This window comes from Bufo gargarizans, chromosome 6, assembly GCF_014858855.1.
Source record: "Bufo gargarizans isolate SCDJY-AF-19 chromosome 6, ASM1485885v1, whole genome shotgun sequence".
NCBI classification, from domain to species: Eukaryota; Metazoa; Chordata; class Amphibia; order Anura; family Bufonidae; genus Bufo; species Bufo gargarizans.
In genome coordinates this window covers 324,928,396-325,490,760 of record NC_058085.1, presented here as the reverse complement: position 1 = coordinate 325,490,760, position 562,365 = coordinate 324,928,396, and the positions used below count along the sequence as shown (strand labels likewise).

The following is a 562,365-nucleotide window of genomic DNA, read 5'->3' as shown; positions in this document are numbered from 1 at the left end:
AGCACGAGCTCTGGCTGAAAGAGCCCTCCAGACCATTTACTTCCGGTAAGGGTAGAATCTGATGGTTTGGTATTTAACCCCTTTATGACATATGGCATACAGGTACATCATAATGCCTGAAGGTTTACATGGCTTGTACACTCACATGGTGGGTGCCCACTGTTTAATACGGCTGACTCCCATAAACATCAGTGACCAGCATCTGAGATAGCATGGATCCCGGTCATTTATCCCATCAAGTGCTGAGGTCAATAGCAATGTGTCATCTGAGAGATTAGAGAAGGGGTTCCACACTGTCTTCTGATCCCCACAATACAGCCACAGAGCTCTGAGCCATCGTCCTGGTAGCTGGGGTTAGATTTTGTGAAGGCCCCCAGGCCTGCCATGTCACTGCACCTAGAAGAGATCGCTATACTCTGCAGTATGGAAGTATCTTCCATCTAATTTATCATATAGGTATAACTGCCTGCCTGCATTCAGTGCTCTGCCCATGCAGTTCATAGTGCACTCTGCAATGATGAATGGCAGGAAACGTCTAAGGCGTATTGGTACACCTTAGACTTTTTCCAGGGTGCGGGTGCCCACCGAGAGGGCTCTGAGTGCCGCCTCTGGCACCCGTGCCATAGTTCCGCAATCACTGTGCTGAAGGAAAAAAAATGAGGAAATGGCAGTTCAATAATGTATTTAATCAAATACCAAATATTAAAAACTGTTTTATAATATTTTTTAAAAATAAACAACTGGTATTGCCACATCTGGAAATATCTGAACTATTAAATATCACATTATGTTTCCTGCACAAGTGTACACCATAAAGAAAAAAAATTCCCAACGGCAGAATTGCCCTTTTTGGACACCTTGCCTTTTTCATACTAAATTTTATCTAGAAATGTACCGTATTTTTCGCCCTATAAGACGCACCGGCCCATAAGACGCACCTAGGTTTTTGGGGAGGAAAATAAGAAAAAAAATATTTTTAACCAAAAGGTGTGCTGTGTGTTTGGTGGGTTTGGAACTAATGGTGGTCTGTGGATGGCACTATTACTGGGGATCTGTGGATGACTGACACTGTTATGGGGGGATCTGTGGATGACGGACACTGTTATGGGGGGGATCTGTGGATGACGGACACTGTTATGGGGGGGATCTGTGGATGACGGACACTGTTATGGGGGGGATCTGTGGATGACGGACACTTATGGGGGGGATCTGTGGATGACGGACACTTATGGGGGGATCTGTGGATGACGGACACTGTTATGGGGGGAATCTGTGGATGACGGACACTGTTATGGGGGGAATCTGTGGATGACGGACACTGTTATGGGGGGGATCTGTGGATGACGGACACTGTTATGGGGGGGGGGGATCTGTGGATGACGGACACTGTTATATACCGTATGTGCCATCCACAGACCCCCCAGCCCATAACAGTGCCATTCACAGACCCCCCCAGCCATAACAGTGCCATCCACAGACCCCCCCATCTCATACCTGTACCATCCACAGAACTCACCCGATATGACCGACCCGCCCCCTGCCGCCATTATACAAATATGAGATGTTATATTCAATTAATAGTTATTAAACATGCCCCCTCAGTCCTATTACGGTACTACCTTACATCCTAATTGCTTGTGTAGAATTCAGGCAGGTCGGGCGGCCGGCGCGTCTCTCACTGACGTCACTTGCCTGCGCCGCCTGCTTCATTCATAAAGTAGGCGGCGCAGGCACGTGACAAGAGTTACGCTGCCGCCCGCCTGGCCTGAATACTACAGATGCGATTAGGATGTAAGTCAGCAATAGGACTGGGGGGGCATGTTTAATAACCATTAATTGAATATGAGATCTTATTTTAGTATATCGGAGCGGCGGGGCGGTGCTATAGTACAGTGACTGCACCGCCCCGCCGCTATTGCCGGCCCCAGCTCCTCCTCCCAGTCCCTCCCCGAGTCCCCGCTTGCTCCTACATCGCAGCATGCGATGTAAAACAGCAAGCATTCGCCCCATAAGACGCAGGGGCATTTCTCCCCTGTTTTGGGGGAAGAAAAAGTGCGTCTTATGGGGCGAAAAATACGGTAATTTAAAAAAAATATCACTAAGTCTTAAGCAACCTCAAAGAACAAGCCCTCATGTGGCTGTTGATGGGGGGGGGGGGGATATATGGTTATAATTCTTGGCAGGGATGAAAAATGCCCAAGATGCCAAGGGGTTAAGCAAAATAAAATGCTCTTTTTCTGTGTATTTGTCACGGGTGTAGAACGGTTTCCTTTTCTGATGTATTTTTAACCATTGCAGAGAGGAGCAAGAGAAGCTGAATGTTTGGGTTGCAATGCTGAACATGGAGAATACCTTTGGGACAGAGGAAACCCTACAGAAGGTTTTTGAACGAGCCATTCAGTACAATGACCCTTTGAAAGCCTTTCAGAATTTGGTGGACATTTACTTGAAGTCGGAGAAATTAAAGGTAACGGCGAGCTGATCCAAAGGAGTTTTCCAGCAGCCCATTATTGATCATATATCATATCAGTGGGGGCAGGTGTTGAGGCCTCCTCACAGCCTACCAAGTGCAGCCACTATACAGAGTACGGCGCTGTGATGAGGCCTCAACACTTTCCCCCACTGATATGATATTGATGACCTAGGCCCATTCAATTGAAAGTGACTGAGCTGGACACAGGCCATGTGACACTGACCTAGGAAGAGGCCACCGCGCTTAACTGAGTGCCGTGGCCTGCTTCCAACATCTGATTGATAGAGACAACAAGAGTCTGAGTCCCACTGAACTGATATTGATGTCCTATCCTGAGGAAAGGTCATCAATATTTTACTCCCAGATATTTCTGATAATGTTTATCAAGCAGATTTGCTTTACAAGTGCACGTCTAATAGAGGAAACATGGAGCAGTTATCCATGGCAGTCAGTTTCCAGCTCTGAAATTAGATCTGATCCCATCTCTGAACAGTTTTGAAGGATAGTCAATATAGGCAGTAGGTTACTTGACTGCCCAGCAGATTCTGTACACAGCGTAATGCATGCAGTAGTCTGCCGTCTGCTCGACCGTTCTCACTGGCAGATTTGCCCTTTTTCACATAAATGCAGGTAACTCAGGTTTTGTGCAGCATAGAAGTTGTAAATAGTTGTAAACGTCACCATTACTTGGCTCTACAATACAATCCATAATTTTATTTTGTTTCCAGGAAGCCGAGGACCTGTTCAACACCATGGTGAAGCGTTTCCGCCAGGAGAAGTCTGTATGGTGGAAATATGCCATGTTTCTCCTGAAACAAGGCCAGTCCGAGGCCACGCACAGGTTGCTGCAGCGAGCACTGAAGTGTGTTCCAGATAAAGAACGTGAGTTTACCCCAGTGGTACTGCTGTGCCGAGTAGAGGTTTCTCTGGATGATGAATATGGAATATGAGCTGCTAAACCGGGCATTGCTACACCTTAGCTGAGATTATAGTATTTAAAGGGGTTGTCCCATGGAGACCACTTATCCCCTATCCACGGCATAGGGAATAAGTGTCAGATCAGGGGTGGGGGGCACTGACTATCATGAGAACAGGGGGCCTAGTTTCCCCCATTTGAATGGGGCAGCGGTCATGCATGCACACGGTCACTCCGTTCAACTGTTGGGCTACCGGAGAGAGCAAAGAGCTTGTACTCGGCTATCTCCCTCAGTCCTATAAATAGCGCACTGGACACACACACTCTCACACTCACTTCTGGCGCTCCGTTCAAATAGGGAGACCCCTACCGACCACTTATCCCTTGTCCTAAGGTATCTTCATGGTACAACCTCTCTAATTTTTGTGACTGTTCCCTGGCAGGTACTCCTTTATATCAATATATAAGGCTCAGTTCACATCACGTTTTTCCCATCCATTTAACGTATACAAAAAACGGATGCCTCAGACTGATGCCATACAGTGGCATCCAATCACCAAAAGTACTGTATGTTTTTTACGTATACGGCAAATGGAGGCATAAAATGTGATGTGAATCCAGCCTAACAATATTCTAGTTTTAAAACAAAATAATCAGTCTTTTGTCAAATTGTAAAATGCTGGCGTCTGGGTAAAATGGATGGCAGCTTCTCTGCAAAGTCATTAAACATGGCCATCAGTTGTCAGGGTTGTTTTTTGTTTTGTTTTTTTTTAAAACACAAATTCTTCAGATCATCTTAAACAGAAACGTTCAAAATGTTTTCACTGGGGTGGTCGGCTGACCCCTCCTGACACTGGCCGGCCAGGCATTTCTCCTTACTAGCTCTTTGCATATAGATCTGTCCCCAAGTAGTGTGATGAATGCAACATTTTTTTTTAAGCTTTCGTAATGTTACTAGAACAGTCGAAGAATATGATCTTTCCCTGCTGATGTGCTTGCCTGACAATAGAAGAACAGTGTATCGGGTGTTTCTTCCATATCAGTGCACCATATGAGTGATCGGAGCGACGTCATGTAGGACGCACACATTACAGTACATCCGCTGTAGGTGTGCCATAGATCAGCTAAGACTGACAGCTTGACAGGACAATGAAACTGCAGATTTTCTGTACAGTACTCATTCATAATCTCTGTCTGACGCGGCTCAGTCTGGTAACGTAACAGTAAATCCTTCCTTTAAGGGTCTGCCTCATTCAGTCCTTTTCGGGGGATGCACTTTCTGTATAGTTGATAACTTGGTTATCTCAAATATCAAAGCGACTGTTGAGAATTGTGATCGCATCACAGCTGCCAGATTCCACTTGTGATGTCACCGCAGCTAACACAGCTGAAAGCCACTCCTCACAGTTCCTTGACTGATATCACAGCAAGTGAAACACACCTGTGATGTCAAAACTGCAGATGGCCGTTTACCTGGTGGATTCCATTTGTGATGTCACAGCGGCTGACCCGGCTCAGACCCTTTTGTGATGTTACAGCAGCTTACTTGACTCGGACCCTTTTGTGATGTCACAGCCCCTGACCAGATTGACCCTTTTGTGATGTCACAGCCGCTTACCCGGCTCAGACCCTTTTCTGATGTCGCACCAGCTTACTTGACTCTGACCTTTTTGTGATGTCACAGCTGCTGACCCGACTTAGACCCTTTTGTGATGTCACAGCCGCTGACCCGACTTAGACCCTTTTGTGATGTCACAGCCGCTGACCCGACTTAGACCCTTTTGTGATGTCACAGCCGCTGACCCAATCTAAATCTCTGTAGCTTACCCATGAGCAGAAACCAACAATAGAAGGCTTTTGTGTTTTCGAACTGCAGAGTACTTATTAGGAGCACACCATACAGTGTTACCAGATTATAAATCAACCAGTAATTTTGAGACCTGGATAGAAATGAGCATAAATGTGAACTCCACATAATAGTTTGCATTGGACCTTGTTACCTGCAGGGCACCTTTTGTAAGATGCAATAGTTGGAAATAAATGGCATGTCTTGTCCTGGGTGGACTATATACTAGTATGTGTTGGCAGCTTAAGGGAATGATACATGGTTTTAATGAATTTGTCTTTTATGCTATTTGACTTAATACGAACTGTTACTATTCTTTGCTTATCTTCTGGATAAGTAACATGGTTAGTACTATGACCACTACCTATTCATCATGTCAGGGGGCCGGTTGGGCTTTTTAACTAAGTTCTGAACTGTGTTAATATGGACATTTCACCTTATGTGCAATCCTTAGGTTTTCTCCATCCATATTTCAGGGAGCTGTACATGTTGGGTGAAAGTGTGATGTTCCTTTCCTTTTTCAGATGTTGATCTGATTTCAAAGTTTGCTCAGTTGGAATTCCGCATGGGCGACGCTGTACGAGCCAAGGCCTTGTTTGAGAGCACATTGAGCAGCTACCCGAAACGCACGGATCTCTGGTCTGTTTACATCGACATGATGGTGAAACATGGCAGCCAGAAGGAAGTCCGGTAAGTACAGCTTTGTTCGTATTTACTTGTTCTGAAACTATAACTCTCAACATGCAGGCCGCCGTGTTGGGAAGTTGTAGTTTTGCACAACTAAATTTTATTCCCTAGTTTGCCCTAAAAGGGGGGTTTCTGATCCTTCTTTGTAAATCAAGTACCCACAGCACGCCCCCTGAAATTGAAGAGTCATACTTGCCAGCTCCATGCATCTCTGGTCCTCTGCTGGCTCAATTTTCCAGTTTATAATCTAGCCTTGGCCATGGTCACATGCACCGCCCCAGCCAATGATTGGCTTCAACGGTGATGTGGCCACAAGTAGCCCGTCGTCACTGCTGAAGCCAGTCATTAGCTGGAGCGGTGCATATAACCATGCCCATGACCAGCATGGGGACAGCGTGGAGAACCAGAGCGGCGAGGATCAGGTAAGTACGAGTCTTCTGTTTCAGGGGAGAAGGTTGCAGGCATTTATAAAAATAAAATTATTACAGGAAAACCACTTTAATATGGGACAGCGCCTTCTTAAATAGAAGTTGCTATAAATACCGGATCCGCTGCTGATACTTTGGAACAACTGAACTGTTTGGTGTGAACTGTTCCCAATCCGGGTGGACACCTAGCAGGATTAGTGCCTCGGTTCACACCCTCCTTGTTTCCGTCTCCAGGGTCAGACTGCCGGCAATGCTGCTTCACTGTGTTGTGGTCCTAGTGTACAAGTCGTAGCACGAACAGTGAAGTTCCACAGAATAGACATTTGCGCAATCTGTGTTTGTGGAACTTCACTGTTCGTGCTACGATTGTACACTAGGACCACAACACAGAGAAGCAGCATTGCCGGCAGTCTGACCCTGGAGAAGGAAACAAGGAGGGTGTGAACCGAGGCACTAATCCTGCTAGGCGTCCAACCGGATTGGAAACTGTTCATACCAGACAGTTCAGTTGTTCGCGGATCCGGTATTTATATTTTGTTGGACAGTGGGAACTTTGGACCTTTTGCCTTTGCGGATCCAGCAGCAAAGATTATCCACGTTGCACTGATGAGAACTTTCAGAAGCCGTGCCTCCCATTTCCATGGGTTGGTTCTGGTATTGCACTTTGGCTTCATTTTCTAACCCTGTGCAGTCCCTTTTTATTGCCAGAGATGCATAAAGAAGTCTTCCCAGACATCATTATTGTGTCGGATAGTGGGATAATGTGTATTCATGTGCCTACCATTGTGTTTACAGGGATATTTTTGAGCGAGTCATTCATCTGAGTCTGGCACCAAAGAGAATAAAGTTCTTCTTCAAGCGCTACCTGGAATATGAAAAGAAACACGGCAACGAGAAGACCGTTCAGGCCGTGAAAGAGAAGGCCCTAAAATATGTAGAAACTAAAGGGTCCATCACCACAACATAGAGCCAGCACGCCTCTGGGGGACTTGTATTAGGGACTTTGTACAGATGTGGGAAAACTCCAGATCCCCTTTGCCCCCGGGACTTGTTTGTGTGGTTGTGTAAATCACATGCTCCCTTATGTAACGACTCTCCGCGGGGATTATAATTCGATTCAGATGCTCTACGCCGAGATCTTTGAAAAAAAAAAAAAAATAAGACTGAACATTGATGTCTTTCAGTTTTCAATGTGCATTTTATTGTATACAGAGGCGTTTTGTACACAGTTGATGACGTTAGGTAAAAAGATGTGATAAAGGCCGCTCTGGACATTTGTAATGTGTAGTCCTGAGAAGTAGTTCATTACCCAAGATCTTAATCCTGCCGTGGGACTTTTCACAATGACTGATGGTGGCACATTTACTACCTCTGACCAGTGATCTCCAACCTGCTCTTTAACTATGGTGAAACGATAACTCCCAGCATGCAGTCCACATTATGGTCTAATTTCAGCTTGTAATGTAAAGTAATAATGGCGGCTCGCTTCCACCTACGCCGGTCCTCCGAGTGCACAGCCTGAGCTCAGAACTGAAAATTCAACAATTAAAATAAGGTTGGCACTCAAGGTGTAGAGTATTAAAATGATTTGATTATTCCAGTGGTAAATAAAATACTAACATCAAAAGCACATCACATAGAAGAGAAGAGTAATAATAAACTAGCAGCCTGTGAACCACTGAGAATAAAATCCACATATACAAATAGTACTAATGAATGGTATAATAGTCCCATTCCGAGCAGTGCACTGCTATAGCTGAATTGTATGGTTCACGCAGTCCTCAAAAGTTAAACTGTAGTGTTAGATTTGTATTATAGAGGTCCATAGATCGTAACGCAGGCTACAACTGTATGTTGGTCAGTTAGATAATAGTGATTTTGGTTAAAGAGCCCAGCGCTTATGGGGATCCTGCGCAATCCTATAAGACTTATCTATACATTCTCAAGAGATTGTTTGGCTGTTTTTTTCCTATTATGCAAATAATAAAAAACAGAGTAAACCTAAAGAGCGCAGCGCTCCCTTCGCTAGTAAAAGGCATCTAGTAGCGTGGTCTGCGCCTGTGCTATAGCAGGGAAGATCATAGCTCCTTGTGCGCCTGCACAGGCTATTTGTTTATTAACAGCTAATTAAAACCTGGTTGCTGAGCTCTGTAGTTCCACTGTATGGTAGTTGGCAGGGAGTGACTTGACTGACAGTTACAGTTCAAGCGCTTGCTGAGCTCTGTAGTTCCACTCTGAACTGCAGGCCTTAATCTTGATCCATGCGGATGAATCAATAACTGCATCACGAGAAGCCCATACTACTGCCCAGGTACCAAACAGTGTGGAACTACAGAGCTCAGCAAGCGCTTGAACTGTGTAACTGTCGGCTGAGTCATTCTCTGCCACCTACTGTACAGTGGAACTACAGAGCTCAGCAAGCAGGAGAGTTGACTCTGCGGTTAATTAATATCCAAATGGCCTGCCTAGATGCACAATCAGCTATGCTCTTTCCTGCTATGCTGTACTATTGCACAGGAGCAGACAGCGCTACTAGACGCCATTTACTAGCGCAGGAAGCGCTGGGCTCTTTAACCATACGGGATGACAGTGAGGAAAATGACAATTATCTTTACATACATTTTATAACTAATGAACTACAGTCACTATTATCTAACTGGCCAACATACAGATGTAGCCTGCAGTATGATCCATGGACCTCTATATCAAACGTCTAAAACTACAGTTTAACTTTTGTGGACACCATTCATCTCCAGCAGTGCGCCGCTCAGAACGTGAGACTTGTATCATTCGTCATTACCATCTGTATCCCTTCAAGTGTGGATCTTACTCGGGCAATCCTATAGCCCAGGTATAAGCAACTTTCAGCACTCCAGCTGCTGTGAAACTACAACTCCCAGCATGCAAACTTACTTGGCTGTTCTTTTAACTCCCACAGAGGTAAAAGGAGGATTCTGGGAGTTGTACTTTCAGAACAGCTGGCGAGCCAGAGGTGGCTGATCCCTGCAATAGCAAGTCTCAGTGGCTTACGGGGTACTAGTTCAGTGTTTCCCAACCAGTGTGCCTCCAGCTGTTGCAAAACTACACCTCCCAGCATGCCCGCACAGCCAAAGGCTATCTGGGCATGCTGGGAGTTGTAGTTTTGCAACAGCTGGAGGCATGCTGGTTGGGAAACACCGTACTAGTTTATTATTAAGCTTCTTGTGTATGTGATATCTGTATTTTATTTACCACTGGTATAATCATGAAATCATTTTTAATACTCTCTTCACCTTTAGTGCTGCCCTTATTATTTTATTATTGATTGCAAATGTAATCCAGAAATGAAGACCCTGCTTTACTGTCCTATCGTATGGTATTTACCACGTGGAATAGGGGGTCGTTTGCTAGGTTTGCATGAAGTAGGGGATAGATAGGTGTAGGAGTAACACAATCCAGCTACATCAGACTGTGATGGCTGACCTCCGGCACTCCAGCTGTGGTAAAACTAGATGCACATTTGCTTGGCTGTTCTCAGAGCTCCATAGAAATGAATGGAGCATGCTGGGAGTTGTAGTTTCACCACAGTTGGAGTTCTGGAAGTCAGCAACCATGCAGGCACATAGGTCTGCATAGCAGATAATTGTTTATTTAATGAAGACTATTTGCCTCCTATCAGCTGTTCACAGTTCACGTTCTCCTACCATCTTTCTTGACTTTCAGATCATGGCATACCAGTACAGTTATCAGGATTACCTTTCTAGAAGCTGAGCTATGTACAACAGCAGCCGTGTTTTTCTAACAATGGCTAAATAGCCCTGCGTCTCCCTCATTTTAAGGAACCCAACATACCTCATCTCTTTCTTCTACTTTTTACATATGAGAATTAGGGCTCATGCACACGACCATATACGCTCTGAGACATACGGTTAGTGAGCGGGTCATATGCCCCAGAGCGGCGTACATTTTAGCACGGCATCGTAGGTTACTATGATACTGTGCACGTCGGGCCTATGATCATATGAGTGCAGGACAGTAGGCCCGCAGACGGCCCTATGTGCACAGTATCATAGTAATCTATGAGGCCGTGCGCACGATGTATGCCTCGGAGGGCATACGGTCATGTGCATGAGCCCTTAGGCTGGTCTCAGACACCTATAATAGGACCTCATTTTAGTGTCCAAATTATGGCTTCAGTATCTGGACTGCCCATGTTTCTACTGAAATAAACTTGGATCACTTCAGAATTCTATGGCGATGTAAGTTTTGTGCAGTATAATTGCAAAAGGGTCCTGTAATGGCATCGATCATACAGTGGCCTGACACTGGCCTTATCCATGATACTACCTTGTATACCTTCATTTATCTATACCCAATTCACCTTATACACTTCCTCCAACCCTCCATGTTTTACTTTCCTTCCCCTCCTCCAGCCAGATTACAGCATATGCCGTATAATACGTCCATGGTCTCATCTGATTAAATATCTGATCTATTTCTGAAGATGGGTTACCGCTCGCTGACTGATGTGACCAAGGGTGAGCGTGCCTGTCACCTCGCCTAACCTCAGACTGCAGAGTGTTGACAGCTGAGCCTCGATGACAAGCACATGTTGCTTTCCCATTTACACGGGCTCGGCCACTAGAGCTAGCTAAACTTAGACCAGAAGACTTCTTCACATGTGTTCCAAGGAAGGTCTGGGCAGAGGCATTGAAATGGTTTTATTGCACATTGGACAAGAGTTTCGCACTTCTAACCATTTCATCAGGCACCTAGAGAAAGAGAGGATAGTCAGTCATACTTTGCCAGAAGGTGATGTTCATGCAGTCACTTTGTGATCCATTTATTTTAAAGTGATTCTCTTCAGGATAGGCCTCAATGTTTGTACATGGGGGTTCAGTCTTGGGGTCAACATTAGCCCTTCATTGTTTATATAGGCAAATCGGCTCGCCCATACCAACAACTGTGAATGGGATAAGCTGCTGTACCTATGTGAGCAATGGAGTGCCGCAGCCCGTTAACTGCCCTAGAGGGTAAGGATAAGCTATAAATGAAGAACCCCTATTCCAACAATTACAGTGGTCATTCAAGATACAATGGTCGTCCTGAAACCAATTAATATTGTATATTGAAACCATTGTAAGTTGAGTAATCGGTTCCAGAGAAAAAAATAAGCAGATAATTAAGACAAGTCCTTACATGTAACAGCTTCTAACTAGCAATGAATACAGTGATTTTACCAGAGAAGTGGCCTTGATTGGTTGGATCTGAGTCTGAGACATTGTATGTTGAGTCTGGTTTCAACTTAGAAAAGACCATTGTATGTTGAAAATATTGTATCCTGAGGCCATTGGGACCACTGTATACAGATATTACTAATATATGTATGCTAGTCCAAATTAGTGGTTTCTTGTTCTTAGCACATGTATGTGTCACCAGTGAGGTGCTCTCCAGACAAGGACAGTGTACAAGATGCCTGTAAAGCAGTGGTCTGCAACCTTTAGGCCTCATATTTTTGGCCTGGATAAGAGGCGGGTGCGTTGTGGGAACACGCACGATTTTTACGTGCGAGTGCAAAACATTGTAATGCGTTTTGCACGCATGTGAGAAAAATCGGCATGTTTGGTACCCAGACCCGAACTTCTTCACAGAAGTTCGGGCTTGGGATCGGTGTTCTGTAGATTGTATTATTTTCCCTTGTAACATGGTTATAAGGGAAAATAATAGCATTCTTTTAAAAATAATAGCATTCAATTTTTTATTTTATTTTTTAACCCCTCCAGCGCTATTTTACTATGCATTCTGTATTCAAAATGCTATTATTTTCCCTTATAACCATGTTATAAGGGAAAATAAGAATGATCGGGTCTCCATCCCGATCGTCTCCTAGCAACCGTGCGTTAAAATCGCACCGCATCCGCACTTGCTTGCGGATGCTTGCGATTTTCACACAACCCCATTCACTTCTATGGGGCCTGCGTTGCGTGGATTATCACACCGCAACGCACAATATAGAGCTTGTTGCGATTTTCACGCAACGCATAAGTGATGCGTGAAAATCACCGTTTGTGTGCACAGCCCCATAGAAATTAATGGGTCCAGATTCAGTGCGGGTGCAATGCGTTCACATCACGCATTGCACGCGCGCGGAATACTCGCCCGTGTGAAAGGGGCCTTAAGGCCGCCTGCATCCGTTGTGGAATATGTGCTGTTTTTCCGTGCTGAAAAAACCTCACCAAAATACTGTACCAGCAAAGTGTAGATTACACAAATTTCACGTTACACTTTGCAGATTTTTTTTTTTGTGTGGAAATTCACCTGCTGTAACATTCAACATCAAGTTACCATCAGTGAAAAACACATTGTATCCGGATGCCTTCCGTTTTCCGTGCGCACCCATTAGGCCTGCACGATATATCGCGAAAGCAATTGTATCGCGATAATCGATGATTGCGATATGGCCGACCCAAAAATGCTGCGATTATCTACAATGATACACGGCCGGGAGCCGGCATCTGGATTAGGAATGACAGCGGGGGACCGGTGCAGTCCCTGTTTTCTAATGCACCGGTTTATCTAACCTGTTAACATTGTTAAAATATAATAATCATGTGTAATCCAGCTGTATTACCTACAACTAAGTTCGGTAGCAGAGAGGAGGAGGCAGGCCGGGAGGGTGACGCGTCACTCAGTACGTCACGTGCTGCCTGCTTCATTCATAAAGTGGGCGGTGCAGGTGCATGAGGTAGTGAGTGACGCGCCGCCAGCCCGCCCTGCCTCCTCCCTGCTACGGAACTTGTAAGTAATACAGCTGGATTACACATGATTATTACATTTTAACAATGCCTACAGGTTAGATAAGATTATCGGGGCCGGTGCATTAGAAAACAGGGACTGCACCGATCCCCGCTGTCATGCCCAATCCCCTGTATTGGGGGTCATTCACACTGCAGGGACACTGTTATGGGGGGGGATCTGTGGATGGTACATACCATAAGATGCTATATACAGTTGCAAGAAAAAGTATGTGAACCCTTTGGAATGATATGGATTTCCTGCACAAATTGGTCATAAAATGTGATCTGATCGTCATCTAAGTCACAACAATAGACAATCACAGTCTGCCTAAACTGATAACACACCAATAATTAAATGTTACCATGTTTTTATTGAACACACCATGTAAACATTCACAGTGCAGGTGGAAAAAGTATGTGAACCCCTAGACTAATGAAATCTCCAAGAGCTAATTGGAGTGAGGTGTCAGCCAACTGGAGTCCAATCAATGAGATGAGATTGGAGGTGTTGGTTACAGCTGCCCTGCCCTATAAAAACACACCAGTTCTGGGTTTGCTTTTTTACAAGAAGCATTGCCTGATGTGAATGATGCCTCGCACTAAAGAGCTCTCAGAAGACCTACGATTAAGAATTGTTGACTTGCATAAAGCTGGAAAGGGTTATAAAAGTATCTCCAAAAACCTTGCTGTTCATCAGTCCACAGTAAGACAGATTGTCTATAAATGGAGAAAGTTCAGCACTGCTGCTACTCTCCCTAGGAGTGGCCGTCCTGTAAAGATGACTGCAAGAGCACAGCGCAGACTGCTCAATGAGGTGAAGAAGAATCCGAGAGTGTCAGCTGAAGACTTACAAAAAGTCCCTGGCATATGCTAACATCCCTGTTAGTGAATCTACGATACGTAAAACACTAAACAAGAATGGATTTCATGGGAGGATACCACAGAGGAAGCCACTGCTGTCCAAAAAAAACATTGCTGCACGTTTTACAGTTTGCACAAGAGCACCTGGATGTTCCACAGCAGTACTGGCAAAATATTCTACAGACAGATGAAACCAAAGTTCAGTTGTTTGGAAGAAACACACAACACTATGTGTGGAGAAAGAGGCACAGCACACCAACATCAAAACCTCATCCCAACTGTGAAGTATGGTGGTGGGGGCATCATGGTTTGGGGCTGCTTTGCTGCGTCAGGGCCTGGACGGATTGCTATCATCGAAGGAAAAATGAATTCCCAAGTTTATCAAGACATTTTGCAGGAGAACTTAAGGCCATCTGTCCACCAGCTGAAGCTCAACAGAAGATGGGTGTTGCAACAGGACAACGACCCAAAGCATAGAAGTAAATCAACAGCAGAATGGCTTAAACAGAAGAAAATACGCCTTCTGGAGTGGCCCAGTCAGAGTCCTGACCTCAACCCGATTGAGATGCTGTGGCATGACCTCAAGAAAGCGATTCACACCAGACATCCCAAGAATATTGCTGAACTGAAACAGTTCTGTAAAGAGGAATAGTCAAGAATTACTCCTGACCGTTGTGCACGTCTGATCTGCAACTACAGGAAACGTTTGGTTGAAGTTATTGCTGCCAAAAGAGGTTCAACCAGTTATTAAATCCAAGGGTTCACATACTTTTTACACCTGCACTGTGAATGTTTACATGGTGTGTTCAATAAAAACATGGTAACATTTAATTCTGTGTGTGTTATTAGTTTAAGCAGACTGCGATGGTCTATTGTGACGTAGATGATCAGATCAAATTTTATGACCAATTTGTGCAGAAATCCATATCATTCCAAAGGGTTCACATACTTTTTCTTGCAACTGTATGTGTCATCCAAAATCCCCCCCCCCCCCTCCATAGCAGTGTCAAACACAGATGCCCCCATAACAGTGCCATCCAGAGATCACCTCCATAACAGTGCCATCCACAGATTTCCACCCCCAATAACAGTGCCATCCACAGATCCCCTCCATAACAGTGCCATCCACTGATCCCCTCCATAACAGTGCCATCCACAGCTCCCCCCCCCCCCATAACAGTGCCATCCAGAGATCCCTATAAGGCCTCATGCACACGGACGTTTTTTTTCACGGTCCGCAAAACGGGGTTCCGTTGGTCCGTGATCCGTGACCGTTTTTCCGTCCGTGGGTCTTCCTTGATTTTTGGAGGATCCACGGACATGAAAAAAAAGTCATTTTGGTGTCCGCCTGGCCGTGTGGAGCCAAACGGATCCGTCCTGAATTACAATGCAAGTCAATGGGGACGGATCCGTTTGATGTTGACACAATATGGTGCCATTTCAAACGGATCCGTCCCCATTGACTTTCAATGTAAAGTCTGGAGTTCTGTTATACCATCGGATTGGAGTTTTCTCCAATCCGATGGTATATTTTAACTTGTAGCGTCCCCATCACCATGGGAACGCCTCTATGTTAGAATATACTGTCGGATATGAGCTACATCGTGAAACTCATTTCCGACAGTATATTCTAACACAGAGGCGTTCCCATGGTGATGGAGACGCTTCAGGTTAGAATATACAAAAAAACTGTGTACATGACTGTCCCCTGCAGGTGCTGCCAGGCAGCAGGGGGCAGACCCCCCCCCCCCCCCTGTTTTTAACTCATTGGTGGCCAGTGGGCCCCCCCTCCCCTGTTGTTAACTCGTTGGTGGCCAGTGTGCGCACCCCCTCCCTCCCTCCCTCCCTCTATTGTAATAATAGCATTGGGGCCAGTGTGCGCGCCCCCCCAACCCCCCCCCCCCCCTCCCTCTATTGTAATAATAGCATTGGGGCCAGTGTGCGCGCCCCCCCAACCCTCCCTCCCTCTATTGTAATAATAGCATTGGGGCCAGTGTGCCCCCCCCCGATCATCGGTGGCAGCGGAGAAGAAGATTCATACTTACCTGGCTGCTGGCTGCTGCGATCTCTGTGTCCGGCCGGGAGCTCCTCCTACTGGTAAGTGACAGGTCTGTGCGGCGCATTGCTGTCACTTACCAGTAGGAGGAGCTCCCGGCCGGACGCAGACATCGCAGCAGCCAGCAGCCAGGTAAGTATGAAAATCTTCTACTCCGCTGCCACCGATGATCGGGGGGGGGGGTGCGCACACTGGCCCCAATGCTATTATTACAATAGAGGGAGGGAGGGAGGGAGGGAGGGGGGGGGGGGTTGGGGGGGTGCGCACACTGGCCCCAATGTATTAAAACAATAGAGGGGGGGTTGGGGGGGTGCGCACACTGGCCCCAATGTATTAAAACAATAGAGGGAGGGAGGAGGGGGGGGGTTGGGGGGGTGCGCACACTGGCCCCAATGTATTAAAACAATAGAGGGAGGGAGGGAGGGGGGTGCGCACACTGGCCACCAACGAGTTAACAACAGGGGAGGGGGGGGGGCCGCACAATGATATTCAAACTGGGGAGGGGGGGGGGTCTGCCCCCTGCTGCCTGGCAGCCCTGATCTCTTACAGGGGGATATGATAGTACAATTAACCCCTTCCGGTGCCGCACTATCATATCCCCCTGTAAGAGATCGGGTGCTGCCAGGCAGCAGGGGGCAGTCTTGTACACAGTTTGTAGTGTATTCTAACTAGAAGCGTCCCATCACCATGGGAACGCTTCTGTGTTAGAATATACTGTCGGATCTGAGTTTTCACAAAGTGAAAACTCAGCTCTGAAAAAGCTTTTATGCAGACGGATCTTCGGATCTGTCTGTATGAAACTAAAACCTACGGCCACGGATCACGGACACGGATGCCAATCTTGTGTGCATCCGTGTTCTTTCACGGACCCATTGACTTGAATGGGCCCGTGAACCGTTGGCCGTGAAAAAAATAGGACAGGTCATATTTTTTTCACGGCCAGGAAACACGGCTCACGGATGCGGCTGCCAAACGGTGCATTTTCCGATTTTGCCACGGACCCATTGAAAGTCAATGGGTCCGTGAAAAAAATTGGAAAACGGCACAACGGCCACGGATGCACACAACGGTCGTGTGCATGAGGCCTAACAGTGCCATCCACAGCAAATAGACCTCTAGCACAATTCCCTTAAAATATCGCATTGCATATCGTTATCGCAATTTTTAGGGCCCTAATCGCAATCGCACAAAATTCCCATATCGTGCAGCCCTAGTACCTATTGATCTTTAATGTGTCTGTTCACACGTCAGAATTTTTTTTTACTGACCGTGGGGGAGTGAAAAAGTAATGCACTAATTTGGTCCGTGATGCAGACCAAACATGCCCGTTATAGTCTATGGGTCTGTGGAAAAAAACAACAACACCACAGATGGTATCCATGCTGCGTCTGTGTTTGGTTTGTTTTTTACTGACCACTAATAGGAGATGCTCTGGAAATTTACTTTCAGCTGAGAAGTGTCCGTGGAATTCGGATGACGCACGGATTCTTCACAGATGAAACATGTACTGATCATGGATGTCAAACAGATACGGAAGCCTCAGCCTGCGATATGTTGTTAGACTACCCCACGGCTGCAGACTGGGAGCTGTGGCTTCGTGAAAAACGCAGAATATAGAACATGCTGAGTTTTTCACACAACGCAGAAGTGATGCGTGAAAAACAATGCTCATGTACACAGACCCATTGAAATGAATGGGTCGCGTTCACTTCACTCATTGCACCCCCACGGAAAACTCGCTTGTGTGAAAGGGGCCTAAATCAACCTTTAGGCCCCTTTCACACGAGCGAGTGTTCCGCGTGGGTGCAATGCGTGATGTGAACGCATAGCACCCGCACTGAATCCGACCCATTAATTTCAATGGGTCTGTGTACATGAGTGGGTTTTTTTCACGCATCAGTTCTGCGTTGTGTGAAAAACGCAGCATGTTGTATATTCTGCGCTTTTAACGCAGCCCTGGCCCCATAGAAGTGAATTGGGGCTTCAGTGAAAAACGCATTGCATCCGCAAGCAAGTGCGGGTGCAATGCGTTAATCACTGATGGTTGCTGAGAGATGTTGTTTGTAAACCTTCAGTTTTTTATCACGCGTGTTTTGCATTGCACCAGGGTGGAAAAAACAACAACTGAATGCAATCGCAGACAAAACTGACTGAACTTGCTTGCAAAATGGTGCGAGTTTCACTGAACGCATCCGGAGCCAATCTGTATTGTTCGTGTGAAAGAGGCCTAATACATGTTCTTTAATGCACAATTTCCGGCTCCCTCCTCACTTAGGCTACTTTCACATTTGCGTTCGGGGCTCCGCTTGTGAGTTCCGTTTAAAGGCTCTCACAAGCAGCCCCGAACACATCCGTCCAGCCCTAATGCATTCTCAGTGGATGCGGATCCGCTCAGAATACCTCAGTCTGGCAGCGTTTGGCCTTCGCTCCGCTCAGCAGGCGGACACCTGAACGCTGCTAAGCAGCGTTCGGGTGTCCGCCTGGCCATGCGGAGGCAAACGGATCCGTCCAGACTTACAATGTAAGTCAATGGGGACGGATCCGTTTGAATTTGACACAATATGGCTCAATTTTCAAACGGATCCGTCCCCCATTGACTTTCAATGTAAAGTCTGGACGGATCCGTCTGTGGCTACTTTCACAGAATTTTTTTTACAATATAATGCAGACGGATCCGTTCTGAACGCAAGTGTGAAAGTAGCCTTACCTCCTCTTATCCCTTTGGTATTCTTAAAAAGCAAGGCCCCAAAGGCCTCATATCTAAGATGCTGACTGTACCCATAGCGGCAGAGGCTCTGTGGTGTAGAGCTATACCGGACCTGTCTACTCCTCTGCTGGTATCTCCATCAGCTGCTAATCGCTTTATTCAATTATGCTTATTACATCAATGTTATCTTCCTCCGCTGCTGCTGTGCAGAATGGGCAGAATCCCTGCCGATCACTTGTCATAGATGTTCCTCCTCAGGTGCTGGTTTCCTGCATCTATTATGGTATTGCCCGATACTACAGTCCTTCTGGACTGCGGTGACTGAACTGCTATCTAACGTGCCTCCATGCCAATGGTCTGATGATGTCATGTCCGTGACACTTTAACGGCTGAGTTGTTAAAGTGTCAAGCAGGTCAGGAAAAAGTATGTTCACATCATATATTGCATGACCTCAATGACATCATCTGGACACATCCATAAACCTACATTTTTCTCTGGCTGTATGGTTTCATAAGGCAGCAGTTGTCCTACATCTCTAAACTGAATCATGATTAACATTAAGACTGTAAAGCAGTAACTTTCCTATAGCTGCTATTGGACAAACCTTTTTAAAACTCCCCCAAAAAAATAAATCCCAAAATCATGAACTAGGCCTAAAATATGACAAGGCTTCCTATTTGAGAGCCACAAGGACCACAGACACAATGGTCTGGAGCGGACTTCTATGGGAGAGTTTTCCAGGCATGTTCTGTGACCTGTGCAGAGGTGAGGAGGGAGTAGAGAAGCTGTGATATCACCTATTGTGAATGGTGGAACCTGTCTTATCTATACACAGGTGATATCTGTCTGTGATGAAAATGTGATGGCTACTGAAACGTTACCTGTACAGAACAGGTAGTCTCAATAGATTATTAGGCCTAGTGACCAAACTACTTGATTTTAGGAATTCAATATAAGGACATGGAGAATGAAAACAAAAATCACCAAACATTCTAACCAAAAACTGACCTAGTTGCCAATAGCAACCAATCAGATTCCACCTTTCAGTTTCAAAAAGAGAAAGATGGAATCTGATTGGTTGCTGTGGGCTACTAAGCCAGTTTTCCCTTACAGCAGTTTTGATAAATCTCCCCAAATATGTTTAACATTAAAACAGGTTATGAAACATTCCTGTTACTCATGGTAAGCCTGCCCTAGTAAGTATCATTGCAACAAATATGTCCGCCCCTAGAATCTGTAATTCTGGTTGTCAGCAGATGTATAACTCTCAGCAGCTGTTTGGCGCGACCCTGTAATAGACTCCGGTATACAGAATGCGTCCCCCTCCTCCCAGCTGGCACTTACTTTGTGTGGAAGGCATGGGTGCAAGGACACAGGCCAAGCTCTTCCTTCTCTCTAAACTCCTCCAGACACACGGCGCACACTTGCTGTGGATATATAACAGACCTCTACAATCAGGTTATATTATATAGCGCCTGGAAACTAGATCTATAGAAACCTTGTGAAAAACACTAAAAAAAATATGATATAAATAATAATGTATATTAATATATATTCCAAATTAGGAATCATGCCTCGTCATTCTGCTACATGTGAACACGGATTTAAGTAGAAATTCAGTTTCATATGTTACTATACAGTACTTTTAGTTGGTTAGCCATACTGAAAGTATCACAAAATAGTCTACAAGAAAAGAAAGGGAAAGAAATGGAACAAAGCACAATTCTGGATGATGGGCTCCAATGTGTACGCTTCTCCCTCCTTACCACAATTCAGTGTCTTCTCGGAAATATAAAGAGGGAGGTTTATAATGAGGGGAATTTATCATTTTAAAGGAGTCTGCACTGTAATAAGCACCAAATTTATAAAATGTCACAGCATGTTGGATAAATTTGGAGCATTTTACGGTGTATATATATTTTTATCATAATATAAGTACAGTGGTCCCTCAAGATACAATATTAATTGGTTCCAGGAAAATCATTGTATGATGAAACCATTGTAAGTTAAGTAATCGGTTCCAAAGCCCCAAAATGTCATCCAAGATAAGAGAAAATAAAGATTCAAGAAAAATAAGCAGATAACTAAGAGAGATAAAGACAAGTCCTTAGCATCCAATCCAGCTATTTTACCAGAGAAGTGGCCTTGATTGGTTGGCTCTGAATCTGAGAAATCGTATGTTGAGTCTGGTTTCAACTTACGATGGGTCAGAAAAGACCATTGTATGTTTAAAATATTGTATCCTGAGGCCATTGTATCTTGTATATATAAAAAATAGATTTTTTTTTTCTACTTACTAAAACTCTCCAATCCATAAACCCTCATATGCCCCCTCCCCTTAGGCATGGCAATCTTTTATTAAATGTGCCCCTTGATGTTTATATAATTTATCCCTTTGCCTGAAATGTAATCTCTCCAATGATATTATGTTAATTGAAGCTTCTTCTGTATCTTTAAGGCTGGGTTCACACCTGAGCGTTTTACAGCGCGTTCCTACGCGCTGTAAAACGCTCAACAAGGAGAAACCAATGATTCCCTATGGGAATGGTTCACACTTGGGCGTTTTACAGCGCGTACGATCGCGCTGTAAAACGCCCGACGCTCCAAAAAGTACATGAGCGACTTTTGGGGCGTTTGTGGCCATAGGACACTGTAGTGAATCACACAAACGCGCGTCAAACGCGCGTTTACTATTACAAAAACGCGCATAAAAATGCGCGTCAAAAACGCGCGTAAAACGCGCGTTTGCGCAACGCTCAAGTGTGAACCCAGCCTAAAGGAGTTGTCCAAGCACTCCTGCCGGTTCCATTCTCTGCCTGTGCGGAAGGTGTGATGTGCTGGCTCTCAGTATGTCACCACTGCCAGCCAATCAGTGGCCTCAGCGGTGACATGTACGGGCACAGCATGTGACCACTGAGGCCACTGGTTCACTGGCAGTGATGTAGGCATGCCACACTTATGGTCAGGCAGGGAACAGAAGTGACAGAGACACAGAACGGCCTGAGCAGGGGATAAATGGCTCCGCATCCGATCAGCAAAAAAAAAAAAAACACAGACCAAAACTACGGCCATGTGCATGAGACCTTACCCTGAGGGTAACCACTTGGGGAGCTTTTTTTTTTACAGTTTCCTTTGTGTTCAGTGGTAAATTCATATACACGAAGGTCAACAGTACAATCAGACTTACCCCGATCAGGTTGGTTTTCTTTGATTTGTTCTTTAGCACCACCTAGAAAGGAATACGCACCTACAGCTTATTTAAAGTCAAATACGCTGAATGTTTATTCACAGGAGGAGATTTTATGTGATTGTCCCATTCATTTGAATGGGGCTTGCAGAAATCCAGGTGTGTACCACCAAAACAAACCCATTCAGATGTATGGAACCGATTTTCAGCTGCAGAAATTTCTGCAACAAATCTGCCATGTGTGGACATAGCTTAGGCTACTTTCACACTTGCGCTTGATCGGATCCGTTCTGAACGGATCCGATCATATTAATGCAGACGGAGGCTCCGTTCAGTACGGATCCGTCTGCATTAATAACTTAGAAAAATTTCGCAAGTGCGCAAGTAGCCTGAGCGGATCCGTTCAGACTTTCAATGTAAAGTCAATGGGGGACGGATCCGCTTGAAGATTGAGCCATATGGGCTCATCTTCAAGCGGATCCGTTCCCATTGACTTACATTGTAAGTCTGAACGGATCCGCACGGCCAGGCGGACAGCTGAACGCTGCAAGCAGCGTTCAGCTGTCCGCCTGTCCGTGCGGAGGCGAGCGGAGCGGAGGCTGAACGCCGCCAGACTGATGCAGTCTGAGCAGACCCGCTCCATTCAGACTGCATCAGGGCTGGACGGAGGCGTCTGGGTCCGCTCGTGAGCTCCTTCAAACGGAGCTCACGAACGGACCCATGAACGCTAGTGTGAAAGTAGCCTTAACTGTGCAGAATACAGTGTACCCTATTGTACCCCAATATTAAGGGGATAATGTCTCTGTACGGATAGTTTTATTCAGACAAGGCAAATTTGCCATATAAATGTATGTGATTGTTCCATGTCTCTGAATTTTGACTTGCAGAAGTCCTAATGCCCCAGTAGGACAAAATACCTCCTCAGAAGCTGTCCCTTTGTGGTCGCCAGCTCCAGCTGCCACATTCTGTCCTCCTTCACCAGTGATGGCTAGCCTCCAGCACTCCAGCTGTGATAAAACTACAACTCCCAAGATGCACACTTGCTTAGCTGTTCTCAGAACTCCATAGAAATGGATGGAGCATGCTGGGAGTCGTAGTTTCACCACAGCTGGAGTTCTGGGGGTTAGCCAGCACTGTCCCTACACCAATTGCTTCAGGATGGCAATACAGCTGAATTCAGGAATCGGGACACCCCAAGCATTAATCAACTCTGAGAGTCACAGATCATTACTTACTTGGCTAGCAGCCATGAGGAGGTCTCCGGTGGCCCTGTTAGAGTCTATGGCCAATCCACCTCTGCCAGAAGCACCCAACATCTCTATGAGACATTCTCAACCCAACCCCTACTCCTTTACTCTTTGAATAGGCAATGGAAGTCATTTATGAACATTTTTGCACCAGTTTTTTTTTTAGTAAAAATGTTGCATGATCCCCTTTTTGTAACTTTTCGAACACAGGCATCTTTACACTGTGTGCGACACTGCCACACCCTATCAATTTTGATTGACAGGGCCAGCCAGTAAAAACTTCATTAATCGTGACCCTGTCAATCAAAGTGCAGAGGGTACGGCAGTTGCAGAGAGAGCAGAGCCTCTAGGTGTAACAGTAACGCCCACATCGCTCCTAGAGGCTCATTTGCATATATTAAAACATCATTTTTCTCAGCAATGTGGGCACATATAAACATGGGACTAACACAGACGCCTTCAGCTGCCAAGCACACATGTAACAAGTCAGCCAGTGTCATAGGTACAAACCTGCTGACAGATGCCCTTTAACTAAGGCCACATGCATACAGCCACATTTTTTACAGTACAGACTCTGACCCATTCTTTTCTATGGGGCTGCAAAAAATTGCGGACAGCACATGGATGTCATTAGTGCTCTGTCTACATCTGTGCGGCTGTTCCGTAAACTATAGAATATGTCCTATTCTTGTCATTTTTACGAACAAGAATAAGTATTTCTAAAATAGGGAGTGAGGAAAGTGCAGGATGCACATGGCCGGTATCTGTATTTTGCAGATCCAAGATTTGCGAACTAGCAAAATACATACGGTCCTAATCCGAGTCCTAAATGTTACTTGCAAGTACAGGCAAAGCTTGAAATAGAGAGGAAGATTTGGCATTTCAGCATTAGGGACTGTATCCATGCCGGCTGACCAGCTCTGTATCTCTGTAATATGAGCAGATACACAGAAGTAGAAAACTGTCCAGCAGGTATCAAAATCGAGAGATTCCAATTCCAGCAAATACATTTTTTTTTTGTGTATAGTGAAACAGTTGTGCAATGTTCCAATGTACTTTCCTTAGAGGATTGTCCGGGTTCAGAGCTGAGCCCGTACACAGGGCGGACTGGGAACTTAAAGTGGCCCTGGAAAAAAATAAAACTAAAAGTGGCCCCATTTTGTAGACAGGTCCAAATTAATAGAAGGCAGGGCAACACAAAGGGTCAACAATACCATGGTGCAAAATACCATCCCAGCAGAACCAAATAACACAGTGTAGCACAATATACTGGCCCAAAAGCTGGCCCTCTGTGGTGGCCATCAATAGCTACCACCTTCTGTCTTCCTTCAGTTGTCTATGGAGCAGGGGGCTTAGGAGGCGAGGTGCAGCCACAGCAGATTAATTCAGGAGGACATGTATGGTTGCTGGCCGGGTACATGCTTCTCACAGGGTTAATTACTGCTGATAGCTCCTTATGTACCCAGGCAGTGACAGAGAGCAGGGCTTGGGTGGCCCTCAGGGCATCGGCCCACCAGCAAATTTCCCTGTAGGGTCTATGGCCAATCCGCCCCTGCCTGTACATAACCCCTTCCTCACCCAGACAGCCCTTCTGAGTTGAGCATCAAAGCATTTCAGGCTTTTTCGGCAGATCCGGTCACGTACCGGGTCTTGCCATGGGAATGCTAGGCTGAGGCTTCCGCCTAGCAGTGAGCCTGGTGATGTCACCGTCACTAATGGGCAGGCTTAAGCACTGCTCTAGCCTGTAAAACAGGCTAGGACAGTGCTAAAGCCCACCCATTAGTGCCAGTAAAGTCACCGGGAACACTGCTAGGCGAAAGCCTCTGCCTAGCAGTGTAAAAATTTAAACAAAACAACATGAAATGCTCTGATGCTCTACTAGGAGGGAACCTGGACAACCCCTTTAAGTTTTCAAGACCTCTGCTTGCTGTCCTTATGTTTGACCCTTCAGTGGTCGTATGATTATTACAATTAAAGGACAGTTATCAGCACTGCAGAGTGCTGTAAGGAGCTAAGATCTTCTTCAGAAGGCAGAAATCTGAAGTGCTGCTGAGGTCTTGTTCACACAGGGCAGTTTTTATGCAGACTGTTCAAATTAGGACTGGATCCAAAAAAGGCAATGTCTTTGTATGTGCAGGCTCGGACTGGCCCACAGGGGTACAGGGGAATCCCCCGGTGGGCCCTTGAGCAAAGTGGGCCCCTAGTCTCCCACCCCCTGCACAAATGGCATATAACACAGTAGACTTACTGCACTACATACAGATATTCAATGTACAGCACCTCAACCAGCCTATGTTCATATAAAAAAAACTTGTTAGATTATTTATTATATTTAAATGTATCCGTATGGTGGGCCCCCAAAATAAATGTTACCGGTGGGCCCTAGGTACCCCAGTCCGACACTGTGTATATGTGATGTAAACCTGGCCTAACAGCAAACCGCACGTGTTGTAGAATGTAAAGTATTAGGTCTCTTTCACACGAGCGTTACGGATTGTGTCAGGATCTGTTCAGGAAAAAACGGATGGTTTTGCAGGCACGTTCAATCAGTTCTGTCTGTGAATGCGTTCAGTGTATGTCGGATTGTATCCGGATTGCATGCATTTGTCATGCACATGAAGAAACCCTGAAGAATAACCATCTACGCCTAATAGCAACCATCAGTGAAAAACGCATTGCGTCCAGATGCCTTCCGTTTTTCATGCAAGCCCCGTTCACTTCTATAGAGCCGGCGCTGCGAGAAAAACACACAATATACAACACGCTGTGATATTTCCTTAACGTAGAGCTGGTGCATGAAGAACGACGCTCATGTGCACAGACTCATTGAAATAAATGGGTCAGGATACTCGCTCATGTGAAAACACACACACCCATCACGTGATGTTCAACAGATAATAAACACCCAAAATATACCTGCATTTTTCTACATAATTAGTAAAGTGAACACACCTTCTTGTAGCCTCGTCTCCTGTACTGCTCCTGCTGCTTGAGTCTAGATAAAATTAGGTATCGTTAATGTCCCGTCTTAATCTTATTAAGGTATATATATATAAAGTACATTGAGATGGTGCGGGCAAGTTGTGTTTCTGTACACGTAATTATAACAAAACCACATCAAAATGGCAATGCAGAAAACCAGCATTTTGAGAAACTGGATTTGTTACGTGGTGATAAAAAAACACAATATGTGAATAAACCCTTGGGGCTACGCTCGGACTGTTTGTAGCTCTGCTGATTAATTTAATGAGGTATGCCCATCTGGACTCAGGACATGCCATAAAGGTTCCCTAGATGTGGGTCCCATCTCTTTAATCCTCTTCTATTTCAAGAATGGGGTCCTGTCTCGCTCCTCTGTGAATGGGGAGAGCTGCACATGCACGGTCAACTCTCCAGTCATCGTGGGCCGAGACACGGCCTCATTCTAGAGGTAGGAAAGGTCCCAGAGGTGAGGATCCACACCTTTTGGACATTTATGGCCTGGTAATCCTGAGAACAGGCCAGTTAGTTCCAAGCCAGGTTTATACCAGCTGCCACCAGCCATTGCAATATGGTTCGAATGTTAAAAGTTAAAGGGGTTGTCCGGGATCAGAGCTGAACCCGTACATACCCTTATTTTCACCCAGACAGACCCCCTGAGGCTAGCATTCGAGCATCTCATGCTCCGATGTGCTCCCTTGCCCTGCGCTAAATCGCGCAGGGCAAGGGCTCTTTTGTTTTTAATAACACACTGCCGGGCGGTAACTTCCGCCTGGCAGTGTGTTCGGTGACGTCACCGGCTGAGGGGCGGGCTTTAGCTCTGCCCTAGCCGTTTTACTGGTTAGGGAAGAGCTACATCCCGCCCATCAGTGCCGGTGATGTCACCGGGGTTCCTGGCAGCCCCATGGAAAGCCCCGGTACGTCACCGGATCTCCAAAAAATGCATTTGCCCTGCGCAATTTAGCGCAGGGCAAAGGAGAGCATCGGAGCATAAACTGCGCTGATGCTCATGTCAGGGGGGCTGCCGGGTGAAAATGGAGGGATGTCCGGGAACCCCTTTAAGAAGTTGCTGAATGCTCAGGATTAGTGTCCTGACGGTCGGACCCTCACCAGCGAGTGATCCATTATATGTAATATATTATAAAGTATCTTCTAATTGCAATAAAAAAATTTAAACAATTCATAATATTCACAGTTCTCTTTGTAAAAACTATACCCTGACTGAACACGTTCCAAAATACCAATATACGGTAATTGAATCCCACCTTTGCAATTCCAGTTATTTAGACTGGAGATCATTGTGTTTGGAAGTCTGTTTTGTACTAAAGTATCTCCCTCAAAATAACTTCAAGACTGGGGCCTCATATCAGACATGGTCTATGCAGTCTGTTCAGGGGTCTAGAGGTCCTACACAGTGCACACGATTATATGCAAAGTGCAACTGTGGCGTTGCCGCAGCATTAACTATGGATGCTTCTGAGGCTATAGGGCACTGATATTCCCATGTCTCTATAAGTTAGACACATAGGCAAACCAAATTCTTACCTGAAAAAGCAGCAGCAAAAAATAAGGCAGAATATAAGTAAGAGAAACCCAGCACCAAAGGCGAGAATGAAGAAATTCAGTGGCACTGACCGGGCTGTCTCCTTTGTCATATTAGGCCACTTTTGGATAAGGTGACCCGTGGACATTCTGTGTATGAGAGTAGAGAGAGGTTATAACACCCAAATGTTCTCAGCATCACTAAATACAGACAATAGATCAGATCAGCACTGTGTTCCCCGCCAGCAATTAAGATCAGATTAAAGGGGCAACCATCAAGTAGTCCATGTCACCAATGAACGTGATGTCACTGGCCTTAGGGAGAGAGGCAGCGCTCACCCGAGCTCCGCAGCGTCTTCAGACAGCTGATTGATTTGGTTGCTGGGAGTTGGACTCCTACCTATTCGATATTAAAGACCTATCCTGCAATTTTAAACTCCTGAAAAGCCCTTTAAACCTTTTTTTTTTTTCCAGCATGGTACAATTGCAAAATATAGGAAACAATTTGCCCATAACAGACCTTTGTCAAACCAGAAAGTAGAGGTCATGCAAGTTTAAGGGTACGTCCACACAAGTCAATTCCACTGCAGACTTCACCCTTAATGCGTACAGTGAAATCCACTGCAAATCTGCAACTAAATCCACAACAAATTGGCAGCAGAAGTTCTGCTCTTGAAAACCTGCAACATGCTGCTGTACCATAAGGGTACCTCTACCCAGGATGTAAAATGTTTTAGAAAATCTGCAACGAATCCACAGGACAATCTCCATGGGTTACATGTGGATATTGCCGTGGATTTAGCCGCAGTTTTTCTGTAGAGTCCACAATATGCATTGCAAAAGTGGTGGAAATAGACATGATAAATATTCAAAGCCTGCACCACAGTTCAGTTTATGCTAATTTGCAGTGTCGATGACATTTCTGAAAATCTCATCCACTTTCCTAGTGCTGTAAAACAATGCAGATTTGCTGCACACAGTGGTGGCACACCCACACTGCATCCATCACATGGCAAATTACCCTTAAAAGTAGCAATGGATTTCAACAAATTTAAAGAGGACCTTTCATCGGTCCTAATATTGTAAGATATCTATCAGGCTCTGTAGAGCGGCACCCCGGTATCTCACTGCACTTACTATTATGTCGGGGCTGCTCCAAGTGGTAGCTGGAGAACGAAGCGGCGCCCCGGAATAATAGTAAGTGCAGTGAGATCCCGGGACGCCGCTCTACACAGCCTGATAGTTATCTTACAATGTTTGGACCGATGAAAGGGCCTTTTTAACATACGGGACCTATTTCCAACATAAATGGACCATACGACTACTCTGAGTGCAACCTGGAAAGCTATCTCCACCGCTTTAGGAACACCAGTTGAGAACCCCTGAGGAATGCTTGTGCAGAAGACAATTAGGCCAAGTTCACACTTCAGTTATTTGGTCAGTTATTTCCATCAGTTATTGTGAGCCAAAACCAGTAGTGAAGCCTACTCAGAAATAAGGTGTAATGGAAAGACTTGCACTTGTTCTGTGGCTTTGACCCGCACCTGGTATTTGCTCAAAATGACTGATAGAAATAACTGACCAAATAACTGAAGTGTGAACTTGGCCTAACATATATATTCTTGGTTGGTATTACCAAATGAATCGGTCAAAAGGGAATAAACATCATCACACTACTGTAGAGGTAAGCATAGATGGAGTAATCATTTTCAGTGGTCAGTGACTGTTTCTAGGTGTACTGTAGGTGGATGCATTTACACACTATTGAGTCTCATCACTATATTAAAGAGAATCTGTCAGAAGTTTTGACCATGATATACTGCTGACAGCATTGAGTAGAGGCTGGGGAGGACAGTACAAACATACTTTTGTGAAAGTTTTATCAACAGGAGTACTGTGAATATGAAGTTTTATTCTGCTGGATTCTGCTCCTGAGGAGGGGCTTCACCGTGAAATGCTCTCTGCATTAAGTTGCTTCATTGCGCCACTCATCTCCGTGACAGATGAAGTGATCTTCTGATTGGATGGCACAGCTGTCACTCAGAGCAGAGTTGTGGGGCTGTGAAGCAACAATGCAGGCAGCACTTCACAGTAAAGCCCCTGGGCACTTGCAGGAGCAGAAAAGAATAAAACTTCATATTCACACTGCTCCTTATAATAAAAGTTCCATAAAAGGTTTGTTTGTAGTGCTCTCCCCATAACCGACCTAGTGCTGTCAGCAGTTTAGCATGTTCAAAACTGCTGACAGATTCCCTTTAAGTTGTGAATTACAACATCCAGTTTAAACTGGTGGCAATAATAATTAGCATTAGTTTCTCATCTTGTGTTTCCTCTTCCAATCTAAAAAAAAAAAAAGGTCCTAGGATTTGACTGTGAACTCTCCTCCTGACCATTATCCTTCAATTACACATCAATTACTTCCCCACCACCACCTTGAATGACAAGAGACAAGTAAGTCATGCAAAAAGCAGACGCATTCCCAAAAGTACTCACTAAGACATGATGTACCGGCGCTGGTTATTAGAAGACCGTTCTCTGCTTCATTCTGTTCATCAGCAGCATGGTCCAAATGAGCCGTCATTTAGGGATCAGATGACCACGTGAAGGTAACCCAGAATTGTAGAGGAAATCCTGTGCTTTGTTCTCTCATTGTTGATGGACAATGCAGTGGTTTGGATGGGTCACATGTCTGTCAGCATCGGCCAAGCTTTTATTCATAGTTTACAGTGTGAATACACTTATTCAAAGGGACAAGTCAGGCAAAGAAATGACAGAACACATCCACAAATACCAATATTGTGTTGAGATAAATTTACAAAAAGCCCAAAATAATCAAATAATCAAGTTTATAGCTTGTAAATGAGTCTTAAAAGGCTAAACTACTCTGCACTGTTTCCACCCCAAAATATACCCTTTTACTCTTTCTTGCCTTCTCTATGTCCCCCTCATTACAAAAGATAATCTGTGGGTGGGTTGGTGAGCAGTGGCACATACCTATTTTTTTGCCAACTCCCAAAACCCTCTGCATGCATTCTGTATGTCTTTTACATTCCTGCTCCACATCACCATCACCTATCTCTTTCACACTTAAACGTAGCTGCAAATATAGTCCCCAGTAAGTTCCCTACTCAGTCTCCTTCCCCCTCTGGCAGCTATAAATACTCATTACTGTACATAGAAATAATAGACTCAGAAGGATAGCAGTGTGTCTCCCAACTCATGGTCGCTAGTACTCCTGTACTGTTTTTCTCTATACATTATGATTGGTGCTGCCTATTGATGCCATTTTAGCCAAATGTTGCAGCTAGTGGAGGGAAGGGTTAGAATGGGAACTATTAGGGATTGATAGCATTCTCTGTTTAAGTATGTAAACAGAGATATCTGTCAGTCACTGATAGTTGTACATGGGATGTGTTATCAGTGATTGATTGCGTTCTCTGTGTAAGTGTGTATACAGATATAGCTGCAGTCACTGATCGTTGAACGGGGGAGGTGTTATCAGTGATTGTTAGCATTCTCTGTGTAAGTATGTATACAGAGAGATAACAGTCAGTCACTAATAGCTGTACACGGGGGAGGTGTTATCAGTGATTGATAGCATTCTCTGTGTAAGTGTGTATACATAGATAGCTGTCAGTTACTGATAGCTGTACACGGGGATGTGTTATCAGTGACTGATAGCACGCTCTGTGTAAGTGTGTATACAGAGATAGCTGTCGGTCACTGATAGCTGTACATGGGGGAGATGTTATCAGTGATTGATAGTATTCTCTGTGTAAGTGTGTATACAGAGATAGTGGTCGGTCACTGATAGCTGTACACAGGGATGTGTTATCAGTGATTGATAGTATTCTCTGTGTAAGTGTGTAGATGCAGATTGCACTTTATTTCACAGTGACAGGTTCCCTTTCATGTGCACTGATACTAACTAAGCTAAGGTGAGACCACTATATGTGCCCCTGCTATAGCCCTTGATTATATGTTAATACTCTATTATTGCTATATATTGGACCTGATCATTCCTAGTCTTCTCTCCAGGCTGGCGCTAACACAATTTGTAAGGTCAGGTAGTCAATATGGACAGTTTATGCTCATGTATTGTAGCTATCGACCTAAGGTGTTCCGGATATTCATATTTACTGAGTAACATATATGGTAAGTAGGTCTACCTAAGAGGATGTGCCTTCCTAAAAGGAAGAGCACCTTTGATCTAGATATTTTAAATAACTTGCTGATTACCTGCTCACTTCTATCTGTGCTGACTTGCCCATTAGAGGCTTAAAGAAGACCTGTCAACCAAAAATGCAATTGTTATAGAGCAGGAAGAAGCCGAGCAAATTGACATATAGTTTTGGAGGAAACGATTCAGTAAAACCTGCAATTTATACATTTCTATCTTGCTTTTTTCACTTCCTGTGAATTACTATTGGTACAAGAGGGAGGTGTTATCAGTGATTGATGGCATTGTGTGTATTAAGGCTCATGCACACGAACATATTTTCTTTTCATGACCATTCTGTTTTTGTTTTGTTTTTTGTGGACCATATGCGGAACCATTCATTTCAATGGGTCTGCAAAAAATGAAAGTTACTCCGTGTACATTCCGTTTTCCGTTCTGCAAAAAAATAGAACATGTCCTATTATTATCCGCATTACGGAGTACTGTTCTATTAGGGGCCAGCTGTTCCGTTCTGCAAAATACAGAATGCACACAGATGTCATCTGTATTTTTTGCAGATATGTGTTTGCGGACCACGAAATATATATGGCCACTGTGCATGAGCCCTTAGTGTGTATACAAAGATCCAGTCGCTGATAACACCTCCCTCCTGTACAATAGGTATTCAGAGGAAGTGAATAAAGCAAAGATATAAACTATACGTTCCACTGAACCTTTTCTCACACAACTATATATCAATCTGCTCAGCTTCTCCTGCTCTGTAACCTGCTGCCTGCAGATTGCATTGTATGTTTTTGGTGACAGGTCCTCTTTTAGTATGGTCTTTAAATGTTTGCTGGATTTCAAGCAAAGTTACTTCTGCATCTTTATACGACAGGCGGAGGAACCCAGGCTAAGGATAGACTGCTACTCTTGGGCTTGTGCCATGTGCTTGGCCCCAAGGCTAAAATTATCTGCATAGATGACATTGCAGTAGTTCTATAGCGTCAGGTAACAACCTGTTAGTACAGTGCCATGGCGTAATGCAACCCCAGCAGGGGTCCTGCAGGCAAAAGGGCCCACTGCTACCTATTCAATAACTTGTAAGGGGCTATGCTCCTTCCAGTCCATGTCTATTAGGTAAGCAACTGTGACATTGCAAGTGGGCTTTTGTCAAGGAAACTGCTGCGACATCACAAGCGGGCTCTTGTCAAGTAAACTGCTGTGACATCACAAGTGGGCTTTTGTCAAGTATACTGCTGTGACATCACAAGTGGGATCCTGTCAAGGAAACTGCTGTGACATCACAAGTGGGCTTCTGTCAAGTAAGCTACTGTGACATCACAAGTGGGCTTTTGTCAAGTACACTGCTGTGACATCACAAGTGGGATCCTGTCAAGGAAACTGCTGTGACATCACAAGTAGGCTCTTGTTAAGTAAGCTACTATGACATCACAAGTGGGATTTTGTCAAGTAAGCTACTGTGACATCACAATTGGGCTTGTCAGGTAAACTGCTGTGACATCACAAGTAGGCTCTTGTCAGGTTAGCTGCTATGACATCACAAGTGTGCTATTGTCAAGTAAACTGCTGTGACATCACAACTAAGTTTCAGTCCCTCATATTTGACATCACAACTGTGTCATCAGGTAATCTATGGTGACTTCACAAATGTGTTTTAATTAGGTAAGGCTAGGTACACATCTTTGTTTGGCATTCCGCTAGTCTGTCCTGGAAGAATAGCAGACTACAGGAGCTTCCATATTATTATTATTATTATTTATTATTATCAAAGCGCCATTCATTCCACTAGCGCTGTACATATGATAAGGGGTATACATACATAATACAGACAATTGCACTAAGCATGAACAAGATGAGTTACAAACTGGTACAGAAGGAGAGAGAGGGCCCTGCCCGTGAGGGCTTACAATCTACATGGTATGGGAGAAGGACACAGTAGGTGCGGGTGAAGTTGGTCATGGCGGTATAGAGGCAGCAGGGTCACTGGTTGTAGGTTTGTCTGAAGAGGTGGGTTTTTATCTAGTGTTGCCAGACACTGCTGGATCAACATTCACTATAATGGGATCTGGTGGGTTTCCAACATAAATGCAGACTTTCTGCTGGAAAAATACTGCTGGATCCTGTTACAGGGATCCAACGGTGCCCGGCTATGTCTGGTATGGTAATTCTAGTAGTCTACTCCTCTGCTGGAAAAGACAAACAAGAATGCTGAACGGAGATGTGAACTTAGCCTAAGCGGCTGTGACATCACAATTAGGTCTCAGTCGGGTATTCTGCTATGACGTCACAAGTGGGTTTCAGTAAGGTGAGCTGTTGTGATATCAGAGCTGTATTTCTGTCATGTGATATCATAGGTGCATTTAGGTAAACTGCTGTGACATCACTAGCAGGTGTCAAAACAGGTGATATGTTGTGATACCTGTGATGTCATAAGAGTCAGATTAGCAGTTGTGACATTACAACTCTCCATCTGGTAATCTGCTGTGAGATCACAGATGGGTTTTTGAGAAGAAAGCTGCTAGGACATGGGCATAACTACCAGGGGGCTAGGTAGAACAGCTGCTAGATGACCCAGCATCCTGTTGGTTTCTGCTTATGTTGCTCATGATGAAATGGGGCATCATTCCAAGTTTTGTTATGGAGTCCCGTGGTTCCTTGTTAAGTCCCTGTGGTGGGTTTGTCAGGTAATCTGCTCTGACATCATCAGTTTTTCAGGTACTCTGACATCATAGCTGATTCCAATCAGATAAGCTCAGGGTCGAAATAACAGATGTATCATCAAATTACCATCTGGTAATATCAGGGAGCTCATAAACTGTTCTTGCACAGGGGTCTCTGCTGTCAATGTCTGGTCCAGGGTCAGGATCTCAACTACTTCCCTCTACCATGGCAGATTTATGACCCCCTTTTGTACGTTAAGGCCCACAAGGTAGTGACCGCTGAACCGGCCATTTTTGATGGAGCCAGTCGACATTCTATTGTGTATAGGAAGTCCTCTACTCTCCCCAGACATTACCTGTAAGGCTGTGAATTTCAATGCCTGACCTTTTGTTCGTCTGGGAGATAAGATACCACCAGAGGTGTCTGGCAGCGTCTCGCTCTTCTCACTCCAGTGAAAGCACATACACACTCAGCTGAGCATGTACGAGTATGGATGGTTTGAGAGAAATAGCTATTGTATGGGAAACTTTAGGCCTATTATTTTTGCACAGAAGACGAGCCCTTTTACAGTCTAGAGCCTACTTACATGGGCCCGTGCACAGAGCAATGATGGAGACCTACCAGTTAATTCCTGATCATTACCCCAGTCATTCATTATTATTTATTTGAAAGCGCCATTAATTCCATGACGCTGTACATCAAGAGCGGGTAAATATAAAAATACGATAAACAAGAACCTATTAACAGACTGGTACAGAGGGGAAGAGGATCCATGCCCTTTCAGTATGTTTGTCGGCATCATATTCCAGCTTTCATGGGGCATAGACAACATGGTGATTTTTTTCCCACATAACAACTGGGTCGGTGGCACATTTACACAAGGCAAATATCGGGAATGAGCATTTTTCACGAATGTTTATTCACAATAATTAGTCGAAAATCTGCCCATGTAATAGGGACCTTAGGGCAGCCCTCCGGGAAACTGATAGAAACAGATTGTCGGTCCAGACCTAAAAATAAGGCTACATTCACAAGACTGCAGTGTTTTGCGGATCCGCAAAACACAGATAGCGGCCAGTGTGCGTTCCACAATTTGCGGACCGCAAATGGCCACCGCTACCATAGAAAATGCCTATCTTTTTTTGCGGGGCCGCAGAACGGAACTATGGATGCGGGCAGCACACGCTGTGCTGTCCACATCTTTTGCAGCCCCACTGAAATTAATGGGTCCGCACAATTGCAAAACAGATGCAGACTCATTCATATAGTGGTGTGAATGTAGCCTAACCCAGAAATGTTGTTCAGGATAGAAGTCATCAGTGGATGAAGAAGAAGAGATCATTAGGTCTTTGGCAGGTTGAAACAGATCCATTGCTCTTCTGTATCTCGGTACCAACAGGAAAGCAAAATATACCGTATATATAAGTCCCTTTTGTGCCGTGACATGGAGGCGCGGCACAGCCCTCCGCTAGTCTGCTTATTTTTAGGTCATGACTCAGACAGGACTTTCCTGTTGTCATGGAGAATGAAATAATAAGAATCCTTTATTTGAAGGCTGAAAAACAGCACAAGAAGCCTATTATAACTGACTAAACATGTCTGGCAAAGGAGAAATAAAGCAGAACTACAGAATGGCTTCCACTGCAATACATGGAGAATTATAAAGCTGTTTCAAATGCAGCGTCCCACGTGTGTGTAAATGGGACACTTTAAACATCTGAATATATGTGTTTACTTGCATTGTATGGCAGGGATGGCCAACCTGAGGCTCTCCAGCTGTTGCAAAACTACAACTCCCAGCATGCCCAGACTGCCTACAGCTGTCATCCTACAGCAAAGCATGGTGGGATTTGTAGTTTTACAACAGCTGGAGAGCCACAGGTTGGCCATCCCTGTTGTACGGTATCTCCTATTATCTGGCTGGCAATGTCATTACACCCATTCGCCCCTAGGTGGTGCTGGCACCACATAATATATATAGCTTTGGGTGTGTCTAGCTTAGAGGAGAATGTAGAGAACAGTGCAGTTTCTAGGTAAAATTTCTCTCAGGGAGAGTGTCAAACCCCCCCCCCCCCCCATCAAAACTGCTTGATGAAATCATATCAGAAGAGTACTTGCAGCCCTCTCACCATATTTTATTTTTATGCTTAACACAAGATTTATTGAGAGCAAAAGAAAGTCATAAATTACTGCTTAAACTGCTAAAAGTTGCAGGCAGAGTGGTGCAGGAGAACTGCAGTATAAAAGTAAGGCAATACCCTTAGAAGAGTAGTCATGAAATACAATCATCAATAATGTGCAAAACCCAAAAAACTGTCATGTTAGCATTTAATAACTAACTAAAACCCAATCACAGCAGGTCTCAACTAGCACACGCAAGTAAATGTACAAAAACCAGATCCAAAGCATAGATGGCAAGGCAGATTACTGTATATATAATGTATAGAGGTTACACCATGCTGGACAATATAACCTCTGTGCCATGCTGTACAATATACAGTATAACCCCTACACAGTGTAGAGGTATACTGTATATTGTGTGGCACAGTGTAGAGGTATACTGTATATTGTGTGGCACAGTGTAGAGGTATACTGTATATTGTGGGGCACAGTGTAGAGGTATACTGTATATTGTGCAGCACAGTCTAGGCTATATGTGTATAACAAACATATTCCACATGAAAACTTACAATTACTTGGCCCTTGGGGATCTCGGACGCCACTTCAACACTTTGGCCGGGGGCTCGGCGGAGCTGATGTGTTTTATCCTAATGCGAAAGATTTCATAATAAGGATTTGGAGAAGGGGCAGAGGGATAGCAGAGCAGGGAGAGGCTGGTGCTGCTACTAGGGGGTCATACCATGGGGGAGTAATAAAGCCCCCCCCAGTAGAAATAATTCTCCTTATAATGTGCAAAACATACCCCCTTGTAATGCCCCCAGTTGAGCTAATGTTCCCATAATGTGCCAATATAAAATACCCCTTCTCAGTGCCCCCATAGAGCTCCTCTTCCCCATAGTACCCACCATAATGTGTCCCAGTATAAAATGCCCCTATACAGAGCCCCCCCATATAAAATACCCCTTCTTTTTAGCCTCAGTAGATGCCCCTATAGTGCCACCCAATAATGTGCCAGTAATAAGTGCCCCAATAGATGCCCCCCAATCATGTGCTAGTAAGATGTGCCCCCATAGATGCCCCCTAATCATGTGCCAGTAAGATGTTCCCCCATAGATGCCCCAATCATGTGCCAGTACTAAGAGCCCCCACAATCATGTGCCAGTAGCCAGAGTGCCACCCTATCATGTGCCAGTCACCCCCCTATCATGTGCCGGTAGCCCCCCTTATGTCCCAGTAGTCCCCCATATGTGCCAGTAGCGCTCCCAATGTGCCAGTATCAAGTGCCTCTCTCCTTCCCAACCCCCCATGTGCCAGTATCATAGTGCCATCTCCCCCCCCAATGTGCCAGTATCATGTGCCTCTCTCCTTCCCCACCCCCCATGTGCCAGTATCATAGTGCCACCCCCCCCCCCATGTGCCAGTATCAAGTTCCTCTCTCCTTCCCCCCATGTGCCAGTATCAAGTTCCTCTCTCCTTCCCCCCCATGTGCCAGTATCAGGTGCCAACCCCGCTCCCCCCATGTGGCAGTAACAGTCCGGTATTTAAAAAAAAAAAAAAAAACACTTATACTTACCTCCATGTCAGCGATGCAATGCAGCCTCTTCCAGTCTTTGTCCAGCGCTGTATGTCCATATATACAGTCCGTGCTTGTGTATTTCAGAAAAGTTTCTGCTGGGACTCAAACCTATGACCTTCTGTATCAGAGGCAAGGCACTTAACCACTTAGCTATTAGAGTTGCATAGCCACTGACTGAAAAAATATGAGACTTATACTGTAGACTTGTTTATAGCTTTGATAGCCAGTGTACATCCATACACATGACATCTGCCCCAGCAGACTCAGCTCTGCTATATCTCTATATATGATAGCTGCCCCAGCACACCCAGCTCTGCTATATCTCTATATATCTATCTACTGTATAGTAATACTTAGAGATATATAGATATAGCAGAGCTGAGTGTGCAGGGGCAGCTGCCATGTGTATAGATGTAACAGAGCTGAGTGTGCTGGGACAGCTGTCATGTTTATTAGATGTAGCAGAGCTGGGTGTGCTGGGGCAGCTATCATATATAGAGATATAGCAGAACTGAGTGTACTGGGGCAGCTGCCATAGAGATATAGCAGTGCTGGGTGTGTTGGGGCAGCTGTCATGTGTATAGATCTACACTGGCTATAACAGTCTACAGTAGAAGTGTCATTTTTTCAGTTACTGGCTATGCAGCTCTTATAGCTGTGTGGGTAAGTGCTTTGCCTCTGATACAGAAGGTCGTGGGTTCAAACCCCAGCAGACACATCTCTCCCTCTCATGAGAAGTGTGAAAGTTGTGACTATAAAGTAGTAAGGGTGCTGCCGGGAGGTGAGAGAAGGCTGCCGGCCTGCATGCCATTACAGTGTTTGGTGTTTGTGGCAGTCGCTACACCGGCCAAGGAGCCTCCTTGCTGTCGGCGCCGTCCTTCTGACAGCGCCCTGGGCGGCCACCTGCCCGGTCCAAGAAATGGCCCTGGTAGAGAAGAAGTGAAGGAATTAGTGAGAGTTCATGGAGGAGAGAAACAGCCATCGTCCACCTTGTAGTCTGCTGGTCATGGCCAGGCTAAGGGAGTGCACCTAACATTTATCTACAGCAGCTTAGCACAGAGAAGTAAGTCTATGTCTGGATATAGGGAGAGACTAGTGAGGGTTACAGTTGAATCTAGCTTACAGACCTCATTAGCACAAGTGCCTGAGAGCAACTTTCCGAGTGCCGGGACACAAATGCGCAAAGTTGAATAATAATGAAGCAGAGTGTTTGCCTGCCGCGAGGGGAACACCCTTATTGGATATCTCAAAATATCAAATCCAGTACCAGAGTGCTAGAGTTGGAACGTAAAGTAAATCTTCGGTTTGCCCATAGAGTATCAGCATTAGAAGAATCCCTCCATTGACAATGGCCACTACCTGATAATAGGATTACAATTGAGCCTAATTCTGAGTCATCACTTATATCATACATATGAACTGTATCTGTACTGACTACCTGAAGACAATTGATTCAGTAAACGTTTATTACAACTGACTCCTCATCCTTCCTACTACTCTCAACATTTGCACCTAACGGTGCTGGCGTCACGAACACAGGTGCGCAGCTGCCACAAGCACCCTAAACACCACCACCATCAAGGGCACCTAAACCAACATCTGGCTGATGTTCCCTGCAACAGAGAGTGCCACAGATGATTTTGTGCTGTCTTCCCATGCACTGTACGCCAGCCCAGGGAGGCATCTGCTAACTGCGAGTACATGAACTATTACACCCATCGCTCCACTGTGAGCCTCACGTGTTTTACCCTGTGGTTTGGTACGCTACACAAAGTCCCATAAAAAAACTGAGCAGCAGCTCCAGGCTCCTATATCCACACTTCACACACCGTAGCAGATGATTTTTTTTTTTTAAAGGTCCCTCCCATGGAAAAAAAAAATACAGAGCAATGGGAAATTAAATGCAGGCCCATAAGAAGATTGTGGAATTTGTGAGTCATATTTTTCAAATGGCAGCTTTTTTTCTTGGTTTGACTTTATTATAATAATTCTGTTTTTGTACATTTGCCAATGTGTTCAACCAGCGACAAACGAGCAACAACTCTAAAGCAACCCCCCCTCTGAACATCAATATCAAATGCATCTCAGCTCTGTTGTAGAATATTACAGGCGTTATCAAGGTATTTGATATTCATGACCTATCTGAAGGATAGGTCATCAATAGAGATGAGCGTATTTCATATTTTAAAATTCGTTCATGCTTCAATTACTGGTAAAAGGTGAATTGTGTTATGAATTCCGTTACCATGGACCATAACGCAATCCTATGACGGAATGCATAACGGAATGCCTTTAGAGGCATTCTGTTATTCATTCCGTCATAATAGAAGTCTATAGGCTGCATAACGGATCCGTCCCGTTTCCGTTATGCAGAGGCATTCCGTCATAGAATTGCGTTATGGTCCATGGTAACGGAATCCATAACGCAATTCACCTTTTACCAGTAAACGATACGCAAACAAATTTCATAACCGGAAATTCGCTCATCTCTAGTCATCAGTATCAGATCAGCAGGGTTCCGACTCCCGGCATCCCTACTAATCAGCTCTACGAAGCCACTCTTCACAACTTACCAAGCACAGCACTGTACATTGTATAGCAGCTGTATTTGGCACTGCAGCTCAGCCCCTTTCACTTGAATGGGACTTGAAGAGGGAATTGGCTACTCGTTCGGTTCTTTTAATTCTTACTACCTGCTTCTTTTCTCCCCTCCCATAAATAACCACACAACGCTACTGCTTGGATTTAATCGGCCACAGCAGCCGTTTATTAAATAAATACATAACATAATTAACATAAATTAACATAACTTAACCCATGACGAGGGAGGTCCTAGAAGCCCCAATAGCCTCCTAAACACCGGGAAAAAACCCTGCGACTCCATCTTGCCCCCAGCCGTTGAACCCAGCTCGGAGGCAGCAACTGATGGACGCCTAGTTCGTTAATCCCAGCTCCTCCATGAGAGTCCAGCCCCTCCCGCGGGGCCCTCCCATCCTCAGATACCACCATCTTTTTCCACTTCCAGGACCTCCCCCGCCTCCTCGACTGCCGCGACAACCACATTTCTCTTTTCCTTCTTTTTTTTTTTTTTTTTTTTTTTTTATTAATAAACCTCCCAACTAGGGTCGGGCGGGTGGGCGTTCGTCTCGCCTGGCCGAATGCCACTAACACCGCCTCCCCCTCGCTCTGCCGCATAACCCCTCCCCCGTTCGCATGGCGACACGCGCCAACACCTAACCCCTCCTCCGGCCCTTAACCCTTTACCTGTCTGTCCCCTCACGCCAATCCTCTTCATGAGCGGCCTCCCCCTAACGCTCTGCTCCATGTCCGGCCTGACTTGAAGAGGGAATTGGCTACTCGTTCGGTTCTTTTAATTCTTACTACCTGCTTCTTTTCTCCCCTCCCATAAATAACCACACAACGCTACTGCTTGGATTTAATCGGCCACAGCAGCCGTTTATTAAATAAATACATAACATAATTAACATAAATTAACATAACTTAACCCATGACGAGGGAGGTCCTAGAAGCCCCAATAGCCTCCTAAACACCGGGAAAAAACCCTGCGACTCCATCTTGCCCCCAGCCGTTGAACCCAGCTCGGAGGCAGCAACTGATGGACGCCTAGTTCGTTAATCCCAGCTCCTCCATGAGAGTCCAGCCCCTCCCGCGGGGCCCTCCCCCGCCTCCAAGAACGCGCAGATTGACTTCCTCAAACCTGCGCGTCCCTCCACATTTGTAACGCTATCTCCACTCCATTCTGAATCCCCAATGACCACAAATCCGTCCCTACCGCGTTCAAATGCACCCCATCCATCCTCCAAAATGCACCAACACCCTTCTCCAACTCCTCATGCCGCACCGCCATAGCCCCATTCCTTGCCATAAATCGGCCCACCGCCCTATTCACCTTAATCCGAGCCTTATTAATGCTCTCCACGGACCGCGCCTCCCTCCACGACTTACGTGGCACGATGTCCGACCAAACCGTAACCACCCCAGGGAACAACGCCCAGATCCTCAACAAGTCAAATTTAACATCCCGTATCAATTCCCGAAAAGGGCGCCTACCCAAGTCATTACCCCCAACATGAAGCACCAACACATCCGGGGCCCTATCCAACCGAGCAAACCTCTGTACCTCCCGCAACACCCCCCCCCAAAGCATCCCTCTAACCCCCAACCACCTCACCGTAGCCACCTCAGCACTCAACCCCAGCTGCCGACCATGCGGCCGCACATCCGCCCGGAGCGCCCCCCAAAAGACGTAGGAATGACCTAGAATCCACACCAAAGCCGCCGGCAAACCTGCAAACAAACAAAAACACAATTAACACCAACCCCTAGCACTGTGCCCCTACTCCAAAAAACCCAGCCTAACATAAGACCGAAACCGCACCGACTCCCAGCGCCCAATCCTCATAATGACCTCATCACTGACCCCCAACCTGGCCGCCTCAGTCGCAGCGCCGATCCGAAATGAGTGCCCGGAATACTCCGTCTCCCGAACCCCCAATGCCCTCAAACATTTCCGGAAAACCGCAACAAACTGGAACCTGGACAAAAGGAACCATCCGCATGCCGGAAAAACGGCAGTGAATCCCGCACAACACCCACCCGATACTCCCCCACGCACCTAACCGGGCACATGCCACACCCTGGAACCGGAAACAACGCAAACCGCTGCCCTCTGCCTTCCTGATCAGTCTTCGACCTACGAATCCGAACCACAACCTGGTCCCCACCCCACTCCACATCCTCGCTCGCCAACCCCCCCGCCCGGTTGACACTACCACACACCAATTCCCCCAACCGGAACGCCCCAAAAAACGCTAACGCAAACGCCGCCCTAAACAACCTCAACTCCCACCCAGAACTACAGACCGCGCTCAACTCCTCGCCCAACCGCATCAGCAACTCAAAAGACACCGGCCTCCGCCAATCAGCCACTTTTCCCGCCCCCCTACGCCACCCTCTCAACACCTGTCGCACTAAGAACCCCTTCGTCAAATCCACCATGCCCCGCATCTTGAAACCGAACGCCACCCCTGCCACAAAACGACTCACCTTAGACACCGACCAACCCTCACCTTTCAAATGCCCCAGCAACATCACCATCTTAACACCCCCATCCTCCTCCCCGACTCCCCAGCCCCCAATCCACTCCTCCCAGATGCCCCACGCCTTACCATACTCCCTCCACGTACCCGGGCTCAGCGAATCCCTAAGCAACCCCATCACCTCTCCTCCAAGATCCCCCACAGCCATGCCGGACACTCCAGACCCTCCAACTCCGCTTCTGGCGCTAGAAGCCGGAACCGCTCCCACTGTGAACGAGAAAGAGAATCCGCCACAGCATTAGACACACCCGCGACATGCTCCGCCACCAACCACACATTCAATGACAAGCACCGCAATACCAAAAACTGTAAAAGCCGCACCACTGGAGGAGAAGACGCCGACAAACTGTTGATAGCCTGAACTACCCCCAAGTTATCGCAATGAAAACGCACCTTCCTATTCTCAAACTGTCCCCCCCACAACACCACCGCCACCACAATGGGAAACAACTCCAACAAAGCAACATTCCTCACCCAACCCCGCACCACCCAAGACTCCGGCCACCCGCCCGCACACCATTGCCCCTGACAATACGCGCCAAAGCCAGCACCGCCGGCCGCGTCCGTATATAACTCAAAATCCGCAGAATCGCAAACTTCCCCCATCACCAACGTCCGCCCATTATACTGTCCCAAAAACTCCGCCCAAACCCTCAAATCCCCTTTCAACTCCTTCCGCAACCGAACGAAATGATAAGGCGCAGACACCCCAGCAGTAGCCGCAGCCAACCTCCGACAAAAAATCCTACCCATCGGCATAATTTGACATGCAAAATTAAGCTTCCCCAACAACGACTGTAAATCCCTCAACCTAATCTTATCCCTCCCAATGGCCCTAGCAATCTCCTGCCGTAAATCACGCAACTTGTCCTCCGGGAGCCGACACTCCATCCCCACCGTGTCTATCACAATCCCCAGGAAGCATAATTCCGTCACCGGACCCACTGTCTTCTCCCCCGCCAACGGCACCCCAAAACGCGCAAACACAGACTGCACCGTGTGCAACAACAACGAACACACCCGAGAACCCGCCGGCCCCAGGCACAAAAAATCATCTAAGTAATGAATAACCGAGGAACAACCCGAAACCTCCCGCACAACCCACTCCAAAAAAGAGCTAAACGTCTCGAAGTACGCACACGAGAGAGAACACCCCATCGGCAAACACCGATCCACAAAATACTCCCCCTCCCAACAACAACCCAACAAACCCATGCTCTCCACATGAACCGGAAGCAGCCGAAACGCCGCCTCAACATCAACCTTCGCCAACAACGTACCCCGCCCACACCGTCGCACCCAGCCGCATCAAATGAGGTATACACCACCGAACAAAGTTCGGGATCTATACCATCATTGACCGACGCCCCCTTCGGGTAAGACAAATGATGGATGAGCCGAAACTTGTTCGGCTCTTTTTTTGGCACCACCCCGAGCGGAGACACCATAAGGTCCGGAATCGGCGGCGCCCTAAAAGGACCCGCCATTCGCCCCAACTCCACCTCCTTCCTCAACTTATCCGTCACCACCTCAGCATGATCAAGCGCAGACCTAAGATTTTTATGAACCCTAGGCCCCGCCGTTACCACCGAAGGAATGCGGAAACCAAACCTAAAACCATCCCCCAACAACCTGGCCGCCGCCCGATCCGGGTACCTATCTAGGAACCCCTGCATCTCTTCCACCCGCACCGGCGTCCGCCCCTTTTCCAGCGCCATCACCGCCCCTCTGTCTACCCCCCTTAAAGCACCGACTAACTCCATGGGCCCCCCCACACCCCGTGCATTCGTGCTTAAACTTGCACTTAGCACCGAATCTGCAGCTCCCCTCATTAAAGAGGAAACACAACCCTTTAGCTGAAGCCGCCGCCAAGGCACCCGAAGACGACCCTCCGGGCTCCCCCCGAAAGGACTGCCCCACCCTAGGTGGTGCCGTCACCTTCAACCACAATCCAATGTCCTTGTGGTCCCACCGAATATCCGACCTCACCGCCTTCCGCTGCCGAAACTGCTCGTCATAGCGAAGCCACCCCACCCCGCCATACACCCGATACGCCTCGCCTATAGCATCCTGGTAGCAAAACAACGCCGAACAACATTCCGGGGACCGCTCGCCAATCACACTTGCCAATATGGCAAACGCCTGCAGCCAATTAGCAAATGTGCGGGGAATCAACCTATGCCGCCGCTTCTCCTCCTCCTCCTTTTTCCCCTCATCCTTCTTACCCCTATCCAAATTAAACCTTTCCAACGGGAGCAGTGAAAATATCTCCACATACTCCCCTTTCCAGATTTTTTCCTTAACCTCCTGCTTCAAATGGGCCCCCAACGGCCCTTCAAAGCACACATACACTTCCCCACGCGCCCGATCATCCAACCTCTGCACCTCCTCCTCCCCCCCAGCCTGAGTCTCCACAGACACCGCACCCCCGCACGACCCCGCCACCGGTCCCGCCGGCACCCCCCACGCCGGCAACGGAGACACCCCACCCGCCCCCAACCCTGCCAACCAACCCGCCAACCCCCCCAACAACTGCCCCAATCCTTTTCCTAAATCCCCCATGGCCACCCCCCCCCCCAGCACCCCCCGCCGGGAAGCCCTGCGCTAACAAGGGACCCAAAGCAAGCTCACCAGGCACCACGGGCGCTGTGACTCCCGCTGCCGCCAATCCTGACTCCCGCCGCATGGACTCTCCCTCTGCGCTGCTCCTGGACGTCGACGGTAACTCCTCCTGGACGACTGGCACGGCCCTCTGGACAACGCTGGCAGGCCTCCGGCATGCTGACACGGCTCCCCCGTCGCCTGGAACTTCGCTGGGCCTGCACGGCTCTTCATCCACACACCGCGCAGCCCGCACCACCTGGAAGTCCTCACACAGCCGAGTAGACCGCCCGCTGGGACCTGGGCTGGGCCGGCCCACCGTTCCTGGTCCTGCATCCCCAGAACTGGCAGCAGAGAGCGGGGGAAGGGACGTCCCGCTCTGCTCCGGGTCCCGCCGTGTGGTGGGATTCCTCCCGCGACGAGAGGGCCTCGCTGCAGACCGGGCGGACCCTCTCCGCCGCGGAGGGTCCCTTGAGGGGCTCCCGACTCGGCGCCGGACCCTGGGAGTACTTTCCGGACTAAGGCGCGCCGGTGGGACGCCCCGCCGCGGCCGGACCGCCCGTACATTGGGGGTAGCTGCAGGAGCAGGCCCTAAGACACCAGCACCAACCTGCTCCAGCAACCAGCCAGGCCCCCGCACCTCCGCCTCCCTGCGCAGCCGTTCCAGCATCTCCTCTACAGACCACGCTTGTGCCGCCATGCTGCTCCGTTCGTCTCGCCTGGCCGAATGCCACTAACACCGCCTCCCCCTCGCTCTGCCGCATAACCCCTCCCCCGTTCGCATGGCGACACGCGCCAACACCTAACCCCTCCTCCGGCCCTTAACCCTTTACCTGTCTGTCCCCTCACGCCAATCCTCTTCATGAGCGGCCTCCCCCTAACGCTCTGCTCCATGTCCGGCCTGACTGAGCTGCACCTAGGCCAATGTGAACAATGTACATTGACATCGCCACCTCTTCGAATAGCTGATTGGTGGGATCCCAGGAGTCAGAACCCTGCCAATCACATATTGATGACCTATAGTGAGGATAGGTCATCAATACCAAATTCCCAGATAACCCCTTTAAAGGGGTTCTCTGACATGGGAACCCCCTTTCATATGGTACAGTGCAGACGTTAAAGAAAACAAAGTACCTGCACTGAGCTCCCTTAATCTCCACTTTCAGTCCCTGCTGGACCAGTAGTGTGATGCTACACATCACTGCTACCAGCTAAAAAAATGACCTCAGTGGTGAAATGTGACTATCGCTGAGGCCACTGATTGGTTGACAGGGGTGATGTCCATGTAGCTGGCATGTAGCATTTCCAGTACTGTGGGGACTGAAAGCGGAGGAGAAGAGCGTTCAGTGCAGGAACCAGAGTACCAGTGACAGGAGAAGCTTTTTTTTTTTTTTTTTTAAACCCTGTACCTTGCCTTCCCATAAAGGTTCCCTTTAACTAAAGCTGGCCATATATTTTAGATGTCTATCAGCCAATCCTAATGATTTAAGCTGACCATCTAATGTGTACAGGTCCTTCTAAAAAAATTAGCATATTGGTGATAAAGTTCATTATTTTCTGTAATGTACTGATAAACATTAGACTTTCATATATTTTAGATTCATTACACACCAACTGAAGTAGTTCAAGCCTTTTATTGTTTTAATATTGATGATTTTGGCATACAGCTCATGAAAACCCCAAATTCCTATCTCAAAAAATTAGCATATCATGAAAAGGTTCTCTAAACAAGCTATTAACCTAATCATCTGAATCAACTAATTAGCTCTAAACACCTGCAAAAGATTCCTGAGGCTTTTAAAAACTCCCAGCCTGGTTCATTACTCCAAACCGCAATCATGGGTAAGACTGCCGACCTGACTGCTGTCCAGAAGGCCATCATTGACACCCTCAAGCAAGAGGGGTAAGACACAGAAAGAAATTTCTGAACGAATAGGCTGTTCCCAGAGTGCTGTATCAAGGCACCTCAGTGGGAAGTCTGTGGGAAGGAAAAAGTGTGGCAGAAAACGCTGCACAACGAGAAGAGGTGACCGGACCCTGAGGAAGATTGTGGAGAAGGACCGATTCCAGACCTTGGGGGAGCTGCGGAAGCAGTGGACTGAGTCTGGAGTAGAAACATCCAGAGCCACCGTGTACAGGCATGTGCAGGAAATGGGCTACAAGTGCCGCATTCACCAGGTCAAGCCACTTTTGAACCAGAAACAGCGGCAGAAGCGCCTGAACTGGGCTACAGAGAAGCAGCACTGGACTGTTGCTCAGTGGTCCAAAGTACTTTTTTCGGATGAAAGCAAATTTTGCATGTCATTTGGAAATCAAGGTGCCAGAGTCTGGAGGAAGACTGGGGAGAGGGAAATGCCAAAATGCCTGAAGTCCAGTGTCAAGTACCCACAGTCAGTGATGGTCTGGGGTGCCATGTCAGCTGCTGGTGTTGGTCCACTGTGTTTTATCAAGGGCAGGGTCAATGCAGCTAGCTATCAGGAGATTTTGGAGCACTTCATGCTTCCATCTGCTGAAAAGCTTTATGGAGATGAAGATTTCATTTTTCAGCACGACCTGGCACCTGCTCACAGTGCCAAAACCACTGGTAAATGGTTTACTGACCATGGTATTACTGTGCTCAATTGGCCTGCCAACTCTCCTGACCTGAACCCCATAGAGAATCTGTGGGATATTGGGAAGAGAAAGTTGAGAGACGCAAGACCCAACACTCTGGATGAGCTTAAGGCCGCTATCGAAGCATCCTGGGCCTCCATAACACCTCAGCAGTGCCACAGGCTGATTGCCTCCATGCCACGCCGCATTGAAGCAGTCATTTCTGCAAAAGGATTCCCGACCAAGTATTGAGTGCAGAACTGAACATAATTATTTGAAGGTTGACTTTTTTTGTATTAAAAACACTTTTCTTTTATTGGTCGGATGAAATATGCTAATTTTTTTAGATCGGAAATTTGGGTTTTCATGAGCTGTATGCCAAAATCATCAATATTAAAACAATAAAAGGCTTGAACTACTTCAGTTGGTGTGTAATGAATCTAAAATATATGAAAGTCTAATGTTTATCAGTACATTACAGAAAACAATGAACTTTATCACAATATGCTAATTTTTTGAGAAGGACCTGTATATGGTGCCTCTTGACTCTTCCTCAGTAAATAATGTTGGGGAAGATAAGGATTTGGTAGGCTAATACCTAATTAACATTTGTTATCCGCCTTCTACCTAGTGAACTCGTTGTACGCCTTCTACCTCATTAACATTTGTTGTGCGCCTTCTCTTCCCTCTTATAATTATGCGCTCTGGAAACCAGTCTGTGTGCAACAAGCACCCCTACATTCATAACTTCTTTCGTACTCATAACCTGCTGGCCTTCACTGAAATCTGGATTCAGGAATCTGACACAGCTTTTCCTGCTGCTCTTTCCTACGGCGGTTTACACTTCTCCCATACCCCCAGACTTGAGAACAGACATGGTGGCATAGTCTGCTTACTTCTGTTCCCACAATGCACTTTCCAGTCATCCCCCTGTTCCATCACTGTCATTCCCTTCTTTTGATGTCCAGACCCTCAGGCTCCTCCATTACCTCTCCTTCAGAGTAATAGCTGTATACAGTGCTGGATCACTTTGCTGCCTGGCTGCCACACTTCCTGTCCTCCGAATTACCAACCCTTATCTTGGGAGACTTTAATATCCCCATAAATAGCCCCATCTCACTCCCAGCTATTATCTCTAAACCTCCTCTCTTGGCCTTTCACAACTTTCTAACTCTCCGACACAAAGACCGTAACACACCTAGTCTTGTTCCTGCTATGTTCAATTTCCAACTTTAATAACTCACCTCTCTCTGACCACAGCGTCCTCTCCTTCACTCTCACAAATCCGAGTCCATCCCAGAAGCACCCTGGACGAAGCTCGCTACCCTGAGAACCTCCAGACACAGACCAAAGCAGCACTGGCTTACACCACAAATTCGCTTTATCCAGCATTGCTCCAGAAGTGCCAAATGCCTATGGAGAAAAATTCACACACCAGAAAATGTTATTCCATCCTTAGCAGGGAGATAAGCCAGAGCAATCTGGAAGCAGCTCTCTCCCTTTTCCACCTTCACTACAAAGCACATGTATAGGAGGATGTATTTTTTGTATATGGCCAGCTTTTTCCTGCTCACTGCAATCTTAGGATCATGTTTTAGGGTATATGCAGCCTGGAATCCACACCTAGGTCAGCATCCCATGTATATGTATGAGATATGTTTTACAATCCTGTTTACACGCATTAGAAAATCCCACATAGATTTCTGGCCATATAGCGGAAAATGGGGCAAATAGTTGTGTAAATCTATTGTATAACGGCTGTACACCACCCCAATTTCAATCTATAGTGTGAACATGCCCTTACACACCTGGAGGCACTCTGTATGATGCTATATGGTGACATCAGGTGATATCTTATCAGTACTAGTGCAACAGCCTAAGGCACGAGGACTTGGAAGGCGATTTTGCTTTCCTTGAGAACAATAAATCCTTGCCGTTTGCAGTTGATCTTTAAGAAATATTTATTTTCAATTTTTCCTGACCCGTTTTCACCACTTAAACCAATCACCCTGGATTGTTTTTTTTGTTGTGGTATCCAACCAAACCCATGATGCGCTTCTTTCTCTGCCACAGCTCCAGCACCGCCCCTAACAACGCCCAGCTTGTTATATAGACACTCTCCTATCATCGCCCCGCCCATGGACACACAGGAAATAAGAAAGAGCTGCATGGACCTGGTCATGTGACCACAGCCCAGAACGGGAGATAGGAGCAATAAAGGTAAAAGAAATTAAATACAAAATTACAGCTACTTTCATACATGATTATTTTCAAAGAATGGTGATGCAAACTAGAAAACCTGTTTAAGATCCTTGTGTAGTTTACGACTGTGGAAGTGGCACAAATTTTCTTTACTTAAAGGGATTCTGTCACCAAGTTTTAGGCTATAGAGATACGAACATGCACGGCTAGATCGCCGCTAGCATGTCCACAATATACCGGTCCTATAGGGCTATGTGCTTTTATTTTCTTTAAAAAAGGATTTTAGATTTATGTAAATTAGTTGTAAGGAGCCCAAGGGGCTGCACGAACCTTCTTGGTGCCCAGCCACGCCCACCTGTGAAGGAGCCCAGCACCGCCTATGTCCTCCGAATCTCCTGCTTTCGTCACCGATAGATTGCCGTAATCTCGCGATGCGCAGTTCCTTCCCTGAGGCTGATGCCAGCACAGGGAGGGAACACTATACCGACACTGCGCATCGCGAGATTATGGCAATCGGTGACAAAAGGAGGAGATTCGGAGGACACACAGTCGGTGCTGGGCTCCTTCACAGGCGGGCGTGGCTGGGCACCAGGAAGGTTCGTACAGCCCCTTGGGCACCTTACAAGACTAATTTACATATCTCTAAAATCCTTTTTTAAAGAAAATAAAAGCACACAGCCCTATGGGACAGGTATATTGCGGACATGCTAGTGGCGATCTAGCCGTGCATGTCCGCATCTCTATAGCCTAAAACTTGGTGACAGAATCCCTTTAATGAACCTGCCTCCATTGTGCAGCTAATGCATTTTCTAGGAGTTTTCTCTAGAAGGCTAAGCCGAACAATGCAGATACCAAACGTGAAGAACTGAAAACCAACAACATCTGAGCTGCTATAAAGCAATAAATCTGAACATATGAACATTGCTGTGCGAATTAAAATACATAACCAAAGAAACAAGAGATTTGTGAAAATAGGTAATATTTAATTATTAAAAGAGACATGTCCCAATAAAAACAGTTCCTGAGTCTTATACAGAAATGTACATTTAAGAGAAGGCAGTACATGCTATACGGTGCTGAAATATTCATTGATGACACAAGAATGCAGCCCCAGTTGCAAATCCATCCGTTAAATAATTATGAATTATAATGATGTTCAAGGTTCCAGCAAGCAGCAGTCCTAAATGTGCCACCATGAGCCCCCAAAAAAATAAAAAAAAAGCACCAAAATTGTGGCTCATTGTTGTACTAAAGCTAGGCTTTTTGGTGTACAGACAAAATTAGGACACATGGACATATTTTTGGTGTACGGACAGAATTCTAATGTCAGTTTGCGAGAGGATTTATGATACTTGAAATGTATATAAGGTTCATGTGCCAAACGAGAGATCAATGGGTGTTCATCGTTTCAAATGGAAGCCAGCAGTCCTCTAAAACAGAGTACTAGCAGCCCCCAATCCATTACCCCCCATCAGGGTTGTCTAAACAAGGCACCTACAGTACTTATGCTTTGAAATTGAATGGCAGTACAGAATGTAAAAAAAATAAAATAAAAATAAAATGTAGTAAAATGCAGTAGATTAAAAAAAAGTGGTTACATACAAATGAATGGACACATGACCTATAACGAATTCCTCCCTGACTCATGGTCCATAGTAGCATATACCACCTTGTGCAAAAAACCGAATCCCTGTCCAAGATATGGCATTTGAGCATAGGACTGTACACAGTCAATAACCTGACCCCTTGTATAGACCTTTTTGCAGTTTGCTGATTAAAAGAGTTTTAGTACCTTTAAGTTCGACTATCTAGAGTACTTGTGCTTTGTAATGTCTTAAAGAGAACCTGTCATCAACTTTATTCTGACCTCACTGAGGTCGTGCGATTGTGATGTTGGTTCTCAGCAACCACTTTTTACTTATAAATGACAGACCGCTGAAATCAACTCACCTGTGTCTAGTTTATACTGCCGTTAGTATGGGCAGCATGGGCAGGTGATGACAGGTTCCCATTAATGCATCTTGCGAGCCAGTGGACTTCCTCTTAATGCTACGTCAAAAAATCACCATCTCACATTGCAAGCAGTGCAGTTTCTTTGATATTATCTGTGCCATTCCCGATTAACTTTTTAGCCCATTTGTGAAGACGGCTGTACAAGGGGAAGCCTTTGTTTTCCCGATACAGGTACAGCCCTGTGATTTCATTCCACTGAGGACTTGGCTGAGCCTCATCCACCGGATACTCCCTGACCATTTCTTTCTCTTCTGTATTCAAAGCCACAAAACCAAAAAATTGCTTGACGTTACTGGCCGCTAGGACCTTGGCGTGGACTTCGGCAGTGCGGTTGAAGAGCTCTTTCTCACAGTTGCGGTACTGGCTCCAATATGCTTCCTGGTGGTAACTTAAAGGAGAACAGCAATGGTGCAAGCATTTTAGAAGGAATATCATTGAAGCAACCACAGCAATCAGAATCCAGCCGAGAAACTAGAGGAGGGAGAAAATAACGTGAGGTCAGTCACCTAGCAGAATGCCTTTTGTTTCTCTATGGTTATCAGCTTTTGAACCTGAGGAATAGCAGCAGAAAATAATACTGTATTCTTTAGTTTCTAGGGAGCCCAAGGAAACTAAGACCAAGTCTTTTAACTTGAAAATTTAAGGTGACGGCAGGAAAAAAAATAAAAAAAAATAATTAATAATTATATATATATATATATATATATATATATATATATATATATATATATATATATATATATATATATATATATACACACACATACACACACACATATACACACATATACACACACACACACACATACATACAGAGGCAGAACTGTTTGCACCAAGGGCAGTACGACCATCTGGTATCTTTCTTTGTTATGTTATTCATTAGGACTCGCCTTTTATAAATGATGATTACTATGCATGCTATTCTATACCTACATACTTGGAGTTCATTGATCTGTATTGCCGGGATGGTGTTTTTTGCTCCTTATCCGCCTTTTTAATGGTAATTTATTATTTATTTTGTAACCAATAAAGTATACCTAATTTTTCATAATTAGATGTTTATGAGCGTTAGTTATTTCAGTTTTTTCTTCTATAATACATAGTAATACCATAGTTATTACTTTATGTTTGGATCATTTGGGGAATGACATTTTATTTTTTGGGGACGAATCAAGGCTTGGAAGTTTAGAAGCAAATCTTGAAAGTTTTCAGACATTTTCAAAAACCCACTTTTTAAAGGACCAGTTCCAAAAATCACCTAATTCTAGAAACTACACCCCTCAAGGTATTCAAAACTGATTTTACAAACGTCGTTAACCCTTTAGGTGTTCCACAAGAATTAATGGAAAATAGAGATACAATTTCAAAATTTCACTTTTTTGGCAGATTTTCCATTTTAATAATTTTTTTCCAGTTACAAAGCAAGGGTTAACAGCCAAACAAAGCTCAATATTTATGGCTCCGATTCTATAGTTTACAGAAACACCCCATATGTGGTCGTACACTGCTGTACGGGCACACGGCAGGACGCAGAAGGAAAGGAATGCCATACGGTTTTTGGAAGGCAGATTTTGCTGGACTGGTTCTTTGACACCATGTCCCATTTGAAGCCCCCCTGATGCACCCCTAGAGTAGAAACTCCCAAAAAAGTGACCCCATTTTAGAACCTACGGGATAGGGTGGCAGTTTTGTTGGTACTAGTTTAGGGTACATATGATTTTTGGTTGCTCTATATATTACACTTTTTGTGAGGCAAGGTAACAAGAAATAGCTGTTTTGGCACCGTTTTTGTTGTTATTTACAACATTCATCTGACAGGTTAGATCATGTGGTATTTTTATAGACCAGGTTGTCACGGACACGGAGATACCCAATATGTATACTTTTTATTTAATTATGTAAGTTTTACACAATGATTTCATTTTTGAAACAAAAAAAATAAATCATGTTTTAGTGTTTCCATAGTCTGAGAGCCATATTTTTTTCAGTTTTTGGGTGATTATCTTGGGTAGAGTATGATTTTTGCTGGATGAGATGTCGGTTTGAGTGGCACAATTTTGGGGTGCGTATGACTTTTTGATCGCTTGCTGTTACACTTTTTGTGATGTAAGGTGACAAAACTATACCTTTTTTTTTTTACACAGTTTTTATTTTATTTTTTTATGGTATTCACCTGAGGGGTTAGGTCATGTGATATTTTTATCGGCGATACCTAATATGTATACTTTTTTTAATGTAAGTTTTACACAATAACAGCTTTTTTTAAAACAAAAAAAAAATGATGTTTTAGTCTCCATATTCTGATCCATTTTTATTTATTTTTTGGGTCGATTGTTTCATGTAGGGGCTCATTTTTTGCGGGATTGGTACTATTCTGGTGGGCATACGCCTTTTTGATCGCTTGCTGTTGTACTTTTTGTGATGTAAGGTTTAAAAATGGTTTATTTAGCACAGTTTTTATTTTTTATTTTTAACAGTGTTCATCTGAGGGGTTAGGTCATGTGATATGTTTATAGAGCCGGTCGGACACAGTGATACCCAATATGTCAACTTTTATTTTTTACCAAATTTTTTTAAACTTTATTTGGGGAAAATGATGTTTTTGTTTATTTTTACTTGAAACTTAATTTTTTCGGGCGAAAACGTTATTTTTTCAACTTTTTTATTCACTTTATTTTTTGTCCCACTTTGGGACTTCAACTTTTGGGGGTCTGATCCCCTTTACAATGCATTCCAATACAATACTTCTGTATTGGAATGCATTGGCTGTATGATTAATACAGTGTGTATTACTCATACAGCTTCCGGCCTGTGAGATCCAGGGGGCTGGATCTCACAAGCTCTCCACAGGAAGGCAGCAGTGATGCCTCAGGAAGGCATCGCGCTGCTTTCCACGCCATCGGGTCCCCCCTACAGCCACATGGGGACCCAATAGCACTGCCGCCCACCGCCGCAACCTACAGTAAAAGCCACAAACCGCAGGTCTGAATTGATCCCCCCCGCCCCGCGCATTGACTCAAGGTGCCTGCTTAATGATTTGACCGGTACGTCATGTGTCCTTAACAGGTTAAGGAAGTGCTGCAGGGAACAAGCAGCAAGCATGCTGTGGCCAAGGCTGAAAGGAAACTGTGGAGCGGATCCCAGAACAACAGTACCTACACAGACAGAGCCCTGGACTGCAGTGGTGAATGGGAAGCACTGGCAGTAGATCACCGCTAAACACAGCGACAGGGACCGTGGCGGTATGCAGGGGAACAGCGGTGCACAGCAGCCGCTGTTACAAAAAGGACTCATGCACACGGCCGCTGTTTTTGTTCCCATCTGACCCGCCGTTTTGGCGGCTTGGATGCGGACCCATTGACTTTAATGGGGCCGAAAAAGATGCGGACAGCACTCCGTGTGCTGTCCGCATTCGTTGCTCCGTTCCGTGGCCCCGCTAAAAACATATAACATGTCCTATTCTTGTCCGTGCTTTGCGGACAAGAATAGGCATTTATATTAAAGGCTGTCCGTGCCGTTCCGCAAATTGCAGAACACGCATGGACGCCATCCGTGTTTTGCGGATCTGCGATTTGCGGACTGCAAAACACCCCACGGTCGTGTGCATGAGGCCGTAGGCTGTGTTCACACTTCAGTTATTTGGTCTGTTATTTCGATCAGTTATTGTGAGCCAAAACCAGTAGCGACACCTACTCAGAGATCAGGTGTAATTATTTGATTTGCACCTGTTCTGTGTTTTTGACCCACAACTGGCTTTGGCTCACAATAACTGATCACATTTTGGGGCTTTAGAACTGTTTACTCAAGTTACAATGGTTTCAACATACAATGGCTGTCCTGGAACCAATTAATATTGTAACTTGAGGGACCATTGTAGTGTACAAGCACAACCACCACTGCTGGATTGCAGGGTGGTCGTAACCCCTGGAAATGAGCAGTGTAAAGTGTGAAGGAAAAATGAATCAAGCCAGCAAAGGAAGCAATATGGACAATCACAATACATTAGTAAGTTCCTTGCATTAACTTTCTCTACATGATAAATGCCATTAGCTGAAGTGAGACCCCCCCCCCTTTAACCCTTTGATTCTCAACCAAAACTGCATTTGCAGAACTTGTGTTTTTAATCCCACTGCTATAAGTTTCTTCTATATTGTATCTGCTCTGTATTATGCACTAGGCTGTATCTGATTTTCCATCCACAAAAGAAGGATCATTGATGGCTGTGTGTGCATTCCATTTTTTTCTCGCTTCCATTAATAGATAGGGGTGCTATCATCCACAAAAATGGACAAGAATAGGAGCTGCAGTGAGTTTCTCAGATGGGGCATGTGGATCTGTGAAAGAATGGAGAGCACACTGATGAAGGATAGGATGGCGTGCATGAAGCCTAAGTGTGTGGACAAAAATAGACCAGCATTTCTTCCTCTTTAACGCTGATCCAAGTATGTGGCTGGCATACGATGGGTCACGGAAGACACATGATGGAGCCCAAGGGCAGTCATTTGCTATAAAAAAAAAGTCCCTTTGATAACATGATGGTGCATACACAATGAAAAACCGCTCAGAGGCAATGTATCCGTGGGGCATACATTGTGGGTAAGATACATATTCAGTGCTCAAGTCAGTGTAAAGGGAACCCATTTAGGGCTGCAACGATTAATCTAAGTTATCAATAATATTTGATAACGGGATTCGTTGTCGACGAGTCCAGTTATCGAATAATTGGCCGATTCGTTGCCATGCGGGCGGTCAGGCGCTATGCCTGCGGGTCCTTAACCGGCAGTAACTTTTACTTTAACTTTAAATCAGCGAATCTTTATTACCTTACAATGAAGCTCCAGTAACAGGCAGAGCGGGCAGCGGCACGTCACTTACTCACGTGACGCGCCTGCTCGGTCTGTTTCCTTCATAAAGTGGGCGGAGCAGGCGCATCACGTGAGAGTGACGTTACGCCGCCGCCCGCTCTGCCTGTTACTGGAGCTTCATTGTAAGGTAATAAAGATGCGCTGATTTAAAGTAAAAGTTACTGCCAATTATGGAATACTCTACTGCTGTGAGCAGTGGGGCTGTTATGGGGAGGGGGATCTGTGGGTGGTACTGTTATAAGGAGTGGGGGAGGGGGATCTGTGGATGGCACTGTTATGGGGAGAGGGGGGGGGATCTGTGGATGGCACTGTTATGGGGAGAAGGGGGGGGGAATCTGTGGATGGCACTGTTATGGGGAGAAGGGGGGGGGGAATCTGTGGATGGCACTGTTATGGGGAGAAGGGGGGGGGGAATCTGTGGATGGCACTGTTATGGGGAGAAGGGGGGGGATCTGTGGATGGCACTGTTATGGGGAGAAGGGGGGGGAATCTGTGGATGGCACTGTTATGGGGAGAAGGGGGGGGGGAATCTGTGGATGGCACTGTTATGGGGAGAAGGGGGGGGGGAATCTGTGGATGGCACTGTTATGGGGAGAAGGGGGGGGATCTGTGGATGGCACTGTTATGGGGAGAAGGGGGGGGGAATCTGTGGATGGCACTGTTATGGGGAGAAGGGGGGGGGGAATCTGTGGATGGCACTGTTATGGGGAGAAGGGGGGGGAATCTGTGGATGGCACTGTTATGGGGAGAAGGGGGGGGGAATCTGTGGATGGCACTGTTATGGGGAGAAGGGGGGGGATCTGTGGATGGCACTGTTATGGGGAGAAGGGGGGGGGGAATCTGTGGATGGCTGTCACAGCGGACGGGATATCAGACATATAGATAAACCAGCAAACCAGGCTCTAGGCGAGAAGCAGGGAGAAGGGTCACCTCCTAGCAAATCCCTGACTTCTCTCCCTGCTCTGCTCAGCCCACATTCAGACCTTAATGGTAGGAATGAAGTGTCCTTGTGCCTGGGCTAAAACACCCTAGATTCCCTGAGATGGTGAAAAGGGGAATAGGAGCAGCCTGCTCGCACAGAACCTGGATGGGAGAAATGACACCAACACAATCAAAACAGCAAACAAAAACTGAAACCACACTTATCTTTTCTGAGCTGGAACAGAGAACCTTCCTTCCTTGCCTCCAAGGCCAGAATGATTTCTATAACCCGCTCAGAGCACTGGGATAGAGTGCCATTTAAACTAATTACCCCACCCTGTGCACCTGATGGGAGGCGGATCCAGCACGGCTCCAAAACAAAAAACTAAACACCTTCTGCTATTCTAGCCGACCTCCGCACATAGTCAGAGCCGGGCATGACAATGGCACTGTTATGGGGGGGGGGGGGGGGGATCTGTGGATGGCACTTATGGGGAGGGGGGGGTTAGAATCTGTGGATGACACTGTAATGGGGAGGGGGGGGGATCTGTGGATGGCACTGTAATGGGGAGGGGGGGGGGGGATCTGTGGATGGCACTATAATGTGGAGGGGGGGGGGGGATCTGTGGATGGCACTGTAATGTGGAGGGGGGGGGGGATCTGTGGATGGCACTGTAATGGGGAGGGGAATCGGTGGATGACCATGCTATGGGGGGGGAATCTATGGATGACACTATATAGCATCTTATGCATAGCAGTGCCATCCACAGATCCCCCTCCCCCATAACAGTGCCATCCACAGATCCCCATAACAGTGCCATCCACAGATCCCCCCCATAACAGCGCCATCCACAGATCCCCCATAATAGTGTGTCATCCACAGATTCTCCATAACAGTGCCATCCACAATTTGTTTTAATATAGCCTTTGAACATAATTTTTCAAGTAAAATCATATAAACCCCTTTTTTTTGTCATTTTGGTGGTTTTTCCTGATTAATTTATGAAATTATTGACAACTAATCGATTATTAAAATAATAGTTAGCTGCAGCCCTAAATCCATTAGAAGCCTAATGGTGGTGAAACCACTGGCAGCATAAAACCCCAAAAGGCTTCCTAATTTTGAACAATCGTGCCTTGGTTTGATTGACAAGTTCCTCCCTAAACAAAAATAGGGAGGGACCTGTCAGCCAAACCAAGTTGGGCAGGAGAAAACATCCCCTTGATTCCAGGTCCTAGCTTGGTTTTAAACTCTGTTCTCTGAAATGTAACGGCGTTTTAGAGTAAAACATACCAGCATGCATCCAGGGTTCCTGTCGTGGTTCAGACAGCATGACGTTTCTGCCAAGTTCCCTGTAAATCGTGGCTCAATATTATGTGATGACTGCATTATATAGGGAAACACTGTGTTGTCAATTTTGCTACAACTATGTCACCATGGCCTTACAGAGTACCTCTAATTGTACTTCCATAACTTTCCACAAATCAATAGCAGTGATAAGAAACTTTGTAATATATCTCATTACAATAAAAATGTCTCTTGCCACTTATAATTTTATTTCTTTCTCCCCATCTCCTGACCCGTTTATTCACTCCGAAATCGCTGATAAAAATCTGTCTCCAGACAGGAAACAGCTTTTCGGCTTGACTGAAAGAATCTCTCCTCTCTCCTGGTACTTTGTATGGGAGACATCATAGCAGCTACTCTCCTGCTTCCTCCTCCCCTCTTCATAGGCTTCTATGTGCAACATGTAACCTGATCTTCCTGTGAAGCTGAAAATCCATCTCCCCTCTGGAGTTTAGGAGACATTGGAACAGCAAGAAATGCGACTGATATGTGGAGAAAGAGGCATTTATCTCAGAGGCATTTATCTCTTATACAATAATATTTTCTTATCTTTGTATAGTGTTCCCAAAAATAATGTCCCCATATAGTAATTTCCCCCACACTGCCCCTATATAATAATTTCCCCCACACTGCCCCTATATAGTAATTTCCCCCACACTGCCCCTATATAGTAATTTCCCCCACACTGCCCCTATATAGTAATTTCCCCAACACTGCCCCTATATAGTAATTTCCCCAACACTGCCCCTATATAGTAGTTTCCCCCACACTGCCCCATGAAGCAATTTGCCCCATATAGTAATTTCCACCACACTGCCCCATATAGTAATTTCCCCCCACACTGCCCCCACATAGTAATTTCCCCCCACACTGCCCCCACATAGTAATTTCCCCCCACACAGTAATTTTCCCAACACTGCACTCCCATGAAATATTTGCCCCCACACTACACCCCCTGAAGTAATTTGCCCCCACACTGCACCCCCTGAAGTAATTTGCCCCCACACTACCCCCCCTGAAGTAATTTGCCCCCACACTGCACCCCTGAAGTAATTTGCCCCCACACTGCACCCCCTGAAGTAATTTGCCCCCACACTGCACCCCCTGAAGTAATTTGCCCCCACACTGCACCCCCTGAAGTAATTTGCCCCCACACTGCACCCCCTGAAGTAATTTGCCCCCACACTGCACCCCCTGAAGTAATTTGCCCCCACACTGCACCCCCTGAAGTAATTTGCCCCCACACTGCACCCCCTGAAGTAATTTGGACCCCACACTGCACCCCCTGAAGTAATTTGCCCCCACACTGCACCCCCTGAAGTAATTTGCCCCCACACTGCACCCCCTGAAGTAATTTGCCCCCACACTGCACCCCCTGAAGTAATTTGCCCCCACACTGCACCCCTGAAGTAATTTGCCCCCACACTGCACCCTGAAGTAATTTGCCCCCACACTGCACCCCTGAAGTAATTTGCCCCCACACTGCACCCCCTGAAGTAATTTGGCCCCGCACTGCCCACCATGAAGAATTTGCTCCCACACTTCCCCTAATGAACTAATTTGCCCCCAAGTAATAATCTGCCCCTACATTATAACAAATAAAGGCTTGAAATATCTCGCTTTGCCTGTAATGAGTCTATCCCATATATTACTTTCACCTTTTAAGTTGCATTACTGAAATAAATGAACTTTGCACAATATTCTATGTTTCGAGTTTCACCTGTATTATTGTAATTAATCAGGCTTGCCGAAGGTTACAGTTTCCCTTTAAAGTTTATTATTAAGTAAATGGGAGAACTGGAAAATCCTTTAGCATACCAAACATGTAATATAGGCTCTATGTATCACATATTTATGGGTCATATTCCAGGGCTGTGGAAACTTACCTGCGATTCATACTTTAACCTCCGTATAACTTCTTCTTTAAAGATCAAAAGATCAGGTGGGGTGTCCTTGCATGGAAATTTAGCTATGTCTTCTCGTCCTTTGTCCAGAGGGAAATTTGGAAATGTGAATGGGTTCAAGAACTCACTGCGGGCGCACACATAGGCCTCCCCCCGGAGGAGTGAAATGACAGTCCAGGTCACAGGGGCTACCGCTGCCCTCCCGGCTATGGATCCAAATAACAAGAAAGTAGATGGAATTGAACAGTTCTTCACCGCCCTTTTCCGACACTCTGCTACGAGATTCCAGGTGTGGTTATTTAGTATGATGCCAATGAGAAACAAGACAAGGGCTGGCACTCCTATAGCTGCCAGTCCATACAAATAGTTTCTCTCCGGAGAACAAGGGCAGTGGAAAGCCACCACCGAGAACAACTCCTGGCTGCCAACCGTTCCCAACGCAACCAGTCCATTGAATATCATCACATCTCTGCTCCTGAAGAACAGAGAAAAGAACTTCAAGTTTTCAGATATTAAGGCGGCCATACTTCTGCGGGTTAAAGTCCAGTCAAGAAAAAAGTGCAAGCTTCACACTGCGGAGAAAAGAAAAGGGTTCAATTCACTTGCAGAAAAATCCTAAAACTGATGATGTATTTCTATTTGCAGTTTCTGCTGCAATTTCCCCTCATGTCCGTTTCCTTTTGAGCTCTGCTATCCCAGACCGCAGTCTACAGATTATGATCTCGTCAAAGGAAACACAAAAATAAATAAATCAACTACTTAGTTTTCCTTGCATACAAGTTGGCACTGGCCCTAATTTGAATAGGATAATGAAATACCAACATAAAATAATGAGAGTACACAAAACAAGCTACGCACAGATGTGACTACAGCCGATGCTTTGTGGGCAAATGCATGAATATTTATACAGTTTGTGTAGACATAATAGTACCATGCTCCGTGCAAGGACACTCTAGTTGTAAAAAAAAAAAAAAAAAAAAAAAAAAAAAAAAAACACACACAACACAATAAAATGCCAAAGATACATTGTAACAGAATATAACTGTGTTGTTCCCTTGAGAAAATGAAACTTGAAGAGGACCTTTCATGGGACTATGGGTTACAAAGTGGTATGCCCGTAAGATAGGGCGCCCCCTACAGATGACAGCACTTTTTTTTTTTTTTTTATAAAATACCCCTTCTGTTTAGGTACAGGGAGGAGACGGCGGGGTTTCTCAATGGGCGTCTCCTCCTCCCTGGCTGCTCCTAGAGGCTCAGTTCGCCCACCTCACTGGGCCTGCGCCGAATACTGAATGGGAAGGCGCAGGCGCGAGATTTACATGCCAGACGGGGCCAGCAGGAGAACCAACGCTGGCCTGGCCCTGTCAATCAAGACAGAAGGGCGTGGAAATGAGGTGGGGAACGGAGCCTCTAGGAACAGGTGCAAGGCCCCCCCCCCCCCGCTCATTTGCATATAATAAAAGTTCAAAATTACACGAAAACGGGGGCATACTTAAATAAAAGAAATGCCAAGTTAAATTCAGATGACATTTTCACATCTATAATGTCAGCCTGTTTAATACCCCCAAAAAAAAGGGGTGACAGAAACCCTTTAACTTGATTACTTTCGTTCCCGATTAATATTTATTTTATAGTCGCTATATGTTTCAGTGGATATACATTTACATTATAAAACAAGCAATAGTGGATAATTTTATAAATAGCTAAATACTATATGCGATCCAGGATTCCTATGAAATAACCTTTATTCTATTCGCCCGATATCCATCCCTAGGATTTACTGCACCGTATTAATGGCAAACATAACATTTGGATCTATATGTATACCTTTTTCTAGCTACAATACGTCCTTAATTTATATAGGCTGCCCATAATAGGAACATCGACGGAACAGACTCACATCTCATTTTTATTTCATTATTTTTATTGCATTTATATTAGTATTTTATATATTTTAAACGTTTGATTACTTTTATTAGTGTGTTATATACAAATAAAATCAGTTTGATATCTGAAGACCTTGAGTCCTGCATATGGTGTGTGCCTATCACTCTTTTACTATAAATTCTATAACGACTAGGTGAGTCGAATTGATTAGAGCACCTATTCCATTGCAGTGTTTGGGAGAGCCACCTTACTACTTTTTTTTAAAGAATAGGACCTGCTCTAACTTTTTTGTGGGGCCGCAGAACCGTGTGCTGCCCTCATCTTTTGCGGCCCCTTTGAAATCAACGGGTCCGCATTCGTTCCACAAAATTGCGGAATGGATGCAGACCCAGAAATACGGTCATGTGAATGGACCCTTAGGGTCCATTCACACGTCCGCAAATCGGGTCCGCATCCCTTCCGCAATTTATCGGAACAGGTGCGGACCCATTCATTTTCAATAGGGCCCGAATGTGCTGTCCGCATCCGCATTTGCAGATCCGCACTTCCGTTCCGCAAAAAAATAGAACACGTCCTATTCTTGGCCGCAATTGCGGACAAGAAAAGGCATTTTCTATGAGAGTGACGGCGATGTGCGGTCCGCAAAATACGGAACGCACATTGCCGGTGTCCGTGTTTTGCGGATCCGCATAACACATACGGACGTGTGAATGGACCCCAAACATGGATATATTGTTTAAAAAAACGCAGCACCGCCGCAACACGTGGCAGCACCCTGAGAGGTATTCCCCAGCACAAGGCTGTGTGAACATCTCTCTAGACATAGACATTTATTTCAATTTTATGCCTCTGTGTAGAAAAGTGCAACAGTCCGGGGCACATTTACTAAAGGCACATTTACCTAAAATAGTTGCAAATCTCCTTTTCTTAACCGGCCGTGCATCGAGATTTTGCGAAAAACCAACATCCGGCGCAGGGACCGCCACCACAGATGTTCCTAATTTATGATGAGGCGCACCGCACATCATAAATTTGATGAATCTTACAGCAGCGTAGGGGAGAAACTATAACCGGCGTAAAAAGCGTGCCCCACTGAGCTTTTCTTTATATAAAAAAAATAATAAATAAATAAAAAATAAGAACTAATTTGTAAAAAAAAGTTTAAAAATACAAATAACATTTTTGAATTGACTGGATCAAACACTTGTGGGAATGTTTGCTTCGTATGCCCCCAGCAAAGACAGAACACTTGTATATATATTATATATTGTATAATATATTGTAATTTATTTGACGGATGAGTGCGACTGTTGTGTGCACAACGCCTCAGGCCAAGTCTTCTCCTTCTACATCTGCAAGCAAAACTGTCTCACAGCGAACAAGAAGAGACCCGTCTGTAATACTATCCGGGATTTTACCTAGAAAGAAGAGAAAAGGGGGGGGGGGGGGCAATTATACAGAAAGGCATGAAAGCAAAGTGAAGAAAAATGCTGCAATGTGAATGGCTGCCTTCATACGCAACAGATTTTGTTGCGGGAAATTTCTCCGTTTATTTCCGCACAGGAGTTGTGTAATCTGTAGTATGCTGCGGTTTTCCTGCACGGGAATCTACGTGGAAAAACCGCACCGTGTGCAGGTGGCATAAATGAGGCAGAGCCTGCACCTGCTATATCATGACACATACACACACAAATCAGTACATCCCACTCCGCATTGCAACGCAGAGCGTGTGAGCCCCCCAACCTAATATGCTGGAAAAAAAAGCTTGATATTATAAAAATTATATACAGCAAATAGAAATAATAAAACAGCGTGGGGATTATTATGTAATTAACAGACAACTAACCGCAGCCTGGCACATTAACCGCCCTGCGGGTGGAGAACTACAGCCTGAGGTGCTTCAAAAGATCTGTCTATGAGACCAGCCCCATCAATGATATATTAGGCTATGTTCACACAGAATCAACCTAACAAAAAAGAATAGTAGCTGATCTGCCTGTTTTGGTAGTGTAAATCCCGCCAAAATGTGCAAAAAAAAAAAAAACAACGAAAAAAACAAACAAAAAAAACTTTTAGCCTTCACCATTGACTTCAATGGAGAACAGAGCTAAAATCCGCCTCAAAGTAGTAACGTGCCACTTCTGAAGGACGTCTGAAAGAGTCATGGTGGTGTTTTTCCCATTGAAGTCAAAGGGAAGCTGGTAGCGGATCACAGCTGTGTTTTCGCGGCCATGTGCTGTACACATCAGCGTTTTTCCATAGACCGTGGGCCAGTGGAATAATCATGGGAGCGTGCAAAATAACACAATACGGGTGGCATCAGTGTTCTGTCAGTGATTTTTCACGGTCCATTGCTAGGAGATGCTCTGGAAATGAATTTTCAGCCTAGGAGTGTTCCAGGAATACGGAAGACACATGGAGCGCAAAAAAAAAATTAATAAATACACGGACCAAACAGGGATTCCTCACAAAGGAAACAGGGGCGGATTTTCCACGGATGACAAGTTTACATGGAAATGTGAACGAGGTCTCGGGTCACCATGGAACGCTCAAGCATCCATTGACTTTAATAGGTGCATGCCTTATTTTTGTCCGCGATTATGGATCTCCCATGCTCATTATAGTCTACGAGTCTGAGAAAACCACGGACACAACATGGATGCCATCCGTGTTTTTCACTGATAGTTGCTAGGAGATCCTCTGGAAATTAATTTTCAGCTGAGCAATGTCCATGGAATACGGATGACATGCCGAGGGCGAAAAACACGGATCCTTCTCATAAACATAAACCACGAATCATCTTGTCACAGACGTCTCCACAGCCGTGTAAAAGAGGCCTTGGCTTCTTGCACACATCCGTGTCCGTATTTCAGTTTGCAAACAACGGAACTGCAAAATATGGATACCCTTCCGTGTTTCCTCACTCCCATTTAGGGCTTATTCACACCACTTGGAGAAGAATGATCTGATGAAAAATATGGTGGTGTGCTTGGGTGAACAAGACTTTAGGGGTCATTTATCAAACTGGCTTAGTTGCCCATAGCAACCAATCAGATTTCACCTTTCTTTTTTCAAAGGAGCTTTCCAAAATGAAAGGTGGAATCTGATTGGTTGCTATGGGCAACTAAGCCAGTTCTACTTTACACCAGTTTGATAAATGACCCTTTTTGTATTTATTCCCTTGGAATATATTGGACGGTCCATGGGTGCACCCCCAATGAGGCCAGCTGAGGCGATCGCTCCAGGAAGGGGGCAAGAGGGGGGGGGGGGGGGCAGCTGACGGGAAGAAGTTAGGTTAAGAAATTAGAGTTGGGGTGTGTGGTGGGGAAGGGGGATGGGGCACCATTTCAGTTTTCGCCTCAGGCAGCAGAAAGGCTAGGTGCACCCCTTATGGAACCTCTATGGCAGACCCTTGTAAATATGAGGAGATACATAGTTACAGCTACTAGATGGAGATGTACAGAGAAGTATCTGACTCCAGGTCTCCATAGCTGGTCATTTCCCCTCAAATCAAATGCAAAGAGCAGAAAATAACATGAGTGAAGCCAGAGAAGAGCCCCCAGTTCACATGAGCAGACACTCAGGCAGCAGAGGGATTTCCTGGAAAGTCTGCAGCAGAAGTGACTCCTGCCCCTGAGATCATGGATGGAGGAGGAGGAAGCCTCTGCAGAAGAAGAAGGATACAACTTACAGCCACTTCTGGGGGTCTTCAGCCTCTGCAGCCCGTCCGGGGACAGCTCCACAAGACGCTCCTGAAGAAGCGCACGGTCCAGAGCCCTCCCCGGGTGTGTCCTCCTGAGGGAGAAGCACGTGACCGTGAGGGTGGGGGCTCCTCCAGCCAAAGTCTGGGGGGATGTGAGTGTTCTCCTGCCGGACTGCAGTAATGTCTGCACGGGCTCCTCAGGAGGCTGAAGTTGGTGTCTTCTTTATTCACATCATTTAAAAATTTTTTTTTAAGGAAACCTTATCAACAGTAGCAGAAAAAGTTGCAGTGAGCCGTGCTTAACGTACATAGGTTAAAAGCGACATTAAAATACAAAAGATGGGCACAAAACGGGCATCAAAGTGGGCACAATTTTTATTAATGAATTTAAAATCTGATGTTTTTAAGGGGTTAAATGAATTTGGGCCACTGATCTCACACTGCCAACATACAGAGGGTGATGCCCCACATCAGATACAGTGGAGGTCAGCCTGGCCCAAACAGGTTCTGGGCATGAAATCTGGCACTGAAGTGGGCAGACGGATGCTTTTCACTGATTTGAATAAGTAACTGATGTTTTTAAGGGGTAAAATGAGTTTGTGCCACTGATCTCTCACTGCCAACATACAGAGGGTGATGCTCCACATCAGATACAGTGGAGGTCAGCCTGGCCCGAACAGGTTCTGGGCATTAAAACTGGCATCAAAGTGGTCAGATGGACACTTTTCACTGAATTGAATAAGTAACTGATGCTTTTAAGGGGTTAAATGAATTCTGGCCAGTGATCTACCACTGCCAACATACAGAGGGTGATGCCCCTCATCAGATACAGTGGAGGTCAGCCTGGCCCCAACAGGTTCTAGGCATGAAAACTGGCATCAAAGTGGGCAGACGGACACTTTTCACTAATTTGAATAAGTAACTGATGTTTTTAAGGGGTTAAATGAATTTGGGCCAGTGATCTACCACTGCCAACATACAGAGGGTGATGTCCCGCATCAGATACAGTGGAGGTCAGCCTGGCCGGAACAGGTTCTGGGCTTGAAAGCTGGCATCCAAATGGGCAGACAGGTAACTAACAGATGTTTTTAAGGGGTTAAATGAATTCTGGCCACTCATCTTGCGCTGCCAACATACAGAGGGTGATGCCCCACATCAGATACAGTGGAGGTCAGCCTGGCCCGAACAGGTTCTGGCCATGAAAACTGGCATCAAAGTGGGCAGATTGACGCTTTTCACTGATTCTAATAAGTGATGTTTTTAAGGGGTTAAATGAGTTTGGGCCACTGATCTCACACTGCCAACATACAGAGAGTGATGTCCCGCATTAGATACAGTGGAGGTCAGCCTGGCCCGAACATCAGATACAGTGGAGGTCAGCCTCACCCGAACAGGTTCTGGGCATGAAATCTGGCATCAAAGTGGGCAGACAAACACTTTCACTGATTTGAATAAGTAACTCATGTTTTTAGGGGTTAACTGAATTCGGGCCAGTGATCTACCACTGCCAACATACAGAGGGTGATTCCCCGCATCAGATACAGTAGAGGTCAGCCTGGCCTGAACAGGTTCTGGGCATGAAAACTGGCATCAAAATGGGCAGGCAGGTACTTTTCACTGAATTGAATAAGTGATGTTTTTAAGGGGTTAAATGAGTTTGGGCCACTCATCTCGCACTGCCAACATACAGAAATTCAGAATTTCACTTTTTTGGGCAGATTTTCCATTTAAATCCATTTTTTTCCCAGTAACAAAGCAAGGGTTAACTGTCATACAAAACTCAGTATTTATTGCCTTGATTCTGTAGTTTACGACCACATATTGGGGTTTTTCTGTAAACTGCTGTACAGGGCACATGGCAGGGCGCAGAAGGAAAGGAACACCATATGGTTTTTGTAGGGCAGATTTCACAGGGATAATTTTAAGTTGCCATGTCACATCACCCCTAGAGTACAAACTCCAATAAAATTACCCCATTTTGGAAACTATGGGATAAGTTAGCAGTTTTGTTGGTACTATTTTACGGTACATATGATTTGATTTTTGGTTGCTCTATATTACACTTTGTGAGGCAAGGTAACAAAAAATAGCTGTTTTGGCACTGTTTTTATTTTTTGTTATTTACAATGTTCATCTGACAGGTTAGATCATGAGGTATTTTTATATAGCATGTTGTTACGGAAGCGACAATACCAAATATGGCTTTTTTTGGTTGTTTGTTTCAGTTTTGCATAATAAAGCATTTTTGAAAAAAATTATCCTTTAGTGTCTCTTTTAGTGTCTCCTTCAGTGATATTTTTATAGAGCAGGTCGTTACAGATGTGGCAATACCTAATATGTTTACTTTTTTATTTATTTAAGTTTTACACAATGATATCATTTTTGAAAAAAAAAAAATGGTGTTTTAGTGTCTCCATATTCTGAGAGCCATAGTTTTTTTTAAATTTTTGGGCTTTTTTAATTGTCTTAGCTCAGATATCGTTTTTTTTTTTTTGCGGGATGAGATGAAAGTTTGATTGGCACTATTTTGGGGTGCATATGAATTTTTGATCGCTTGCCATTACACTTTTTGTGATGTAAATGACATAAAATGGCTTTTTGTACACCAGTTTTATTTTTTACGGTATTTACCTGAGGTCATGTGGTATTGTTATAGAGCAGGTTGTTACGGACGCGGTATTACCTAATATGTCAACTTATTTTTTTATTTTACACAATAAAATCATTTTTGAATCAAGAAAATCATGTTTTAGTGTCTCCATAGTCTGTTATAGAAGCTATAGTTTTTTATTTTTGGGTCATTGTCTTAGGTAGGGGCAGATTTTTTGCGGGATGAGGTAATGCTTAGATTGGTACTATTTTGGGGGGCATACGCCTTTTTGATCGCTTCGTGTTGCACTTTTTGTGATGTAAGGAGACAAAAAAAAATTTATCACAGTTTTTTTTTTTTTTTTGACGGTGTTCATCTGAGGGGTTAGGTCATGTCATATTTTTTTAGAGTCGGTCTATACGGACACGGCGATACCTAATGTCTACTTAAATTTTTTTCCCTTATTTTTACATTTATTTTTTTTACTTTATTTTGGGAAAAGGACGCTTTTTTTTACATGAAACTTTCTATATTTATTTGTAAAACTTTTTTTCACAACTTTTGGAGGTCTGATCCCCTTTACAATGCATGACAATACTTCTGTATTGTCATGCATTGGCTGTAAGTGTATTACCAGAGTAATACACTTACAGCCTGCTTCCTGTGAGATCCAGGGGGCTGGATCTCACAGGCTCTCCCTGAAGGCAGCCACGATGCTGGTTTGGCAAGGGTGGCAAGTTACGTCCTGCTGCGCTGTACTATTACGGCACTGGACGGGAAGGGGTTAAACAACTTGGGAACATAATTGAAACCAAGCATAATAAATTCCAGAGGGATCTCTATGACTACAGTAAAAATCAGATCTATGAATGGGGGAGACTCGATCATTTTTACTACACCCCCAAGTCCATATTAAATAAAATCACAGAGGAAACCAGTAAAACACAATGTATCATCCAAAGTAAGTTTCAACTCATCTGAATTTGAAACATCAGAGGTAACTAGTGATTCTCAGGATTCAGCTGAGGACTACACTCTGGAAACACAGGAGCAGACGGCGCTGCAAGCAAAACCCTCATATAAAAAAGCAAAGAATAAAACGAGGTTGGGCCGGACGGAAACATAAAAAGACCCCATTCTATGGCCACGCGGCTACAGAAAAAAGTTGTGTGGATCAACAATTATCGTTGGGTGTTATCAACCTGTCTGAACACTGCCTTACTGATGACCCAAAAAATGTCCCGTCTTTTTGCCTATAACAGACTTTGATTTATTTACTACTATCCTTGATATTAACAGGTTTGTTAGAAATTTAACCCTTAGGAGACATTTTCATACTTCAATTGATAGATTGGGGGATTTGGAGACAGATACAGAACCCACTGAGAATAATTAGATCAACCTTTCATTTCAGGAGCAGCTGTCTCTGGTCTGTCTTATGAATCTCCAGACAGAAAAATGTAGTCTCTCCAGAGGCAGTGGGGGCGGACAAGTTTTTAAAACCACAACCCCATACTACTACTACCCAATTAAATCTCGCACCCAAAGCATGGATACCTTCCAGGAGGTTATGGCAAAAGAACTTGCCTCAATATATAAGAAAATATATCATAATAACAATAAAAATCATAATTTAACTAGGAAACAAAGAAATGCTTTGAGGGAGCTAGAAAGTAAAACTGACATTAGAATTAAAATGGCAGACAAAGGGGGTTCGTGGTGGTTTTAAATAAGGAAACATATTACCAACAAATGATGGATTTACTGTCTGATCCTTCTACATATCAGAAATTGGATAGAAATCCTTTATCTGAATATCAGAAAGAATATACTTTAATCCTCAATAAAAGGAAGAGATTTGGGTTTTATTAACCATAGACAATAAGATTTTCTGAATGAGGAGGCACCGGTCACACCCACAATACACTCATTACCAGAAATTCACATGTGGCCTCCCCCCTTTGCGCCCTATTGTTTTGGGCATTGGCTCTCTGATGGTAGACTGGCTGGACTCTCTGTTGCAGCCACTTATTAAAAGGGTACCGGGTTATATTTGAGATACTACTGATGTACTCACAATGTAGCTGTTCTTGCACTGGAGTATCACCTCCACAGGTATAGCAAAGATTCAGTGGAGTTTATTGATTATATCTTGGAGGTGACATCCTTTCTTATAACACATAATTATTTTTCCTTTGACAATTTTTTTTTTTGTTCAAACAAGGGGTGTGTCTATGGGTGCGAAATTTTCACCTTCATTAGCGAATTTAGGCTACTTTCACACTTGCGTTTTGTGCGGATCCGTCTTGTATATGCACAGACGGATCCAAACGAATAAAGCAAACGCTTGTATCCGTTAATAATGGATTTGTTTGCATTATTTATAAAAAAAAAGTCTAAGTCAAACCGGATCCGTCTTGACTTAGTGAAATTCAATGGGGACGGATCCGTTTTCAATTGCACCATATTGTGTCAGTGAAAACGGATCTGTCCTCATTGACTTACATTGTAAGTTTAGCAGCGTTTTAGTGACCGTCTAAAAAACTTAATGGACACCAAACGCAGCCAAATTGATGCATTCTGAACGAATCCTTAGCCATTCAGAATGCATTGGGGCTGAACTGATCCGTTTTGGGCCGCTTGTGAGAGCCCTGAAACAGATCTCACAAGCGGACCCAGAAACACCAGTGGGAAAGTAGCCTTAAGGCCCCTTTCACACGGGCGAGATTTCCGCAGACCCATTCATTTCTATGGGGCTGTGCACATGAGCAGTGATTTTCACGCATCACTTGTGCGTTGCATGAAAATTGCAGCATGTTCTATATTCTGCGTTTTTCACGCAACGCAGGCCCCATAGAAGTGAATAGGGCTGCGTGAAAATTGCAAGCATCCGCAAGCAAGTGCGGAAGCGGTGTGATTTTCACGCATGGTTGCTAGGAGACGATCGGGATGGGGACCCGATCATTATTATTTTCCTTGATAACATGGTTATAAGGAAAAATAATAGCAATCTTAATACAGAATGCATAGTAAAATAGGGCTGGAGGGGTTCAAAAAAACTAAAAATACAATTTAACTCACCTTAATCCACTTGCTCGCGTAGCCCGGCTTCTCTTCTGTCTTCATCTTTGCTGTGCACAGGAAAAGGACCTTTGATGACGTCACTGCACTCATCACATGGTCCATCACATGATCCATCACCATGGTGATGGATCATGTGATGGACCATGTGATGAGCGCAGTGATGTCATCAAAGGTCCTATTGCTCAAAGAAGAAGACAGAAGAGAAGCCGGGCTGCGCGAGCAAGTGGATTAAGGTGAGTTAAAAATGTATTTCTTTTTTTTACCCCTCCAGCCCTATTGTACTATGCATTCTGTATTAGGAATGCTATTATTTTCCCTTATAACCATGTTATAAGGGAAAATAATAATATCTACACAACACCTAACCCAAACCCGAACGTCTGTGAAGAAGTCCGGGTTCGGGTTTGGGTACCAAACATGCCGATTTTTCTCATGCGTGTGCAAAACGCATTAAAATGTTTTTCACTCGTGCGGAAAAATCGCGCATTTTCCTGCAACGCATCCGGACCTTATCCGGACACGCTCGTCTGCAAGGAGCCTTAACTATGGCATATTGGGAGGAGCGATACATTTTTTCTGAAAATAACCCCTTTTCATGTGAGGTGGTCTGGTATGTCAGGTACATCGATGATCTGCTCCTATATGGGGCGGCAATGTATCTGCCATACCAGCCTTCATTGATTACACGAATAATAACCCGTACAATTTAAGGTTTACTCATTTTGTTGATTCACATATTATCAATTTTTGGGATTTAAAATTGACAGGTTATCAGAATCAGACTATCTGTACAGAAACGTTCTGTAAAAAAGTGTCAGAGAATACAATATTAAAAGCCAATAGCCATCACCCTGTTCACACACTTTGAAAGCCATTCCAGTAGGAGAATTTATCCGGGCCCGCAGAAATTGCAGTACAGATATCGCGTTTACGAGCGAAAGCCAGTCAATTCGGACGCGCTTGATACAAAGGGGTTATCCAGATTGGATGTTATCTAGGGCTTTGAATATACAAATCTAGAACTGAATTACTGTTCAAACCTAACAGGACTAACATAATTAAAAATGATACAACAGATTCAGAACAACCTACACTTGCCCTTACATGCAGCCGCCAGTTCACACAAATTCAACAAGCTATCAGGAAATGTCTTCCTATTTTGTATGAGGACAGTATTCTATATGACACCTTAAAAAGTGGATGCAAAATAGTATCAAGGCGACCCCGTACATTGGCTAGTGTTCTCTCCCCCTCGCTTTTCACATGTACTACAAACAAATTATCGGGTACCTGGATAAAATATCTAGGTTTTACCAAATGTGGAGGACATCCATGCAAAACGTGCAGATATGCTACACCAACAAGAAATGTTCATAATTCTACACATACGGAAACATTAATCCATAGAGGACCCACGCCGTACATGTACGGCGCTGATGTCCATGACTTAAGGACCAGCACAGTACATGTACGGCTCTGTGATCGGGCTGGTGCAGGAGATGCGCCCGCCCGATCAGCGGCAGGGGTCCGACTGTCACTGATAGCCGGACACTTGCTGCATGCGCCAGCATCGGTGAAGTCACCAATGTCGGCGCACTAACCCTTGATGTGCCGCGGTCAGCGCTGACCGCTGCACATGCGATGTCCTCACGGGAATCGGCGATGCTATCGGGTCCCCGTGCTGCTGTGATGGGGACCCGATGGCAAGGAAGGCAGCCCGATGCCTTCCTTAGGCATCAGGCTGCCTTCCGGTGGAGAGCCTGTGAGATCCAGCCCCCTAGATCTCACAGGCAGGAAGCTGTATGTGTAATACACACTGTATTACACATACAGCCAATGCATTCCAATACAGAAGCATTGGAATGCATTGTGAAGGGGTTCAGACCCCCAAAAGTTGAAGTCCCAAAGTGGGACAAAAAATAAAGTGAAAAAAATAAAGTGAAAAAAATAAAGTTTTCCCCCCAAAAATTAAAAGTTTCAAGTAAAAAACACACACACGTCATTTTCCCCAAATAAAGTAAAAAAAAATGACATATTAGATATCGCAGCGTCCGTATCGACAGCTCTATAAACATATCACATGACCTAACCCCTCAGATGAACACCGTCAAAAAAATTAAATAAAAACTGTGCTAAACAATTTTTTTGTCACCTTACAACACCAAGTGATCAAAATGCGTTTGCCCACCAAAATAATACCAATCTAACCGCCACCTCATCCCACAAAAAATGAGCCCCTACCTAAGACAATCACCCAAAAAATAAAAAAAATATGGCTCAGAACATCGTTTTTTTGTTTAAAAAATGCTGTTATTGTGTAAAACTTAAGTAAATAAAAAAGGTATACATATGAGGTATTGCCACGTCCGTAATAACCTGATCTATAAAAATATCACATGACCTAATCCCTCAGGTGAACACCGTAATTTTTTTTTTATAAACACAGTGTAAAAAAAAGCAATTTTTGGGTAACCTTACATCACAAAAAGTGTAATAGCAAGCGATCAAAAAGTCATACACACCCCAAATCATACCCTACCTAAGATAATTGCCCCAAAACTGAAAAAACTATGGCTCTCAGACTATGGAGACACTAAAACATGATTGTCACAACCATGGTCATGGTCGTGACTCCTGTAACTGCATGCAGTTGCCTGCGGTCTTGGTTTTGTTGTCAATCACAGGTGAGGGCTGAAGTATGTTGCCTCACCTGTGGTTGCCGCTGGCAACATTTTTATGTGGCAGCTTGCTGTTTGTGTATGCGGTTGCACCTGGCTACCTGTCTTTGTAGGTGTGCCTTTTATGTGTTTGGTGTGCATGAGGTTTAGGTGTGTGCACTGTGACACTTCCCTTCACTGGTGGCTGCCCTTTGCAACGTGTTCTATATTGTACATGTGGTGGCAGTGTCTCGGCCTTTTGGCTGACTCCCAGGACATGGTTGCCACGCATGTGGTTGCCGGCGGTAACAACTCCAGTGTGTTTGTGTGTGTATTCCCCTTTAAGTGGTTTCACTTCCCTGGTTGGTGTTGGAAGGGTTAATTCCCTTTCCCATGTGTGTCTGTGTGGGTGTGCCCACTTTGGGCTATAAAGCCTCTTTGGAGACCTGTAGCTGGGGGTACTTCAGCTATGGCTAGCTGGAGTCATCCTCCTGTGTTATACCATCTGCCAGTGGGGGCCACCCTTGTGGTCATACTGTCACAGCTGAGGATGGGGAAAACCGTCAGCCGTGCGATGCCAGAAGATGGATGGTCGATGCAAGGCCAGGACAGAAATCAGGGAGCAGGTTCATGTATGGTGTTATGAAGATGTTTCTTTGGTCTCTATTTCTTGCAGCTTATGGTTTCCTGGGTTCCCATGTGATGTGTGGTGTGTCCTTTGTGTTGTTGTGGACAGCAGCACTTGTACATGGGTTCCAGGTTGTGCGTCTGTGGCAGGTAGGTGTGGTACTAGTTTCATTTACCTGCCATTGCCATATGTCTGTTTATGTTTCCCCTTTCTTTATATAGTTTGGCCAGTGAGACTCCTGTTCGTCCGTATCTAGGAGGAACAGGTAGTCTTACCCTGCTCATAGTGGGCTGAGGGCTAGCAGGAACATTAGGTTCCGGAGTATGAGCCCTCCTACCATCAGGGTCGGCTCATACGGCTAGGAGACAGGGTCAGAATTAGGGATTGATAGGAGGTGACCTGCTCCCTGATTCCTGGCCTGGCCTTGCATCGACCATTCATCTTCTGGAATCGCACGGCTGAGGGTTTTCCCCATCCTCAGCCGTGACAATGATATTTTCTTTTTCAAAAATGAAATCATTGTGTAAAGCTTACATAACTAAAAAAACAGACATATTAGGTATCGCCGCATCAGTAATAACCTGCTCTATAAAAATATCTCATGACCTAACCCCTCAGGTGAATACCGTAAAAAAATAAAATAAAAAAGGTATAAAACAAGCCATTTTTTGTCACCTTACATCACAAAAAGTGCAATAGCAAGCGATCAAAAAGTCATATGCACCCTATAATAGTAACAATAAAACCGTCATCTCATCCTGAAAAAAAATGAGCACCTACACAAGACATTCGCCCAAAACATAAATAAAACTACGGCTTGCAGAATGTGGAGACGTTCTTTGTTATGTAAAACTGAAACAAACTTTGGTATCGTCGCGTCCGTAACAACCTGCTCTATAAAAATACCACATGATCTAACCTGTCAGATGAATGTTATAAATAACAAAAAATAAAAACGGTGCCAAAACAGCTATTTCTTGTTATCTTGCCTCACAAAAAGTGTGATACAGAGCAACCAAAAATCATATGTACCCTAATATAGTACCAACAAAACTGCCACCTTATCCCGTAGTTTCTAAAATGGGGTCACTTTTTTGGAGTTTCTACTCTATGCATCAGGGGGTCTTCAAATGTGACATGGCAGCCTAAAATTATCCCAGTAAAATCTGCCTTCCAAAAACCATATGGCGTTCCTTTACTTCTGCGTAATACCATGTGCCCGTAGAGCAGTTTACGACCACATAGGGGGTGTTTCTGTAAACTACAGAATCAGGGCCATAAATATTGAGTTTTGTTTGGCTGTTAACCCTTGCTTTGTAACTGGAAAAAATGGATTAAAATGGAAAATCTGCCAAAAAAGTGAAATTCTGAAATTTCATCTCTATTTTCCATCAATTCTTGTGGAACACCTAAAGCGCTAACAAAGTTTGTAAAATCAGTTTTTTATACATTGAGGGTTGTAGTTTCTAAAATGGGGTCACTTTTTTGAAGTTTCTACTCTAGGGGTTTATCATGGGGTCTTCAAATTTGACATGGCAGCTTAAAATTATCCCAGTGAAATCTGCTTTCCAAAAAACATATGGTGTTCCTTTCCTTCTGCACCCTGCCGTGTGCCCGTACAGCAGTTTACGACCACATAGGGGGTGTTTCTGTAAACTGCAGAATCAGGGCCATGAATGTTAAGTTTTGTTTGGCTGTTAACCCTTGCTTTGTAACAGGAAAAAATGGATTAAAATGGAAAATCTGCCAAAAAAGTGAAATTTTGAAATGTAATCTCTATTTTCCATTAATTCTTGTGGAACACCTAAAGGGTTAACAAAGTTTGTAAAATCAGTTTTGAATACCTTGAGGGGTGTAGTTTCTAAGATGGGGTCATTTTTGGGTGGTTTCTATTATGTAAGCCTCGCAAAGTGACTTCAGACCTGAACTGGTCCTTAAAAGTGGGTTTTGGAAATTTTCTGAAAAATTTCAAGATTTGCTTCTAAACTTCTAAGCCTTCTAACGTCCCCCAAAAATAAAATGGCATTCACAAAATGATCCAAACATGAAGTTGACATATGGGGAATGTAAAGTAATAACTATTTTTAGAGGTATTACTATATATTATAAAAGTAGAGAAATTGAAATTTGGACATTTTTGCAAAATTTGGAATTTTTTTATAAATACATATTTTTTTTTTTTACTAAATTTTACCACTGTCATGAAGTACAATATGTGACGGGAAAACAATCTCAGAATGGCCTGGATAAGTAAAAGCATTTTAAAGTTATCACCACATAAAGTGACACATGTCAGATTTGCAAAAAATGGCCTGGTGTCACGACTGGCGGTGGGGTTCAAACCCCCAGTTGTGCAGTACCCGGAGATGTTTGGTCGCTGCAAGACCACAGGATCAGGGAGCAGGTCACCTCCTAAAGTCTCCCTGATCTGACCCTAACTCCTAACCTGCATGGGCCGACCTTTAGGGTAGGAGGACCCATGCGCAGGAACCTCGGGTCCCTACTATCCCTCCGCAGGTCCCTAGGCTAGGAGCTGGATAGACTACCTGTTCCTCCAGAACACGGAGGAACAGGAGCCTAGAAAGGCCAAGCTGGAAATAAAGGGAATCCAATACCACTTATGGCAGTGGCAGGTATGAGGAACTTCAACCTCACCTACCTGCCACAAACACACCGCCCGGAACCCATGCAAAAGTGCTGTCTGTCTACAACAACAGAAAAGACAACAGCACACACCATACATCACACAGGGAACCAGGGAACCATAAGGTGCAACAAGCCAGCAACCACATACACATAAACATAACATCAGACAAGGTAACAAAGGTTTTACTAACAAGGTTTTATGACCAGAAGGATGGTCCTCACCAGGCAGATGGAGGAGCCAGGAGGCTGCTCCAGCCAGCATGGCTGAGAGCAACCTACTGAAGCCTGCAAGAGACTCAGGCTATATAGGCCAAAAGGCCCCACCCACCAGTCAACCACACCCAGTGACATCACACACACTGGGAAGGAAGTTAACCCTTCCAGCACACAGAAGGGAAAACACACATATAAGGGGAAGTGCACATAATACATAACCCACACCAACCCACTCACCTGTTACCGCCAGCAACGGCATGCGTGGCCACCATGTTCTGGGGAACAGCCCGCAGGCCGAAACCCTGCCACCACATGCATACAACAACAGACGTTGCCGCGGAACAACCACAGGTAAGGGAGGTGTCTACGTGCATACAACACATAACCTCGTGCACCACAAAACACAGACGAAGGACGTGCACACCAAAACACGTTGCCAAGGGCAACCGCACGCATGCCTGTTATTCGCGGCAACCGCACCTGAGGCAAACCACTAAGTGCCCCCAGCTGCGGTTGCGACAACACCAGACCGCGGATAACTGCATGCGGCTCCCAAGGAGTCACGACCATGACCAGGGGTCGTGACACCTGGTCCTTAAGGTGAAAAATGGCAGGGTCCTGAAGGGGTTAATTGTGCGGTGGTGTAAGGTGGTCTCCACATACTGTAATTTGTTACCGAAAATAAAGATGAAGCAACAAAACGATTTACAAGTGCTGGAACTTTCTTTACATTGTTTATGTCTAAAGAACTTGCCTGGTTCGTTCCGTGCACGGAATATGATGATTATATCGTGAGAGGGACTTTATGACAAGTATGCACCCGGGCTAATAGTAAAAATGAATCGGGTGATTTATCAAACTGGTGTAAAGTAGAACTGGCTTAGTTGCCCATAGCAACCAATCAGATTACACCTTTCATTTTTCACAGCTCTTTTGAAAAATGAATGGTGGATACTGATTGGTTGCTATGGGCAACTAAGCCAGTTCTACTTTACACCAGTTTGAAAGATGACCCTATATGTTTTCCGCTCGTTCATCCACTCTCCAGTTGTCAGAGCATGCCCACCATTTAGCAGAAGGCACAGTAGCATCCCTTTGTCCTTCCCCAGTTGTGAGGGCAGCATCCCTTCCACACACATTAGTCACAGCAGACCCCTTCTCCAGTAGCCCCCTACCATGGACGTAGCCCTAATTAGGGTGGCCAGAGGTCCGGTTTTAGGCCCGGACAGTCCTGCTTTCTGACCCCCCAGTTCTCCATCTGGCGCAGGACCTGGACGGATGCAGGGATGTCCTTTTTAACAGCTCACACTCAGACAGCAGCACTGTGCCTCTAAGCGTGAGCTGCAGGGTTAAAGTAACCCTCCCTTCCACCTTTCGCATCTCACCCGAAGTTCTGTATTTCACGGGGCAGGGGGAGTGGCCTAACAGAGTCAGAGCATGGCTTAGCGGAACCAGGGGGCAGGGTTGTAGTGTCTGGCTTTTAAGGGTGGTCTGAGTGGCCACCCTATCCCTAATGCAATGCAAAAATACATTCTGGCTTCTAGAGCCAAAGGAGCCCGGGTGATCTTTATACCATTGAGTCCTGTGTAGGAGGTGCAGACACAACAGTTGACCCAGGCCCTGGAGCCTAAGAGGGCTCAAATTCCTCTATATCTCATTAAACAGCATTACTATAAATAGCACATGGTGGGTATAGGCCCCTGTTACAACCTTTGCATTGGGCCTCACTAGCTTCAGACTCTAACCCAGGTAACAAGGCACCACCATGACCACTATCAATGCCACTAAACTCTGGCTGAATATTACTACCATACTATTACTGGTAGATATTAGTACACAGGAGCTCTGCAGACCGTATGTGATTTCAGTTGATATTTCTGGTTTAAATGATTCACTTTTCCTATCTTTTCCATCTGGCCCTGACCACCATGATCACTCAGTTACTTAGTTATATAGATTGAAAAAAGACACAGGTCCATGAAGTAAACCTTTCTCTGATCAGTTAGATGACAATAATTGTTAAATTGATTATGAGCTTCAATGCCATTGGCTATTAGATAAGCATCCAGAACTTAAATGCTGACATAGTATCTGCCATTACTACATGTTGGGGTTGGGCCTTCCATAGTTTAACCGCTTTCATTGCCCTTTCATCATAAATAATTCATGAACCTTCCCTGGTCCGCAATTGCGGACAAGAAAAGGCATTTTCTATGAGAGTGCCGCGATGTGTGGTCCGCAAAATGCGGAATGCACATTGCTGGTGTCCGTGTTTTGTAGATCCGCAAAACACATACGGATGTGTGAATGCACCCTTATAGGTTTACTGTTTATTTGTATACTGTGGGGATTCGCTCTGGTAGACAGGACAAGCGGACGCAGTATTGAGGCAAAAGACCAGTTTGTAACAAAAAAAAACGTGTTTTATTCACACTTATGACAACAAAACAGTACGACAGTCCATTTGCAGTTTTGGTGTTCGTTCACACCTAGACAGTTCATACAGCAACACAGTCACCTGTTATCCTGGGTGTTAGTTCACACCCGATCGGCATTGCTCAGGACAGAGCAGAGACCTCCCAAACTCAGTCCTCCAGCCTAGCACACGGCTCAGATCCCAATCCAGTGATTGCCAGAGCTCCTCAGTCAGAGAGAGAGAGAGGTAATCACACCCAGCTGACAATGCCGGCTGGGTTTTTTATAGGGCAGTCAAAACCCGGCCTGGAACGTGGGGAGTAGTCACCCAGCACTTTGACTACTCCCAGTAAGAGCCGTCCTGGATCAGCTATAGAGCTATACTAAATAGCTAGGTGTCAAACAGCAACTACTGCTGACACATGAAAACTGGCTCTTACTCCACTGAGGCCAGGAACCTCGGTGACACATACCTTCCGTCAATGACGGACCCCTGCACCCTCCTACAATACTGAATCACACAACCAAAGAAAGAACATAGTTGACTATAGCTGATCCTATAGCTATAGTAAATGAACAGCTTTTTGCACTCTAAATAAAGTGAACCCCTTATTGCACCCTAAGGTAAGTGAATCCCATTTCAATTTGTCTCCTAGCTAGGGTTTAAAAATATATTTTTGTTATGAAGGTTTCTAGTGGGTCTTGAACCCAAAAACCTTTGGTTTGCAATGCTTACCAGTGAGCTTATAGACTCTTTTACAGCTTTTTCATCAGAGAAGTAAAATGCCTATTATTGCACCTGCACATACCATAGAGCTGTAGGCTCAGCTATAGTCAGCTATGGACTTTCTTTAGCTGTATGATTCAGCATACAACTAAACAGTACATCTATAACTCATTCTGACTTTGACCCTGACCTGTGAAGAAAGTCAGACATCAAAGTCAGAGTCAGGTGTCGGAGATAGTATTTTGCCTCACGCTGACATTATTCTGATATTTGACTATGGTATCTGACCATGTCCTAAAATGAACACTGTACACAGAATAACATTAACCTGTCATGTATACTTCATGGTGAATGCTGTAAAACAAATTGGCAGAATTGCTGTTTTTCTTCACTACTCCGCCCATAACATAGTAACGATGTCATAAAAAAAATCAACTCTTTCCACAGAAAACAAGACGGCTAATTTGATGGCAGAGTTCTAGTGCATGGAATGTAGAAAATAAAATGTTGCCACGTTCTCAAGACCCAACCTTGGTAGGATAAGTAAATGTCAAAAAATTAAGTCAAAGCAAAGCAGCACATTTTGGGTGAATAGCACCATTTTCTGACCGTGCATGCATCTATAATGGCAGTTTTGCATCCGTTTTGCACCCGTATTTAATGTCTGTTAAAAATGCCCATTAAAAACAGATTAATTTTATTGGGTTTTTAGACACTCCTGCAGTGCCCTCAGTAAATAAATAATGCACGCCTTTGTGCCTCCAGTAGTTATAATGGCCCCCAGTATAGATAATGGCCCCTGTACTGCCCCCCCCCCAGTAGTTATAACAGCCCCCAAGGTTCGCCCCAGTATAGATATTAGGCCCTAGTTGTGCCCCCCATTTATATATTTATATATAATGGCCCCCATTTGTGCCCCCTATGGATCCATATATATATATAGTAAGAAGGTACCTGGAATAATTGTGGATGGAAGCAGTGGCGACTCTAGGAACAATATATAGGGGGGGCACAAAGATACCACAGTCAAAAATGGGGGTCAAAAACAAAATAAGTATATATCAATAAGATTACAAAATACGAGAGAATTGCGGTATGCAGGGATACATTTATAATAAAGCAATTTACTTACAAAATAAGCTATTCAGTCGTCTGCTGTGCCGTCCTCTGCTTGCTTCCGCGGATTCTTTCCCCTTCTTTCTATCTCTCGTCAGTGCACAGGCGCACTGTTATGGTGGATCTGTGGAAGACACACTGTTATGGGGGCATCTGTGGATGACACATTATGCCTCTCATTAGCCCTTATTATGCCTCTCATATCAGCCCTTATGCCTCATTAGCCCCCATATCAGGCCTTATGCCTCATTAGCCCCCATATCAGGCCTTATGCCTCATTAGCCCCCATTATAAGCCCTTATGCCTCATTAGCCCCATTATAAGCCCTTATGCCTCATTAGCCCCCATTATTCCTCTTATTAGCCCCATATGCCTCATTAGCCCCCATATGCCTCCAATTAGCCCCCATATGCCTCCAATTAGTCCCCATATGCCTCCAATTAGCCCCATATGCCTCCTATTAGCCCCCATATGCCTCCTATTAGCCCCCATAGCCCCCATATGCCTACAATTAGCCCCCATATGCCTCCAATTAGCCCCAATAAGCCCCCATAGCCCCCATATGCCTCCAATTAGACCCATATGCCTCCTATTAGCCCCATATGCCTTCTATTAGCCCCCATATGCCTCCTATTAGCCCCAATAGCCCCATATGCCTCCAACTAGCCCCATATGCCTCCAACTAGCCCCCATATGCCTCCAATTAGCCCCCATATGCCTCCTATTAGCCCCCTTTTCCCTACTATTAGCCCCATATGCCTCCAATTAGCCCCATATGCCTCAAATTGCCCCCATATGCCTCCAATTAGCCCCCATATACCTCCTATTAGCCCCTATATGCCTCCTATTAGCCCCCATAGCCCCCATATGCCTCCAATTAGCCCCCATATGCCTCCAATTAGCCCCCATATGCCTCAAATTAGCCCCATATGCCTTCAATTAGCCCCATATGCCTTCAATTATCCCCCATATGCCTTCAATTAGCCCCCATATGCCTCCAATTAGCCCCTATAATGCCCACAGCAGCCACATTTTTTATTTAAAAAAAAACAAAAAACCTCTCCTGCTCCTGGAAGGACGCCGCCTGCAATTTTCTCCCTCCTCAGTCGACTGTGCTCTAAACTGGCGCACACAGCGTGAGGTCACAGAGCGTCTTCACGCTGTGCGCAGCCCTGCACAGCTGACAGCCGAGGACCAGGAAGTGGTGAGTACAGAGCGTTCACCACTTCCTGGTCCTTCGGTACTAATGAGCGCTTCCATAATGGAAGCGCTCATTAGTATTCACCTGGGGGAATCAGCGGGGGGGGGGGGGGCACCCGGGGGGGCAAAGAACAACATAGGATTGCCCCCCCTCGCCCCCCTCTAGCGACGCCACTAGATGGAAGGTATGTGTCACCGAGGTTCCTGGCCTCGGTGAAGTAAAAGCCGGTATTTTATGTGTCAGTAGCAGCTATTGCTAATTGACACTGTGAGATTTAGCATGGCTGTCATAGCTGATCCGGGACGGCTGTTACTGGGAGTAGTCAAAGTGCTGGGTGGATGACTACTCCCTATGTTCCAGGCCGGATTTTGCCAGGCATAAAAACCAGCCAGCACTGCCAGGTGTGTATTTACCTCCCTCTGACAGTGGAGCTCAGGGGTCTGTGTGCTGTGAACAGACGGCTGTGCTGGGATTTGAGGTTTGAGCCGGGCTGGAGGACTCAGGACGAACAGGCGCCTATGGAATTGATGAGGCTGAACTGCTAACAGGGTGTTATTTAACACCCAGGAAAAAAAGGTGATTTTTATTGTTTATGGACTTTACTTGTGTGTGAACAAACACTAAGTCACCTGCGTTTTGTGATACACCTTATCTGCATTTTGTTATACACCAATGTGTGAATAAACACCACTGTTTGATTCAAGAACTATGTACTTTGCTTCTATACTGCATCCCCTAGTCCTAACTACCAGAGCGAATCCCCACAATATATATATATATATATATATATATATATATATATATACATACAGTTGTGTTCAAAATAATAGCAGTCAGACATCACTAACCTGATCAATCACTTTTTTTTTGTAGAAATTATATTTCTACATGGCAAATAATTTACTAGCAGGTGTAGTCGAGTAATAAAAATCCAACAGACCCAATAGTCATGCCAAGCATGCTGCTGATTCTGTGTAATTGAATCACTAATTAAAAGGGACATGTTCAAAATGATAGCAGTGTGGAGTTCAATGAGTGAGGTCATTCATTCTTTGAAAAACAGGTGGCATTTATTGCCCTTATTTAAGGAAGGAAGGCAGCAAATGTTGTACATGCTGGTTACAGTTCATTTCTCTCTGAAATTCTGAGGAAAATGGGTTGTTCCAGACATTGTTCAGAAGAACAGCGTACCTTGATAAAAAAGTTGATTGGAGAGGGGAAAACATATAATGAAGTGCAGAAAATGATAGGCTGCTCAGCTAAAATGATCGCAAATGCTTTAAAATGGCAACCAAAACCTGAAAGACATGAACGAAAGCAAAAAACTACCATTCGAATGGATAGAAGAATAGCCAAAATGGCAAGGACTTAGTCAACAATCAGCTCCAGGAAGATCAAACAAGGTCTAAAGTTACCTGTGAGTACTGTTACAATTAGAAGACGCCTATGTGAAGCCAAGCTATCTGCAAGAAGCCCCCGCAAAGTCCCACTGATGAAAAATAGACATGTGCTGAAGAGGTTACAATTTGCCAAAGAGAACATTGACTGGCCTAAAGAGACATTTTGTGGACTGATGAAAGTAAGATTGTTCTTTTTGGGTCTAGTGGCCGGAGACAGTTTGTCAGACGACCCCCAAACACTGAATTCAAGCCACAGTACATTGTGAAGACGGTAAAACATGGTGGCGCAAGCATCATGATATGGGGATGTTTCTCATACTACGGTGTTGGGCCTATTTATCGCATGCCAAGGATCACGGATCAGTTTGAATACATCAGAATACTTGAAGAGGTCATGCTGCCTTATGCTGAGGAGGAAATGCCCTTGAAATGGGTGTTCTAACAAGACTACGACCCCAAACACACCAGTAAACGTGCAACATCTTGGTTCCAGGCCAACAAGATTGACGTTATGGAGCGGCCAGCCCAATCCCCGGATCTTAATCCAATAGAAAACTTGTGGGGTGACATCAAAAATGCAGTTTCTGAGGCAAAAGCAAGAAATAGAGAAGAACTGTGGAATGTAGTCCAATCATCCTGGGCTGGAATACCTGCTCACAGGGGCCAGAAGTTGGTTGACTCCATGCAACACAGATGTACAGCAGTTCTCAGAAACAGCGGTTATACAACTAAATATTAGTGAAGTGATTCAAAGGAAAGCAAAATCTTCAAACATTTTTTAGTTTATATACAGTTAGGTCCATAAATATTGGGACATCGATACAATTCTAACATTTTTGGCTCTATACACCACCACAATGGATTTGAAATTAAACAAACTAGATGTGCCTTAGGCCTCATGCACACGACCGTATGTGTTTTGCGGTCCGCAAAAAAAACGGATGACGTTCCATATGGCATCCGTTTTTTTTTGCGGATCCATTGTAATAATGCCTATCCTTGTCCGCAAACTAGAAAAAAATAGGACATGCACAATTTTTTTTGCGGAGCAACGGAACGGACATACTGATGCGGACAGCACACAGTGTTTTCTGTGGACCCATTTTCTGCGGACCCATTGAAATGAATGGGTCTGCATCCTATGCGCAAAAAAAACTGATCGGACACGGAAACAAAATACGGTCGTGTGCATGAGGCCTGAACTGCAGACTGTCAGCTTTAATTTGAGGGTATTTACATCCAAATCAGGTGAACGGAGAAGGAATTACAACAGTTTGCATATGTGCCTCCCACTTGTTAAGGGACCAAAAGTAATGGGACAGAATAATAATTATAAATCAAACTTTCACTTTTTAATACTTGGTTGCAAATCCTTTGCAGTCAATTACAGCCTGAAAGCTGGAACGCATAGACATCACCAGACGCTGGGTTTCATCCCTGGTGATGCTCTGCCAGGCCTCTACTGCAACTATCTTCAGTTCCAGCTTGTTCTTGGTGCATTTTCCCTTCAGTTTTGTCTTCAGTAAGTGAAATGCATGCTCAATCGGATTCAGGTCAGGTGATTGACTTGGCCATTGCATAACATTCCACTTCTTTCCCTTAAAAAACTCTTTGGTTGCTTTTGCAGTATGCTTTGGGTCATTGTCCATCTGCACTGTGAAGTGCCGTCCGATGAGTTCTAAAGCATTTGGCTGAATATGAGCAGATAATATTGCCCGAAACACTTCAGAATTCATCCTGCTGCTTTTGTCAGCAGTCACATCATCACTAAATGCAAGAGAACCAGTTCCATTGGCAGCCATACATGCCCACGCCATGACACTACCACCACCATGCTTCACTGATGAGGTGGTATGCTTAGGATCATGAGCAGTTCCTTTCCTTCTCCATACTCTTCTCTTCCCATCACTCTGGTACAAGTTGATCTTGGTCTCATCTGTCCATAGGATGTTGTTCCAGAACTGTGAAGGCTTTTTTAGATGTCGTTTGGCAAACTCTAATCTGGCCTTCCTGTTTTTGAGGCTCACCAATGGTTTACATCTTGTGGTGAACCCTCTGTATTCACTCTGGTGAAAGCTTCCCTTGATTGTTGACTTATACACATTCACCTACCTCCTGGAGAGTGTTCTTGATCTGGTCAACTGTTGTGAAGGGTGTTTTCTTCACCAGGGAAAGGTTTGTTTTGTTTTTTAAGCCTAATGATGGCTTGCTTCACTGATAGTGACAGCTCTTTGGATCTCATCTTGAGAGTTGACAGCAACAGATTCCAAATGCAAATAGCACACTTGAAATGAACTCTGGACCTTTTATCTGCTCATTGTAATTGGGATGATGAGGGAATAACACAGACCTGGCCATAGAACAGCTGAGAAGCCAATTGTCCCATTACTTTTGGTCCCTTAACAAGTGGGAGGCACATATACAAACTGTTGTAATTCCTACACCGTTCACCTGATTTGGATGTAAATACCCTCAAATTATAGCTGACAGTCTGCAGTTAAAGCACATCTTGTTCATTTTATTTCAAATCCATTGTGGTGGTGTATAGAGCCAAAAAATTTAGAATTGTGTTGATGTCCCAATATTTATGGACCCGACTGTATGGGGAGGTTTAAGTTTGTAAAGAAGAATACAAACAATGCTATTTTTTTGAACAGTGTAATATTCACTTTTCTTAAAAAATTTTAGAGGAACAACACAAATTTGATATATATTCATGTTTTGATTTGGAATAGAATCTGTAGTGTTGCCAATGCATTTGTGTTTATGGAAATAAAAGCTATTAGAAGGATTTTCAGCTATATTCACTTTTTTAAACACTGCTATTATTTTTTTTCCAAAACATTTTATTTCATTTCCACATATAGAATAATTATTCAGACATACAGTTACATAAAATAAAGTATACATATCACATGTCTCAGGTATCATTCAACATCAATGGTATTTCGTCTATCCAATTTCACCATATCCCATATACAGTGACAATGGAAAAGCAATACGTCTGAAAAAAATGAGTAGTGCATAACACAAAAATAACTGCATTATAACCCCACCCCCCTGTCTCTCCCCCCAACCGACACTTTCTGGATGTACCTCTTCCCTTATTCTATTGTTATCTTATCCTTATACCTCGCAATACATTTCCTATTTCCCTTTCTCATATTTATGAAACTTTCAATTTTCCTAGAGTGCCTCTAATATCCTTCCGTAAATACCATTCAGTGTGCTTAAAATTACTCATGAGAGTTTGTGTGTCTTCCACTGACAAATGCTTTGCAATAAATTTCGACCATTTATTTAAAAAAGCTGTAGAGCTCCTATTCTTATTTGATTCTGCCTCTAATTGGTCCATTAGCAGGAAGTACCGCATTAGACTGTGAAATTCCGTACCTGTGGGAATATGTGGCTCTAGCCCTTTGTTCAATAAGCATTTCAATGCTACTAGTAATACCCCATCTATTAGTTTGGGTACTTGGATTGTGTCTGGAAAAGCATGAAATAGAACTACTTCTGGTTCACATGGTAGATCAATATGCCAAGTGTCCTTAATCCAAGACAGCAACCACTCCCAATATTGCCGTGTCTTGGGACATAACCACATCCCGTGATCTAGATCTGCCTTTAGAAGACTACATTTTGGACATTTATTTATCCAAGACTCTGCATTACGTACGTTATTGATATTAAATGCATATATTGCTCTGTGCATTAGTTTCAATTGAGTTTCCCTCCATTTTTCACTTATTACTGCTTTCCTTGTCCTAATCCACCCCTTTATTATTCTCTCTCTCCAACCTTGGTTCACCAAAAGTTTACCCCATCCTCCACAAATTGTTGCAGCCGTTTTATCATTATCACTATCCCTAAGTTGCCTATATACACTCACCTAAAGAATTATTAGGAACACCATACTAATACGGTGTTGGACCCCCTTCTGCCTTCAGAACTGCCTTAATTCTACGTGGCATTGATTCAACAAGGTGCTGATAGCATTCTTTAGAAATGTTGGCCCATATTGATAGGATAGCATCTTGCAGTTGATGGAGATTTGAGGGATGCACATCCAGGGCACGAAGCTCCCGTTCCACCACATCCCAAAGATGCTCTATTGGGTTGAGATCTGGTGACTGTGGGGGCCATTTTAGTACAGTGAACTCATTGTCATGTTCAAGAAACCAATTTGAAATGATTCGAGCTTTGTGACATGGTGCATTATCCTGCTGGAAGTAGCCATCAGGGGATGGGTACATGGTGGTCATGAAGGGATGGACATGGTCAGAAACAATGCTCAGGTAGCCCGTGGCATTTAAACGATGGCCAATTGGCACTAAGGGGCCTAAAGTGTGCCCAGAAAACATCCTCCACACCATTACACCACCACCACCAGCCTGCACAGTGGTAACAAGGCATGATGGATACATGTTCTCATTCTGTTTACGCCAAATTCGGACTCTACCATTTGAATGTCTCAAAAGAAATCGAGACTCATCAGACCAGGCAACATTTTTCCAGTCTTCAACAGTCCAATTTTGGTGAGCTCGTGCAAATTGTAGCCTCTTTTTCCTATTTGTAGTGGAGATGAGTGGTACCCGGTGGGGTCTTCTGCTGTTGTAGCCCATCCGCCTCAAGGTTGTGCGTGTTGTGGCTTCACAAATGCTTTGCTGCATACCTCGGTTGTAATGAGTGGTTATTTCAGTCAACGTTGCTCTTCTATCAGCTTGAATCAGTCGGCTCATTCTCCTCTGACCTCTAGCATCAACAAGGCATTTTCGCCCACAGGACTGCCGCATACTGGATGTTTTTCCCTTTTCACACCATTCTTTGTAAACCCTAGAAATGGTTGTGTGTGAAAATCCCAGTAATCCCAGCAGATTGTGAAATACTCAGACCGGCCGGTCTGGCACCAACAACCATGCCACGCTCAAAATTGCTTAAATCACCTTTCTTTCCCATTCTGACATTCAGTTTGGAGTTCAGGAGATTGTCTTGACCAGGACCACAACCCTACGTGCATTGAAGCAACTGCCATGTGATTGGTTGACTAGATAATCGCATTAATGAGAAATAGAACAGGTGTTCCTAATAATTCTTTAGGTGAGTGTATGTCAGATAGTGACCACTTATTTCCTATCTGCTTGAGTAGGGAATCAAAACCATTTACTCTGCACTCCGGGGCAGCCTGTTTTAATCTAGATTTGCAATAGTGCATTATTTGGTAAAATTGCATTTCTTGCCTACCAAGGAGACCATACTTGTCCCTTAGCTCTGATAGCGTGAGGTATCTTTGCTCCTGACCATGCAACAGATGCTGTACCGTTGTAATCCCCTTCAGCCTCCATTGTTGTAGCAATTTGTTAGTGTTTCCTGCCTCAAATTCTGGATGGGACCATAGAGACATATATTTAGAAATCTTGAAGGGCAGATTGTGTAGTTTTCTCACTTCTTTCCAAGTAACAATGGTGTCCCTCAGTACTATTGAACTCTTAATATCTACTGGCATCAAAGCTAAGTGTGTATGCAGGAGTGCTCCCAAATCCCACCCCTGGGCTAGTGCTTTTTCAAACAACAGATTTGAATAGTATGATGTCTTAGCCAACCAATCCCTACAATGTCGGAAAAGACTGCCAAGATTGTATCTTCTAAGGTCAGGAAAGCGGACTCCTCCCTTTTCCGCCGGCAAGTATAGCTTCCGTAGGGCTATCCTAGCCCTCCTACACACTGCTATTATTTTGAACACAACTGTACATATGTATATATTTAATGTCTCCGTCTTTCCTCCACCCCCTATGGTGCTGAGATAAAAAATATTAATAATATAATAATAAAATACTCACCACCTCATCCACTTGTACACGATGGACACTCGCTCCTTATTAGAGGCAACAGGACCTGATGCTCCCATGTGACGTCATGATGCTGGGAGCACAGATCCTGCTGAATTCAGTGTGGAGATAGTGTTCCTTTGCAAGCAAATTGAGGTATTTTCTTTTTTATTTTAACAACTTAAAGGCCCCTTTTTGACAAAGTGTCACTGTTTTTAACGGTCAAAAGACGGGCACACGCCCATTAAAAAGAAATTCATTGATTTTAGTGTGGTGCATCTCGCCGTGAAAACAGCCAAAACTAGGACATGTACTCAGTCCTGAAGACTTTAATTAATTGTAAAAATGGCCATGTGAGTTACTTAACACCTTAACCCTTAGGATACTGTTTTTTTTTTTTCGTTTTAGCGTTTTCATTTTTCTTCCCTATCTTCCTTGAGCCATAACTTTTTTTTATTTCCGTTCACATAGCTGTATGAGGGCATATTTTTTGCAGGACAAGTTGTACTTTCTAATGCCACCATTAATTATGGGAGCCGTAAAAAAAATACCAAATGGGGTAGAATTGGAAAAAAAAAACAACGCAATTCCTCCACTATTTTACGAGTTTTGTTCCCACGGCAACATCAAAACACTTATATAATGGCAACTAACCCATATATGTAGCAACGCAAAAAACAATAATAATATATGGATTAAACAAATGAAGAGTTACGTAATCACACACTTTTCATAAATAAATATGTCATTTTATTAACCAATAGAATTAAAACATGATTGGCAAGACACAATTACATTAAAAACATTAAAATTCACAAGAATGATGTTCTAGGAGTGGAAAGAAGACATGTAAAGTGCAAATGCCAAAATAAATCATAGTTGCTATTGCCAACACTAAAGGCAATTTCCACAAATTTTTCGCGAACGGGCAAACCGGGCGAACCGCCATAGACTTCAATAGGCAGGCGAATTTTAAAACCCACAGGGACTCTTTCTGGCCACAATAGTGATGGAAAAGTTGACGCAGAGTGTGGTATAACCTGCATTAATCGCATTGCGATTACAACTTAGTCAAATTTGTGACACTGCAGCTTCAGAATGAATCTAAGATGGATGCTGTCCCTAAGATGAATGCTGTCCTTGCTATTTGATAGGAGGTGGGAGGGTCTAGGAGGGAGGGTATGCTGCTGATTGGCTGGAATGTGTCTGCTGACTGTGAGGTACACGGTTAAAGTTTTCTCAATGATGACGTATAGGGGGCTGACTGAACATTGCATATGTTCGCCCGCCTGCGGCGAACACGAACGCGAACAAGCTATGTTCGCCGGGAACTATTCGCCGGCGAATAGTTCGGGACATCTCTAATGGCCAATAGGACTTGCAATGAGCAGGACACTGGTACGGTGGCCAAATATGCAGTGGGTCAGGATATATGTATATGAGTCTATGGTTTGTTCATGACGCCAATTGCAATGTGCGCAGGGTACTGTTGCAGGGCCCTTTAAGATGTTATAACTCACGTACCAGGTGAGGAATGCCAGAGGGGAATAATGTCTCTGTGTAGTGTCAACGGTGTCTCCTACCTTGGTACGGCTGGACTCCTGGATCCTGGCTCAGTTGCAATAAAATGAGTGTTGTTAATAGGAGTAACTGAGGAACTTTGGTAGGAAGTAAATGAGATCCAGACTTGTGATATAATTCAACTTGTCTTTACTGGATGCAGCATAAATCCATACAAGTAACAGCAATAGTCTTTGGTCCCAGCAGGTATTGGTATCTTCTGCTCCTATACTATATGCCTGGAGAATCTGGCAGGTATCTATCTTCTGCTCTGTCTATCTTCTGCTTGGTATGGGCCTGACTAGCTGAGGAGGGATTTGGCTTCTCCTGGATATGTACTCACAGCTATGCTCACAGGGGATGCTTCTTCCTGGAGGCTGGAGGTGGCTGCTTGCTTGTCAACCAGCTGAGGCTGAAGGCTCAGTCTGGGAATGGAGATCTTTGGCCTCAGCCGAGGCTTGATCCTGTCTTGGGATCCCTGTTTCTGGGAGCTCCTACTAACACAGCCTACCCCAAGCGGGGGTAGCTGGTACACTAAAACTAAACTTCCTTCTCCTCCCCATGAAAGAGGACATGGGACCAGCCCACTTCTGCTCACAGAGGGGGGGGGGGGGGGGGGGGGGGGGAAATAAAACTGGAATGAACTATTACAGCATAATATATGAAACAGGCCTAGAAATACACAAAATGACATTAATGACGATATAATTATATAGACGGACAATAAAATTACACTTAACATGTTGTAGCGGGGAGAAAGAGTTTGGTAACATACTCCGGGATGTTACAGACTAAATATAGTATGAAAGATATATGTATATCACAGAAGCTGCGCCCGCCCAATCAGCGGCAGCGGTGACTGACTGCCGAGCCCCTGCTGTATAAGTCTGCATTAGTGAATACACCGATGTCTTCATATTAACCCCTTGTATGCCGCAGTCAGTGCTTACTGTGACATACGCGGGCTTGTGGAGGGTACAAGCTCCTTCCAACATTTCCATCGGGTCCCCACGCTACAGTGACAGGGCCCGATGGCTGAAAAGGCAGCCTGATGCCTTGCAGAGGCATCGGGGCTTGCATTCTATGGAAGCTTAGGAGATCCAGACCCCAGGCTGGGTCTCCTAGGAAGCTATCAGTGTGACTACAGTACAATGCAGTACAATGCAGACACCTCTTTCCTATAATAAAGATGTGTAAAAAGAAAAGTAGATGTATTAGGTATCGATAACATGATCCACCCCATCAGGTAAACCTGTAAAAAAAAAATTAAAACAATGCGAAAGCAGCAGTTTTTTGTTCACCTTGCCTCACAAAAAGTGTAATACCAAGCGACCAAAAGGTCATCTGTATCCCAAAATGGTAGCAATCAAACTGTCATCTCATCCCGCAAAAAATAAGCCCCTACACAAGACGATCGTCAGAAAAATAAAAAATAAATGGCTTTCAGAAAATGGCAACACAAAAACAAGATTTTTTCTTTTCAAAAATCTTTTTACTTTGTAAAGCTTGACAAAAAAATAGACATGTTAGGTATCGCTGCATCCATAACAACCTGTTCTATAAAAATATTAGATGATCTACACCTTCAGGTGAATGCTGAAAAAAAACCTGCCATTTTTGGTCACTTTGTCCCAAAAAAGTGTAATATTGAACGATCAAAATATCATATGTACCAAAAAATAGTACCAATAAAAATGTCTACTCTTCCCCTACACAAGACAATCAGCAGAAAAATAAAAAAAATTGGCTTTCAGAAAATGGAGACACAAAAACCTGATTTCTTTTAAAAAAAATGCTTTATTATGTAAAACTAAAACAAAAAACTACAAATACACATATTTGGTATTTTCGGGTTTGTAACAACCTGCTGTCACCACCAGACATCTGAGAAGGTCTGACAGATGCCTTTCAGAACCTCCTCCTTGAGCTTCCTTTGTTTTGGTTTTCAGTTCCTCATCTCGTTAGCCTCTCTCAGCTGTCATGTAGTTGGACTGATTGCATCCCTTTAAATTCCTCCCTATAATGCATTAGTGTGCGGTTTATACAACTTCCTGGAGTGTGTGTGCATGCTGATCCTATTTCCCAGTCTTCTACAAGATAAGTGTTGTACATTCATTTGTGATTTTCTGTTTGCTGGATCCCAGGTGACCCTGACTCCCTCCGTGTCTAGTGTAGGGAGCCGGTGCCCCCTCACTATTATAGGGTGTTCAGGTGTTATACAGGTGTTATACAGTCGAGGTACGAGGATATGCGATCATCTACCATTGGGATTTTCGCATAGGCTGAGCAGTCAGGGAGAGTGCCAGGTCTGATGCAGGGGTCTCCCTTTTTGTTCCTTAGTTTTGGATCCAGTCATATATTCATTTGGTGTTGTCTTGTTTCCTGTACACCTTCCGTGACACCTGCTCTATAAAAATAACACATGACTGATCCTGTCAGGTGAACTCTGTACAAATATAAAGATAAAAACTGTGCTAGAACATCAATTTTTGGTTACAGTGTCTCACAGAAAGCATAATATTGAGTGATCAAAAATCATACGTACCCCAAAATAGTACCAATAAAACTGTCACATTATCCTGTAGTTTCCAAAACAGGGTTATGTTTTGGGAGTTTCTACTGTAGAGGTGCATCAAGGGGTCTTTCTAAAGCGACATGGCAACTTAAAATTATCCCAGCGATATCTGCTTTCCAAAATCCATATGTTGCTCCTTCCCTTCTGCGCCCTACTGTGTGCCCATATATGACCATTTTGATACTTTTTCTGTTACTCCATTCGCCGTATTGGATAAATATTTTTATATATTAATAGCACGAGAGTGGTGATAACCATGATGTTTGTATTTTTTATTTATGTATTTATGTTTTATTCTTAAGAAAGGGGGGTAATTTAAATTTTTATACTTTAATTTTTAATTTTTGTTTAAACTTTTTTCATGTTTTTGTAGCCAGTCTACAATGTTCAGTACTTTTTTTTTATAGATTATTTCTATACACCCATATACACCCTATTACATGAATTGCTGATTTTCTATGTTGGCCTGCCACCTGCTAGCCAACATAGGAAGTGCACTTTTAATACGCTGGGTCTCTTCAGAGAGACCCAGCCTATTAGAATTCATTACCAACATCCCCATTGACACACAGGGATGCCGATATTAACCTAGAAGTGCACGCTTCCAGGTTTTTGACCTTTTAGATGCCGCGATCACACTTGATCACAGCACCTAAAGGCTGTAATGACTGCGATCACCATTATTGCTGGTTGTGGTCATTAGCTGTGGGCCTGTGCTTTTTGAAACAGCAGAGACCCGCCAGCTATGGCGCCCGCTGCACTCACAAGTGGGCGCTATGTTTAAACATCTGTCCAGGGCTGTACATTTATGGTGCTGGTAGCAAAAGGGTTAAAACAGGGGGTTTGGGAAATTTTCTTAAAAATGTTAAGAATTGATTCTTAAATTCTAAGCCTTCTAGCGTCCGAAAAAAAATAAAAAAGATGACATTTTCAAATTGATGCCAAGATAAAGTAGACATATGTGAAATGTACATTTTGGATTTTTTTTTATAAAATAAATGTGAAACATATTGACTTAAATATATCACTAACATGAAGTACAACGTGTCCCAAGAAAACAATCTGAGAATGGCTTGGATAAGTAAAAGCATTCCAGAGCTATTATCACATAAAGTGACACAGGTCAGATTTGCAAAAATTGGCCTGGGACTCCAGGTGAATATTGGCTCGGTACTGAAGGGGTTAATAGAATGAGGTTTTCGCACGTGGCGATGCTACATGATGTGTATTGTTTTTTTATTAGAGCAATAAATAATGAGGGGCACTCCACGTTTGGGAAAAGAAAGCAGCAGGAAGGGGTGTATACCCTGAAACGCGTCTGGATCTGCTGGGACAGTGAGCCGTCTCCCCAATAACCAGGATCTATCGATAGAAGGAGGCTACAGTGGGATGGAATTTCTCGTATGAACTATTGCCCTTGTCTCGAATTAGAGGCAGGATCGTGAGAAGGGTCCGATATACTATAGCTGCCAAGCCGAGGAGTCACGTGAGAGAGTCACGTTTGAGACTCCATACCACGTGGGACGCCGCGTATGGTAAGATCGGCGGAATTTTCGATTGCACACGGTAAGAGATATCCCTTCCGACTTTCATATTATCGAATATCCGAATAAGCTATTGGGATCGAATCCGGACAGTGTGTGGTGTCCGATTATCTTGCACATTGAGGTCCTCTATGCGAACCATTTGGAGCCTGTCATTAGGCTGGAGATAAGAATTGACATTCCTATTTTATGAAATTTCTCCTGCGACTACTTTTGATTTCTAAGGAATTGCTCCAATGAGCATTGTGTAGACTGCCATATATTCGCCATCACGATTTTTATGGAAACCATTTCTATGAGTAACCACGTTTTTTCCTATGATTGATTGAGATCCTATTTTTAAGTGATTTAGTGTTTTATGGCTGTTTTTTATTATCTTATGAACTGGCTTCTTGTGATGTATATGTAATAAATATGTACTAATATTGACTTATTCATTGAGCATCTGCTGCTTTCTTTTCCCAAATGTGGAGTGCCCCTCATTATTTATTGCTCTAATTATTTTCTGTATACAGTCTGGGTGGACCGAGAGGTGTGCACCCTAATCCATTCGGTCGAGAGGTAGAGTCGCTGGTTTCCATTTTGTTCCAATTTTTTTTATTCTTTACATATTTTTATTGACATTTTGGGGAAAGGGGGGTGATTTGAATTTTTATATTTTTTTATTTTTAACAACTTTTAATTTTACCCTTTTTTTTTATATACGTTAGTTCCCATAGTATATGAGAAAAAAAAACATGTTCCTATGGAGCTCCATAGGAACTAATGTGCGGCAGCTTCTGTTTATTCAGGAGGACAGAAGCTGCCGCACAATGCATGCATCCGGCTCCCCTGATCTCCGCCAGGGGGGAGCCTAAGCACAAAGGAAGCACATGCTTCCTGGTTTTAGCGCATCCAAATGCTGTGGTCACATTTCACCACAGCATCTAAAGGGTTAAATGTCCGTTACCAGCATTACTCCTGGATGCGGACATAAGTGCCGGGTACCTGCTGTTTAAAATGCAAGTGGAGAGGGCGCCATTTTTAAATGTCCGGCCGCCGACGTAAATTTACGTTGGGCAGTTGGGAAAGGGTTAAACATCACACGGCCATTATTTCTGTTCATGTGCATAAGGTATTGTGCTTCAGGTAATCCATTCATTTAGCAGGTTATCAAATTGCAAATACAGCTAAACCTTCTCCTTTTACACGTATAGATGACCTGGCAGAATATTGTGAACAAAGCAGACACTCCCAATATCTGTCAGATCATCGGCGGAGATGAGGGCTGCACTCAGGCTCGGACTGGCACACAGGGGTACAGGGGAATCCCCCGGTGGGCCTCTGAGCACGGTGGGCCCCTAGTCTCCCACCCCCTGCACAAGTGGCACATAACACAGTAGGCTTACTGCACTACATACATATATTCAATGTACAGCACCTCAAGCAGCCTATGTTCATGTAAAACAATTGATAAATTATTTATTATATCAAATACTTAGTTACTTCAGTAGTGCACTTTTGTTTACTATACCTGTGTGGCTGCAGTACCGCAGCAGGACAGCACGAACTGCTGCGTTTAATAGATACACTTCAAGTAATTAGAATGGTACCGCACTCTCAAGGGGAGGGAAAGTAATGCTAAATGTTCCTGTCACATGTGCAATGGTAAGTGCTCCTATTGCATTGTGATCTCTAGATATTGCTGCTAGTTCTTATCACGCCGGTGGCGTGATGCTGGTAAGATAGGAGTTAGCAGTTTGCACTCTCACAGAGCGACTAGTGACGTCACTCCTGTTGCTACGGATTGCTACAGGTGCCAAAACTCTCCAAAGCGTTTCGGATAGACACTGTCCTTCCTCAGGGAGTAGCAATCCGTAGCTACATGAGTGACGTCACTAGTCGCTCCGCGAGAGCGCAAACCGCTAACTCCTATCTTACCAGCATCACGCCACCGGACGGGGCGTAGGCTGTACAGCACAAAAGGTAATCTGTGACAGTGCGGGATCCCAGATTCAATACAGCAGAGAACGTACCTCAATAGAGCAGCGCTGACAACAAGGCAATACAATTGATAAGAACTAGCAGCAATATCTAGAGATCACAATGCAATAGGAGCACTTACCATGTGACAGGAAGATTTAGCATTACTTTCCCTCCCCTTGAGAGTGTGCAACCATTCGAATTACTTGAAATTATTTATTATATTTGACTGTATCTGTACGGTGGGCCCCCAAAATAAATTTTACTGGTGGGCCCTAAGCACCCCAGTCCGACACTGGGTGCACTTACATGGAGCAATCACCTCTGCTGTATGGAGTCAAGTGATCAATACAGTGTGATCTGCTGCACAGGAACGATGATTTTCCATGCCGGCTAAATGACGAAGTGTTTGCTCATCGGTTGATTGCCGGCACCTTTCACACAGGCAGATTATCGGAAACGAGCTCTTATACAAGCACTCATCCCCAATAAACATCCTGATAATTGGACTGTGTAAAAGAATCTTAAAGGGAATGTGTCATCAGAAAATGACCTTTTGTTTAAATCACGTTTTTATGTATAACATATGTTTAAAGAATTTTTGATGCTGTTATTTTTAATTTTTCATGTCAGTATCTATATTTAAACAAAAACCATAAAATCCTGTAGTTTTTGCACTGGCCACTAAGCCTAATAATAGACGCCATGTCTTGGTCAGTACAGATCACTTTACTGCAGTTATCTGCTTATCTGCTTATCTGTCATTCTAATCCTGCCTGTAATGATATCACCTGTGTATAGATAAGTGTCACGGTACCTTCTGTGACAGAGGTTAGAAGAGCAGAGAGACTGACTGCACGTGAGGTTAACTGACAGTCTCTTGATTCTCAGTGTTGTTGTTTGGTAATGTCCACACATCTTGTCAGGTGCAGCTGGTGGTCATTACTTCTTCCCTATTTAGTTTGGTTTCACACTTCATACCATGCGGTTAATATTCTCTGCTTGGATTTGGAAGAGTTGGTGTGTGGACCTTACCTGTGTTCCTGCTCATCCATTTTCTATTAGATAAGTTGTACTTCTCTTTGTATTTGGTTGTTCCCTTGTGCTTGTTACTAGGCCTCAGTGAGACGCTGGTTCGTTCACCTGGGAAAGAACCAGTAGTCTCATTCCTTTTCACTACCTCTAGGGCATCTCAGGGCTCCTAGGGTTTAGGTTCCGGCATATGTATTTTCCCACCTTCAGGGTCTATACGTACTGACAGGAGTCAGGGCTAGATCTAGGGGTTTCCTAGAAGGTGACCTTTCCTTTCTCCTTAGCCTTAAGGCCTAGTTCTTTGTCTTCTCCCTTCTGTTGTCTTTCTAGTGTCCCTCCCCTCCCCATTATTCGTGACAATAAGACAGGATCCTCCATTCACAATAGGTGATTGTCAGAGCTTATCTATTCTTTCCTTGTACAATGACCTCTGCACAGGTCACAGAGCAGCCTAGAAAACTCTCCCATAGAAGTCAATGAGGTTCCCTCCTGACCATTGTGTCCATGGCAAATGTGGCTGCTGTAAAGCAATTTTTAATGCTGTGTAAATGCTGTTAAGAACAGATCAGGCAAGATGGCAGCCCCCATAACCATGTTCAGGAAATAGAATAAATACATCTGAAATCAGAAAATAAAAACAGATTAGAAAAAAGGAGATATGTTACTATCTGGTTTTAACTGGCAGATAAAATTTTAGGTGACACATTTCCTTTAACACTAGAGGTCAGTAGTGCATCATACGGTTATGTGTTACACAACCTAATCCACTTCAATCATCCTTTCATTGCTTAAACTTACGCTTGACTACATGTATTGATGCCAGTTACTATATAGCGGGGTAACACGTAGCTGTGTGCCCCATTCCACCATGACCACCTTCATCATCCAGAGCATAAAAATCATATAATTACCTCAATTATTGTGGCCCCCACTCTGAGCCAGGTGGTGTTCTGTAATGTACAGTACATTGTTAATATTCAAAGTGATTCACAGCATAAAAAAATAGCAGACACAGTACGGCTGTGAAAGCCCATGGATAACTCTTCCAAGCTCCATAATCAATACCACCAACTCCAACAGAGTGTTCAAACGTGCAGTGGTTATAAATAGGGTTGAGCGAATCGAGCTTCGGATCATAGATCTGAAGTCAATTCCTTTAAAGAGTTTGCTTGTAATGTTGTTTCCGTGTACAGCATTAAAGGGAGTCTGTCACCAGCATTTCACTTTTTTAACCCTTCCCACAGCTCCCTAGCATTCTTACAGTTATAAAACCATCAAAAACGATCTTTATAAGATATGCAAATGAGGGCTCGCAAGTGCCCAGGGGCGGCGTTACTCTCTTAGGTGCCCTGCTTGCTCAGCCTTTTCATTGTGTCCCCCCCGCCCCTTCCTACCATCCGCCCGCCCATCCTTTCCCTCTGACCGCCTTTCTACTAACTTGTTATTCTGCCGATATCCCGCGCCTGCGCACTTATACCTTTGGCCGGCGCATGCGCACTGCGATGCCCATTCCCTTGTACGGCATCACAGTAACTATTGCGCATGCGCCGGCTAACGACGCTGAAAACACAACAGAGGAGGCGGTTCATCAGCGTATGCGCAATAGTTACTGTGATGCCGTACAAGGGAATGGGCATCGCAGTGCGCATGCGCCGGCCAAAGGAATGAGTGCGCAGGCGCGGGATATCGGCAGAATAACAAGTAAGTAGAAAGTGAAATGCTGGTGACAGACTCCCTTTAACCACTTCAACCCCGCTAGCTGAAACCCCCTTAATGACCAGGCCACTTTTTACACTTCTTCACTACACTACTTTCACCGTTTATCGCTCGGTCATGCAACTTACCACCCAAATGAATTTTACCTCCATTTCTTCTCACTAATAGAGCTTTCATTTGGTAGTATTTCATTGCTGCTGACATTTTTACATTTTTTTGTTATTAATCGAAATTTAATGATTTTTTTTGCAAAAAAATGACATTTTTTACTTTCAGTTGTAAAATTTTGCAAAAAAAACGACATCCATATATAAATTTTTCACTAAATTTATTGTTCTACATGTCTTTGATAAAAAAAAATGGTTTGGGTAAAAGTTATAGCATTTACAAACTATGGTACAAAAATGTGAATTTCCGCTTTTTGAAGCAGCTCTGACTTTCTGAGCACCTGTCATGTTTCCTGAGGTTCTACAATGCCCAGACAGTACAAACACCCCACAAAGGACCCCATTTCGGAAAGTAGACACCCTAAGGTATTCGCTGATGGGCATAGTGAGTTCATAGAACTTTTAATTTTTTGTCACAAGTTAGCGGAAAATTATGATTTTTTTTTTCTTACAAAGTCTCATATTCCACTAACTTGTGACAAAAAATAAAAACTTCCATGAACTCACTATGCCCATCACAAAGTACCTTGGGGTGTCTTATTTCCAAAATGGGATCACTTGTGGCGTAGTTATACTGCCCTGGCATTTTAGGGGCCCATATGTGTGAGAAGAAGTTTGCAATCAAAATCTGTAAAAAATGACCGGGGAAATCCGAAAGGTGCACTTTGGAATGTGTGCCCCTTTGCCCACCTAGGCTGCAAAAAAGTGTCACACATCTGGTATCGCCGTACTCAGGAGAAGTTGGGGAATGTGTTTTGGGGTGTCATTTTACATATACCGATGCTGGGTGAGATAAATATATTGGTCAAATGCCAACTTTGTATAAAAAAATGGGAAAAGTTGTCTTTTGCCAAGATATTTCTCTCACCCAGCATGGGTATATGTAAAATGACACCCCAAAACACATTCCCCAACTTCTCCTGAGTACAGCGATACCAGATGTGTGACACTTTTTTTGCAGCCAAGGTGGGCAAAGGGGCACACATTCCAGAGAGCACCTTTCGGATTTCACGGGCCATTTTTTACACATTTTGATTGCAAACTACTTACCACACATTAGGGCCCCTAGAATGCCAGGGCAGTATAACTACGCCACAAGTGATCCCATTTTGGAAAGAAGACACCCCAAGGTATTCCGTGAGGGGCATGGCGAGTTCCTAGAATTTTTAATTTTTTGTCACAAGTTAGCGGAAAATTATGATTTAAAAAAAAAATAATTTTCCTTACAAAGTCTCATATTCCACTAACTTGCGACAAAAAAAAAAAATTCTAGGAACTTGCAATGCCCCCCACAGAATACCTTGGGGTGTCTTCTTTCCAAAATGAGGTCACTTGTGGCGTAGTTATACTGCCCTGGCATTTTAGGGGCCCATATGTGGGAGAAGTAGTTTGCAATCAAAATCTGTAAAAAATGACCGGTGAGATCCGAAAGGTGCACTTTGGAATGTGTGCCCCTTTGCCCACCTAGGCTGCAAAAAAGTGTCACACATCTGGTATCGCCGTACTCAGGAGAAGTTGGGGAATGTGTTTTGGGGTGTCATTTTACATATACCCATGCTGGGTGCGATAAATATATTGGTCAAATGACAACTTTGTATAAAAAAATGGGAAAAGTTGTCTTTTGCCAAGATATTTCTCTCACGCAGCATGGGTATATGTAAAATGACACCCCAAAACACATTCCCCAACTTCTCCTGAGTACAGCGATACCACATGTGTGACACTTTGTTGCAGCCTAGATGCGCAAAGCGGCCCAAATTCCTTTTAGGAGGGCAATTTTAGACATTTGGATCCCAGACTTCTTCTCACGCTTTAGGGCCCCTAAAAAGCCAGGGCAGTATAAATACCCCACATGTGACCCCACTTTGGAAAGAAGACACCCCAAGGTATTAAATGCGGGGCCTGGCGAGTTCATAGAATTTTTTTTTTTGGGCATAAGTTAGCGGAAATTTTTTTTTTTTTTTTTTTCTGACTAAGTGTCAATTTCCCCTAACTTGGGACAAAAATGTTAATCTTTCATGGACATGGACATGTGACAAAAAATAAAAAGTTCTATGAACTCAATATGCCCCTCAGAGAATACCTTGGGGTGTCTTCTTTCCAAAATGGGGTCATTTGTGGGGTGTTTGTACTGCCCTGGCATTTGAGGGTCTCCGCAATCATTACATGTATGGCCAGCATTAGGAGTTTCTGCTATTCTCCTTATATTGAGCATACAGGTAATGAGATTTTTTTTTTCGTTCAGCCTCTGGGCTGAAAGAAAAAAATGAACGGCACAGATTTCTTCATTCACATCGATCAATGTGGATGAAAAAATCTCTGCCAAAAAAAAAAGTGGAAAGGCGTCTGCCAGGACATAGGAGCTCCGCCCAACATCCATACCCACTTAGCTCGTATGCCCTGGCAAACCCGATTTCTCCATTCACATCAATCGATGTGGATGAATAAATCATTGCCGGGATTATTTTTATATACAAAGTGTTTGCCAAAGCATATGAACACCGCCACCTCCTCAGCTCATATGCCTCGGCAAATGTATCTTTTACTGCAGAGGAGAAATCTCGTCTTGCAGCGCCGCATACACCGACTTGTGTGTAATCTGACAGCAGCGCAATGCTTCTGTCAGAATACACATCAGTGCTGCAGCTAGTCGATCGGTTGGTCCACCTGGAAGGTAAAAAAAACAAAACAAAAAAGAAAAAACCAGGCCGCAACGCAATAAATTTTATTAACTTATATAATAACTTTAGAACAGAACATATAAACTTTATTTAACTTTTGAAACTGAACTTTAACTTTTTTGCTTACTGGTGTTTTTTTGTTTTTTTTACGTTTATAGGACAAACCTTTCCTTCCCCATGGGACAATGTGCAAATCGCTCAAAGATGTGGCGAAGTACATTATGCACTTTATCCCAGGTGAAAGGAGAGGTTTGCAGCAGCTGGGAGTGAAAGGGCCCTAATAGCCCTGTGTACCTGTCCTGGTGAGATGTGATCCCTATGCTAGTTGTACCTGTGTGTGGTACTTCCGAAAACACTCTCCAAAGCATAGGGCAGGGTGGTCAGGGCAGTCAGGACAGAAATAGCGGGTGTCACGCCTTATTCCACTCCTGCTACAGACACAACATTTTTTTCGGGGTGGCGGTTGGTTTGAGGTACCAGCAACGACACTGGGGAAATGTCGCTCGTGTAGACGGCTAACTACACTGGTGGATGGGGCCACGGAACCTCCTGGGTACAGGAGGTTTGCGATGATCTCTTCCTGAAATTTGAGGAAGGATCTAGTTCTCCCAGCCTTACTGTAGAGAACAAAACTATTATACAGAGCCAATTGAATTAAATATACAGACACCTTCTTATACCAGTGTCTGGTTCTGCGGGACACTAAATACGGAGCCAACATCTGTTCATTGAAGTCCACCCCTCCCATGTGAAGGTTATAGTCGTGGACTAAGAGGGGCTTTTCAATGACACGGGTTGCCCGTTCAATTTGGATTGTCGTGTCTGCGTGAATGGAGGAGAGCATGTAAACGTCACGCTTGTCTCTCCATTTCACCGCGAGCAGTTCTTCGTTACACAAGGCAGCCCTCTCCCCCCTTGCAAGACGGGTGGTAACGAGCCGTTGGGGAAGCCCGCGCGACTAGTTCGCGCGGTGCCACAGCAGCCAATCTGTTCTAGAAACAAATGCCTGAAGAGGGCCACACTTGTGTAAAAATTGTCCACATAAAGATGGTACCCCTCGCCAAATAAGGGTGACACCAAGTCCCAGACTGTCTTCCCACTGCTCCTCAGGTAGTCAGGGCAGCCGACCGTTTCCAGGGTCTGATCTGTTCCCTCATAGATCCGAAATTTGTGGGTATAGCCTGTGGCCCTTTCACAGAGCTTATACAATTTGACCCCATACCGGGCTTGCTTGGGATGTATTGTTTGAAGCCAAGGCTCCCGGTAAAATGTATAAGGGACTCGTCTACGCAGATGTTTTGCTCAGGGGTATACAAATCTGCAAATTTCTGGTTGAAGTGGTCTATAAGGGGCCGAATTTTGTGGAGCCGGTCAAAAGCTGGGTGGCCTCTGGGACGGGAGGTGGTGTTATCACTAAAGTGCAGGAAACGGAGGAAGGTCTCAAATCGTGTCCTGGACATAGCAGCAGAGAACATGGGCATGTGATGAATTGGGTTCGTGGACCAATATGACCACAATTCATGCTTTTTAGTTAGACCCATGTTGAGGAGAAGGCCCAGGAAAATTTTAAATTCGGAAACTAACTTGGACTGGTTTCCACCGGAAAGACTGGGCATAAGAGCTTCCCGGGTTGGCGGATATAAATTGAGTGGCATACCGATTTGTTTCTGCCACGACTAAGTCCAAGAGCTCCGCAGTCAAGAACAGCTCAAAAAATCCCAGGGCCGAACCGATCTGAGCTGTCTCAACCCGAACTCTAGACTGGGCGGTGAAAGGGGGAACTACAGGTGCGGCTGAAGTTGGGGACTGCCAATCAGGGTTTGCCAGCACCTCTGGGATTCTAGGGGCTCTACGGGCCCGTCTTTGCGGTGGCTTGCGACGGGGTAACTAATGCACGTGCCACCATACCAGCTTCAACTGCCCTTCTGTTGCTCGCCACTTTACCATGTTGTACGGCAGTGCTGGTACTAGGTCCAGGATGGGCTGCGCTGCTGGTGTATGCCTCACCACGTAATCCGACAGCACCAGCCCCACTCTGCTGCCCTTGAAACGGATCCTGCGCAACCTGTGGTCTAGCGACACGGGGCCGGGTACGCCTGGTGCTATCAGGGACCTCAACCTCCTCGTCCGAACTTTGGGTCAGAGTGCCACTGCTTTCTACAGGTTCATATTCTGACCCGCTAGATTCATCAGATGAGGGTTCCCATTCCTCATCCGACTGGGTCAGAAGCCTGTAGGCCTCTTCAGAAGAATACCCCTTGTTTGACATTTGGGCTACTAAATTTAGGGGTATTCCCTGAGACTACCCAAGAAAAAAAGCAAGCCTGTCTTACAAATGGGAGGCTAGCGAAGTACCGGAGGCCGCTGCGGTTGATAAAAAATATCAAAACAGATTTTTTTTATCGCCGCAGCGTGTGTAAAGTGATTGTGCAGTGATCCAAAAAAAAATTTTTTTTTGTCACTGCGGTGGGGCGGGCGTGGGTGAACGCACGTGTGGGCGACCGATCAGGCCTGATCGGGCAAACACTGCGTTTTGGGTAGAGGGCGAACTAAGGTGGCACTAATACTATTATAGATCTGACTGTGATCAGTTTTGATCACTTCCAGATACTATAAAAGTACAAATGCTGATTAGCGATACGCTAATCAGCGAATAACGGACTGCGGTGCGGTGGGCTGGGCGCTAACCGATCCCTAAACTACCTAACCAAGGGACCTAAACTATCCCTAAAACCTATCAGTCAATACCAGTGAAAAAAAAAAAGTGACAGTTTACACTGATCACTTTTTTCCTTTTCACTAGTGATTGACAGGGGCAAGAAGGGTGATCAAGGGGTTAATTGGGGTGCTGGGGGTGATCTGGGGGCTAAGTGTTGTGTTGGTGGGTACTCACAGTGATGTGTGCTCCTCTGCTCCTCTGCTGGAACCAACCGACCAAAAGAAGGAGCAGAGGAGCACAGCAGCCATATAACAGATCATATTTACTAATATGATGTGTTATCTGGCTTCTGATTAGTTTTTTTGAAAATCAACAACCTGCCAGCCGCGATCATTGGCTGGCAGGTTGATGACGAACTTGTCTTTTAAATTTTGCCGGCCCGCGATGCGAATGCGCGGGCCGGCTTTGCCCGAAATCTCGCGTCTCGCGAGAGGTGACAAAATCCCGGTGACAGGTTCCCTTTAAAATGTATGGACTCAATGTAGAAAAACTTCATCTCAGCTGAAGTTGTGTGAGACTTCGGTAAATGACTTCAGTATTTCTATCTGTGTATTTAAAAACATTGTAGAATAGGAATCCTTTTGTACCAAGGTACCGCCAGTACCGAAGCGACTTTGGATTCCTATTTTAAAATGTTTTGGAATGAACGGCAGGAATACCAAAGTCATTTACTGAAGTCTGGCACAACTTCGGCCAAGACAACGTTTTTCTACACGGAGTGCTTACATTTTACTGCTCTACACGGAAACAGCATTAGCAATGAAGTTCTTTAACAAATCGACTTTGGATCTATGATCCGATGCTTGATTCGCTCAACCCTATTTATAATCACTGTGCATACACGTATCCACTGCAGTATCTCTACCTCGCGACACAAAGTATGTTCGTCCAGGTCTCTGTTACAGGCCTGTCTCTTCCAGGATGCACGGACTAGGCTCGTTCTCTTTACCCCTCAGCTCCGGCTACAAACTCTCTGTGGTTTTCGACTTCTTCTCTGAGATGTTGTACTTTCTTTCCAGTAGCAATCACCACTGTTTCTCGAAGGAATAAACACTTGTTCTTTTTAAATTCATACATCTAATAGAATAGAATACATTTCTGTCTGTTTATTATGGAAAAACATGTTTGTTTTTTATAGAAAACTTTACTTGTTAAAAAAGACAAGAGGGGGGGGGGGGGGGGCATTTCTTAAACTTCTCCTGGTATTAAATGTAAAAAATGGTTATGTTTAAAGGGTTTGTCCCATCTCAGTCTTTCATGGCAGAGATGTTAATAACTGCAGTAAGCATCGGCTCGGGGAGGTGGAGCTATGGAGACACTCCGCTGTTTCTATAACTCCTACAGTAGTGACTGGAAGCTACGCAAACAGCATCCAAACTATGCCGAATCCATAACTCTGGAGTTAAAGAAACATCAGTGCATGCTGTCAGAAACACCCCTGGCTGGAACTTACTGAAGTTATTCCCATCTCGGCCATGAACTGTTTTAACGGATGAAAACGTACAACGCCTCTCATTGGCTGCAATGTACAATGTTTAGAATTAGGCAATCTCACTTAAACTCATTCTGATTAACCACATATAAAGTCCAGCTGTCCTAGTAGGAGTTTCCTGACATTTTCTTAGTTGCATTTTGCAGCCATGGTCCGTAAACAGCTTACAACACATGAAAGGCATCTCATTGTTGAAGGGTATCAGTCAGGAGAAGGGTACAAAAAAATTTGATAAAATTTGGCACAAAGGGTTTGATCTGAGGTCTTATATGGGGGGTCTGACCTGGGGTTTGACATGGGTATCTGATCTGTGTTCTGTTCTGAGGTCTGATATGGGGTCTGATCTGAAGTCTGACCAAGATTTGCAGTGTCCCAGGTGACGGGGTATTACTCTCCCGTACACTACAGATTGAGGGTATAGTTTGTAAGTCTGATGAAGATTTGGAGTGGGATGAGCAAATCGACTTTGGATGAAACATCCTAAGTCTATTCGCATAAAACTTAGTTTGAATACTGTACTGAGGGAGCGCTCTGTACAGTATTAGAATGTATTGGCTCAGATGACCCGAAGTTATTACTTCTCAAAGTCTCGAGACTTTGGGTAACAACTTGAAAAATAAATTTCTACTGTAAAAATCCATTTACCGAACTCAGGTTTGGTTCCAAGGTACCACTTGATAAACACTAATAGCTAAGTTATATATTCTATAAAAGCTCCCAAAGAAAACAACTATATATACCGAAAACCCCAGCTGGGGCAAAAAGGGAGGCAAAACGTAATTTTTAATACTGTTCAATGGTCCCGTCTGAAGTGCTTTTGAAATTGGTAAGAACGTTCCAATTCTCATATGATATTTTCTATATATCTATTGATGGGCCTCAGGATCCAATACATTACCATTCAGGGACCTATGCAGTGATTATGTGCGTTATGTTCCAATCGGCAGTTGGTGCAATTATGCATTTTATTGAACAGTATTAAAAGTTACGTTTTACCTTCCTTTTTGCCCCAGCTGGGGTTTTCGGTATATATACAAGGTACCACTTGGAACCGAACCCGACTTCGGGAAATGGTTTTTAGCAGTAAAAATTTATTTTTGAAGTTATTACCCGAAGTTTCACGAGACTTTGCGAAGCAATAACTTCGGCTCATTGGAGGTAATACATTATAATACTGTACGGAGCTCCTGCTCCGTACAGTATTAGAGCAAAGTTTTATGCAAATCGACTTTGGATGTTTCATTCGAAGTCAATTTGCTCATCCCTAGTGTCCTTATATCTCTGTCCATCTCACTGAGATGGTCACACCCATTCAGTTTAAATCTTCAATTGCAACTAGCCAGATCTACTGTTAGAAGTTGTGTCAGTTACAGGGAAAAGGCTACAGCAGAAAGGACACACCCTTCTGAGAAAAGACATGCCCTCTCAGTTACCAGCCTGAAATAAATCTAGCAGAGCAATTGGAACAATGAATGGGGAGATCTCTGGATCCGTGTGACGTCCTATTTTCAGTTTTAACATCAATCGTGGCATACACAACTGCAAGAAAACAGTAGCCATTGAAAAGCATGTTGTAACTTGCTGCAACATTTAATGCAGTGTCAAAATAGCAATGGCTACATCTGTAAAGGTGCATTTACATGTGCCGATCAAACAGGGAGGGATTGTTCCTTCCCAATACCTGCCTGCTCGTCATTGGAGGAAAGAACTGCATTTACATGCAGCTATCGCCTCCACTGTATGTGGACTAGTGATCACTTGCCTTCATATAGATTCACAGTTTCTGGGCAGCAAATCGCTGTTTACAGGGGTAGTCAAATGATTTAAAGGGGTAGTCACAAAAAAAATATTCTACTTTTTTTCAAACTAGCATCTGGATCTGAATACTTTTGTAATTGCATGGATTAAAAAATGTATTATAGCTGCTGGGTTATTCAATGAAATCTGTCTGTATAGCTCCACCTGCTGTTTGCGCTTTTTCTAGTTGCTCTGTCCTGCTCACTGATATGGAAGCACACGCTCAGTTCCATCCTTCAACTGCCACCAGCTGCATTAGAAAGGACATACCCCCCGTAGAAAGTGCACACCCCCTGAGCTGCCATCTTGAAATAAAATCTAACAGAGCAATTGGAGCAATGAATGGGGAGATCTCTGGATCCATGTGAGGTACAGGGGCTGGTTCTAAGTTTGTTAAAAAGAGACAGCCGAGTACTATATGGTATTGGGTTTTCATTTTTTATATTGATCATGGCTACCCCTTTAATGTGCAGAATCAATATTTAATTCACCTGATTAAGGAGCATTTTGCTTGTTGTTCAGGTGATCAGCAGCACATATATACTGACCTACTGTCGAGATCAACTGTTTGTAGTAATATTACAATTTGGTAAGGATCCCATTAAGCTAAAATATAGTCCTATTAAAAGGTTGCTAGATTGAGAAAGATGCATAAATCAGTGTCTTCCTTCTATGCGGAACTGATGTCGCAGACCTCATCCCCGCTATCTAGCTCTTTGGCAAGGTGGAAGGAGGATATCCCGCAGTTAGAGGATAGACATGAGAAAGAATTGGTGCACACTTGGAGATACTCAGTGATTAGTGCAAGAGACCAATTAATCCAGGCGAAATGGCTGCATCGCGCTTACTTAACTCCAGTCAGACTGAATCGCATGCGTAGACTAGGAAGCCTGCAGTGTACCAGATGTTGCGCAAAAAGGGGAACATTGATTCATATGATATGGAGTTGTCCAGTGATAGCTCAGTTTTGGCTAAGGATTCACAAATTCCGGAATGATTAACTGGACTTGCCGGCAATCTGTTCCCCAGAGAACAGCTTGTTGGGATTGGTGAATGACCTGATTCAAACTAAATACGCCAGAATTTTGTATAGACTATTGATGTTTTATGCCAGGAAGGTCATGTTGCTGAACTGGAAACCCCCGTCGGTCCCACAGTGGATTCAAATTATAGATGAGGCTCTACCAATGTATAGACTAACGTTTATCGCGAGAGGCAAGGAGGAGAAATTTGAGAAGGTTTGGGGGCTCTGGCTGCAAGCGAGACCAGTACCAGATCTAGCATAAGTAAGCATATCGCTTAGGGAAGAGAGGAAATAGGGTGTCCAATAATCCTAAAAATATGATTAGCAGAATTCAGCATTGAGTTACAAGGAGGGTTCTCCTCTGTGTGCCTCAATAGATGGTATTACATATGAGCGGCCTGGCCGGCCAAATTTTCTCTCCCCGGCTGGGGATCTGCAGCGCTGCGGTGTGGGTGATTGTAGAGTGAATGTGGTCTCAGCTCTAGAGCTTCTGACATGAAACAATTCAGTGGGGGGCGATATACTCAGCTTTTTGTTTCTTTGAATACCAATATGTCATGCTGTATATTCCCAAAACGTTCAAATTCTGTATTTGCCTATGACATTTTGACAGCACTAGTCTTGAGACCTGCGTGTCTGCTGGTTGATGAAATTCAATAAAAATAAAGCCTATTAAAAAAAAAAAAGGGTATCTCCCAGAGTAAAGAACCATATTGCTGGGTCCACCTTCTGGAAGTGGTTCCCTATGAGTCAAAGTTCGACTTTTTAACAAGCCTTGGAAGATCCCTTGTCATGTTTCAAGTCTTGTTGCCCATTTGTTTCCCATGGAGTATTGCCAAAAAGTCTCGAAATCAAGTAGTGTGTGATGCGCACTCGGGTGTCAGAAATATGATGTATAGGTTAAGCAGGTTTCAGACCAGTTAATTGAATTATGGTATAAAGATGATAAGATCACTGAAGAAGGCTCAGTTTAGTTCTAAAGCCTTCAAAAATAACACAAAGACTGAAAAACACACAAAAAGTAACATTTAGTTAAGTAACTCTGACTATAAGAAAAAAAAAGCATGGATTGCACATCCACACGTTATGCATTGATGCTTCTCAGCATAAATTATAAACAGTACATGAGGTACTTTGTATATATTTTTGATTAACCCCTTAAGGACACTGCCATATTTCACCTTAAGGACCAGGCCATTTTTTGCAAATCTGCTTTTACTTATCCAGGCCATTCTAAGATTCTTTTCTCGTCACTAGAGTTGAGCGAACCCAAACTGTTCGTACCGAACTTTAGGTAAAAGTTTGGGTTCGGGTTTGGTGTTTGGCGCTTTCTTGGCACTTTTTGAAAGGCTGCACAGCAGCCAATCAACAAGCGTCATGCTACTTGCCCCAAAAGGCCATCACAGCCATGCCTACTATTGGCATGGCTGTGATTGGCCAGTGCAGCATGTGACCCAGCCTCTATTTAAGCTGGAGTCACGTAGCGCCGCACGTTACTCTGATCGGATTAGTGTAGGGAGAGGCTGCAGCTGCTGTGAGAAAGAGATCAGGGAGCGATCTTATCAAGAACTGGTTTATGTACTCAGCGATCTACAGATGTTTTGTGGGTGCAGTGCACAATTTTTTTAAGCCTGCCCTGAGCCAACTACTGCTGAAGAGGAACTTTTTTTTTCTTCAGTTAGTCAATATCAATACATAATCGGCAGCCATTTTATGCAACGATAGTGCACCAGCACAGGCTATCTGCAAGTCCAGAAATACAGCTTTGGCATACTGGGGTGAAAAAACCCTCTAATATACTGCACATCTGGGATTAGACAAGCATAAGTGACTGTCACATTTAGGACAGAAATACAGCTTTTTGGTTAGGGTGAAAAAACCCTCTAATATACTGCACATCTGGGATTACACATGCATAAGTGACTGTCACATTTAGGCCAGAAATATGGCTTTTTGGTTACTGGGGTGAAAAAAGCCTCTGATATACTGCACATCTGGGATAAGACGTGCATAAGTGAGTGTCACATTTAGGCCACAAATACCGCTGTCATATAGAGTTTAATAGAGTGCAATACCCTACAGCAGGGTTTATATTGGCGGTTAATTATTTTTAACATACTTAACCACTTTTTACTTTGCTTTGTGAACGCTAACTATGAGGCAAACATCTAATAAGGAATGTGGTCATGGTCGTGGTGGTGTTGGTGGAGTCTCTGGTGCAGGGAGAGGACGTGGCCGTTCTGCCACAGCTACACGTCCTACGGAACCTACTACCTCAGGTCCCAGTAGCCGCCAGAATCTACAGCGATATTTGGTTGGGCCTAATGCCGTTCTAAGGATGGTAAGGCCTGAGCAAGTACAAGCGCTAGTAAATTGGGTGGCCGATAGTGGATCCAGCATGTTCACATTATCTCCCACCCAGTCTTCTGCAGAAAGCGCACAGATGGCGCCTGAAAACCAAGCCCATCAGTCTGTCACATCACCCCCATGCATACCAGGGAAACTGTCTGAGCCTCAAGTCATGCAGCAGTCTCTTATGCTAAATAAGGATATGAGACGCACAGGAGTGGCTAAACAACAGAAGGAGGTGCTCACAGTAAAGAGGATTCGCCCCTCCTCTGACAGAATAAAACAATGAGATAAAGAGACTGGGCACTCACTCTATAAGTGGAAACATGCGATTTATTAACATATAAGAAATAACTTAAAAACATATAGCAAATAGATCTAGTACATATAAATCGAATAAACAACCTTGGAGATAAAATTGGATATATAAAAATTTAAAATGAATAATAATACACTGAATCGTGGATAAATAGAACTGTAAGCGCAACAATGATAATGATGGCATTAGATCAGCAACATATAGCAATCAGGTCACGAATGCGAAGGCTTTGGAAAAAATAAATAATAGCCGTTTGAACGTTCACAGTGGGTATTTAAAGCGGCGTCCCGCTATTACTCACTGCTCAGAGATGTCCTGTTGAGGTTTTCAACTGCTGAAGTTGCGGTCCAATATGTTGTTGGAAACGTTGCTCCCAGGTTGCCTCTGCCGTCACCCTGAATTGCTCTGGGCACCGCTCCGTAATGCTAACGAGCCGGTGTCCTCCGAGCCTACAGCTGCCTTCTCCCACGCTAAGTTCAGTCTGCAGTCACGATACCTTGTATCCTCGTGCTGCGATCCAAATTAGTCGGCATGTTAGGTCCTTATTGCTTTCAGGGCATTCGCGGTCTTTTTCAAGAACAGCCTGGAATAGTTTCAGCATATAATCAACACAAATTCATGTGGTTAATCTGGGGGTCTTGGGCCAAACGCAATAAGCAATAAGGACCTAACATGCCGACTAATTTGGATTGCAGCACGAGGATACAAGGTATCGTGACTGCAGACTGAACTTAGCGTGGGAGAAGGCAGCTGTAGGCTCGGAGGACACCGGCTCGTTAGCATTACGGAGCGGTGCCCAGAGCAATTCAGGGTGACGGCAGAGGCAACCTGGGAGCAACGTTTCCAACAACATATTGGACCGCAACTTCAGCAGTTGAAAACCTCAACAGGACATCTCTGAGCAGTGAGTAATAGCGGGACGCCGCTTTAAATACCCACTGTGAACTATTTGTTAGAGTTTCAGCAACTTTGTTTCCAAGAGGGGATTCAGACTTACCATCTAAGTACTTATAGGGGATACATCAAGACCCCAAGCAACGTTCAAACGGCTATTATTTATTTTTTCCAAAGCCGCATTCGTGACCTGATTGCTATATGTTGCTGATCTAATGCCATCATTATCATTGTTGTGCCTACAGTTCTATTTATCCACGATTCAGTGTATTATTATTCATTTTAACTTTTTATATTTCCAATTTTATTATCTCCAAGGTTGTTTATTCGATTTATATGTACTAGATCTATTTGCTATATGTTTTTAAGTTATTTCTTATATGTTAATAAATCGCATGTTTCCACTTATAGAGTGAGTGCCCAGTCTCTTATGCTGGTAGCCCTTCTCCACAACCGCACAACCACTTATGTTTCCTGATGAGGACATGGGAAAACCACCTCATCATAGTCAGCACATCTCTGATGATGACGAAACACAGGTGCCAACTGCTGCGTCTTTCTGCAGTGTGCAGACTGAAAAGGAGGTCTGGGTGGAAGACGATGCAGGGGACGTTGAGGTCCTAGACCCCACATGGAATGAAGGTCGTGCCACTGACTTTCAGAGTTCGGAGGAAGAGGCAGTGGTGAGACCGAGCCAACAGCGTAGCAAAAGCGGGAGCAGTGGGCAAAAGCAGAACAGCCGTCGCCAAAACAGTTTGCCTGCTGATGGCCACCGTCAACAGGGACTGAGCACACCAAAGGCAGCTTCAAGGAGTTCCCTGACATGGCACTTCTTCACACAATGTGCTGACGACAAGACCCGAGTGGTTTGCACGCTGTGCCATCAGAGCCTGAAGCGAGGCATTAACGTTCTGAACCAGGCATCTACATGCGAGACACGGGCTGCAGTGGAGTAAACACCTTCAAAACCAAGAAAGGGCTCAGGCCCCTCCTGCTTCCTCTTCTGCTGCTGCCTTCGGCCTCTTCCTCCGCCTCTGGAGGAACGTTGGCACCTGTCGTCCAGCAAACAGAGGATGTGCCACCAACACCTCCACCTCCGTCACCAAGCATCTCCACCATGTCACAAGAAAGCGTTCAGCTCTCCACCTCACAAACCTTTGAGAGAAAGCGTAAATTCCCACCTAGCCACCCTCGATCCCTGGCCCTGAATGCCAGCATTTCTAAACTACTGGCCTATGAAATGCTGTCATTCAGGCTGGTGGACACAGACAGCTTCAAACAGCTCATGTCGCTTGCTGTCCCACAGTATGTTGTTCCCAGCCGCCACTACTTCTCCAAGAGAGCCGTGCCTTCCCTGCACAACCAAGTATCGGATAAAATCAAGTATGTACTGCGCAACGCCATCTGTGGCAAGGTCCAGCTAACCACAGATACGTGGACCGGTAAGCACGGCCAGGGACACTGTATCTCCCTAACTGCACACTGGGTAAATGTAGTGGCGGCTGGGCCCCAGGCGGAGAGCTGTTTGGCGCACGTCCTTCCGCCGCCAAGGATCGCAGGGCATCATTCTTTGCCTTCTGTTGCCTCCTCTTCCTACTCGGCTTCCTCCTCCTCTTCTTCCACCTGCTCATCCGGTCAGCGACAGACCTTCACCACCAACTTCAGCACAGCCCGGGGTAAACGTCAGCAGTCCATTCTGAAACTGATGTGTTTGGGGGACAGGCCCCACACCGCACAGGAGTTGTGGTGGGGTATAGAACAACAGACCGACGAGTGGTTGCTGCCAGTGGGCTTCAAGCCCGGCCTGGTGGTGTGCGATAATGGGCGAAATCTCGTTGCAGCTCTGGGACTAGCCGGTTTGACGCACATCCCTTGCCTGGTGCATGTGCTGAATTTGGTGGTGCAGAAATTCATTCACAACTACCCCGACATGTCAGAGCTGCTGCATAAAGTGCGGGCCGTCTGTTCGCGCTTCCGGCGTTTTTTCATCCTGCCGCCGGTAGGCTGTCTGCTGTACAGAGTAACTTCGGCCTTCCCGCTCACTGCCTCATATGCGACGTGCCCACCAGGTGGAACTCCACCTTGCACATGCTGGACAGACTGTGCGAGCAGCAGCAGGCCATAGTGGAGTTTCAGCTGCAGCACGCACGGGTCAGTCGCACTGCGGAACAGCACCACTTCACCACCAATGACTGGGCCTCCATGCGAGACCTGTGTGCCCTGTTGCGCTGTTTCGAGTACTCCACCAACATGGCCAGTGGCGATGACGCCGTTATCAGCGTTACAATACCACTTCTATATCTCCTTGAGAAAACACTTAGGGCGATGATGAAATAGGATGTGGCCTAGGACGAGGAGGAGAAAGAGGGGTCATCTCTAACACTTTCAAGCCAGTCTTTTAGAAGTGGCTCAGAAAGAGGATTTTTGCTACAGCAGAGGCCAGGTACAAATTTGGCCAGCCAGGGCCCACTACTGGAGGACGAGGAGGATGACGAGGATGACGAGGAGGAGGAGGATGGGGATGAAGCATGGTCACAGCGGGGTGGTATCCAACGCAGCTCGGGCCCATCACTGGTGCGTGGCTGGGGGGATATGGAGGACGCAGACGATACGCCTCCCACAGAGGACAGCTTGTCCTTACCTCTGGGCAGCCTGGCACACATGAGCGACTACATGCTGCAGTGCCTGCGCAACGACTGCAGAGTTGCCCACATTTTAACGTGTGCTAAGTACTGGGTGGCCACCCTGCTGGATCCCTGTTACAAAGACAATGTACCGTCCTTAATTCCCTCACTGGAGCGTGATCGGAAGATGCACGACTACAGGCGCACGCTGGTAGATGCGCTCCTGAGAGCATTCCCGACTAATGCAGGGGGACAAGTGGAAGCACAAGGCGAAGGCAGGGGAGGAGGAAGAGGTCGCCAACGCAGCTGTGTCAGCGCTAGCACCTCAGAAGGCAGGGTTTGCATGGCCGACATGTGGAAAAGCTTAGTCACCTCTCCGCAACAACCAGCACCAACTGCTGATATGGAGCGTGTTAGCAGGAGGCAGCATTTGAACAACATGGTGGAACAGTACCTGTGCACACGACTACACGTACTGACTGATGGTTCTGCCCCATTCAACTTCTGGGTCTCCAAATTGTCCACATGGCCAGAGCTTGCCCTGTATGCCTTGGAGGTTCTGGCCTGCCCTGCAGCCAGTGTACTCTCTGAACGTGTATTTAGCACGGCAGGAGGCATCATTACAGACAGACGCAGCCGCCTGACCACAGCCAACGTGGACAAGCTCACATTCATTAAAATGAACCAGGCATGGATCCCACCTGTACCTTGTGCAGAATAGACATTTATACCACCATAAAACATACATTCTTGTACTCAAGTCAAGTGCAATGATTCTTTGTTTTATTTTATTTTTATTTGTCCCAATATTTTGGGGGCTACCTACCCAAATAAAAAAAAAATAAAAAACATTGTGGTCTACCTCCTCCTCCTCCATTGCTGCCTCCACCTACAACACCACATTCACCGCCTCCTCAACCTCCGAGTCCATATCTACCTCCTTCTCTGAGTTGCAGGTTAATAATTTGTAATTTTTAGTTATTTTATTTCATTTTAAGTTTTTTCCCTATCCACATTTGTTTGCAGAGCAGTTGCCATGCTCTTAAGCACATTTTACTGCCTTTTACATCCCTCTAGCCTTTTCAAGGACTATTTTAGAGCCATTTTAATGCAAAAAAGTGCCAATTTTAGTGCCATAAATTGAAAAAAATTCTTATTTTCAATTGTCGGGTGACATTTTACCATTTTTGGTGTATACAAACCCCTTCTGTGCCTGGGTGACAGGGGCCTAAATCTCTCAAAATCCTCTGTTGTTTTGCTGGGTGACAAGAATCCCCTTTTGCCGTGAATGAACCCCTGCTCTGCATTGCTGACAGGGAACTAAATTTAGTGAAAACATCTGTTACTGATCGGATTACAAGCGCACGCTGCTGATGGCATTCCCACCTGACAGCGGGGGCACAGTGGAAGCACAAGGCGAAGGCAGAGGACGAGGAAGAGGTCGCCAATGCAGCTGGGGCACCGCCAGCACCTGAGAAGGCAGGGTTAGCATGGCTAAAATGTGGAAAAGCTTTGTCAGCCTTGGAGGTGCTGACCTGCCCTGCAGCCAGTGTATAGTGTGAACGTGTGTTTAGCACAGCAGAGAGCATTATCACAGGCCGCAGCCAATGTGGACAAGGTTACGTTTATTAAAATGAACCAGGCATGGACCCCACAGGACTTGTCCGTACTGTTTACTTTACTTTCCCCATATGTCTACTTCATGTTTGAAACATTTTGTGAATGCCATTTTATTTTTTGGGGACGTTACAAGGCTTAGAAGTTTAGAAGAAAATCTTGAAATTTTTTAGAAGATTTCCAAAACCCACTTTTTAAGAACCAGTTCAGGTCTGAAGTCACTTTGTTACATAATAGAAACCAACCCCAAAATGACCCCATTTTAGAAACTAAACCCCTCAAGGTATTCAAAACTGATTTTACAAACTATGTTAACCCTTTAGGTGTTCCACAAGAATTCATGGAAAATGGAGATGAAATTTCCGAATTTCACTTTTTCAGCAGATCTTTGATTTTAATCAATTTTTTTCCACTAACAAAGCAAAGATTAACAGCGAAACAAAACTCTATATTTATGCCCTGATTCTGTAGTTTACAGAGACACCCCATATGTGGTCGTAAACTGCTGTACGGGCACACGGCAGGGCGCAAAAGGAAAGGAACGCTGTATGGTTTTTGGAAGGCAGATTTTGCTGGACTGATTTTTTGACACCATGTCCCAATTGAGGCCCCCCTGATGCACCCCTAGAGTAGAAATTCAAAAAAAGTGACTCCATTTTGGAAACTACGGGATAAGGTGGCAGTTTTGTTGGTACCATTTTAGGGTACATATGATTTTTGGTTGCTCTATATTACACCTTTTGTGAGGCAAGGTAACAAAAAATAGCTGTTTTGGCACCGTTTTAATTTTTTGTTAATTACAATGTTCATCTGACAGATTAGATCATGTGCTATTTTTATAGAGCAGGTTGTTACGGATGCGACAATACCAAAGAAAACATTTTTTTATTCTAAAATCCGTAGTTTTTTTTTATGTAGGGGCTCATTTTTTTTCAGTATGAGATTATGGTTTGATTGGTACTATTTTAGGGTGCATATGACTTTTTGATCGCTTGGTATTACACTTTTTGTGATGTAAGTTGACAAAAAACGGCTTTTTTGATTTAATTTTTTTAGGTCATGTGGTCACATGAGGGGTTAGGTCATGTGATATTTTTATACAGCAGGTTCTTACGGACGTGAAGATACCTAATATGTAAACTTTTTTTATTTATATAAGTTTTACACAATAATATCATTTTTGAAACAAACAAAAATAATTTTAGTGTCCCCATAGCCAATCTGAAATTAAAGGGAATCTGTCACCGGGATTTTGTGCAAAGAGCTGAGGACATGGGTTGCTAGATGGCCGCTAGCACATCTGCAATATCCAGTCCCCATAGCTCTGTGTGCTTCTATTGTGTAAATAAACTGATTTGATACATATGCAAATTAACCTGAGATGAGTCCTGTCCCTGACTCATCTCACATACAGGACTCATCTCAGGTTAACTTGGATATGTATCAAATCGGGTTATTTACACAATAAAAGCACACAGAGCTATGGGGACTGGGTATTGCGGATGTGCTACCGGCCATCTAGCAGCCCATGTCCTCAGCTCTATACACAAAATCCTGGTGACTGGTTCCCTTTAATGACCTATTCTGAGAATAGGTCAGCAATATTAAAAGCCTGGAAAACCCATTGAAATTATTGCTCATTCTTGGCTTTGAAGTCCAGGAGGTGGTCCTATCAGTGACTGACAGCTCTCTCTCTATACACAGTCATAGAGGGAATGCTGTTAACCCCTTCCCGACATGTGATGCATTATTACGTCATGGAAGTCAGTGACTTCCCGCATTTTGATGTAATAGTACGCCATGGTGATCGGGCGGGCACCACTCGATCACCGCAGGGGTCTAGCAGTCCCTGGTAGCCGGGCCCCTGCTGTATCTGCCAGCATCGCTGTTTACAGTGGATTAATCCCCCTTCTATGCCGTGCAGAGTCTGCCCAATGCCTTCCACGGCATCTGGACCTGCCTTCTACGGGTGCCCAGGACATCCAGCCTCAGGCTAGGTCTCCTAGGCAACCTGTTAGTGTATTAGTCAGTGTCATACACTAACAGGCAATGCATTACAATACAGATGTATTATTAAGCATTGCAGAGGGGATCAGACCCCCAAAAGTTGAAGTCCCAGAGTGGGACAGAAATAAAGTGTAAAAAAAAAAGTTAAAAAAGTGTTTTTAATAAAAAAATACAGTTTTGAGTAAAAAAAAAGAAAAAACTCCCCTTCCCCAGATTTCATAAAAAGAAATAGAAAAAAAATGGGAAAAACACACATATTAGGTATCGCCGCGTCTGTAACGACCGGATCTATAAATATATCACATGATCCACCCCGTCCATACTTTATTTTAAAACAAACTGTCCAAAAAAGCAATTTTTGTCACCTTACATAACTAAAAGTGCAACACCAAGTGATCAAAAATGCGCATGCCGAACAAAATGGTACCAATAAAACCTTCACCTCATCCTGCCAAAAAAGAGACCCTGCATAAGAAAATCGCTAAAAATATAAAAAAAATGTATAGCTCTCAGAACATAGAGACACTAAAACATCATTATTTTCTTTCAAATATGCTATTATTGTGTTAAAGTGAAAAAAATAAAAAAAGTATACATATTAGGTATCGCCGCATCTGTAACAACCAGCTCTATAAAAATATCACATGACCTAACCCCTCAGATGAACACCGTAAAAAATAAAAAATTAAAACGGTGTTAAAAAAGCAATTTTTGTCACCTTACATCACAAAAGGTGCAAAACCAAGCGGTAAAAAAGCGTATGCCTCCTAAAATAGTACCAATCAAACCGTCCCTTCATCCCACAAAAAATGAGACCCTACCTAAGACAATTGGTCAAAAAATTAAAAAAGCTATGGCTCTCAGACTATGGAGATACTAAAACATAATTTTTTGTTTTAAAAAATGCTATTATTGTGTAAAACTTAAATAAATAGGAAAAAGTATACATATTAGGCTACTTTCACACTAGCGTTCGGGTTTCCGTTCGTGAGCTCCGTTTGAAGGAGCTCACGAGCGGACCCGAACGCAGCCGTCCAGCCCTGATGCAGTCTGAATGGAGGCGGATCCGCTCAGACTGCATCAGTCTGGCGGCGTTCAGCCTCCGCTCCGCTCGCCTCCGCACGGACAGGCGGACAGCTGAACGCTGCTTGCAGCGTTCGGGTGTCCGCCTGGCCGTTCGGAGGCGTGCGGATCCGTGCGGATCCGTCCAGACTTTCAATGTAAGTCAATGGGGACGGATCCGTTTGAAGATGCCACAATGTGGCTCAATCTTCAAGCGGATCCGTCCCCCATTGACTTTACATTGAAAGTCTGGACGGATCCGTCCCAGGCTATTTTCACACTTAGCTTTTTTTTGCTAATATAATGCAGACGGATCCGTTCTGAACGGAGCCTCCGTCTGCATTATTATGAGCGGATCCGTTCAGAACGGATCCGCCCGAACGCTAGTGTGAAAGTAGCCTTAGGTATTGCCACGTCCGTAATGATCTGCTCTATATAAATATCACATGACCTAACCGCTCAGGTGAACGCTGTAAAAGGAAATAAATAAAAACGGTGCCCAATTTAACAATTTTTGGGTCACCTTGCCCCATAAAGTGTAATAATTAATGATCAAAAAATTATATGTACCTAAAAATGTAACCAAATCCTTATCCCCTAGTTTTGAAAATGGAGTCACTTTTGGGGAGTTTCTACTGTAAGGGTGCATCAGGGCGGGCTTCAAATGGGAAATGGCATCTAAAAACCAGTCCAGCAAAATCTGCCTTCCAAAAACCATATGGCGTTTCTTTTCTGCTGCACCCTGCTGTGTGCCCTTACATCAGTTTACAAACACATGTGGGGTGTTTCTGTAAACCGCAGAATCAGGGTAATAAATATTGAGTTTTGTTTGGCTGTTAACCCTTGATGTGTTAAAGAAAAAAAATGGATTAAAATGGAAAGTCTGCTAAAAAAGTGAAATTTTTAAATTTCAATCTCCATTTTCCTTTAATTCTTGTGGAACACCTAAAGGATTAAAAAAGTTTGTAAAATCAGTTTTGAGTAACTTGAGGGGTGTAGTTTCTACAATGGGGTCATTTATGAGGGCTTTCTACTATGTAAGCCCCACAAAGTGACTTCAGACCTGAAATGATCCTTAAAAAGTGGGTTTTGGAAATGTTTGCGTCTAAACTTCTAAGCCTTCTAATATATATCTTATATTCAAAATTGGTTTAGTATTCTTAATCAGAACTGGAGCTCTGATTTTCTGAACCCTTTCCCCTTCACACTCTGTACCCTTTGTAGGCTAAAATGATAAAGTTCTGTCAGCAGCCATCTCTGGAGAGAGCTATATAGCTCTCAATGAACTCAATAAATTCAGTGAACTCCCTCTAGTGGTGTAGAAAGATTTTTAATCTCAAAGTGACTGTCTACTCAGGCTTTCAGAAGCCATACCTACAGAGGATGCTTACCTGCTATTTACCATACTCAAATCTTGTGACTTGTGCCCACAGGGAGTCTTAGACGCACCCCATGTCTCGTCATTGGTTCAAGCTGCTGTTTTGTCCTTCCCCTCTGTAGCTCGGCTTCCTCTGGCTGGCTGTCATGTATAAACACAAGTCTCACAGGCTCTTTAGGAAGTGTGTACAGAGCTGATTTCTGTTGAAGCAGCGGCCCCCATCAGGGGCGGATTGGCCATAGACCTTACAGGGAAATTTCCTGGTAGGCCGGTGCCCAGGGGGCCGCCTGGGCCCTCCTCACACCTGGCCAGTGGAAGTTTTTAGGCATGTATTTTGTGCTGCTGGGGGTGGGGCACTATATTTAACGAGGCCACTACTAGGGGGTCCTATATTTAGAGGCCATAACGAGGGGGGGTGTGCTATATTTAAAGAAGCCACTACTAGGGGGCGCTATATTTAAAGAGGCCACTACTGGGGGGGTGCTTATTTTAAAGCAGCCACCACTGGAGGCCACTATATTTAAAGAGCCAACAACTGGGGGGCATTAAATGCAAAGAGGCTACTACTGGATGGCATTATATCTGAAGAGGGCACTACTTAGGGGCATTATATGTAAATAGGGCTCTACTGGGGGGGAGGGGGTGCTTATATATGCTGGGGCCTAAATGGGCATGATTACTAAGTAAGGGCATAAAAGCCGGCATTATTACTAAATATGTGTGTTCAATTATGCAGAAAGAAGTTGTGTTCAGGAGATGTCATCAGAGTGATTTGTGCAGGACTGAGAAAAAAGGAAAGAGAAAGACTCTAGTCAGAGGAGACATCACCTGTAGGTCACTGGGTGGGGGCCTAAATGGGTATGGTCATGGTGAAGTGGTATTATTTGGCCTTTATATAGTGTTATTATTGGTAATGTTGGCCTCTGATACTGTAATAAGTACTTTGGGTTTTGTTATGTTTTCTGGTCTGCCAGAAAATTGTCTTGTATGAAACTGGTCTATGGTGCAAAGAAGGTTGGAGACCACTGTATCAAAAGGTAAACTGAGAATTTAAAATTCGGCCGTGATCCTTTGTTGAATCAAAGAATGTTTACCGGGGTTTTGTTGTATTAGGCAAATGTTGCATAGTCAAAACTATTGTTGGGAGCAAATATTTGGAGTATAGTCATATATTTGCAATTTCTAAAATTATAAATTTATTTTCCATCAGTAATCTCTCTTCTTGCTTGCCGGCCAATGAGAAGGCTGTAATTTCTTTGTCTGAGCTTAGCAACATCCCTAGCAACCTAATAGGAAAGTTGCCTACCCCTTACTATATAAGAACCTCCCCAGCAGCCCTTGTATGCACTAGTTTGCAGATCTGAGAGAGAGAGAGCAGTGTTAGTGCTGTGCTCTCTGCTTTCCTGTGTCATTAGTTAGTTAGTTAGTTAGTTAGCTTATATGTATAATACAGATAGTTAGTGGGAGTCAGTGTAGGTTAGATAGTGGCTGATTAGTGTTGAGTGCGAGTATTCGAATAGCGAATTTTTATCTCAAATATCGCAACTTCGAGAATTCGCAAATAATTCAAATATAGTGCTATATATTAGTTATAGCGAATATTCGTCATTTTTTCCAATCTGAACACATGATTCCTCCCTGCTTCTTGCTTATGGACCAATGAGTCATTGGCCCAAAAGCAACTTAAGCAGGGAGGATTCATGACTTTAGATGGAAAAAAATGACGAATATTCAAAAAACCGAATATATAGCACTATATCGAATATATTTGTTTTTTAGAATATTCGTCTTTTTTCGTGAAAACTCAGATCCGATGGTATATTCTAACCCCCAGGCGTTCCCATGGTGACGGGAAAGCTTGTCGGGGAGGAGTATGCCGAAGTGGAACAACTGTACATATTGAAAAAAAACAAATATATTCGATATAATGCTATATATTAGTTTTTTAGAATATTCGGAATATTCTAAAACAAGAATATATAGCTATATAAGGAATATTTAAAAAAAACTAATATAGAGCAATTTAGCTAATATGGTGCTATAATCTTTTTTTTAATAGTTGTAATTTTTTTTAAATCTGAACTTCAGATGAGAAAGAAATTACAACTATTAGACAAAGAAGATTATAGTACTATATTAGCTAAATTGCTCTACATTAGTTTTTTCGAATATTTACTATATTGCTATATATTCTTGCTTTAGAATATTACGAATATTCTAAAAAACTAATATATAGCACTATATGGAATATATTTGATTTTTTAGAATATTCGTCATTTTGCCAAGCAACTTAAGCAGGGAGGAATCATAACTTCGTATGGAAAAAAATGACGAATATTCTGAAAAAACAAATATATAGCACTATATTCTATAGTGCTATATATTAGTTTTTGACCCAAGCCTGTATTGATCGCGCAATATTCGCATATTACGCGATCATTACCTTGCTGATTTTTCGAGTAAATTTTTTTCAGAATATAACAAATATTCGAATTCGCGAATATTTAACGAATATTCTACAAAATAGTTGCGAAATATTGCGAATTCAAATATGACCTCTGTCGCTCATTACTATAGCTGACATAGTGCTGTGATGTCACAAGTTCACAACAATACTTAGTGCACCAATCACTAATAAGTAGTCAGACGTGTTAAAATGTGAAGTTGCACGTATTGCGCCAAAATATTCGCATCATTATGGCCGAATTCGCAGTCGCGTATATATTTGGACACTCTAACTGCATATAAAGCCATTTTTAATGTTCTGCCATGCCAACCATTTTCTCCAGTCTCAGGAAACTTCTAGCGGCTTGAAAAATTTAGCAACAGTGACCCACGCCTGTATTTTGCGCATTACGCAAATATTGCATTGCCGATTTTTCGCAATCAAGAAAATAATCTTAAATTCGCAAATTCGTGAATATATGATGAATATTCGGCCAAATATTCGCGAAATATCGCAAATTTGAATATTGCCCCTGCCGCTCATCACTAGTCAAAACATTTATTTTTTCAGCATCTTTTAATAAGGGGGTGTACTGGTGCTTTCAGGTACAAGTACTAGTTAACTCTTTATATACACATATATCAAAATGTAAAAGAATCTCTAAAAAATTATAGTTGAAATTTTTTTTTTTTTTTCACAACCTTTGGCCTCAAAAGGCTATAGGCAGCTTACATTGTATTCTTCTTAATCACTTTGCTCATCTTCCTTATGTTGATGATAAATGACAGGACACTGGGCAGTCATTGAACTATAGTTTCTATTGCGTTTAAGTCACACCCATGATGTAATGTCAGGTATGTGCCTGTGAGCACAAAAGGGACCACTTGCACGCAGAAATGCTGCATTCTTGTTATATTAGCTGTTAGCAATGGGAGTTAAAGAATATCCGTTAATGAAATATGCCTTCTCTTCACACATACAAAGGTTAGATGCAAGCTACTGGAAGTAATACGAAAAGTATGCACCTGAAAGTGGGCAGATAGACAACCTTGCGTGACCCACATATTGTTCTTTTTTTTTTTTTTAGGTTTCAACTTGCGCTTAGTCACAGAATTATAAAGTATTTTAAACTAATTTTAAAGGAGTTGTGCAGTGTTGAGTAGGTCATTAGTATCAGATCGTCAGGGGCTCGGCTCTCTGTATCCACCTGGATCAGTTCTTTGAAGAGGGCACATGGTTCATTCAAGCGTTGCACTCTCTTCATTGTTTTCCTGCACATCGTCTAGATTGTAGTACCAGTGCAGAGTGCTACAGCCTCTTTAAACAGCTGATTGGGGGGTTGTCGAGAGTCAGACCCCCTGCCGATCTGATATTGATGACCTATCCTGAGTACTGTAGATATAAGTGAGTCTTCCAAGATTCAGTTTGTTTCGCTGAATTTTTCAAAAAGTTCGGTTCAGGTACAAATCTATTTGTTCTGAACCAAAGTTGCTTCAATTCCTCTGGAAATTAGTATATAACCCCATCTAATCCTCTAAAAGTTTTTTTTTTTAATGAAAAGCTTCTATCTCGTTTCGTAAATTTTTTATGAATTTTTCATTTTCCGTCGCCCGTCCTCTCGGTCTGATAAACGTCAGGTGTAACTGTATCTACTTTTATCATTGCCTCCACAAACTGCGTTCATTGCTGGCCGCAACTGACAGCAATTAGCTCCTGTCTGGTTGTGACAGAACACTATTGATTGATTATGCGTTGGGCGCCATTTTACAAGATTCGTACGAATCCAACCAGAAAACACTCGGGTTCAATTCGGACATTGCACAGTCATCTAATAAACCTAATCCCTAAATTACCAAAAGGTCATAAACATTTATTTAAGCTACATTCTTATCAGTAAGATAAAAATTTAGATATAATGAGTGTTTATAAGCTCAGAGATCAGCTATAAGGAGCCGTTAGCTAAACTAAGATAATCTCAAGGCTGTACAGAGAAAAGGGCTAAAAAATTGTAATGAAGACCAATTGAAAAATATGACTTTTAGCTTAAAATTAGTACAATCCAATGATATAAAATTGCCCCAATGGTGTACATAGCCTTTAAAATATACTTTTCATTATATTTGCTAAAGCCTGGCATACAAGTGCTTTGTCAGGCTTCAGTAGAGCGTTCACAGGCAGCAGGAGTGATGTCATATCTGCTCCTGCTGCCTATGCCCACTCTACTGAAGCCTAACATAGCACCGGTATGCCAGGCTTTAACGAGCAGAGCTGGTACAGACAGGAGCAATGCTGCGCTATGGAGTTCCTGCCTGTATAGCCTCAAGGAGAGAGTCTGTACTTTCATACACAGATCTGTATGGATTCTAAAGCGCGAATAAGCACCTGAACTTCAAAGTAAAAAAAAAAAGTACATTGCAAATATTATTGTTTGACCATTTCTATAAGCCTAAATAAAGTGAATATGAAAGTTTAGGTACACTCTAAGGTCTCCTTCTCCTGCCTGCTCTCTGTAAGAATTGGGGAAACTCTTGGCCTGAAACAGTATATACAGTATTAGGCTTGAAAAAATGGAAAGAGAGACAAGCCGCCGCAGGAAGAGGCTTCTTACAGTGTCTCTGTAACTCATGCTGTGAGCATGCTGTGAGAATGGAGGGAGGAAGGGGTTTTGTCATGATCAATGTGGGTGAAAAACTCCACACTAAACACAGGAGGGAAGGGGAACAGTAACTGGGCCTGGAAACTAGGGAAGAAACAGGTCACATCCTAAACAACCCTAATCGGGGCCCTAACAACTTATCAATATGAATAGACCTTGAAGGTAGGAATATTCACATGCTGGATACCTAGGCCCTTATATCCCTATAAGACCCTGGAATGAGGTTACGACCAGAGAAAACCCATTCCTCCCCAGATGGAGAAATGGAAGTCTCTGTCTCAGACCCAGATACAAACAACAGGGAATATAACAAACACAATACAATAAGAAAAGACAAGACTGATCTGAAAGTAGAAAACTGTCAGCTCCAGAAGCACCACAGAGTACAACCGACCAGCTGGTTAGAAGGCAGGAAGAAAATCTATAAACTGCACCTCCAAGAGTGAGAAGCGGCTACTTATGGGAAAGGTAATTTACCAACAAGCAACACCTGAAGCAAGGAGTAGGGCATTCACCAAAACACAGACACAATAAGATCCACAGTGAACTTGCCAATTTAACCCAAGAGTTGACAGTCTCTCCGATCTCCTGGTACCTGCCACGGGAACGTCCGTGACAGGTTTCTATATCTGAGCATATGTGTAAAACTGTTTAATTAGGGGCAGGAGGGGATAGACATCTAATTGGTTCAGAGCATATAGTACAGCTCTGACATCACAGCAAGAAAAGACTGTTGAACATGTATGGTGGTAGAAAATGAAATGATGTAGAGAGAAGGATAGGACTCAAAATATTCTGGGTAAAGCTACTTTCACACTAGTGTTAATAATGTCAATGGGGTAAAAAACGCAACTGATCCAAAATGCATTCTGTTCCATTCTCATACCGGAGAGCAAACCACAGCATGTTGTAGTTTGCTTTCCGTCCTGGGATGCGGAGCAAGACGGATCCGTTTTCTCGGACACAATAGAAAACGGATCAGTCCCCCATTGACTTTCAAAGGTGTTCAAGACGAATCTGTCATGACTATAGAAAACATAATACAACCGGATCCGTTCACGACGGATGCATGCGGTTGTATTATTGTAACAGAAGCGTTTTTGCAGATCCATGACGGATCCGCAAAAAGCACTAATGTGAAAGTAGCCTAAACATTTCTGGAAGCATTATGTCTGATATTCATCTAACTAAAGAAGATTGTGATTGTGGTTTTGTAAGGGTAGGCACTCTTTTAATGTTTACCTATTTGCAGAAAAGATGCCTCATTGTGCAGTACCCCAGTACAGAGGGTAAGCTGCAAATGGTTTGTTATGATATGTATTGTTGTGTTATGTAATGTACACCCAGCATGACATGGTATGGTTGGCAGGGACAGCGTTAATCAGGAGTGGGCAGGTTTTGCCTTTCTGTCTACAGTTATAGACCAGTGGATGTAATGTAGAATATAGGGAGTGAGTGAGGAGAGAGGAAGCAACTATTGTGCTTCTGCTCCTTAGGCCTCAGGATCCAGACACTAATTCTCTGAGAGAGTTACTGCTTCTGCTACAGAAAGAGACAAAGAAGAAAGAGATAAGAACTTAGAAACTGCATGGCCAAGCATAGGAGTCAGCAAAGTGACCTGTAATTACAGCTATCCAGATGTTGCTGCTTATGAGGGACTAAAGTTAAGACAACCATCACACTTAACCACGCCCTGACCAGACATACCTCTAAAGACCTGCATCCCGCAGTGGACACCACAGCCACAATTCCCAGATTACAGATGTTAGTCAGAGATTCAAGAGACTTTAACAAGATAGTATATCAAGAATGCTAGCCACCATATTTCGCCATCTTGGAAAAGGATTTGCACTGTGTACAGATTATTGTTGGATATACTACAACTCCTATTTTGCACTCAAGTGAAAAGAGACATATATTTTACCTCTGGCATGGTTTCTTGACTCCTACCACATTATACGCAGGCCGTGGCACTACTACACCTCCTGCCAGGCACCCATATAACCACCAACATCAAGGGCACCCCAAACTACCATTAGACAGGAACCCCAACTACAGGTGGTGCCTTGAGGAAAAAAAGGGTGAACTCCCCTCTCACTGCAACGGCCCTAGGGAAACCACCGCAACATATCCTATAGTCAGAGCCACAATCACTCCCACCTTCTGCATCGCTCTTCAGGAGCTTGCTGCAATTGCATTTTTGTAAAGTTTTTGTCTGCCATAAAAATGTCAGATTAAGGGCACCGGCTGTGGGGCTGCCACATGCAGCTCGTGACCCCATTCACTCCATGGTGCTTCCGTAGGGTTCCGTTCTGTGGTACCTTTCCGCATCACATTTCTGGATATGCAGACCCATTCAAGTGAATGGGCCCGCATCCATGATATGGAATGCACACGGCCGGTGCCCCCTGTATTGCGGACCCGCTGTATGCGGGCCGTAATATGGCAACGGTCGTGTGAATAAGCCCTAAGGGCCCATTCACACAAACATATGGGTTCCATTGCCATATTGCGGACCGCATATGCGGATTCGCAATAAACGGACACCATTCCGTGTGCATTCCGCATCACGGATGCGGACCCATTCACTTGAATGGGTCCGCAAATCCGGAGATGCGGAATGGTGCGGAACAGAATGAAAACCGACAGAAGCACTACGGAGTGCTTCTGTGGGATTCCGTTCTGTACTTCCGTTCCGCACAAAGATATAGAACATGTCCTATCTTTTTGCGAAACAGAGGGATGCGGACCCATTCAAGTTGAATGGGTCTGGATCCATGCCGGAGGCCTCACGAACGTTCTCCGTGCATTGCGGACCGCAAATTGAGGCCCCAATGCACGGAACGGAACCCATATGTTCGTGTGAACAAGCCCTGAGAACACTAGTCAGTTCCCTGAAATTGTAGCTGAAAGGGTATTATGGCCTGGAATGTTATTAGCCCTGGAGGATTGGTTTGTTTTTCAAGATGTTCAAGTTCACAGGTGTGTTCTATTACATTTTTTTAAAATCATGTTTGGAAAACAACAAAAGTACTTTTCTTAACATTGCCGTTTGCATCATTTGAGTGCAACATCAAGTCGGTAGATTTTGGATGGTATAATATTTGGGATTTACCTATAGTTTCATTTATAACCTCCGGCACTCCAGCTGTTCCGGAACTACAACTCCCAGAATGATTAATTCACTTCCATGGGGAGCAGGAGAACAGCCAAGCATGTTTGCATGCTGAGGGTTGTAGTTTCATAGCAGCTGGAGTGGCAAAGGTTGCTGATCCCTGGTATAGTGGCTTTGCTGACATACTGCAGCTCAGCTCAAATTCCCTTTCCATCTACAACTTTAATTATGAAAAGGTAACACGGGAAGATTTGTAGATCCCTGTTGATATATGCAGGGTGAGAATAGCCATCTGCTTTGTATGGAAGAACCAAACAAAACTTTGATAAAACCCAAGTCAAGTTACTTTTCCACCACTTACACTGACAATAAACATGAGATTTGACATGAGATGTCAAATCTTTTCTTTCTGTGAGATCCGTAGACAGGCGCCGACCTCCACTTAAAGGGGTTCTGCACCTTCATTTAACTGATGATCTATCCTCTGGATAGATCATCAGCTTCTGATCGGCGGGGGTCCGACACCCGGGACCCCCGCCGATCAGCTGTTTGAGAAGGCAGCGGCGCTCCAGCAGCGCCGCGGCGTTCTCACTGTTTACCGCCGGGCCGCCCGCCCACTGACGTCACGACTTGTATCAACTAGCGTGGGCGCGGCTAAGCTCCATTCAAGTGAACAGAGCTTAGCCGCGCCCGCTCTAGTTGATACAAGTCGTGACGTCAGTGGGCGGGCGGCCCGGCGGTAAACAGTGAGAAGGCCGCGGTGCTGCTGGAGCGCCGCTGCCTTCTCAAACAGCTGATCGGCGGGGGTCCTGGGTGTCGGACCCCCACCGATCAGAAGCTGATGATCTATCCACAGGATAGATCATCAGTTAAATGAAGGTGCAGAACCCCTTTAACTTTGGCAGATCCAACGGCGCTTCTAAATGTAAGACAGCTTCATTGCTGTCTTACATTTAGACCATTTTATTTCCCTAAACCAGGCGTAGAAAATGATGAATGAGACAGGCCTGCTGGCCCTTCCTCGCTCATGCCATGCCTACTTTTTTAGACCTGGTGTGAGCAAGGTGAAGTCACAGAAAATACATAGGTGTATTTCTGTTTAATAAATGACTCCCATTGTGTCTATGATGGACCATAGATTGCTGGCAGTTCCCATGGAAATTGGCTTGATCGGTCAACAGATCTCTTGTCTATAGCTGTCCGTGTCCAGTGCTCAACCCATTCCACCATAAACAGGGATACTTGGTCCAGTCCAGCCATGTGCTCATGCTTATTTTAGTGGGGATGGGAAACATCTCTTGGCATAAGAGAATCAAGCATTTTGAAATACAACATGCTCGATCCTCATCTGTGTAGTGGGGGACAGTTTGGAGGTCCCCTATAAACATTAGACTGTTTTCAGATCAGCAAATGCTGTTTGCTGGGAGACTGCAATGAAAAAGTTCTTGCTTATGGCAACTAGAACTGTACATACATGACCAAGATTTTAAAAGTTTTCATGTTGCAGATAAAAGGTACTTCTTAAATAGCATTTGTCAGCATGATCAACCCTAGCAACGCTGAGTGCAATGACCCCCCTGTCTTCCAATATATAATTTGGGAGAAAATACTGCTATATTTTTATGCTATTAAAAGCACCAAGGGGCAGACCTAGCCCCTCGGAGCACTGATTCACCTCTACCTTTCAGTTTTTCTCCCTTAGGGCTCGTTCACACAAACATTTTTTAGCGTTCCATATACAGGCCGTTTTTTGCATTCTGTATACGGTCCGTATACGGAACCATTCATTTCAATGGTTCCGCAAAAAAAAACTAAATGTACTTCATATGCATTCCGTTTCCGTATTTCAGTTTTTTCGCTCCGTTGAAAGATAGAACATGTCCTATTATTGCCCGCAAATCACGTTCCGTGGCTCCATTGAAGTCAACTGGTCCACAAAATAAACGGAACACATACGGAAATGCATCCGTATGTCTTCCTTATCCGTTCCTTTTTTGCGGAACCATCTATTGAAAATGTTATGCCCAGCCCAATTTTTTCTATGTAATTACTGTATACTGTATATGCCATACGGAAAAACAGAACAGAAACGGAGACAAAAAAATGGAACAACGGATCTGTGAAAAACGGCCCGCAAAACACTGAAAAAGACATACGGTCAGTGTGAACGAGCCCTTACTCGCATAGATTGGCAGGGTCTAGCATCATCACTGTTCCGACGCCTGGCCCTGGAATCTAGCACATGCACTTACAAGTGTTCAATAGGCGCATGCGCAGTAGACCTCATTCACCTGTCCCCACTTCTGAGATACAAGGGTTGATCATGCTGACAGATTCTCTTTAAAGGGAACCTGTCACCAGGATTTTGTGTATAGAGCTGAGGACATGAGTTGCTAGATGACCGCTAGCACATCCGCAATACCCAGTCCCCAAAGCTCTGTGTGCTTTTATTGTGTAAAAAAACCGATTTGATACATATGAAAATTAACATAAAAGAGTTATATCTTACTTGTGTGACTAGAGAAGAGTCATATTTTCAAGCTCTGACTCATCTCAGGTTAATTTGCATATGTATCAAATCGCCTTTTTTTAACACAATAAAAGCACACAGAGCTATGGGGACTGGGTATTGCAGATGTGCTAGCGGCCATCTAGCAGCCCATGTCCTCAGCTCTATACACAAAATCCCGGTGACAGGTTCCCTTTAATAATAATTATACGGTGTAGGGAGCAAAACAACAAATGCTACTTTTTTCTTTTATTTATTTTGTGTTTCATTGTATTATATGTATCCAAAAGTCCTTCATAGTTTCAAAGTCCTTTACTTTACAGTTAAATAAAAAAAAACATGAGTTCAGGCACCAATATGAGAAAAATAAGTCACAAAACCTCATATTCCACAATATGCTCTCTCTCCGTAATACTGATGAAAATATTTTTCATATTACACTTTTTCCCATAAAAAGCTTCTACCACTGAAAGCCATTGGATATAGTGGCTTAGACATCTTAAGGATAGAGTATTACTACTATTGGAGCTGCCTGCCTCGAGTCTTCTAGGCTCCATGTGTAATTGAACGGATTTACCAATGGATGTTCTCTTTCTTGAACGTCTGTTGTTCCAAAAAACCTGTCACATAGAATTGATTGGCAGTGGTTTCCCTAGTAGAACCTCAAGGAATGTCAACTCATTGCAATATATATCAACATCCTTTAGTTTTTTGCTGTTTCTCACATAAAATGCTCTTGATGTAAGACGCACTGTAGAGATTATTCCCAGAGAACGTGCTAAGTTCTTTCCCCCTTTGTTCCTTATCTTAATTTCCAGTGGTCTTCAAAGCAGCAGTTATTTTTGCAGCTTAGTCGTTTACCTAGTATTCATCTCGTCTTCTTTTCCACTCTTTTAAACTTTGCTGTAGTAAGTTATGATTTCCTTCTTGGGTCCGTTTAAATTATTCAATTCTTCACCATTTTGAATGTATCCATTCCCGTTTTGGTGTTCATATGAATTCAGATTGAGAGGGGGTTTACATTTGTGCCAGTTCTTTAGAAGGGTGTTCATTGTCCCCTGGCTGGTGACTCCGAGGAGTTTATCTGTTTCGTCCTGCTCTGATGATCTTTCGGATTTTTCAGATTTTTCCGATTTTTCTAATATGTGGGCATGCCCCATGTTAAAATCTTTATTGATGTTCTCAAAGAACTGTTGAATGCACAATTTTGCAAAGCTTTTCGCGTGTTCTGTGCAGGTCTCATCGAAGAGTTTTCTTTCTATGTCAATATAGTGAGACCAATATTTGCTTTTTAGAAAAGCAGCTTGTGTAAAGCAGGGTCGAATGGCTCTCACAAGAAAGGCCAGGAAAGTCATCAGTAGGACGAAGGTCCAGCCAACTGCCTAGAAGAAAATAGAAAGTAGTTTCGTTAAATTTAGTTTTTCAATTAGAACTCTGTTTACTTTATAAATGAATTAAAGGGAACCTGTCACCGGGATTTTGGGTATAGAGCTGAGGACATGGGTTGCTAGATGGCCGTAAGCACATCCGCAATACCCAGTCCCCATAGCTCTGTGTGCTTTTATTGTGTAAAAAAAACAATTTGATACATATGCAAATGAACCTGAGATGAGTCCTGTATGTGAGATGAGTCAGGGACAGGACTCATCTCAGGGTAATTTGCATATGTATCAAATAGTTTTTTTTACACAATAAAAGCACACAGAGCTATGGGGACTGGGTATTGCGGATGTGCTAGCGGCCATCTAGCAACCCATGTCCTCAGCTCTATACCCAAAATCCCGGTGACAGGTTCCCTTTAAGAATGAGATTGTGGCAGCAGGAGCTTTCATGGTGGGTCAAATAATAGCTGTTGATATTTGTGAATTACATTGAGGATAGCTTTATCTACGAGGCAACCCAGGTGGCTGCTTAGATCCCTATGGTACTGCCAAAGCCTCTGCATTTTCATTTGCGATACTGACATAGAAATATTATGGAAGAATTGCCTATAATCCAGATGCGAATAGATCAAAAATGCTGATAGAACAGGTTTTTGGTATAGAGCTGCAAAATGATAAGGGGAATGTCTCAAACTGGTATGCCAAAACTGGCAAAGTCTACTTTCACACTTGCATTTTTGCCTGATCCGGCAGGGTTCAGAAAAAACGCTTCTGTTTCTGATAATACAACCGTCTGCGTCTGTTATGAACGGATCCGGTTGTATTATCTTTAAAATAGCCAAGACGGATCATTGCATGAACACCGTTGAAAGTCAATGGATGCCGGATCCGTTTTCTATTGTGTCCGAGAAAACAGATCCAGCACCATTGACTTGCATTGTATGTCATGCCGGATCTGTTTTGCTCCGCATCCCATGCCACACAGAAAACCGCAGCTTGCTCAGGCTTCCCCTCTGGCGTGGGAACGCAAGCGAACGGAATGGAAAGCATTAGGATGCATTCCGTTCTGTTCAGTTTTGTCCCCATTGACAATGAATGGGGACAAAATGGAAACGTTTTTCTCCCGTATTGAGATCCTCTGCCGGATTTAAATACCAGAAAAGTTAAACGCAGGTGTGAAAGTAGCCAAAGAAAAGTTACAAATTTTAGTGCAAGTCCAAGCACGTCCGCTATTCCGCTATACGATGTACAGCACTGTGCTTGGAAAGCTGCTGGGACCTGGTGAGCGCGGTGGCTCTCTGATACATCTGATGGCGGGGGTGAGGATTGGTCATTATTATCAATTCCTATATAATACCTTTACATATCAGATTTTGGGACTATCGGTAGGTAGAGACAGAGTACTGCTGTTTCTGGTGCACAGGAGGGCAGAGATCCTCCTAATTTATTAAGGTGTCTGCCTCTTAATAAATTAGGCGACTCTCACGCCAGTGCAGGAAGATCAAGATTGGTGTGTGGGTATGCCATTTTTGATAAATGTTCCAGAATGTGCGACATTTGATCATTTTGGTGCAAAGTAAGTCAGTACAGACTCCTACTTCATATATTACACTATATTACTGTTTCTAGAAAACATGGCCTGGCACAGGAAGAAGTGTCCCCTGGGTGGCTTCCTTTTGACGTCTCCCTGCCCAACTTGGCTTCATTGGCATTTCTCTCTCTCTGTATATAAAAATAGAGAGAGACATTAAGTTGGGCATAGAGAAGCCAAAGTAGAGCCACCCAGTGGGCACTCTTCCCCATGCCAGCCTCTTTGCAAAACTGTTTCCCCAAAAGCTCCACTATTTCACCAAATAAAACATAGGGGGAGACTTTTCCTTTAGCATTTTTGAAGTCAGTTTTGCAGGAGTCTGTCTTGTGTAATTTGTATCAGTTTTATCAAATGTTGCATTATGTTTGATAAATTTGGTCTCAAAATCTAATACTTCTGTCTTGAGATGTTACTCCACTTTCTTCGCCAACGAAAATAAGCCTAACATTTTGCAAACTTGTACCACTTTTTGAAGTAAGAATTCTGGAGTGCAGCCCCCACATAGTTTTTTGTAATGAGGCAGTGTGTGAATGGGAGTCTAACAAATACATTGTAATAACTGACCAGTAAAAAATGCTATACGTCCTCTCCACTAATTCTTTCATTTGTTTTTAGAAATAAAAAAAATAGTCAATAGCAAAAAAGGAGATTAGGAGTTAGCATGTCAGTTCTGCTCTAAGCTGTTTTTTATTTTAGACAGACTGATTTCTAGGCAGCATATACTTTCTAAGGCGACTTTCACACTAGCGTTAATATTTTCCGGTATTAAGATCCTATTACTACGCTTCCATTTTGTCCCCATTCATTGTCAATGGGGACAAAATGTAACTGAAGGAATGCATTTTGGAGCATTCCGTTCTATTCCGCTCCAAAATACATTCCTTTCCGTTCTCATACCGGAGAGCAAACCGCAGCATGCTGCGGTTTGCTTTCCGTCCTGGGATGCGGAGCAAGACGTCAATGGGGACTGATCCGTTTTCTCTGACACAATCTAAAACAATAAAAAATGACTTTCAATGGAGTTCATGACTATAGTAAAGATAATACAACCGGATCCGTTCATAACGGATGCAGATGGTTGTATTATCAGTAACGGAAGCGTTTTTGCTGAACCCTGCCGGATCCAGTAAAAACGCTGGTGTGAAAGTAGTCTTAAAGGTACAAATCTTTAAAGGGAGTTTTTCACCAAATATGACCATTACAGACCACTCAGATCAGGTTCTGCATTACTTTCCCCAGATTACTATGGTATCTTTCATATTGCAGTCCATTGCCGATTTGCGCCAAAAAAACACTTTTATACCATTTGGTAATTAGGTTCTGAAGGTGCCCAGGGGCGACGTTCATGCGGCCGGTGCCAAGGCCCCTCTGCGCTTTGCTTACCAAACCCCTCCTCTTTCACCCCTCTTGCCCGGCCTTGTTTAATCTGATTACCTCCTCCTCTCTGTCTGAAATCCCGTGCCTCCACCGGCTGGATCGGGTTGCACAGGCTGGCGCATGTGCATTGAAAGTCCCTGTTCCTCTGCCCACAATGGGCAATGCAGTGCGCACGCGCCGGGAATGTGTGGAGCGGAGGCGAGGACGTGGGACTTCAGACAGAGAGGAGGAGGTAATCAGATTAAACAAGGGCGGGCCAGAGGGGTGAAAGAGAAGGGGTTTGGTAAGCAAAGCGCAGAGGGGCCTGGGCACCGGCCGCATGAACGCCGCCCCTGGGCACCTTCAGAACCGAATTACCAAATGGTATAAAAGTGTTTTTTGGAGAAAATCGGCGATGGACTGCAATATGGAAGGTACCATAGTAATCTGGGGAAAGTAATGGAGAGCCTGATCTGAGTGGTCTGTAATGGTCATATTCGGTGAAAGACTCCCTTTAAATGTGAATTTCAGGCATCTTATTAATAACCAGTCTTTATCAGATTACTTATGTCTTCATTTCAAGTGCAGAGAAGGGCCAATAAATTTGGGAATATGCGATTAAAGCTCCACTTTGATAAGTCCAGGCAGTAAAAACATCATCACACCTGGCCTGAAAATCAAAGTGCAGAGAGAGTGGAGAGAGAGAGCAGTCTCTAGGTGTAATGACAACGCCCCCGTTGCTCCTAGAGGATAATTTCCATAAAACAAAACATAATTTTTCTCAGGAATGTGGCCACATATGAACATGGGACCCACACAGATGCCTTCAGCTTCCAAGCACACATGTAACAGGTCAGCCAGTGTCATAGGTACAAACCTGCTGACAGATGCCTTTTAAAATGGTATTACAGTATTAGATAAAACAAGACTCAGGCCTCTTTCACACGTCCATGTCTGTGATGACATCTGTGACAAGATGGTCACTGGTTCAGCTGTGATGGATCCATGTTTGGTCCATGTGTCCTTTTTTGACCTCCGTGTGCCACCTGTATTTAACGTGTACTGCTAGGCTGGGAATTAACTTCCAGAGCATCTTCTCTAGCAACGATCCGTGAACACCATAGACCAAACATGGACGACATCAGTATTGTGTCTGTGGTTTTCATGGACCCAAAGACTATAATGTGCGTGAATGATCTGCAATCACAGACAATTTAGGGCATGCTTCCGTGGTGTCACCATGTACCTACAGTCCGTGGAAAACCACTGATGTGTGACTACACATATTAAAGTTAGCAGGGACGTGTGCTGTACATGGAGAGCACAGACGGCACATGTCTGATTCACAGACGTATGAAAGAAGCCTTAGAAAGAACGAGATTAGAAAAAAAGACACTTTTTGCATACGTTTTTCTTATGTTAGGCTATGGACATATTTGGTGTATACATTACAGTGAGCAAAGCCTAAAAGTGGCCAGTATCTGCCTCCTGTAGATCACTTGACCTTAGGTAGAGATGCTCATCTATTTTCCATTTATCTACCTATGCATATATTTGCACATATCATTAGAGATGAGCGAATTTCTTAAACGTTCGATTCGGCTGATTTGCCAAATTTCACAAAAACATTTGCTTTACTTCGTCACAAAGCGCATTTTTTTGTAAGTAGCGGGTAAAATAACAGAGAACTGCGATAGCGCCGCCCCCGTCATTGTGCCACTCAGATGCCACGTTCATACATGATCGCGGCACCTGAGGGTAAAATTAACTGTAAAAAATAAAATTTAATCAAACTTACCGCCTCCATTTGCTCGCGGCAACAGGCCGGCCGCCGCCGCCATCTTGCTTGAAGATCTCGGCCAAAATCCTGTGTGGCACGAGATTACGTCATCAAGCCGGCTGGCGTGGTGACGTACGTATGACGTCATAACGACGGCCAGTGTGATGATGTAATCTCACGCCGCACAGGATTTCAGCTGAGATCTTCAAGCAAGATGGCGGTGACCGGACCGCCGCGAGCAAATGGGGGTGGTACTATTTCAGGTTAAATTGATTCGCTGACACGAAGCATGAGGAAATTCTGCTTCTATGCGAATGCAATTTATCCTTAAATTCGGATTGAATTCCACTTCGTGGGATTCGATTTGCTCATCTCTACATATCATATACTGTCATTTGATTCAGAATATGGGAACCTATATATATATATATATATATATATATTCTCCCCTTTATAGGGGCATTTTGCCCACCTTACAGAATGTGACATAGAAAATTCTATTGTATTGGGACCAGTATGTATGTTACAAACAGGTTAAGAACAGAAAATAACTCGCCACCATATTGTATAGCCTTTATGTAGCATATCTTACCTGTGAGATACATCTCAGATATCTCGATGCCACTTCTTGTGGGATAATATCATGTCCATCATAAATGTCCTTACAGGGGATCCTGGCAAGTATTCGCTTAATTTCCTTCTCAGTCAGGTCGATTCCGGTCGTGTTTCCCAGTTTGTCAATAGGTACTGAGGTGCTAAAGGCACATATAAAGCATTCGCCATGTAATAAGGTGACGGAGATCCACACGGCCGGGGCAATTAGAGCACGTTGTGTCATTGAGCAGAACATGTAACGCAGTACAGCCGCATCTTTTTGTCTCATGCCCGTTGGTCTCCTCCATTCTTCTGCCAGCATGGAGATATTATTGTTCATAACAAATCCAAGTAAAAATAATACAATAGGCGGTACACACAAAACACCCATGGCATAAGACAAGTTGTAGCTCGGAAGGCATGGGCAGTTGAAGTCAAATGTCGTGTATAGCTGGGCACTCGCAAGTGCCATAATACCACATATTCCATTCATGAAGGACTCTTGGTTGGCTTGCAGAAATTGGAAGATCATGCGAAATTTATCCATTTTGAGGCTTTTTTTATTTCTTCAAATAAGCAGACTGTTTGCCCGTTGCGTTTTAAGGCTTTCTCCAATTATCATCCACGACAGGAAGGGCTAGTTTTGGAAGATAGGATCTTTTACCTGTTCTAAAGTCTTCTGTCTTTTCTATTCTTTAAAAATCTCGCCTGCTGCTCAATCCATTCAGCTTGATGTTTTATTAAAAAATATATCTGTGGTTATAGAAAATACATTTGGTTTAGTCCCTTCTGCAGTCGGTGTACAATCTCAGCTTTTCTCTGAAATCTATTACATGTGAAGCTGTTTGCATATGCTTCTGTGACGTCCTCACTCCCACAGAGAGTGGCCCATCCTTCAACACACCTATGCAAAAGTGAGGTGGCCAGAGAGCAGAAAGCTGCCTGCAGAATAACTTGTTCTCTCCTTTCTACTGAGCTTAATCAGTTTTTACTGGGAAATAATTAGTTAACAATCATCTTCTGCAGGGTCAGACATTATAGGGTTCGGCCAAGTGCCTGTGCTATACCTTACTTTTATTACTAGGTACTTTGTATTGAATTGTCTTGAAACTTTGTTGAGATAGCACTTTTTATACATGAGGCAGAATGGATTAAAAAAGCAGCATTACCCACAGTGCCGCATCTGCCATGAGGTGAGATGGGCATCTTGCCTTAGGTGGAGGCACACCTGCCTTTGAGGGGGGGGCGGTAGTATGCAGTAGTATGCCTATGGCCCCCATCCCTGCCGTTCAGCCTCATAGGGAGGCCACTGTGTCCTGTCATTTGTGATCATGTGATTGTTCCAGCTGAGACCCACCACAGAAGGGGGGCACTACAGGGGGCACTACAGGGAAGGCATTATAATACAGGACAGAGCGTCACCGGGGGCATTATAATACGAGGTCACTACAAGGGTGGACTATAATAGATGCTGGAGCACCAAAGGGGGTATCATAATACAGGAGTCACTACAGAGGGGGCATTATAATACAGGTTCGAGCACTACAGGAGTCATTATAATACAGGGGGCACTACAGGGGGTATTATAATACAGGGGGCATCAAAATACAGGGGGCATTATAATACAGGGGGCACTACAGGGGGCATTATAATACAGGGAGCACTACAGGGGGCATTATAATACAGGGAGCACTACAGGGGGCATTATAATACAGGTTGGAGCACTACAGGGGGCATTATAATACAGGGGGCACTACAGGGGGCATTATAATACAGGTTGGAGCACTACAGGGGGCATTATAATACAGGGGTCACTACAGGGGGCATTATAATACAGGGGGCACTACAGTGCCAATGGTACATCGGACAGACAAAAAGAGAAGTGCTGGATTGCATGAATGAAGGTACTAATCTGGCAGAAAATAAACAGAAGATTGCTATTATATGAGACTAGATGGATAATAAGAATGGAGACGCTATATCCTAAAGGGTTAAACTAAGTTTGCAATTTTTAGGTATTTCTAAGATCTGTATCTCAGTAACTGGTTTTAAATGTAACATAAATATTTTATGTAAGTCCGTGAAGCTATTCATGAATATATGTAAATGTGAAATGATGATGGAAAGAGATTGTATTTAAAGCGCATGGTTACAACCCCCAGGCACGCATGATTAAGGGGGCGTGACGTCGTGCAGCACGGGGTAGCAATCAGTTCAGCGCTCTCAGGATTACTATGCATTGTAGCGATTTATTTATCGATTATTAAATAAAAGGACTGAAAAATACAAGCAAAGCTTCAAAAGAGTGAGTATTATCTATACCTCCCCAAATAACCTTTTGAATAAGGGCTCATGCACACGACCGTATGTATTTTAAGGTCCGCAAAAAACTGATCCGAATCCGCAAAAAATACGGATGATGTCCGTGTGCATTCCGTATTTTGCTGAACTGAAACAGCTGGCCCTTCGGCTACATGCACACGACTGTTGTGTGTTTTGCGGTCTGCAAATTGCAGATCCGCAAAACACGGATGGCGTCCGTGTGCGTTCCGCAATTTGCCTAATGGCGCAGACAGCCATTAATATAACTGCCTATTCTTGTCCGCAAAACTGACAAGAATAGGACAGGTTATATTCTTTTTTTGCAGACCATGGAACGAAGCAACGGATGCGGACAGCACACGGAGTGTTGTCCGCATCTTTTGCGGCCCCATCGAAGTGAATGGGTCCGCATCCAAGCCGCAAAAACTGCAGCTCGGATGTGGACCAAAACAACGGTCGTGTGCATGAGGCCTTTATAGAACAGTCCTATCCTTGTCCGTAATGCGGACAATAATACACATGTTTTAAACGGAGTAACTTCCGTTTTTTGGCGGACCCATTGAAATGAATGGTTCCGTATACGGTAAAGAAAAACAGAACGGACACGGAAAAAAAAATACGTTCGTTTGCAGGAGCCCTAAGACTAATACGACTGAGTGAATTATGCGGATATAACTGTGGCGCCTGAGTGAGGTTCGGAATCAGCTCGTGGTGTACTTACTACAGGTGGAGCAACAGTTGGTGAGTGAACAGTAATTCCAGACACACATTTTTTCTCAGCTGCAGTGGCACGTCTTCCCCCCCAGGAGCAGGAGTGACGGCGCTTGTGACACAGCAAATTCTAACAAATGTTTTAAGCAAATTACTGAGAATGTTCTGGAGCCTTTGTTCATTTTCATAAACCTCTTTGCTGTTTGCATGGGAATTATACATTTCCGATTCCCTCTTGTAGCCAGGAAGTCAAGCAAGCACTTGCTGGTATGCCAGGTTTAAGAATACATTTTAAGGCCTCCTGCACACGAACGTGTGCGCCCCGTGGCCGCAATGCACGAGCACAGTCAGTGGGGCAGCCGCAGCGGATCGCGGACCCATTCACTTTAATGGGTTCGCGATCCGGTCGTTCTGCAAAAAGATAGGACATGTTCTATCTTTTTGCGGAACGGAAGTACGGGACAAAACCCCTCGGAAGCACTCCGTAGTGCTTCCGTAGGGTTACAGTTCCGTGCTTCCGTTCCCCACCATTCCGCATCTTCGGATTTGCGGTCCCAATGAAGTGAATGGGTCCGCATCCGTGATGCGAAATGCACACGGAACGGTGCCCCTGTATTGCGGATCCGCAAATGCGGTCCGCAATACGGCAACGGGAAGCACGTGTGCAGGAGGCGTAAGAGTGGCCTAAGGGGACGCAATATTTCAAATGGCTGTTTTTATCTCGTCTTTGATTTTATGTACATTATGATAATGTGTATAAGGCAGTTCATGTATACGCCCGCATTTAGTTAGCTGGACTAATGTAAAGCTTCCTGAGGGCTGATTCACACGGCCGTGATCGGCCCAGAAAACACGAGCCGTATGTCTGGTGCATCCCCCGGGCCGTCCGTGGCTCCCCTGACTATAACTGGCTGCAGCTTAGTAATTTATGCAGCTGGTCTCAGGGACGGATTGGCCATAGACGTTACAGGGGAATTTCCTGGTGGGCCAATGCCTAGGAGGGCCACCCAAGCCCACGACTACCACCGGGTACATAATGATCTGATTCTCTCTTATGCATCTGGCCATCAGTCGCAGGTGCCCTCCTGAATTTACCTGTATCAATGTCCTCATGACAGACCAGGGCCATAAAGGGCAAAAAAAAAAAAAATACATACCACAACAGGTCAATTTCTGTGTGGGAAAATTCTGCAGTATGTGGATGACACACGTGTGGTAGTGTAATCCAGTGCAGATTTCCCATGTGCAAATCCACCTGGAAATCCACAGCACATGTGTGGACGTACCCAAAGAGTTTTGTCACTTTTTCCATGGCAAAATAGTGTTGTTTTGCCCTGATTTGAGAAATCACTGAAAAAAGTGACAATATCAGATTCCTGGAAAATCTATTTATGAACCTTGTGCATTGTTTTATTAATACATAAGTATTGTTTGCTATGACTGTATCCAGTGGTGTGCCTAGGGTGTTTGGCGACCGGGGCGGGTCTTTTCTCTGGCACCCCCCCCCCCCCACCCCCAATATTTCACCACATACCTCTTACATCCAGGGATATCTCCTGTCATGTAGACCCTCTCTTTCCTCTTCTCCTCCGTTAGACCGCCATGAGAAATTCTTTCAGCCGCATCTCGTCTCTACTGTACAGAGTTTGTAACACAGACACAGTAACAGTTAGATTTCTCAGTTTTCCCATCAACCTCCCCATCCTGGTGTCCTCACAGTGTCATCCTGCTGCCACCCCCAATATTGTGCCCCCCAATGCCCCAGGCACTATACTGCTGACAAAATAGTGACGCCAGTAGACATAATTGGGGTCATTTATCAAACTGGTGTAAAGTAGACCTGGATTTCCAAAAGATCTGTCAAATATGAAAGGTGGAATCTGATTGGTTGCTATGCGCAACTAAGCCAGTTCTACTTTACGCCAGTTTGATAAATTACCCCAAATGTCCCTATAGTGTCCACAACAGTTATAATGTCCCCTAGAGTGCCCCCCAAAGTAATCCCCCCATAGTAATTTCCCCCCCCCCCACAAAGTAATTTACCCCACACTGCCCCATGCAGTAATTTTACCCACACGGCCCACCACAGTAATTCCCCCCCCCACTGCCCCCTACAGTAATTTCCCCCACATGGCCCCCAAACAGTAATTCCCCCCACACTGCCCCATACAGTAATTTCCCCCATACTGCCCAAAAACAGTAATTTCCCCCACATTGCAACCACACAGTAATTTCCCCCACACAGTAGTTTCTCCTACACAGCCCCCACAGTAATTTCCCCCACACAGTAGTTTCCCCTACACTGCCCCCACAGTAATTTCCCCCACACAGTAGTTCCCCCACACTGCCCCCCACACAGTAGTTCCCCCACACTGCCCCCCACACAGTAGTTCCCCCACACTGCTCCCACACAGTAGTTCCCCCACACTGCTCCCACACATAAGTTTCCCCCACACTGCTCCCACACATAAGTTTCCCCCACACTGCTCCCACACAGTAGTTCCCCCACACTGCTCCCACACAGTAGTTCCCCCACACTGCTCCCACACATAAGTTTCCCCCACACTGCTCCCACACATAAGTTTCCCCCACACTGCTCCCACACATAGGTTTCCCCCACACTGCTCCCACACATAAGTTTCCCCCACACTGCTCCCACACATAAGTTTCCCCCCACACTGCCCCCACACAGTAGTTTCCCCCCACACTGCCCCCACACAGTAGTTTCCCCCCACACTGCCCCCACACAGTAGTTCCCCCACACTGCCCCCACACAGTAGATTCCCCCACACTGCCCCCACACAGTAGTTTCCCCCACACTGCCCCCACGCTGCCCCCACACAGTAGTTTCCCACAAACAGTAATTTACCCCACACTGCCCCCACACAGTAGTTTCCCCTACATTGCCCCCAAACTGCCCCCACACAGTAGTTTCCCCCACACTTTAGTTTCCCCCGCACAGTAATTACCCCCACACAACCTCCCACACAGTAGTTTCCCCCACACATAAGTTTCCCCCACACAGTAGTTTCCACCACACTGCCCCCACACAGTAATTACCCCCACATTGCAACATATAGTAATTTGCCCCCACATAGTAATCCCTCTCATAATAATTTGCCCCAACATAGTAATCCCTCCCATAATAATTTGCCCCCACATAGTAACCCCTCCCATAATAATTTGCCCCACATATTAATCCCTCCCATAATAATTTGCCCCAACACAGTGTCCCACCATAATATTATTCTTCCACATGTCCTCCTGTGTGTCCCCGCCATGTCCTCCAAAGTTGGCCTATAAAAAAAAAAACCTAAAAGCTAAATACTCACCTGCGCTTGCTCACAGAGGAAGGCGCGCACAACACTTCACTGTGCTGCTGGGTCCCCTGGGTGACGTCATCACACACGTCTGCACCATGATTTCACTACCGCATAGGCTTCAGGCCTACTAGGCCTGAAGCCTATGGCGGTGATCGGCGGTGGGGCAGAGAACTATGCACTCCTGTGCCCCGCCGCTGTGATGTGGGCGTCAGCGCTCCAGCAATAAGCGCCTCCATCTGTATTGATTGAAGCTCTCATTGCTTCTGGCACCCCCCTGAGAGCCAGCACCCTGGGCGGACCACCCCCACCCCCTCAGGCACGCCACTAACGGTATCTGACATTTTCAATTTCATACTATGGCTGCCCATTCTACATTGTGTACAAAAATGGATCATTAATTGAAAAACTGTCCCCACATAAAAGCTTCCACTGTTTACTGTGACAGTGTTTGAAGCTTTTCTGTGGGTTGTGCCCGTTCGCAGCAAACATGGGCATTAGGTTCTTTGTCCCTGATGCACAGTGATGTAAAGTCAGATCTGTATGTCAGCATCAATGTTTGCTTAGGGTGCTGCCACACATAGGGGGGAATATATCAAGCCCAGCACTCCAGAATTCAGTCTTCAATAAGACGCAGAATAGGGCTTTTGAAGCTTTTTGCAGTCAGATGCGTAAAATTTGGGGGATTAAAAAAAAATAACTTTTATACAGTATCAGTTTTGAAAGCAGGTAGAAAAGTGGGCCTGGTTATAGGGGTGGGCGGTATAGGCGATATGCGATATGAATTTGGGCCACGATATGGATTTTTGCCATATCGCCTATATCGCCGGACCGCGATATGATCGCGCGCACCATGTTCTGAGCCGGCCGGCACAGCGGAGGGAGGAGGAGGGAGTCTCTCCCTCCCCACTGTGCGCGGCTGCCGCTGAACACCAATGAGGACAGAGTAGGAGGAGGAGGGGAGGGACTGTGGCCACTGCACTACCAATGAATGTGCCGGCCATATCCCTCAGGGTCCCCCTCCTCCCCCCCATCATTGGTGGCAGTTTGCAGTTCCGATCGGAGCCCCAGCAGTCTAATGCTGGGGCTCCGATCGGTTACCATGGCAGCCAGGAGTCACGCTGCTGAAGTCCTGGCTGCCATGGTATGTTAGTGAGCAGAGAGCAGCACATTATACTCACGTGCGCTGTGGCCGGCGGTCGCTCCTTCTTCTGTCTGTGCGGCGGATAGCTAATGCTTACAGCATTAGCAATGCGCCGCACAGACCTATGAGAAGAAGGAGCGACCGGCGGCCACAGCGCACGTGAGTATAATGCGCTGCTCTCTGCTCACTAACATACCATGGCAGCTAGGACTTCAGCAGCGTGACTCCTGGCTGCCATGGTAACCGATCGGAGCACCAGCATTACACTGCTGGGGCTCCGATCGGAACTGCAAACTGCCACCAATGATGGGGGGGAGGAGGGGGACCCTGTGGCCACTGCCACCAATGATTAATACTGGGGAGGGGGGGTTTGCGTTACCAGAGGGGGCAGATCAGAGGCTGGGGAAGGGAGGCAGATCAGAGGCTGGGGAAGGGGGGCAGATCAGAGGCTGGGGAGAAGATCAGAGGCTGGGGAGAAGATCAGAGGCTGGGGAAAAGATCAGAGGCTGGGGAAGGGGGGCAGATCAGAGGCTGGGGAGAAGATCAGAGGCTGGGGAAGGGGGCAGATCAGAGGCTGGGGAGAAGATCAGAGGCTGGGGAAGGGGGGCAGATCAGAGGCTGGGAAGGGGGGCAGATCAGAGGCTGGGGAAGGGGGGCAGATCAGAGGCTGGGGGGGCAGATCAGAGGCTGGGGGGGCAAATCAGAGGCTGGGGGGGCAGATCAGAGGCTGGGGGGGGCAGATCAGAGGCTGGGGGGGCAGATCAGAGGCTGGGGGGGGGCAGATCAGAGGCTGCGGGGGAAGATCAGAGGCTGCGGGGGAAGATCAGAGGCTGCGGGGGGCAGATCAGAGGCTGCGGGGGGCAGATCAGAGGCTGCGGGGGGCAGATCAGAGGCTGCCGCCATGGTCAGCTCCCTGCTGTTGTGTGCACTATGCACAGGGCAGCAGGGAGAGTGTAAAGTCCTATTCACCCTAATAGAGCTCTATTAGGGTGAATATGACAAGGGTTCTAGCCCTTAAGGAGGCCAATAGTTAATAAATAAAAAGTAAAAAATAAATAAAATTTAAACCCCCCCCCCCAATATAGAAAACAATATATCGCAATATATATCGCATATCGCACATGCTTAAAATTATATCGCAGTATAGATTTTAGGCCATATCGCCCACCCCTACCTGGTTACCTATGTTAGAGAGAGTTCACATCTCTGTTTTATTTTCCGTTCTGATCCGTCAGAAGAAGAGAGGGAAAAAAACAGGATCCTGAAAAAAAAACGTATTCTGTTGCATCAGTTAGGGCTCGTTCACACGAACATATTTTGCGTTCCGTACACGGGCCATTTTCTGCGGTCCGCATATGGTCAGTGTGCTGTCCGCATCCGTTGCTCCGTTCCGTGGCCCCACAAAAATGATGAGTCCTGTCCTATTATTTTCTGTTTTGCGGACAAGAATAGGCATTTCTATAATAGGCCTCCTGTTCCGTTCCGCAAATTGCGAAAGGCACACTAGTGCCATCCGTGTTTTTCAGATCTGCAATTTGCGGACCGCAAAAAAACGTCACGGTCGTGTGAACGAGCCCTTATGCATAGGATCCGTTTTTTTACAGGCTCCTGTAAAAAAAAAACTGGTCCTGTTGCATCAGGTGGCATCCAATTGAGCCATTTCCATCTGAGATCCATTTTTTTTAGACGGAAAAGAAAGTACTGCATGCAGGACTTTTTTTTCCATCTAAGGCTAGTTTCACTATAATGGGGGCGGGGGTGGACATGCAATACTTTTAGTCCGGCTGCCTCTCGCCATGCGCTGCCGTGCCGCCGCCGGAACTCCGGGGGACAGAGCGGCAGTCCGGGGGGCATAGGTGAAGTAGCGTCAGGACGGATCCGACAGGCTGTTTACCCGCCGGAACAGCCTGCCAGTCTCATTAAAAAAAAGATCTCAGGCGGAAAAGGCTTAAACAGATTCCAACTGATGCAACAGGATCCGTTTTTTACAGGATGAAGAGCGGTAAATGAAACTGAGATGTGAACTCTCTCTTAATGAGTTACAGTCCAGATTTATCACTGGGACTTTACCAAACAAAGCACCCCTTTCACACGAGCGAGTTCACATCACGCATTGCACCCGCACTAAATCCTGACCTATTTATTTCAATGGGTCTGTGTACATGAGCGTTGTTTTTCACGCATTAGTTCTGCGTTGCGTGGAAATCACAGCATGTTCTATATTCTGCGTTTTTCACACAGCCCTGGCCCCATAGAAGTGAATGGGGCTTCAGTGAAAAACGCATTGCATCCGCAATTGCAATCTTTTTCATGCAGCCCCCCCCCCCACTAAGTAAGTGCTCCATGGCCGTGCTGCATACTGCAAATAGAGGTCCGCAACGCATGGGTACCGGCCATGTGCGCTCCGTTATGTGGATTTCGGACCCATTGACTTGAATAGGTCTGCGATCCACAAGATATGGCAAAAGATAGGACATGTCCTATCTTTTGTGGTACGGAGGCATGGATCAGAAGCCCACGGAAACACTACGAAGTGCTTCTGTGGGGTTTTCGTGGGCAAAAGATAAGGCATGTCCTATCTTCAGCCATATCTTACGGATCGCGGATCAAGTCAATGGGTCCGCATCCACATCTCGGCTGGCGCCCATGCATTGCGGATTGGTATTTGCGGGCACGGAGCCCTTATGTTTGTGTGCATGAGCCCTGAGAATAGTATGGGAAAAAATACATCAGTATGAAAAACACCATTAAAAACAAAAAAAAACACCACAAATAATTGCTCTAGTGTCCAAAACCTGACTAGTGTCCTGCTTTTAGTATTTCCCACAGACTTCGATGTAACATCTAGAGCAGGCTTTTGACTAAAAAGGACCTGCAAAATAAGGCACTGAAAACTGCAAAACACCTAAAAAATGAAAAAAATATAATAAAATACATGTGACACCAGTGTTAAGACATTATATCTCAGACTGCAGAAAGCTGACAATGTTACTGTGTTACACCACTGTGTTGTTTTGTAACATTACAAAATGATAATGTCATGCAGCAATGTCCCTCAGGGCACTGTATTAATACTTCACGTTACATTGACGTCAAGGTTCCCATCCTGTATATATACGGGCATAGTAATTCAACTAGTCAGAATATAGATGTTAAGGAGTCATTTGTTATGTGAAGTACGCCACTTGTTGTAATTGTTTTGCAGATTTGGTTGCAAAAGGGATTTGTGGCCAAATCTGCAACTTTTCTCTGCTCACTGCACTTTTCCTCGGTGGCGGAAAAAGAGGGTGTGGGGTGGGCGGGGAAGGGGGCCGTATGGCCACCCCTTCTCATTTATCATTTTCTATGCCTGTTTTAATAGCTCCGTGCATTCCCCATGTAATAACCATTCTGAAGCATCTATTCTTATGGCTCTGTGTTGTGCCATTCCTTTATTACTTCTTTATTACCAGTTGGGGGTGTGTCCCTGCACAGACTCACTCTATCCAATCAGTGCTTCCACTGTCAGTCTGTGCAGGTACACGCCCCCAACTGGCTACCTCCCCCTGTACCCTTACTGCAGACTGCTAGCAATTCATCCATAGCTTCTAGTGCAAATAATAAAGGAATGACACAACATAGAGACATAAGAATAGATGCTCCAGAATGGGTATTACACGGGGAATACATGTAGCTATTAAAACAGGCATGTCTGGGGAGGTGAAAGGTCCTCTTTAAATCCCTTGCTGGTGTAGATTTAGGCAAGTCGCATAGCTAGATCCTAAGTTATGTAGAGGCTGGTGCCTCTACATAACTTTGGCGCATCAAGCATCAGCGGAATGGGGACGCCATACTTGTAATTACACCTTCCCACCACTGCAATTGCAATGGCGAGCAGGTAAACAGAGCAGAGAAGACTTCTCTTCAAACAGCTGATTGGCGGGGTGCCAGGAGTCTGACCCCCATCGATCTGATACAAGAGTACTCTTTAATTGTTTTTTTATGCTGAACTCTTAGAACATCAGTAATTATTTTATTGATGGTAGTTTGACGTTCCTGTATGACCCCTGAACCGATAGCCGTGCTCATGTTTTGCATTTATCGCGGGGCTGGACAACATGTCTTACTGTGCAGAGGATGCAAACATATCATGCAAATGTACTTGCTCAGGGGAGATCTCCATAGGAGCGTTAGGCCACAACGAGAATCAGATTTTTGCATAATGTCTTGGACCCAGAGTCGCTCAAATATCTTACCTTTTGCATACGGCAGCATTCTTGACAGAATAACATCAATGTGTTTCACAGACATCTTTCCACAGTGGAATATCATGGTGTCCTATTTATAAGATCCAACTGCAACTACCAGGATGTTTTCAGTAGATAGTTTTAATCATCACTTTTCAGGCTAAATACAATGTAAAGAAATAAGCTAAAGCTTTTGCAAATTTTTTAGAGCTTGGCAGATAGAAATGCTTAACAATTTTGATCCTTGGAATATTTCATCCTGTGGAACCATTACTTCATTGTCAGCAGAGAGGTGATAATTTTCTATTGACCTAGGAGGACAGGGATGGCCAACCTACGGCCCTCCAGCTGTTGTAAAACTACAATTCCCACCATGCCCTGCTGCAGGCTGTCAGTGTATGTATCTGATAAAGCCATGTAGTGCTGTGTTTTTTATTTTAAGAAGATGTTCCTCCACAGTTGCAATTTGTATTAAACTGTACTGAGCCCCAGCTGCTGCAGGTCCTAAAAATACTTTATTATAAGGATGCAGGCGTTTCATATCATTCAGTTCATATATTAAATGAAGTAATGTACCCCTACTATAAATGATAAAGAATACCAGAAGTCACTTATCAGAGGTCCCGGGTCATATACAATCACCACCTTCTTATGGTGACATACTGTTATTATTGGGAAACCATGTTGTTACATTAGTAATACTTTCACACTTGCGGCAGAGGATTCCGGCAGGCAGTTCCGTCGCCGGATGCAAACGGATGCATTTGTGAGACGGATCTGGATGCGGATCCGTCTCACAAATGCATTGAAATACCGGATCCGTCTCTCTCCAGTGTCATTTTTTATTTTGCATTTTTAAAGGTCTGCGCATGCGCAGACCGGAAAACCAGATACGTTTTTGCCGTAACACTTAATGCCGGATCCCGCACTAAAAAATTTCAATGGAAATGAATGCCGGATCTGGCAAGTGTTTACAGGATTTTTGGCCGGAGAGAAAACTGCAGCATGCTGCGGTATTTTCTCTGGCCAAAAAACGTGAGAGGGACTGAACTGAAGACATCCTGATGCATACTGAACGGAATACCCTCCATTCAGAATGCATTAGGATAAAACTGATCAGTTATTTTCCGGTATAGAGGCCCTGTGACGGAACTCAATACCGGAAAAGAAAAACGCTAGTGTGAAAGTAGCCTTATTCATTTCTTTTTTTGCCTACATTGTAAATATTTTTTTTCTAAAACACAAATGGCAATTTACAAGAGAAAGTTACTGTGTGAAACCCAAGCATCGTATAGGCGCATGTTCTGTGTCCACCCTTGCAGATAATCTCATTGTTGCGTCTTACACTTGCTATTTATGAAATTTATAAATTTCTGTTATGTTTTTTCCACTTCTCACTTAAAATAACATGTGGTAATTAACACTTTACGACTTTACGCTTGGTGGGGAATGCGACACTTACTTGTCTAAACCGGTATGACAACCCTGAAAATACATCTTGTATGTCAGGCAATTTTCTCTCTTTAGACATTCTTAGAACTTCCATTGAAAACACTATAAAAGGTGTATGCAGTTCAATAAACTGTGCAATGTGTAAAAAGCTGGAGACCTAATGGGCTGTTTTCGGAACCTTGCAATGATAGGAAGTGGGAAAAGACAGAAAAAGTGTTTCTTTTGGGATATCAGCTCCCCCTTAACTTTTTGGAACTTAAAAATATTTTTTTTTTCAGTGACATTTGTGTGTGAAAATGTTATCCTGAATATTTTGAACTAGTGTAGCCTGTAAAACGGCTAGGGCAGCGCTAGAGCCCACCTATCAGTGCAGGTGACGCCACCAGAAACACTGCTGGGAGGAAGCCTCTGTCTAGCAGTGTGAAAATGTAAACAAACAGTCCTTGTCCTGCGCGAGACAGCGCAGGGCAAGGGAGAGCATCGAAGCATGATATGCCCCGATGCTCATATCAGGCGGGCTGCCCGGGTAAAAATGGCAATATGTCCGGGTTCAGCTCCGGACAACCCCTTTAAGCTGCAATTTACAACCACTATTATACACCTACTCTTCTCATAACTGTTTGGCTAGTTTCACACAGTCTGCCGGTTCCCTAGCGCTAGTGTGAAACTAGCCTTAGTTGATCATCTGATTAGTAGTATTTTAAAACCGCCATCCAGGTGACCAAGAGCAATACATTGTATCAATGCTTAACTGAAAATTGACAAGGGAAACCTGTCCATACATTAAAGGGGTTCTCGAGGCTACAGACATTGATGACCTATCCTCAGGGTAGGGTGGCAAACTTTCATGTGTCTTCTTTTACTGGTGAGAGGCTTCTCTCTGACCACTCTGCCATAAAGCCCAGATTGGAGGAGTGCACGGTCGACCTTACTGAAATTTTCCCACTCTGTAAATAGGATCTTTGAAGCTCAGCCAGACTGACCATTTGGTGGTCAGTCTGGAGTAACTGCATAAAATACTTTTGCTATGTGCTATACTAAAATTGTACAAATGGTCTAAGTCATGAAAGTTTTTATTATTGTCACTTGCATAGATGCCTTCTATAGAAATACATATTATGAATTCAACATCAATAGTTAATCAGGAAGTTCAAGTGCCCCCTGGACATCCAGTGGCCCCATAATGCAGCTTAGTATAAAGAATAGCCCCCATAGTGCTCCTCGGTATAAAGAATGGCCACCATAGTGCTCCTCGGTATAAAGAATGGCCCATAGTGCCCCTCAGTATAAAGAATGACCCCCATGTTGCCCCTCAGTATAAAGAATGGCCCCCCATAGTGCCCCTCAGTATAAAGAATGGCCCCCATTGTGCCCCTCAGTATAAAGAATGGCCCCCCATAGTGCCCCTCAGTATAAAGAATGGCCCCCATTGTGCCCCTCAGTATAAAGAATGGCCCCCCATAGTGCCCCTCAGTATAAAGAATGGCCCCCATTGTGCCCCTCAGTATAAAGAATGGCCCCCATAGTGCCCCTCAGTATAAAGAATGGCCCCCATTGTGCCCCTCAGTATAAAGAATGGCCCCCATTGTGCCCCTCAGTATAAAGAATGGCCCTCATAGTGCCCCTCAGTATAAAGAATGGCTGGTTTAACTGGTTGTAAATATCTCTGTAGACTATAATTTGTTCTGAATGGCTGTTTGTTGTGAAGAAGCCCATACACTTCTTCTAAGTGGAGCGAAACCAAAAGCCTCTATGCCAAGTTTCACAAAATTTGGATCACTAGGATGGAAGTGTTATGGAGCTCCTGAATCCATCTTCTGAGGTACAGACAATAGCAACAAAGACACAATTTAATTGTATGTTTACTCTTGAACATTATTTTACAGCTTAACTATAGAAACAATACATATAAAAGTTAAGCAACTCTGTAAATCTGGCTTACTTGTAATGTGTCTGAGTTATTGTCTATAATATAAATCAATCTAGGGTTGTACAGGATTTTAATGCATTTTGTTAAGAGGAGGAAAGGTGACCTGCTGCTCAGCAGTAATGCTACCATGTATGACTAAAGACCACTATAAAAGATGAGCAAATCAATTCACTTATCACTAACCAGTTTTATTTTTCTTATTTTATCTACTTTCCTGCTTTAAAAAAAATCTTGGACACCCCCTTTAACCGCTTGCTTATGCTGCCATTTTTCATTTTTGTTTTTTACTCGTAGTTATGCCATGGTTTCTGTTCTTGACATTCACTGTGTGGTAAAAAAAAAACGGCCCGCAAAACGGAAAAAAAAAAACGGTTGTGTGAAAGAGGCCTTATTCTGTGGGTCTGTGCATTTCCAGTGATACCAAATTTATATGGTTTATCTTATGTAATAATACAAAAAAAATTTTTTTGGGGGGGGGGGGGCATTTCCATATTCTGACAATCAGAACTTTGTTATTTCTGTCTTCTAAGCTGTCTGTGTATGGCATCTTTTTTGCAGGGAGACTGTAGTTTTATTGATGCCATTTTACATTTTTTATGTTATGGAGTTCAGTCTACAGGATTTTGTAAAATAGGAAAGGGGTGATTTGAATTATTTTTATATATTTTTTAAAACTTTTTATTTATTTATTTTCATTTATTATTATATCATATACTGCAATGATTCCCTATGCTATGTTTTTTGCCATGTTCTTATTAAGCCCTGCCTCAGGCAGGGTTTAAAAGGAACTAAACAGAACCATGGCCTTCTGAAGGCTCCCAGGATGCCAGCTCTTGCAATCTAATTGTGGAAGAGTTGGGAATTTTTAGCTAAATGACTGCTTAAATTAGGGCGTTACAATCGACCACAGTATTTAAAGGCTTTTAAAATCCATGATCGGAATTGTCTCCAATTATAGACTCTGTTGCCAACTGTAGCACCTGCTCAGCTCTTAAATGGGTGCCATTTTTAAAGACTACATGTGCCGTACATGTATGGTGGATGTTGCAAAGGGGTTAAGGTTGTGTCTGAATACAGGCTTGTCTCCAGTGCCGACTAGCAGATCTGTGAATGCAGCTCTGAACTGTAATACAGGCGGTAAGTCAAAATCTGTGCATGTTACTCAACCTTTGAGGAGATCTATATAAAGACTGTAAAATGGTGCTCAAAAGGTGAGCCTACCCTAAATGTGCAGAGTTTGTGCATTTCTAGATTAGCATTCACTTTATACATCTGTTTGTTTGCCATTATTGCCATCCAAATAGCCATTGCTTTTTCCTTTTACATGTTGTCGATGTGTAGGGAGATTTAGAGACAATGGAGGTCTACTTTGATACCAAGACTTCAAGAGTTTGTTCACTTGCTCATGGTCAGTGATTCCACGAAGTTTGTCCTCCTCCTCCTCCTCCTCAGTCTTTTTTATCATGTGAGCGGTCTTCATCTCATCGTGCATGCTTTGGAAGAAATGGAGGATGCATTTGTGGGCAAAGTCTCTTGCGTGTTCACAGCAAGTCTCATCAAAGATCTTCTGCTCAATGTCAATGTAGTTACTCCAATAGCGAGTTTGTAGAAAAGAGGTTTGATCAAAGCAGGGCTTGAGGGTTCGGGCAAGGAATGCCAAGATGATAAGGCACAAGAGGATACTCCATCCTAAAGCCTAGAAAGATGGTACAAGGAAATACACTGTGAAACATTTTGTGGGATACGTGGTACAAGACCTACACTAGATGGGTGGACTGAACCTTGGAACCCCAAGAATAGAGCTGAGCTAACTTACCAGGCACAGCCTCACACACTGACAAGTTACTGTAGGTAGGTAGTAGGTAATGAAAGGGCTCCTTCATTCTTCTGATTAGCAGGGGTTTCAGGGCACCCTCATCAATCACCCTGAAGAGGAGATCAATGTTCTAGTCCTGGAAACCTCCCTTTATACAGTGGAGGTTTTTCCAAGATTTTGTAAGAATTTCTGTTCATGCACATGTAGCAGCTTCAGTGAGCAAGTGACCTGATGAATAGCAAATGACTGTTGCAGGCCCAGCAAGAACGAAGTGGCAAGGAATTTAAAAGGTGAGTAAGTTTTTATTTATTTATAAAGAAATTTGGAAAACCCCTTTAAGCTGATTGCTAATAATTGTTGAAGAGAATGGGGCTGAGCTACAATACTACTCACAACCCATGGACAGGCGTGGCACTGTTTTGGAAAATACCTGCCATGTTTTTCTAATTCTGGACAACCCCTTTAAATACATTCATTAGACAGAGGAGAATTTACCTGTGACCAGCATTTTAAGTATCTTGAAACAGCTTTTCTGGAAGTGTTGTTCCTGATCATGACGTCATCCTTACAGGGCACCTTATAGAGCAAGAGTTGCAATTCTGATGAAGTGTTATTTGCAAAGCCTGGGAATTTGTCTGCGTCCACAGAACCACTAAACGCACAGACAAAACATTTTCCATCCAAGAGTGTAGTCAGAATCCAGACCACAGGAGCAACCATGGCGCGTGTGAAGACTGAGGTACACAAATATCTGAAAGCACAAAGCAGATTATCGGACATATTTACCCATAATATATTTGGCAGCATTTTTGTGACCTGTGGCCTGAAACAAATTTCACTGCTCATTTGCCAGGTCAGCTTGTTACCGGATGTCTACAAAGCGTGTGATTTAGCCTACACTGTCTTAAGTAATATCATCTCGCTGTAAACTTTATTAAGTGGCCACATGAAATAATTGATTGTTGTCCTGTGCAATTATACTGCTGCTGAGGCTCCTTATGGCGAAACCTGCTTTGTAGTTAGAGATGGGACAAGTTCTCATGGGTTTAATATCTGCCGCCACCCCAGTCCCTAAAGTTATGCATGATAAATGTTGGTTGGACAATCTTTCATGACACAGCTCTCAATCTTCAGTGGCACAGTAACATGCAAGCTTGACTTTGCTGCACATACCGTACATGTTATCGAATGTGGACAGAAACTTAAAGGCTATGGACACCTTCGGGGCAATTTGTTTAGGATAACATTTTACTCATTTTGGGCTAAATTATATTTTTTTTATTGGTCTTTATAAAAAAAAATTAAATTGTTAATGCATGCAGTTAAAAATCATTCAATTTTCAGACTGTCCCTCCTGAGTCTCTTCAGCTGACTTCTCATGTGAAACCCTGTCTATTATCTCCTGACCACAAAAAACACTAATTTAAGCCATATTCCTATAAGTTTAATGAGTGTTTGAGGTCAGGGGATCAGCGATAACCCTTCACATGAACCGTTATGTTATGGAGCTCCGGAGGGACAGTCTGCAAATAGAATGATTTTTAACCACCTGTATCATAAAAACTGCTTAACATTTTTTAAGACCAATTAAAATAAGATTTTTAGCCAAAAATGAGGAAAATGTAATCATAAAAAAAAACTAGCCCCAATGGTGTACATAGCCTATACAGGCAAATCTGTGTCCCACCCAAATTGAACCCCCTAGACCGAAGCCTACTAAGCCTACTCTTTGACCTGCATCAACCTTACCAAACTGAAAACATAAAATTCTAGTCTTGCCCTTTGCAAGAAAGAATATCCCATAAATGTCTGATAGATGTGGTTCCCACCTCTTGTACCCACACCTATCTTCAGTACAAGGGTCCCTTTGACCCCTTCCCCTGTTCCAACTGGAGAATGTAGAGGTGTCTCCAACTATTCACCTCTATGGCAATTTAACGAATGGCAAAACACGCTTGCTTGGTTATTCCAGAAACACCTCTTAATCCACTGCGGCCATGGCACAAGTTGGACCAGGGGGTCATTCTCAAAATAGGTGTGGGTCCAAGAGGTCCTGTGGATATGCCATATATGTCAGTGATGAGCATATCACTTTGAGATGCCTCCTAGCAGCCTGAGCTTTTCCACAGGTTTGTAAAGAATCTTTGGCGGGTATCATCCTGCTGATATATCTCAGGAAATGGAGTTAATTGGGAAGACCAGGTCAAACTAGATGTTACAAATTGTGGCAAAATTTTTGGTACAATTCGGCGCTTCTAGTGTTAGAAAACTCCACTGTGGCTAACTTACCAAGGGGGAGTGGCTTAATGGAATAGGTTTGTGGCCTAGTGGTAAAGGGGTATGTGTAATTTTGCGCCACAGTTCTGGAGATAAATTTTGTCGCAAAGTAAACCAGCCAATAGTTGGAATAAGGCCTCATGCACATGAATGTATTTTCTTTCCGTGTCTGTTCTATTTTTTGGCGGACTGTATACGAAACCATTCATTTAAATGGGTCAACAACAAAAAAAAACTGAAGTTACTCCATGTGCATGTCGTTTCCGTATGTCCGTTCCACAAAATAAAAATAGAACATGTCCTATTACTGTCCGCATTATGGACAAGGATAGGACTGTTCTATTAGGGACCAGCTGTTCCGTTCCAAAAAATACAGAATGCACACGGACGTCATCCGTATTTTTTGCAGATCCGTTTTTTGCAGACTGCAAAATACATACGGTCTTGTGCAGCATGAGCCCTTAAACTGTGTCCCAAGAATAGGGGGTTCACAGCTAGTCACAGCTAATGAAATATCAAACTTCAACTAGATAGAGTATGGCTGCATCTAGGTCTGCAGTCTTACTTTTGAGCATACAGAAAGTCGGAGGGATGAATGGAGTCCATGGAATGACCACACTAGTAATTATTTGAAATCATTTTGATCCAATTTAAGCATCATTGACACGTCAGTGTTCCACAGACGTGTGCTGCACGTGTTCTCCACTGACAGCACATGTACCCATTTATTTTAGGCCTCTTGCACACAAATATCTTTTGTTTCCGTTTTGTTTTTTTGTGTCCCGTATACAGACTGTATACGGAACCATTCATTTCAATGAATCCGCAAAAAAAACAGAAGGTACTCCATATGCCTTCCGTTTTCGTATTTCCGTTCAAAGATAGAACATGTCCTATTATTGTCTCCATCAGGGGCCAGCTGTTCCGTTCCGCAAAAAACGGAATGCACACGGATGTCATCCTTATTTTTTGCAGACTGCAGAATACTGAAAAAGCCATATAGTCGTGTGCAAGGGGCCTTAATGTGCTTATTTTAGCATGGTCCGTGGGTCCGTGGTTTTAGCCCAGATGCATGCTCTATTTTGTCCATGTTCACGGATCCATCCTGCCCATTATAGTCTATGGGTCTGTGAAAAACAAAACGTGGACGCAACACAGACACATTAATGTCTCACGGACCATTAGGAGGACATGCAATGAAAATTTATTTTGAATTGTACACTGTCTCTGAAACACAGATGACACACGGAGAGCAAAAAAAAAAAACGGACACACGGACCAAACACAGATCCTTCACGGACATCTTTGTGGATGAATCACTGACCATCTTATCACGGATTACGTCACAGACACGGATGTGTGAATGAGGCTTTACCATTGATACACAACATAAACGCTGAGGCTAGGGCCACATGGTCAGGTTTCTTGATGCAGTTTTGGAAGCCAAAATCAGGACTGGATCAAATAAGAAGAGAAAGTATAAAGGACAGATACAACGTCTCCTCCTTTTTTTTTTTTATTGACTCCTGGCTTTGAATTTCAAAACTGCATGCAGAAACCTGACCACATATCCATACCCTTAAGGCTCATTCACACGACCGCATTTATGTGTCTGCATCCCTTCCGCCATTTTGAAGAATGGAATGCGAACCGCAAATGATGCTGACCGTGTGCTGTCCGCCTCCGTATTTAAAAGAGAGAGCATGTCCTATTCTTATCCGCAATTGTGGACAGGAATAGGCATTTCTTATCATAGGGCTGGCTGTATGCGTCCCGCACATGGCAATTTGCAGACCGCAAAACACATACGGTCGTGCGAATGAGCCCTTAGGGTGAATTTGCATGCGGCAGATTTGTTTCAGGAATTTCGGTGACAGATTTTTCTTGTTGAAAGCTGAAACAATTGATCGCACAGTTTGACATGCACACTTACTTCACAATTGCCAGGTCTTTCTTTCTTCGGCCAGCCGGTCTCATCCACTCTTCCATCATGATAACCGATTGTCTGTTCACTATAAGACCACAAAGAAAAAGGGCAACGGGAGGCACAAACATAATCCCCATGCCATATATCATGTTGTATCTGGGAAGGCATGGGCAATTAAAATCTAGAGAACTGTAGATTTTAACACTGGCCAAAGCTAAAAGTCCACAAATCCCATTCATTACTGACTCGGAGTTGGATTGGAAGTACTGTAATACCATCTTAAACCGATCCATGGTGTCCTGATTTGTTCTCTGTTCCAAAGTAATATATCTGGAATCTGTAAACGTGCAGCTCCGTCTTGCTTTTCTATGTTGGGGTTGTATTTATTGCCTGGATTTGAAGATGTGTCCTCCTCCCGCAGAAGTTCAGGATGAAGCTTGAGTGAATGTTCTCGTAGCCTGTGGTGAGGACTGCGGAGGTTGTGTAGGTAAATGAGCTAGTCAAATGTTTGCTTTCATGAATGCATTATGGACGGATCTCATGAAAGGGAATCATCTGTTTTACAGAATGGACACACGAGAATACGAAAATCCGAAGCCATAAAAGAAACCCTGCAACTTTTTCTTTCAATTCTTTAATCCGTTTTTATTTTGTTTTTATGCTCACAACCCAAAAGACAATTAGAACAATGGCAGCAGAGGAGAAATACATATTACAAGGGAGTTTTTCACAACAGATCTCCCTATTGAACTGTTTGGTCACTTGAATATAATGTTTCTATCCGCTTCCTGATCGGAGGCTCCATTCTTGAGTAGTGTTGAGCGAACTTGTGTTTTAAGTTCCGGATCCAAAGTTCAGGTTCGGGTTATCGAAGAATCCCATTATGGATGCCGCTACCACGGACCATAAATTATAGTCCGTGGTAGCGGAATCCATAACGGAATTCTTAGATAACCCGAACCTTGTACGCCGAACTTGAAACACGAGTTAGCTCAACACTAGTATCTAATATGCAAATAAGAAGTTTGGTGAAACAAGGGCTTCACCATTGCCCTCATAGCACCAAAGCTCCGATCTTTCTAAGGGCTCGTTCACACAAACGTGTGAAGCCCTTGCGGTCCGCAATGCACGGGCACTGTCCGTGGGGCAGCCGCATGGGGATCGTGGACCCATTCACTTGAGTGGGTCAGCGATCCCTCTGTTCTGCAAAAAGATAGAGCATGTTCTATCTTTTTGCGGGGCAGAGGCACGGAACGGAACCCCAGGAAGCACTCTGTAGTGTTCCGTATCTCCAGATTTGCGGACCCATTGAAGTGAATGGGTCCGCAATACGGCAACGGACAGCACACGTTCGTGTGAACGAGCGCTAACGCTGTAAAACAGCCCTTAGGTAAGGAATTAAACTTACTAGCCACTAAAATATCCTTCCATATCTCTTCTGAGGACACGAAGACCCCTAAAGTAGCATCCTAGATGTCCGCTTTAGGAATCCCTGTATGACTGGAAGATTATCCCAGTGTATAAGGGTTGTACATGAGTTTAAGAAATTAGCCTAAAAGCAAGAATTGTTATAAAATACTCACTCAGAGATGGCATCAGGAGCGCACTGGGAACTTAAGGTGACCATGGAAAACAACCTAAACGTGGCCCCATGTTGTAGATGGATCCAAATTGACATAAGGAGGGAGCAATACAGGCAAGTAGGAACAACAGAAGTAGTTGAGGCAAGCAACACTGTAGGGCAGCACAAAATACTGCCCCTGCAGAACCAAATACCTCAGCCCAGCACACAATATTGCTGTCCCCCACTGCAGTATTTGACTTTATCACTGTCCTCAGGACCACCAGCCAGGTGCATAAGTACCTGATACTCCTACTATTAAGTAATGCTGATTGCATCAGATCGTTATGTACCTGGCCAGTTGCCTTGAAGAGGGCTCGGGTAGCCCCCTGGACATCGCCCACTGTGAAATTTCCCTGTAGGGTCCATGGCCAGTCCACCCCCGGATGGTGTTCCTTGTTTGTTTATTTTCCTGCAGTGATGACGCACTGTACGTCCACGTGACCACCACGTACGGCATGCATATCATTAACTGCAGTGGTCACGTGGATGTATCTCATGTCATTGCTGCAAGAAAAGAAACAGCTACAAATGCCCCAAATTTATTTATTTTTTTATTTTCCTTAGGAATATAAGATACCAGTTTTAGTCAATATTGGCCATTATGTTTTTTGGCTAATGATGTTAACATACTCCATAGATGTATATATCTTCTAGTTTATAGACCAATGTATATCTTCAGGTAGGTTTAGCTTGGATCTGGGAGATCTGCACCAGGTATGGGAGGGCGGTGGTTGTACCATTGGTCCACATACACCAGCGTCTCCACTGGGGCATCGGGGACTTTTCTTCTGTCATAATAAACTTCCTCTTTTCTTTCCTTTGTCGTCCCTTCAAAGTAACTCTTCACACACTTCTCAGCAACCTTATAATTGTGCAGAATACACATCTCCTCAAAACATTTATCCTCCATGTCCGAGTACTTGGTCCAGTAGCGGGACTGCAGAGCTTCATGTGTGGTGAAAAGTGGAAGCACAAAACGTGCTAAAGCACCGATCAGGATAATTGTAAGGACTGCTATATAGCCAATACCCTGTTAAGACAGAAGACAAAGTCATCTCTGCTGCATCTGCTGACACTAGAACAGTATAAGGACCAGAGATTACAGTGTTATGCAATGTGGCACTATACTTTGTGTTTCAATTCTCGGTATTGTAAGACTTGTTCTCACTGTCAGTGAATGGAATCGTCCAGACAAGGGCGCACTGCAGTGATGGGAGATGAAATGGCAGAACACTTTCTAGTGAACAGCAGTGATAAGCGGCAGGGGCAATACTCAAATTTGCGATAATTTGCGAATATTTGGGCAAATATTCATCATATATTCGCAAATTTGAGATCCCCAGTCATTATTTTCTTGATAGCGAAAATCCGCAATTGGAAAATTTGCAATAAAAATTTGCGATACAAAAATTTGTGATAAACACTACTCCTAAAGTCAAAGATATTGCAGCCTTCTCATTGGCCCACAAGCACGAAGCAGTGAGGGATCATGGGTACTGATGAAAAAAAATCTAGAATATTCGCGATTATGAAGATATAGCACTATATTCTAGATATTCGCAATAAAAATTTGCAATTATAATATTCGCGATCAACACTAGTGAACAGTGGATTCACTGAGGTCGCCCCCTGCTCATCAGACCTAGCAATATGCAATCATTATCTGTACCGAGATAAACCCTTTAAATTTAGAAACCTGTAAATATTTAATAGTTTTCACAGGTTTGTTACAAAGCATCCAGTCTACAAGGGGGGGGAGGGGGGGGCCCTATTTCTGGGGGCCTCAACGTGTCCTTTCTGCTGAAGCTCTTTGCCTGTAACTGCCACAGCTTCTAACATAAGATATGGCTTCTGGCAGTTGGAGATTTAAATTGAGCATGTGCCACCGCCTCAGTGAGGTGGTCAGAGAAATAAGGAAAAGAGCAAACAGCAGGTGGCGCTATACAGATACATTTTATTAAATAGCTCACTGGCTATACAAATTTTTTATTACTTCTAATTACAAAAGTATTCAGATCCAAGTGCTGCTTTGAAAAATCTAGATTATTTTTTGTTGCACAACCCCTTTAAGGGTTTAAAGGGTCCCTTCCAGATAATGGTAAGTGTATAAATAGGAACTCCTGCTTCATGTCCCAAGAAATATGGGAACGAGGTCCACTTTAGCATTTCTTCACACGCTGTGCAGGGAGCTATAACACAGCCCCATTTAAGTGTATGAGCCTGTAATGCAGTTTATTTCATGCACTTATATAGCAGTGCTATATTCCGCTGCGCTTTACAGACATTAGTATCAAGCTGTCCCCAATGGGGCTCACAACCTAAGTTTGTCATTGGAGTGTGGAAGGAACCCGGAGTACCTATAGGAAACCTATGCAAACACGGGGAGAACATACTAACTCCGTCCTAATACATGTCTGTTGACAGGACCATTTTTTCCGTCATGTATAACAGTACAAAACAGAACTGTTACATGTATTTGTGACCATAGACCTCTTAAAGGCTTCCGTTTTGTATTCCGTCCTAAAATTCCTTTATAACTCTGTGGCACAACCCCTTTAATGAAATTAACCTTTATGCCTGTCTGAGCCATACATGCATATATACAGTCAGGTCCATAAATATTGGGACATCGACACAATTCTAACATTTTTGGCTTTATACACCACCACAATAGATTTGAAATTAAACAAACAAGATGTGCTTTAACTGCAGACTGTCAGCTTTAGGCTACTTTCACACCTGCGTTTAGGTGCGGATCCGTCCGGTATCTGCACAGACGGATCCGCACCTATAATGCACACGCTTAGATCCGTTCAGAACGGATCCGTTTGCATTACCATGAACAAAAAAATTAAAAAAAGTTGTTGTTTTTTTGTTCATGATGATGCAAACGGATCCGTTTTGACTTACATTGAAAGTCAATGGGGGATGGATCCATTTGAAGATTGAGCCATATTGTGTCAACTTCAAACTGATCCGTCCCCATTGACTTCTATTGTAAGTCTGGATGGATCCGTTTGCCTCCGCACGGCCAGGCGGAGGACAAACGGTGCCAGACTGATGCATTCTGAGCGGATCCGCATCCACTCAGAATGCATTAGGGCTGGACGGATCCGTTCGGGGCCGCTTGTGAGAGCCTTCAAACGGAACTCACAAGCGGAGCCCCGAACGCTAGTGTGAAAGTAGCCTTAATTTGAGGGTATTTACATCCAAATCAGGTGAACGGTGCAGGAATTACAACAGTTTGCATATGTGCCCCCCACTTGTTAAGGGACCAAAAGTAATGGGACAATTGGCTTCTCAGCTGTTCTATGGCCAGGTGTGTGTTATTCCCTCATTATCCCAATTACAATGAGCAGATAAAAGGTCCAGAGTTCATTTCAAGTGTGATATTTGCATTTGGAATCTGCTGCTGTCAACTCTCAAGATGAGATCCAAAGAGCTGTCACCATCAGTGAAGCAAGCCATCATTAGGCTGAAAAAACAAAACAAACCCATTGTCACGAGGGTGTCAAGAGCCACGTCTGACTCCGTTATACCCGGGGTCAGGAAGTCGCAGCGGGTGGCTGCGCGCTCTATGTCTAAAGATCACGGTGTTTCTTAGTGATTGTTTTCTGTGTTTGCCTTGCTATCCTTTTTGTCTCACTCAGGGATCCGTAGCTTCTCCTCCTCAGCTGTTTCTTGTCTGCCACTCCCAACCTCCTTATATTCTCCTCTCACACTTCTCTAGTTGCCAGTTATAGAGCTTCCTGCCTGGACTTCTATACTGACCCACTGGAGCTGTGAATCCTGGTTGTTGTTCCAGAGTGCTACCCTCCGGATCCCTGTTGGGCTTTTTGTTGTCTCCTGTTGTCGCCCACCTGGGATTATATGTTGAGTCTGTATTGTCTGTCCTCCCCTTGGTGTTTTCCTTTAGAGCTAGTGGTGCGGACTAGTGTTCCCACCGCCCTGTTCACTATCTAGGGCTCATCTTAGGGAAAGCCAGGGTTTTAGGCACGTGATCGGCGTACGGGTGAGGAACCCGTCTAGGGACGTCAGGGCAGCCAGGTGCCAGCCGCAAGAGTCAGGAGTCACCACCTTCCCTCTCACTTGGGCAGGGCCTTCCTCTTTCCCTCCCTCTGTGTCACGTATGTGATAGTCACGCCGATCGTGATATTATAACTGGCCCTTATTTTTTGAGAGAAAAAAAAAATAATTTTTTTTTTTTTTTCTCTCTACTTAGAATCCAATATGGATCCTATTGCTGCTTTGGCAAACAGCTTCAAGGCCTGTCTTTGGAGGTGGCAGGATTGAAGGCGTCTGTCCTCCAACAACAGCAGCAAATGCAGCAGACCGCAAGCCCAGCGGTTGCTATGGGTAACCAGGTTGTTACAGAACCCAAGGTTGTTCTTCCTGACAGATTTTCTGGGGGAAGGGACAAATTTGTGACGTTCCGTGAGGCCTGCAAATTATATTTTAAGCTGCGCCCTTACTCCTCAGGTAATGAAGAACAGCGGGTGGGGATTGTTATTTCCCTGCTTCAGGGGGACCCGCAATCCTGGGCGTTCTCGTTACCCCCTGGTTCCCAGGCTCTCCGGTCAGTGGAGGGATTTTTGGGGGCTTTGGGTCTCATATATGATGACCCTGACCGAGTCGCCCTGGCTGAGTCGAAGTTACGGAGACTCCTACAGGGAGATCGGCCAGCAGAGGAATATTGCTCAGAGTTCCGTAGGTGGGCTACGGATACTCAGTGGAACGACCCGGCTCTCAGGAGTCAGTTCTGCTCTAGGTTATCTGAAAGGGTTAAGGATGTGCTGGCGCTGTATGAGACCCCCCTTTCCCTTGATGCTGTTATGTCCCTCTCTATCAGAATAGATAGACGTCTTAGGGAGAGATCGAAAATTCATGAGCAATTGGTAACCTCTCCCAAGCAGCAGTTAGTCTGTACTGACTTAGATGAGCCTATGCAGCTAGGAGGAACTTCTCGTCAGGTCCGTCCTCCTGAGGTTCGCCGTAGGTGGGGGGCTTGTTTTTTCTGTGGGGGGAAGGGTCATTTCATTAATGTCTGTCCCTCCTTTCTCAAAAACAAAAGACCGTTGGAAAACTACTAACCCCAGGCTGTGCGGAGGATGTCAGCCGGGGGGTATACGTTTCCTCCATACGAACATCTCAATTTGTGTTGCCAGCGGTTATTGTTTTTGGTGTTAAGACGGAGTCTATTTCTTTTTTTCTAGACAGTGGAGCAGGGGTAAATTTGATAGATGCCCATTTTGCCCGCACTATGGGTTTGTCTCTCTGTACGCTGCAGAGACCTATTCCCATATTCGCTATTGATTCTGCTCCTCTGTCTCAGAGAAACCTCACTCACATTGTCCATAACTTACACCTTCGGGTAGGGGACCACCATAATGAGTGTCTTTCATGTTACGTTCTGGAGGGCCTTCCCTCTCATGTGGCATTGGGTCTTCCCTGGTTGGTAGCGCACAATCCAGTGGTGGATTGGCAGGCCAGGGAGATATTGGAGTGAGCATTGCAGAGAGAATTGCTTAAATAACAATTGCTTAATCGCCTCCATAGCTTCCCTACCTACATTTATTTCGGACTTTGAGGACGTTTTTTCTGAAAAGGGTTGTCAGAAGCTACCACCTCATCGTCCTTATGATTGCCCGGTTAACCTGATTCCTGGTGCAAAATTACCCAAGTCCAGGTTGTATAATCTTTCGGGTCCCGAGAGACAAGCCATGAAAGATTATATCTCCGAGAGTCTGGCTAAGGGACACATCAGACCCTCTTCTTCACCCGTGGCTGCAGGGTTTTTCTTTGTTAAAAAGAAAGATGGGGGCCTGCGTCCTTGCCTAGATTTCCGTGAGCTAAACCGGATAACCATCCGAGACCCATACCCTCTTCCTCTCATTCCTGACCTTTTTAATCAGATTGCGGGTGCTAGCTGGTTCTCCAAACTTGATCTTAGGGGGGCCTACAATCTGATTCGTATCAAGGAAGGGGATGAGTGGAAGACAGCTTTTAACACCCCTGAGGGGCATTATGAAAATTTAGTCATGCCTTTCGGTCTGACCAATGCCCCTGCTGTCTTCCAACATTTCGTTAATGATATTTTTAGTCATCTCATCGGCAGGTTTGTAGTCATATACCTAGATGATATCTTAATTTATTCGGTGGATCTGAAAACACATGAAGTACATGTCAGGCAAGTACTGCAGGTCCTACGGACGAATAAATTATATGCGAAAATTGAAAAATGTGTCTTCGCCGTTCAGGAAATACAGTTCCTGGGATATCTATTATCTGCTTCAGGTTTCCGTATGGATCCTAGGAAGGTCCAGGCAATTTTAGATTGGGATCTTCCTGAGAACCTTAAAGCTCTACAATGGTTTTTGGGTTTCGCAAATTTCTATAGAAAGTTCATTAAAAATTATTCAGTGATTGTTAAACCCCTTACTGACATGACTAGGAAGGGGACTGATTTTTCTAAATGGTCTGACGCCGCTAAAATTGCATTTTCCTCTCTAAAAGAGAGATTTACCTCGGCACCTGTTCTAATTCAACCTGATGTCTCCCAGCCTTTTATTGTTGAAGTAGATACGTCAGAGGTGGGAGTGGGGGCTGTATTGTCTCAGGGTCCGTCTCCTGGCAAATGGCGTCCTTGCGCTTTCTTTTCGAAAAAGTTATCTACTGCAGAAAAGAACTATGATATTGGAAATAGGGAACTGTTGGCGATTAAACTGGCGTTTGAAGAGTGGTGTCACTTCTTAGAGGGAGCAATCCACCCCGTCACGGTGATTACGGATCACAAAAACCTTCTGTACCTAGAATCGGCTAAGCGTCTCACCCCTAGACAAGCTAGGTGGTCGCTATTCTTTACCAGATTTAACTTTGTAATCACCTATCGTCCTGGGGCAAAAAATACCAAGGCAGACGCATTATCTCGTAGTTTCCCTGGAGGGGGTAATGTTAGTGATCCGGTACCTATTTTACAAAGTGGAGTGGTTGTCTCTGCTGTACACTGTTCTAGAGGGAAAGGTGTTAGAGGCCCAGGGGGACGCCCCGGCCTCTTGCCCCTCAGAGAAATTGTTTGTACCGTTAAACCTGCGTCTTGAATTATTAAAGGAACATCATAATTCGGCACTTGCTGGGCACCCGGGTAGTAAAGCAACCTTGGAGCTATTGTCTCGTCGTTTTTGGTGGCCAAGGTTGCGTCAGGATGTAATGGATTTCGTGTCTACCTGTTCTACTTGTGCACGCGCGAAAGTCTCTCATACACGTCCAGCAGGGTCTTTATTGCCACTTTTCATCCCCAATAGGCCATGGACACATGTGTCAATGGATTTCATCACTGACTTACCGTTGTCTGCGGGTAAAACAGTTATCTTGGTAGTAGTAGACAGGTTTAGCAAAATGGTACACTTTATTGCGCTACCCGCACTTCCTAATGCTAAGACTCTTGCTCAGGTGTTTATCCGTGAAATCGTGAAGCTTCACGGGGTCCCTTCCGATGTGGTTTCGGATCGGGGAACCCAGTTTATTTCTACATTTTGGAAAGCTTTTTGTTCCCGTTTGGGGGTACACTTGTCCTTTTCCTCAGCTTTCCATCCTCAGTCGAATGGACAGACTGAGCGTACCAACCAAAACCTAGAAACATATTTAAGGTGTTTTGTGTCTGAAAACCAAGAGGTGTGGTCATCATATTTACCGTTAGCCGAGTTTGCCATAAATAATCGCTGTCAGGAATCCACTGGCAAGTCACCATTTCTTGGTGCATACGGTTTTCATCCCCAATTTTGTACTTTCAAAGAGGGGGGGTCTTCTGGGGTTCCCGAAGAGGAACGGTTTTCTTCATCTCTTTCATCGGTATGGCAGAAGGTGCAAGCTAACTTGAAAAATATGAGTGGTAAATATAAATGCATGGCCGATAAGAAACGGTCGCCAGGTCCGGACCTAGGAGTGAATGACTATGTGTGGTTGTCTACTAGGAATATTAAGTTGAAGGTTCCCTCTTGGAAACTGGGCCCTAGGTTCATTGGTCCTTATAAAATAGTAGCCGTCATTAACCCTGTGGCTTTTCGCCTGGAGCTACCTCAGACTTTTAAGATCCATAACGTCTTCCATAAGTCGTTACTCAAGAAGTATGTTCCACCTCTAGAACCATCACCGCTGCCACCTCCTCCTGTTATTGTGGATGGTAATCTGGAGTTTCAAATATCCAGAATTGTTGATTCTCGTCGGGTCCGCCGCTCTCTTCAGTATCTGGTGCATTGGAGGGGTTACGGTCCCGAGGAAAGAATGTGGGTTCCAGCGTCAGAGGTAAACGCCAACAGGTTAATTCAGGCTTTCCAAGCCTCTCATCCCGAGAGACCTGGTCCTGAGTGTCCGGAGGCCCCTCGTGAAAGGGGGGGGTACTGTCACGAGGGTGTCAAGAGCCACGTCTGACTCCGTTATACCCGGGGTCAGGAAGTCGCAGCGGGCGGCTGCGCGCTCTATGTCTAAAGATCACGTTGTTTCTTAGTGATTGTTTTCTGTGTTTGCCTTGCAATCCTTTTTGTCTCACTCAGGGATCCGTAGCTTCTCCTCCTCAGCTGTTTCTTGTCTGCCACTCCCAACCTCCTTATATTCTCCTCTCACACTTCTCTAGTTGCCAGTTATAGAGCTTCCTGCCTGGACTTCTATACTGACCCACTGGAGCTGTGAATCCTGGTTGTTGTTCCAGAGTGCTACCCTCCGGATCCCTGTTGGGCTTTTTGTTGTCTCCTGTTGTCGCCCACCTGGGATTATATGATGAGTCTGTATTGTCTGTCCTCCCCTTGGTGTTTTCCTTTAGAGCTAGTGGTGCGGACTAGTGCTCCCACCGCCCTGTTCACTATCTAGGGCTCATCTTAGGGAAAGCCAGGGTTTTAGGCACGTGATCGGCGTATGGGTGAGGAACCCGTCTAGGGACGTCAGGGCAGCCAGGTGCCAGCCGCAAGGTGAGTCAGGGGTCACCACCTTCCCTCTCACTTGGGCAGGGCCTTCCTCTTTCCCTCCCTCTGTGTCACGTATGTGATAGTCACGCCGATCGTGATACCCATCAGAGAGATAGCAAAAACATTAGGCGTGGCCAAAACGACTGTTTGGAACATTCTTAAAAAGAAGGAACGCACCGGTGAGCTCAGCAACACCAAAAGACCCGGAAGACCACGGAAAACAACTGTGGTGGATGACCGAAGAATTCTTTCCCTGGTGAAGAAAACACCCTTCACAACAGTTGGCCAGATCAAGAACACTCTCCAGGAGGTAGGTGTATGTGTGTCAAAGTCAACAATCAAGAGAAGACTTCAGCAGAGTGAATACAGAGGGTTCACCACAAGATGTCAACCATTGGTGAGCCTCAAAAACAGGAAGGCCAGATTAGAGTTTGCCGACATCTAAAAAAGCCTTCACAATTCTGGAACAACATCCTATGGACAGATGAGACCAATATCAACTTGTACCAGAGTGATGGGAAGAGAAGAGTATGGAGAAGAAAGGAACTGCTCATGATCCTAAGCATACCATCTCATCAGTGAAGCATGGTGGTGGTAGTGTCAAGGTGTAGGCATGTATGGCTGCCAATGGAACTGCTTCTCTTGTATTTATTGATGATGTGACTGCTGACAAAAGCAGCAGGATGAATTCTGAAGTGTTTCGGTCAATATTATCTGCTCATATTAAGAAAAATGCTTCAGAACTCATTGGACGGCGCTTCACAGTGCAGATGGACAATGACCCAAAGCATACTGCAAAAGCAACCATAGAGTTTTTTAAGGGAAAGAAGGGGAATGTTATGCAATGGCCAAGTCAATCGCCTGACCTGAATCCGATTGAGCATGCATTTCACTTGCTGAAGACAACACTGAAGGAAAAATACCCCAAGAACAAGCAGGAACTGAAGACAGTTGCAGTAGAGGCCTGGCAGAGCATCACCAGGGATGAAACCCAGCATCTGGTGATGTTTATGCGTTCCAGACTTCAGGCTATAATTGACTGCAAAGGATTTTCAACCAAATATTAAAAAGTGATAGTTTGATTTATGATTATTATTCTGTCCCATTACTTTTGGTCCCTTAACAAGTGGGAGGCACATATGCAAACTGCTGTAATTCCTACACCGTTCACCTGATTTGGATGTAAATACCCTCAAATCCATTGTGGTGGTGTGAGGAGCCAAAAATGTTAGAATTGTGTCAATGTCCCAATATTTATGGACCTGACTGTATGGGGAGGTTGGAGGAGTTTTCTTTCATTTATATGAGATAATCAGTAATAATTTAGTAATTTTACTATTGCCTACTATTAACATATGACTTCACATCTCCCTTTGTGCTTTTACCTGTGATAAAAATTTGAGAAACCTGGATATTGCTTTTCTGGTTGAGGATCTGCGGAGCAGGTCAAAGTTCTTGCAGGGCACTTTAGCCAATAGGAATGAGGCGTCAAACTCAGGGAACTCTGCAAATCCCCCATACTGGTCAGGGTCAAGGGTCTCACTGAACGCACAAACCATAAGCTGTCCATCTATTATACACATAAGGATCCAAACAATGGGCGCTGCCAGTGCTCTGGTCATCACTGCCATGAACATTTGCCTGAAACAGGAGAATACTAGTCAGTTCCTTACTAGCTGTTTCCAGTCTGTGTATATTTTCCTTATTGTCAAGTAAACTAAATATTTCTTGGGCACAAGGACAATTTGTCCTCCCATTAAGTCCATTCACAAGGATGTTTAACAATATATAGATCTATAGGCATATCAAAGACTTCTTCTCACACAGGCATGTGTTGAGAGTTGCCTCTGTGCCAACAACAGGGTAATTACAGATGTTAACTCACAAAAAGTTAAGGATATTTGGCTTGTGGGTGAAATTTCAGGATGAACCTGAACTTAGTGAACTTAATGTGATGCTCTCTAAACTATTGAATGCACATGTCCATCTGTTCAATGTTTCAGTACTTTTTGCACAACTTGCTGTTCTCTAACAAGGAGCTTAATGGCAAAATTCACAACAGGTGTTTGATCCATGAATCTCCCAATAAATTTCCTGGTTCAAGAACCTCAACCAGAACCCCAATGACCTGAGGGTTGCCCTTCAAGAACAGTGGGATGCCATGCCTCGGCAGAAAATAAGTCGACTTGTGAATAGCATGAGACGTTGTCAAGCTGTAATTGATGCGCAAGGCCACATGACAAGTTATTGAGACACTGAAATTTTTTGTGGGGGTATACCCACCACTGGTGTTGGCTTTTGTTTCAATAAATTGAGATGAGGAAATCACCATTGCAGCTTTAACCTAAATGCCCTACTTTCATGATATAATATCATTGTAGCAGGGAACTTTTTACATTTTCCATAAATTTCACCTGAAAGCCAAATATCCCTAACTTTTTGTAAATGACTTGATAAAATTACTTTAGGAGCATCACATATCCTTCTAAGTAAGAGTTCACATCTCCGTTTCATTTTCCATTCTTCTGATCTGTCAGAACAGAAAAAGAACAAAAACAGGATCCTGTAAAAAAAATGGATCCTGCAAAAAAACGGATCTGGTTGAACATTTGGCATCCGTTTGAGGCATTTTAGACTGAAAAAAAGTGGTGCATGCATTCCTTTTTTTCCATCTAAAAAACAGATCTTAGACAGAAATGGCTCAAACGGATGCCAAATGTGCAACAACATCCATTTTTTTACAGGATCCATTTTTTTGTACAGGATCCTGTTTTTTTTTTTTTTTTTCTTTTCTTCTGACAGATCAGAAGAACGGAAAATGAAATGGACATGTGAACTCTCCCTAAATATGCTCATATTTCTTAATGGAGTTGTCCTACAAGGTCATTTGTCACTTACTATAGCCACAAGATAGGTGATTAATGTCTGATCGATTAGTGTCCCACCGATCACTAGACAAGGGTTCATGACTTAACACATGTGGAATTATATACATAACAAAAAAGTGTGAAACAACAGAAAATAGGTCATATTCTAGGTTCTTCAAAGTAGCCACCTTTTGCTTTGATTACTGCTTTGCACACTCTTGGCATTCTCTTGATGAGCTTCAAGAGGTAGTCACCTGAAATGGTTTTCACTTCACAGGGGTGCCCTGTCAGGTTTAATAAGTGGGATTTCTTGCCTTATAAATGGGGTTGGGACCATCAGTTGCGTTGTGGAGAAGTCAGGTGGATACACAGCTGATAGTCCTACTGAATTGACTGTTAGAATTTGTATTATGGCAAGAAAAAAGCAGCTAAGTAAAGAAAAACAAGTGGCCATCATTACTTTAAGAAATGAAGGTCAGTCAGTCGGAAAAATTGTAAAAACTTTGAAAGTGTCCCAAGTGCAGTCACAAAAACCATCAAGCGCTACAAAGAAACTGGCTCACATGCGGACCTCCCCAGGAAAGGAAGACCAAGAGTCACCTCTGCTGCGGAGGATAAGTTCATCTGAGTCACCAGCCTCAGAAATCGCAGGTTAACAGCAGCTCAGATTAGAGACCAGGTCAATGCCACACAGAGTTCTAGCAGCAGACACATCTCTAGAACAACTGTTAAGAGGAGACTGTGTGAATCAAGCCTTCATGGTAGAATATCTGCTAGGAAACCACTGCTAAGGACAGGCAACAAGCAGAAGAGACTTGTTTGGGCTAAAGAACACAAGGAATGGACATTAGACCAGTGGAAATCTGTGCTTTGGTCTGATGAGTCCAAATTTGAGATCTTTGGTTCCAACCACCGTGTCTTTGTGCGACGCAGAAAAGGTGAACGGATGGACTCTACATGCCTTGTTCCCACCGTGAAGCATGGAGGAGGAGGTGTGATGGTGTGGGGTGCTTTGCTGGTGACACTGTTGGGGATTTATTCAAAATTGAAGGCATACTGAACCAGTATGGCTACCCCAGCATCTTGCAGCGGCATGCCATTCCATCCGGTTTGCGTTTAGTTGGACCATCGTTTATTTTTCAACAGGACAATGACCCCAAACACACCTCCAGGCTGTGTAAGGGCTATTTGACCATGAAGGAGAGTGATGGGGTGCTGCGCCAGGTGACCTGGCCTCCACAGTCACCGGACCTGAACCCAATCGAGATGGTTTGGGGTGAGCTGGACCGCAGAGTGAAGGCAAAAGGGCCAACAAGTGCTAAGCATCTCTGGGAACTCCTTCAAGACTGTTGGAAGACCATTCAGGTGACTACCTCTTGAAGCTCATCAAAAGAATGCCAAGAGTGTGCAAAGGAGTAATCAAAGCAAAAGGTGGCTACTTTGAAGAACCTAGAATATGACATATTTTCAGTTGTTTCACCCTTTTTTGTTATGTATATAATTCCACATGTGTTAATTCATAGTTTTGATGCCTTCAGTGTGAATCTACAATTTTCATAGTCATGAAAATAAAGAAAACTCTTTGAATGAGAAGGTGTGTCCAAACTTTTGGTCTGTACTGTATGTATTGATCAATTATATGCGCAAAGAGCTTCTAACTGCACTTGCAGTAAGTATGGCCACCAAGCCGCCATTTTCTTTTCATTGTTTGCTTTTATCTTTGTGCAATTGACTAGCAGTGTGCTGTTACCAGTAGTTCTACAAATCCAATTGTGTTTCAGCCAAGGTAGTGTGCACCTGCGCTCTCAAATTTACTTATTATGGAGGTGCTGGCTCGTTTGTTTTGCTTCTACATATAAGTCTGTTCCTTTGTTTAGTGTTTTCCTCTAGGCTTGATCCTAGGTGACCCTGACTCCCTCCCTATTAAGTGTAGGGAGACGGTGTTGTCGTGTCCCCTCACTATTATAGGGTGTTCAGGTGTCATACAGTTGAGGTACGAGGGCATGCTATTATCTATCATAGAGATATTTGCATAGGCTGAGAAGTCAGGGAGAGCTCTAGGGCTTTTACAGGGCTCAACCTTATGTTCCTTAGTTTGGGATCAAGTCAGTCGGATCTACATTTGTTGTCTTCTAGTTTTCTGCAACACCATCCGGATTTCAAGACCCATAGGGACCACCTACGTCAGGTCTTGCTCATTCTGTGGGAGAATAAAAATTGTACGCTAAACTGGAAAAATGTGTGTTTGCGGTTCCAGAAATCCAATTTCTGGGGTTTCTTCTCTCCGCTTCTGGTTTTCGCATGGACCCCGAGAAGGTCCGCGCTGTGCTTGATTGGGAGCTTCCTGAGAATCAGAAGGCGCTGATGTGCTTTTTGAGTTTTGCAAATTATTAAAGGAAGTTCGTTTTGAATGATTCCTCTGTTGTTAAGCCACTCACTGATATGACTAGAAAGGGGGTAGATTTTTCCTCCTGGTCGGTAGAGGCACGTAAGGCCTTTTCTAGTATCAAGGAGAGTTTTGCTTTCGCTCCCATCTTGGTACAACCTGATGTCTCTCTGCCCTTCATTGTTGAGGTGGATGCTTCTGACGTGGGTGTGGGTTCGGTCTTGTCTCAGGGTCCCTCTCCTGCCAAATGGCGTCCGTGGGCCTTTTTCTCGAAGAAACTCTCCTCCGCAGAGAGAAATTATGATGTGAGAGATAGGGAGTTGTTGGCCATCAAGTTAGCTTTTGAGGAATGGCGCCATTGGCTAGAGGGAGCCAGACACCCTATTACCGTGTTTACCGACCATAATAATCTGGCCTACTTGGAGTCAGCCAAGCGTCTGAACCCGAGACAGGCCAGATGGTCTTTGTTCTTTTCAAGGTTTAATTTTGTTGTCACGTTCCGCCCTGGGGTTAAGAATGTGAAGGCGGATGCCCTGTCACGTTGTTTTCCGGGAGGAGGGAATTTTGAAGACCCGGGTCCCATTTTGGCTGAACGGGTGGTGGTCTCTGCTCTTTATCCTGAATTGGAGGCAGAGGTTCAGGCAGCCCAGGCAGAGGCTCCTGAATCTTTGTCCTCCTGGGAGGTTGTTTGTGCCTCTCGCTTTAAGACACAAGGTTTTTAAGGAGCACCACGATACTGTCCTTGCTGGGCACCCGGGGGGTAGAGCCACAGTGGATCTCATTGCTCGGAGATTCTGGTGGCCGGCGCTTCGTAAGTCGGTTGAGGGTTTTGTGGCAGCCTGCGAGACCTGCGCTCGTGCCAAAGTCCCTCATTCACGGCCATCAGGTCCTCTCCTCCCGTTACCCATTCCTTCCTGTCCTTGGACACATCTGTCCATGGACTTAATTACGGACCTGCCTCGTTCCTCAGGGAAGACTGTGATTCTGATGGTGGTGGACCGTTTTAGCTAAATGGCGCATTTCATTCCTTTTCCTGGGTTGCCCAATGCTAAAACGCTGGCGCAGGCATTTATTGATCACATTGTCAAATTGCATGGTATTCCTTCAGATATAGTCTCTGATAGGGGCACGCAGTTTGTTTCCAGATTCTGGAAGGCTTTCTGTTCTCGCTTGGGGGTTCGGTTGTCATTCTCTTCTGCTTTCCACCTGCAGTCGAATGGCCAGACAGAGAGCATCAATCAGAATCTGGAGACATATCTGCGCTGTTTTGTGGCAGAGAATCAGGAGGATTGGTGTTCTTTTTTGTCCCTTGCTGAGTTTGCTTTAAATAACCGTAGTCAGGAGTCCTCTGATAAGTCACAATTTTTTGGTGCATATGGGTTTCATCCGCAGTTTGGGACATTCTCTGGAGAGGGGTCTTCTGGTTTACCTGATAAGGAGAGATTCTCCTCGTCTTTGTCATCTATTTGGCAAAAGATTCAGGATAATCTAAAGAACATGAGTGAGAGATATAAGCGTGTGGCGGATAAGAGACGTGTGCCTGGTCCGGAAATGAATGTTGGTGATCTGGTGTGGTTGTCTACTAAGAATATCAAATTGAAGGTTCCCTTCTGGAAGTTGGGTCCTAAGTTTATTGGGCCTTACAAAATCTTGTCCGTCATCAATCCTGTTGCCTACCGCCTGGATCTTAGACTTGGAAGATCCATAATGTTTTTCATAAGTCCCTATTAAAACCTTATGTCCAACCCCCACTGTACCTTCCTCTTTGCCTCCTCCTCCGATTGTGGTTGATGGTAATCTTGAATTTCAGGTCTCTAGGATTGTGGATTCTCGTATTGTCCGCGGTTCTCTCCAGTAGCTCGTTCATTGGGAGGGTTATGGTCTTGAGGAGAGGATGTGGGTCCCAGTGATGGACATTAAGGTCACTTGTCTCATCAGGGCTTTCCATAGGTCCCATCCTGAGAAGGTGGGCTCTGAGTGTCCGGAGTCCACTCGTAGAAGGAGGGGTACTGTCACCGCCAGATATCTGAGAAGCTCTGACAGACGTTCTTCAGAACCTCCTGCTTGAGGTTCTTTTGTTTTGATTTTGTTTTGTCATCTCGTTTCCCTCTCTCAGCTGTCATCTAGTTGCACTGATTGCATCCCTTTAAATCCCCTCCCATACTGCATCACTTTGCGGTTTATACAACTTCCTGGAGTGTGCCCATGCTGGATGCTGCAACTAATGCTTCTACAGATAAGTCTGTTCCTTTGTTTGTGTTTTCCTGTGGGCTTGATCCTAGGTGACCCTGACTCCCTCCGTATTAAGTGTAGGGAGCCGGTGGTCCTGTCCCCTCACTATTATAGGGTGTTCAGGTGTCATACAGTCGAGGCACGAGGGCATGCAATTATCTATCATAGAGATCTTTGCATGGGCTGAGAAGTCAGGGAGAGCTCTAGGGCTTTTACAGGGCTCACCCTTATGTTCCTTAGTTTGGGATCAAGTCAGTCGGATCTTCATTTGTTGTCTTCTAGTTTTCTGCAACACAATCCGTGACATTATCTCTACTCAGAGTCTATGAGGCTGACGGAAACAGTTGTCAGTCTAATGGACTTTTCTTAGGCTGGTGGTCCGTGCCACCACTGCCTCTCTTCTTCCAGCAGGTATGGTCTCCAGAATACTTACCTTACTTCCTGCGATCCATCAGTCAATGCCTGTGCTTCTTCTTGGCAGGCTTGGTCACCGGACCAGCACAACTCTATTGACTCCATGTAGGCTGAGGCCCGCTGTATGCCTGCTATCCCTGCGTGACCTCCTCTGGCTCTAAAAGGACCAGTGACCCGCACCTACTGTAAGTCTTGCCCAACCAATTGCTGTCTACCTTAGGTATATTAGGCACATTCACTTGTGGAAGATGCCTGAACAATAGGTTCTAGTTGTCAAGTTTCCTGCTAAGGTGCACTATTGCTGTTTTGCCTGTGAATTGACCTCTGCCTGTCTTTGGATTAAACTCTTCACTCCCTTACCTGACCACTGCATCTTCTCTGTATTGACCCTGTGCTTCCTGACTTGACCCTCAGACTCACTTTTGATTGCACAAACTTTGCCTGCCCTGACCTCAGCTTATCCCTCACTATGGTTTAGCTTGACATCTCTGTGTTTTGCAACAGTGTCTCTTGACTCCCGTGGTCAGCAGTCTACTGAACAGAGACTACATCAGGAGGAAGTGGTCTGGTGCTTCCCCTGCAGCGGAGTCCAAGCTGCCACGGTAACACCCTTAGGAGTAGCCCCAAGCCAAATCTGTTAAGTAGTCATAGCGGATCCTCATCTCCTAGTGAAACAACTTTGAATGGAATAGCAGGGCACATGCTTGACAACCACTCCATTCTAACTCCTTCTCACTGCAGTCATGCAGAAATGTGATCATATTCAGGAAAGTGACCAACTCAATTTGTAGAATGGGGGTCAGGGATGGAATATCCATTGGTCGTCCCATAAATGTCGAAGATAAAAGCCCTTGAAATAGCATTTTGGTGAATTAGTAGCAGCCTACTGCATACAACCTAGACATTGTACTCCATAGTCAAAAAGTATACAGTAAAGTACTTAGCTCCCCCTAGTGGGAGCTACAGGCATCCAGAATTTTATCATTGTCCAATTTTCCATATGCAAAAAACAGATCTCTGAAAAATGGATAGCACACGGATGACTGCAAAGTTGGACTAGAATAGGACATGCACTGAGTTTCTCGAATGTCTTAAATAAACTAGGATGTGTGAATAGCCCCTTTAAGGCTAGGTCTACACGATGACATTTGTCGCGCCACATTTTGTTGCACTAATATCGCGCGACAATTTTTATAATGGCAGTCTATGGTGTCGCACTGCAACATGCGACATGCTGCGACTGCGACAGTCGCAGAAAATCCATTCAAGATGGATTTTTCTGCGACTGTCGCGTCGCAGTATGTCGCATGTTGCAGTGCGACACCATAGACTGCCATTATAAAAATTGGCGCGCGACATTAGTGCAACAAAATGTCGCGCGACAACTGTTGCGCCCTGTCGTCGCGCGACAAATGTCGTCGTGTAGACCTAGCCTAATTGGTATGAGTTTAAAATCAGACAGCACACAGAAGAGGAAATGTGAAGAAAAATTAGGCACTTGTAAATAAATGAATCAGCATAAAATGTTCATTTTTATGTCCAGATGTTTAAAACTACATTGTAGAACAAGGGATTGCAGAAGGTCAGATATAGTTTTCCTATTGCTTATATAGCACCGACATATCCAGCAGCACTGTACAGAGATTGTCATTACAGACATAAGCTGTTGTTCTCATAACTTAAATCTATATCAGGGCACATTACTTGGACACAAATTATCTTTTAAGTATATTTTTTTTCACTGTGAGAGGAAATCTTTCATGAAGACCCTGTACTTAGCCAGATTTGTATCCAGGACCCTGGTGTTGCAAAACTCAAAATTGGACCACAAAATGTGAATACTACATTAAGATTCCCTGCTATCGGCTAAAATGTAAGCAGAGTAACCTCTGTAAATGCTAATGTGCATACATTTTGGGGAAACAGTCCTGTAGCTACTCATATATGGAACGGCAATGACCAGGACCACTAACAGGAATTATGTGGCCATCATGAGGCTCATTTCATAGGATTGCACTAGACTGCTATAAAGTGATTGATGGGTTTCATCAGAAAATAGCAGTAGTTTTTTTTCTGATAATTTTATTGTCCTCTATCACATGAACTGGCACCAGAGATGGCTGATTGCATAATTTTGGATATGGTAGGAGGAACCAGCAAAAAGTGAGACCACCTTAGGCACACATACTAGTGACTCGAGGACAAGTAGACAGGTTGCCAGTCATATGAGGATGCAATCAGTACGACAATGGCATAATACCATTTATTACTTTGAAGATTCACTACCTTTAAAGCACTGAGTGTACCCAGCTGTGCAAAGGAACTAGAAGAACACAAAGACAACGGTATGAAAACCATGACACATAATGTCCTTAGTGTGTGGACCTGCATGGGAGGTTTTAATGGATATGAATTTAATGCTCTGATAGATACACATAATGACTCACTGTAATTACATATCAAGCAAATCCATTCACATGAGCAGCCTTGATCTTTGAAAAAGCTTTAGACTCACTAGACGGACTCGCAAAGGTCTTTCTACCTAAGTTGTGATCTAAGGCTCCTTTCACATCAGCACTATTTATTTCCATTTTTCTACTCCACTGTAGGACTAAATCTAGGAATGAAAATAAAGGAAGACCCGGATTCGGTACTTAACTGAAGCGAACGGAGCCTAACAGATCCAATTGACTATAATGGGATCCATTAGGTTTTTGTTCACGAGAACGTTTTTCTCAGCAGAAAAAAAATGTCCTCGTGCAGGACTTTTCTCTCTGCTATTTTTGACAACCTTTTGTGATGGAAGCCCCAAACTGAGCCACCAGCGCAGATGTGAATGTAGCCTAAGTGGGTTTTATTATCTTGTAAGGAAGCAAGTATGCCACCTGCTTACAGAACCATTATATGACCTCTGCACGGTCATGGAATGGTCATGGAACTGTTACAAATTAGACATCTAAGCAAAGGAAACAAGCATTCATAAGAGGAGTATGTAACAGAGTGCGGTATAAGCAGGCCTATCTTTTTTTGGTTCTGCTAGATTAGGCACAACACTAATGTAAGCTCATAACATCTGCCGATCGCGGCCATATCCTGAAACCCTGGGTCTGGTTGCCGGCCACGTGGAATTTGCAAGTAGCTCAGCAATGCAGGAACTACAGATAGGAATGATGGATCCAAACTCAGATAGTCTAAAAGGCTGGTAGTTTTATATTAGTCTTTTCAGAACAACTGCTTTTCAGGACTCAAGGCTCCCATCTTCAAGTTACAAAAGTACTGATAACAGTTCTTTTGTAACTTAAAAAAGGAAGCCCCTGAGCCCTGAAATGCATTGTTTTTAAAACACTACAATAAAACTACCAGCCTTTTAGACTATCTGGATTTGGATCCATCATATGTATATAAGCCATTAAGTTGCTCAATTGCAGTGGCAACCCCTGGGTCACTTATAAATTCTACTAAATCACAAATCTGACCATCTTACTTATAGTTGTGCTAGCATCACGAAGGGCAGCTTTCTAATATGTTCTGAGGTTTTCCTGGAGTATTTCCTTCAAGAATTTTAATAGAATCATAAATACCTACTTACCACAGATGCAGGCCTTGAGGCCACTATGAGGCCCTTGGAGAGAGGTGGCCCTGGCCTGGTCAGTCCCATCCCCATGGGCGATGAGAACCAATATCCAACACCCCGCTCCAAAACAAATTGTTGTGGTTAGTGACCAAAGATGTGAGAAATCATGGAAAAGAACATAGAGGGGAGCACTAAAACCTGTAATGGATGGCCAGTTTTGATATTTGCTACAGATACCTCTTTCTTCTACGTACGCCATCTGGAAGCAGTATTCGCAGACATGCACAAAACAACAGATGCTCCAGACAGTACTATTTCATATGTTTAGACTTACTTTAAAACTTTCTTGTTTTTCGCTCTGCCACCTTCAGGTCTAGAATACTCTATTGTGAACAAACCACAAAACTTGTTGGCAAGAACCCCAACAAAGAAGAAGATCAGTGATGGTGCCAGCAAGACCATCAGAGCATAAGGTTTGTTGAAGCCTGGTATGCATGGGCACTTAAATTCAAAGATTTTATAAACGATTACACTCGTTAGTATAATCAACCCACAAACGCCATTCACTTTGGCTTCTGATCCCGACTTGAAGTATTTTATAGCTCTTTCCATGATGGTTTCTACAACACAAACATAAAAAAGCATTACTTTTATTGCTGCTAGCAAGGAGTGTTTTGCATGTCTGCAAGATAGACAGATAGGACGTCATGCCATTGGTACCACATAAGAGTAGCTACCACAGCATGCAGTTGGGTGGCCTATTTCCTACATCTCTGACACTGTGACTGGTTTAGAAGATGCCATTAATAAGGATATGATCCTTATTATATTCATTCTGATAAGACCATTGACCAGTATTGATGTCTTTATGAAGCCACGTGTTAACTATTCACTGTCTGACTCCAGCTAATGCAAAACTGTGTCTAAGGTTTCTAATGGCCCCAAAATGGTGCAAGCACTCTGTGGGGTATGGGGGATTTGGCAAATCGACCCCACCAGTGGCATTATCTGACATGACTATACATTTAGGCTACTTTTACACTTACGGCAGCAGAGCCTGGCAGGCTGTTCTGGTGTGGAAACAGCCTGCCGGATCTGTGCTGCCATGGAATACCCTTTTAAAGGGCATCTGTCAGCAGATTTGTACCTATGGCACTGGCTGACCTGTTACATGTGCACTTGGCAGCTGAAGACGTCTATGTTGGTCCCATGTCTATATGTGCCCGCATTGCTGAGAAAAATGAAGTTTTAATATATGCAGATGAGACTCTAGGAGCAACGGGGGCGTTACTGTTACACCTAGAGGCTCTGTTGTCTCTGAAATTGCTATGCCCTCTGCACTTTGATTGACAGGGCCAGAAAGTGAAAATGTCATCCCGCTTGTCCCATTCCGAGAATAAATGTGACCAGCCAAAAGATTCAGATGCAGAGGCCGTAGAGCAAGGATTTTTATTCAGCCAACCAACACAACACAGGCTGCACTTTCCTATGAAGTTCAAAAATAAAGATATGCCAATGTATACTGCCCGTCACTTGCCAAAATGGCACTCTTTAGTCAAACGTCCGGTGTATAATGGTCCAGTACATAGACTCAGGGCCGGCGCCACCAGTAAGGCGAATTAGGCAGTCGCCTAGGGCGCCATTTAGCAGGGTGCGCCCGTTGCGGCTTAAAAACAAAACAAAACGTTGGTTATAATATAAGTTCGGGCAGCTGCCTGAGCGGCTGAGGCTGAGCGCTTTGCCGCTCTAAAGAATGTCCGGCCGGGCCGCCTCACTGCTGACTGCTGTCGTCTGACTACTAGTGACTAACTGCGTCTGCTGCTGTGCACAGTGCTAGCTTACCTGGCTGGCTGCTGGGCTGCTGAGGGTGGAGCGGAGGCGGAGCTCTGCCGCCCTCCCAGGCTCCCTGAATGATCTTGATCTGGACTGTCTGAACCCCCTGACCCCTCCCACCCTTGAGCACGTCACGTGACGCAGAGAGAGGGGTGGAGTGAAGGAGGAAGAGAAGGCCGCACACTGAGCAGCAGCCGAGCAGCCACTGGCTGAGCCAGCCAGCCACGGCCACGGTCCAGCAGTCCCACCACCAGCAATTTGCCTCCCCCCGACCCCCAGTGCGGCAGCAGCGCCTAAATTGCCTTCTCCTAAAGTCCTAGTTCTGGGACAGAACAGAAGTGGGCTCCAGACCATCCTACGTGGATTGGAGTGCAGGACAGGTGCAGCTGCTTTCTTCTTTCCCAGGACGGACGGACCCCAGGGCGACATTGGTGAATTACTACCTACAGTGTGTTTGTCTCCAGGAGGACCAGTCCCCAGAGCCAGACCAAGAGCCAGACTGCAGACGAGACCAGCTCATCTTATTGTCCTGGACTGGTAAGTAGTCAGTACACAATGCAATATGTTTATTATTTACTGTATTTTTTGCCTTATAAGACACACTTTTTCCCCCCCAAAAGTGGGGGGGGGGGAAATGGCCGTGCGTCTTATAAAGCGGATTGCGGATACTTTGCTAGCCACTATGCTGCACAGCGCGGCCAGCGAAGTATCAGTGTGGAGGGAGGAGGCAGGGACACTCATGGCGGGGCCCGGTGCAGTGACTCTACTCTAATATACCAGGCCCCGCAGCTGTTAAGTACATTCAATCCGAATGGGTCCGCAATTACTGTACTGTACTTACTGTAGTACCTTATGTATAGCATTAAGATGGCGCTGACCGGCAGTTCCCTCCTCATGCGCCGTCTGCCTGTTCATTCATAAAGTGAGATAAGCAGGCAGGCGGCGCATGAGGAGGGAGCTGCCGGTCTGCGCCGTCTTAATGCTATACATAAGGTACTACAGTAAGTACAGTTCAGTAATTGTGGACCCATTCGGATTGAATGTACTTAACAGCTGCGGCGGGGCCCGGTGTATTAGAGTAGAATCACTGCAACGGGCCCCACCATGAGTGTCTCCGCCTCCTCACTGATGCATCTGATGGGGGATCTGTAGATGACACTTATGGGGATCTGTGGATGACATAAGTGTCATCCACAGATCCTCCCATAACAGTGTGTCATCCACAGATCCTCCCATAACAGTGTGTCATCCACAGATCCTCCCATAACAGTGCGTCATCCACAGATCCTCCCATAACAGTGCGTCATCCACAGATCCTCCCATAACAGTGCGTCATCCACAGATCCTCCCATAACTGTGCGTCATCCACAGATCCTCCCATAACTGTGCGTCATCCACAGATCCTCCCATAACTGTGCGTCATCCACAGATCCTCCCATAACTGTGCGTCATCCACAGATCCTCCCATAACTGTGCGTCATCCACAGATCCTCCCATAACTGTGCGTCATCCACAGATCCTCCCATAACTGTGCGTCATCCACAGATCCTCCCATAACTGTGCGTCATCCACAGATCCTCCCATAACAGTGCGTCATCCACAGATCCTCCCATAACAGTGCGTCATCCACAGATCCTCCCATAACAGTGCGTCATCCACTGATCCTCCCATAACAGTGATGTCATGATATGGGCAGATCATCTGATAAGGGGTGGGGGCGGGGGTCAATTTTTATCTTGCCTAGGGCGGCAAAAATCCTTGCACCGGCCCTGCATAGACTAATATGACAGAGTAACCAGTCCCTTTATCACAAAATACCTTCCATTAAAGGGGTTGTCTCATCTCACCATTACTAAGGAGAGATGGGACTAAGCCTCAACCACCAGGTGGCCGGGAAACAGCAGTCCATGGGAACTACAGAAACTGTGCAGGGACTCCAAGCTAAGGATACAGCGTAGACAGTATCGGACTGGCCCACAGGGGTACAGGTGAATCCCCCAGTGGGCCCCTGAGCAAGGTGGGCCCCTAGTCTCCCACCCCCTGTACAAGTGGCACATTACACAGTAGACTTACTGCACTACATACATATATTCAATGTACAGCACCTCAACCAGCCTATGTTCTTATAAAAACTTGTTAAAATATTTATTATATTTGAATGTATCTGTACAGTGGGCCCCCAAAATATATTTTACTGTTGGGCCCTAGGTACCCCAGTACAACACTGAGCGTAGATTGCTGTGCTATGCTGTTTCTGTATAATTACATAGTGTATACATCAGTACCGTACAATGCACTCCTCTTCTGATTACTACATGTTATATGTCTTGGAAACAAGAAGTTGAACTTACCTAGTTGTAGAAATTGATGAAAAACTTGGGAGACTTTCTTTAATCCTGTTCGACCACCCTATAAACGTGGATCTGTGGTGCATGGAAAACTAATTTTGCAAATTACGCTCTCAAAAGTTTCTCTGAATTTGCACAGGAAAAAGGACGTAGACACCTGAGAGCACACCTATAACTGCGACTGGAATAACTGGTTTTATAACATTCAAAAAGAATAGTCAGATCTGTCTTTTATATTTTATTTCTTTATGATCCATTCCAGATTTTGGCTTCAAAGTATTGCGTTATGATCAGTGGCGGTCCGAACTCTGGGACCACCCCCTGATCCTAAACCCCACCCAGTCTAGTATTGATAACCTATCCTAAGGACAGGTCATCAATATTGGTAGCCCCGAAAACCTCTTGATCTCTGCTTTGAACTGCTTCACAATCCCTCCGCTCGAAGTGACATGCAACCTCCAGTCAGGAGACTGCTATAGCTGTCACTCATAGCAGAGGGCAGGGGCTGTGAAGCAGCTAAGTGCAGAGAGGGGGGAACTTCACAGTAAAGATCCGCCTTCTGATCACTTACAGCAGCAGAATCTGGCAGAATAAAAGTTCATATTCACACTACCCCTGATAATAAAAGATTTATAAAAAATATATTTGTCCTGCTCTCCCCAGTCCCTACCTTGCGCTGACAGAAGCTTGCATTGTCAAAAGTGCGGCAGGCTCAATTTAAATGTAAATTTACTATATTTATTAAAAGGGTTGTCCAAGATATACAGTCATGTGAAAAAATTAGGACACCCTTTGAAAGCATGTGGTTTTTTGTAACATTTTTAATAAAAGGTTATTTCATCTCCGTTTCAACAATACAGAGAGATTAAAGTAATCCAACTAAACAAAGAAAACTGAAGAAAAGTCTTTTCAAGATCTTCTGTAAATTTCATTCTACAAAAATGCCTATTCTAACTGAGGAAAAAGATAGGACACCCTTGCCCCTAATAGCGAGTGTTACCTCCTTTTGGCTGAAATAACTGCAGTGAGACGGTTCTTGTAGCCATCTACCAGTCTTCGACATCGGTCTGAGGAAATTTTACCCCACTCCTCAATGCAGAACTTTTTCAGCTGTGAGATGTTTGAGGGGTTTCTTGCACGTACAGCCCTTTTCAAGTCACCCCACAGCATCTCAATGGGATTCAAATCTGGACTTTGACTTGGCCATTCCAGGACTCTCCATTTCTTCTTTTTCAGCCAATCTTTGGTTGATTTACTAGTATGTTTTGGGTCATTGTCATGTTGCATGGTCCAGTTCCGCTTCAGCTTTAATTTTCTAACTGATGGTCTCACATGTTCTTCAAGCACCTTCTGATACACAGTAGAATTCATCGTGGATTCTATGATGGTGAGCTGACCAGGTCCTGCTGCAGCAAAGCAGCCCCAAACCATGACACTTCCACCTCCATGCTTCACAGTTGGTATGAGGTTCTTTTCTTGGAATGCTGTGTTTGGTTTACGCCAAACATGTCCTCTGCTGTTGTGTCCAAATAATTCAATTTTGGACTCATCTGTCCAAAGAACATTATTCCAGAAGTCCTGGTCTTTGTCAACTTTATCTCTGGCAAATGTCAGTCTGGCCTCGATGTTTCTCTTGGAAAGCAAAGGTTTCCTCCTTGCACACCTCCCATGCAAGTTAAACTTGTACAGTCTCTTTCTGATTGTAGAGGCATGTACTTCTACATCAACAGTAGCCAGAGCCTGCTGTAGTTCTCGAGATGACACTTTAGGGTTTTTGGAGACCGCTTTTAGCATCTTGCGGTCTGCTCTTGGGGTGAACTTGCTGGGGCGACCAGTCCTGGGCATGTTGGCAGTTGTTTTGAAAGCCCTCCACTTGTAGACTATCTTCCGGACAGTGGAATGGCTGATTTCAAAATCTTTTGAGATCTTTTTAAATCCCTTCCCAGACTCATAGGCTGCTACAATCTTTTTTCTGAAGTCCTCTGACAGCTCTTTTGCTCTCACCATGGTGCTCACTCTCACTTCAACAGTCAGGAGCACACCAAACTAAATGTCTGAGGTTTAAATAGGGCAAGCCTCATTCAACATGCAGAGTAACGATCTACTAATTATGTGCACCTGGTGTGATATACCTGTGTGAGATCTGAGCCAATTTAAGAGGGAATACATGTGAGGGTGTCCTATCTTTTTCCTCAGTTAGAATAGGCATTTTTGTAGAATGACATTTACAGAAGATCTTGAAAAGACTTTTCTTCAGTTTTCTTTGTTTAGTTGGATTACTTTAATCTCTCTGTATTGTTGAAACGGAGATGAAATAACCTTTTATTAAAAATGTTACAAAAAACCACATGCTTTCAAAGGGTGTCCTAATTTTTTCACATGACTGTATCTGTATCTATCTATAATTTTTTTTTTAAACAGGCAGTGAACCAGATTATAAAAAAATGATATACTTACCTCACTGAACCTCCTCCACTCTCCGCTGCAGCCATGCCATTTTGTTTTTGATGCAGCGACGATGTGCTATATCCTGCATATATATATAACACAAGACTGCAGCCATCATGTGCGGTATACAGGCCTGTCACTGCTGCAGTCAGGATAAGACCAACAGGGAGGACAGATCAGTAGTCCTGTATTAATTTGGTTGCCTGGCAGTTTTAAGAAATATATATATATCTTGGACGGCCCCTTTAAGAAATTAATCAGCACAGTATTTTGGGCCATTTTTTTAATAGAAAATTATAGAAATTCAGCGTACAAGTGAACACAGGCACAATGTCGTATAGTAGTAACAAATCACAGTAATACTCTGGTGAAGTGATGTAAACCTCACTGACAAAGATAACTTTTATGGGAATGATGCAATGCATTGAAGGCTGCTTTCAACAATAAATCAATAAATGGAATCAAATTTTCTTCAGACTACATTATCTGTCTAGTGTAATATCTGTCTTTTGTAAATATAAAGTCTCTTACATTGCATGCTGGATTAACGAATTAAGGACAATATAAAGCTGCAAGCTGCGTAGATTAGGAGTATAAGGGCTCATGCACATGAACACTTTTTTTCGTGTCCGTTTTTTTTTGTGGCCAGTATGCAGAACCATTGACTTCAATGAAAAAAAAAAAACGTGTGCATTCCTTGTCTGTATATCTGCATGGCCGTTCCAGAAAAAATAGAACATGTCCTATTATTGTCTGCATTACGGACAAGGATAGAACTGTTCTATTATAGGCCAGTCGTTCCGTACTGTAAAATATGGGATGCACATGGCCGGTATCTGTGTTTTTTCAGATCCACAGTTTATGGACCACAAAACATCCAACGGTCGTGTGAATGAGCCCTAATACTGAAAGAAAACCATGGGCATCACTTTTACAAAATGCGTGTAGCCGCTGCCCTCTAGTGGCATGTACTGTATGTTACATAGCCAAGGATCTCTTGCTATAGGTCAGGGGTGAGGAACATTTTTTGCTGCCGAGGGCCATTTGGATATTTGTAACATTGTTCAGGGGCCATAAAAAAAATTTGAACCTTAAAAATGTGACTGCTATATTTGGTCTAACATATAATTGACTTAGGGGGTAAGATACATAGATTGTGGTTCTATAAAAAAAAAGAAAAAAAAAAAGAGAGTGCTGTAGCACAAAATGGTGCCTGCGCTATATATTACATATAGTACACGTGCCATTTTGACCACACATAGCAGTCTAATTTTTAAGTCCAGAATGTTATGTATTTAATTCTTTATTTGGCATTAATGGCAGCCAAGCTAAACCCAGGGGGGTCCAGAGAGGGGTTCACCCAGCCATCACTCTGCCACTGTCCCTGCCTCTACCTTTGCAGCTGTCCCTGCCTACCATCAGACCCTCCAGCCTACATCAGTCTCAGATCTGACTCTCATGAGACCTTGCAGCCTAGGATCAGCCCCCATCAGAACCCCAAGCCTCAGATCAGACCCCCATCAGATCTCCCAGCCTTAGATCAGAACCCCCAAACTCGGATCATACTTTATCAAACGCCCAGCCTCCCATCAGTCCCCCCCCAGCCTAAAATCAGACTCTCATCAAACTCCCCAGCCTCAGATCAGACCCCAGCCTCAGATAAGACTCTCCCCAGCCTCCCATTAGACCCTTTCCAGCCTCAGATCCGACCCTACCCAGCCTCAAATCAGACCCTCCCCACCCTCAATTAGCCTCAGATCAGCCCTTGTCAGACCAGCATCCAATCAGACATAAAAAAAAATGAAATATGGGGCATGTCTGGACACCAACTAAGATGGCCGGTTGAGCGCTTGGCTCCCGTCTGCACAGCCGCAATCTGGCCAGCGACACCCACATTACCAGCCAAATGGGGGAAAAACTGCTCCCCGTAGGTCCTCTCCTCCTCCCCGATCTCCCTCGCCGCCCAGGATGCTTGAGGAGTGCTGGACGCGGGCTCCCAGGATGGCACTCCCCGCGAAGCACTCCACCCAGCAAGGAGCCTCCTGCCATTGCTCCCTCCCACCACCCCGACAAAGTGCTTGAGCGGGAGCACGGGAAGAGCCACAGGAGTGGAGGGACGAGCTACCCACCATCACAGAGGCGGCCTCACTACCTGGAGACCTTACACCACAGAGGACTGGACCTGAGCTTTCTCCTGCAGCAAGGGAATTCCTGGTCAGCAGTGGACTTCCAGTAGTAGCAAGAGCAGCAGATGAGGAGAAGCTTGATCAAGGCTCAGGAGCTCAATAATCAGCAAGCTAGAGTGCAAGGGGCTGGACTTATATAGGGAAGTACCAGGTGTTTTGGGAATCAAGGGTGATGAGCAAGGCTTGGCAAGACTGAGGTTACATAATAGGTTTCAGGGAGGAATGTCCAGAGAGGATGGTAGCCTAGTAAGCAGGGCTACTGCCTGGGATGTGGCTGGTCACTGGTTCGAATCCCGACACTATGGTTGTTGCCTCTAGCAGGAACATACAGCTCTGGGAATCGCCATTCACTGTTGGTTATATGTCTTTGAGTTTTGTCTTGTCTGCCCCTCTCTCTTGTTCCCATTTCCCTTTGTATCGACTCCCCACTCCTCGATCGAATCTCTTACGAACAAGGAATACACAGAATTACTTTATGTGAATATTGGTGAGCTGTATTCTCCCTGCACGCCAATCCTTTCTTACATTACCATGGTGAAGTGTATGACCCTAAATGTCAAGGGACTCAACTCCAACGCCAAGAGGAGACTTTTGCTTTTGGAGTTGAAGTCCCTCAAAGCGGACACTTTGACGAAAATTACTCCTTTCGCTTTGCATCTCACCTATATCCTATTGCATAATCGTCTACCCATTCTCTCTGGAAGGCGGGAGTCGCCATTCTCATATCAGCCCACTGTCCCATCAGAATTGAATCTTCAAAACTAGATCCGCAGGGGTGCTATATTATTTTGAAAGGTAAACTTGCAGTCAATCACGCTTTGTAATTTGTATGCCCCGAACACATCCCAGATTTATTTCCTTAGCAGAGTGTTCCACAAGGTTTTTGGATTACCTGATCCATTGGTCCTACTGGGAGGAGACTTTAACACTATTTTCTCTGACTCTATGGACAGGCTGGCTTTGCTACAGCGATTAACTAGGGATTTTCGTTAATTAATCCGGTGATACTCCTTATACAACCTTTGGCGACTTAACCACCCTACTGATAGGTCCTTCTCCTTTTACTCTGGCCCCATGGTACCCACACCCGAATTGATTTGTTTTTTTGAACTATCTCTACACTCCATGTGCTGAAGGGAGATAATATGGGTCAAATCACTTGGTCCGACCATGCCCCAGTAATGGTTAGAATAGACCTCGGGTCAGGTCATACTCGCCAATGTCATTGGCGTCTTAATGACACCCTCCTTAAGAGACCACTATTACGGGACGAATTGCACGGTCACCTTAAATCCTATTTTGAGCTTAATGAAGGGTCGGTGTGGGATATATGTTCCTTATGGGAGGCCCATAAAGCAGTAATGAGAGGGCAATGTATCGCCCTGGGCACAAGACTAAAAAAGGACTCAAGAGTTACAGTACGGTCCTTGAAATCCCGTTTGCATAACCAGACAAACTAATGTTATATACCTGAAAACGGTATTATGCACTGGGGAATAAGCCACACACACTGTTAGCCAGACAACTTAGAACTCGCCCCCAAAAAACAGGCCCATGTGCAATCAAGGGAGGGGATGGGACGGTTCAATATGACCACAGGAAAGTTGCGGAGTGATTCTCAACCTACTATACCACCCTCTATAATCTGCCTAGTAACCTCCCCACAAACAAAGGGACCAGAGAGCGCTTATTGCAGTCATATTTGGCCTCATGTAACCTCCCCACCCTCTTGACTACAGATACTAATGCCCTTAATAGACCTGTGACTGTGGAAGAGATAGAGGAGGTAATTGACCACCTACCATAGGCCAAGTCCCCAGGCCCCCGACGGCTTCTCCTATAAATATTATAAAATTTTTAGGACAGAACTGATCCCCCATATGGCTAATTTCTTTAATCGATTCCTTTCTGCCGATGCGGTACCTACTCCCATGTCCCACTCGTATCTTACGTTAATCCCAAAACCCGGAAAGAACCCTCTCGACTGACAAAATTATAGGCTTATTGCATTACTTAATTCGGACCTCAAGAATTTTACTAAAATACTGGCCTCTCACTTAAACGCCTTTCTCCCCTCATTGATTAATAAAGATCAGGTAGGTTTTGTTCCATGTCGACAGAGCAGTGACAACACACGACGGAACATTGACTTGATGGAGGTGGTTGGTCGCTCGGGGGAGGAGGCATTGCTTCTTAGTTTGGACGCCGAAAAAGCAGTTGATCGCTTGAGTTGGCCGTTTCTGTTCGCGACCTTGAAGGCATATGGTGGTCTCTCTAGCCCTTTTGTTCAGGCCATCTGAGGCTTATACTCCTCCCCCGTGATGACAATCAAGCTTCCACACGCTTAGTCTCGACCAAGACACATAACCAATGGGACAAGACAGGGATGTCCCTTATCCCCCTTATTATTTGCAATGTGTATTTGTAGCATCCCGGAGTATGTTACCAAACTCTTTCTCCCCGCTACAACATGTTAAGTGTATGTATATTGTCATCTTGTGTAATCTAACATTGCATTGTCATTATGTGCATTTGCTAAGCCTGTTAAATATATATATTTGCTGTAGTTTTCCATGTACACCAGCAGGTGGCAGCAGTATATAGCAGGATCTTAGCCAGTTTAGTATATCTAAACTGGAATAGTTCATTCCAGTTTAGACCCCCTCCTCTGTGAGCAGAAGTTGGCCGGTCCCATGTCCTGTCTCATGGGGAGGAGAAGGAAGTTCTAGTTAGTGTACCAGCCACTCCCTTTTGGGGTAGGCTGTGTTAGTAGGAGCGCTCAGAAACAGGGATCCCAAGATAGGATCGTGCCTTGGCTGATTCCAAAGATCACTCTTCCCAGTCTGAGCCCTTCAGCCTCGACTGTGGACAAGCAAGCAGCACCTCCAGGACTACAGATCTCCAGGACGAACCATTCCCTGCGAGCAGTACTGTGAGTAATTTATCCAGAGTCCAGGAGAAGCCAAATTCCTCCTCAGCTAGTCAGGCCCATACCAAGCAGAAGATAGTCAGAGCAGAAGATAAATACCTGCCAGATTCTCCAGGCATATGATAAGAAGCAGAAGAGATATTGATCCCTGCCACATATTGCCAATACCTGCTGGGACCCAAGACTATTGCTGTAACTCGTATGGATTTATGCTGCATTAAGTAAATACAAGTTGGATTATATCACCAGTCTGGATCTCATTCCTTACTACCAAATATCCTCAGTTACTCCTACTAGCAACACTCATTTTATTGCAAGTGAGCCAGGATCCAGGAGTCCAGCCGTACCAAGGTAGGAGACACCGTTGACATTACACAGAGACATTATCCCCCTCTGGCATTCCTCACCTGGTACGTGAGTTATTACATCTTAAAGGGCCCTGCAACAGTACCCTGCGCACATTGATATTGGTGTCACGAACAACTCATAGACTTATATACATCTATCCTGACCCACTGCATAATTGGCCACTGTACCAGTGTCCTGCTCATTGCATATTGAGCCCCTAGCGGCTCAAATCAGGGCTTTCCCAGATGTCAGGAGTATCATGGTCAGGGATAAAGAGTTTAAGCTATCACTATATGCGGACGATGTCCTCCTCACCCTCACTAAACTTCATGTCTCCCTCCCAAACCTCCACTCCATATTACAAAAGTTTGGACTACTGTTGGGGTATAAGGTCAACACCCATAAAACTGAGGCCCTCCCCCTTAATATACCTCAGGCGGGACTCGATACTTGGGTGTGGATCTTACCTCCCGTTACACAGACCTCTACAGAATTAATTAGAGATCTCCTTGCCAAATGGCAAACACTTCCATTATCCTTCCTAGGTCGCATTGCGGCAGTAAAGATGACAATCTTACCTAAGATCCTGTAACTGTTTGAGACCTTACCCGTTCCGGTCCCCCTCAGACATTTGAGATCTGTTCAGTCCCAGCTCCTCCGATTTATATGGGCTGAGAGACACCATAGGATCCTTAGGTCTGTACTCCAGTCTAGCAGGTCTCAGGCTGGTCTGGGAGTACCTGACCTGATCAAATATTATTGGGCAGCTCAGTTACGCTTCTTCACAGCTTGGGCATCTCTGTAATCTTATTCTATCTGGATGCAGATAGAGAGACTCTGGCTGGCCCCTATACATCCTAATTCTCTGCAATGGTCTAGCCCATATAGTATGTCATCAACTAGGGAACTTTTGGGGCCTATGGCCTGCACTAAATCTGTATGGCGGACCTGTAGTAGTAGGTTCCATCTGGTCTCTTGCCACTCTTCCTTGTCCTCCTTTCTATATCATCCACTACTGCCAGCGAGTCTCACCACTTCAGCGACGAGACTATGGTTTCAGCACGGCGTCTTTCGCTATGCAGACATTGTAGACCCTAGGGACCTATTACCCTTCTCAGCTATTCAGAACAAATATAGCCTTTCCTCTTCGACTAATTACTTCTACATTTAGATTAGACATTTTGCCCAATCTATCTTATCGGGGGTTCAATGTCTCCGCTCCGACTGCATTTGAGCTCCTTTGTAGAAGAGGGGTGCATATGAAGGGGCTAATATCTGAGCTATACTGCATTTTGCTGACCCCATTCCCGGAACGGATTCATAGACATTCTTACATGGTCCGATGGGAGGAATATTTAGGGAGAGCTCTACTAGACTCACTGTGGCACATTATATTGAGGAGAGGAGCGAAATTCTCAATGTCGGTTCTCTCCCAAGAGAACCAGTATAAGATCCTGATGTACTGGTACCATACTCCTGATCTCCTCCATAGATTGAACCCGGCAGTTGCAAAGGTCTGTTGGAGATGCGGGACACTTGGGGGTACATTACATCACATTTTATGGGATTGCACCTTCTGGACCAGAGTAGGCACTCTCTTGAGTGATATTTTTGCCTGCAGTATACCACCTGACCACATATCCTTCCTACTTAATGTCACACCAGCACATATAAGGAAACATTCACTTAAACTGTTAATACAAGTATTGACTACAGCCCGCTGCCTTATTGCCCACTTCTGAAAACGATCTGACCCCCCAAAAGTCTCCAACCTATATGCCAGGGTGACGGAAATCCGGACCCTGGAATACACAACTACAATGTTCCAGGACAAAATAAATCTATTTCACCCTATTTGGGATGTTTGGGACAATTATTGGGCTACTAGGCAACTCTGAGATGAGCCCAAGAGAATAATGTAACCCTCCCCTCTTCTTAATATGTCATTGTCTTTATTGTCTATGTCTTTCTTTATTCTGTTGTTACAGTGTTGTTCAAATAGTCTTCAGCATAGATCACACCCACCCTAATAATAAGATTTATGCAGCTACTTCCTCAGGAACGTTCTTTATATGGTGGGGTGCCGTTGATAATTGTCTTTTTTTACTTTTCTTTTTTTTATATCTATTCTTTTCAAAGAAATGAGTACTACAAGACGCTGGATTTTCATGTAACCTTTATTGTTTTTTTTGTCTGATTTACATAGCACATAACACGTGATGTTATAGTATATGTTCCTTTGTTAAATATGTCGTGCATTTTGCCTTGTTCACTTTACCTTTTACAATTGTACATACAGTTGAAACAGATTTGTATTGTTGTATAAAAAAAAAAATACAATTATATAAAAAAATAATAATAAACTTACCGGGACCGGAAGAAGACCAGGGAAGGTGAGTACAGCCAGTGCAGTGCTGTTCTCACCTTCCTGTGCCTCCCACATGCTAATGACTGCTTCCATAATGGAGGCGGTCATTAGCATTTTCATTATGTGTTCTAGCCGGGGGCCACATGAGATGATCCCCTCAGGCCGTATGTGGCCTGCGGACCGGAGGTTCCCCATCCCTGTATACAGTATATATTATTGGAAGCACAACATTTTTGCACCATGTTAATCTGGGGTTTCATAGGCTAACTGAAATACATTTTAATTAGAGACCACCATCCATCTTTTTAGAACATGTATACAATATACATCTACTTCTAATTAATAATCATTTATTGTCATTGCACCCACAGCATGTATCCTCAATAATCACATTGTTTAAATTCACCTATAAAAATAAACTCTGGTGGCAGATGATTTCAAAGTCTGCTCTAAATGGATCTTTCATGTCAGAGACTGGGCGCACCAGAGCTGGGGCGGACTGGGATCCTTGAAAAAAGTGGCCCATGATGAAGGTGCGTCCCAACTGACAGAAGGCAGGGCCAACACAAGTAGGTAGGACCAGAAATGCCATATTGCCTCATAAAATAATGCCCCAGCAGCACAAATACCTCCCAAGCATCTGCTTCTCTGTGGTGGCCAGCGCCAGCTGCCATGTTCCGTCCTCCTACTCCAGTTGCCTTAGGATGGTAATATACAGTGCAGTTTCTAGGTAAAATTTCTCTCAGGGCGAGTGTCAACCCCCCCCCCCCCCTCATCAAAACTGCTTGATGAAATCATATCAGAAGAGTACTTGCAACCATCTCACTATACCGTAGCGTACATTGCTACATTTTGTCTATCTGTGAGGTGAGTTGTATCTTTAATTAGCTACATTCTCTCCTCTGTCCCTCATGGGTACACGGTAAGGTACACGGCATTATTTCCGTGTTGCACTGTCCTGTCTATCACCAGGCTATGCGCACATTAATGAGGTATTTTCTATTCCTCATTCCTTTCTTTTTTCATGATGGCTGACTAAGTGTCTTTTCCTTTCTTTTGTTTTGCGCATACTCTCGCTATCATATGTGAGGATAATACACTATATCGCATCGTTGATGCGGTTTAGTGTCTGCGCTTTTTTCCATATGAAAGTATTTGTACCTCTTTCAAGATGGCCGACGAAGCTCCTCCACATTTGCGCGCATGCTCCGGCTACGTCATTTGAGGAAGCCACATCATGATCTTTATGCAACTTGGCGCCTGCGCACTGTCTCCATCTGAACGCCGGACGTGGCGGTATATGACATGTGCGGCACGGATAGTAGCACCGGGTATGTTGTCGCTCCCCCCTCCCTTTGCCAGCATCATTTCTTCTCGCTCCTCCCACTATTTGTGCACCTGGTTTTTATTAATTGATTAATACACTTTTATGTCATATTGGATGTATTTTGCACACACCAGTGATGTATTTTGACACTGACGTGTATGACACTGTTATATATACAGTCAGATTTTTTTATATATGCACTATTTGCACTTTACTGTATATGTTTGCTAATTGATTATACTGTGATGTAATAGGGGTTGGACTATATATACCCCACTTATGCACTGTGTTCATTGCTTGAAAAAAGGCTCTTGTATGAGCTGAAACGTTGCCATCCACATGGGTGAATAAACACCATTATCTTTTACTTGGAGTGCTGTCCGTTTTTCATCTTTATCTGACAGGGTAAGCTGCTACATCCCTGGACCTAGCACCCTCCTTGTGTTTTTTTCAGTGCCGCCATTATTTTCCTTTTTTAATTTATATATATATATATATATATATAATTAATTTTTTTTTTATGCTTAACACAAGATTTATTGAGAGCAAAAGAAAATCATGAATTACTGCTTAAACTGCTAAAAGTCGCAGGCAGAGTGGTGCAGGAGAACTGCAGTATAAAGGAAGGCAATACTCTTAGAAGAATAGTCATGAAATACAATCATCAATAATGTGCAAAACCAAAAACTGTCATGTTAGCATTTAATAATTAACTAAAACCCAATCACAGCAGGTCTCAACTAGCACAAGTAAATGTACAAAAACCAAGTAACATAAAACTAGATTCAAAGCATAGATGGCAAGGCGGATTACTGTATACTGTACATAAAATGTATGGAGGTTACACCATGCCGGACAATATAACCTACACAGTGTAGAGGTATATTGTATATTGTGGGGGCACAGTGTAGCGGTATACTCAGGCATGGGATCCAGCCGGTTCTCTCCGGTTCTGCCGAACCGTTTGTTAAAATTACAGGCGGTTCACAGGACCGGTGAGAAGCAGGGATCCCGACCCGGTCCTGCAGCTGCGCCTGCACCAGTGGCGTAGCTATAGGGGTGGGGGCGGAGCGGAAGCCGAGAGGAGAGGCCCTGTGTGACGCGCACTGTGCAGGGCAGCTGGGCAGGCGAAGTGAGGAGGGGCCGGGGGAGCGGCTTCAGTTGAGGTGCGACGCAGGACTTAGTCACGTACCTCACTGTGACCTCCTGCGGCGGATCTCGTGAGATGACGCGATGACGCGGCGCGGGAAGGCACAGTGAGCGAGGCATTGGTGACCGCCTGTACCAGGATGCCACAAGCTGTGAAGGAGAGAGAGGTAAGTATTAATTATTTCTCCTAAGCAGGTGCCTACTCCACCTTCCCCTCATCCTGACCCAATGTTTAGATTCTTTTAGCCAAACAAGAGTTATGGATGGGGTTGATGACAATATTTAAGGTGGCCACACACAGGGAAACACATCTATTTTGCCCACAGAGTAAGAGCAGCTTTTTTAAGCGGTACTCCACTATGTAATGGCCCCCTCTTTATTATTAATATAATGGCCCCCTCTTTATTATTAATGTAATGGCCCCCTCTTTATTATTAATGTAATGGCCCCCTCTTTGTTATTAATGTAATGGCCCCCTCTTTATTATTAATATAATGGCCCCCTCTTTATTATTAATGTAATGGCTCCCTCTTTGTTATTAATGTAATGGCCCCCTCTTTGTTATTAAAGTGGGGGCCATTATATTAATAATAAAGAGGGGGCCATTATATTAATAAAAAAGAGGTGGTCATTATATTAATAATAAAGTGGGGGCCATTACATTAAAAATAAAGAGTGGGCCATTATAATAATAATAAAGAGGGGGCCATTATATTAATAATAAAGTGGGGGCCATTATATTAATAATAAAGAGGGGGCCATTATATTAATAATAAAGTGGGGGCCATTATATTAATAATAAAGTGGGGGCCATTATATTAATAATAAAGTGGGGGCCATTACATTAAAAATAAAGAGTGGGCCATTATAATAATAATAAAGTGGGGGCCGTTACAGTAATAACAAAGAGGGGGCCGTTACAGTAATAACAAAGAGGGGGCCGTTACAGTAATAATAAAGAGGGGGCCATTATATTAATAATAAAGAGGGGGCCATTATATTATCAATAAAGAGGGGGCCATTATATTAATAAAAAAGAGGGGGTCATTATATTAATAATAAAGTGGGGGCCATTACATTAAAAATAAAGAGTGGGCCATTATAATAATAATAAAGAGGGGGCCATTACAGTAATAACAAAGAGGGGGCCTAAGGCTTTTTAAAAGTTGAGTGGTATGTGTGTAGTGTATATATAGTGTATTTGTGTGTAGTGTATATATGGTGTATGTAAATATGTCGTGACTGTGTTGCATATATATGGTGTATGTAAATATGTGTCATGACTCGTGACGCGCTGCGTATCCACCGCTGAGTAGGGAACCTGTTGTTAAAAATTTGAATCCCACCCCTGGGTATACTGTATACTGTGTGGCACAGTGTAGAGGTATACTGTATATTGTGTGGCACAGTGTAGAAGTATACTGTATATTGTGGGGCACAGTGTAGAGGTATACTGTATACTGTGTGGCACAGTGTAGCGGTATACTGTATATTGTGTGGCACAGTATAGAGGTATACTGTATATAGTGGGGCACAGTATAGAGGTATACTGTATATTGTGTGGCACAGTGTAGAGGTATACTATATATTGTGTGGCACAGTGTAGCGGTATACTGTATATTGTGGGGCACAGTGTAGAGGTATACTGTATATTGTGTGGCACAGTGTAGCGGTATACTGTATATTGTGTGGCACAGTGTAGCGGTATACTGTATATTGTGTGGCACAGTGTAGCGGTATACTGTATATTGTGTGGCACAGTGTAGGCTATATGTGTATAACATAAACATACTCCACATGAAAACTTACAGTAACTTGGCTTGGCCCTTGGGGATCTCGGACACCACCTCAACACTTGGCCGGGGGCTCGGCGGAGCTGAAAGATTTCATAATAAGGATTTGGAGAAGGGGCAGAGGGATAGCAGAGCAGGGAGAGACTGGTGCTGCTACTAGGGGGTCATACCATGGGGGAGTATTAAAGCCCACCATAATGCCCCCCCCCTAGAAATAATTCTCCTTATAATGTGCAAAACATACCCCCTTGTAATGCCCCCAGTTGAGCTAATGTTCCCATAATGTGCCAATATAAACTACCCCTTCTCGGTGCCCCCGTAGATGACCCCATAGTGCTCCTCTCCCCCCTTCCCCATAGTACCCACCATAATGTGTCCCAGTATAAAATGCTGCTATACAGAGCCCCCCATATAAAATACCCCTTCTTTTTAACCTCAGTAGATGCCCCTATAGTGCCACCCAATAATGTGCCAGTAATAAGTGCCCCAATAGATGCCCCCTAATCATGTGCCAGTAAGATGTGCCCCCATAGATGCCCCCAATCATGTGCCATTAATAAGAGCCCCCCCACCATCATGTGCCAGTAGCCAGAGTGCCCCCCATCATGTGCCAGTAGCCCCCCATGCGCCAGTAGCCCCCCATGTGCCAGTAGCCCCCTCATGCGCCAGTAGCCCCCCTATGCGCCAGTAGCCCCCTATGCGCCAGTAGCCCCCCCTATGTGCCAGTAGCCCCCCCCCTATGTGCCAGTAGCCCTCCACTATGTGCCAGTAGCCCTCCACTATGTGCCAGTAGCCCCCCCCTTATGTGACAGTAGTCCCCCTTATCATGTGCCAGTATTGTAATTTGTACATATATATATATATAAAAAAAAACGTACTTACATCCTCCAGCGATGCAATGCAGGCCTCTTCGGGCCTGTGTCCCTCTCTGGCTCAGGCGGCGTGATGACGTCATTGCGCCGCCTGCACCGGCCTCTGATAGACTGACGGCCTAGTGCTGGCAGTCTATCAGAGGAACAGGGAGGGGGACACACCTCTCCCTCTCCTCCTGAGGATGGCGATACAGATGACTATGGAGATGAGTGAGCGCTTCCACAATGACTGAGCGCTTCTCCTGCTGTGCCCTGCCGGCACCCCCTTTCTGACAGCGCCCCAGGCGGCTACCTGGCCCGCCCGGTCCAAGAAACGGCCTTGGTAATCTAGTTCAATTCAGGTGTTCCCGCATTATGTAAAATGGGAGCGTTGACCATTACTTCTCTGGCTGGCAGGGGTGAGAAGGGCTCAAGAGACCCCCTAAGCATCAGCCCACTGGGAAGTTTTCCTGTAGATTCTATGGCCAGTCCTCCCCATATATATGGCACTATGTCTCCAGAAAGTATAGCTGCCCCTCTTTTATGGCTCATAGAGGCTGTGCTCCCCATAACCTACAATGGAAAGGTAGCCATTGCAAGCTATGGGGAGTGTTACCTTCATGAAACAATAAATCCTGGCAGAGTAATGGTCTGGGGAATGTTTTTGTGGCATTCTCTGGGCCCACTCATAGTAACATAGTTTATAAGGCTGAAAAAATACATCTGTCCATCCAGTTCGGCCTGTTATCCTGCAAGTTGATCCAGAGGAAGGAAAAAAAAAAAGCTGCGAGGTAGAAGCCAAATTTTCCTTATTTTAGGGGAAATTAATTCATTCCCGACTCCAATCAGGCAATCAGACTAACTCCCTGGATCAACGTCCCCTCTCCAGTAGCTATAGCCTGTAATATTATTACACTCCAGAAATACATCCAGGCCCCTCTTGAATTCCTTTATTGTACTCACCATCAGCACCTCCTCAGGCAGAGAGCTCCATAGTCTCATTGCTCTTACCGTAAAGAATCCTCTTCTATGTTTGTGTACAAACCTTCTTTACTCCAGACGCAGAGGATGTCCCCTCGTCACAGTCACCGTCCTGGGAATGAATAGATGATGGGATAGATCTCTGTACTGACCCCTGATATATTTATACATAGTTATTAGATCTCCTCTCAGTCGTCTATTTTCTAAAGTGAAGAACCCTAATGTTGATAATCTTTCTTGGTACTTTAGTCCACCCATTGCAGTTATTACTTTAGTTGCCCTCCTCTGGACCCTCTCCAGCTCTGCTATGTCTGCCTTGTTTACTGGAGCCCAGAACTGTACACAGTACTCCATGTGTGGTCTGACTAATGATTTGTAAAGTAATAGGACTATGTTCTCATCACATGCATCTATGCCCCTTTTGATGCAACCCATTATCTTATTGGCCTTGGCAGCAGCTGCCTGACACTGGTTTCTACAGCTTAGTTTGCTGTTCACTAAAATTCCTAGGTCCTTTTCTATGTCAGTGTTACCCAGTGTTTTACCATTTAGTATGTACGGGTGACTTGCATTATTCTCTCCAAAGTGCATAATCAGTGTTAGGCTACGTCTACACGACGACATTTGTCGCGCAACATTTTGTTGCACTAATGTCGCACGCCAATTTTTATAATGGCAGTCTATGGTGTCGCACTGCAACATGCAACATGCTGCGACTGCGATGCAACAGTCGCAGAAAATCCAGTCGAGATGGGTTTTTCTGCGACTGTTGCGTCGCAGTCGAAGCATGTTGCAGTGTGACACCATAGATTGTCATTATAAAAATTGTCACGTGACATTAGTGCAACAAAATGTTGCGCTACAAATGTTGCAATGTAGTTGTGCCCTATCTGTCAAATGTTGTCTTGTAGACGTAGCCTTAAACCTCAGCTGCCACTTCTCTGCCCAAGCCTCCAATCTATCCAGATCCCCCTGTAGTAGTATACTGTCCTCTTGTGTCAATTACTTTACACAGTCTAGTGTCATCTGCAAAAATGTATATTTTACTGTGCAAGCCTTCTACAAGATTGTTAATAAATATATTGAAGAGAATAGGCCCCAATACTGACCCCTGAGGTACCCCACTAGTGATGTTAATAACCACCCTCTGTTTTCTATCACTGAGCCAGTTACTTACCCACATACAGAAATTTTCCCCCAGTCCAATCATTCTTATTTTATATACCGTATTTTTCACTCCATAAGACGCACTTCCCCCCCCAAAAAACGAATGCTTCCATTTTACATGCAGACTGCGATGTATGAGCCGGGAGAGAAGAGGGGCTGGAGTCCGGAACTAGGGGCGGGGCCCGGTGCAGTCACTGTACTCTTACACCGGGCCCCGTCACTCACCAAAGTATTTAAAAACATGAATCCTTATCCTGTTATTAAGTTTAACTAACGCTGCGCTCTCCCATGTTCTCCTGTATCCCCTGTATCCCCCACAGCACTTATGAACAAGCTTCCATAGCAGGCAGAGCGGACGGCAGCAGTAACGTCACTTACTGATGTTGAGCGCCTGCTCCGCCCACTTTATGAATGAAGCGGGCGGAGCAGGCGCTCGACATCAGTGAGTGACGTTACTGCTGCCGTCCGCTCTGCCTGCTATGGAAGCTTGTTCATAAGTGCTGTGGGGGATACAGGGGATACAGGAGAACATGGGAGAGCGCAGCGTTAGTTAAACTTAATAACAGGATAAGGATTCATGTTCATAAATACTTCGGTGAGCGGAGGGCCGGTGTATTGGGGGACACTTATGAGGGGGATCTGTGGATGACATATAGCAGTGTCATCCACAGATCCCCCCCCCCCCCCATAACAGTTCCATCCACAGATCCCCCACCCCATAACAATGCCATCTACAGATCCCCTATAACAGTGCCATCCACAGATCCCCCATAACAGCGCTATCCACAGATCCCCCATAAGGCTCCATTCACACGTCCGCAGAATGTGTCCGCATCCGTTCCGCAATTTTGCGGAACGGGTGCGGACCCATTCATTCTCTATGGGGACGGAATGGATGCGGACAGCACACAGTGTGCTGTCCGCATCCGCATTTGCAGTGCGCGGCCCCGATCTTTAGGTCCGCAACTCCGCAAAAAGATAGAGCATGTCCTATTCTTGTCCGCAGCTTGCGGACAAGAATAGGCATTTCTATGGGGGTGATGGGCTGGTGTGTTGCGGACCCACAATTTGCAGGTCCGCAACTCACCACGGACGTGTGAATGCAGCCTAACAGTGCCATCCACAGATCCCCCATAACAGCGCCATCCACAGATCCCCCATAACAGTGCCATCCACAGGTCCCCCCATATCAGTGTGCCATCCACAGGTCACCCCATAACAGTGCCATCCACAGATCCCCCATAACAGCGCCATCCACAGATCCCCCAATGACAGTGAGTCATCCACAGATCCCCCATAATAGTGTCATGCACAGACCACCATTAATTCAAAACCCACCAAAAGCACACCTTTTGGTTAAAAATATATATTTTTTCTTATTTTCCTCCTCAAAAACCTAGGTGTGTCTTATAGGACGAAAAATACGGTACTAAATTTTTATGAGGTACAGTGTCAAATGCTTTGGAGAAGTCCAGATATACAACATCCATTGATTCGCTGCGGTCAAGTCTAGAACTTACCTCCTCATAGAAACTAAAATTAGTTTGACATGACCGATCCCTCATGAAGCCATGCTGATATGGCGTTATTTGCTTATTTTTCTTGAGGTACTCCAATATAGCATCTCTTAGAAAACCTTCAAACAGTTTACCCACGACAGATGTTAAACTTACCGGGCTCTGTTTTTGGAATCTTTTTGAATATTGGCACCACATTTCCTGTGCGCCAATCCTGTGGAACACTCCCTGTCAGTATATATCAGAAATAAGGGTCTGGCTATGACATTACTTCAATCTCTTAGGATACAGGGGTGTATGCCATCTGGGTCCGGCGATTTGTCTATTTTAATCTTTTTAAGATGCCGCTGTACTTCTTCCTGGGTCAGACAGGGCACTTTTAATGGGGAATTTACTTTTACATTCTGCATTTCATCTGACAGTTTATTTTCTTCAGTAAATACAGTGGAGAAAAAACTTCCCCCTCATTACTCTGTAGAGGGCCGACAACTTCAGATTTATACTTTTTACCATTTATATAATTGAAGAACATTTTAGGGTTAGTTTTACTCTTTTTAGCAATTAATCTCTCGGTCTCTAGTTTGACTGCTTTTATTTGTATTTTACATATTCAATTTTTTTAATGCTTTCCCGCATCCTCCTGTTTTAGTGATTTAAATGCTTTCTTTTTGTCATTTATTGCTTTCTTTACATTCATTTTTATCCACATTGTTTTTTTTCTTGTTCCTTACCCTTTTCTGGCCATAAGGTATGTACCTCTCACAATTAGATTTTAGGATGCTTTTAAAAATATCCCATTTTGTGGCTGTACTTTGTCCCAGTTAGTTAGACCTATGGCCTTTCTTAGTTGGCTAAATGTAGCTTTTTTGAAGTTTTGTATTTTTGTTCCTCCCTGAAGAACCACTCTTTTGAATGACAATTGGAAGGTTATTGCTGTATGGTCACTATTTCCCAGGTGTCCCCCAACCTGCACATCTGTTGTTCTGTCAGGTCTATAGGTTAATACTAAGTCCAGTATGGCTGTCCTTCTAGTCGGGTCCTAAACCAGTTGAGAATGGTAATTGTCTTTGGTTATTGCCAAGAACCTGTTTCCTTTATATTCACGTGGAAGGCAATCTCAACCTGTTTGGGTTGTTTCTAACATAACATTTTCTGTCATGGTTTTTAAGAGCGATAACATTTTTATTTTGTTGTTGACTGAGCTGCGTGAGGGCTTATTTTGTGCAGGACAAGCTGTAGTTTTTATTGGCACCACTTTTGGCTTTCTGGTCACTTTTTTATCTCATTTTTTTGGGAGGGGAAGTCACAAAAAAAGCAGTTTGGTGTCAATATTTTTTTTTACACCGTTCACTTGATGGGGTAGATCATGTGATATTTTTATAGATCCAGCCGTTACAGATGCAACAATACTAAATATGTCTATTTATTTTTTTACGTTTTACACAATAAGAACATTTTTAGAAAAAAAAAATGTTTGTGTTGCCATTTTCTTAGAGCCATATTTTTTACATTTTTGTGGCTATGGTCTTGTGTGAGGGCTTGTTTTTTGTGGGATGATGTGACCCTAATGTGAATGAACCCCAATCAGACTTCAGATCAGATCCCCCAATATGAATAAGGACCCCCTCCCCTCATTCAAACCTCAGATCAGACTCCCAATTTGAATGACCCCCAGACCTCAGATAAAAGCCCCAATATAAATAAGACCCCCCTCCTAATTCAGACCTCAAATTAGACCCCCAAACCTCAATCCAGGCCCCCATGCTCAGAGCAAAAAAATAAATAAACTTACCTCTCCTGCATCGAACGCTGCCACCGCTCTTTGGATCCAACTCTCTTCTCCTTCCTGCAGCGCTTCCCGGGCTCTGTACTCACCACTTCCTGGTTATCGGCCACTCACTGTGATATGACTGTGCACATCGCTTCACAGCACAACGTAACGTCATTGCTTTGATATATGTCCCTATGTGCTGGTGTACCCTGGGGCCATATGATCTTCTCTGGCCACAGTTTACGCCACACATTAACAATGATACACTCAGCAACGCTTCTGTATATGTAACTGTAACATTATCATATGTATCCTATAGAGAGCTCTCGTATTATATGCTATACCATTTGTTAGCTGTATAATTATGTATTTATGCACCTATTTACATTATCATGAGGACCTACATATGAATTTGAATTTTCCTTTCTGTATATTATAATTTTCCTTTCTGTATATTATAATTTTCCTTTCTGTACATTATGTCTTGTCAGCCTGATGAAGGGCGATTATTAAGCTTGAAACGTTGCAACTGACATACCACCTATTCCGGCTGAAATAACATGAAATAAAATCATTATCTTTCACTACCTAAGGAGTGCTGTCCTAAATATTTGTGAGATTTATAGTTCTGGAGGTGGAGCTTTAGAACACAACCTGGACGTGCACCCACCCTTGCCATTTTATGAATAGAGTGCTGTGGCCCATTTTCCTGTAAATACTCGAAATACTCCACCACTGCCCACGTGCACCACTCTTGGCATATTCTAGATGTCGTTCCTGAATGCAAACACACAACACGACACCAGTGGAGTGTTTTCATTTTCCGAGGAGGACGCGAGAAGAATCACTTCTTCAATTACAGCATCAAATGAGTTTTTAACAAACTCCAACCCAAGGGCTTCTGTGAATGCACTTGAGAAAATATATCGCAAAGCAATATCATTGGAGCTGCACATGGTAACCCTGGCAGAATATTATAAAAGGAAAATCATTCCACGAGGCCTCCGTTGCAACCTCCGACCTACCTTATTCTCAGAAGATCCAGAATTCTGTCTGCAATTCGAGAGAATTCTTAATAAAGCGTCATTCGACATTATCCTCTTAACCCTAGAGAGTGCAAATAAAGAAATAAAAAAAACCAAGGAAGAGATCGCCACATTGGAACAGAACCTCTTCCGAGAAATACCAGCAGACGAAGCAACATCTATCCGTACTAACCAGACCCAGAAAAACAATCAATTCAGACGTACCCTAGAGGAACGTAAGAAGTCCAAGTTCCAGAGAGACGTTAAGGACTACTCCACAAACCAGGTATATCGCACAGTATCAAGAGATTTTCCAGCCACAGATACTGTACCTCCCTTCACGTCGGGATCCTCAAGTACAAGTGAGGCCGATTTTTTAGACGGAGCCACTGGCCGATACAGAGGCAGAGGCCACCAAGGAGGGCGGGGAAGAAACACAGGAAGAGGAAGACCGAATTTCCGTTCCCAGTCCCGGGACCCGATCCGAACCAGGTCCACGTAAAGGAACTAGACAAAGATTCCTGTAACCCCGAGGACCTGACCATTAATTTATCCAAAAGAAACCTCTCCACAGACGAAAAATCAGCTCTCAACCTAGGCCTGGGCTTTGTCCCTACAAGTTTCTCCAACCCATATATACTGGATAAAGAGATGTCCCGCTTCTTTCGTGCCATTAGACTGAGGGCCTACCTGGAAATTGAAAAACCAAGCTGGATGCAGGAACAACCACTCCCCACCTCACCATTCCAAACACGAACCAGAGGATGTAAGCCTCCAAGCACATATATGCCTCCCAAGAAGTACGAGATGATTGAGAGATACATATCTAAAGTCCAGGACGAGATGAACAGCCTTGAAAAGAAATCGTCCATGAAAAAGGTGAGATTTAACCTATCTAGGGGCCAGAAAGGTGCATTAAAAGAACTGGCCAAAGATAGGAATATAGTGATCAAACCAGCCGATAAAGGCTCGGGTATAGTTATCATGGACCGTCTAAAATATAAAGACGAAATCCTGGGACAATTGAGGGAACATGGTACCTATCAACCACTGGATCAGGACCCCACAAGGAGGTTCCTTACAGAACTGTCTGAAATCGTGGGACTTGCCCACACTAATGGGCTCCTCACGAATAAAATGGTTGATTACCTGATCCCCCAGTATCCCCGGATTCCAGTAATCTATACACTTCCTAAGGTACACAAAGATAAGGAAAATCCCCCCGGAAGACCTATCGTCTCTGGATGTGATTCCGTTTTTCAGGCAGCAGCAAAATTACTGGACAACCTATTGCGACCCTATGCCCTAAGTGGCAGGTCGTATATCCAGGACACCACAGATTTTTTAAATAAAATCAACAAGGTCCAACTTGGAGACAATGACCCATACTTGGTAACTATGGACGTAACTAGTCTATATACCAACATCCCCACAGACGCAGGAATCGAATGCGTTAGGGCTGCCTTATCCTTAGAGGCAGAATTTTCTCCAGCCGAACAGGAATTCATACTGTCCCTACTGACATTTGTCCTCAAACGCAATTATTTTCTTTTTGAGGACCAATTTTATTTACAGACATCCGGGACAGCGATGGGGTGTAACGTAGCACCTACGTTCGCCATCATCTACATGAATTCCTTCGAAGAAAAGGTTGTATATCCCCATGCAATGTTCAAGGATCATGCACATTGCTGGGTTAGATATATTGACGATGTCTTCTGTATTTGGCAGGGTACGGAGGAAGATCTTCATACCTTCCATCGGGACATCAACACCGGCGCATCCAGCATCTCTCTTTCTCTGAGCTCCAGTCGGTCCGAAATCTCTTTCCTAGATGTCTGTCTGAAGGTAAGGGACAAAATCATCACCACTGATTTATACACCAAACCCACTGATAGAAATAGTTTACTAAGGTTCAATAGCTTCCATCCCCCAGGCCTGATCCGATCTCTACCACGATCCCAATTGATGAGGGTCAAACGGATTGTATCCGACCCATCCATATTGGACCAAAGACTTAGTGAGATGTCATCTAAATTCAAAACAAGGGGTTTCCCGTCCCACATTCTGAACGCACATACCCAAAAAGTAGCGGAGATCCCGAGGAACAACCTCTTGACCTCTAAGGCACGTTCCGAAAAGCTTAGCCTGAAACGCATTCCATGCGTAACTACATTTTCACACCAGAGCATGGAGATTAAATGAATCATTAAAAAACACTGGCACATCCTTACTAACAATTTCCCCAATGTCTTCAGAGACATGCCACTCATGTCCTATAAAAGAGCCAAAAACATTAGGGATTTACTAGTTAAATCTGATATTGGGAGTAACAAAGGCTCCGGAATCCAGACCACCATCACAGGTTCTCCCATCAATGGCACATACCCGTGCCTTTCTTGTGCCCAGTGCAGTAGTGTTACTAAAGGCCCTACCTTCACCCACCCCTCAACAGGCAAAACGTTCAAAATTCAAGGTCACTTTTCATGCCAGACGAGTTTCGTCGTATATTTGGTCAAGTGCCCCTGCGGCCTCGGCTATGTTGGTCAGACCATACAAAAAATCAAAGAACGGATCTCCCAACATAAATCAAACATCCGTACCAAAAAAATGGACGCCCCTCTTGTTGAACACTTTTTAGAACATAAACACGCCATCAGTCAACTACGTTTCCAGATAATTGACTGGATTCCTCCTCTTAGAAGAGGGGGGGACCGCCAGGCGGTACTACGGGAAAGAGAGATGTCCTGGATCCGTCGGCTATGTACCCTACAACCGGTTGGGTTGAATAAGGATTACCTTTAGGCTAATTATGTAAATGGTTCATTTCAATATAATCTATATTTGTTCTATGCATTTGTCTTTATAGGACCAGAATTGTTCAGTAGCTGATGGTGACTTCAGCAAAGCACACTTTTACGGTCCCAAGATACCTCGCGCTGAGCATCAAAGGGTGCAGTCAAGACCACCCTGTCCGTCGTTCTACCAACCCATGGTATTATGTCCGTATCTGACCTCTAGCTATACCATACTCTGGTTTAGTGGTTTCCCTCTACGTTCTCCAATGTGGACACTCCGTCCTACCCGGTCTACCTAGTTCCATGGCCACCCTTTTCTGTTGCCATGGTAACTATGTAACCTGGTCATTTGGGAATACAGACTACTTATGACAGTAGCTCTTTATGTCATTTTCTGTATTCCTATGTATATATCGATTTCTGACCTTAGACAGCTCTTGACTATATGCGATATACAGTAACTTTGCAGTGCCTTTTTGCGCCTCAGTATCGCCCCACAGCTAAGTACACTGCCGTACCCATAGATTGTGTGCTATAGTTCCAATGGGGATGGTGCGATCATGTGATCTAACCACATGGCAGCACAATCCCCGTGACACGCATGCCACTTCCGGGTGCGTGACACGCACGCCACTTCCGGTTGCGAGTCCAATAACCGGAAGTGACGCATCGGCACACTCACCAGTGCTAACCAAATGCTCCGGCTCCCAGACCTCGTTCTGGCGACTTGGCCCACCCACCACTTGGACCACATGACACCCTATCCACCGACCATTGGTCACTAAGGACTATTAAAGATGGCGCGTTCCACATGTAATCAAGCGCCGGCTGTATACACAGTGTGGTCCTCAGAGTGGTAAGTTACTTATCTTAACCGAGATGCACGGCAGTTTACTTTGCTTCCTTATCCCAGTCCCCCCATCCTACTTACCTCCAGAAGTCTCTTCTATATCTTGAAGTTTTTTTGCACTCCTAGGAGTTTCACTATTGTGTTTCTCCCATATACCGATTCATGTTGTCTCAGCCTTGTTGGATGGTGTGGCGCTTGGGGCTAACTTGTGGCGGTTTCTTGCCGCAGGTGTACCCTGACCGCCTCGCCTGCCAATATGAGCTTTTATATGTACTTATATGACTTGCTGTCTTGCAGAAAGTATGTGTATTATTGTTACAATACGTGTTGGATGGTGTGGCGCTTGGGGCCGACTTGTGGCGGTTTCTGCCGCAGGTGTGCCCTGACCGCCCTGCCTGCCAATATGAGCCTTTATATGTACCTGCTGTATTTACAGAGAGTATATGTATTATCGTCACAATGTATGTTGGATGGTGTGGTGCTTGGGACTAACTTGTGACAGCTCTCTGCCGCAGGTGTGCCCCGCCTGCCCCGCCTGCCAATATTTATATGTATTTATATCTATATTACTTGCTGCCTTATAGGTAGTTTTTACATCATTGCTTTGATATATGTCCCTATGTGCTGGTGTACCCTGGGGCCATATGATCTTCTCTGGCCATAGTTTACGCCACACATTAGCAATGATACACTCAGCAACGCTTCTGTATATGTGACTGTAACATTATCATATGTATCCTATAGAGAGCCCTCGTATTATATGCTATACCATTTGTTAGCTGTATAATTATGTATTTATGCACCTATTTACATTATCATGAGGACCTACATATGAATTTGAATTTTTCTTTCTGTATATTATAATTTTCCTTTCTGTACATTATGTCTTGTCAGCCTGATGAAGGGCGATTATTAAGCCTGAAACGTTGCAACTGACATACCACCTATTCCGGCTGAAATAACATAAAAATAAAATCATTATCTTTCACTACCTAAGGAGTGCTGTCCTAAATATTTGTGAGATTTATAGTTCTGGAGGTGGAGCTTTAGAACACAACCTGGACGTGCACCCACCCTTGCCATTTTATGAATAGAGTGCTGTGGCACATTTTCCTGTAAATACAACATAACGTCACAGCACGTGTGTGAGGTCATTTCACAATAAGCGGCCGAGGACCAGGAAGTGGCGAATACAGAGCCCAGGGAGTGCTGCATTCACTGCTTTACGGTCCTCTTGTACTAATAAGCAGTTCTAATGGAAGCGCTCATTACTATTCACCCCATAAGACGCACTGACATTTTCCCCCCATTTTGGGTGCTCTTAGGCCTTGTTCAGAGTCCCGTTTTTCACTGACGTGTGCTCTCCGCATTTTCAGCGGACAGCACATGTACCCATTGATTTAAATGTGTCTGTTCACATTTCAGTATTTTTTTACTGACCGTGGGTTATTAAAAAAATCACGGGGACATGCACTACTTTGATCCGTGATGCATACAAAGTACGCCCATTGAAGTCTATGGGTCCGTGAAAATCACTGACACACATCTGTGTTGTGTCCGTGTTGCGTCCGTTTTTCAATAAAGACTAATTAGAGATTCTTTGGAAATTCATTTTCAGCTGAGCAACATCAATAGATTGTGGATGACACACAAATGGTAAAAACTGACACACGGACCAACCACGGACATCTTTACGGATGAAACGCGTACGATTTTTTTCACAGACGTGACTCTGACACGGAAATGTGAAATAGGCCTTAGGCTAGATGCACACGACCGTATGTGTTTTGCAGTCCGCAAATTGCGGATCCGCAAAAAAAAGGATGACATCCGTATGCCATCGGCTTTATTTTGCGGATCCATTGTAACAACGCCTAAAACGGACAAGAATAGGACATGTTCTATTTTTTTTGCGGGGCTACGGAACGGACATACTGATGCGGACCCAGAAAAAAAACGGTACGGACATAGAAACAAACAACGTTCGTGTGCATGTAGCCTTATAGGGTGAAAAATACGGTATCCAATGCTACCCAAAGAGACACAGACACCAAGTTGTATCAAATCGGCCATAGCAGCCATTTTATTAAACAAAATCAATATAACTTTATATATACAGGGAGTGCAGAATTATTAGGCAAATGAGTATTTTGACCACATCATCCTCTTTATGCATGTTGTCTTACTCCAAGCTGTATAGGCTCGAAAGCCTACTACCAATTAAGCATATTAGGTGATGTGCATCTCTGTAATGAGAAGGGGTGTGGTCTAATGACATCAACACCCTATATCAGGTGTGCATAATTATTAGGCAACTTCCTTTCCTTTGGCAAAATGGGTCAAAAGAAGGACTTGACAGGCTCAGAAAAGTCAAAAATAGTGAGATATCTTGCAGAGGGATGCAGCACTCTTAAAATTGCAAAGCTTCTGAAGTGTGATCATGGAACAATCAAGCGTTTCATTCAAAATAGTCAACAGGGTCGCAAGAAGCGTGTGGAAAAACCAAGGCGCAAAATAACTGCCCATGAACTGAGAAAAGTTAAGCGTGCAGCTGCCAAGATGCCACTTGCCACCAGTTTGGCCATATTTCAGAGCTGCAACATCACTGGAGTGCCCAAAAGCACAAGGTGTGCAATACTCAGAGACATGGCCAAGGTAAGAAAGGCTGAAAGACGACCACCACTGAACAAGACACACAAGCTGAAACGTCAAGACTGGGCCAAGAAATATCTCAAGACTGATTTTTCTAAGGTTTTATGGACTGATGAAATGAGAGTGAGTCTTGATGGGCCAGGTGGATGGGCCCGTGGCTGGATTGGTAAAGGGCAGAGAGCTCCAGTCCGACTCAGACGCCAGCAAGGTGGAGGTGGAGTACTGGTTTGGGCTGGTATCATCAAAGATGAGCTTGTGGGGCCTTTTCGGGTTGAGGATGGAGTCAAGCTCAACTCCCAGTCCTACTGCCAGTGTCTGGAAGACACCTTCTTCAAGCAGTGGTACAGGAAGAAGTCTGCATCCTTCAAGAAAAACATGATTTTCATGCAGGACAATGCTCCATCACAAGCGTCCAAGTACTCCACAGTGTGGCTGGCAAGAAAGGGTATAAAAGAAGAAAAACTAATGACATGGCCTCCTTGTTCACCTGATTTGAACCCCATTGAGAACCTGTGGTCCATCATCAAATGTGAGATTTACAAGGAGGGAAAACAGTACACTTCTCTGAACAGTGTCTGGGAGGCTGTGGTTGCTGCTGCACGCAATGTTGATGGTGAACAGATCAAAACACTGACGGAATCCATGGATGGCAGGCCTTTGAGTGTCCTTGCAAAGAAAGGTGGCTATATTGGTCACTGATTTGTTTTTGTTTTGTTTTTGAATGTCAGAAATGTATATTTGTGAATGTTGAGATGTTATATTGGTTTCACTGGTAAAAATAAATAATTGAAATGGGTATATATTTGTTTTTTGTTAAGTTGCCTAATAATTATGCACAGTAATAGTCACCTGCACACACAGATATCCCCCTAAAATAGCTAAAACAAAAACTACTTCCAAAAATATTCAGCTTTGATATTAATGAGTTTTTTGGATTCATTGAGAACATGGTTGTTGTTCAATAATAAAATGAATCCTCAAAAATACAACTTGCCTAATAATTCTGCACTCCCTGTATATATATAACATTACCCCATATGCAACAGCATATGCTCAAACATATACAGTTGCAAGAAAAAGTATGTGAACCCTTTGGAATTATATGGATTTCTGCACAAATTGGTCATAAAATGTGATCTGATCTTCATCTAGGTCACAACAATAGACAATCACAGTCTGCTTAAACTAATAACACACAAAGAATTAAATGTTACCATGTTTTAATTGAGCACACCATGTAAACATTCACAGTGCACAGGGCCGGCCTTTGGGGTGTGCGGGCTGTGCGGCCGCACAGGGCGCCATAGCAACAGGGGCGCCGGGCGGCCGACAGCCCGCAATGTAATATGGGCAGGCGAGGCGGCACTTATGTTTTCCCACGGGGCGGCCCCCTCCCTCCCCCTCCCTCCCCCTCCCTCCTCCTCCCTCCTGTATTCAGCAGGGGGCGCCCGGCGCCCGTTGCGGTTTAAAAAAAAAAAAGTTCCTTATATAAGTTGGGGGCGGCTGGCGGCGCCCCTCATTCTGCGCCGCCTGAGTGGCTGAGGCTGAGCGCTTGCCGCTCTAAAGAATCCTGCGCCTGTTAATGTAGCGTGGCCGAGCTCTGTTAGGTCCGCGGTACAGGAGCTTTTGTTTCCTGTACCCGGCCGGACTGACAGGAAGTGCCCACTTAGTGTGCACTTCCTGTCAGTCCGGCCGGGTACAGGAAACAAATGCTCCTGTACCGCGGATCGAACAGAGCTCGGCCACGCTACACTAGAGGTGGAGGTGGGAGTAGAAAGAGTGACAAGGGGGGAGGGGGGAGGAATAATGAGAGTGATGGGGGGGGGGGGGGGAAATAATGAGAGTGGGGGGGGGGGGGGGGAAATAATGAGAGTGATGGGGGGGGGGGAATAATGAGAGTGATGGGGGGGGGGGGAAATAATGAGAGTGATGGGGGGGGGGGGGAATAATGAGAGTGATGGGGGGGGGGGGGAAATAATGAGAGTGATGGGGGGGGGGGGAAATAATGAGAGTGATGGGGGGGGGGGGAAATAATGAGAGTGATGGGGGGGGGGAAATAATGAGAGTGATGGGGGGGGGAAAATAATGAGAGTGATGGGGGGGGGGGGAAATAATGAGAGTGATGGGGGGGGGGGAAATAATGAGAGTGATGGGGGGGGGGAAATAATGAGAGTGATGGGGGGGGGAAATAATGAGAGTGATGGGGGGGGGAAATAATGAGAGTGATGGGGGGGGAAATAATGAGAGTGATGGGGGGGGGGAAATAATGAGAGTGATGGGGGGGGAAATAAAGAGAGTGATGGGGGGGGGAAATAATGAGAGTGATGGGGGGGGGGGAATAATGAGAGTGACAAGGGAAGGGGGGGGGGGGGGAAAGAGAGTGACAATGGAGTCCCCAGAGCCAGATTGCAGCCAGAGTCCAGATCATCTTATTGTCCTGGTGGTAAGTAGACAATGCAATATGTTTATTATTTAATTGTTTAGTTATTAATACTACATTGGAAACGAATTTTCTCAGCGGGACACCGGCCGACACTGCGCATGCGCTGGGAGCCTCACCAGCGGTTAGGGTAGGGAAAAAGCACTGGCCCGTACGTAATTTTTCCCTTCCCTAACCGCTGGTGAGGCTCCTGATGCATGCGCAGTGTCGGCCGGTGTTCAGCTGAGAACATCCATCCGATCACTGCGCCTGCGCACTGGCCCATAGTTTTTCCCTACCCTAACCGCCGGCGAGGCTCCTGGCGCATGCGCACTCTGCTGTGAAATTTCCCTAACCTGTCGTTGTGCGGTGCGACCGGAAGTGACGAGGGTAGGGAAATCTCACGAACTAGGGAAGTATAACATTACACCGGCCTTTGGGGTGTGAGGGCTGGTAACTACTTGGTTGGATAGTCAGCCAGCCTATGCCATGATGCCAGCAACAAGCAGTGTTTTTTTGTTTTTTTTGGGGGGGGGGGGGCGCCACAAGGTTATCTCGCACAGGGCGCCTGAACACCTAAGGCCGGCCCTGACAGTGCACGTGGAAAAAGTATGTGAACCCTTGGATTTATTAACTGGTTGAACCTCCTTTGGCAGCAATAACTTCAACCAAACGTTTCCTGTAGTTGCAGATCAGACGTGCACAACGGTCAGGAGTAATTCTTGACCATTCCTCTTTACAGAACTGTTTCAGTTCAGCAATATTCTTGGGATGTCTGGTGTGAATCGCTTTCTTGAGGTCATGTTACAGCATCTCAATCGGGTTGAGGTCAGGACTCTGACTGGGCCACTCCAGAAGGCATATTTTCTACTATTTAAGCCATTCTATTGTTGATTTATTTTTATGCTTTGGGTCTTTGTCCTGTTGCAACATCCATCTTCTGTTGAGCTTCAGCTGTTGGACAGATGCCTTAAGTTCTCCTGCAAAATGTCTTAATTAATAAACTTTGGAATTAATTTTTTATTCGATGATAGCAATCCGCCCAGGCCCTGACGCAACAAAGGAGCCCCAAACCATGATACCCCCACCACCATACTTCACAGTTGGGATGAGGTTTTGATGTTGGTGTGCTGTGCCTCTTTTTCTCCACACATAGTGTTGTGTGTTTCTTCCAAACAACTCAACTTTGGTTTTATCTGTCCACAGAATATTTTGCCAGTACTGCTGTGGAACATCCGGGTGCTCTTGTGCAAACTGTAAACGTGCAGCAATGTTTTTTTTGGACAGCAGTGGCTTCCTCTGTGGTATCCTCCCATGAAATCCATTCTTGTTTAGTGTTTTACGTATTGTAGATTCGCTAACAGGGATTGTTAGCATATGCCAGAGACATTTGTAGGTCTTTAGCTGACACTCTAGGATTCTTCTTCACCTCATTGAGCAGTCTGCGCTGTGCTCTTGAAGTCATCTTTACAGGACGGCCACTCCTAGGGAGAGTAGCAGCAGTGCTGAACTTTCTCCATTTATAGACAATTTGTCTTTCTCCATTTATAGACAATTTGTCTTATGAACAGCAAGGCTTTTGGAGATACTTTTATAACCCTTTCCAGCTTTATGCAAACAACATTTCTTAATCGTAGGTCTTCTGAGAGCTCTTTTGTGCGAGGCATCATTCACATCAGGCAATGCTTCATGTGAAAAAGCAAACCCAGAACTGGTGTGTGTTTTTTATAGGGCAGGGCAGCTGTAACCAACACCTCCAATCTCATCTCATTGATTGGACTCCAATTGGCTAAAACATCACTCCAATTAGCTCTTGGAGATGTCATTAGTCTAGGGGTTCACATACTTTTTCCACCTGCACTGTGAATGTTTACATGGTGTGTTCAATAAAAACACGGTAACATTTAATTCTTTGTGTGTTATTAGTTTAAGCATACTGTGATTGTCTATTTTTGTGACTTAGATGAAGATCAGATCACATTTTATGACCAATTTGTGCAGAAATCCATATAATTCCAAAGGGTTCACATACTTTTTCTTGCAACTGTATATGTTTGAGCATCGGACCCTCACAGATCATAAGAAAGATCATAAGAGATAAGAAAACACCTATAAAAGCCTCCTTGACACTTTTTCCAATGACATCACTATCTTTTGACTATCTAGATCCCCTCCCTGCAGTGGCGAAACTAGAAATGACCGGGCCCCACAGCAAATTTTTGAATGGGCTCCTCCCCACCAGCAACTTTTTCACAACTCCTGTGCAACCCCCTCTCCTGAGGCTAGTCAAAATCGCGCTTTCAGATTTGACCTGGTAGCTGCTCCGTCCATTTCCTATAGTGTCTCTGTATATAATGTTATTTTATAATACTGTTAAGGGGGCCCTGACAATAAAATCTTTTAGTCCTCCTCTGAATTCGGGCCCCAAAGCAGCTGCTTCCCCTATAGCTACGCCCCTTGCTTTGTATGAACTTTTTCTACATGATAAATGCCACTTGCTGAAGTGAGACGACCCCTTTAACTCAACATCTAACGAGTTATGCACCAATATATTTAAGCTGGAGAAATATTACAGTGATTCCTCCTTAAGCTACATAAATATATATATATATATATATATATATATATACACATACTGTATATTCAATATCATACAAGTAATTCCCCATGGACTGTACTGATACTCAGTTTATCCTTATATTAGAAACACAGGGAATACAATATTAATTTGCTTCTATGAAATATGTCTTCTTTACGCTACAAACTACACATATATGCTGCTTACTCCATGTCCCAGAAGCAATGTGATTTCCATATATACCCCTGTATACTCGGAATATGTGTTTATTAGGGCCCATTCACACGCCGTATGGCTTTGCGGACGTTGTATTTTACATTTTATATAAAGATTTAAGTGTTGAATAAAAGGTGAAAATGTTGTAAGCCTGCAAGGGGTGGGGTTGCAGCGTATGGTTCTGGACATTCACGGAGGCACAGATGATATAAAGTTCATGTCACTTTTTATTTAGGGTCCGATTTCAGGAAGTTTACATCAACACATGCTTTTTAGTGGAACCCAGGGTTTTGAGTATAGCAGTAACAAATGACAAAACAAAAGCCATCCCGTCTGGGACTAACTGAGGCTACTTTCACACTGGCGTTCGGAGCGGATCCGTCTGGTATCTGCACAGACGGATCCACACCTATAATGCAAACGCTTGTATCCGTTCAGAACGGATCCGTTTGCATTACCATGAACATCCACTCAGAATGCATTGGGGCTGTACGGATCCGTTCGGGGCCGCTTGTGAGAGCCTTCAAACGGAACTCACAAGCGGAGCCCCAAACGCAAGTGTAAAAGTAGCCTAATAACACAAAGAGTTTTTCTCACCTAGGCTACAATTGGTAGGCTGACGTTCACACAGCATGTAGTTTGCTCACTGGTCCTCAGTATTCACAGCACCGTGTGCTGTCCTTGCAGGCTTCCACCTAAGTGAGCCACAGCACTCTGTATATAGCAATCTAACGAGGTTAACTGCCTTAAGGTATTTCAGAGCATAACAACAAACTGGCCTGGAAGGAAGGGAACGGTTGCTCCCTCTACCAACCTTTACAACCGTTCCGCATAATCCAGGCCTCACGTATTTCCAAACAGAATCCTGCCTAAACAACTAAGTTTGTTCAGGCCACAGCACTCGCTGGATTACACGTACTTCTCCCAGGTGAGAAATCTTGGTGAAATATACCTTCCTTCTACCAGTATTCCACCTGCATGACCACAATGTGTATAAAATAATCCTGTCAGATTGCTTTGGCGCCATTTTGTCTGGCTTAGTGTGAAACTTGTGCTTGGTCGGCACTGGTTTTGGGCTATATTTCTTGTGTATCATGGCTAATGAACGAGAGGTTTTTCTGTACTGGCTAGTTTCTCAGAGATTTGGACAGCAGCCAGCTATGCTGTCTGAAGAACCGAGAAGGAGGAGGCGGTGGGTTCATCCCATTGTCTCCCAGCGCCTACAGAAGGGCCACTTTCTCACCTTGTACTTCGACTTGCGGCAGCACCCTGAGACATTTTAGGGTTATTGCCGTATGACAGTAGCTACTTTTAATATGTCTCTCCGTTCTGGACTGACTTTGCTGGACACTAACATGAGGCGCAGCATTTCACCTGAAGAAAGACTTCTATTCACGTTGAGGTAAGTTTATTAGTCTATCGTTAATTATAACTGTAAAATATTTAGATTTAATAAATGGGAACTTATAAGTGTATTTTTTCTCTTCACAGGTTCCTTGCAGCTGGGAACTCTTTTGCCTCCTTGCATTATGAGTATCTGCTGGGAATCTCAACTATATCTGGGATCGTCTGTCACACATGTCAACTTATCTGGCAGCGACTCAGAGATGCGGTGATGCCCCAACCCAAGGCAGAAGATTGGCTTAGAATTGCTGATGAGTTTATCAATCTGCGCAGTTTCCAAACTGCATAGGGGCATTGGATGGCAAACACATACGTGTTAAGAAATCGCCTCACTCAGGGTCCTAATATTTTAATTTCAAACAATATTTTTCTATAGGGCTGTTGGCCTTAGTTGACAGTAATTATAGATTTATTATTGTTGATATTGGGGCCTATGGAAGCACAGCAGACACCCACATCTTCTGTTCTTCTAGAATGGGTGAACGGCTTTGCGCCAACCAACTTGCCTTGCCAGAGCCCAAACGACTACCCGGATCTTCTGCTTGCGCCGCTCCATTTGTAATCGTGGCAGACGAAGGGTTTGCATTATCTCCACATGTAATGCGAGCTTTTCCTAGACGCGATTTAGATGACCGAAAGTCCGCAAAATGCCACCCTGGTGATACAGGCTTGTGTGATTTACACATTTTCACCAGGATTCATGATGCACCCTCCGAACCTAAAGTGGCCCCTTCTCCGACAATCACATCTGTTGGATTAGACCCTAATCCGCATGGAAGAGATGGATCTGCTGGACTAGCAGTTCAAGAACTCTTTGCGGATTGCTTTATTAGTAGAGAGGGTGCATTTTCATGGCAGCTGAACAGCATTCGTGGTAGTTGTAGATAAAACTTCGGTTATGGTTATCAAAATTTATTTAAATTTACATTTTTAGTTAGTTAGTTCCCATATTGTTAGATTTCATTAGGGACTCGCAAGAGAATGAGGACACTTGACGTGGGCTTGTGAGCTGAGTTTTTTTTTTAAAAACATTACATTTTTAATTTAATGTTTTTTTTTGACTAATACCTCATTAGAAAAATACATTGTATGTATTTATATATATATATATATATATATATATATATATATACAAATTGCAAACACAAAACCCACCATTTTTTTTTATTACAAGGTACTAACACGGCAATTTAAACAGAATACCAATATAGTATATCATCCATGTACTTTATCATTTAGCTACAATAGGCAGCCTACTGCTAGTACTGCTCTTCATAATGCGCCCTGTGCTAATAAATGGCAGAAAAAGTCCAAAGGCATATTGGCACACCATAGACTTTGTTTCCACGGGCGTGGGTGCCCACAAAGTGGGCTCTGAGTGCCACCTCTGGCACCCGTGCCATAGGTTTTCCACCACTGTGCTATTCTAAGGCCCCTTTCACACGGACGAGATTTCCGCGCGGGTGCAATGCGTGAGGTGAACGCATTGCACCCGCACTAAATCTGGACCCATTCATTTCTATGGGGCTGTGCACATGAGTGGTGATTTTCACGCATCACTTGTGCGTTGCGTGAAAATCGCAGCATGCTCTATTTTGTGCGTTTTTCGCGCAACGCAGGCCCCATAGAAGTGAATGGGACTGCGTAAAAATAGCAAGCATCCGCAAGCAAGTGCGGATGCAGTGCGATTTTCATGGACGGTTGCTAGGAGACGATCGGGATGGAGACCCGATCATTATTATTTTCCATTATAACATGGTTATTTTCCCTTATAACAAGACAGAAGAGGACCCGGGCTACGCGAACAAGTGGATTAAGGTGAGAGTTAAATTATTTCTTATTTTATTTTAACCCCTCCAGCCCTATTGTACTAAGAATTCAGTATTCAGAATGCTATTACTTTTCCCTTATAACCATGTTATAAGGGAAAATAATACAATCTACACAACACCTAACCCAAACCCGCACTTCTGTGAAGAAGTCCGGGTTTGGATTTTGGGTACCAAACATGACGATTTTTCTCACGCACGTGCAAAATGCATTAAAACGCTCTGCACTCGCAGGGAAAAAATTGCGCATTATCCCGCGACGCACCCGCATCTTATACGGGCCAAAAACATGACGTCCGTGTGAAAGAACACATGGTAATATAGCTTTTTTGATTACAGGTCCTTCTAAAAAAATTAGCATATTGTGATAAAGTTCATTATTTTCTGTAATGTACTGATAAACATTAGACTTTCATATATTTTAGATTCATTACACACCAACTGAAGTAGTTCAAGCCTTTTATTGTTTTAATATTGATGATTTTGGCATACAGCTCATGAAAACCCAAAATTCCTATCTCAAAAAATTAGCATATTTCATCCGACCAATAAAAGAAAAGTGTTTTTAATGCAAAAAAAGTCAACCTTCAAATAATGATGTTCAGTTATGCACTCAATACTTGGTCGGGAATCCTTTTGCAGAAATGACTGCTTCAATGCGGCGTGGCATGGAGGCAATCAGCCTGTGGCACTGCTGAGGTGTTATGGAGGCCCAGAATGCTTCGATAGCGGCCTTAAGCTCATCCAGAGTGTTAGGTCTTGCATCTCTCAACTTTCTCTTCCCAATATCCCACAGATTCTCTATGGGGTTCAGGTCAGGAGAGTTGGCAGGCCAATTGAGCACAGTAATACCATGGTCAGTAAACCATTTACCAGTGGTTTTGGCACTGTGAGCAGGTGCCAGGTCGTGCTGAAAAATGAAATCTTCATCTCCATAAAGCTTTTCAGCAGATGGAAGCATGAAGTGCTCCAAAATCTCCTGATAGCTAGCTGCATTGACCCTGCCCTTGATAAAACACAGTGGACCAACACCAGCAGCTGACATGGCACCCCAGACCATCACTCACTGTGGGTACTTGACACTGGACTTCAGGCATTTTGGCATTTCCCTCTCCCCAGTCTTCCTCCTCTGGCACCTTGATTTCCGAATGACATGCAAAATTTGCTTTCATCCGAAAAAAGTACTTTGGACCACTGAGCAACAGTCCAGTGCTGCTTCTCTGTAGCCCAGGTCAGGCGCTTCTGCCGCTGTTTCTGGGGAATGCGGCACCTGTAGCCCATTTCCTGCACACGCCTGTACACGGGGGCTCTGGATGTTTCTACTCCAGACTCAGTCCACTGCTTCCGCAGGTCCCCCAAGGTCTGGAATCGGTCCTTCTCCACAATCTTCCTCAGGGTCCGGTCACCTCTTCTCGTTGTGCAGCGTTTTCTGCCACACTTTTTCCTTCCCACAGACTTCCCACTGAGGTGCCTTGATACAGCACTCTGGGAACAGCCTATTCGTTCAGAAATTTCTTTCTGTGTCTTACCCTCTTGCTTGAGGGTGTCAATGATGGCCTTCTGGACAGCAGTCAGGTCGGCAGTCTTACCCATGATTGCGGTTTTGAGTAATGAACCAGGCTGGGAGTTTTTAAAAGCCTCAGGAATCTTTTGCAGGTGTTTAGAGTTAATTAGTTGATTCAGATGATTAGGTTAATAGCTTGTTTAGAGAACCTTTTCATGATATGCTAATTTTTTGAGATAGGAATTTGGGGTTTTCATGAGCTGTATTCCCAAATCATCAATATTAAAACAATAAAAGGCTTGAACTACTTCAGTTGGTGTGTAATGAATCTAAAATATATGAAAGTCTAATGTTTATCAGTACATTACAGAAAATAATGAACTTTATCACAATATGCTAATTTTTTGAGAAGGACCTGTATTCCTTTTCTGAATAAACCTTTTTTTTAAAGCAAAACATACAATTTTTTTAGGTAATTCCAAAAATGTTTATATAACAGAAAAAAATAAATAAATCAGTCATAAGTCATAAAGGTCCCGAGAGTACGAATACTGGTCTGAAGAGGAGGTAGTGGGCTGCGGGAAGACCTGTGTAGCACTTTGACCTTGGACTGGAGGAGGAAATGAATGATGCATCGAAGACATTGCAGGCTGATGCAATTGTTTCCCAGCATCATTGAGGAAGTCGTACACTCGCATTGGCATAGTTGGGCCTGCAAATATCTCCAGAACAGCTGTCAAGGAAGACACGCACATATGCTGTCTGGATCTGGGCACCCTTTGTAAGAAAGGCTCCAGGCCCAGAACAATGCTGTCCTCTTGAGTTTCTGGCTTGTTTTGGGATAAATACTCAAGAACCTGACAATCAATCAGGTCTCGAGTACTTGTACCTGACACAGGCTGAGGAGGATTCCTTTTACGTTTTAAACCCCTTGTGGTAATGTCTGCCTGTGGCTGCAGGACCTCGGGTGTTAGGATCTCTGGTGGTGGTGTCACAGTGGTGGAGTGTGAGCTGGAGAGGAGGGCTCCTGTGGTGACATCACTAAAGTGCTTTCTGCAGACTGTTGGCTTGCTGTGGGCTCATCTTCGAGGTTGTCGACGGTCCTTTATAAGAGAATAAAAATATAAATATATTTATGTGGATTGGCAATTAGTAAATGTATAATCCCAAAAATCGACAATATTCCAACTTACGGTCTCATCTCAAAGATCGGCTTAAAAAAATTGTAGTTGCTGTGTGTAGAAATAGGGCTTCTTTTTCTTTCCACCGCTATCACCACTTTTGCCTTTAGGTGCTGTTTCTTCACACCGGAATTGATCCAGGCAGGAATGCAATCGGGTCTTAAGATTTTTTACTGTGATTTAAAGAGGACCTTTCACTACTCTACAAACGAAAAACTAACTATACCTGTGGGCAGAGCGGCGCCCAGGGGTCCCCCTGCACTTACTAGTAAGTCTGGGCGCCGCTCCATTCGCCCGGTATAGGCTCCGGTGTCTGCGCTCCCTCTGACTGTTTTCTTGTAGGAGGCGTGTCCCTTGCTGCACTGCTGGCCAATCACAGCGCACAGCTCATAGCCATGCTATGCTTGGGGAAGGCTGTGCAAGTAGGAACTCCCAGTTATAGGGATCCCAACCCAGGATCGAGTCTCGGCTGAGACCAAAGATCACCTTTCCCAGTCTGAGCCTTCAGCCTCAGCTGGTGACAAGCAAGCAGCACCTCCGGATCTCCGGGACGAACCATTCCCTGTGAGCATAACTGTGAGTACCATCCAGAGACCAGGAGAAGCCAAATTCATTCTCAGCTAGTCAGTCCCCATACACAGCTGAAGATAGCCAGAGCAGAAGATAGATTCCTGCCATATTCTCCAGGCACATGTTAGGAGCAGAAGAGATATTGATCCCTGCCATACATTGCCAATACCTGCTGGGACCCAAGACTATTGCTGTAACTTATATGGATTGATGCTGCCTCCAGTAAAGAAAAGTTGAATTATATTTCAAGTCTGGATCTCATTCATTGCTACCAAGTTCCTCAATTACTCCTGCTAGCAACACACTCATTTATTGCAAGTGAGCCAGGATCCAGGAGTCCAGCTGTACCCAGGTAGGAGACACCGTTGACACTATACCTACTATTACACAGAGACATTACCCCACTCTGGCATTCCTAACCTGGTACGTGAGTTGCAACACCTTAAAGGGCCCTGAGACTGTACCCTGCGCACGCTGCAATTGGCGTCACGAACAAAAACTATAGACTTATATACCCATATCCGGACCCACTGCATACTTTGGCGTCCGCCTAACCGTACCATGGTCCTGCTCATTGCACACTCTTCTTCTTCCCCAGGCTTTAGCTGACCCCCTCCTCCTGTGCAGCAGGCTTTCCCAGCACAGCTCCTCCTGACACTACACCTTCTCCGTAAAAAAATGTAAAATCTGTATGATTTCTTAATCAGAAAGAAACCTGTTTTTCTAATGAATCCACTTCAATTTTTTTTTTGTCAAATATCATTTATAACTGGAAAAAAAAGCTCTTTCCCGTGGGAATCCGAAGGTGATTTATGAATGGTAATAGTGCAGTGATAACCTTGGGTGGATTTTCAGTGCTACCTCATACTTACAGGTCATATGAACTGTGTCAGGAGAGGAGATCAAGGCAGTGTTAGCAGGGCAGTTCTCCAGCGGATCGTACTCTGGGGCCCAATTATAGAGGAACTTATTAATTAAGGCAGAATAAAAAGTGAAATACGAATGTGTTATCTGCGAGAGGAGGATAGGACTTGATTTGTTAATGAAGTTTGGTATCAGTGCAGATATCAGTGCCAAGCTGGCTTAAATATAATTCTAGTTAAAAGGATAATTAAGTAAAATAACACAAAAATGAAAAATACAGTTAAAGAAGTTATCCTATGACTCATGTAAAAAATATGGGATATGAAGAAAAAGACTTGCAGATTTGTACTGGCTAATGCAGGTAATTTTTGGGGAATATCTCAGGAACGGTAAGTCCTAGAAAGCTGAGACCCGGTCTAAAACCTTCCCGGACACATGATGTACCTGTGTGCTACATTTAGTGAAGATCGGTTCAGTCATTTGGTCGCGCATAAAGAACAGACAGACATCGGGACAGACAGAAACTCATTTTTATAATATAAGAGATATATATTTATAAGGTCTCATGCACACGGCCGTTGTTTTGGTCCCATTCACTTCAACAGGGCCGCAAAAGATGCGGACAGCACTCTGTGTGCTGTCCGCATCCGTTGCTCCGTTCCGTGGTCCCGCAAAAAAAATATAACATGTCCTATTCTTGTCCACGCTTTGCCGACAAGAATAGCCAGTTATATGTAAAGGCTGTCCGTGCCGTTCCGCAAATTGCGGAACGCGCATGGACGCCACCTGTGTTTTGTAGATCCGCAATTTTTGGACCGCAAAACACACCATGGTCGTGTGCATGCGGCTTAATACAGTCATCTGTATACCAAGAAGGACAGGAGTATCATTATACATCACCAGTTTAAGAGGTGCCTACCTTCATCTCCGAGTTGATGGAGATCCAGGACAGTCACCCACTGTTTGTGATGTCAGTTGCTAAACAGCTAATTTTCAGACACTAGACAAGCCAATGAGTTAGAAAGAGAGAGAGTCTAGTTCTCCGTTAAAGGGGTTATCCCATGATTATTTAAAAAAAATGAAAATCAGGCATCATATAGTACATGACAGTATCCTTCTAACACAGCTAGACCCAGCCCTCTACCTCACATGGATCCAGAAATCTCCCCATTCATTGCTCTGCTAGATTTATATCCAGTTAGCAGCTCAAGGGTTGTTGGGGACCACAATTCTGTGCATGTGGCCTTAATGGAGCTTGCAGAAATCCATGTACTTGCCGCTCCATTCAAATGAATGGAACTGATTTTCAGTCGCAGAATTTTCTGCCACAAAATCTGCTGCGTGTGAAGGCACCCTAAGGCCTCTTTCACACGGGCGTCATGTTTTTGGCCCGGATAAGATGCAGGTGCATTGCTGGAAAATGCGCAATTATTCCGTGTGAGTGCAAAACATTGTAATGCGTAGGGGCGTGGCTAAGCAGCTGAAGCTAATGGCCGCTTGATTCCAGAGCTCCTGCACCCCAGCGACGAAATAGCCTGCACAGCCCTTCTTACAGCCTGCCACCCGGGTCTGAGCCATCCCCACACCGAATGATGACCAGGGGCAAGCGTTCCAAACAGCAGCAGGGGAAGCTGGACTTCTATTTCGACCGAGACCGGCTGCCAGAGGAGTCAGCTCCCACTTCCCCTGCGTCCCTCCATGGCTCCCAGAGTACCAACTCCCCGGCGAATCTCTCACCTCAGAGAGCGATGTCTCCCGCAGTGGAATCCAGCGCTGAACTGCACTCAGCAGCGCTGACAGGGCGCTCGGCAACTGCTGGATGGAAGCAACAGTCCCCCAGGGAAGTCCAGAGACCGGCAGAAGTCCGCGATGCTGGTCAGGCAGCAAGCCCGCACACGTGGCAGGCGCCATCTTCCCCTCTGGCAGTCAGCCCTGAGAAACAGAGCACGGACCGGTGTGAGCCCCTGGCGTCTCAGCAGCAGGAGGTGAGTGATCCACATACTCCCTCAGCCCCAGAGTTCACAGCTCCTAATCTGGAGCAATTCCAGACCTCTAACCAGCCAGCCTCTGGCACTTTGATTAAGGACATGCTGTTGGAGGTGAGCAAGGCGCTACATACGGAATTGCAGTCCTGGCTGGGTCCTAACATTGTAATGCGTTTTGCTCGCATGTGAGAAAAATCGGCATGTTTGGTACCCAGACCCGATCTTTTTCACAGAAGTTCGGGTTTGGGTTAGGTGTTGTGCAGATTGTACTATTTTCCCTTATAACATGGTTATAAGGGAAAAAATTAGCATTCTGAATACAGAATGCATAGTACAATAGGGCTGGAGGGGTTAAAAAAATAATAATAATTTAATTCACTTTAATCCACTTGCTCGCGCAGCCCGGCTTCTCTTCTGTCTTCATCTTTGAAGAATAGGACCTTTGATGACGTCACTGCGCTCATCACATGGTCCATCACATGATCTTTTTTTACCATGGTGATGGATCATGTGACGGATCATGTGATGACCGCAGTGATGTCACCACAGGTCCTTTTCCTGTGCACAGCAAAGATGAAGACAGAAGAGAAGCCGGGCTGCGCGAACAAGTGGATTAAGGTGAGTTAAATTATTTATTTTTTGAACCCCCCCAGCGCTATTGTACTATGCATTCTGTATTAAGAATGCTATTATTTTCCCTTATAACCATGTTATAAGGGAAAATAATAATGATCGGGTCCCCATCCCGATCGTCTCCTAGCAACCGTGCGTGAAAATTGCACCGCATTCGCACTTGTTTGCGGATGCTTGCGATTTTCACGCAGCCCTATTCACTTCTATGGGACCTGCGTTAGGAGCATGCTGTGATTTTCACGCGACACACAAGTGATGCGTGAAAATCACCGCTCATGTGAACAGCCCCATAGAAATGAATAGGTCTGGATTCAGTGCGGGTGCAATGCGTTCACCTCACGCATCGCACCCATGCGGAAAACCAGCCCGTGTGAAAGGGGCCTAAGGGCACTTTCACATGGACTGATGCACAGGGCAATGACTGAGAACAAATGGTTCTTTCCCAATGAAGGATTTTTGCCTTTCTTTTTTGGTATTGCATCTCAGCTCCATTGAAGTGAATGAGATTGAGCTGCAATACCAGACACAACCCATGGACAGAAGGGGTGCTGTTTTTGGACGAAAGTGACAAGTTTTTTTTACTCCTGGACAACCCCTTTAATAATTATAATAATAATCTTTATTTATATAGCATCACCACCTCCCACAGCGCTTTACAATTCAGATAATATTCCGTTTTCACTGACCTGTGTGTTAAATGCAATAAGCTGCGGAAAGCAAGGCGCCGGAAAATGTCAGCACGTCCTAATAACATAACCCAAAGGAAAAACAAACTGCTATAGAGAACAAATCTAGAATTTTATCCTGAATTTAAAAATAAACATTGTGTATGTGTGAATGTAAATGTTATAAATCAGCACCAGAGAGCCATTACCCTGAACACGTGTAGATGGATCTACTATAGCCGGCAGTCTTCGCGTTGTGTTTTAGGTATGTACAGCTTCCCTGCGCACCAAGAAGTACTACTAGTGTGGAGCGAATCTTAGGAGAAATTAAATTTGCAGCGAAGCAGAATTTCCTCGTGCTTCGTGGTAGCGAATCGATTTAATCTGAAATAGTGCAAAAAAACAACAACAAAAAAGAATCATACTAAGGGTACTTTCACACTATCGTTAAAGTTTTCTGGTATTGAGATCCGTCATAGGGGCTCAATACTGGAAAAAAACGCTTCCGTTTTGTCCCAATTCATCGTCAATGGGGACAAAACTGAACTCAACATAACGGAATTCTCCAAAATGCATTCCGTTCAATTTAGTCGAGTTCCCAGACCGGAGAGCCAACCGCAACATGTTGTAGTTTGCTTTCCGTCCTGGGACGGGACGTCCTGGCACAATCTGCCACAATAGAAAACGGACCTGTCCCCCATTGACTTTCAGTGGTGTTCATGACGGGTCCGTCTTGGCTATGTTAAAGATAATACAACTGGATCCGTTCATAACGGATGCAGACGGTTGTATTATCAGTAATGGAAGCGCTTTTGCTGAACCCTGCAGAAACGCTAGTGTGAAAGAAGCCTTACCTGCTTCAGGCTGGCCGCCACCATCTTGCTTGAAGAATCGAAATCCCGTGCGCGGTGACGTTTAATTTTACACCGTATTATGTATATCGGATGCCGCAATCGTGTATGAAAGTGGCATCTGGGGAGTACAATGACGGGACGCAATCGCCGTTCTCTGTTATTGCACCCACTACTTACAAAGAAATGCGCTTCGTAACAAAGTAATTCGTCACCAAGTCAATTTTTGTTTTGTAAAATTCATCTTTTTAGCAGCCAAATTTAATTTTCCAATACTTCGCTCATCTTTAATTACATCAAACAATTTTTATAGCCTATGGTTGATTTTAAATGGACTAAGGCCCCTTTCACACGAGCGAGTTTTCCACGCGGGTGCAATGTGTGAACACATTGCACCCGCACTGAATCCTGACCTATTCACTTCAATGGGTCTGTGCACATGAGTCGTTTTTCACGTATCATTTCAGCGTTCAGGAAAAATCGTAGTATGTTCTATATTCTGTGTTTTTAATGCAGCCCTGGTCCCATAGAAGTGATTGGGGCTTCAGTGAAAAACGCATTGGATCCGGATGCAATGCGTATTTCACTGATGGTTACTAGATGTTGTTTGTAAGGCCTCTTTCACACGAGCGCGACGGATTAGGTCCCGATGCGTTACGGGAAACTCGCACCATTTTGCAAGCAAGTTTAGTCAGTTTTGTCTGCGATTGCGTTCAGTGCGTTTGGTGCATTTTTCACGTGCGTGATAAAAAACTGAAGGTTTACAAACAACATCTCTTAGCAACCATCAGTGATTAACGCATTGCACCCGCACTTGTTTCCGGATGCAATACGTTTTTCACTGAAGCCCCATTCACTTTTATGGGGCCAGGACTGTGTGAAAAACGCAGAATATAGGACATGCTGCGTTGTTCATGCAACGCACAACTGATGCGTGAAAAAAAACGTTAATGTACACAGGCACATTGAAATTAATGGGTCAGGTTTCAGTGCGGGTGCTATGCTTTCATGTCACGCATTACACCCACGCGGAAAACTTGCTTGTGTGAAAGGGGCCTAAGGCGTTGCGGGAAAATGTGCGGGTGCGTTGCGGGAACACCCGCGATTTTTCCGCGCGAGTGCAAAACATTGTAATGCGTTTTGCACTCGTGTGAGAAAAATCACGCGTGTTTGGTACCCAAACCCTGGCTTGGGATCGGTGTTCTGTAGATTGTATTATTTTCCCTTATAACATGGGACCGTATACGGAACGCTAAAAACAGCCAGTAAACGGGAAAAAAAAAAACGGCCGTGTGCAATAGGCCTAAGGCTACTTTCACTCCTGCGGCCGGGTGTTTCAGCCGGCAAGTTTCACAGACAATGCCAGCAATCAGCCAGACAAAAATTGCTGAACACAGCAGTTTTTGTCCTGGCAATTCTCTGAATATTCGCCGGGTGGTGGCCGGATCTCTTCCAGACCCCATTATAGTCATTGGGGTGCGTCAGGAAGGCGGTAGTATCGACAGTATCAGATCCGGTTCTCTTCTGCCGGTATTAAACTAACCTAAGGGTATATTCACATGATGAATTTTAAATAAACCACCTTCAGTATTTTTTTGTATTACTTTAATAACATTTTCAGCTTGTGGTTTTTGGCGCAGATCTTTTTTCCGCATGGGAAAGACAAAACTGTTTCCCATTAAAATGAATGGGAGGCTGTTTTGGGGTCCCATTATGGGACCAGCTTCTATCTCCGGAATGGGACCCCTGTTCGCGGCACACAATTTTGCAATGAATAGACGATACTGGATAATGAGTTTTTGAAATGTCTGATTTTTGGCCAGCAGGGGGCAGCAGCCATCTTAGATTTCTCTGATATGAAGTGCGGTCCTTTATTACAAATCTTTTTTGTTACTTGTATGTTTGATATGAATGAATTGCAGAGGACATTGAAAAAAAGGAATAACATGGGAAAAAAATCTAATGCCGAGGTGACTGTGGGAAGTTATTGATGCAAAATGTCTTAGTGACTGTGATGAATGCCCTTGTAGAAGGTCTGTGAACCGGTTACACATTTACTACTGTGATAACCAAACGTGTGACTGCATTAGGTCTACAGGAGTTACCGTGGGATCATTACATTTGTAATTCGTCAGGTTGACAAGACCTAGGTGAAAATGATAAGGAATCCAATGTGATGATAAAGCCCCGATCTAACTGAAAATGCTACAAATCTGGATTATATAATCTACCCGTAAAATAACTGCTGATTCGTGCCCTGTAATTTATACGAGGTACAGTGATTTTCTATTCAGCCGCATGCAACACCATTCGTACAGTAACCCCAAATGACAGGCGGCATTGGATTTGTATTTCAGACATCAGTTTTTTTCTATAACTTTATTTGCCATGAACTAAACATGTTAGGCCTCTTTCCCACGAACGTAAGGGCTCCGTGCCTGTGCTGCGGACCACATACGGCGGTTCCACAATACACGGGTTACCAGCCGAGTGCATTCTGCATCACGGATGCGGACCCATTCACTTGAATGGGTCCGCAAATCCAGAGATGCGGTGCGGAACGGAAGCACGGAGCGGAACCCTACGGAAGCACTACGGAGCGCTTTCGTGGTTTTCCATTCAGTGCTTCCGTTGCGCAAAAAAAAGCACTTGTTCTATCTTTTTGAGGAACGGATGGATCGCGGACCCCCCAGAGCCCTTACGTTCGTGGGCAATAGGCCTTACACATCTGCATAGCCTTCTTCTAGTTCTGCTATACAGCTACTGTGACCTTAAGGCCTCTTTCAGACGGGTGTTGCGGGAAAATGTGCGGGTGCGTTGCGGGAACACGCACGATTTTTCCGTGCAAGTGCAAAACATTGTAATGCATTTTGCACTCGCGTGAGAAAAATCGCGTATGTTTGGTACCCAAACCCGAACTTCTTCACAGAAGTTCGGGCTTGGGATCGGTGTTCTGTAGATTTTATTATTTTCCCTTATAACATGGTTATAAGGGAAAATAATAGCATTCTGAATACAGAATGCATAGTAAAATAGCGCTGGAGGGGTTAAAAAAAATAAAATAAAATTTTTACTCACCTTAATCCACTTGATCGTGAAGCCCGGCATCTCCTTCTGTCTTCATCTTAGCTCTGTGCAGCAACAGGACCTGTGGTGACGTCACTCCGGTCATCACATGATCCATCACATGATCCATCACATGATCCATCACATGATCTTTTACCATAGTGATGGATCATGTGATGACCGGAGTGACGTCACCACAGGTCCTGTTGCTGCACACCGCTAAGATGAAGACAGAAGGAGATGCTGGCTTCGCGATCAAGTGGATTAAGGAGAGTTAAATTATTATTTTTTTAAATGTAACCCCTCCAGCGCTATTGTACTATGCATTCTGTATTCAGAATGCTATTATTTTCCGTTTTTTTTTGCGGATAGGATGCAGACCTATTCATTTCAATGGGTCTGCAAAAAATGCTGTCCGCATCAGTATGTCCGTTCCGTTGCCCCGCTAAAAAAATTGTGCGTGTCCTATTTTTTTCTAGTTTGTGGACAAGGATAGGCATTATTACAATGGATCCACACAAAAAAACGGATCCGCAAAAAAAACAGACCGCAAAACACGGTCATGTGCATGTAGCCTAACACTGAGGTAAATTAGGAAAGTAGAATGGGACAGAGTGATAGGATCCCGAAATTATATAGAGGGATCCGAATGGGATTATAATCATCCCATTAGCTTTTACATAGTTTTGTGGCGGGAAATTTTCCCACCTAAAGTGTGTATGGGTTAGCTAAAAATAGATGGTTGCTGGGGGTCTGGGGCAGAGGTCAGTCATTGGGTCAGTAAGTGACCTATGGGGTATTGTTACTGGGCAGGGAAGCCAGAAATGCCCAGCAACAGTTAGGTCATTGGTGGGATAGTTTCAAGCCCCCCCCCCCGGCTTAGGGCTATATAGTAGCGGTAGCGGGCAGTGTTAGGCCCCTTTCACACGGGCGAGTATTTCGTCCGGATGCGATGCATGAGTTGAACGCATTGCACCCGCACTGAATCCCGACCCATTGATTTCTATGGGGCTGTTCACATGAGCGGTGATTTTCACGCATCACTTGTGCGTTGCGTGAAAATCGTAGCATGCTCTATATTATGCGTTTTTCACATAACGCAGGCCCCATAGAAATGAATGGGGTTGCGTGAAAATCGCAAGCATCCGCAAGCAAGTGCGGATGCGGTGTGATTTTCACGCACGGTTGCTAGGAGATGATCGGGATAACATGGTTATAAGGGAAAATAATAGCATTCTGAATACAGAATGCATAGTAAAATAGCGCTGGAGGGGTTAACATTTTACATTGGTGATGGATCATGTGATGGACCATGTGATGACCGGAGTGACGTCACCACAGGTCCTGTTACTGCACACAGCTAAGATGAGGACAGAAGGAGATGCCGGCTGCGCGATCAAGTGGATTAAGGTGAGTTAAATTATTATTATTATTTTTTTAACCCGCTCGGGACCAAACAGAGGGAGCAGCAGTTGTTACTCCGGACATTTGACACTCTGGTTTTCCAACAGCACAATCGAGTGTATTTTCATTGTTCATTCCAGTGAGCATAGAGTATTTTACCTCAGAAATTTTGTCTGGGTCTGACACTATGGAGCACCCTTTTATTTCACAAAAGCTTACCTGACAGAAACCCACTTGTGATGTCATAGTAACTTACCTGACTGAAACACGCATGTGACGTCACAATAGCTTACCTGACAGAAACCCACTTGTGATGTCACAGCAGCCTCTCTGACTGAAACCCTGTTGTGAGGTCAAATTAAATTACCTGTGATGTCACAATAAGTTACCTGACTAAATCCTACTTGTGATGTCACAATAAGTTACCTGACAGAAACACACTTGTGATGTCACAGCAGCTTCCCTGACTGAAACACACATGTGATGTCACAATAACTTACCTGACAGAAAGCCAATTGTGATAATTCCCTGACTGAAACCCTGTTGTGAGGCCACAATAAATTACCTGACTAAAATCTACTTGTGATGCCATAAAAACTTGCCTAAGAAACACCCAGCTGCGGTGTCACAGGGCTTATTGCCTGCTTAACAGTATCAGGTCTCATGCACACGACCGTTGTGTGCATCCGCATCCGTTCCGTCATTTTTCACAGTTTAGCGGAGGTCCCATTCATTTCTATGGAGCTGTGAAAAAAAACTGATAGTCCTCCGTTTTTTCTCCGCGTCCGTGATCCGTGATTCCAGTCCATCAAAAAAATATGACCTGTCCTATTCTTGTCAGTGGAAAACAGAGGACGGACCCATTCAAGTCAATAGGTCAGTCAAAAAAAACGGAAGCACAAGGAAACACAACTGAAGCAAAATCAGACACGGACCACTGAAGCCAAATCACTGACAGTGAAAAAACACTGTCGTGTGCATGAGGCCTTAGGCCCCTTTCACACGGGCGAGTATTCTGCGCGGATGCGATGCGTGAGTTGAACGCATTGCACCCGCACTGAATACTGACCCATTCATTTCTATGGGGCTGTTCACATGAACGGTGATTTTCACGCATCACTTGTGCGTTGCGTGAAAATCGCAGCATGCTCTATATTCTGCGTTTTTCACGTAGCGCAGGCCCTATAGAAATGAATAGGGTTGCGTGAAAATCGCAAGCATCCGCAAGCAAGTGCGGATGCAGTGCGATTTTCACGCACGGTTGCTAGGAGACAATCGGGATGGAGACCTGATTATTATTATTTTCCCTTATAACATGGTTATAATGGAAAATAATAGCATTCTGAATACAGAATGCATAGTACAATAGCGCTGGAGGGGTTACATTTAAAAAAAAAATATTTAACTCTCCTTAATCCACTTGATCGCGAAGCCAGCATCTCCTTCTGTCTTCATCTTAGCGGTGTGCAGCAACAGGACCTGTGGTGACGTCACTCCGGTCATCACATGATCCATCACCATGGTAAAAGATCATGTGATGGATCATGTGATGACCGGAGTGACGTCACCACAGGTCCGGTTGCTGCACAGAGCTAAGATGAAGACAGAAAGAGATGCCGGGCTTCGCGATTAAGTGGATTAAGGTGAGTTAAAATTTTTTTTTATTTTTTTTAACCCCTCCAGCGCTATTTTACTACGCATTCTGTATTCAGAATGCTATTATTTTCCCTTATAACCATGTTATAAGGGAAAATAATACAATCTACAGAACACCGATCCCAAGCGTTTGGGTTTGGGTACCAAACATGCGCGATTTTTCTCACACGAGTGCAAAACGCATTACAATGTTTTGCACTCGCGCAGAAAAATCGCGCGTGTTCAAGCAAAGCACCCGCACATTTTCCCGCAACGCCCGTGTGAAAGAGGCCTTATGGCTGTCATCCCAACAGCATCTGGAGGAAGTGCAGCCCCCGCCTGCCCTTCCCTGTTGAAAGTTTGTGTTGATTGTCACGGCTGCTTTATTAGAAGGAGGCTGTAAAGTCGCTCACTGAAATGGTGAGCGGACGAGTTAAGTCTGAAGTTTAGGCCGAGCTTATGGCTGGTCTAATTATTGTTTATGAAGTTATTGGTATATATTGATACAGTTTAATTTTGGATTAAGTTCATCTTTAATAAAGCTGGCCGTGGCCTAATTTATTCCACCAAAATACTTGTGTCCACGTGTTTTATTATTTATTTATAGAGTTGGATATGTGTAAGTAATCTTATGGTACATTCATATGATTTATAATACCATGCAGGTGGCACAGGGTGTTATTGTGAACTAGCACTTATTGAGATATAGTATAAAAGAAAGGCACATGGAGAGCCGGTGTTCTGCCAGATCTCTATAGCTTGCCGAAAGTCTATAGCGGAAGTGACGTGGTGCGCTGCGCAAGCGCACAAGCGCACTTCCACAAATCATCCGAATCATCGTCTTGAAGTGACAGTCACCTCCAGTAAAATACAGCATCTACATCAATTTGTACCCTCGCGGGCTCGCTTCTCTCGCCACGCATCGGGCTCGGCCTCGCTGCGCTCGGCATTTAGTAAAGCTGACTCTATGCCGCCATTGATGGATAGTCTCTTTCTTTACCATCCATTTCCTTCTTTACTATCAATGGCGGCATAGAGTTAATTTTACTAAATGCCGAGCGCAGCGAGGCCGAGCCCAATGCGTGGCGAGCGAAGCGAGGCCGCGAGGGTACAAATTAATGTAGATTAATGGAGCTGTATTTTAATGGAGATGACTGCCACTTTAAGAAATCTATACCCTTAAGTGTGCGCACGCGCGGTGTGCGAACTACTGCAGTGGAGGCTGCAGGAATGCTTCGCTGAAGTACGCTTGTGCGCTTGCGCAGCGCGCCACGTTACTTCCGCTATAGACTTTTGGTAAACTATAGACTTTCGGCAGAACACCGGCATTCCTGCACTGATTATATACTGTATTTTCCGGTGTATAAGACGACTGGGCGTATAAGACGACCCCCAACTTTTCCAGTTGAAATATAGGGTTTGGGCTATACTCGCCGTATAAGACTACCCCTCCAACAACATTTACTTTGGCATCAAGATCTGCAGGTAATTGTTGTGCAATTTTCGTCTTTTGCCTCAGTACCATACTATGCCTTTCCAAGAATCTAGTACACCAGGATGCAGTGGCCTTAAATCTGTTGCTGTGATCTGGGTTAGATTTGGCCACTGAAGTGCAAACAAACGTATTTTATTTTGTGTCATTACATAACCGTTTTGCTGATGCTCATTCACCATGTCTGCTACATGTTTTTCGAGTTCTGGCCAATGTGGGGTGCCTCTCCTTAATGCACACTTACCCCTTGGCATACTCTTTAATGCTTTTAATTTGCTTTCCAGTCGCAAACCATCTTTTCTGTTACTCCATATTGTCTTGCAGCAGCGCAGTTATTATGTTGCATGGCAAAGTTTACAACTTTAAGTTTGAAACTGGCTTCATATTTCTTTCTTCTTGCTGGTAGAGCCATGATGGGGTCTTGACTGTTAGCCATTTGTATACTGTACTGTATGTACTGGTGCTATACTGTATGAACCGATGCAGATACTGGTGCTGTACTGTATGTACAGGTACAGATACTGGTGTTGTACTGTATTCACCACCACATCTATCTGCCCACCAGATAGACTCTGTTTTTTCACCACAGATAAGATGCACACCAAACTTCATTAGAGATCCGCCAACATTAGAATTCGCTGAAGTGCAGATGCTCCTGCTCCCCCCCTGCCTTCCCTCAGAATCGCCAATCCAACCCAGTATACAACAACCAGCCAATCACAGCAAGCGATGTACCGGTATTTTCTGTGCACACTGCATACAAAGCCTGCTTGGATTGGGTGGGTCAGCTCTCCCTGCCTGCCCAGCCCTCCCTGTCTTCAAGACGATCTGAGCGGTAGTACGCAATGTGATACTGCCGGCATGAGAAAACAACTGAGAGCAGGAAGAGGGGGCTGCTTCAGGAGCGGCTGGCCGGGATGCAGCACACGGTGGCTCAGCTAGAGGGCGCCTGTCCCTGAAGCTGGAAAAGGACAGCTTCTCCAGTCTTGCTAGGAAGTAAGTTGCAGCACGCTGTATACCGGCATATGAGACGACACCCGGCGTATAAGACGACCCCCGACTTTTGAGAAGATTTTTATGTGTTAAAAAGTAGTCTTATACGCAGGAATATACAGTACTTACACTGATGTAAGTGACAGTGACGGCACACGTGGGTTTCGGACAGGTAACATGCATTAGTTTCACAAATGTTTATCCTTTAGGTAAGATGCTGTGACATCACACCTTCCTTCTGTCAGCTGAAGTGCAGTGACAGCACAAGTGGGGCTCAGCAGGGTACAATTTTAGGTAAGACCCTGTGATACCACAATAAGTTTCAACCAGGTATTTTCAAGGGGCAGACACACCATATGTGCAGCTGGTAGGTGCCCAGAAGGCATCGGGGCCACCGCCACCTAAAACACAATTTTACTATCTATAAGATTGTGTATAACCACCTCACATCCGCCCATAGGATATAAACGTCCTATAGGTGGATGTTCATCTCTGAATGGACGTTCTGGACCGTCCATTCAGAGATCGTAGCTGCGCGCTAATCGTGTAGCTGTAGAGCGGGTAGCCCACTGTCAGTGACAGCAGGGCAACCCAGAGAGAAGGCAGGGACAGTTCCCAGGTGTCTCTGCCTTCTAGATTGTTGCATACACAGCGCTCACCGCTATGTGCTTCCTGTTCCGGCCCGGTGGTCATGTGACGGCCGGGAGAGTGTAGGAGCTGTCGGGTCTTTCACAGACCTCGATCAGCCCTGCACTGAGGCTGTACAGAGCTGTATTCTGCTGTACAGCCTCTCTGGGGGGTGTATTTTCCCAGTAACAGGGGCTACTATGTCAGCCCCAGTTACAGAAGAAATCAATAGTGAAAATAAATAAATAAAATGAATTCAAATGTCCCCCAGAGGTCTCGTATGACCTTATGGGGGACACAAAGTGTAAAACAAAAACATAAAAAATAAGTAGAAAACGGGCACTCAAGTCATAGGGTGTTGCATCGGAAAAGTTTATATAAAAATACCATCATAACATTTAAAATTTTAAATGGTATGATGGTATGTTTATATAAACTTTTCCGATGCAACACACTATGACTTGAGTGCCCGTTTTCTACTTATATTTTTTCCTTCTATTTGTTTATTGGGGTAAACATTTTCGTGAGCACCTGACTCCATTCGGTTTGGAGGTGAGCCGCCTTGTTTCTATTTTTTTTTAAACAAAAAAATGTTTTACTAAAAAAAATTTAAAAAAGGTTTCAAATGTAAAAAAAAGAAAAATCCTCCAATTAAGTAATTTAAAAAAATATATAAAAAATAGGAAAAAATAAATAAAATAGACATATTTGGTATTGCCGCGTCCGTGATGGCTGGCTCTATAAATATATCACATGATCCACCCTGTCCGATAAACACCCTAAAAAATGAAAACTGTGTAAAAAAATGCCATTTTTGTCACCTTACATCACAAAAAGTGACTATTTTTGGAGGTGTTACTATCTATTATAAAAGTAGAGAAATTAAAATTTGGAAATTTTTACCAATTTTTTTGTAAATTTAGTATTTTTTTATACTTTCACACTTGCAGCAGAGGATTCCGTCAGGCAGTTCCGCCACCGGAACTGCCTGACGGATCCGTCAAAACGTATGCAAACTGAGGGCATTTGTCAGACGGATCAGGATCCTGATCCGTCTGACAAATGCATTGAAATGCCGGATCCGCCTCTCCGGTGTCAAATTTTTTGCAGTCTGAGCATGCGCAGACCGCAAAAACGGATCCGTTTTGCTGGAACACTCGGGGCCAGATCCGGCATTAATGCATTATTTCAATTGAAAAAATGCCGGAACTTTGGACGGAGATAAAACCGTAGCATGCTGCGGTGTTATCTCCGTCCTGAAAAGGCAAAAAGACTGAACTGAAGACATCCTGATGCATCCTGAACGGATCGCTCTCCATTCAGAATGCATTAGGATAAAACTGATCAGTTCTTTTCCGGTATAGAGCCGTAGCTGCAAACTGGTCAGGGAGATCATGCTACCTCCAGTGGGCACCTGAGTATCTGAATTGGATCATTAAACAATGAAAGATGGCCTGGTCTGATGATGTTTTCTTTTAAATCATGTGTTCATTGGGGCGCACGTGTGTCATTTACCTTGGAAGATATGGCACCAGAATAAATTTTAAATAATTTAAAAAAAAACTAAAAAATTACCAGACCAGGCGGATCGGCTTCGCTGACCTCCGTGTGATGTGGGTTAAGATCACAATGAACCAGTCTTTATACGGTGGTCGCGCTGCCAGGTATACGTCTCAATTCACAAGCTCAAGAGAAGCGGCAATCTTCTTTGACACAACCAACACACTTGAGTCCCGCCTGATATGTGTCAAAGAAGATTGCCGCTTCTCTTGAGCTTGTGAATTGAGACGTATACCTGGCAGCGCGACCACCTTTTTGTATAAAGACTAATGGCACCAGAATAGTCTATGGAAAGAACGAAAACCTGTGGAGGAAGGACGAGGCTCTGGGAAATGTTCTCCTGGGAAACCTTGGGTCCTGACGTTCTTGTTGTTACTTTAACAATTACCACCTACCGAGACATTGCATGAAAGAAACGTACATTTTCCGCTCGCATGTGATATTTAAATCCATTGTATTAAATTGATCAATGAAAATACAGTTTATATATGGTTAATCATATGACTGAGTCTAAAACTTATCTATATGTCACTGGTAATAGCAACTGATATGTTCTGGATTTTCTATTCGGCAAAGGGAGCACAGAGCTAAAAGTTATCTGCTTCTTTGAGATGGTACAGTAGTCTTCACTGAATACTCCTTTTTAGACATGTATCTATCCATGTGCTGTCCTGATCTCTGCTACATTGATTAGTATATAACCAAAGAACATTGTGTGCCTATAGGCTACTGAGATGTAAGGCATGTTTCACACTGACGGCAGTAGTTCCGACAGGCTGTCCCGCCAGAGAACAGACTGTCAGCGCTCTCTGGATCCATCATGGCCAGATGTGACCGGAATACCATTGGTCCCTTTGATTCAGCCGCTACCTGGCCGGACAAAAACCATTGCATGCAACATCTGGCAACACCAGATCCAGAGAGCTCCGGTAGACTGTTCTCTGCCAGGACAGCCTGCCGTAACTTCTGCCGACAGTGTGAAAACAGGCCTAAATCCTGTACTTATGCTATGTATTGGAACGTTTCTGTTATCTTTCCTTTGTTTTCTCCTGCCCCTATAGTCCATGAAGAAGGCTTCTTATATCTTCTGTAAATTGATTACATAGCTGCAACAAGTATGTGCATCACACTGTGTGGGGATTTTCACAAGGGGACATAATCTGCAGTGGAAAAATCCACACTGGATAATGCTGTGGATCTGCATCAAAATCTGTGACAAGCTGCGCAGTTACTTGTGGAATTCTCACAGATTGTCCTGTGGATGTGACACAGATTTTACGTATTACATTGCAAAGAGTAATATCAGTGCTTTGGAAAGCTGCAGTTATGCAGTATCAATTGACATTCTGTATATTTAAAATCTGTGCAGATTTTTTAAAAGGTTTGTGGATGACATGGACACCTTTGGGGGCACTTTTATTATTATTGTATTGTACTCATTTTGAGCAAAAAATGTTTATTTAAATGTTTAGCCCCTGTCTCTGTACAGCCTTGAGATTTTCTAGTACCTGGCTCTGTGTTTATACCGTTTCCCGGCAGGCAGTTCAGCTGACAACTCCTTATCTCCGATCTCCTGACCTCATAAACACTCAATATAGCTGGATTCTTATGTTACTGATAAGAATATGGCATAATAAGTGTATGAGCTATTAGTAGTCCAAAGATAATGGAAATGCATAGACGGCAGACAACGGCTCGAAGTGAAAGTAGGATGCTCACAGCTAGTCAAGAAGTTAAAGTGGTTCAGAGCTGAACCTGGACATACCCCTGTTTTCTGCCAAGCAGCCCCCCTAATATGAGCATTGGAGCAAAGGCTTTTTTAGAAGATCCGGTGATGTACCAGGCTCTCCATAGGGACTGCTTGGAGGCTTCCGGGCAACACTGAGCCCTGTGACATCACCGGCACTAATGGGCGGGCTTTAGCGCTGCCCCAGCCTGTAAAACGGCAAGGGCAGCGCTAAAGCCCCCCCATCCGAGCCTAGTAGTGTTAAAAACATAAACAAAAAAAGCCCTTGACCTGCGCTATACAGCGCATGAAATGCTCTGATGCTCATATCAGGGGGGCCGGAGGGATGAAGATAGGGGTATATCTGGGTTGAGCTCTGAACCCAGACAAGCCCTTTAACCTTTTAGGACAAAAGTGGCTGAAAATTTAAGACCAATTGAAAAAAATAATTTGTAGCTCAAAATCTGTAAAAGAAATCCTCAGGGTATACAGTACACCCATATAGAAGTACCATAGTGCTGCAACCATCCTGCTTCCCCTTTAGTAAATAGCACAGGACAATAATATGTATGTTCCAGAAATTACCAATAAGACAAGCAGCAATTTCCCCAGCTCCCTACAGAATTTTACTTGCTCCATATCCAGCGGATGTCAGCAATAACACCACAGACACCAGTTCACTGGGTATCCATAAGACCTTGGAATGACGTCCAGGTCTCCTACAACATTCAGCTAATGGCAGTGTGATGACATGAGGGCTATTGCGGTTTTGTAATCCATTGCACATGACTTACAGAGCCTCCCGTTTGTACAGTTCCTTATTGACATGCAGCTAGTTCAACGTGCAGCTCGCTGTGTGCAAACATCAGATTCAAATTAAGATAGAATTTAAGAAAAGTCCTCTGAGCATTTGTCTAATATAATGAATGTTCATTTCCACATAATAAACCCTTTATGTTATGAGAATAAATATTGCGTATGGGAGCCATGGGTACATTCTGTAGCAATCATAGTGAGGCCACATACACTACTAGATCATTTATACAGTGTAAACATCTAAACTCTGGGGCTTTCTCGCTTCCACGGACAGATTCCTTTCTACCCACTTCTCATTCACTCTCATTAACTGTTTCACTTGTGAGTAATGTGAATGTAAACAGGTTAGTTCAGGGTCAGCGCTAATGAAGATTAGAATGAAGACTATGGGGGAGCTTTATCATGCGCAGGATTCTGCCAAATTTATACTCCATTTGAATTTTTATTTTTTTTGGGCTAGCTTTTACATTTAAAGGGGTTGTCCGAGTTATGAAAAAAAATAAAAATGATAGCACTGAAAATCTGATATATAACTGAGCTAAGCAAGTTTTATGCAAAAAATAAATAAAAATATATATATATATATATTTCCTCATTTCTCTGGTTCTTTTCTGGCCCTTTGTTTACATGCAATAAAAACAATATCTGCCCCTCCCCCTGCACTGCTAAGGGAGTGAATAAAAGAGCTGCCCTGAGTGACATGTCTGCCTGCTGGGAGACTCAGCAGCATGTTGTATGTGTACAGTAGGACTACAAGTCCAAGCTGTATAATGACACTGCTAAGGGAGTGGATACAAGAGCTGCCCTGAGTGCTGGGAGAATCAACAGAAACTTGTAAGTGTAGAACTACATGCCCCACTTGTATAATGACACTGCTAATACACACAGGATCTTCCCCCTACCTTCTTGTGCAATGCTCTCTCTAGTATGTCAACTGCAGTGCCCAGCATTGTCTCCTCACTGCCTGCAGAGCTGTGCAGCTGAAGGGGTTAAGAATCCTAGCAGAGAGGAGACGGCAGTGAAGGGGGGGGGGGGGGGGTGTGGCCAGCACAGTGACGTCTCGTTTACAGGCTTGTAAATGACCTTTATCAGAGCAGGGAGAGAAGCTGACATCACAGGTCATGTGACCCTCAGTGAAACCTGAGAAACCAGCCGCTGGAGATAAAGTGAGTGAATTGGAAAGCTGTTACATTTGCCTAGTTAGCTACATAGAACAAAAAAATTACTCGGATAACCCCTTTAACATCTAATGTCTGCATTTTTTAACCCAGTGTTGGTTGCTAGAGTTGGCCAGGGGTGGACTGAACATTCAGACACTAGGACAGTGCCCCAAGGCTTCATGCACATACTGTAGGTGTTTCCGTATTTCAGGCCTTCTATGTGCACGCCACATTTTTCTCACTCCCATAAACAGTGTCGGACTGGGGCGCCTAGTAGTAAAATTTATTTTGGGAGCCCACCGTACAGATACATTCAAATATTACCTGCTCACACCGCAGCAAGATGCTGCCAGATGATTGACTATGGGGGTCCCTGCAGCAGCTTTGAGAAGGTAGGTCCTGGGGAGAAGAGGACACTGGCAGCTTTCCTCTCTACCTAGAAGTCATCTCAGCTCTGATCGTGTCTATAATAATAAACTGGGGAGTTTCTTTAATAATTTATCAAGTTTTTATATGAACACAGGCCGGTTGAGGTGCTGTACATTGAATATCTGTATGTAGTGCAGTAAGTCTACTGTGTTATGTGCCACTTCTGCAGGGGGTGGGAGACTAGGGGCCCTGCTCAGGGGCCCATCGGGAGATTCACTTGCACCCCTGTGGGCCAGTCCGAGCTTGCCCACACATAGAAAGGACTATTCTTGTCTGCTATATAACAGCCGCATGGATCCACAAAAATTACGGATGTGTGCATGGCCCCATAGAAGAGAATAGGCCAATGTGCTATCTCCAGAAAATGCAGATAGCACACAGATAAAAAAATACGGTCATGTATATGAGGCCAAAGATTCACAGAGTAGGATACAATGAAATGTAAGTTCATGATGTGGAAAAAAAAATACAAGAATAAATGACGCTCAATAATGGCGGGGGGTGGGGAGTTGTTGGGACACCCCCATAGATTTTCGTTGCATTTGGCAGGTTTGAACAATTTTCTGCGGCAATTGGGCATATGAGCGGATGTTCCATTGAAAGTCTATGGGACTGACGGGGATAACTAAGTACAGCAGTCGGCTACTTCAGTTAGCACCAAAGAGTTTGAATGGAGCAGCACACAAACCCAATGGGCACTCTATTCAAACTCAGTACACAGAACCTCCAAAACTGTGATCAGTGGTCCCAGGAGTAGGGACCCTAACAATCAGATGCCTATCACTTATTGTGCCTTTTTTCTAATGTATGATGAGAGCAGTGCTGGTACCTTCTGTTTTAGGCTCTGCTCACATCAGTACTGTGGCTTCCGTTTATAACATAAACCACAATGCTGTGCTGGATATGTCACACTTTGAACTCTGACAGCGCCTGATGGACTCTATTACTTATGATATATAGTCATTTACTATAAATCAAGAATGGAGCTGACATGAGGGGTCTCTGATCACTTCTCAGCAGTCATCTCAACATCATCACAGGCAAGATGGAGGCAAATAACACAAAATAGACTATTATTTAAAGGCAATGGTCACAGCTTCTTTCCTCTCCCTGTACAATGACCTTTTTGCAGGTCACAGACTGTGCACTCTACATAGAAGTCAATAAGTGGAATTTTTTTTTGCGGCAGTTTTTTTGCTTTTGTTTTAGGCTACTTTCACACTCCCGTTTTGGCTTTCCGTTTGTGAGATCCGTTCAGGGCTCTCACAAGCGGTCCGAAACGGTTTTGCCCCAATGCATTCTGAATGAAAAGGATCCGCTCAGAACGCATCAGTTTGCCTCCGTTCAGTCACCATTCCGCTCTGGAGACGGACACCAATACTCTGCTGCAGCATTTTGCTGTCTGCTTGATGAAACTGAGTCAAACGGATCTGTCCTGGCACACAATGTAAGTCAATGCGGACAGATCCGTTTTCTCTGACACAATAAAAAACTGATCCGTCTCCCATTGTCTTTCAAAGGAGTTTATGACGGATCCGCCTTGGCTACGTTACAGATGATACAAACGGATCCGTTCATGACGGATGCATGCGGTTGTATTATTGTAACAGATCATTTTTTGCAGATCCAAGACCGATCCGCCCACTAGGCGAGTGCGAAAGTAGCCTTAAAAAGCTGCAATTTTGAACAGAAAAATTTGCCAAAAGTCAGAAGTTGCAAAAATGTTCACTGTTAATGCTGTGCTAAACAAAAGTTCAAAAAAGTTGGTGTAACTTATTGGGAGGAGTAAAAATATATATTTTTTAAAACATAGCACTCCAACTTCTGAATGTAATATCTGTGTTTATTCCTCACCCAACATGCAACGTTTCGACTCCAGTGAGTCCTTATCAAGCACAGTGCAATACAACAAATGACCCAAATATATACACATATCACCTAAAGCTGATTGGGTGGGTGGTCCATCCTTAGAGTGCCAACCCCTGCCCCCATTGCTGATTGGCCATCTTACCAAAAAAGGGGGTGTAACACAATAAACAGATATGTTAATACTTATTAGTACAGTGATGTAATCCTCCACTTACCTGAAACTGAAGGGGATCACACAGAGACCTGCTTGTGTGCGGCTCACAGCCGCGTCTGGCGTGCTGATCGTCTCCCTCCTAGAGGAGGCCAGATATCGACCTGTATCAGCTATATACCATCAAAGTGCTTTTTGTATACATCTCCCACTAAGTAAGAAGGAAGAAATTTGTTCATAAGAGACTCTATCACTGATGACTGATCAATTGCTGCATAACAGTAAAAATAGCTATTATTCCATAGATGGTAAATATTAGTGGTAAATATTTCCTCACACAACCTATCTTAGGGGGAGCTACAGGTCTTGGGTAAAGGGTTGACGTTTTGCCCACGATTAGAAGTGTACTGGTTTCAAAATGGGATAGACTTGATACAATCTTTTAGACGTATCAGAAAATAGCTCAAAATCCTCAGCCAGAAATGGTTTTTATCTCAAGAGTGATTTCCAACCACCGTTAAATCATAAAGCTGTTGATACATACATTTCCCCGGTCAGATCGGAAATCATGGAATTAAGGAAGATGCCAGTGGATCACTATGGCTCCAATCTGACCAAGGAAGAAAGGGAAGCTCTTAATTCATTAAAGCAGAGGAAGGAAATAACTATCAAGGCAGCGGACAAGGGGGTGCCATTGTAATAATGGACACAGATAAATATATAGCTGAGATCAATAGGCAGTTACAAGATGGGGATGTCTATGAACTACTTGAGAATGACCCCAAGTTTGATTTCATGCGCAAAATTAAGGCTACTTTCACACTCACGTTTAGTGAGGATCCGTCTTGTATCCGCACAGACGGATCCGCACCGATAAGGCAAACACTTGTATCCGTTCAGAACGGATCTGTTTGCATTATTCTTTTAGAAAAAAGTCTAAGTCAAAACGGATCCATCTTGACTTACATTTAAAGTCAATGGGGGACAGATCCGTTTTCAATTGCACCATATTGTGTCAGTGAAAACAGATCCGTCCCCATTGACTTACATTGTAAGTCAGGACGGATCCGTTTGGCTCCGCATCATCAGGCTGCAAGCAGCGTTTTGGTGTCCGCCTCAAAAGCGGAACGGAGACCAAACGCAGACAAACTGATGCATTCCTTATCCATTCAGAATGCATTGGGGCTGAACTGATCCATTTTGGGCCGCTTGTGAGAGCCCTGAAACGGATCTCACAAGCGGACCCAGAAACGCCAATGTGAAAGTAGCCTAAGCTGTTAGCTAACAATGCATATGCCAATGATGTAATTGATAAACAACTATATACATATCTTATCCAGCAACATCATGTGACCCCCCTTCTATTTCTGCCTAAGATACACAAAGATTTACAGAATCCCCCGGGACGACCTATAGTCTCAGGGATAGATTGAATATTTGCACCTGCAGCAGTCTTCCTGGATAGGATGCTTAGACCCTACGCTATAGGAGCCAACTCATACGTTAGGGATACCACTGATTTCCTTAATAAATTAGACAACGTTGAGTTTGATGACATCTTAGTATCCTTCCATGTCACTAGTCTGTATACAAGTATTGATCATGACTTGGGATTAGAGGCAATCAGGTGGGCGTTAGAACACACAGAGCACACTATGGAATCACGTGAGTTTATATTGACCCCTTTGGAAATTTATTTGACCTGCAATTATTTTAGTTTTGGAGACCACTTTTTTGTACAGTGTTGGGTGACCGCGATGGGGTCAAAAGTGGCCCCGGCGTATGCAAATATTTACATGACTTGCTTTGAAGAAGCACATGTATACCAATCCACCCTCTACAGTCTAGTAAGAGGGTAGATGAGGTATATTGATGACATTTTTCTGATCTGGAAGGGTACTGAGAGTGAGCTTGATCAGTTCCACAGTTCCCTTAATGAAGCGCATGCACAGTTGAAAATTACAAAAGTACACTCTAGGCAGTCCCTACAATTTTTGGATACACTGGTATCTTATATGTCAAACCCACGGACCATAACAATGTCTTGAAATTTGACAGCGCACACCCTAAAAACATGCTTGACACACTGTGATATAGTCAACAACTTAGAACCAAATGTATAGTGTCCGATGAGGGACGGATTGACAAAAGACTACATACCGTGGGAAAAAAAATTTATAGATAGAAAATATCCTAGGAAGGTGGTAAGCAGGCATTTGGAGAGAGCTAAACAACTGGAACGGAAGGAACTATTGACAGTCCAAGAAAAGAACAAGCAGAGAGTAGAATTCCATTTGTCTCAACGTACACTGAGATGAGTGGACGAATTACTGGAATTCTGAGACGCAATTGGCGTATCTTGACACAATTCTTTCCCGATATAGCAGAGTTTCAGTCTCCTCCACCCATGTCCTATAAGAGAGGCAGGAACCCGGGTGACAACTTGGTACATGCAGACGTGATGGACCAAGGGGCAAAATTACATAATAGGACTGGATGTTACCCTTGTGTCAATTGTAACTGCAATGCCCTCATTAAAGGTAATTCTTTCTCTCACCCGAGAATGGGCAAGCAGTAAAAGATATAGGACTTTTACACATACTCATCCGAGTATGTGATTTACACACTGCAGTGCTCTTGTGGGTTATTATATGTGGGAGAAACCACGCAACAATGTAAAAATAGGATCAATCAACATCGATACTTAATACGCAAGATTTTGACCAAAAAACAGACAGTGAGAGTGAGAATGAGCAACCAGTACCTGAACATTTTTTGAAATCCCAACACAGTGTTGCCCAGTTAAGGTTTAGGGTCATTGATGGTGTCCCTCCTTTGAAAACAGGTGAAGACCGGGAACAAGCCCTAAAGAGGTTAGAAAGGTGGATCTTTAAATTGGACACTATGGAACCCAAAGTATTGAACCGGGAATTTAAAGTGGGTTCCCTCTTTTTAAAAACGTTTCTGCCCCATGCAGGATATGCTTGGATACACTGTAACCTATGATGATGGTACCCGACAATTGTCGCGATTTTAATTCCATAGTATTTTTTTCACAGTTCACACATAAGGGGAGCACTGGGGCTGAAGGAGATGCATACATGGACCTGCTTTTTATCACACATGGATACTCACACCAACGTAGAAATCTACAATTGACTATCACTCTTTGACGACTGGACAAGTGCGGCATAAGGTTTGAGACTGTTTAGTATAGCTACCAATATGCAATGATGAAGTATTTTAAGGGCTTTTCCTTTTTTTGCTGAAGTGTCTGGGACTTTAGATTCTGCTGAGGAGTCATTCTGAACACTCCCCTGTGGGATTGTGTTGAAGGTTATGTTCATGACACCCATGCCTACGGGGCTGTGGAAATGTATCCACTAAAAACAGGGATGTGAATGGTGATAGACCTCTCTCAAGGGATGGGGATAGAGGTTTTCCCAGCCCACATTACCCTTGAATGAATGATATAGGAACTGATGGCCCCCACATCCAGGACTGAAGTCATGGTGTGATGGGGCTTGTATATACGGTTCCCTTTTGTGAATGGTAGGGTTGTCACAATGACCATGGTATCCCACTTTCTGATTGGTACCCCTCAGCAGTCTCCAGCCTGGCTTCCTTATTTAGAATTACATTATCTATGGAATAGCTATTTAGTCTATTATGAACAAATGGCTTTCTTCTTACTTAGTGGGAGATGTATACAAAAAGCACTTTGATGGTATATAGCTGATACAGGTCGATATCTGGCCTGTTCTTGCCGTACCTCCCGATAGCCAGTACGTTCTTGCAAAGGAGGATGGAATTGCCAGGCAACGGTGCACAGTATGTACCATGTGACTGGAAGTTCTTCAGCGCTGTTACTGGAAGTATCTGCAGCGCTGGTGCCGGAAAATGCAACCACGTGGATGCACGTGGAGCGCGGACGCCGATCAGCACGCCAGACGCGTCTATGAGCCGCACACAAGCAGGTCTCTGTCTGGTCCCCTTCAGTTTCATGTAAGTGGAGGATTACATCACAGTAGTAATAAGTATTAACATATATGTTTATTGTGTTACACCCCCTTTTTTGGTAAGATGTCAATGGGGGCAGGGGTTGGCACTCTAAGGATGGACCACCCACCCAAAAGGCTTTAGGTGATATGTGTATATATTTGGGTCATTTGTTGTATTGCACTGTGCTTGATAAAGACTCACTGGAGTCGAAACGTTGCATGTTGTGAGGAATAAACACAGACATTACATTGAGAAGTTGGAGTGCTATGTTTTGTTCTTCAATTTTTGTACTTTGGGGACCCAAGGTCAGGATCCGACACCACTGGCACCGCCACTGAATGGACTGAGTGAGAACATCTCAACAGGTAGTGCTGTCCTTCTTTTTTCTTTGCATTATTGGGAGGAGTGTGACTTGAGCGGCAAAGCCAATCAGACACGACTGATCCCATGTATTGCTGGGTGGCTCTTCTATTCTGGCACTGAAGTGGGAAAAATTGTGAGGTCCGTCCCCACAGGGTTCATCAGAATTGACATGTTGCCTGTGCATAGAGACTGTGTAAGAAATGTAGGAACTCCAGCTCATGTTGCCATGAGAAGAAGGAAGAAGAGAACCTGTTATAGACATTGGATGGGGCCACGGCCGGTGCAAGGATTTTTGCACACACAAGCAAAGCTACATTTTGGCGCCCGCCCTCCCCCCCACACAACTCGGTGGGGGTGATGTAAAAAGGAGGGCGTGATGTGACATGGAGGGGGATGAGAAATGTGACATGGAGGGGGATGAGAAATGTGACATGGAGGGGATGTGACATGGAGGGGGAGAAATGTGACATTTCTCCCCCTCCATGTCACATTTCTCCCCCTCAATGTCACATCACCCCCTTTGTGTCACATTTCTCCCCTCCAAGTCACATTTCAACCCCCTCCATGTCACATTTCTCCCCCTGCATGGCACATTTCTTCCCCCCATGTCACATCACCCCCCCCCCCCCCTCCATGGCACATTTCCCCCCTCTATTAATGTGTAAAAATAAACATTATGCTCCTCACCTGGGCCTGTTCCCATCTGAAGCAGCTCCCCTTCTCCTCTGTGTAGTCCTGGTATCCTCTCTCTGTGCTCCCAACAAGACTTTGAGGACCTTTCCCACCCAGCCAATCAGTGGCTGCAGCTGTGTCATGTGTCAGACCAGTGATTGGCTCAGCGGGAAATCAATGCCCTCACACGTGACACAGCTGTGGCCACTGATTGGCAGAGTGGGACTCGGGAGCCCAGAGAGAAGATATGAGGACCACCACACAGAGGAGAACAGCCGCAGGAGGCCGGCGGCATGCAAGTGATTAATGAAAAAAACAAAAAAAGTTTCATTTTTCCACCCCCCCCATCACAGCACCCTAAGGTGGCCGCTTGGTCTGCCTTATTATAGCACCGGGCCTGGATGGGGCATCATCTTGAGCAGTGTGTTGTGTGTGTCATCTCTCTGTTAGGGGTGAGCACTAGAAAAGACCTGTTGCAGCAGCTGGTAAAACATATGAACAAAAAGCAGAGTTTGCATTAGAAGGAGGAGTTTCCCGCCTGAGAAGGGTCTGCTGTTAGGGGTGGTGGTTGGAGAAGAGGGATTTTACATCCTGTTTGTGCAGTGGCTGAAGTGGTGCAGTAGCAACAGAAGAATAGCACATTTGAGCCCATCTGCCAAACGTCAAGGCGATCTCTGTAAGACGGGAACCTAACACTAAATACTACCTGTTATGTGCTATAGAGAAAAAAGACAATGCAACAAAAATGGTAAAAGGCAGAGTGGACCCAGCATACATGTGGAACCAACACTTCCTGAACTTTATGGCGGCCATTATGGAGCATAACAGGTAGTATTCAGCGTTAGGTTCCCGTCTTACTGAGATCGCCTTGACGTTTGGCAGACGGGCTTAAATGGTTTTGTACAAAATGCATTTGCCAAGCATCTCACATCATAAATAAGCGTAGCATTAGCACATGAATGTTTTTGGCGACTATGGCATTATTGTACTTTATCTGGTTTGCAGAGTGCTTTTGCATTGTCTTTTTTCTCTATGTTTCTAGCCATGGCAGCGTGCACCTGGGATGTGCTGACAAACCCCTTCTTTTTTTTTTGCAGATTTACAGTGCTGGAGGTGTGGCACTCCAGCGAGTCATTCACTCCGGATTAGCCTGTCTGCCTATACTGTCCTCATACACGTCAGCACGGTGTGTGATCTGACATGTAGCTAAACCCCCTGTCGTCTTGAGAAAAAGAGACTGTTCAGCTTTAACCTTCTCTTTATTGCTAGTAGACTGTGACAGGAAAGATGAAACTACAGAATAAAACAGTAGTATTTCAGAACATAAATATTCATAGTACATGGCATGAATAAAGAATATATGCTATACATACAGTACATGAGGTGATACAATGATAATGAGCTATCAAATACAAGAAACATACAACAAACTACAGTGTAATGTCACATAGATAGTGTCCTTACCGACTATGCTTAAAACAGGCTGTATAAGAAATCATGGAGCAGAAGAATGAGTAGCTTCTCACACAGACATAAGATGGCTACTGCTTCTAATACAAGCACAAGACTACAAAGAACCAGGAACCATCCACAATACCCTTGGACTCCCATAATGCATAGAAAAACAGGCTAGACAAAATACACTAAACCCACCAATAGATGGTGCTGTTACCATACAATATAATTGTCAGGGGGCGCCTAGGCGCTCGCTCTCCTCAGCGCTGTCGGCGTCCCGTCTCTGTGCAGGAGCGAGGACGCGCGGCCAGCGTCCTCAGTTCCCCCGGCAACCAGGGGAGGTCTGAGCACCGAGCTGGGCACTCGCTGCTCAGCTGTATTCACTAGTCACATGACCCCAGCTAGTCAGTATTTAACAGGCAGCCTGCAGGCCACAGTTTGCCTGTTAATTAGGTTCTTGGAGATTTTGTTTCCTGGCATACTTACCTGTTCCTGTGTTCCCTGACGATCTTCTTCCTGTTCCTCCTGTACTGCGCCACTCCACTGGTATTCTGACCCTGGCTTCCACCTGACAATTCTTTGCGGACTCCTGTGGTACTTCTTTACTCTCCTGGTAGTTGACCCCGGCTTCTCCTGACTATTCTCTGCTTTATCCTTTTGTATTGCATTGCTCTCTTGGTATGGACCCGGTCTGTTCACTATCCGTTATTTGTCTTGTCTGTCCTCCCAGCACGTATTCTAAGCTAGGGACTGCCGTCCAGTTGTCCCCTGTCATCAGGACTTGCGAGGCAAGTAGGCAGGGCCAGGGGTGAGGGTGGAGCGCAGTGGTCACTATCCTCCCCCCTGTGTGTGTGTGTACGTGACCATTACAATAATGAAGATAAAATACAAGTAAATTGCAATGTCAAAACTGATAAACACACAGAAACAACTGGATTTGCACCTGAGGACAGAACACTGCCCCATAGGCTGATTTTAATTAGTTTCAGTATAAAGCTGTGGCCTGCTCTCACTACATTCATTGGAAGCTGTCTAGCGCCAGGAGAGGTATGGAGTGGGCTCGGGATGCATGCTAGTACCTGCATCCCCTGGAAGTAATGGAGGCCTTTATGGCACCAAAAATGGTAAAAGGCAGATGGACCCAGCATGCATGTCGAACCAACACTTCCTGAACTTTATGGCGGCCATTATGACGCATAACAGGTAGTATTTAGTGTTAGGTTCCCATCTTACAGAGATTGCCTTGACGTTTGGCAGACGGGCTCAAATGGTTTTGTACAAAATGCATTTGCCAAGCATCTCACTTTATAAATAAGCGTAGCATTAGCACTTGAATGTTTTTTGTGACTATGGCATTATTGTACTTTATCTGGTTTGCAGAGTGCTGTTGCATTGTCTTTTTTCTCTAGGGACTAGGAGCAGTGACCAGAAGATGGCTGCATAGGGCGGTAGTGACCCAATAGAGCATGGGAGGACAGGGAGTCTCCCTTCCCAAGCATGTAATGAAGATGGACTGAAGTGGCTGGGCAGCTGTGATAAGGAAGGCTGCTGGAGATCCAGCATAGAGCTAGCTTAGAAGCTGGGTCCATAGGAAGAAGTAGCTGCCGGAGTTAGTGATGCCGGACCTGAAATGGGAACACTGGAGCAAAAAGAAGATGGATGCCCCAGGTAAATGTGAAAAGCTGCAAGGAGAGAGGAGACCCAAGCTAATTTACATGAGACATAGAAGCCTGAACATTGCCCTTGGATCAGGGGGGTGTCTTTGGTTCTAGTTACTGTAAATATGTACTGTACATATGTTGAGAAACTTAAAATGTAGTACTTTTATAATGAGAGAATAACTACCAAGTGATGTGCCTTTAACAGTAACTAGTGTTGGGAGAGCATGCTCGGCCGAACACAAATTTTACTCGAGCATCGCGATGTTCGGCAGAATACCGCGTGTGCTCGAGCGCGATGCTCGAGTCTCCTCCCCGCACGTTTGTTGGCTGCTTCACAGCCCCTGGACCTTCGCAAGCACCATCAGCTAGCAGGGATGTCAAACTCGTGGCCCTCCAGCTGTTGCAACTCACAACTCCCATCATGCCTGGGCATACTGCAGCTATCAGGGAATGCTGGGAGTTGTAGTTTTGCAACATCTGCAGGGCCATGAGTTTGACATCCATGAGCTAGCACATCCACTTCTGTGTCCCAGCGCAGCGTACAGATGTCTATACCCCAGGCCTTTGAACGAAAGCGCAAATACCCAGCCACCCACCCACAGACCATAGAACTAAATGTGCACCTTTCCAAATTGCTGGCCCTGGAAATGTTGCCATTTAGGCTTGTGGACACTGAGGCTTTCCACAGCCTGATGGCGGCGGCTGTCCCGCGGTACTCTGTCCCCAGCCGCCAATATTTTTCACGGTGAGCAGTCCCAGCCTTACATCAGCATGTGTCCCGTAACATCAGCCGTGCCCTGACCAACGCAGTTATTGGGAAGGTCCACATAACGACTGACACATGGACAAGTGCTTTTGGCCAGGGACGCTACATATTCCTGGCGGCACACTGGTTGAACGTTGTGGAGGCCGGGAGCGAGTCGTACCCTGGGATGGCACAGGTGCTACCGACACCAAGGATTGCGGGCCCTGCTTCCATCAGGGTTTCTGCCACCACCTACGTTAGTGGCTGCAACCCCTCCTTCTCCTCCGCCTCCTCCTCCACTTCCACCTCTGAATTATCCTCTTGCAGCACCAGTCAGCCATCAGTCAGTAGCTGGAAGCAGTGGGGAAGTGGCAACAGGCCAGCTTAAACTAATCTGCTTAGGTTAGAAACAGCACACCGCCGCAGAGCTGTGGCAGGAGATAAGGGACAAGACTGAGCTGTGTCTCTCGCCACTCAACCTAAAAACAAGGCATGGGTGTGTCTGATAATGCCTGTAACTTGGTGGTGGCTTTGGAGATCGGCAAGCTCACACACATACCATGCCTAGCCCACGTGCTCAACCTAGTGGTTCAGCGGTTTCTCAAAACCTACCACAATTTGCCTGAGCTACTGGTGAAGGTGCGCCGCGTGTGTGCCCATTTCCGCAAGTCATCGACAGCTAACAGCAGCGCTTGCAATTGCCAGCTCACCGACTGTTGTGCGACATGAACACGTGCTGGAACTCCACGTTCCACATGTTGTCCCGGCTTTGTGAGCAGCAGAGGGCAGTAGTAGAATACCAGCTGTAACATGGTCGTCGCCTTTCCAGTCAGCTTCCGCTCTTCACAAGCGATGAGTGGGCATTGATGTCTGATCTCTGTGAGAATTTACGCAACTTTGAGGAATCAACACAGATGGTGAGCGGCGATAACACTATTATCAGAGTAACCATCCCACTTCTGTGTCTACTCAAAAACTTGCTGCTCACAATTAAGGCGGACGCTTTGCATGTGGAAGAGGTGAAAATGGGGGAAGACATTACACAGGGTGATAACCAGACCACCCTCAGTTCGTCTTCTTAGCGCAAATTGGATGAGGAGGAGGAGGAGGAGGAGGAGCAGGAGACGGTTGCCTCCACTACAGAGGGTAGTACCCATGGAAGTTTTATTCCATCTGTTCAGCGTGGATGGGTAGAAGAGGAGGAAGAGGATGAGGAGATTGAGAGTCATACTCCTGATGAGGACAGCAAAGTCTTGTCTGTTGGGACTCTGGCACACATGGCTGACTTTGTTAGGCTGCCTTTCCCGTGATCCTCGCGTTGTACGCATTTTGGCCAACACCGATTACTGGTTGTTCACCCTTCTCGACCCCCACTACAAAGAGAACTGCTCATCTCTCATTCCTATGATGGAGAAGACGAGCAAAATGGTTCAATACCAGAAGGTCCTTGTGGAAAAATTGCTCCAAAAATGTCCAGCTGATAACGGCTGGCTGCAGAGTACGTAGTTCCTTGGCTAACCGAGGAGGGGAGACGAGTGGAACATGCAGAAGTTCCAACAGAGGCAGGGCAACACTCTCCAAGGCCTGGGACAGTTTTATGACACCCCGCCAGCACCCTCACCCTGATGCGCGGCCTAGTGTCACAAGGAGGGAAAACATTTGGAAGATGGTGAAGGAGTACGTAGCAGACCATGTCAGCGTCCTCAGTGATCCCTGTGTGCCTTACAACTATTGGGTGTCCAAGCTGGACACGTGGCATGAACTGGCACTCTACGCCTGGGAGATGCTGGCCTGCCCTGCCACCAGCGTTTTGTCAGAGCGTGTATTTAGTGCTGCTGGGGGCATAATAACTTATAAGCGCATCCGCCTGTCAACTAAAAATGCTGACCGTTTAAAGGGAACCTGTCACCTGGATTTTGGGAATAGAGCTGAGGACATGGGTTGCTAGATGGCCGCTAGCACATCCGCAATACCCAGTCCCCATAGCTCTGTGTGCCTTTTTTCTGTAAAAAAAACTATTTGATACATATGCAAATTAACTTTAGATGAGTCCTGTCCCTGACTCAGCTCACATACAGGACTCATCTCAAGTTAATTTGCATATGTATCAAATCGTTTTTTTTTACACAATAAAAGCACACAGAGCTATGGGGACTGGGTATTGCAGATTTGCTAGCGGCCATCTAGCAACCCATGTCCTCAGCTCTATTCCCAAAATACAGATGACAGGTTCCCTTTAACTCTTATAAAAATGAACAAGACCTGGAATGCCCCTGACTTCTCTACTCCACCAGAGGTAAGCGACTGAACATAAAGGCACTCTAAATGTGGCTTTTATGGTGTATTGAATACACTGTATTCCCATGCACCCCTTCCACCACTAAAAAAGGTATATGGTTCAATCTCCCTTTTCTTGTCCTCCTCCTCCTCCATCATATCAACATAGTTATTAGGCTGCTCTGGCTCCTAATGTTTTTGAGAGTCACCAGCAGGCCATCAATTATAATTTTTCAAGGGTGTGTATGATGCCCTCCTTTATGTATAATAAAGGCTGTATTGGAGTGACGGCTCCTTGTAATTTTTGGCAGCCCTTTCCCTTAGTGCATAGGCTTTATGAGTGTAGGAGTCCCACTACCTGAACAATTGTACCACAGTGTGAATGAGGCCCTCCTTAATGTGATATACAGGCTGTATCGGAGTGTCTCTTTCTTGTAATTTTTGGCATCACTTTATATAAAATATACAGGAAAGAATGTTTCCTAACAAATTTTCCTCTAAAATCGATTTTATCTTCGGTTTTGTGGGTATTATTGTCAGTCTGTAACAGTGGCGTACTACTCTGACAACATCATTCCCAGCAGCGACCTGGGAGTCCAAGATGCATCCAGACATCCTCCCCATGCTGTTTCCAAACCATTTCAGTGGTGTTTCCATCAATTTCTGACCTTTTCCTATGAACCAGACACCCTCCCCTCTTCAGAGCAGGGGCTGCCTGGTTTAATGCTCGGGTTCTCTAATTCAGTGTTTCCCAACCAGTGTGCCTCCAGCTATTGCAAAACTACAACTCCCAGCATGCCCGGACAGCCTTTGGCTGGAGGCACACTGGTTGGGAAACACTGCTCTAATTGACTTCCATAGAGCACCCTAGCATCCCGAGGTGTTCTACTCGAGCACCCGAGCACTTTGGTGCTCGACCAACACTAACAGTAACCACTGTGAGTTTGTACCCTCAGATTGAGAGACTTTTTAATATGTTTGATGCAACTTTTTGGAATACTTTGTCCTACTATAGAGAGATCAGCTTGTAATTGTTTACGGTATTTTTGTGTTCAGTGCAAAAATGTATGTGTTTATGCCCAGACTTATTTCTGTGCTATGTAAAGTTCTTGCTGGTGTGGTGGGCCTAGATCTTCCCCACTCTACATTTTGCATAGTATGAAGGATGATACACAAACACTACAGCAGCTTCAGTGGCAGCACGGACTAGGAGAAGTGCTGGACCCTTTGGCCATGATAAACAGTGATGCAGGCCAGCACATCACCACTCAGAAGGGGCGGAATGAAGGGCGCTGTGAATTCACCCCTGATGAAAGTAAGCACTAGGAAAGGCTTGCTGCAGCAAAAGCACAAAGGGCAGAGCCTGCAGGAGAAGAGGGAGTCTTCCTCTACTAATAGAAGTTCTGCTGGAAGTTGTGGTGACATGTTAAAGGGGTTGCCCCATGAAAAATATTCCACTGCTTTCAAACCAGCTCCTAGATCTGAATACTTTTTGTAATTGCATGTTATTAAAAATGTAGCATAGCCACTGAGATATTTAATAAAATATATCTGTATAGCACCACCTGCTGTTAGTTTTTTCTTATTTCTTTGTCTGGCTCACTGAGAAGGTCGCACATGCTCCGTTTCATCCCTCAACTGCTTCCTGAGTTGTGATAACATGGACTGGACACACACCCTTAGCTGCAGAAGAAAAGACAATCCCCCTGAGCTGTCAGCTTAATATAAATCTAGTAGAGCAATAGATGAGGAGATCTCTGGATCCATGAGAGGTACAGGGCTGGTTAATAAAGGTTCAGGCTTGGCCCTTTCCCACTCTTTAGCTGTTGACTTGCTATACATTTAATTTTCTATAGACTGTAAAGTAACATATGAGTGCAATTTTTTTTCCTAAGAAACATGCTGTGAAAAGCAAAAACAACATAAAAAATACTGCAAAATGCTGTGTGTGAATCTGTCCTAAGAAGTTACACAGAAGGGCAGAACAGAAGGTTCAGAAGGTCCCTGTCCAGGAACACTGAATGGGCTTCCGGATTTTCACTTGCTAATTTGATGGTACATACTGTGTAGATGTTTCCCCCTGACTTTACATTGTTAAAACTAGTTGCCACAACTGCTTATCTGAGTGATATACATCTGTGATATCACAGCACGTTACCTGTCTGGAACCCATCTGTGATATCACTGTAGTTTGCCAAATTTTGGCAGCCATTTACTTGACTTGCACACAGCTGTGAGGTCACAGCAGGATATGTGATGCCACAGTAGCTCACCTAACAAAAACACATTTGTGATGTCACATCAACCTATCAGATCAAAACATTCTTGAAAATATCACAGTAGCTTACTGAGGATCTGACAAAACACCAGAGTCCCCTTTTGGGATACATTTTACTATTATATATGTTTTTGCATTTTTGTGTGCCATGATTAAAATATATGTGCCGCGACCCCCTAAGGAGCCGGTGTAGAGAATAGGAGTGGTAGTGGCCCTAATGAAGGGCTGTGTCATGGTGTACTCCCTCAGACCATTTCTCCCTGAGGGTTGGTGCAGTGGAAATATAGGATTGAAGAATGAGGACAGAGTTAAACGTGACAAAGTCTAAGTGTAACGCAGAACTTGAAATACATAAAGTAGTAGCAGGATTTACAGGGATTCTGTCACCTCCCCTCAGCCAAAAAACGATTTTAAAGCAGCCATGCAGCACAGCTTACCTGGATTAGGCTGTGCTCTTTTATCTTGAAATCCGTCCAGCAGTTACTTCAAAAAACGACTTTGATCGATATGTAAATGTGTCCTGAAGGTGCCCAGAGGGGCGTTTTTTTCTTCTTAGAGAGCCCAGTACCGCCCCTCTTTCAGTGCCCAGCCCGCCTTCCTTGTACTTTCTAACTGCCGCCCCCAGCCTGCCACAGCCTCTCCTGCCTCTCCTCCCCCTCCCTCACGCCGAACGAAGTCTCGCACAGGCGCAGTACGCACTGAGGGCTGCGCCTGTGCGATCATCAGGAGACTAAGGGCAGCAGCTTCATCTTCGTCACTGGGCATGCGCCGAGCCCAGTGACGTCCGATGTTAGCTCTTTCCCTCAGTCAGCCTGGTAGGAAGCGCAGAGGATTGCCTATCGGCTGCTGCACCCTGCGCTTTCTCCAGTCTGCCTGCCACAGTGAAGACGGCCAGCGATTTCTTTCCCCACCCTCCCTTCAGGAAAGAAATAAGTATTTGTTGGGGCGAATTAGGTCTTATTATATTAAGTAAAGGCAGGCAGACTGGAGAAAGCGCAGGGTGCAGCAGCCGATCGGCAATCCTCTGCGCTTCCTACCAGGCTGACTGAGGGAAAGAGCTAATATCGGACGTCACTGGGCTCGGCGCATGCCCAGTGACGAAGATGAAGCTGCCGCCCTCAGTCTCCTGATGATCGCACAGGCGCAGCCCTCAGTGGGTACTGCGCCTGTGCGAGACTTCGTTCGGCGTGAGGGAGGGGGAGGAGAGGGAGGAGAGGGAGGAGAGGCTGTGGCAGGCTGGAGGCGGCGGTTAGAAAGTACAAGGAAGGCGGGCTGGGCACTGAAAGAGGGGCGGTACTGGGCTCACTAAGAAGAAAAAAACGCCCCTCTGGGCACCTTCAGGACGCATTTCCTTATTGATCAAAGTCGTTTTTTGAAGTAACTGCTGGACGGATTTCAAGATAAAAGAGCACAGCCTAATCCAGGTAAGCTGTGCTGCATGGCTGCTTTAAAATCGTTTTTTGGCTGAGGGGAGGTGACAGAATCCCTTTAAGTACAATTCTTCTCTGGCACAAGCTGAGGAGGTATGGTGGTAGGTTGGTTGGTAGCAATTCAGCACTTAGGTGATACTGGCCTAGGGGTTATTTATTTGGTAATGGGTGGCTTGGCTGTATTCCCTCACTTCACAACAGTGTCTATAGATGCTGTCTGGACTCTGAAGACTTTTTTTCAAAAATCTGATCTGTTTATTAGAGGGTTTTTTTTACATGCAAAAGCACCTTAAATACAAAAAGTACTCTGAAGACTTTACTTGAGGACAATTTGGGTTGGTTTCCAATAGAGATTAAGTAACAGGAGCACTGCAGATTACTTCCTCACCACTCTGTAGCTAGACAGGAACTCCCTCTCCTGGCAGGAAGCAGGACCAGCTCACTGTAGCTGGCCAGCTAAGACCTGTCCTAGGTTGCTAATATAGCTTATATGTTTATACAGCTAAACCTGCCAATAACCTTAATACAGTTCCTATGTTTGTGTGTTAAAGACAAAAGCAGAGTTATTTACAGTGACTTCATGTTTGGATGTCATATAACTGTTATATATTGTGTTCACAGAAGCAGAAAAGATAATATGCCTTTAAAGGGTTTCTACCACTTCGGTGTCACATATTTAGCTGTCAGACACTAGCGATCTGCTAGTGTCTGCTCTGCCCAACCATCCTAATATAATTGCTTTTGGGGCAGCCGTTTTGATAAAAAAAGAACTTTTATTAATATGCTAATGAGCCTCTAGGTGCTATGGGGGCGTCATTAGCACCTAGAGGCTCCGTCTACCTTCAGAAACTGCCGCCGCCGAGCGCGTCCCTCCAGCCCGCCCATCTCCTCCTGAATGCGATCCTCCTTGTGAGCGTATGTATTCTGCGCATGCGCAGTGAATGTCTGACCGCTTCCTTGCTCAGACATCTCCACTGCGCCTGCGCGATGACGCCATAGTGCTCCGAGGAACAGGCGCAGTGGAGATGTCTGAGCAGGGAAGCTGTCAGACATTCACTGCGCATGCGCGGAATACAGGCGCTCACAAGGAGGATCGCATTCAGGAGGAGATGGTCGGGCTGGAGGGACGCGCTGGGCGGCGGCAGTTTCTGAAGGTAGACGGAGCCTCTAGGTGCTAATGACGCCCCCATAGCACCTAGAGGCTCATTAGCATATTAATAAAAGTTCTTTTTTTTATCAAAACGGCTGCCCCAAAAGCAATTATATTAGGATGGTTGGGCAGAGCAGACACTAGCGGATCGCTAGTGTCTGACAGCTAAATATGTGACACCGAAGTGGTAGAAACCCTTTAAGATTCATTATATAATGTAAGGTAAGCTCAATGACACAGCAGAAACAACAGAAAGCATAAGGTTAAACTGTTGTTGCTGGGCAGGAGTCTTGACCAATCACAGCCAGCCTCACACACAGCCTGAGTGGGAAATTCCCCGAGCAGGAGCTGCTAGAATCATTACACCAGAGGAGAGAAGCTGAACAGACATTCACGCCACTAAGAGCTGTGTTTTATAGAAGCAGAGAGGCCAAAATAGGTATTTAAAACAGTTATATAATGTTTCTACTGATAATATAGTGATTAGAAATATATACTGAACCAGTTATATGTGTGTTTCAAATACTATACAAACAAACCATACAAATGAACCACTGAGCCATACAATCATACAATCCATACAAATTGCAAATTATTAACTGCTCATACCAGATCTTACTGAGCCATAAAAGCAAACTGCTCAAAGCAAATGTATAGAGTAAACTGCAAACCAAGTGGAGAAAGTAGAACTATTGGTTAACCTCAGATATACCTCTCAGAGAGATCATAAAGTGCTTAAATAACTTAAAGTGAGAGTACAGATACTGAAGAGAGAAATAAATCCAACATTTTATGTTGATTGACAAGATTGAACAGTTGAACCACCATCTTATGCATACCGCCATTTGTGATACTTTATTCAAAACGTGTTTTGTACATGGACTATCTGCTTCGAAAGCGGAAGTTTTATATATGAAGAAAAGTTGAAGTTAATAAAGAAGTTATTTCAAGCATTTGGTGTGCTCTTTAAACCTACTGTTTCTATAGAACGGCGCTAGAGGAATTACAGAGTAATAGACAGTCTGGTTAGACTAAAAAGTTAGAGATATCAGAATTCTTCTAATGCCACAGTGCAAAAGACACTTCATAGTGCTGCGCCTGCCACAACCACTCCTACCAAGAGGGGAGGAACAGGGTGGTTAACCCTGCTCCTGCCAACCTTTGCCATAATTTCTTGCTAGTAGTAACAGCCAGGAAACAAACTGTAAAATACATACCATAATAATACAAATTGTAGTACCCTCAGGTCTGGGGTACTACATATGCATAAGGGATAATTATTTCATTGGTGAGGGTCTAACTGCTGGGAACCCCAGTTATCCTGAGAATGAAGGTCCAGTTCCCCCTATCCTGATGAAGCAGCAGGTCAAGTGATTGGAGCTAGTACTTGTCATTAGACTGCACTGTTGAAAATTCTGAGATGACTGGCAGTGTAATGTGTTGTAGTGTTGAACCCCCACCAATTATCCTGAGCATAGGTCATCAATATATACAGCCTGCACAACTTCTTTAACCTGGCACGTCATCAGGATGGAGAACTGGATGTCACAGAAGGTGTACAGAAAACTAAAAGACACAAAATGAAGATCCGACTAACTGGATCCAAAACTAAGGAACCAAAGGGATAGCCCTGCAACAGACCTGGCTCTCTCCCTAACTGCTCAGCCTATGCAAAAATCTCAATGGTAGATGATCGCATATCCTCGTTCCTCGACTGTATAACACCTAAACACCCTATAATAGTGAGGGGACACGACCACCGGCTCCCTACACTTGATACGGAGGGAGTCAGGGTCACCTGGGATCCAGCAAACAGGAAAATACAAATGAATGAACAAAACTTATCTGTAGAAGACTCAGTAGTAGCATCCAGCATGCACACACTCCAGGAAGTTGTATAAACCGCAAAGTGATGCAGTATGGGAAGGGATTTAAAGGGATGCAATCAGTGCAACTACATGACAGCTGAGAGAGGCTAACAAGATGAGAAAATGAAAGCAAAACAAAAGGAACCTCAAGGAGGAGGTTCTGAAGGACGTCTGTCAGAGCTTCTCAGATGTCTGGTGGTGACACTGGACCCGCGGGATTGGTGGATCGGACCTGCACCTATCTGTTATTAATCCCTGTCCTGTGGGTAGGGGATAACCTGTCTGTCTTTTCTGTCCTATAGATCATGATGCAAACAGTGGTAATGTTCAAAAATAATCAGAAACAAAACGAAGTCAGATCAGTGGAAATTCTTTGTGCCTACTTAAGGCTTCACTTGCAGAACCTCTTGAATTAAAGAAAACTGTGTAATGCCTTCTGATCCATAGAAGAGCTTTACAGGGTGTCCTCCAGTATGCCGATGGGGACGATGGTTTGGTAATTGGCATGATGAAAGCATATTCAGGATTTTGGAAGCTTAAAGTTTGAAGCCAGAGAGATGGGCGGATACAAACGATGGATTGGCCAGATTACGTCTTCTTTATTCATAGGGAGCTCAGACAATGCCAGGTAGCCGGCAGAGGCAGAGATGCCAACCGTAGAAAGCCGCACTGCTAGGTGAGAGCACAGGGCAGCCAGCATGGTGGAGACGTCCCCTCAGCCCTTTTCATGAGGGACATGCAAGTGAAAAAAGACGAAGGATCTAAAGCAAATCACAGAGGAGAAACAGCAGCTAGCAATAGCAGTCAAAGGGGAGGGGGAGTGAGGTGTCAAGTCCCTCTGTGGCAGAAAAGGAGATATTAGACGATACAAGGAGCTACAAACAGATTGCCAGCAGCAGATCTGTCTTTCCCTGGGCACGTTGCTCCCTCTCTGAGCTCCTGTTCTGCATTTGGATGCCATGGGGAACAGTTTGTCCAGCAGCATCCCTACAATTCCCAGAGGAAGCCAGACCAGACTCCACAGGGTCCATCAGCCGCACCACCTTAAAGGTAGGTCATAAGACTGATGATCAAAATCCTTTGTCCTGTGATAACTGCTGGGTTTATCTATTTGATGCCACAGAGAACACTAGAATAGCACAGTGACCTGTGGTTGATGATAAACTCAGCATGTCTAAATGCACGCTTCCACACACCCTTTCGCTGCTCACATCAATGGAGCCCTACAGGTGTTCTCTCCAGATGTTTCCACCGGAGCAGCCGCTTCCCTCTTCTGCCACTATATGAATTTCTTTATCTATAAATATAGTGCGAACAGAGGCTGAAATGTGCTGAGACTTCTCGAGATACTTTGCATAATCTTGGATAAACTCGGTGTGTGTGTGTATATATATATATATATATATATTACTGTATTTACTATGCTCGCATGGACAACTTCCTGTTTGTTACATGGAGCCAATTTTATTAAGGGTACGGCCACACGGTCAGGTTTCCTGATGCAGTTTTGGAAGCCAAAGTCAGGAGTGGGTCATAAAAGGAGAGAAAGATACAGGACAGATATGACTTCTCCTCTTTTTTGAATTCTCTTTGATTTTTCCTTTCCAAAACTGTATCAGGACACCGGACCTGTACCCTAATTTTGTAATTTTTTTTGTCAAGGCTTCTGAAATGATCACATGCATGTTGGCATCATCTTGAAACAGCTGTGATCTTTTGATGGATGAGTTTTAGTATTTTTATTCTTAGTGCAAAAATTCCTTGATTCAGTGTTTTGATGTTTTGAATATATTTAGAAACGATGACCCTTTTTGGCCCAGAACATGTTTATAAATCTTACTAAATCAAAGAGCATAGGCTATGAGGTTCTGTTTTTGGCCTGTTTGTTTTTTGTTTAAAATATAACTTAAATTAAATATTCAAAAAAGAAATGTGTTATTATTTACAAAAATGCCTTACGTGATACTAAAAACCATTGTTTTGGTCCGCATTCACTTCAATAGGGCCGTAAAAGATGTGGACAGCACTCCGTGTGCTGTCCGCATCCGTTGCTCCGTTCCGTGGTCCGCAAAAAAAATATAACCTGTTCTATTCTTGTCAGTTATATTATAGGAAGTTATATTAATGGTCGTCCATGCCATTCCGCAAATTGCGGAACGCACACGGACGCCATCCGTGTTTTGCGGATCCGCGGTTTGCAGACCGCAAAATACACAACGGTCGTGTGCATGAGGCCTAAATAGCAATGTTCAAGTGTTCCTTACTACCAGATACTAAACAACTGAAATTGCCCTAAAGAGGCTCACCGCTAGATTTATTGTCCTCAGAGGGATATCATGTATTTTTCTATCTCTATAAGCAATACCTAGGGCTACCCAAAAGCGCTCCAAATAGATAAGAAGGTAGGAGGAGAGATTACTCTCGTTCGTGTACCCCTGAAGACTTATTGTCGCGCAACAAATGTCGTCGTGTAGACCTAGCCTAAATCTAGCGGCGAGCCTTTTTAGGGCAATTTCAGTTGTTTAGTATGTGGTAGTAAGGGACAGTTGAAGATTGCTATTTAGATTGTGGAAAATGATCTCTGTTAACTTATATGTAACACTCCTATAATAGATACAGTTGTTATTAACAAGGGGACTCTAGGAGGCAATTCTCTCCCTGAAACCAGGTGGCAACATTTAATGTGTGTAAATTAAACAAGCAATTTGAAAAGACAATTGGATATTTAGTATATCAGAGCAAAGATAGTGTAAAAAACACCACATCTTATTGCTCTCACATAAAATAAAGTCCAGGCCCCGCTATGGATGATATACAGCAAAATAACAAATAAAACACAGATGCTCTTTGGTTTTTAGTATCACGTAAGGCTTTCTTGTAAATAATTACACATATTTCTTTTTTGAATATTTTATATATATTTTTTAAAAAGTTATATATTAAACGAAGAACAAACAGGCCAAAAACAGAACCTTTTGATTTAGGCCTCTTTCACACTACGGTTTTTTTTTTTTTTCGTTTTGCGGGCCGTTTTTTTTACGGTCCGTATACAGAACCATTCATTTCAATGGTTCCGCAAAAATAATGCAATGTACTCCGTATGAATTCCGCTTACGCATTTCCGTTCCGCTGAAAGGTAGAACATGTCCTATTTATTGCCCGCAAATCACGTTCCGTGGCTCCATTCAAGTCATAGGGTCCGCAAAAAAAAAACGGAACACATACGTAAATGCATCCGTATTTCTTCCGTATCCGTTCCGTTTTTGCGGAACAATCTATTGAAAAGGTTATGCCCAGCCCAATTTTTTCTCAGTAAGTACTGTATACTATATATGCCATACTGAAAAACGGAACTGAAACAAAAAAAAATGGAACAACGGATCCGTGAAAAACGGTCCGCAAAACACTGAAATAGCCATACGGTAGTGTGAAAGAGGCCTTAGTAATATTGATGTTTTGAATACCACAGGTACAGTCGCACTGTTTGCAGCGTTAGCTGGAGTTATATATTTACCTCCGATGAATACCGCCACCATACAGGCTCCCATGTTAAAATAAGAACAGGGTTAGCACTCAAGCTCTTAACTCACATTTCTTAACTCATCGTGTTATCTTGAGACAAAAGCCATTGAAGGTGTTTGCTTAACGTAGGCATGCTCAACCTGCGGCTCTCCAGCTGTTGCAAAACTACAACTCCCAGCATCCCTGAACAGCCTTCAGCTATCAGCCTACAGCAGGGCATGGTGGGAGTTGTAGTTTTACAACAGCTGGAGGGCCGCAGGTTGAGCATCCCTGGCTTAACGCATTTAGTTCAGATAACACATCTCATAAATCATGAATGTTAACTCTACTACATCCGTACATGGCGTGGTGACATTCTTTTGCTGGATGTCTTTGTATAGTAATAAACGACAATTCTGGCTCAATTTGTGCCGGGATACTGCCGTACATGACTTGCGGCACATGTCTTATGTGTCTTCAATACGTTTCGCACCTTACTTGACAAGGGCCATGTCTTAGTGTAGACATGGCATAAAATGTAACAACGTGCCAAAATTTTGCCACAAAGTAAGCAAACCAAGAAGTGGTGTAAAAATAGACGAAAGTGTTGACATTTTGTAAGGTTTTATTATACAATGTGATTCATTGTGATAAGTTTAGATTTGCACTACATTCACTGTCTATTAGACATGGTCAATAAATCTATCCCATATCTTCTTGGGGGTTGTAGTTGTCTACGTGCAACATGTAGTTGAACAATTCATAAAACTGATTGCCACACGTATGTCCGGTGTTCTCCCTAGAGACATACGGAGGTATGGTTGAGGACTATTGCACCTCTATGGGAGCCCTTTACAGCGCCAGAACCATGATACAGCTGCTCCTCACAGTTTAGGCTAGCTTGACATCTGCGGCACAAAGTCCGGCAGCCTACAGCAGTTCTCTGGATCTGGCATTGCTGGATGCTACCGCAGTGCCCGCAGTGGATTTTGTCCGGCCGATTCCCGTAATTCTATGCCAGAACAGCTTGCCAGCCTAGCTTTTCACTCTTGTGGAAAGCTAATCTGGCAGAATATTCCGGCAGAAAACAGCTTGCCAGAGTTCTCTGGATCCGGCATTACCGCACACTGCCAGACCCCATTAATTATAATGGGATCCGGCAGGGATATGGCCGTTCCCCAGCACAAATGCCGGGATTAGGCCACACAAAGACTGCATTTATGCTGGGGAGCAGGCGGATCTTATTTTAGTCAAAATACCTTATTGGAGGCCCCTGACATCACAATGCTATTACACGCTGCGGCTGGGGTGCGGTATTGTACCATGTGAGGTTTTACCACCAACTGCCACAGTTTGCAAACAATGTACTTCACCTGTATACGCCAAGGGGCTGAAAACTGCATTGCAAAAGTACAGGGCGCTACTACGTGTAATAACCCCCTTAAAGGGTTTGGCTGACCATAATTACTTATTCCCTTTCCAAGGGATAGGGGACAAGTATCTGATCCGTGAGGGGTCTGACTGCTGGGACCACGCCGATCACATTAATGAGGTACCAGAGACCAATGAGTGAATGGAGCGGTGGTCACGCATACGCTGTACCGCTTCATTAACCCCTGTGGGACTGCTGAAGAGAAGCCGAGTACAGGCCTCTGCTATCTCCGTCCCCCACCGATCCTGTGGATAGAGGATAGGTTCTTATGATGGGACAACCCCTTTAAGGCATTGTCAAGTATTTATCATACAGGTCATTTAATCATTTCTTACAGACTAGAGTTCAAGTGATCCTGTCTGCGATATCCGAGAACAGGATAAAAGCACTATCTAGAGGTCCTTTCAGAGTAAGGGCTCATTTAGACGGCCCTATGTTGAATTCCGCATCTGATCTGCAATTTTACGGATTAGATTATGCCCCAAAAGATGGGGACCGATGTCCGCATCTTTTCTTCCGTTCCACGGCTCTGCAAAACAAATAAAACACGTCCTATTCTTGTCAGTCAAAATCAGGACGTGGCCCCTCGGCACGAAGTGCATTTTTTTGTAAGTAGAGGGTAAAAACTGTGTGAAATTAACATTAAAAAAAAAGAAAATCAAACTTACCGCCTCCATTTGCTCGCAACGGGCCGGCCGCCACCATCTTGCTTGAAGATCTGGAAATCCTGTGCGTCATATGTCACCATGCACGGATAATTTTTTTCGTTTTTTTACACTATCTCAGGTTAAATCGATTCGCTAACACGAAGCACAAGGAAATTCGGCTTCGAGGCGAATCAACCTCATCCTGAAATTCAGATCGAATTCCACTTTGTGGGATTCGATTCTCTCATCTCTACTTGAGACCTAATACTGAAGAGAATTGAATTTACTGTTGAATTGCTCCGATCCATGTATGATTTTTACATGAAATGACTTGTGATATGAAATGTGTATGAAGCGTTGTTTAGAAATTCCTGTCGGTCTGGGGAATGACTGCTGCATGTGTGGAATTAAAGACCCACAGGATGAAAATCCTGACGAGATTTACAGTAAGTCAAGCTTGACGGGAGCAGAAGTCGCCTCGCCAATAAAATTTTCCTTCTGAAAGACAGACGCCATGTCAGAGCTGTGATTTGGAGAATATTTATGATTTTCTCCTGTGTAGGGAATGCTAATTCTGTGTTAGCAGTAGTTCCTTCTATAGCTGACGCAACGATCCAGATTATATTCCTGTTTATGGATCTGAAACATAAATCCTGAGAACAGAGTGAAATGTGGAATGAAGAAATATACTGTCTACTGTATAAAGGGGATCTGTCCTGAGGCCGGTGTCAGTAGATACTTGTATTCTCCGTAAAATAACAGAACTGGAACATCTACATCTCTTTCTTACAGCTCTGTGTAGTGCTGTTCCTCTGATATTCCTCCTGGAAATATATGAATAAATTGACAATTGTGTGTTATCAGTTAGGGGCCTCTCACTCCATTCTCTGTCACTGTCTAGTCGGTGTAAGGGCGCCTTCACAATAAAGAAAATTCTGCGACTGAAAATCCGTTCCATGTGCTTGCCGCCCCATTTAAATAAATAGGACTGATTTTTTTAGTCGCTGCCACTGGTGAAGGCGTCCTAAGAAACACTCTCTTGAAAAGGGGAATGGTAACACGCAGTTGTCAATGTATTCATCAATTTCTAGGAGGAATAACGGAGAAAGGACACAATGCAGAGTTATAAAGGCACAATGCCAAGGTACGACTGGCTGCATGCACAGCAACCAAAGACTTGTGTCCAACTCGTGCGCCTGTGAGATGGGGAAACAGCTCTCATTGTCTGAACACTGTATAGATTCAATTAAATCCTCTGGACTGACATTCTGCTGTTTGGCCACAAGATGCCGCTGTTTCCAAAACACAGCTAACAGGCTGCATGTATTTCCATATTCATGCACTATTTTTTTGCGGTGTGGACCGTCGGATGCAGATCACGGACCCCAGGGGTAATACACAGTAGAAACCCGCTGATTTAATGTGTGTTCGGTGTCCTGTTCTTCCCTTGTGGACAAATGTCGGAGGAAAAAGGGTTGGGCATGTTGAATTTCACCGGCCAGGGGAATAAAGTACTGTCCTTAGTAACACCTGCATGCTCGGCTGGGCAGAGTGTTTATGTATATTAGGTGGTGAGTCAACAGCCATCTACGGCATATGGCCAGCTGTCCATTATTTGTACCGTTATAGTGAATGACCTGACTTTCCTTGTACAAAAGAAAAGCTGCAATGTAATCTAACAATAAGAGGAGGATTTCTGGAGACAGAAGAAAGGTTGTCAACTTAGGTTCACAAGAAGTTCTGCAGCAGTAGTTGTATTCAGTAGGTCTATGCAGTGGATACTAGGAGTGATCATTACAGTGTCACCGTCTTCCACGTTCCACCCCTTAGTTTCTGGTGCCCGCTGATGCCTGAGGTTTTACATTTACATGGGAAATAAACAAGGCTGATAAGATCTGACAGGTTTCCTTAGGTTTAGCGGCGGAATATGAAAGCATGAATTTCAAGGATAAAGGCTGCCATTTAAAAAAATAGAGTGCTGTAGTGAACCCTAATGATCCACACAAAACAGTTCTGCTTACCGTCATGGGTGCATCTACCCTGTGTAAGGGCTCATTCAGATGGCCGTATGATGTCCGCAAAAATGCGGACAGCATATCGCCGTCTGAATGAGCCCTAAGGGTCCATTCACACGTCCGTAGAATGTGTCCGCACCTGTTCCGCAATTATGCACCCGCATTTCCGGAGCGCGGCCCCGAACTTCCCGTCCGCGGCTCCGGAAAAAGATAGAACATGTCCTATTCTTGTCGGCAATTGCGGACAAGAATAGGCAGTTCTAAGGGGGTGCCGGCCGGGTGTAAATACACTACGGAGGTGTGAATGGACCCTTACAGTGAGGAAAACGCTTGTGTCTAGTGCAGAGTTTGCTCTCTTTTCTCACCTACTCTGATTTCAACCATCTACCAGACTGCTCATTTTATTGGGTTTTTGTGTTGCCGAGTCATCGGTGATGTAGAGATTATGTAGAGAGCCAGCAGCCAGTATCCCATGAACATCCATCTTTTAGGCCTCTTGCCCACGAACGTAAGGGCTCCGTGCCCGTGCTGCGGACCGCATACGGCGGTTCCGCAATACACGGGTCACCAGCTGTGTGAATGGGTCTGCAAATCCGGAGATGCGGTACGGAACGGAAGCACAGAACGGAACCCCACAGAAACACTACAGAGTGCTTCCGTGGTGTTCCGTTCCATGCTTCCGTTCTGCAAAAAGATAGAACTTGTTCTATCTTTTTGCGGAACGGATGGATCGCAGACCCCATTCAAGTGAATGGGTCTGCGATCCGCATGCGGCTGCCCCACGGTCGTGCCCGTGCATTGCGGACCACAATTTGCGGTCCGCAGCACGGGCACGGAGCCCTTACATTCATGGGCAAGCGGCCTTAGACAAATGTAGTGCCCTGGAGCAAGGGTACTTTGGACTATGACAGGGATCAGAAACCTCCGGCACTCAAGCTGTGGTGAAACTACTACTCCCAGGATGCACACTTTCTTGGCTGTTCTTAGAACTCCCATAGAAGTGAATAGAGCATGCTGGGAGTCGTAGTTTCACCACAGCTGGAGTGTCAGAGGTTGCCGACCCCTCGACTATGGACATTTGTGGACACTTGCCCTTATATTACTACTATGCAAAGCCATCAACTCCCTAATTATTGCACTTTGAAGGGTTAAAGGGGTTCTGCACCTTCATTTAACTGATGATCTATCCTCTGGATAGATCATCAGCTTCTGATCGGCGGGGGTCCGACACCCGGGACCCCCGCCGATCAGCTGTTTGAGAAGGCAGCGGCGCTCCAGCACCACCGCGGCCTTCTCACTGTTTACCGCCGGGCCGCCCGCCCGCTGACGTCACGACTAGTATCAACTAGAGTGGGCGCGGCTAAGCTCTGTTCACTTGAATGGAGCTTAGCCGCGCCCACTCTAGTTGATACAAGTCGTGACGTCAGTGGGCGGGCGGGCCGGCGGTAAACAGTGAGAAGGCCGCGGTGGTGCTGGAGCGCCGCTGCCTTCTCAAACAGCTGATCGGCGGGGGTCCCGGGTGTCGGACCCCCGCCGATCAGAAGCTGATGATCTATCCAGAGGATAGATCATCAGTTAAATGAAGGTGCAGAACCCCTTTAACTTGCCCTGTGATTTATGGTGTTGTGTGCACTTATACTTATAAATTGCATTTGTAATACCCCAGAGTGGCATTACCACCTCTTTTGGGGCCCCCAATATCTTTATTAGTGCATCATGTGTCATCATATGTATTTATTGCCATGTCCTACAAAATGTGTATGTATATTTCCTTATAAACTACTGTTAACATGCAATGTGCCTGGTTCACCAGCAGATGGCATCAATCTTGGCAGAGCTAGTTTTCCTGGAAAGGAACCTTCTAGTTCCTTCCAACCCTCTCTAGAGAGGGAGGAGTCTTAGTTAGTGAGCCAGTTCAGAGTAGCCCCTGTATGGGGAAGCAGCAGGCCCTCGTCCCTCCTGAAGGAGCCTGCAGAAGTCAGTCTAGCCTTCCCCTCCTGGGGAGAGGTTGTGTGTCTAGCTTTTCCCCTGCTGTCACGGCCATGGCTATGACCGTGACTCTCAACCGCATGCGATTGTCAGCGGTTTGGTTTTGTTGTCAATCACAGGTGAGGGCAGTGGTATTTGCCTCACCTGTGGTTGCCGCTGACAACGTATATATGTAGCAGCTTTCCTGCTGTGCATGCGGTTGCACCTAGCAACCTCTATGTTAGGTGTGAGTATTGTGTTCACTGTGTGTGATTTCTATCTATGTATGTGTGCACTTGTTTATGTATTATGTGCACTTCCCCTTTAAGTGGTAGTTTCCCTTCTGTGTGCTGGAAGGGTTAACTCCCTTCCCAGTGTGTGTGTGTGTGATGTCACTGGGTGTGTCCGACTGTGGGGGTGTGGCTTCTTGGCCTATATAGCCTGAGTGTTTTGCATGGTTCAGTAGGTTGCTTCAGCCCTGCTAGCTGGAGCAGCCTCCTGTGTATTTGACCTGCCTGTGAGAGCCACCCCTGTGGTCATAAAATAATTGTCGTTATGTTTGATGTCTTTATGCGTGTGTGGTTGTATGTTGTTCTGTTGGGACTTTCTTATGTTTGGTGCAGCTCACGGTTCTGGTTTCCTGTCTGCTCAGGGATCCAGTCAGAAAGGCTGTGGCAGGTTGGTGGAACTGGGTGTTCGCCTGCCATTCCCGTGAGGCTGTTCATGTCCCCCTTTTCCCAACAGCTTGGCCATTGAGACTCCTGCTCCTCCGTGCCAAGGAGGAGTAGGTAGTCTTACTCAGCTCCTAGCGCAGGGACCTGCGGAGGGTAAGACAGGGCTCCGAGGTTCCTGCGCATGGGTCCTCCTACCTTAAAGGTCGGCCCATGCAGGTTAGGAGTTAGGGTCAGGGTAGGGATGCGTGAGGAGGTGACCTGCTCCCTATCCTGTTCTCATGGCCGAGTAGCCACTACATCATCTGGCATCTCACGGCTGAGGGTTTCCCCCATCCTCAGCCGTGACACCTGCTTGGGGAAGCAGCAGGACTCGTCCCTGCTGGACAGGCCCTGCTTGGCGAGTTCTACACGGTGGCATGTCCACTCCTGGGCTTGCATTGCCTAAAGCCAAGCTAAGTAACCTTGAAGCCAGTAAAAAGTTCCTAGGATTACAGTCAGAGACAGACTACAGACAGCTAAGCTGAGTTCCAACAGAAGAGGAAAATTTCCTATTTAAACCAGCCGACATAACAGTGCTAAGAGAGTGAAGATATAGCAGAGCTGAGAGTATTTGAGTGGCAAAACTAATGCCAAAACCTGCTGATGACCAAGATAAAGTTGTAAGATTGTTCCTTGATGCAAGTTTATGCCAAGTAAAGCTGTGTTCAACGTTACTACAAGTCTGGACTCCATTTATTCTACTTCCTTCATCATCCAAGTTAATCACCCCTTGTATTCACTGCTTCATCAAACCACGTCTGGGATCCAAGGATATCCATGTAGGAGCACCGTGACACGTGCATACAACACCTTCAGAGAGATTGTAGGGTCACTCTGGGCAATGCTGCTTCTGGGTACCAACACCATCTACAAAGTGGACTCCATGTCCTCGTTGCTTAACTGCAACTCGCGTCACGCTTACTTGTTCTGTAAGAGGTACATATATCATAAAAACCTCCTAAGTAATACCCCAGAAGACGGTATAAGGGCGTTGTACATTTATATGTTTATTGTAATATATCCTGCTCAATTGCACTGTTATTATACTATAGCTGCACTGCACTATGGAAAGCATTCATGCACAGCCCGCCAAGGCTAGTTTCACACTAGTGGTAAATTCTTTCGACAGAAGAACAGACTGTCAGAAGACATTATATCCGGCATAGCCGGACAAGGCTGGAGTGCTTCCAGGCCCCATTGAGTATAATGGGACTCAGCCGGGATCCAGCCTGTTTCTGACATTAGTGCCGGGATTCGGTCAGACTAAGGCTACTTTCACACTAGCGTTTTGGCTTTCCGTTTCTGAGATCCGCCATGGGCTCTCACAAGTGGTCCAAAACGGATCAGTTTTGTCCTAATGGATTCTGAATGGAAAAGGATCCGCTCAGAATGCATCCATTTGCCTCCGATCAGTCACCATTCCGCTCTGGAGGCTGCCTGCAGCGTTTTGCTGTCGGACTGACGAAGCGGAGCCAAACGGATCCATCCTGGCACACAATGTAAGTCAATGGGGACGGATCGTTTTCTCTGACACAATCTGGCACAATAGATTGAATTTCAATGGTGTTCAAGACGGATCTGTCATAGCTATAGGAGACAAAATACAACTAGATCTGTTCATGACGGATGCATGCGGTTGTATTATTGCAACGGAAGCGTTTTTGCGGATCCATAACAGATCTGCAAAAAACGGTAGTGTGAAAGTAGCCTTATACTGCTGCAAATAGATTACAGATTCGTCGTATGCAGCACTGGATCATGATGTGACAGCATATCAATGTAGCATACTGTGCGGACAAGCTGCCTGCCCCCTGCCATGGAGATACTTAAAGGGGCCCTATAGCCACTAAAAAGGAGGACTTCTAGCCATCCGCCCTGGCCTTGCGCCAAACAGAGAACCAGGAGTCTGAAAACCGGACTGTCTGGCCTAAAACCGGACGCCTGGCCACCCCTACTGCCGAGTCCCATTATAGTCGATGGGCTCCGGCAGGGTCAGGTGGTATCTGGCTTTGTCGGATACAATGTCTTCCAGCAGGCTGTTCCTCTGCTGGAACAACGTACCAGAAAAATGAACTGCTAGTGTGAAACAAGCTTTATACTGAGAGACTTTATGACTTTCTACCTATGCAAAAAACAGACACACCAACCTTCTGACTGCCTTGTTTATCTCAGTTTTTTATATTTGAAGACTTGTTTATGTCTGAAAAAGCTGCTTAGGCTACTTTCACATTAGCGATTTTGCGGATCCGTCATGAATCTGCAAAAACGCTTCCGGTACAATAATACAACCGCGTGCATCTGTCATGAATGGAACCGCTTGTATTATGTCTTATATAGCCAGGATGAAAGTCAATGGGGGACGGATCCGTTTTCTATTGTGCAGCGTTTTTCTGTCCGAGATGGGGACGCAACCAAACGGAATGGAATGCATTTTGGTGCATTCCGTTTAGTTCCGCTTTGTCCCCATTGACAATGAATGGGGACAAAACTGAAGCGTTTTCTTACGCTATTGAGATCCTATGATGGATCTCAATAGCGGAATTGAAAACGCTAATGTGAAAGTAGCCTTAGTCATTCTCATATACTTGCATGGAGGCTCTATAAAGGTCTATGACAGACAAAAATTGTAACAATGTTTCTGTTTAGTCCGTGCTTCTCCATTTCACTCCTCCCACTAGAAAGTTCTAGTTTGGCTAGAAACTGTATATAAGGGGAGCAGTTAGAGTCCTTAGTTTTCTGCAGATATGGAGCAGTGTTTAGTAGGAGAGACTGCAGAAGAAGACTCAGGTTTACAGCTCATTGACTAGGTAGCCATCCAGACAACTAAGCCACAGACCCTGGGCCACCAGACTTCAGCCAGGGTACCCGTTTTCTGAGAAAGAGAGGGACAGCTAGCTCAGGCCTTTCCCCAGCATCAAACTCTTCTTCTGCCCAGGAGGAGACTGAAAAGACAGTTCAGTGCCTTGTCTGTATTGTTTTGCACTTCAGTTCCTCCAGTAAAGAAGCACACTGGTTTACTGCAAACCCTGACTATTCAGACTTACAGTATTTCCCATTGGGGTGCACCACGCCTTACCATCCCTTCCAGAGAGCAGCAACACATGTTGACACCTCAGCAGTGTACGGAGGACCCAGTGTAGCGTTGGGGTCACCCCAAACACAGGCACTGAACAAGAAAACTATGTTTGCTGGATTTCTAATGGTTACATAATTACATAGTGTAGTTGGTAGGTTGAAAAAAGACAAAGGTCCATCTTATTCATTCTGGTGTGTATGTTGATCCAGAGGAAGGCAAAAAGCCCCTATGAGGTGGTTGTGAATTGTCCATTATTTCAGGAAAAATTTTCTAACTGACTACAAATTTAACAAAATGAACACCCGTCTCCAGAAATCTGGTACCCATAGCCTGCAATTTTTATACTTTCAGGAAAGGCATTCAGGCGGCTCTTGAAGATGTTCAGTGAGCCGACCATCATGACCTTCTCTGGCAGAGACTTCCAGAGTCTCACTGCTCTCACAGTAAATAATCTCCATCTATGATGATGATGATGATGATGAAATATTATTTTCTCTAGATGTAAATGTACCCCCTTTTCATGGTCACAGATCTAGGTGTAAAAAGATGAATAGACCGATGTCTGTACTCTCCATTTATTTATTTGTACATTATAATTAGACCTAAACAGTCTTTTTTCCCCCCAAAGTTTGATAACCAATCTTGGCACTCCAGTCCATGCTTAATTACCTTGGTCACCCTCCTCTGCATCCGCTCTAGTTCAGTTATATCCATCTTGTACACCGGTGCCCGCTCCTTCACAGCCAACATTTATTATTGTCCCAATGCATGCAAAAAATTTAACAACTTTTCAATAGATAAAAATGTACTATTATTTTGTTTCTACAGCTTCTATACAGACCTATGTGTCTCCAAGGTGACAGACAACAAAAAATTCTGTGTAGTCAGATTTTGCAGTCATACTCTCTGTTCTTTACTTTATACTAAAACACATGTATGTTATCAAATATGGTGTCCTATTGAGATGGAAATCTCCCCCAGCAGTTTTTACTGTCCACTAAAGCCCTGTAAATGTGTAAAAACACAGAGATACCCCTAAGGCTGTGATGACTAACCTCCGGAACTCCAGCTGTGGTAAAACTACAACTCTCAAGATGTACACTTGCTGTTCTCAGAACTCCATAGCACTACCATGAGACATTGGGCATCTATCAGATGTCCATAAAGAGTTAAGACAAAATGCCCCCATTTACAGCTGATTGCTCCAGAGTTTTTGGGTACTGAATAGTGTTTCTACCACAGTGCAGTTAGGCTTCTTTCACGCAGGATTGCCTGGCAGGGGATCTGTACTAACGTGTGCTGCGGCAAGTCCGCTCCGGCCTCTTTCACTATAATGGGGACGGGGCCGGAGGGGCGGCCGCAGCACGGCAAACATGCGGAGAGGCGGCCGGACAAAAACTGCAGGTACTAGTAGAGCTTTAGACAGGAGATCTAACACTTCTAAAATGTATATTTATTACAACAGAGAACTCTACCACCTGTAATGAGACCACTTATGGTATTAGATATATTATTTGGATTGCTACAGATGCAATTCCCTAATGTAGCTCCAAGGTGGAACTTTACTGTATCAGATATTACAAGGCATTTACCGTATTTCTCCCCTGATTGTGTAACTGCCTTGCAGTATAAGCGGAGGAATCTTTTTTTCCCTTGCCCTAGGCTACTTCAGAGTGTACAAAGGCACCGATCATATTAAGCTCTCGCTCAATGCATGTTGGTAACTTCTTTTGAGATCTGCTAAAGGCACAATTGCTTCAATTTATCTCTGCAGCTTTTATCATGAATATAAAATCTGATAGAGAATGTAATAGGGAGATGGTCCATAGATGTAATAGAGCAATAAAACTGAGAATGAGACATTATTACTTTCTTTATCATGCTGTATTGATCTGAGATCCTAAAAATATAGCAGCATGGCAGTCCCTGACGTCTCCTGATTACAGGAATTTAAATTAGCATTATGTTATTAAAAAAAAAATTGGCATAAGCTTCAGTACTAAGCACAACCATGGAAAAGACTGGCGTTCCTTTAAAGGACACCTGTAACCTCCCCTGACCTGTGTTTTAGTAACTACTTGCACCGCCCTTGTAATGGCACCGAAGCCTCTATTCATATCACTCTATGTTGTGCCATTCCTTTATTATTCCTACTAAAAATGAACTACTAGCTTTTGCAATGAAGGTCCAAATGGGTGTTGGGGGCATGTCCCTGCACAGTCTGACACTATCCAATCAGTGCTCAATGTCAAATTGTGAAGAGACACACCTCCGACTGGTAACACCCATCTGAACCTTCATTGCAAACTGCCAGTAATGCATTCATAACTTCTAGCAGGAATAATAAAGAAAAGGCACATAGAATTATAAGACTAGATTCTCCAGAATTGCTAATGCGACGCACGGCAACACCAATGGGTCCCTTAAAGTAAATATTTTTCGTGACGCCAATTGCAGTGAATCAACAAGGGCACAGGGCCCCTTTTCAGTGATACTGTGGTAGATGGTACCCAGGTGTAGGAATGCCAGAGTAGTGTAGGGTAGCCTATAATGTCCCTTAATGTTTTGTGCACGTGTCACGGTGCTCCTACCTGGATACTCTGGATCCCAGGCGTTGTCGCCCAAAGCAGAACAAATAGGGTGAATAATTGAGGGATTTGAAGACATAAATTGAGTCCAGATCTTGTGATGAAGTTAAATAACAGCTTTACTTGAATAAATGTTTCTACAACAGTTTCAGGCTTTGTCTTGGTTCCCAGCAGGCTTTAGCATTCACTCTGGCAGGCAAACAAACTCAATCCTGCTACATCCGTTGCTCTCTGGCCCTGCTGTGCTGACAAGCCTACTGTATAACTTTGCTCCTTTCTTTATGCTGCAACTTCTCTCTGTAGTCTGTCTCTAGATTAATACAAGGGAATCTATACCTCCTGGCTTCAGAGGCTCCAAGCTGTGGCCTCCACATCCAGCAGAGCTTAGGGTGCTCTGGCTGGCTTAGGCAAGGCACGTCCAACAGGGACGTGGCCCTGCTTCCTTCCCCTAGCAGGGGGTAAGCTGGAACTGAACTCTAACTAATCTCCACCCTTCCTTAGAGGGAGAGTTAGAATGGAAAGAAGGGTTCCATTCTAACTGTAGCTCTGCCATGCTTGCTGCCACCTACTGGTGAACCAGGTACATTACATGAACAATAACAGTTACAGAATTTGAAATACACATTGCAGTGGACTGAAATAAATGCATAAGATGTTAGCCCATAGGAGACAGTAGCAGGGTGCAGAAGTGGTAATAGCACTCTGGGTCATTACATTATTACATGGAGAACACAAGTGGTTACCAAAACAGACATGTCGAGAGAAGTGACAGGTTATTTTTAAAATTCCTTTTAAAAATGTGAAGTTTGTGAAAGGAAAGGGAAACGGATGTCTTCTGTGACCCAGTGGATCACTGCAAAAGGGTTAATTTAATGCTAAGGAGTTAAATGTTGTGATTTGTTGTTATGGTACTCTTTTCTATGCACTGTGTATCCCTAATGGCTATGTATGGGCAGTAAATAGTTAACACTGGCAGTCCTAATTAGGTTTCCCGGAGACCGGCTGGACCTGTCCCTCCTGGCTTGTAGTACTGGACGTGTCTAGTCATCAGATCTAGAGGCAATACCTGCATGTGTGAGCTCCTAAGAAGTAGGCCTGAAGAGAAGCCTGGTCCAGGGAATCTTCACCCCTGAGACTGAAAACTACCAGAGAAGAGAGACTTTTTTATTGAACCAAACAGGCCTGGTCTTTGACGCTATCATCCTTCCACTGGGTCTATACCTGCCCTCCTGCCTTACACACCACCATCACACTCACCTAACATCAAGGGCACCCCAGCCACCATTAGGCCTTATGCACATGGCTGCGCTGTGTTTTGTGGTCCGCAAATTACGGAACAGAACAGGCCGCCAATAATAGAAATGCCTATTCTCATCCACAAAACGGACAAGACTAGAACATGTTCTATTTTTTTTCGGGGCCACGGAACTGAGCAATGGATGCGGACAACACACGGAGTCCACATCTGTCCACATATTTTGTGGCCCAATTAAAAATGAATGGGTCCGCATCCGAGCCACAAAAAATGCGGCTCGGATGCAGACCCAAACAGCGTTCGTGTGCATGAGGCCTTAGGCTGGAGCTCTAATACCGGGGGGGGGGGGGGGGGGATGGGGTGCCTTGAGGGAAAGAAGGGTTGCGTCCCTCAATTCACTGCTCGGACCCAGTGATCTTTGGAGACAGGACAGCCAACGTGAATCACCACCATTAGTGCCACAACTACCACTCCCCTCCTCTGGCTGTCCCCTGTGGGCTCGCTGCACATGTTGGGGGGGTTGTCCTCCAATTCAGAACCCATCTAAAATGGAAAACCACATTGTAACACTGCTGTCTTGTAGCACTAGAAGGCTATAAAGAGTTGCAATGCTGAGCCTGCCGTTACTCCGTTCTCCAGATTTCTTGCTGATAATAAGATCTCAGAGGTCTCTAAGGACTATATGGGGATTTCACATTTCACCATTGCCCTCCATATGACAGAGCAGCCACACGTTGATGCAAAGAGGCCTTTTGGGCTGGCTGGGAAGCCACATGAGATGATTCAATCTTCTCTGCTGTGTTATTAGATCACTACTGATTGTAAAAAGAACAATAATATCTAATATCTTATATATTAATGCTTTGATGGGAACCTGTCAGCAGATTCATGCTGTTCTAACCACAGGCAACATGAAATACAGACACAACTTACTCTGAAATGCTTTTGAAATAGTTATAAAAAGAGCCCGACACAAGGAAATGTTTCCTCTGGTTTCTCCATTTTCCATATAGGGAGAGATCTGTCAATCAAGCCAAGTTGGGTGTGCAGAGACTGGAGGTGAGCCACCTGGTAGATACATTTCCATGTGGACAGTTGTTCTTAAAGGGGTTAACCCACAATTTAAAGCATTTTTTTTAAACTCACTTATCTTCAGGACTTCTCTTTCTGTGGGTGGGCAGCAGCTCACACGAGAGAATACAGCTCCTGCATCTCCCAGGATGCAATTAGCTCTTGTTACCTCTTTACCACCACCGCTCCGCCCTATAGTCTCGGGAATTGGCTCTCTGACAGAGAAATTAGGCCAATGGCTAGATACAATCTTACAACCTTTAGTCAAAAGAACACCGGGGTATATAAAGGACACAGGAGATATACTGAGAGGGTTCTATGATAAAAAATGGTCCCAAAATTATACATGGTTGACAACAGATGTAGTCAGCCTCTATCCTTCCATCCCCCATCATATAGCGCTCCTAGCGTTAGAATACCACTTACATCGCTACAGTGTGCATGGTGACGTTTTCATTGACTATGTACTAAAGATAACTGATTTTCTACTCACACATAATTATTTTAGTTTTGACAACAAGTTTTATTTACAAATACAGGGTGTGAGTATGGGAGCGAAGTTTTCCCCATCACTTGCAAACGTCACCATGGTGTACTGGGAGGAGCGCTATATATATGACACCGATAATCCCTTTGGTGACTGTATAGAGTGGTATGGCAGATACATCGATGACCTGTTATTCATTTGGTCTGCCGATGTATCTGCCATACCCTCTTTCCTGCAATATCTCAATGGTAATCTTTATGGCTTGCGGTTTGTTGGAGCACATGATGGCTGCAAAATTAATTTTCTGGATGTAACTCTGACGGGTATTCCGGGACAGACAATATGCACCCGAACATACCGTAAACCCATAGCGGGAAATACAGTACTGCGAACTGACAGCCATCATCCTCTCCACACAATAAAAGCCATTCCAGTAGGGGAGATGAGCAGAGCCAGGCGCAATTGCAGCAGGGACTCTGACTTCTATGAGGAGATACAAACAATTGCCAACAGACTACAGGATAGAGGTTATCCACTGTGGATGACCGAAAGAGCATCTAATATAGCCAAGGGAAAAAAACGGCAAAATTTGTTATTTGGAACCCCCTTAAATCACAAAAAATCTAACAGAAAAGAATGTAATAGAGAAAAAACTGCTGAAAATAGACAGGAGAGTGAAAACGGAATCAAACCAGATAATGTGGATAAATCCACCAATATCCCAACACTTGTACTAACCTTCAGCAACCAATTCTCTATAATAGAAAAAGCGGTCTCCAAGTGCATTCCCATCTTGTATGAGGATCCACAATTATATAAAATACTAAGGGGAGGACACAGAGTAGTATCCAAGAGACCTGCGTCTTTGGCTGCCTCACTGTCTCCTTCTTGTTTCAGTTTAAAATCAGTGGGAAAATGACGGACATGCTGGTTGCGATATACAGGCTTTTCACGATGTGGCAGCTCCCCATGCAGAGCTTGCAATTATGTTACCCCAAAAAAACAATTCCAAGATTCTGAAGGTACCAATAAATATCATATTAAAACTTACATTAATTGTAATACATCAGAGATTATATACATCATTGAATGTGAGGAATGCCGGCTAATATATGTGGGTTGTTCAACCAGAAAATTTAAAGTGAGGCTGTTGGAGCACATTAATTATATATTAAATCCTGCATATGTTAATATCTCAAGTGCGGCAAAACACTTTACCACGGCCCATAATAGAAGTCTATCTTCATTTACAGCCTATGCTATAGAAAGAGTGTTTTTGCCCACAAGAGGCGGAGATTTCAAAAAGCTTGTATATCAAAGAGAAGCTTTCTGGATTTTAAAATTAAATTCCAGAAGCCCTGCAGGACTAAACCAGAGAAAGGAACTTATGTATATTTACTAATAGCATTAACAACTACACCATGTTGCAACTTTGAAGGATATTATTGTATAGCCTAATTGAACTGAAATGGATTGCACCCAGCAGATACAGAGGAGTGTTCAGACAGGGCGTTTCCAGATGCAGAGGAGTGTTCAGCCAGGGCGTTTTTAGATGCAGAGGAGTGTTCAGACAGAGCTTCTTTAGATGCAGAGGAGTGTTCAGACAGAGTTTTTTCAGATTTTTTCATATATTTGTTCATTTTTTATATCTCGTGACTGCACTCTTATTTCTCTCCTCCCTACCTGCTGGATGCAATAATATTATAGAATGTTTGTTCATAATGGCTCATTTTGGATTTTAATTTTTAATTCTGAATGTGTTTTTGTGCACTTAAATTTCTGTTAGCACTTTTAATTACAACACCTGAGATAACCAGCACCGCCCTGCTAGTTTAATGGGGGAGGGATTTCTGTGTTCACCTCTCTATATATACACTGTGTTGGAAATTTACTGTGGAGGTCATGATTAAGAACCATCTGGTTCGAAACATGTAGACCGTACTGGGGCTTATTTTTGGAGGTTTCTATCACCGCTGTACATTTGGTTTGTGGAATAAACGTCAAGCAAGAAAAACAAGGTGCTGGATCTTTCTTCCTTTCCGTTCAATTTTTTTTTAACTCACTTATCTTCAGGACTTCTCTTTCTGTGGGTGGGCAGCAGCTCACATGAGAGAATACAGCTCCTGCATCTCCCAGGATGCAATTAGCTCTTGTTACCTCTTTTTCTCCCGCATCGAAAATAGTACCTTTAAATATAGCCCCAAAGATGCATATGGTATGTAAGGCCCCCACAATTTTATTCTCCCCTGACTAGATAGAGATATAGTCATCCGCTTCTATGAATTTTGAAGTAGGAATGAATGAATGGTGTCTGGAACGCTTCACCTGCTTCACAATGAGATCGGTACACCAGCACTGAGGGGAGGGGAAGAGAGCAGAGAAGGTACTGAGCAGATTAGTCCACCTCTGAATGCAGAAGGTGGACAAGAAGGATAAACAGCAGGGGGCGCTACCAGACAGAAAAATGTGATGTACATCAAGAACCTACTTGAAGTAGCACTCCCAGAAAAAAAATTATTCTCTAAAGGTACATGATGTAAATTGAAGTGAATGTAATCATATTACTGGTGACTGTATTTGTGAGTTATAGCCTCCCTTCTGCTTCTCAGCTGTGTCATGTGACCAGCACTCTGATTTCCAACTGACACAGCATCTTATGTGTGGACAGGAAGTCAGTTTCTCTATGTATTCCTATGGGAGCCTCAATGTCAGTCTCATAGGAAAGAACAGAGAAGTAACTAACTTCAACTGACTTCCTGTGTCAGTTGGAGATCAGAATTCTGGTCACATGACACAGCTGAGGATCAGAAGGGAGGTTATAGCTCACAAATACAGTCACTGGTAAGAAAATGACCTTCACTAGAGATTACATTATGCACCTTTGTAACAGGTCAGAGAATAAACATTTTTGTGGGAGTGCTACTTTAATTTGAAATGCCCCTATAATGCTTTTCATGGGATAACCCCTTTAAATGCTGTAGCATTTCAGAGTAAAACAGAGTGATTTGCAGTGAGGGAGCCTTTTGCTATTTTATGCCACCTGTAGTCAGAGCGGCATGAATCTGCTGACAGCTTCCCTTTAAGGTTGAATTCTCACACAACAGATTTGTCGCAGAAATGTTTGTGACTGAAGATCAGTTCCATTCATGTGATTCTAGAAGGCACAAGGTTTTGTGTACGCGAATTCACCCTAAGGCTGCATCCACATGGAATATCATTTCAATGGAAAAAAATTGTCAAGGAATTTGCTATGCAAAATCTAAGTTGCAAATTGACAAGCTATGGGTTTAAAATCCTCTCTGCAGGTCAATTTCCATGTAGTTTTTTTTTCTTCTCACAGCAAGTGGATGAGATGCAGTAAGTGTTCTAGCTCCCCCTAGTGGTGTCTACAGACATCCAGAATTATATCATTTATCTCTACGTCTATGTAGACCTGATGATAAAAGATGGGGACTCACTTTAAATGTCTTTTTTTCCTGTGTAAGTAACATTTTCATGGGATACTAACTGTATAATTGTATCTACTGAATTTCCAAATTACTCTGTAGAAAGGGAACACAAGTGGCATATGATTTATATATTACTCAATGAGGCTGTCTGCCACTTTCCTTTATTGTCGGCGTTAGTACTGTTCTCATGGTGACTCAGTGCTGCAATCCTCAGCATCCCTATTCACTGACACTGTTCTAGCAGAATGGGGTCTGCATTATACTGAGAAGAATCTCAGCCCCTAGCAGCATCAGTGGAGTCCCAGTGAACATCCCACGGTTTCCTGCTTGTTCCCATCCTTTTATATTAGCGCATTGCTCCTGACACATGTAGCCAAACAGTCATCGATGAGTAGCCACTGTTTAGCCATCCTCTTGAAAACTGGAGCATGAATCATAGAAACTGCAAGATGATATCACCATTTTATCATCTCCTTCCCATCTTCTCATGCACACAAACGTGTGCCGGCCGTTCCGTGCATTAGGGACCGCAATTTGCGGTCCCCAATGCATGGGCACCATCCATGCTGTTTCCGCAAATGGGTGCAGACCCATTCAACTTGAATGGGTCCGAGATCTGTCCACACTGCAAAAAAATAGAATATTTTTTTTGCGGTGCAGAGGCACAGAGAGGAGCCCCACGGAGACACTCTGTACTGCTTCCGTGGGGTTCCGTGCCTCCGTTCCATACCGCACCTTCCGGATTGCAGACCCATTCATATTACTGTTTGCAGGCTGCAATACAGTCCCGGCCGGCACACATTCGTTTGCATGAGCCCTTCGTCTACCACTTGGAACCGAACCTGAGTTCTGGAAATGTTTTTTTACAGTATAAATCAATTTCTGAAGTCATTATGCGAAGTCTCGCAAGACTTCGCGAAGTTGTAACTTTGGCTCATCGGAACCAATACATTTTAATACTGTACGGAGCGCTCTCTCTGTATAGTATTGAAATGAAGTTTTATGCGAATCGACTTCGGATGTTTCATCCGAAGTTGATTCGCTCATCCCTAATCAAGATCCACCCCCACGTGACAGTGGAGACAAATAAGATTTTTTTTTGTAAGGGCGGCCGTAATTGTGTACCTACGGCTTACACAATGTACTACAGTCAGCCCTCTATATGGCAGCATGAATCCTACCCTGGTCCACTGGTAGCAGCAAACCTGTCAGACTGAAGGGAAAAACATTGCTGCCACATGTGGATTTATCCTAATCGCTTTGCCCTTATTACACCAGTGTAAATTTACAGTTGTCTGACGTTCCGTTCCATCTTTTTGTATCCCACATTTTGGGTGAATTGTCCAATGGGTGAGTGGAGTGCCGTCAGCGTGCAGCAAAAGGGGGGCACCCTGGGGATGGAACGACAATAATTCCGACACCACCGCATAGGGGCACACTGGGCCCTCTACCTTATACAAGGGGAGCCAAGTGCCCCACGCAAAAATGTCCGATTTGGAGCAGCGGATGAATATACGGAGGGAGGAATTACTGAGAACTACATCATCAAACAGTAGAGCACCCGGTCGAAGGCGCGATTGAGAAACCAGCTCCCCAATCCTAAGGGCTGCAAAAAATGTTAAGCAAAAAGTCGCACAGAACGGCACAACTTCCAACAAAGAGGAGGAAACAGAAGACAAAACGTCACATAATCTAGTTAATAGAGAATAAGATACCGGGCGCCTATGCTCACAACGAACATACTCCTTGCGCCAGCCCTTAAAGGGATTCTGTCACCTCGTTTTCGGTTCTAGAGATGCGGACATGCACGGCTAGATCGCCGCTAGCATGTCCACAATATGTCGTATTTTTCGCCCCATAAGACGCACTTTTTCCCCCCCCTGCGTCTTATGGGGCGAATGCCGCCAATTTACATCGCAGAATGCGATGTATTAGTGAGGAGGGAGGAGGACTGTAGTAGGCGGGAAGAGAGCGGCGGGGCCGTGCAGGCACTGTACTCTGGCCCCGTCGCTCAGCATGTACTGTATTATACGTAGTGTTAATCATCATATCTAAACTTAATAATGAAGGGCTCCCCCTGCTCCCCATGTGCTTACCGGTACACACGTCACGCTCCTGTAGTAAGCACTAGCAGCTAGCAGGCAGGCCGGGCGGCCGTAACTCACGGAGGTCACGTGCCTGCTCCGCCTACTTTATGAATGAAGAAGGCGGAGCAGGCACGTGACCTCCGTGAGTTAAGGCCGCCCGGCCTGCCTGCTAGTGCTTACTACAGGAGCGTGACGTGTGTACCGGTAAGTACATGGGAAGCAGGGGGAGCAGGGGGAGCGCATCATTATTCAGTTTAGATCTGATGATTAACACTACGTATAATACAGTACATACTGAGCTGTGGGGCCAGAGTACAGTGCCTGCACGGCCCCGCCGCTCTCCCCGCCTACTACAGTCCCTCCCTAGGAATCTGTGAATGGCATAATGATGGGGAGGGGCGTCTGTGATTGGCAGTATGATGGGGGGGATCTGTGTATGGGACTGTTAAGGGGAGATCTGTGGATGACACTTACAGCAGTGTCATAATAGTGCCATCCACAGATCCCCCCATCATAATGCCATCCACAGATCCCCCCCCCCCCCCACCATCATAATGCCATCCACAGATCCCCCCACCAACATAATGCCATCCACAGATCCCCCACCATCATAATGCCATCCACAGATCCCCCATCATCATAATGCCATCCACAGATCCATCCCCCCCATCATAATGCCATCCACAGATCCCCTCCATCATAATGCCATCCACAGCTCCCCCCATCATAATGCCATCCACAGCTTTCCCCATCATAATGCCATCCACAGATCCCCCATCATAATGTCATCCACAGATCCCCCCCCATCATAATGCCATTCACAGCTCCCCCATCATAATGCCATCCACAGCTCCCCCCATAACAGTGTCATTCACAGATCCCCCACATAACAGTGCCATCCACAGATCCCCCATAACAGTGCCATCCACAGACCCCCCCCCCCCTCATAATACCAGCCACAGATCCCCTCCATCATAATGCCAACCACAGCTCCCCCCATCATAATGCCATCCACAGATCCCTCCCATCATAATGCCATCCACAGCTCCCCCCATCATAATGCCATCCACAGCTCCCCCCATAACAGTGTCATTCACAGATCCCCCACATAACAGTGCCATCCACAGATCCCCCACATAACAGTGCCATCCACAGATCCCCCACATAACAGTGCCATCCACAGATCCCCCCATAATAGTGCCATCCACAGATCCCCCCATCATAATGCCATCCACAGATCCCCCCCCACCATCATAATGCCATCCACAGATCCCCCCACCATCATAATGCCATCCACAGATCCCCCCACCATCATAATGCCATCCACAGATCCCCCATCATCATACTGCCATCCACAGATCCATCCCCCCATCATAATGCCATCCACAGATCCCCTCCATCATAATGCCATCCACAGCTCCCCCCATCATAATGCCATCCACAGCTCCCCCCATCATAATGCCATCCACAGCTCCCCCCATAACAGTGCCATCCACAGATCCCACAAAATAGGGCTGTGTGCTGTTATTTTGTTTAAAAAATGATTTTAGAGATATGTAAATGAGTCCTGTAAGGAGCCCAAGGGGCTGTACTAACCTTCCTGGTGCCCAGCCATGCCCGCCTGTGAAGGAGCCCAGCACCGACTATGTCCTCCGAATCTCCTCCTTTCGACACACCAGGAAGGTTAGTACAGCCCCTTGGGCTACTTACAGGACTCATTTACATATCTCTAAAATAATTTTTTTGACAAAATAAAAGCACACAGCCCTATGGGACAGGTATATTGCGGACATGCTACGGCGATCTAGCCGTGTATGTCCGCATCTCTATAACCTAAAACGAGGAGACAGAATCCCTTTAAGGGCTTGGCGGATGATGAAATGTTTGGTGATGTCGGGCCAGCCACGCAATTTAAAATAGAAACCAAAGCCCGAAAGCCTACGCTGCGCTACGATAGCAGAAACTCATTGGTCCCTCAGCCATAATAGTTACGAAATCGTCACCTCTAACCGGGCTGCCGGAAGCTCTCCCCCTGCTGCATCACCAACCCATGCCCACCATTCAGATCACGGCTTAGGCTACTTTCACACCTGCGTTCGGTGCGTATCCGTCTTGTATCTGCACAGACGGTTCCGCACCGATAATGCAAACGCTTGTATCTGTTCAGAACGGGCCCGTTTGCATTATTCTTTAAAAAAAAATAAAAAAATGTCTAAGTCAAAACGGATCCGTCCTGACTTATATTGAAAGTCAATGGGGGACGGATCCGTTTTCAATTGCACCATATTGTGTCAGTGAAAACTGATCCGTCCCCATTGACTTACATTGTAAGTCAGGACTGGATCCGTTTGGCTCTGCATTGTCAGGCGGACACTAAAAAGCAGCGTTTTGGTGTCCGCCTCCGGAGCGGAATGGAGGCTGAACGGAGCCAAACTGATGCATTCTGAACGAATCCTTATCTATTCAGAATGCATTGGGGCTGAACTGATCCATTTTGGGCCGCTTGTGAGAGCCCTGAAACTGATCTCACAATCGGACCCAGAAACGCCGATGTGAAAGTAGCCTTACCATGTGCAGTCCAAGTCGCGGGTGTTACCGACGTTCTCACTAGTGACATCATGCGGTAATCAGCAAATCCCATAGCTACTGCGGGCATGGAAGGCCTTCCTGGTCCACCCCGGCAAGAAGTTCTGGAATTCCTGCCAATGAAAACGGGAAAGATCATCAGCAGCATTGTGTACGCCAGGGACATGGCGAGCGCGAAACCAAATGTTGAGCTCCAAACATCGAAGCTATACAGATGCTAGAGCAGTGACAACACAGGAGGCGACAAAGATGTCAACCTATTAATACATTAGACCACCGACATGTTGTCCGTCCAGAAAACACACCCGTTTGTTCCGAATGACCCCATAAATTAATAGCAATGATGATAGGAAAAAGCTCCAGGAATGTAATATTGGAGCGCCAAACATCTGGCCATGGGGCGGCACACCACTCGGAACTGAATATGGCCCCAAAATTGGTAGATCCCGCTACGTCGGTAAAGAGGGACAGATCTACAGAGGAAAAAATTCCCTCCAAACCAGTAAATCTAGATTAAGGCGTGTGGTCAAACATATGTGGTGCTCAGGTTTTTTAATGCCTCAGGTGGCCAGAGAAAGGCGGCGCGAAAAAACCCGACCCATGGGCATTATTCGACAGGCAAACACTAAAAGGTCCAGTAAACCCTGCATTTGGCGCAACGTGACTGACTTGACTGAGCAAAACCCCTCGATCAAACTTAATAATTTATTTAACTTATCCTGAGGCAGACAGAAAACCATCAGGGAGGTATCGATTTCGATACCTGAAAATGTGATGGTCGTGGTAGGGCCAAACGTCTTATCCTCTGGCAGGGAAACACCGAAATGGGGCATGAAAAAACTAAAAGGTATCCATCAGAAATTGACATTGAGGGGAATCCCCTGGGGAGACAAACAGAAAATCATCCAAATAATAACCCATTCTAGGAAAGTACTGAACAATTCGAAAAAATAGCAGAAGATGGAACACCCCATCGGCAAGCAAGTGTCATAAAAGTACAAATTGTCCACTAAACAACCCAGAAGATGATAACAATCTGGGTGCATCAGAAGCAGGCGAAAAGCAAGGCTCCTTGTCCTGCCGCTCTGACCAGGACCACCACCCTATCAAAAGGCACATAACAAACCGAAGCGTCATCCCTAGGAATGCCGTCGTTAACTGATGGGCCCCTAGAGAAAGACAAGTTGTGGATCAGTCAGAACTTGCCAGGTTCCCTTTTGGGAATAAGGCCTAATGTCGAGACGAGGATGTTATAAAAAGGGAGGGTGGGGGATGGGGAATGAAAATGGGCCTACAATCCTGCCTAAGGAAACTTCTTTATAAAAAAAATTCCCTACAAAAATCAGGGTTGTCCCTAGCGGACTTTAAATTGCTAGCGAATGTAGGGGAACGCGAAAAATAGAACGGGATGAAAAACCGAAAGAAACCCCACATCAGATTTGGCCCACGGCTTCCTTATTGGGGTACAGATCTAACCACTTGGACATCGCGGCTTACCAGAGTCTTTCCCACTAGTGGGGACTGGGGGCTTGGACACGGGGGAAGGGGTTGCGAGAGCAACGGACCGCAGCGTGAGATTAGCCGCAGATTGAACACTTATGCTTGTATTTACACAATGCTAAAAATGTGCAATGTCCCTCGTTGTAAAGCCTGCATGCTGCAGGTCTTAGAGGAGGAGCCAGCGGCCACGGAAGGAAAGGGATGCACTTTTTGTGTCATCATAAGGTGGAGCCATAGGTCAGTCGCCTTAATCCCCAGCCTATCTCCGGATGCAGCACTAAATGCCAACGTAACTCCTCATCATAAAGCCATCATGCAGAGCATCCATGAGGCTTATATGCGCTATAGATGGAATCCATATATACGAAAAGTTCCGCTGACCGTTCAGGGTGGCGGAGGGCCATAATATACCCCAATACCGAAAAGGCTTGCAACTGATTACCTATAGTATGGGCAACTTTTGGTCTGCACTCCCCAGTCTCCTGCATCCAGTGGAGGAACGCACAGGTAGGGAGGGGGGGGGGGGGGACTGAGACGAGCGGGTGGGCGGATATTATGATAAGTCCGCCTGCCACCCGCAGCATACAGAGGACCTTCAGAGGGAGCAGACGGAGAGAGGGTGGATAAGGAAGGGGCTTGTAATCCCGCCAGCAGGCAAGATAGAAAAGCCGACCCTTCATTTTGCAAGTGAGATGCGATAGCAGCCATAGTGCTCTTTCGTCGGCCATACCTGCTGCAGCCCTGATGAGCTTTCAGTGAGGTGCTGGAGAACGAGGCCATCCTCAGGCCTTGCACCTCTGTTTTTTCATATGGCCACTACCAACTCCTTTAGCCAACCAGGATTTAGGGAAAGGGAAGATTTGATGACTGGGGGATGCCTCCTTTTGACCTGAACATCCTGCCAACAAACACCCATGCTGGCTGCACTACTCTAACCTGGCTGCCAACCTCCTTCTTTAACCCTTTGCCGCTGCCGCACCTCTCTGCAGTCAAGGACGCCTTCATTTAAACACCTTGGTGTTGTCTACACAGTCAGTGTTTGGTCAATGATTTTCATCAGTGATTATGAGCCAAAACCAGATGAGAGTCTAAAATACAGAACAGGTGCAGATCTTTTCATTATACCTTATCTCTGTGTAGGCTCCACTCCTGGCTTGGGCTGGTGGAAATCACTGATCATACACTGACTGGGTGAAAGCGACATTAAGGCCTAGTTCACACTTCAGTGTTTGGTCAGTGATTTCCATCAGTGATTTGTGAGCCAAAACCAGGTGCAACTCTAAACACAGAACAGGAGCAGATCTTTCCCTTCTACCTCATGTCTGTGGAGGCTCCACTTCTGGTTTTGGCTCACAAATCACTGATGGAAATCACTGACCAAACACTGAAGTGTGAACGAGGCCTAAAGGAGTTGCCCCACGATAAATATTCTACAGTTTTTAAACCAGCACCTCGATCTGAATTCTTTTGTAAGTGCATGTAATTAAAAATTTTGCATAGCCACTGAGTTCAATAAAACATATCTGTATAGCAACACCTGTAGTTAGTTTTTTTTCTTATTTCTTTGACCTGCTCACTGAGATGGCCGCACATGTTCATTTCTATCCTTTAACTGCCTCCTGAGCTGTGATAGGGAGAGCATGGACACGCCCCCTGAGCTGTGATAGGGAGAGCATGGGCACGTCCCCTGAGCTGTGATAGGGAGAGCATAGACACGCCCCCTGAGCTGTGATAGGGAGAGCATGGACACGTCCCCTGAGCTGTGATAGGGAGAGCATGGACACGCCCCCTGAGCTGTGATAGGGAGAGCATGGACATGCCCCCTGAGCTGTGATAGAGAGAGCATGGACATGCCCCCTGAGCTGTGTTAGGGAGAGCATGGACACACCCCCTGAGCTGTGATAGGGAGAGCATGGACACACCCCCTGAGCTGTGAGAGGGAGAACATGGACACACACCCTGAGCTGTGAGAGGGAGAACATGGACACACCCCCTGAGCTGTGATAGGGAGAACATGGACACGCCTCACTTGCCTGCAGCAGAAAGGACACTCCTCTTGAGCTGTCAGCTTGATATAAATCTAGCAGAGCAATGAATGGGGAGATCTCTGGATCCATGTGAGGTACAGGGCTGGTTCTAGCTTTGTTAGAAAGGGGTTGTCATGTCCTGTATGATTTTCATTGTTTACGTTAGTCATGGGATAAGCCCTTTAACCACCTCAGGACCGCCGTACGCAGGATTGCGTCCTGCCGGCGGTCCTGCTCTTCTGGGTGGACGCATATACGCGTCCTCCCGCGAGAGCCGAGATTTCCTGTGAACAGGAACGGAAGGTAAGCGAGTGGATCTCCAGCCTGCCAGCGGCGATCGCTCGCTGGCAGGCTGGAGATCCGAATTTTTTAACCCCTAACAGGTATATTAGACGCTGTTTTCATAACAGCGTCTAATATACCTCCTACCTGGTCCTCTGGTGGTCCCTTTTGTTAGGATCGACCACCAGAGGACTCAGGTAGGTCAGTACAGTAGCACCAAACACCACACTACACTACACCCCCCCCCCGTCACTTATTAACCCCTTATAAACCCCTGATCACCCATGATCACCCCATATAAACTCCCTGATCACCCCCCTGTCATTGATCACCGCCCTGTCATTGATCACCCCCCTGTCAGGCTCCATTCAGACGTCCGTATGATTTTTACGGATCCACGGATACATGGATCGGATCCGCAAAAAGCATACGGACGTCTGAATGGAGCCTTACAGGGGGGTGATCAATGACAGGCGGGTGATCACCCATATACACTCCCTGATCACCCCCTGTCATTGATCACCCCCCTGTCATTGATCACTCCCCTGTAAGGCTCCATTCAGACGTCCGCATGATTTTTACGGATCCATGGATACATGGATCGGATCCGCAAAACACATGCGGACGTCTGAATGGAGCCTTACAGGGGGTGATCAATGACAGGCGGGTGATCACCCATATACACTCCCTGATCACCCCCCTGTCATTGATAACCCCCCTGTAAGGCTCCATTCAGACGTCCGCATGCGTTTTGTGGATCCGATCCATGTATCCATGGATCCGTAAAAAATCATGCGGATGTCTGAATGGAGCCTTACAGGGGGGGTGATCAGTGACAGGGGGGTGATCACCCTGATTACCCTGATCACCCCCTGTCATTGATAACCCCCCTGTAAGGCTCCATTCAGACGTCCGCATGCGTTCTGTGGATCCGATCCATGTATCCATGGATCCGTAAAAAATCATGCGGATGTCTGAATGGAGCCTTACAGGGGGGGTGATCAGTGACAGGGGGGTGATCACCCTGATTACCCTGATCACCCCCTGTCATTGATAACCCCCCTGTAAGGCTCCATTCAGACGTCCGCATGCGTTTTGTGGATCCGATCCATGGATCCATGGATCCGTAAAAAATCATGCGGATGTCTGAATGGAGCCTTACAGGGGGGGTGATCAGTGACAGGGGGGTGATCACCCTGATTACCCTGATCACCCCCTGTCATTGATAACCCCCCTGTAAGGCTCCATTCAGACGTCCGCATGCGTTCTGTGGATCCGATCCATGTTTCCATGGATCCGTAAAAAATCATGCGGATGTCTGAATGGAGCCTTACAGGGGGGGTGATCAATGACAGGGGGGTGATCAGGGAGTCTATATGGGTGATCACCCCCCTGTCATTGATCACCCCCCCCCCTGGTAAGGCTCCATTCAGACATTTTTTTTGGCACAAGTTAGCGGAAATTTTTTGTTTGTTTTAGTTTTTTCTTACAAAGTCTCATATTCTACTAACTTGTGTCAAAAAATAAAATCTCACATGGACGCACCATACCCCTCACGGAATCCAAATGCGTAAACATTTTTAGACATTTATATTCCAGACTTCTTCTCACGCTTTAGGGCCCCTAAAAAGCCAGGGCAGTATAAATACCCCACATGTGACCCCATTTCGGAAAGAAGACACCCCAAGGTATTCCGTGAGGGGCATATTGAGTCCATGAAAGATTGAAATTTTTGTCCTAAGTTAGCGGAAAGTGAGACTTTGAGAAAAAAACAAAAAAAAAATCAATATCTGCTAACTTATGCAAAAAAAAAAAAAAATTCTAGGAACTCGCCATGCCCCTCATTGAATACCTTGGGGTGTCTTCTTTCCAAAGTGGGGTCACATGTGGGGTATTTATACTGCCCTGGCTTTTTAGGGGCCCGAAAGTGTGAGAAGAAGTCTGGGATCCAAATGTCTAAAAATGCCCTCCTAAAAGGAATTTGGGCCCCTTTGCCCACCTTGGCTGCAAAAAAGTGTCACACATCTGGTATCGCCGTACTCAGGAGAAGTTGGGGAATGTGTTTTGGGGTGTCATTTTACATATACCCATGCTGGGTGAGAAAAATATCTTGGCAAAAGACAACTTTTCCCATTTTTTTATACAAAGTTGGCATTTGACCAAGATATTTTTCTCACCCAGCATGGGTATATGTAAAATGACACCCCAAAACACATTCCCCAACTTCTCCTGAGTACGGCGATACCACATGTGTGACACTTTTTTGCTGCCAAGGTGGGCAAAGGGGCGCATATTCCAAAGTGCACCTTTCGGATTTCACCGGTCATTTTTTACACATTTTGATTGCAAAGTTCTTCTCACACATTTGGGCCCCTAAATTGCCAGGGCAGTATAACTACGCCACAAGTGACCCCATTTTGGAAAGAAGACACCCCAAGGTATTCCGTGAGGGGCATGGCGAGTTCCTAGAATTTTTTATTTTTTGTCGCAAGTTAGTGGAATATGAGACTTTGTAAGAAAAAAATAAAAAAATAAAATCATCATCATTTTCCGCTAACTTGTGACAAAAAATAAAAAGTTCTATGAACTCACTATGCCCATCAGCGAATACCTTAGGGTGTCTACTTTCCGAAATGGGGTCATTTGTGGGGTTTTTCTACTGTTTGGGCATTGTAGAACCTCAGGAAACATGACAGGTGCTCAGAAAGTCAGAGCTGTTTCAAAAAGCGGAAATTCACATTTTTGTACCATAGTTTGTAAATGCTATAACTTTTACCCAAACCATTTTTTTTTGCCCAAACATTTTTTTTTTATCAAAGACATGTAGAACAATAAATTTGGCGAAAAATTTATATATGGATGTCGTTTTTTTTGCAAAATTTTACAGCTGAAAGTGAAAAATGTCATTTTTTTGCAAAAAAATCGTTACATTTTGATTAATAACAAAAAAAGTAAAAATGTCAGCAGCAATAAAATACCACCAAATGAAAGCTCCATTAGTGAGAAGAAAAGGAGGTAAAATTCATTTGGGTGGTAAGTTGCATGACCGAGCGATAAACGGTGAAAGTAGTGTAGTGCCGAAGTGTAAAAAGTGCTCTGGTCATAAAGGGGGTTTCACCTAGCGGGGCTGAAGTGGTTAAACTGTAGCCACTTAACCTTTTGACTAGCTAGCACTTCTATATGGCTCCTTTCTAGTAAAATATCATTTTCTTGTATTATAACACCTCCTATCAGTGAAACTCTAGTTTTATCTATCAATCTATCTATCTATCTATCTATCTATCATTCCCAGACAGATAGTGAGGCAGATGGTAGGCTTATAAACAGCAATTACTTCCAAATGCCATTTGCAGCTTAGTTTAGTTCCTTTCTAATTATCTGGGGGTGACGTCAGTTCTCCATCAGCTTACAGAATGGTTCCTCTGTCTGGAACGAAGAAACCTCACACTGACTCCTGATATTGACTGCAAGAAGCCTACCATCATATCATAACATATCAGAAAAAACACCACACTGCTACATATGGAACATAGTAAATATGCATAAACTGACAATGCGCGATCCCCATTTTATTTGTACTGCTGATTTACGTTCTAGTATCCCAAATGTTTTTAATAAAATAATTCGGCCTATTTATACTACTTATCTCACAATTGTGACAAAAAAAAATGAATGCAGAATCCACAACAAAACTGCAGCCTAAATGTGTATGGATCACTGAAGCTAAATCGTTTGTCTCGAGATGTTGTGTTTTCAAGGTTCATTTACTTTTCCATTAAAACAAAGGATTAGCATAGAGGAAATGTGTGATCGGACTGCGTCTCGTTAAAATTTTCTTTACTCAGAATTGATGATGTTTTTGTCATTTGGCCTTGAAGGCATAAAAGTTCCCGTACATATTAGTGTATTGTTGGCCCAACCTGCCGCCTCTGGCAGGTTCTTCCGAGGGTCTACTGTGTATGGGGAGCTCCCAACTCTCCCCCTAGAGATGATGAATATTCTCCTTAGGCCTCTTTCACATGAACGATACGGATTAGGCCACTTTCACAGTCGCGTTTGGTGCGGATCTGTCATGGATCTGCACAGACGGATCCGCACCACATGCATCTGTTCAGAACGGATCCATTTGTATTATGTTTAACATTGCCAAAACGGATCCGTCTTGAACACTATTGAAAGTCAATGGGGGACGGATCCGTTTTCTATTGTGCCAGATTGTGTCAGTGAAAACGGATCTGTTCCCATTGACTTATATTGTGTGTCAGGATGGATCTGTTTGCCTCCGCATCGTCAGGCGGACACTAAAGGCTGGGTTCACACCTGAGTGCATTCAATAAGCGCTTTTTACGGGCGTTTTTATCGGGCATGTTTTAGGCGTATTTTGGGGCGTTTTTGTATTTTGGAAACGCGCGTAGTACGCGCGTTTGTGTGATTAACCACAGAGGCATCCAATGAAAGACTGCCACAATACGCGCGACAATACACCCCAAAGAAGCTCCTGTACTTCTTGGGGTGTAGGGTGTTTTACAGGGCGTTCGTACGCGCTGTAAAACGCTCAGGTGAGAACCATGCCCATAGAAACATTGGTTTTTGCCTGTTGAGCGTTTTACAGCGCATAGGAACGCGCTGTAAAACGCTCCGGTGTGAACCTAGCCTAAAACACTGCAAGCAGCCCCCAGAGCGGAATGGAGAATGAACGGAGGCAAACTGATGCGTTCTGAGCGGATCCTTTTCCATTCAGAATTCATTAGGGCAAAACTGATAGCCCTGAACGGATATCACAAACGAAAACCAAAACACCAGTGGGAAAGTAGCCTTAGGCCTCTTTCACACTACAGTATGTTGAATTCAGTGTTTTGCGTTCCGTTTTTCACGGATCCGTTGTTCCGTTTTTTTCTTCCGTTGTGGTTCCGTTTCCGTTCCGTTGTTCCGTTCCGTTTTTCCGTATGGCAAATACAGTATACAGTAATTTCATATTAAAAATTGGGCTGGGCATAACATTTTCAATAGATGGTTCCGCAAAAAACGGAACGGAAACGGAAGACATACGGATGCATTTCCGTATGTGTTCCGTTTTTTTTGCGGACCCATTGACTTGAATGGAGCCACGGACTGTGATTTGCGGCCAAATATAGGACATGTTCTATCTTTTCAACGGAACGGAAAAACGGAAATACGGAAACGGAATGCATACGGAACACATTCCGTTTTTTTGCGGAACCATTGAAATGAATGGTTCCGTATACGGACCGTATACGGAACGCAAAAAACGGACCGTATACGGAACGCAAAAAACTGTAGTGTGAAAGAGGCCTTAGGTCCGGATGCGTTCAGTGAAACTCGCACCATTTTGCAAGCAAGTTCAGTCAGTTTTGTCTGTGATTGCGTTCAGTTTTTTCCGCGCGGGTGCAATGCGTTTTGATGCGTTTTTCACGCGCGTGATAAAAAAATTGAAGGTTTACAAACAACATCTCTCAGCAACCATCAGTGAAAAACGCATTACACCCGCACTTGCTTCCGGATGCGATGTGTTTTTCACTGAAGCCCCATTCACTTCTATAGAGCCAGGGCTGCGTGAAAATGCAGAATATAGAACATGCTGCGTTTTTCACGCAACGCACAACTGATGCGTGCAATCGTGCAAAAAAAATTCTCATGTACACAGACCCATTGAAATGAATGGGTCAGGATTCAGTGCGGGTGCATGCGTTCAGTGCGGGTACATGCGAGTAGGCACGCAATTGCAGTCAGTTTTGACTGCAATTGCGTTCCGATGTTCAGTTTTTTGGGCGCGAGTACAATGCGTTTTGCACGTACGTGAGAAAAAACTGAATGCGTACCCAGACCCGAACCCGGACTTCTTCACTGAAGTTCAGGTTTGGGTTAGGTGTTCTATTCATTTTATTATTTCCCCTTATAACATGGTTATAAAGGAAAATAATAGCATTCTTAATACAGAATGCTAACTAAAATGTGCTTTGAGGGGTTAAAAAAATAAATAAAAATTAACTCACCTCATCCACTTGATCACGCAGCCGGCATCATCTTCTTTATTCTTCTTTCAGGACCTGCAAAAGGACCTTTGACGTAATCGCATTCAACACTTGGTGAGCGCGGTGACGTCAGCGCAGGTCCTGCTGAATGAAGACAGAAGATCCTTCTATCTTCATTCAGCAGGACCTGCACTGACGTCACACACTTAATCCGTACAGTATTCTAACAAAGTTTTATGCGAATCGACTTTGGATGTTTCATCCCAAGTTGATTCGCTCATCCCTAATAGTAATGGTGGATAAGGGTACGACCACACGGTCGGGTTTCTACACACAGTTATGAAAACCAAAATCAGGAGTGGATCCTGAAAGGAGAAAAAATATAAAGGCCACATATGACATCTCCTCTTTTTTGAATTTACTCCTAGTTTTGGATTTCAAAACTGCATCAAGAAACCTGACCGGGTTGTCATACCTTAAGTGCCCGTTCACACAACGTTTTTGGTGCTGTTTTTTTAATGTGTTTTCCGCATGGAATCTGCGTCAAAAAAGCACCTCTAAAAAGCTTCCCATTCATTTTAATAGGAGGCGGAACTTGCTTTCTCATGGAAAAAAGAAGCAGCATGCTCTATCTTGGACCGAAATCAGCACCGATCCTCCGACTGAATGGGAAATGGAAAAAAACTGTGCCAAAAACCACACCAAAACAGCGCAGAAAATCAGTGCAAATTATTTCAGCGTTTTCAAAATCTGTCATGTGAACATCCCCTAACACTAATGCATAGTAATGGATAGCTACCACTGCATCTGTGCCCTGCAAAAAAGAACAATAGGGCTCCCTTAGTCTCTGCGCTGGGGCTATAGGTATGTCCATGCTTTGGTACCAAAAAGTGATATGCTGTCAGGGCTGTGTAATACTTTACAGAAAGCTGTCGGATGAGCAGCCCATGAACATGCATGCTTGGCTGAACGTGCATGTATTTTAAATGGGGAAGGGGATAAACATGTTACCAGACACCTCAGACGGCCGCTTATCTCCTTGAGAAAAAAGGATTGGGAATGCAGAGTGGAGAGGCCCCTGTGCCCTCTGGATGATATCATTCTAATGCGTATGCCCTGCGTAGGCCCTAATCGCAGAGGCAGACATGTTCCGTTACTGTATTGAGCAGCGTCACTAATGGTTTATTCACAGTGAGGAGTCGTAGTCTTCCACTTGTTACCTCTCAAGACGAGGAATATGTGGGATGTAAAGGTTGGTAGTGACGCGCATCCTACAGATTTAGCCCGCTGACATCATCTTCGTTAGACGCTAACTCTTCTTAAACGTTTCTGCATTTACGTCAACTCGAGGCGTCTGTCACTGTGACATGGTAATGGTAGGGCAGCAGGCCATACATCTGCACACTCATAGCAAGGATGAGACGGAACCGGCTGCATTAATTGTATTATGCCTAACGTATTCAACTGCTGCTGCGATGAAGAAAATGGGCCCCGTCCAATCCCTAGTGCTATTAGAGGGTGCGAAGCTATTTATGACTTCCCTCTCATAAAGAACTGCATTATTAGCAATTAGCAAAAGGTTAGGAAATTGTCCTAAGGGCTCATGCACACGGTTCGCAAAACATGGATCCGGAAAAATAAATGCATGACATCCGTGTGGCGTCTGTGTTGCGTGCCTGTCCTTTTCCACAAAATGGACAAGAATAGGACATAGACAGAATGCACACGGAGTCATATCCGTTTTTTTTTTTCAATGGTTCCGCATATGGACCTGAAAGAAAACAGAACGGAAAACAAATACGTTTGTGTGTATGAGCCCTTAGGGTGACAGAAAGTGGTTGAGTTTAAGTAACAAAAAACAGTGACCATAATCAAAGCCTAATTTAATCTTTGCTATAGGGCCCCTTTTCTTCTCTGTCTGCCACCGCGTGTTAAGAGGGGTTATCCCATCAATAAGACAAAAAATGACAATCAGACATCATACAGGACATGACAACCTCTTTCTAACAAAGCTAGAACCAGCCCTGGACCCTATATGGATCCAGAGATCTCCCCATTCATAGCTCCAATTGTTCTGCTAGATTTATTTCAAGCTGCCAGCTCAGGGGGCGTGCCCTTTCTCAGGGGGGTGTCCTTTCTGCCGCAGCTGGTGGCAGTTGAAAGATGGAACTGAGTATGTGCTTCCATTAGGGCTGCAACGATTAATCAAAGTTATCGCTAATATTCGATAATAGGATTCGTTGTCGACGAATCCTGTTATCGAATAATCAGCCAATTCGTTGCTATGCGGGCTGGAGCAGGCGGTCAGGCGATACACCTGGGGTTCTTAACCAGCAGTAACTTTTACATGAACTTTAAATCAGCGCATCTTTATTACCTTACAATCAGGCTCCGGTAACAGGCCGAGCGGGTGGTGGCGTAACGTCACTTACTCACGTGACGCGCCTGCTCGGCCTGCTTCATTCATAAAGTGGGCGGAGCAACGCGTCACGTGAGTAAGTGACGTTACGCCACCACCCGCTCTGCCTGTTACCGGAGCTTCATTATAAGGTAATAAAGATGCGCTGATTTAAAGTTCAAGTAAAAGTTACTGCTGGTTAAGAAATAGTCTACTGCTGTGAGCGGCGGGGCCAGGGCTGTTATGAGAGGGGGATCTGTGGATGGCACTGTTATGGGGAGGGGGATCTGTGGATGGCACTGTTATGGGGAGGGGGATCTGTGGATGGCACTGTTATGGGGAGGGGGATCTGTGGATGGCACTGTTATGGGGAGGGGGATCTGTGGATGGCACTGTTATGGGGAGGGGGATCTGTGGATGGCACTGTTATGGGGAGGGGGATCTGTGCACTGTTATGGGGAGGGGGATCTGTGGATGGCACTGTTATGGGGAGGGGAATCTGTGGATGGCACTGTTATGGGGAGGGGGATCTGTGGATGGCACTGTTATGGGGAGGGGATCTGTGGATGGCACTGTTATGGGGAGGGGGATCTGTGCACTGTTATGGGGGAGATCTGTGGATGACACATATAGCATAAGATGCGGACAGCACAACATGTGCCCTGCAAAAATGATAGAGCATGTCCTACTCTTGTCTGCAATTGCGGGCGAGAATAGGCATTTCTATCATAGGACTGGCCTTTTGCGAAAAGCACACAGGCGGGTATCCGTGTTTTGCGGATCCGCAAATTGCGAACTGCAAAAGACATACGGCCGTCTGAATGGGCCCTAATATCTACTTTGTGACATCACAGATCATTCAGCTATGGCCAGTTAGGGTGATAGCTTGTAGCAGATGGGGAAATATAATACTAAGGCTCCTTTCACACGGCCGTTGCGGTAAAAGGTGCGGGTGCGTTGCGGGAACATGCACGATTTTTTCTGCGCGAGTGCAAAACATTGTAAGGCGTTTTGCACGCGCGTGAGAAAAATCGGCATGTTTGGTACCGAAACCCGAACTGCTTGGGATCGGTGTTCTGTAGATTGTATTATTTTCCCTTATAACATGGTTATAAGGGAAAATAATAGCATTCTGAATACAGAAGGGGTTAAAAAAAATAAAAATAATAATTTAACTCACCTTAGTCCACTTGATCGCGCAGCGGGCATCTCTTCTGTCTTCTTTCTTTGCTGTATGCAGGAACAGGACCTGTGGTGACATCACTCCGGTCATCACATGATCCATCACCATGGTAAAAGATCATGTGATGACCGGAGTGACGTCACCACAGGTCCTGTTCCTGCACACAGCAAAGAAAGAAGACAGAAGAGATGCCCGCTGCGCGATCAAGTGGACTAAGGTGAGTTAAATTATTTTTTAATTTTTTTAACCCCTCCAGCCCTATTTTACTATGCATTCTGTATTCCGAATGCTATTATTTTCCCTTATAACCATGTTATAAGGGAAAATAATAATGAACGGGTCTCCTTCCCGATCGTCTCCTAGCAACCGTGCGTGAAAATCGCACCGCATCCGCACTTGCTTGCGGATGCTTGCAATTTTCACGCAACCCCATTAATTTCTATGGGGCCTGCGTTACGTGAAAAACGCACAAAATAGAGCATGCTGCGATTTTCACGCAACGCACAAGTGATGCGTGAAAATCACCGCTCATGTGAACAGCCTATAGAAATGAATGGGTCGGGATTCAGTGCGGGTGCAATGCGTTCAACTCACGCATCGCATCCGCGCGGAATACTCGCCCTGTTTGCCGACTTACACTGCGCATCTCCTTTCTTTCTGTGAATAAGCAATGGTAAAGCTAAAATGTCCTTCACTGCTTTGTCTTCTTGATGAGGTCTGAGGCCTTTACTCCTTCGAGGTACGCTTTAGGGAGATGTGTCGTGGTTGCTTATTGCTTTAATTCTTTAAAAGGGATTTTACAGTTTTACTTAATGTTTCAGTTTCCAACACAAAACATGGTCAAAGTAGCCCAATACAGATGTCATCAAATGGTAATTTGGTGTTAAAGAGCACCTGCCAGCAGGATCAACCCTAGTAAACCCGCTATACAGCCTGGAAGGGTTAATCTGGCTGATTAAAATGATACCTTGTGAAAATCAGTGTTCTTACATAAAGAACAAAAAAAGAGTTTTGTTTTTTTCAGAGCACCAAAGGGGTAAGCACTGGAAAGCTGAGGTGAACCAAGGGGCTAGGCCCGCGCCTCAATGCACTGAAGCCCTCATTTGCATAAAAAATAAAATCCTTTTTTGGGGTAGGAATGGCACAAATGATTTTCATGAGATCAATTTAATCATCAGGATCAACCATGTCTGGTTTAATAGAGTAGATCCTGCCAACAAGTATCCCTGAGAGGCTTCTGTGCAACTGGTGGGAGCCCTAGTTTGTGGACCCAAAACTAGTGTTGGATTAGGGCTTATTCACACAAGCAATGTTCACGTCTGTGCTGTCGAAGTGTAGAACAGACAGTACACAGCCTGAACATTGACACATTATAGTCAACAGCCAACTAACCCATCATCAGTCCATGCAGAGAACATCACAGGTTCAATCCTATAGGGCAGTATGCCTGTTTTAATGGGGTTGATCCCACTGACAGGTTATCTTTAAAGATTTCTGATCAATGTCCGAGAGGCTTCTGTATGTTACCATGATGGAGCTTGCATTGTGGTAACTGGTGGGAATACTAGTTTACAGACCCACTGCAAAGGGTTAATCACCAATGACAGAGTTCATGCAATGTGATTTGCTATGTACATGCACTTAATGGCATTGTATTGACAACATATGGTTAAAAACTTACAAAATTCTGCTAGGTTGCCAGGAGATGCACTAGGTTCACCCCTGACTGGTTAGTGTTGAGGGAGTCTAATCTGAAGTAGCCTGAAGGGAATTTGTGTCTGTTCAGCCTCCTGCACAACTAAGCCCAAGTTCAGAGAACCCTAATCTCTGACCCAACAACTGCCCAGAAAGCAACCATACTACTAATGTAGGAAAGACGATATAGAAAGGTGTCACCAAAATATTTATCTGAGAGTTAAAACCAGACAGTAACACATATCCTTTTTTCTAATCAGTTTAGAAAAATTGCAGACTTCTTTATTCTATTTCCTGAACATGATTACGGGGGCGGCCATCTTGCCTGAGCTGTTCTTAACAGCCTTTAGAAAGCATTAAAAAAACTGCTTTACGGCAGCCCCATGGTCCATAGACATAATGGTCAGGAGGAGACCTCAGTGACTTCTATGGGAGAGTTTTCTAGGCTGCTCTGTGACCTGTGCAGAGGTCATTGTACAAGGAAAGAATAGATAAGCTCCGACAATCACCTAATGTGAATGGAGGATCCTGTCTTATCTATACACAGAGGTGATATCATTACAGGCAGGATAGGAATGATACATAAGCAGATAACTACAGTAAAGTGATCTGTAAAGACCAAGAAGTGGTGACTATCATTAGGCTTAGTGGCCAGTGCGAAAACAGCAGGATTTTATGGTTTTTCTTTAAATATAGATACTACCATGGAAAATTAAGAGTAACATCACCAAAAATTCTTTAAAAATGTGTTAGACATAAAAACGTGATTTAAACAATAGGTCATTTTCTGATGACACATTCTCTTTAAGGCAGAAAGTCTTTGCTGCTGTGGAAGGGAATATTGCTAAAATATCCTATCTACTCAGACAGATTGGCCACCCGTATCTCAGTTCTGCACTCCTCAGTCTGGAAATTGCAGAAGGATTTAACAAGAACCTTATTGCATGTCTGTGGTTCTGCTGAGAGACTGCACGATGTACTATAACCACCATCATTGTTGCCAAGGCCTGCTGCTCCTGGGGGGTCCACTGCGTAGTGGAGTGCCAAGGGGGGGGGGGGGGTCAGTCTACCCCGGGTGCCAGCTCTCAGGGGGGTGCTGGGCCGGCTGCTATGTGCACATCTATTAATACAGATAGAAGCGCTCATTGCTGGAGGGCAGGGGAGCTGCGGATATTTCATTCACTAAGCGCAGCTCCTCCTCTTGTCCAGGCCCGGTCCGGCGGAGAGAAGGAGTGCAGTATGTGGGCTACAGGAGGTCATTATACTGTGTGGGGGTGTGGCACTGGGGGTCATTATTATGAAGTAGAGGGCCACTGGGGGGTCATTATACTGTGTGGGGGATCACTGTGTTGGCGGCATTGGGGGAGTCATGATACTGTGTGAAGGGCCACTAGTGTAGTGGTCATTATACTGTATGGGGCCACTGGGGCTCACTATACTTTCTGGGGGGCACACTAGGGGTCATCATACAGTGTGGGAGCCACAGGGGGGCATGTAAATGTAAAAAAATGCCACAAGGGGACCCACTGAGATTTTTCGCCCAAGGGCCCACATGAATCTGGAGCCGGCCCTGATTGTTGCACTCCATACACTGCTTTTAAGATAATATTGCATACTGTGGAACTGTGCCTTTTGCTGGTATCTGTACTACAATCCCTATCATCAAGTTAGTAAAGAGAGACATTATTTATTGCAAACAACGGTCCTGATCCTTGTATGGTTCACCAGTCCTGCCCTGCACCCAGCAAAACATCCAACATCAAAGGCACCCCAATCAACACCAGGCAGGAGCCCCAATACCAGGGTATGCCCCATGGAAGAAAGGGTGTGCTCTTTTCTCATTGCACGGCCCTAGGGAGCGCGAGAGTGTGAATCGCCACAGTGATCCGTGAGTACTAACACCACCTTCATAGCCACAACTACCACTCCCATTCTCCACGCACTCCCCAGTGGTCCGCTGCAACCCAACTAATGCGGGATTAGGGTCTATTCACATGAGCCATGTCCTGTCCAAGTTCAGAAAAGGGAGCACACAGCCTGGAGACTGAGACATTATTGTCACTGGGCCCATTCACGTGTCTGATTTTCCACACTATTGGTCCGTGCAGAGAACATCACAGCGTGCAAGCGTGCACTTCTCTCCTTGTTCCAATTCTTGTGCCAGATGTGCCAACCCAACTCAAAATTTGACAGCACACCATGCCATCCATGTGCGGTTCTTTTAAAAGCGTCCATTTTTGGCGAGCAGCATACAGACAAGGTTGGAAAGGTAGTTTTAAATAAGCCCCACAACTCTAAGAACCTGATTATTTTCTTTAATTTCTCAAAGAAAAAAAACACGCAAGCTATATATAAAATCCAAATGTTTTGTATTTTGAAACAGTTGGAAACCCCATGCTTACAAATCTCTTTACATCAACTTTATTATGCTCCCATTAAAGGGACTGTATGAGATTGCCGGTAAAAGAAAGGATGCCCCTGGCATCAGCTTCATTCTCATGAGCATGGGCTATGTCTGGTAGTAACAGCTCAGTCTTTAATTAGGGATCAGCTGCAATGCCCGACAAAAGCCATTGGCTGAGCCACCACATCCCATCTCATGTCGTCTTCTATGTTTCAACCCAGTCCAGTACAGTCTCTTTCTTCATCTTCTCCTAATACTATAGGTAGCTGTTGGCTCTAGAAGTTCAACCAAGAATTTCAAAAGAAAAACCTTTCCGTTGGGAATGTTTTCCTTGTTTCCTTTCCTGGGACCTGTTGTCATTTTGGGTAGAGTAAGACATAATGGACAATATACTACACTTATGTAAATGAAGACTATGGCAATATTTCTTGAGTATTTCTTTCCCTGTGATGGATCTTGGCACGTTGTGGAGTACTGCTCATGTAGAGCGTCCTCTTTCACCTTGATGGTAATTTGATACCTTTACATACAAGGGGAAAAAAGGTGACTGATTATTTCTGCTGACTGTGATCCTCTGATAATACAAGCAAATATAAAGTAATGTATAAAGCAAAATCTCCCGAACACTTTACTAGCCCCTGGTGCTCCTCGTAAGGTCGTGGTGATGCGAATTTCCTGACATAGCATTCTCAATGCTTGTAAAATTTGGAAAATGGTGAAAGCTTCCATATCACTAAAGAGCCAGTACAGTAAGTAGTATTCATGGGGAGTTGTGATGCTGTTACATTATATATTCATGGGCTTATCCTTGTAAGGGTGATCTGGATGACTGTATCCCAGCTCTTCTCACCAGTATTCATGCACAGTGTTCTCTCCCGAGCTGCCGCTGTCCTTGGCAGACATGTCTTTCTTCTAGTGACCTGGGGGCCCCTATCGGATAGTTCATACCCTCTCATGGAGGTCAAGGGTGAAGAACTCACAATCCCTTAGACTCCTGCTCCGTGGTTTAGCCTTACGCCAGATCCATTGGTGACCCAGTAGGTCCATATCTCCATCTCTGTTGGCCTGATGTTACATATGGACTTCTTACTATATTATTAATAATTTCTCTTTAAATTCTGGAGGAAAATCAGGAATCTTACAAAGCAAACAGCAGAAGAGAGTGCAAAGATAAAAATGAATGAAAAAAAAAGTGTTAGAAGGCTATATTATCTTAAACTCTAGTCTTAAAGGTACTTAGTATGAGGGTACGGCCACATGGTCAGGTTTCTGCATGGAGTTGTGGCAGCCAAAACCAGGATTGAATTTAAAAAAAAGAATAAGAAAAGAAAATAACTTGTACTGTATCTGTTCTGTATATTTTCGCTCCTTTTATGATCCACTCCTGTTTTTGAATTTCGAAGCAGAAACCTGACGTGTGGCTGTACCCTGATAATCCAGCCGCTCTGACATCCCATTCTTAATGAATGTGGAAAACTTGTATAAGGCTTCATGTACACGACTGTTCAGTTTTTTGCGGACTGCATAAAACGGATTCCGCCTGTGTGCCTTCCGCAATTTACGTAACGGAACGGGCGGCCCATTGTAGAAATGCCTATTCTTGTCCGCAAAACGGACAAGAATAGGACATGTTATATTTTTTTTTCGCGGGGCCACGGAACGGAGCAACGGATGCAGACAGCACACGGAGTGACGGATGCAGACAGCGGCTCGGATGCGCACCCGAACAACGGTCGTGTGATGAGATTGACTATATAGCTAGACTGGCAGATAGTGAAGGCAGGTATAGAAATAGTGTTAGAGAGTGCAATACAAAGGAATGCAGTACATATTCAAAGTCAAGAAATTGAAATCAGTAAAAATAAAAGTAAAAACTAAACATAGTATTTGGAGAAAACAGGGAAATGACCTCCAAAAACATAGCGACTAATGGAGATTGGACACAAGGACAAAACTTAGAAATCACTAGACGTGGACTGGTAAAATAATAGCAATGCAAATAACTTATAAAGGCCAAACAACGACTAACCAGGGACCTGCGTCAGACTGGGTATCCTTGAGCCTGCGTCCTATCCTCTCTCTATACAGAATATGTGCGCACTGCTAATTTAATTGTGATCTTTGTTATCATTGCACACACATATCATTGGCAAGGTCAAGTACTTTATTTGTTGTCTGCAGCTGGAATTTTAAGACCCCCCCTTCCACAGGGGGCCTTAGTCCTCTGATAAACCAGACAGTCCCCGACTTTACAGGGAGGTGGGGCATAGCTATAGGGGAAGCAGGGGATGCGGTTGCTTTGGGGCCTGAACTCAGAAGGGGCCCATCCAGAAGGAGGACTAAAACATTTTATTGTCAGGGCCCCCTTAACAGTATTACTAAATGACATTATATACAGAGACACTATAGGAAATGGACGGGGCATCTGCCAGGCCAAGTCTGAAAGCGCGATTTTGACTAGCCTCAGGAGAGGGGGAGTTGTGAAGAAGTTGCTGGTGGGGAGGAGCCCATTCAAAAATTTGTGGGGCCCGGTCATTTCTAGTTACGCCACTGCAGGGAGGGGATCTAGATAGTCAAAAGATAGTGATGTCATTTGAAAAGACAAGTGTCAAGGAGGCTTTTATAGGTGTTTTCTTATCTCTTATGATCTTTCTTATGATCTGTGAGGGTCCGACATCTGAGAATGGGGTTGATCCTGAGAATGAAGGAGATGTAGTGCTATAGCGCTGCATGCCCAGTTCTTCCTGGCACAGCAGTGCTCCCAGCCATAACTGCAGCCTGCCCTATCCACTGAGCAAACACTGCAGGAGACACAGAGCTACACAAGGGTTGTATCAGGAAGTGATCCTAGAGGTCAGACCTTCAGACCCCATACAGTAGATCAAAAAGGTATATGCCATCACTTTATGAGATGGATAAAACTCCCTTAGGGCGCATTCAGACAACCATAGTGTTTTGCGGATCTACACATACACGGATACCAGGCGTGTGCATTCCGCAATTTGCCATAATGGAAAATACCTATTCTTGTCCGCGATTCCGGACAAGAATAGGACATCCTTTATCCGCATCTTTTGAGGCCCCATAGAAATAAATGGGTCTGCACCCGTTCTGCAAAATTGCGGAATGGATGCGGACTCATTCATGCGGCAGTCTGAATGAGCCTTAAACTCCTTTTCTGGGATGAAGATATTGAAGGCCTATTCTCAGGATAGGTCATCAATATCAAATGAGTGGGGGTCTGACACCCCCACCCCCACCATGCAGCCTCCAGAAACTATAAAATAAATGTAACCAGAAGCACAAGGTTCTGTCCACCACATAGTGGCTGTGCTGGGGTTCTCCTATGCGTGTGAATTGGAAGCGATCTCCAGTTCGCCGGCACTGTAAACTGCATAATGGACAAAGCCTTCTGTCCACTGTATAGTTTCTGGCATCGGCGGCTGCCCAAAACAACTGTTGGACTCTCACCCATCTGATATTGATGACTTATCCTTAGGATGGGTCTTCAAAATTTTAGTTTTCGCAAACCATCTTCAGGAACTGGAAAGAAGGTACATGGTCTAGACCAGTAGGAAGAAGCCATCACAATCATGAAGACCAAGAAAGGCAAGTCAGGCATGGAGAGACCAAACTGGCACAATGAATGGGTAAGAAGAAGTGGCAGAATGTCGGCTAGGAATAAAATCATTACCAGTCGTGACTCACAGCTCATGTTCACCGGGCGCTGCCTGCCAGCTCTAATGAGTGTAAGTGAAATTCTAGAACTGACTTGTTTTAGTTGGTTGAGAATGACTAGAATCACAAATTGGGATACGCTGTGATTAGAGCGTGATGAGTGCTCAGAACGATATCCTGGATGAAGCGTTCATGGTTGACAGCACAGCCTGCAGCGGGCTTAATAGCTGAATGTATAGATGTGACAATAATGGAGTATTGCTTTAGTTCGGTATTAAAATCAGCCTAAACGGCGGTGGTAATGGAAAGCAGAGATTGTCTTATATTAAGCTGGAACCGTTACAAAGCGAGAAGGGGTTTTGTGAATGTCAAAATGTATTTCCACAAGGCAAGCAGGAAAATGCTCCCTGCTAAGAGTATATTATATGTGGTTTAATTAACATAGAGTATGTGGATTAGGATACATTGCACACATGAATTACATTATGACACGGGATAGCGGGCGGCATGATGTCACAGAGGAATGTAAACACACGTCTTCTGACCTCCACCTGCAAACTATGCACTCTGCAGGGACTTCCTAAGCGGGGGAAATCTCTTAGACATCACTTTATAGCGTAGCCCTACCCTTATACAGGCCTATCCGTGAACTTCAATTAGTATCAAAATAAAGTTCTAAATGTGACATGAGTAAAGGAGCCCGGGCTTGTTAGCATGTGTTCCCTGCTGAATAGCCAATACTGCTCTATAGACATATGTACCTGACGTTCTTCATGTATTCCACATATCCGTAATAACTGAATAATGCTTGTGCGCCTGTCATCTTATGCGGCTTACTTGTTTAAAGAGCATCTGTCAGCATGATCAACCCTAGTAAACAGGGCATGCTGCCTCATAGGGTGGATTGTGCTGAGTACAACGACCTCCTTGTAGCATTTTGATCCATTGTTTTTGGGTAAATACAACTTTTATTGTTATACTAATGAGGTACATGGAGCACCAAGGGGTCTAGCCCCTCGGAGCACCAAGTCACCTCCTCCTTTCATCTTCACTCACTCTCTCCCACTGATTGACAGGGCCAGGCATCATCACAGTTACGATGCCTGATCCCATAGTCTCATGCATGTGCAGTTTGACTATAGATATCTGATATTCATCTCACCATTGCTGTTATTGTAATAACCCCTGTAATTAAAGAGGTTGTGCACCTTTGGAGAGGATTTTAAGCAAACCCTTCTTCATGGGCAGACCTACGAAGGGAAGCCTAACTGCTTCTCCCTGCTCCTTCTCTCCCCGGCCTTGGCTGCTCTTCTCCCAGGATCTCACTTCAGCTGCAGTGACCTGCTAGACTTGCATCATGACAAAGGGTCAAGTAGCACAAGGGCAGCAGGTCACTGCTGCAGCCAACAATTGCCTGCAGCAAGAGTGTGAAAATGGGCATTGACATCCTAGGAACACAGCAGGGCAGCCAAGACCGTGGAGAAAAAGGGTGGGGAGCTAGTGCCAGGAAGCACTTCACAGTTCTGCCCAAGAGGGGCTGTTTGCCACCCCCCATCCCCCAAGTGCACAACCCCTTTAAGCTCTACACTCATGATGAAAACTGCTCTTACCATACTATAAAGCTGGTCGTACACATTAGATTAATGTTGGTTGAACCCACCATCCTTCTAATGCGTATGGGGGCCGCCCGACTATCTGCCAACAGCAAATCTTTGAGATGAAGATCGGGCTGTTGGATTCCAGCATGTCTTTTGTCCTTGCAGAAATAAGCCTCCTCCGGAGGTGTCTGGCTGCAGCTGTTTCCCCTCTTCTCATTCAGAACACATGCACACTTGGCTGAGCCCAGCATGTACGTGTATGGAAGCACCACGAGAGACAGCTGTCAGGTGAGCGCTATCTAAGATGCATGGTGAGTACTGTTGGGCGAGCATGCTCGGCCGAACACCATTTTGACTCATGGCTACAGCATTGCAGTGAGTGCCAGTACCCTCCCGCATGTTTCTTGGCTGCGTAGCAGCGAACAAACGTGCGGGGAGGAGACTCGAGCATCGCGATGCTTGGCACATAGCAGTGTTCAGCCGAACTCCGCGTGTGCTCGAGCGCGATGCTCAAGTCTCCTCCCCGCACGTTTGTTCGCTGCTACGCAGCCAAGAAACATGCGGCAGGGTACTGGCACTCATTGCAATGCTGTAGCCATGTTGGTTACTGGCATTACATTGATTGGCTGGCCGGAACGCCTCATCACGTGGTTCGGCTCAGTTTTAGTCAGGGAAAGCTGCAGCAGAAGGGACAGATAGTGTAGGGACAGGAATTTTTTTTTTTTTTTCGGGCAGGGTTTACTGTGGAAAGGTGTTAGAGACCCAAAAGTCCTTTTAAGGACTATTGTTTTAGGCTACTTTCACACTGGCGTTTCTGGGTCCGCCTGTGAGATCCGTTTCAAGGCTCTCACAAGCGGCCCAAAACAGATCAGTTTAGCCCCAATGCATTCTGAATGGATAAGGATCCGTTCAGAATGCATCAGTTTGCCTCCGTTCAGCCTCCATTCCGCTCTGGGGGCGGACACCAAAATGCTGCTTGCAGCGTTTTGGTGTCCGTCTGACAAAACTGAGCCAAATGGATCCGTCCTGACTTACAATGTCAGTCAATGGGGATGGATCCGTTTTTGCTAACACAATATGGTGCAATTGAAAACGGATCCGCCTCCCATTGACTTTCAAAGTAAGTCAAAACAGATCCGTTTGCATTATCATGAAAAAACAAACAAAAAAAACCCGGATACAAGCATTTGCATTATAGGTGCGGATCCGTCTGTGCAGATACCAGACGGATCCGCACCTAAACGCAGGTGTGAAAGTAGCCTTATCTGGCTGCAAGATATATTATTAGCTCAACCTGTGCTAAATTGCGTGCAAATGTTTGGCCGCTGCTGACAGTGACACAACATCTGCTACATCTGTTGTGTTACATTTGCGCATCCTAAATATCTGTGACATTCAGCGCAAATATTTAGCCGCTGCTAACAGCGACATTACCTGCGCTACATCTCCTGTATAATGTTTGCGCATCCTAAATATCTGTGACATTCAGTGTAATTTATTTGCGCATGCACTTACAAAACCTGCACTACTGTACGTGTGACATACTTGCAAGCATATATACCATTTAATATGCTCAAGGCGAGCAGTAAGGGACGAGGAAGTGGCTGTGCTGCTGATGGTGCACGCAGTCAGTGTCCTAATCGAAAATAACAGACACTTCAGTGCACAAACCAAAGATATAGAAACATAGAATGTGTCGGCGTTAAAAGACTACGGTATATAATTTTTGGTCTAATATAAACATTGCAACTACGTATTATTCGTAAGGAACTTTGTATTGACTTTTCAGGAATTCTTAACAAGGACATATAGATAAATACACCTTGGATGATAAATGGATGCTTGAAATTTTATTCAAATTTTATCCGAAAAATCCCATCACAATAATTCTATGCGATTTTTTTTGATCCGATTTTTACTCGATTCTATAATATTCGATATTCCTACTCCTTTTGTAATTGGTTATATGGTTATAGTGTATAATTTTAAGATAAATATTTTAGAGTAATATCCATAACAAATTGAATCAATAATAATTTTAATAAATGCGTTATATATGTGAAATTTCAGATGGTGAGTGCCTGCTGATTAATATATAATTAGCATGATCTGCCTCATGGCATCAAAGTTGGGCCGAATGCCTGGGATCAGTGTCTGCGGGTCACATCACTGCCTCCTCTTCCCCTGTGTTTCGTGCTGGCCAATCCCCTGTCCAAGATGCAGACCCGGATGCCTCCCGCCCTGCATCTGGACCTTCGCAAGCACCATCAGCTAGCACATCCACTTCTGTGTCCCAGCGCAGCGTACAGATGTCTATACCCCAGGCCTTTGAACGAAAGCGCAAATACCCAGCCACCCACCCACAGACCATAGCACTAAATGCGCACCTTTCCAAATTGCTGGACCTGGAAATGTTGCCATTTAGGCTTGTGGACACTGAGGCTTTCCGCAGCCCGATGGCGGTGGCGGTCCCTCATTACTCAGTCCCCAGCCGCCACTATTTTTCCCGGTGTGCCGTCCCTGCCTTACACCATCATGTGTCCCGTAACATCACCTGTGCCCTAACCAACGCAGTTATTGGGAAGGTCAACTTAACGACTGACACATGGAGAAGTGCTTTTGGCCAGGGACGCTACATTTCCCTGACAGCACACTGGGTGAACGTTGTGGAGGGCTGGAGCAAGTCGTACCCTGGGATGGCACCGACACCAAGGATTACGGGTCCTATTTCCATCAGGACTTCCGCCACCACGTACATTAATGGCTGCAACCCCCCTTCTCCTCCTCCTCCTCCACTTCCACCTCTGAATTCTCATCTTGCAGCACCAGTCAGCCATCAGTCAGTAGCTGGAAGCAGTGTAGCACTGCAGTGGGGAAGCGGCAACAGGCCGTGCTTAAACTACTGTATTTTTTGCCCCATAAGACGCACTCCCCCCCCCCCCCCCCCAAAATGGGTGTCTTATGAGGTGAATACAGAGCAAAGACATATAAAATGTGCGGCGCGTTGATTATGCTTGGTACATCACAGGCTGCGCTGCATAGGAACAGCAGCCTGCGATGTACCAAACATTAAAATTACCTGAAGAGGGAGAGCCCGGCGGCTGCAGCACATGATCACTGATGGGGACCGGCCACGGCGTGCACTGGGTGGTAGGGTGGTCTGCTGCAGTGTGCGCTGGGTGATTGAGAGACCGGCCAGCCCTGTCTGGGGCTGGTTGATAGGGACCGGCTGGCAGTGAGAACGTTGGTGGGAGCGCGGGAGCAGGCAGATGAGGCGCAGAGCAGGCTTTCCTGCCACATGCCTGCTCGGCCTCTAAGTCTTCACACTTCCTGTTCCTGTGTACAAGGTATGAGGGCTGATGAGAGGCTGGGGGGCTGATGAGAGGCTAGGGGGCTGATAAGAAGGGGCTGATGAGAGGCTAGGGGGCTGATAAGAAGGGGATGATGATAAGAGGCTGATACGAAGGGCTGATGATAAGAGGCTGATAAGAAGGGGCTGATGATAAGAGGCTGATACGAAGGGGCTGATGATAAGAGGCTGATAAGAAGGGGATGATGATAAGAGGCTGATACGAAGGGCTGATGATAAGAGGCTGATAAGAAGGGGCTGATGATAAGAGGCTGATACGAAGGGCTGATGATAAGAGGCTGATAAGAAGGGGCTGATGATAAGAGGCTGATACGAAGGGGCTGATGATAAGAGGCTGATAAGAAGGGGCTGATGATAAGAGGCTGCAGGGGCTGATCTGAGGTCTTAATGGGGGTCTCATTTATATTGGGGCTCTTATCTGAGGTCTGATTGGAGGTCATACACTTTAGGGTCTGAACTGACATCTGATTGGGGGTCTGATCTGAGGTTTTATTGGGGTCTTATTAACATTGGGGGGTCTGATTGGGGCTGTCAGCTGAGGCCTGATTAACATTGGGGGTCTGATTGGTTGTCTGACCAGAGGTGTAATAAAAAAATGTTTTTCTTCTTTTTGTCCTTCTCTAAAATCTAGGTGCGTCTTATGGGCTGGTGCGTCTTATAGGGCAAAAATTGGTAATTTGCTTAGGTGACAAACAGCACACCACCGCAAGGTGGCAGGGTATAAGGGACCAGACTGAGCTGTGGCTCTCGCCACTCAACCTACAACCAGGCATGGCTGTGTCTGATAATGGCCGTAACTTGGTGACGGCTTTGGAGTTTGGCAAGCTCACACACATACCATGCCTAGCCCACGTGTTCAATTAAGTGGTTCAGCGGTTTCTCAAAACCTACCCCAATTTGCCTGAGCTACTGGTGAAGGTGCGCCTCGTCTGTGCCCTTTTCTGAAAGTCATCTACAGCTGCCTCCGGTCTGGCAACACTGCAGCAGAGCTTGCAATTGCCAGCTCACCTACTGTTGTGCGACGTGAGCACGCGCTGGAACTCCGCGTTCCACATGTTGGCCAGGCTTTGTGAGCAGCAGAGGGCGGTAGTGGATACCAGCTGAAACATTGTCGTGGGTATGGAAGTCTGTTGGATTAGATTTTATGCAACTTTGAGGAATCAACACAGATGGTGAGCGGCGATGCCGCTATTATCAGCGTAACCATCCCACTTCTGTGTCTACTGAAACGCTCGCTGCTCACAATGAAGGCGGACGCTTTGCATGTGAAAGAGTGGAAATGGGGGAAGACAGTACACAGGGTGATAGCCAGACCACCCTCAGTTCGTCTTCTCAGTGCGAATTGGATGATGATGAGGAGGAGGAGCAGGAGACGGTTGCCTCCGCTACAGAGGGTAGTACCCATAGCAGGTTAATTTCATCTGTTCAGTGTGGATGGGCCAAAGAGGATGAGGAGATTGAGAGTCAATCTACTGATGAGGACAGCGAAGTCTTGTCTGTTGGGACTCTGGCACACATGGCTGACTTTATGTTAGGCTGCCTTTACCGTGACCCTCGCGTTATACCCATTTTGGCCAACACCGATTACTGGTGCTTTTCATCTCTCATTTCTGTGGTGGAGAGGACTAGCAAAATGGTGAAATACCAGAAGGTCCTTGTGGAAAAATTGCTCCAAAAATTTCCAGCTGACTACGCTGGCGACAGAGTATGTAGTTCCTTGGGCAACCGAGGAGGGGAGACGATCGGGAATAGACAGCAGTTCCAACAGAGGCAGGGCAACGCTCTCCAAGGCCTGGGACAGTTTCATGACACCCCGCCAGCACCCTCACCCTGATGCGCGGCCTAGTGTCACAAGGACGGAAAAGTTTTGGAAGATGGTGAAGGAGTACGCAGCAGACCGTGTCAGCGTCCTCATTGATCCCTCTGTGCCTTACAACTATGGGGTGTCCAAGCTGGACACGTGTCACGAACTGGCGCTCTACGCCTTGGAGGTGGTGGCCTGCCCTGCCGCCAGCGTTTTGTCAGAGCGGGTATTTAGTGCTGCTGGGGGCATAATAACTGATAAGCGCATCTGCCTGTCAACTGAAAATGCTGACAGGTTGACTCTTATCAAAATGAACAAGGCCTGGATTGCCTCTGACTTCTCTACTCCACCAGAGGAAAGCGGCTGAACATAAAGGCACTTTACATGTGGCTTTTATGGTGTATTGAATGCACTATATTCCCATGCACCCCTTCCACCACAAAAAAGGGTATATGGTTCAATCTTCCTTTTCTCGTCCTCCTCTTCCTCCATCATATCAACATGCTTATTAGGCTACCCTCGCTCCTAATATTTTAGAGGGTCAGCTCAGCAGCAGACCCTCACCTCTAATGCTTTAGAGGGTCACCAGCAGCAGACCCTCGCCCCTAATGTTTTAGATGGTCAGATCAGCAGCAGGCCCTCACCCCTAATGTTTTAGAGGGTCAGCTCAGCAGCAGACCCTCACCCCTTATGTATTAGATGGTCAGATCAGCAGCAGGCCCTCGCCCCTAATGTTTTAGAGGGTCAAGAGCAGGCCATCAATCATAATTTTTCAAGGTTGTGTATGATGCCCTCCTTTATGTGTAATAAAGGCTGTATTGGAGTGACGGTTCCTTGTAATTTTTGGCAGCCCTTTCCCTTAGTGCAGCGGTTCTCAACCTAGGGGTCGCGACCCCTTTGGGGGTCGATCGGCCCTTTCCGGGGGGTCGCCTGAGGCTTCCTATTGTGGGTCGCCCGCACAACGGCAGCGGCCCCTTATCCTCGCGCACAGGAAGTGATGTCCTATCACTCACTGCCTGTGCTTGAAGGAGCCTGAAGGAGCCTGAAGTCGGGCCGCCTGTCTGCTGAGGTCCGAGTTTTTTCGTTAATGACACCGCCGCTGAGCACCACTGCCACCAATGATTTAAATGAGCCTGGCTAATTTTATTTTAATTATTTGGCTGAGCAAGGCTTAAAGGGAACCTGTCACCCAAAAATCGCCTATTAAGCTGTTTACAGTACCTTATAGTGCTGTATAGTCGTTTCCTGATGCACTTTTTGTTAGTTTTGCAGCATGTATGCTCAGTCAGAAATCGATGTTATATTCAGCTGCTGCCCCGTGCTTCAAGTCAGGCTTGAAGTCACGGGGGCAGCGGCCTCGGCGTCTTACATGGCCCTCTCCCCGCCCCCTGCCTCTGTGACTGACAGCCGAAATCCGATTCCGGGACCGCGCTCAACGGCCGCATGCGCAGTAAAGGGCGGCAGGAGCGCGGTCCCGGCTGCCGCGCGTACTACGCGCCGTCTTACTTTCGCCGCACTGCGCATGCGCCCGACATCCTGTATCAAACGCGCCCGCGCCCAGCACTTCTGATTTATTTATTTGGGGGACCCTGAGCACCATTAATTTATTTATTTGGGGGAAACCTGATGCACCACTGATTTATTTATTTGGGGGTACCCTGAGCACCGCTGATTTATTTATTTGGGGGGGGGGGGGGGACCTGAAGCACCGCTCATTTATTTATTTGGGGGACCCTGAGCACTTCTGATTTATTTATTTGGGGGACCCTGAGCACCATTGATTTATTTATTTGGGGGAAACCTGATGCACCACTGATTTATTTATTTGGGGGGGGGGGGGTACTGTGAGCACCACTGAGTTATTTATTTGAGGGGTACTGTGCGCACCACTGATTTATTTTTTAGGGGGTATTTGATGTTTATTATTTATTTTAGAGTTATTTATTTGGTTTACAAATATTTTGTATTTATGCTAAAGTTCTGTGGTTATGAATGAATACTTGTGTATTTGAATTAACATTTGGTGTATTGGTGTCTGTGCGTGTTTTTGGTGGGTCAAAAAGATATTTACATTACAATTCATAACAGTAGCAAAATTAGTTATGACGTAGCAAGGAAAAAAATGTAATGGTTGGGGGTCACCACAACATGAGGAACTGTATTAAGGGGTCACAGCTTTAGAAAGGTTGAGAACCACTGCCTTAGTGCATAGGCTTTATGAGTGTAGGAGTCCCACTACCTGAACAATTGTACCACAGTGTGAATGAGGCCCTCCTTTATGTGATATACAAGTTGTATCGGAGTGTCTCTTCCTTGTAATTTTTGGCATCACTTGCACTTTATATACAAGTAAATATACAGGAAAGAATGTTTTCTAACATTTTTTCCGCTAAAATCGATTTTATCTTCGAATTTGTACGTATTATTGTCAGTCTGTAAAAGTGGCGTATTACTCGGACAACATGGTTCCCAGCAGCGACCTGGGAGTCCAAGATGCATCCAGACATCCTCCCCATGCTGTTTCCAAACCATTTCAGTGGTGGTTCCATCAATTTCTGACCTTTTCCTGTGAACCAGACGCCCTCCCCTCTTCAGAGCAGGGCCTGCCTGGTTTAATGCTCTGGTTCTTCCATTGACTTCCATTGTGCTCGGGTGCTCTGTAGAGCACCCGAGCATCCCAAAGTGTTCTACTCGAGCACCAGAGCACCCGAGCACTTTGGTGCTCGATCAACACTAATGGTGAGCTAAACAGGATTGAATCATCTGTGTTTTTTGATAATTTTCAATGAATACAAATGCTGAATATTTGCATAACCTTCCCCTGGGCAGCACATTTATGGGGGTCAATGTTTAACAACCTGAATACCTGTTGTTTGCAAAAAAGAAGGAACAAACCGTACCTTGTTCTGCCTTCTGAGTACAGAATGTTTCCCGTTTTGTAATCATCAAGGCTGGATCAAGGTCAATTGAGGCTGCCAGCAATAACCACGCACGGGGGCACCATCCTAATTATTTCAAACAGTGCACAACTTACTCCAGCAAAGAGTGCTTAAAAGAGCATCTGTCAGCATGATCAACCCTATCAAACCAGGTATGTCAGGGTTATGGTAGGGTTCATCATGCTTAATGAAACAATATCTTTCTTTTCACTATAGGATTAAATATAGCTGAGATATATAATTTTTATACTTATATTTATGTAAATTACCTATTTGGAGCATCAAGGGGCTGGCCAGAGCACTAGGAGCACCACTAGCACAATGCCCTCTGTGCTTTCTGTACTCCCCCCTCCCGTTTGAGTTAAAGAACTAGACATATCTAGGGATGAGCGAACTTATGTTTTCAAGTTCGGTGTACAAGATTTGGGTTATCTAAGAATTCCATTATGGACTCCCCTACCACGGACCATAACTTATGGTCCGCGGTAAAGGAATCCATAACAGAATTCTTACATACCCGAACCGTGTACGCGAACTTGAAAACACAAGTTCGCTCAACATTAGACATCTCGCCTAGCCCTGTGTTCTCGCGCCAGCACTAAGGCTCAGTAGATTCCTGAGCTTGGGAAGCAGCAGAAGATCCATAGCACAAGCGCCAAATGGGCTCAGTGATTCTGTGCCTGCGCAGTAGATCTGATGCACACTGATTTCTAAAAGCTAATCAAAATTGGTATCTTTCTGAATCCAGGGGGAAATCAATGATGAGATCCCTGTGAAACCAGGCGCCGATCAATGATAGTATTTCTCTAAAACCAACGAACAGTCAACGATAGGATAAATTATGGCGATATCAAATATAGCTATTAATCCCTTTAATACTGTACTGTATGGCTATACATTTGATTAGTTTAATTTGGCTTAATTGGAATCTATGGAAATATGAAAAACCTACATTGATGGACGGATACGTACACATTGCCGCACATATTGCTCTTACCAGAAAGCACACAAGTCATCAAGGAATCCCAGACGGTCATACTAAGTGCTCTATGGATGCTGGGTAACCCTAGCTGATCTTTAGCAGTGTCTGACTGGTGTATTTAGGATTTAGGGCACAGTCGATTTAGTCGAATCATATGTCGTTTTTCATTACTTGCTCTTAAAAGAATTAGACAAGGTGGTAAGCTCTGTCAGGGAGGACTGAAGAGGATTAGATACTGATACACAGCCTGGCGTATAAATAGCAGAAACTTGTATCTGTGTCTGGATACCCATATTCTGCATTAAAGGGGTTATCCAAGACCTATAATGCCCCCCAGTATGCCTGGGCCCCTCACACAGATTGTATTTACCTCCCTCCCCGGCACCTGCGTTGCTTCTGATGGCGATAGACATTTAGGTACCAAAACGATGCCACCCAAAGACCAGTTTAGGGTCTAGATTCATATTTTATTATGCATTAAAGGGGTATTCCCATCTTCAGTTTTCATACTTACCTTCCTCCAGCGCGACGTTCACTTCCTGGATTCGACGGTGCTTGATTGAAGCCTTCTCCCGGCCGGGCCGCGCTTGCGCGGAAGACTGAAGTTTTTCTCCCGGCCGGGCCGCGCAATGTCCTGAACGCGCATGCCACCGCGCATGTGCTATGGTGACTCATTCCTGGCCTGTATAGTACAGAGCCAGCGTGCACGTTCGCGGCTCTGTACTATACTGGCCAGGAAGAAGTCATCATGGTGCTTGCGCGGCGGCGTGCGCATTCAGGACATTGCGCTGCCTGGCCGGGAGAGAATCTTCAGTCTTCTGCGGAAGTGCGGCCCGGCAGGATTAGACAGGAGAGGTGGCCGTAACCAGGGGAGACGAAAGACAACAATCAGGTAAGAGGGGACTTATTTTCTCAAAAAGGGTGGGAATTGGGTAATAAAATGCATTTAGAAAAAAGAAGGACAGGAGCGACGTGGTTTACCTCTGAATTGTCCAGATCACCTGTGGGTAATTCCTGGAAGCATAGATAACTCCTGGAATGGGTGAACCAATCCTAACACAAAAATATGGAGCAATCCAGCTTCCATAAAAATCCTTAGTTTATTTTTTATTTATTATGTAAAAAGATAAAAAGCTATACCCACAGACAAAAGCGTCTACGCGTTTCAGGTCACTGCATACAGACCCTTCCTCCTGAGTTTTATTATGGCATTGTTTATTTTATAGATGAAAGCATAAGTTTTACTCCTGCGTTTTCTACTTTCTGACTAATTACTGGTATAAATTCTCCTACTGCTCTCGTCAGGAGAAAACATGAAATATCTTTGTGGATTATATGAAAATGATATTAGAGGCAATATCTGACTCATGCTTTCTCTGGGATAGCATCCTCCTACATCATATCTACCCTGCCTCACATATTAGGGCAGATGTAGGAGGAAGATACTCAGGAGCAAGTATGAGTCAGAGAAACTAATAAATGCAACTCCTAGAAACTGCACTTTCTATTCTATTCTGCATAAGACCTGATTCACACAGGCATATCTTCCAGCCATGTGTCATATGTGTACACAGCAGACTGCACACGGACAGCACTGCAACCCCTTAAAGGGCATCTGTCAGCAGATTTGTACCTATGACTCTGGCTGACCTGTTACATGTGCACTTGTGCTCACATTGCTGAGAAAAATGATGTTATACTATATGCAACTGAGCCTCTAGGAGCAACGGGGGCGTTGATGTTAGACCTAGAGGTTTTGCTCTCTCTCTGCAACAGCTGCGCCCTTGCACTTTAATTGACAGGCAGTGAAAACATATTCACACTTGGCCCTGTCAATCAAAGTGGAGAGGGTGCTGCAGCTGCAGAGAGAGCAGAACCTCTAGGTGTAACGGCAACGCCCCCATTGCTCCTAGAGGGTCATTTGCATATATTAAAGCATAATTTTTTCTTAGTAATGTGGGCACATATGAACATGGGGCAGTGTTCTCCAGTTGGCAGCTGTTTTGACCCTCCCCCTATTCTAAACTAACTTTCTCTCTCTTAAGTTTGTGAGAAAGGTATCTTGTGAGCCCAAGACAAGTTGTCTTCTTACTGAAGAATCAGATTACATCATCCTATAGAAGTCTATTGAGAAGGGAAATGGGGAAAGATTAAGGAAGTGCAGAAAGATCAGACAGCAAAGAAATGAATCAGTAGACTCAGCAGCTAATAGTGTTATATCTCATCCCAAGTGTTTTATTCACATCTATACTGCTCAGTACTTATCTGTAGTGTCCAATACACTGCTTATGACTGATTCTGAGTAAGAGAGAGGATCTGCTGCCTCCATGTGTTTTCTGTGGGCAGACATGATGAACAACTAGTCTCCGCCAACCAGCTCAGAGACAATTGAGAATTATAGATGTTTCATACAAAGGAGACAACTGCTAAAATGCCAGTTACAAGTTGTATGATGGTCAGATATAGTGTTATCACTCATGAATATGCATCTGGCAGCTTATTCTGAAAAGTTATCTGAAAGAATAGGTATGGTTTAATCTGATCTTTAATTTTAAATTATCTTTATCATCTAACCACCTTTTATGAATGTCCATACAAGTTGTCATTGGCAGCCTCAGTCTCAACTTATGCTCTAGCTTCGGACTTGGACACAGTGACCCCGTAAGAGCAGTCTGATCACGTTACAGTAATCCCTTCTAATTTGTCTTGACTTCCTCAGATGTCATCATCTGCACCTGACTCATTTTATACATCTTCCTGCTACATTATCAGGTTTACCTATAGCTTTATAGCTTGGTATGCTGATGTCCTGATTTCTGACCCAACCTTTAGTTGGAACATCTGCTGTGAAGTCATGCCCTCCTTACATTCTACATTCCAACACTATCCCAAGATCGCTTCAAAGCTTGGGGAAATCTGATTAATTTGGCATTATGTCATTTTAATCTGGGTTTTACTTATTTTAGCAGCTGACATCACTTTATATTTGCAGGAGCCTCATGATCAAATAAAACAACAGTTGGAGTAGTTATTAGGGTACTTTCACACCAGCGTTGTTAGAATCCGGCAGGCCGTTCCGTCGCCAGAACTGCCTGCCGGATCTGGAAATCCGTATATCTGTATTTTTTTTTTTCCGGATCCGTTAGACTTATTCATTAAAATACCGGATCCGTCTTTCCGGTATCATCCTGAATAACGGATCTGGTATTTTTTCTAAGCTAGAAAGAACTGCGCATGAGCAGACCAGAAAACCGGATCCGGCGATGCAGCAATTTCCGGAACACATGGTAATGGATCCAGCATTAATACATTTTTAATCCGGCAAGTGCGGAAGTGTTCTGGGATTTTGTCCGGAAAAAATACAGCAGAATGCTGCGGTATTTTGTCCGGTCAAATACCGTACAAGGGACAGAATGGAAGAAATCCTGATGCATACTGAACGGATTGCTTTCCATTCAGAATGCATTAGGGCAAAACTGGAAAAAGTTTTTTTCCGGTATTGAGACCCTTTACCGGATTTCAATACCGGAAAAGAATAACGCTAGTGTGAAAGTACCCTTAATCGTGCACTTTTTTTTGCTTGCAATTGTTTCATTCATTTAGCATTTAGGCTCTCCCCTGAATGGTTTTAACTGGGAAGATAAGTAATAAATATACAGTATTACCAAAATGATTACAGTGTATCACTAATTTCCTGTTACCTTGGCAACAATTTCTATTATGCACCAATTTCTATTATGCATTCAAAATAATCAACATACAAATATTTTACTATTTTGTGTGCAAAACTCCTATACAAATCTAAGGGTCTTCTTGGTTACAGATTGATCTGGCAGTCATGTCTAATTCCCTTTTCTCTGTCTGACCCACCCGTGCCCTTCAAATCAATGGAGCAGCAGACACGAATGCTTGTCTGCTGCTCCATTCAACTCTATTGGATTGCTGGAGATACAAGAGCTTATCTATCTCTGACAGCCCTAAAGAACTGAATGGAATGGCAGATCGAATGTGCGACCGCTGGTCTATTGAAACTGGGGAGCATTGGCCCGTTCTCGTGATTGTTGGGGGCCCAGACAACGATGAGACATGTATCTGCAGCAAACCCAGAGGAGCTGGTGCAGAGGATGAGAGTGGTACTGGCCCTGACGATTTTTTGGGACACGGTGTGAAATGCAGTATTGAAGAATGAGGCCGGAATTAAACATATAACAGTACTTTAAACTAGGTGCAATGAAGAACAGAACTCTAAATATATCCAATAGCAGCAGATTTCAAGTGCAAAACCTCTCTGGCACGAGTAAGGATTATGAAGGCAAGTTGGATGGTGGCAATTTAGCACTTAGGTCCTACTGGCCTAATGATGTTCTGGGTGATGGGTGTCTTAGCCGTAGTCCCTCACCACGCAGCAGTGTCTGTAGATGCTGGTTAAAGCAGTTCATTCACTCTGCTGTCAAACTTCTCAAGACTTGAAGCAAAAGAAGAAGTGATCTCCCTGGAGAATCCTCCTTTGGAGCAGTAGCTAAGGCTTTTGCTTCCTCTCCTTCCCCTGTCTCAGCAGTAACTCCCCCTTCTGGCAGGAAGCAGGACCAGCCCTCTCCTATAAAGAGGGGAGGAGCAGGGTTGTTAGCCTTGTTAACCCTTGCCATCCATTCCTTCTGATAGTTATATAATACAATACAAAATATATAACATGACAATATAAAATGATATAAAACTATTTACAAATTTGAAGTACCCCCAAGTCTGGGGTATGACATATCCCCTAACCTGTGGATGTTTTTTTAATTGTTTTAAAAAAAGTTCTTCTTGATTTATTTTCTATGCATTAAAGTAACAAAAAAGGATTATATACTGTTTAAATTTGGTTCTGTCATTTCTGATCTCAGAGTCTGCAGCTCATTGGAGAGGACTGTTTATATACTTTCTACAGGCTCGTACATACAGGATATATATACAGATACTCAGGGACAGTGTAGGACTGGGGTGCCTAGGGCCCACCAGGAAATTTTATTTTGGGGGCACACCGTACGGATACATTCAAATATTCATTCAAGATGCTGCCAGATGATTGAATATGGGGGTCCCTGCAGCAGCTTTGAGAAGGTAGGTCCTGGGGAGAAGAGGACACTGGCAGCTTTCCTCTATACCTAGAAGTCATCTCAGCTCTGATCGTGTCTATAATAATAAACTGGGGAGTTTCTTTAATAACCTAGCAGGTTTTTTTATATGAACAAACGCTGGTTGAGGTGCTGTACATTGAATATATGTATGTCGTGCAGTAAGTTTACTGCATCTACTGTGTTATGTGCCACTTGTGCAGGGGGTGGGAGACTAGCGACCCGCTGTGAAAGTCACTATTAAAGGGGCAGTCATTGTGAAAGTCACTGTTAAAGAGGCGCTCACTGTTAAAGGGGTGGTCAATGTGAAAGTCACTGTTAAAGGGCAGTCACTGTGAAAGTCACTGTTAAAGGAACGGTCACTGTGAAAGTCACTGTTAAAGGAACGGTCACTGTGAAAGTCACTGTTAAAGAGGAGGTCACTGTGAAAGTCACTGTTAAAGGGGCAGTCACTGTGAATGTCCCTGTTAAAGGGGCGGTCAGTGTGAATGTCACTGTTAATGGGGCGGCCACTGTGAAAGTCACTGTTAAAGAGGCTGTCGTTGTTAAAGAGGCGGCCACTGTAAAAGTCACTGTTAAAGGGGGGGTCACTGTTAACCTCTTGGGGACACAGGGCGTACCTGTACGCCCTGATGTCCTGATACTTAAGGACACAGGGCGTACAGGTACGCCCTGTGTATTTCCGATCACCGCGGCGCGGCGGGCGGTGATCTGAACAGAGTGCCTGCTGAAATCATTCAGCAGGCACTCTGTGACAATGCCGAGGGGGGTCCTGTGACCCTCCGTATCGGTGATCGCAGCAAACCGCAGGTCAATTCAGACCTGCGGTTTGCTGCGTTTCCAGGTTATTCGGGTCTCTGGTGACCTGATAATCCGGCATAGGATGGTGATCGGTGGTGTGATAATACACCACCAATCACCATCCTTAGATCCTGAGAGGTGATGGTGACATCACCTCTCAGGATCGCTTCCGGGGGCGGGCGGGGGTTAACTTCCTCCAGCTCTGCTCTCCTCCTCCACATTGCTTCCTGGAGTGAGAGAGAGAGCCGCCCGTTGTCCAGCTCCTAAGCCCAGCACCCCCACTGACCCACCATAGTGCCATCTGGCACTAAAAAGGTATCTAGGGACAGGTTAGGGAGAGCTTAGATTAGGCAGGAATACTCAGGGAAAGTTTAGGAAAAAAAAAAAAGTTTTATTTTTGCATTACCCTGATCGGGTGTCTGGGGTCCACAGCACACTCAGCTCTGTGACCCGAGACCCCCCCACGGGTGCTGCAGCTTGCCCCCCCTCCACACAAATTTTTTGGGGCGCAAGCACTTTTTTTTTTTTTTTTTGCGTGCGCTGACTGTGGCCGGCACTCTTAGCGTCCAGCCACTGTTAGCACATTGCCCACCCCACCGCTGATCAGCAAGTTTGAATCTTTAAAAAAAAAAAAATTTGGGCTTTTTATTTTATTTTTATTTTTTTTCTGTTAGGTTTAGGGTAAGTACGCGAAGTTTTCCACACACACACACACACTCCCCTATGGCCCGCCAGACGTTCTCGGCCGAGGAGGCATACGCCCTGCTTGCCTCCGACTCCGAGAGCCCCAGTGAGGATGAGGATGACCTCACTTTCCTCTTGTCATCCGCAACCTCCTCATCATCTAGTGATGAGGATGAGCCCCCAAGGTGGCGGAGACGCCACCAGGCGGAGCAAGGGGACCCCCATGCTAGGGACCCTGTGGCCTACACTAGTACAAGCAGCTCTGGGGCTCGTACTAGTTTTCCGGCCCACCAGATAAGTCCACCTGAGCCCCCTACCAGTGAACTTGTCTGGTGTACCCCAGAGGATTTTGAGCCCTTGATTCCTGACTTTGATGGCCAACCAGGAATCCAGTGGGCTTCAAACAAACAAACAAACAAACTTGTTTGCCCAACAGTTCATTGCTCAACATCCGGGCTCCTTTTTGGCTAGGTCCGGTGGCTGGACTCCGGTCAGTGCAGCCGAGAGGAGGACATTTTGGGGCCTCGTGCTGCACATGGGCCTAGTCAAAAGATCCAGTGTCAGGCAGTACTGGAGTGGGGACGTCATCTACCAGACCCCACTCTACTGTATGGCCATGACACATTCCCATTTTGAGGCCATTCGGAAATGCCTGCATTATGCAGATAATGCAGCATGTCCCCCCGAGGTCATCCTGCCTATGGCCGCCTGTACAAAATCAGGTCGGTCATCGATCACTTCGGGGCCAAATTTTTGGAGGCCTGTGTACCTGGAAGGGAGGTCGCTGTTGATGAGTCTCTCATTGCTTTTAAGGGGAGACTCATTTTCTGCCAGTATGTTCTATCTAAGCGGGCGAGGTATGGTGTGAAGCTGTACAAGCTTTGTGAGAGTACCTCAGGGTACACTTACAAGTTTTGTGTGTACGAGGGGTGATATTCCCGTATTGAACCCCCAGAATGTCCCCCCACTCTGGGTGTTAGCAGGAAACTTGTGTGGGACCTTATGCACCCACTGCTAGATAAGGGTTACCACCTGTACGTGGATAACTTTTATACTAGTATCCCCTTATTCCAGTCTCTCGCCGCAAGATCCACGTCCGCTTGTGGGACCGTGCGGAAAAATCAACGCGGCCTCCCTACCCACCCCCTCCAGGTACCTATCCCCAGGGGTGAGACCAGTGCCCTTACCAGTGGAAACCTGTTGCTCATCAGATATAAGGACAAGAGGGATGTCCTTGTACTGTCCACAATTCACGGTAACGGCATCACCCCTGTCCCTGTGCGAGGTACCGCGACAACGGTCCTCAAGCCCAATTGTATCGTGGACTACAATCGGTATATGGGAGGAGTTGATCGCTCTGATCAAGTCCTCAAGCCATATAACGCCATGTGCAAAACCCAGGTATGGTACAAAAAAGTTGCAGTCTACTTGACACAGGTTGCCTTGTACAACTCTTTTGTGCTGTCCCGGAGCGCTGGCAACACAGGGAAATTCCTGCAGTTCTATGAGGCAGTCCCTGGCCAACACTTTCCAGGTGTGGTCCCCCATACTGGAAAGAAGGGACGGTCCTCAAAAAAGTGCAGAGTGTGTCACATGAGGGGGATACGGAAGGACACCACCACTCAGTGTGACACGTGCCCCAATCATCCGGGCCTCTGCATTGACTGGCTCTCAGACTTTGGAGACACTAATACCCCAAAACATTTTTTGCAAAAATGATTTTATTTTGTAAAACTAAAATAAATAAAAAACGTATACATATTAGGTATCGCCGTGTCCGTGAGAACCTGAACTATAAAAATACCACATGACCTAACCCCCCAGATGAACATAGTCAAAAACTGTGTAAAAAAAAAAAAAAATTTTTGTCGCCTTACATTTCAAAAAGTGTAATAGCAAGCGATCAAAACGTCATATGCACCCAAAATAGTGCCAATAAAACCGTCCTCTCATCCTGCAAAAAATGAGCCCCTACCTAAGACAATCGGCTAAAATCTTTAAAAAAATGACTCTCAGACTATGGAGATACTAAAATGTATTTTATTTTATTTTTTAAAGGATATTATAGTGTAAAACCTAAATAAATATAAAAAAGTAGACATATTAGGTATTGCCGCGTCCGTAAAAATCTGCTATATAAAAATACCACATAATCTAACCCCTCAGATAACCACAATCAAAAAAATAAAATAAAAACAGTGTAAAAAAATCCATTTGTTTGTCACCGTACATCACACAAAGAGTAATAGCAAGCGATCAAAAAGTCATATGCACCCCAAAATAGTGCAAATAAAACGGTCCTCTCATCCCGCAGAAAATGAGCTCCTGCCTAAGACAATCGGCTAAAGACTAAAAAAAAACTGACTCAGACTTTGGAGATACTAAAATGTTTTTTTTTGTTTAAAAAAGGATATTATAGTGTAAAACCTAAATTTAGGTATTGCCGCATCCGTAAGAATCTGCTCTATAAAAATAACACATGACCTAACCCCTCAAATGAACACAGTAAAAAAAAACGGTGCCAAAACAGCAATTTTTTGCCAAATTTTCCATTTTAATCCATTTTTTCTTTAACAAAGCAAGGGTTGACAGTCAAACAAAAGTCTATATTTATTGCCCTGATTCTGTAGTTTACAGAAACACCCCATATGTGGTCGTAAAATGCTGTATGACCAATGCAGGGCGCAGAAGGGAAGGAACGCCATACGGTTTTTGGAAGGCAGATTTTGCTGGACTGTTTTTTTGACACCATGTCTATTTGAAGCCCCCCTGATGCACCCCTAGAGTAAAAACTCAGTAAAAGTGACCCCCATCTAAGAAACTACACCCCTCAAAGTATTCAAAACTGATTTTACAAACTTTGTTAACCCTTTAGGTGTTCCACAACAGTTATTGGCAAATGGAGATGAAATTTCAGAATTTCAATTTTTTGTAACCTTTCCTCACAAAAATGTTATATAGAGCAACCAAAAATCATATGTACCCTAAAAATAGTCCCAGCAAAACTGCCACCTTATCCTGTAGTTTCCAAAATGGGGTCACTTTTTTGTAGTTTCTACTCTAGGGGTGCATCAGGGGGGCATCAAATGGGACATGGTGTAAATAAACCAGTCCATCAAAATCTGCCTTCCAAAAACCATATGGTGTTCTTTTCCTTCTGCGCCCTGCCGTGTGCCTGTACAGCAGTTTATGACCACATATGGGATGTTTCTGTAAACTACAGAATCAGGGCAATAAATATTGAGTTTAATTTGGCTGGTAATTCTTGCTTTGTTACAGGAAAAAATGGATTAAAATGGAAAATTTGCCCAAAAATTTAAATTCTGAAATTTAATCTCCATTTGCCAATAACTCTTGTGGAACACCTAAAGGGTTAACAAAGTTTGTAAAATCAGTTTTTAATACCTTGAGGGGTGTAGTTTCCAAAATTGGGTAACTTTTTGGGAGTTTCTACTCTAGGGGTGCATTAGAGGCGCTTCAAATGGGACATGGTGTAAATAAACCAGTCCAGCAAAATCTACCTTCCAGAAACCATATGGTGTTCCTTTCCTTCTGCGCCCTGCCGTGTGCCCGTACAGTAGTTTACGACCACATATTGGGTGTTTCTATAAACTAAAGAATCAGGGCAATAAATATTGAGTTTTGTTTGGCTGTTAACCCTTGCTTTGTTACTGGAAAAAATGGATTAAAATGGAAAATTTGCCCAAAAATTTAAATTCTGAAATTTAATCTCCATTTGCCAATAACTCTTGTGGAACACCTAAAGGGTTAACAAAGTTTGTAAAATCAGTTTTGAATACCTTAAGGGGTGTAGTTTCCGAAATGGGGTAACTTTTTGGGAGTTTCTACTCTAGGAGTGGATCAGGGGCGCTTCAAATGGGACATGGTGTAAATAAACCAGTCCAGCAAAATCTGCCTTCCAAAAACCATATGGTGTTCCTTTCCTTCTGCGCCCTGCCGTGTGCCCGTACAGTAGTTTACGACCACATATTGGGTGTTTCTATAAACTACAGAATCAGGGCAATAAATATTGAGTTTTGTTTGACTGTTAACCCTTGCTTTGTTACTGGAAAAAAATGGATTAAAATGGAAAATTTGCCAAACAATTGAAATTCAGAAATGTTATCTCCATTTGCCATCAACTCTTGTGGAACACCTAAAGGGTTAACAAAGTTTGTAAAAATCAGTTTTGAATACCTTGAGGGGTGCAGTTTCTAAAATGGGGTCATTTTTGGGTAGTTTCTATTATATAAGCCTCACAAAGTGACTTCAGACCTGAACTGGTCCTTAAAAAGTGGGTTTTGGAAAATTTCAAAAAAAATTCAAGATTTGCTTCTAAACTTCTAAGTCCCCAAAAAATAAAATGGCATTACCAAAATGATCCAAACATGAAGTAGACATATGGGGAATGTAAATTAATACCAATTTTTGGAGGTATTACTATGTATTATAGAAGTAGAGAAATTGAAACTTGGAAATTTTTGGTAAATTTGGTATTATTTTATAAATAAACATGAATTTTTTTTACTCCATTTTACCAGTGTCATGAAGTACAATATGTGACGAAAAAACAATCTCAGAATGGCCTGGATAAGTAAAAGCATTTTAAAGTTATTCACACATAAAGTGACACTGGTCAGATTTGCAAAAAATGGCTTGGTCCTTAACCCCATAGGGACACAGCCTTATTTCACCTTAAGGACCAGGCCTTTTTTTGCAAATCTGACCACTGTCACTTTAAGTGCACATAACTTTAAAACGCTTTGACTTATCCAGGCCGTTCTGAGATTGTTTTTTCGTCACATATTGTACTTCATGACAGTGGTAAAATGAAGTCAAAAAAATTATTTTTTTTGCACAAAATAATACCTAATTTACCCCAAAATTGCAAAAATTAGCAAATTTCAAAGTTTCAGTTTCTCTACTTCTGTAATACATAGTAATACCCCCAAAAATTGTGATGACTTTACATTCCCCATATGTCTACTTCATGTTTGTAGCATTTTGGGAATGATATTTTATTTTTTGGGGATGTTACAAGGCTTAGAAGTTTAGAAGCAAATTTTGAAATTTTTCAGAAATCTTCAAAATCCCACTTTTTATGGACCAGTTCAGGTTTGAAGTCATATTGTGAGGCTTAGATAATAGAAACCTCCCAAAAATGACCCCATCTAAGAAACTACACCCCTCAAGGTATTCAAAACTGATTTTACATACGTTGTTAACCCTTTAGGTGTTGGACAAGAGTTATTGGCAAATGGGGAAGAAATTTGAGAATTTCATTTTTTTGTCTAATTTTCCATTTTAACCCATTTTTTCCACTAACAAAGCAAGGGTTAACAGCCAAACAAGACTGTATCTTTATTGCCCTGACTCTGCCGTTTACAGAAACACCCAATATGTGGCCGTAAACTACTGTACGGCCACACAGCGGGGCGTAGAGTGAAAGGTGCGCCGTATGGTTTTTGGAAGGCTGATTTTTATGGACTGGTTTATTTACACCATGTCCCATTTGAAGCCCCCTGATGCACCCCTAGAGCAGAAACTCCCTAAAAGTGACCCCATCTAAGAAAGTACACCCCTCAAGGTATTCAAAACTGATTTTACATACGTCGTTAACCCTTTTAGGCGTTGCGCAAGAGTTATTGACAAATGGGGATGAAATTTGAGAATTAGATTTTTTTGTCTAATTTTCCATTTTAACCCATTTTTTCCACTAACAAAGCAAGGGTTAACAGCCAAACAAGACTGTATCTTTATTGCCCTGACTCTGCCGTTTACAGAAACACCCAATATGTGGCCGTAAACTACTGTACGGCCACACAGCGGGGCGTAGAGTGAAAGGTGCGCCGTTTGGTTTTTGGAGGGCTGATTTTTATGGACCGGTTTATTTACACCGTGTCCTGTTTCAACCCCCCTGATGCACCCCTGGAGTAGAAACTCCCTAAAAGTGACCCCATTTTGGAAACTATGGGATAAGGTGGCATTATTTGGGGGACTATTTTTAGGGTACATATGATTTTTGGTTGCTCTATATTACATTTTTGTGAGGCAAGGTTACCAAAAATTGAGATTCTGAAATTTCATCTCCATTTGCCATTAACTGTTGAGGAACACCTAAAGGGTTAATAAAGTTTGTATAATCAGTTTTGAATACCTTGAGGGGTGTAGTTTCTTAGATGGGGTCACTTTTAGGGAGTTTTTACTCTAGGGGGGCATCAGGGGGGCTTCAAAAGGGACATGGTGTCAATAAAAAAGGCCATCAAAATCGGCCTTCCAGAAACCATGTCGGTCCTTTCCTTTTGCGGCCTCCCTTTTACTGATACAGCAGTTTACGACCACAAATATGGCATTTCTGTAAACTGCAGTATCAGGGTAATAAATATTAACTTTTGTTTGGTTGTTAACCCTTGTTTTGTTACCGAAAAAAACGGATTGAAATGAAAAAGTGCCAAAAATTGAGTTTTTTGCGGGACGAGCGGACGGTTTTTATGGCACTATTTTGGGGGCTATATGACTTTTTGATCGCTTGCTATTAAATTTTTTGTTATGTTTGGTGACAAAAAAAAATCTTTTTTTGCAATTCTTTTTTTTTTTTGGACCGTGTTAATCTGGGGGGGTTGGATCATGGGGTATTTTTATAGAGGAGATTATTACCGACGCGGCGATACCTAATATGTATACTTTTAATAAATTATTTTAGTTTTTTTGGGTGTCTCAAGTCTGAGAACCATTTTTTTTTTTATCCCATGTCAGTCCTAAATTGGGATATAAATTTAGTACTCCATGGAAGTGTGATACTCCCTGAAGCAACCAATAATGCAGAGGCCCGGATGATCGGGGCACGTGTCACATTGAGTTGTGGTGTCCTTCCGTATCCCCCTCCTGTGACACACTCTGCACCTTTTTTGGGTTCGTCCCTTCTTTCCAGTATGGGGACCACACCTGTAAAGTGTTGGCCAGGGACGATCCGGGCGCCTACAGTTCCCGAGGTACTCCGGCCTGCTCTTTCCCGGTCCGAAAAGATCAGGGCCTTGAGGACTGCCTCATAGAACTGGAGGAATGTCCCTGTGCTGCCAGCGCTTCGGGATAGTACAAAAGAGTTGTACATGGCAACCTGCACCAAGTAGACCGCAACTTTTTTGTACCATGCCCGGGTTTTGCGCATGGCGTTATATGGCTTGAGGACTTGATCAGAGAGATCAACTCCTCCCATATACCGATTGTAGGCGACGATACAATCGGGCTTGAGGACCGTTGCCGCGGTACCTCGCACAGGGACAGGGGTGATGCCGTTACCATGAATTGTGGACAGCATAAGGACATCCCTCTTGTCCTTATACCTGACCAGCAACAGGTTTCCAGTGGTAAGGGCACGGGTCTCACCCCTGGGGATAGGTACCTGGAGGGGGAGGGCAGGGAGGCCGCGTTGATTTTTCCGCACGGTCCCACAAGCGAACGTGGATCTGGCGGCAAGGGACTGGAACAAGGGGATACTGGTATAAAAGTTATCCACGTAAAGGTGGTAACCCTTATCCAGCAGTGGGAACATAAGGTCCCACACAAGTTTCCCGGTAACACCCAGAGTGGGGGGACATTCTGGGGGTTGAATCCGGGAATCTCGCCCCTCGTATATACGAAATTTGTAAGTGTACCCTGAGGTACTCTCACAAATTTTGTATAGCTTCACGCCATACCTCGCCCGCTTGGTGGGCACATACTGGCGGAAAATGAGTCTCCCCTTGAACGCAATGAGAGACTCATCAACCGCGACCTCTCTTCCAGGTACATAGGCCTCCATGAATTTGGCCCCAAAGTGATCGATGACCGGCCGTATCTTGTACAGACGGTCATGGGCAGGATCACCTCGGGGGGGACATGCTGCATTATCGGAATAATGCAGACATTTCCGGATGGCCTCAAACCGGGAGCGTGTCATGGCCGTACTGTAAAGTGGGGTCTGGTATAGGACGTCCCCACTCCAGTACAGCCTGACACTGGGTTTCTTGACCAGGCCCATATGCAGCACGAGGCCCCAAAATGTCCTCATTTCGGCTGCACTGACCGGCGTCCAGCCACCGGGCCTGGCCAAAAAGGAGCCCGGGTGTTGAGCGACGAACTGTTGGGCGTACAGATTCGTCTGCTCCACCACCAGATTTACCAGTGGGTCACTGAAAAAATGACGAAAAAAGTCATATTCAGTGTAGCCCACTGTGGAAATCTGGATTCCTGATTGGCCTACAAAATCAGGAATCACGGGCTCGTATCGCTCTGGGCTACACCAGACAAATTCACCGGCAGGGTGCTCCGGTGGATTTAACTGGTGGGCCGGGAAACCAGTACGAGCCCCAGAGCTGCTCGTACTAGGCTGGGCCACAGGGTCCCTAACATGGCGGTCCCCTTGCTCCGCCTGGCGGCGTCTCCGCCGCCTTGGGGGCTCATCATCATCGCTAGATGATGAGGAGGATGTGGATGACAACAGGAATGTGGGGTCATCCTCATCCTCACTGGGACTCTCGGATTCGGAGGCAAGCTGGGCGTATGCCTCCTCGGCCGAGAACGTCCGGCGGGCCATAGGGGAGTGTGTGTCTGCGTGTATATGTGCGTGTGTGTAACTCTTTATTTTGTGTGCGTGTGTGTGGGGGCACGGGTGTTCACGAACTCACCCTAAAACTAAAAAAAAAAAAAAAAAACTGACTAAAAAAAAGGCCAAAAAATGTGGAAAAAAAATTTCAAAACCGCTGATCAACCGTCCGAAGTTGATCAGCGGTGGGGTGTGCGATGCGCTAACAGTGGCCGGACACTAAGAGTGCCGGCCACAGTCAGCGTACACAAAAAAAAAAAATCCTGCACCCCAAAAAAGTGGGGGAAGGGGGGAGGGGGGGCGGGGGGGGGGGCAAGTGGCAGCACCCCTGGGGGGTCTAGGGTCACACAGCTGTGCTGTGGACCCCAGACACCCTAACTAGGGTGATGCAATGAAAAGTAAAAAAACTAACTTTCCCTTTTTTTCCCTGCCTAACCCAAACTTTCCCTAGCTGTCCCTATGTACCTGATGGGGGGGTGTTGGTGGCAGAGATCGGGTCCTGGGGGCACAGATCGGGTGCAGGCAGCGGCAGCAGACACGTGCAGGCAGCTCCTCTCTCCTCCGGCTCCGGAACACAAAAGGAGGAGGAGAGGAGCGCCTGCCTCTTTTGAATCTGCCGCCGGACCGCCCACAGACCAATCAGAAAGCGATCCTGAGTGGTGATGTCACCATCACCACTCAGGATCACTGGATGGTGATTGGTGGAGTGAAATCACACCACCATCACCATCCTGTTCCGGGTTATCGGGTCTTCAGAGACCCGAATAACCCGGAAACGCAGAAAACCGCAGGTCTGAATTGACCTGCGGTTTTCTGCGATCGCCGACATGGGGGGGTCACAGGACCCCCCGGCGCATTTGCCCCAGGTGCCTGCTCAATGATTTGAGCAGGCACCGGGTTCCGATCACCGCCCGCCGAGCGGCGGTGATCGGAACCATTCATGACGTACCGGTACGTCATGTGTCCTTAAGTACCAGGACATCATGACGTACCGGTACGTCATGTGTCCTTAAGAGGTTAAGGTGAAAATGAACCCGGTCCTTAAGGGGTTAAAGGGGAGGGCACTGTCGAAGTCACTGTTAAAGGGGCAGGCACTGTGAAGGTCACTGTTAAAGGGGCAGCCACTATGAAGGTCACTGTTAAAGGGGCGGACACTGTGGAGGTCACTGTTAAAGGGGCAGGCACTGTGGAGGTCTCTGCTAAAGGGGCAGGCACTGTGCAGTTGACTGTTACAGATGCGGTCACTGTTAAAGGGGCGGGCACTGTGGAGGTCAATGTTAAAGGGGCGGCCACTGTGGAGGTCAATGTTGTAGGGGCGGCCACTGTGGAGGTCACTGTTAAAGGGGCGGGCACTGTGGAGGTCATTGTTAAAGGGGCGGGTACTATAGAGTTCATTGTTATGGGGGAAACTGTTGATATCTTTTTACAACACACGAAAACATAAAATAAAATAGATAAAATATACTTGTGCGATGCCTGGTCCTTCTGCTAGTCTCTTATATATATAAAAATGAATTTCTGTCTGTCTGTCTGTTCTTTATGTGCGACTAAACGACTGGACCGATCTTCACCAAATTTGGCACACAGGTACATCAGGTGCCCGGGAAGGTTTTAGACCGAATCTCAGCTCTATAAGATCCTGAGATATTCCCAAAACATGCACTAGCCAATAGGTGCCTGCAAGTCTTTCACTCATATCACAACTGCCATACACATGGTCACATGTCCCTTATCAGCCAATAGAAGCTCGCAGGCCCTTAGTCTCCACATACACACAGTTTTACTCCAGGTTTCCATAACAACCCAGTCATTTTTCTTCACTGCTGTAGATCAGCTTTAGGCTACGGCTACACAAAGACAATAAGTTGCATGACACATAGAGTACAACAACGCTTCTATATGCTTCCATGGATTTTTTGAGACTGTCCTGTCCCTATCGCAGCATGTCACATGTTGCAGTGCAACACCATAGCCTATCATTATAAAAATTGTTGCACGACATTGGTACAACAAAATGTTGCGCGACACATGTTGTCATGTAGCCCTAGCCTTAAAGGGGCAGGGCGCTGTGGAGGTCACTATTAAGGGGGCAGGGGCCACGATTAAAGGGGCAGCTGCTGTGGAAGTCACTGTTAAGGGGGCAGGGGCCACTATTAAAGGGGCAGGTGCTGTGAAGGTCACTGTTAAGTCAGCAGTTTACTGTGAGGTCACTATTAAGGGAGCGGGGTACTGTGGAGGTCACTGTTAAGAAAACAGGGTACTGTGGCAGTCACTGTTAAAGGGACAGCTGCTGTGGAGGTCTCTGTCAAGAGGGCAGGGAACAGTGGAGGTCACAGATAAGGGGACTGTCCCCTATGGAGGACAGTGTTAAGGGGTGGGGTGCTGTATAGGTCACTGCTAAGGGGGCCGGCCCCTGAGGAGGTCAATGTCAAGAGAGTGCGGTGCTTTGATACTCACTGTTAAAGAGGCGGGCTGCTGTGAAGGTTAAAGTTAAGGGGATGGGCTGCTGTGGAGGTCCCATTTTAAGGAGGGGGGCACAATGGGGGGTTCAGTGTTAAAGGGTGAGGGACTGTGAAGTTCACTGTTAAGGGGGCGGTGTACTGTAGAGGTCACTATTATGGGGGATACTGTCGATATTTATTAACGACACACAGAAACATTAAATGAAATAGATTAAATATACCCATGCAAAGCCAGTCCTTCTGCTAGTCTCTAATATATATATAAAAATTAGTTTCTGTCTGTCTGTTCTTTATGTGCGAACAAATGACTGGACCGATCTTCACTAAATTTGGCACACAGGTACATCAGGTGTCTGGGGCTCCTGAGACATTTCCAAAAAATGACCTGCATTAGCTAATAGAAGCCTGCAAGTCTTTCACTCATATCTGATATACACACAGTGACATGTCCCTTATCAGCCAATAGAAGCTCGAAAGCCCTTAGTCTCCACATGCACACAGTTTTACTCCAGGTTTCCATAACAACCTAGCCATTTTTCTTCATTGCTGTAGGTCAGCTATAGGCTAGGGCTACATGACGACAATAAGTCGCACGACACATAGGGCACAACTACGCTTCTACATGCATCCATCTTGGATGAATTTTTTGCGACTGTCGTGTCGCAGTCGCAGCATGTCCCATGTTGCAGTGCGACACCATAGCCTATCATTATAAAAATTGTTGCGTGACATCGGTATGACAAAATGTTGTGGACACATGTCGTCATGTAGCTCTAGCCTTAAAGGGGCAAGGCACTGTGGAGGTCACTCTTAAGGGGGCAGGGGCCACTATTAAAGGGGCAACTGCTGTGGAGATCACTGTTAAAGGGGCGGGCACTGTGGAGGTCACTGTTAAGGGGGCAGGGGCCACTATTAAAGGGTTTCTGCCACCTGAAAAATGGGTATTAAGCTGGCTGACATTAGCGATGTGGTAATGTCAGCTGAACATAACTATATTAGCGCCATCTCACTGCCTGAAGCCATTACTGAGAAAAACAAACTTTTAAAATATGCTAATTAGCCTCTAGGACCGGGGGGGGGGGGGGGGGCTGTTGTACCTGCTCCTAGAGGCTCCGTTTGCCCATCTCTTTTCACGCCCTTCTTCTCTTGATTGATAGGGCCAGGGCAGCACTGCTCTCCTCCCACCGGCCATATCTGCAGTGTAAATCTCGCGCTGTTCAGTATTCAGCGCAGGCGCAGTGAGGAAGTCAGCAGCCGCCGAGCGTCCTTACCTCACTGCGCCTGCGCCGTTCAGTTAGGTACTGAACGGCGCAAGATTTACACTGCAGACATGGCCGGCGGGAGGAGAGCAGCGCTGGAATGGCCCTGTCAGTCAGTAGGATAAGGGCGGGAAAAGAGGTGGGCAAACGGAGCCTCTAGGAGTAGGTGCAACACCCCCCCCCCCCTTCCTGCGCCTAGAGGCTAATTAGCATATTATAAACATTTGTTTTTCTCAGTAAAGGCTTCAGGCAGTGAGATGGCGCTAATATAGTTATGTTCCGCTGACATTACCACATCGCTAATGTCAGCCAGCTTAATACCCATTTTTCAGGTGACAGAAACCCTTTAAAGGGGCTGCGGTAGAGGTCACTGTTAAGTAGGGTACTGTAAGGGAACAGGGTACTGTGGAGGTCACTGTTAAGGGAACAGGGTACTGTGGAGGTCACTGTTAAGGGAACAGGGTACTGTGGAGGTCACTGTTAAGGGAACAGGGTACTGTGGAGGTCACTGTTAAGGGAACAGGGTACTGTGGAGGTCACTGTTAAGGGAACAGGGTACTGTGGCAGTCACTCTTAAAGGGACGGGTGCTGTGGAGGTCTCTGTTAAGGGGCAGGGAACAGTGGAGGTCACAGATAAGGGGACGGTCCTCTATGGAGGTCAGTGTTAAGGGGCGGTGTGCTGTTTAGGTCACTGTTAAGGGGGCGGGCTCCTGAGGAGGTCAATGTTAAGGGAGTGGGGTGCTGTGAAACTCACTGTTAAAGGGGCGGGCTGCTGTGAAGGTCAAAGTTAGGGCATGGTCTGCTGTGGAGGTCCCATTTTAAGGAGGGGGGCACTGTGGGGGGGTGAGGGGCTGTGGAGTTTACTGTGAAGGGGGCGGTGTACTGTAGAGGTCACTGTTATGGGGGATACTGTCGATATCTTTTAATGGCACACACAAACATTAAATGAAATAGATGAAATATACCCGTGCAAAGCCAGGTCCTTCTGCTAATATATACTGTGTATATATATATATATAAGGGTTATGGTGGGGCGGCTCACTGCAACCCAAAAAATGGAATAAGGTGCTCAATCCAAACAGAGCGTACCCGACGCTTGTGGTAAGAATTAGAGATTAGGATAGAGGGATGGCACTCTAATCATAGGCAGTGTATGGAATAGAAATATTTATTATGAGCTGGCTAGTTGTGCCAGGAAGTGATGATAAAAGGAGTATATAATACAATACAATAAAATGTAAATACAATGTAGGAGATGAGCCTTCAATTAGATACTCCTAGTAAAATCAGGCAAACATAGTAGAATTAGGATAAAATACCGTATTATAATAGTATAGGTAGTGAACAAAAATAAAAATAAAAAATGGAGAAATGAAAAAGTCAAATGAAAAATATGAATAATTAAAAAAAAATTAAAATCTTTAAATGTAAAAGTCTGAGGTAGTGATATGGTCAGAGTTCTGTAAACGTACTGGAGATACGTGTAGGTAACTGATCCAATGGTATCCCCAAAAGAAGGGTAGATAAGTCAATTGGGTGGGTAGGTAGGGACCTCCTTTAGGGGGTATAGTAATGTTAAGTTCTGCCCTTTTGTCCCAGGTATATAAGGTGTACACCTATAGTTAAGGGTTAATCCAATATTGGTACTGGTCACTCTTGTCTCAGATGGATATAAAAATGTCTCTCATTGGTATCTGTTTGCTTAGGTAGAGAGTGGTCCAGTAGTCAAAGATTGATTTGTATATACTGCTTGATTAGCAGGTACATTACCCTCCTTCGATCGGCTGGTGAGTGGCTCCTGGCAGGCGTGCGGCGTCCACGTGTGTTGTTCCCGCTCGCAGTGCGGGATGCTCTGCCTATTCGTTTCTGCAGGTGTACGTCACTTCCGGTGACGTCACCTATACTCACTCGCCTTCCCGCTCGTTTCTCGTCGGCGTTCCACGTGGGGGCCGGTTGGCGGGAAAAGTTTGAACTTTCAAGTAGATGTTGTACTCCGGAGTTTTGTGGTCTTTAGGATCCTTATTTGTTTCTAGCTAGATTGACTTGGGTATGGCTACCGCAAAAAAAACCCATATATATATATATATATATATATATATAATTTAATTATTTTTTTTTTAATTTACTGTAGCATTTTGTTCCTTGTAGCATTTCCTTTTTTTGTTTTCACTGTTTGTACGGCCTGGATTTTCTTTTGTTTCAGTTGATTCTGAACACTGGAAACACAATTGTATTTTAGAGCTAATAATGCATTAAATTTAATTAAAATGCTGTTTTGTGGAATGAGTAAGCAGACCACTATTCTCAATGGTGCTTTATTGGGTTTCTTCTGTATCCCATTAGATTAGGGAATTTGTGCTGTTTTCTGTCAAATTACAACGGGAATAGCTTGTATGTGTAAAAACAAGTAAATTGTAGAAGAAAAGTCACCTGCAGATATCATTTTTTTTACAATTTAAAGAAGACCTGTCACCACTCCTCACGTTCCTGTTTTAATAGCTACATGTATTCCCCATGTAATAACAATTCTGGAGCATCTATTCTGATGTCTCTATGTTGTGCCATTCCTTTATTATTTGCACTAGAAGTTATGAATGAATTGCTAGCAGTCTGCAGTAAGGGCACAGAGGGGAGGTAACAAGTTGGGTGTGTACCTGCACAGTCTGACTCTATCCAATCAGTGCTGCCACTGTCAGACTGTGCAGGTACCCCCCCCCCACCACATCATGGCACATCATAGCACATCATAGAGACATAAGGATAGATGCTCCAGAATTGTTATTACATTAGGAATGCATGTAGCTAATGAAAGGTCCTCTTTAAAGCGAAGCTCCAAGTTTAATAAGCATTAGATATGTCGTCCAACTCTTGGCACCCCGCCAATCAGCTGAACGGACTGCGGCTTGCTGGTGAGCACCACGTCCCTTCGTTGTTTACATTGCCCCTTACAGCACAGCTCCATATTTTTAGTAATGGTCACGCCTGGTGTTACAGCTCAGACCCATTCATTTAGATGGGGGGAAGTTATTTGTAATACCAAGCACAGCCACTGGTAAACAATATAGGGGATGCCCTTCAACCAGATGATCAATGGGGTTGCCAAGATTCAAACCCCTATGATCTAATGCAGATTGCTTTTTTAAGGAAAGGTCTAGCCCCTACAATCTGCCTTAGAGATGCACCAAGACTGGCACTTGGCTATGGAGGCTTGGGCTTCATTAAAAAGGAAAACGAGTATGAACATCGGTGTTCCCCTGGTCACAGCAGCTGATCATATGGGGCGTCCCGCCATACTCTTGTCTCAGGGGGGCCATGATATTACAAAAGAGGTTCTCCAAACCTGACAAATCCATCTAAAACAGATAATAGACATTGGAATGACCAAATGTAAAATAAATTAAGCTTTATTATTGACTTCAATAGAAATCATCTGATAAATGTCTACTTTATATTATAACCATAAATATAATAAAAAGTCCTAAAAATACTATTATTACATCATTACCTTCAGTAACAGAGGTCAGTCTGAGCTGTAATTGTACGTCTGTGCTTTGATTAATACTTTTCAGCTTCCAAAGGAACACAGAACAGGTCTATTAGCGGCTCCCCGAGGACTAACCTGAGATGTACTCTTCTTTTTTGTGACCATAGTGGAATATTTATTTGTTGTAGAAAAGCATTTTAAAGTGCTGGTTTGTTTTTAGCTTGCACTTAGAGAATCATTTCAATGTAAATCCCCAATTTTGTCACTCCAAGGAGCTGATTTGAGGTGGGGGTTGGTTGTGTTCTGTTGCCAGTGACTCATGCGCTGTTAAAATTGAGGGAACCTGCAGGGGAGTACTTATACCATCAGTGCGTTGTGCATGGCTGTGCAATGCATGAACAAGCTGTTCCACCAAAGAGAGATGATCTGTGCATTGGTTTTCTGTAGAATGTACATCGATATGTGCTAGGGCTGGAATGAAGTAATTGCCTAATACTGTATACTTATGTAGATTCACCTTATGCACTGATACTTGTGATCAAGACTGTACTACTTACATTTTGTCAGGAACTTACCCAGCCACATTCTAGTGTGTAGCTTCCCTAGGAAGGCTGCCATGCTGACCCGACAAGCTCTGGCTGGTCAGCCTATTAGTGAGTTTCGACGCCGGGCCTATCAGTTCTCAGTGTCCAGTCCCAGAGCTGGGTGGGAGATTTAAATCAGGCACTTTCTGCTTCTCTTTGCCTGTGATTGATATGTGTCCTGGCTCCTGTTTCTTGATTTGTCCATTGTACTACATTCAACCGACTTTGGCTTGTCTTTGGATTAACCCCTCGTCTACTGATTTGACTCCCACTGACTTTCCTGGCTTAGGTTCTGGCATGTACTTCTTTCTTGTTATGTCTTTGCATCTGATAAGTCTCTTACCTGTGAACGTGCACCTGTTTACTGCCATCTTATTTTGCATATGTAACCTGCAGCCAAATCCAACTTGCCATGCTGTGAGCACTGGTGATCACCTAGGGCAGTGATGGTGAACCTTTTACAGACCGAGTGCCCAAACTTCAACCCAAAACCCACTTATTTATTGCAAAGTGCCAACATGACAATTTACCCTAAATACTACAGTCCAATATAGTATATCTTCCTTGTACTTTATCATTTAGCTATAATAGCTTGCCTACATTCAATGCGCTGCCGGGGACATTCATAGTGCGCCCTGCGCTGATGAATGGCAGCAAAAGTCTAAGGCATATTGGTACACCATAGACTGTTTCCATGGTGCTGGTGCCCACAGAGAGGGCTCTTAGTGCCGCCTCTGGCACCTGTGCCATGGGTCCTCCATCACTGACCTAAGAGTAGCCTTAGATTTACTGGAGTGGCAAAGACGGATAGGGAGTAGATTAACAATTTGCTAGTGATGGTCTTAGTAGGTGTCCTTTGTATACTTCCTTACCTCTGTCTCTTACACTTTTATGGCCAGTCAAAAATAGTCAACATGAAAGATGAACATTTCGACAAATTTTGAGAAATTGGTGGTGTGCAAATTAATGTCGATAGTTAAGGGAAATAGTCTAAATAATCAGATTTCTACAATATTTAGCTGATGTATATGGCCACTAGAGGATGGCTCTGTTGGCAGTTGTAAAAAGCTTGAAGTAACATTCATGTACTGTATACTGTGTATATTTTATTTGGTATGAAAGAATTTCTACGGCTCGTATACATGATGTCTTCAGAAAAGACAGGTGACAAGGAAACTGAATTTAACCTTTTGCTTAAGGCATCTATTGCCTTTCATGGCTTTTTCACAGTAAGAGTTTCAGAAACCAAAAGTGATGTGTCAAGACTTTGAGGCTGATGTGATCCTTGTGTCTTTGCTATGGTGACTTTTAATGGATAATTTCTGTAAGTTGCTTATTGTATGTATAATTATGTTGCCATGATGCTGTTTCTTCCAAAACAGACATGACATTTGTGAAACTACAGTTACCAGTGTAAATTGCTTAAACTAAGAAAAACGTGTGCATAAAACTGCACCTCTGTTTATCACCTCCTTTATCTCTTAGTAAGATCACTTATCAGTATGCAGCGGACCAGATTTACTAATATAACGGATTAAAATCTCTCTAAAAAATAGTGCAGCAACTAGGGTTTCTACACTTTTTTTCTCTCTTGCTCAAAAGGAGTGGGGCTTATGGGAAAGGTGGAGCTTCTTTGGAAAGGGACATCTCCTAAAATGAGCTGTCTCAGAGTAAGCCAACCAATAGTTGGTGTAGTGTTAGACAAAAGTGTCTACCTCTGCACCACATTTATCATCCAGCCTTGTGATAAATCTGGAGCAGGTCTACACAGCCTGTCTAGATTTATGCCATTTATAGCAGGGGCATAGCTATAGTGGAAGCAGGGAAAGCAGCTGCTATGGGGCCCAAACTCAGAAGGAGGAGGAGGACTGAAAGCTATACAGTGACATGACGTACAGTATATAAGTATGGGAAACGGAGAGAGCGGCTTCTCGGCCTTATCTGAAAGAGTGATCTCGACTAGCTGCAGTAGTAGGAGTTGCATGGTAGGAGGGGGTTGCAAAGATTTTGCTGGGAGGAGGGGCATTCAAAAATTTGCTGTGGGTCCCAGTCAGTTCTAGTTAATTATAAGATTAGTAAATCTGGGCCAATGTGTCCATTTACCATTTACCATCCCACAAGTTACTTATATAGAGCTCCGACAAACAATCGTTTCCAGACAGTTCTAGGTAGACTTTACCAATAAGATCAGGTCTGTAAGAGAACATTACTAAATCCACAGTCTACAGCATGGAAAATATTAATGTTTATTTGCAGAGATTCTGGAGTTTAGGAACTCATTTTCATATACCATACTCTATTAGGACATTCTGAGTTAGTAGAAAACAGTCTCTAATGTATAGTACCTTCATGAATTTGCTGGAGCAGGGAGTGACAATGCCTCTATCTCTATAGGATCACTATACGGCGAGCGTATTGATTTCCAAAAGTAGCGCTTGTGTAGTACCCCAGAGTGGTACTACCATTCATGCACCTTGCTACTGTCGCTAATGGCTAACCAATTGTGTCATTTGTGTATTTATTTCAGGTCCTTCTACACTGTGCATTCCTATTATTGCTATGAAACTGTTATGTTCATGTAATGTGCCTGGTTCACCAGCAGATGGAATGTGTATCTGGCAGGGACAGATCTTTAGATATAATGGAACTTACCATTCCATTCCCCCCAGTGTTGGGCAGAAGTGGGCTAGTTCTGCTTCCTAACAAGGGAGAGGCTGCATGAAGTTCTAGTTTATTTGAGTTTTGGATTCGACAGTGGAGCTGAGAAGACATGAAAGATGGAGCAGTAAGGGGAAGGGTCCCCCCTGCAGCAGGAGTCTCCCAGGGAAGCAGCTCATAGAGCATCATGACACCTTACAGATTAAGAGACAGAGTATCACAAGGGGGTGAACAGTCAAAGGCACCCCACTCCAGAGGTTCCAGAACCTCTACAGAGTCCAGTAATCAGACTGAAGCCTGAGTTTAGCAAAGCAGAGAGAAAGTAAAATATTCTACTTTGCCTGCCAGCTTATCCCAAAACCTGCTGGAACCAAGAGAAAGACTGAATATTGTCCGGATGCCAGTTTATTCAAGTACAGCTGTTGAACTTTCCCTAAGTCTGAACTTGACTTATTCTCTATCTCCTACAACTTTCCCCTGTATTGCTTCAGAGTCTAAGCCTGGGGATCGACTGTTTCCAGGTAGGAGCACCATGACACACAAAGAAATTATTAAGGCCGCACCACACCACTCGGCATTCTTTTTAAACTGGGACACGATCGGCCATGGGGGGCGGCACATTGCAATTGTTTCAGAAATCGCCTATACTGTATATATTGTACTGCTGATCATTGGGGGTCCCAGCAACAGGACCGGCTTTGAGTGGGTTATTTATGGGGACACTTTTCGAAGAGCTTTTTAGAGATGTGACAGCGAAAGGTGGACATTTTTCGGAACTTCCTGGCTATGATTGAATTTTGCTCTTTTCTAGTTTGTGTTGCGCAACATTAAAATCAAGATACAGTTACAGTATGGAGCCATAGCAGGCTGAACAGTAGAGACCTCTATGGTCTTGTCCATGAGACCCTGTGACACTGTGACAACTGATAATTCACCTGTATTTTCAAGTGAAGCAAGGTTCCAAAAATGTAAATTACATATGGTGTTGCATAATTATACAGAGGTTTGGTGCACAGGCCCATAAAATACTGAGCTCTATGCAGCATAAAAATCTAATGTATTTACTTCAATGATTATATATTTCTTTCTACACCAATGGGATCCCCAAAATGGGATCTCAGGGGCCACACTGTAGATTTGTGTGTTTGTACACTCCAGGAGTGTATACAGGAAGTCTATGAAGGGGATGCAAGTCTGTGGATTTTGCTTATGTCTGTACAGAGAGCCTATGTATGCGCAAACACGCATCCATATAGCATTGTTTCTCACCATATTTCGGCAGATGTTTCAGTACTGAACCAAATAAGAGGCATTAATAACATCCCTGGAAGACTGTTCTATGAATAAAGAGAAGCTGGTTCTCCACCACTGCGACAGTAGTGCCCACACGTCCCCCTCCTAAATCATCCCTTCTAAACTTGGATAGGGCTTCCTTTATAGAGCATCTAAAGCTTGAGAAAGTAATTTTGTCTGACAGTCCCTGAATAATTTTGTGCTGAGCAAAATGTCCTGCAATATATGCCCTTTCGGGAGGTCATTCTCAAGATACGCACACATTTAGTCTGTTCAATGCAGTACTGCATAAAATAGTTTTCTTTTTTTTTTTTTTGTATATTGAATATTTAGTCACACTTATTTTTTTTTTAAATGCATAAGAAGGACAGTGTACTAAGGGTGCATTCACACGACCGTGCCGCGTTTTGCAGTCTGCAAATTGCGGATCCGCAAAACACGGATACTGCCCTCAATTTGCAGAATGGAACGGGCGGCCCATTATAAAAATGCCTATTCTTGTCCGCAATTTGCAGACAAGAATAAGACATGCTCTATATTTTTGCGGGGGCAACGGAATGGATCAACGGATGCGGACAGCACACTGTGTGCTGTCCGCTTTTTTTTTGCGGCCCCATTAAAAAATGAATAGGTCCGCACTTGTTCTGCAAAATTGCGGTATAGATGCGAACCCCTTCATATGGCCATGTGAATGAGCCTTGACAGAGAGACATAGACGATAGACAGACAGACAGGCAGATAGAGATAGATAGATAGATAGATAGATAGATAGATAGATAGATAGATAGATACAGGTCCTTCTCAAAAAATTAGCATATTGTGATAAAGTTCATTATTTTCTGTAATGTACTGATAAACATTAGACTTTCATATATTTTAGATTCCTTACACACCAACTGAAGTAGTTCAAGCCTTTTATTGTTTTAATATTGATGATTTTGGCATACAGCTCATGAAAACCCAAATTTCCTATCTAAAAAAATTAGCATATTTCATCCGACCAATAAAAGAAAAGTGTTTTTAATACAAAAAAAGTCAACCTTCAAATAATTATGTTCAGTTATGCCCTCAATACTTGGTCGGGAATCCTTTTTCAGAAATGACTGCTTCAATGCGGTGTGGCATGGAGGCAATCAGCCTGTGGCACTGCTGAGGTGTTATGGAGGCCCAGGAGCAGTGGCGTACCGCCCATAGAGGCAGACCACGCCACTGCTATGGGGCCCGCGGCACTGGGGGGCCCGTAGCGCAGATAAGGCCCCGCCCACTGATGACCAGCAGCGCTATGCGGCTGCTTTTCTCCCCAGGGCCCCCCCCCCATGTTTAGCTGAATCGCCTCCCAGAGGCGCGGCTAAGTCCTAGACACCCGCCCCCTCCTCAGCGCTGCGCTCTGAAACACCCGATCCTCCTCTCGTCGGCGTCCCAAATCCCGCGCAGGCGCAGTGCCGGCGATTGCCTGCGCCTGCGCTCTGATAATACGGCTGAGGGCAACAGCTTCAACATCGTCACTGGGCATGCGCCGAGCCCAGTGACGATGTTGAAGCTGTTGCCCTCAGCCGTATTATCAGAGCGCAGGCAATCGCCGGCACTGCGCCTGCGCGGGATTTGGGACGCCGACGAGAGGAGGATCGGGTGTTTCAGAGCGCAGCGCTGAGGAGGGGGGCGGGTGTCTAGGACTTAGCCGCGCCTCTGGGAGGCGATTCAGCTAAATGATGGAGGCGTTAGTAGTTTTCATATTTAGGCGGGCACGGCACTAATCAGAGGGGCACCGTGGAGAAAGAAAAACGCCCCTCTGGGCTCCAGTCCTTACAGCAAGAATCGATTTTTAGAAGAAAGGACAAGACTGACATGGAAAAGAAGAACACAGATGGAAAAAAGGTACTTTATTAAACATGGATCCATGAGTACCTTTTTTCCATCTGTCTTGTTCTTTGGATTGTGAGTCTTGTCATTTCTTCAAAAAATCGATTCTTATGATATGTAAATGACGCTGTAAGGAGCCCAGAGGGGCGTTATTCTTTCTCCACTGTGCCCAGGAACGCCCCTCTGAAGTGCCGTGCCCGGCTAAATTTGAAAACTAATAACGCCTCCAAGTTCATCTAAATCTCCTCCCAAATCCGATCCTCCTCTCGCTGGCATCCCAAATCCCGCGCAGGCGCAGTGCCGGCGATTGCCTGCGCTATGATAAGATGACTGACGGCACTGCGCCTGCGCGGGATTTGGGATGCCGGCGAGAGGAGGATCGGGGTGTTTGCCGCAGAGCGCGGCACTGAGGAGGGGGGTGTTGAGCACTTAGCCGCGCCTCTGGGAGGCGATTTAGATGAACTTGGAGGCGTTATTAGTTTTCAAACTTAGCCGGGCACTTCAGAGGGGCGTTCCTGGGCACCGTGGAGAAAGAATAACGCCCCTCTGGGCTCCTTACAGCTTCATTTACATATCATAAGAATCGATTTTTTGAAGACATGACAAGACTCACAATCAAAAGAACAAGACAGATGGAAAACAGGTACTCTGTTAAACATGGATTCATGAAAAAAAAATTGGGGGTAAATTGCTAGTGACAGATTCCCTTTAAGGCTACTTTCACGCTTGCGTTCAGAGCGGATCCGTCTGGTGTCTGCACAGACGGATCCGCACCTATAATGCAAACGCTTAGATCCGTTCAGAACGGATCCATTTGCATTAACATGAACAAAAAAAAAATAAAAAATTTTTTTTTTTGTTCATGATCGTGCAAACGGATCCGTTTTGACTTTACATTGAAAGTCAATGGGGGACGGATCAGTTTGAAAATTGAGCCATATTGTGTCAACTTCAAACGGATCCGTCCCCATTGACTTACATTGTAAGTCTGGACGGATCCGTTTGCCTCCGCACGGCCAGGTGGACACCCGAACGCTGCAAGCAGCGTTCAAGTGTCCGCCTGCTGAGCGGAGCGGAGGACAAACGCTGCCAGACTGATGCATTCTGAGCGGATCCGCATCCACTCAGAATGCATTAGGGCTGGACGGATCCGTTCGGTGCCGCTTGTGAGAGCCTTCAAACAGAACTCACAAGCGGAGACCCGAACGCAAGTGTGAAAGTAGCCTAACATGGCACCCCAAATAAGGAGACCTGCAGGCTGCAGCAGATATCCCATGTGACAGGTCACCCCCAGGAAACCCCTAACAGTTTCTGTAGGTCATGTATAAATTTATTTAATGGGGGTGTGGCATGGGAGGAGCAAAGTCAGGAAGTGGGAGGGGCCATGGTGGGTAGTGGGCGGGGTTAAGGGGCCCAATTCAGATTTTTGCTATGGGGCCCAGTGATTCCTATGTACGACTCTGCCCAGGAGGCTTCGATAGCGGCCTTAAGCTCATCCAGAGTGTTGGGTCTTGCGTCTCTCAACTTTCTCTTCCTAATATCCCACAGATTCTCTATGGGGTTCAGGTCAGGAGAGTTGGCAGGCCAATTGAGCACAGTAATACCATGGTCAGTAAACCATTTACCAGTGGTTTTGGCACTGTGAGCAGGTGCCAGGTCGTGCTGAAAAAGGAAATCTTCATCTCCATAAAGCTTTTCAGCAGATGGAAGCATGAAGTGCTCCAAAATCTCCTGATGGCTAGCTGCATTGACCCTGCCCTTGATAAAACACAGTGGACCAACACCAGCAGCTGACATGGCACCCCAGACCATAACTGACTGTGGGGACTTGACACTGGACTTCAGGCATTTTGGCATTTCCCTCTGCCCAGTCTTCCTCCAGACTCTGGCACCTTGATTTCCGAATGACATGCAACAGTCCAGTGCTGCTTCTCTGTAGCCCAGGTCAGGCGCTTCTGCCGCTGTTTCTGGTCCAAAAGTGGCTTGACCTGGGGAATGCGGCACCTGAAGCCCATTTCCTGCACACGCCTGTACACGGTGGCTCTGGATGTTTCTACTCCAGACTCAGTCCACTGCTTCCGCAGGTCCCCCAAGGTCTGGAATCGGTCCTTCTCCACAATCTTCCTCAGGGTCCGGTCACCTCTTCTCGTTGTGCAGCGTTTTCTGCCACACTTTTTCCTTCCCACAGACTTCCCACTGAGGTGCCTTGATACAGCACTCTGGGAACAGCCTATTCCTTCAGAAATTTCTTTCTTTGTCTTACCCTCTTGCTTGAGGGTGTCAATGATGGCCTTCTGGACAGCAGTCAGGTCGGCAGTCTTACCCATGATTGCGGTTTTGAGTAATGAACCAGGCTGGGAGTTTTTAAAAGCCTCAGGAATCTTTTGCAGGTGTTTAGAGTTAATTTGTTGATTCAGATGATTAGGTTAATAGCTCGTTTAGAGAACCTTTTCATGATATGCTAATTTTTTTAGATAGGAATTTAGGGTTTTCATGAGCTGTATGCCAAAATCATCAATATTAAAACAATAAAAGGCTTGAACTACTTCAGTTGGTGTGTAATGAATCTAAAATATATGAAAGTCTAATGTTTATCAGTACATTACAGAAAATAATGAACTTTATCACAATATGCTAATTTTTTTAGAAGGACCTGTAGATAGGGCTGTGCAGCACTAACCTAAAACTGGTCACAAACATAAGGGCTCTTTCACACCACCATTCTTTATTTCCGTTTTTCTGCTTTGTTATAGGAGCAGAACAATGAAAATGCCGGATTTAAAACAACTGACAGGAACGGAGCCAAACAGATCCCACTGACTATAATGGGATCCATTCAGTGCTTTTTTAGTGGAGAAAATGTCCTGCATGCAGGACTTTTCACAATTTTTACAATATCTGTGAACAAATATATTAGGGGATTTATCAAACTGGTGTAAAGGAAAATTGCCCATAGCAACCAATCAGATTCCACCTTTCATTTTTCACAGTTCCTTTGAAAGTCGGTGGGGCTGTACGATTATCAAATGCGTAGGTGGACCTGAGTTTTGAAAAAAAGTTTGGATAATGGCTATGCTTCTTTGTACAATTATAACTGTGAAGGAAAAGGTTTTTTGGACTTCACTAATGTCTCTTTCAGCCATAATATTCCGTTTCGTCGGCACAGCTTGATGCATTTCACTCAGAAGCAGGAAGTGTCTCCTTTCTGTGGAATCTGCCAGCACTGTACTGCTGCAACGTCCTCTCCCTTACTTCCCACTATGTTTGTTTTCAGCTTCGGGGCTCACGGAACAGATAGGGAGGGGGAAATTAGACTTACAGAGAGACAGGAGGCTCATGTGATGCTTGAAAGCTGTGTAGAAGCAGTTGTTTCATCAGGCCCAGTAACTCAGCTAGCTCTGACATGCCCCCATTTACTGTGAGCCGTGTTCTCAGTCTCTGTTACCAGGGATGGATCTTGCCTGACAAGACAGACAGACAGACAGTGTTAGGTAAAAGTGAGACCCCTAGCGGCCATGACTTCACAGCTTTTTTTATGCAAGCATATTTTTTTAATGAATTTATTTATAAATTTGCTAATTACACCATTCTCTATTAAATGGAATTAACTTGTGTCAAAGTACAGTGACTCTTTAAGTGTATGGCCAAATTTAAGGATTTATTAGACCGCACAAATTTCTGACCAGTTATTGGAAACAAAGTGTTCCTGCTTGCTACCAATAATTGGCCATTAAAATCGGGCAGCCAATCAACCGATAAACCAAACGTCAATTTTCCCTGTCAAAGTAGTTATGCCCTCTCTGTGCCCCTTTCACAGTATTAATGCCTTATCTGTGTCCCCTTCAAAGTAGTAATGCCTGTGCCCCCTTCAGAGTAGTTATGCCCTAACTGTGTCCCCCCCTCACAGTAGATATACCTTCTCTGTGCCCATTTCACAGTAGTAATGCCCTCTCTGTGCCCCCTTCACAGTAGTTATGCCCTCTGTGCCTCCTTCACAGTAGTTATGCCCTCTGTGCCCCCTTCACAGTAGTAATGCCGTCTGTGCCCCCTTCACAGTAGATATGTCCTCTCTGTGCCCCCCCAGTGTTAATAAAATAAAATAAACTGTAATTACTTACCTTGTCTCGTTCCTGATCAGATCCCGCACTCCCCTGCAGGTACTCGGCGGTACTGTGTGGGAAGAGCACAGGCAGATTGCCAGGCCTGCAGGCTCCTTCTACACAGGCCGCCAGCGTGATCTGTGTCTGCAGGAGGAAAGGAGCGCATGGATCTGAGGGGTCAGTGAGTGAAATGACCGAAGCTCCCTGGCACTCAAGCAATGAGCGATTCCATCTGGCACCGCCCTGATACCGACCCAGGTCAGACTGCAAACCCCTCCCCTACCCCTTGGCACACCACTGGTCACAGTAGCTCCTCTGTACTTGTGCCACTACTCAGAGCAGCAGCTCAGGGGCAAGACGACAGTGCCGGGCAAACTGTCCAGCCTGGTCAATCAAGCGGGGGAAGGAGGTAAGCCTCACGAGCCCATCGCTGCTCAAGAACTCTGTTTGATGAGCGAATCGTTCTTGCTCATCTTTACTTCCACATTAAGTTTGCATCAGCCTGTGTCATCCGGCCAGTGCAAATGAGCACCGATGGATGTGTTATCATCAGGCAGTGTAACACAACCCTTAGTTTTCCCTTTATATTTTAAACTTTTCAGAGGAAAGTTCTTTAGGCCTTTTGCACATGGCAGAGCAGAGTGTAGCAGGGTATATGAGGTACGTGGAGTCCCCGTGGTCCTGTACTAATGAGCCGTAGCTTCTTTATGAGTTGATATATGGTTCTCCATCTATCACTGTATTAGGCATCTGATGGAGCATGCCATGATTTTCTTCTTCATAAGAGTCCAAGGCAACTGGAGATACAGTAGGGCTCCATAGAGGGGGTGCCATGTTATGGCTCTATATATCTTGGAGGCTTCGTTAAGCCAACTAGCCCCTTTCATGGGTATTTTTGGTCGCAAGAAATGCAGCAGATGTCTATTACTAGTCCATAGGAGAAAATTAGTTTTACAGCTACGACATTTTGATAAATCTTCCCCGTTGCATCTGAATTTTACTGCCTTTGTATCTGCTTTTGCTATTTTAGAGTTCTTGGATGGTAACGCAGGGTAATTCCACAAACAAAATCCCCGTCGAGCCTCTAATTGAAGCTGCAGTGATCTCATACATCTCAGATGAGTCACTGCTACAGCGGCAATTTTCTTCGATAAATTATTATTTACCAGATCATCCGCCCGGGTTGTGTTTGCTTTGGATGACTGGCACCTGTGACAATCTTGGAACTATCTTCTCCCGACATCTCGAGGCAACTCGTACCTGCTGCGTCCTTTCTTAATTCTCCTCTTTATGTTCTTATCACACTGTTGATTCTAGATGACATCCAGTCAATTTACTTTCTATCGGAGACGGATGCATATTTTTTTAATTAGCTCCCAGTCGTCACTCAACAACATGTGAACATCTGAGCAATGAAAAAAAAAAAGGAAAAAAAAAAAATCAAATGCAAATTAAATTAACTAAATGAGCAGCCGTATGCATTACGCTCCGTCTAATAACATGGATAAGTGTTGGCTGCAAAATAAAACTGCCAAGTATTATTCTCTGATGTACGACTTCAACGACTTTATTTTTGGGATCTGTAATAATCTTATTTCCTAAGAAATGCAAATTTAGTAGCAGAGCCCAATAGCAATGCATCTAATTTGTCCCGGTTGCCGTGACAACAGTCTGCAGAATGCATACAGTTTCCCTGGCAACGCATCCCAGAGGTTTGGGATAAAAAGCCCATATTACAGGTGGAGGGAGATTACAATAAGTGCCAATTACAGCTTCCTTTCATACGGCGAGTCGCTGATTAGGAATATAATTGGACAAAAAGGTGGAATTGGCACTTTAAAGTGCATTTTTTGCATTTCATCTTTTGCCCCGATCTATTGCTGAAGTAAAAAGAAGCCATGGGGTGTGCTTTTGTTTGTGTGGACTGTTACAGTATGCAACAGTCAGTGGAGAAGCAGAATATTCCTGCATTTAGAAACAATACTAAACTGCAGTTCTAGAGAGCCATATTACACTGAAAGGCTGTAGAGTTTCAGAAAAATATAGTTTTAAAAGCAAATCGGGCACAGGGAGAAGAGTGCAATGATGGGCAGAGGAGTCCAGACATGGGGAGGAGAGTCCAGACATGGGTAGGAGAGTCCAGGCATGGGGAGAAGAGTCCAGGCATGGGGTGAAGAGTCCCAGCATTAGGAGAAGAGTTGAGACACGGGGAGAAGAGTCCAGGCATGGGGAGAAGAGTCCAGGCATGGGGTGAAGGGTCCCAGCATTAGGAGAAGAGTTGAGACACGTGGAGAGGAATCCAGGCATAAGGGGAAGAGTCCAGGTATGTGGAGAAGAATCACGGAACAGAGAGAAGAGTCCAGTGACAGGGAGAAGAGTCCAGACATAGCGAGAAGAATCCAGCCACGAGGAGAGGAGTCCTGTCATGGAGAGAAAAGTCCAGGCAGGTTGAGGGGAGTGCAGGCACAGGGAAAAGAGTCCAAGCATGAAGAGAAGGGTCCAGGAATGAGGAGAAGAGTCCAGGAAAAGAGTCCAGTCATGGGGAGAAGAGACAAGACACGGGGAGAAGAGGAGTCTAGACATACAGGGAAATCTATCAGACTGTCAGTAAAGTCAAGCACACAGCAAGTCCTTCTCCCTGTAACCAATTCATTTATTTAACTATGAAATAATTAAAGCCTTCTTCTGAAGCCTTGGAAGAAGCAGTAGTGAAATTTGAGTTGTGTTTTATTGTGATGTGCAATTTTTATTCTATTTTTGTGAATATATTAAATTCCGTGAGTTGAGCCTATAAAACGGCATTACTTCACTATTTTGGGTTGCCATCCTATTTCCTTCGTGTAGGGATTTTTGGAATGACAAACCCAGAAAAGAAGTTTGTAAACTCTCTGCAGCAATAATGAATGACCACATCGCCTCAATGATTTGAGAACCATCTAAGGATATCTGAAAATTAGACTTTTCTTTACCAGTTCTCATTTGACTGTTTTTGCTAAAGTATTGGAGCAGCGCATACCTGGCTTTAATTATTTGACTGACTCTTCGAGAACAGACTGATCTCTTTGGGTGGTGCAGTGCTCAGTTTGAATTGACTCCAAGACTTACTTCTTTAGTTTTTCATTTTATAACTATGCTTTCTCTGAATGGTGGAAGCACCCCTAATGGATTACTTAAAGGGGTTGTCTCATAATGGACAATGGGGGCATATCGCTAGGATATGCCCCCATTGTCTTATAGGTGCGGGTCCCACTGCTGGTACCTGCACCGATATCGGGAACGGAGCCGGCTCCCCATAGAAGTGAATGTGAGCGTACCGCGTATGCGGGGACCCTGCTCCCATTCATTTCTATGGGGCCAACGGAAATAGCCGAGCCAGCGCTTGGCTATTTTTGCCGGCCCCATAGAAAATGAATGGAGGGGCTGCTGCGCATGCGCAGTGCGCCCTCCTTCACTTACGGGCAGGGGGCGTAACTACCATAGAGACAGACCATGCAACTGCTATGGGGCCTAGGGCTAGAGGGGGCCCAGTCTTAGTTGGGATTATCTCCTCTTCTACTGGAGGTAAAAACTTGGTCAGGACTCTACCCTCTAAAGCAACAACTTTCAGCAAATGAAGCAGTGGAATAATGGCCCAAGGGTCATTGAAACCCTTCTGTCCTGTGTGGGGGCCTGGTTTGATCCTTGCTATGGGGCCTTTACTTCGCTATGTACGCCACTGATTGTAGTGCTCCGTTCTCCATATAGGTGCGGGTCCCAGCGGTAGGACCTGCACCTATAACACGATGGGGGCATATCCTAGCGATATGCCCCCATTGTCCATAATGAGACAACCCCTTTAAAGATACCCAAATGCAAGCTGTCTGCTATGGTGTTCTGGGATCATGACTGAGACAAATGCTCTTAGAGATATATCTATGGAGAACCGTGTAGTAGCACTATATGATCACACACAATTTTTAATGCAGTGGTTATCCAGCTGAAGTCAATAGGTAAAAAGTGTGGAAAACTGTAATGTATAGAAATTTTTGCTGCCTTGTGTGAACTACATTTTTAAACTCTTATTTTAATCTTCCATTCAGTTGTGTGGTGTAGCATCTTATATTCTTATATTTCGTAAAAAAAACTGACTGTACCCCGCATGAATTCCGTTTCTGTATTTCCGTTTTTCCGTTCCGTTGAAAGATAGAACATGTCCTATTATTGCCCACAAATCAAGTTCCGTGGCTCCATTCAAGTCAATGGGTCCGCAAAAAAAACTAAACACATACGGAAATGCATCCGTATGTCTTCCGTATCCGTTCCGTTTTATAATTACCTGTGGAGGACCTAGATTCTTTTTAAATATGGTCACCACATTTGCCTTACGCCAATCACTTGGCACTGTACCAGTTTCTAGAGAATCTCTAAAAATTATAAATAGGGGCACAGCAATGACTGAACTGAGCTCTTTAAGCACTCTTGGGTGTAATCCATCTGGACCCAGAGCCTTGTTCACATTTACCTTATTTACCTTATCTTGGACTATCTACAGTTATCCAATTGAGTATATTACTGGATGTACTAAAAGCCCCAGCACCACAGATATCAGCTTCTTTCTCTTCTTTTGTATATACAGAGCTAAAGAAAAACATTTAGTAACTCTGCCTTTTCCTTATCTTCAGTGAATAACCCCCCTTTACCAATATTTAGGGTCCTACCTGCTCAGACCTTGGTTTTTTAGCATTTATATATTTAAAGAATTTTGGGGGATTGTTTTGCTCTCTTTTGCCACCTGCTGTTTGTTTTGTATTTTTGCTAATTTTATCTACTTTTCACAGATTTTATTAAGCCTTTTGTAAACTTAAAACGCTACAGCTGACCCCTCAGATTTATATTTTTTAAATGCCCTTTTTTTTTGTCTTAGAAACATAGAATGTGTCGGCAGATAAGAACCGTTTGACCCATCTAGTTTGCCCAATATACTGAATACTATGCCGTTTTTACAGTAGCTTTAAGCCATAGGGGGTTTAATTTTAGCCATTTCTACTTGTTACCTAAAGAACAGCTCTTTCTTATTTCCTGTGATGTTATGTCCATGGGCGGAGCAGTGATAGGGGAGTGTCTATGTAACTAGCTGGATGGGAGGAGCTATAAACTACCTGGGTTTGTTAGGGGCAGTTATAGGGGATTGTCTATGTAACTAGCTGGGTGGGAGGAGCTATAAACTAGCTGGGCATTGTTAGGGGCGGTGCTAAAACTGAGGCAGAGAAAGTAGTGCATCATGGGTTTGGTTGGATACAGCAACAGGAAGTGCTACATACAGGATGGAAACAAACCAGACTGATTGGTTTACATGGTAAAAACTGGTGAGAAAAGTCTAAATTGTGTGAAAAATGGTGTCTCCCCATTGACAGATGTTGCTCTCAGCATGCAGGGAGAGAAAGAGCCATCCAGGGAGCATCAGACACCAAACCCAGCAGCGGGGACCAGGTAAGTATGATCTTCACCGCAGGTCGGCCACTCTGGAAGGTCTGAATTACTCCTGGATAACCACTTTAAGTGACATCTGATCATTTCTTATTGATCCAAATGCTTATACAACTAATAATAACTCTTGGATCAATAATGTATACGTCTGTGGTAAAAAGGCATTAGTGTTAAAATGGTGACGTGTAGTGATGGACGAACATCTGCCGGGACTGTTCGCGAACGCGATCAATTGTTCGCAAACCGCAAGTTCGCGGCGGGTCCCATTCATTTTAATGGCAGGCGAACCTGAAAAACCTTCAGCTCATATTTTCAGCCAAGAAATAATTACTAGAAGTGCACAAATAGTCCCACAACATGGACAGTGACATACCAGATGTATTATTCGAATTTGCGATCTCCATTCATTATTTTTTTCAATGCAAAATATCGGCAATATAATTTTTGCGTACGCGCATGCGCACACCAGTTATAATAATTTTTTCCAATACCGTTTGTCACTGTGTGTAGCAGAGGGAACGCAGCAAAACCGCAAACAAATGCTGCACTACCCAAATACACTATAAAGAAAGTATATTGGTATGTAACACCCCTGCTTCTATCCGTTTTTTTGGGGGGGCGACTGATATATCACACCAGTTATAATATTTTTTTCTAATTGCGTTTGTCCCTCTATATACCTGCGGTATCACAGCAGAACGCACACAACTGCTGCACAATACAAATCCACTATAATATGCTTTCTATGTTATAAAGTATATTATAAGTGTATCACCCCTCTGTACTGTACACCTATCGATAGCACACCTATGCCAGTCCTTAAAAGGACTTTTGTGCACCTATTAGCTAGCGTTTTTGTCCCTTACAGCCTGTCCCTGCTCCACACAGCAACCTCTCCCTACACTGATAAAAGACTGAATATAAAATGGTGGTCAGATCAGGTTTATTTATAAGGTAGGGGGTATGTCCATGAGCTGAAACATTTAAATTGGCTGTCCTGTACCACCTGATGGATGTGTCATGGGTCAAAGTTCTTCACAATGTAAAAGAATATGGCGGGCACGAATATCGCCATATGTTCGCATGTTTGACGAATCGCGAACGAGCAAAGTTTGCCGCGAACCAACCGCCGGGCGAACCACAAGGCCATCACTAGTGACATGGTGCTGTCTAGCAGCTCAAGACCTCAAGAAGAACCTTTTCTTGCTGACACACGTTCTCTAATGATGATAGATGACATCTCTTGTCCAGCAGGCTACTTCTAACGTATTGATCCGGATAGAGGAGGATGCAGTCTGCTGAAAGGCTAAAATTGATCTCCTAAGATTGGCATATTTTGGTACACCCTCCATACAAAAAAAGAACAAGCAAATTTTGTAGGAAAGTTCTTCAAAGCTGTTTCCAGACAAAAGTTTGCAGCCTGGGTGGATCCAAGGTGTTGATTAACATCTTCAATCACATCCAGTTTTCCTATGAGACAAAATGGTTGAATGATATTCCACATCGCAATCTTAGAGGGTATTTCTCTAAAATGTCATTATTGTTATCATGGGGCTGGAGATCACCTCAGTCATGTAACCTACTATGACATTTGGATAATCGCCAGCACGCTTCATCGAAGTTTCAGCAAAAAATAATTAGTTTGGAATGTATTCAGCCTTATCTTATCTGTATATTATTTCCGGTACTTTGTATGTCAGCAACAATGTATTTGAATGTGTCCTTCAGCTTAGCCCAAGGAGAGAATTTTCTTAGGTATGTTAGTGGATCCATGTGGATTGTGACCATTTTTATGGCAGTATGAACGAATCCGATGTAACCTTTTTTCATCATACATAACAAATAGAGATGAGCGAACTATTGGAAAATTTGATTTGGCTTCTTCACGGAATAAAAAAATAAAATAAAATTGCTTTGTGACAAATTACTTTGTCTCGTAGCGCATTTTTTTGAAAGTAGTGGGTGCAATGACAGGGAGCGGCATTCATGCCGCGGTCATACATGATTGCGGCATCTGATAGCAATAATCTGGTGTAAAATAAAAATAATTAATAAAATCATACTCACCCTCATCCATTTGCTTGCAAAGAGCCGGCCGCCGCCATCTTGATTGAAAATCTAGCGCAAAATCTTGCACGGTCCGTGATGACGTCAGCACGTCGGCTGGCGTGGTGACGTCATACTTCACCGCACACAGCATTTTGTACAAGACCTGCAATCAAGATGGCGGCAGCCGGCTCTTCGCACTCAAATGGAGGTAGGTAAGGTAAGTATGATTTTTTTTATTTTTTTTTACACAATTTCAGGGAAAATGCCCAAAGCACAAGGAAATTCGGCTTCACGGCGAATCAAATTTTCCCTGAAATTCTAATCGTATTCCACTTCGTGAAGTTCGATTCACTCAACACTAATAAGAAACTTTCATAATTGGTTCTGAGACCAGTCATACTAATCCATTCTGTTAGCTGTAGAGTTACTGTGCGTCCGTATTATTGGGAGGTCTAATTTATCGCTGTGTACTTAACCCCTTAAGGACACAGCCCTATTTCACCTTAAGGACCAGGCCATTTTTTGCAAATCTGACCAGAGTCACTTTAAGTGCTGATAACTTTAAAACGCTTTGACTTATCCAGGCCATTCTGAGATTGTTTTTTCGTCACATATTGTACTTCATGACACTGGTAAAATGAAGTCAAAAAAATTATTTTTTTTGCACCAAAAAATACCAAATTTAACAAAAATTTGGAAAAATTAGCAAATTTCAAAGTTCCAGTTTCTCTACTTCTGTAATACATAGTAATACCCCCAAAAATTTGGATGACTTTACATTCCCCATATGTCTACTTCATGTTTGAATTATTTTGGGAATGATATTTTATTTTTTGGGGATGTTATAAGGCTTAGAAGTTTAGAAGCAAATCTTGAAATTTTTCAGAAATTTACAGAAACTCAATTTTTAGGGACCAGTTCAGGTCTCAAGTCACTTTGCGAGGCTTACATAATAGAAACCACCCAAAAATGACCCCATCTAAGAAACTACACCCCTCAAGGTATTCAAAACTGATTTTGAATACGTTGTTAACCCTTTAGGTGTTGCACAAGAGTTATTGGCAAATGGGGAGGAAATTTGAGAATTTTATTTTTTTGTCTAATTTTTCATTTTAACCCATTTTTTCCACTAACAAAGCAAGGGTTAACAGCCAAACAAGACGGTATCTTTATTGCCCTGACTCTGCCGTTTACAGAAACACCCAATATGTGGCCGTAAACTACTGTACGGCCACACAGCGGGGCGTAGAGTGAAAGGTGCGCCGTTTGGTTTTTGGAAGGCTGATTTTTATGGACTGGTTTATTTACACCATGTCCCATTTGAAGCCCCCTGATGCACCCCTAGAGTAGAAACTCCATAAAAGTGACCCCATCTAAGAAACTACACCCCTCAAGGTATTCAAAACTGATTTTACATACGTCGTTAACCCTTTAGGTGTTGCACAAGAGTTATTGGCAAATGGCGATGAAATTTGAGAATTTCATTTTTTTGCCTAATTTTCCATTTTAACCCATTTTTTCCACTAACAAAGCAAGGGTTAACAGCCAAACAAGACTGTATCTTTATTGCCCTGACTCTGCTGTTTACAGAAACACCCCATATGTGGCCTGTAAACTACTGTACGGCCACACAGCGGGGCGTAGAGGGAAAGGTGCGCCGTTTGTTTTTTGGAGGGCTGATTTTTATGGACCGGTTTTTTGACACCAAGTCCCATTTGAAGCCCCCCTGATGCACCCCCAGATTATAAACTCCATAAAAGTGACCCCATCTAAGAAACTACACCCATCAAGGTATTCAAAACGGATTTTACAAACTTTGTTAACCCTTTAGGTGTTGCACAAGATTTAATGGAAAATAGAGATACAATTTCAAAATTTCACTTTTTTGGCAGATTTTCCATTTTAATTTTTTTTTTCCAGTTACAAAGCAAGGGTTAACAGCCAAACAAAACTCATTATTTATGGCCCTGATTCTGTAGTTTACAGAAACACCCCATATGTGGTCGTAAACCGCTGTACGGGCACACGGCAGGGCGCAGAAGGAAAGTAATGCCATACGGTTTTTGGAAGGCAGGTTTTGCTGGACTGTTTTTTTTTACACCATGTCCCATTTGAAGCCCCCCTGATGCACCCCTAGAGTAGAAACTCCAAAAAAGTGACCCCATTTTAGAAACTACGGGATAGGGTGGCAGTTTTGTTGGTACTAGTTTAGGGTACATATGATTTTTGGTTGCTCTATATTACACTTTTTGTGCGGCAAGGTAACAAGAAATAGCTTTTTTGGCAGCGTTTTTTATTTTTTTATTTACAACATTCATCTGACAGGTTAGATCATGTGGTAATTTTATAGAGCAGGTTGTCACGGACGCGGCGATACCTAATATGTATACAATTTTTTTTATTTATGTACGTTTTACACAATGATTTCATTTTTAAAACAGAAAAAATGTTTTAGTGTCTCCATAGTCTAAGAGCCATTGTTTTTTCAGTTTTTGGGTGATTATCTTAAGTAGGGTCTCATTTTTTGCGGGATGAGATGACGGTTTGATTGGCACTATTTTGGGGTGCATATGACTTTTTGATCGCTTGCTATTACACTTTTTGTGACGTAAGATGACAAAAAATGGCTTTTTTTACACCGTTTTTATTTTTATTTTTTTACGGTGGTCACCTGAGGGGTTAGGTCATGTGATATTTTTATAGAGCCGGTCGATACGGACGCGGCGATACCTAATATGTATACTTTTTTTTATTTATGTAAGTTTTACACAATGATTTCATTTTTGAAACAAAAAAAATGATGTTTTAGTGTTTCCATAGTCTAAGAGCCATAGTTTTTTCAGTTTTTGGGCGATTATCTTAAGTAGGGTCTCATTTTTTGCGGGATGAGATGACGGTTTGATTGGCACTATTTTGGGGTGCATATGACTTTTTGATCGCTTGCTATTACACTTTTTGTGACGTAAGATGACAAAAAATGGCTTTTTTTACACCGTTTTTATTTTTATTTTTTTACGGTGGTCACCTGAGGGGTTAGGTCATGTGATATTTTTATAGAGCCGGTCGATACGGACGTGGCGATACCTAATATGTATACTTTTTTTTTATTTATGTAAGTTTTACACAATGATTTCATTTTTGAAACAAAAAAAATGATGTTTTAGTGTTTCCATAGTCTAAGAGCCATAGTTTTTTCAGTTTTTGGGCGATTATCTTAAGTAGGGTCTCATTTTTTGCGGGATGAGATGACGGTTTGATTGTTACAATTTTGGCGTACATGGGACTTTTTTGATCACTTTTATTACCTTTTTTTGGGAAGTAAGGTGGACAAAATTTCAATTTCATCATAGTTTTTTATTTTTTATTTTTATGGCGTTCACCGTTCGGGTAAAGTAACATGACCGTTTTATAGATCAGGTCGTTACGGACGCGGCGATACCAAACATGTGTAGGGAATTTTATTTTTTTAATTTTTAATCAGTGATAAATGTGTTTTTTGATTTTTACCTTTTTTTCACTTTTTTTTTGACCCAGACCCACTTGGTTCTTGAAGATCCAGTGGGTCTGATGTCTGTATAATACAGTACAGTACAATATATATTGCACTGTACTATATTTTACTTACACTGAACAGATCTATGCTTTCAGCACAGATCTGTTCAGCACCATGGACAGCAGGACGCCTGAGAGGCGTCCTGTTGCCATGGGAACCTTCCCCGTCTGCTCAGTTATGGTCAGAACTGCGCAGACGGGGAAGGGTAAGGACGGGGCTCTGGGGGGGCTGTCTGGGGGCTCTCTCCCTCTCCATTGAGGGGCTGCAAAGGCACTGCAGCCCCCCGATCGGAGAGGGAGGGAGCTCCCTCTTACTGTTAACTTTTTCCATACAGCGGTCCGTACGGACCGCTGTATGGAAAGGGTTAAACGGCTGACATCGCATCACCGATGTCAGCCGTTTATACCAGGGTGCCAGCAATGTGCTGGCACCCTGGTATACCCACTGTACACCAACGATTACGCAATAGGAGGCGGGCGGGGGATCGCGATCCCGCCTGCCGCACCGCCCGCCTCCCGCACCGCCCCCACCGCCCGCAACACCCCCCCTGCACCTCCCACCGGGCTAAAATCATTCAGAGGTGCAGGGGGGGTAATAAATATATATTTTCGCCACACTAAAGTTTCTGATCGCCGCGGTCAGGGACCGCAGCGATCAGAAACTGCAGAAAGCGCAACAAACCGCAGGTCTGAATTGACCTGCGGTTTGTTGCGATCGCGGACATGGGGGGGTCACGGGACCCCCCCGCGCATTTAGCCGAGGTGCCTGCTCAATGATTTGAGCAGGCACCTTGTTCCGATCACAGCCGGCCGCACGGCAGTGATCGGAACAACACATGACGTACCGGTACGTCATGTGTCCTTAAGGACTCGGGAAACATGCCGTACCGATACGTCATGTGTCCTTAAGGGGTTAAGTGTGCAGTGCACCAATATTCATAACTAATCCGTTATGTTAGCTGTAGAGTTACTGTGTGTCAGTATTACAGGTCATTGATACCAGCAGGCCTAATTTATCGCTGTGTACATAACTGTGCAGTGCACCAAGATTCATAGCTAATCTGTTCAATTGGCTGTAGAGTTACTGTGCATCAGTATTACAGGTCATTGATACCAGATAAGTGTGAAGTCCACCCATATTCATAGCTAATCCATTGTGTTAGCTTTGGAGTTAGGCCTCGTTCACACTTCAGTGTTTGGTCAGTGATTTCCATCAGTGATTTGTGAGCCAAAACCAGAAGTGGAGCCTCCACAGACATGAGGTAGAAGGGAAAGATCTGCTCCTGTTCTGTGTTTAGAGCCGCACCTGGTTTTGGCTCACAAATCACTGATGGAAATCACTGACTAAACACTGAAGTGTGAACGAGGCCTTACTGTGTGTCAGTATTACCGGTCACTGTTACTGACAGGTCTAATTTACCGCCGTGTACATAACTGTGCAGTGTACCAAAATTCATAGCTAATTCGTTCTGTTACTGCTATAGTTGTTATACACTATAGCCAACAGACAGTTGCCTGGGCCCTCCAAAGGAATGTGCAGTGGCAGAAATTATGCTGCTGGCACAAGTAGCAGCAGAAGAAGGGGTGGTAGAAGCAGCCACTACAACAAGCCGGAGCTGCCAGTGTCATCCATTGGTCGTGTTTTGACCAACAATCCAGCTGTACTGGAATGGTTGACTCGCTCTTCACATTCATCTCAAGTTACAACAGATACACACAGTCAGGAATCAGTGGGTTCCTCTGACATCACGCTTAGTTGGCATGGCCCAGGAACTGACTCTGTGCCATCACCTGTCCTGAACAAGCCTCTTGCTTTTGCTCCTTCATCTGTTAGCCAAGTACAGTATGCCGCCGGCTCTGCTTTACAGTGATGATGACCTTTGTGAGGACAGTCAGCAGTTACAGGCCAGCCCAGACTTAGAGGAGAGGTCCGCTGCGGACTCCTTTAGGCGTGCAACTACCGATGATGACAGTCGGGTAGGAGCACATCAACAAAACCAAAGGTCCAGGTCTGCGCTTCTAAGGAGATATAATTGGAAAACGCCTTGTAGAAGGAAAAGCGCAGTTAATTCATATCCCACGCTGAAACTTCCCCACAAGCACACGCCACACTGCCGACCAACTGCCGACCGACTTTATTTTTATCTGCTATTGGGTGGGAGCACATGTTGCGAGAGGTCAGGGACGCACGCAAGAGACAGGTGAGGGTGAGACAAGTGACTTGCAAACATATGTAGATGATGATGTATCCGATCGCACATGGGAGCCGAGTGAAGAGGGGGCATCGTCATCATCAGGGGGCGGGGGTGGCAGCATGCAGAAGCGGGAGATCTGGCCACCAGTGAGGAACGCTGCACACTAGCAATGCACGAGTTCATAAAAGCAGCGGCAAGCAGGCATCACACAGTGGTGGAGGAAAACTGCGATACTCGGCAGTGTGGGAATATTTCACACAGTCACTAGGGGGTGTTAGCGAGGCGCTATACAGGATGTGTGGACAGAAGGTGAGGCATGGCCAGGTTGCTAATGTTAGCACGACGGCCCTGCGTCAACGCATGGAATGTCAGCATAAAGTGGTGTGGGAAAACTGTGCCGTTCATTTAGTCTTACAGCCAATCTCCCATTGGTCCATACCCCTTCTCCAGCAGTTAGGGCTCATCAACGTCAGCAGAAGGAAGCTGTTGTTCCTTCCATCAACTTCAATATCGTCTATTGCTCCTGATTAGGGATGAGCGAATTGACTTTGGATGGTACAGCTAAAGTCCATTTGAAAAAAACTTTGTTGTAATACTGTACGGAGTTCCTGCTCCATACAGTATTAGAATGTATTGGCTCCGTGGAGCCGAAGTTGTACGAGACTTTGTGTAATAAATTAATTATTACTGTAAAAATCTTGGTACCGAACTTGGGTTCGGTTCCAATGTACGAAAATTCTGGAGTGTCTTAAAGGGGTTGTGCCACTAATATAAATGTAGCCTGCCTTTCCTCAAAACCGTCTTATTCTAGTTATTAGCCTACCAGTGCACCCTGTGGCAAACCTGTTTTGAGATGTAGTTGCTGTTGGTTACGTCCTGCATTGGAGCCTTACAATGTGGCATTGGTAAGAACAAGGGGTGTGGTTAGTGTCACATGATCTGCTGATGTCAGGACACGGCTCACTGCCCTAGTGCCTGACGGGACAGCAGATACATGACAATTCAGGAAGCAGGATTCAAGCATGGGGGATAGGAGAAAACTGCAAATGAGGGAAATTTGAAAAAGAAATCAAGCAGGAATGAGAGCCAGAGTAATGGATGGAAATACACTTTAGAGTAAAAAGTAGCTTATGGCACAGTTTTTTTTAGTTTTCAAGGGTTGTCCAGGATTTTGATATTGATGTCCTATCCCCAAGAAAGTATCAGATTGACAGGTGTCCAGCAGCCTGCACCTCCTGTGATCGTCTGTTACCTTGTAAGCTACTACACAGTAACCACACAGCTGCGTCCAATGTGGAGTGGATGGAGCTGGTAACTGCAGTACTGCAGACCCCTGCAAATCATCAGGCCATCAATATCAAAATCTCAAAAATAGTCACCAAAAACTATATTTAGGACCTTTTAACTCCAGCAGTTGATAAGCCTGCTCCACCGAATGTGCTAAAGGGGATATTGTGGCCATAGCAAGCGATGGCATATACTGACACTAGGATATGTTGTCACTTGCTGATCAGTGACAGTCTTAGCATGGCAGAATATGTCATATATATTGCCAATGTTATTACACACAACCCAAACCCAAACACATTTGGTTATACCTTATTTTATTTATTTAAAATAATACACAACATAGAGAGTGGAGTTAAAGGCCAAGGCCTGTTTATTAACTTAATAAATAACATTATAACTTCAAGCATAATCATAACAAAGTCCAGTCATAGACTCGGACTTACCTTCAGCAGTACAAACAAATGTACACATAAGCAAGTCCATCCCTATATCGGGGACGACTATCCTTACCACCCACAGCGCCATGACCGTTTACCATATTATCATACTTGACAAAAATTGGGAGGGCGGGCGGGGGACGAACGCTCCACTTGACACGCAGATAACTCCAAAAGGCACCGCTGCCTGCAGCTCCCCATTTTTATTTCAAAATAGCGGCCTCCAGAGACCAATCAGGGCCTATCTCCAAGTCCCCTGCAAAACTGCCCTAGCATCCTCACAGGCCCACCTAAAAACCAATCATACTCCGGTTACTGGGCAAAGCACCTCTGCCCAGTAACCTTAACCAAAACAGCGGGAAAACCTCCCGCCTGAATCCTCCTAATCTGCCTAACAACCTCAACCCCAGCACCCAGGGTCAAACAAAGTTCATCTGGCCTAATGCCAATTCAGCCATGGATCCCCCTCCTAATGGTCCGGGGGCTATTCATGGCAGAATATGTCATATATATTGCCAATGTTATTACACACAACCCAAACCCAAACACATTTGGTTATACCTTATTTTATTTATTTAAAATAATACACAACATAGAGAGTGGAGTTAAAGGCCAAGGCCTGTTTATTAACTTAATAAATAACATTATAACTTCAAGCATAATCATAACAAAGTCCAGTCATAGACTCGGACTTACCTTCAGCAGTACAAACAAATGTACACATAAGCAAGTCCATCCCTATATCGGGGACGACTATCCTTACCACCCATCCGGCCCGAAGCCGCTTCCCAGAAGTGGCAAGGGCCCCACCCCACCCACAGCTAATTCAATCATAGCCTGTAGGTTTAAATTAAAAATATCATAACCGATGTCCGACAAATGAACCCCGTCCCGAAAAAACAGACCAGCCTCTCCACTCTCAAGATCCACATGCCTAAAAGAAAAACCCCCAACTGACGGCATAAACTTAGCCATAACCCTATTTATCCGCTTCCTTACTTTGTCCTTAAACTGCTGCCCAGCACATAACCTCCAGCACCTCCTTGGAATAATTTCAGAAAAAATTAACTTAGTGAGGGGGAGAAATCTGCTGAGTTCCAACATGGACTGCTTCATCCGGAAGATCAGGTGCATGGTATCTCCTCCACCGATGTCATTCCCTCCTAAATGAACGATTAAGACATCTGGCGGGGGAAGAACATCATACAACTGCAGTACTAAATCCAACAAACCTGACCATCGAAGACCCCGCACACCGTTCCAGTGCAACTTGACAGCGTCTTCTTGCAAAGACAAATTGAGTCCGTAACATCGATCTGCGGCCCTCCTACTCGCCCAGTGTACAAAAGAGTGGCCCAGAATCCAAACCGACAAACCTGAAACTAGAATAAATTACTCAATTAATAAATGCGGTCTAACATACAATTGATAACGATTGGAAGACCAACGCCCGATCCGTTGTATTACGGATTCATGCAAACCTGCTTGCGCCGCTGACGTTGCTGCCCCAATCCGAAAGGAATGTGAAGAAAAATACCTATCATTCAACTGCAGCATCTTTAAGCATTTTGACAAAACAGCCCTAAATTGAAATTGCGACAGCGGTGACAAGTCCTGATGCGCAAAAAAGGATGTCCCCGCCCCATCAGGGCGATAAGCCAGATAGCGCTTCACCGCCTCTACTGGACATATACCTTTCTCTTGGATTGCCCCATTTCTCAACCTGCAACCCTTACCATCCCGATCCGTCTTTGACTTACGAATAAAAATCAATAACATTGAATCAATAACTACCACATCCCTCCGTGACAATCCCCCTCCGCTATACCTGGACCTGGGCAACAATTCCCCAATCCGCAAAGCCGCAAAAAACATTACAACAAAAGCTGCCTTAAACAACACCGATTCGAACTTATCAAAACACAACAACTCAGCCGCATCACATAACTTCAATAATATCCCTGGCGTAATAGGACACCTCCCATCCTGCAAAACACCGCCAGCCTTATACCCCTTCAACAACTGCCGCACCACGAAAACCTCCGATAACGCCTTGCACCCACATGCCTTAAGAAAAAACAAAACTCCCGCTAAAACCTTGCAAACAGACGCATAAGCTAACTTTTCTTCAAACAAGCTCAAACAGAAGGACAACGCCACAGCATCATTAACCCCCAGAAGCGACCAAGACCTACCGTTCATAAAACGCTCCCACCTCTGCCATGACGACAAATAACTCCTCCAAGTCACACTCGCCACCGAACGTCTCAACAGCTCCCAAACTACCGCCAAATCAGCCCCCATAGGTGCTCCGGACAGGGAATCCCTAAAGCATCTGCCCACGGAACCAAGCTGAAGAAACGCTGCATCTGTGAACGGGATAACGCATCAGCAATGTCATTATTAATACCCGGGATATGCACCGCTTTTATCCAAATATTCCAACGCAAACAAACAAGCACTAAATGCCTCAACAATTTAACTACTAGCGGATTCTTTGACGACAGACAATTAACCGCAAACATCACCCCTTGATTATCCGTATGCAACCTGATGCGCTTATTCCTAAAGAAACTACCCCATAAAATCAACGCCACCACCACCGGAAAAAGCTCAAGTAAAACTAAATTTTTTAAAACGCCATTCCTCACCCAGGACTCGTGCCAAGCCTCTGAACACCAATGCCCCTCCCAAAATGCCCCAAAACCTACACTCCCTGCTGCGTCTGTAAATAAATTCAACTGAGGGGCATCCACAAACTCCTCCTGCCACATAGAGCGACCATTAAAACTCCCCAAAAAATCCAACCATAACTTCAGATCATCCTGTGCGTCACTGTCCAAATTCACATGAAAACTAGGATTCTTGATACCTGCAATTCTCTGTGACAGCTGCCTGCAAAACACCCGCCCCATGGGCATTACCCTACAACAAAACGCCAACAAACCTAATAAAGACTGAACCTCCTTCACAGTAACCGAACGACGTAACAAAACTCCTTGAATCAAACCCGCCACCTTCTGCACCTTCTCCCTTGGCAACCTCACCTCCCCTAAACCTGAATCTATAATAATACCCAAATACTCAATACAACAAGATGGCAAGACAGTTTTCTCAACAGCTAACGGAACACCAAACTCCCTACATACCTTAAAAAACTCCCCCAAAACCTCAGAACATGCCGAATCCCCTGGAGGCCCCACAAATAAAAAATCGTCTAAGTAATGAACTACACCTCCCTTCATAGCCCGGACTGAAACTACCCACTCTTAAAAAGACGAGAATGCCTCAAAATAAAAACAAGAAATAGAGCAGCCCATCGGCAAACATTTGTCAAAATAAAACCTATCCTTAAAATAAAAGCCCAGAGACTTGACATCCGCCTTGGCCAAAAGAGCCCCCACACCAAACGACTTTACCAGTCACACAGCAGCATCAAAAGTAGAATAACACACTCTAGATAAAGAACTATCAATTTCATCATTCAAAGAACCACCAAACGGGTAAGATAAATGATGAATCATTCTGAATGAATTAGGTTCCTTTTTAGGAACCACCCCCAGAGGAGATAACCTCAAATCTTCAAAGGGGGGCTCCACAAAAGGACCCGCCACTCTACCTGCTAAAATTTCCGCCCTCACCTTCTCCTCTACAACATGCGGGTATTGCTCAACTGACGGCAGATTCCTCACAATCTCACAGCCCTGCCCAGAAAATGGCGGTATAATGAAACCTTCTGAAAAACCCGAAATTAACAAATCAGCTATCTGCCGGTTTGGGTACCGACCTAACCAGGGTAGCATGCTCTCCAATTTTACTGGAGTCAACGCTTTTCTGAAAAAACTCTTTTGCCGACGGCTGCGCCGGCAAACTGGCTTTCTTAAAACATCTAGACATTGGGTGGCCAGCCCCACAGAAAGCACACTCGTGCTTGTATTTACATGTGGCGGGCCACTTACAATGTGATTCATTATACGCAAAACATACCCCACGCTTCATTACACTTGTAGAAGGAGAAGCCGTCTTTGGCACCGCAACCGGTCTCTGCGGTAATAATAAATTGAGCCATAAGCCCACATGTTTAGTACCCCAACGCAACTGCGGATATACCGCCATTTTCTGCCGAAAATTTTCATCATATTGGAACCAGCCAAAACCACCAAAGTTCTTGTATGCTTCCAATACTATATCCACATGTTGAAACAGACCTGAACACTTCTCCGGCTGCTTCTCACCCACCACACTAGCAAAAATGCAAAACGCCTGAAGCCAATTGTGAAAAGATCTAGGAATGGGACGCTTCCTCTCCTCCTCTGATTTATCATCCCTGCGCTCCATTTTAACAATAAAATCCTTAGAGGCAGGGAGGAGAGACAAAATATCAATGAAATCACCATTCCAGATCCTTTCCCTAATTGCTGCAGACAGGTGAAAACCCAGCGGAGAGATAGAACATGGCATCACTTCTCTAAAACAGTCCTCTGCTATACCCTTAGCACGAGCCCGCACAGGGACAGACAGAGGCTCTATCACGCTATCCCCCTCCCCCATCCCCAAACCGTCAGCTGGCAGCCAGGCAGAAGAGACATTACCCAATAAACCACCAGCCGCAGCAGGGGACGAGGGGGGCTGAACCCGGGGGTGGCCAGACACCAGCCCCTGCAAAGAAGACAGCACTAAAGACAGCGAGGATATTACTGGAGCAAGTTGCCCCGGCCACTCACCAGACTGTTGCACCGGTCCAGGTAGGGATGCCACCGCTGTCTGCGAACTGGTCCCAGGAAGTCCTCCTGCTGCACCTCCAGCCCAGCCACCAGCCGGCTGGCTTTCCGCGATCCCGCTCCCAGGCCCCTCCGCACCCTGAGACTCCAAGCCAAGAGCCCCCAGGGGGGAGTTAGAAGCCTGCGTTGCCGCCACATGTCCAGAAGCCGGAAGCCGCACACTGGGTGACGTCATCTCCCGGCGCCCTCTCGCGATGCCGCCCACCAGGCTCCTGTTCCCGCGAGATCTCGGCCGCTCCTGCGCAGACGGGGAGGGAGAATATCTTCTGTTGGCCCGCCGGCTCCTCCGCAGACGCGACTCCCGGACCGCACCAGCCTCCACCGGATCCTCCGCTCGCATCGCCACAGGAATCACCCCGTCCACACTCCGGACCGCTTCAGGCACAGGTGGCAGCATGGCAAACGGTACTGCAGGCAACCCCGACGGAACCAGCTCCGGAGCTCTCAGACGCAGAAGGCATTCTCCGATCCAGGCAGGAGCTCCATCCTCCACCGCACGGCTCGCCAACTCCTCTATTAACGCCTCCATCAGGTAACAGCAGCTGGGACGAACGCTCCACTTGACACGCAGATAACTCCAAAAGGCACCGCTGCCTGCAGCTCCCCATTTTTATTTCAAAATAGCGGCCTCCAGAGACCAATCAGGGCCTATCTCCAAGTCCCCTGCAAAACTGCCCTAGCATCCTCACAGGCCCACCTAAAAACCAATCATACTCCGGTTACTGGGCAAAGCACCTCTGCCCAGTAACCTTAACCAAAACAGCGGGAAAACCTCCCGCCTGAATCCTCCTAATCTGCCTAACAACCTCAACCCCAGCACCCAGGGTCAAACAAAGTTCATCTGGCCTAATGCCAATTCAGCCATGGATCCCCCTCCTAATGGTCCGGGGGCTATTCATTCAGACTAGAGCTAAGGGAATGCAGTAGTATGTGTAGTGCATTGAGCCTGCAGGGGAGGTGATGGGAGGAGAGAGCAGGGAGGATAGGAGTAGTTTCAGTGGCATGTACTCACGGTCCTCACCCTGATGCTCCCTGGGCCGTGCAAAGATGGGAGGGCAAACCCTTTCTTCCCTCAAGGCATACCCTGAGCTTTTGGGGCATCCTGCCTGGTGGGGACTGGGGTGCCCTTAAATGGGTTGTCCCACTTCATTAAATAGGTTTTATCTAATTTATTTACCCCCACAGAACATATCTTCCTATCTATGTCATAATCAAAAAGCTACCTTTCTTACAAAAAATCCTGTTATGCGATCCCTTTGTTGATTTCGGTATCCCATGGATACGGCCTCTTTCATCCGGCCGCATCGCTGTGCCGTGCCTGCGCACAACAGCTGAACAAGTACTCGGGCCGCCTCTCCATTCCTACGAGTACGCGCACGTCCGCGCATGCGCAAATACAGGAGGCGGGTGCCGGAATCAAATAGCCGGCACCCGACCTCTATGACAGGGAGCGGCACCTTAGGGGTTAACTGCCGCTGATCGCATCCCCCTATCATAGAGGTCGGGTGCCGGCTATTTCACTCCGGCACCCACCTCCTGCATTTGTATTAACATTGGTGGCGCAGTGCGCCCCCCCCCCCCCCCCAGTATAATAAACATTGAGTGCGGCCCCCCCCAGTATAATAAACATTGAGTGAGGCCCCCCCATGTATAATAAACATTGAGTGCGGCCCCCCCCCCCCAGTATAATATACATTGAGTGCGGCCCCCCCCCCCCAGTATAATAAACATTGGTGGCGCAGTGGGAAGTGCCAATGAGGGTTAAAAAAAAAAAAAATTAACTCACCTCCACCAATTGATCATGCAGCTGCCGGTCTCCTGTTCTTGCTTCAGGACCTGTGGTGACGTCACTGAGCTAATCACATGGTCCATTACCATGGTGATGGATCATATGATGTACCATCTGATGACCACAGTGATGTCACCACAGGTCCTTTCACAGGTCCTAAAGAAAGAACAGGAGACCGGCAGCTGCGCGATCAATTGGAGGAGGTGAGTTAATTTTTTATTAATTTTTTTAACCCTCAATGGCACTTCCCACTGCGCCACCAATGTTTATTATACTGGGGGGGGGGGGGGCCTCACTCAATGTATATTATACTGGGGGGGGGGCGCACTCAATGTATATTATACTGGGGGGGCGCACTCAATGTATATTATACTGGGGGGGCGCACTCAATGTATATTATACTGGGGGGGCGCACTCAATGTATATTATACTGGGGGGGCACACTCAATGTATATTATACTGGGGGGGGCCGCACTCAATGTTTATTATACTGGGGGGGGGGGACCTCACATACATTGTCGGCTCTATGTGGATGACTCATCCACATGAACGAGCACGCAAGGACTGAGCTCTCAGGGTGAGTCATGAGGAGGCGTGGCCTTCACTCAACTACAGGAGCCAAACCAGGAAGTTATCAGGACATCTACTGCTGGTAAGATTGAAAAAGCAAAGTGGGACAACCCCTTTAATGTTAGGTAGATGAATGCATGGCAGGAGGGCAGATGGAGGGCCCAGCATTTGATGGAGGCAATGACCAGGCCCATTTGGTTATAATAAATAGAGTCTCTCTTTTACTGAATAGATGATGGGAGTTACCTAGAAATGAATGTGGCAGGCACAGTTCTGAGGTTTATAAAAGAGCAGGAGTCTCCCAAAGGTTGTATATAGGAGGTCGCAATGATGGTAGTTGTCCTACCTGAGTCTCTCTCTAGATACACTATGCAATCTTCCCAAATTAACCACAGATGTGCACACCCTCTATATCAGGGGAGGACTGGCAGCCTTAGTCCTGGGGGGCAAATCTAGTCAAGTGGCCCATTTTTAGCCCCGCCCATCATTAAAAGCCCCTCCTACATATAATAGGCCACTCCCAACACACACTGTACAGCTGACATTTTATAGTTGCGGCCTGTCTCTACACATCATACGGAGAGGGGAGGTCTGTCCTGGCTGCACTGCCTGCTTATATAACAAGCTACAGCCAGGAAGCTCCTCCGCTCTTCTCCCTACCCTGATCCTGCTCAAGGCCTGTGGTTCCCCCCACCATCTGCCACCCGCCCGTGGCCTGCTGCCCCCTTTCGTCATCCTCACCCAGTTCTGAATCCTCCTTCTGCAAATGGCAGGAGGAGGGGCCGGAGCATCTCCTCTCCTACATAGCGCCACATACCTCTTACATCCAGTGATGTCACCTTTGTTGTAGACGTTCTCTTTCCTCATCTTCTCCATTCAGACCAGACCGCCATGATGATTTTTCTGCCATCTCCCTTCACTGCAGAGATTGAGAAACAGACATTAGTTTCCTGCCACCCCCAATACTATACTGCAGAAACAGTCCCCCTGGAAATACAAACTACCACACAGATAGTGCCCCCAATACTGTACCCGCTATGCCCCCAATACTATACTGCAGAAACAGTCCGCCTGGAAATACTACTACCCCACAGATAGTGCCCCCTTAAACAATTATTGGCACACAGCGCTCTAAAAAATAACTGCGCCCAGACACTAATAGTATAAAGATAATGTCCCCCAAAAATAATTGTGCTAAGCTGATACTATGCCAGGGTGCCCCCAAAGTAACAATGCTCCCCAAAATCCCACCAATAGAAATAATTCTCTGCCAGAGCACACTTAGTAGTAATAATGCCCCTATAGTGCCCTAGTAATCATGTTCTTCATAGCCCCTAGTAGTAGTAAAGCTCCCCATAATACCCCCTAGTAGTACTAATTTTCCCTATAATATGACAGTACATGAAATACCCCCGCTTAGTGCCCGCAGTTGAGCTAATGTCCCCATAATGTATGCCAGTATAAAATACCCCTATATAGTGCCCCAGTAAATGCCCTCATACTGCTCCTCTCCCCCTTCCCCATAGTGTCCCCATAATATGCCAGTAAAAAAATGCCCCTTAGTGCCCCCAGCAGATGCCCCTATAGTGCTCCTCTCCCCCACAATGTACCAGTAAAAAAATGCCCCTTCTTAGTGCCACCATATGCCCCAATAGTGCTCCACTCCCCCATAGTGCCGCTCTCCCCTATAGTGCCTTCCATAATGTGCCAGTAAAAAATGCCCCTTAGTGCCACCAAATGCCATAGTGCCCCCCAAAATGCCATAGTGCCCCCCATAATGTTCCAATACAAAAGGCCCCTTTAGAGCCCCCACTTCCCCATAGTGCCCCCAAATAATGCCCCTATAGTAGCACCAGATGCCCCATAGTGCTGCTCTCCCCTATAGTGCCCCCCAGAATGTGCCAATAATAAAAAAAAGCCCCTTTAGAGCCCCCAGTTACCCCCATAGTGCTCCTCTCCCCCATGGTGCCCCCGCATAATGTGCCAGTAAGAAATGCCCCCATAGTGCCAGCTCCTCCAATAGTGCCAGCTCCCCCAATAGTGCCAGCTTCCCCAATAGTGCCAGCTCCCCCTATAGTGCCCCCCATAGTGCCAGCTCCCCCTATAGTGCCCCCCATAGTGCCAGCTCCCCCTATAGTGCCCCCCCATAGTGCCAGCTCCCCCTATAGTGCCCCCCCATAGTGCCAGCTCCCCCTATAGTGCCCCCCATAGTGCCAGCTCCCCCTATAGTGCCCCCCATAGTGCCAGCTCCCCCTATAGTGCCCCCCCATAGTGCCAGCTCCCCCTATAGTGCCCCCCATAGTGCCAGCTCCCCCTATAGTGCCCCCCCCCCATAGTGCCAGCTCCCCCTATAGTCCCCCATAGTGCCAGCTCCCCCTATAGTCCCCCCCATAGTGCCAGCTCCCCCTATAGTCCCCCCCCATAGTGCCAGCTACCCCTATAGTCCCCCCCATAGTGCCAGCTCCCCCTATAGTCCCCCCCCCCCATAGTGCCAGCTCCCCCTATAGTCCCCCCCATAGTGCCAGCTCCCCCTATAGTCCCCCCCCATAGTGCCAGCTCCCCCTATAGTCCCCCCCATAGTGCCAGCTCCCCCTATAGTCCCCCCCATAGTGCCAGCTCCCCCTATAGTCCCCCCCATAGTGCCAGCTCCCCCTATAGTCCCCCCATAGTGCCAGCTCCCCCTATAGTCCCCCCCATAGTGCCAGCTCCCCCTATAGTCCCCCCCCCATAGTGCCAGCTCCCCCTATAGTCCCCCCCCATAGTGCCAGCTCCCCCTATAGGCCCCCCCATAGTGCCAGCTCCCCCTATAGTCCCCCCCCATAGTGCCAGCTCCCCCTATAGTCCCCCCATAGTGCCAGCTCCCCCTATAGTCCCCCCCATAGTGCCAGCTCCCCCTATAGTCCCCCCCATAGTGCCAGCTCCCCCTATAGTCCCCCCCCCCCATAGTGCCAGCTCCCCTTATAGTCCCCCCCATAGTGCCAGCTCCCCCTATAGTCCCCCCCATAGTGCCAGCTCCCCCTATAGTCCCCCCCATAGTGCCAGCTCCCCCTATAGTCCCCCCCCATAGTGCCAGCTCCCCCTATAGTCCCCCCCCATAGTGCCAGCTCCCCCTATAGGCCCCCCATAGTGACAGCTCCCCACAGTGCCCCCCATAGTGCCAGCTCCCCCTATAGTGCGCCCCATAGTGACAGCTCCCCTTATAGTGCCCCCCATAGTGCCAGCTCCCCCTATAGTGCCAGCTCCCCCTATAGTGCCCCCATAGTGCCAGCTCCCCCTATAATGCCCCCCATAGTGCCAGCTCCCCTTATAGTGCCCCCCATAGTGCCAGCTCCCCCTATAGTGCCAGCTCCCCCTATAGTGCCCCCATAGTGCCAGCTCCCCCTATAATGCCCCCCATAGTGCCAGCTCCCCTTATAGTCCCCCCCATAGTGCCAGCTCCCCCTATAGTCCCCCCATAGTGCCAGCTCCCCCTATAGTCCCCCCCATAGTGCCAGCTCCCCCTATAGTCCCCCCCATAGTGCCAGCTCCCCCTATAGTCCCCCCCATAGTGCCAGCTCCCCCTATAGGCCCCCCCATAGTGCCAGCTCCCCCTATAGTCCCCCCCCATTGTACCAGCTCCCCCTATAGTCCCCCCATAGTGCCAGCTCCCCCTATAGTCCCCCCCATAGTGCCAGCTCCCCCTATAGTCCCCCCCATAGTGCCAGCTCCCCCTATAGTCCCCCCCCATAGTGCCAGCTCCCCCTATAGTCCCCCCCATAGTGCCAGCTCCCCCTATAGTCCCCCCCATAGTGCCAGCTCCCCCTATAGTCCCCCCCATAGTGCCAGCTCCCCCTATAGTCCCCCCCCATAGTGCCAGCTCCCCCTATAGTCCCCCCCCCATAGTGCCAGCTCCCCCTATAGGCCCCCCATAGTGACAGCTCCCCACAGTGCCCCCCATAGTGCCAGCTCCCCCTATAGTGCGCCCCATAGTGACAGCTCCCCTCCCCCCTATAGTGCCAGATCTCCGCCCCCCCCCCCCCATAGTGCAGATCTCCGCCCCCCCCCATAGTGCCAGATCTCCGCCCCCCCCCCCCCATAGTGCCAGATCTCCGCAAAGAAGAAAAAAGAAGAAAATATACTTACCTCCATCAGCAGCGTGTGCTGCCGGCTCAGGCGTCGCGATGATAATGACGTCATCGCGCTTCCTGAGCCGGCCTCTGATAGGCTGCAGGCATTAGTGCCTGCGGCCTATCAGAAGAACAGGGGAGGGACACGCCTCTCCCTCCCCTGCCCCACAGCCCAGCTGCAGCGCAATTACATCCAGGGCCGCGCCGCCTGTGGTGATCGGCGGTGCGGCCCTGAAGAATAAAAAAATTTTATTTATTTTTTTAGACGGGCGGCCTGGGGGCAATTGCCTCCCTGCCCCCCGGCCCAGTCCGCCCCTGCTCTATATACATTCGGCAGTCCCCAGTCTGCAGGGTGCAGTCTTAGATTGGGTAGATAGTCCATCTCAGAAGAGTAGCAGGTGCCTGAAGCATATAATCTTTAGCACAAGCAGTAAAGTCTATTACCATAAATGCGCATTTACCTTACTGTCTCAGTCTAGCGTGATCTTAAAATGGTTCTCAACATTCTGTATGTATGTGCAATGCTTTCTTTCTCTCTGGGAGCAATCCTTAATAAAGTTGGTTTCTGGCGGTTCTCCACTCTCACTAATGTGCTTTTCCTGGATAAAGCTTCTCTTTAGGCCTGTTTCATAGCGGCACACATACATAGGTATTTACTCTTGACTGTTCACTAGTAGACTCTGTAGATATCCCAGCAGGTCCAGCCCGTTTCCTGGCAATTAAACTAAGACTGCCAGGTTAACTATTTCCCACCTTTGTATTACTTTTTGGGATTCACAGTGCAAAAATCATCATCACAATAAACATTAAATAGTGGCGAACCTAAGTATCAACTATTTAACAATAAATCACAGTATTAACCCTTTAGCAGTGAACCACTGGTTCACTGCAGGAGCAACATGTCTACACATTGACACAACCATTCAGATAATGTACAGCTATAGTAGAGTCAACACACATACATAACTACATGTAGATGCCTTATCTAAACTAGTTGTGTTAAGCTGACACCTTCAGTCGCTTTTCAATGGCTTTTGTTACAGGATATCCTTATAAGTTAAGACATTTGAATTAACTCTTATACATCTGCAGGTACTGGAACTCAGCCACTGAAATAGAACTGAGTTGCAGTGCTCTACGAAATGCCTTCCCCTCCCTCCACTTGTTAATCAGTGAGTACCCCTGTACTCCAAACAATCCTCAAGCGATGATATATCCTAGCGCTATGCTGTCACTCACTATGGTTGTAATATCCCTAAAGCATATTTAGACGTTATTGGAATTTATTGAAGATATTGTAGTGATTTGCATATAAGGTCCACAAGTAAACTACAGCAGATGCCTCTGAGCTTTCCAACTTGAGAGTAGCTAGTAGTTTCTTAGACACTTGCATACACTACTGTAATATAGTCACTTATACAGGACTCTGTCCAAGCAAGCCCCTAAGATCACTGCGGGCAATTTTTGAGCCCAGTCCACTCTGTTAGGCTAGTTTCACACTAGCTCTAAAATGATCCGGCGGAAGTTCCGGTAGAGGAACAGCTTGCCAAAGTTCATTGTATCCGACATTGCCAGATTCTACCTTTCCCTGTCGGGGCCCAATGACTATAATGGGACCCACCAGGGATCCGGCTTGTTTCCGGCATTAGTGCCGGGATTCGGTCAGACACAAAATGATGCTGCAGCAATATTTGGTTGAATCTCGGCACTAATGCTGGAAACAGGCTGGACCCCCGCCAGGTCCCATTATCAGGACCCTTCCAGCTATACCGGATGCGATGAACTCCAGCAGGCTGTTCCTCTTCCGTAACAGCTTGCCAGATCATTTTAGCGCTAGTGTGAAAGTAGCCTTACCGGGGGAACCAATTTACTACCGACTCTTTACTAACATGAGTTCTTACACCTGGTATTATCTACTTGTACAAGTTTTTGGGACTGCAGAAGCTTCCCGTCTGTAATCATTTATCATCATCATTTGGAAATAATAAACCGCCCGTGTTTATACTGGCTGTCCTATGTTACTGCTCTCTCGACAGCAATCTGCAGAGTGATAAAGGAATTCCAGAATCTGACTCACAGCGAGCAGAACAATAAATAATTAATATTCTCATCTATCTATTTCGCAATTCGTTACATACGGCGCAGAGTAAACGCTAGGAGTCCCTCGCCTCCATCTCTAGTGGCGAGACGGCTCCACAACAAGAAAAATAAACAGTAATGCAAATATGTAAGGGGCTTACGTAATGTACATAAGCAGGCGAGCATCTCGCAAGTTACATAGCTGCACTTTGTGGATCCTCAGCTGTAGATGTTTTTTATGGTTATGGTTACACTTTTTATGGTTCTGCAATTTTAGACCCAGATTCATTGTGGTGGAGAGTCAGGTTTTAGGGTGTCCAGCTGAATTTAACCTCAGTCTATGCCATTCCCTAAACTATGGGGAGTATTCTATGATTGTAGATAATGGGGAAAACAGAAAAAAATGCATTTTAATTGCAAGATGTGAATCAGAAATTATAGCATAAAGCTGTGCATTATTGATATACTGTCATCACTATACTTTATTTCCATTTTGTGATATCACTGTATACAATATTCCTATATTTTGATATCACTGTATATATTATTCCCATATTGTGACATCACTGTGTACATTATTTCCATATTGTGACATCACTGTGAACGTATTTGCATATTGTGACATCACTGTGTACGTATTTGCATATTATAAAAGAAAAGTATATACTGGTGTAATAATTTAGTGTGTGGATAGGCATCCTAGGCAGAACACTAGATGAAGGCTGCTGCGCTCCTCTGGCGGACGGTCCTCTCAGGACGCCGGAATAACCATGTGGAAGACAAGTTTTCTCCAGGAGCAAGAAAAAATAAAGCACCTTGCACTAAGGGATTCCACTAAAAGATAATAATTAACATAAAAAAACAATAAAATAAGAACAAAGCTATGCGTTTAAGTGATGATCCGTCACCTTCATCAGGCTATTCAACAGAGGAGATTTCTGAGGAACTTAGATGAAGAGTTGTTGATGCTCATCAGGCTGGAAAAGATTACAAAACCATCTCTGAAGAGTTTTGACTAAACCAATCCACAGTCAGACAGATTGTGTATACATGGAGGAAGTTCAAGACCATTATTACTAGGGATGAATGAATCGACTTCGGATGCTTCATCCAAAGTCAATTTGCATAAAACGTTGTTAGAATACTGTACGGAGCGAGCTCTCTGTACAGTATTAGAATGTATTGGCTCCGATGATCCGAAATTATTACTTCGCAAAGTCTTTGTAAATTAATATCTACTGTAAAAAACCTTTGTACTGAACTCTGGTTCGGTTCCAAGGTAACACATGTTTATTAATTATTATCCTTCCCAGAAGTGTTAGAAATTTCCTATTCTTGCCCGCAAAACAGCCAAGAATAGGACATGTTATATCTTTTTTGCGCGGATACGGACAGCGCACTGTGTGCTGTCTGCAACTTTTGTGGCCCCATTAAAATGAATGGGTCTGCATTTGATTCCCAAAAAATGACCTTGCACACATTATCTAATGTTAATATTCATGAGTCCACCATCAGGAGGACAATGAGCAACAATGGTGTGCATGGCAGAATCGCTGCATGACAAAAATGTTTTGTGGATGCATGGATTTATTGGGGTCATTAAATAAGACCAGCGTTTTAGACCCTGCGCTGGCGGTGGATCTGCCAAAGTTATCTAGAGGCATTGGCCTCTTCATAACTTCTAAATGAAAGACAGCTTTCTTGCTGGCTTACATTTAGACAATTTTCTACTCCTAAAACAGGTGTAGAAAATGATGAACGAGACCGACCTGACGACCTGTCTCCTTCTCTGCCCACTTTTTTAGAACTGGCGTGAGCGGGAAAAAGTCACAGATTGTGGTGCAAAAAAGCTTTGCGCTGCAATCTGCGCCAGAAATACGCCTAATATAGGAGAAAGGAAAACATATAACTATTAAACATATACCGTATTTTTTGCTTTATAAGATGCACCCGATGATAAGACGCAGCTAGGATTTAGAGGAGGACAATAAGATTTTTTATTTTTTTTCATTAGACCTCAGATCAGGCCAGCAATCAGACACCCAATGTTAATCAGACCTCATCTGACAGTTCCAATCAGACCTCAGATCAGATCCCCAATGTTAATAAGACCCCCAGTAAGACCTCAGATCAGCCTCCCATGCCTCAGATCAGCCCCCATGCCTCAGATCAGCCCCCAGGCCTCAGATCAGCCCCCCATGCCTCAGATCAGCCCCCCATGCCTCAGATCAGCCCCCCATGCCTCAGATCAGCCCCCCATGCCATTTATTTATCCCCCCGTGCCATTTATCAGCCCCCACTATGAGCCTCCATTATGATCCCCCATGCCATTTATCAGCCCCAGTGCCATTTATTAGCCCCCATTATGAGCCCCCATGCCATTTATCAGCTCCAGTGCAATTTATTAGCCCCCATTATGAGCCCCCAGTGCCGTTTATTAGCCCCTATGCCACAGACAAATAAAATAAATAAAAAACACCTCTTCTGCTCCTGGACGCCGCCGCTCCTCACCTCCAGCGCACTCTGTCTTCTTCCTGCTGTGCTGTGACCTGACGCGCACAGCATGAGGTCACGGAGCGCCCTCACGCTGTGTGCAGCCACAGCACAGCCGACAGCCGAGGACCAGGAAGTGGTGAGTACAGAGCCTTCACCGCTACCCGGTCCTCCGGTACTAATGAGCGTTCCATAAGGAAGTGCGCATTAGTATTCGCTTTATAAGCGTAAAATACGGTAAGTCGTTAAATAGGTTAAAATAGGCCGACAGAGTACCTTTAATTACATTTTTTATATGCTGTGATTGGATATTTCCAACACAATAAAATGATTTTGATCTCCACAGATTGTATTGATGTAAATGTATAATTGCAGACCTTCGCAATTCCTATCATAGCAGCAGGATGACCCAGTTTATAGTATTTCACTGTTGGCCGTAATGCAGATTTTCTTTAAAAATCTACATGACGTTAGTAATTTCACTGTATATTATTAGCTCTGATTCTCACTGGGAAATGGTTAGTATTTTGACTGCACCATTACCAATGCTATCCATGCGTTCATTCATATTAGCTTTTGTGCCACCTAGAGGTAGAATGTGGTAAGTAAATAGGTTGCATTTTAGTTATTTTTTTTATTTCCAGATTAAATATACTGATGTTTACATTATGAAACATGCATTCATATTTTTATACGTGTTTTGTACTAATGATTTATTTTACATTATGATTTTCCTGAAATGTTATGATGGTTAAATAACATTTTGGCCTCACAAGTAATATTAAAGGACATAAATAAATTTTTTATTTTAAGCATTTTAAAAAAACATTTCTGGTATTTTTACTTTTCCATGTCACTATTTATGCTAAAATTAATCCTGAAATTGTCACAATGGCCACTGAGCATCACAATAAGCTGGGGGGGGTATTTTTTTAAGATTTTCAATGTGATCTGGTGACGCACAGAAAAACTGTAAAAAAGTACATTGCAGCTTTACAAAACCCCATTAACAATTCTGTGTGTCCTATTGCCTATTTTATCTGGATTTTGCTGCAGACTTGAAGGCCATTTTGAAAGTGCAAATTTTCTATTATGTTTTGTGTATTTGACTTTTCAACTAGTTCTGTGTACACTGGGGACTTGGTCAGCAGGAGAAATTACGTGGTTTATGAAGACGGCTCAGCTCCTCCACCCTCTTCCCCCTCCCTGCACAGGGACTATTGCATTTGTCACAAAGCATGCCCACAGCACTCTCCCTCAGAAGTCAATGAGTTATTTTCTGTCTTAAGAAATACATATTCAAATTTAACTTAAACAATCATGCACGTTTATTCTGTTCTGATCTCTAAGTTTGGAGAATGCAGGTGTAGATGTAGCAGGCAGCCCGCATGCAAGAGTGCTGTGAGGAGGATGGGAGTGTTAGCTGTGACACTGAAAGGAGTGGTAGTGGTTCACGATAAGGTTGGGCGATATCAAAAATATTTCCACAATAACGATATAAAGAAATTTATCAAGATATATTGCGATAAATGCCCATTTAGAATAAAAAAAACACTCAAAACCTGTACTCATGTTTCCTTGTTGCCCCCATACAGTAATATCTCTTAGTAGCCCCACCAAGAACAGGGTCACCATTCCCACCAATCTGATGGAGCGGCCGGTCGGGTGTGCGCCTTGCTGCTCCATTCATTCTCTATGGGAGTCCTGGAGATAACAGCGATCAGTCATCTTCGGCTCTCCCACAGAAAATGGGACATGCTAGCGAAAAATCCTAAATGGGTTGTTCAGAGTGTGCCCATCATAGGTGCACACTGTCAGAAAGGGCACACTGGCGTCATAAACATGCCTTTCAGCCAAATAAAACAGGGGGCTCAGGGGGTTTACAGCCGCTAGATAGTGTTGATCGCGAATATTCGAATTACGAATTTTAATCGCGAATATCGGCACTTCGAGAATTTACAAAGATTTCGAATATAGTGCTATATATTCGTTTTTTAGAATATTAGTCATTTTTTCTGAACACATGATTCCTCCCTGCTTCTTGCTTGTGGGCCAATGAGTCATTGGACCACAAGCAACTTAAGCAGGGAGGAATCATGACTTCAGATGGAAAAAATGACGAATATTCAAAAAACAAATATATAGCACTATATTCTACTAAATATTTGCAGAATATCACGAATTCGAATATGACCCCTGCCGCTCATCACTACCGCTAGATGCCATTTCTTTGTGACCTAGTGGACCTGAGATGACGTTATGCCCCCGTGACTAGGGTTGTCATAATATAAAAATTTTGATTTAATTTTGGCTCCATAAAAAAGTATTGCAATACTTCGATACCATGCAAAAGAAGAATAAAACCCCCAAAAAGCCGCTTGCATTCTGCATTTTATGGTAGGTCCGGCCCATAATAGAACAGTCCTATCCAATTTTTGAGAGGATAAGGTGACTACAAAAATGGCAAACTGCGTGTTTTTTACATTTTTTTTTTTTACTGCATTCCCCGCATAGGAGATATTTTTCAATGCTTTAATAGCTTGTACTTTTTTGGACATGCCGAAATGTAATATGCTGTTTTTAATATAGTTTATGTATTTTTATATGAAAAATTAGGAAAGGGGGTGATTTAAAATGGTAATATTTTGTTTTTGGTTTTTTTACTTTTTATATTAGCCCCCTTAGGGGTTTGAACCTGGAATATCTTAATACTTCGTCCTATTCACCCTGATAGAGCTCTATTGGGGTGAATAGGACCTCACACTCTCCCTGCTGCCCTGTGCATAGTACACACAGCAGCAGGGAAATTACCATGGCAGCCAGGGCTTCAATAGCGTCCTGGCTGCCATGGTAATCGATCGTAGCACCGCTATTTCACTGCTGGGGCTCCGATCAGAAGCTACCACTGCACCACCAATGAGGAGGAGGGGACCCTGTGGCCACTGCCACTAATAATTATAATACTGCGCCACCAATGTTTATAATACTGAGGGGTTGGGGGAGGTCGCACTGCGCCAACAATGTTTATAATATTGGGGGGTTGGGGGGTGCGCCAGCAATGAATCTAATTAACCTCTTAATACAAATATAGACTGCGGGTGTCGGCCATATCACACAGCCAGCACCCGGCCTCAATGACATGGATCCCGCCGAACGACCCCAATTAACCCCTCAGGTGCCACACCTGAGGGGTAATTGCCCCGGTTCGCGGGATCGCCGCTTCCTGTCACTTCCTTCCGGTATGTGATACCGCTGACACCCCCCCAATTCATTGATGGCACAGTGGCCAAAGCCCCTCCCCTACTCCTCTCCTCACTGCTCATTGGTGGCGCAGCGGCAGCCGCATCACAGTGGGGAGAGAGGGACTCTCTCCTTATCCACTGTGCCGGCTGTAATGTGCCCCGGACGTTTTAGAGGCAGTCAGCACTGAAGTGCAACTGCCCCTATGATGTCACTAAAATACTACGGTAATTAAGAAATGGCGTTATCGCCATATGGCCGTTTCACGGTATATCGTTTACACCGGTATATCGCCCAACCTTGGTTCACGATGGCTGTACACACTCTGGTGCTCTCTGGGGCTCTGGAGCATTGAATGGAGAGCACACCCTTTCTTACCTCTGGGCACACTTTTTTGGGGACTCCCCGCTGTGGTAGTTGGGGTGCCCTTGATGGTGAACAGTTGGCAGTGTGCAAGGCAAGATGTCTGGTGCAAGACCGGATAATGGCAGTGATGGAAGGCAATAATTGGGCAGGGTAGGGGAAACAAATCCAGTGTCCTTTACTAAGGTAGTTTAGGCAGTTAATAAACGCAGACACTGGTAGCCTTCAGGTCAGACGCTCCAGAATACACAATACTTCCAAAGCTGATCATGGGATAACCAGCAGTAAGATGACTGACTCTGAGTCTCTCTCTCTCTATCCGATCCAAAAGTTACTTTCCAAATCGACCAAAGGGATTCACATTCGCAATATGTACTACAATTCCCACAGGGGGGTGTAGATCCTCCCATAAGAAACTAATCCATGGTAAATGCATGGCTGGCAGCTGAGACAATGTACCCTCAGCAGTAAGGCTTGTCTAATATATATACCTTAGTGTATATGTGTGTGTATGACCGCTAAAGGAATCCGCACCGTCGCATTTACAATATCGAAATTTAGCACACAGGTACATCAGGTGTCTGGGAAGATTTAAGACCGGGTCTTAGCTCTTTAATACGTACCGTTCCTGAGATATTCCCAAAAAATGCATTAGCCAATAGATGCCTGGTCACATGACCCTTTTTAGACAATAGAAGCTCGCAGGCCCTTAGTCTCCACATACACACAGTTTTACACCAGGTTTCCATAATAAGCCAGCTATTTTTCTTCACTGCTGTAGTTCAGCTTTAAAGGGGCCAGGCTCTGTGGATGACACTGTTAACCCCTTAGTGACCAGCCTGTTTTGGGGCTTACTGACCAAGCGCTTTTATTTTTCTTTCTATGGAGTTGTGTGAGGGCTTCATTTTTGCAGGATGACTTGTATTTTTTATTGGTATCATTTTGGAGTAAATGGCGCTTTTTCATCACTTGTTATTATGTTTTTTTGGTGGCAACTAAGAATAAATTAGCAATTCTGTAATTTTATTTTTTACGGCGTTGACTGTAGGGGATAATATACGGGATATTTTGACTTTCTCCCTGCAGCTCACGCTAGAGAGCACAGTGCTGCTGTCTGAGAGTGAGCTGTTCAAAGGGTCATCCCTGTGTCCGTCCAGGCCCTGCGCCGGACAGAGGACAGGGAGTCTGAAAGCCGGACTGTGCGGTCTAAAACCAGACCTCTGGCCACTATAGGGGCAGGCTGCTGTGGAGCTCACAGTTAAGGGGACTGTCCGCTATAGAGGTCAGTGTTAAGGAGCAGATTGCTGTAAAGGCCACTGTTAAGGTGGTGGGGTAGTGTGGAAATCACTGTTAAGGAGATGGGTACTGTGGAGGTCACTGTTAAAGGGGCGGGCCGCTGTGTAGGTCACTGTTAATTGGGTGGGATGCTGTAGAGGTCACTGTTAAAGAGTCAGGCGCTGTGGAGGTATCTGTTAAGGGGACAGGGAAGAGTGGAGATCAGTGTTAAGGGGAGGGGTGCTGTAGAGGTCACTGTTAAGGGGACGGGGTGTTGTGGCGGTCACATTTTAAGGGAACAGAGCTCTGTGGAGGTCACTGTTAAGGGGGCAGGTTATTGTGGAAATCAATGTTAACGAGATGTGGTACTGTGGAGGTCACTATTAAAGGGGGCGGCTGCTGCGGAGGTCACTGTTAAAGGGGTGGGCACTGTGGAGGTCACTGTTAAGGGAGAAAGGGAATGTGGAGGCTACCATTAAAGGGGCAGTGGGGTACTATGAGGTCATTGTTAAGGGAGCGGGGTACAGTGGAGGTCACTGTTAAGGGAGCGGGGTACTGTGGCAGTCACTGTTAGAGGGGTAGTTGCTGTGGAGGTCTCTGTTAAGGGGGCCGGGAATGGTGGAGGTCAGTTAAGGGGACTGTAACCTATAGTCAGTGTTAAGGAGTAGGTGCTGTATTTTATTTTTTTGACCGTGTTCATCTGAGGGGTTAGGTCATGGGGTATTTTTATAGAGCAGATTCTTACGGACGCGGCGATACCTAATATGTCTACTTTTTTATCTGTCTATTTCATATCTATGTATCTCATATCGATCTATCTATCTATTTCTTCTCTATGTATCTCGTATCTATTTATCTATCTTCTATGTATCTCAAACTACTGAGCAGTCTCTCAGCTAACTAGCCAGTCAATTTAAAGAAACACAACACCAAAAAAAGGGTTCAGCGACAGTCCATGTGCTGCAAGAATAGAGAGTACAAGCGTACAAGCTGGAAAGAGACATCTATCTACATCCATACAATAGAATAAAAAACCATAGCATTGGTTTGCTCCATCCTCCAAAAGCTGCTGTATTTCAGAGACCTCTCCCTCCTCTAGGAGAGTAAACAATAAATTTTTCATTTTTAGTAGTTAATACTGAAAATATGAAGGTCTGTTTAGTCTTTGTCCTACTAACATAAAACAGTCCAAACCGAGCGGCTCAAGAAACCGAGCAATAAACTTCCTTTTTAGGAATAACATTCATTGTTTTCAATCCGTCCGAGAGCAATCCTTTTTTTCCTGGATGATTATGTGGGGCTGTGTATATCTTCAGTTTCATTAATGAGCGCCCTGTGTCGTGTGTTGTTAATTAACCACACCCCATGACACCCCAACTCAAGGAACAGCTGCTCTGAGATTTCAAAGGGCTCCTCAAGTGAGAGAAAAGTGTTTGACAGTCGCAAACTGTTAATACTAGAGACTGTGCCAGACTAGGGCTTTAGGGATTGTATGTGATTTTAGGCAGCCATATGCTAGTCTAGTGCCTCACCAGCTTTATAGCAACTAGAGGCAATGGAAAGGTAAAGGTGCAAAAAATATGTGCTTAGTAAATGTAACACAAACTAAATTCTATATAAAAATCATTTACTCTGTTCGTCATTCGTTGCTGACCAGGGGAAAGAAAAATAACAACTTTACAGCATACCGGAGTTTTAAAAAAAAACGTTTGCATGATGGCTGTGCTTATTTTTTCAATCATAACTGTGAAGGAGCAGTTATGTTGGGGCTTCCCGAACATATTATTCCAATTTTCAGCTGCACAGCTAGATGCATTTCTCTCACAAGCAGGGGGCATATCCCTTCTATGCAAGTCAGCCAACACTGTACTTCTGTGTCATCCTTCCCCTTACTTCCCACAATGTTTGTTTTCTTCTAGGGAGCTCATTAAGCTGATAAGGAGGAATAAATCACTCTTACAGAAAGACAGGGGGCTCCTCTGATGTTCTGAAGCTGTGTAGAAACTGTTGTTTTGTCAGACTCACATCTCAGCTAGCTCTGACACGCCCCCACTTCCTCTCAGCCGTCTTCTGTGTTACCTGACAACAGTCAGTATACTACATCTTAGGTGAAAGTGAGACCCCTAGTGGCCATGATTTTACAGCTTTTTTTAGGTGGATGCAGGCAGATTTTTTAAATGAAGTGATTTAGAAATTTGATAATTACACCATTCTCTATTAAATGAAATTAAATTGTGTGAAAGTGCCGTGACCCTTTAAAGAAGCACGTCCACTTTTGTTATTATTTAGATGGAGAATCAATGGCATTTCACAAAAAGTTGCTCGTTCAATGCTTTTTCAATGTTAGTTTTTGATGGAGAGATTAGTAAAGAAGCCAAAGACAAACCACGATAGTATGGCGTCCTAAACGATGTAATGATATGCTTACCGTACTAAATGTTTCTGTCCCATTCTGACCTTTCTCAATGGTAAGAAAAATAAGAAAATCATATAAACAGTAATTAGTATCCAAGTTTTGTTAGTGAAAAAGGGAGAAAATAAGATATTTTATTTATTTTATGGCTCATTAGATGGGTGCATGATGTAAATTACTGTGAAGGGAATTGTCTAGCTGGTGGTTGTATTTGTGAGCTATCCACTCCCTTTTGGTCCACCTTAATGCTGGTGTACTTTCAGACAACAAGATGATACACAATATGGCACATGACAAGGTGCAAATTAAGTGTCAGAAAAAAATGACACAAAAAACTTTTGAACTCTTTTAAGCAGAGCAATTTAAAGGGGTTGTTCAGCCCCCATATCAATTTTAACCTCATCACCCTTTGGGAACTCTCAGGTGAAGCATTCTGACCTGCTCCTTGATGCTCACTTTCATCTAAAAGGGTCCTCCTCTGTCTTTGGCAGACCCAGTGATATACCGCAGGGGGGACACCTCACCACGGCAGCCTGTCATGTGCCACTGCAGCCAATATGACCCTCGTTCATACCCAATGTTTACCTGTGGGTGGCGCAAAAAGTCTGAAGAGTTGGACCCTAAGAAACAGAACCAAGCATCGGGGAGCAGGAAATTATACTTCAACTGACAGGTCTGGCAGTGTGTGGGGGGGTTAAAAATTTACATGGAGCTGGATAACCCCTATAATATATGGCATGCAAGGGACGTGTGCCAGAGAAACTGGGAAAGGGTCAACAATTCTAGATGCATGTGCTATTATATATCTGCCCCATTGTTACTTGATATGGGCAGCATGGTGGCTCAGTGGTTAGCACTGGTGCCTTGCAGCGCTGGGGTTCTAGGTTTCAATCCAACAGAGGACAACATCTGCATCGAGTTTGGATGTTCTCCCCGTGTTTGCGTGGGTTTCCTCCGACACTCCAAAGACATACTGATAGGGAACTTAGATTGTGAGCCCCAGTGGGGACAGCTTCATGCTAATGTAAAGCGTTGTGAAATAAATACCAAAAATAATTTTAGTTAACCAGTTGAAGCTTCACAAGTTGCTTGCTGCTCAGTGCTGTCCTGATTGACATCCCACCCTAAATTTCATGTCATATTATAAATGGGGGCAGACCGGTGAACTGTTACTCTCACTGCCACTCTGCATTGGCCCTACTTCTGGTCCCGCTTTCTTCTGCCAGTAATAAGCTCCTTTTGCCCTCACCTTGCTACCTATCAGCTCTGCGCCCATAGACCTAAGTAGCCTCTGACACCCCCAACTCCTCGCTGTGTCCAGCTACCGTGTCTTCCATGAGCAGGAGTGCTTACGATGTGCCACCAGATATGGATCTGTAATATGGCGCTACTCGCCCACTATACCTCTGTGTGCCTCTGATTTTATGGAGGCACGAGGAGGATTTTTTCCTCATTTATAGATTTTCTATAAATTTTGTGACAAGATTAATCATCACATAGATTGACCTTAGAGAATAAGGTACCTCATGGGGGTAACAGAGGCAAAACTACTGGGTCCAATGTCAGTAATACAAACATCATACAAAATATAAACATGCATGCCTTATAAGAGTAGACCCCAGCATGTTTTCTCACCCTTTTTACAGTGATAGAAGGGGCAGAACTTTTCAGCCAGGATCTTATGTGATCCCTTTTTTTATGTCTGCCCTTTAGCAATATGAGATTTAGTCCCCTCTTTTGCTCATGCATGATCATTAGTACAGGGACAGCTGGCAAATGCATAAAAGATGATGTTGAATGAAAACATTAGCGTAAGGTGTATTGGTGGCTGAAAAGAGCCCTTGTGCTGTGAAAAGCCTGTAGACGAAGGTTAAATGGCCAATAAATCTTATCAAGGTGAACTTCAAATATTAAAGAAGGCCATAACTCACCTTATCCAGTGAGTGGTCACAGTCATAATCAGGGTCACTGGTGACAAAATTATGTCCTCCAACAGATCAGAAATCCAGCTCATCAGTCAAAATGTTTAGTGGACCCAAACATCTATCAGACCTGCTTGATTTTCATTTTTTTTTGCACTTTCTAAACTTAATTGTAAAGTCTACATGATCTTTTCAATTATTGGAAAGATTTTCCCAAAATGCTAATTGTTTAGTTCAGGTCTTTAAACCACTCCAATTGCAAAAAGATTTATAAAGGCAAGCACACAGCCATGCTATCTCCATAGAAAAACATTTCTAATAGTATGGGTCGTACTAAAGAATGCTATGGCGGTGCTCCATGCCCGCTGTTGTCCACCAACAAAGGGTGGACAGGGGTGCTGCATCACTCACCATGCCCCTGCCCTGTGATTGTACCCACTCATCCTTCTTTCAGTAGCAGAGCCAGCCCGTGGATTTCTGTATCCCTCATTGGAGGCCGCAGCTTGTGCCTGGCTGCTAGACCTCTTTCCCTGACCTTTAGGGTCTGCACATGCTTACTTCCTGGCTTTTAAAGGGCCAATCTTCACTAGCTAATGGCTCTATACCTGTGAGAAGCCTGTCCAAAGGGATAGGTCTGAGCAAAAGGTTTCTCTAGCTTGTTTGTTTGCCATACTCTGTTTGTCTGTCCGTGTACTGACCTTTGCCTGATTCCCGTATTCTGACTCTCTGCCACTTGATCTGACTCATGCACTGACTGCCCTGACCTAATTTTCGGATTTACACAGACTTTGCATGTCCTGAACTTGGCCTGCCACTGACCACAAGCTTTGCTTGATCCTTCGGTGCTTCTCACCATTGTCTCTGACCTCCTTGGGTCAGCAGCCAACCACACTGGGACTTTTCCAAGAGGTAGTGGCCTGTTGGCTCCCCTGCAGCAAAGGCTAGATCCCTGTGTTAAGGAGTAAAGGGTGAAAACCAGGGGACTGCCAGGAAAACCCCAGGCAAGGCACCATCATCAGTTTGTGAAATGTATTATCTGCTAGATCTGTCAAATGTTAATGCTATTTTTGGGAAGTAGCCACACTGCGTATCTTCTGCATCATCACTCACTTTAGTGTTTAAAATTGACTCTGAAGATGACACCAGAACAATAACTGGGCTTCAGGAGCTTTATGAAATGGGTTTTGATGGTCAAGAAGCTGCACACAAGCCAAAGACCATTATATGCAATGCCAGCTGTTGGCTGGAGTGATGTCAAGTACGCTGCCACTGGACTATGGAGCAGTGGACACTGGAGTGATGAATCATGTTTCAGTATCTGACAGTGTGATGGAGGAATCGGGGTTTGGCGGATGCCTGGAGAAAGCTTCCTAATGGAATGTATAGTGTCTACTGTAGCATTTGGTGCAGAAGAGATGGCATGAAATTGTTTCTCAGGTCATGGACTGGGCACCTTATTTGTAGTGAAGGATAATGTTAATGCTACACAATACAAAGATATTTTTTGACAATTGTATGCTTTAAACATTTTTGGCAAGGCCTTTATATCAGCAAAACTATGTACCTATTCAGAACACGAAGCCCATTAAAATATGGTTTGACAAATGTAGTGTGGAGGAACTCAAGTAGCTGCATAGTGCCCTGACCTCAACCTCACTGCTCACTGAACACCTTTGGGGTGGATTGGAACACCAATGGTGAGCCAGACCTTCTCATCCAACATCAATGTCTGACCATCCAAAATTCTCTTTTGGCTGAATGGGCACACATTTCCACAGATAAACTTTAAAGCTTTCGCAGAAGAGTGGAAGCTGTTGTAGTCACAAAAGGTGGCCCAACTCCCCATGATTTTGGAATGGGATGTCCTCCAAATTCATTTAAAGAGACACTTCAGTCAAAAATGGGTAGTTTTTTTAAAACTTGATATTCATACAAAACTATTTTTAAATAATTTTTAGCAGTTTTTTATTTCAGCAGTGCTATACCATTGAAAATTAAATACAAAATAATGTCCTGTCCTTCTGTAGCAGTCAGCAGTAAAAGATAAAACTGTAACCCAAGTTTAGTTTATTGCCACTGTGAGGGAAATATTATCTGTTAGTAAAACAGTAAATTAGTAGAATTAGGATAACAGTATGGTTCCTCTCTTGTTCTCTTAATAGGCCTAGATAAAGATACCCACAAAAGAACACTGCCCTTATCAGTGTAATGTGTGATGCTCTAAGTGAGTGACTCACCCACCCTTCCCTCTGGTCGCACTGAATGGTCTGACTGAGAGAGTTAAGGGTACTTTCACACTAGCATTAGAAGAATCCGACAGGCAGTTTTGGCAATGGAACTGCCTGCCGGATCCGGAAATCCGTATGCAAACGGATATCATTTGTTTCTAGATCCGTCTCTCCGGTGTCATTGAAATGCCCGATGCTTCACTCCGGTGTCACCCGGGAAAACGGAACCGGTATTTATATTTTTCACATTTTTAAAGGTATGCGCATGCACAGACCGAAAAACCGGATCCGTCAATGCGGCTGTTTCCTGAACACTTGGTCCCGGATCCGGCATTAATGCATTTCAATGGAAATTAATGTCGGATCCGGCAATCCGGCAAGTGTTCCGGGATTTGGGCCGGAGAAAAGGCAGCAGCATGCTGCAGTATTTTCTCCAGCCAAATACCGTAAAAGGGACGGAACCGAAGGCATCCTGATGCATACTGAACGGATTGCTTTCCATTCAGAATGCATTGGGACAAAACTGAAGCTTTTTCCCGGTATTGAGCCCCTATGAACGAACTCAATAAAGGAAAACTTTACAGCTAGTGTGAAAGTAGCCTAAGTCAGGCTGTTCTCCATTCTAAAAGTCCAAAAAAAGGAAGAAGCTAAAGAGTCAGGGCAGGAAGTAGAATACATGGAGTGACTTCAAAAATTCTATCTAGAAGATTACTCAATAAAGATTATTATAATTATTATTATTACTACCCTTTTTGTTAAAAAAAAGGGTAGTATCCCTTTAATGATGGTCACGTGTCACAGATTGTATCTATAGATATTTCTGTAAATATTTTCAAAGCCGTAGGTTTCAGAAATAAATGTTGCAATCTGTTATGATCGACTCCGAATTCTATTACATCAGATTCATAGAATAAAGAGTTAATCTCCCGTACAGAACTACAACCTCTCACAGAAGAGGATTAGGTATTTGTATTCTGTATTTTCTATTTAAGCCACACATGGTGGGGCTAGCGCAGCCATCTGTCACACATGGGATGTGATCGTGAAAGGCTCTCTCTGTGTGTCCGGTATCCATGTGTACATAAGCAGCACACGTCTCGGCCACATGGACCAGGCATGCAATGACCTGCACCAGTTGTTGCGAAAAAACTATCACAATTAATGTAATTGAAGTGTCAACAGGAGCTCTGTCCTTCCACAAAAGACACAGGAAAAATTGCAACGTGACATGATTAACCACTACATTACCGAACAATTTTCAGATTTAAAATTTTTTCACTTCCTGCCTTCCCAGACCTATAGCTGTTTTTTTTTTTTTTTTATTCACATAGACGTATGGGGGCTTGTTTTATGGGTTTTGTTTTTATGGTGTTCCCTATGCAGCAAAAATAATATATTCACTCCCTTCTGCTGTCAGTATGATTACAGTGATACCACATTTTTATACATTTTATTGTGTTTTAATACTTAAAAAAATAAAAACTTAAATTTATTTGTATCATCATTTTCTGACCCCCATAACTTTTTTTTATATTTATGTCTATGGAGCTGTTTGAGGGCTCATTTTTTTGTGGGGAAAGCTATAGTTTTTATTGATGTTTTGATCAACTATGTGTTAAATTTTTTGGGGAGTGGTGAAGTGGCAAAAAAATGCTAAATCTACCAGTTTATGTTTCTTTTGTTAAGGCGTTCACTATGCGGGATAAATGCATTTATATTTGAATAGTACTGGGGTTTTGGAACAAGGTGATGCAAATGATCTTTATTTTTTCATTGTTTATTTTTATTTTTAAAATGGGGAAAGGTCAGTAATATGATTTTTTTTTATTTTCTAAAAAAAAATTGCAACTTTTTTTTTTACATCGCCCCAAGGGACTTGAACATGGAATGATGAGATTGCTTCTCCCATAGACTGCAATGAATTAACATTGAAGTGTATGGGAGAGTCGCTATGTTATTATGGAGCTCTGTCACAGGCAGGCTTCCATAGGAACCACTCCTGTGGTAGCCATAAATCCTTCAGAAGGACAGAAGCTACCAGAGAGAATGAACAGCTTCCATGATTGTCGTGATGGGGGGAGGTTCAGGTTCCAGGAGCGCAGTGGTCCCGGGAAAAGTCTCTCAAATGCTGTGGTCCCAATTGACCATGGAATCTGAGGGGTTACATGTCTGCTATTGGCGTTATGGCTGATCATAGATATTAGCTCCGGGTGTCTGCTGTGGAAAACAGCAGGTATCTGGCGGTTATGGCGCCCGCTTTGCTCCTGAAAATGTAATTCTTTTATTGTAGATTTTAAAATGATGTCTCAAGTAAATATAGTTGGCATACAACTCAGGTGACCCATCAGTGACATAAGTTTAGCAGAAACCAGTAACATTTCTCCCCCTCTATGTTTCAGCAGTCATAACTTTTACATTTTTTCTTCAATTTACCTATATGAGACCTTGAATTTTGCAGGACGAATTGTAGTGGTTTTTTAAAAAAACATTTTAGCCACTTTGGGATACATATAGTATATTAAATAACTTTCATTGTTTTATTTTTTAAGGGAGAGATAAAAAAAACTGCAATTTTAACATTATTTTTGTGGGATTTATTTTAGCAGCGTTCTCTGTGTGGTATAAATAACCTGATAACTTCATTCTGTGGGTCAGTACGATTATGCTGTTGCCAAATTTATTCAGTTTTTATTATGTTATGCCACTTGCACAATAAAAACAGTTGTTTAAAAAAAAATAAGGCTACATGCACACAGTTTTGCTCTCCACGAATCTCGCATCCGCAAAATACGGATGCAGTTTGTGTGCCGTCTGTGTTTTGTTAATGGACCCATTGGCTTCAATGACTGATGTGCTTTCCGCATCTGTATGTCCGTTCTGCAAAAAGATAGGATAGGGGGATAGGAGATAACCGATAACCTTTCTACAACCGGAATACCTCTTTGGGGCTCATGCACACTACAGTGTGTGCCCCGTGCCCGTATTGCGGCCCACATACAATGGGTCTGCAATATACAGGAACCGGCCGTGTGCACCCTGTATCATGGATGTGGACCCATTGATTTGAATGGGTCTGCAATCTGCAAGATATGGAGTGAAGGCACAGATCGCTTCCATGGGAGCAAATGGCGTGCACACGAATGGCGCCCGTGCATTGCGGACCTCAATTTTCAGTCCACAGCACGGGCACGGAGCACACACGTGTGCACGATCCCTTACTATAGTTACTACTTCTCTTTTTTAATCCGATCCTGGCTTTGACTTTAAAAACTGCATTAAAAACCCTGAACATGTGGCCGTACCCTAAGAATGAACTTCAAAGCTTGACTGATATATGTTGTAAGCCCAGACATCTTCCAGGTGGTCCTCAGCTGACCCCAAGCCTTCTGCTTTGGGACTGCATTCTTTTCCGCTAGGACCATGGACAACCTGTGTTCAGGTGTAATGGAAAAGTACAAGAAATCTGAGGAGTTTAAGAGATTAACCATCTCAAAAGACTATCTTACGTTCTTTGCAGGGAGACAATGGAATTTTGTTTCGAGCCTTTACCAGAGATGCCTTAACTATCACTACTTGGGTTTCTATATAGTAGTCACATTGGGGGACATTTATCATTTGAGATTTTTTTAGGTTTTTAGGTCTGGTTTTGCATTGTTTGGTTGCACCAAATTTATGAAATGGTGCAGTTTTCATGTATTGTGTGCAACTGCATTGTGTTGTATGACTTAGTCTTAAAAAATACACCAGGGGGCTGCCTGGCGTAGGATACGACTTTTCTTCAACATTTCAAGCGTCACAGATAATAAATGAGCCATAATTCAGGTCTAATCTCACTTTTCTGCGTTAAACATAGACCACCCAAAAAGTCGTAATTGGTATGTCATGCAATATTTTTACATAAAAAAACCTGACGTATCTGGTTTAATAAACGTCCTCCATTGTTTTGTACTAATCAAATTTTCATCATTTAATGAGCGAAACGTAAACTCTTCTCCAGATCTATGAATGTAAAGCATGTGAAGAAATTCTCTTTGGTTCATAAAACCCATTTTCAATTATCCTATAACAGAATTCACAGAGGGGGTTCTTCCTAAAAACGGACCTTGTCAATTAGCCAGTGTGGTTATAAAGAGTATTTCTCATTGTAAAGGAGCTATCGTGTCCCATTGATATGAGTGGGAACTGTGCTTGATATTCCCTGTGGTGGAGCTGCAGTATAATTGTACAATTGCCCCTAGGTGCCCCCATAGATTACAGCTGATCGCAATGGGGTCATAGCAGCAGGACATCCTGTGATCAGTTTACTGTTTGGAACTAGTGTTGAGCGATTTATAGTCCACAAAGTGGACTTCAATTTGAATTTCAGGGAAAATTTTATTTGCCACAAAGCTGAAATTCCTCATGCTTCGTGGTAGCGAATTTATTTTCCCTGAGTGGCGGTAAAAAATAAAAAAAAACATACTTACCTTCTTCGTTTGAGCGAGAAAATCCGGCCTCCGCCATCATGATTGAAGCTCCTGCGTGCGGTGATGCATGACGTCACGTGAGAGCGTGATCTTCAATCAAGATGGAGGCGGCTGGCTCTTCGCCTCTTCAAACGGAAGTATGATTTTTATTTTATTTTTTATTTTACACTGTATTATTACTGTCAGATGCCGCGATCTCTATTTGGCATTTATGGCAATTTGGGAAAACCACAATTTTTTCGTCCTGGCTTTGGAAAAACACTGCATTTTTTTGCTATGTTTTTGCATAAATTGTGGCAAAAAAACAGCCAAAATGCCAGCATGAGAATGTGTCTTTAGCGTGCTCAGAAGGGAGACGACTCCAGGAGGAGCCTTCTCTAGGCGTTGCATGCTTGGTTTGCAGATGAAAATCAGGGGAACTTGGGTGAGAGATAAAAATGGCTGATGTCAACTTGAAGGGGTTGTCTCATCACAGACAATGGGGGCATATCGCTAGGATATGCCCCCATTGTCTTATAGGGAAGTGAATGGGAGCTCACAGCGCATGAACGGCCACCACTCCCATCCACTTCTATGGGCAGCAAGCGCAGTTCGCCCTCCAACTCGGGGCTCCATTCTCGATATGGGAACGGGTACCAGCGGTGGGACCGGCACCTATAAGACAATGGGGGCATATCCTAGCGATATGCCCGCATTGCCTGTGATGAGACAACCCCTAATATCATGTGTACTATTCATCCTTTATTGTAGAAATCATTATAAAATTCATAGAAAATCAGCGGATAAACTGTGACATTCCAGGTTTTCTAGTGTAATTACCAGCTGAAATGCTAGCAACCCGATGATCTCCAATCTATGGGTCTCCAGTCGGTGGCATACCTTCAATGGAGTTCGACCTTGCAACTGCCACTGGGCCCGGTGTTGTGCTCCTCTTTCTGATGTGAATACATTACATTTTCATGGAGTCACCATTAGGGGGAGCTCAGTGCAAACAGATTATTACAGTTTCCATTTCAGTCAATGGTAACTGCATACACTCCTGTGTATTGAGCTCCCCCTAGTGGTGGCTGCAGGCAGCCAGCTTTGTAATGGATGTGAAGCAGGAGATTTATCAAAATAGTGATCAGAATGAGTTCCATATTTATAAAGCACCTATTTCACTTTACTGGCATAGAAGTCGGATAAAGTAGGTGAGACCAGGGGTGACTTTTTATTACAATTTTAATAAGTAATATTTTGTCTAATTAAAAAAAATGCATAAATATATAGGAAATCTTGGGCATTGGACTATGCATTCTGCATTTCTAAGAGTGATTGACACACACATACTGGTAAAGTGGATGGGGCAGGGGGCCCATATAAAGTTTTGCTATAGGATCCTATGACAACTCCCAGCCTGCATCTATTGGGACACACTGGGAATTGTAGTTTTGCATCTGTCGGTGAGCTTTAAGTTGGACACTATGTACTGCCATAGAGCATGCTGGATCTTGTAGTTTAACAGCTGGAGAGTCGCTAATTGTACAAAGAGTTCAGTGAAAGTTCAGCAAGTTAATGCATAAACATTTAATAAATAGTTTGAAATTCTTATGGAAAAAAATGACTTTATTTGACAGCCATGGAAATGAAGGCAACTTTCCATGTTATTTACTATAAATTACAGAAATGATTGGTTTTTGGCACTGGCCTGCTTAACGGCAATCCAATGTATTTCTCTACAAATGCTGCTTTGTATTTATGGAGCTGCTTTACTACATTCATAATATCCTACATATGGCTATAAGGAGCAATGCCAATTTCATTTTTTTAAGATGTCTATGGCAGTGGTTTAAATTCAGGTTAGACTGTCATATGTCAGATATAAGGAGTTCTACACATTTCCATAAACAAATTGCAGTGTGCCAGCATCACACTGCATTAGGGGTTATGTGCTTGGCTTATGATTCTCTTTCCCAAAGGCGGTATACAGGATTAAGAGGTTAATTACTTGGCTCTAGAGATAATTACTTGGCTCTAGAAGCTTCTTGGTGGAAGTGTGTGTGTAGACTACAAGGACTCCAGATCTGTTAACCTACAGCATCCAGCAAAGTGATGGTATATGTGCCAGCCCTGAGAGAAAGAACAGAAGGTTTAGTGGCCATACAAGGAAGAGTGCTGAATGGATGTCAGGGAAGGTAATGCATGTACTTTGACTGTAGACTTTCCTGCATTTTGGTTGGGGTGATAAACCTCAGGTTCCTCACCATATTAAAGACACAGACTGGCCATCTATCAGAGAACTGCACCCCAACTGAAGGTACTGTAATAAATACTGATAGAGAGCGAGAGAGAAAGGTTGCACCCCTTGGCCAAATTGGGAGGATTGTGGAGGTTATCTAGAGAGAAACTTAGAGGGGGCTTTTATACTGTTTATGTTCCCTATACATCATGTATACAACGTGTATGATAAGAACTGTGCCTACCTCTGCCAGCATGAACTGCCGAAGTTGCTAGTAAATTGGTTCATCTGTTACCTCCAAAATCGGCCTTGTCATTGCATGAACTAACACCAGCATTACCACAGCATTATACTTTACTACCTTTATGGGATCCAACCGCCACTAGGCAGGATACCCCAGACCAGGGTGTGCCCCGAGGGGAAGAAAGGGCGCACTGCTCCCATCATCGTGCACCGACCCAGGAATTGCTGGAGAGGAATTGCCACAATGATTATTATTGCCACCATCCTCATCGCGGCTACCACTCCCATCCTCTCTGCCTCATGCCTCCCCTGCAGGCTGCTGCATACCAAAAATGGTGACACGAACAGGATCAATCCTTTGTGCTTTACTGAGAACTTTTATTGTTGAAATGAGTGAAATAAGTGAAATAGTTGTTGGGTTGAGTTACTAACTGCTTGATATTAGCTGGCGCTTGAGAGTGTGCCACCTGTATGCTGCAAACGCAGACTGTTACTGGCACCTTAAACCATTCTGCTTGTGCAGTACGCAGGTTTAGGTGAGTGGTAGGTCACGGTTATTAGGCAGAACGAGGGTTGCTCAGAGTACTCACAGTTCATAGAAGACCCTGGGCAGGCGTACAGCAGTGATGGAGAGGCTGGCACAGGGGTCCTCTGGGGCACTCTCTGTGTACAGGGACCAGGCCGGTGGTAGGTGAGGTGCCCTGGGTGTTGCAGGTTTAATGTGCCTGTGGCAATTCCCTTTAAGTTTCGTGACGCCAGTGCCGGTAACGGTGGCACACCGATTTGTGATAGGAATAATTGAGGAACACGATGTTGTGGTGAACCAAAACTTCCTTTTACTGGAACAAGCAACTATTTACAGTCTTTTTTGCAAAGTTCCATATAACAGCAGAAGTCAATAGCAGGCTTACACAATGTCACGGCCTATGGTGTGCGTTTGGTGTTGTATGCATGTGGTGGCAGTGTCTCGGCCTTCTGGCTGATCCCCAGGACATGGTTGCCACGCATGCTGTTGCCCGCGGCAGCAGGTGAAGTGTGTGTTTATGTGTGTACTTCGCCTTTATGTGTCCGTCTTCCCTTGCCTTGTGTTGGAAGGGTTAACTTCCTTCCTAGTGTGTGTGCACTGGGTGTGTCTGTGTGTGGGTGTGGCTACATGGGCTATAAAGCCTCAGTTTAGATCAGTGGTCTGAGGGGTACTCCAGCCTTGTAGTAAGCTGGAGGCACCCTCCTGGTCTCTAATACCATCTGCCAGTGAGGGCCACCCTTGTGGTTATAAGTTATGTCACACATGATGTTATGAAGGTGTGTTTTTGGTATGCTTGCTTATTGCAGCTTATGGTCCTGGGTTCTTCTGTGTTGTGTGGTGTGTGCTGTGTCCGTGTGTGTTCTTTGGACAGCAGCGCGTCTGCATGGGTTCCAGGCTTTGTGTCTGTGGCAGGTAGGTGCTATGCTTGTTGCATTTACCTGCCAATGCCATAAGTTGTTTATGTTTCCCCTTTATTGTAACCTGGCCTGTGAGACTCCTGTTCCTCCGTGCCTAGGAGGAACAGGTCGTCTTACCCTGCTCCTAGTTGAGGGCCACCCTGAGGGCTAGTAGGGACTTCAAGGTTCTGGAGTATGAGCCCTCCCACCATCAGGGTCGGCTCATACAGCTAGGAGTCAGGGTCAGAGTTAGGGATATGATAGGAGGTGACCTGCTCGCTGATCTCTGTCCTGGCCTTGCAGCGACTCCATCTTCTGGCATCGCACGGCTGAGGGTTTTCCCCATCCTCAGCCATGACACACAAATGGCAGGCTCAATGTTCTTGCAAGATACTCAAAGGGTTAAACACTTTCAGATCAGGCTGAACTTTGCCTCAGAATCCTGTCTGTCTTTATCCCAAGGCCCGTATGCCCTATTGATGGCTTTATCCTTGGTTAGGGAAACTTCCTCAGGTATATATCTCCTTGCTTTCAAATATATCCTTCTGCCCTTCAGCTCTCAGGTTGGCTGGAAACACTTCTGCTCTGCACTGTACTTTGTAGGAACTGCAGGTTCCTCAGGAGGTAACTCCTCTCCTGGAGGCAACTAGAAGCCTGGGCTATCTAACTGCATGTCAGGAGGTGGCCTTCAGCTCCTCTCTGGCTAAAGTGCACACTCTCTTCTGGCTCTACCCAGACTCCTGACTCTACACACTTCTCTGAACATGACCTGACTACATATATTAGGGGTTCCCTAGCTCCCTCTACTGTCTAGGAGGAGGAACTACACCCTAACAGGCCTGATACACAGATATACAGGGAAAATACACATAAATAACATAGCAATATACATTCAAATGCAATGTAAAATACAATGCCACTGTTCCACAGGAGTTGGAGAACAACGTGGCCCAATTGACCCTTGTGTAGTGCCCACATTTACCTAGTGGGACACTACACTTGCTGTCACTGAATGGACTATTTTTTGTTGCCCCTGACTGACCCATTGGAGGTTGACTGTGAAATTCCTGCTGCAGAAGACGAACTTGGTCACTAGAAGGTGCTGTAAAAGACCAGCTACGGAATACATTGATTGCTTATAGTTACAGGGGGGAGAAAGAAATAAGCTGAGCCCCGCCAGAAGAGGGCATCATCATCTTTTGGAAACCAGTGATCCAATACCGCTTTGTCCCCAGAGCCTGGAAAAGAAAAGACAAGACCTGAACCCAGTGAGTACCACTGGGGAAGCAGCAGTGGGGTACCGAGAGCTGTTCACTGGGGTGGTCTTAAGTTGGAAAACGCAAAGATATAAATGTGTACATTGCAAGTTATACTGAATCTTTTCCCACAAAAACTATACATCAATCTGCTCAGCTCCTCCTGCTGCCTGCAGATTGTACTCCATTTTCTGGTGATGGGTCCTCTTTAAAAATGCAGCGGAATAGAAATTCAGCTCAGGTTGTAATGTAAAATAGGTCTCAAAGGGTTTGAGTCATGCAGTATTGTCCCTACAGAGATGTCAAGATCCGGAAAGGTGAAACATTTCTAACAAGAACCTTCATATCCCGGTGGAGAAGCTCCAATAATGAACCTATTAGCCTAGACCTGAATAACCTGGAAGCCTTTTATTCCATATGAACTACGGCTATATATCAATCACTCAATAGATGTATAAGGACATGATTACACAACAAAGCCTTGCAGCCACTGAGTGCCTTGCGCGGTGGTCGTCACCCGTTTGCATGAATGAGTTTGCTAATGGCTTATTCACTGTTAAATTGAATATCTGGAGATTACATGTCCCCGGAGAAATCTTTCCTAGGAGATTATCTGTACAGGGAAATCAGCCGACAGTAACACAAAGGAGCCCAGTGTTGTAGATATAAAATATAGTAGGATAAAAATACAACCTATTCAGTAGTGATATAGTTAGAGGACTGAACTATAGTTAATTGTACAGGAATAAAAACAATAAAAACATACTAAATATTGACTCCTTTTGGTTATTACCTTTCATCCCTCAGTACTTTATGCTGTATTAGCTCTGCATCAGATTGTATGTAGCACTTTTATCACAATCCATAGGAGCCCCACTTACAAGGCAAACAACCCCCGTCATGAAATGAGTCACTGGCAGAACTGATTGGGCTTTATTAAGACCCAGCAACTCTGCTATGCTGAAGGAGCTAGGGACAAGTGACCCACTGGCCTTCCTTTGCCCTCCAGCAGAGGGGCCTGTGGTCAAAGTCCTAAGTCCCTCTCTGGGGTCAAAACCTGCGCCAAGCTGCTAGGTCTCTTCCTGTCTCCTGTAGGACATGCAAATGCATGGCTCAACTCTTAAAGGCTCAGTACACAATTACTCCAATCTCCGCCAGCCAATGGCTGGATGCCTGTGGTTACTTAAGGCATCTTTCCCAGGGGAGAGGTGCCTGAGCTCAGTAAAGGTGTGCTTTTCTGTTCGCCTGTTTGTACCGTACTCTGCATGTTTACCTTATTGACCCTCAGCTGCCTGCCCTGACCTTGCACTTGTCAGGGCAGGCATGAACTCTGCCTGCCCTGACTATGAGTATTGTAGCTTTTCACTAGTGTATCTGACCCCCATGGGTCCGCTGCCACCTACACTATTCCAAGAAGTAGCAGCTTGGTGGCTCCCCTGCAGCAAAGACTAGATTTCTGTTTAGGGGTTAAAGGGTGAATACCAGGGGACCACCAGGATAATGCCCTTAGAGTTGAAGTCCCTCTCTGGGTGGCGAAACTTGCACCAAGCTGCTAGATGTAGGCCAAAGTCAAACCAGTTAGTTAGCATTAGTTTGCACAGTGTTTCACACCCACTGTATGCTATTGTGACATGTCTGTTTTTGTGACAGTTTTTGCTCCTGTAATAGCAATTCTAGAGCAACTATTCTTCTTTTGACTCTATGTTGTATCACTCCTTTATTATTCCTGCTGGAAGTTGTGAATGAATTGCTAGCAGTTTGCAGTGATGGCGCAGATGGATGTTACCAGTTGGGGGTGTGTACATACACAGTCTGACACTATCCAGTCAGTTCTGCCAGTATCAGTTTGTGCAGGAACACCCCACACACACACATCCAACTTGTAACACCCGGCTGGACCTTTATTATAGACTGCTGGTAATTCATTCATAACTTCAGGCGGGAATAATAAACGAATGGTGTATCATAAAGCCATAAGAATAGATGATCCGGGATTGTTATTACATGGGGGATGCAAGTAGTTGTTAAAAAAAGACATGTCAGGAGAGTTGACAGGTCCTCTTTAAGTGTACATACAGCGAAGACTGTCAATTGCCGATAAGGCCACTCTCCTACACAGACAATGAACAGAGATTTAAATTCATGTATACAAATGGTAGAACGTATAAATCTGAAGGTGCCGGCCCTCAACTGAAAAATGAGAAAAAAGTTGCAGAGAACAATGAGGAGAAAGCAAAGCTATAAAATATTTTTTTTCTCCACTGTATTCACTGAAGAAAAAAACTGTCAGATGAAATGCAGAATGTAAAAGTAAATTTCCCATTAAAAGAGCCCTGTCTGACCCAGGAAGAAGTACAGCGACGTCTTAAAAAGATTAAAATAGACAAATCGCCAGGACCAGATGGCATACACCCCCGTATCTTAGGAGAATTAAGTAATGTCATAGCCAGACCTTAATTTCTGATATTTAATGGCTCTATACTGACAGGGAGTGTTCCACAGAATTGGCACATAGCAAATGTGGTGCCAATATTCAAAAAGGGTCCAAAAACAGAGCCCGGAAACTATAGGCCAGTAAGTATAACATCTGTCATGAGTAAACTGACAGATGGGTAAACTGACAAATAAGCAAATAATGCCATATTAGGGTACTTTCACATTAGCGGCAGGGGATTCCGGCAGGTGAACAGCCTGTCGGATCCGTCCTGCCACTAGTTCACGTGAGCCCCCGGACTGCTCTACGTCCCCATTGACTATAATGGAGGGAGGGGGCGGAGTTCCGGCGGCGGCAAGGCAGCGCACGACGAGAGGCAGCTGGACTACGGCAGCATGAGAATGATTGATTGGACTGGGGAAAATATCTGTATGTGGGTAAGTAACTGGCTGAGTGATAGAAAACAGAGGGTGGTTATTAATGGTACACACTCAGATTGGGTTACTGTCACTAGTGGAGTACCTCAGGGGTCAGTATTGGGCCCTATTCTCTTCAATATATTTATTAATGATCTTGTAGAAGGCTTGCACAGTAAAATATAAATTTTTGCAGGTGACACTAAACTACCGTATTTTTCGCCGTATAAGACGCACCGGCGTATAAGACGCACCTAGGTTTTTGGGGAGGAAAATAAGAAAAAAAATATTTTTAACCAAAAGGTGTGCTGTGGGTTTGGAACTAGGTGGTCTGTGGATGGCACTATTACTGGGGATCTGTGGATGACGGACACTGTTATGGGGGGATCTGTGGATGACGGACACTGTTATGGGGGGATCTGTAGATGACGGACACTGTTATGGGGGGATCTGTGGATGACTGACACTGTTATGGGGGGATCTGTGGATGACGGACACTTATGGGGGGATCTGTGGATGACGGACACTGTTATGGGGGGAACTGTGGATGACGGACACTGTTAGGGGGGAACTGTGGATGACAGACACTGTTATGGGGGGATCTGTGGCTTTCACTGTTACAGGGGGATCTGTGGCTGGCACTGTTACAGGGGGGGATCTGTGGATGGCACTGTTATACATGTGTCATCCACAGACCCTCCCAGCCCATAACTGTGCCATCCACAGATCCCCCGCCGCTCCTGTATACTAATATAATATGTCTTATTCAATTAATAGTTATTAAATATGCCTCTTTATTCCTAAAAGTACCTTAAATCCGAAGCGCTTCAGTACAATGCCGGCAGGCCGGGCAGCCGGCGCGGCGCGTCACTCACTGACGTCACTTGCCTGCGCCGCCTGCTTCATTCATAAAGTAGGCGGCGCAGGCACGTGACATCAGGGAGTTACGCTGCCGCCCGCCCAGCCTGCATACTACTGAAGCGCTAAGGATTTAAGGTACTATTAGGCATAAAGGGGCATATTTAATAACCATTCATTGAATATGACATATTTTATTAGTACACCGGAGCGGCGGGGCGGGCCTTTAGTACAGTGACTGCACCGCCCCGCCGCTATTGCCGGCCCCAGCTCCTCCTCCCAGTCCCTCCCCGAGTCCTCGCTCTCTTTACATCGCTGCCAGCGATGTAAAACTGACTGCATTCGCCGTATAAGACGCAGGGGCATTTCTCCCCCATTTTGGGGGAAGAAAAAGTGCGTCTTATACGGCGAAAAATACGGTATGTAAAGTAATTAACACTGAAGAGGACAGTATACTGCTACAGAGGGATCTGGATAGATTGGAGGCTTGGGCAGAGAAGTAGCAGATGAGATTTAACACTGACAAATGTAAAGTTATGCACATGGGAAGGAATAATGCAAGTCACCAGTACATACTAAATGGTAAAACACTGGGTAACATTGACATGGAAAAGGACCTAGGAATTTTAGTGTAAGAACAGTGAGACTATGGAACTCTCTGCCTGAGGAGGTGGTGATGGCGAGTTCACTAAAAGAGTTCAAGAGGGGCCTGGATGTATTTCTGGAGTGTAATAATATTACAGGCTATAGCTACTAGAGAGGGGTCTTTGATCCAGGGAGTTATTTGGATTGCCTGATTGGAGTCGTGGAGGAATTTTTTCCCCTGAAGTGGGGAAAATTGGCTTCTACCTCACAGTTTTTTTTTGCCTTCCTCTGGATCAACTTGCAGGATAACAGGCCGAACTAGATGGGGAGATGTCTTTTTTTCAGCCTTACAAACTATGTTACTATGTAATGCAAGTCTTTTCTCCCACAAAATAATATATCAATCTGATCTGCTCCTTATGGTGTATTACATGTTGCTTGCCGATAGGGCACCGTGATCAATGTGAAAATTTCAGTTTAAGAAGAACTAGGGAGAGATTTACATTTCTATTTATCTACATGATACTATGTGATTCTGGACCATATTAAATGTAGGTGTCAATAACCCAATTTAAAAAGAGGGGAAACCGAACAATTTCAAAGTAAACCACATCTAAAAAAAAAATTACCCCAATACATGATTTCTTTTTTAAATATGCCAAGGCATAAATCTATGAAAACAAGCTGTAGAAATGTACCTAATCTAGACTGTACAAACCTGGCAACGTCCAACTCTTAATAAAGAGATATCATTGATCAAAACAAAGTAATGCCTGTGAATGTGATGAATCACATGCCCCCCAGGAAAGAAATCAATACACAGAATCATAGTATATAAAATAGTAACACTATTAATCCAAAATTACACACAATCAAAATATAAAAAGGTAGCATCAGTAGCAGCAGGCATATATAGATGTCCGGGGACAGAACTGGTGGTCTTAATAGTATAGCATGAACAATGCCCTCTCTCTATAACAACATTCATTTACATCCATATACTGTACAAACGCCATATGCAATGTGCAGGCAAATTCTCTCTCTAATTCTGTGTATTCATTTCTTTGTTGGAGGGAAATCTTTACAAAGATGGATTTACATTCAGCAGAGTTTGGAAAGAACAATGTATCAATATGCTTATCATCATTTAATGCTCTTTCAAAAATACCAAACTTGGCCGTGATCCATGGATGCGATATTCTGGGCAAATAAAATCTTTTAAATGACTCCCAAAGAGTAATTAGCAAAACCCAAATAGTTTGCAAAATTCGGTTTTGCATACCAGCACAATCTTCCTTGCTTTTTCAGCAAGTTTTTTGTAAGGAGATCCACAGATCTATGGGGGGGGGGCATATATTGACTAATTACTTTCCGTACTTGTTTATGTGTTCTGCATATTGAATCCGGGTAGACCTGAGGCCACCTTTTCTATAATATATTTAACAGAGTCACAAGCCTCCAATGCAGATTACTAACTGGGAAATCCAGGACATACTTGATGCGCCTTCATGGATTTTATCAGTCTGTGTCATTCCTTGGCTCAAAGATTTGTCTTTCACTAAACATGAGATCAAAGAAAATGTAACTTTTCCAAAGAAAGATGCATCATTCACAATACTGTAATCCCACTTCCAAGCTGCCGTATACAGTTTATCTAACAGAAGCCGAAAAAAATAAAATTTTTATAAACATGGGACGGGGAGGATTTATATGGATTGTCATCTAATTTGAAACAAAGAGCCGCTAGCAGCCATTTTTTCCGACACCACTAGTTGTAGTGCTATATATATCTATGAAAATATCATACTAGCTGTCCGATGATAGGACTGTTCACGGTTACATCATGGGTTTTGTTTTTATAGAATTTAGGATGGATATGATGGATTCCAGTGATTTTAGAAGGGATTTCTGGGCGTTCAATATTGATAACCTACTTTCAGTAGGTCATAAATATCTGATCAGTGGAGGTCCTGCTCTCGGCACCCCCGCCGATCAGCTGTTTGAACAAGCTGCGGCCAAAGCAGCTTACCAAGCACAGCGCCATACATAGTATTATGGCTGTGCATAGTATTGCAGCCCAGGCCTATTCACTTCTATGGGGCTGAGCTGCACGTAGGCCATGTGACCAATGACTATGATAGGAAGAGGCCGCATCGCTCATCGTCTCTTCAAAAAGCTGATAAGCAGGGTTGCCGGGAATTGGAACCTGATCAGATACCGATTACCTATCTTAAAGAGGACCTGTCCCCTCTCCTGACATGCCTGTTTTATTAGCTTCATGCATTCCCCGTGTAAAAACAATTCTGGAGCATCTATTCTTATGTCTCTATGTTGTGCCATTCCTTTATTATTCCTACTAGAAGTTATGGATGAATTTCTAGCAGTCTGCAGTAAGGGCACAGAGGGGAGGTAACCAGTTGGGGGGGGGGGGGTGTCCCTGCATAGTCTTACTCTATCCAATCAGTGCTGAGATTGTCAGACTGTGCAGATACACCCACCCCCCCAACTGGTTACCTCCCCTCTGTAACCTTACTGCAGACTGCTAGCAATTCATTCATAACTTCTAGTAGAAATAATACAGGAAAGGCACAACATAAAGCCATAAGAATAGATGCTCCAGAATTGTTATTACACGGGGGATGCATGAAGCTATTAAAACAGGCATGTCAGGAGAGGGGACAGGTCCTCTTTAAGGATGTCATCAATATTGAGCTTCTGGAAATCCCCTTTAATGGTTTTATTAGGTTTCCAATTTTTAACTCATTCTATTTATCAGCTGTTGGACAAGGTTTAACCTCTTCCTGACATGGTTTTCCATTTTTGCTTTTTACTCCCTGCCTTCCCAGGGCCATAACGTTTTCATTTTCTGTTCACATAGCCATATTAAGGCTGGTTGTGTGTGGGACACGTTTTATTTTTTAATGGTACCATTTAATATGGCATGTGATGTAGTGGGGAGCTGGAAAAATAATTTAAATGTGGTGGAACTGGCCCAAAAAAATGCAATTCCACTGCAGGTTTATAGGTTTTGTTTTTACAGCGGTCAGTACGATTACAGCAATACCACATTTATAAGGCTTTTCTTGTGTTTTAACACAGAAAAAAAATGTATTTATTTATTTATCACCATATTTTGACCCCCATGCATTTTTCTTAGTTACATTTACGGAACTGAGTGAGGGTTCATTTTTTTGAGAGGCAAACTGTAGTTTTTAAAATATAACATTTTGGAGTTTGTATGACTTTTTGACCACTTTTTACTTTTGGAAGGTGAAGCATTGAAAAAACAGGAAATCTGCCTTTTTTTCTGTTATGACATTCACCATATGGGATAAATACATTTATATTTTAATAGCACAGGCATTTTGGGACACGGTGGTGCCTATGATCTTTATTCGTTTTTTTCATTTATTTAGATTTTTATCAACAGGACTTTTTTTTCCGCCATGAATAACGGACAAAAAAACTGAACCGTTATACACTGAACAAAAATATAAACGCAGCACTTTTGGTTTTGCTCCCATTTTTCATGAGCTTAAGGCCCCATGCACACGGCCGTTGTTCACAGCCGTGTGCGGGCCGTGGAACCGCGGCCTGGATCCCTCCTGAGAGCAGGAGCGCACGGCGTCACTGGTTGCTATGACGCCGTGCGCTCCCTGCTGCCGCCGCAATACAGTAATACACTGGTATGGTCTATACCAGTGTATTACTGTACTGTGCCGGCAGCAGGGAGCGCACGGCGTCATAGCAACCAGTGACGCCGTGCGCTCCTGCTCTCAGGAGGGATCCAGGCCGCGGTTCCACGGCCCGCACACGGCTGTGAACAACGGCCGTGTGCATGGGGCCTAACTCAAAGATCTGAAACATTTTCTACATACACAAAAGACCCATTACTCTCAAATATTGTTCACAAATCTGTGTTAGGCTACTTTCACACTTGCGTTCAGAGCGGATCCGTCTGCATTATATTGTAAAAAAAATTCTAAGTGTGAAAGTAGCCTTAACGGATCCGTCCAGACTTTACATTGAAAGTCAATGGGGGACGGATCCGTTTGAAGATTGAGCCAAATTGTGTCATCTTCAAACGGATCCGTCCCCATTGACTTACATTGTAAGTCTGGACGGATCCGCTTGCCTCGGCACGGCCAGGCGGACACCCGAACGCTGCAAGCAGCGTTCAGGTGTCCGCCTGCTGAGCGGAGCGGAGCCCAAACGCTGCCAGACTGATGCATTCTGAGCGGATCCGCGTCCACTCAGAATGCATTAGGGCTGGACGGATGCGTTCGAGGCCGCTTGTGAGCCCCTTCAAACGGAGCTCACAAGCGGACACCCGAACGCTAGTGTGAAAGTAGCCTTAGTGAGCACTTCTCCTTTCCCGAGATAATTCATCCCACCTCACAGGTGTGGCATATCAAACTGCTGATTAGTGATGAGCGGCAGGGGCAATACTCGAATTCGTGATATTTTCTTCATATACTTGTGAATTCGAGAATTCGCTATTATTTTCTTGATTGCGAAAATCGGCAATGTAATATGCGCGTATTGCGCGCGCAATACAGGCGTGGGTCACTGTTGCTACATTTTTCAAGCTGCTAGAAGTTTCCTAAAACTGGAGAAAATGGTTGGCACGGCAGAACATTACAATAGCTTTATATGCAGATAGAGTGCTCCAATATATTAGTGATTGCGCAAATCGTCAATTAATGATGCGCATATTTTGGCGCAATACGTGCAACTTCACATTTTAGCAGGTCTGATTGGTGCACTAAGTATTGTTGTGAACTTGTGACATCACAGCACTTCGTCTGTAGCATGTATGTATGGACAGCAGAACCTACATCAGCTACACTATATCAGGATATAACCTACACTGACTATCTCCCACTAACTATCTGTATTAAATATATATAAACTAACTATCTAATGTAATTAAACAGTAAAGCACAGAGCACCGCAATGACACTGCTCTCTCTCTCAGAACTCCATAAAACGACAAAAAATGGCTGCTGGGGAGGTTCTTATATAGTATGGGGTAGACAACTTTCGTATTGGTTGCTAGGGATGTTGCTAAGCTCAGACAAAGACATTGCAGCCTTCTGATTGGCCGACAAGCAAGAAGGGAGGTTACTGATGGAAAAAAAAAATCTGGAATATTCGAGAATACGAATATATAGCGCTATATTCTAAATCTTCGCTAATTCTCAAAGTGGAGATATTCGCGATTAAAATTAGCAATTCTAATATTCGTGCCCAACACTAGTGCTGATTAGACAGCATGAATTTTGCACAGGGAGGTCAGAAAACCAGTCAGTACTGGTGTGGCCACCATTTGCCTCACGCAGTTCAACACATCTCCGTCGCATAGAGTTGATCAGGTTGTTGCTTGTGGCCTGTGGAATGTGGGTCCACTCCTCTTCAATAGCTGTGCAAAGTTGCAGAGTATAGGCAGGAACTGGAACGCGCTGTCGTATACGCCGATCCAGAGCATCCCAAACATGCTCAATGGGTGACATGTCCGGTGAGTATGCTGGCCATGCAAGAACTGGGATGTTTTCAGCTTCCAGGAATTGTGTACAGATCCTTGCAATATGGGGCCATGCATTATTATGCTGTAACATTAGGTGATGGTCGTGGATGAATGGCACAACAATCAGCCTCAGGATCTCGTCACGGTATCTCTGTGCATTCAAAATGCCATCAATAAAATGCACCTGTGTTTGTTGTCCATAACATACGCCTGCCCATACCATAACCCCACCGCCACCATGAGCCACTCAATCCACAACGTTGACATCAGCAAACCGCTCACCCAAACAACGCCACACACGCTGTCTTCCATCTGCCCTGAACAATGAAAACCGGGACTCATCCGTGAACCGAACGCCTCTCCAACGTGCCAGACGCCATCGAATTTGCCCACTCAATTCGGTTACGACGACGAACTAAAGTCAGGTCCAGAGCCCGATGAGGACGATGAACATGCAGATGAGCTTCCCTGAGATGGTGTCACGTGAGGTAGGGATGAGTGCAGCCCTAAACTCCACCCACACCTCTATCCCTACCTACTTGCACGGTCCGTCCTAACCGACGGCATACAACTGGGCGGCAGTCCCTAGTTTACGTACGCACAGGGGCATAATGAAAGGAACAAAACAGAGAGTACACAATATAGAGACAGATCACACAGAAGCAAGGCTTCCCAGGCCGGAACAGAATAGCAATGGGCCAAGGTCAAGGATAGGAGGGTACACAAGCACACAATAAACTATAATGCCAAATGAATACAAGCTGAGGTCAAAAGCCAGGAGGTCGAATCAGTACCAGGGGAAACACCAGGTCAGGGTCTAGTACGAACCGAGGTCAGGAGCCAAGAGATCGTGTCAATACAGGGGGGTAGAACCAAGTTGTTGCCTCTATACTGCACCCACTAATCCTGTCTATCAGAGCGAAACCCCACACAAGTTAGAGTCAAATACAAGCCTAGATCAAAAGGTAGAAGTTGCACACAGGAGTCACCAGATATGAAGTAAGACCAATCACAGGCAATCTGTGGCCAGCAGGTTACCTGTTTAAATAGGTCCTCTAGATGGGTCATGTGATGTGGCCAGCGTCACATGACCCTTGTTCCGCATCTCAGTACAGCTGAGCGCCGATTCATTAATATCGGCGCTCTGTTACCCAGCTGCTCGTTGTCTAGGGGAAGGAGGACGCTGGCCACACTGAGGAATTGTACATGGCCGGATCCTCCCCGTCCCATTGTCACCATGGAGATGAGGACGCCGGCCGCGTCCTAGCTCCTCCTCACTAGCAGGATGCGGGCGGCGCTGCAGGGGAAGAGCGCATCGCCTGCTCCCCGTTACAGATGGTTTCTGACAGTTTGTGCAGAAATTCTTTGGTTATGCAAACCGATTGTTGCTGCAGCTGTCCGGGTGGCTGGTCTCAGACGATCATGGAGGTGAACATGCTGGATGTGGAGGTCCTGGGCTGGTGTGGTTACATGTGTTCTGCGGTTGTGAGGCCGTTTGGATGTACTGCCAAATTCTCTGAATAGCCTTTGGAGACGGCTTATGGTAGAGGAATGAACATTCATTGCACGGGCAACAGCTCTGGTAGACATTCCTGCAGTCAGCATGCCAATTGCACGCTCCCTCAAACGTTGCAACATCTGTGGCATTGTGCTGTGTGATCGAACTGCACATTTCAGAGTGGCCTTTTATTGTGGGCAGTCTAAGGCACACCTGTGCAATATTCATGCTGTCTAATCAGCACCTTGATATGCCACAGCTGTGAGGTGGGATGGATTATCTCAGCAGAGAAGTGCTCACTAAGGCTGCTTTCACACTAGCGTTCGGGTTTCCGTTCGTGAGCTCCGTTTGAAGGAGCTCACGAGCGGACCCGAACGCAGCCGTCCAGCCCTGATGCAGTCTGAATGGAGGCGGATCCGCTCAGACTGCATCAGTCTGGCGGCGTTCAGCCTCCGCTCCGCTCGCCTCCGCACTGACAGGCGGACAGCTGAACGCTGCTTGCAGCGTTCGGGTGTCCGCCTGGCCGTGCGGAGGCGTGCGGATCCGTCCAGACTTACAATGTAAGTCAATGGGGACGGATCCGTTTGAAGATGCCACAATGTGGCTCAATCTTCAAGCGGATCCGTCCCCCATTGACTTTACATTGAAAGTCTGGACGGATCCGTCCCAGGCTATTTTCACACTTAGCTTTTTTTAGCTAATATAATGCAGACGGATCCGTTCTGAACGGAGCCTCCGTCTGCATTATTATGGGCGGATCCGTTCAGAACGGATCCGCCCGAACGCTAGTGTGAAAGTAGCCTTACACAGATTTAGACAGATTTGTGAACAATATTCAAGAGTAATGGGTCTTTTGTGTATGTAGAAAATGTTTCAGATCTTTGAGTTCAGCTCATGCAAAATGGGAGCAAAACCGAAAGTGTTGCGTTTATTTTTTTGTTCAGTGTATGTACCCATAGACATGTATTAGGGCGTAGCAAAACGGAATGCCACTTCAAGGTTTCCATTTTGCTTTCCGTCCTAAAATTCCATTATAACTCTGTTTTTATAACGCGAATGTGACTAAGCCGGGTCACCAAGTTTTGGGGAAACCAGTGTGCTCACCTCTAATCTAGAGAACTTCTGCCTATTGTATTTCACAGACCCCACTGGTAGAGGTGAGATAATTAGATACAAAGTTTTAGTTTTTTATAGTTTTACGATTTTGTTTATTTACTATAGATAATGTTCGTTGTAATATGTGTAAGACACATTTTAAGGACATATTTTAGGCACTGCAGAAAATTGTTAAAAAACAATATGCCAACAACAAATTTTTATTTTTTTGTACAGAGACAATTATAATAACATGAATTTTACCTTTGGCGACATACAAGCAAATATTGTATGGTGTTGTTACCTGGAACTCTCTGTGCTTCTACCGACAGGCCATATATCACCAAGTTTAAAAAAATGTCATAGAATTTCCATACTGCCGAAAAGTCTGTTCTCTCTCCCCAGCTTGGCGTGTGCTTACACAATCATTGCGCACCTCCTTCTTCATTATAACGCAATATCTGCCATTAGCTGAAAGGGAACCGTTCTACCCTAGAGACGTACCTCTCCACAGCTCTTTTATCCACAGCCTGTACGAATTCAGACCCTCAAAGGTAAATTAGAAAATTATTTCCTGCAGAATTTATAACAAGAACAGCTGATGAAAAATCTGCGTAGTCCTGCACTCATGGAAGATTTTATAAATTCCAAGTTAGGTTCTGCTAAGGATATATCCATTAGGAATTCAAATGAAATCCAGATAAACAAACGGAATGCTCTTGGCAGCTCTGACATGTATTGTATGCAGCACTGGATTCAGAAAGAACACATGCACACGTTTTACCAAGAATATATTTGCATTGTAAAATAATTAGTAACATTTCATCTGTGAAGCGATCAAATATCATTCGTTCTCCGCGACAAACATCAAAGCGAGCCGCGCAAGCGACGCCTGATCAGGAGTTTGAGCAGTGGAATATTAACCCTTTCATGACCATGGGTCATTGATGCTCTAGTGTCCAGGTCAAAATTTACAAATCTGACATGCGTCACTTTATGTGGTAATATCTTTGGAACACTTTTACTTATTCAAGCCATTCTGAGAATGTTTTCTCGTGACACATTGTACTTCATGATAGTCATATATTTGAGTCAATATATTTTACCTTTATTTATGAAAAAATCCAAATGTACCAAAAATTTTGAAAAATTCACAATTTTTTAAATTTCAATTTCCCTGCTTCTAAAACAGAAAGTGATACCTAATAAAATATTTATTACTTAACATTCCCCATATGTCTACTTTATGTTGGCATCATTTTTATTTTTTTAGGACGTTAGAAGGCTTAGAAGTTTAGAAGCAATTCTTAAAATTTTAAAGAAAATTTCCAAAACCCACTTTTTAAGGACCAGTTCAGTTCTGAAGTCACTTTGTGGGGCTTACATAGTAGATACCCCCATAAATGACCCCATTGTAGAAACTACACCCCTCAAGTTACTCATAACTGATTTTGCAAACTTTGTTAACCCTTTAAGTGTTCCACAAGAATTAAAGGAAAATGGAGATAAAATTTCTAAATTTCCCTTTTTTGGCAGATTTTCCATTTTATTACATTTTATTCTTTAAGACATTGAGGGTTAACAGCCAGACAAAACTCAATATTTATTACCCTGATTCCGCGGTTTACAGAAACACCCCACATGTGGTTGTAAACTGCTGTACGGGCACACGGCAGGGCGCAGAAGGAAAGGAATGCCATACGGTTTTTGGAAGGCAGATTTTGTTGGATTGGTTTTCTGAACGCCATATGTTTTTTTATTTTTCTGCCGATCGTCTTGTGTAGGGGCTCGTTTTTTGCAGAAAGTGTTGAGGTTTTTATTGGTACCATTTTTGGGTACATAGGATTTATTAATCATTCATTAATGAACAGTTTTCATTTATTTATTTTTACAGCGTTCATCTGAGGAGTAAGGTCATGTGATAGGTTTATAGAGCAGATCGTTACGGACGTGGCAATACCTAATATGTATACTTTTTCTTATTTATTTAAGTTTTACACAATAATAGCATTTCTGAAACCAAAAAAATGATGTTTTAGTGTCTCCATAGTCTGAGAGCCATAGCTTTTTTATTTTTTGGGCGATTGTCTTAAATAGGGTATCATTTTTTGCGGGATGAGGTGACGGTTTGATTGGTACTATGTTGGGGGTCATAAGCCTTTTTGATCGCTCGCTGTTGCACTTTTTGTGATGTAAGGTGACAAAAATAGCTTTTTTGGCACAGTTTTTTTTATATGGTGTTTATCGGACGGGGTCTATCATGTGATATATTTATAGAGATGGTCGTTACGGACGCGGTGACACCTAATATGTGTATTTTATTTTATTTTTATTATTTTTTTTACTTTCTTTTTTTATAAAGTCCCTCTTGGATCATGAAGATCCAGTGGGGCTGTTGGCTGTACTATACTTTGCAATGCTCTTGCATTGCAAGTATAATACTATTAGATGCCCTGTAGGTGGCAACAGCAAAAGCGTCCGGTTGCCATGGCAACCGCTGCCTTTTAACCCCGATGGATGAGCCCAGGAGCTCCCTCCCTTTTAACCCCATGGATGCCGCAACCACGGCATCTATGGGGTTACAGCAGAGTGTCAGCATGGAGCTGACACTCTGCTGATGGCGGCGGCTCAGGAATGGAGCTGCCACCATCACACACAGCAGGGGGACCGGGGGCACCGCTAGAAAAGGGGGAGGGGGCTGGGGGAACACCGGCAACATTGAGGGAGGTGGGGAGAATGAATGGGGCGGGAGGGGGCGGAGGACCGCATCAGGAGATGAGCGCAGGAGAGCAGGAGATGAGCGGCAGGTGGACACAAGGGGGGCTTGGCGCACACATCGGGGGCACAGATAGAGGGGGGGGCAGGAGGACACTATCTAATTTCAGGCTCTGATCTGCAGAGCGCAGATCAGAGCCTGAAACCGGCATTTTAACACTGCCGCGATCCGATTGGTTAGTCTGCACAGACTAACCAATTGGATCGATTGCCGGCAAGGGGACACTCTAATTGGTCCCTTCCCGGCATTACTGCACTGTATGTTGTCTGTGACAGCAGCAGTGCAGGGGCAGAAGTTTTAATCCAAGCGCTTTGCAGTGCTTGGATTTAGATTTAAGAGCTGGTTTGACGTTTATACACGTGGTAGCTGCACGGGGCATGTGCAAATATCACGAATATAAATGTATTGCAGTCGTGAAGGGGTTAAAATTGTGTTCCACCAAAGCCCATGGCAATGAGCAGACTCATTCACACTTCCGTTGTTCGGCAGTTCCATGCATTGGGGGCCACAATTTGCAGCTGCCTCGACAGATCCGGACCCATTCTGTCCACACTGCAAAAAAATATGCCTGCATATTGCGTATTGTGGACCCGCTAGTTGCAGGCCGCAATACGGGCACGGCCGGGCAACGTCCATGTGCATGAGCCTTTAACCTGTGGAAATATGTTTGGTTCTAACTTCTAGGCGCTATTTTTCAAGAAGGATCCCATGAAGCTGGAAACAGAGAAAGGCAATGTTAATGACAATGGACATGGGGAACCCTAAAGGAGTTATCCCATGAATAATGTAAAACATGAAAATCAGACATCATATAGTACATGACAATCTCTTTCAAACAAAGCTTGAACCAGCCCTGTACCTGACATGGATCCAGAGATCTCCCCATTGATTGCTCTGCTAGATTTATATCAAGCTGACAGCTCAGGGGAGTGTCTTTTCTGTCACAGCTCAGGTGGCGTGTCCATGCTCTCCCTATCACAGCTCAGGGGGCGTGTCCATTCTGCTGCCTCTTTCTCCCTATCACAGCTCAGGAGGCAGTTGAAGGATGAAACTGAGTATGTGCGGCCATCTCAGTGAGCAGGTCAAAGAAAAAAGAAATAAAGTGGCACTATAAAAATACATTCAACTGAATAACTCAGTGGCTGTACAAATTTTTTAATTACATGCAATTACAAAAGTATTCAGATCCAGGTGCTGGTTTGAAAACTGTAGAATATTTTTCATTGGACAACCCCTTTGAAGGGGTTTTCCAGTATTGTGTTATTGATGATCTATCCTCACACCCAGCACCCCCACACAATCAATTGTTTGGGTGTATCTCTGGCGCCATTCGCTGCATAGTGGATGGAGCTGTTTACTGCAAAGTCGGTCCCATTGAGGTGTGCAGAGCTGCAGTAACCAGCTCCGTCTGCTACGCAATGGACAGATCTGTGTATTTCCAGCATGGACTTCTGGCACCAGACCTACTCCTGAAGAGGGATTGAATGGGATGCAGGCGTCAGACCCCCACTAATCTGATATCCATTGCCTGATCTGGGGTTAGGCAATCAATATGAACATACTGGAAAACCTCCTTAGGATGGCTGCAAAGAGATTTCATGCAGAAAAAACGCAGCGTAATACAGTACCAGCAAAGTATATGAGATCAGACAAATCTGTTGAACACTTATTTTATTTTTTTGTTAGGTGCAGAAATAGACCTGCTGTGTGGATTTTCAAATCTGCAGCTTGTCAATTGTTGTTGCATTTTTCTTGTTCCCATTGATTATCATACCTTTTTGCCAGAAGTTTTTATGTTAAACATATTTATTTTCAACATTTTGGTGATTTTTTTATTTTATTTTCAATGTATATAAATATATATATTTATAGTAACAAAGTGTATGGTAAAGTGCTGGAAGGGGTATATATTTCATCCAGAGTACTCAGCTGGGTGAGATAAGAGAATATAGAAAGTTATGTTATCTTAACATAGTTTGCTGAGGCAGGTTATTTGAACGGGTTATCCAACCCCTAAAATGACCCCCCTAATGCCCAGGCACCTCATATAGATTATACTTACCCTGCTCCCCGACACCCGCTCTTCATTGCTGAGTGCGTTACTATGGGATCACCGCTACTCAGCAATCCTGGCAGCGACAACTGTTACCTTGTAGCCCTAGCCTCCCTATAGGTGATGTCACAGCTTATCCACTACCCCTCTCTGTACAATGATCTATGCATTGTCATTGTCCGAAGAAGTCAACGTGTTCCTTCCAGATTAATGTGTCTAGGGCTCACATGTGACTATTGTGTCTATGGCAGAAATGCTGTAAGGCATATCTTTAAATTCCCTTAACAACTCAAGCAAGATGGCTGCCCACATAATCGTCCATAAAAATATAATCTTAGAATTATACAATCAGAAAATATTAACAGATTAGAAATAAAATGTGTCACTATCTGGTTACATAGTTACATAGTTGATACGGTTGAAAAAAGACATAAGTCCAATCCCAGAAAGATTTCTACACGTTTTCATAAGCATTAATGTTGTTTACTTTTAAGAATTCATCTAAACCCTTTTTAAAATTGTTCCTGCTGTAACCACGTCCTGAGGACGTCTATTCCACAGATTCACAGTTCTTACAGTAAAGAAGCTTTGACGCTTCTGGAGACTGAACTTTATCTTCTCCAGTCGGAGGCAGTGCCCCTTGTCTTTTGAGCGCATTTTACATGGAACAGTTTTTCACCGTATTTTTTATATGGCACATTTATATATTTGTATAGGTTAATTATGTCCCCCCTTAGACGTGTCTTCTCAAGACTAAATAAATTAAATTCTTTTAATCTTTTTTCATAAGGGCTCTTTCACACCTGCGTTATTGTCTTCCGGCATAGAGTTCCGTCGTCGGGGCTCTATGCCGGAAGAATCCTGATCAGGATTATCCTAATGCATTCTGAATGGAGTGAAATCCGTTCAGGATGCATCAGGATGTCTTCAGTTCCGGAACGGAACGTTTTTTGGCCGGAGAAAATACTGCAGCATGCTGCGCTTTTTGCTCCGGCCAAAAAAACTGAAGACTTGCCGCAAGGCCGGATCTGGAATGAATGCCCATTGAAAGGCATTGAGCCTTAAGCTAAACGCCGTTTCGACGCATTGCCGGATCCGACGTTTAGCTTTTTTAGAGTGGTTACCATGGCTGCCGGGACGCTAAAGTCCTGGCAGCCATGGTAAAGTGTAGCGGGGAGCGGGGGAGCAGCATACTTACCATCCGTTCGGCTCCCAGGGCGCTCCAGAGTGATGTCAGGGCGCCCCAGGCGCATGGATGACGTGATCGCATGGCACGTCATCCATGCGCATGGGGCGCTCTGACGTCACTCTGGAGCGCCCCGGGAGCCGCACGGACTGTAAGTATACCGCTCCCCCGCTCCCCGCTCCTACTATGGCAACCAGGACTTTAATAGCGTCCTGGGTGCCATAGTAACACTGAAGGCATTTTGAAGACAGATCCGTCTTCAAATGCTTTCAGTACACTTGCGTTTTTCCGGATCCGGCGTGTAATTCCGGCAAGTGGAGTACACGCCGGATCCGGACAACGCAAGTGTGAAAGAGGCCTAACTAAGACCCTCCAGGCCCCTTATCAGTTTAGTCGCTCTCCTCTGTACCTTTTTCCAGCTGCAGTGCATCCTTTCTATGGACTGGTGCCCAGAACTGAACTGCATATTCCAGATGAGGCCGTACCAACGCTTTGTGGTAATATTACATCCCTGCCCCGAGTCCATGCCTCGATTAATGCATGACAATATCCTGATGGCCTTAGAAGCAGCTGATTGACATTGTATGCTGTCATTCAATCTATAATCTACAAGGACACCCAAATCCTTCTCTATAAGTGACTCCCTCAGTGTTACATCCCCTAGGACATATGAAGCACAGAGATTATTACTACCAAGATGCAGAACTTTACATTTATCCACATTGAACCTCATTTGCCAAGTTGATGCCCAATCACTCAGAGTGTCCAAGTCAGCTTGTAGTATATGGACATCTTCCATAGACTGCACAGTAATACATCGCTTGGTGTCATCTGCAAAAATAGAAATGATGTTATTAATCTCGTCCTCGATATCATTAATAAATAAATTAAATAATAGAGGACCCAACAATGAACCTTGGGGTCACCACTTATAACCCCGGACCATTCTGAATAGGAATCATTGACCACAACTCTCTGGACACGGTCCTTCAGACAGTTTTCAGTCCAATTACGAACTATACTTTCCAAACCTATAGACCTTACTTTACCTATTAAGCGTGTATGAGGGACAGTATCAAAAGCCATTGCAAAATCCAGAAACGCTACATCCACAGCCGCCCCTCTGTCCAGGCTACTACTCACCTCCTCATAAAAACGAATCAGGTTAGTCTGACAACCTCTGTCCTTGGTAAACCCATGTTGGTTATCACTTATAATATTATTTGCAGTCACATACTCCTGTGTATATAGTCCCTTAAAAGTCCTTCAAAAAGTTAAAGTAACTGGTCTATAATTACCTGTGGAGGACCTAGATCCTTTTTTGAATATGGGCACCACATTTGCCTTGTGCCAATCACTTGGCACTATACCAGTACCTAGAGAATCTTAAAAAATTATAAGCAGGGGCACGGCAATGACTGAACTGAGCTCTTTAAGCACTCTTGGGTGTAATCCATCTGGACCCAGAGCCTTGTTCACATTTACCTTATTTAACTTATCTTGGACTATATCTACAGTTAGCCAATTGAGTATATTACTGGATGTACTAAAAGCCCCAGCACCACAGATATCAGCTTCTTTCTCTTCTTTTGTAAAAATAGAGCGAAAAATAAAACATTTAGTAACTCTGCCTTTTCCTTATCTTCAGTGACTCCCCCCCACCTTTACCATTATTTACGGTCGGACCCTACCTGCTCAGACCTTGGTTTTTTATCATTTCTATACTTAAAGATGTTTTGGGGATTGGTTTTAATTAATAAATTTCTCTTTAAGTTTTCTCATGCGCAGTTAGTAATGCCTGGACTTGCGGTGCGCTGCAGTCACACTGTACACACATGCCACTCACACGCTCAACGTACACTTCCGTGGGATCCAATCCATATTGTTCCAATCTCCACTGTATATCCAGCGTGTTTACACTTACATTATAGTATTACTCTGTAATTTTTCACACATGGCATGGAGGAAGCTGGTCCAATTACTTCATGAATAGCTGCTTGTCCTCTTGCAGAATGTTTTATAGCAGAGTTCTTTGCAGAGAAGGCTCATATAATGCAGTCCATTAACATGAATTGTGCGAAGATAGAGATCTGCTGAGAGGTACAGGCTAACCTGATAAATATGGTACAATAACATTGTAAATTGTATGACTCTCAGCCATTAATCCTGCTTTTTATTAGCCATGGATGTGTACTGCTCACACTGAGTAATACTTCCGAGCTTCCAGAAGAGGCCTGACTTGGATTATATGGATTATATCATCTCTTATCTGTTATTTTGACCCCTCCCTGGAGTAAAACAAGTTTCTGCTTGAAAATCACATGTAAGGGCCCCCATTAACCATAATTTTTTCCCATTTTCCTTTTACATGTTTTTTTGCAACACAAGTGAAATTGTAAAAAAAAAATGTCAATCCGACAAGGTTTTTTGTTTGTTTTGTTTTTACAACATTCATTGTGCACTGAAAGTGACACGACAACCTTATTCTGCAGGTCAGTACGGTTACGGCAATACCAAATTTATGGTTGTTATTGTGTTTTCTTGGCATTGCCTTATTCTGACGCCCATAACTTATTGATATTCGTGTCTAAAGAGCTTTGTGAGGGCTTGTTTTCTTGTAACTGTAGTTTTTAATGGTTTAGAAAAGATTCTACAAAATCGATTTGTCCAATCAACAGCACTGTTAGAATCGATTTGTCCAATCAGCAGGGCTTATACAAATGAAGAAGCCCTGCTGATTGGACTAATCGATTCTAACAGTCCTGCTGATTCTGCAGAATCTTTTCGCTCATCTGTGACGTGCCATATTATTTTTGATCCCTTTTTTATTCAATTTTCTTGGGGGGGGGGGGGGGGCACAGGCAAGATGATGAAAAGATAGCAAAATTATTGATTTTTTTTTTTTTCTGTTATGTTTACACTGCAAAGGAAAATATTTTAATAATTAAATATTTTGTACATTTTCGAATGTGGCGATATCTGTTATGTTTACTTTTTTATTGTTTATTTATTTTTATATGTAAAATTGGTAGATTTGAATCTGTCTTAAAGGGGTTTTCTCATCACAGACAATGGGGGCCTATCGCTAGGATATGCCCCCTTTGTCTGATAGGTGCGGGTCCAACCTCTGGGACCCGCACCTATACTGAGAACGGAGTGGGGAAAGGTCGTGGAGGGTGCACTGCGCATGAGAAGCCGTCCTCCATTCCTTTCTATGGGGCCACCAAAAATAGCCGAGCACTGGCTCGGCTATTTCCGTCGGCCTCATAGAAAGGAATAGGAGCGGTGGCCGCGCAAGCTTGGTGCACTCCCATTTACTTGTATGGAGAGAGAGCTTGGCAGTGGCCGGACCCTGGGAAACCCGGGGTCCTCCAGCCACCACTCTCCCTGCTCCGTTCTCAGCGTACGTGTGGGTCCCAGAGGTGGGACCCGCACCTAGCAGACAATGGGGGCATATCCTAGCGATATGCCCCCATTGTTTGTGATGGGAATACCACTTTATTTATTTTTATTTTTTACTGTAATGCTTTGTCAGCTTTGGGGACTTGAACTTACAATTTTTATGATTGCTTGTCCTATAGACTGTCATAGTGCATGTAAGGGTTAAACCAATGTTGTCCGAACCCACCATTTTCGGCAGGGCCGTCAGTATAAAGTTCACTGGGAGCTCCAAACCCTCCTCTGTCAGATGATGTTGGGGAAAGAAGGATTGGACATGTTGAATTTTAACTTTCTCTCCATTGAACACACATAGACGCTCAGCTGAACAAAGAATGTATATCTGTGCGTGAGTTGGAAGAGAAAGCCTAATGAGCATTTGCTGACAGCTATTAAAGGTACAGTTGCAAGAAAAAGTATGTGAACCCTTTGGAATGATATGGATTTCTGCACAAGTTGGTCATAAAATGTGATCTGATATTCATCTAAGTCACAACAATAGACAATCACAGTCTGCTGAAACTAATAACACACAAAGAGTTAAATGTCACCATATTTTTATTGAACACAACATGTAAACATTCACAGTGCAGGTGGAAAAAGTATGTGAACCCATAGACTAATGACATCTCCAAGAGCTAATTGGAGTGAGGTGTCAGCCAACTGGAGTCCAATCAATGAGATGAGATTGAAGGTGTTGGTTACAGCTGCCCTGCCCTATAAAAAACACACGCCAGTTCTGGGTTTGCTTTTCACAAGAAGCATTACCTGATGTGACTGATGCCTCGCACAAAAGAGCTCTCAGAAGACCTACGATTAAGAATTGTTGACTTGCATAAAGCTGGAAAGGGTTATAAAAGTATCTCCAAAAGCCTTGCTGTTCATCAGTCCACGGTAAGACAAATTGTCTATAAATGGAGAAAGTTCAGCACTGCTGCTACTCTCCCTAGGAGTGGCCGTCCTGTAAAGATGACTGCAAGAGCACAGCGCAGACTGCTCAATGAGGTGAAGAACAATCCTAGAGTGTCAGCTAAAGACTTACAAAATTATCTGGCCTATGCTAACATCCCTGTTAGCGAATCTACGATACGTAAAACACTAAACAAGAATGGATTTCATGGGAGGATACCACAGAGGAAGCCACTGCTGTCCAAAAAAACCATTGCTGCACGTTTACAGTTTGCACAAGAGCACCTTGTGCAAACTGTAAACTGGCAAAATATTCTGTGGACAGATGAAACCAAAGCTGAGTTGTTTGGAAGAAACACACAACACTATGTGTGGAGGAAAAGAGGCACAGCACACCAACATCAAACCTCATCCCAACTGTGAAGTATAGTGGTGGGGGCATAATGGTTTGGGGCTGCTTTGCTGCGTCAGGGCCTGGACAGATTGCTATCATCGAAGGAAAAATGAATTCCCAAGTTTATCAAGACATTTTGCAGGAGAACTTCAGGCCATCTGTCCACCAGCTGAAGCTCAACAGAAGATGAGTGTTACAACAGTACAATGACCCAAAGCATAGAAGTAAATCAACAACAAAATGGCTTAAACAGAAGAAAATACGCCTTCTGGAGTGGCCCAGTCAGAGTCCTGACCTCAACCCGATTGAGATGCGGTGGCATGATCTCAAGAAAGCGATTCACACCAGACATCCCAAGAATATTGCTGAACTGAAACAGTTCTGTAAAGAGGAATGGTCAAGAATTACTCCTGACCGTTGTGCACGTCTGATCTGCAACTACAGGAAACGTTTGGTTGAAGTTATTGCTGCCAAAGGAGGTTCAACCAGTTATTAAATCCAAGGGTTCACATACTTTTTCCACCTGCCCTGTGAATGTTTACATGGTGTGTTCAATAAAAACATGGTAACATTTTATTCTTTGTGTGTTATTAGTTCAAGCAGACTGTGATTGTCTATTGTTGTGACTTAGATGAAGATCAGATCACATTTTATGACCAATTTGTACAAAAATCCATATCATTCCAAAGGGTTCACATACTTTTTCGTGCAACTGTATATGGGAACCTGAAGTATACATTAAATATGCTATGGTGAGACTATAGTGAGGGTCGATTGGATTGTTGCTTTTCCACTGTCATGGCATATTTAAAGGTAACCTTTCATCAAGAACCAATGGCATCAGTACCATGGAGACAGACCATGCCACTGCTATCAGGTCTGGGGGTACGGGGGAACAGATTCTAAACCTCTTCTTCTGTTCCTGACATGAAAACCTGCATTTTCAAGCAGCGGCCACTAGGGGGAATTCAATGCAAAGAGTCAATGGTAGCTGTATGCTTTCCTAGGCACTGAGCTCCCCCTAGTGGTGGCTTCAGGCAGATGGTTTTATAATACACCGTGACAGAAGGAACAGACATAGAGCTGTATTGGGAGATTTATCAATGCATTTATGCCAGTTGTGTGGTGTATATTGAGAAATAAATATGTTCTCCCCATGTTTGCGTGGGTTTCCTCCGGATACTCCGGTTTCCTCTCATACTGATAGGGAACTTAGATTGTGAGCCACATTGGGAACATCCAGATGCTAATGTCTGTAAGGGCTGCGGAATATGTCAGCGATATAAAAGTGAGTATAATAAATAAATAATAAATAAATATGTTCAGAATGAGTTCCATGAATGAAGCACTTGTTCCACCTTTTCTAACACAGAGGTTGAATAAGGTGGAGGACAACTTTATTACCTTTTTTTAAAATTTATTTTTACCAACTTTTGGTATTTTTCACTTTATAAGATACACTTTTTGCCCAAAATTGGGGGAAAATGACAGTACATCTTATAAAGCAAATACTAATGAGCACCTCCATTATGGAAGCACTCATTAGTATTCAAGAGGCATGGGAGCGGTGACTGTAGCACTGTTGCCGCTGACTGTACTCACCTCTCCCCAGTCTTCCTCTGGGCCCCATGCTATACTGTGTCCTGACTTCTAGTAGCATCAGGACATAGTGTACATAGGCGTGCACTATCACCTGGCGCTGTATGTGGCCAGTTCACAGTGCAGCATGGGGCCTTGAAGAAGATCAGGGGGCGGTGAGTGCAAGAAGAACACACCGTGGAGAGGCAAGTTAAATTATTTATTTTAATTCTTATGTCAGGTCTGATGAGGATTGGGGGTCTGATCTGAGGTCTGATACAGATTGGGGGTTTAATTGTGGGGTCTGATCTGAGGTCTGGTAAAGATTGGGGGTCTGATTGGGGAGTCTGATACATATTGGGAGTCTGATATGAGATCTTATACGGATTGGGGGGTCTAATTGTGAGGTCTGATCTGAGGTCTGATACAGATTGGGGGTCTGATATAAGGTCTAATAAAGACTGATGAAGACTGGGGGTCTGATCTGAGGTTTTTGAAAAACCTGTAAATTCATCAGAAATCTGGGGGGGGGGGGGGCACACTTTGTGTTCCCCATTACCTGGGATTATTTGACTCACGTGAGCAGCTTGGTGGGGCAGCAAGAGCCCATGCTAAGTTTTACTATGGGGCCCTATGAGATATGTGTATGTCTCTGCCAAGAACATTCATAAAATATTAATGTTAAAATAGTGGGAACTGAAAAGTGTCTAGAATCTACATCAGTTGTGAGCGATCTACCGTAATATAATCAACACCTCTATTGTTCATAAGCAGCACTGGTCGGTCAGGATGACTTCATATTCTTTCCCTGCAATGTCTTTAATGTTACCACTTGTTTCAGAATTGCCCAATGAATAGAATTCTAGAATGTGCTCACCCCCATGTGGTATGGCAGCTGGCACATTCCACGCTCATCTCATATATATTAATCTACTTATCTTTACTGTTTATTGTCATCCCAGATATTTACTGGCCTGATACATCATCTCTAGTCTTTGGGGACCTCGGAGTTTGTAGATAATTGCTGTAATATTGGCTAGAGAGAAGCAGCCCTCACCTTTCCTAAAAATCTAGCAAATGTTCAGATAAACCTGGCTTTAGCAACCCTAAGACATTTTCTCTATCAGATACTAATGTGGTCATGATCTGGATTTGCCTATAACTCAACGGACCTGATAATGCTTAAAGGGGCATCTGTCAGCAGATTTGTACCTATGACACATTGCTTACCTGTTACATGTGCACTTGGCAGCTGAAGGCATCTCTGTTGGTCCCATGTTCATATGTGGCCGCATTGCTGATTATGTTTTAATATATGTAAATGAGCTTCTAGGAGCAACGAGGGCGTTGCAGTTACACCTAGAGGCTCAGCTCTCTCTGAATTTGCTGCACCCTCTGCATTTTGATTGACAGTGCCAGGCAGTGAAAACATCCTCACACCTAGTCCTGTCAATTAAAGTGGAGAGGGTGCTGCAGTTGCAGAGAGCAGAACCTCTAGATGTAACGGCAACTCCCCCGTTGCTCCTAGAGGCTCATTTGCATATATTAACATGGGCACAGATGAACCTGGGACCAACACAGATGCCTTCAGCTGCCAGGTGCACATGTAACAGGTCAGCCAGTGTCAAAGGTACAAATCTGCTGACAGATGCCCTTTAAACAGAACCAGTCAAATTGAAAAGTGCAATCTGCAGGCAGCATGTTATATAGAGCAGGAGGAGCTGAGCTCATTGATAGTTTTATTATAAAGGATTCAATATAACTTCTATTTAGTCATTTAAATCTCTGCTCTCTCTATGCTTAGGAGTCCAGTGGGCGGTCCTATCAGTGGCTGAGATCCTTCCCTGTGTAAGTGTGACACTGAGGGGACTCCTCAGCTCAAAAAGAGCAGAGATTTAATAACATAGTAACATAGTTTATAAGGCAGAAAAAATACATCTGTCCATCCAGTTCGGCCTGTCATCCTGCAAGTTGATCCAGAGGGAAAAAAAAAAATGTGAGGTAGAAGCCAATTTTCCTCACTTTATGGGAAAAATGTCTTCCCGACTCCAATCAGGCAATCAGAATAACTCCCTGGATCAACGACCCCTCTCTAGTAGCTATAGCCTGTAATATTATTACACTCCAGAAATACATCCAGGCCCCTCTTGAATTCCTTTATTGTACTCACCATCACCACCTCCTCAGGCAGAGAGCTCCATAGTCTCACTGCTCTTACCGTAAAGAATCCTCTTCTATGTTTGTGTACAAACCTTCTTTCCTCCAGACGCAGAGGATGTCCCCTCGTCACAGTCACAGTCCTGGGGATAAATAGATGATGGGAGAGATCTCTGTACTGACCCCTGATATATTTATTCATAGTTATTAGATCTCCCCTCAGTAGTCTTTTTTCTAAAGTGAATAACCCTAATGTTGATAATCTTTCAGGGTACTGTAGTCTCCCCATTCCAGTTATTACTTTAGTTGCCCTCCCCCGAACCCTCTCCAGCTCTGCTATGTCCGCCTTGTTCACAGGGGCCCAGAACTGTACACAGTACTCCATGTGTGGTTGTAAAGTGATTTTGTAAAGTGGCAGGACTATGTTCTCATCACGGGCATCTATGCCCCTTTAGATGCAACCCATTATCTTATTGGCCTTGGCAGCAGCTGCCTGACACTGGTTTCTACAGCTTAGTTTGCTGTTCACTAAAATTCCTAGGTCCTTTTCCATTTCAGTGTTACCCAGGGTTTTACCATTAGTATGTACAGGTGACTTATTCCTTCCCCTGTGCATAACCTTAAATTTGTCAGTGTTAAACCTTATCTGCCACTTATCTGCCCAAGCCTCCAATCTATCCAGCTCTTTACCTCAGGTTTTGTGTGAACTAATGGGACATTCGCCATTTTGTTTCCCCTGATGATTGCTCCCAAGACAAATCGAGCACTTATAACTAATGAAATGTATTTGAGAATATATTTATAGTAAAGTAATATTTCAGTATTTTCATTTTCTTCATTCCCAGAGAACCCCTTCAAATATCAGAAATAAGGGTCTGGCTATGACATTACTTAATTCTCTTATAATAAATAAATGACACACTATACTGCTCTGTAATATTTTGCCTGCATGCTCAACGTGTCAGATTCGCTTTAATAACCACAGTACTAACATATTAATAAAAGATAACAAAATAAAATGGTTTCATGTTATGGTCTTGGTTGAAGATCCTATTTGCAAGGTCTTGGTGGTCTCCTGGGGCTGCTCAGTTCTTCTTCTAAGTAATAAATGCCCTTAGGTCTCATATATTCGCATGAAATAAAGTACTGTAAGAGCAAAGGAAAACCCAGAGATGGGAAAGCCCAACAGAACCTTCTATGGGTCTGCGCCAGAACATTGAGAAGAGCCAATAACTGTGGTGCTTTGTGGGGCCCCTATATCACCACCATGTCATTATACAGCTGGAGTTTAGGTTTCTAAGCATGTCCCTTTAAACTGTCCATTTCAGCATTAGGTAATAAAAGAACTTAGAAATTGCCAGAAAAAAGTCTGGAGTCTGCTCAATACGCATGCTGCCAGACTCATCTCTGGACTCCTTTCTGGTCAAGTTCTTTCAATACCTAATGATGAAACGAACAGTTTTGAAAGTGGCATGCTTAGAAAGTTAAACCCAAGCTGTATAACAACATGCTGGTGAGTCAGTGGCTCCAATGGTTTCCACTAAAGGAGTTGTTCTGCTAAAAATATTCTACAGCTTTCAAACCAGCACCTGGATCTAAATACTTTTTTAACTGCACCACCCGCTGTATGTTTTTGTTCTTATTTGTTTGTCCTGCTCACTGAGGTGGCCGCACATGCTCAGTTTCATCCTTCACCTTCCTCTTCAGCTGTGCTGCAGAAAGAACACTCCCCTGAGCTGCAGCAGAAAGGACACTCCAATTGAGCTGCTCCAGCTTGAAATATATCTAGCAGAGCAATGAACGGGGAGATCTCTGGATCCATGTGAGGTACATGGCTGGTTCTAGCTTTGTTAGAAAGACATTCTCATGTACTATATGACGCAGCATGTGATATCAAGGGCAAACAATGGACACCAGTTTAGAGGGTTTCTAACCAGCGAAATTCTGTGCACCATTACAGCTTACTGTACAATTGCATTGAGGCAGGGAAAATGACTGGGATTTCTGCTCTACAGACCCCCTTCCATCACATACCAGGGGAGGATTGTTGAGAGGTCACAGCTTAAAGCAGCTGTCATCTCGAATGGTCAGCCTTCATTTTATGTAAATACCTGGGTTGCTAAGAACAGTTATTACGGAGCCAAACCTCTAATAAATTGTACAGCAGCTAAAAAATTGTGTTAAGCAATCCTGGCCCATTGTGCATTCATAAAACGAGAACAGAGCAAAATGTTTTGAGCTCGAGTTGTGCAACTTCACCGTGGTACTGGATGCAATATTCAGAGCCACTTGACCAGGGAAGGTTTCCATTTATGAGCTGCTGTTTGGAGCAATTAGCTCTCTCCTGCGTTCCAGCCATCCGCAATGACATTTTAATTATCATTAATGCTTTCAGTTTAATATCCGTTATTGTTGCTGAGGGATAATGTCATACATTTCCATAGAAATGAAAGTGTCTGCTGCCCTCATTAATGCAGGATGACGAAGCGTCTTCACAAAGAAATGGCTGGGATCTCGCAGGCAGGACGAGTTCTCAACTTTATGGGCATTTAATGATTTGCTTTTCACATGTTTTACTTTTACAGTTGTATCTGTTTTGTTGCAATAACAATTTTGCCTTTATCGGCATAAGAATTTAATTTGGTGCCGGTTAAAGGGGTTCGGCACTATTTTTCAGGGCATCTCTCACACTGTTCTTATGAGTAGCGTTGAGCGAACACCTGGAAGTTCGGGTTCGCTGGGTTTGGCCTAACTTCGGCTCAAAGTTTGGTTTCGGGACTCAAACTTGACCCTGAACCCGAACCCCATTGAAGTCAATAGGGACCCGAACTTTGGGGCACTAAAATGCGTGTAAAATAAATATAGTAAGGGCTAGAGGGCTGCAAAAGGAAGCGAAATGGGGGTAAGAGCAGGACAGTTGCCCTGCAAACAAATGTGGATAGGGAAATGACTTAAAATAACAAAGAATAGAAAAAAAATATATATATATATTCTTGAACTAGGAGGCGGAGGTCAAAGTGGAGTAGGAGGAGGAGGAAGCAGTGTAGGTGGAAGAGGCGGTGGAGGAGAAGGAGGTAGCCAACACTGTTTTTGTTGTTGGTTTGTTTTTTTATTTTTATTTCATTTATTTTTTATAAATTTGGAAAGACACCAAAACATTGGGAACTAGAAAAGAGAATGCAAAGAGAAAGTGCGCTGGAGTCTAACGATGGCTGGGTGCGGCCGGTGTACTTGTCTACTCAGCACAAGGTGCGGACAAGTCTTGTGGGATCCATGAATGGTTCATTTTAATGAATGTGAGCTTGTCCACATTGGCTGTGGACAGGCGGTTGCGCTTGTCTTTGATGACTGCCCCCTGCCATGTTAAACACACATTCAGATAATACACTGGCCGCAGGGCAGGCCAGCACCTCCTAGGCGTAAAGGGCAAGCTCAGGCCATGTGCACAATTTGGAGACCCAGAAGTTGAAGGGGGCAGACCCATCAGTCAGTATGTGTAGGCGTGTGCACACGTACTGTTCCACCACATGTTGCTGAAATGCTGCCTCCTGCTAAGACGTTCCGTATCAGCTGGTGGTGCTGGTTGTTGTGGCGTGCTGACAAAGCTTTTTCACATTTCAGCCATGCTAACCCTGCCTTCTGAGGTGCTGGCGGTGCCCCAGCTGCGTTGGTGGCTTCTTCCTCCTCCGCTGCCTTCGCCTTGTGCTTCCACTGAGCCCCCGCTGTCAGGTGGGAATTCCATCAGCAGCGTGTCTACCAGCGTGCGCTTGTACTCGCGCATCTTCCTATCACGCTCCAGTGACGGAATTAAGGATGGCAAGTTGTCCTTGTAGCGGGGATCCAGCAGGGTGGCCACCCAGTAATCACCACTGAGTAAAGTGTGGGCAACTTGGCGGTCATTGCGCAGGCACTGCAGCATGTAGTCGCTCATGTGTACCGGGCTGCCCAGAAGCAACGACAAGCTGTCCTCTGTGGGAGGTGTATCATCTGTATCCCCCCAGTCACGCTCCAGTGATGCCCATCAGCTTCTTTGGGTGCCACCCTGCTGTGAACATGGTTCCTCCTCATCATCATCCTCCTGCTCCACATCCTTCAGAACTGTGCCCTGGCTGGACAGTTGTGTACCTTGCCTCTGTTGGTGCAGGAACCCACCCTCCGAGCCACTTGTGAATAACTGGCCTGATAACCATGGAAATGATCCCTCTTCCTCCTCCTCTTCCTCCTGTGCCACATCCTCTTGCATCATCGCCCTAAGTGTCTTTTTAAGTAGACAAAGAAGTGGGATAGTAACGCTGAAGACGGCGTCATCAGCACTGGCCATGTTGGTGGAGTACTCAAAACAGTGCAACACCGCACACACGTCCCGCATGGAGGCCCACTCGTTGGTGGTGAAGTAGTGCTGTTCCGCAGTGCGACTCACCCGTGCGTGCTGCAGCTGAAACTCCACCATCCCCTGCTGCTGCTCGCACAGTCTGGCCAGCATATGCCAGGTGGAGTTCCACCTTGTGGGTACGTCGCATATGAGGCGGTGAGCGGGAAGGCCGAAGTTACGCTGCAGCGCTGACAGGCGAGCAGCAGGGTGAGAACACCGAAAGCGCGCACAGACAGCCCGCACTTTATGCAGCAGCTCTGACATATCGGGGTAATTTTTCATGAACCTCTGCACCACCAAATTCAGCACATGCGCTAGGCAAGGGATGTGCGTCAAACCGGCTAGTCCCAGAGCTGCTACGAGATTTCACCCGTTATCGCACACCACCAGTCTGGGCTTGAGGCTCAGTGGCACCAACCACTCATCGTCTGTTGTTCCATGCCCGTCCAAGCCCCTGTGCGATGTGGGTTTTTTCCCCAAACAGATAAGTTTCAAAACAGCCTGCTGTCGTTTCGCCCTGGCTGTGCTGAAGTTAGCGGTGATGGTGTTATGCTGATAGGATGAGGAGCTGGTAGAGGAGGAAGTGGAGTAGGAGGAGGAGGCAACAGGAGGCAAAGAGAAACGTCCTGCAATCTTCGGTAGCAGAAGGACATGTGGCAAACTGCCACCTGCCTCAGGCCCACCCTGCCACTGCATTTACCCAATGTGCAGTTAGGGAGATATACTTTCCCTGCCCATGCTTACTGGTCCACGTATTGGTGGTTATGTCGATCTTGCCACAGATGGCGTTGCGCAGTGATTGCGTTGCGCAGTGCACACCTAATTTTGACCGCCAGTTGGTTGTGCAGGGCAGGGATGGCTCGCCTGGAAAAGTAGTCTCGGCTGGGAACCACGTACTGTGGGACAGCCGCCGCCATAAGGTTTTTAAAAGTCTCCGTCTCCACATGACAGAATGACAGCATTTCAAAGGCCAGGAATTTTGAAATGCTGGCCTTCAGGGCCAGGGATCGCGGGTGGTTAGGGGGGTACTTCATCTTTCTCTCCACTGTTTTGGAGATGGACAGCTGAACGCTTCTATGGGACAGTGTGGAGATACTTGGTGATGGTGACGGAGGTGGTGGCGTTGCTGCCACATCCTCTGTTTGCTGGGTGGCAGGTACCACTGTCACTCCGGAGGTGGATGAAGAGGCCGAGACTGCAGCAGAAGAGGGAGCAAGTACGCCTGAGATCTTTTGTGTTTTTTGAGATGTTTACTTCACTGCAGCTCGTGCTTTGCATTTAGATGCCTGGTCAGGCAGGCGGTGCTCAGGTTTAGAACATTTATGCCTCGCTTCAGACTCTGATTGCACAGCGTGCAAACCACTCGCATCTTGTCATCAGCACATTGTCTGAAGAAATGCCTTGCCAGGGAACTCCTTGGAGCTGGCTTTGGTGTGCTCAGTCCCTGGGTCCAGTGGGCAGTAGAAGGTGTACTGGCTAGGGCACGGCCACTCTGCTTTTGCACCCTGCCCTCTTTTGCTGTGCGGCTGTGTGACCACCACTTCTTCCTCCGAACTGCACACGTCAGTCGCATGACCTTGATTCCATGTGGGGTCTAGGACCTCGTCATCCTCCACATCATCTTCCACCCAATCCTCACCCCTGCCCTCCTTGCCGGTCTGCACACTGCAGAAAGCCACAGCAGTTGGCACCTGTGTTTCGTCATAATCCGAGACGTGCTGCAATGGTCCTCCCATGTCCACATCCTGAAACATAAGTGGTTGGGCATCGGTGCACTCAATCTCTTCCGCTTCTAGGGCAGGGCTAGGTGGATGGCCCACAGAAACCCTGACAGCAGAGTCATCAAAAAGCAGAAGAGACTGCTGCATGACTTGGGGCTCAGACTGCTTGCCTGATTTACAAGGGGATGAGGTGAAAGACAGATGTCCATGGGCTGCAGGTGTCAACTCTGCGCTTTCAGCAGGGGATCGGGTGGGAGACAATGTGAAGGAACTGGAGGCACTGTCAGCCACCCAATCTACTACCACCTCTACTTGTTCTGACCTCCCCATTCGTACACCGGTATTTAAAAATGCCGCTGAAGTTTTTGTCGTCTACGTGCACCTGACGAAGGTGTTTCATTTTGGCTTGTAGCTGGCACAGATCGACCACCACATCCTCTCCCTGCAACAGGAGCTCCACCAACACCAGCAGCACCACGACCAGGGCCACGTCCCTTATTTTATGCTCTACTCATTCTTTGAGGTCACCCACCGTACTAACAGACAAATTAACTATATCAATTTCACTGTCACATATGTAATGCAGGCGTGCCTCACACACAAATTAGGTATATTTCATCCACCGAACTAACAGACGGATTAACTATTATATTTTTGTGTCAGGGTACAAAGATGGTGCATTGCACCTACAAAAGATCGCTATAGGTCACCCAGAGAATTAACAGCCAGATTTTTTTATATTTCTGTGTCAGGGGTGAAAAGCTGGTGTATTGCACCCACAAGAAATCATTAAACTGGAGGTCACCCACAAAAAAAATCGCCAGATTCCTAACACTCTCCCTCACTTCTGCTGCCTGCTTCCTGTCCTTGAAATACTCAGAGCTGATGGGCGGTGCTACACGTGATCCAGCTTTTATAGAGGCTGGGTCACATGATGCACCGGCCAATCACAGCCATGCTATAAGTAGGCATGGCTGTGATGGCTTCTAACTGCCTACAGCTTAAAAGCTTGTTGATTGGCTGCCCCGCAGCCTTTTAACAAGCTTTATTAAATGCCCAAACACCAAACTCGAACCCAAACTTTTACGGCAAAGTTCAGGTTTGGGTCCGGGTACCCGAACGTGCAAAGTTCGGTACGGACCCGAACTTTACAGTTGGGTTCGCTCAACACTACTTATGAGTGAAGAATAAAGTGGACATTTTTCACATGTCTCTGGATGCTGTGGTCTTCCATAGTTTTGTCACTTGTTTGAGCTTTATAGATGTTTCCTTAAAGGGGTTTGCCAAGATATTTTTACTGATCTGGAGGATAGGTAATCAATATCTGATCGGTGGGGGTTCGATACCCAGGACCCCTGCCCATGAGCTGTTTGAGAAGGCAATGGCGCTCGCAGTACTGCCACGGCGTTCTTGCAGCTTTCCCCTAGGCCATGTGATGACGCTCTCATGGGTTACATGGCCTAGGTGCTGCTTAGCCCCATTGAAGTGAATGGGGGTGAGCTGCGATACCAAGCAAGGCACTATCCAATAGACGACTCTGTGGCTGGCTCACAGGACGGATGATGCCTTCTCAAATAGCTGATCGGCAGTCGTCCCGGGTGTCAGACGCCTACAGTCAGATAATTACGACCTATCCTGAGGCTAGACCATGAGTAAAAATATCTCGAAAAACCCTTTTAACTCCCATAGAGTTTGTATGAAGCAACAGTGCATATGCTTAAAGGGGTTGTCCCATTAAGACAACGTATCCCATATCCCTAAGGTAGTCTGATCGGCAGGGGTCTGACACCTGGAGATCCTGACGTTCATGAAAATGGGGGCCAGTTATACTCCATTTGAATGGTGCAGCAATCACGCATGCGTCGAGCAGATACAAGCGCTTGGCTATCTTCAGCAGCCCCACAGAGCTGATTGAAGCAGTGAACGTGTCTGCATATCTATAGATTTATCAAACTTGTGTAAAGTAGATCTGGCTTAGTCGCCCATAGCAACCAATCAGATTCCAGCTTTTATTTTTCACCGCTCCTTTGGAAAATGAAAGGTGGAATCTGATTGGCTGCTATGGTCAACTAAGCCAGTTCTACTTTAGTAAACGACCCCATTATTTTCTATTCTGTGGATAGGGTTATGAGTTGTATTAATGGGACAAGCTCTTTAACCACTGCTCCCTTAAGTCTGTGCTTCGTACTACACAGCGATATTTGGTTGCGCGATGGGTGTCATGTCCGAGATCGCCATGTAGCCCCAGCCTAACCCTAAACAAGATCATGCTGGTGAAGTCCGGTGGACCGATGATACGTCTTTTGGCTAAAATCCCTCTTTAGGGTACAGCCACATGGGATGTAATATACAGTGGAAGAATCTGCAGCAAATGCTGAACACGTTGTGCTATTTTTCTCCGGCTTCTTTGACTGAATCTGCAAAGGAGCCTCCAACGGAGATGTGAGCAGAGACTATAAAGAACTTGCATGTAGCTATTCGGCAGTAACATGTGGTGCGTGCTTTCTTCTCATCCGCGTGTTTTCCTTTAGCTTTTACAGTATGATTGGCTTGTGTAAATTACCGACAACCTGTTTCCTATAAATATAGTAAATGTGGGAATATTTATATGTACACCTGGGTTTACTGGTTTCCAGTCATTGTGTATACATGTCTACATTTGTGATTTGAAAGACGTGATGTTTTCTTGTATAAAACACGGCAGAACATGATGATCTTACTGCCGCAGAACTGTTGCTGTTTTTTATCCACACGTTGACAGAGGATACCATGTTCACTGCATAGGATCTTCATTTTCTGTAGACTGTTTTGTAAGGAGCTACAGGGAAATGTCCTGGTGGACTGATGCCCAGAGGGCCACCTGAGCCCTCCTCACGGCCGCTGGCTGGGTGCATAATCATCTGATGCTCTCAGCATTAACTAATGTAGGAGCATGAAGTACTAATGCACTTGACCAACGGCCATGGGTGCACTTCTGAATTTAACTGTACCACCATACTCTGTGGCAAGGGCGACAGTATTTTGTGGTGCACTATGGTATTTGTATCTGCTGAGGCAGTATTCTGTGCTATACTGTGGTATTTGGTTCTGCTGGGGCAGTATTTTCTGGTGCTGGGGCAGTATTGCTGGCCCTACCTACTTCTGTTGCCCCTGCCAACTTATGCTGGCCTTATCTACTTGTGTTTACCCACCTTATGTAAGTTCTCAGTCCGTCCCTTGCTAACCCTAATCCTAGGCCAGTGATGTCACGTTCATCTATCACGGGTCCTAGGCGCAGCTCAGTCCCATTCAAGTGAATGAGCATGATACCAAGCACAGCCACTATCCAATGTACGGTGCTGTGCTTAGTAAACCATGATGAGGCAGCGGTGCTCACTGGAACGTTGCCTTCTCTTCAAACATCTGATCAACAGAAGTCCCAGGTGTTGGATCCCCGCTGATCTGAAAACCCCTTTATAGTTAAGATGCTGGTTACCTGTAACCACTGCTAGGAAGACTCTACTTAAAGAGGTTGTCCCATGACAAATCCCCTGTCCACAAGGGATAAGAGTTAGGCCCCTTGCACACAACCGTATGTCCTCCGAGACATATGGTCCGTGAGCAGGATATATGTCCCGGAGCGGCATACATCGTGCGCACGGGAGCGCACAGCATCATAGGTTACTATGATGCTGTGCGCATCAGGCCGCCCGCGGGACTATTGTCCCACACTCATAAGATCATGCTGTGCGCTCCCGTGCGCACAATGTATGCCGCTCCAGGGCATATGGCCCGCTTACGGACCTTATGTCTCGGAGGGCATACGGTCGTGTGCAAGGGGCCTTAGTCTGATCGGGTGGTCTGATTTTTGGGGTCCCCACTAGTCATGAGAAGGAGGGCCTAGTGTTCCCCCACTTGAAAAGAGTAGGAGACACAGGTATGCCGCCAATTCACTCCGCTCTAGGGGTCTTCCGGAGATAGCCGAGCGCTACATTGTTTTTTTATGCCATACATAGAGGCTATGCCTGTCATAGCAAATGTTATAGAAAATGTCAGGTATTGTAGGTTTCTACCATTTCAGCAGACTAGAAACATCAAGCCTGCTATATTATTTTACTATAGGGTTATCTGATCCTGAGAATTAAGTACCCTGCATGGCAACCATGTAACTGTGCAGGGATCCGTTCACTTGAAGAGTGTCTGGGGCACTACTGTGTAGTGCAAAACTAGTCTGACCAGTGGTCCCTCAAGTCACAATGGACTCACAATACAATATTTTCAGCATACAATGGTCTCCTGGGGCATCGTAACCTGAAACCAGACTCAACAGACACTGTCAAAGACACTGCTGATCTGTGGCACGTGTGATTGCCTGGGCGATCCAACCAATCAACATGGCCATCTCACTGGTTAGACCCTGTACTGACTATAAAGTAGCGCCTCTCCACAATGAAGTATAGTACTACATGTACTGTACTGCTCGTTACCTGTGCCAGGATGTGCTGCTTATTTGGACACCCAGTGAACATGGCTCCATTTTACTTTTCTGGTACACTTTGTGTATTATACAGGATTCTGAAGAATATCCTGCTGTTAGGTTGGCGGCCTGTGTCTGCCGTTGTCCTGCTTTCCCGGGCAGTATGAATTGGGACTAGTGCTTGGTGAACTTCCTTACAGTGCTGCTGGAGTTAATCCTTCTCTCTTGCTCTTTGTCCAGCTGATGACTAAGGTGCTGTTCAGCCTTCCTATTTAGCTGGGCTATGGTTCCACTTCCTTAACTGAGCTTTGAGGTTTTCTAGTGTCTAGTAACCAGTGAAGGTGTGATCTATGTCATCTGTCTGTTTAACTACCCATGTACCATACCTTTCCTGACTACTGTTTCTACTTTTTGCCAACTGCATGAACCGGAATTGCTATCTGGATTACTCATGTACTGTCGCGGTGGGGCATGGGGGAAACCCCCCACCGTACAATGTAAAAGGATAAGAGATAGCTGCTAGGCCAAGAAGCCAGGAAAAGGGAAGCAGGTCACCTCCTATAGCGTCCCTAATCCTCTCCCTAACTCCTCACCATATGAGCAGACCCTGATGGTAGGGCGGCTCATACCCTGGAAACCCTGATAATCCCTCAGATAGGAGCAGGGGGGAGACGTCCTGTTTATCCAAGACATGGATGAACAAGAGTCTCCAAAGACCTAATAGCAGGGAAAAGGAGAGACCATACACAGCAAGAGGATCAGCAGGTAAGGACACAAGACAACATACTTACCTCCACGACTGGAACCCGTGCATACGTACAGGAGCCCTAACACCAAACAGGACACCGTACCATCAACTTACACAGGTTTCCAGCACACTGCACCCTGCCAGGACCCCCATGCCGCAAGGTGCATAGGCAGCCCAGGCAGCACTGCATACAGGCTAGTGGTTCACCCCTCCAGGAAACCAACCCGCTTCGGGAGGACACAACACACAGGGAAAATGTCTTACATGCAGGGACAAACACCAACAACAGCCCAGACATGTAACAACAATCTAGACGTACAACACACCCTGAACATAAACACACACCTAACATACAACAAGTGAGGTAGGGTATAAGGAGCATACAAAAGGAAGACAATTTATGTCCAACAAGGTGGCCCTCAAGGACTGGGCAGAATCACCCAGGAAAGGAGCAGAGCTCCAACACCAGAGTACCACTGCCCCCAGCCAGGAAGCCACAGATAAAGTCAAGCAAGTGGCCACACCCAGGACACACCTAAATCCCCACAAGCTAGAGGATAAACCCCTCGCTCACCAAACAGCAGGGAGACACACCTTAAAGGGGAAATACATGTGCAAACCGAAAACAACACGTTGCCATCGGCAACCAGTCCGTATGGCAACCACGTCACGGTCAAACAACAATATGACTGTGACATGTACTCAGCCTCTCCCAACCATGGAATTGTTATCTGGAATATGCATGTACTCAACCTGCCCTGATTTTGGACTGTACTGAGACTACGCCTTTTGCCTCATCCTTTGGTGCCTCACACCAGTGTTTTTGATGCCCGTGGGTCAGCTGCCAACTACACCAGGACTTCTCCTGGAGGTATTGGCCTTGTTGGTTCCCTGCAGCGAAGTCCACATCCCTGTCCAGGGGTTAAGGGAACCGCCAGAACAATGCCCTTAAGTTTACCCCAAAGTCAAACTGGTTTGTTGGCACAGTGGGTCAACTCCCACTGTCCATTTCCCCTGCTGTCAACATTGGAAGTGATTTGCAGCTTCCAGCATCTATTCCTGACTATTTCTTGCTTGAATTGAAGTACTTAGCTTTCTAACTGCCTTCAATCCTTATTTTATCTTATTTTGGGATAATATTTTGGTACTTTGGAACCAGTTTTCCATAGAGTCATGGTCTCAAGTCAACATTTTCAACTTCCAATAGTTGTAACCAAAAAAGGGGTAATCCGGTAGGTAAAATTATCCCCTATCCACAGAATAGGGGTTAACTATCAGATCAGTGGGGCTCCTACTGCTGGGACCCTCACCACTCACGAGCCCCACAGGCCCCGAACCCCCTGCTTATCCCCTGAAAAGTATTGAACTCCTATAGAAATGAATAGAGCGGCCACGCACATGTGCGACCTGGCACTCTGATCATTTCGGAGGAGCAGCAGGGGGCCTGTTCTCATGATCGGTGGGGGTCCCAGCGGTCTGACCCCCACCAATCTGATAGTTGTCACTTATACGGTGGACAGGGGATACCTTTTACCTACAGGAATACCCCTTTAATATTGTCTCTTGTATCATAAAGTGATAGCATATCCTAGTGATGTGCCGTCACTTTATAAAATAGGAATAAGCCTTAATAAAAAAAGGCCATCAATATGACAGTCTTGGAAAACCCTTTAATGTTTGTTCTCAGTGATTACTTGCTCCTACAATACGCCCACAGCCATGTAATGCGGCACATTGTAAGGTAATATTAAACCCAATACAGCTAGAAAGTAGACCAATACATTCCACCTGGAGGAACAGCTATTGTATAATAAGCTATGGGATAGATAGATATAAGCGCGCTCCTTATTAACCCCTAACCATAGTCACTGTAATACCTGATTTGTGTGAATAAATAATTCAATACATGTATGTGGTGCATTTCACTCTATATGTCCACGAGGCACAAACTGTTAACCGCGTGGGATTATTATGCTCTGATTTCATCTCACATTTGACTTAATATTGCAGAAAATCTCTTATTGAAACCTGTTGTTCTGCAGCAGATGAGTCACCGTATGAACCCAGTTTGAATTCCATTTTTCATTTTTCCACATTGTGTCAGATGTTACCTTTAGTGAACCTATTCATATGCAACAAGTCTGTAATCTACGGCCGTTATCAGAAAACTTCACTTTACAAGTAGGAACAATTCTGATAATAGAGCAAGACATTGGTGAAATGCAAGACACTATGTGCAGAAGCTGGTGCCCTCTATACAGGGCAGCATGGCGCGGCTGCCATGACATTCTGTATGTTAGCAAATTGCCGTAAATGTAATTCTCTGGCATATAAGCAGCAGTTTCAGTTTTTGCAGGACTCTCCCATGAAAGGGAAAGCAAAAAGGGGCAGGTGCAAGTCAATTTGTTATTAAAGGGGTTTTCTGATATTCTGATATTGATGACCTACCCTTAGGATAGGTCCCCCATTTAAGATCTGTGGGGGACCTGCCGATCAGCTGTTTGAGTACCATCTATTGGATAGCAGCTATGCTTGATATTGCAGCTCAGGCCCATTCATTTGAAGGGAGTGAGCTGTGCCTAGCCACGTGATCAATGAATGTGATGTCACTGACCTGAAGAAGAGGACACGTCACTCACCGGACCACCACCGTCTCAGCGGGGGTCCTGGGTGTTAGGTATCAATATCAGAATCTTGGAAAACCACTTTAATATGATTGTTGTGGGGTAATATGTGGGGCGTTCCTTGGCAGAATGGTATAGGTCCTTGGATTTTAAATCTTATAAGTATGGCATATGGTAAGCTTAGGCTACTTTCACACTAGCCGCAGGACGGATCCGTCAGGCTGTTCACCCTGTCGGATACGTCCTGCCACTATTTCGCCACGCTGTTGGACTGCTGCTCCGTCCCCATTGACTATAATGGGGACGGGGGCGGAGCTCCTGCGCAGCACGGCAGTGCACTGCGAGAGGCCGCCGGACTAAAAGTACTGCATGTCCGACTTTTTAGTCCGGCTCCATCCCAGTCCCAATTATAGTCAAAGGAGACAGAGCGGCAGTCCGGCGGCACGGCGAAATAGCGGCAGGACCAATCCGGCAGGGTGAACAACCTGTCGGATCCTTCCTGCCGCTAGTGTGAAAGTACCCTGCATGGCCTTTTTTCCACAGAATCATACTGACATAAAGCTGTCACTATGATTCTGTAGAAATAAGGTCAAGCAGAGGCACACAGCATTATAAATCATGATAATGCCGTTGTCTCCTGCAAATCCAGAGCAGAGGATCACACTCACAAACAGAGCGAGATTCCCGCAATGGACTCGCTTGTGTGAAACAGCCCTTAAGTTCAACGGAAATTACAGTGAAACTGCAGTGCACTGCATTGGACTGCAAAAAGAAATATCAGTAATTATCTGGCAAAAGCTGGCACAACTCTATGTTACTGCAGCTGAATGACGTCACCAACGCTAGCATGCCTGCTCCGTAGAAGAGACTGTACTGATGTCTGATATTAGGCATCCGCACAATCTATGGAACCAGTTCCAGGTTACTTCCTCCCCTTGTGCGCCATTTTTATTTCTCCAAAGCATCTAAAATACAAAAAAAAGCAAAATAGATTAAATTAAACTTGACACTGGTTTTGTTGTCTTAGTCTATTATTATTATTATTTATTAAAGCGCCATTCATTCCACAGCGCTGTACATATGAAAAGGGGTATACATACATAATACAGATAATTGCACTGAGTATGAACAAGATGAGTTACAAACTGGTACAGAAGGAGAGAGGGCCCTGCCCGTGAGGGCTTACAATCTACATGGTATGGGAGAAGGACACAGTAGGTGCGGGTGAAGCTGGTCATGGCGGTATAGAGGCAGCAGGGTCACTGGTTGTAGGCTTAGGCTCTAGGTTATAGATTTAGAATAATGAATAATTATGGGCAGCACTGTAGGTGTGAAGGCTACTACCGTAGGGAGAAGGGAAGAGCTGATTACATCCAAGCCTGCCTACTGGGAGATTGCATGGACAACCTTAAACAGCAAATACAGTGCAATAAAAGCAACATGATATAATGCATTTAAACCATGAAAAAAAGGGACATGACAGTTTGTATCAAACAGTATCAAAATTGGTTATCCCATCTTCCCTTCTCACCTCCTCTCCTCCGCCACAGATCACTTCCTTATTCTTCTGTAAGTGGGTCTCTGCAGTTTGATGGACATTACAGACAAGCAGTGCTTTACTGACATAATTGTGCCATTTGTTAGCCCCCACTCCTTCCCTAGGTCTACTGCGCATGCCCAGGAGCTCTTACAGTGAAAGCAATAGAGGGGCACAGTGGTGGCGGGGGCCAAGAATGGGTGTATGACTCCTGTCATGGGCAATAAACAAGTGTTGGCTAACCAAATCCAGTGTGTAATATTGAGTTTATTAACTGAACGAAAGGGCTTTAAACAGATAGGAATATCCCTTTAATTCAGGTTATATGCAGATCAGATTTTCATGGATTAGAATTGATCATTTACAAATATTGAATGGAATAGTGCATGCTTCAACTCCATGTGGAGATCTGGACTTCACTGCAGGCTATTCCTAGTTCACTATTCCTAGAGTAGTCTTTGTCTTCTACTTCTGATACATGGTGACAAGGCAGTAGGCAACAATTGTGGTCAGGCTGGTGGAGGTCAGAGTAAGTGAAGTACTTTCATACCAGTATTCAGGGGGATAGTCAGGGCAGGTGGCAGACAGAGGACGAAGTCTGGTCAGTGTCAGGATATCCCAAAACAGATGATCACCTTAGCAAAGTGCAAGAACCAAATGGAACTTATTGCTTAGGCATAGACCCAGGGGTGGACACAGACAGCAGGGACCCCCTGTGCAACAACCATACATGGACTCTTTGATCTCCAAAAGTTTCTCTTAAAGCATTCCCTGTTTCTTATTAATTCAGTCCCTTTCAACCAATCTAACATAAGCAGGAAGATGCTTTTAGGGTGTAATTGGCCCCCCTTACCTACTAGACCCCTGTGCGGATTTCACATTGGGTACGTCCACTCCTGCATAGAGCAATGGTGGAGGTCCCTTATGAAACCCATGACATCAGTGGATTGGAGAAAGACAGGCTGTTCTGGTCCTTTAAGAGCTGCGCCCATGACCTTCTGAGGAAAGACATGGGTGTGAGTGGAGGCCTTCAAATTGTACAGCGGAAAGAGTAGAGAGATTGGTCCAGCAAAGACGCCAATGAAAGGAATAGTGGGAGTGGGACATACTGTACCAGAAGAGAACGCTGCATCTAGGGATGAGCGAATTTCATATTTTGAAGTTTGTTTTCGGTTCGTGTTGTGGTATTTACTGAATTGCGTTATGGATTACGTTACCACGGACCATAACGCAATTCCATGACGGAATGCATAACGGAATGCCTTTAGAGGCATTCCGTTATTCATTCTGTCATAATAGAAGTTAATGGCCTGCATAACGGATCTGTCCGGTTTCCGTTATGCAGGAGAGGACTCAGGATCAGGAGAGGACTCCCCTGCATAACGGAAATGGGAAGCATCCATTATGCAGGCCATAGACTTCTATTATGACAGAACTAATAATGGAATGCCTCTAAAGACTTTCCGTTATGCATTCAGTCATGGAATTGCGTTATGGTCCGTAGTAACGAAATCCATAACGCAATTCAGTAAATACCACAACACGAGACAGAAAACGAACTTCAAAATATGAAATTCGCTCATCCCTAGCAGCATCGTAAGCTAGTGTACGTTACAGTAGTAGAATGGCTTTTGGTTAAAGCTTTCATTTCCCCCTGTATTGTGGTAGATGGATGTTGGGCTCATCTACCTGGGTTGCTGATGATCTATTATCGCTGAAAAATTGGCAGCCATTATAGAAAATGGACATCCATATAATAGCTGGACAGACTTTTTCTAGTGTCATTTCATTCTGGCAAATAGATGAGACAGAGCCCCTCCATGAACCCTAAAAGATGGTATAGAAATGGTTTGTCCCACACTCCCTAATAAACATACACGTTGAGTTTGAATCAGTGACCAGGTTCACTTGCCTTCGACAGGTGACGTCCATCTGTTTTCCACATTGTTTCTTTAGTCTACTGTTTTTACTGTGTGGAAATGTTAAGAACAAAGACCTAATTAGACTGCAGATTGTAGCACAGATAGAGGCCCACCCAGGGCTGGATCACCGGTGAGAGAGTACTACACCTGGGTATGGACAACCACTGCACGGGGAAGAGATCTAAGAGTAATATTTACATCCATTGTAAAGGGTTCGACCTCACGTTCAGGCATTGATGCAGTTTTTGAAGCCAAAACCAGGAGAGATCATAAAAACTTTGGCCAGAGGATGGAAATGTAAATCAAATACTTACCTGTTAATCACCTGCCACTCTGGTGAAGCACGAGACGGCTGAGGCCAGCTATTGGCTGCAGCAGTCACATCGATAGAAGGTCATGTCTTTTCTGCAGCAACATAAACAAAGACCAATGGGAACCATAGAAGTGGCTGGAGATTTAACAGTTATTGGTTCTTTAGTTATTTTATGTCATTGCCTTCCTTTTTCCCAATTTTTTACAATCTCGGAAACCCCCTTGAATAATTTCGGCTGTTTTATTTAAATTGATCACCAGCTTCAGTCACTTATTAGGTGATGTTCTACCACGTGTCAGCTTGTTTCTGTTTAATATATAAAACACCTAAAAAGTAGTCCATACTTTCATCTCTGGGTATAATATTTTACCTTATCAGTAGGAACAAAGTCCTTTCTCCTTTGCACAGTATTGTGGAAACATTGTAAAAGGCTGCCCATAAACAATGAACATCTGGCAGGGGGTATGATAAATGGCAGCAGCTATCTACGGTGTGTACACAGACGTCATGGTGGAGTTCCTCAAATGGACTTCCTCTTTTACCAACAGATACAGCACAATAATCTATAAAACATGGCATATGTCAGGCGGCACTGCTTCCTAGTACAATGCCCTGGTCGAAGCCATTGACACTAAATATCCACAATAACATATTTCCAATAAAATAAAATTGACCTTTTTTTTAAGATATAAAAAATATCACTTTATTTATTTATTTATGTATTTATCTTTACTAATTCATATGAGCGGGGCTATTGTATGAGTTGCTATAGTTAGAACTTGCGTATAGGGAAAGCAAAAGGTGTGAATACCCCAGGTTTCATAACCCCCACTTCTAGGGTCACTCACAGCATCTACAAGTGACAAGAGCACTGGTACCTGGGCTTAGGCTATTTTAACACTTGTGTTTTTGCAGGAATCAGCAAAAACGCTTCCATTACTGATAATACAACCGTCTGCAACCATTATAAATGGATCCGGTTGTAATATCTTTAAAATAGCCAAGACGGACCTGTCATGAACTCCACTGAAAGTCAATGGGGGACGGATCCGCTTGCTGCGGTTTGCTCTCCGGTATGGGAACGCAACCAAATGCAACAGACAGACTCCGTTCTGTTCAGTTCAGTTCAGTTTTGTCCCCATTGACAATATATGGTGGTGTAATTTTCACGCGGTTTGTGCACTTTATGGCAGTTTTGAAAGACTATAGTTGTGACTGTGCTGTTGTTGGTAATGTTGTAGTTTATTGTATCATTTTGTATAAGTTTTGATATTTTGATTTCTGAATCTCCCGTAATAAATTTTGTCCAGTAAGTAACAAAGTAAAGACTCACGCACCTGCAAAGCCTTGTCATCTGAGCAGCACACAGTTCCATATTACATCGCTATACACTCTTTTTAAGGGAGAACATGTAATGATATAGTATGTGATGGAGCATGTCACAATAGGAAGTCCTAGACAGGATTTCCTCACACCAAACATGCTTATGTCATGACAAGAACGCAGTTTCTCCTCTATACAAACCACTAGTCAGACTCCAAATTATATTGTATACAACAGGGATGCTCAATCTTCAGCTGTTGTAAAACTCCCACCATGCCCTGCTGTAGGCTGATAGCTGTAGGCTGTCCTGGCATGCTGGGAGTTGTAGTTTTGCAACAGCTGGAGGGCCGCAGGTTGGGTATCCCTGGTGTACAACATCAAGCATAGAAGAGGTTGACCAAGGGGTTGTATACTGCTGCAGCCAGTCACTGGCCTCAGCAGTTTCTTGTTGAGCAGAGTGAGTGGCGGTCATGCGTCATGACTACAACCTGGAGTATAGGATAAAGAGTAGTGGCGCTGGATCAGAGGAAGCTGGTGAAGGTGAGTTAATATTTTTTTTATTATTCACAACCCCCACAGGAGTCTGCCACAAAAAATATATTAAATTTGACAGTCCCTTTAGGGGTATGGGTGGTTTCAGTACCAAGACAGGTTATCAAACTTTTAAGGTGATTCAATTTGGAAATGAGACAGCTTAAGAGCCCTTTACACGGACCGACAACTGAGCAGATCATCGTTAACCAATGTTATTCATAATGTTTGCTAGCGATGATCTGGCAGTGTAAATACAACGCCGATTACCTGCTGAATGAGCAAGACACTATAGGCAGTCAGGTGACAGTGCAGCGCGCCCCAAAGAAGATCAGGGAGACTGCTGTACCTGGAGAGAAGCAGCGGAGCAGGAGAGATAAGTTAATTTATTTATTTTAAGGCTGATATTTGGAGTCTGATTAATGGGGGTCTGATCTGAGGTCTGATGTGGGGGTCTGACATGGAGGTCTAAAGAGGGTCTGATCTCAGTACTGAGATGGATGTCTAAAGGGGGTCTGATCTGAGGTCTGATATTGGAGGGGGTCTGACATGGAGGTCTAATGGGGTCTGATCTGAGGTCTGAAACTGGGGGGGGTCTAACATGAAGATCCGATGAGGGTCTCATCTGATGTTTGATATAGGGGTTTGATCTGATATGGGCGTCTGATCTGAGGTCTGATATGGGGGTCTGATCTAAGGATCTGATATGGGGGGGTCTGATCTGAGGATCTGATATGGGGGTCTGATTTGAAGATCTGACATGGGTGTCTGATTTGAGGTTTGATATGGGGGTCTGATCTGAGGATCTGATATTGGGGTCTGATCTGAAGATCTGATATGGGGGTCTAATTTGAGGTCTGATATGGGGCTCTGATCTGAAAGGTAAGTGGGTATTTTTGTAGCGGCACATATTATAAGGTGTTATTTTTGTACTGACACATATTAGGGGGCATTTTTCTACTGGGACACATTATAAAGAGAAGTATTACTACTGGGGGGCTATGGGGGACATTATTTCTAGTATGGGCACAATGGGGGCATTATTAATATTATTTGTGGGATTTGAGGAGCACTATTACTGTTAGGGGCACTAGGGCACAGTATCAGCTTAGCGCTATTATTTTTGGAGGACAGTATGTTTACAACACTATTAGTGTCAGAGACAGTATTTGCTGGGTGCAGTTATTTTTAGGACACTTTTTACCAATAATTATTGGAGGGGCACTATTTCTGTGGTACTACTATTTTCAGGGGGATTGTTTCTGCGGTATAGTATTGGGAGCACAACGGGTGTAGTATTGGGGGTGACGGGATAATTTATTCAGAAGGTGGGAGGATAATGGAAAAGTAGGAAACTAAGATTTCTGCCAAACCCTCCAGAGACAAGAAATGGCTGAATGAAATCATCATGGCGGTCTGGTCTGAATGGAGAAGATGCGGAAAGAGAACGTCACTGGATGTAAAAGGTATGTGGTGCTGTATTACCTTGTATCTTTTGAATTGCTGTATGTAATGTTTCCCAAGTATGTCTTTAACAGCAGGGCTGGAGGTAAGGGGTTAGGTTAAGAATTTAGCATCGTAGGGGGGTGCAAGAATTCCACCCCATTTCCCCCAGTACTTTATGACAAGGGGGGCCCAAGCTTAATTCTTGCACCAGGGCCCATGGGCCTTTACCTGCACCCCTGGACAGGGTTACCCATCAGTTTCAGGTGACTGGAAGTTGGAAATGAACTGAGAACACAAAAGCATAGTCCTCTTGATATTCCTTAATCTGCAAAGTGGTTACTACAGCTCCAATGTGTGTCCTCGTGCCATACCTATGGTAAAACACTGCTACTTGTCATGGAAAGGCGATCAGTTGTGTTTGCTCTCCAACAAAGGTCTCGTACCTGCGATAATGTGGTAACACGGATTTAACAGGATGTTGGGTGAATAAGTAGCTCAGGGCTATTATGTTCCAGTGATATGAACCAGTCATTTCAGTATACTGGGAAAATCCAACACTGAATAAACACACAGCTGATGAGATGCGCTCAGTACTCTTATAATATTGCGCTATAATTTTTAAAGGGCATTAGTCACCAGTTGCTTCTATTCAGGGAATCTATAACATACCACTATAAAGAAGAGCTTGTGCGCTCATCTACACCCACTAAACAGCCCCCCATCCTCTGATGATGACTGCATGTGCCGCAAATTGATTGCTTTTTGTAAGCTCTTTCAGCTAAACTAAGAAAACGACATACTGTAGCTCACGTGTCTGCTCCTTGTGGCCGGGTGGACTCCGCTGGAAGGTGTGTCCAGATCCCTGCAGCTAATTGTCATAGACTACAATAGACACACAGCGCATACATTCAAGAACTGTGGGCTAATCAGTGGGTAAATGACCCACAAATGCTGTGGTTGTCTGGTGATAGAGAGTTCATTTAAAGCGGTTGTCCCATGGAAAATATTCAGGAGTTTTCAAACCAGCACCTAGATCTCAATACTTTAGTAATTGCATGTAATTAAAAATTCACTATAGCCACTGAGTTATTCAGCAAAATATATCTGTATAGCGCCACCTTCTGTTTGTTATTTTCCTTATTTCTTTGCCCTGCTCACTGAGAAGGCCGCACATGCTCAGTTTCATCCTTCAGCTGATTCCTGAGCTGTGATAGGGAGAGCATGGACACGCCCCCTGAGCTGCAGCAGAAAAGACACTCCCCTTGATCTTTGGATCCATGTGAAGTTATAGCGCTGGTTTTAGCTTTCTTAGAAGGAGATTGTCATATCCTATATGATGTCTGGTTTTCATTTTTTGCAATAATCATGGGATAACCATTTTAAATAGAATATGACATCAGAAAATGACCTATTGTTTAAATCATGTTTTTATGTAATGCACTGCAGACAATATACTGTACAGTATAGCATCACAATATTTCAAATACATATTATACACTATTCAGATACATATAGTAAACGTTCCCTATACAGCCCTGCAATACACTGTAGCAGCAGAGCAGATAATGTAAAATACAATGCAGAACCACAACATTTCAAATATAGTTTTTTATTTTAGATACATATATTACAGTATAGCAGCACAGCACTGCAGACAATGTACAGTACAGCCTCACAATTAGGGATGAGCGAATTTCATATTTTAAAGTTCATGTGTGGGTTCTTGTTGTGGTATATGGGCTGCAAAACAGACCCGTCCGGTTTTTGTTATGCTGGAGTCCACTCCTGCATAACGTAAACCGGACGGATCGGTTATTGCAGGCCATAGACGTTATGACGGAATGAATAACGAAATGCCTCTAAAGACTTTCCGTTATGCATTCCGTCATGAAATTGCGTTATGGTCCGTGGTAACGGAATCCATAACGCAATTCAGTAAATACCACAACAAGAACCCGCACACGAACTTCAAAATATAAAATCCACTCATCCCTAATTTATAGTACAGTATAATGACATCACACTGCACACAATGTACAGTACACAGCACTATATTTCCTATACATATAGTACAGTATAGTGACATCACACTGCAATGTACAGTACACAGCACTATATTTCCTATACATATAGTACAGTATAGTGACATCACACTGCAATGTACAGTACACATCACTATATTTCCTATACATATAGTACAGTATAGTGACATCACACTGCACACAATGTACAGTACACATCACTATATTTCCTATACATATAGGACAGTATAGTGACATCACACTGCAGACAATGTACAGTACACATCACTATATTTCCTATACATATAGTACAGTATAGTGACATCACACTGCAGACAATGTACAGTACAGCCTCACTATATTTCCTATACATATAGTACAGTATAGTGACATCACACTGCAGACAATGTACAGTACACATCACTATATTTCCTATACATATAGTACAGTATAGTGACATCACACTGCAGACAATGTACAGTACAGCCTCACTATATTTCCTATACATATAGTACAGTATAGTGACATCACACTGCAGACAATGTACAGTACACATCACTATATTTCCTATACATATAGTACAGTATAGTGACATCACACTGCAGACAATGTACAGTACAGCCTCACTATATTTCCTATACATATAGTACAGTATAGTGACATCACACTGCAGACAATGTACAGTACACAGCACTATATTTCCTATACATATAGTACAGTATAGAGACATCACACTGCAGACAATGTACAGTACACAGCACTATATTTCACATACATATAGTACAGTATAGTGACATCACACTGCACACAATGTACAGTACACATGACTATATTTCCTATACATATAGTACAGTATAGTGACGTCACAGCCCCCCTGTATATAGCTCACTATAGCAGCATTGCTCAGCACAGCTCTCTAGGGCAGGAGCAGCACTGGGAGACCCCCCCCACACACTATTACTACTTGTTCTCTCTGCTATTCCAGGCAGCAGGCCCCTCCCTCTTATGTAAATATACATGACATTGCTGCCTGGAGAGGCGGGGCTTGGGGTGGGTGTCAGCTCCTCGGAGCATCGCTGCTTGTATGAGTATTATTAGTAATCACTCAGCTGGGTGCATGTCCATGTGCAACATGAGCCGAGCTGCTGTGTGTGTGCAGTGCCCCTGCCCTGTGATGTGACAGCAGCACCCACTGCTCCGGCCACTATGGGAGGACAGGTCACCAGGAGCACACTGTATGGTAAGCACTGAGCCGCAGGGAGCCATTGCTGCTGACATCCCTGCGTGTCCATGCATGATCTACTGTATGTGTAGAGGGAAGCTGAAGGGGAGCATCTTTGTGTTGTGCAGCTGCTACTGTGATACATTGTTGCCTTATGTCCTTTGTATGTTGCCATAGATACACTGGCTTATTGATCCCATACACTGTGCTGTTCCTCCTGCCTCTGCTCTGCCTGGATGGCTGCATTTCACCATGGAAGAGCTTTAAATAATTGATTATTCCCAGGAGTCAAACATGTGTGAGGAGATACAGCAGCATTTGCATTGCAAGGGCTGCACATTTTGGTTATAAATGATTTCTCTTATATTTTTGCACAAGCCTTTTTTATATTACAGGACCATTAGGATGAGACCTAGACTGAAAATGTCTCCAGAGGTGTTTAGAATGCAGGATTACACTTTTACAACATTTCTGTGGTTTAAAGGATTTTAATTGATCTCATCTTATCATTTTATCACACTAGATGATGTCATCCCTACCACGTTCAGTGACAATGCTTACATTGATGGGTAGGTTCAGTCACCTGGAGAGGTGCTGCATGCCGCGTTGTACCTGTAGTCGTTAGGACAGGGAGGTAGGCTGAGGTCAGGCATCAAACACTCGCTTCTTCCTTGCAGTGGGTTTCCACTGGCGGATGCGCTGTGGTGCTCTTTGGTTGCCTTGCTTGTAATATGGTACCTGGCTTCTGAAAGTACACTGTTTCATCTCCTCCAGTGAGTCTTAGGCTTCCTGCACATGAACGTGTGCGCTCCGTAGCCGTATTGCGGACCGCATTCACTTCAATGGGTCTGCAAATCCGGAGGTGCGAAACGGAAGCACGGAACGAAACCCTACGGAGTGCTTCCGTGGGGTTTCGCCCCGTACTTCCATTCCGCAAAAAGATAGAACATGTCCTATCTTTTTGCGGAACGGCTGGATCGCGGACCCGTTAAAGTGAATGGGTCTGCGATTCGCTGCGGCTGCCCCACGGACGGTGTTCATGCATTGCGGCACGACCACGGGGCGCACACGTTCGTGTGCAGGAGACCTTAGCCAACTCATTACTGCTTCTGAGTATAGCTATCGGGTATTATGCAATGCACAGAGTTCTAATCGTTATTTGTTCGGAGTTAGGGCTCTTGCTCAAGCTGTAGTTTCTGTCCGCTTTTTTAGCGGATCGGATGCGGACCCATTCATTTCAATGGGGCCGCAAAAGATGCAGACAGCACATTTCACGGCCTGCAAAAATAATAGAACATGTCCTATTCTTGTCCATTTTGCGGACAAGCATAGGACATTTCTACAGAAGTGGCATGTACTTGGCCGGGATCCGTGTTTTGTGGACTGCAAAACCCTCGCGGCTGTGTGCATGAGCCCTCATCCTGAGATCCTGCCTAGAAATAAATGATGCAGTTTTAATGGAAATGAAAGTACTTAAGAACCAATCTCATGCTGGGAACCAGTTGGGGGTCAGTTCCATGTCTGTTTTACACAAGCAGTCCATTTTCACTTCTCACATTCTGAGATTCTGTTTTGGCTGTTGCTATAAATGTCTGTTTCATATCTGTCCAGGAGGCAATAACACTTGATGGAATGATCAGTGCTGCTTCCTTTGGGCGACCATCCAACCGTCTAATATATATGGAGGCCTCCGGACTCTCACCAGACCACAGATATCACAAGACATAAGGATCGGGCATGTTGAATTTCAACTGTCCAATCCTTTTGTTCACAAGGAAAAAATCCACCGCCAGAAGTGTCTGGAAGTGGCTTTCTCCCCTCTCCCCATTCCGGACGCACGCACGTTCGGCCGACCACATGTATGTGCAACCTTATTCTGGATCCTTTTGTCATTTGTGCGGTCATATTTGTTACTTATAGCGCTCATCGGGCCTTTAGATTTTTGTTGTGGTGTCATTTCTTGACATTCTGTGGTCTCAGATGTCAGTTCAGTTGTAACTTGTAGGGTTGTAAGCTTATTTTATCATTTGGCAAGTACCCAGAGGATAATATAACAAAATGCATCAGTAACAATCCAATCTCCTAATAAATTATGAGAGTAGAGGGAGGACACGTTCCAGTAAAAAGCTTACATTTAAGGCTACTTTCACAACTGCGTTTAGGTGCGGATCCGTCTGGTATCTGCACAGATGGATCCGCACCTATAATGCAAACGCTTAGTATCCGTTCAGAACGGATCCGTTTGCATTACCATGAACAAAAAAAAAAACAAAAAAAAAATATTATTTTTTTTGTTCATGATAATGCAAACGGATCCGTTTTGACTTTACATTGAAAGTCAATAGGGGACGGATCCGTTTGAAAATTGAGCCATACTGTGTCAACTTCAAACGGATCCGTCCCCATTGACTTACATTGTAAGTCTGGACGGATCCGTTTGCCTCCGCACGGCCAGGCGGACACCAAAACGTTGCAAGCAGCGTTCGGGTGTCCGCCTGCTGAGCGGAGCGGAGGCTGAACGCTGCCAGACTGATGCATTCTGAGCGGATCCGCATCCACTCAGAATGTATTGGGGCTGGACGGATGCGTTCGGGGGCCGCTTGTGAGAGCCTTCAAACGGAACTCACAAGCGGAGCCCCGAACGCTAGTGTGAAAGTAGCCTAAGTTGACCTTTAATTCCCATAAGTAGAATAAAGGTGGTCGTAATAATGTCTATCCCCTGACTCCCCGTAATCCTGCACTGGAGCAGGTTCATCCAATATTTAATCTGTATCTCCAGCCATTTGTGGCAGCCTGTGTCTGCTGACAGACCAACCGGGAAACTGTCTAAAATATAATTCCGTTATACTGTATAGTAAGAAATAGCTGTTTTTACAAATCCCTAACATATTTGCTGGTACTTCAAAAGTGAGGCCTAAGGCTTCGTTCACATCACCGTTCAGCCTTTCCGTTCTCCTGCTCCGTTTAGAATGGAGAAGGCACATAACTCAGCCAAACGGAGCCCTTAGGACCCCATAGAATATAATGGGGTCCGTTATGTTTCCGCTCAGAAGATGATTTTGAAGCGGAGACAAAAGTCCTGCATGCACAACTTTTGTTTCCGCTCCAAAATCATCTTCTGAGAGGAAACATAACGGATCCCATTATAGTCTATGGGGTCCTAAGGGCTCAGTTTGACTCAGTTTGGTGTCAGTTATGTGCCTTCTCTGTCCTAAACGGAGCAGGAGAACGGAAAGGCTGAACGGTGATGTGAACGAAGCCTAAGTCCCCAATATTTATAGCTATATGGTGGGCAGAGGTAACAATTGCACCCAGGCCCTGGTGCCTGAGGAACCTGGAGAACCTCTGCCCCATGGGAAGACACCAGTATTATAAATGATGCATGGTAGATGGGGGCCTTGTTCCAGAATTTGTTCCAGGAGCTTCGGCCTCTGCATGGGTAATGACTGTAGTCTAGTTGTATGATTGAAATATGTTAAAACATCCAGACTGACCAGATCAAGAATGGCTATGATTTCCATGTATTACCAGAGAATGCGATCATCGTTGGTCCATAGATTTTAGCAATTGATGTTCCTGTGCTCGAATTGATCTCAGTGGTAACCTCATAGACGGTCATCTTTTGTAAGGCTAGGTTCACATCAGCGTTACAGTATTCCTGCAGAGGAGCAGAGTACCGAAATTACTGTATAGCTGAATACCGCCAGGGCCCACCGGATACCCATTCACTATAATGGGAGCGGTCAGGTTTCTGGCATAAATGTTGGCTTTCTGCTGGAAAAAATACAAGTTCATGCAGCAGAAAGTTGTCATTCTTGCTGGACACCTGATGGATCCCATTATAATGAATAGAGATCTGATGGGTCACAATGGTGTCCGTCTATGGTACGGTAATTCTGGTGCTCTGCTCCTCTGCCTGAGCAGACTACCGGAATACAGTAATGCAGATGTGGACCTAGCCTAAAACCCATGCTCAATGATCTTTAATTGCGTATTATTAGAATTACTTTATTATGTATCGTGGATCTATCTATGCACACAGGCATGTGTGGCCATACAACAGTCAGATCTGTTAGAGGTTTCCTTAGGCTGAGAGGCTAGCCGTCACATGCATATCTCATGTGGGAAGGAAAGAACGAGAGAGAGGACCCTGTGTAAGGACGTGCAGAGATTAATGATTAAAATGTGCAAATCTCCTCAGGGGGCTTTGTGCTAGCTGGAATATAGAGACAGCATTAATTTAGATTGGTAGAGGGACAGCAAAGCAGTGTTCAATATTACCAGATTGCTTTAACCCTGTCACTGATGTCTACGTTTAGCCTTGAACTGGTTAATCATACAGGTGAAGAGAGAAAATTCATAGTAAGGTAGTGTTATGTAATGGCCCTGGAATTAGCTGTGAAGCTGCATCCCGTTTTGCGTTGCAGACATCCATAAAGAGTCTTTTGTGCGATAGGTGAGGAAATCAAATAGTTCCCACTATCTGTAATAAATTTGCCATTGTTCTTAGACTCGGATGAACTTCTAATTCAATGGAGGTTTGTTCTATAGGCAATAGAACGACAACAACTATCGGACCTGTAGAAGAGCAGCTGGTCCTGGACATGGCAAAGATTTGGACGTTTTCACAGTTCTTGAGATGTTGCCGTATATGCAGTTGGTATGATGATGACTTGTGTGCATTGTCATTTGGTATATGTGGCTGACCAGAACGATTGAGGTCATTAGGTTGTTTTCATAGCGTTTCATGGTGGTTCAGAGCACATTTTTTACACTTTGAAACTTTTTGGAGGCTTATCGGATATTGGATTTATTGACTGGTTTAGCTTTCATCATCTTATTAATCTCACAATAGTGACATCAGCCTCTAGCTTTACTTGGTTGTTACCTCAATTGGATCCCCTCCAGAAATTACCTGTAGACCAATAATATGGACATCTCACAAGCTTTCTTGGCCTTGAATTGAATTTAACACTTTGCTCCTTTGTTACTGATTGGCTGTACTTAGTTCTTTTTGGAGGCCTCGTAGACTCTCTATAAACCTCTACACTGCTCACCCTGTTTTCCAAGAAGAGGTCACCAGGAATGAAGGAGCACAATGTTCAACTGATCACTTCTGCCCTTACCTTTTATCAATTGTGGAGGTCTCAGAACCCAGGCCCCCAATGACTAAAACGTCTGATTCGTCCCCGTGGCATGCCAAAAGTTTGACACATTTACATGTATAGATGTTGGCCATCAGTTAGCGATCAGAACAATATCTGGATGGTTGACCTGAGTTGACTATTTACACTAATATATACCTGTAAAGAATAAATCAAGGCAACTGGACGTACTGTAGATTTCTTGAAAACGTTTCACTCGTTCTTCCAACGAGCTTTCTGAATTCTGAGTGAGAAAGCTCGTTGGAAGAACGAGTGAAACGTTTTCAAGAAATCTACAGTAAGTCCAGTTGCCTTGATTTATTCTTTACAGATATATACCATGACCTGGATAAATGAGAACCTTCACAGACATATTTACACTAATACATATTTTTCTAAAACAACCCTTAATTTTTGCTCATCTTACGAAATAAAACCTTTGTTTCACCAAGGCCTTTCTCAGATGACTGTTCACAAGCAAAAATAGTATTCTATAAATTTTTTTAGCAATTTAACTACAGTACTTCAAGAGATATAGAAATATGGGCAGGGGATACATAGTCAACATGTGTGATATCAGGTGGTAGATACCATGTGTGCTATTGGATGGTACATAGTCATCATATGTTTTATCGGGTGGCACATAGCCATCAGGTGGTACATAGTAGTCACCATGTGTGTTATTGGGTGGTACATAGTCATCATATGTTTTATCAGGTGGTTTATAGTCATCATGTGTGCTATCTAGTGGTACATTGTGACCATGTGTATTGTCAGGTGGTACATAGTCACCATGTGTGCTATCAGGTGGTACATAGTCACCTTGTGTATGATCAAGTGGTACATAGTCATAGTGTGTTATGAGATGGTACATAGTCACCATGTGTGTTATCAAACAAAAGTTTCCATTGACTCTGAAGAGGCAGATCACACTGGTACCTGACTTGTAGACATGCAGTTAGAACCGGCCGCACGTTTACACAAACACAACGGAAATAATTGTTTTGTGTTTGTAACTTCAATAACTTGAACTAAAGGTAATATTTTGGAAGATGTTGATTGTTTTCCATTGTTGCCTAGTTGAGACTTTGTTGGGTACAACATTCTTAGCAACTGTAGATCTTAGGAATTTTGAAGCAGAGCTGAAACCAGTGTGGAAGTATCTTCATGTAGTGGTGCAACAGAGGATACAGAAACTGTGATTAACCATATCCTACCATTTTGTATTTGCAACTCCTATGAAAACCAAGATCTCCAAGGTTACAGACTACAGACAAACTCTGTGTAGTCTGATCCTGCAGTCATACGTCTTTCTGTAGGGAGTAAATGAGAAGTCCGGGGGCACTTTCACTCAGGCCGATGATCAGGGATGTGCATAGCTCATTGCCCTATGTACTGCGGCAGTTACTAATGTATTGTAATTGGCCATATTGCCTCCTTCACTGGCTGAATTCATTTTTCCATCACATTATACACTGCTCGAGTCCAGGGGTTACGGCCACCGCTGCAGCAGATACACAGTAGCTAGGATGGGAGCTGCTGCGCAGTCGTGCCTATGTGCGCTCCCACGATCCCGACCATCGTAGAGGCCAACATTTTTTCCTATATTGTGCAAGCATGAGCACCGCTGCTGGATTGTAAGGTGGTCGTAACTCTTGGATTTGAGCAGTGCATAATGAGATGGAAAAATCAATCAAGCCAGCAAAGGAGGCAATATGGGAGAATCACAATACATGCCATTTGCTGAAGTGAGACAACCCCTTTAAAGTTCTTTTTTTTTCTGCAGATTTAAGTATATATAACAAAAGACTACGGTTGAGCAAACCCGAACTGCAGAGTTTGGGTTCGTACCCAACCTTGCGAGTTCAGGTACCTGGACCCGAACCCAGACTTTTTCACTGAAGTTTGGGTTCGGTGTTGGGGTGATTTTATTATTTTCCATTATAACATGGTTATAATGGAAAATAATAGCATTCTTAAGACAGAATGCTAAATAAAATGGCCATTGAGGGTTTAAAAAAAAAACCTCACCTCATCCACTTGGTCGCGCAGCTGGTATCCTCTTCTTTCTTCAGGACCTGCAATGACGTCACCGCGCTCGCCGCGTGGTGAGCGCAGTGATGTCATCGCAGGTCCTTTTGCAGGTTCTGCAGAAAGAAGAAAGTAGAGGATACCGGCTGCGCGATCAAGTGGATGAGGTGAGTTTTTATTTATTATTTTTAACCCCTTAATGGCCATTTTATTTAGAATTCTGTCTTAAGAATGCTATTATTTTCCGTTATAACCATGTTATAAGGGAGAATAATAAAGTGAAGTTCAGGTCCCCATTGACATTAATGTGGCCCTGGGTCAATTTCGGGTCCCAAACCCGAACTTTGTCTTGAAGTTCGCTCATCCCTACAAAAGACATACAGGTATGTTTAGAATGCTTGTTTGGTATTGCTGGTACTTCTATTAGTGAAAATGTGCTGACACACTCTCTTTAACCCTGGGTTCATACCTGAGTGTTTCTGAGACGCGCGTTTTACGCGCGTATTTGTCGCGCGTTTTTATGCGCGTTTTTTGCAATAGTAAACGCGTGTTTGGCGCGCGTTTGTGTGATTGACTGCAGTGTTGTCCAATGAGTCTATGGCCAAAACGCGCAACAAACGCCCAAAAAAGCGCTCAAGAACTTGTTTATGCGTCGGGTGTTTTACAGCGCGTTCAAACGCGCTGTAAAACGCTCAAGTGTGAACCAGGGCCATAGGGAAGCATTGGTTTTCACGTGTTGAGCTCAGGTGTGAACTTAGGGTAAATCTTGACCTGATCCTGACTGAAACACAGTTTTGATGCCACAGGAGCTTCCCTGTCTGAAATACAGCTGTGATGTCACAGGAGGTTACTTATTTACTTTCTCTACATCATAAATGCCATTTGCTGAAGTAAGACAACCCCTTTAAAGGTAGAGAAGAGATAGAATTGTGTGTTGCTGAAGGGAATATCAAGGTCTTATTCGGTCAGTCACTCAATAATCACCTAGTGCAGTTCTAATGAAGTAATAAGATCTACTGACAGCGAAGGCAACAATTTGGCACCAGCACGAGGCCGGGGATCATCTTTCTACAAGCTGCTTTTAATCTGATTGAATGTCAGTTTTTATTCTGTAAAAGTTCTGCTGCTCACACATTGAACAAATTGTTTTGTTGCAGCAGAGGCGTCTCATTCATTAGAAATACTTATGTGAAAGACCAAAGGGAATGTTAATTTGGCACTTAGTCTGCAAGTGAGACATTTTTATTATTTGCATGATACAGGAAGACAAACACTTTTACACAATACACTATATGGCGCTTTTGCTCTTCATTAGCACAGTATAAAAGGGAGTCTGTCAGGACTAAACCACTAACACCACCTCACAGGTCACATAAAACAAGTGCAAGCATGCTAAAGACCGCTAGACCTTAAACAGAGGGCGGCATGCACTTTTTTTGGCCCAATGTTCACGCTGGAATTGCCCATTCAAGTCAATGGGTAGATGAAAAAAATAGACAGCACATCCATATTTCGGCCGTTTTCATGGATAATTGCTAGGAGACATTGAAAAGAAGTGAAAGCTGTTGTTTTTTTTTACGGACGTGAAAAAAACCCTGTATAAAGCATGGATGGGAAAATGTACAAACGGGATGCAGTCGGTGACAAAACGGATTCGACATAGATGGGAAATCATCACTTTTGGGGGGACGGTACACAGATATTACATGGCTAATCAGAATGAGCACTTAGTTAACAATCAGACCACGTTTTATCAAGCATAGATCCAGGTTATTCCAAAGGGTTCACTTTTGAGTTGAGAACATCAAGCAGAGTTCTGCGCCTGTGGTGGGGTGTCCTCCAAGTTGAGGAAGCTTCCCTGGCTTCTTAATTGGCAGGGCCGGACAACTAAGCCGGCACTGCCAATCTCGTGCCTGTGCCACAGCTCCGGGTAGCAACTGTGCATGTGCTGCTAGATTTCTGGGTAGCGGCTCACGAATAGTCACTGCTGTAGCGGAAGCAAAGCCTCTGAGCTTCTACCGCTACTCGAAGTACAGATTGTCACGGCTAGCCAGTATGTCCGGCCCTGTAAATCAAGCAGCAGGGTGAGCGTCCTCAACTTTGGGGACACCCCGTCACAGGTGCAGAACTCTGCTTGAGGAGACAAATCGATTCTTACACATCAATTCGCTCATCTATTCTTGTAACTGTAGGCACAGTATGTCTTCTTTTAGCTCAGTTAGTTGTGTTTCTACTGGTTTAAAAAAGTTTTTCTGTTTTGCATCCTTTAAAATAATCATGTATGAAGGTAGCTGTCATTGTGTAATGTATTTCTTTTACCTTTATTGCTCCTATCTCCTGTTCTGGGCTTTGGTCACATGACCATGTCCGTACAGCTCTTACTTATTTCCTGTGTGTCCATAGGCGGGGCAGTGATAGGGGAGTGTCTATGTAAATAGCTGGGTGGGAGGCGCTATACACTAGTTGGGTGTTAGGGGTGGTGCTTGAGCTGTGGCAGAGAAAGGAGAAGTGCATCATGGGTTTGGTTGGATACAGGAACAGGAAGTGCTACATACAGGAGGGAAACAAACCAGAGGGATCAGTTTACATGGTAAAAGCGGGTCAGGAGAGTCAAAATTGAAAAGAAAAAGCATGGGTAAGATGTACATGAGGTAAGCAACTACATGAACTTATCTATTAAAAAACATAGTAATTCCCTTTAAAGTTCTGGCCCAGAAGGTTGATCTGTGATAGCCATCATTTTCAGCCATATCATCTGACTGGTTTTGTTGTCACCCAGAGGGCACGCCCACTATCATGGAATGAATGGAGCTTTAATAATAAATAGTAATATCTTTCTCCCTTGTGGCAAGAGAACATAAAAGGCTATAAAATCCTGAATAAATAATGAATCTAGTGAAATCACATATAACCTATATAGGACTATTCGCCTACACTAGGTTGTTAAATTTTTTTCATATCACAAGGGTTTCGCGTGGCCACAGTTTGCTTTTTCTTTTCCCATGGAAGTCAGTAAGATGGTGTGCTCGTGTCTCTTTCTTTCTGCTGATTTTTATGCAAATTAATTGTTGATTCCGATAAATGTTGATGTAAACTGAAAGGCCCCTTTCACACGAGCGAGTATTATGCGCGGGTGCAATGCGTGATGCGAACGCACTGTGCCCGCACGGAATCCGGACCCATTCATTTCAATGGGGCTGTGTACATGTGCGTTGGTTTTCACGCATCACTTGTGCGTTGTGTGAAAATCGCAGCATGTTCTATATTCAGCCATTTTCACGCAACTCTGGCCCCATAGAAGTGAATGTAGCTGTGTGAAAATCGCATCCGCAAGCAAGTGCGGATGCGATGCGTTTTTCACTGATGGATGCTAAGAGATTTTGTTTGTATACATTCAGTTTTTTATCACATGCGTGATAAAAAAAAGTAGCTCTGAGTGCTTTTATTCAATAAAAAAAAACGATTTTCTAGATATTGCAAATGAGGAGCCCAGCCATGCCCACTGTGAAGGAGCCCAGCACCGCCCCGCATCCTCCGAATCTCCTCCTTGCTCCCCGTCGTCACAGAGTTGAAGTGCTGTAATCTCGCTCATGCGCGAGTATGCCGCATGTGAGTGTCGGCATAGTGTTCCTTCCCTGTGCTGGCATCAGCCTCAGGGAATGATTTGTGCATCTGCTAGCTGCCATGCGCGAGATTACGGTGCGTCAACTATGTGACATCAGAGGAGCAAGGAGGAGATTCGGAGGGTCCGGGGTGGTGCTGGGCTCCTTCACAGTGGGCATGGCTGGGCTCCTGAAACGTTGATGACAGCCCCTTGGGCTCCTTAATTGCCTCATTTGCATATATATAAAATCTTTTATTGATTGAATTAAAGCACTCAGAGCTATGGGAAATGTATATTGTGGACGTGCTAGCGGCGATCTAGCAGCACATGTCCTCAGCTCTATAGGCTCAAACTACCTGACAGAATGCTTTTAATGATTTTGCATTTATATTGAGTGCCGTGGTATTGTCTAGACCAGTGGTGCCCAACCATTTTCCGTCTGAGGGCTGCACTAGACATGGTATAAATTTTGCAGGCCAGAACCAGGTAGCTTAGCCAGAAAGAAATGCAAACACTGTGAGGGGGGCACGTGTGTGCATTACTACTGTGAAGGGGCAAATATCTGGACATTTTTTCTGTGAAGGGGGTGCATCTGGGCATTTTTCCCATGAAGGCGGCACATGTGAGCATTATTACTGTGAAGGCGGCACATGTGAGCATTATTACTGTGAAGGGTGCACATGTGAGCATTACTACTGTGAAGGGGGCACATGTGAGCATTACTACTGTAAAGGGGGCACATGTGAGCATTATTACTGTGAAGGGTGCACATGTGGGCATTACTACTGTAAGGGGGCACATGTGAGCATTACTACTGTAAGGGGGCACATGTGAGCATTACTACTGAGAAGGGGGCACATCTGGGCATTTTTACCATGAAGGGGGCACATGTGAGCATTACTACTGTGAAAAGGGCATATGTGAGCATTATTACTGTGAAGGGGGCACACGTGAGCATTATTACTGTGAAGGGGGCACACGTGACCTCCATAGAACTCCTGCTCCCTTCCGACTCATCCTCACCTTCTCCGACGTGCCCTGATGCCTGGCTTAGAGTCCAGGTGAGGTCTGTACCAACTGGTGTGGGGAGATGGGGTCTCCAGTCGCTGCTCAAAATATTTGTATCGCAACACTGCAGCGGATCAGGCGTGTCCCTTCTTCTTCTTCAACTGAGCGCAAGCTCTGCCTCTGGTCACTGCGCAGGCCGAATGACTGTGAAGGGGGCACATGTAAGCATTACTACCGTGAAGGGGGCACATGTGAGCTTTATTACTGTGAAGGGGGCACTCTCTCTACTGCCAGCCACAGCGCAGACCACCGCTACCAGTGTCACAATTCCAACCAAGACCAATGAACAACACTCATGTCCTGGCCTTCCCAAACAACAAGGAGGGGTTCCCTTCTTACCCCTTAAAGCCATGTACTGCCGGACCCCTGCCACATGGACTCCACTGGCCTTCAGGATATCCCAACTGTCCTCACTAAGGTACCAGCCACACTCACAGGGGCAGCCCTCCTGAAACCACACTGCCCACACACACTGTTGCCTGTGCCCTCTATTAAGAGTCAGCCCTTTTTTCCTCCGGTACAGTCCGGTCACAAGGACCAGCACAGCGCACGCACCCAGACACAGCACTCGCGCAAAATGGGGAATTGTGAGCCCTCCGCACAGTAGGAGCCCATTACTGCAAGCAACTACCCACATGACCGACAGCGGTGATAGACTCGCTGAGTCCACACACACAACGCCCTACAGTCACAGAAATTATTTACTACTCACATTCGTTCCCAGATTTGCCTCCAGTCTTTCTGTACTGCTCCACTGCAGCTGCCCCGGAGTGTTCCTTCTCCTGCTTCTTAAGCTGGGCGCCAGCTCCGCCTCCCGTCACTGCGCGGGCCAGATCACACAGCTTCACGGGCCGGATGTGGCCCGCGGGCTGTAGGTTGGTCACCAGTGGTCTAGACTATCCTCAAAATAGGGCACCAATATCTGATCGGTGGAGGTCTCACTCTGGTGAGCGCTGCAGCCTCCTCAAAGCCTTACCAAGCACAGTGCCATATAGTGGCTGTGCTTGGTATTGCATCCCAAACCTATTAATTTTGAATGTGCCATGTGACCAAAGAACATGACATCACTGGCCTAGAAAGAGTCTGTGGCTCTGACTGGAGAGCTGTGGCCTCTTCAATCAGCTGATCAGCTTGGATTACCAGGAATCGAACCCTTACTAATCAGATATTGATGACCTATCTTGAGGATAGGCCATCAATTTTAAACTTCCAGAAACTCTCTTTAATCAAGGATGGGCACAGGGGTCAGGAGTCCCCATTCAAGAACATTATATGGGTCACTAGTTCAGCAGAAGACATCTCCATTTGGTCTTTACAGTCATTATAGTTAGTTCTGAATTCTCAGATGTTAGGTGAAGTAAGAAATTGGAGAGACATTGATGGCCGCTGTGACCCTTGCCAATCTTAACATCAAAATACCTAAGGAAAACATCATGGTTGCCTACTGTTGGCCCTACTTGGCTTTTTTGGGAGGACACGTGGTTGACCTTTTTTTAGTGAAGAGCTGTCTATGTGACACCTGGCCTCTTCATTTCAGCCATCAGTGCGAGTCTTGGTAATAGTACGGTAACTACCGCCAATTGGACATTGACATCTTAGATATATGCCTTCAATGGTCATCTTTACAAGTGTTACCAGACATACAATCTGTCAAATGCACATAAATTGGAAACCTGGTATCTGATCAAATCATGTTGTCAATACTGATAAATGGAATACCAGAAAAACTAAAGTAATAATTAATAGGTTGTAACTCCAATATAACGCTGTCTAGTAAGATATCAAGGGAGACAATTAGGGAAAGATGTAGAAGATAAAAATTTGACAATTACAAGCATCTTCATAATCTTCTTAGTGGGAAAAAAAAATATCAAAAATTGTGTCACATCCTGACTTTCCCAGCAGACAAGCAGTCATTGCCGCTGGCAGATTGCATACCTACTTGTGGACATGGCATATCAAGGGAATGTGCAGTGACGTCCAACGCAGCCGCGCAGTGAGAAATCACAATGCACCAGGACAGCTGTCTCTCTAGTAATGATTATGGCAGCCCAGTGCAGGAAATGGTCATCTGGGTTTACAAGAAGACTTGGACCTGGTTACATGCACTGAATATAATCCTTTCAACATATTGTATTGATGTTCACCGTCTGTGACATGCCTGTGATATCTGATCAGCTCATTAATATGACGATGGCCTAGCCCCTATGATGGCTAACCTCCGGCACTCCAGCTGTGCTAAAACTACAACTCCCAAGATGCACACTTGCTTGGCTGTTCTCAGAACTCCATAGAAATGAATGGAGCATGCTGGGAGTGGTAGTTTCACCACAGCTGGACTACCGGAGGTTAGCCATCACTGTAGACCTACAGATGCCCCCCCAGTGGTATGAAACATCAGGACACTCAGCTAACGCCATACAAGAAAGTCGTTTTGCAAAACTTAGCAATTAACGTGACATTGATCAGCAATTTAGGATTATCATTGAGCAGGGCAAATGAATTCAGATTCAACTATAAAATGTTAAAATGCAATTTTTCCAATATATTTTATGTTTCAATTATACGCAGTTTCCAAGATCTTTGCTTTCAATCATTGAATAGAACTTGCTTACTTCTGGAGGAGGAGAATCTGACCTGACCATTACAAGGTGACTGTAAGGGGTTGTCCATCTGTGTGACTGTGGCATAAACAGGGCAGATTCTCCTGCCTTGGTAGTAATGAATAAAGAAGCCAATCAGAGTCTACAGCAGAGATTTGTGAAATAGCGACGAATCAAGAAGTATAAGCTTAAAGGGGTTATCCCCACTTTGCCTTTTCATACTTACCTGCTGCCAGCGCGCCGTCCACTTCCTGGATTCTGGCTGGGGGCGGACTTCATCTTGATTGAAGTTTTCTCCCGGCCGGGCCGCGCGCTGGACTGAACGCGCATGCCGCCGCGCATGCGCCATAGTAACTTATTCCTGGCCAGTATAGTACAGAGCCGGCGTGCGCGTTCGTGGCTCTGTACTATTCTGACCAGGAAGAAGTCACTATTGCGCATGCGCGGCGGCGTGCGCATTCAGGACAGCGAGCGGCCCAGCCGGGAGAAAAGAAGGAGTCTTCTGCGCAAGCGCTGCCACCGGAGAAGAGCGGTGGCTGTAACCAGGGGAGACCGAATGACAACAATGAGTTAAGTGGGGATGAATTTTATCTTAAACTGTGGGAATTTGTTAATCAAATATATTTACAAAAATGATCACTGTCAAATCATTAACAGATTTAACAGTGATCATTATGATGGGAATACCCCGTTAATTTTGATTATTTTGAGCTGCCCTTTAAGTTGAGTAATGCAGATCTTCCCCTTCAGATTCCCTGTCCTTGGTTTGCTTCATTCCTTTATATGTGTACGCTCGTGGGCCTGAAGGTAAATCCGGGCTGAACTGGAGCTACCTGCAATGCAGAGGCTTTGGCAGATTTTACGTAATCTGCAAAGCACCAGCATCTCTCACTTTGGCAGGAGTGTAAGGATAAGGTTGTAGTTGGAGATCAGAGTCTTGTGATATATTCTTTGACTCTTTATTATACGATATATGTACATGCACCGATTATTTTATATGTCATTATATGCGTATGGTTAGAAGCATATCATATGCCGTCAGAGTCCGGGGTATTATCCACTACACCCTGTACTCCGGAATGGTGTTTGGATATAGAACACGTGGTGCTGTTTCAATAGCCTGTTATTACTTATAATTATTTACACTTTTCATTATTTTCTTACTTTACATAGCAAAAAAAGACAAGACAGACAGCAGGGAGGAAAGATTGCATATGAAATCCATACTAATTGTAAAGGGTTAATATACTGCTTTAATCTAGTACTTGCGATGCTTATTGGCCTGAGATGGTGGCAGACATGGCTCCCCCAGGAGGGACAATGTGTCTGCAGGCAAAACAGGTGCAACACGAACGTCACACAGACATCATCCGTATTATGTGGATCCACGTTTTGTGGGCTGAGAAATAAGTGCGGTTGTATGCATGAGGCCGCATTCTGTTTTTCAGAAAACGTATTGAATTGCCTGCTGAGCTTTAGCTAGAGGGGTTGTATTTTGGGTGCTGAAAGTGCCTACTTTCTAAACCTCTTAGGCCTCTTTCACACGGGCGTCATTTGTTTTTCCCGGATAAGAGCCGGGTGCGTTGCGGGAAAATGCGTGATTTTTTCGGCGCAAGTGCAAAACATTGTCATGCGTTGCACTCGCGTGAGAAAAATCGCGCATGTTTGGTACCCAAACCCGAACTTCTTCACAGAAGTTCGGGCTTGGGATTGATGTTTTGAAGATTGTATTATTTTCCCTTATAACATGGTTATAAGGGAAAATAATAGCATTCTGAATACAGAATGCATAGTAAACCAGCGCTAGAGGGGTTAAAAAAAATAAAAAATAATTTAACTCACCTTAGTCCACTTGCTCGCGAAGCCCGGCATCTCCTTGTGTCTCCTCTGCGCTGAAGTTGAACAGGACCTGGGGTGAGCTGCTCCATTAAATATCGGTTAAGGACCTTTGATGACGTCACTCCGGTCATCACATGGTACGTCACATGATCTTTTACCATGGGCCTCCATCCCGATCGTCTCCTAGCAACCGTGCGTGCAAATCGCACGGCATCCGTACTTGCTTGCGGATGCCATCCGATTTTCACACACCCCATTCATTTCTATGGGGCCTGCGTCACGTTGAAATCGGACAATATAGAACATGCTGCGATTTCAACTGAACGCACAAGTGATGCGTTAAAAACAACGCTCATGTGCACAGCCCCATAGAAATGAATGGGTCAGGATTTAGTGGGGGTGCCATACGTTCGCCGCACGGATTGCACCCGCACGGAAAACTAGCCCGTGTGAAAGGGGCCTTAGAGGCAAGTGCACGTAAAGAGAGCCTTTCCCAGCCATAACACGTTGTAGGGCTAGCTCCGCTGAGGATTGCTTCATTCTGTAGAAAAAGGGCTTTTAATTCATATGCAAATAGGATGTTTAGTGCACTGAGGACGGGCCCAGGCCACGCTGTGCACCCTTGAGCCTCCGTTTCCTCTGTCAGCCCCTCTTTCTTGATTGACAGGGCAGGGTTCCTGCATAGTCATAGTCAGGATTTGTGCCATCTCAATTCCATCATCTTTACCGCTGACATGTCTGATTTAGTAAGTATGTGTATTCCCCAAGAAATGACTGCCCTTCAGCATCCTTTTCTGAAAACTCTGTGTTGTGCCATCCCTCTTCTATTCTTCATGAAAAACTTAAAGGGGTTGTCCCACGAAAAATATTCTACAGTTTTCAAACCAGCACCCGGATCTGAATACTTTTGTAATTGCATATCCTTTTCACAGTGTTTGATGTTAATGTGTGTTAATGTGAACACAACATGATTTTTCATATACAGAATATATATATATATGTATATGAATATATCTGTATATGAAAAATCATGTTGTGTCCACATTACTTTCTATATACTATTATTATATAAATAGGATCATGTACGTTTTGGCTACCATTTTCTCTTTGGAATCATGCTATTTAACTTATCCTACAATCATGGAACCCTTTTCCCAGAATTGTGTAATTGTAAGGCCTCTTTCACACGGGCGAGTATTCCGTGCGGATGCGATGCGTGAGTTGAACGCATTGCACCCACACTGAATCCGGACCCATTCATTTCTGTGGGGCTGTTCACATGAGCGGTGATTTTCACGCATCACTTATGCGTTGAGTGAAAATCGTAGCATGCTCTATATTATCCGATTTTCACGCGACGCAGGCCCCATAGAAGTGAATGGGAAGCGTGAAAATCGCACAGCATCCGCAAGCAAGTGCGGATGCGGTGCGATTTTCACGCACGGTTGCTAGGAGACGATCGGGATGGAGACCCGATCATTATTATTTTCCCTTATAACTGTCACGGACGGTGTACGGGAAACAAGACAATGCAACATGCATATATGACTCACTGGATCCAAAGCTAAGGAACCAAGAGGAGACCCCTGCGCAAGACCTAGCACTTTCCCTGGCTGCTCAGCCTATGCAAAGATCCCAGAGGTGGATGGTTGCATAGCCACGTACCTCGACTATATAACCCCTGAACACCCTACAATAGTGAGGGGACACGACCACCGGCTCCCTACACCAGACACGGAGGGAGTCAGGGTCACCTGGGATCCAGCAAACAGAAAATAACAGATAAATGTACAGCACTTAACTTTGTAGCAGACTGGAAAACAAGATCAGCATGCACACACACTCCAGGAAGTAGTATAAGCCGCCCAGTAATGCATTATGGGGCAGAATTTAAAGGGAAACAATCAGTCCAACTCCATGACAGCTGAGAGAGGCTAACGAGATGAGGAACTGAATACCACAACAAAGAGAACTCAAGGAGGAGGTTCTGAAAGGCTTCTGTCAGAGCTTCTCAGCTGTCTGGTTGTGACAATAACATGGTTATAAGGGAAAATAATAGCATTCTGAATACAGAATGCATAGTAAAAGAGCGCTAGAAGGGTTAAAAAAAATAAAAAATATGTAAGTCACCTTAGTCCACTTGATCGCGAAGCCCGGCATCTCCTTGTGTCTCCTTTGTTGAATAGGACCTGTAGTGATCATTAAATACAGGAAAAGGACCTGTATTGTATTGTAATCATGTATTTTTTTGTGATCATGTACTTCCACTCTAATTATACATCCTTGTCTATTATTATATCACTTTTTCTTTATCAGCCTGAAGAAGGGCACCAGAATAGGGTTGCACTGATACGTACCACTGGTGTTGATATGCACTAATAAAACAAGCAAAGTTTGGTGTGCTGTTTCAAACACTGTGAAAAGGATATTCACTGATCCCCGAGGTGGAGGGAGTCAACTCAGAGATGTGCACCTGCCAAAGCTATAAGCGGACGAGTGCTGTGGTCTAAAGGATTTTTGTAATTAAATTTTGTATAGCTACTGAGTTATTCAATAAAATGTAACTGTATAGTGCCACTTAATTTCTTATTTCTTTGACCGGCTCATTAAGAACGCCGCACATGCTCAGTTTCATCTTTCAACTGCCTCTGGAGCTGTGATAGGAAGAGCATGGACACGCCCCCTGAGCTGTGATAGGGAGAGCATGGACATGCCCCCTGAGCTGTGATAGGGAGAGCATGGACACGCCCCCTGAGCTGCAGCAGTAAAGACACTCCCCTGAGCTGTCAGCTTGATATAAATCTAGCAGAGCAATGAATGGGGAGATCTCTGGATCCATGTGAGGTACAGGGCTGGTTCTAGCTTTGTTAGAAAGATTATCGTGTACTGTATGATGTTTTTTACATTTTTTATGGGCTTACCCATTTAAGAAAAATTGACAAGTGGGCATTGCCATTCCCCTACAAAGTAGTATGGTATGTCCCTACACAGTCTGATATTGTCAGCATACCCCCTATTGATGGCACTCAGTTGTCATTCTATTCATACATTTCTAGGATCAATAATAAAGGAATGGAACAATGTAAAGTTCTAAGGCTACTTTCACACTTGCGGCAGAGTGATCCGGCAAGCAGTTCCGTCGCCGGAACTGCCTGCCGGATCTGGCAATCTGCATGCAAACGGACAGCATTTGTAGATGGATCCGGATGAGGATCCGTCTCACATATGCATTGCAAGAATGGATCTGTCTGTCTGTTTGTCATACGGACATACAGATCCATTTCTATTTTTTTTTTTCACATTTTTACCAGTCTGCGCATGCAAGGACGGATCCGGCATTGCGGTATTTTGAATGCCAAATCCGGCACTAATACATTCCTATGGAAAAAAATGCCAGATCCGGCATTCAAGCAAGTGTTCCGGATTTTTGGCCGAAAATAAAACTGTAGCATGCTGCGGTATTATCTCCGTCCTGATCAGTCAAAAAGACTGAACCGAAGACATCCTGATGCATCCTGAACAGATTGCTCTCCATTCAGAATGCTTGGGGATAAAACTGATCAGTTCTTTTCCGGTATTGAGCCCCTAGGACGGAACTCTATGACAGAAAAGAAAAACGCTAGTGTGAAAGTAGCCTAAGAAAAGAAGCTCCAGCGTTAGCATTGTTCTGTTATTTGGAATGCAAGTATTTACTAAAACGACATGTCACTGAAAGATCCTGTTTCACATTGACTAAATTCACATCTGCAGTTTCACTCCCCTCTATTTGGAATTTTTAAGGAACTCTCATGTACTGTGAATAAAATATATTGTGTAATAATGGTAACATTTACTGACTGCGAAAGAATGGAAACTGCTGATTTTTTAAATATTTTATTAGAAACTGATAAAGGAAGTAAAAGTGAATCCCACTGTCATATGCCATACATTGCGATACACAAATCTACACTCCTCAACATTGAAAATGCAAAACCAAAAGGACAAGGTTAAGCAAGGTTATGCAAATCTAAGAATACCAGGTGTCACTAAGATCTGCAGATGATCAAAGTTTCAAGCACCTAGCTCCAATCTGTGGCATGTGGGAGGGGCATAAAAGCAAGATTGAAAGCAAAGATTTTTAGCCACATGAAGCCTCAAAAATTGGATCAAGTCATGTGGGATGACTGTGAGATGCCTCCTGTTCATCCATGTGCCAGTTATAGCCACTTGTCGCAAACAGAGAGGGGCCGAATCCTTGAACTGATAGATCTTGGGTTATCCCTCTGGCAGATCGCTATGCACCTAGGCCGAGATGTTCAACGTTGTGTTTCCTGGTGGCTGGAAGAACATTGATGAACTAGGATGAAAGCAAGAGGTGCACAGTGGTCTCTGCAAGGACATTAGAAGAATGACACATAGTGATCACAAAGGAACATCACACTGTTCCTACTCCTGGGATTATGGTGTGGAGTGGCATAACATATGGTAGACAAACCCTTCTAGTCTTACCTTCAGGTACACAAAGTCGAACAGCTCTGCGTTACATTGATTTGGTTGTAGAAGTAGTAGTAAGGCCATTTCTCCAAAATGTCCCAGGAGCCATGTTTTTCAGCAGGACAACACCTGACTGCTTGTTGCTGGGGCTGCTGTCAGTAAACGTTACGAAGCTTATTTAGGTCATCTCTAGTATTTACACTTACAAGTTAAAATTAATTAAATTAATTAAACCAACCACCCCACTATCTGGGGGGAAGGGGGGGGGGCGTGTTGGAAGAAACACTCCCCAAAATTGGGGTGTATAGCAGACACTCTCAGTGAGGCACTGTGTACATTTATTGATCATTGCTGTTCAAAAATACCTTAAAAAAACATATCTTTGAAACTGCCTGACCACCATCTTCCCACTCCTAAAATCCCATTAACCATCACTCCTGGCGTCTAATGTATCCCCCACCCTTTTAATGTGTTTATAAACGTGACTTAACGTATTTAATGCCACGGATTCTACAGAGGCCTCATGTCATTGACATGGAGCTGCTACTTAATATCTTCTACTGTTACAATTAGTATAGAGACATCAAAAAATCACTTTGAAATGTCCTTGAGCTGAATGGGTTCTCCTCACCGTCGTGGAGATGTAAACCGATCCCTGTACGTGTAAATTACATTGTGATGTCGATTTGTCTTTCATGTCTAGGATGTTGCTTAAGGTAAACTAAAATCTCCTCTGTGAATAAACAATACGTAAGAAAAGGTAAATGTTATATTTTACTGGTGGCTTTTTGCACACTGTAATGGCTCTACAGGATTTATATTCAGTTTGGCTACAGAGCGGGTGGCCAAATTGATTGGCCTTCAGAACTGTGTCCTACAAAACAGAAGTAATCCCCCTGAGTCAGTGGGATGTGGTGGGAAAAAAGTCCTTTTAAAGGAACACCCTAAGGAAAAATTGATGCACTTATTACCTAGACTTGAGGGGGCAGCAGGACTCAAAAAAACTAAAACTAAAAAACAGCACCAAAAACATAGGTCATATACCTCTCCATCTGGCCATGCACTGGTTCTAACACAATCTATCAGTTCTTTTAAATGGGGTAGGATAGCTGGGAAAATGTCAGATTGTTTGAGGTCCAACCTGTAGGACCCCCTGTGATCCAGAGAATGGAGGTACCAAAGTCCCCTGTCTGCATGTGCACATGTTGGTTCACCATTCCATTCATTTCTGTGCAACTGATGTAGACAGTACTCCTCTAGTCTCATAGATGGGAATAGGGAGGTGGACCAACTTCTATATCATTTAGAGAGGAGACTCTGGGATCCACATTCTGGGGGAGGTTGGATCCTGGGGGATCTGATATGAGCAGCATAGTGGCAGCACCGTGGTGCCTTGTAGCGCTCGTGTCCTGGGTTTGAATATGACTTAGGACAACATCTGCATGGAGTTTATATGTTCTGCCTGTGTTTGTGTGGGTTTCCTCAGGGTGCTCCGGTTTACTTCCACACTTCAAAGACATAGTTATACGGACCCTAGATTGTGAGCCCCATTGGGGACAGCTTGATGCTAATGTTTGTAAAGAGCTGCGGAATATGTCAGCGCTATATAAGTGAGTAAAATAAGAAAAATATCACCTGTCTCGTGGGTAGGTGACAAAGTCTGTTTTTGGGATAACACCTTTAAGGGTACTTTAGAACTAGTAAGGTACTTTTAACCAGGTCCACATCGAGGACCATTTTTACATTTAGTGTACTAAGTTTAAGAGACCCTCCCCCCTCCCCCCCCATCCCCAATGCAATGTAAATTTTTACAAGTTGGTCATGACTGAGAAGCAGGATGATGTATTATATACACCCATTTCCTCAAGCAGTTGTGGAACCCTAGAAGTACTAACACAAGGTATGAATGTTGACTTTGAGCAGACAAGGGCTTTGCAGGGAGGACTGATGAGCTCTTTTTTATATTGAAGGGGAACCTTGTTAACCACTTTAAAGAGAATCTGTCATCTGAAAATTCACAGTTAAAGTAGGCACAGTACCTTGTAGAGCTAGCTCAGCTGGGTGTAACTGTGGCAGGTGCAGCACTATGAAGTGCCTTTTGCGCTGTGGCATTAAAAGAATTCTGATATCTCTGACTTTTTAGTCTAACTCTCTATTACTATGTAATTCCTCTAGCGCCATTCTATGGAAACAGTAGGTTTAAAGAGCACACCAAATGCTTGAAATAACTTCTGTATTAACTTCAACTTTTCTTCATCTATAACACTGCCGCCTCCGCAGCAGATAGTCCAAGTACAAAACACGTGTTGAAAAGGTATCACAAAATGGCGGTATGTTCAACTGTTCAATCCTGTCATTTAACATAAAATGGTGGATATATTTCTCTCTTCAGTATCAGTACTCTCACTTTAAGTTATTTAAGCACTTTATGATCTCTCTGAGAGGTATATCTAAAGGTCTAACTAATAGTTCTACTTGCTTAATTTTGTCGCAATTTGCAGTATGCAGTTAGCAGTAACTAGTGGCAGATTGGTTGAGTATAATCTGGTATGGTTGTATGCAATTTGGATTGCAATATGGAATTTGAATTTGGATTGTGAACTTTGTAGTTTGCAATTGGTGGAACTGTAAGTAAACACACATATAACTGGTTTAGTATACAGTTCTAATCACTATATTAACAGTAGGAACATTATATAACTGTTTTAAGTACCTATTTTGGGCTCTCTGCTTCCATAAAACACAGCTCTTAGTGGAGTGAATGTCTGTTCAGCTTCTCTCTTTGGTGAATAATGATTTCTAGCAGCTCCTGATTAGGGGAATTTCCCACACAGGCTGTGTGTGAGGCTGGCTGTGATTGGTCAAAACGCCTGCCCAGCAACAACAGTTTAACTCTATGCTTTCTGTTGTTTCTACTGTGTCATTGAGCTTACCTTACAGTATATAATAAATCTTAAAGGCATATTATCTTTTCTTCTTCTGTGAATACAATATATAACAGTTTTATGACATCCAAACATGAAGTCACTGTAAATAACTCTGCTTTTGTCTTCAACACACAAACATAGGAACTTTATTAAGGTTATTGGCAGGTTTAGCTGTATAAACATATAAGCCATATTAGCAACCTAGGACAGGTCTTAGCTGGCCAGCTACAGTAAGGATACCTTTCACTTAGAGATCTGTTGCTTCATTCTGAAAAAAATGTGCTTTAAATCCATAAGGAGATGAGCAGTTAAGTGCACCGAGGGCGGACCCAAGCCAAACTGTGCACCCCTACTCCTCCTGCTTCTTCTGCCAGCCTTTCCCTCTCCTTCTTTATTGGTAGGGCAAAGCAAGATGACAATGCAGGAACCTGGCCCTTTTTTACACAAGAACCCCTTAGAAATTAATGGGTCTACATTTAAAACACCACCAAACGCACAGCATACATTGCATTGCACTTTTTACATAGAACTTGCCAATTCAAGTCAATGGGTTAGTGAAAAAACGGAACCACACTGGAGGTCTGTATATTTTTCACTGATGGTGGCTAGGAGATGCTGTGTGTCATTATTCTGTTTTTAAAACGCATGAAAACACAAGAACTTAACAGAATCTGTGAAATCACAGAGGCAAAATTGAGGGAAAGATGACAGTTTTTCACTGACAGAACTTGCACAAGTTTAAAGGCAGGTTTCAGGGGCACCTATGATGATAACTTATCCTCAGAATAGGTCAGCAATAGCTGATCGGTGGAGGTCCGACACCTGGCACCAGATTAGTCGTCCGGTTAGCATTGTGGCCTGCACAGCGCAGTGCATTGCAAAGCATCTGAGCTTGATAGTACAGCCTAGGCCCATTCACGTGAATAGGACTGAGCTGCACATAGTCCATGTGACCGATGAATGTGACGGCCTAGGAAGAGGCTGCAGCATTCAATGGAGCGCTGCGGCCTCTTCTGACATCAGTTATTGATGATCTATCCTGAGGAGAGGTCATCAATATAGGAATCCTGGAAAACTCCTTGTGTGCATGAGCCCTAACAGATTCTATCATGGATTAGTTAAAGGGAACCTGTCATCAACTTTATGCTGACCTCACTGAGGGCAGCATAAAATAGTGACAGAAATGCTGATGTCAGCGGTGTGTCATTCATAGGCTAAACGTAAGTGGTTCCCGAGAACCAGCATCATAATCATTGCAGCCCAGGCCTGGAAAAGAGTCAAATCTACCTGAGAAGAGTCCTGGTTATTATAATCTCCTGCTCTCCCCGCCCATCTGCTGATGATTGGCAGTTCTCTCCTAGAGAGAAAACTAGGTAGAAGACTGTCAGTCATCAGCCGGTGGGCAGGAGAGCAGGAATTCATGAATGACCAGGACTCTTCTCAGGTGGCCGTGACTCTTTTCCAGGCCCAGTCTGCAATGATTGTGATGTTGGTCCTTGGCAACCACTTACTTTTAACTTATAAATGACAGATCCCTGAAATCAACTCACCTGTCTCTACTTTATTCTGCCGTTAGTATGGACAGCATAAAGTTGATGACGGGTTCCCTTTAATTTAGATTTGTATTCATAGATTGTAAGCTTTTGGGGCTAGAAATGGTAATTCATGTAATCAAAAACCAGGCCACCATCGTTCGTCATGGGCCCACATTATCACAAAATAAACAAAATTAGTTCGGACTGTAGTAACCTTGACTTCCACGTCTTCACGTGTCGCCTTGTCGAGATGTTTACATTGTACTTTATTTAGCTTTTATCCCTATTATAATCTTGGTTTGTTTCCTAAATATTGCCCTGCTCTCATTGTTTATTTACACTGCCCGTTACCTGCTGATCACATGACCCGGGCGACGGACACAGGGCGTAACTGTATACATTGTGCAGGAGCTGCAGAGTGTAATGTTATGGACAGGGCGAGAGGCCATTCACATGTGTTTACTAGACACACGGCAATTACATGTGTTTACTAGACACACCACACGTATTTCTTTTTTTTTTATTTTTATTTTTTTTCATTTTCTAATCTAGACATTGTAATGTTGTGTTTCGGGAAAATCCAAAAACAGATGGAAGGAAGTACTTGGACTGAGGAAGAACATCTCAGATATGCGAGAAAAGCTGCCCTGACATTGTGTATTACATTATCTCATGTACACAGCTGGACCGAAAAACAGATGAGCCCCTGTAATGTAGTTCATCACCGTAAAAGGTTTAAATTCAAGATAATTTTCTCCACATGTTAAATTATTTATGTTGTTTTTTTTTGTTTGTTTTTATTAAGAGAACTGAGATAGGGATTTATCATCATAGACAACGGACCCTGTCTGTTTCATGGGATGGAGAGAACTTAGTGGTGTGATCCGGAATAACCTGGTATGCGTCCATTATGGCTAATAAGACATTAAGCAGCATGTAATAGACACATTAAAGGGGTCATCCTCTAGGAGTCAGAGCAGAGAGAGGCTAATTGCTGCTGCTCTGGCAGACGTCAGGATGCATTAGGCTACATGCACACGACCGTATGTGTTTTGCGCTCCGCAAATTGCGGATCCACAAAAAAACACAGATGAAATCCGTATGCCATCCGCTTTTTTTGCGGATCCATTGTAACAATGCCTAAAATGGACAAGAATAGGACATGTCCTATTTTTTTTGCAGGGCTACGGAGCGGACATACTGATGCGGACAGCACACGGTGTGCTGACCGCATTTTTTACGGACCCATTGAAATGAATGAGTCCGCATCCTATCCACAAAAAAAAAAAACGGAACAACGTTTGCGTGCATGTAGCCTTATACTAAGAGGAGTGAAATCCACGTAGGATTCATGCTTAAAGGGATTTTATTACTGATGATCTATCCTCTGGTTAGGTCATCAGTATCTGATCGGTGGGGTCCGACATCCAGAACCCCCACCGATCAGCTGTTCGAGAAGGCACTGGCGATCCTGTAAGTCCTTCTCACAGGTCACTAAGCACAGCGCCGTACATTGTATCTATGAGGTTGAACTGCGTCTAGGCCTCGTGACCGATGAACGTGCACCTTGTGGCCAAGGCAAAGCTCAGAGAAGGCTGTGGTGGTACTGTGAGTGCTGGTGCCTCCTCAAACAGCTGATCGGCGGAGGTCCCAGGTGTCGGAGCCCCACCAATCGGATATTGATGATCTATCTAGAGTATAGGTCATCATCAGTATAAAAGTCTCAGAAACCCCTTTAAAAATGGAAAGCCCTTTTAAGCCAGAAGGATGACAATGTTCCTTTAAGGGGTTATGCCATGACTGATGTAAATAATGGATATCATACCTCATATAGTACATGACAACCTCTTTCTAACAAAGCTAGAACCAGCCCTGTACCTCACATGGATCCAGAGATCTCCACATTCATTGCTCCAATTGTTCTGCTAGATTATCTTCAGTCTGGCAGCTCAGGGGGTGTGTCCTTTCTGCTGCAGCTCAGGGTGTGTGTCCTTTCTGCTGCAGCTCAGGGGGCGTGTCCTTTCTGCTGCAGCTCTCTCCCTGTAACTGACACAGCTGCTGACAAAACATATGACTGGATACAGTTTGAACTAAGATTTATTCATCCAATGGCCAGCTCTTAAGTAATCAATATAGAATTCAATATCACATTAAAAACAATTCATATTATCTAAAAATACTTAAAATCATCAGCCATTGGTTTGAATAATTTATAATTATAGCTAGGTGGCTATAGCAGGCCGAGCACTGTTCTGGTGAGCTCCCTACATTTGTTATGTGTAATCTGAGATTTAAACTGAGCATGTCTGAAGTGGGACAGACAAAAAAATAAGGAAACAAACAAACAGCAGGTGGCGCTATACAGATACATTTTATTGAATAGCTCACTGGCAATAATACATTTTTAATTACATGCAATTATAAAAGTATTCAGATCCAGGTGATGGTTTGAAAAATGTAGAATATGTTTTGTGGGACAAAAGCTTTAAAGGGTGTAATTTATAATTCCTAATTCTGTGGTTACTGTACAAGTTTGTGAACTATGCGCTCTCTGTGTTCTGGCTTATACGCTTTAGCACATTATATTCAATCTATAGTATTTCCCCCTAGGAACTGGAGGCTGTAAATGATGCTTTTATCTGAGTGATTGAGTGTTCAGTATTTTTCTAGATGGATTTTACTTGTTTCCTATAAGTCTGTATTGATGTATCTGCTAAGGGCATGTAAAGTTCCTGAATAAACTATGAGTGCATATACATATAGGAGACGATGGATGAAGCTGTCTGATGGAAAGACTGCCTTAGTTGTCCATACCAACCAGAGCACAGCTTTCATTTTTCAAGCCTATAATTCAAAATAAAAGCTGATCCGTGACTGCTTTTTATGGGCCATAACAATACAGTAGTGCTTCTTAGACCATTTCATACATCGGCCCTATGCACTATTTATTTCAAGTTGCTTAGCACAGGGGCAGATTGGCCATAGACCTTACAGGGAAATATTCCGGTGGGCCGATGCCCAGGAGGCCACCTGAGCCCGCCTCACAGCCGGCCAGTGAAAGTTTTTGGGGATGTATTTAGTGCTGCTGGCAGTATTTTGTGATGGACTGTGGTATTTGGCTCTGTTGGGATGGTATAATGTGCCACAATACTGTATTGCTGGCCATACCTTCCATCAGTTTGGACCAGACTAAAAAAACGGGTCACTTTAAGTTCCCAGTCTGCCCCTGGCTTAGCACCAGTATTTTTCACTGTGCTATACATAGATTATACAAATTTAGGTTAAATAAACAGAAATAATAGGGGGGATTTATTAATGTTGTGTGACACAGTGACACAGTGAGGTGTTGTATCTGGCAACGCAGGTGTTTTCCTCCCAGCATGTGCGGCTGGGCTGGTTTCCAGCCAGGTGAGGTTAAATACCGGACCAGAGTTTAAGTGCTGGCCCGGGTTTTGGCAGCACCTGGCTGTCCTTAAATAGGCAGCTGGGCTCAGCAGAGATGTCTCTATTTTTGGGATATGAGGTTTTGTGCCGTGCTGGAGGGCTGAGAGCCGCATGCTGGGGAAACAGTCCCCCTAAAATGGCAGCACCTGGCTGTCCTTAAGTAGGCAGCTGGGCTGAGCAGAGATGTCACTGTTTTTGGGATCTGAGGTTTTGTGCTGTGCTGGAGGGCTGAGAGCCGCACGCTGGGGAAACAGGCCCCCTAAAGCCTGCTGTGGACTACTGGAGGCAGAACTGCCAGCAAGGTGACTTGTGTTATATAAACTTTCCATTGTGTGTGAATTAACACCAAGACTGCAAAGTTACGTGCTGTTTAGTGCAATTGCCTCAAGTGTGAATAAACACTGACGTTTTAAGTTAATAACTTGTATTTTGCCTCTGTTCTGCGCCTGCTTACCCTATCTACCAGAGCGAAACCCCAAAGTTGTCACATAAAGAATTTTGCAATTGTTTTAGAGTGATTTGCACCTCTTTTGTCATTTTTAGTTCTGTGTGCTATCGTAACATTTTTTTTAAAGTCTCAATTTTTTTTTACCTACTCCAGCGGAGGGATGGAATCCAAAAACCCCAAACTGAAGACACTTGAGACAAAGTTACCACCCACCATACACAAGTGCCTTTTGATAAAAATTTTGTAAATTGCATTAGAATAAAAATATATCTGTGGCAAAAAGGATGCAAATACAAATGGTGCAGCAGAGAGTGTGCTTTAGGGCAGCTGCAATGCAGGGTTGCAAACCATCCATAAACTCCTGGACAGTCCTTAAAGATAGGGGACTTTTTTCCTGTGTCCATAAAAAAGAAACTAGAGACATGTTAGGGAATTTATTTTAGGCTGGTGGCACTGGAGCAGGTTATACTGGTGGTAATTATTATTTTACAGTTCCCAGTTAATACTCGTATTGCATAGTGGCCAACTGTCCCAAATTTTCAGAGACAGTCCTCACAAATTCAGGCTGTCCAGTGCCCCAAAATGGTTGTGACTAACGATAACCCCACCAGTAAGTGGGTGGTAGTGGGGCTGTCCCAGTGGTGGGGTTTTGTATGCCCACGATTTTATCAACCTAAACATTGGTAAGTATGGCATTGAGTTCTTATTAGTATATTGAGGTAGGAACCCGCCCACCAGAGTACCAGAGGATCCTCCTGTGGGCCCAGGCACTAATAGCATAATAGGCCCCAAAAAAACAGGATAAACCCCCATTTGAAGGCCATTGGAAGCTAGTCACTTGCCACTAGGGCTTATTTCATTGATTCAAAACCTATTAAACATTATTGATGATATAGGTGTTGTGCTCCAAGAATAATTTCCTCTGGTGGACCCAAGGAACCCCAGTGACACTGTATTGAGCTCTAGGCCTAAAGTGTACCTAATCTTTTGAATAAGTTTATTAAAAACTATTCTAAATGCCATATCATTAATTTTTGTAACAAACTTATATATTTTTTTTTTTTACTGTTCAGGCGTCTGTAGTGCTTTGGAATCCGTACACTCGTACAACTGCTGACATGTCAATGATGTATAGGTGTACACATTCCACTGTACTGCAGACATAGGGGCCACAGTGAGCACTGTACTGGCAGAAGCACACATCGTTGTTCCTACCTGTGCAATGTCCTGCTCTGCTCTGGCATAACACACCTAATGTGCTATGCCAGGGTTTAATAGAGTGGGCACAGACAGGTGCAGCAATGTGCTATGCAGAGCTCCCGCCTGTTCCCGCTCAATCCTCCATAGCACATCGGTGCAGGAGACCCTATACCATTGTGCTATGCAAGACTTAAGCAAAGTGGGGTGAGCACAGTCAGGAACTCTGCATAGGATGTCTCTGTTCTTTCCTGTCCCACTCCACACTGCCTGGCGTAACACATTGGTACAGGGTCTCCTGCACTGATGTGCTAGGTAGAGCTTTTAGAGGAGCAAGCGGACGCAGGCTCTTCATAACTTCTGCGGAACCACCGGCAGCTTACGGGTTTATTAAGACACTCCGGTCTTAATAAATGTGCCCTAGAGTATCTAGAATAGTTTTTAATAAACTTGTTCAGAATGTTAGGTACACTTTAAAATCATTTATTATGGTTTCCCAATTTGTCTGTGAAAAATGTTTTCAGTCTGTAACTTTTTGATAAGTTGTCCAGAAAAAAAAGAAACACTCTGTGTATCAATCCTGTTGTAATGAGTAAAAGTTTATTAACAGAGATATGCCATAAATGATTACAGTCTCTAGGAAGCTATGGAGTACAGCTCCTCCCCCGACACCAGGGGGCAGCAGGGTACATGAATGGAGAGCCATATCTGTGTACTTAGTATTACTATCCTGTCTAATCTAGGTCACCAGCACCAGCAATCGTTAGATCCCTTCCCACTGCTGACTCTGACCCAGTCTATACGGCAAAGCTGACAAGCGAGACTAAAAGTCCCAGCCTAATGTCTCGTCTCCATGTGCTATTATGAAAACTGAAATTTTGTGGATAGTCAAACAAGTAAAAAAAAACAAAAACTGAACATTCTGAAAAATAATATACTGTATTAAACAATTGTATGTGTTATTTCCTGATACATTCCCTTTTATTCGCCATTTGTGTTGTATTGTATAAACTGTAAAATTTGTATTGGAAAAGGTTAACAAAAAACCTGTGCAACCTAAATTTAAAGGGGTTTTCAAATTTTAACCTTTAATGGCTGAGATGGGAATAACACACAATAAGCCCCCTCCCGGGGTGCCCGAAGTGACCGGAAACGTTGAAGTGCTCCGCTGTTTTCATATCTCCCATGGCAGTGAATATGACCTATGCAAACAGCATAGCACAGCAAGCTACACTGTTTCCGTAACCCCTAGCTGATCTCGAAAGACTTGACAGGAAATGCCTCACTCAGCCAGTCACTTTCCAGAGCAGTGATCCGCCTCAGTCAGTGATTGGCTAAGACTGCATTTCTTGTCATTTCCTGTCTGTCGAGACAGGACCAGGAATCGGAGAGCACAGGGCACCCGGTAAGTGTGAGAACGGCAGGGGGGTCGGTGAGGAAATTATTCTATTATCTTTTAAAACCCATTCTGGACCACGTCCTATAAAATATTATCCCGTCAGTCAGACAACCCCTTTAAGGGCTACTTAAGAGATTAACTTTCGGGCATCTGTCCCGAAGACCACATGTTCCGTATGCCCATTGTTATTTTGTGTATTCTTATTATCCTCCCCAGTGGCACATTGCGGATGACAGCACTGGCGCAGAGAGCCCTAGATAGCAGGGGTTGTAATGGAGATCAAGGCATAGAACCTTCCAGGTGGTCCATGACATCGGCAGACAATAACTCAGGCGTACATTAATGCTGATTAGATATTGAATTACAATAGATCTAAGTATGTCCCAATGTTCAACCCAGTGTTTCTGTCAAGGTTAATTGTTCTTGGGAATGATAGTTTTATGCAGTTTGTAAAATCTTTAATGGTGAGTCCTAATGAGGACCAAACGACTTGAGAAGAAGTAGACATCTCATCTCAGAGAATGCCTATGTGTGGTTGTAATATGCTTGAAGGGTTTTTATTACTGTCTCTAGGATGTATCTAAAAGGATCTTTAAACTGTCAGTATGAATATTCAGATAAAATATGCACAGGATAGGGGATAGGCATCTGATCACTAGAGGTCCTACCAAAGGGTTCTCCACCTTTCCCAAAAATGGGAGTCTTGATTCCCTCGAATGAATGGAGAAACTGTCGACTGTTTCCAGCAGTTCCATGAGAATGAATAGATTGGTGGCATGAAGCTCCATTTATTCGGGGTAATCTGTGTCCCTCGTTCTTGGGATCAGTGGAGGTCCTAATGGTGAAGATTCGGCTCAGTTTGAGCTGCTGGTGTTCTACACATCCTCTGTGACCTGTACAGAGGTCACAGAGCATGTATAGGCGAGGAGGTGAGCTATTGTGAATGGTGTGATCCTGCATTATCTATATAGAAAGTTTATCCTCCATTGTAATCCTTCCTGTGATGATAATGACATGACTGCTGACAAATATGATCTCTACTTTTAGAGCACAGAGGACAGTGAGGTAACATTCTGTGCCATAATAGTAAGTCATTTCACTGGTGCTGGCTTAGGACTCGGGCCCACGCCAGTGCTTGCGGGTGTCAGCTGGTGTGGTAACCCACAGTGAATATCGCAGTTTGTTATATTTGATCATTGCCATGAAAATACATAATCTAGGGAGTCTAAAATCCTACCATGGGGATCCTGAATTAGGCTACTGCGTGAGTCCCCCTTAAATATCTTTCATTTGAATGAATCCAGACCTCATGTATCTACTCAATTTTCTACCAGTTGTTTCTGTTTAATTCTCTATAATGTGATTTTAATTATATTCTGATTATGATCAGCACAGCTATTAGTTCCATATGTGACAGTGGTCTATCTGTCCGCCTCACATGGCGCATACATACAGATTTGGGCCAATGTAACTTTCTGGGCAGTCATGAGCAGGAGGCGATCCCCAGGGACTGCTTGATCACTATCTGTTTTCGGCACCATCTTCCAGTAAGAAAGAGGAATGAGGGACAGACCTATTAAACGAGCAGATGTTATATGTTAGGAGCACGCGGCGGAGAGTCACCGTGTAATAATATGTACGCATTCCACACATGCAGCAATAAAACCTACATAACCGACGTAGTACGTGAAAGGTTAGGCCTGGTGTTTAGAAACATGGAACTTGTATCCAAGATACACCTACGAGCTGCAGATCATACACTGCAACTAATGGAATATATATATATATATATATATATACTGTATATTTATATTAGCATCAGTATTTAAGAGATATATATATATCATTTTTTTTTAAAGATCCTATGGCTTATTTAGCTTCCGATTCTTAGATAGTGGCACACTGCTGTATTAGGGCATATTATTATCATAGAGGAGGTGGTCCTCCACTAGGTATCCTCCGTATATGAGACAAGACAGAGAGTGGTCGTCATAATGTGCAGCCGCTGTAGGGGAAATGCCCAGTGGTGATTAGCTGATCATCAGTCCAGCATTCTTACAAAAGTGGGTTATTTCCTTGAAACAACCCTTTTAAAGGGGTTGTCCATGATTGACTAACTTTCTAAATACACCCCCACCCCGCTGGACCTGTGAAGGGAAGCTCAGTTCTGTCTCTGTAGCTCTCCGCATGTAAACTTCTGACATAGATGGGGTCACGGGCACCGCTGCAGCCAATCTCTGGTTTCAGCAGCGGTGGTCCCCAAGCACTACATGATCCAGCAGTGACCCTTGGAGACACCTCGTCGCAGACAATCAATCATTGCTTAAGTGGCACACGTGACCCAGCCGGTGTTGGAAGTTGACATGTGGGGACTAAAGTGCAATGAAGACAGATGGGGACCAACGGAGCCGTAACCTAGCGGTGCGGAACAGGTAAGCATTCTTCCCTTCATGGGTCTGGCAGGGTAGGGGTGTAATTTAAAAAGTAAATAAATCCTGGACAATCCCTTTATGGCTTCAGCTGTGGCCCAGTGTGGAGGCAGTGACCCATGCACTTGCCTTTTTCTTGCTGACACAGACATCTCTGCATCGTTTGCCTTGACCTGCCCACAATCCTGTACAGGAAAAGGACTGGTCTGAAAGATGGCTTTCCGAGGACTTCTGGCTATGTAGTGAACAATAAAGTGAAATTTTGGGCAAAATACGTATTTTCACTTAATCTTTTGTCCAGGGGGTAAATTTAAAGGGGCTTTCTGAGATTTTGATGTTGATATCTTCAGGACAGATCTTCAATATCAGATTGGAGGGGCTCTGACTCCCAGCACCCCCGCTGATCAGCTGTTTGAAGAGGTTGCGGCACTTCAGTGAGCACTGTGGCCTCCTGGCAGAAAACCAAGCACAGAGACGCCCATTAGATAGTGGCAGTGCTTGGTATTACAGCTGAGCCCTATTCACCTGAATAGGATTGAGCCGCACCTGGGCCACGTGACCAATGAACGTGACGTCACAGTGATTACGGAGAGCCGCAGCCTCTTTAAAAAAGCTGATCGGTGACTTGGACCCATGCCAATCTGAGGATAGGCCATCAATATCAAAATCCAGGAAAATGACATCACAATTACTTATACAGTTAGGTTCACATACGTGGCACGTTTTCCAAACAAAAAACAAAGTGCCACGTCTGACATATGGCAGACACTAATGGTGCCCATTGACTATAATGGTGTACAGTTGGTTTCTATATACTTCCAAACAGTGGTAGATTGGCAAACAGTGGTAGCGGGTCCCCAGAGGTGAACCTTACCTAACATACATAACTGCGTGGACATTGGCAGGACTAGTAAACGGTATATCTACATGGTGTATTGAGTTGTGATGTGGGATACGCCTGCTGCTCAGAATTCAAGCCTGTCTGGAATACAGTATCTGACATTGGTCCTTATTAGTCCCACCGATTTGCCTGTGGTACTTCTCCTCTCCTCTCTACACATGTAAAGTGTAATATCTTCTGTGAGAGGATTAGAACATCAGCGCTGCAAGCAGAACATCCATTGAGACATAATGAGTCATGAGATCCATACAGCAGCTCTTCTCTGGAAGGATCTTCTCAGTTCTCCGTCACAGAGCTCTGGGCCTTCTGCAGTACACCGGACACTAAACCAGCGTTGGCTGATACCCACCAGTGACATCACTGGAAAATTTGCTTAAGATATGATGATAATGAATAACTTCCCTTATTTGTTCTTGGGAAGCAGCTTCATCTTTCCATGAAGTTCTGTAGAACATGTGAGGTTTACATGAAGTTTGCATTCATAAACAAGTCACGGATGTCAACAGAAAGGACAGAGAGAAAAAAGGAAACCCCAGCGTTCGGGTGTGGACAGAACACACAGTCACATTGTCAATGCTTCCATCACTGGTTATTAGACACATACACTGATTTATGTTGTACATTGTGGTGTGTATTAGTTACTGTTGGCCAGTGTTACTATGTGTTGTGGGAGTGTAGCCCTAGGGATCCATCAGATTGCCTATGAACCCTTCATTCATGGTCCAATTTTGTGCTGCGCCTCCATCTTTTCTTTTTTTAATAATTGGTATACATCTCTATCCGTATGTTGGGTGCTGGTGATCAGTGACATTGCCGCTGCCTCTATTCACTACATACACTTCATTAAACACTACGTGGACTTCAAAAGAGGAGATGATTATAAACTATTTCAATTGTCTCCATTCCCAGATGGCAGGAGCAGGACCTTTTAAAGGGGTTTTCTCTGAAGGAACACTTTCTTCCTGATCTCAGGATAGGGATTATGTGTCTGATGATGTGACTGAAGGATCCACCACTGGAATACAGGGATCTAGATAAAGGGGTTTTCCCGGATACTTACATTGATGGTCTATACTCAAGATAGACCCTCAATATCTGATAATTGGGGATCTGATACCCTGCAGTCCTGTTCAACATCTATCTGAGACCATTGGCCGACATCATCAGGAGCCACAATCTTCAGTTTCATGTTTATGCGGATGATACACAACGGTACTTTAGGATTGCCAAAGGTACAGTTGATCAAGTCGATCTGGTCGGATGTCATATGGAGATCGATCACTGGATGAGTGCGAATTATCTAAAGCTTAATGACACCAAAACTGAATGTATTACATTCAGTGACCAGAAAGTTACACCCTCAGCACCCCAATGGCCATTGTCTTTTGAACCTATTCCTGAGACAGCCATCCAGGTCAGGGACTTGGGAGTGGTCTTGGACTCCAGAATAACCCTGTCTCCTCAGATAAATCAGGTGGTTAGTACCTGCTACTACCAGCTAAAACTTCTGAGGAGGATCTTAAAATACATCAAATCCCCTCTCAGGAAAGCCTTGATCGGAGCAGCGATCAGCAGTCGGTTGGACTATTGTAATGCCTTGTACATGGGACTCCCCAAGAAGAACTTGCATAGACTTCAACTTGTGCAGAATGCCGCAGCAAGGCTACTAACGGGTGTTGCCCGCCGAGAGCATATCACTCCCTCTCTTAACACCTTGCACTGGCTCCCCGTCCAACAACGGGTGATGTTCAAGATTGGATGCTTCATGCATAGGATATTCCATGGTGTGGGGTCCTTGTACCTGCGACGTAAATTCACCAGATACGCCCCGTTGAGGACATTGAGGTCTAGTAACTCTGCGAATTTTAACATCCCGCAAGCTAACAAGATCAGACAGTGGAGGTAGATCCTTTTCGTCTCAAGGGGCCAGATTTTGGAACCACCTACCTCTGGCCCTGGAAATGATTCCCAGTCTTCTGTCATTCAGACGTGCACTAAAAACCTTACTTTTCAAACAGGTGTTTGATCTTCCTATATAAGACGTATTTTTGGTTCATATAATTTTGGGGGTTTTCCTAAATCGTAGTCTATAAATTCACGGTTGGTAACGTCCCTTCTATTTAAAGATACCTTTTCTTCATGTTTATTAATTTTGTTCTCCTCACATTTTCTATATCCCTTCCGAACCTTTTGAACCTTTGAGATTCCCCTACCTTCTCTCCCTTTGATAAGTGCTAGGAAATTGGTCTCTGGAATAGGTGCCTTATCCTCTAGGCCTTTACGGCCCATGGTAAAGTGTCATGCCTTCTTCTTTTTCAGCCAGCTAAGCGCATCGAGGCCCTAAGGGTAAGACTGCGTGTATACAAGACTATACATCATCATCATCAGATCACCTGTTACTTTTAGCCACGGTGCCAGAACTATACAGTTCCATTCAGGGTCATAGCTACCATGGAAGCAGGGGAAGAGGCTGCTACGGGGCTCAAACTCAGGAAGGGGCCCAGGAGGAGGACAAATGAAGTTATCCTCAAGGTCTAGGAAGCGGTGAATATAGTGCTGGTATTACTCACCTCTCCCTGGTTTTCTTCTCTGGGTGGCTGTGCTGCACTAAGTCCTGGCAGCGCACAGCTTTAGGCAGGACGTAGTGTGCGCAGGAGCGCACTATGACCTGGCGCTGTGCATCGTCGGGTCACAGTGAAGTGAGTGCCTAGTGTTGCATGAAGAGCCGAGATGCTTGCAGGAGGAGAAGAGGTGAGTATTTTATTTTTTTGGTACGGTCTGCGGTCTGCATTAAGGGGACCAACGGGAGGGGGTGGTCCTGTTCAAAAATGTTATATTTCCTAACAACCTATATATGCATGCTTAGTATTCGAACCCAATTTAAAGGGATACTCCTGCTTTTAGATATTGATGACCTGTCCTCCGGAAGAGTCATGAATATAAGATCAGTGGGGTCTGACACAGGGTACCCCCCAGCGATTAGTTTTTTTTGGCAGCTTCTGTGCTGCAGGACGCTGGTATAACTGCAGCACCATGAATGGAGCCTTCTGCTTCTGGTTATAGAAAAGAGTTGTTCAGTGGGGGTGCAGGATTTTGGCGTCCCCCACTGATCTGATGTTAATGACCTATCCTGTCAATATATTAAAGCCGGAGTACCCCTTTTAATTAACTATTTTCTATTGATTATGTGATTAAATGGAGTGGAATATCCCAGTCCGAGCCCTGTCATGTGTGTGGTTATAACAGAATGTTTGGCTATAAAAGGCAGACAAGGCGATGAGAAGCGTGTGTAGGGAGTATTTACATAGCGAGGAGCGTGCGGATGGGGAAACCTGAACAGAACATATCTGGAGGAAGAGAAGGCATCTTCCTGTCATTCTTTCAGAAAGTACAGCACAGGAGATTAATTTTCCATTTTTTTTCTAGACACTGTATGACTTGCATTTTGGAGTGATCTGCATTGTTGGGTTTCCTCTGCTTTGACATATAAATTGGAAAACCAGGATGACCAAGATTTCTGAATATGATAAGTAATTGCAGAAAGCTCCTGTCTTAGTGACATTGGTCAAGATATAAAAAAAAAACACCTCCTGAATTCCCTGCTGTCCGGCTGGTATGCTGTGGGTCAGTTACCTTGCCGGAGGGGAACAATGCCAACCTATCTTTTGCTGTAGTTAAGAATAGTGCTTTTGTCTAACTTTATACCAGGCATTGGTTGGCTTAGTTTGTGGCCGAACTTTATATGTATTTATTTACTTTTTCTTGTGTTTATTTTGTATTTTTGTAATTTTGCTGCAAAACAGTACATCTCAAGCCATGCCACTTTCATGGTAAGCCACGGCCTTTCCTACTAAGGTCTCTTTGACATGTCAGTGATGTGTGCAGTCCATGGTCTCCATGGGTAGCACGCATACCCCTTGACTTCAATGCGTGTATTCACACATTGGTGGTTTTCCACAAACCATGGGTCTGTGGTGACACTACAGAAGCATGCTATATTTTTGCCATGATTACAAATCCCTCACACACATTATAGTCTATGAGTCCGTGAAAACCAGGGACACAGCACAGATGTCATCCGCATTTGGTCTGTGGTTTTTATGGATCGTTGCTAAGAGATGCTCTGGAAACCAATTATCAGCCTAGCATTGTCCGTACAGATGACACATGGAGGGCAACAATCACGCCCAAGAACTCAACAGGGAGAAGAATCATGGACATCTTTACAGATGAATCATTGACCGTCTTGACATGGATATCATCATGGACATGAACGTGTAAGAGTCCTGAGGAACAGCCCTCAGATGAGGTGCAGGGAACTATTCTTTTGGGCTTATGTGCATCATAATTATGTCTAAAATGAGATGCACCAATTTCGGCCCAAATTTGTCAGAATTTAGGCACAGCTACAATAGTAAATGTTGACCATTGTATGTGTAATTTTCATATTTTTTTTTGAATTTTTATTTAGAAAGCCAGTAAATTATAACAATACATAATTAAACAATGACATCCTCCATTGTCGTCTCTCTCTTTTTTTTTATTTTTTATATCCCTCCCCAACCCAAATTGTATGTGTAATTTAAAAGTTTCAAAAGAAGTATGTAAAAGGAGCGCGAGTTCCATAAAAATAAGTTCAAGTGTTTAGGAAGAAGTTCTCATGGACAAACCATCCAATGTTGGAGAGAAAAGCCACTCTTGTTGGTTTCACCACCAGTAGGGAAGGGGGCAGAGAGTTGGGGATCTCCTCCTCACAGGTGGCACAGCATCTGCAGCAGGTACCCCCATTAAGACAACCCCCTTTACAAGATGAATCTGATGCAGCAACCGTCTGATCACCTCAAACTCAGCTTTGGAAACCCTAAGTCGGGCATCGGCAACCTCTGGCACCCAAGCTGTTGTGACACTACAACTCCCCGAATGCTCAGAACAGCAGAGCAAGTGTGCATGCTGGGGGAAGTAGTTTCACAACAGCAGGAGTGCCGGAAGGTGCTGACCCTGCTCTAGGCAATAGGTTTATCACCAGGCGTAGCCAGCAAGACATTTGGAGTATTAGGCACTAGACATTTCAGTGACTGGATCCATCATATTTACTCTAGCAAGCGGAGGGGGTCCCGCGTGAGCCTGATGACACTGTCCCTTTAAGACCCGTACAAACTATGGGAATGAATTATTGTAAGTGTAGCACACTCTTCCTTGTATGATTACATGGTATGACGTTCCCTAAAGAAATATGGGCAGCAACATGGTAAATTACAATATACAATCTATACTGTAGCAGTTATTACTGTAGATCACTCTGTACACCATGCTGGGGATATAACGGAACTTACCTCATGCTAGACAAGGCCGCGATACCATGCTAGGTTCTAAAAGGTTCTGTCCCTGGATACATCTGGAAGAAAGATGTGAACACAACGTGCCGCCTGACAACTTATTCTACTCACAGTGGGAGATTTAATGCCGGGTGCAGAGTCAATTTAGAGTTGTAACTCGATGCCCACTATATCCTTGGAATATGACTGCCTGAAGTAGTTATATCCATTAGAGTAGTTATATACTGTGCATTGCACATGAAAAACGTGTAAACCGACCCTGCAAAGGCAATGTTTGGATCCCATGCAGTGGCCCTCTGTTGATAACTAGAAACATCCCGAGAAAAAGTAAAAAAAAATACTTTGCCGATTGCTATTTTTTTTATTATTATCGTAAAATTCTATCTAGGAAATGTTTACATAGTATAATCTGTATAAGGCTACTTTCACATGGATCAGCAAAAACGCTTCCGTCTTGATAATACAATCGTCTACATATGTCATGAACAGATCCGGGTGTATTACGTCTAAAATAGCCACGACGGATCCGTCTCTAAAACCATTGTAAGTCAATGGGGGACCGATCCGTTATCTATTGTGTCAGAGAAAACGGATCCGTCTCCATTGACTTAGGCCTCTTGCACACGGCTGCTGTGCTCCCGTGGCAGTATTGTGGGCCGCATACAGCTGTTCCGCAATACACGAGACACCAGTCTTGTGCATTCCGCATCACAGATGTGGACCCGTTCACTTGAATGCGGTGCGGAATGGAAGCACGAAGCACTACACTCCGTGGTGTTTCGATCCGTGCTTCCATTCCTCCAAAAAAATAGAACTTGTTCTATCTTTTTGCAGAACAGATGGATCACGGAACCATTCAAGTTGAATGGGTCTGGATCCGTCCTGACCGCGGCACGGACGTTGCCCGTTCATTGGGGACCGCACAATGCATGGAACGGAACCACAACGGCCGCGTGCAAGACGCCTTACATTGTGAGTCATGACGGATCCTTCTTGCTCGGCATCCCAGTACGTACTCAAAAACACTGCTTGCATGGGTTCATGGGAACACGGAATACATTCTGTTGCACTCTGTTCCGTTCAGTTCAGTTTTGTCCCCATTGACAATAAATGGGGATAAAACTGAAGCATTTTCCTCCGGTATTGACATCTTATGATGGATCTCAATAGCGGAAAGGGAAAGCGCAGATGTGAAAGTAGCCTAACCCATAGATGTATAGCTAATGCGTGTACTCCAAATGAACGAATAATTAGACTATGAGGCTATCTGTCTGTCTATCTATTTTCTTTTGTCAAGAAATATGCTGTGTTTTTCTATTTTTGCAATTGTGTGAAAAGAATATTTGATTCTGTACTATTCTGTAACATTGCAAAAAATATCTGCAATTTCATTGTGGAAAACAAAAAAAACAGATATTTGTAAAAAAAAAAAAATAGAAATATGCAGTGTCATAGTTTTTAGGGCTGTCAGACAATTTGATTTTGTTTTCCCTATATATGACCATACAATGTTCCAATATTGTGCATTGCACATAGAATGAACATATTTAAATTAATTAAATTTATATCACATCAGTAAAAGGTGTATTTTTCTTGGATGGGAGGATGTCTTTGTGGGATGCAAAATTAAGGGGCACATTTATTAAGACCGGCGTTTTAGATGCCAGTCTTAATAAGCCCCTAAAATGGCGGTGCCCCGCCATCTGCGCCTAAAATATAGGTGTATTTTATTACAATAAATGACCGGCTAAGTGCATACCGAAGACTTAGGCTAGGTCTACACAACGACATTTGTCGCGCGACAATAAGTCGAATGGATTTTCTGCGACTGTTGCGTCGCAGCATGTTGCAGTGCGACACCATAGACTGCCATTATAAAAATTGTTGCGCGACATTAGTGCAACAAAATGTCGCGCGACAAATGTCGTCGTGTAGACCTAGCCTAAATCTTATGGCATATTGCCAGGATAGTAGACAGCTGAGGGCCCCTGGCTAAAATCAGCCTGTGGGCCCCTTTCCTCCATCATGCCTGCAACTTGCAGTTTCTCGTAATCGTAAATTTCTCATACAATAATTGGTATTATCCCTGGAGGTCTAAGTAAGTGAAAGGATAATGGTAGCATTTCTGGTGATCTAGAACAGTGATGGGTTTTATTTTATTAAATACTTAGTGGTCTAGGGTAGTGAAGGGGAAAACGGTGACATTATTGATGGTCAAGGAGAGGAAAAGATTAATGGTACATCACTAGTGAGCTACAGGTTTGAATGCGGCCAATGATAGTATTACTAGGGTTAATGACAACATCCCTAGTGCTCAAGTGACCTAGCAAGGTTAATAATAGCATCCCTGGTCATCTTGGGCAGTGAAGGGGTTAACTCCCTATGCTGAAAACTACTGGACTTTGTAATTCTGGCCCCGTGTCTGTAGCCTTAAATGGCTGCGACAAGGCTTTGTGATCGGCTGACAGGCATGGTGCATTGTTTGTGTGATCTAGGAGAGACCCCTGGAGTGTAGAAGCAGGTTACTTGCTTTTAAACCCCCCTGTGACTAGACTGGGCCTCGCCCGCTTGCTGGGTTGCTGCGTAGCTGCACAGGCTTTATGTACACCCCTGGCCTTAAAATCTCAATCAGTAGATGTCTGATCTAGAGAACTGATCACGAGCACGTCTTCCTAAACACTAATTTGTATGGAACTCTCTCTCCTCTACGTACGTCTTTTGAAACTTTTAAATTACACATACAATGGCCAACATTCACTAAATTCTGACAAATTTGTGCCGAAATTGGTGCATCTCATTTTAGACATATTTGTGATGCACATAAGCCCAAAAGAATAGTTCACTGCACCTCATCCACTGGGGGACGTGTCTCAGGACTCTTACACGTCCATGATGATATCCATGTCAAGATGGCCAGTGATTCATCTGTAAAGATGTCCATGAAGAATCCCTGTTTGGTTCTTGGGCGTGTTTTTTGCCCTCTGTGTGTCATCTGTACGGACAATGCTAGGCTGAAAATTGGTTTCCAGAGAATCTCCTAGCAACGATCTATGAAAACCACAGACCAAACGAGGATGACATCTGTGTTGTGTCCATGGTTTTCACTGACTCATAGACTATAATGTGTGTGAGGTCCCTTCACATTTTTTTCTTGCACATCCGATGCTTTCAGGCAATCACAATGCAGGGCCCCACCGATCAGGACGTGATTGGATATTCTAGCAACATTCCATCACTTACCATGATGGGAAATTGTACAGAATGCCATATGCACCGCAAAGGCAGCCCATCCAGCTCCTATGAGGCCCTATCACCTCCTAAAGAGGACCTTTCACATCTCCTGAAATGTCAGTTTTACTAACTACTTGCATTCCCCATGTAATACCAATTCTGGAGCATCTATTATTATGACCCTATGTTGTGCAATTCCTTTATTATTCCTGGGTAAACGTTGTCTGAACTTACCAATTTTGGCATGACTGGCTGACCATCTAATGTGTACAGGGGCCCCCTGTCTTCTATGTACTACACTGATTGAAGACATTCCTTGAACTAAATGTATGAAAAATATTTGGATATTATTCTCCTTCTCATACCCTTTTTCTTTTCAGATTCTATAGGTGGGACATTTCCAGCCTCCTCTCACCGATGTCATCACAAGCAGAAGCACTGCATGCCCATGCCACAATGTGGGGGATTAGTAATCAGCCCCCTCCTTTTCCATCCCCATGCCAAGGGATCCCAAATCATGATGGATACCACCCAGAAAGCAGTAAAGAGGCAGGCTAGTTTCTGTAATGCCATCACCTTCAGCAACAGAGCAGTGGTCATACATGAACAAGTGCGGCTTAAGGTAGGTGGACAATACTTGGCCAGTGATCTGTGTAGTGCAAATGTCTGACTGGTGGCTATAGTACAGTGCACCTAGCCTCATCCCATTGTACCTGTTCTCCAGACTGGTATTAGATTTTCCTAAGCCAACGAGGTCATTTATCATGCAAAAATGTGCAGAATATGTAGTTTTGGAAACATCGAACTCCTATTATTTTAGAAGCCTAGTAAGAGACACATTAATCAAGCCTGAGCAGAAGGTTCACAATGTAAAAGTGCAGACTCTACAACCTGCTGTGGTGAGAAAGAGCATACGACTCTAATCAGAATGTCTGAAAATGAGGGAATCAAGTGGAATTCCTGCTGCTTGATTTATAATATGACATTTAGATAATATACGGGCACAGATTATCAAACTGAGATGTATGCACAGCATTTTCTTGTCCTGACTGAGACTCCCAATGAAGCATCGATGCTCAACTAGTGGCTTACGTGCCCCCACCCAACCACATTGAGGAGGACTCTGGAAGCAGCAGTGCGAATATGCGAGTGTCTCCAGCAATCCCATAAACGTTGAATAAAGTGAAGAGAGGAACCCCTGTTCTATTGATCGGTGAGGGTCCAGGCTATCAAACATGTATCACCTATTCTGTCGCTAGGTGACAAATATTGTTAGTGGGAAAACCTGTTAAAAAATGAGGAATCCCCTTTGTATATTGAAAAGTCATGTAACGTTCTAATGTGCCGTGTGTCTCCATCAATGGCAGGGGGCCCATGTGTAACTGTCTGTCTTTGTAATGTGTATGCATGTGTTCAATGTCAGACTGGCGTGCCTTAAATATCTGATCAGTGGAGGTCCAACTTCCCGCAGCCCACCAAGCATACCAAATACAGCGTTGTACATTGGTATTGCAGCTCGGGCCCATTCACTTGAATTGTGACTAATGAATATGATGTCAGTGGCCAAAGAAGAGGCCACTGTGCTCACCAGAACGCCGTGGGCTCTTCAAACAGCTGATTGGTGAGGGTCCCGGGAGTCAGACTCCCACTGATCAGATATTGATGACTTATGCTGAGTGCATAGATCGCCCATATTGAAAACCCCTTTAATATATTAAATAGGGAACTTTGAGTGTGATATCTGTGGTGTGCATGGTTGGACTGGGCCATCAGAACACCAGAGGATACTCCGGTGGGCCCAGGTTCTCATGGAATAGGGGCCCCAAAGGCCCAGGAGAAATAATCCCATTTGCCTCTAGAGTCTATTTCTTTGAATCAAAACCTATTAGACCTCTGGTGGACCCCAGGAACCCTAGTCCGACACTGGTGGTGTGGCTTTACATTGTTTTTAGTTACTTGTCGGCAAAGTATGAAGAAAACTTACCAAGAATAATTTCCCCCTTACATGCACCTTTCCACCTCATCTAGCAATGACATGGTGTCAAGCCATTACGCTGCCTCCAAGTCAATTACCATTTGCGGCAAAAATATTCTGGCAGCTTTCGCTTGTCAGTCGGGTTTGGGATATGTTAATTTTCCGTGCTAAATTGGCATGAGGAAAGAAAACATATCTGGCCTTTACTGGTTTTAAAACCTGCAAGTGAGGAGAAAACCAGTGTACACAATTTATTTTGTGAGAGGAACCGCACTCCTAGACTTCTCGCAGGTCTGAAACGTCACGCCTGGCTTCCTTCATTTAAATGGAAGGAAAGGATACGTATCGAACAAGCATATTTGGACCAGCCTTGATGACTGCGGCTATAGTCTGTCAAGTCCGATTACATGCAAGCTCTTTGTCTTGGCTGGCCATCCTAGAAAAATAAACTGGATCTCAAAAGTAGAGGATGTCTCTGTGTTGTTATACGTGACATCTTATGGCTTGTGACAATCCAAGCGTACAGTCAATTGACTTTATATGTATATTTGCCCTTTCTCTATAACATATAGAAGAACGTGTTGCAGGAGGACCGAACACAGGTGTAAAATATCTGGTAATATGAGCAAAAACCACAGGCGTGGACTGTTTTCACAGGAATCCATAGAGTATATGTGTGCCCTGTACGTGTCAAGGTTATTTCGCTCTCATATAACCGTCGTCTCTTGGAGAGAAATTATTATAAGACATTTCACTTTCATTTAAGGGATATTAGGGGAGAATTGTCAAAGCTAGTTGTAACAAAAGAAATGGCCTAGTTGCCCATAGCAACCAATCAGAATCCACCTTTTATTTTCCAGAGCTCATTTGGAAAATGAAAGGATCAATCTGATTGGTTGCAACTAAACAAGTTTCCCTTTGCACCAGTTTTGAAAAATCTCCCCCAATGGGGGTGATATATCAAAACTGGTGTAAAGGAAAACTGGCTTAGTTGCCCATGACAACCAATCAGATTCCACATTTCATTTTTCAGAGATCGTTTGGAAAATGAAACTAAGCCAGTTGCCCTTTTCACCAGTTCTGATAAATCCCCCCAATTGTCTTCTCATTCATTTATAACTGGGTTTGGTTACTTTCACATCAGCGTTTGTTTTGCTTTCCGGTGTACAGATCCGTCATAGGATCTCAATACCGGAGGAATCGCCTCAGTTCTGTCCCCATTCATTGTCAATGGGAACAAAACTGAAGGGAACGGAGTGCACAAGAATGTATTCCGTTCCGTTGCGTTCCCATGAGGTACACAAAATCTCTGCAAGCAGAGTTTCTGAGTGCATCATGGGATACGGAGCAAGACGGATCTGGCATGAAACACAATGTAAGTCAATGGTGCTGGATCCGTTTTCTCGGACCCAGGGCCGGTGCAAGGATTTTTGCAGACACACACACACAACTCGGTGGGGGTGATGTAAAAAGGAGGGGGTGATGTGACATGGAGTGGGAGAAATGTGACATTTTTCCCCCTCCATGTCACATTTCTCTCCCTCCATGTCACATCACCCCCTTTGTGTCACATTTCTTCCCTCCAAGTCACATTTCAACCCCCTCCATGTCACATTTCTCCCCTCCATGGCACATTTGTCCCCCCCATGTCACATCACCCCCCCCCCTCCATGGCACATTCCCCCCCCCTCTATTAATGTGTAAAATTAAACATTATGCTCCTCACCTGGGCCTGTTCCAGTCTGCAGCAGCTCCCCTTCTCTTCTGTGTGGTCCTGGTATCTTCTCTCTGTGCTCCTGACAAGATTTTGAGGACCTTTCCCACCCAGCCAATCAGTGGCTGCAGCTGTGTCCTGTGTCAGACCAGTGATTGACTCAGCGGGAAATCACTGCCCTCACACGTGACACAGCTGTGGGCACTGATTGGCAGAGTGGGACTCGGGAGCCCAGAGAGAAGATATGAGGACCACCACACAGAGGAGAACAGCCGCAGGAGGCTGGCGGCATGCAAGTGATTAATGAAAAAAAGTTTCATTTTTTCGCCCCCCCCCCCTTCTCAGAGTCCTAAGGCGGCCGCTTGGTCTGCCTTATTATAGCACCGGGCCTGCTCGGACCCAAAAGAAAACGAATTCAGCACCTATTGACTTACAGTGGTTTTAGAGTTGGATCCGTCATGGCTATTTTAGGGATAATACAACCAGATCCGTTCATAATGGAAGCAACTGGTTGTATTATCCTAATGGAAGCATTTCTGCTGATCCATGACGAATCCAGCAAAAACGCAGATGTGAAAGTAGCCTGACAGAACAGCTGAGCAGTCTTTGTTATTCTGGTTCCATAATTCCTATTTACTTCTATAGGAGTTACATAAACGATAGGTGATCAATATCAGATTGGTGAGGGCCAGATATCCGGCACCCCTGCCGATGTCCTCTTCAAGGGGTTCTCTGGGCTTTTAATAATGATGACCTATCCTCAGGATAATACAAGGGTGTGAAGTAAATGTGGTCCATCGTTTTTCAATACTTCTTGGCGCAAAGACACGACCTCAGGTAGATGTAGATGGTTTCTTTATTGTTTATATATAGAGGTGACAACGCATTTCGGAGTAGCGAACACTCCTTTTTCAAGTCTGAAGTTAAAAAAACAATGTCCTCTGTGCAGACAGCGCTTTTTCTAGGAGAAAAACGCTCTGTCTGCACAGAGGACTTTGTTTTTTTAACTTCAGACTTGAAAAAGTAGTGTTCGCTACTCCGAAACGCGTTGTCACCTCTATATATAAACAATAAAGGAACCATCTACAACTACCTTAGCTCATATCTTTGCGCCAAGAAATATTGAAAAACGGTGGACCACATTTACTCCACACCCTTGTATTGTCTTTTCATCGCTCCTCTGGAGGACTGGCAACCCTACATGCGAGAAGCTACTGATGCTGGCAGCACCGACCACTATCTAACCACACGCCTACACTAGTGTTGTGCCTATGCTTGCACAACACAAAAAGGTGAGCACAACTTATTTTTCTTGTCAACTATTTAACCCAAAATCTTTTACCCTATGAGCCCTTTTCTGCCACAATTGCTATCCTCAGGATAGGTCATCATTATCAGATCGGCGGGGTACGACACCCGGCACCCCCGCCGATCAGCAGTATGAAGGGAATGTGCATGTACCGTCTCCTGTCTCTCTTCCTGCTTCTATGTCTATGGTGAGCAGGAAGAGAAAAGGGAGACGGCGCATGTGCTCACTGCGCACGCCTTGCCTTTATACAGCTGATTGGTGGGGGGGCTCGGAGTCAGACTCCTGCCAATCTGATATTGATGACCTATCATGAGGATAGGTCATCAATATTAAAAGTCCGGAGAACCCCTTGAAGAGGACATCGGCGGGGGTGCCCGGACAACACCTTTCAATATTTACCTACATGCCGTCTAGATTGTAGCAGTGGTGTAGTGGGCACCCACCGACTCTATGGTATCTGTTATGCTTTTGATTTCATACTTTCTTTTTTCTGTTGGATTCCATGTGAATCTCAGAAATGTATTTCTTCCAGAGATCTAATATCTCCCCCCAGGGCCCTTCAAGAGTCCTAGTACTTGTTTCGTAATGCCAGTTGCAATCAAGCAGCAAGGGCACAGGGCCCCCTTTTAGTAATACTGTGGATGGTACCCAAGTGTAGGAATGCCAGAGTGGTGTAGGGTGGCCTAAATGTTCCTTAATGTTGATGCACGTGTCACGGTGCTCCTACCTGGATACGCTGGACCCCAGGCTTTGGCCCCGAAGCAATAAAAGGTGGGGGGGGGGGTGTTGATGAAGGGAATGATGAAATTAATTGAGTCCAGACCTTGTGATGAAGTTCAATAACAGCTTTACTTTGCATAAACATTTCTCCAACAGTTTCAGGCTTTGTCTTGGTTCCCAGCAGGCTTTAGCATTAACTTTGGCAGGTGAACAAACTCAACTCTGCTACATTTGGTGCTCTCTGGCTCTGCTGTGTTGACAGGCTAACTGAATAACTTTGCTTTAGCTGTCTGCTGCAACTTCTCTCTGTAATCTGACTCTAGAATTGTCCAGGGAAAACTCCTTCTGGCTTCAGAGGCTCCAAGCTGTGGCCTCCACATCCAGCAGAGCTAAAGGTGCTCTAGCTGGCTTGGGCAAGGCACGTCCAGCAGGGACGTGCACCTGCTGCACACCCTCCCTTGGCAGGGGGTAAACTAGAACTGACTCTAACTAGAACTCCACCCTCCCTGCAGCAAGTGGGACACGCCCACCACATCATAGAGGGGTTTGTTAGAATGGAAAGAAGGGTTCCAATCTCTATAAATGTAGATTGCTGATTGCTGCCACCTTCTAGTGAACCAGGTAAATTACATGAACAAGAACAGTTACCAACATTAGAAATGCACAGTGTTTGGACCTGAAATAAATGCATAAGATGACACTTTATTAGCCAGTAAAGACAGTAGCGGGGTGCAGAAGTGGTAATGGCCTCTGGGGCATAACACATCCATCTATATCTTACTAAGGATGCTCGTAGTTGGAAACTTCTACTATGCAGATGACTATATTCTTAAGAAACATCTACATAATGCAGGATTTTCATATATGCTCATTAGTGGTGTTATGTTTTTTGCAGATCACAAAGAAGCAATGTTGCTGGAGTGGAGCTCTCAGACTTGGATTTACATCCAAAGATCCTTCAAGGATTAACCCTGATACATTACCCAAATATGCTTGTCCCGACCTTGTGTCTCAGAGTGGGTTTTGGGCCAAGGCATTACCAGAAGAATTTGCAAATGAAGGAAACATCATAGCTTTCTGGGTGGATAAGAAGGGCCGAGTATTTTACAGGGTCAATGATTCTGGTGCAATGTTATTCTTCAGTGGAGTAAGGACCACAGAACCACTCTGGGCCTTGATCGATGTTTATGGGTTGACAAGAGGTGTAGAGTTACTAGGTAAGTACAGTTTATGGTGCTGTGGATGCTGCATTGTTTTGCTATGATCCTGAGATATAGAAGACTGTCCTGTATCATCATTTTGCATGTAGTAACTACATCCGCATCTCGTATCACACAGTTTTTTTCTTATATAATGTATGTAACCTTGGATGCACAATATGTGCCACAAGCCTGTAGGAATTGCCAAATGCTTTATATTTAGCAGGCACCAGATTTACAGTCCTTCATAGACCTGTGGACAGATACAAGTGCAGGAGGAAGGAAAACTCTTAATTCCGCTGCGTTATTCTTTCAGGAAAAGTCAGATATAATAACATCTGATGATAATGTCTGTAAAGCGCTGTGAATTATGTCAGTGCTATATACTCTATTTTTCGCTTTATAAGATGCACCTGATGATAAGACACACCTAGATTTAACAGGAGGAAAATAAGATTATTTTTTTACCGGATCTCAGAACAGACCCCCAATCTTCATTAGACCCCCAAATAAGACCCCCAATATTCATCAGACTTCAGATTAGACCCCCATATCAGACCTCAGATCAGACCCCTATATAAGACCTCAGATCAGATTCCCAGATCAGACCCCCCATTATCAGACTTCAGTTTAGATCTCCATACCAAACCTCAGATCCGACCCCCATGTCAGACCTCAGATCAGACCCCCATATAAGACCTCAGATCAGATTCCCAGATCAGACCTCAGATCAGACCCCCCATTATCAGACTTCAGTTTAGATCCCCATATCAGAACTAAGATCTGACCCCCATGTCAGACCTCAGATCAGACCCCCATATAAGACCTCAGATCCGATTCCCAGATCAGACCTCAGATCAGACCCCCCATTATCAGACTTCAGTTTAGATCTCCATACCAAACCTCAGATCAGACCCCCATGTCAGACCTTTAGATCAGACCCCCATATCTGATTATGCCCCCCTGAGTACAGCAAGCGCTAGCAGCGCCTCACTCACCACTCCCCACGACTCCTGCATACTAGTAAGCACTTCCATTAATAGACGCACTGCCATTTTTCCCCCATCTTTGGTGCAAAAATTGCATCTTATAGAGCGGAAAATACAGCAAGTGAGTAAATAAAAAAATAGCATTCAGAGGTATTGTTTATGGAGGACTTACTAGATCTCTAGCCACATTGTAATAATCTAAGGTCACTACCACTAGCTAAAAGGAAAGCTCCGATTCAGAAAACAAACCATGTATCCTGCTTATTTTGATTCTGGCATCTACAGATAATCTAAGTCAAATTGAAAAGTAAACTTACATCTTTTATTAAGAGGATTAAAATGTATTCACTGATAATAGACTCTATATTCAGGTGGATCTGGGGCAAATCCCTGTTTGTTTCAACAGTCGAGCTCAGTAATATAATTATAAAGGATTAGGATAGTAAATATGGACAGATGTTGCATAATGTACCCCAGCTTTACTGAAGTTAAAGGGGAAAGTTCCTCACCTCAATATAGTGCAAGTAGGAAGGAGTAGGGAGAGTGGAAGATGGAGGAGCACATGTCACTGTTGTGTCTTCCTCCTCTTCTGTCAAATAAGGCTCTGTTCATATCTGTATCCATCCATGACAGAAGCCATTAGGCTGTGCTGAGCCCATGGTTCAACTAAACCAGTGTTTCCCAACCAGTGTGCCTCCAGCTGTTGCAAAACTACAACTCCCAGCATGCCCGGACAGCATTTGGCTGTGTGGGCATGCTGGGAGTTGTAGTTTTGCAACAGCTGGAGGCACACTGGTTGGGAAACACTGAACTAAACAAAGGTAACCCAATGGACCCCCTTATCTTATAATGGTATCTGTTGGGACTATGTTGCAGATTCTATCATTTTGATGGCAAGAATAGTGCCGCATGCTGCATTCTTCTTGCTATGAAATGTGATGAAACTGCCGATGGAACCCCTGACGCAGATGTGAACGGGACCTAAGTTGTCTTCTCATTAGTATTACGTTTTTAAATCAAATTGTAGTCTAATTCGAGTCCAATAACTGCGTATTCCTACCAGACAGAAAATGTTTTTGCATCTTTTTTAAGGCATAACGTCAGGTTGTCATACAAGTCAAAGTACAGGCACTGATTCAGGACACGGAGATAATGGCTGAAGTCTAATGGTCTAGCATCACAAATGCTTATGCAAAACTGGTGCCCATAAGCATCAATGTAAAGAGAAGATTAGGACGATGGTGGAACCTGACACTAAGTATGGCAGATCTTCCATCAGGTCCATCTGCATCCTCCCTCTTTCCTGTAAATTATTTACAAAACACAACTTTTTTTATTATACTTTTCATTGTTGGCCTTGATTATACAATTATAACATGCCTTTATCAGGTATACAGCTAGAAGCCCCCTCCTCTAGATTTTTTCCTTGAAAACACTATTAAATGGGTTGTGCATGCGCTGGGAATAAGCATTAATAAAACAATCGGCACCAATGTCTGTCCATCAATGGCCTCCAGGGGACTTAGAGCATGTGCAGTCCCATCCGCAGTGTGAATGAAGGGAAGCCGCTGATGGATAGGATCCTCCGTCAGCAGCCATTTTAGGAGCGCAGCATCAGCAAGTCGATGAAGCGACCTGCATGTAAATGTGAATTATTCATATTAAATTATCGGACATCGGTGCTGATAGTTTACTAAGGCTACTTTCACATCTGCGTTTTTGCTGGAGCCGGCAGGGATCACCAAAAACGCTTCTGTTATGATAATGCAGCCGTCTGCATTGTGAACAGATCCGGTGGTATTATCTCTAAAATGACCAAGACGGATCCGGCACTAAATCCATTGTAAGTCAATGGGCGCCGGATCCGTTTGCTTTAGTGTTCGAGAAAACGGATCCAGCACCATTGACTTACATTGTGTTTCTTGCCAGATCCGTCTTGCTCCGCATCCCATGACGCACTCAAAAACGCTGCTTGCTGCGCTTTTGTGTCCAGCATGTGAACGCAATGAAACGGAATGGAATACATTTTGGAGCGCTCCGTTCCATTCAGTTCAGTTTTGTCCCCATTGACAACGAATGGGGATAAAACGGAAGCGTTTTCCTCTGGTTTTGAGATCCCATGACGGAATGGAAAACGCTGATGTGATGGTAGCCTAAAACTTCTGACTAGCTGCATGCGTGTGCTGTTCCCAGTACATGTGCAGCTGGTAATAGATACTGGCCAACCCATTTAACTCACTGGGAAAATGCAACCCAAAACTAGGAGAATTGAGCCAAACCAGTCATTAAGAGGTTAAAGTTACAAATCGTTTTAAGAAATGATTTTTATACCTCCCATCTCGCTCGTCTCTCAAATCTTGAATTAATGAGACTTTTTTGTCACTCGGACAGATAAGAGTTCTTTGTTGATCGTGTCTTGATGGGGAGAACACTATTCACGGAGAACACCTGCTATGGCCCCAGAGCAGCCGAGGGCACAGCCGCCAGCCCCTCACAGAAGCCAAGGCATTTGTGCCAAAATTACGTTATGGTGCTTGTGGCTGGCAAAAAAACAAACACAATGGGACCCTCTGCTGGATTAGGAAAACCTTAAATGGGCTATACAAAGTGTCTTCTGGCAGTAGAGGATATTAATATAGAAAAATCCTATATGTGACTTGTTGCATGTGAAATCTTTGCCTATACCATTTTAGAAATATACCTGTAATATCCATTTATTCGGGTGCGGATTTACTTCCTTGGCAACTTCTATGAGGTTAGCCATCAAGAGGGGCCCTAGTGGCCGTAAAACATTAATGCCACAAGCTGTGTGTACTTGTATATATTTACAGTACATATCTGTGTACTGCGTACGTATGTATGAATGTTTGCCTCTGTGAATGCCTATGTATTTTTCTATGTATATATATTATATTATATGGGGGGTTCAGCCCGCACAATGCAGGTGCACATTGCTATGGCGAAATACAGATACAAACGCAAAAACACAAATGCAATCGCACTCTGCAACCAGCACTGGCTCTGCCCTGCTTCTATGCTGGATGTTGAATAAGGCATTGGTGTACATTTTGGCCAAAGCGTAATAAGCCACTCACTACGTCAAGGTCGCCTTCATGAGTGGTCCCTAATACTAGTTCCTACCTTTTATGGGCCATGACAGCCACACAAAGTCCAGGGAGCGCAGGTACAGCATGCATGCCAGGCACACTCTGCTTTTAACCCCGTCCGGTGCCATTACAGCTTTCATCGGATCCAGGGATGCAAGTACCAACATGCATGCTGAGCCCACTATATACTTCTCCTGGAGCCAAATGGCCACTAGTAGGTGCTATATAAGCAGACTCAGTTTTATACTGACTTTAAAACCAGCCTCCAGGGCAGACTAACTGGTCAGGTGTGCATGACTGCTTGGAGATCGCCACGCCTCCAATATATACTACAAAGAAAAAAATGTGGGGGTTCAGCCAGCACAACCTTGTATGCAGGTGCAGATTGCTATGGCGAAATACAGATACAAACGCAAAAACACAAATGCAATCGCACTCTGCAACCAGCACTCTGCCCTGCCTCTATGCTGGATGTTGAATGACATATATTATATGTCTGTGTATATTAAGGGTATGTTCACACGTAGCAAATGCGAGGCAGATTTTCCCAACGAATTTGCAAGCAGAAAATCGGCAGTGTACAGGGTGGGCCATTTATATGGATACACCTTAATAAAATGGGAATGGTTGGTGATATTAACTTCCTGTTTGTGGCACATTAGTATATGTGAGGGGGGAAACTTTTCAAGATGGGTGGTGACCATGGCGGCCATTTTGAAGTCGGCCATTTTGAATCCAACTTTTGTCTTTTCAATAGGAAGAGGGTCATGTGACACATCAAACTTATTGGGAATTTAACAAGAAAAACAATGGTGTGCTTGGTTTTAACGTAACTTTATTCTTTTATAAGTTATTTACAAGTTTCTGACCACTTATAAAATGTGTTCAATGTGCTGCCCATTGTGTTGGATTGTCAATGCAACCCTCTTCTCCCACTCTTCCCACACTGATAGCAACACCGCAGGAGAAATGCTAGCACAGGCTTCCAGTATCCGTAGTTTCAGGTGCTGCACATCTCGTATCTTCACAGCATATGCATTGAGCTGTCAGCTTGATATAAATCTAGCAGAGCAATGACTGGGGAGATCTCTGGATCCATGTCAGGTACAGGGCTGGTTTTCAATTTTTACATTAGTCATGGGCTAACCCCTTTAAAGTGATCCTCCGGGCTCCCCTTTACTTAGTATTAACTACCTGATAATTATCATTTTCCCCCAGTGGTTTAGTAATTTGTACTTTATAATCATTCTGCTCTTTCTGTAATGGTAATCAGCTCTATAGACACTGATTTCCTGCTGAGCCTGTGATAGGCTGCAGCCTGAACCAATGATGAGACAGGGGGTGTGTCTCAGAATACCTTAAACTTCCTGTAGGCACTGTAGCTAATCTGTAGTCACCAATCACGGCACAGCCCTCATGGAAATGAGGTAAAGCGCAGCCAAGCTTAAATACCTGAGGAAAATACATAGCAGGCAATCATCCCCGGTAGGTACTGACTTACATAACATTTCTGAGCTCCTTCCTGGAGAGTCACTTTAAGGCCTCTTTCACACGGGCGTCCTGTTTTTGGCCCGCATAAGATGCGGGTGTGTCGCGGTAAAATGCAAGATTTTTCAGCGTGAGTGCAAAACATTTTAATGCGTTTTGCACGCACGTGAGAAAAATCGGCATGTTTGGTACCCAGACCCGAACTTCTTCACAGAAATTCGGGTTTGGGTTAGTTGTTGTGTAGATTGTATTATTTTCCCTTATAACATGGTTATAAGAGAAAATAATAGCATTCTTAATATAGAATGCAAAGTACAATAGGGCTGGAGGGGTTAAAAAAAATAAAAAAAAATTTTTAACTCACCTTTAGGCCCCATGCACACGGCCGTTGTTCACGGCCGTGTGCGGGCCGTGGAACCGCGGCCTGGATCCCTCCTGAGAGCAGGAGCGCACGGCGTCACTGGTTGCTATGACGCCGTGCGCTCCCTGCTGCCGGCACAGTACAGTAATACACTGGTATAGATCATACCAGTGTATTACTGTATTGCGGCGGCAGCAGGGAGCGCACGGCGTCATAGCAACCAGTGACGCCGTGCGCTCCTGCTCTCAGGAGGGATCCAGGCCGCGGTTCCACGGCCCGCACACGGCCGTGAACAACGGCCGTGTGCATGGGGCCTAATCCACTTGTTTGCGCAGCCCGGCTTCTCTTCTGTCTTCATCTTTGCTGTGCAGTAGGAATAGGACCTGTGATGACGTCACTGTGATCATCACATGGTCCATCACATGATCCATCACCATGGTGATGGATCATGTGATGAGCGCAGTGATGTCATCAAAGGTCCTTTACCCAGGTCCTGAAGAAAGAAGAAAGAAGAGATGCCGGGCTGCTGCGAACAAGTGGATTAAAGTAAGTTAAATTATCTTTCTTTTTTTTTTTAACCCCTCCATCCCTATTGTACTATTCTGTATAAAGAATGCTATTATTTTCCCTTATAACCATGTTATAAGGGAAAATAATAAAGATCGGGTCCCCATCCCGATCGTCACCTAGCAACCGTGCGTAAAAATGGCACCACATCCGCACTTGCTTGCGGATGCTTACATTTTTCACGCAGCCCTATTCACTTCTATTGGTCCTGCGTTGCGTGAAAAACGCACAATATAGAGCATGCTGCGATTTTCACGCAACGCACAAGTGATGCGTGAAAATCACCGCTCATGTGAACAGCCCCATAGAATTGAATGGGTCCGGATTTAGTGCGGGTGCAATGCGTTCACCTCACGCATTGCACCCGAGCGGAAATCCCGCCTGTGTGAAAGGGGCCTAAGTGTTTTTTTATTTTTTTTATTATAAATTTACCTTAAGGATTTGTTCTGAGGAATGAGACTGTTAACTAGATGAGAAAATCTGATTTTCTGGAAGCCAGATCTCCTATCCTTCGTGTCTGATGTACTTCAGCGACATGGTAACAGCGTCATACATATGTTGAGCGTTGATGTACACTACTGCGCTGAAGAATTGGTTACATTCCATAAATCATCCTCTCAGCAGCTCAATTGTCAGTAAAAATGACTATTTTTATTATTCCTCTGAAGCCTTGACTTCATCTTTGAGCAAACAGTGCATGAAAATACAGGCGTCTCTTTTTCATTGAACTGCTGTTTTACTGCCAAGTCAGACGTGAGCTGGCTTCTTAACCTTCTTGTTGTCAGGAGTGATGGCAGTGAGTCGCAAATTGGAGTCTTGCTGCCAAATTAGACATGAATTGGCTTTTACAGCTGGTAGTGAGGCTCTTGCCTGATAGGTCAGACTGCATACACTTTGTGCTGGAACAAGCTTTCCTTTTCAAAGGATGGACATTTTCAAGCCGTAATGTCAGAAGGAACGAATGTAGAAATGTACGTCATCCGGAAAGTCTCCAGAATAATGCGCCCAGGATATGACGTGAATTTCTGATAAATGGGGTCCTACTGTGACGCTCACCAATCGAGAGAATGGGAACGGTAAACCTTTAGGCTACTTTCACACTAGCGTTCGATCGGATCCGTTCTGAACGGATCCGATCATAATAATGCAGACGGAGGCTCCGTTCAGTACGGATCCGTCTGCATTATTTTAGCATATAACAGCTAAGTGTGAAAATAGCCTCGTACGGATCCGTCCAGACTTTCAATGTAAAGTCAATGGGGGACGGATCCGCCTGAAGATTGAGCCATATTGAGGCATCTTCAAACGGATCCGTCCCCATTGACTTACATTGTAAGTCTGGGCGGATCCGCACGGATCCGCACGCCTCCGCATGGCCAGGCGGACACCCGAACGCTGTAAGCAGCGTTCAGCTGTCCGCCTGTCCGTGCGGAGGCGAGCGGAGCGGAGGCTGAACGCCGCCAGACTGATGCAGTCTGAGCGGATCCGCTCCATTCAGACTGCATCAGGGCTGGACGGCTGCGTTCGGGTCCGCTCGTGAGCTCCTTCAAACGGAGCTCACGAGCGGACCGACGAACGCTAGTGTGAAAGTAGCCTTAGAGAATAGAAATCAAGGGAATAAGTAAAGTAGATGTAAAAGTGTGAGGGGGTTATTTATTAAGGCTGGCATTTTAGATGCCATTTTTGGCGCTGGCCTCGACATAACTTCGGCGGATCCACCACTGCTTCTAAATCTACGTCAGGCGTAGAAAATGATGAATGAGATGGGCCTACCGGCCCGTCCTCTTTCCCACCCTAGCCACGCCAACTTTTTTAGACCTGGCTTGAGCGGGAAAAATCGCAGATTGCAGCGCAAAGAACCTATGCACCACCATCTGCGCCAGAAATACGCCAATATAGAGGCATTTCTGTTAGTAAATAACCCATTGAGTGTTCACTGTTACTGCTAGAGAGTGAAGGGACCTGATCACTGACTGATTGCTATGGTGGCCATCCTCAGTATGCTATGTAGGACGGCCATACTAATTCAATAGCTGTTCGGCCAACAACTATCTCTTCTGACTCCCCCATACACATACGTTCAGCTCAGCCGAACTTGTATGTTTATTCAGTGGGTAGAGAAGACAAAGCCGCTGCCAGACACTTTTGGTGGAGGTTTATCTTCCAGGAGAACAAAAGGATCGGCCGGTGGGAAATATTCACTTTTCTCCATCCGGTCGAGGAAGAGTTTGAAGTTCTCCACACACATTAGACTGTCAATCAAACCCACCATTCTCAGCGGGTTTGGCCGACAAAACACTACTGTGTATGGGGGACTTAATGCAGGGCATGCATGTCACAGCCAATGAATTACATGGAGAATTCAAAGAAGTACCTTATTTTTTTACTAAAGGTCATGTACCCTAACCACCCAAATCAGTTGCCCCATATATACAGTAACGTAAACACGCATTTACCATTGAGCATATGAACAATAAGGAGGAGGGAACAAGAGCGTAGATCTGCTAACAGTCTGGCTGTCACCCTGGTGGACTGGGCCCATCCAGGTTTTTATATTTGACTATTTCTTTGAATGGGTGTTGATTATGCAACATCTCCACCTGCATGACCCAACCGTACCTTCCCTGGGCCTTGAATCTTGTTGTAAAATACGTGTCAAATTAGCAAAATGCAAATCTGACATGTGTGACCATACCCTAAGAGTGACTGTATGTACAGAATAATTTATTGTATAAAGATTAGCGTTTTCCAAAATGTAGCTGTTTACTTGCAAGATGTGTATGGTGTCTCTCATATATTGTTAGATCAGGCTTCATTTTTAGTCTTATCAGGGCCAGCTCCAGGTTCATGTGGGCCCTTGGGCGATAAAGTCTCAGTGGGCCCCCTTACACAGTGATAACTCTCTGAGTACAGATAATGTAGTAGATATCACCTGCAGTCCTATGTAACACCACAGATAACACAGTGATGGCTATCTGAGTACAGAAAATGTAGTAGTGTTACCTGCAGTCCTATATAAAACCACAGATAACACTAGTGCTAATAATGTGTTAGTTTTACCTGCAGTCCTATGTAAAACCACAGATAACACTAGTGCTAATAATGTGTTAGTTTTACCTGCAGTCCTATGTAAAACCACAGATAACACTTGTGCTAATATTGTGTTAGTGTTACCTGCAGCCCTATGTAAAACCACAGATAACACTTGTGCTAATATTATGTTAGTAGTACCTGCAGTCCTATGTAAAACCACAGATAACACTTGTGCTAATATTGTGTTAGTGTTACCTGCAGTCCTATGTAAAAAACACAGATAACACTAGTGCTGATAATGTGGTAGTGTTACCTGCAGTCCAGGGGCATAGCTAGAAATGACTGGGCCCCATAGCAACATTTTTTTATGGGCCCCTCCCTTACCGGAAATATAATGGTCCAGACCTCCAGGGTCCTGCTCCCCCTTCTTAAATATATTGGTCCAAACCTCCAAGGTCCTGCTCCCCCCTTCTCCTTAAATATAATGGTCCAGACCTCCAGGATCCTGCTCCCCCCTCCTCCCAGATATAATGATCCAGACCTCCAGAGTTCTGCTCCCCCCTAAATATAATGGTCCAGACCTCCAGGGTCTTGCTCCCCCTCCTCCCCAGATATAATGGTCCAGACCTCTGGGATCCCACTCCCCCCTCCTCCCCAGATATAATGGTCCAGACCACCAGTGTCCTGTCCCCCCCTATATATTGGTCCAGACCAGACCTCCAGGGTCCTGCTCCCCCCTTCTCCTTAAATGTACTGGTCCAGACCTCCAGGGTCCTGCTCCCCCCTCCTAAAAAAAACCTCAGCCGGCGGCCCGGGCCCCCAGTGGCGTAGGGCCCCATAGCCATTGCTATGGCTGCTTTGGCTATCCCTACGCCCATGCTACAGTCCTATGTAAAGTAAAAAACACAGATAACACTAGTGCTGATAATGTGGTAGTGGTACCTGCAGTCCTATGTAAAGCCACAGATACCACAAGTGTAGATCATGTGGTAGTGTTACCAAAGTCCTTAGTGTGTCTCCCTGTGTCTCTCCCGCCGACTCCATGCTGGCGGCACTGCCTCCTCTTTCTTCTTCTTCTTGCCCAGCAAAGAACGTCCTGATGCAGCTGCGTCAAGACATAGGAACACTGTGGGCATGGTGATAGTGACACACACACACACACACAGGGACAGACACACACAGGGACACACACACTAGGATGGTAAAATACACACAGGGACAGACACACACACAGGGACAGACAGACACACACTCACAGGGACATACACACACAGGGACGGTCAAATACACACATATGGACAGTCAAATACACACAGAGACAGATACACACACACACTCACAGGGACACACACACAGGGACCCATACACACAGGGACAGATACACACACAGAGACACACACAGGGACATACACACACACAGGGACAGACACACACCAAGTGACAGACACACACACAGGGACAGACACACACACAGGAACAGTCAAATACACACACAGGGACGGTCAAATACACACAGGGACAGATAAATGCACAAGTACACACATACACACATGGACAGATACACACACAGGGACACACACATGCAAGGACACACACACAGGGACAGATACACGCACAGGGACACACACAGGGACACACACGCACACAGGGAAACACACACGCAGAGACACACACAGGAACAGACAAATACATATGGACAGACACTTATGCGATGGTGAGATAATCAACCAACTGCTATCTAATGTGTATGGCCACCTTTAGGGGACGTTAAAAGGGAATTCCACCTTTAGGTATGCTCCAACCTTTTGTTACCTTCTAATATGACTACAACTGATTCCCAGTACTGAGGGGACATGGACTGGGGTTTAAAAAGGAATCATTAACATGTACCAGAAGGTGGTTTAAACTGTAACCCATTAGGCACTGGCTAGACTGTGGTATGGAGTCTAAGCAATGCCTTAGACACAGACACAGGGACAGACACACACACAGGGGCGCACACACACACACACACACACACACAGGGGCAGACACATACAGGGGCAGACACATACACAGGGGCACACACACACACACATCTAAGCCTTTACCACATTCCAGCCTGGCTCTTCTCCTTACATGAACACAGCTCTCTTGCTCCTCTGGCTCCTCCCCCACTGGTCACATGGGCAGATCACATCAGGAAGGTCCTTTATCCCGGTAGGAAACTCCATCTACCCTGTTCTGATCCTAGGGCCACCCACCCCAGCAGTGCACATGGCAAAAATTGTCTGCATTGCTGGGGTAAGAGCCATAGAATTCAGAACAGGCAGTTTAATGAAGACCAGGATAGACCTGTAGGAGTGAGCGGGCACAGTGGGCCCCCCCAGGCACATTAGTCCCCAGAACTTGCCCGGGTGTGCCGGGTGCTGACGCTGGCCCTGAGTCATTGAATGAATTTCTGATTATTTCTAATAGAATCTCTCAGCCATGTCATCTTCTGCCATCAGTCACTGGTTGTTAGAGAGAACCTGTCACCATGAATGGCAGTACAATCTGCAGGCAGCATGTTGTAGAGGAGGAGGAGGTGAGCAGATTGATGTTTATTTTTATGGAAAATACTCAACAAAACTTGTAATTTATACATTCTAATTCTCTGCTCTTTCTGAGCTTAGTTAACAGCGACTGACAGCCAGTGGAAGCAGGGGAGGCAGGTGCTACAGAGCCCAAACTCAGAAGGGGCCCATCTAGGAGGAGGACTAAAAGATTTTATTGTTAGGGCCCCTTTAATAGTATATACAGTGACATTATATACAATAACAGTATTATCAGTCATCGATAGGACGGATATTTGACTATTACAGTGATTGAGAGCATTCTATGTGTATACAGAGAGCTGTCAGTCACTGATGGCCCCATGTACAACTGAGCTCAGAAAGTGCAGATATATAAATGTATAAATTACAAGTTTTGTTGAATCTTTTCTCGTTAAACTATATATCTGTCTGCTGAGCTCCTCCTGCTCTATAACATGCTGCCGGCAGATTGCACTAGTTCTCTACTAGTGAACTCATAGCCCTTGTTGATACAGTGAATTAGACTATGGGTGTATGGAAACTTATAACAAGCAGGTCCTTCTGCCAAATACATTCTGCCCCTGCTTTATTCCTCACTAGCAGAAGGACCTGGCTTTGCACGGGTATATTTCATCTATTTCATTTAAAGTTTGTGTGTGTCATTAAAAGATATCGACAGTATCCACTATAACACTATAACTACAGTACCCCGCCCCTTTAACAGTGACCTCCAGAGCAGCCTGCCCCCTTAATAGTAACATCCACAGCGCCTTCCCCTTTAACAGTGACCTCCACAGCGGTCGCCCCTTTATTAGTGACCTCCAAAGTACCCTGTCTCGTTAACAGTGATTTCCACAATAACCCACCCCCTTAACTGTGACATCTACAGAGCTCTGTTCCCTTAAAATGTGACCTTCACAACACCCTGCCCCCTTAACAGTGATCTATACAGCACCCCGCCCTTTAACACTGACCTCTATAGTGGACCGTCCCCTAACTGTGTCCTCCACAGTTCACTGTCCCCTTAACAGAGACCTCCACAGCATCCCGCCCCCTCATCAGTGACCTCCACAGCATCCTGCCCCCTTAACAGTGACCTCCACAGCAGCCCATCCCTTTATTAGTGACCTCCACAGTACCCTATCTCCTTAACAGTGATTTCTTCAACACCCCGTCCTCTTAGCCTCTACAGCAATCTGCCCCTTAACACCGACCTCCATAGTGGACCGTCCCCTGGTGACCTCCACAGCAGCCTGCCCCTAAGGTGGTCAGAGGTCCAGTTTAAGGCTTGACAGTCTGGCTTTCAGACTCCCTGTCCTCCGTCCAGCGCAGGGCCTGGACGGACTCAGGGATGTTCTTTTGAACACCTCACGCTCACAGCAGCACTGTGCTGTCTGGGCGTGAGCTGCAGGGAGAAAGTCACCGCCCATCCCACCCCTGCAGCTAACAGAAGTTGATTATTACCTTAATTGTTTCAATCCCTGTAGAATGGGAGGGCGTGGCCTAAACCAATTTGGGCGTGTTTAGCAGGAGGGGGTGGGGTTTTTAAGTCCGTCATCCACAGCGCCCTTCCCCTTTAAAGCTGACCTACAGCAGTGAAGAAAAAAGGCTGGGTTGTTATAGAAACCTGGAGTAAAACTGTGTGTATGTGGAGACTAAGGACCTGCGAGCTTCTATTGGCTGATTAGGGACATGTTACCGTGTCTATGGCTGTTGGGATATGAGGAGAAAGACCTGCAGGCTTCTATTGGCTTATGTAAGTCATGTGATATGCCATATTAGCATTTTTTTGGGAATATCTCAGGAACGGTACGTGCTAGAGAGCTGAGACCCGGTCTAAAACCTTCCCAAACACCTGATGTACCTGTGTGCCAAATTTCATGATTGTAAATGCGACGGTGCGGATTCCTTTGGTGGACATACATACACAAACACATACACTCAGCTTTATATATTAGAAGATGTTTTCATTTAATATTTCACATGATGTTCTTAAACCCTTCTTTACTAAACATTCACATAAAATACTGTGCCCATTGCCCAAACCAGGGTGGGTCACGAGGCAGACAACCGAAACCCCATTAGTACTCTGAAATATATTCTGTGTTGACTAAACATGAGAAATTACTGCAGAGATTTGCATAATTTATCTCAAATCAAAATATTATCTGTAGTGCCAGATAGCGTGTTGTAATATATTATATTGTGACTACACGGCAGTGGCACGTGGCACAAGACACCTACATGCCACATGCTGCACATGTATTGTACCTACATTGGCCAATATGTAAGTAGCATACATTTGTGATGCTCTGTACCTCTCATGCTCCAACTTCAGGAACTGCCATGAGTTCCAGTCCACTTACTGTCATATTTTATACAGTATATTTCCTACTTTGGAAAAGCAGGCTTGAACACGTGGCCTCTATTATTTCCCAATACCGCCTACAGAATCAGAGCTACATAACCTGTTCTTGCAGTTCAGGTATTTTCAGGGAAAAATATTGCATAGATTTCGCACCGCTCCTCGGGATGACTTCCAGTAGGGTCTATCCACCAGCCTCTAGTGCTTGGCTTGAACACCTATGACTGGAAATTATACTGCATTAACAGTATTTTAGGACGCCTATGAGCATTTTAATTTGGTACTATATAGCTCAGTTATTTCGGCATTGTGGTCACATTTTGGGTGTATTTTATGGTACTGTAATGCATGCTGTTGTGATCACGCTACTGCATGCAGCTTAAAGAGCACCTATACAACTGCTTGTATTTCCAACGTAATAACAATTCTGGAGCATCTATTCTTATGACTCCATAATGTGTCACTCCTTTATTATTCCTATTAAGTTATGAATTAATTAATAACAGTTTGCAATGAAGGTCCAGATGGCTGTTACCAGTTGAGCGTGTGTCCCTGCACAGTCTGACACTAGCAGCACTGATTGCATAATGTCAGACTGTGCAAGGACAAGTACAAGGGGGATGCAAGATGTCAGGAGAGTTGGCCGCTCTTTAGTATATAGTTTGATATATTGTCATTTTCATCTTTCACTTGTAGCCTGGTTTTCCTTAGTCAGTCTTCCTTTCTAAAAGAGTGGTGGCACCACACAATATTTTGTCCACAATCCTTTTACACAGTGTGATCTGGCTCTGGGTATCTCTATGTCACGGAGAAGAAGACAAACCCATAAAATTAAGTGGTGCTACAGTGTTTTCACACCTTTGTCCTTACAAGGATCTAGGGTCTGAAGTCCTAGGGACTATTCTGGTCCGAGCCTCATAGAACAATGACATGGAGACCATTGGAGACAATTGTCTCTGACTGTAGTTAGGTCGATGTCCTCTCGTTCTGCAGGATAGTCCCTATCTCAGAGTTCCAGGGTGGGGTCCATGATAATAGCTGAGAACCAGTAATGTGCTTGTTCTAGAACAAACCCTTGTAATCACAGATATAATGAGAACACAATCCGATCTGGCAAATACACGGGATTGTGGCTTGTAAAAATGGCATAAAGTGCACAGCAGAACCATTTATAGGAAACCAGATCACGTTTACAATCTGTTTGATGTGAACATTATAATTCAGGTCTTTCCTTTCTGCAATTCATTTTATTAAATGTGACATTTTGTTCCATTTGCTTATGTAGATCACCGATAGTAGAAAGACTTCAAGCATCTCAGGGATCACATTTTCACTTCACGACAAGACATTTAGTTTGAAGTCAAAAGTGTTTTCTTGATGATCTTGATGATCAGTGGGAAGATTGAGAGTCCTGATAAGGCCTCATGCACACGGACGTTTTTTTTCACGGTCCGCAAAACGGGGTTCCGTTGGTCCGTGATCCGTGACCGTTTTTCCGTCCGTGGGTCTTCCTTGATTTTTGGAGGATCCACGGACATGAAAAAAAAGTCATTTTGGTGTCCGCCTGGCCGTGCGGAGCCAAACGGATCCGTCCTGAATTACAATGCAAGTCAATGGGGACGGATCCGTTTGATGTTGACACAATATGGTGCCATTTCAAACGGATCCGTCCCCATTGACTTTCAATGTAAAGTCTGGAGTTCTGTTATACCATCGGATTGGAGTTTTCTCCAATCCGATGGTATATTTTAACTTGTAGCGTCCCCATCACCATGGGAACGCCTCTATGTTAGAATATACTGTCGGATATGAGCTACATCGTGAAACTCATTTCCGACAGTATATTCTAACACAGAGGCGTTCCCATGGTGATGGAGACGCTTCAGGTTAGAATATACAAAAAAACTGTGTACATGACTGCCCCCTGCTGCCTGGCAGGTGCTGCCAGGCAGCAGGGGGCAGACCCCCCCCCCCTGTTTTTAACTCATTGGTGGCCAGTGGGCCCCCCCTCCCCTGTTGTTAACTGGTTGGTGGCCAGTGTGCGCACCCCCCTCCCTCCCTCTATTGTTTTAATACATTGGGGCCAGTGTGCGCGCGCCCCCCAACCCCCCCTCTATTATTTTAATACATTGGGGCCAGTGTGCGCGCGCCCCCCCAACCCCCCCCCCCTCCCTCCCTCTATTGTTTTAATACATTGGGGCCAGTGTGCGCGCGCCCCCCCAACCCCCCCCCCCCTCCCTCCCTCTATTGTTTTAATACATTGGGGCCAGTGTGCGCGCGCCCCCCCAACCCCCCCTCCCTCCCTCTCTCTATTGTTTTAATACATTGGGGCCAGTGTGCGCAACCCCCCAACCCCCCCCCCCCCTCCCTCCCTCTATTGTAATCATCATCGGTGGCAGCGGAGTAGAAGATTTTCATACTTACCTGCTTCTTGCTGCTGCGATGTCTGCGTCCGGCCGGGAGCTCCTCCTACTGGTAAGTGACAGCAATGCGCCGCACAGACCTGTCACTTACCAGTAGGAGGAGCTCCCGGCCGGACGCAGACATCGCAGCAGCAAGAAGCAGGTAAGTATGAAAATCTTCTACTCCGCTGCCACCGATGATGATTACAATAGAGGGAGGGAGGGGGGGGGGGTTGGGGGGGTGCGCACACTGGCCCCAATGTATTAAAACAATAGAGGGAGGGAGGGGGGGTTGGGGGGGCGCGCGCACACTGGCCCCAATGTATTAAAACAATAGAGGGAGGGAGGGGGGGTTGGGGGGGGGGCGCGCACACTGGCCCCAATGTATTAAAACAATAGAGGGAGGGAGGGAGGGGGGTGCGCACACTGGCCACCAACGAGTTAACAACAGGGGAGGGGGGGGGCCGCACAATGATATTCAAACTGGGGAGGGGGGGGGGGGTCTGCCCCCTGCTGCCTGGCAGCCCTGATCTCTTACAGGGGGATATGATGGGGTTAATTGTACTATCATATCCCCCTGTAAGAGATCGGGTGCTGCCAGGCAGCAGGGGGCAGTCTTGTACAAAGTTTGCAGTGTATTCTAACTAGAAGCGTCCCCATCACCATGGGAACGCTTCTGTGTTAGAATATACTGTCGGAAATGAGTTTTCACGAAGTGAAAACTTAGATCAGAAAAAGCTTTTATGCAGACGGATCTTCGGATCCGTCTGTATGAAACTAAAACCTACGGCCACGGATCACGGACACGGATGCCAATCTTGTGTGCATCCGTGTTCTTTCACGGACCCATTGACTTGAATGGGCCCGTGAACCGTTGGCCGTGAAAAAAATAGGACAGGTCATATTTTTTTCACGGCCAGGAAACACGGCTCACGGATGCGGCTGCCAAACGGTGCATTTTCCGATTTTTCCACGGACCCATTGAAAGTCAATGGGTCCGTGAAAAAAAACGGAAAACGGCACAACGGCCACGGATGCACACAACGGTCGTGTGCATGAGGCCTAATTCTGTGGTTTATTGGGTACCAGGAACAGTACGATTTCGGGATAATTGACTTTGTTAACATTTTATTGCATGCTCAGCTGTAGCAAGTTTTTATCAATGAATTTATGGTCATTAATATATCAGGTTTATTAGGGACAGTACCCCGTTGGGCTAGCATCTAGATTCCGCTTGATTCTGACAAGTGATTTGTAAGTTTTTAATTATTGTTTATGATACAGTTGTAATGTTACAAGGAAAATGGGGGTCAGTTGTAATGAATGTTGTTTGGTATGAAGGAGTAGTCATATTTAAAGTGGTTCTCCGGGAATGATTTCAATTGGCTGCCAGCAACCTGTCCCAGAATATGAGCAGGACTGGCTGCCTAGAGGGGTGAGGGGACAAATCTGGGACAATAGATGGTGATGATGTGATCCTGCCTACAATATGCCATCATGGCTGAGCAGCCTGATAGGAAAATGTATCAATATGTAGTATATGTAAGTGCCACAGTGTGGTGTAGTGAGGCCCCCCACCTTCATCACTCCTAGGCAGCTCCATTTTTTTAAATTAATTAATGCCCTACAATTGGATTGGCATACAAGAACAATTCTATGTGTTGTGGTCCTTTAGAAGAGTCAAGGAGATGACACAGTGTGGTGGGTCCACCAACACTTTTGTTCTGTAGTAAAGTTTAAATGTCTTACGGATTAAAGTCCTAACATCGTTACAGTCTATATGATTGGAAATATATCATTTCCTCATCATCCAAGATGACAGTAATAATTCTGTTGGCTGGGATGTAAGGGCTTATCCAAGATCTATAATGCCCCCCATGTGCCCGGGCCCCTCACAGAGGTTGTAGTTACCTCTCTCCCTGGCACCCACGTCGCTTCTCAGATCGGCATCTCCCCGTCGCGCGGATGACAACATCTGGTATGGGGGGGGGGGGGGGTTGGCATCCAAAAGCACGCTGCTTACATGACACGATATATTGATTTCAACAAAGTATTTTCCAAGTCTGTGTTTATATACCAAGTCCATTAACTATTCAATGACTCTTTTGTACTCACGTTTTTCAGACTCATACTCAACAATTATGCTCTGCTGAAGTCTGCCCTGGAGCACAGCACAAAAGTCCAAATAAGTGTTCAATCAAATATGCTATCAGATAAAGTGTTCAAATTAAACATAATATGACAAAATTAATGACCGACTCCTTTTTAAGAGGAACCATCATTTCAGTTTTTTTTCCATTAATTAATAGTACACGTGTAGATAAGAAACTTGGAAACTTCTCTCTTGAGAGAGGAAAAAATTATACAGAGATCACATAGAAGTTTATGGAGGGAGGAGAAGGAGGAAGCAACTGCAGAGAGAGAGGCACACAGAAATACTGCTTCTGGTATGTGTGCATATCACTCTAGCACTGTAATTGTAATTACAGCTACACTACTCAGCACCATTAATAAATATTAAAAGTGATGATAAGAAACTTTAGAATATATCTTATTACAAAAATACCTCTTTCTGCCCATATTAGACTCCTCTTTTCCCTAGACTCCTGTGGTGAGCACTCACTCTCAGTTAACCCTGAGAGTGTTCAGCGCAACTACCGATGCCCCAATTGACCACATGGGGCATCGGTAGGAAGGGTTTTTGCTCATTTAGATGCTGTGATCTCACTTAGTCACGGCATCTAAAGCATTTAATTACCGCGATCGACATTATTGCCGGTGACAGTAATTAGCCGCAGGTCTCTGCTGTTTGAAACGCAGAGAATTGCCAAAAATGGCGCCCGCTGCATGTGCGAGCGGGTGCCATGTTCGCACAGGGGTTAAGTGGTAAAATTCCAACTGAGTCAGAGATAAGATGGATTTTCATCTTTACTGATAAATCAGGTTACAGCTTCTGCACTTAGTCTTAGTCTATGGCGATAGGAGGAGGAGAGAACGGGAAGGAGAGAGAGAGAGAGACAGAGAGAGAGAAAGGAGAGAGAGAGAAAAGAGGAGATAGAAAATAGATTAGAGAGAGAAACACAGAAAGAAAGAGAGGGGGATATGGATATATACATATATATATAGATATATATTTGACATCCCAGCAGCTAGTTTCCACCCACTACTTTAGGGAAAACTGACAATTAGACCTCATTCAGACAGCTGTAACATGGGTGCATTTTAGCATTCATATTATAACCACAATTGCTGACTCGACTGAGTTTCATAACTCGAACTTACATTAATGTAAGCATACATGATGCTGTAAGACTATATGGGGGAGATTTATAATTTTGCTTTTATATTGTGTTGCTCTATGAAGTACAGCGTTGTCTTTTTTGTCTCCTCTGAGATACACTGTTTCTGTCTGTGTCTGAGCTGCATACACTCAGACCCATGTTTCCTAGCCCATGCATTAGGTTAGTGATAAATAACTAGTCTTACAAAAATATCTCCTTTATTCCATATTATTTTTCCAATACTAACAATCCCTATAAGCGATAGGCGGCCGCCACTCAAAACTACCAATAAGGTTGATAAGCAATAAAATATAAAAAATCCTGCTACTGAATTATGTACCTAATTACGCAATTATATAAAATAGTTTATACAAAATAGAATTGTCCTTCCTTACCTTTTCTTTTGACTTAGCACAGGCATCCTCAAACTGCGACCCTCCAGCTGTTGTAAAACTACAATTCCCACAATGCCCTGCTGTAGGCCGATACCTGTAGGCTGTTCGGGCATGCTGGGAGTTGTAGTTTTGCAACAGCTGGAGGGACGCAGTTTGAGGATGCCTGACTTAGCAGATCCTGAGATGTGGGGTAGGCGATAACTAGAAAACAAAAACATGATTTAGCGATAGTGTGCCACCAGATGTCTATCCTATATGTGTCTGTGTCTGACCACCCAGTGGTTGTGTTGCGAGTTGCAGCCTGTCAAGGGTTTTGTTGCAGTGAATTTGTTTCATGGGAAATTTGAGTCTTTAAAGTGGTTTCCTTTTTTAAATGCTGCTAATGGGCTGATTTTGGGTGGAATACATTTTCTTTTAGTTATCTGCGTCACCTCATGCAATCCTGTCAATTCTGCATTTGCAATAGGAATATGAGTAGGTGGTGCATGGTGCAGCGCAGAACCACTCTCCCACAATTCCCCAGCCTCACATGAAAGAAAATTGACGAGATCCTCGCCCAACTTGCAGAATATTGTAGTTGTAAAAACATTTCCTGCTCCCTCTGGACTCATCCTTTGCTTTCTAGTTACAAAGCACAGGAGCTGTGAGTGCCGTCGGTAATCTCTGCAGACAGATCCTCCTGATGCAAGTAAAATCAGTATAGTAGGATGATTCTGGTGGGGGAGGGGAAGACGGATCGAGGAAACGTAGATTGTTAATATTTCTACTGCCCGCTCAGACAGCAGCAGAGTAGACGGTGTGGTAACGGTGCTTGTGCATGCGCAGCGGCATCAGTGGGGGTGACAGGTGTTCAACCTCCACCTATCCTGAGGAAAAGTCATCACTATCTGTAACCCAGGCAACCCCTTTAACGGGAAAACTCCTTTAACCAATTTTCAATTTAGGCAAGGGTGGACACATCTGTATGTCTGGCAACCTTGGCTGTACACGTGCACCACCCAGTCACTGGCCTCAATGGCAATGTCTGCATGTATGACACAAGACTGCTGATGGGTGCATGTCATCACTGCAGGGTCCCCTTAACAATTCTCAGTAATTAAGTTTTTCCCTTTCATCCTCCATTACGGCATACCATCAGAGATGACCCGCTTCCATCCAGGTAGGGACAGGAAGAATACATTTGCCCCTCCTCCGGCTCCTCCTCAGTGTCTTCCTGTCCCTTCCAGGTGGGAGACGAGTTATTCCTCATGGCAGTTGCTATTGGTCCGCGTCTGTGGAGGCAGACAGAGGCGGCAGTTTTTGTTGTTGTTGTTTTTTTACATTTTATGCCTTGGAAACATGAGGGAAGCGGCAACACCCATTCCCTAGTTGGGTTTCTGAGGTGTCGGGGGGTCCGCAAAGTACCGGGCATCTGCTCCTTACCTTTGGGCGTGGAGGTCCATGTGGTGATCGGACTACAGTGTGTTTCTCCGGTCTTGTGCGTGCTCCCTGCTGCAACCCGATACTTTCGGCTCTTGCAATGACCTCACAGGAAGTTGGGTGCATTCCACATGCATTCCGGTATGCGGGACACGCACAGAGAGGGTGGAGCTTAATTTGGCGCGAGGATTAAGGCGCTCTGATCTGAGGTCTGCGGGTAAGGGGTATTTAAAGGGGACTAAGGTATTACAGAGGCCTAGCAGTATGTCTGAACTGGGGACAAGCCAGATGGAGACCTCTCTGGGGCCTACTGTTGTAAGTTACTCTTACTTGGGGGGATGCTGTATAGTTTTACCTATGCTAACCCCCTTGTTACCCCTGTCCTCTTCTCTCCCTGTGTGTATGCAGAGCGATAAAGATAGCGCTCAGAGAGCTAAAGCAAATCCTAGAGTTAGGAAGTGTGTGATATGTTCGGTAAAATTGCCAGAGGCTTGTAATAAGAAGCTCTGCAAAAAATTTACTGCCAATATGGCAAAAGATTTGGTTCCCTCTATTAGGGAAGAGTTAAAGGATGTAATCAGAGAAGAAATGTGTTCTGCCCTATCTGAAAATCCCGTGGCCGTTCCTGGTCCCACTACATCCAAATGTAGAGACTGGAGATGGGCGAATTTCTCAAAAAATCGATTCGGTCAGTTCAAAAAATTTGGGAAAAAATTTGTTTCGATTCAAATTTATTTGTGTCGAATCGCATTAAAAAACAGCTATTTCCTGGCTGCAGAGAGCCTGTATAGTGGTGTAGAACACTGTACCTTGCAGTAACACGCATAGGGAGTCTGCTGTGGTAGTGAAACAATACTTTGAGTCAGTATGACATGCAGATGACAGGCGTCGCTGCACACTTCACTTATTTGGGCAGTTACAGGGCCAAAACTGACCAAATAACTCAAGTGTGAACTCAGGCTTACAGGTCAATGTTAGCGTCAAGAAGAAGCGCACTCCTACTTACACCGTCGTCAGCCGATTCCTCTACAGAACCCGTTCTATTAAACGCTTATACAATTAGAGCCCCCCCGACAGAGTGGAGAGGGTGTCAGCAGTAAGTTTCTGTTGACGTCACTGATTATTCTGCCCTTCGTGTCAGCATTTGGTCAGTAATCCATCAGTATTGCTAAAGCCAAAAAAAACACGAGTGGATCCAAAATAGAGATGACACGTGAATGGAATATTTGCATGTCTTCTGTGTTTTGTACCCACTCCTGCTTTTGGCTACCAAGTCAAAAGCCAATTCTGATGCACAATAGGGACCATGTCATACAGGCCTTACAGCTGTTACACAGACAGGATTCGTTGTGCGTCTCATTTATCCTTCCTTCTGACAGATCAGAAGAAGGGTCAAATAAATGATGATGTCATCCAGGCCGAAATGCAAAATAGTGGCCCAGTCATGAAGTGGGGAGGGTGGAGATGGCGGCAGGAGCATCATCAGGAGGAGGCCACAGGGTGGCACAGTGACAGAGTGTGGAGGTGGCAGTATCAGAAGGAGGTCACAGGGTGGCACAATGACAGTGTGGAGGTGTCATCAGCAGCATCAGGAGGAGGCCACAGAGTGTCACAATGACAGTGTGGAGGTGGCAGCAGCAGCATCAGGAGGAGACCACAGAGTGGCACAATGGCAGAGTGTGGAGGTGGCAGCAGCAGCATCAGGAGGAGGCCACAGGGTAGCACAATGACAGTGTGGAGGTGTCATCAGCAGCATCAGGAGGAGGCCACAGGGTGGCACAATGACAGTGTGGAGGTGTCATCAGCAGCATCAGGAGGAGGCCACAGGGTGGCACAATGACAGTGTGGAGGTGTCATCAGCAGCATCAGGAGGAGGCCACAGGGTGGCGCAATGACAGTGTGGAGGTGTCATCAGCAGCATCAGGAGGAGGCCACAGGGTGGCACAATGACAGTGTGGAGGTGGCAGCAGCATGAGAAGACCACAGAGAAAGGTGTCTGAACACCCCCCCCCCCCCCCCCTGTCTGCTACTGACCTATCCTAAGGATATTCTGATCAATATCTGTGGCCTGGAAAACTCCTTTGACTCTAGGTGACGCAATTGAATCTTTACTGGTCATATTGTCTATTACATGAACCAGTACCTAACATAGTGGCCACCAATTACTCATATGCTAACAAAATGTGAAAGGGTGCCAATTTTACATATGATTTACTTAATGCAATGGACATTAATGGGAACATGTCATCCAGTTGATGTTGTGCAGCATAAAGTAGTGACAGATATTCTAAATTCAGTGTTTTGCCACCAACCTCCTATTATAAAGTGGTTTCCCACAACTTACTGTATAATGTTGGCAACCCACTCTGGAGAATAGTCAAGCACTACCATGGAGGAGTCTGGCTTACTCATGAGCTCCCACCCACCTTCTGCAGTTTTCTAGTATGGAAAGTCTTCTTTGGGTGGGCAGACTCTTCTCTGGAATTTGGGCAGATTTAAATCCGTTTGCTATCCCTACTGTAAAAATTGATAGGTCTTCTGGGGGAAACCCAACCCCTTAAGACCCCTAGTTGGGAATAGCTCCTACAGGAGAGTGTTACCATCTGATGGTGATGTCATCCTTTGCCTCGCTGTGTCTGGTATGGCCACCTAATCTTTATTTGGTCCCCTAAATGCCATGGGTGTGTGCCATTGTGTGTTTTTATGTAAATCTAACTAAGTAAAATCGAGTTTGCACCTGCAAGCCCCTGACGGCAGATGCTGCAGGCGTGGATATTAAAGAGTCGTTTCATGCAGACCGAGAACATGGCACTGGAGAACGAGAGTGGAAAATTTAGAAGGCAAGATGGGAGGGATGAAAACCTCAATCTCATCGTGTACGTGCATAGCCATGGAAACAGCCGTCCAAGAGTGTGTGTCATAGTGACAAAGGTGGTGGGAGCCTGTCTCCTAGAAACCACAAAAATGCCAACAAAAGGTACACGTTTATCTCGCCGGCCCGACCCTCCGCTGCTGAGCCTTTGTCTTCTCCTTTAAAGCATTCTCTCTGTTTGTGTGGACACTGGCGAGGAGAACAGATGTTTCCAATGAACAGAAAATCATTTGTATTGCGGGGATTATCTGCAAAGAAACATTTTCTATTCTAATTGGTTTCTTCCTATAAGCAGGGGCATTTAATAATGACTGGACCAGTAACAGGAAAAATATATAAAAAGGGCTGAAAACATGAACGTGCATGGCTCCGACTGCTTATAACATACGATAGGCACTAAAAACAGGTCATACTGTACATTCATTTATATTCAATCCAAGGTGTGGGCAAAACCTAAAGCATATCCACAGGCTATATTACATAGACGTTTGGCAAACCTTTAGCATTGCATTACTACTAAATTTCTCTTCTTGTGATTGGAACCATTTCCTTGACGGGGCCCGAAATCTTAAGATACGTGAGGAAAAAAAAAGACTAAATAAAATTGGCCGCACTGTTTCTGTAATATTCAAAAAAAATCTTTACAGCAATCCTGCAGAGACCACAGCGGTTCGCTGTCTGCTGGCAAATGGCTGAGGCTTAACCAATTTTGGTGTTCTACTGAAAAGCGACCTGGGGGTAGAGGCTGTACAGTCCCTTCTGTGGGCGATCACATCAGGAAGCTGTTCTGCACAGGCAATGGGAGCACAATAGAGGGTGCCTGCGCGAGAGTTGTAGCATCCATGCGATGTCAGGGAGAAGAGAAGAAGCCTGGGGAGGAGCACTCAAAGTCTTCCCGGCTGGACACTTGGCAGCCATTTTCAATGAGAAGTTAAAGGGGTTGTCTCATGTCAGCAAATGGCATTCATCAGGTAGAGAAAGTTAATAAAAAGACATTTAATAATGTATTGTGATTGTCTATATTGCCTTCTTTGCTGGCTTGATTAATTTTTCTATCACATTATACACTGCTCGTATCCAGGGGTTACGACCACCTTGCATTCCAGCAGCAGTGGTCGTGCTTGCACACTATAGGAAAATGCGCCGGCTTCTCTGATTACCAGGACTTAGGGGGTATGCATAGGACAGCACTTGTTCCTATAGTGTGCAAGCACGACCACCGCTGCTGGATTGCAAGGTGGTCGTAACCCCTGGATACGAGCAGTGTATAATGTGATAGAAAAATGAATCAAGCCAGCAAAGAAGGCAATATAGACAATCATTATTAAATGTCTTTTTATTAACTTTCTCTACCTGATGAATGCCATTTGCTGACGTGAGACAACCCCTTTAAAATTAGTTTTTTGTACATTTATATATATATATATATATATATATATATATCACAAAAGACATACAGGTATGTTTAGAATGTTGTTGGCATTGTTGGGTATTGCTGGTACTTCAATTAATGGAAACATGCTGACACACTCCCTTTAAATCTTGACCAGATCCTGACTGAAACACAGTTTTGATGCCACAGGAATAGGGCTGAAACGATTACTCGATTGAATCGAGTAATTCGACACCAAAAATCCTCAATGCAAATTTTTTGCATCGAGGATTCACTTGTGTCATGTGACCACAGAGTAGGAGTGAAGCACTTGCTATTACTCACCGCTCCATGGTCACCCGCCGGCCCGCACCGCGCTGCACTTTCAGCCCTGACACATCGTCAGGACATAGTGCATGTATGCGTGCATTATGACCCAGCGCTGTGTGACGTCAGGGCGACAGTGCAGCGCGGGGAGAAGACGGAGGAGCTGTGGAGAGGCGCCCCTACAGGAAAGGTAAGTACTGGCACTTACAGGGGGCACTCAGGGGGGCAAGGTGATGGCACTCAGGGGGGCAAGCTGATGGACTCAGGGGTGCGAGCTGATGGATTCAGGGGTGCGAGCTGATGGATTCAGGGGTGCGAGCTGATGACACTCAGGGGAGCGAGCTGATGACACTCAGGGGAGCGAGCTGATGGCACTCAGGGGAGCGAGCTGATGGCACTCAGGGGTGCGAGCTGATGGCACTCAGGGGAGCAAGCTGAAGGCACTCAGGGGGGCAAGCTGAAGGCACTCAGGGGGAGAGCTGATGGCACTCAGGGGGCGAGCAGATGGCACTCAGGGGGGCGAGCTGATAGCACTGGGGTGGGGGCAAGCTGATAGCACTGGGGTGGGGGCAAGCTGATGGCACTAGGGTGGTGGCGAGCTGATGGCACTGGGATGGGGGAGAGCTGAAGGCACTGGGGTGGAGAAGAGCTGAAGGCACTAGGGGATAGTGGAGATGATGGCACAGGGGGGAGGAAGCTGATGGCACTGGGGGATAGTGGAGATGATGGCACTGGTGGGAACTGATACACTTGGGCTGATCGCACTGGGGGGAATGAAGGGTGTTCGGGACTGATAGCAGGGGGTATGATGAGTTCTTATAAAGGAAAACAGTCTATTAATTCATTTTTCCTTATTAGAGTACTCGATTAATCGTAAAAAATAATTGGTAGAATGCTTGATTTCTAAAATAATCGTTTACTGCAGCCCTACACAGGAGCTTACCTGGCTGAAATATCACAGCAGCTTACCTGAGAGCAGGCACTAACAGAGGACTCATGTTTATATGTAAACGCTCCTAGATAAGAATAGCCGTGGAGAGCCAGAAACCATGAGCTGCAAGACATTCTGCTATTCTTCTAAATGTATTTCTAGTAGTAGTGAGGCCATGTGCATGTGTATTTAGTAAATATGTATGTGCAGTATGTGCGTATATGTGCACATACAGTATTTGGCAATAAGGATGTTACTGTCAGTCCGAGCCTTAGCTTTATATTCCAAGCTGATATAAAAAGTGAGAAGACGGGTGTATGGTGGCGTAACCGCAGCTTTATTACAGCCATCTGAAACTGGGCTTTGGAGGATTAGGAGACCATGCCACCGCATGTTAAGAGTATATATAGTGATCTGATGGAAATCATTCAAGATTGTGACAGTTGTATTTATGGTTAGTGAAACAGAGGATGACAGCACACATCTTGAGGATTTTGACTAACTTTGGAACAATTTTAGTGAGAAATCCACTACAGTTTTGGTAAAAATATCTTTGTATGTAGTTGGTGTGAGATTAAAGGGGCTGTCTGAGATTTTGATATTAAAGGCCTATCCTCAAGACTCCTGCCGATCAGCTGTTTGAGGAGGTCATAGAACCCCAGTGAGCGCTGCAGCCTCCTCCTAGGCCAATGACGTCACATGGCCCAGTTGCAGCTCTATTTCCATTCAATTGAATGGGCAATACAAAGCGCAGCCACTCTACAATGTACGGCACTGGACGCTGCAGCAATGACTGGAGGGCGGTGGCTGCATCAAGTAGTGGTGGGTGTCCGAACCCCACCTATCCTGATGATAAACCATCAATATCAGAATGTTGGACTACTTCTTCAGACAAGAATGTTTTAGATTTAGATGACTAGCTTAACTGTGCAAAATCATGTTTTGTTATATTTGCTCACCTTATAGGGATGGTCTTGTTTATAATACCCATTTTAGTACCCTGGTATGGAATTCTCATTATTACTTGTTGATGACCCCATATATAAGCCGGAGCAGAGAGCAGCTACAAAGGAGGGAATCTATCCACCCCTGCACTCCAGAATTCCGGCTTCTAAAATTCTCAAACTTGTTGGGCTTAGGCCCCTTTCACAGGCCCCTAGCGTTGTTGGATTCCGGCAGGCAGTTCCGTTGCAAACGGATAGCAATTGTTTCCGGATCCGTATGCAGATCCGTGTGACAAATGCATTGCAATACCGGATCCGTCTCTCCGGTGTCATCTGGAAAAACGGATCTTGTATTAATCTTTTTCACAGATTTAAAGGTCTGCTCATGCGTAGACCGGGAGAACGGATCAGTTTTTCCGGAACACTTTGTACCGAATCCGGTATTAATATATTTCAATGGAAATTAATGCCAGACCCAGCAATCCAGCAAGTGTTCCGGAACTTTGGCCAGAGAAAATACTGCAGCATGCTGCAGTATTTTCTCTGGCCAAATACCGTAAAAGGGACTGAACTGAAGACATCTTGATGCATCCCAAATGGATTGCTTTCCATTCAGAATGCATTGGGACAAAACTGAAGCGTTATTTTCCGGTATTGAGCCCCCGGAAAACTTTAACGCTAGCGTGAAAGTACACTTAGGCTACTTTCACACCTGCGTTTGATCGGATCCGTTCTGAACGGATCCGCTCATATTAATGCAGACGGTGGCTCCGTTCAGAACGGATCCGTCTGCATTATAACTCAGAAAAATTTTCTAAGTGTGAAAGTAGCCTGAGCGGATCCGTTCAGACTTTACATTGAAAGTCAATGGGGGACGGATCCGCTTGAAGATTGAGCCATATGGTGTCATCTTCAAGCGGATCCGTCCCCATTGACTTACATTGTAAGTCGGAACGGATCCGCTCGCCTCCGCACGGACAGGCGGACACCCGAACGCTGCTTGCAGCGTTCAGGTGTCCGCTCACTGAGCGGAGCGGAGGCTGAGCGCTGGCAGGCGGATGCATTCTCAGTGGATCCGCCTCCACTGAGAATGCATCAGGGCTGGACGGCTGCGTTCAGGGCCGCTTGTGAGCCCCTTCAAACGGAGCTCACGAGCGGACACCTGAACGCAGGTGTGAAAGGAGCCTTACTTGGTCAAAAAATTTGCAACATTTTGCATGAGTTTTGAAATGTGGAAGGAGAAGTGGGTCTGGTTAGCTACAGTATGTTAAATAATTTCAATCCAGATTAGTCACTGAAGAGAAGGAGCAAACTCATTCTAGTGGGGGAGGTGGTGTTAAAAAAGTGGAGTAGCATTTCTAGAAAAGAGTGTTAGGTTTACAGATGCACCAAATTTAACAAACAATGCGCAACATTAGATAAGTTTGCCACAAAGTACATCAACATACAAGCAAGAAAATGTGAAATGTGGAAATTTTATTCTTATAATAAAATCTCCCCAAAGAGTAGCTATCACTCTGGAGGACTCAACTTGTCCATGCATTAGACGGACAGTCCAGTGATTTAATTGAGCAGGGTGCAATACTCCCTTTCCCCTGTGGTGTCGCTGCAAATAAATAGAACACTTGCTGCCGGCCTGTGCAGTAGATTACAGCTGATCACTGATCACCACTTGATTTTTATTGTGTGGGGAGGTAATCCTTAAAAAAAAAAAAAGAAAGGTTTGTGCAAAGTGGACAACCCCTTAAATCAGGAAAGCTGGGTGCCATGGTGAAGCAAATAATTCATTTCCTTAGTTCAAGCAGTTGTGTCACAAAACATATTCTACATTTTTCAAACCAGCACCTGGGTCTGTACAGTTATAATTGCGTACAATTAATAATTTTATAAGCCAGTGAACAATTCAATAAAATGTACCTGTATAGCGCTACCTGCTGTTTGTTATGTTCCTTATGTTTTTTTCCGTCTCACTGAGCTGGTCGCACATGCTCAGTTCAGCTGCCATCAGCCATACGTTCTGTTAGAAGCTGTGGCAGTTGCAGGGAGAAGGCTGTAGCAGAAAGGACACAACCCCTGAGCTGTAGCAGAAAGGACACACCCCTGAGCTGCCAGGCTCAAGATAATCTAGCAGAGCAATTGGAGCAATGAATGGGGAGATCTCTGGATCCATGTGAGGTACAGGGCTGGTTCTAGCTTTGTTAGAAAGAGATTGTCATGTACTATATGATGTCTGATTTTAATTTTTTACATCAGTCATGGGATAACCCCTTTAAATGTTCAAATTCTCATATAAGACAGATGTATAGACTGAGATCATTATTTTTGGCGTTAGCTTAGTGTCCGTGAATAATATATGAAGGCACCTCAGATCTGTTTGAAATGGCAGTCGGCGGTGTTGATGGATTGTCCACACGACCTTTGTCTCCTTGTCCAAGCAGTGAAGGACCTTCCTCCTAGAGAGAATAAAGGGTGAAATGCCGCACTCACTGTATTTCTGGGGCTGGTGACATTTCATGGGTAAGAATAGAAGCAGCTCTGAGTAATATAGCTCCATGGATCCGCTCCATGTAATAAATAGCCTCTTTATTCGTCTTTGAAGACACTACATGATTAAATGGAGTTAAATGGCCCTGACTGAGATCTTTTTATAGACCCTATGACTAGAGTTTGCATTCAGTCTAGTAAACAAATTAACAAGACACTTCAGTGCCATTTGGTGTCTGTTATACGGCTTGATCCTTCCAGCCTTTGGTAGAACAGATGTAGATCTCCGATAAATTATAGACTGGACTCTTAACATGTAGAATATGGTTACCTTTTAACACTTGCAATGCAGCGATTGCCCTCTTCATACATATTCTCTTAAAGGAGCTGTCCCACGAAAAAAATTCTAAAATCCAAATTTTTCAAATAGTGTCCAGCGAAGCTAGCTTTGGATGCGTCATCCGAAGTCGCTTTGTTCAAAAATACTGTACGTAGATTGGTCTCCGTACAGTATTAGAATGTATGCGCTGCGATGAGCCGAAGTCAGTTGTTCACAAAGTCGCGCGTGACTTTGTTGAATAACTTCGGTAATTGATTTTTAAAGTGGAAAACCACTTTAAAACTTGAAACCGAACTCGGCCGTGCTTTCATGCTGAAAAATAAAGCACCAGCCTATGTGAGCTCCCACGGTCCCGGCCACCAGAGAGGCAGACATATTTTCCTCTAGCGTGCAAGCACGACCACCACTGCTGGATTACAGGGTGGCCGTAACCATGCAAACGAGCAGTGTATAATTTGATGGAAAACTTAATCCAGCCAGCAAAAGGAAGCAATATGGATAATAACAATACATTAGTAAGTGCCTTGTATTAGCTTTCTCTACATGAAGTGACAAAAAAAACACCTTTAAGGAGTGGCTAAAGGTGATGATAGAGCTGTGAGACTAATTGTTCCACCAGAGCATGGTGAGAGTTGTCATTTCATGGCAGGAGGAAGGCCACAAACTGCCTATTTCCGTCTTAGACACAGATAACTCCTACGTTTCCCTCTTTAGGTGGACATACCTGCAAAGGACATTGACAATGGCTTGTCCAGAGGTTGACAACCCTTTTTCGGTCTATGCTGCAGGCTCCTGTAGATGATGGATGTTGTAGTTCAGCATCTGGACACTCTCCATTTCCCCATGTGTTTATGTTGCAGTCACTTTACTGCTTAGGGTGGGTTCACATCAGCGTTATGGATTCCGTTATGGCTTTCCGTTATAACATGATTATAACGGAAAATAACGGAATCCATAAGACGGAAGTCAAAACAGAAGCCTTTAAGAGGCATTCCGTTTTGAAGCTTCATAATACAAGTCTGTGGGCAGCATAACGGATCCATTATGCAGGAGTCCAGTCCTGCATAACGGAAACCAGGACGGATCCGTTATGCTGCCCATAGACTTGCATTATGACAGAATGCAAAACGGAAGCCTTTAAAAGGCATTCCGTTCTGCTTTCCGTCATAATAGAAGTCAATGGGAATCCTAACGGTTCCGTCTGGTTCCCGTTATGCAGAACGGACAAAAAAGTCCTGTCGACAGGACTTTGTTTTCCGTCTTGCATAATGGGAACCAGGTGGCCTCTTTCACATGGGTGTCATGTTTTTGGCTCGGATAAGATGCGGGTGCGTCGCTGGAAAATGCGCGATTTTTCCACGCGAGTGCAAAACACTGTAATGTGTTTTGCACGTGCGTGAGAAAAATCGGCATGTTTGGTACCCAAACCTATTATTCTCCCTTATAACATGGTTATAAGGGAAAATAATGGCATTCTTAATACAGAATGCTTAGTACAATAGGGCTGGAGGGGTTAAAAAGATAAAATAATTGTACTCACCTTAATCCACTTGTTCGTGCAGCCCGGCTTCTCTTCTGTCTTCTTCTTTGAGGAATAGGACCTTTGATGATGTCACTGCGCTCATCACATGATCTTTTTTTACCATGGTGACGGACCATGTGATGAGCGTAGTGACGTCACCACAGGTCATTTTCCTGTGCACAGCAAAGATGAAGACCGAAGAGAAGCCGGGCTGCGTGAACAAGTGGATTAAGGTTAAGTTTTAAGGTTAAAAGTTAAATTATTTTTTATTTTTTTTAACCCCTCCAGCCCTATTGTACTAAGCATTCTGTATTAAGAATGCTATTATTTTCCCTTATAACCATGTTATAAGGAAAAATAATAAAGATCGGGTCCCCATCCCGATCGTCTCCTAGCAACCATGCGTGAAAATCGCACCGCATCCGCACTTGCTTGCGATTTTCACGCAGCCCCATTCACTTCTATCGGGCCTGCGTTGCGTGGAAAATGCACAAAGAGGAGCATGCTGCAATTTTCACGCAACGCACAAGTGATGCGTGAAAATCACCGCACATCTGCACAGCCCCATAGAAATTAATGGGTCCGGATTCAGCGCGGATGCAATGCGTTCACCTCACGCATCGCACCCGCGCAGAAATCTCGCCCGTCTGAAAGGAGCCTTAGGCTGGGTTCACATGGGCGAGATTTCCGCGCGGGTGCAATGCGTGAGGTGAACGCAGGTGAGGTGAACGCATTGCACCCCCACTGAATCCGGACCCATTCACTTCTATGGGGCTGTGCACATGAGCGGTGATTTTCACGCATCACTTGTGCGTTGCGTGAAAATTGCAGCATGCTCTATATTGTGCGTTTATCACGCAACGCAGGCCCCATAGAAGTGAATGGGGCTGCGTGAAAATCGCAAGCATCCGCAAGCAAGTGCGGATGCGGTGCGATTTTCACACATGGTTGCTAAGATGACAGTCTATTCACTGTATTATCTTTCCTTATAACATGGTTATAAGGGAAAATAATAGCATTCTTTAATACAGAATGCTTAGTAGGTGGTCAATTGAGGGTTAAAAAATAAAAATAAATTAACTCACCTCCTCCTTTTGATCGCGTAGTTACCGATCTCTTCTTACTTCTTTAATCATGAGCTGCCATCATGTGATGAGCTCAGTGACATCACCACAGGTCCTTTGACAGGTCCTGAAGAAAGAACAGGAGACCGGCAGCTACGTGATCAATTGGAGGAGGCGAGTTAATTATTATAATTTTTTTTAACCCTCAATTGACCTTCTACACAACACCGAACCCAAACCTGAACTTCCGTGAAGAAGTTCGGGTCTGGGTACCACATTGAGTTTTTTATCACGCGCGTGCAAAACGCATTGCACCCGCGCGATAAAAACTGAACAACGGAACACAATCGCAGTCAAAACTGACTGCAATTGGGTACCTACTCGCGCGGGTTTGCCGCAATGCACCCGGGACGCATCCTGAGCCAAAACGTGACGCCCGTGTGAACCCAGCCTTATGATTCCCATAGACTTCTATTATGACGGATCAAAAGAGAATGCCTCTTAAAGGCTTCCATTTTGACTTCCGTCTTATGGATTCCGTTATTTTCCGTTATAACCATGTTATAACGGAAAGCCATAATGGAATACATAACGCTGATGTGAACCCGGCCTTAGTCATCAGAAAAAATGTGAGGTCTCAAGTTGAAAATTTAGCAATGAGGAGATCCCAGGGACAGAGCGAGGAGCCTGCCAGGCACTAATAAAACAGAACATTGTGAGATTTAAGATTACATTCTAGGAACATTCTTACATCCAAGCTGCGAGGCTCATGTTCAGTTCCACATTAAACAGACTTCATTTAATTGAGCGTGTAACATACCTGGCTCTTATCTGGATAGCGTCTCGTTATAAGAGACTAACTTCTAGTCTCCAATTTCAGTTGACTGATTTCTCATTTTTTTTCAAGGGTAATAATGTAACTTTGGATGAATTCAAGACCGATCAGCATTTTAGAAGAAGAAGCTCCTGAAAACAATGTGGGAGATTTATCAAACTGGTGTAAAATAGTAACCCATAGCCCATAGCAACCAATTAGATTCCACCTTTCATTTTCCAAAGGAGCTGTGAAAAATGAAACGTTGAATCTGATTGGTTGCTATGGGGTAACTAAGCCAGTTCTACTTTACACCAGTTTGATAAATCTCCCCCAATATATGTATGTGAATGTATAAAATGTCCTACAATTCAGTCATCAGCTCTCCTGAAAGGCAGTGTCAGACTGGGGTTCCTGGGGCCCACCAGAGGAAATTATTCTTGGAGCCCCATCCCTATATCATTAATAATGTTTATTAGATTTTTAATCAAAGAAACAGACCTTAGTGGCAAGGGTAACTGGCTCCAAAGGCAGCTCCACATGTTTTTTAATCTCCTGGACCATTGGGGCCCACTATGGGATCAGAGCCTGGGCCCACCGGTGGATCCTCTGATACTCTGGTGGGCCAGTCTAAGCCTGCTGACATATCAGTAATTACTTGTATTAATCATAAAATAAATATGGCACAACGTAATCTGTGCATAAAAATTATTGAATTTTTAGGCTTCTCGACACCAGAAAGTGGCAAAAGTTGTAGGGCCAGATTTATCATTACTCTGACAGCTCACTCCACTTTAACATATGGCTAAAGTCAGTTTTAGCCAAGTCAGATTTATGATCGACCCTTTAAGACTGTAATAAATGTGGTTTGACGGTAGCAGTTTATCCGTCAGTAAGCAGCTTTACAAAAGTCGCACATCTTTATGAAAAAATTGCCTGTTTTTATGAAAAAGCCGCATGTTCTATTAAAAAGTCTCATAAGATAAGCATGGTCCTCACTGGAGTGAAATTGCGACTTTTTTGCGACTTTTTAAATAGTCCCAATAGTAAATCTGTCTAGAGATTCATTTACATAAGAAAACACGCCCACTTTCAGAAAATTGGCGAGCATAGTGCAGAGCAGAAAAAAGTCGCAAATTTGTGCGCAGTTTTAGCGTTTGGGACTTTTTTGGGGACTTTTTCACTCCATTATTCTGACCTGAGCTAATGATAAATCTGGCCCGTAGACTTCAGTTTCTGGCATGTGGCAGGGCAGAGATGCGCCTAATTTATTAAGAGGCATTGACCATCGAAGTGGTTCCTTAGATGCTCAATTAGGTTCAAGTCTGGAGAATTAGGGGGCCAGGGTAGTACTTGGAAGTCTTGGTCATGCTCTTCTAACCAATGTCGGACATTTCTAGTTGTGTGAATTGTTGCATTGTCTTGCTGGAATATCCCGTCCATCCCAAGGAAGACAATCAGCATGTATGGGTGTGCATGATCTTCAAGGATGGATTTATATCCAATCGGTTGAGAGCTCCTTCCACATGGATGAGTGGGCCCAGAGAATGCAGTAAACATCCTTCTGCTTCTGGGCCCCATACGCAGTAGGGTTCACTGAACTGTTGTTTTAGACACATGTCTGATAGCCCCCTGGGTGATTTTGGAGGTGAGCTGCTCCACTGTAGTCCGTCGTTCTGCCCTAGCGCACATTCATAGCCGACGTTCACCTCTCACATAAATGGCACGTGGTGCTCCAAAGCTTTACATACGTTCTCTCTCTAGTACTTGTCTTTGAGTTTCTCTACAGATGTCTACAAATCCATAACTTTTACAATATGTGCATTTTTGGAAAACAAATTTGATCATTCCAAGTTTTGTTTTGTTTTGACAGACAGTGACATCATCCCACCTGACTGTGTCCGGCCAAGGTCTTTTACTGCCATCCCCCGCCCATCCCTACGAAGAGAAACAGAAGACAGTCGTCTGTCCATCAGCTTGTGTGACCTGAATTTGCAGGAAGAAAACTTTCAGTCCATGACAGCGATGTGCCCTATACCACAGAACTCTCTCAACTCACAGCATTCCCACTTACTTCCATCACAGCTGGAGAATGATCTCCGCTTTCATCCGCTCCGAGGGGCCCATATCAAGACTTTAGATGACCAGACCGTGGCCAGGCTGGAGCACGCCCGAGAGGAACGGACTTTAGTGTTCACCAATAGATCACTTAGAATAAAGGAAACCATCTTTGTCAAGATAAACAAATCAAATTCATCAAGGTCCGGTAATCTGTCTTATGGGGTGACGTCGTGTGATCCCAGCACATTGAGACCAAGTGACCTTCCCTATAATCCAGAGTCATTGGTCGACAGAAAGGAGTTCTGGGCCGTCTGTCGAGTGCTGGTTCCTCTTCAGAGCGGGGACATCTTGGGGTTTGTGATAAACACAGAAGGAGAATTACATTTGAGTCATAATGGTGTCAGTACTGGAATGCAGGTCTGTGTGGACTGCTCACAGCCTTTGTGGATGTTCTTTGGTCTACATGGAGCCATCATGCAGATACGCATACTGGGTAAGAGATTTATTTTGATCCCCTCTAATATCTATACAAGCCCTGCCCTAAGCCCCCTGCTTACAAGACCTGGTCTCTAGTTCAGAAAAACAAGGGGGAAGATTTATCAAAACTGGTGCAAAGGAAAACTGGTCCTTCGATCATTATCCAAATATTTATCATAGACCGGTACAGGCCTCATCATAAATTAGGCGCATCCTCTGGCAGTCCGTGCGCCTAGCCTGAAATCTACAGCACCTCCGAGCTGCCGTAGATTTCAGTTTTTCTTTTACGCCAGAAATTAAAAATAAATATGCCGAGCGTATCGGCACTGTCCCCACCCTTGCTATGGCACTTCTCGGAAACACAGGGTTTGCTAATTTATTTACACAAGAAAACGTACTTTTTTTCCATAGTCTGCAAAAGTATTTTATTGCAGTCTATGGTATAAGCACTTAAACAATTAAATGTTCAGGCTCCCTAGAAGGGGGGGCCAAAAAATAAAGTAAAAAAGCTACAGCATGCAGGTAAACTTGACAGGACTGCTAACCCTTCAAACAGCTGATCCCCACCAATCTAATATTGAGGATAGGTCATCAATATTACACCACTGCACAACCTCTTTACAGGGGTTGTCTCACCTCATATCGCTAGGAAGGAGGGCTCAAAGTGAAGGACTGCGCATTCCTTCCTAAAAGAGCGCCGAAAATAGCCGAGCTGACTTGGCTATTTCCGTCAGCCCCCTAGAAGTGAATGGTGCAATGGCCGCGCTTGCACAGTGTACTTCCTATTCATTTCAATGGCACGGCCAACAATAGGCGAGCACGTCGCTCAGCTATTTTCGGCGCTCCCATAGGAATTAATAGAGTGCGGCCGTGCACGCACAGGGCGCCCTTCTTCACTTTGCGGGCTCAGTTCAAAAAATAGGGGAGGATCCCAGAGGTGGGACCCACACCTATCGGACATATCCTAGCCATATGCCCCCAATGTCTGAGGTGAGACAACCCCTTTAAGACTAAATGTCAGTAAGTAAAGACAAAACCCTGCCACTTATCAGCAAGCAGCAGTGAGTAGTATGCGAGATCTCCGCAGCATCACTTTAATAATGCAGTCCCCTTCTTATATTATTTACAGGGTCTGTTACAGGAATTACTAGATGATAATTAAGGCTGCTAACACGGTGCTGGTCAAAAACTCGTAAAATAAGAGCTAGGGGGGGTAGAAATGTGAATAAGCATAATTTAGCGTGCAATATTGTGGAGGAGACATGCATGAGACAGGATGTGGCCAGGACCACAACAAAGATCCAGTATCTCACAGTTTTCACTGACATCTATATAACCTGGTGCAAACGTTACTGCAAGGACAAATTGATGCTGCCAAGAGCAACAAGAACGTAGCTTGGGCAATCTGAGTGGTACCTGTGGGCAACAGCAGCTGTCCCCACCTGTCCCCAATGTCAGAGACGTTATAAACTCTACTGGTTTCCTCTTATATATATGGAAACTATCACATTGGTTACAATGGAGGCACCAACCCTGTGTCGTGGCGTTTTTTTTTTATACGATTATTGTCACCAGCCTAACATACAACATATACAAGCATGAGATTGGTCTGAACATACGTATCATGGTCTGTCAGGATGCATGAGCTGTCATTTTCATGTGTTACCCACGTTAATGATTGATTACTGGGATATGGCAGACACGGTCTGTGTAGCCATGTCTAATATAATCCGCCTGTCCTGATTCCATTTTCATTGGACCAGTTGCCTCTTTGGATTACTCACAAAGACGCTTTTTTCACGTGAATTGTGATCAGTCAACTACTGGAAACACAACTGGAAGGATTTGCGGGCAACATGACAAATAAAATATTATATTAATTATATACGTAGGTGATGATGAGCCTGAGATACCGCGTAAAAGTACCTTATTTTATGGTGTTTATAGTGGATGTATGAAATCATATTAGCTGATAAATGCAGACAAATTTTTGACCTAACCCCTTCCCTCCAGCCAGAGGTGTAACTTGACCAGCATGCACTTTCTATGAAACTGGTGTCTTCTTATGCGCACAAGTGTCTTTGGGCCCCTCAGGCTCCTGGGCCCGGTAGCGCCTGCTACCACTGCACCCCCTATAGCTACGCTCCTGCTGTGTTTTACTCTACATTTCAGAGAAAACATAGTTTAAAAATGATACTGGAACATGAAAAAGAGTCATGGATACTGCCGTCTTCTCCTCACCTGGCTCAGTTTGATAGGTTTCTCCCTATAGACAAAGCTAGAAGCGAGCATTTCCCCATTCTCAGCTCATTTTTAAAATGTTTCCAATGAAGTGCTGCATCATAGCTGTTTGTAATGAGGGAGCCTGTTGGGTTTTCTCCTGACAGGATCCCTTGAAGATATTAGAATTTTTGACTTTCATGGGTATTCCCGTCAAAAATATAGCATATCCACAGGGTTTTTGCTGGAAAAGTATTTAAATAATAAATCTGCTGCTTTTCTTTTCAGGATCCACACTAGCAACTGATCTCAGAGAGCCATCAACTCCAAGCTCTCCAACATCAGTACCAAACAGCCCAACAGCCCTGTTCAGTGGCAGCTCCGATCTGGTGCTAAACACTAGTGGCCCGGGAGGCCTGTGTAACTCTATAAATGGTGAGTGCTGACTATAAACTAGAAATATTTTGCATCTTATTTGTTTAAATACCCTTTTGCTTGGAAACTAGCATTTGCTAAGCTGGCGCTATGACAGTTTGGTTTTGTGTATCTGGGTCTGCATAGTGTTGGGTTTTCTAATGAACCTACCAATCACGGGAGAAACGTGTTAGGACATTCTGCTGCTTGAACAATCCGTAACCTTTAATTATTTCACCCATTTGTATTTTCTTTACCCCATACATGTATCAGTATACTCCTCTCTCCCCATTGAGTACACATACTCAGGAGCGTAGCTATAGTGGAAGCAAGGGAAGCAGCCGCTTTGGGGCCCGAACTCAGAAGGGGTCCACCCATGAGGAAGACTAAAAGATTTTATTTTCAGGGCCCCCTCAATGCCATTATATACAATGACCGTATAGTGACATGACATATAGTACATATGTGTTGGAAACTGGTGGAGCTGCTCCCGGGCCTGGTCTGAGAGAGCGATCTTGACTAGCCACATGAGTAGGGGTTGCAAAGGGGAAGGGGGCCGCCCAGTCATTTGTAGTTATGCCACTGCACATACACGTTTGGAAAGTCAGGGTCTCACTCCCCTTTTCTAAAATTCACATGCCCACGAATCGCTTGGTTAAAGTTGATGGACTTATGTCCTTTTTCATCCGTATTAGGCTAGTTTCACACTAGCGGCAACAAACTCCGGCAGTCTGTATCGGCGGGTCAACAGCCTGTCGGATCCGCGCTGCCGCTAGTACAGGCGTACCCCTGGACTACCGCTCCGGCCCCATTGACTATAATAGGGGCGCGCGGGAGTTCCGGCGGCAGCACAGCAAACATGCCGAGAGCGGCCGGAATAAAACTATGACATGTAACTATAGACCATGTTTAGATCACCCCTGTAGGTCTGATAAGTGTGTGTGGTAAGGACAGAGGTTCGGGCGGCCCTTGTCAGGGCGGATGCCCTAACTAGGTAGGTTGCAGCTAGGGCATACTAGGGACAGCTCTCCTAATGAGCAAATTTAGTGTTTTTACAATTTTTTGGAAGCTAATATGTTTTTATTTGCCTTTGGTTATCTTTGATACTAAAGGTCCTTTTAGACGGGACAATTCTGCAGGTGATTGTCGGGAAGGAACCATTCCTTCCCAGCCAGCACCTGCTCGTCAGTGGAGGAGACCTCTGCATTTACATGCAGCGATATCCTCCACAGTATGGGGAGGAGCAATTGCTAATGCCACTGCTCTACCCCATACAGACTCATTGTTTGCCGGCAGCAGAGCGTTTTTAGACACCACAACAATTTAGGTGCCTACACCAACAATTCAATCACCTGATGAACTAGCGTTCCGCTCGTACATCGGGTAATTGGCGGCACCCTTACACTGCTAGATAATTCGCTAACCAGCATTCCTATGAATGCTTGTTAGCGATTATCTGGCAGATTCTTGGCCCGTGGAAAGGACCCTTAAGGCCCCCATACACATTAAAGTATTGGATGACAATCCAATGTGTATTGGAAGCTCTCGACTCTTCCCTGATAGATGATGGGAAGAGAATGAATATTGTTGCCCAATCCTTTTGTTCTCCCTGGAGATAAGCCACCACCAGAAGGGCCTGGCAGAGGCTTTCTCTTCTCTCTCCACTGAATTGAATTAAATGTAAATGAAAAAGTGGTTTCATTTACCTAGATTCAATACAATGCAGTATTCCCTCTTTTAGATAAAAATAATGTTTAAACCTTTTAAGTTAAGGCCTCTATGATATGATAGTTCACCATTGTACATGTTCATGTATTTCATAAGTCATAGTTTAAAGATAAGAAACTCTATAACTTTGAATTAAAGAATGTAATAGACTTGACTTCTAATGGCTTCTGAGAAATTGTGAATTATGGGTGTAGTTTAATATACCGTATTAATGCAGTACTAGAGAAATGTACTATTGACTGAAATAGTAACCTCTGTAATGTTTCTCTTCAAAATTCAAATACAGGAACAGCTCCAAACTCCCCAGTAAGCATGCCCGAGTCACCGATCTCACCATCTGTCTCAGGATCCTGGAGCGATGAGTGTACCATCTGCTATGAAAACCTGGTGGACACGGTCATCTACTCTTGTGGACATATGTGTTTGTGCTACACATGTGGCCTGAAACTTAAGAAGATGAACAATGCCTGTTGTCCTATCTGCAGACGTATCATCAAAGACATCATTAAGACATATCGCAGCAGTTAGGGCAATCAAGAAGCTGTTTTCATCTAAAGCAACCTTTTACAATTTTTTAAGATAATCTTGAAGAATTCAAATGGACTTAAATCTGACAGTGTCCATAATGTTTCAAACACTAAAGTCAGCGATTCTGGAAAACAAGATATCAGGGAAGCATAGTCTTGTGGTCATCCATCATTCTTTTGAATACTTTGTATGGAAGTTTGATACGGATCACTGGAGCTTTTGGATTTTTTCATAATCTGAATTTAGATCTGGCAATCATATTGAAAGAAGTTGGAGATCCAGTTGGAGGCCAATTATTATAACCAAGAATATTAAGCAATACCACCAGACGTTCTCAAAAGTTTGTCAGAAGAGACGATGATCTTTTCATGGTGTGTAGGTGTAGATAATGGAAACTTTTTGTGTTGAAAATTACCGCGTAGCGAGGTTTGAGCCATAGTGGGTATACCAATGTTTTTGATGTCAACAAAAATTAATAGTGGTACATATTTAGATTAAATATGTGATAGCTTTGGTCCATTACAAAGTGTATTGTGCTGCTCTTGTAACTTGTACAATCCATTTTCATAAACAGCAAAAGGTAGATGAACAATAGGGTAATTGTGACTAAACAAATGTTTGCTGCCCCACTTCACCAAGTTACTTATCATCCCTGAAGTGCTGATGTTTTTCCTAATCTAACCAAACAATTGGGGAACTCAAAGGGGTTTTCCAAGAGTTAAACATTAAAGACCTCTTCCCTGTGTAGGCCATCAACGTCCGATCGGTTCTGGCTCTGACTCCTTTTACCAGGGCCGATCCACTGTTTAAACAAACGAATGCACTCAGACAAGTTCTGTAAGCTGTTCATAGTATACCAAGAACAGCACCGTCCATTGTATAGTGGCAATGGTTGGTAATGTAGCTCAGTCTCATTCACTTGAATGGGACCGAGGTGCAGTAAGGTCATGTGACCAATGAATGTGACAATCAATGCCCCTGCCAACAGCAGATTGGGGATGGTGCCAGGAGTTGGAACCTCACCAATCTGATATTGATGACCTATCCTTAGGATACAGTAGCACATCGATATTTATTTCCCGGACAACCCCTTTAATACAAAATAGAAATCAGAAAAACAAGCTACTTTTCCCAAAAAATTACATTGACCAAATCATTTTAATTAGTAACTGTTTTAGTTGCTGTATGAGGATGGCGGATGGAGTCTTTTTTAAATTTTTTGTACTTTCTAGTTTTTTTGGGGGTTTTGTACTACAGAAGATGTGATTATGTGACAAAAACGTAGTCAGTAATTGATAGGCCAGATGTATGCTGATACAAAGATCTGCTCACCTGTGGATGTATAGTTTATAATATATTTTTTGAGTTGGCACTGTGTAGGAATTTATGAATTTATGTATGACTAAGTAACTCAGCCTGGAAGTTGGGCAGGTGTCAAGTACACATTTTCAAAAAGTTCCTCTTTATGTCACATATAAACTCACCTAAAGAATTATTAGGAACACCATACTAATACGGTGTTGGACCCCCTTTTGCCTTCAGAACTGCCTTAATTCTACGTGGCATTGATTCAACAAGGTGCTGATATCATTCTTTAGAAATGTTGGCCCATATTGATAGGATAGCATCTTGCAGTTGATGGAGATTTGAGGGATGCACATCCAGGGCACAAAGCTCCCGTTCCACCACATCCCAAAGATGCTCTATTGGGTTGAGATCTGGTGACTGTGGGGACCATTTTAGTACAGTGAACTCATTGTCATGTTCAAGAAACCAATTTGAAATGATTCAAGCTTTGTGACATGGTGAATTATCCTGCTGGAAGTAGCCATCAGAGGATGGGTACATGGTGGTCATGAAGGGATGGACATGGTCAGAAACAATGCTCAGGTAGCCCGTGGCATTTAAACGATGGCCAATTGGCACTAAGGGGCCTAAAGTGTGCCCAGAAAACACCCCCCACACCATTACACCACCAGCCTGCACAGTGGTAACAAGGCATGATGGATACATGTTCTCATTCTGTTTATTCCAAATTCGGACTCTACCATTTGAATGTCTCAACAGAAATCGAGACTCATCAGACCAGGCAACATTTTTCCAGTCTTCAACAGTCCAATTTTGGTGAGCTTGTGCAAATTGTAGCCTCTTTTTCCTATTTGTAGTGGAGATAAGTGGTACCCGGTGGGGTCTTCTGCTGTTGTAGCCCACCTTTCTTTCCCATTCTGACATTCAGTTTGGAGTTCAGGAGATTGTCTTGACCAGGACCACAACCCTACATGCATTGAAGCAACTGCCATGTGATTGGTTGACTAGATAATCACATTAATAATAAATAGAACAGGTATTCCTAATAATTCTTTAGGTGAGTGTATAAGTCCATCACAAAAAGAAGGTGAGCAGTGAGTACTAATTCCTAAAGTAAAATTGTGGTAATGTACATTTTAAGGGTATGGCCACACAAGACTGTACCCTTAAAAACCTGTAGCAAAATATGCATGTGTTGCATGCAAATTTGTTGCAGATTTTGCTGCAGGGTTGCCATAAATGTTATCCTTTTCAAATTTGCAGCTCGGCTATTTTCGGCGGCCCCATAGAAATGAATGGAGGGCGGCTGTGCACCCTCTGTTCATTTTGCCGCCCCGTTCTCATTGTAGTTGCGGGTCCCAGAGGTATATTCACCCATTGTCTGTGATGGGAATACCCCTTTAATTAGTGTAGGAGCATCAAGTACTTTACTTAAGCACTTGACCAACCGCTGTGGGTGCACTTCTGAATTCAACTGTACCGCCATCCTCAGGATAGTCATACAGTTAAGTACTGTGGCAAGGCCAACAGTATTTTGTGCTGCACTATGGCATTGCTGGCCCGCCTACTTCTGTTGTCTTTCCTTGCCTACTTATGCTGGCCCTATCTACTTGTGTTGGGCTGTTTTTTTTTTCCAGGGCCTCTTTAAGTTCCCAGTCCGTCCCTGCCCATTGGGGCATGTTTGCTAAGACTGGTGCTCTGTCCAAGTGGTGCACCACACTGTGAGAGTAATGTCTCGTGTTTCTTAACATGTCTTCATATGGTTTCACCTTTGACTAAATATTTCTAGTGAGGAAAGGGATGGAAAATACTAGTAAATTTGATGCACAGCATTTGACTATAAAGAAACTTTATGCCATAAAGCTGAGATTAAAGGGGTTTTCCTCAGGATAAGTCACCAATATCAGATCAGCGGGGGCCAACTCCCAACAGCTATTTGAACAGTGTCTGGTGAGTGCCGAAGCTTCTGCCTAGGTCGGTGACATCACATTCGCCGGTCACATGGCCAAGGCGCTGCTCAGTCTGTGCTGCAATATCAAGCATCCAACGTACGGAGCTGTGCTTGGTAAGCTGTGAGGATGCCGAGGCACTCACTGGAGCTCTGCGGCCTCCTCAAACCGATCTAAAGGATAGGTCACAAATATCTGAATTTTGGAAAGCCCCTTTTATGCATTGATAAAGCCCTCCCATTGTTACATTTCTGTAGTTCATGGCGTTCATGTGGTTACAGTCCTGTGCAAGGTTCAATGGTGTCTCCTGGTTTTCAAAATTGGTAAAAGGAAAGGAGCCATATCTAGACAAGTATAAAAAGGATTTTAAAAAATGTAGACACTTTCATTCAGACATCATTTTTTAGATTTTTTTTTTTTTATTAACTACGCTTCTGATAATTGTTAAACAAAAGGATATTACTGCAATAAGACATCAATGGTTATCCCAGACAGCCATGAGTCTGGAATGTGTAAAGGTTTTACTAGACCATTCAAGAGGCAGGTTATTTTTTTTTTAAAGTATTTTTTATTTAAATCTGTGGGTTTATTTGTTCTCTAAGGAGGACATTTTGCCAATAGCCTTGAGCAAAGTAGTTACTGTAATGCATTGTATGCCTGTTTTCATCCCAGATTGCTTTTCCGAAAAGGCTTTTTTTAACCCCCGACATCATTCACTATTATCTTCAGAAATTCATTCAGAGAAGCAAAATGTGAATGTGCCGTTTCATTCCGGTACACTTAGATCCAAATATTATGACCAAACACAAACAGAACTATCTACTCCTTGCCCTCAGATTCCCCTAAGGTTCCTTATGAAACTGTCTCAAAGTGATAACTTTCTGCCTGTAGACATGGGTTTCAACAGACAATCGCCTCCATTATTTTAATCTTTTCCATCTTTACTACTGAACATTCAAGAAGGCATCTAAAAAATGTAGCTGGTCTAGTTGAGATTTCAAAAGAATTGCCCAATTGATGCCCAGAATACATGAAAATAAGCCAGAACCCTACAATACCTCAGACTAGGACTTTATAGTAACTAGTGAAGATTTATGTGAGGCGATAACTCCTAAATAAGAAGGCTTTTTTCTTAGGATAGGGGTAAAATCAAAAATATTTTACATGGACAATTGTACTCAATGTCTAAAAATTATGTAGGTCACCAATGTTTTGGGGCAATTATTGTTTAAAATGACTAAGACTACTTTCACACAGTTCTCTAAATCTGGCACAGCTGGATAGTGCTGCATGCCCACTGGACCCATTGACAAAAATGGGATGCAGCGGGGATTTGGCCAGACAAAAATTGCTCCATGCAACATTTTTGGTCAGGCCGAATCGCGACATATATGCTGCGTAGCGGGCAGTTCTCTGCCACTTTCCATTATAGTTAATGTGGTCCGCCTGCCGGATTTCTTTGACGTATGTGAGAAACTAACCTAACAGTAATTTATTTATTTACTAAGGCTTGGATAATATCTGATTTGGAGGCTCCATCACAGATTCCATAAAAAAATCCAGACAAAGTAGTGCAGCATGCTGAGCAGTTTTTTTTCCTATAAAATGACAGCAACCCGACAGTCCCAATTGCACTTAAAGGGACCATTTGTGCCCATCATTTGACAGATCTGACAGTATCATTATTTTTGTTTATCTGTTCCTGGGATGGAACAGAAAAATAGAAATTCTAGCGGAGATGTAAACCTAACCCAAATTGTATGGCCAACAATCCAATCAAGTCTATTGCCTCGGCCCTCAAATTGGCTGGTTCCACTATGGGCAGGTCATGTTTATAATAATGTCTTCTACTGTCTATAGTAAAGCATGCTGGTCAGTTGACTTTTTGCGACAGCTGGGGAACTACAGTTTGGATAGTACCTGTAGGAAGGGTATAACATTATGGATTAAAGTGGATTATTTTGGGGTAAAACGCACCATCCCACCCACTTTATATAGACTTTATTGCAGTGGATATGATGGGTCTGACCTTCACACACTGATATTTGCTGAATAATATCAAACTGAAAGCTCTGCAGACCATAAAAGTAATTATCCGAATAGCAGAAAATCTTATATCCTAGGAGCAGAACATCCCTCTTTTCCATGTAGCATTTAAAGGTAGTTAGATATCATTGTCATTAGAAATGTGCTGAGCTAAGTAACTAGCAGCATAAGATAAGGTGGATTGCCTTACCTGGGCCTTACATAAATCTACAGTACAAAGAGACATTGGATACATGTTGCGGCCTCTGTATTACCTGACTGTTCCAGTAAAAGTTTGTAAGCCATTTTGAATTTTAGAAAAACCGAAAGGGGTTTGCAGTACAGTATGACTGTAATCTATTATTTGTAAGACTAGCTATGGTACACATGTAGCTTGTTTCAAAAAATCTCCTATGGTGTACTATACACCTGGAACTAGTGACATCATTGACACTGTGTCACATTGATGTCACCAGGTTCAAGTAGTATGACTGAGGCAAACTATAGTCAAATGACATAATTGGCTCATTCCAAGAAAATGATTAGTACCTAGTAGGTTGACATAGACAATGCTCTGCTAGCCCAAGAGAAGGGAATGGACTGGTTGGCCGGCGTGTGAACTACGTGGGGCATTCAGGGGGACTCTGGGACCCATCATTCTCATCACGTGCAGTCAGCTCCCCAGCTTTGGATGATTTTTGCAGGGTAATCCATATAAATGTGATGTCACTGGTGACATCACTGACGTGTCATCTCAATGATATCTAATGATCCACACAGGTGAATGTTGATCAGGTCACCCCAATAGTTGGTTGTATCTTTGTCCTGTTCCAAGGCTTGTTGAAACATGAAACATTGCCTCATATGGAGCCACATTGAATAAGTGGCACTAGTGAGACGGTCCTCTTTCTCTGGAAGATATCTCTTTACATAAGGTGAAGATAGATGGTAAACTTTGAGATGGACTACAAAACATAGTAAAAACA

General features: G+C 44.6%; 5 protein-coding genes and 1 long non-coding RNA gene across 8 annotated transcripts; 1 reads left to right on the top strand and 5 right to left on the bottom strand.

The window, feature by feature from the left end:
- Nucleotides 1-7,319: 7,319 nt before the first annotated feature.
- Nucleotides 7,320-67,450, bottom strand: CALHM2 (calcium homeostasis modulator family member 2). Of its 2 annotated transcripts, XR_006390527.1 has the most exons (10): nt 67,392-67,450; nt 61,796-62,385; nt 52,713-53,246; nt 49,805-49,973; nt 30,200-30,413; nt 27,710-27,856; nt 26,138-26,180; nt 21,939-21,980; nt 20,096-20,178; nt 7,320-11,101 (listed from the first exon to the last, which is right to left on the bottom strand). XR_006390527.1 is itself a non-coding variant. In XM_044299310.1 (3 exons), the coding sequence occupies exons 2-3, from the start codon at nt 62,336-62,338 to the stop codon at nt 52,833-52,835; spliced, it is 957 nt and encodes a 318-aa protein (XP_044155245.1). In that variant the 5' UTR covers nt 62,339-62,385; nt 67,392-67,450; the 3' UTR covers nt 51,725-52,832. The 2 variants fall into 2 exon arrangements, 1 of the variants encoding a protein (XP_044155245.1); XM_044299310.1 differs by lacking the exons at nt 7,320-11,101; nt 20,096-20,178; nt 21,939-21,980; ... (2 more) ...; nt 30,200-30,413; nt 49,805-49,973 and having other exon boundaries at nt 51,725-53,246.
- A 68,596-nt stretch (nt 67,451-136,046) lies between these two features.
- On the bottom strand, nt 136,047-142,403 carry LOC122939827 (calcium homeostasis modulator protein 1-like). Its single transcript, XM_044296004.1, has 2 exons — nt 141,855-142,403; nt 136,047-136,535 (listed from the first exon to the last, which is right to left on the bottom strand). Exons 1-2 carry the CDS (start codon nt 142,401-142,403, stop codon nt 136,047-136,049), a joined length of 1,038 nt encoding a protein of 345 aa, XP_044151939.1.
- Nucleotides 142,404-158,225: 15,822 nt separating this feature from the next.
- LOC122942190 (calcium homeostasis modulator protein 3-like) lies at nt 158,226-163,274 on the bottom strand. The gene is made up of 3 exons (XM_044299690.1): nt 162,988-163,274; nt 159,273-159,528; nt 158,226-158,657 (listed from the first exon to the last, which is right to left on the bottom strand). Exons 1-3 carry the CDS (start codon nt 163,272-163,274, stop codon nt 158,226-158,228), a joined length of 975 nt encoding a protein of 324 aa, XP_044155625.1.
- Nucleotides 163,275-165,290: 2,016 nt separating this feature from the next.
- LOC122942189 (calcium homeostasis modulator protein 3-like) lies at nt 165,291-187,297 on the bottom strand. The gene is made up of 5 exons (XM_044299689.1): nt 187,228-187,297; nt 185,370-185,655; nt 183,650-183,784; nt 174,948-175,104; nt 165,291-165,635 (listed from the first exon to the last, which is right to left on the bottom strand). Exons 1-5 carry the CDS (start codon nt 187,295-187,297, stop codon nt 165,291-165,293), a joined length of 993 nt encoding a protein of 330 aa, XP_044155624.1.
- Nucleotides 187,298-269,561: 82,264 nt separating this feature from the next.
- On the top strand, nt 269,562-557,696 carry NEURL1 (neuralized E3 ubiquitin protein ligase 1). Of its 2 annotated transcripts, none has more exons than XM_044297756.1 (6): nt 269,562-269,954; nt 507,501-507,742; nt 513,734-514,055; nt 550,543-551,223; nt 553,716-553,862; nt 555,856-557,696. In XM_044297756.1, the coding sequence occupies exons 1-6, from the start codon at nt 269,864-269,866 to the stop codon at nt 556,095-556,097; spliced, it is 1,725 nt and encodes a 574-aa protein (XP_044153691.1). In that variant the 5' UTR covers nt 269,562-269,863; the 3' UTR covers nt 556,098-557,696. The 2 variants fall into 2 exon arrangements, with proteins under 2 accessions (XP_044153691.1, XP_044153692.1); XM_044297757.1 differs by lacking the exon at nt 269,562-269,954 and adding an exon at nt 463,407-463,529.
- On the bottom strand, nt 456,646-458,343 carry LOC122940879. Its single transcript, XR_006390393.1, has 3 exons — nt 458,306-458,343; nt 456,970-457,060; nt 456,646-456,702 (listed from the first exon to the last, which is right to left on the bottom strand). It is a non-coding gene; the product is annotated as an uncharacterized LOC122940879 (long non-coding RNA).
- Nucleotides 557,697-562,365: the final 4,669 nt, after the last annotated feature.

Excerpts from the sequence above, each read along its gene's own strand:
- CALHM2 (XM_044299310.1), bottom strand. The coding sequence starts at position 62,338 with ATGGCCGCCTTAATATCTGAAAACTTGAAGTTCTTTTCTCTGTTCTTC. Across the intron at positions 53,247-61,795 it reads GGTTAAAGTATGAATCGCAG|TTTCTCGGCTGGATTCTGAT; the intron begins GTAAGTTTCCAC and ends TCCCTCCTCTAG.
- LOC122939827 (XM_044296004.1), bottom strand. The coding sequence starts at position 142,403 with ATGGATAAATTTCGCATGATCTTCCAATTTCTGCAAGCCAACCAAGAG. Across the intron at positions 136,536-141,854 it reads ATCTGAGATGTATCTCACAG|GCAGTTGGCTGGACCTTCGT; the intron begins GTAAGATATGCT and ends ATTTTCTTCTAG.
- LOC122942189 (XM_044299689.1), bottom strand. The coding sequence starts at position 187,297 with ATGTCGCCCTGGGGTCCGTCCGTCCTGGGAAAGAAGAAAGCAGCTGCA. Across the intron at positions 183,785-185,369 it reads AAAAACAAGAAAGTTTTAAA|TTCCTTTGCACAGCTGGGTA; the intron begins GTAAGTCTAAAC and ends GTGTTCTTCTAG. Across the intron at positions 175,105-183,649 it reads TACTTGTCCTCGAGTCACTA|TGAGACCCTTGACCCTGACC; the intron begins GTATGTGTGCCT and ends TTGTGCGTTCAG.
- LOC122942190 (XM_044299690.1), bottom strand. The coding sequence starts at position 163,274 with ATGGATCGGTTTAAGATGGTATTACAGTACTTCCAATCCAACTCCGAG. Across the intron at positions 159,529-162,987 it reads AAAGACCTGGCAATTGTGAA|ATATTTGTGTACCTCAGTCT; the intron begins GTAAGTGTGCAT and ends TTGTGCTTTCAG. Across the intron at positions 158,658-159,272 it reads ACTTAAAATGCTGGTCACAG|GCTTTAGGATGGAGTATCCT; the intron begins GTAAATTCTCCT and ends CCATCTTTCTAG.
- NEURL1 (XM_044297756.1), top strand. The coding sequence starts at position 269,864 with ATGGGGAACAGTTTGTCCAGCAGCATCCCTACAATTCCCAGAGGAAGC. Across the intron at positions 507,743-513,733 it reads ATGAACAAGTGCGGCTTAAG|ATCACAAAGAAGCAATGTTG; the intron begins GTAGGTGGACAA and ends TGTTTTTTGCAG. Across the intron at positions 553,863-555,855 it reads CCTGTGTAACTCTATAAATG|GAACAGCTCCAAACTCCCCA; the intron begins GTGAGTGCTGAC and ends ATTCAAATACAG.